The following is a 530,211-nucleotide window of genomic DNA, read 5'->3' as shown; positions in this document are numbered from 1 at the left end:
AAACAGTATAAAGAATTGTAATATACCCTTCACCCAGCCTGTTTGTTTCCTAGGTCTGCCATAAATTACTATAAACTTAGTGGCTTCAAACAACAGAAGTTTATTCTCTCACAGTTCTGGAGACCAGAGGTCCAAACTCAAGATATCAGCAAGGCCACATTCCCTCCCAAGGCCTTAAGGGAGGATCTTTCTTGGCTTCCTCTAGCTTCTAGTGACTGCTCACAACCCTTGGCATTCCGTGGCTTATACACACATCACTCCATCCTCTGCCTCCATCTTTACATAGATGTGTAAGGTCAAATCTATCTCTCCTTTCTCTTATAAGGACACTGGTCATTAGATTCAGAGTCCACCTTAAATTCAGAATGAACTTATCTCAAGATCCTTAACTTTAAAGACCCTAGTTCCATATAGCCTTCACAGGTACCAAAGGTTAGGACTTGGACTTACCTTTCTGGCATCACAATTTAGCCCACTAACAGTCTGCCCTCTGGTGCCCAAAGGTTTATGTCTTATCTTTTGGACAAAGATACTCACTCTGTCCCAATATCCCCAAAAGTCTCAACTTACTACAGCATCAGTACCAAGTCCAAAATCTCATCTAAATCTCATCATCTAAGTCACCTAGATCAAGTATGTGGTCTGTTCTGGAACAAGATTTCTCTGCATCTGTGGACCTAGCAAACAGATTACATGCTTGTGAAATACAGTGATAGGCAAGCATAGGGTAAATATTCTCATTCCAAAGGGGAAAAATTGGAAGGAATGAAAGGGTCACTGGTCCTAAGCAAGTTCAAAACCCAGGAGGGAAAATTCATTAAGTTTCAATGCCTGAGGATAATCTCTGGGGCTTGATGCTCTGCCTTCTGGGCCCGTGGCTTCTCCCTCTGACCAGAAGGAGCTCTGCAGCTCTGCCCTCTGAATGTACTCCTTTCCTTAAAGGTTAGCACATGTTTGCAGTTAAGGAGCTCTGTCAACCCATTTCTTGCCTGAGGAATCCCAGAAGCCTGACAGCCTTCTTTCATTTCATGTTTTTTCTGTCCCTTTCAGTACAGGTTGGTATGTTCCTGCTGGTATACTGTTCTCAAAATCCTGGTGTATGTCAAGAAAATCCACACCATTAAACAGGAGGGTTGTCAGCACATCCTTCCTGGATAACCCTGTCTCTTTTTCTGGCTTCTGCTTGTTTGGATCCATTAGTCACACACCTAATCGCTTCCGCAGACAGTTGTCCAGCTCTCCAGGGCATGCTTGCTAACAGTGAATTGCCCGATTTTAGCGTCCTTTGCAATCTGGATAGGTGAAGAGCCTCTCAAGCCATCACATGCGAGTTTCTTCTTGCTTAACAGTCCCTTCTTCATGCATCTCCTCACTTAAGCTTTTCTGTAATCACTAAGGAGAAGCCAGGCCACACCTTCAGCAGCTTGGAGATCTCAGCTGCTTATCCAGGTTCCTCACTTACAAGTTCTGCTTTCCACCCAGTAGTGCAGCACAATTCAGCCAAGTTTTCTGCTGCTTGTGACAAGGGCCACCATTCTTCAGGTATCCAGTCACATGTTCCTGGTTTCTTTCTGAGGAAGCGCCTCTAAAATTCATATTTCTATCGACATTCTGTTCACAACCGTACATATATTCTTCAGGATGATAGAAGCTTTCTCTACCATGCGTTTTATTCCTTCTGAATCCTTATCAGAGTTGAGGTTAACGTGTTTTTCTACCAACGGTCTCTTCAAGGCACTTTACGTTTTTTTCTGTCATAAGCCTCAAAATTCCTCTAGCCTCTACCATTGCCCAGTTCCAAAGCCACTTCCACACTTTTAGGTATTTGTTACAGCAGCATCCACTTCATGGTACCAAAATCTGTATGTCAGTGTTGTACCAGAGAAATGGAGCCAGTAGGCGATTCCTACATCAGTATCTGGGACTGTTACGTCAGAATTTCAGTTCATCTTGAAACCAAGTTCTGTCTCCTCTCTGAGTGTGCTGCACGCTGGGACAGTGTATGGCCAGAAGAGCAGTCACGTCAGCCATCTGTTGTCCGACACTGTGCTGGTGCGTTGCATTTGTTACCTACGTCCTTAGCAAGGAAAGCGTCATCTCCATTTCAGGTCAGAAAACCTCAGCCCAGGAAGAGTCATTGCTTTTCCAAGGTCACACATGGCTGGGTCTGAGTTCTGGTGCAGCTCTGTTGGATTTGCGTGTTAGCTTCTCTTATGACACCACTCTCCTAGTTAGTCACCTTCTCACTGACCTTTCTGGTCACTGATTTCTTAGGTGACAGAGCATCCTTCCCTAAACGCACTCTTACAAAGCTTGCAGAGATCCGCCCCCCCCCCCCCGCCCACATGTATGTGTTCTGTTTAGATTTCGTCAGAGTTCATGGGGACTGCTGACTAGTTTCTCCGCACAGTGAAGCTTACCTTTTTTTATCTGTTGGTCTGGAGTGGTGTCAGGCCCACGCCCATCGAAGGTCAGAAAGGAAGCTTTTCTCATAAAGATTATCAGCTCTTACCCATGTTTAGGTAATATTAAACAATTTTCTCATTCTGTCCATAATTGCAGTGTGTACAGTGTCATTTTCATAGGGACACAATGTAATTTTCTTAAAAAAACAGTGTAATAGAAACCTTTTCCTCATTAAGCTTTATTCATTTTACTTACAATGAATTTTTTGTTTGTTTTACTAGGATACAATATCGCAGAAATCTGTAGATATTCATGATTCTATTCAGCCGAGATCTGCAGATAATAGACAGCAAGCTCCATTGGCTTCTGTCTCCACTGTGAGTGAAGAAGTCAGCAAAATCAAACCCACAGCAAGTGAGTTATTCTCTTAATAAAAATAGTGTGTTTTGTTCTGTGTAGGCAGGGTGTGAGATCCGTGCTTCTGCCTTTGCTAGCAGACGTGCTGTAGTCGGTCGTGTGGTCGCTTTGTTACTACACTTGCTCCAGCTCGGGCGTCCCCTGACAGATGCTCCCCTGGGGATGCTCGGGGACTCGGCCAGCACCTGCAGGACCAGCTTTCTCTGCCGCGCTTTCACCCGGGGGTAGTACACGCACGTGGGTCTTCCTCAGCATCCCCTTCTGCCTGCGGGTCCCGTGTTCTTCTGCGAAAGTGGGGCCCGACAAGCCTTCCTCCTGGGCTTCCTGAGGGGCCAGCCTTCCCTGCCCTCGGCCACCCCGGCCCAGGTCTCCTCTGCGCCTCCCTCGCCTTCTTCATTCAGCTCTTCTCGCAAAGGGGAATTCCTTCTGTTTTTTTACTAACTTGGTTCAGTTTCATTTACTAAAGGAAAGTTGTAACAGAGAAAAGAACAAAAGTAACTGTTCATGAAGTGAACAATTTAGTGGCATTTAGTACACTTACAGTGTGTGCAGTCACTGCCTCTGTCTAGTTCTAAAACAGTCTTACACCCCAGAGAACCCCCGTAACCATTCTGTAACCATCATGCTGTCGCCCTGGTTCTCCCCTTCCCTGGCCCCTGGCAGCCACAGGCCTGCTCTTTGTCTGCAGATTTGCTTATTCTGCTCATTTCATATAAACAGAATCACACAGTGTGGTTTTTTGTGTTTGGCTTTTATTTAGCATGATATTTTCAAGGTCCGTCCACATTGTAAAGTGGATCAGTGGTTCCTTCATTCCTTTTTGTAGCTGACTGTCCCTGGGGTGGATGTGCCGCATTCTGTTTATCCTGTACCCGGCTGATGGACGTTTGGGTTTGTTGCACCTTTTAGTTAGAATGAGTACTGCTGCTTTGAACGTCTGTGTGCAAGTATTATTTAACTACCTGTTTCTAATTCTTTTGGTTACATACCTAGAGTAAAATTGCTGGGTCATTTGATAATTCTATGCTTAACATTTTGAGGAATCCCTGAAATGTGTTCCACGGTGGCTGTGCCATTTTATATTCCCACCCACCAGCAATTTCAGTTTTTTCGCATGATTACAAACATTTCTTTTTTCCTTCCCCTCCTCCCGTGCCCTCTAATAGGCATCCTGGTGGGTGTAAAGTGTTCTCTCATTGTGGTTTTGCTCTGTGTTTCCCTAATGGTTAATGATGTTGAGTATTTTTTCTTTCTCATGTTGTTGGCCATGTGTATATCTTTGGAGAAATATCGATTCATGTCCTTTGCTCATTTTTAATTGGAGTTTTTGTTGTTGTTGAATTAGAAGAGTTTGTTACATACTCTGGATGCTGAACCCATGTCACATACATGATTTGCAAATATTTATTTTCTCCCATTCTTTAGGTCTTGTCACTTCTTACTGATAGTGTTTGCTGATGTACAAAAGGTTTAAATTTTGATGAAGTCTAATTTATCTGTTTTTGTGTTGCTGCTCATGCTTTTGGTGTTCTAGTTAGGAATCCACAGCCAAGTCTGAGGCCAAGAAGGTTTTCCCCAGTATTTTCTTCTAAGAGTTTTACGTTTATGGCTCTTATATTTAGGTAATTGACCCATTTTCAGTTAGTTTTTTTCAGGTAATTTTTGTTAATCTTAGCCGCTTACATTTGTTCTTGAGAGAGGACAGATGTAGTATCCTCCTTGAAAGAAGCCTCTGGCTTCAGTCTTAAACTTCTTAAAAGGGAGTTGGGTGGTGATGAGTGGCCCATTTTCATTTTTTATTCCTGTTCTCTGGAGAGCAGCATGGCTCATACAGGAATCCCTAACAGCTTCAGTCTGCACTGGAAAATGCCGTGAGGACGTGGCTTTGCTCTCTCAGCCCCAAGACCACACTGAAATACACTTTACTTTGAAAGGGAAGGACATGGTCACACATTGTAGAGTTTTCACTTGGTTGATCTGGGAACATTGCTTTAACTAGAGTGAAGGGAGCTGCTCCCCGCCACCCTGAACCGAGGGCTCAGCTTCCTTCTTCTGCCAGACACCTGCTCCAACCATGCCAGGTTGTTTAGGGCACGTTCACCGTGTCCCCGTGAGCCCCCACGTGGTGGACAGTTGTAGGTGCTCTGCTCCGGGAGGAGGCATCCGCCAGGACCTCCTGCTCGGACACCCCCAGTGCAGGCAGGGCCTTTGGCCCTGTTCCCAGGGGGCAGCCGTCTCATTCCTTCTGCACAGTTTCACCGCTGCTCCAGCGTCTCGTCCAGTGCCTGCTGACCCACAGAGTTCATCTTCACTTGGCTCTGCTCCTTCTCCTTCTGTGACCGGTGAAGTGGTTTGCCTGTGTGACCCTTGGCAGTGTCAGCCCTTGTGGACAAATAGATATTGTCCCCTAAGCGTGCTACTGGTCTTGCCAGTGAGACTGAAGTTAGGACCTCATCCTGCAGTTTCCTCATTGGCCCTCAGCTGCCCGCTGGCAGCTCTGACCGCCTGAGCAGCTGCCTTTGGAGCTGATGAGACGTGTCTCCTCGGACATCTACCTCCTCCGAGCCCCCGAGCCCGGGAGTGCTGCCCCAGACTCCTGCTCCCGGGGCCGAGAAGTGCTCTTACCACTTGGATGAGGGAGGGCTAAGAGGAGACAGCCATGGGACTTGGGGTGTCTTTTATTCTTTGTCTTTTGACTTGAGCTCTGGTACCAAGCACAAAATACTCAGTACTGCAGCATTTCTGAAAACTGTCTGGGAATGTGCCTTTATGAATGACCTAAATAAGAAAAAATTTAAGCAAGTTATTTTGCTATCTCCCCCCAATCCCGAAAACATGAATTTCGCTTCCAGAAATTGGTGCTGGAAAAGGGAATTTGTAACAGAAGCGAAGTAGGAGAAAACTGAAGGACTCAAATCAGTCACGCGGAGCTGGAGCCGTTGCCTTGAGGCCGCCGAGCAGACGGCTCCCCCCGGGCACCCGCCCCCCGGCAGGCCCGGCACAGCACCCCGGGGCTTCAGCGGTTGAGGCGTCTCACCTAACCTTGGTTTCTCCATTTACTTAACTGGATGGCCAGTGAAAGGGAAAGTTCTGTGAAGAAGCAGGTCCTGTCGGCTGCTAGATTTCCAGCCAGTTGTTGAAGCGCATGTCCCAGCCCCGGCAGTGTGGGAGCACTGGGTCCTTCCCCGCCGTCACTCGTATAGTCATATGCTCGGTGTGACTTTATAGCCGTCTGTGCTTCTGGGTCCCTTTGGAAATAGAAGGGCCTCTTAGCTACAACTACTAACCTGGGTCTAGATAGAACACGTGCTCTGATTGCCCCCCAGTATGGTCCCATCGGTCAGGGTTCTTGGCTGTCCCTCACTTCCAGCCTCAGGTCGAGTCCCCGCCATCTGTTTCTGGTCTGGGTTTTTCTTTTACCCAGAGTCAAAAGGCAAACTTGGGTTTGTAGTAAATGCTATTATTAAAGGTGTAGCTTTTACTCCATTTGATCCATTTTATTAAGGAATAACCTAAGTCTTATTTGTAAATTTGTAGTGGACTTTGAACATATTTACTTTTCTAAGTCATTTTGAATGTATTTGTTTACTTAAAAAGTCAATTTTCTAAGGCTTTTCTAAATATGGTTAAGTTAAGCTTTTACTGAGTAGTGCTTATGTGCAGAAGCAGGCTGTCCTCAGTGTGAAACGTGCAAGTTGCCTTCATACATGTTAGTGTTTCCTTAGCATTGTAATGTCATAGAAATTATAAAGGATTCAAAATAATTTTTGTTTGCATGTGCATTGGGGTGGGTTTCCTCACAGAATTTCCAGAACAAAAATTGTTTGCCGCCCTGTTGATTAAATGTGTTGTGCAGCTGGAACTCATCCAGACTATCGACAACATCGTGTTCTTCCCCGCCACAAGTAAGAAGGAGGACGCGGAAAACTTAGCCGCGGCGCAGGTGAGTGGGCGTGAGGGCAGCTTTCTGTGGAGCAGGGCGTTAGCTCCGCGGTCTGGGCTTCAGAGCAGAGGTCAAGCTAGAGGGTGCATTTGGGGAAGTCACCACACAGATGTCATTTTAAACCGTGGAACTGACGGCATGGCCGAGGCGGTGAGTGTGGACAGAGCTGAGGGGAGAGTCAAGGCCGCACCCTGGGCCCTGTGGTTGATCAGGCAAGTGGTTAAAGAGCCCGAGGACAAGAATCGGGGTGAGGTCGGGCGGGAGACCAAGGGCATGTGTCCAGCGAGTCAGGTGAAGAAGGTTGTAAGGAGAGGGGTATGATCAGGTCTGTCAGAAGCTCAGTGGGTCGAGTGAGCGGTTGCCCTAGGGAGTTGCTCTAGCAGTTCGGTGAACGTTAGTTGACCTTGACGTTGTGTTTAATTGTAATGTTGGTGCAAAAGCATTGCTAAAACGGGCACAAGAGAAGAGAGGACATTTGCAGACAGCAGACATCTGTAAGTCGGCCAAGGAGTTCTGCTGCTAAAACAGGGTGCAGAGAAGTGGGTAGTAGCTGAAGGGCTTGAAGGGGCTCAGGAGAAGCGTTTGCTTTGTTTTGTCGGTAAGATGGGCAGCATTGCAGCCCGTTCCCGGGTGAGAGTTCTCCTGGAGAGAGAGAAACGGTGCAGACGAGAGGGCGGGGGCTGGAGCAGTCTTCAGGAGCGAATGGCAGTGGTGCCTGGGGCAGCACCCGGCGTGTCGTGCGTAGAAGCGCAGCCAGTTCATGAGGGTAACAGGAAGGCCAGCAAATTGAGGGTTGTAAATGTCAGAGGTTAGTCGGTTAGTGGTGGCCGTCTGTGGGAGATCTCTTCTGAGAGCTTCTGCTTTCTCCCTGAGATAGGAAGCAAAGTCATCCCCCAAGTGAGATTGGGGAGGAAGTTCTTGATACTTGAGGAGACAAGTGAAAATGTGAGCTGGTCTCCAGGAAAGTGGACCACGGACACATAGGGGGTTGCAGGGCAGCACGCAGAGCCCCTGGATTTAAAGCGAAGATCCCTCTCCCTCCAGGCGTGTGTTTTGTGTGGCAGACGGAGAGCAGGCAGTTTGCCAGCCAGTTACTAACAGGAGGGGGGTGGCTTATGCAGGAGAGTGTCCGTCATCACAGTCCATGGGCTCAGACTGGCTAAGAGAAGTGAGGACCTGGGGAGGGAGGGGAGCAGAGAAGTGACGGCAGGAGCCTGAAGGTCCGGCGAGGGCAGAGCTCTGGGAGTCAGGAATTGTTGGGGGGGGGGCTGTCGGGAACTAGAGGTGTGGTGCTTGGTGACTAGGATGCATGGAGTGAAGATTCTGGAAATTTAATAACAAGATGCATCTTTTCTGCTGAGACAGAGCAGGTTAAGTTCTATAGTCTTTGGGAGCGTGGATTTCTAAATTGACTAACATCTGTGGCTGTGTGTGCATGTGCTGTGGTGGTTTGTTTTCCAAAGAGAGATGCCGTGGACTTTGACGTTCGAGTTGATACTCAAGACCAAGGAATGTATCGCTTTTTAACATCACAACAACTCTTCAAGCTACTGGACTGCTTGTTGGAGTCACACCGATTTGCAAAAGCATTTAACTCCAACAATGAACAGAGGACGGCTCTGTGGAAGGCAGGTAAGCCGTGCGCTGCGCCCTCAGTGCTCGCCATTCGTGGATGTGCAGCCGGTGTTCACACGATGGGAGTTGACTGCTTGTGTCCCTCTGGTCTCTGTGTGTCACTGTGTTAACAGAGAGAGAGAGACCCCCAAATCGGAAATTTGCCCAGACGTGTGGGCAAATCACGCCCCATCCCAGCGTGTGGGTTTTGCTCACCGAGAGGGAAAGAATTCTCAGTAGAGGCAGAGGGACAGAGGAAGCGGCTTTATTTCTTAGAGAGAAGGGAAAAAGGGAACACTCAGGTGGGGAGCTGTCAGCCAGGGAGCTGATCGAGACAGGTCCAGCCCCGATTGGGCCACGGGGTCTTTATTGGACGGCATTGCCATCGATGTCTTCACTCCAATGGTGCCAGGCATCTCCTGTCACTGGCTCTTTCCTCCCGTGGCACTCAGCCCTAAAACAGAAACTGCACCTTCCCAGGCAATAGTTGTTTTTTCTCCCCAGCTTGAAAAGGGAGGAAATTCTAAACATAGAAATGCCCAACTTAGCACCCCCGCGTAGCCAAGAGTGTGCCTTCTCTGTGTGACGCCAGTGCACAGGGCCAGGCCGCTCTGCTGTCTCGCAGCAGGTGCCCCGCTGCCCACAGCGTGTGCTCCGCGCAGGCTGCCTCCCCGTGAGATGCCTCGTCAGTTAACGCGGACCTTCCCTTTCTGCAGGTTTCAAGGGCAAATCCAAACCCAACCTTCTGAAACAGGAGACCAGCAGCCTGGCTTGCGGGCTGCGCATTCTCTTCCGGATGTACACGGACGAGAGCCGGGCCAGTGCCTGGGAGGAGGTCCAGCAGAGGCTTTTAAAGTAAGGCTCTGGGCTGAGTGTCGGCCTGTGTGGCTGCTCGGTGCGGAGCTGGGAAAGGCCACCGGCTGTGCATCCCTGCCCGGCTGCCCGACCAGGCAGAGGCTGGGGCCCAAGGAAGAGATCGTGAGAGTCAAATACAGTCTTACAGACAGACCGTGTCCAGTGTTGCTGTTACAGGAGAAAGGAGGAAGTTTTCTGTCTTAAAATTCAAAAACTTTATACTATACTTGTTAGGCTTTTTTCGTGCCATAGATCGCTCTATTTTTGCAAACCCATCCATTTGTGAAAGTGAAAACTTGCCTGCCTGCATTTAGTTTGAAAAAATGTGGAATTCTATTGGTGTTATTTTTTGCACTCCCTTTTTACTTCATGACAGCTTAAGTCTGTCCTTGAAAATTTGAACTTATGCTAAGAAAGAAACATGCCATTCAGAGAGAATAGTAGTATTTGCATTGGATATTTGTGTCGTCTTAGGGGAACAGATGTTCTCAACGGCCAGTTAAACTCATTTGAGAGCTTTAAGAGCACTTGGTCTCCGTTCCCCATGTTATTGGTGGGACTGTTCAGGCCCAGAAGCGCCTCCTTCACTACGCGGGGGGAGGGCCCCGGCTTTCAGCCCGCGTCTCTGGACACCAAGCTGGTGCGTGTGCCACTGCCCAGGGGCTTCGTGTCACTGGAACTTTAGAAATGAGAGGCATGTGGGTTTCCTGATAAGCTGTGATGGCTGCTTTTACTGTCTTTATTTGGAAAACATGCAAGTGTTTATGTTGACACACTAGTTCATGTAAACAGACAGTCTAGCAAGTTCCTGATAGTCAGTGCTCTCTGCCCTCCTCGCCTTGGTGGTTCGTCCTCAGTGACCGTCGTCCCAACAGGCACGCGAGCACATGTAAAAGTGAGCCTCTTCTGTTGCAGTGTCTGCAGTGAAGCGCTGAGTTACTTCCTCACTCTGACGTCAGAAAGTCATCGCGAAGCCTGGACTAACTTACTGCTCCTGTTTCTAACTAAAGTTCTGAAGATCAGCGACAACAGGGTAAGTTCGAGGCCCTGCGCCCAGCCCGGCGCCCCAGCCTGACGGGCGTCTGCCTGGGTTGGGGGCAGAGGTGCCGGGTGTCTGAGCCTCCTCTCTCCGCACCCGCCTTGTCCCCCAGTCCGTGGTTCTGGGGGCGGGGGGTCAGGAGGAGGAGTCGGGGTCCTCTAGGGCACCCTGGCAGGCTACTTGGGATCCCCTACAATTTGCAACTGCTGACCTGCCCACCCTCCACCCAGCCTTGAGCTCTGCCCCCAAACACAGCTGTGTCTGGGCCCCAGGCCTGTGCTCCAGGCCCCGGCCTTTCATTTGGTACATTCAGTGATTGCATGTGACTTAAGCTCAGTTTGGAATTTTAAACCATAAAAATAAATATAAAATATAAATGTATAGCCGTATATATAAATACATATTTAAAGTTTTCAGAAATACACATTTCACTCTTAAACGTAGCAACTTACAGCACGCATAAATGAAAGCAGGTGTTACTGTGATTACTGAACAGGTTTTAAAGTGCCTAGTCTGGTGGCCTGACGTCGGGCACTTTGGGCCATGGTAGTGATTGAGAGCCGGTAGAGGCTGCGTGATGCAGCTTGGTGCCACACAGACACCCACCCCAAGCCATGTGCTGTGGGTCCCCATGCGTGTCCCTCTGCATGGTGGGCCGGGTAGAGCGTGGAGAAGCAACTAAAGGCACCAGCAGCCAAGGGGCTGGGAAGGACTTCCACTCCAGTCTGCCTCACGCCGCAGTTTGCTTTCTTGCCACGGTTATGGCATGCTGCGTCCTTGCACCTCGTGGGATGTGAAGAACAGAAAAGGAGAGAAAACAGGCAGGCGACGAGGATGCAGAGAATAAGGAGCTACAGCAAAAATACAAAGTATATCAATTGAACTATAAACACGAAAGGTAGTCTTTGCCTGGAGACCTCGTATCTTATATGGCAATATTTTCCCTAAAAATTAACATTTCACTTAACAAATAAGAAACACAGTTTCAGTAACATAGCTTATAAAAACTCAACTGTGGTTCCTGCTTGGCTTCTTTGGCGTTATTACTACCCAGGGAAAAGAACGATAAATACTAAAAGTTCGTCACAAGTTTGTCAAGGAAATGTAATGGAAAAATATTTTTCAAAATAAGGATAGATAAGTAGGTGAATAATGTGTGCATTAAGTTGTGTGTGCTTCTCAGTCTTTGAGCGGCATGATCAGTGATCACTGTGTTCCCCGGACACCTCTCCTGCCTTCACCGTCAGGGCAGTGCCCCGGGTGGGTTGCCTCTAAAGCACTTTGAGGTTCTGGTTTGCAGTGCGAGCACTACTAACAGAGCAATTCGTTTCTCTCCAGTTTAAAGCTCATGCATCGTTCTACTACCCTCTTTTATGTGAAATTATGCAATTTGACTTGATTCCTGAACTTCGTGCTGTTCTTAGAAGATTTTTTCTGCGAATTGGAGTAGTTTTTCAGATATCACAACCACCTGAACAGGAATTTGGAATAAACAAGCAATGATGGAACTAAGCATTTTTCTTTTGGCGTTTACATCCCTCCGCTCTTTAAAAGAACCCTGGAGCTGAGCTTTCCTACCTGAAAAATGGTTTCTCTGAATTGCAGTGTCTAAGGGTTACTGGTAAAGAAGCTTAAAACTTCAGCTCGAACCTGCAGTCTCCAGTCCCTTTTGTAACCTGGTGGATTCTGTTTGTCGTGTTGGGCTCACGAGCAAAAAGCCTGTTTCCACAGTGTCAGCCCACGTGTCCTTCCCTGTCCTCGGTGCAGGGGGAGCCCCACATATTTTGGCAGGTGTGGAAGTGAAACTTACCCAAAGAACTACAGATGTAAAGATTTGAACTTCTGCAAGAAGTACAACTCAGGAGAGCTGTATTTTGAAGGATAAAATGTTTATAATTGGGGGTTGGGGAGAAGAAATTATCGTTCATGGTAAGATATTTAGCAGCTATGGTATTCTTATTCTGAAGATTTTTGCACACTCAGGCTATCTGAGATACTGGTAATCATCCTTCTGTGAAAAATGTACAGAGATGCAGGTCTGTAATATAAAAATCTTAAACATTATATAGTTCTTCCTGCACTGTTTTATTTCTTTATTTTCTTATTCATTTGCTAAATATCTATAATGTTTTGTCAAATGCACTAAACGTTTGGGTTAAACTTTGTCTTTTTTTATTTCGTGGGGATTTTGGTTTTGCCCTTTCTAGAGGGGGTGGCTGTTTTGAGGGTTGAACATGCCCAGAAGCTGTTGTGGCTGACACTTGTCATGATCAACAACAACAGAAGAGGTGGAAAATGTCCCTGCTGATGTAACTACCTGGTAATATCCTTCTCCTAGGGCTTCTAAAGGTGAGCCATTCAAATAGAATGATCCTTCATGGACCGAAACTTGAATTACTGCAAAATGAATCTAGGTTGCTCCTGTCACTTTCTTTTCTTTTGGGTGGCGAGGCTTGATGTAGATTTTACTCTGTGTACAGAATTTAATGTTGAATATATTAAAATAACAAATCTGGCATGGTTTGAGGAGGTTAGATTTACTGGAAATGTATTCATACTGTGAATTGTGCTCTGATGGTTAAAAAAACGACAAGATTGTCAAGCATTCCATATTAACAGTGGATGTAGAAAATTTTTTCAGATGGATAAAATGTATATGGTACAGATGTAAAGTTTTCTATGTAAAAAATTCTGTACAACTTTCTGTACAATATTGATTCTCATCTGGCATATTCTAATCAGGTTATAGGTCAATAAAGTTTTTGAATTATTTCATCAGTGCAATCAAAACCTGTGTAATCCATGGCCCCGTGTTTCATTAATTCTCTTGTTGTTGTAGTTAAAAGCCAAACAGCTAGGTAAAGGATATTCTCGTCCAGAACTACATGTAAATTCAGTATTTTTTTAGTTCTTATTTTTTTTTCCAGCGGTAAGGCTGTGTATTTTGCGGGTTGTGTTAGAAGTGTTCAGTGTTTGCTCTCACACCTTAGACAATGAGCATTCACTGAACAGAGCATCTGTAAGTGCACCATATTTATCCCCCCAAGACACAGCCCTCAAGCCCTGCTGGATGCCAGAGCTGGGAGCCACTGTGACCTTCTGATCTTTCTGAGGGGTAAGTGTTTTCAAAAGACTTGGCGGTTTGTTATTTTATGGTGTAATATCAGGCTCTTTCTAGCAGAGACAGATATCTTCATCTGAGAGTAAGATGAAGCCTAAGAAGAAAACTCTTTAAGTGATTAATTACAAAAATTAGCATTAAAATTCACATGCAGCTAAAATTTAAAATATCAGTGAAATTTCACACGAGGTGGACTTATATGATCTTTTGTCCTATTAATCACATCAGTATAATAGGAAACTGATGCAGCCCAGTGCCTGGGAGTGTTCTGTCGTGGTGCTAAAGATTAAGAATTATTTCCAGGAATTTGAATTAGTCTTTCCTTTTTTAAAGGTGCCTCTTACAGAGTGACTAGAAAGACTTGACTCACTCGGTCCACGTGTCCACAGTGGTGCAGCACAGGCTCCAGCCCCTGGCCGTGACCCCTGGGTGTCCCTGCCTCTGCTCCACTTCCCGAACACCTTATCTAGTCCACGTAAAATAAGAAACTGATTATTGGTAATAAAAATAATTTATTTCTGTCAAGAAGTATTTAAGTCATAAATTAGCAAACTTAATGCCTTTGTTGGCACAAAAATTGAGGCAGAAAGATGTGACATTTAGTGCATGGCTCATGGGAATAAAATCACAAACAGTTCCCATCAGTCATTTATATTGAATCAGCCATAAATGACATGGAAGCACACACGTCTGATTCTCATCACACAGCAGCTGGAACAGTCACAGCTACTCTTACTAAGTGAAAAATCACTGAGAACAGCGATAACAGATGAACACAGAACAGTATTCTGGTTTTACAGTACTGTTAAGACACTCGTGTTTTATTCATCTTATCTTACTGACAAGCAGAATTGAAAATAATGCACATACGGTAGTTGATTCCAAGAGTTCATTACCACCCTAGTTTAGTTTATGGCAAAACTGTGCAAAAATAATTCTATACAATCCTACATTATATAAATTAATAATCATGGCCTTTTATTTATGTACATAATATACATCCTATACATTATCATGGAAAAAACACACCTTATGTACAGATGGAACTGCCAGGCATGGGCCAATGGTGGCACATACTGTTACGGTTCAGATTCCACATTCCTTTCACCTTAAAAGGCACTACTGGGTCCAGCACAGGTTTATTCAACCGTGGGCCGTTGACAGGCCCTGCCAAGTGAAAGTGCCTGGTTTTCCAGGAACCTGCTGCTGCTCCTGCCTCAGCTGCTCCGCCATGAACCGCTTCAGCGTTTCCGAGGTGCCTGGGCGGAGCCAGGGCTCAGTGGCTACAGAGTTAGATCCATCGTCACCCGTGTGCTTCATGATGTCGTCAGGGTCAACCAGTGATCTCTCGTCATCTAAAGGAGGCAAGACAGACGCGACTCAGGTAAGGTGGCGGCAGCAGGTGATGCGAACAGAGGTCTTAGTCTAACCCGTTACAGCGTGGCGTTTCTCCGCAGTACTGGGTTCTGAGCTGTCCTGGTTTGTCCGGACCCCTCCTTTAAGAGGTAGGAAAGCAAACCCCGGAACAGGCCAGTTCAAGAAAGCAGAAAACGAGCACCTGAACAAGGTGAGTCCACGGTGCCGGCCCCACAGGGACTGCAGGGACAGCAGGGAGACGGCGCCCAGTGTCACCGACTGTAGAAGGGGAGGCAGTCTTACTCTGTTGTCACCTGAAGGATGCCACGCAAAACTTGTTTTTATTTTAGCAAGGGTTTTGGAAATATGCCCAACCTCTAATACTGCTTTGAGGAAATCAGGTCATTTTAGGAGAGCACTAGACAGGGGGTGAAGTTACCTCCCTCCTTACACCTAGTCTGAAAGCTGGTTGTCTACCCCATTAAGAGGCAGCTCTTGTGTTTCGTTCTTTAATTGGCTGTACTCAACATCTATACCTTATTTTACTTATTATTAGATGTAATAGGAAAATCTGTCTTCCTACCCTGTGATGTCAGTTTTTGGTTTTTTTTTTTAATTACATCTCCTGGACTGTGAAGGATTAGCCCAGCAAAGGGACAGTGGTACCAACTTAATGAGCAGTCAATCCACATCGTACCAAAAAGCTCCTGTTTGAAAGGACAATGTAAAAAAAAGAAAAAAAGGTTTAGAAGTTGAAAGCCTTCTGGAAGATACTTCAAATGCTCTATTTTCTCTCAGTTTAAGTATATCCCTGTTAAATGTTAGTTCACCTTATTGGTTCTAAAAGAAATTGAGGAATAGGTAACTCAGATTAAAATGCCATTCAGCCAAAAAGAGCACTGCTTTCCCACTGTCCACATTTCTGCAGGTACGATATGCCAAGTACTGTTCCATCAATGTGCCCTGTTTTCTGGCATTTGGTATGAAATTCCCACCGGACTCATGACGTCTTACTGTTAGAGAGTATACAAGAACAGGGTTTAATTAACACAATATTAGGGGAGGCTACAGCCCAGTGGTAGAGCGCATGCTTAGCATGCATGAAGTCCTGGGTTCAATCCCCAGTGCCTTCTCTAAAAATAAATAAATCCTAATTCTGCCCCCCCCCAAAAAAAGAGAAAAACCCCACAGTATTAAAGGTTAGATACAAAAATATCTTAAGAAATTGCTATTAGAAAATTACTGTAGCTTAACAGACTACAGAGACCTGTGCAGAGAGACCACTCTACATTTGCTAAAGCCAGTACCAGGGCTTAACGCTGCCCCACTGCTCCACTAAGCGGATGACTAACAGCACCGACATGAAGGTGGCCTGGGGCGCAGAGGAGCTCGGTAGCTGCCTAAGGAAGCGTCCTGCCAGCCCGTGCTCGGCACTTAAACTACAACCTGCTGTGCGCCGAAGCAGTGAGGCCACGACACCCAACACAATGTGCCGACTACCGACCACTGTGACTTCTGCTGCGAATCATACAAAGAAAACACTAACCTGAGGCTGTTTCGCTTTATCCATAGTAAAGGAAGCCAAGTAAAAAGGTAAAAAACTTTTCTTTGTAGCACTACAAATTTATAATAGATGTGTAATCTAAAGAACGCAAGGTTTTACAGTTGACTTCTGATAACCCCACTTCAGTAGGGGAAGTGAGACGCCAACACTGATCAGTGTTTTCCCTGCTGCAAGCACAGCCCGGATTTACTTAATAGGCAGAAACGTCATCTGTTCAGGGTGCCCCCTCTGGTAGCAAGAATCTGTTGCACAATGAATCCTTCACTCTGGTTTTGCTGGATAGCGGCTATGGAACTCATTTCCTCTGTCCGCCAGCCATCAGTGAAAACCTCCGAGTTCTTACAGAATTTGCAGTCGGCCAACACGCTTGTCCATTTACCTGTATTAATAGGTTTATTCTGGAGTTCATTCAGTCTTCGCATTCGTTCCTCATTTCTCACTCTAAGCTGATCGACATTTACACTGGATACAGATTTTAAAGAGAGGCCATCTGGTGGTACATTAGGGTGACTGTCATCCTGTAGTTAAGAAAACAACTTCAGAAATTCATTGATATAAAATAAGTTCAGAATAAGCCAGTGAATTGAAACATGTTCTTGCCCTTGATAAATGTACAGTGTGATGAACAAAGGAAACGAAAATGTTAGCATTTATACTCTAACTCCTGTTGAGTACACACGCAGGCCCAGATGAAGGTACAGGACTTGTGGTAACATGAATGTGGCCACACTGGGTAAAGGTGAGGAATTATAAAATACAGAAGGAAAAAAATCCAAACCTTAGGGGCTAAGCGTCAGTGACATGCAGAGTTTAAGAAACTGCCCAGAGTTGCTTACCCAGCAAAAGGACATCATGGGGACATGGACTAAGGGCGCCAAAGCCGGTGCTCTGTGCAGGCAGAGAGTAAACATTCACCCGTATTCTGAGAAAAGGTCATGGGGTCTGAATGCCAGCCCTCCTGTCAGTGTGGCCTTGGGCAAGTTATCTGAACGAAATGGAGCAGATGGCCTGCATGATGCGCTTAGGTGACTGAGGCTGTCAGTTGCTTCTTGTGCCTTCTCTGAAATTCACATACTCTGCAGGGGAAAGGAGGGGACTGACACTTACAGCCACCTTGGGAGAGGAGAATGCTACCGCCAAGAAGCTAAGACACCAGAGTCCAATGACCTGCTCACGGTCATCCCATATCTGGAGGCAGAGCCAGGGTTCAGACCCACATCCACCTTACTCCAGAGCACGTCCTCTCTTTCCTGGACCACACCAATCGAGCATGGGTCAGAACCCAGACCTCTCATTCCTAACCTCGAAAAAAGAAAAGAGTGTTTCATACATACAGAGTCCAGTCCTTTCAACTTGCTCCTCCTGCGCTCCCTCGCAGAGGGCAGCTGTGCCGGAGGCGGGAGGGCGTCATCCTCGATGGCAGGGTACGTCTCACCGTACGCACCTGGAGGGCACACAGAGGAGACATCTCAGAGAGCCACCACTTCACATCTTTTTACTCAGAGCTAAACGAAAACTTTTAATTCAGACATTTATGTATGTACACACTTCAATGATTTTTATACAGCTGCTCAACCACAACACTCTAGTTTTAGAACATCTCTATCATCTCAGAAGCTCCCTTGTGCTCACTGGCAAAATCACTCCCCACTCCCACCTGCCCAACACCATGTAAACACTGATCCGCCTTTAGTCTCGAAAGATTCACCTTTCCTGGGATTCTATATAAATGGAATTGTACATGTGCTGCTTTGTGTCCTTCACTTAGCATGATGTGTTTGAAGTTCAGCTGGGCTGTGCCATGTATCAGTGCGGTTGACTCTTGAACAGCAGTAAGGATTAGCAGTGCCAAAGCCGCTGTGCAGTCGAAAACCCACACACTGCCGTCTCTGCCTCAAAAACAGTTTACACATGACTCACCCGGGGCAGGAAGCTGAAACAGTTTGGACTGAATCAGGACTCACACCCTACTTCTTAAGATTCCAGACACTGTGATCTCTAATCAAACGCAAACTTGCCCCCACACTTTCACATCTGTGAAATGAAAATACAGGTACTGCACTGACTGAAAAACTCCACACGGACGGGGACCTGCACAATTCAGACTTGTGTTGTTAAGGGTCAGCTGTAGTTTTTTCTCCCCGCCCCGCTGCGTGGCACTAGCACATGGCTGTGTCGCACTTTGTGCGCTGACCAGCTGACGGACATGGGAGCTGTTTATAGTTGGAGATTGTTGATAATGCTGCTATGAATGTTCACATACATGTCTTTTTGTGGCTGTATGTTTTCTTTTCTTTGGGCTGTATTCCTAGGAGTGAAACTGCTGGGTATTACGGTCACTCTGTGCTTAGCATTTTAAGGAATTAGAACCATTTTACATTGTAAGAAGGTTCTAGTTTCCCCACGTCCTCACCAACACTTAGCATTGTCATTCGTTTTGATCACAGCCATTCTAAGTGAGCCAACAGACTATTTGACCATAGAGATGAATATATTGCTTAAAACATTTAGAATTTTTTCCCCTAACTCTATTTTGAAAAAATTAAAACCTAAAGAAAAGTATATAATGCAATGAATACCTAATATCGCCATTTCTTACTTTGCCACATTTCTGTGTATATATGGGAGGGGGTGGTTGGTTATTTGTTGCAGACACCTTGACACTTTGTCCCTAAATTCTTAAGCATGTACCATCTAAGAACAAGGACTGTCTCCTACACAGTCACAATCTCATTACCACATTCAGGAAATGTAACACTGATACAATACTGTAATTTAATATATATAACTGACACTCAAATTTCTAAAATTTAGTCTATAGCTTTTTTTAAGCAGCAATAACTATATTTTATTGAATGAGATATATGGGATTTTCTATAACTCCAAAAATAGTTTTCTGACTTTTTTTTTTTATTATACCCCACCAATTGACTCACTTTTTTAAACACTTTATTTTTACTAGTTTTTAAGGTCAATAAAACTGAGTGGAAAACAGAATTCCTGTACACCTCCCACCACCACTCATGGCTTACCCCATCTATCAACAGCCCACAAAGAATGGTCCATTTGTTAAAATTCATGAACCTACACTGACACATCATTGTCACCCAAAGTCCAGAGTTTACATTAGGGTTCCTTCTTGATACTGTATGTTCTATGGGTTTTAACATGTATCTACCGTGACAGTATATCCATTCATCTACCTAAGGACAACGTGGTTGCTTCCGGGTCTTGGCAGTTACGGATAAAACTGCTGTAAACATCTGTGGGCAGGTTTTTGTGTGATCAAGTTTCAGCTCCTCTGGGTAAACACCACCAAGTATGAATGCTGGATCATACGGGAAGAGTAGGTTTAGTTTTGTTAGAAGCCACCAAACTGTCTTCCAAAGTGACTGTTACCATGTTCTGTTCCCACCAGCACTGGGAGAGTTCCCCTGCTCCGTGCTGCCAGCACTGCTGCCGTCCGTGTTCTGGATTTTGGCCTTTCTAACGGGTATGTCAGTGGTGCCTCGTTGTGTTAATGTGAATCTCCCTGCTGACACATGATTTGTATTTCCCTAGTGAACGATGTGGAATGCCTTTTCATTTGCTTATTTGCCACCTGTCTGTGCTTTGGTGAAGTGTCTGGATCTTTTGCTCATCTTCTAATTGGGTGGTTTTCTTATTATTGAGTTTTGAGAGTTCTTTGTATTTGGGTCAGAGTCCTTTATTAGATGTGTCTTCTGCAAGTATTTTCCTCCAGTCTGTGGCTTGTCTTGCTCTCCTGACACTGTCATTCACAGAGCATTAAAGTTTAATATCAATGAAGTCTAGTTTACCAGTTATTTCTCTCACAGGTTGGTGCCTTTGGTGTTGCATCTAAGAAGTCATTGCCACGCCCAAGTTCTTCTAGGTTTTCTTCTGTTATCTTCTAGGAGTTTTATAGTTTTTGTGTTTTACATTGAGGTCTGTGGTTCATTTTGAGTTGATTTTTGTGAAGGGTGTTAAGGTCTGTGTCTAGACTGACTTTTCTGCATGCCCAGTTCTGTATTTTTTCTCCATTTTACTGCCTTTATTCCTTTGTCAAAGAAAGTTAACTATACTTGTTTGGGTCTATTTCTAGACTCTGTTCTGTTCCATTGATCTATTTGTCTATCCTTTTGCCAATACCACACTGTCTTGATTACTGTAACTTTACAGAAAGTCTTGAAGTCACGTACTGTCAGTCTTCTGACTGTTCTTTCTCCTTCAGTGTTGTGCTGGCTATTTGGGCGTTCTGCCGCTCCGTATGAACTTTTTAGTCAGTTTACTGATATCCATAAAATAACTTGCTGGGATTTTTACTGGGATTGCATTGAATTTATAGATCAAGTTGGGAAGAACTGACATCTTGACAATACTGAGTTTCCTTTTATTTAGCATTTTATTTCATAAGAGTTCTGTAGTTATCCTCATAGAGATAGATCTTGTACATATTTGTAAGATTTACATCTAAATATTTCTTTTGGGGGGAGGTGCTAATGTAAATGATACTGTACTTAAATCTCAAATTCCACTGGTTCATGACTAGTCTATGGGAAAGCAGCTGGCTTCTGTGTATTGACCTGGTGTCCTGCAGCCTTGCAAGAGCCGCTTCTTACTGTAGGTTTTTTCTACTGATTGTTTCACATTTTCTACAATCATGTCACATATGCACTAAGGCAGTTTTATCCCTTCCCAGCCTGTGCACCTTTTATCTCCTTGCTGCGTTAGCTAGGACTTCCACAGTGATGCTGAGGAGTGGTGAGAGGAGAGCTCTGCGTCGTTTCTGACCTTAGCAGGGAAGCTTCCAGCTTCTCGTCACTGAACGTGATGCTGGCTGCAGGTGTTTGCAGATGTTGTCTAGTGAGTTGAGGAAGTCCCCCTCTATTCCTAGTTTGCTGACAGTTCTCACGAATAAGGTGCTGGATTTTGTTTAAAGCTTCTGCATCTATTATGTGATTATTCTCCTCTAGCCTGTTGAAGCAACGGAGTATATTTGGATGAGGTGTTTTAACTGAATGTAAACCAGCTGTGCGTAACTGGCACAAACCCCACTTGGTCACGGTGTCTCGTTTTCTCCATACATCGCTGGATTCGATCGGCTGTCGATCTGTAGTTTTCTCTGCGTGTGACGTCTTTGGTTTTGGTGCTGGAGTGATGCTCGCCACGCAGAATGAGTTAGGAGTACTTCTGTCTCTTAGAAGGGGTTGTAGAGAACTGGTAGAATTATTCCCTAAATGGTAAAATTCATCAGGGAACCCATCTGGGCTTGCTGTTTTGTTTTGGAAGGTTATTAATTCAATTTATTTATTGTTATCACAATCAATTTGAGTTTTTTCAAGCTTTACTGAGATATAATTGACATATAACACTGTGTAAGGTTAAGGTGCCCAATGTGATAACTGAAATGTCTACCACACTAAAGCTAGTTGACACATCCTTCACCTCACACGATTGCCATTTTGTTGTTGTTATGGTGAGATAACATTAAAGCTCTACTCTCACAGCAACTTTCAAGTGTAAAATACAGTATTAACTACAGTCACCATCCTGTACATTAGATCCCAGAACTTACTCATCTTAAACTGAAAGTTTCTACTACCCTGTGACCAACAAGTCACCAGTTCCCCCACTTCTCAAATTCTTTAGTAAATCTGGGCCTATTCAAATTGTTTTTGCCAGATTATGACTTTTAACAAGCTGGTCCATTTCATCTAGGTTATCAGGAAAAAAAAAAAAAGGCATTGACACACCAGCCTTGCCCACATTCGTTAAAACAGTGTTAACACAGTCATGACTATAGGCTATTTGTGGTGACCGTTACCGTTAATCAAAAAGACACACTGTGTAGCTCTGGTCCAGTGTAAGGTTAATGAATGAAATATTCCAAGACACTGTCTTGAGTGCCCCAGACTGTCCTCATTATTAGCAGGATTAGTAGTCACATTTCCCTGATGAGCTATTTTCTCATCCCTATTTCCTACTGATTTCTCTATCTTTACTCACTCTCTACAATATGACTTCCTTGGAAAAGAAAAATTAATTTAAAAAAAAAAACGAAAGAAATATAGGCTGGTTTGGACTTTTGATCACATGAAAATATAAAGTAATTGGCATGAAATACAATTAATATGTAAAAGGGAGGATTCCCTAGTACAGACGTGCTTACGATCAGGGGGCATAATTACAAGCATCTATTATAGGTATATTCCTGTACCTTCACATACCTTCTGAAGACTTTTAAAAATTGAAATACTTATTAAGATAGTTGTGGTTTCACATGCAGGTGTCAGAAATAATAAAGGTCTCTTGTACAGTTTGCCAAGTCCCCCTAATGGTGACATTTTGCAGAACAAGAGCAGGAGTCCCACACCCACGCACTGATACTGCTGCAATCCCCCGAACTTACTCAAACTTCCCCAGTTTTACTTGTGTTCTCATCTGTGTGTTTGGGTAAGTTATACTTGATGATTATCAGGGTAGTAAAACAAAACATTCCTTTTTTTTACCATCTTACACAACAAAGTACTGATTTTTAAAATATGGAGAAAAACAAAAGAAATATAAATAATGCTTAATATTTAAACGAATAGATTGGTAACATAAATATACTCACCAATAAAAGCACTATCAGATTCCAATAATGAATTTTTCAAGAAATCATTAGTGTCATCTCTGGGCTAAAAGAAACATCATACATCAGTGACTGTTTTTATTAGTCCTGTGTGGAAAAACAACAAATTTGTACCAAGAGGCACAAGTCTACACACTCTCCCCAAAATTAGAAGAGGACAGGGAGAGACAGGACTGGCTGCTTCCCTCCTTCACCACAATCCGATGCCCAGAAAATACAGGAAAGACCCTTTAATTGCTGATGTCGCAATTCATTCATTCTCTCAACAGATCTGTGCCACGCACTAGTTTACTATTCCTCCAGGCGAGGAAGTGCAGCTACAAAGATGAGTAAGAGTTTCTACTGTGGAGTGGACCACAGCCCCATGGGGGCAGAAAGGCATCCCCTCAGATACTCACGGCCTCATGTGACAGCAGGTCACAAAGGCATAGCACAGACATACAGGGACATAAGAGGAGGGAGAAAAATAATGCTAGGGTTGGACCTGTAATGAGCTCTGAAGTGAGAGAGAAATTTACATACAGAGAGTTCTACCGTAGAGAACAATGTCACCTTATATATCGGAAGGAACCTAAAGTTGGCCAACACCAGCGCCCTGCAGCTCCCCACCAAATTTTTGGGCTGTGCTAGATCCGAACACCCCATCGACGAGCTGTCCATTAATTTCTAAGGAAATGCATTCCACTAACACACAGCATTGGTAATCAGAAAGTTCTTCTCTTTCACAGAATTCTTCTACATCCTGAATTTAATTGTTTTAAATTCTGACTCTACTGCTTTCTAACAGGACAGTAATGGTGATGACGTCCTTCACTAACTGAGGAGTGTGCGAAGCCCACCTCAGCTCTATCTTCTCCATGACAGTCCCCCCATTTTACCTTGTGTTTTCCATATAATCCAGCTTCTAGGAAGGTGAGCCCAAAATTTATTAGCTTTTTTGGTAACAGCCATGATAAACTGTTGGCTTATTCTCAGTTTCTACTCAGTATAATACAGTGTTATTAATCTAGGATTTTAACCAAAATCCCAGAAGTTAAATTTCACTATCGTTTCACTGAGAAGTGTGGCTGCCACATACAGAGAAACCTACAGAGTGCTCAGACAAGGTGTCCCTACGTCTCAGGCAGCGTGGTGCAAGGACGAGGAGGGACTCGAGTCCAGCCTGCGTTCCAGCGCGGGCTTTGCTGCTTGCTGCCGTGTGACTACGGCTAGCAGTTTCCTCTTATGTGAGATGGAGGTGAGCGTACCTTGCTGCCAACTTTGGAGCAAATCAAGGTCAAATACCTTTCACAGGTACAGTTTGTTATCATTATCAGTTCCAAACCCAGCACCAACAGCTACCAACTGGTAATGCTGGGCAACTAACAGCCTAGCTGAGCCTTACTTTTATAATCTGAAAATGGGGATAAAATACTACCTGTATCATTGGCGTGAGGGAAAATTACATTTATTTCCAACCTCACACTTTTCCCGAACTCCATCTCTTACCTACTCACCAGCTCCACCTGTTTGCCGTGTAGTTCTCTCACACTCACCGTGACTCATCTAAGTTCCCGACCTTCTCCCTCACCCTGAAATCTGTTTTCCCTGCTTCTTCACCTCTAAATAGCAGCACCAACCAAAGAACCTGAAGTCCACCTGACTCCTCTCGTACCACATATCCAGGATGTCAAAAATCCTACCAGGTAGGTCTCCTTTCAATATAAATGCAACCACTTCCGACTTCCACTGCTCCCACCCAGGCTGAATCACCAGAGCTCTGACTTAGATGACAGCAGTGGCCTCCTGTCCCCGTCAGTGTTAAAACATGAAACAAATCATGTCACTCCTCTGCTCAAAATCTTCGGAAGCTTCTCATCACATTCACAGTGTAAAAGGCAAAACCCGATGGCCCCCGAGGCTCTGCACACAGCCGTCCCCTCCTGGCTCCTGCCCAGGGCCTCTGCCTGGAGGTTCCTCCTGCAGGGACGTCTCGGTTTTTTTCATGGCACCTCCCTGGTGACCTTATTCGAGTGTCACCCACTCAGTGCACCCTTTCCCAGCTATCACTTTCTCTAGAGCCCCACGACTTAACATGCTAAGTATTTTATTTAGTTGTTTACTGTCTCACCCTCTTTCCAGAAAGTACACCCTCAGAGGGCAAGGATTTTTGTTCCTTTTGTTCACTCCTGTTGCCCTAAGCACTAGAATAGTATCTGGTCAACAGTAAGTACTCACTTAAGTATCTGTTCAATGAAAATGGCTCATCGGCTCCCTTTGATCAGTCTTTCATAGATGTCGCTTCCTCAGACAGGAGTGATGCCCTTACCCTGGGAATTTCTCTACAGGCCTCACCACTACTTGCACTGTACACTCCTACTTGCCCAACTGCTGCTAACTGACCACAACTCATTATGGGACAGGCCCTACAAGGGCTTTTAATATATAATCTCATTTAATCCTCACAATAAGCTTTGAGCTATTTTTTTAGTTAACAAAATTTATATAGAAATTACTACATGCCAGGCCTGTCCCTAAGTGCTTGCAAATAATTGATTTTAATTCTATAGCTACCCTCAGATAGGTACTATCATCCCATTTTACAGATTAGGAAATAGAGGCAAAGAAAGATTAAATACCTTGCCTGAAGTCACACAGCTAAAAACAGACTAACTTAAGCAGCCTAGCTCTAAAGTCTTGTTCTCAGCCATTACAATATGCTTTCTCTTCATATTATACTGATGTATCCCTAGCTACCCCCGATACTGATGGGACAAGATTTTAATTCTTTCTTAACTCAATACACCTGAAGAATTCAAAATGGGAATACTCACCATATTCCTAAGAATTTCTATCCCCAAAAACTAGCTTGAAAAATTATAACTGGTTTCTTACCTTTCTGTAGTCTCGTCCTGTAGCACCTGGGACAGCATCTAGTAAGTCAACTGAAGTCAGTGGAGAGCAGAAACAAATTAAAGGGTTAGAAAATACTTTAAAAATAAAAATAAATTTAGAGTATCTTTTGTAACTAGCTCTCTATTGGAAATTACTTTTCAACTATCACATTTCTGAATGTTTTTAAGATACTACTTGTTTATTAAACAAGTTGGATAAAATTCTCCAATTCACATTAACAAAAAGTTAAATCATTGTGAAATTTAAAACTGATGCCTATGGAAAAATAACCATCTCCTCTCAATAGTTCTACGTCTGTGTAGAAAATTGTTGAGGAGTTAAACAGGGGGCTCCCTAATGTGGAACTGAAGGAAACTAATTCAATTCCAGGTACCTAATTCCAGGGGCAGAGATTTTGGATCAGGTATCCCAAAGGCCCCTCTCCGATTTCACCAGCATTCCTATGCGTTCCCCTGAATAGTGCATTTTTCTTTTTAGATACTGCCTTTGGGAAAAGACAGGCTGCCAACGATAACCTCTATTCCTTCTTAAAATATTTTATAGCCATGTTTTTTATTGTTTCATAGTTTAACCATATTCTTATGAATTAAGTGATTATAGTGTTTGGTAGAAACTGGGGATACCCTCAGTGCCAAAATGCACCTGTATCCACAGGGGGATGACTTTTGGGTTTATCGGCCTAAGTTGCCAAGATCGCATCAGATCGTCAGTTGGGTCTCCTAAGGAAAAATTCCTTACAAAATGGTGGAAAGATTGAAGACTGTACTTGCTTCTCTCTTCTCTCCTGATATGCCTACTATTAACCACAGAATTTGGATTATCCTGCTGTCAGAGGGCAATCAATGAGACCACTGTTACACACTCTATACAAGATGGAGGGAAGACTTTCCCTGTATCAGTCTTTGTCCAAGTCTTGACCTTTCACCTGGGCCTAAAGCAGTACATCACTCACTCCTGCGATACTCTCAAGTGGTCAGAAAAGGATCCTCAGATTATGCAGGCCAGAGAAGCCTACTAAGGTAAGGGAGGGTCCTAAACTTTCCTAGAAGTAACTGGTAGGACCATCTCCTTCTATCTTGCTACCTGACTGCTGCATCTTTATGACTCATCTTCCATGGTGACCCTCAACGGCCTGAAGGTAGGCGAACCTGGTGAGATGTTTTCTGAGGCCACCAGCCCCACTCTGCCTCAGGTGCCCACCCCAACCCCAGCCACACACTCCCAAGGGACCCTAGATTTTTTCTTTGCAGCATTCATCACACTTATTTAGCATCTAACTTCTCGAACAGAGTATAAGCTCCGTGAGAGCAGCAGCATATGTCATTCATCACCATATCCTGTGGACATGGGTCAGCACCTGAGCTCATAGTAGGCACTTCCTAAGTATCTGTTGTTTGACTGATTATACAAAAATACTCTCATAGCCCAGTCTGAAGCTTTAAAGATTTGACACCATATCAAAACAAGCACACACAAACACATGGTTGAGAAATGTCCCACAGGACACTATGTGTCTGCCCAACATTCCTTCCCTTGGTGCACTTGTCACCTGGCCTAGGCAAGGTACTCCATCTCTCATGCACGGGCAGGTACCCGAGCCAAGCCAATCACGGCCCTCTCTGGGACTTAATCTTTTCTGGGACCGTAGGCCAAAGAGGGTCATGTGAGCATGGAGTGCCTGAGACTGAAGTCACACAAGAGATGGAGAAATAAAACCAACCAAAAAAATGACCCATTGAAACTGTATGAAATAGCAAAGATTACTTCTTACCTTCAGCACCTTCCTGCATTTTTATTCTGTTCAGTCTCTTCTGCTGCTCTCTCAGCAGGGCCTGCTGCTGAATCTCTAAGGTGTGATGGTCTCTTGGAGGATCCGGGTACATAAATTTCAGATCAACTCGTGTTTCTGAATCTGGAACAAAAATTAAGTTACATAACTAAGTTAAATCTTGTTTCCAAATGAGATTTCATAAAACTTCACTAAAAATGACATATAACAACCTAATTTCAAAATCAAGGAACAATATAAATAATTGGACCTCAGCAAAGTCAAAGGACATCATAAAAATCATCAAAAAATTAATGAACACGAAATTAATGTTCTTTAAATAAATGGTTTTTCACAGACTTCACATTATAAGGGAGCCCCCAGCACAAGCAGCAGCTTCCTGCACTTTCTCTATCCCAGCTTCCCCACTCCCCCAAGACGCCACCCAGAGCCTGCAGCAGGGCAACTATGTGCAGGTACATCCAAGCGGTTAGTCAGACGCCAGATCTCAGGCACCTACCAGACACTGATCCCTAAAATATACTGGAAAAATTAAAACATAGTGTTACTGGCCAATGAATATTTTAGCCCTTGTAAACATCATGCCAAAAAAAAAAAAAAAAGTGAGATAAATGCAGGCTGGCCAGAGCTTCTGGAAGGGTGTCACTGCTGGAGGAAATGGCAGTCTAAGAACTCCCCTGTGCCACAAGTTCAAAAATCATCAATTGATCAGGATGAAAATGTTGACCCTTAATTTTTTTAAATTATTGTTTTTTATTTTGGTGGGGGGAGGTAACTAGGTTTATTTATTTTTAGAGGAGGCACTGGGGATTGAACCCCGGACCTCATGCATGCTAAGCAAGCGCTCTACCACTTGAGCTCTACCCTCCCTGCAACCCTTAATTTTGAAATCTTGAGAATAAAAACATGGTCTACTCATTTAAAAAGTCTTAAAACTGTTATTCCTTTTGATCCATAGTGGAAAATGGGAGGCATGCTGAGTAGCTAAGAATTAGAAAATGGTTAAGAGCAAAGGTGACAGAAGAGACTGTGGACACATGGACTTGGATTGGAGCCTGACTCCCCCGCTTCCAGACTCAATTTCCTCTCTACAGGCAAGAGTCATCAACAACCAAGGCACACAGTGAATGAGGACAAGACGTTGCAACAGGGAAATGAATGGCTCAATTTGCTCAATTTTATGGTTTAAATCTTTTTCTTCTCAAGGCCTCTTTACTATAAATGAAACCTGACTTTAGAAAAACAATACAAATGTCTTCAAAGACACCTGAATATGGGTAGACCCCTCTTGCTGTATCTTTAAGACAGCAGTATATTCTACTCACCTCGATCTTTCAGCTCATTAAAGTCATGGATATTCTGAAAAGTAGCAGCGTCCAAGCCCTTAGGTGACGGTCTTCTGACAGGAGCCTGTAAGCGATGTCTAGCCATATCAAACACATCCATGGGATTCCTGTCTCTTCTCCTATAGATATGTGACAAACTGTGATAAAAGTGTTTTATGGGAAGAAAATCTTGTTGACATTTAACTCTCAGTACAAAAAATTTGGCATCTTTCACCACAGTGTATTATAAAAATTTATCCTAACAGCTGTTATTTCAATCCCTTACAGTAAAAAATAGCTTATTTATAAGGTCAGTGTAATCTTTCAAAATGCTCGGATGCAAAGTATCTTCTTAGAAGAACAGAAATGAGTTAGCTTTACCTGAAATGTTCATGTAGTAGAAAGATATTAGAGTTTTTGGTCAAAGAAACCAAGATTCAAAGACCAGCTCTGCTACTTACTAGCATTTGACTGTGATTCCATCATCTGTAAGATGTAGGTAATGTCTAGCACAGTCAAATGCTTGTAAGTAGCAGAGCTGGTCTTCTGAGCATGAGATTAAGTGAAATTATATATTGTAAAGTACCCAGCATAGTACTTAACATGCACTAGGTCTCAATAAATGTCACCTTCCCCTCAGCCTAGAACAGAAATTATACTGAGAAATATGGTGTTCATATGCTGCCCAATGGGTATTGTCCACAGTCCTCAACACTGATTTTACAGTGGACTTTCAGGGAATCTGATACCAAGTTAGTTAAATAATACTCGATTCCTGTGGGACCTAGGAAGTTAATATAACAGGCAGGTAGCTTAGTAAGGGAGTTTTCAGCTAGGACTTTGGGGAAGTGATGATAAAAGAACAGGGACAAGAGATGGTAATCTCTAGCCCTGGAAATGAAATGAAGTATCTGCTGCTTCCCTCGGCCCTAGATGGGTCCCCTCTATTTTTCAAAATGTGGCTCTATGCTATAGGTGTAAGAGAGTGGCCAGATCGCTGCCTTCATTTCTTTATGCACTAAATCTTTCCTAAGCACCTAGGCCAGAGGAGTCGGGATCCTCACAGGCAGTGCCCCACTGTCCTGGAGTTTCCCTTGAGGGGGGAAGGAGTCACCAGCGCCACAAAACTACCTTGCCAAGACCTTCAATAGTGAACCACCTAGGGTGACAGGAACTGCAACAGATATTCATTAAAATGCAAGATAAATACTGAAAAGGCTTCTAGGAGGCCATTAAATTGGACTCCTGTCTAGTTTCCATTAACACTAATAATTAAGTAGGCTGCTCAGTTAGAAACTAAGTTATTAGCTCTCTGCATGTGGGCTGGTGGTGCCGAGCACCAGAATCTCATGGAGGACAAGTTATCACATAAGATTTGCAAATGAGAAAACTGAAATGCTGCCTGGTTTCTCTTTCTAATTTTGGTTTGCCAAGAGAGAGCACAGTCTTAAATTTATGAATGAAAATGAAATAAATAAAATGTCAATAATCCATTACATTTAAATATGCATGTCTGAATATGGAAAGCTGCAATAAATAAGGTTATTTATAACATCTGGAAAGTAAATACAGAAAAACTACACTGACCTCTCAATTCCTTAGAAGTACTTCACCTACTATGGAAGAATTGTTGAAAATTACCAACTTGAGTTAACAATACTTTATTCAGCCAGTCTATGTCTTGAATTTTCCTTACCTTGTTTACTTAGCCAGCACATGCCTAGAGAATGCCCACAAAATCTAAGCAAAGCATAATTAGGTTAACATGATACATTAAAATCCTACCACATCCTGGCTCAGTCAGAAACAGCAGTATGAATTTAATGTGCATACAAATTGACAGACACAGGAACAACTACACATCTATTTATGACTTAGTTATATATTTATATTATCTCTGTCTACTAAGAGCTTGGTTTCTAAATACCATTCTTCAAGAGGAATCAGGACTCCTTAGGAAGAGGCTGATTCTAGGGCTAGGGCAGAGAATACACAAGATGATCCTGGAGCATCTTACAGTACCAGAAAGTAAGGAAGTGTTCAAAACACAAAAGGCTGAGACATGTCAAAGAGACACAGGAGCCAACATGAAAGAGCTCCTGACGGCCAAAGCTGCAACAACGTGAGCAACAACATGAACGCTGTACTACTGGATGATAACTCCAAGTACAAAAGAAATACACATGGAACAACAGTGATACAAATAAATGGCTAAATAACTAGAGAGAAGGAACAAATCTTTCTTACAGAAGAATTCTAAATAATATTCTCTAGGAGATGGGGTTTAATCCCACCACCTCCCAACCCCTGTGAGTATGTTGGACTGCATGATTCCAGTGCTATCGTGTGGATGTCAGGTACCTACCTGTGATGTGACGAGAAGCCTACCCTGTGCTATTCTTTCCAAAACCCCTTAACTCCAACCTAATGATGCAAAAACACCAGACAAATGTAGACTGGGGCACATTCTCCAGGATATTTGGCCAATAACCCGCTAGATTGTCAGTCATGAAACACAAGGAAAGACTGAGAAACTGTCCCAGACCAGAGGAGACTGGGAGACATGACAACTAAGTGCAGTGTGGTGCCCTGTACTGACTAAAGCTTGGAACATAAAGAGGACATTAATGGAAAAACTGGAGAAATCCATAAAGGCAGGAATTTAGTTCATGTAATGTTCCACGTCAGCTTAGTTGTGACAACGTATTCCCGTAACGCAAGACGGGAGAATTGGATGAGGGTATGTGGGAACTCTCTGTACTATGTTTGCAACTTTTCTACAATATAAAATCATTCTAAAATAAACCATTAAAAAAAACACCATTTAAAGAAAGTATGATAGTTACCCACTACACTGATTTTACAACCTAGTAAAAGACTGCAACCTGCAGTTTGAAGAACATCACTTTGGAAAATTTATGAGTTCTTTCGGCAAAAATGACCTGAAACGTTTGGTAGTCTGTAAGCTATTTTGCTGGAAATTAAGTATTTCAAAAAGCTTCATTGTTAAAAGAAAATATTAAAAATAATGTTAAAATGTAACTGTCTTTGACTACCCCACCTCCGAAGTTCTCTGTTCCTATTATCTTCCCCTCAAGGACCAGTTTTCTATGCCTGATTTTTCAGAAGACCAAGAAAGGGAAAGTAAGGAGGTTGTTTTTATAACTGTCTTGTTTAGACTCTCCTTCCTATCTTAGACTTCCTTATCACTTAGATGAGCTTATGAAGCAGCTTCTGCATCTGTCTGCCTTCTGTATGTTTGAATCCCAGATTAGTCAATTATTTTTCATTTGGTGATTTCTCTATAGTGAGACAGACAATCTGTCCCAAAGATAGAGCTTGAAGAATGGCCTACTCCCAATACTGATTTTTCTCACTATCTAATCCTATTAAACATTGCATGGTTAGGGATAATACTTTTGGTTTGCCTTTCAGAAGGTGCTACTTCTTTTTTTTTTTCTTTCTTCCTTTCCACTCCCAACCCCATCACCAATATAAATATATTACTGGCAGTACAGAGGGACAGTTAAAATGCTCACTTAAGTATTTTATATTAGGTTAAATCAATATTCATTAAATAGCCCATATTTTCACAGTGAATAGATTCAAAGTTATGGAGAAATGTTTTATGAAGGCAACTTTACCTACATAAAGTTGAAGAATGTGAATCAAGAAGCATATTAGCTAATTAGAGAAAGAGCTGCTTGGCAAGAAAAGAAGGAAAACCTACCACATACTACAAACACAAACAGACTGAAAAACAACATGAAAACTATCTGCACTTTCACGTATGACTGAAGCACTATGCTGTACACCAGAAACTGACACAACATTGTAAACTGACCGTACTTCAAAACAACAAAAACAACAACAAAAAACTAAGCTGAAAAAACATACACTATTTTGAATTAGTTGCACAGAGTCCCTCCACTAGAATATAATTTTTTAGCTAGATTTCTTTTGGGGGGGGAAAGGCTATTTTAGTCATTACAATTTCACCAATTACCCTTTAAAAATTTTTTTAAGCAGGCAAACTATCCATTCTAATAGATGTGGCTTTATAAGGATTACTCCTATTCCAAAACTGTAGAATTACTGGATAGGTTCTGATTCCTTCTCCTGAAAGAAAAGAACACGAGAACAGACAAAACAGTGCACTTTGAAACTCGCCTTATGTGAACTTCATCATCACTGTCCATGTGTAGCAACCGCCCTTGCAAACGCCGCTCTTCACTACGAAGCTGTTTTCTCATTTCTGATAACTCCATAATTACATTTTTTTTCTCCTCTGCAAATTCCCAAAGGTGAAAAATAAGACAGGTATATGAATGAAAGATTAAACATTAAACATAACCTGACTTATCATAAAGCTAAAATGCCCAGAGACATTTTTATGGAAGTTATTTTAATGCTTTATATATACAGGTCATGTCTATGAACATCATTAAGACCCACAAACACATTTCTGATAATACAGGAATTTCAAAAGTTAAGAAACACTCTTGGGGTGGGAGAGTCCAACTATAAAGGGGTAGCGGAACGAGTATCTCTTTGGTGATGGAGAGTTCTGTACCTCGATTGCGTGTAATTACAACACTTAACACATGATAAAAATGCATAGAACTACACACACAAACGCACATAAATTGGTGCAGGTTAAAACCTGACGAAGGTCAACAGAGCACGCCATCGTCAAGTTCCGGGTTGTGGTATCTGCACCACTGCGGGAAGCTGGGGCGAGGGTGCAGAGCATCTCTCTCCACTATTTTGCAACATTCTGTGTGAGTCTATTTTTCAAAGTAAAAAGTTTTTTAAAAAAGAGTAGATTACAGGTTTAATAGTTAACTCTACCTTCGGCCCGAAGCTGATTTTTCCTGGCAGGTACTGGAGGAGACTGTGCTCTGGACATGGAACTTTCCTGTTTAACAATCATGACAAAGATAAACTCAGTATGTCCTCCCCTATTCAGAATCTTGACAAAAAAGAATTTCTCAAAGTAACTACACGTAAGAGAAACCAAACTCCCCACCATTCTATCTATAAACTTACCTACATCTGTTTTTTCTTCCCATCTCAATGCAAGAGGCTCTGCCCCAAACAGATAATCCCTTCACCTATACTCCATATCGGGGAAGTGACTCCCAGCTCCTCCAACAAATACTCTTTTTTCTCCACCCTATTCCCCTCTTCAACCACCTTTCTTTCAGCTTATGCTTAAAAATCTCTCCCCTCTTTAAAAAACTTAACCTCACCCTTCATCACTATCTACTATCCATTCTCTTCTTCCTTCACAGCCATGCTTCTTTATAAAACAGTATGTGCAGGGAAGTATGGTACCTCCTTCCTTATTCCCATTCACTCCTAACCACACCTCAACTGCCTTTGCCTCTACACATCACTCCCACTAATACTGCCACCAAGCGATCCCCAAGTGACACATTCCATGGGCATTTTAGGCCCTTATTTAACTTGGCCAGTAGCACCTGATATCACTGCCACTCGCTGTCACTTCCTCTGTCTCTATTTCCTTGCTCTGCTTCTTAAATGTTGGTAATTCCATTTTTCCATCTTCAGCCCTCTTTTTTTCTCCTGAATGTATCCCAGACAATCATACTAATTAGACAAGCCATAATGCTAGTGTTTTCCAAAACTACAAATCCAGTCCAGAGCTCTTTCCTTAGCCATAAGGTGTTTTTTCAGCCGCTGACTCGATATAACCCCCGCCAGAAACTTGAAAGTTGTCACTGACTCCTACCCAGCACACAGTCAGTAAATACCACTATCCGTGTCTCTTAAATATATCTTGAAGTTGTCACCCCTTCTCAGTTTTTCACGTCACTGCCTCTGCTTAGGTCCTCAAAGTCTCACATCTGGACTTCCGCAAAAGCATCTTAACTTGTCTCCATGTTTATAGTCTTGATTGGCCTCCACAGTATATCTCCACACCACTGCCTGAGAAAACACTACGCAAGAAAAACATGGCCATATCACTCCCCTACTTAAAGTATTAACATGAATTCCCATAAATTATCCACCACAGACCTATTAAAATCAGAATCTCAGAGGGTGGGACTGAAGAAGATGTTTTAATATGTTTCTTTACCTATTCTGGTAATTAGCCTGTTTGATATCCACTGGCCTAAGGAATGAAGTGAAACCCCTTAGCTCCACACAATGCCCTGCATCCACCTGACTTCACCTCCTCTGCCGCCTGGCTGGGATCAGCAGACCAGACTCAACCACGCATTCCCCACGTGTGCCATGTGGCGAACAGTCCCCTCCAGGATTTTGCGTGTGCTCAAAGTCCCCCCTTCTCCTCCTCCTCCTTCTGGCAAATTCCTACTCAATCTTCAAGAGTCAACTCAAGGATCAATCCTTCTGAAACATTTTCGTAGCTCTCTTTTGATTGTAGCTCAGTTTAAAGTATAAGGAACTTTATTACAGCTAGCTAGAAGATATATTATCAAAGAAAAGGCCTATTTGCTAAATTAAGATTTGTCAAAAGAATTTAACTTTAGGGCCCTGAGCATTATCACTTACAACTGCAGCCACAGACAAATTAATGGAAACATTATCTGTATTTCAAATCTGAGAAAATGTAAACAAGCTAAATATGACAAATAAGAAAATATCATCCAATCCCCCCAATCCAAATAACTTAGCTAATAAGACAGACGAGTCAAAAGTACGCACCTGCACAAAGGAAGTTATAATGCTGTCAACTGAAGGCGGTCTTTGGAGTTTGCTTGCAATCCTGTTCTGAAGAGCAGGAACTACAGGAGAAGGCTGTCTAAAGTGCTGAGGGGGAAAAAAATATATATATATATACATGAACACATACACACACACCTCTAATAGTTAACAAGACCATCCAAGAAGTTCAGAATGCTATTGCTTTTTTTAAATAAAATATTTACCAAAAGTCTATAAAAATACTAGGATCACCATGTTGTACACCCAAAACTAACATAATATTGTAAATCAACTAACTTCAATTAAAACTACATGTATTTACTAAAAAAAGTCAGAAGTTTAATTTTATTAAGATCAAATACGTCAGTTATCAGATACAAAATACTATATATAAAATAAACAACAAGGTCCTATGGTATAACACAGGGAACTATATTCAATATCTTGTAATAGTCTATAATGAAAAAGAATATGGATATATATGTATGACTAAATCAGTATACTGTACACCAAAAACTAACATAACATTGTAAATCAACTATACTTCAATTTTTTTAAAAATCAGTTATGATAAACATAAATGGATTTAGATACTCTTATTAAAAGAATATGACTCTCAGAGTAGGATTAAAAATAATTCAACAACTGAAGTAAAGCAACAGCCTGCCAAATGTTGGGAAAGCAACAAAAACAAAAAAATAAGCCAAAGTAAAAACTGTCTTAATAATAAAAAGAAATAGGACAATACAGAAAACAAGAACTCTTTTCTGGAAAACAGCAGAAATCAACCTCTAAAATCTAGCTCCCTTCTCACCAAGTGCATCATGAATCGTGACAGGGTTCTATGTCTCCATAAGAAAATAAAACAGGGTTCCACGTTACAGTGTAATAAAGCCAACAGTTCCCAACTTCATATTAAAATCAAAATGCTGAAAACATAAAAACTCCCAACAAAATGCAATAATTATCTGGGTAAAAAAAGACCCAGACCAGAGTATAAGTGTGGATGTTAAATTGCTTATTTTGCACAGTACAAGATCAAATACTACTTTCACTGGTGACTTTGTTAAAGTCAGAAATGCATGAGAGGCAAAGTTGAAAAAAAAAAAAAAAAAAACCCTCTAGGTGACCACCAGCAGAATTATAAAGACAATCTAAACCTTCCAAAGGCCTGTAGAGGATGAAGCAAACAAAGTATAGTTTGCATGATAAAAAAACCAAGTAACTGTCAAGGAAGCAAAAACAAACAAAAAAGCCAGAAATTCAATTAATATAATCAAAATATACTGGTTATGATAAACAAATGAACTTAGATATCACTATTTAAAAGACTAACTCAGGTTAGGATACAAAAACAAATTTAACGAACTAGGTAAATATACAGACTAAATAAAAAATAGTGACATAAAAGTAAAAATTAAAAGTAGACAAAAATGTATATCAGGCCTACATAAATTTTAAAATGACAGCAATGATAATTTCAGAATTGAGGGCAAAATGCATTAAATGAGAAAAAGCTGATCTAAAACTTTATGATACTTCACAATTAAACTATAACAGTCATAAAATTATATATTCCTAAGAAATAGCATTTTTTTCTTAAACATAATTAAGAATGTGGCAGAAACACAACTGTGAAACTAATAACATTCATTTTCAGATAATCAGCTTTACAATAAATATTCTCTGCTTTCCACACAATTATGCTATAAACCAAACACTACTCTAAAAAACAAACTTAAAAAAAAACTTTAATTAAATTATGAATCATATGATACTTAGATGATATGCTTTAAAAGGCTGAGCATATATAGATTCAACTTTATATCCTAAGAATGAAGGTACTGCCTAACATTCCTGGAACACTGAAAATAAAAAATACAGATCTGACTTATAAATGCCCTTTTAAACAATGTTTCATAAAATTCAAATTGTGAATGCTTAGATTTCTATCACCATAAAACTCTGGGGTAAGAAATCAATGTATTCGAACCACTCAGAAATGCATCATGTTATCCACAGTAGGTTACACACTGAACAATGTACCAAACCACCTCATAAATACACCAGAGGAGCCCACTGGTTAAAAGTAATCTTTCTGTCAGTTCTATTTACAAGAAATAATATCTGTATATATCTAAATTTCTGAAAACAATTTTTCTTTAAATTAGGCTAAACTTAGAAGACATAAGGTTTTTCAAGGTGTGGTTACAGGCTAATTGCATCCAATCCCTAAGGGTTAGTAAACCAGACTGAGTAAATAAGGTACTTTGTAGATGAGACCCAAGAAGATGCATTTTTAGTAAGTCCCTAGTGATATTTATGCATACAAAATTTTAAACATAGTTTTGAAATATGAGCAAGGGTATGAGCTGGATCCTTGTAGGGGCAAACTGGCTTTCTAGGGAGAAAACTTCTAATAACTGATTCACGAACCTAATCATGAACATCAACTCCCATCTCAGAGATGTAAACTTCAAACCAGTCTTTGCTGAGCCACAAGTCTTTCTTTTTTAATTTCCAATCTGTCATGGACAGATGTGTAAAGCAGAGTAAGAATAAATTACAGCTACCCTTGAACAGTGCAGGTTTAACTGCACGGGTCAACTTACACAAGGACATTTTTCAAAGGCAAATACTACAATTCTGCAGAGCCAGCGGTCGACTGAATTCGCAGGTGCGCAGGAAGCGCAGGTGTGGAGGGCCAACCACGCGCTGTACAAGGGTCGGCTGTACTAGATAAATGAAAACTTTACGTTGACAAATTGCTACAAAAGTTCCCACTCAATTTTTACACTTACTCTCGTCATGAAGGAACAGTTCCTACAGTGCTAGTCTATAGACCATGGGAACAAGACGAAGAATGGCGACAGGAAGTAAACCCATTATGTTCACAGCAGTGACATCATCTAGCACAGGAAGTTCAGTGCGCGGCACCCAGACAGAGCAGCAGGATGAAAGGAAAGACGAAAAGCACCTCCGTGTTCTCCCGCCTGCTAACTGCTCCATCACTCTCACAGGGAAAGTGGTTAAACTATGGGTTTCATAGACATTTGTCTGAAACTTACCTTTGTTTCTTCCCCAACTATATTTTCTCTTTCATAGTAGTGCTGAAGTTGTAGGTTATGTTTTTCTTCTTCTTCTTTCTTCTTTCTTTCTGCTTCTTTTCGTCTTTCTTCAGCTAGCCGAATAAGCTCTTCATTTTTCAGCCTTTGCTTTAAAATAAAGCAAAAAAATATACTCCATATACATATTCTATAGTCCATTCAAAAACCTGCTGTCTTATTTGTCTGAAATAAAGAGATAAAATTGACGGTATAGAGGATACAGTAGTCTTTAACATAAAGAAACTGTCCGCTTAACAATAAAATGTTAGGCTTATAACATCTTAGTCAGCCTAAACTATTTTCTGGCTTTAAAAAAGTCAAAATTTACCTCTTTTCTTAATTTAAAATTTAGTCTTTCATTTTAATAAAGTAATATCCAATGAATGGATATTGATCTGATATTTCCTAAATGTATTCCAAGACTTCTCCTTTGTAAGTAATAAATATCTTTTCAAATCAAAATAAATATTTCACTTTCAGACTAAGTAGAAAAACAGAGCAGGGGAAAAATGCACCTCCTCCTCTTTCTCCCTTTTCTTTTCCTGTTCCTCTTCATACTCTTGCTGAATTCGTGCCCTCTGTTCTGCAAGCCGTTTTTCTTCTTTTTCTTCAGCAATTCTCAATCTCTCTCGCTCTGCTTCCTCTCTTTGTTTCTTTTCCTCAATCTGAAAAAATTAAACCTACTTATTCTTTTGTAAAACTATTGAAAAGTTAGAATATCACTTAATCATCCTAGTATCCTGTGACTTCAACATCTGCACCCTCTTTTTGTAAGTAAACATAAGTTCCTAAATTTTTCAGTTTCCTATATTTTAAAAATCCACATGATGTAATGTTAAGAGCTATGAGTAAAATTCCAGCTCCAACAGACTGTGTGACCTTAAGAAACTTTCTTGTTCAGTTTTGTCATCTAGAAAAAAGTTATTAATGTCAACATCTCAAAGGGATGCTCTAAGAGCTGAAATGAAATAATGTACATAAAAAACAAAAAAATTCCTCCTATATACAAAGTATTCAGTAAACAATTCATGATTATATTAGTCTATAATGACTGCTACTATTATGTCTCAATGTCCCTTGGCTTGATCAGGATCCCAAAACAACAGTGAAACATTTTAGCATAAGAATCCCTTCCCTAGAATGGCCTTCCTTCTCTCCCAGCTACTGGCAAGCTGCAAAGTGAACAAGGATTTTAGCCACAAGGATTCAAAATTAAGTTTTGTTTAAACACCACCTGGAGACTGCAGTGCTGAGTACTCTGGGGAAGTATTCTAAGGCGGAGTCAAAGATCTGAAAGGAAGAGGACTCTGAGAGATGGTCTACATCCCTCACGAACGAGGTAGAGAAGAACGGCAGCACGGATACTGGGTATTCATGACGCTGGTTTAAGGTAATGAGCAGATTTTCATCACTCTTAAGTATGGCTTGATTATGACTATTCATATTATTTTTACTGTTCTTGTCTGAATCTCCTCTAGCTTCAGGGTTGTTCTATTGAATACTGTCAATCTTTTGAGCTATAATAACTTTAATCTTCTTACATGTCCCATGATTTTACATGCTAGGATTTTTTTTCCAACACTTCTTTCTCACAACACTATTAAATATGTACAATCTTAATATTTAGTACTAAGCAGTGTATGTCATCACGTCTTTAATTACAGGAGCCCTAGAGAAAGCATCATTCATGATCCATACAACAAAACCTCACATTTAACACTCAGTTCACCCTTTTCCTACTCCATGAAAAAAGTAAAATCATAACCACAAGGCCACTCCTCCATTAATGGGTCACAATCATAAATGGATCATATATCTAATAATCCGCAGAAGTATCGTTTCAACAAAAACACTAAACAGCAATTCAAGAGAAAGAGGAAAGCTATCTTCTAGGTCAGTGGTTTTCAAACTGTACAATACAAAAGTATTTCAGGGTCCTGCAAATATTTTATTAGTTTTGTTAATTAAAATTGTAATTAAAACTGACATCTAAACACCCACATGTGTTATTTACCAAATTTTAACCACATGAAGACCTCTGCTGCACTAATTTTCATGGTATAACTTATTTGTGCAGACATGAAGCTAAGGCTTCCTTTGTCATCTTTGTGCACAGATTGGAACATTTTATAACATTTCTTCTCACATTTAAGTTTGGGGATACTTCTTGTCTGACACCATATTGTTGACAGTAATAATACCATTTAGTTATTCTATGTTTCCTTAGAGTTTGGGGTTAGATTTTGTTTGGGGGAAGAAGGAGGGTTTTAAAAGGCAGCTAAAAGAAAATACCTAAATCACCATTTTAGACAGTGGGAGAACTGAAGGCTGAACTTACTCTGAAACTAATACAGTCACAGCTTCCCCTACTACTAGTATTTTTTCCAGAGGAAAGACTTTCTTGAGCTCTCTACAAACGTACGTGTAGTACGTACAGACATGAAACTTAAAAGTCAGAAGGCTTCGGTTCAAGCATTGGCCTCACAACTTGCTAGCTCTGCCACACAGGTGAACGTCAGCCTATGTTTTAATTGCAGGTCTTAAAATAAAAATAGTAATAACTTCCTCAGAGGGTTTTGAGGTTTAATAAGACACTATTTGTGAAAGTACCTTACAAATAATAAAAGGCTAAAAAATTGCAAGATATATTTATTTTCCCCTAAATTCTACCCTAGGCCATGCTAACAGTTGCTAAGTATAATAGGAGCTACGTAATTTTGACTTGCTGTCATTATGGGCAATACATGTACTGATTCAAGCTCAACAGGTAACTCTGACCCTCAATCTGCTGATAACCTGACATGAGTGCCCAGCACCCTTGGGATCTCTGTTGCTACTCTCTCACACTCAATTTCTCTATTCATTGTTGATCCTTAGAAAGGTCTTTCCATTCATTTCCAATGTCACCACTCCAGTAAAATACCCCTCCTTCCAATCTTTTAAATCCTCCAAAAATACATCCTCAACAGTAATGCCAGGTCAATCATCCTTAATTAAGACTACATCCACTATGTCACTGCCTTATTTAAGAATCCACAATAATTAGGATTAGAAAGGTGGCATGTTTGAGTAGAATGTCTTTAAGAAGAATTGTTTAAGAGGTTGGGATTAGACTGGATAGCATTAAACATTAGACCAAGGAATATGGACATTTTCTGTAGAAAAGAAAAGCTGCTATCAGGTTTTGAATTAAGAATAACATGAGAAGTCATATCAAAGGAAGATTAACCTGGACAGAGTATCAATCTGACTTCGGGATTAAGCATGGGTGTGGAGGGGAGGAAGATAAGGAGAAAAATATTGTTGAGCCCCCTATGGGCAGGTCTCTCATTCCGGCTTCATCCCAAGGGTGGACACAGTATGAGAGTTCAATAAATCCGTTTGCTTAATAAACACCTGATGTTCAAGTGTCTTCCTTTGGTCATTTCTACTATTTTAAATGCTATTTGTTTACATACATAAATGGGGCAAATAACTGCAAAATGTGATTACATTTAATATTTATTTACTTACAAATTATACAACTGAGTCAAGAATATCAAATCATTTAGGAAAAAATTCATTATTTTCTACTAACACACAAGCATCTAGAAAGATACTCTATGACTAATAGGTGAACATTTTATTAAGTCTTTCAGTTTCAGAAATTTCAGCATTCTTTTAACAATGATTTAGTAAAATTTAAAGATTAAATTTTAAATCTTAAAAACTTAAAGATTAAGTCAACCAGTATATCTAATATGTCTCCTTGTTCCTTTTTCAGATAAAAGAACAGAATAATAATATAAATGAAATAATAATGATAATATAATTTATAGTTGATATAAATTATTTCAGGTAACTGAATGGCATTTTAGAATTTATTATCTTGCATAAAAAATCTTTGCAAGTTTAGTTTATTAAAATTCATATGAAACTTTGAAATTATTGTCAAATAAACATTTTACCTGAAAACGAAGAAAGTTCTTGTATAACTCCTGCTGTTTAATTTGAAGTTCAGTTGGAGGCTCACAAAATATATTTCCCCGAGCAAAAGGAGAGTTCTGTGTTTGCATATGACCTTGAAAGAGAAATTTGCAAAAACATACCATTAGCCAATGCTTAGAAACCGTACAGGTTAAAGAACGAAGACTCTACTAATAAATTCAAATTTTGAAAAAAATGTGCTAAATACAGTAGTCCAACGGTTAAAATCAGAAAAAGAAGGCTGAGATTAGAATCTAAAGACCAGATGAAAAGTAAAGAGAGAAAGAAAAATGGTGAAACTAAAATAAAATTAATGGATAGTTGAAAAACCGTAACATATCTATACCAGAAAGACACCGGGGAAACATAAACATTAATAGCCTAGACAACTCTCATTGCAGCAAAGATTTAGAGTAAAATTTACAGAGGGAAAAAAGGTACATGTTTAAGTTCTTATGCATGGATGTAAATATCCTTTTCTTAAGAATATTGCCTAATTATATACTAAAATGTATTAGGTATACACATATAAAAATTGTCTAAAATTGTTTTAAAAAATCAGTAATTCCAAAAGTTGATTCCCATCCATGGTTTAAACAACAGATTAGCAAGTCAGCTCTAAACATTCCTACAAATTAGAATGACTGTTTTAATCATTGCAATAATTTTTATCTTAAAATTCTATTGGGTTAATGAGATATAAACATGAACAATAAAAATATGCTATTTATTACCTAAAAATAGTATTAAACATTTTGGGAAAGGAAAAAAAATTATTCCATAAAATCAATCTGGAAAATAATTATACCTCAGGGGTCTTTTTGAGTGCAGGAAAAAAAATTGATATTTAAATTTAAGCCTCATATAACTTTTTAGTATTATTTTTTAGTCTCTTTATACCATCAATCTAAAGCATTTATTTCTCTCACGCATGTAATACGTATAGGCTGACTGCTTTGCAGTTTAGCTTTTAGGTCTATTTTGCCTTTGTATTTAAATTTATTAATACGTATCTGAATAGATCAGCAGAAAGCCAAATCAATAGCTAAACATTAAAATCTTACGTTATGATAGAAAATCCGATTAGCAAAACAAAACTGAGTAGTATGTTTCACCTTGATGATCACTTGAATTTTAAACCTTTGAGGCAATTAAGAGTCTGAAGAAATAATATTAGAGACAGGCAAAGCTAAGTTCTTTTAAAAATAGAAACATTACAAAAATAAAACCAAAGAAAAACACATGTTCTAAACAAAGAAAATGGAAACGTATCCAGGTATCATAATAAGCCAAAAATTAAATTTAAGTCAAATTAGTATGGACTTAATAAACATGGTTTTTCATCTAAGAATCAAAGTAAAAGAAAAAAACAACAAACATTAAAAAGAGCCTCAAAAACAGGCCTAATGAAGACAAAATATTAGAGAACAATGAACCTTAAGTACACAGTATAATATTCAACTTTCAGATATATTCAAGTTCCCTAAGGCCTTTAAAATATTAAATGTCATATATGGATGTGTGTATACACATGTATATAGATACACACATATACATATATTAAACACATACACTCATAATGGCAAAGCAATAAATTAGGTGACTCTCAATAGTTCCCTGCATTCAGAAAGCCTATTTTAGGCTAATTCTTAAGGAATGAAAGTTAATTTAGGGAATTTCAATTCACAAAAAAGGGAAATATGATTTTACATGACTTCTTAAACTACAGCATCCTGGCCACAACACCAGCACCAAAACCCTGGTGGTGTAAAGAAAGGCAATAGACAGTAAATTCTGCTGTGCATATTCAATCATCAAGCTTGTGCGCTTTCTTGGGAAGAGAACATAGAAAATTTTGATTTTTCCAGTGTTTCTGCATGGTAAGCAGAGCTAGATGCCTAAAATGTTATTACTACAATATAGAAAGTTAGGGGCTGAGAGGGAATTACAAACAATACTGGGTGTGGTAGAGAAGGGTAGAGAAGGGGGTCTGTACCATTGATCTCAGTACAGAAAAAGAAGCCAATGAAGAGAAAAATAATGATAATCAGAAAGAAGTCTTCAGTAAAATGAAAAGGTGTTTTGATGCTGCTGCTGCACAGTGAATTATTACAGACTCAGAGTGAGAGCCAAATTAATAATTTCAACAAAATCATAAGTTTCAATTTTAGTACTCCAAAAATCAAAACTGGATCCACTGGGCAGAAATTTATTGTGGATCAAAGTAGGAAAGCATTTTCCTGTAGTTAGAGATCAAACAGTGGTCAGGCTGTCCATAGAAACAACAAACATATCTCTCGAAATGTTCAAAAAGGCTGCATAGATTAGTGCCACCATTAAAGGTTTGAAAGATACAAGGCTAGTCATTTTAATCACAGCTCCCCATTCATCTGCCTATGTGGCCAATAAGTCATATGTGTTGAAAATTTTTAAAAATGTAAAAAGACTGTATGATCAGTGAGGGATACTTTAGAAGGACTTCCTAACAGAGTTCTTCTCTAGTGTAAAGTCAAAATTTTTGTGAAAGCACAAAAGAGAATCTGCAGTAACTAAATGGGTACTTTTATAGTCATCAAAATATATGGGGGAGGGTATAGCTCATGGTAGAGTGCATGCTTAGCATGCATGAGGTCCTGGGTTCAATCCCCAGTACCTGCTCTAAATAAATAAATAAACCTAATTTCCTCCCCGTCCCCCCCCAAAATTAAAAAATATATATAATGCAAGGTGGTGTATTCTTTAAATTTCCTTTGAATTTTAAATATGTAACATATTTTCATATATACTTGATAAAGATGATGGCAACTTTTCCTAGCAAGTCATAAAGTTACTGAATAATGTTTAATTTACAGAACCTTTAATTAAAGGACCTTGTATAACAGCAAATCAAAAATATTTGCTTAAGAAAGGGGGATGTGACCAGACATCAAAAGAAACTTTTAATTGTTTCATTTATTTTCTTTGTATACTGTGGTTTTACAAGGGAGAGCAAATGATTATAAAAAAAAAGTGAATACTGAATTTCACTGTACAATTTATCATACAACATCTGATACATTTTCACTAATTCAAACTAATTCTTATGGGTATAAAAAGCATAACTGTGTATGGGTAAAAAGACGATTTGATTTTAAGAAATGTCCACTAGCAAATAAAAGTGTTAGAAGCAGCTGAAGTATACATAAGTAAGTAATAAAGCTGAGAAAAAATAAACAGTATTAAAAAACAAACTATATTTCCTTATTCACTTTTTTCAAAATACTGATGTAGAAAAGTTATTGGAAACAGCATGAATAACATATTATGCTTCCTGACTCAGAGTAACCAAATTCTCAAAATCACAATAGGAACTATGTCAAAGAACAGAAGAGAAATGTTACTGAACAACTTTAGAAATGTGGGGGAAAAAAAAGAAAAAAAAAAGAATGTGATTAAAAACCTGAGTTTTTATTTGTAGAATCTTCTAGGTTCTCAGCATTTGAAGTGGCTAAATTTTGGTCTAGAGATACAACAGCCCTTTTATCTTCATATGTTCTTGCATCTGGGTTATGGTAGGCATCTATATTTTGTCTGTGCATCCTATTCAAATCAGCTGAGAGGGAAAAATAAGCCATTTATTTCAATAAGTACACTTCTATAATTAGTATGCTTAATACATTTTTTTAAAGTAGAGAAATGGAGAGAAAAACAATAGTACAGAGCTGGAATGATTCAGTGGTATCTTGGTGCCCTAAAAACAAACAAAATTATCAAAACTTTTTGAAAATTTTCAAAAAATGATCTTACAAAATAAACTAAAAATTGGTAGAGAACTTAAGAGTACACAGATCTTTGACAATCCATAAAAACCATATCCATATCTATATTACTTCAGAATTCTGAATATCTTTAATATAGAACAAACACAGCAACAATTCAATACTAGTCATAGTGAAATTTATCCAACACCATTAGTGTTCCTAATGAAAAAATATCATGTGGAGTGTAGTTCTGAAATGTATCTACAAATTTTCTGACAATCCTCCCTTACAAAATGGAGCTTGATTCCCCTCCCTTTGAGTGTGGGCCACTTCTTATGAAAAGGATACTGCAGGATGGTATATGACTTCCAAGGCTACTTCACAAAAGACATTATGTTTCCACCTTGCTGGACCTATCGGCTCGCTCACTCTGAAGAAAGCCAGCTACCACGTCATAAGGACACTAAGAAGCCCTGTGGAGAGGCCCCCGGGGCGAGGAACTGAGGTCTCCTGAGCCATGTGAGGGAGCCATATAGGAAATGGATTCTCCAGTCCCAACAAAACCTTCAAATGACTAACATCTTGGACTGCCACCTCATGAGAGATCTGAGACAGAACCACCCAGCTAAAACACTCACAAATTACTGACTCAAGAACTACAAGATAACAAGTGTCTGTTATTTTAAAATACTGCATGCTAGGTAAACACAGCAATAGAGACCACATACACATGGCAAAAATCTGAGCACACAAGACTAGGTCAAACAACCAGTCAATCTTATAAACAAACTTGAATGGTTGTAGAACTCAAAGCTTTAACAAGATAAGAAGTAGTTTTTCTCCACAGAACAACTGAGATAGTATTCTAGCAGTGAAAGTAAACTTAAACTGGGTATAAGTGCTTATCAGGAAGCCTGTTAAGTTGAAAGATGTGTTTTTTAATATACATTACAACTAAAACATGGAAAATAACACAGAAACATTACCAAAGAGAGAGTTCAGAGTCAGTAAAGTTCACATCCTGCTGCAACATTTAAGACAGGCTCAACTTAGAAACTGGATAGGAGTTTCGCAGGTGAAAATGGGTAGGAAAGCATAATAAAGAAACAGCTCCAAGAGAGTAAAACATAAATATTGTTCTGGCAACATTAAAGTAGTCCAGCCTGACTGGAGCTCAAAGCAGACATAACACAGCAATGAGAGATTAGATAGGAAAATGCATGCTGGATGCCTATTCTGAAATATTCTAAAAGACAAGCTGACAATTCTCTGTTCTGTTCAAGAATGGAGACAGTTTTGGTAGTTAAAGAGGTAGAAATAGTAATAATGGCAGCTAACATTTAATATTCGTCATTTTTACATTCTGTACAAAAACTTACATGATACGGTACTATTATTTTCACCCCAGTATTATAGATAAGAAAATTAAATTAATTTGTTGAAAGACCACAACATCAGTAAATGTCTGAACAAGGATGTGAACTCAGTAACACTCTGGAGTCCTCAATGATTTCTGAGTATAGAATAATACAGTTGGTTATACTTTGAATACATATAGTTTGGATGTGAAACACAGAGGAGAATGAAGAAGTAATGAAGAAATGGCAATAGCCCAATAAGGCATAATGAATCTCTATTATGGTGGTAATGTGAACAAAGAGAGAATTCAAGGAACACTGAAGAGGGAGAACCTATACTTTAGGCTTATTAACTGACTGGCTATGGGGCATCAAAAGGACTCTGGCATTTTTCAGTTTGAATGATCAGAATGATGATGCTTTTACAGAAAAAAAACAAAGATGAGCTGGGTTTTAAAAGTGAAGGTTGGTTTTGTGTGCTAGGTATACATAATCCACCAAACATCAGGTGCAAAGATTCAGAAGACAGGTTGGAAGTGAAGTGGAGAGTTTTAACACTGTCGGGGACAAAGAAAGAGACTCAAAGATCATCCTTAGAGAAGGCATAAAAAGAAACAAAGGGGCAGAAGAGACAAGGTGGGACAGAATGGATGGACGGAATATCTAACTCAAGGAACACACAATGCCAGAAGACAATCCTAGAACAAAGTTCGTGCTCACAGACCTAGAAGAGTTTAACCTAGTTCATAATACACATCCACTAAATGTCAGCTGAAGAGAGAGAACTGCATCTCAGAGAATGCACAGGACTTAAAGGAAGGAACTGTCAACACATAAAATAAAATATCGTGAACAACTGTATGCCAAAAAACTTACAAACTCAGATGAAATGGATAAATTCCTCAAATGACTCAAACCACCAAACTTCACATAAGGATAGATAAACTGAGTATCTCTTTATTAAAGAAACAGAATGTATAATTTAAAACCTTTCTCAAAAGAAAATGCCTAGTCCAGATGGCTTCACTGGTGCATTCTTCCAATAGAAGAGGAAACAACTCTTCCCAGCTCATGCTGAGGCCAGCATTAATCTGATACCAAAACCAGACAACAGTATAAGAAAAAGACAAATATCCCTTATGAGCCTAGATGCAAAAATCCCTAATAAAATATTAGCATATCAAATTCTACAACATGTAAAAAATGCAATAAAGTATGACTAAACAGTGTTTATGCCAGGATGAAAGAGTGGTTCAATATTACAAAAAGTCAATGTAATTCACCATATATTAAGAGAATAAAAAAAGACGAATTATTATTATTTTAAATGTAGAAAAGCAAATTTGTTAACAAAATTCAAGACACGTTCATGAGGAAAACTCTGAGTAGGAAGAGAACATCCTAGATCTAATTAAAAAAAATCTATTAAAAAAAACCCCTACAAGCTAACATTAGTCTTAACAGTGAAATACTGCTTTCCACCTAAAATCAGGGACGAGACAAGGCTGTCTGCTGTCGTGATTTCTAAACACTGTACTGGAGTTTCTAATCAGTGAAAAGCCAAGTAAAATAAGTAAAAGGCATTCAGATTAGAAAGGAAGAGGTAAAACTGTTTGCAGACAACATGATTGTCTATGGAAAAAAATCCCAAAGAAACTATAAAAATACTTCTAAAACTAAACAGTGAGTTAAGCAAGGGCAATGTACAAAAGTTAACTATATCTCAATAAACTAGCAGTGAGCAAATGGATATTGAAATTTTTAAATGTTATCTTTTAAAATGGCATCAAAATACATTACCTACTTAAGTATACAAAATATGCCACAAGATATGAAAACTGTAAGATATGGCTAAGAAAAGATAACTAAGACTAGTTAGTGGATAAATAGTTCACATTCATGGATCAAAAGACTCAGTATTGTTAAATTAAGATGCTGGTTGTCCCCAGACTGATCTATAAAGCCAATGCAATCCCAATGAAAAATCCCACCTTGCTTTTTTTTGTTAAAGTTGACAAACTGATAGTAAAATTTATATGAAAACACAGAGGAAATCAAGTTGCCAAAACAATCCTGAAAAAGAAGAACAAAGTTAAAAGACTTAGGTCTCTCAATTTCAAAACTTACTACAAAGCTACAGTAATGAAGAGAGTAATAAAGGCACATGGACAGACATCCAGATCAATGGAACAGAACTGGGTGTCAAGAAATAATTTTATGCTCAACTGATTTTCAACAAAGGTATCAAGGCAATTCAATGTGGAAAATGTTCTAAAATTGACTGTGTGGTTTTAGCACAACTCTATGAATACAGTAAAAACCAATGAACTGTATATTTTAAATGGATAAATTCCATGGTATGGGAATTATATCAACAAAGCTATATATATACAAAAACAAAAAAGACACAGAAAGATAGATAACCCGTCAGACTGGAGGAGACTAAAGACACATGACAACTAAATGCAATTTGGAATCCTGGACTAGAGCCTGGAACAGAGTAAGAACATTAGGGGGAAAACTGGTGAGAAACAAAGTTTATAATTTAATTGATAGTATTATAACAATTTTAATATCTAGTTTTGATCACTGTGCCAAGATTATGTAAGATGTTAGCATTAAGGGAAATTAGAGTACTCTCTATAGTATCTTTGCAACTCTTCTGTAAGTCAAATTATTTCAAAACAAAAAGTTACAATGAGCTCTCACTACACATTTAGTAGAGTGACTAAAGTTTTTAAGATGAACAATTTCAAGTGCTGATGAGGATTTAGAGCAATGGCAAATCTCGTGTTTTGCTGGTAGGAATGCAAAATGGCACAACCACTTTGGAAAAATGTTTGGCAATTTCTTACAACGTTCAACATACACTTACTATATATCCCAGCAATTCCATTCATAGGAGTTTACCCAAGAGAAATGAAAACCTATGTTCACATGAAGATTTGTAACTAAACATTTATAACAGCTTTATTCATAATAGCCTCAAACTGTAAACAATCCAAAGGTCCATCAACTGGCAAATGGATAAACAGTCGTCGTACCTTCCCATAAGAGAATACTATTCAGTAATAAAAAGAAATACATTACTGAAACAAACAACATAGATCAATCTCAAAAACATCACATTAGGTTAAAAAATACATAAAAGGCAATACTATCGTGCCAGAATGCAGATCAGAGGCTGACAAGGGTATAGTGTCAGGTAAGTTGGAAATGTTCTGTATCTTGATTGTGGCAGTGGTTACCAGAATCAGCTGTCAAAACTCACTGACAATACACTTAAAAAGTGAATTGTATTGTATGCATTGTATCTTAACAAACAGCATAAAAATAAACATAAATCTAACTGGGCAAATAAAATACATAAAAGAAATACAAATACTTAATCAATCTTGCTTAAGAATGCTTGTTTAATCTCGCTATTAATCAGAACTATGAGATTCTTTTGCTATCTTCCAAATTGGCTAAGTATTTTTACTTTTTTTTAACTTTTTTTTTCTCTTGGTGTAGTTTTTAAATTTTTAACATACAATAGAGTCATGTAACATCACCATGATCAGAATACAGAACACTTCCATCACCTCCAAAAACTGCATCATGCTGTTGATAGTTACTTTCTCTCCTTAGCCAGAACCTTTGGTAACCAGTGATTTGTTCTCCATTTCTACGATACGTGTATATAGCCTTTACAGAGGGGCTTCTTTCCCTTAAGCCCTCCCTTGAGAGTTTTCCAAATTGTTTCATGCATCAACAGTTCATTCTTTTTTACTGCTGAGCAGCATCCTATCGTATGGATGTACCACAGTTTATTTCTATTCACTCACTGAAAGACATTAGAATATACTTAGTTTTTTATGGGAACTTGAATAAAGAATTTTAATGAATAAAGAACTGAGAAAGGAAACAGATTTTAAGTGTAGTACAAATAATAAAAATGAGAGTTATTTACTTTAAAAGGGTTGATGATATGTTACAATTGTATGGGTAACAGATTTTAATATTTTATTAATAACTAGTTTACCTTATAAAGAGATCTTTCTTAGAGAGCTAAGATAATGGTGAACATTCAATTCTTTCATTTCTTTGCAATAAAAGATCAAAGATGAAATAGGAATAATTAGAAAAGCCAGCAGCTGAATTAAAGTCACCCAGCACACCACCTGTTATATGGTCTCGGCCATCACATGAAGTGAAGCAAAACACTGACTTTTACTACATATTTCAAATATAATGGACAAATTATGTTCCCTCTCTCTCTAAAATACAACAGTCACATTCAAAACAAACTGATATTCTTTAAGTAATGAGTTTACATGCTTTGAAAATACCATTAAAAAAGAGTTCCTGCATTTGATAAAATAGTACACCTTTTCTATTTCATGGCTTGACTATAGCACTAAATAAGCAAACTAAACATTACCACTCAAAATAAAAATCTCAAAAAAGTTTGCTCCATTCCTGTTAGATAAAAGCAATTCTAAAACAATATTTTATAACTCAATAATCCATTCTTATTCTACTCACTTCTACCAATTAAACACATACAAAACACTGTAACTGTGTTGTCTGAACTAGAAATAATCTTACTGTAAAGCTGGAAAGTTCTAAGAAATTATTTTATTCTAGTGCTTCCCAAAGTTATATAAGCATCTCCTTCATGGTTACTGTTATGTTTCTATCAATTCACAATTTAAATTTATTACAGCAAAGACTAGGTAGATGCTTATCAATCTCGTGTCCTCCTTCTGGGTATAAAGAAACAAACTTTCCAGGCCCCCAGGGAGTTAGGTTAGAACCTTATAACTAGGTCTGAATAATGGAACAAAGACAAAAGTGATACTCCTCAACTTTTAGGCCAGGCCCCAACAAAATTCTCAACTTGCTCTCCCACCCTCTGGACCACATCTGTGCAGCCCAAAGTGAAGGACTCCAAAGTGGAGGAGTAACACAATGGAAGAGGCCTAGATTCCCCAGTCACCTCTTAGAGGAGAACCACCCAAACAGCATCAGAACGCAACTTAAGTGAAAATTAAACTTATACTGCCTCAAGCCTTAAGCGTCTGAGAATTGAGAGTTGTCTGTTATAGTACTTTTTGTTAAATGCCTTTACTTTCAAAGGAAATGTTATAGCACTATCCATAAATGGAAAAATCAGTGTTTTTCCAATATATATTCAAATAAACATTTATTTCTAAGGTTAAATGTTTATCTATGTATTACCTAAAATCACCTCATCTATAAAGAGAGTAAGAGTTCTAGTCTGCCAAACTATGAGGAAAGTATTTACGAGAAGACAGGAAAGGAACAAATCCTTTGGGAAAGAAAAGAGTTATCTAATTAATTTAAGTGGGCCTCAAATATATCTTTTTTAAAAAGCCATCTTTAACAAAGAATCAAAGGCATAATACTTAAGAACTTTAAATATTCAATACTCCCAAAACATCTTCTGATTGTATCATTCAACTGTCCTTACAATACATAAAACTAAAGAACGTGAAATTTACATTTTTACCATTTTAATGGATTTCTAGTTATTCATTTCTCATTTCTAATTAAACAATTTTCAAATACCCATTATCTTTCTCTGCTTTTATTCTTAGCTAAAAGCTAATCAGAGACTCTCCCAATACATGCAAGTTGTATAAAGACTCTTTTCAAAGTGCTTGTTGTTTGATTTCTAGGTCAAACATTTTGACTATACTGAAAGATAGATCAATATAATTCTGCAACCTGCCAGAAAATTTCTGAGACAAAGTCTTTATTTTCAAACGAGTTCTTGCATTGTGCAGCTATATGGCATATATAAATTAAACGTAACATCCTACCACTACACCAGATCATGTATTTTGAAGATGTCTACCAGCTTAAAAAAAAAAAAAAACTTGCAATAAAAAACTTGTATTATTTTCACTAGAAAATTTAAAAAAATTCTAACGACTAGTTTGGGTAAAAACTTGCCAAATAACATGAGCTTTTCTCTGCAACTGAGTTATCATCAGAGATGAAAAATTTGTTAATAAAAATAAATGAACAGTAATCTGAAGAAAAAAGGCTTTTTAACCTGCTATCATGTTTACTATTAAAACATCTCTTTCGCATTAAGTTGCATAAAAAGAGACCTTGCCTTACAGACTGATTCCCACTTCTTTCTACTCCTCATTGTTTTAAAAAGTAAGACTTGGTTTCTTTCAGAAAAAACAAACCAATGGAAATAACATACTTATCAGATTTCCTTTTGCATCTCTAAGAGGAGCACCACCTCCACCTTTCCCCCAGGGGTTATAACTTCTCATTTCAGCTTCTAATTTAGCTTCATATTCTTCTTTTTCTTCGCGTTCTCGCTTTCTTCTTTCTTCTCTTTCCCGAATCTTGACAACATTAAGAAACATTCATAATAAGTGCTCACAAGTATTCTGATTCAAGAAGTTAGTTTTGATATCAGATTTTATTTTATTTTTATTAGAGAAAAAAAACCAAACGTTTTTTTTTCAGTATGTTTCACTATAAAATTTAATAGCACAAATATATGTAATACCCAATCTAAAAACACTTTAATAGCTGAAAAATACAGCTGCTACTCCCTCATATCATGTCATTTGAGTCCTTTCCAGCCACTGATGCCACTTTGGACTAAACCAACTCCTTCCTCCCACCCAATGCTTCTACCTGAGCCATTCCCTCCCTAACCTCACCAGTTCCGTGGGGACTAACAGGATCTCCCTACTTTCCTTTTTTCACCTACCTTTCATGGAATCCGGCCAGCCACAAACTACTCCCCACACCTCATGAGACCTGGGCCAAACACTCCCTACACCCCATCAGACCTACCCTACCCCAGGCAAACGCCACTCCCAGAATTCAAAGATATTGAAGGTTCAGCGCTCTGTGGAGAATGCTGGGCTACTTTAAGTACACTTCATGAAAGCATACAAAACAAATACAATCTATCATCATCAAGCATAAGCACAGGGTTGGTCTCTAAAGACATATAGACAGGCAATGAATAAATATTTACATTTTGGAAAGTTACTTTTAAAATCATAACCTATACATGGAAAATTTAAGTAACTACTCCAGGAAGGCCAAGGAAGTCATCACATACATAAAATAAAATTCTAGTGTTAGGAAGTCTAGTTTTGTCAGTGGTGTTTTTAATATGATCATTTGAAAATAGACAAATGCAGTCTTTGTAGAATCCTAACACACAAAAAATAATGTTGGTAATTCTGTATTTTTTTTTTTAATTCCATCTTTCAAGGAGGTTGCCCAATGTAAAAACTGAACAAAAAGAGTTTTAGAAGAAACCCAAGTGAAACTTTGTAGAAAAATACCTCAAGTGAACATACTACTTAGAGTTGCAGGGTCCTCTCTGGAGGAAATATGAGTATTCGCCCCCAAAAAACTCATACATTTGATAAGGTTACTCTTAAGTAACTAACTCTCTTCAAATGTTACAAACCACAACAGAACACTAGCCTCCTTCCTAAGCATTCTACCTCTTTTTTCCCCTCTCCTTAGTTCATAGCCTCATTATTCTTAGATTACAACACTCAGAAACATCTTCAAGACCCCTGCTCTTTCCTCATTCCCTAAATCTAAGTCCAATCAATGAAATCCCAGAAGTGTCTCTTCAATGTCCTTCCCATCTTCCCCACCTGGTGCAGGGCCTTGTTACCTCCTGGCTGGACTACCTCAATAGTTTACTAAAAAGTTCTCTGCCACATCTCTTTCCCAATCGTCTACATCACAATCAAATATCTTCCTAAAGCCTAATTTGCTCACACCCAATTTTCTTTCATTCTTTGGCTTAAAATTCCTCCCTTTGGCTGTATATAACAAGATGAAACTGAAAACCCTTTATTAGCTAGTCCTTTATAATTCAACACAATCTAACACTCCAGCCCCTTCTCCTACATCATTTCCACTCCCTGAATACACTAGGAATTTCATATTTATTCGCTGTATAACATGCAATTCAAATATCATCAACCACATGAAGCTCTCCTAATAGCCCTGGCAATTGTTCTCCCTGTCTCATGCATTCCAGTCTATCTACATCAAAACTTTTCATACTGAATTATAAATAACTGGTATTTTTTTCTCCTCTGCCATACTCTGAGTTTTAAGGAACCACTGTACTAACACATAAGATGTTCAACATTAGATGAATGAATGAATAAATAAATGAATGAATACCTGTTGTTGCAAAGCTTCTTGGTAAGACTGAAGTGACTGTTTTGAAGGCTTTGGTTTATCTTCAAAAAACATTCCTGAATTTATTGCTCGATCACTTGTAATTTTTAGTTCATTCTGTCCAACCGTATTCCTATTAAATACACAATTAATAATCTAAATCCATTTATGACAAAGCAAGAAGACAATGTAACACTCCTTTGAAATAGCATGGCATACAAGTACATTTAAAATAGGAGAAGAATTTCTCTATAGATCAAAGAGAAATCCTTAAATAAATGACTTCTGTCTCTGCCTTCACAATTAACGGAACTTTCAAATTTACTGAACCCATTTCTTGACCTAGGTGGCAGTTACATGCAAGTAAAACTTTCACATACAAGTGAAAACACTTTCTGACAATTCATCAAGTAATATACTTGTGACTTATGTACTTTTCTGAATGCAGTGGAAGTCCCTCAATACTATAACTAAAGATTTACTTAAAAAATGTACTCTAATATAAGTAATAACTTCTTAGCCATTTCAAGAATAAAATATAATTACAGTTAAAAAGAAAGTCTGCCTATCCCAAATAAAATTAAAAATTTTGAAAAACTTAGGACTTGAAAAAAGAAAAAATTAAAACATATTATGGTAATATAAATCTCAAGTAATAAAGCACTATTTGTTTAAATACATGTCAAAATACAGTAATGTAGCCACTCTGAAGAAAACAATATATTTTAAATATCTTAATTATAAAAGAAAAATTCAAATATTATTTTTAAAGAATTATGAAAGACTATAAAAGGCTCTGATTTCCAAAAATATCATCTCTTCTCATTTTTTTTTTTTTTGGTGGCAGAAATAAAACGGGTTTTTAACTTTAAAAAAATTATTTTTATTTTTTATACAATTTTTAAAGGTTACTTTCCATTTACAGATATTACAAAATATATATTCTCCGTGTTGTACAATACATGCTTGATCCTATCTTATACCCAACAGTTTGCTCCCCACCCCAATGGTAATCACTAGTTTGTTCTCTTTATCTGTAAGTCTGCTTCTTTTTCTTAGATTCCACATATAAGTGATATCTTACAGTATTTATCTTTCTCTGTCTGACTTATTTCACTTAGATAACACCCTCCAAATCAATCCATGTTGCAGCCAACGGCAAATTTTCATTCTTTTTTATGGCTAAGTAGTATTCCACTGCGTGTGTATATATGTTGTATACATATACATCTTCTTTATCCATTCATCTCTTGATGGACATTTAGGTTGTTTCCATAACTTGGCAATTGTAAATTATGCTGCTATGAATACTGGGGTGTATGTATCTTTCCAAATTAGTGGTTTTGCTTTTTTTTGGATATATACCCAGGAATGGAACTCCTGGATCATATGGTAGTCCTATTTTTAATTTTTTGAGAAACTCCATACTGTTTTCCACAGTGATTACACCAATTTGCATTTCCAACAACAGTGTATAAGGGTTCTCTTTTCTCTACATTCTTGTCAACATTTGTTATTTGTGTTCTTTTTCATCATAGCCATCCTGGCAGGTGTGAGATGATATTTCATTGTGGTTTTGATTTGCATTTCCCTGATGATTAGAAAGGCTGAGTACTTTTTTCAGGTGCCTATTGGCCACCTGCATGGATGGAGAAATGTCTGTTCAGATCTTCTGCCCATTTTTTAATCAGGCTGTTTGTGTTTTTGATGTTGAGTTGTATGAGCTGTTTATATATTTTGGACATTAACCCCTTATCAGTCATTTCATTTGCAAATATTTTCTCCCATTCAGTAGGTTGTCTTTTTCATTCTGTCAATGATTTCCTTTGCTGTGCAAAAACACTGAGTTTAATTAGGTCCGACTTACTTACTTTTGCTTTTACGTACTTTGCTTTAGGAGACTGATTCAAAAAATTTTGCTACAAGTTATGTCAAAGAGTGTTCTGCCTAGGTTTTCTTCTAAGAGTTTTATGGTTTCTAGTCTTACATTTAGCTCTTTCACCCATTTTGAGTTTATTTTTGTACACAGTGTTACAAAATGTTCTAGTATATGCCTAGGAGTGGAACTGCAGTGTTGTGTGGTAAGTATACATTTAACTTTTTAAGAAACTGCCATTTCCTGCAATTGCTTTTTATATATTGATTTTGTGTTCAGTAATTCTGCTAACACTTCATATTACTTCTAGTACTTTATCTGTATATTCTTTTGCAAATATGAGTTTTTCTCCTATTTTCTAATCTTTGTACCTATCTTCCTTTTTCTCTTATTTTTGACCTTGGTACAATTATTGAGCCCTAAAAGGAAGTGATGATAATAATTACAATAGTCATATTATCAATTTCAAAAAGAGTATTTTGAACATTTCACCATTGAGTAAAATATATGATATAGGTTTTTCATGTTTATACTTTCTCAGGTTAAGTAGGTCACCCTCTAACCTATTCTGTTAAGTTTTCAATCACTAATGGATACTGAATTTTATTAATGCTTTCTCTGGATCTATTGAGATAATCATATAACTTTCTTCTTTATTCACCTAATACAGTGTATTACAGTAACTGATTTTATGGTAATACTGGTATCTAACACTAACCAGTTAGCATTTAGTATATATTAGACATGGTTCTAGATGCTTTACATATTTTAATTCATTCAATTCTCAGAATAACCTTATGAATTGATACCATTAATTATCCCAATTAACAAACAAAAAATAAAAGTTGAGAAACATGCCACAGGCTAATTAGTAAAACCTGAGGTACTCAACTTCCAAAGCCCACACTCTTAATTGATATGAAGTACTACATTTAGTCATCGTACTTTCCAGAGTAATTCCAATTTGGGATGAAATATTCTTTTCTACATTACATCATTCAGTTTTAGGAGTCTTTTATCTATGAGTGAAAGTAGCTAATAACTTCCCATTCTCACATTGGCCTTGTCGGGTTTGAGTACCAAGAGTATGACAGTTTCAGGGGGGAGGGTACAGCTCAGCAGACTGCACAAGGTCCTGGGTTTAATCCCCAGTACCTCCATTAATAAATGAATCAATCTAATTAATCACCTCCTCCCTCCAAAAACAGAGCATGACAGTCTCGACAGCAGCTGTGGGCTCCATATTCCGTGTTAGTTGGTGTGAGATGAATTCTGCCCCTAAATGCTCAGCATAATCCACCAGTCCTTCTAGACCTGGAGTTTACTTTGTGGGAAGATTTGAAACTTGTGTCTCAAAAATTTTAAAATAATTTTGATATTATTCATGTTTTCTATTTTTTTTGCCAGTTTTTAGTTAAATTTTAATAGCAATCTTTCTTCACACTTAAATTTCCAAATTCACTGGCACAAAATTGTTCTTTTTATTGTCTCTTTAAGGTTAACTACAACTATAGTGACAATTTTTTCATTCCCAATATTTCTAATTTATACCCCTAGCTCATTTTTTTGGTCCCTTGATCAACATCAGTAGAGAATTATTATCTATTTCATTAGTCTTTTCAAAGAGCCTACTTTAGACTCTGTTGTTCCTCTGTATTACATATTTTTATTTCATTAATTTCTGTTCTTTATTGTTTCTTTACTTGCTTCTTTGGGTTTATTTTGCTGTTCTTTTTCTTACTTTTTAGATGCCTAATAACTATTTAAATTTTCTTCCCTTTTTATGTATTTTCTAATTTGTTCCTTGTTTTCTGATTTCCAATATATGGAGCGTTTGTTATTTTAAAAGCTGATTTCTACCTTAGATGGTCCAAAGGATTTGAGTCCACTGAAATGTGCTGAGACTTCCTTCAAGGACTAGCATGTGTGGTTTTATCAATATTCTTGTGAGATTAGCAAAAACATATATATATATATATTCACAAAGTCTGAGGTGCATTTCATACATTTCCATTAAAACAGCTTGTTAATTATGGTAAGTAAATTCTTCCACAACTTTACTGATTATTTTCTGCTTTAACACTTACAAAAAGAAGTAATAAAGTCTCCATTAGGATTCTGTATTTGTCAACTTTTACCTGCAGTTCTTCAGATTTCTGCTTTAGGTATTTTGAAATCATGTTTTTACATGTATAAATTTTTTTGTTACATTATCCTGCTAAAGTGAACCTCTATGCTTTATAAAGGGATGCTGGTCTCAAACAAACCTTTATGACTGAAAAATCCATTTAATCTGATATTACTATAGCTAACAAATTTTATTTTAATTCATATTCTGCTAGTACATCTGACTTAAAATACTCTGAACATACTGGTTATGCAATAATTGGAAATTAAAATAAGTTATATCTGTTCTGAAGAAAAAACTGCACTGAACAAGAGGTTCTATGGAAGATAAATTTATCTTGAAAGAAATTATAGTTTTAACTAACAACTTACACAACAGGCGGCGCTGGCTGGTGGGTGACAGGAGCGCTAACATAAGCTGCAGGCTGCACTCCCATCATTCCTGAACCATCTTAAAAGAAAACAAATACATTTGTTTCAGAGTACCCACTTAATAACACTCTATCACTAAAGGATAATGTTACTTAAGGAAAAAAATCCACATTCCCTTCTGAGTGAGGAGTTAGCAAAAAATAATGCAAAAAAACAAAACCAAACCAAACACAAAACCCCATAAAAATAGTTATTTCTTATATCTAGATAAAAAGGAAATAACTATAAAACATAAGTGAGTTTAAAAATAGGACATTTATGAAATCAATAAATATGTAATATTTGAATTAAGTAAAGCTGTGCTTTTTCTCATTCATGTATTTTTGCTCGCACAAAAACCAATTTTCCTAACTGAACCACTGGAAATTAATGTTTACCCCACAGATAACTTACAGTAAGCAAGACTAGGGTCCAAAGTATTCCTGGCCCCATAAAAATAGTATGCATCATCATAAGGAGTTCGATAGTTGGTAGGCAAAGGTGGCAGTAGCGGAGGTGGAGGCAAAGGTGCAATCCTATATAAAAAGAAAATTGGGAAATTCTTCTCATAGTTCATTGCAAATTTTTTTTTAAATCAAGATATTATTATTTTGCAAAAGTCTTACTGAAAGTCTAATTGCTGCTTTAGGAAAAGCCACCATGTTGCTTTAATCTCTTATAAAAAATTATGACTCAAAAGGCAAAAAAGGTAAAATTTCAGAATTTAAGGTACAGCACACTTACGTAAGACAAAAGTTTGGATAATATTCAATGAATATCTAATTAGTCACTATCTGCCAGTATTGAACAAACGTGGTCCCTATCCCTCAAGAATAATACAGAAATAAAGAGACATCACAGCAGAGTATATTAGATGAAACAATACAAGTAGACGCAGGGTGCTACAGGAACGTGGAGCAGGAGCACTTAGATCATGGAGGGAGAAGAGGAAAGCATAAGGAAGCTAAAGGGAGTTAGTTACAGGGAGAAGGATAGCACAGGAAAAAAAGCAAAAGAGGTACAAAATGGGATTACAAATGGTTCCATTTGACTGGGGAAAAGGTGTATGTTTTAAACTAAAAATGTAGTGTTCTTTCAAAGGAAGTAAACTATAATGTGAAGAAGAAACTACTTAAATATCAACAGTAAATTTTTGACATTATTTTCAGCATTTCATTAAGTTACACGTCTGAAAACCTCTATATCAGCACTTCATTAATAATTAGGAAGGTATCTCTACTTCCACCAAGGCAATATTTTCCAATAGTTAAAATGGAAAAGGCAAATTCCTTTAAATGAACAGGATGAGACAGGAGGCATCACAGAATGTTTTCACTCTTGAGTGTATCTTAGGTTCTCCCTTGTTAAATGCTGCAAAATAATTCTGAAGAGCTGCAAAGGCATTAAAGTTCTCTTCAGTCATTAATATTTTTCACATTTACTGATCATTCAATATGTCCAACCTTACTATTCTCACTCCATAGATATATCAACAAAGCAATTGAAAAATTACTATAAAAAGGGACTGTCAATAACATTAAATCTTAAATTTTTATAGAGATTTATACAAGATTTAACCCTGTAACTGTAGATTAAAAAATATATACATATATATTCCACTTCTACAAATGAGAAAATTGAAGTTCAATAAAAGTGTGGTTTGCCCAAAATCCAGGCAGTGAAGCCAACCATTTTAATCCTTAAATCAATGCTGAGACCATCATACCATACTCTGTAATTTCAAACCTGCCTAGTCTTTTGAGTCAGGAAGCCATTAGATGAAACAAACGTCTAATAAATACAGTAAACATGGTTCTACAATTTGTTAGCAGTAAATAAAAGACCAAGTCCTACTGAGAGAATGCATAGCCCAGAAAATATCTGAATGTTAAAAAGGAAAAACACCTAATTAAATACATTCCTACAATTAATACATTAATAGTAAGCAAACAAATAAGCTAAAATCCTACCAAGAAAAGAAAGTAAGGCCCAGAAAACATCAATGTTTACAGGGTTTTCTTTATGTTTAGTACAGTATAGCACAATGCCTTTTACCTATGGAAATCAAATCTTTACCCTAATACCTAAATTATAGGTTTTATGATCTCAACACATTATTTCCAGTATTTAAGTTGCATAGCCTGTAAGTAATCAGAGAAAGAGTTGAAGGAAACAGAAACTAAAATTAAGTAATATATATAAAGTCACATTAGAAACTTTTTCTGCATTAACTGAAGGAAGTAGTCAATGTTTGCCAAGTGGAAATGACAAAATTAAAAATGTACAGCTTTTATATGTAAGAAGATATTAAAAATAGATTATTTAAAAATGTAATCTAAAGCTAAATACTAAACGTACTTATTCATTTTTAAAATACTGAAGCATCTTTAAACAATAAAAGAATGTTGTAAGATTTCCCTTGTTTTTATAACGAAGAAAAGATCAACAATGAAAATAATTTCAACAGAAATTATTTGACAAAAGCCATTAATTGTACAAAAATCTCTGAAGGATAACATTTATCTGCTTCAGCAAATCCTTCCAAATATAAAGCATAACGATACCTTACCTAATTCCCAAACACAAAACATTTTAAAAAAAGCACCTGGGAGGCACCATTTCACCAAGGGTGCTGCTGAGTCCATTGTGCAAATCTTCATTTTGAGATGGGATGGAGTAAATTGATGGGATGGGTGGGACAGATGGGGCAGATAAAGGAGGGAGAGGTGTCTGGAAAGCTACTCTGGGTCTTTCAGGTGGTATCATCTCTTCAAAGTGTCTTGGTGCCACACTAAACTGCTTTAGTCTATCAGGCTAAAATAAAGAAAAAAATCTGTTTGTTACATATGACCATAAATTTAAAGGTAGAAGGGGCCTCAAAAGACCCTCTATCCCAGACTGCCAGAAGGCACTTAAGTTAGACATAGAATAACAATTTTACAGCTATAAAAGATTTCAAAGATCCAATTCTTATTTTATAAAAATGGTAACTGAGGCTCCCTAAAAGTAGATAAATCACCTAACGGCCCACCATTAATAAATAATCAAGCAAAGACAAGAGCCAGGTATTAATTCCAAATATAAAACTCTATTATACTACAACAGTATGCTGCTTCACTACCCAATTGCCATCAAAGCATTCCAACACCAAAATATTCTCTAGAACGGAGTCAGCAAACGTTTTCTGTAAAGAGCCAGCTAGTAAATATATAAGGCCTTGCAGGCCATGTGGTCTCTTCATAACTACTAAAGTAGCCCAAAATAACATGTAAGCAAATGAGTAACAGTGTGCTGCAATACAACTTTATTTATAAAAACAGGCAGCAACAGGATTTGGCCACAGGATACAGTTTGCTAACCCCTGCTCCAGAACATCATTTATGTGTCCTTCTCTAAGGTTTGTGAATCAAAAGTAAGCCCAAAAGTAATCAACTACTACATCTAATATTTTTATTTATTTATTCTCATAAAGCAACTTGACAATCTAAAGGTTGTTTCATTCAAATATAAATAAGAAGATCCATCAAACACTAAGGTAACTATAAATGCAAGGTTTAACATGCCACTAAATTACATTAAAAAGTTCAAAATTTTAAAAGGAAATTTTTGATTGTCAGAACTATTTCAAAGGTATTTACCGATAGGGGAAAATATATTCAGCTTTGGAATTTAATCCTTTTTTCCCAGCATGTTTAATTTCCCAGGAATGATTTCTAAAATCTAAAAGTTTTATTCTATGAGTAGTCAAAAAGCACACTGGGAGTGATGCTAGTAGAATATTAAACTTTTTAGAATGGATAATTCACAGGATATATATATATAGCATAAGAAAAAGTATGAAAAAAGTTGCCTACAGCTGAATAAATTTAAGCTGCTGTATTCTTCTTAAGAATGAACTTTTTAATGAAAATTTTAATAAAATTAAAGTTCCTTTATCATTAAAGATGAAACAAAAACTTGCCTTACCAAATAAATTCTGCACATCCAACTAAAAAAAAGTACCTTTCGAGAAGAGTAAATTATTACGTCCTCCTTACTTAACTGCAGTGATGTGTGTAATTCATTCCAATTATGAGAATTGAAAAATTAAAGTAAAAATAAATTATTACCTCTAGATTTACATTAAATGAAAATTACTAAAATGCTTAAAGACTAGAATTAGATTTCAGTTCCTTTGGAAATCCCTCTAGCATAAGAAAAATGGTCACGATACAATCAAGGAAAATATTAACATATATTATAAATTAAACCAAAATAACTTTCCCATGGAATAGTGCATGTAAACAAAATGGAAAACAATTAATTTATAAGAAACCTTAAAAACGCACACATGAAAAAGGAAAAGTTATCTTAGAGAAATAAACAAGTGAGAGTTAGGATTTACTGTTTTATGAGAATTGAATTTAGTTTATTACTGTTCAAATTGGTCCACTCTTACATTTTCCCCAATATCTTCTGTCTCTACCTGCCACTACATTTGAGGCTTATTTGAATGAAAGATTAATTAAAAGGAGACAAGAACCCTTACCGATTTCTCGGGGTCTTGTGCTCCAGAAGCTGCAACTCTGAGGTCCAAATCTTTTTCTCTAAACAAAATTAAAGTTTAATGCATTAAAAAGTTATAATAAACACTATCAAAATCATAATCATTACTGAAACAAACTTACAAACTCCATGCAATAACATCTCCAAAAACAAACAATTCCTTTAACTGACAATAAAGTAAATAATTCTGAAATCTAAACTTTCTGATTTGGTGCAAAGTACACTAGTATTCACATGTAAGCTGACGTAGAATAAGTGTGCATGGGATACTTCAAAGCCTAAACAATTCACAGAGAATAAAGCACAGAAATAAAGTAAAATCTTTAATTTGTGGGGAAAAAAATTTCTTTTAGGGTACATGTATATCTTTAGTTCACAAAAAAAAAAGGTTAAAAAATTAAAAATTAATACCATACTTTCCAGTAAGAGTTTTTAAGCAAATGATGTTAGAGATGGGTAGTATCAGACAGTATACACTGGCTTCCTCTAAGATAGAAGAAAAAAAGCAAAACTAAAAGATGACAGGTATGAAATTCTCTAGAACCAAGATACATATCCCTAATTTTAAACTGGAGTTAGTATTTCACAGGTATCTCTACATGAAAGATTACAAATTCTGAGACGTGTATACAATATAAGTATTGTGGATCTATCATGATTACTTTTATATAGCAAGTATGTGTGTGCTTACTGTTTCATTGCTAAAAGACAAACTATTCATTTTATATTTGTTACTATATATGGGATAATACAGTGGGCATGTAGGTAACATTACATGCTATCTTAAATTAAAAATTGAAGAAATTAGGGGAGGGCATAGCTCAGTGGTAGAGTGCATGGGTAGTATACACGAGGTCCTTGGTTCAATTCCCAGTACTTCCAGTTAAATAAATAAACAAACCTAATTTACCCTCCCCCCAGAATTGAAGAAATTAATGAAGATATGTACAGGTCTGTTATAGGATATATATATAGTCTCTTATTGCTTTTGACAAAGAAAATTAATGATCTCAGTATTCATTAGCCTGGCTGATTTACAATGTGGAGACTGAAACAGAATGATTTAAAAATACAGAAAAATATCTCCTTATTTTACTATGTAATAATTACCACCATATCATTTTAAACAAATGCATTTTAAATGCAAACCTTTCATTACCGTCTCTTGTTCTTCTGTTGTTCAGCCATTTGTTCTAATAGTTCTTGTCTATATTTCTCTTTCCTTCTCTGAATAAGTTCTCGATCTTCACCTCCTAGAAAGTGGTAAGAAAAAAATGCAGTCTTAACTCTTAAGCAACATATGTAACTGGAAAGCCCATTTTTAAAAAAATCTCCATTTTAAATTATATCAAAGAGTAATTACTGCATATGCAGCAAACATAGAAGGTAAAATCATAATGTATCATTCCCTATTCAATTAATTTCATAGTTTATGAGTATCCACTATGTGTCAAACACAAGACACATTAATTCTTCCCAAACTTCTACATTAGTCAAAAACCTTCTTAAATAAGAGAATACTCTAATCTCTATATCCACTTATCCAATAATCAGGATAATATCTTCCCTAATATCTCTCACAAGCCCCTTAAATTTAATTAGTGTGTCCAAAATGAACATCCCAAAAGCAACTGTCCCTCTTTGTTTTCTGTTAATGGCCCAATAATCGAGCATCAAAACCTCACTTTAACTTTGATGGTTCATCCTTTCTTCTTTACTTCATGTGGGGACCCTCTTCTCTATTCTCATAGCCATCTACCTTGGATAGGACCTCTTTACGTTTTACCTGAATTGCAGCAATAACCTTTTAACAGGTCTCCAGAACTCCTTCCCTCCTTACTCCAATACATTCAACACATTTAAAATTAACTGTCTTAAGAATTAGCTGTCTTAAAATACAGTATTAATCACAATGACGCCATGCTCAACGAACTTCAATGGTTACACCTCAAGTCTATAGAAAAAAATATATAAACCTCTCATGCTGGTATCACTTACATCAAAGTCCAGTCGTGCAAACATTTTGGATCCACAAGAGATTATTATTATTATTATTATTATTATTATTATTATTATTATTATTATTATTATTATACATGTTAATGACACAAAATAACCTCTTAATCTGGATACGTATAATCTGGAACACTACACGAATCACAGGATATCAAAAATGCAACTGAATCAGCAATTTCTTTACCACTTGAAATATGAGTCTTCCACCCATCGTGGACATACAGCATCTGAGTTTGTCCATTTAGCATAGATGTCAGCAACACTGAAGCTCCCGTAGGAGTAACATAAGTTATGTTAAGATTAATAACGTTTTACAATTGAAGTAGATAAAGTCATTCTGCTTCTGATCATGATGGAGTAATAAGCACAGAATTTAACCTCCCTCCATTAAAAAAAATAACTGAACTAGGCAAAATATATGAAATAACTATTTTTCAGACACTGGACAACAGACAGCACACAACTGTAATACCTGAGAGAAGGTACATAAATGAAGTGAGCCCTTTAGGCACCCCTGTTTCTGCCTGCATGCAATTTCCATGAATATAGAAAGGGAAACCCCAAACAAAAGTCATGAAACTATGTTAAATTGAGCAGATAAAGATCAACATTCAGGAGAGCTGCAGTAGCTAGAAGTTTAGGGCAAAGATTCAAAAAAAGCATAAAAAGGGCTTTAGAAATGCATAAAGGGTTTCTTTCAGACTTTACTATGCACTAGCCTGTGTATGCAGAGTGAAATTCCATTTGTCTGGGCCAAAAATTATGGAGGACACACAAACTGAATTCTCAGACCTCCTTAAACAAAGTGGAAAGAAATTCAAACTCCAGCCAGTCAGAGTGGAGTTCTTGGTGCACCTCTAAAGGGATTAAGGGAAGAGTCCCAGAAAGGTCACTCTGTAGCAGTAAGACCAACAATCTCCCCAGAGGGAAGGCTACTCTACATGTCTCTAGTTAGGTTTAAAATAAGGCCTCTGAAAGAGAGAGCTTTAAATGACCTTTCTATTAAATTAGTTTAATAATTTGTTCCAAACATTAGGACTACTATCAAATACTAATCTATAATTCCTGGATTGCATTAATGATAAATTCATCTCATTCAATTTCAAGGTAAAGTAATCTATTTATTGGTAAAATTATTTGTCAGTGGTTTCTCAACATAGAAAGCCATTTCTCAAACTTTTACCATGTTTAACAACATACATCATAAGATTGAAGTCATTACTCTGTACTGATAGGTTTAACTGGTCAATTCTCATTTAACGATATTACACTAGAATAAAATTCTAGGTGTTATGCCATTTTTCTCATAATAGCCATTTCAAGGAAAGAAAGGTCTGAAAAATATCACGCAATTATGTATCTCTAAGCAAAAGTTTAAATTACTGACTGCTTTTAGGTTGAATGTATCTGAACTATTATCCAATTTCTTCATATACTTCACTGAAACCAAATTTCAAGTTATTTTTTCTAATAGTTTCTTTTACACAAAGAACAGATCACTTTTCTACTTGAAGTTACACACAGGAAATACACTCTCTTCACACTGTTTCTGAAATTAAATTGTGACAAGTTAAAATAGCAAATCAACGTGCTTATCTTGAGCAATGATCTTCATTTCTGATACATTAGAAAATTTGGATTATAGTCATGATTTGAACAAAACACTTCCTAGAAACTACATGAAAAAAAATGGGAAAGGATGTTTATCAAAGGATAAAAAGATTTAGTTCAGGGAAACTGAACTAAAATGCAAGGCAGTTCTGTGCTAGCTAAGAAAAGGAATGAAGAAAAAAAAAACTATCACATATGAAACAGAATATAAGAAATAGCCACACTCAACAAGGTGCTAATAAAATATGAAATTAAAAATTTACTGAAATTAAAATTTCATTTATCATCAATAGAAAGTTCATCACTAAATAAGTTATTTAGCTTTAAAATTATATATAGAGCTATATAAAACATGTTAAATGTTTATAAATGCTTAGCATAGTGCCTAGCACAAAGTAAACACTAGAGAAATGTTTTTTATTAGTAGTAAAAGCAGTATTAATTACAATGCTGAGTTCTCATAAACACCTTTCATAAAACACTCCACAAAAGTCTAATCAATTGGAGGGTTTGTACATACCAAAGAGCATCCCTGCAAAAGGGCTACAGATCTCTCGGTTAGCAGGTTTTGATGGTATGTTGTCTCGAGTGCTAAAAACAAAAAGCCAGAAAGAATTAGAACCCAAATAATTTTCAGGAAACAAAAATTTAGGGTAAAATGTAGGTATGAGTTATTGGCCTTTCAAAGTACTATGGACATTACAATAGATACATATTTTTAAAGTTAAGGTAAAATCATGGCATTTTCTCTCTTTATATAGTGGGACCCCACCGTATTGAGGCTCTCTAAATACGTGACCTTTTTCTTCAGCCAGCTTCATTGACTCTACAGATTCCCAATAAAACCATTTTTCATAAGAAAAGTTACCCAGTAAAGAAAATGAACGGAAGTACACATAAATAAATTCTAAAAAAGAAGAGCAAGGTAATACCTATACCCAAATTTGGAAAAGAAGATCATCTCTAAAAAACTCCTTTGAAAGACAGGAACAAGGAAAAAAAGACAACTTTCTCAAAGAAAATTTAATTAATTAGACTCAAATAGCAAATTCTCTATCTCAAGCATTTTTATGTTTCTTTCTTCCAAGAAAATAGACTCCTGACACATGACAATATGATCTTCATTATGCACTACAAATTCAAAACTATTTATCCTTATGTACAAGAAAGCTACCAAAATGATAAAATTTCTATAGAGAACATGAATATAAAATACATATAATTCCCTTTTTTGAACCATGACACAATTATGTATGAGCACTAATTTCACAAAGTAAGCATAAAAGTTATCTACTCAGTACGCTAAAAACCAAAAACAAAGTTTTGAAAGGAAAACTCACATTACAAGAATATTTTCAATTTATTTCAAGTTACATCACCTCTATAACTCCAAAATATTTTAAATTGATTTTTAGTCCATTAAAGTATATGCTTATTTCTCCTTTCATTAGTTCAAATTTATATATTTTATAATGATAGGGAATCAGAACACCTTGGCGCACTTAAATTTGCTCTTCAAAAGAATGCTGTAAAGTATCAAAAAGTTTTAACACAATTCTCCCCTTCCCCTACATCCTCTTTAATGCCTTTCTCACTAAACAAGGGAGGTGTTAATATACTATACCCTTCTACTTTTCAGCAAGCCTGTTTTAGCAGTTGCTGTTTTACAGTACAATGACTGAAGGGCAGAAGTTTATTATGTACGATACCTTTGGTTTCCAGCAGATGAAATTCGTATGTTTGACTGTTCTCTGACATCACCACCATACTCCTTAGGAGGCACATTCCCTCGTCTGTTCCCGTACATCCTTAAAAACACATTAGCTTATAGAGCTTGTTCCACATACAGTGGACTTCTCTGATCTCTCTTTGGTATTTTTACATTTGATGTTGGAAATATTAAAGGGAACAAAGTGTTATAATGCAGTTTTACAGTAAATACATTCTAAAATTAATTCAAATGAGATTTGACTCAAGTATGACCTGCTGGTTAATTAGAGACACCAAGAGTTTAGATTCAATAGTCATTAAAACAAAAGGTGGTTATTATAAATTATTTCAATATAACTTCAAGAATTTTTTAGTATCAAAATTATGCAAATACCAAGACTTTTTATTGTTCATTTATTCAAAGAATATTTACTGAGTACCTACTACGTGCCAACTACTATTCTAGGTACTTGGCAAGGACCATGTCTACATACGCTCACAAAGATAATAGTCAAATTTCAAAATGAGATCAATTTTAATCAAAATTCATAGATTGTGGGAATTATTTCAGTACATATACAAATCTTTTTAACTTAAAAATACAGCAGCAATCTTACCATTAAATTAAATCAAATGGAGCAAGGCACAACATTTGCTAACACTGTAAATCACATGAAATACTAAACATTAGCAATAGGCAAACAGAAAACATTATACACAAATAGGCTGATGCACGGGTAGCAAATAATTAGTTCACTTTATTCAAAAGGTCATGAACAACAAAAAGAAAGATTAGAATGTTTTTTATTTTCTTCTTAAGAATCCTTTTCAGAAAATATTTTTAAAATGTTTTTCAATTAATCTCTTTTTTCCACTTGGCAAACATAGATTTCTTTAAGCTTAATTTCTCATACCAGAGAAACCAACATGAACTTTTTATACCAACATTTATCACTACTCATGAAAATCAGCATTTCCTAACTCATATTTCTTTGCATGGCTATTGAGTTAACAAACTATATTGTCTCTCATGAGGATCGTTAGTTGAACAAAAAAAGGCTGTTAAAGTATTATTCAATATTTTAGGTGAATTTCATTATCACAGGAAAAATGGCAATTTTTAGAAGAAAAGGAACTTATCACTCTCCACAGATCCAGCATATAAAATTTTCTCTGTCTTCATCATACGTTGTCAATATCATCTGCAGACAAAAGACTACCTGAAACTGTAACCTTAATAATGTATGACCTGCAGCACGACAAATAAATAATAATGTATGACCTGCAGCATAGCAAATAAATGGCTTCCATTTTTTACCCGTATCTAAAATTACAGAACTCTCCCCAGTCCCTTTCAAAAAAGAATTTCAAATTTATTTCAACTTATCAAAACACAGCTGATTTTTATATCTAACACCTAAATGCTCAAATCTCTCCTTTAAAATGACATATCAGTTTAGTGACATTCCTTATTTCTATCACTTAAGGAACAGGTAAATATAAACTCAAATTCAAATTTGTAATTAAAAATTCCAGGCAACCAGAGTTCATTATACTGGATCTATATAAAAACACATTTGCAGAAAAGAGTAAACAGAGCAAGCCTGAGACTGTTTACCCTTAGGAAGACCTGTTTGCAAGGTTGGCCCTTAGCTGGCACCTGGGAACATGGATTTTGGGAAGAGTCTACCATTCTCAGAACTGATAAAAGTGGTCCACTGTGCCTAAACTGTACAAACAATATAGTTTCTGCTGAACACCTGCTCTCCTTCAGGGAGTCCAGAATTTTGGTACACACAGGAAAAGGGTGCCTATGTGACCAGCCCAATAAAACAGCCAACAAAAGCAGTGGACCCTGAGTTTCTAACGTGCTTTTCTGGTAGACAACACTTCACCCATTTTGTCACAATTCAATACTAGAGGAATTAAGCATTTCCTGTGCTACCCCACAGGCAGGGGACTCTTAGAAGCTTGTGCCTGGTTTTCTTCAGACTTTGTCCCATGCACCTTTTTTCTTTGCTGATTTTACTTTGTATTTTTTCAATGTTAATAAATCACAGCTATGAACATAACTATCTGAACAAAGTCCTATGAGTCCCAGCAAATCACCAAAACTGGGGATGGTCTTGCAAACCCATGACACAACAGACAAAAGTGAATTTGTTAATATGATAAAGTGGTGCTTATACCAATGAAAGTTTTCAAATACAGACACATTTAAAGTTATACATTTTTAAAAACATAACTTGGGATTAAATCAGAACTAACCAGAATTAAAGCTTACTCAAACAAAAATTCTAAAATTTATCGAAGAGTTTGTGGCTTCTTATATTTTCAGTTATCTAAAGACAACATTTGGACTTGCAATTCTAACTTACCTTCATACAGCTGTACCCAAAGTATGCTATACCCAAAGAATCTACACAGTTTTATAGGTTCTTCAGTATATATAGATATATCTTAATAAAGGAAGCATTATAAGCACAGAAGGTCATTTTCAAAGTTCATTCTAAATTAAAGAAATTTAAGAAATGATTTTATGTATTTATAAAGTCAAGATCTCTTTGCTAAATTCTATAGTAAAATCACAAAATTTCCTAATGAATACATCATACAAAAGATACTTTAAGGTATATACCCTTTCAGTAAAGAAAAAAGTCATTAATAAAATTATAAAAGCCCCCTCTGTCACTTACGTTCACAATAAAATCAAGACAGAAATGTTTAAAAAGCCAAAAAAGAACAAAACCAAAAAACATGCATTTCACTAAAAAGGATGAAATAAAATCTTAAGACATCCTATTTAATTTTATGAAATGACTGATATGATTTTGTTAAATCAAGGAAAAAATTACTACTTACAAATAGAGATTCATAAATATTTTTAAGTTACTAATTTAATACCTTAAAAAACAACAGCAAACAAACAAAAAAACCTAGAAGGGAACCTAACAAGCTGTGAAGTCAAACTGTAGTTTGGAAAGTTAACGATCTTGTTTTCTATTAAAATGTCCCTATAATTGTAATGGAATTTCCTTCATCTATTGAACTTTCTTTCATATTTCTAATAATTTTAGCATTTAATCACTCTTAACTGTCCTGGTTAGTTCATTTTAACTCCTTTTATGCTGGTCTTAGAATTCATTTTAGAAATTTTACTGAAGCAAATGAAGTCCTCTCTGAAGACAGGAACTGCTGAGAGCCAGCAGTGGTTTTACCATTTCTATCTCCCTCTTCAGTCCTCTCAGCATTAAGGGGCGACTGACAGATGATAATACTCACAAGTAATGAATTCACTAAGCATCTAAGAACAGCCTGATTCTGGTCAAAGTCCAACAGTTCAGTTTAGAGCCAATTTGTCTTGAGAAGCCCATTCTGTTTAACCAAAGCTTGAGAGCCAGAAGCACATTAAAACAATCCCTGTGATTCCGAACAAATCTATCGAAACATACTATGGCTCTCAAGGTTCACTTACAACACCTCAATCCACTGTTGTTGTTTTTTTTCTTTCAGAAAGGGACAGACCTCATAAAAGACAGAATTTATTTCCTTTGATATATCAAATCAAATTTGATTGAGGGAATAAAATAATTGTAAAATAGTTTTACCATTCTACCATCAAAAAAAGGAGTTAAAGCTACGTTAAATGGAAAATGTTTTTTTCTCTATTTTCTTGAAGACACGGGTCAATAATTCTAGTTAATTAGGTTGAAATCTCAATGCCCAAAGAAACCAGGTATAGGCTAGAGGCCAAGTTTACTCTAAAAATTAACAAGTGTTTACCTTAAAAAAAAAAAATTACTCTTATAGAAGAAAAGCAAGTTGTTTAAAACCACAGGTATCTTCAGTTAATTTGAATGCGAATGAACAACTCCTAAATGATATTAAATAACTTATCTTTTTCCTTAAACTACAGAATAAAAAAACTACTTCAGAATAAATTTACAATATTTATGTTATCAAGAATGATGCATTATAAAAATAAAATATTTACCATCTGTTGGTCCTCAATTGATACAACTCACAGGGAGAATCAAATTTCTCCTTTCTTAAAAGAAATCACCTAATTCATAATGGTTACATCATCTGTTTTTCTATCAAAAATTTCTCTAATGTGAATGAATTCTGCTATTAAGGGTATTCTCGACTATAGAAGTTAGAAGAAAAATACTGAGCTGATAACTATGGGTCACCATTTTCAGGTCTTTCCTGATTTTTATATTTAATTCAGTAACAGTGTTTTTCTAATATTGATCCCATCTTAAAAGTGGGGAAAATAATATGAAAATAGCTCTTCCAAAGAGAAATGAAAAGTAACTACTGTCAGAAAAAAAAGTAATGCCAAATTAAGAAGCTCATGTTCTAACAAGCCATTTCTCCTCATTTATATCTTATAGATTAAGCACACACTTATTAAAATGTCCTACACTAAGTGAGCAAGCACTCAATTTATTGAGTCAGTCTATCTCAGATTCTAATTTCAGAATTTTGTCAGATGACTACTAAGATTACAAACTAACAAATATGAAGAGTTAAACAAAATGTAAGTGCTAACTGCATTAATCACATTAAAAACTAAAAAACAGCATTTTTTAAGACTAAAAACTTCTTTTACTCATTAACACTGGTTATAAAGTGAAACATAAGGTAACATATTAACTCCTACAGCTCAAGTTAATAAATAATAAAAACTAGGATGACTATATTTTTTGAAAGCACATAAATCTCAAAGTATTATAAGACACTATTACATTCAACTTTAGAAAGCTCCTAAAACATAAATTTACTTAAATTGGTAAATATGTACCAATAAACTACACACATGCAGAATGCAACTGTCAAGCAAAGTACTAACCATTTTGTTAACTATTTAAAAAAAATGCCAGTGATTAACGATAGTTTAAGTAAAATCATTCCTGGGCTGTATCTTTCCCATTATTAAGGTGGGGAAAATATTTCATTAATAAATACATAATGGTATATGGAAAAGTTTATAGGGTAATTAGAAAAGAACTAAGACCAAAAATGTAAAAATAAAAAATTATTAAAAATCAAAACTAGAATTTATTATTTGCTATTAAAAGAAAAAAGAGAACAAGGGAAACTTAGAAGACTGGAGGAGAATTAATTTTGCACTCCTCACAATCACTTACAATTATGTTTTTGTCAAGAACTTCTGGTTAAGACTATAGCTTATAGTCAGGTCTCTGTATCTGGGGTTCTGCATCCATGGACTCTACCAATCTCGTATCAAAAATATTTGGGGAAAAAATTTCAAGAAAGTTCCAAAAAGCAAAACTTGAATTTGCCACACACAAGCCAACTATTTATATAGCACTTACATTGTATTAGATATTATAAGTAAACTAGAGATGTTTTAAAGTATAAGGGAGGTTGTGCATAGGTTATATGCAAACACTACACCATTTTACATAAGAAACTTGAGCATCAGAAGATTTTGATATCCATGAGGGGTCCTGGAATTGATCCCCCTTGGATACCAAGACACAACTGTTTTAAGAATAAATAGTTAAAGCAAGAGACCAAATTAAGTTACGTATTTCTTTAGTCTCAAAAATTTCACTAACAAATAGAGTCATTTTTCATACCAATCACTCTGCCTGCTAAATAAAAACTAATGATCAGTGTGAAATCTTTTTTTTGCTGGAAATAAGAAATCTATAAATCTGAAATACAGAAATCTAATTTTAACCTCACATTGCCATAGACATGTGAAAAACCTTACATTTAGAGATGTAAGAGTTTACACATTAACAAAATGGAAGTAATATATAATAATGATTTACATTTTTAAGACATACGGTTAAAAACTTTAAACTATACACATAAAAGAAGCTTTAAACTATATAACAGAAATCATTGTCACTCATCTGCATCTTTTATACTTAAACTACTACTTGGGGAAGGTTATATAGAAAGTTCATTTCATTTATGGGATACATAAGAAAATAAGATTGTTCTCAAATAATTAGGCTGAAATTCACTTGTAGGTTCATATATAAAATTATCAGAGACTAATTATAAATATAATAGATTAAGATACATTAAAACAAAGCAACAACCATCATAGTAAGTTTCCTGAAATTCCAAACTTAAAAGATATGCATTACATTAAAGTTAAATTGACATTATAAGAAAAAGTTTCATGTCCAAATAAGGTAGTACACCAAGAGCTCAAGAACACCTGCATTTCCCCAACTGAGACTTCTTTTGGTTTAGGCAGCCTTTGACTACCTTCAGATTTAAACGTTTCCAAATATAACACAGTATAGAATTTGGAGCATTTTCTGAAGTACAGTTAGATCCAAATCAGAGAGAAACTACAATTGGCATTGCAAAATTCTAATTCTTCACTCAAACTACCTAGATCAGGCTAAATATTAAAAAGATTGGATGAGCTGGACATAATAACTACAGAATAAAGAGCAGATGACAAAGAACTGAAAGGCTTTAGATTATTAATAATTAGAAAAATAAAGATGCAGCATTACATCTCAGAAAATTTTCTAAAATACTAAAAAAGTAATCTATTTGGACTAATGAGTGAAACAGGTCTCATGAACTGCTCAAAATTTAGATTTAACTCCTACAGGTTAACTAGATAATGACAATATTCCTGTCTCTAAATCATTTCTATCTCCAGTTACAGTATTAAGACAAACGACTTAATAAAATAAGACTCAATTGTAGCAGTTAAGAAATTACAAAAAGTCTCATAGAAACTATCATCGAAAGGAACTGACAAGCATCTAAAAATCTGATCAAAAAAATGTAGTGCCATTTCACTTAAATACTCAGTAAGAAGCTTAAAAACAAACAAAAAAAATGATAAAAAAAAATACTTAGAGCACAGAAACATTAAAGGAATAAACTGTATTTCACCTATTTAAGGTGTTTTTCTCCCCCACATTTGAACATTTGAAACGGGGATAGCCGTCGACCTGGTTTTAAATCAAGTATTACAGAGAGAAGCTATTTTTCTCTTGCCAGTCACCTAGGAGCATTATGAATCTGAGACAGCTCTGAATTCTCGCCTCAGGGTTGTTTTGGACAATACTGGCAGCATGAATTCAGCCTGAAAACCTGAATCAGACCTGGCTTACAGTTCAAATTCTCAGGGAAGTTCTTTTTTACTCCCTCCACTCAGTGCCAAGGTTGAGACATGGAAGTTTCTTTTCTGTGGGAAAGTTTACTTCCCATTGATTCTTAAATAATGGTTGTGGCTTTTCAGTGTCTCAGCCTTTTAATGGGGTCCCTTTCTTCCCATTGGGTGTTTTCTTTGTTCCATCAGTGGCACATAAAATGGTTCAACTTAAAACTGACAGCATATTAGAATTAATCAAATACGTAAATCAAATGAAACTGCTTCTCCCTAACATAATGATAAAGAGTAACAAGAGCAATATTAAGCAAATAAAGAAAATAAAAATGAAGTTGTAAATACCTGTCATTTGTATACACTCTCAAAAGTCTTCTATCAAAATCACTTTCATATCTAAACCTCTCGTCCATTTCTTCACCTACTTCAGGATCTTGGTCTGGGCTATAAAACTGTTTATCAAAAACACGATCCTCATTAAACCTGCGAAATCTTCTATCTGGAATGTCAGTCTTGCTGGCAAACCCTTGATGTTTTTTACTGGAAATGCCCACTTCCTCATTAGTTTTTTTAATGATTCTTCTATTCCTTAATTCAATTTCATCATCTAGTTGTCGATATTTGTCCTCTTCCAGTCGTCTTTGGTTTAGCAGCTCTTCATATGCCTCCGAAGGAGTTAAGACATCTTTCCTAGGACCCTCTGAATTTTCACGAGATGACTGTATTTGTGAAGGTAAATCAGGTTTAACCTGGCTAATAGGTATTTTATTTCTCTGATTCTTCTGCTGGTCAATTAAAAGAAGAAGAAGAAGAGAAAGACCTTTAAGAGATGCTATTTCTTAAAAGGTAAGTAAACTCTCAAATGATAGTCTATTTATCATCTCAACTTTAAGACTTAATCACCCATAAGAAATACCTTATTTTCAGGAAAAAACCCTCAAGGAAATGCTACCTTTAATAAAACTTAATATACCAAATAAACAGGCAATAGTAACATGGATGGATTGCTACAAAAAGAGGATAAACTATCTTAGGGAGATATTAAGCATATTTTGGCAGTTAAATATTGCTTCAAAATATTTCAAATTAAATTACTTCTCAGCACAAAGAATAAAGAAGGTAGTAAATTTTGCCCTAATAGTAACATAGGCTAGTGTAACCTAGTAGTAACACTCTTAAATTTGAAATAAAAAAAGATAAATATATATACATATAGCTAGAAACTGTCAATATTAAAAAAAAACACTTAAAAAAAGAAAATAAACGAACATCACTTAAAACCAATCTCTAAAATTAAATCTCCTTCATGAAGTTAAATTTAAAAAGCAGGGTAAGTTCTTCAATATGAGATAAAACAATTTACAAAATTAAGTATTTAAATGTTCTATGTTTGGTTCGATTTGGCTTAACTTTTTAAATATTTATATAAAACCAAGTCTAATAATATAAAAATATTTTCAAGTAAGTACAAAATATTCAACTGGCGATATTAAAGATTTACTTTAAAAGAAGAACCTACCTCAGTACTCTTTTCTACCTGTCTGAACTTTTCAGTAGATTCTTCCTTATCCCTGAGAAATTGATTGTATTCTTTGTTGCGTTCAAGTTTCAATCTTTCCTTAAAATAGAAAACCAAAAAGCAACGTTAACTTCAGTGTCAGGAAAAAATACCTAATGTCTCATCAGACTAATAATACAAATCAGAGATCTTACCCAGAATCAAGCGTTCCAATAATTTCAAGAATAGAAGTAGCTGTAAGGCCGTGAGAAGCAGGAAGAGGTCTGAGACCACCGATGCAATTCCCCATGTCCATTCTTGCCACATTAAAACATGACTTACTACATGCTTAGGTCCAGATTAATACATCAGGTCTCTAGTGTAAGGGAGCTGCTTTGGTTAGGAAACACCTCCATTTTATACTCCAGTATTTAATTGGTTTAGATGACACTTTCCTAGAAGCCACGCCCTGTAAGTCCCTGGATTCTATGTTTGTTCACCAGAAGCAATCCTAGACAATCCAGGTGCATTCTGCCAAAAGTATTCATAGATAAATCTCTCCCACTAGTAAGTATATGAACGTATTTGCCAGAAGGTCTGTCATTAGCATGTTTCCAAGGATGTCTGACCAGCTTACTTTCCTACTTTCTTTCTCAGGGACATCTCTTGCCTTCAACCCCCATCCCTCTACCTCACTCCCAAAAGACCTGCTTCTAACCATTTCTTTCCCAAGTTTAAAGAAGGATCCCTGTTATATTTTAAACACAAGAAGGTAAAATTATCATAGGAACTAAAAATATAAAGTAAATGTTCTGTTGAAACACAAATGTTGCATTAGGAAACACTCTTGAGATCTAATACCTTCAATGACAATGACACAATCTAAAAAAATATTAAAAGAAGCTAGGTTGTCTTTTGAAACTTACTGTCCATTTGTCTTATATACTATGTCATGATGTCTGATCTAGCTTGGGAATTAATTCTCCATAAGAGGTGTACAGTGTTTAATTACTACCACCTCTTAAGAGTATGTACATGTATATGTGGAGTGACAGCAACACACATTAGCCTCAGCTCTCACCCTACATAAAAGCTCAGTATACTCTCTCATCCACTCATCTCACTGATAATTAATTGTGTCATATATCATGAGCTTTATAGTTTAGAAACCAATGATGAAAAAATGAATTCTGAATATTCAGTTAATCATTACATTAAAGATATATATCGTATTATATGGTTACAAATATTTTTTAAATAGCACTAGAGACTCCACAGATTTTGAAAAAAATCGAGTATGTGAAATGATGTACTATTCTGTTTGCACTGCAATAAAGAGTATGCTCTTTCATGATTTTAATGCCTCATTAAACTACTCACAATAACTACTCCTATCCACCTACCTTGGCAGATAATCTCTCACCAATAGGAAGAGAAACTCCCAGAGCAGATGGATCTGTTTCACTCGTGGATAGAAAATTTTTCTGTATATATACACATTAAAAAAATATATTACCTAATTGCTTTTATAAAATGTTTCATAAATGTGTCCTTACATTCCATTCTAAATTATTACATTATGCAAAGCAAAAGAATGAAATGGAGATGAAGATAGAAACCACAAATGTATAGAGACCATACAGAAAGTAACTGGAAAAAACAGAATTTTCTAATTTCCTTGCAATTATACAAGTGGATAACTATTTAAATGCCAGAAAATATAAACTATGAACACTGTTTCTTTATGTGTCTCTCCGTTCTTGTTCATTAAGCATTTAGGTAATGCAGTGTAGCAGACAGAGCATTAGACCAGGAATTAAAAGACCTAGGCTCTAGAACCAGTCCCAACACTTCTCAGTTACACAACATTAAGCTAGTCACTTAACCTTCCTGACTCAGACTTTTCTTCTTCCATAAAATGAGAATGGTATCTGCTCTGCCTTATCAAAGCCGGAATAAGGATCAAGGAGGCTAAAAAAAATGTAAAAATCTCTTTGAACACTATAAAACAAACACAAGGGATTTGTAAAAAATACACATAACATCCAACTTTCTGGTACTGTTACGTAGCAGTTATATAATCTGGAGAATTATATACTTCTCTGCCTCTGTTTCTTTGCAAAACAGGAATAATCACACCTGCAGCATTAGGTTCCGAGGATTAAATCAATCAATACTTATTAGCCTGTCTAGTTCCATGCCTTTTATTTATTCATGAAACAAGTAATTATCATTCATCTAATGCTTTCTAGTTACTTTTATAGGTGGTAGGGAGATAAAGTCAGCATATATTCCCTATATCTGAGAGATTTACAATTCAGTTAGAGAAATAAACATGGAAACAGCTACAATATAATGTACTATAAAAGAGTTACACTCAAAACCTTATAGGAACAAAGTAATTAATAAAACTGATTAATAACCCCCATATACCAACGTAAACTATAAACCTAGTCATTTTTTAGAGTTATATATGTACCAAAAAACAGAGTTTCAACCCTAGGAAGACAGAGATACAACATCCTAACTCCGTCGGACAATTCCTCACTCCCAACGCAGGTCCAGGAAGATGTTTGTAAGTTTCAACAAAATGGGGAAAAAAAAAAAAAAGACAATATAGTTTTTCAAAAAGCTGAATTTCAGTCATTCATTCATTCATTTAATAAATATAGAGTGCCTAGTACATCCAAACAGATTGGTACACCTGGGACTCATCAGTGAAGAAAATAAAATATCCTTGCCTTCCTGAAGCTTATATTCCAACAGGGGAAACTGACAGGAAATAATAAACATAATGAAGAGTAATTATATGGTATGTTAAAAGGTGGTAAGTGCTGTGACAAAAAAAAAAGAAAAGACCAGACTACAGGCAGTATAGCTTCTGGGAAATGGGAGTGGGAAGAACAGAAACCTGGAGTTCCCTTTATACATGTTTAACACAGGATACCCACATGATTTCTAAGTGAAAATGTCAAACAGGCTGCCAACTAGAAGAGTTTGAGATTCAGGAGAGAGGTCTGGGCTGGAAATACAAATTTACTGACTCCTTAAAAAGAATCAGTTCTGAGAATATGTCCTTTTTGTGTTAGATGGTCAAGTGTCTTTTATTTTAAAAACTAGAAAGAAGATAGTAGTTGTTTGTTTTAGTAGCTCTCCTTGGCAAAATTCTAAGATTTGATTATTTTTTTATTTAAATGTCCATACAACCCAAAAGTCTGGAAGTCACAAGAAATCCAGAAAGAATGGAACTTGGAAACTATATATTCCAGGGGTCAAAGAAGCCACTGCAGCCACCTCCCAATATCCTACATAATTTTCTTTTTCGCCTGCTCTCCTGTTCACTCCCACCTTCTCAAAAATTGTCTTTTTCATATTAAGGAACTTTTGTTCCTCCACCACAACTATATTCTTGATAATCCAACACCAAAAACTCTTTCACATCCCTTTGTATTTAAAGATTTGTGCTCCTTGATTCTTTCTCTTTCATAAAAGGCAATTTCTTCTTATACCTGCCACCTCCATTCTTTTCTAAAACCTTGTATCTATAAAGTACTGTGAAGTCCATAAGTGAACATGACAGATCCTAGAGGAAAACCCCACCCAGTAATGAGCAGCGGGGAAGGGGTGGTAATGAAGTACAAGGCCAGCGAAGCGGTCTGGACTATGAAAGGCTTCATGCGTCATGCTAAGGGATTTGGATTTTTACCCTGAAGGCACTGAGAAGACACTGAAGTATTTAAATTGGTAAGGGACAGGATCATTCTGGAAAGCAGCATTGGAATGGACTGAGAGTTAGTACAAGGAGATCCCTTAAAAATCCGTAGCATTAATTTAAGACAAAAAGATAAGAGTGTCTAACACACAGAACCAGCTGGCCTAAAGCAAATTTATCAAGCTCCTCACAAGCTGTGTAAGGGGGTATAATGGGTCACCAATGCTGATTACACATATCAAGTTAAAAATCTGCTGCCTTCTAATCTGATCCTATCCTACCTATCTACATTATTTCTTACTACTCTCAAAAAAATCTACTGTAACTCAGTTAGGCTGGTAAACCTAATCTATCTCATTCATACACAGCTGGTCTGCCCTCCAAATCCTTCTTCATTCTACTGCTCTCTATCTGAAAAGCCTCCTCTCCCCAATTCACATTCCAGAATATCCAAATTCTACCTATCCTATGTCTTACAAAATTAGACCCTGAGGTCTTTCCAGAGCATTATGTCTGTCCTGTTAGAGTTATCACTTTCTGAATTGTATGAATGTTATTTCTACAACTAGATTCTCAATTCTAAGCCCCTTGAAGACAGGATTCATACTGGATTCATCTTCATGATAAGTGTTTAAAAAAGTGTTGGTTGAATGATGAATGGATGTGTGGGATTCTTTTTAGAAACAGTTTTATAATTTTAACTGTTTCTCTTTGTTCTCCAATATAAATTTACAAATGTAATCCACAGGTTTGGGTGCAAAAATATCAAGTAATCCAAACTGACAACACACAGTGCAAAAATATCTTAGAATATCTTGAATATTCTAGTATTTTACTAATCTTACTGTGATTAGCATAATTATAATTATTTTAAAGAACAAAAGCTGGCATGGTGAAAACAAATGGATTTACAACAGCTGCAGAATATTTCTGAAGGATGCATAAGAAAGTAACAAAAACAAATGCAAAGCAGGAATCAAAAAGAATGCTTGACTGTATCTATGGAAACTCATATAGATGGTCATTTTGCTAAAAGCAAGGATACAAAACGGTACCATTCAAAAGTCTCTGAACCATAAAATGAAGCTACTTTTCTTATTAGTTTGAGAGTAACAATCAAAAATGCAAATGATTACAAGCCACTACACCTAAAACAAACAAAAAAAATTAAAGAAGAACAGTTTGCAGGCAACCCTACCTTTTTTTTTGCTTGTGTAATACCCTAAAAGTCAAGGGAAACAAATCATTGATAAAATGTATTCGAAGTTCTTTCTTTCCATGTGCAAATCAGAATTAGAGACCATTTAAACATTTGGAATAAACATTATAAAGTAGTAAAATAACTATAGAATATCTTGGGGTGACTAGAAACATGATGACTGTTTAAAATAAATTTATAACCTAATAAGTAAACTGCATTTTAAAATTTACAATAAATCATTAGCTTAACTATTATAATTTTAAAAATATACTTAAAACAAGAGTTTCTCTAAGTAACCACATTAAATCATAAAGCAAAGACTTTGGTGGTTATGTAAATACGCTAAATGAAGTTTTATAAACTTAGCTCACAGGAAAATAATTAGCAACTAGAACTCCACATGTCCTTTTAATATACGGCTGAGGGGAGTAGAGTAGTAAGAAATCATAACTGGGCTATTTTAAACCATGACAACTTTATAGAAAACACAAACCACCAGAAGTTAAAATCTCATTTGAAATTAGAACCCACTGCCCCACTTCAAAGGTCAAGAGTCTGTGTTATTCCCTGGCACCGACTCTCAGCATCATTTTTTTCTCTATCTATATGGCATTGATAGATGCCATATATGTCAATTAATTACAATACCCCATTGCTAGATACCATTAAAAGCCTAAAACCTAATGCATATGACTAAAACCTTAGGAAAACAAACTCAGGAGGTAAATTCTGAAGCATAAAACCAAACTAATTAGTAGAACTCATTACCTGAGTAAGATAGCGTCTATAATCTTGCCGCAATTCTTCTTTCAGTTTATGTTTCTTCCGTTCATAGTCTTCCCCAAGTGGTAAACTTAATCCATAATCAATTCCTACAAAGAAAACAACTTCTTAAGCAACATAGCTCATTTTCAAACCAATCTCAATTTCAGTACAATCTCCTGTAACGAACCACAGTAGGAAGGAACACAGTCATGTTGATTCTGAGACTTGGATCAGGGCAATAAATTTTTTATTTGAACTGTTTCAACATGTAATATATTCACATAATGGAAAATATCCCCCCCCACCCATGAATCCCAGCCACCCAGTTCTCCTGCCCAGAACAACCAACATTACTGTATCTGTGTCTTCTTACAGAGACTTTTTATACATGTATAAACAGATAGGCGTGTATTATATTTACTTCTCCCTTTCGATAAATGGTTCTGCATTGTTTGGCATTTTGCGTTTTGAAAGAAAGTAAAATTAAAGTCAATTACCTTTACTTCTTCACTTAGTTCTACTAAAATTTCTCTTAAAATACCTAAAACAATTTTAATGTCTGTTTTTAAATCTGTGAAAATAATGTGATTTTTTTAATATCTATCTTGTCATAACATGTTTTAAAAAAAATTATCAGGGCCATGCATGGCTTATAGGCTGAAATTTCCAAAAACTTTTAAAGTTAAGCTACCAATTCTGATGTCATATAAATGAATATTAATTTTTATTGTGATAAAATATACAAATATTAAATTTCCTATTTTAACCATTTTTAAGCATACAATTCACTGGCATTAAGGACATTCAAAATGTTGTGCAACCACCGCCACTATCCATTTCCAGAGTTTTTGCATCATCCCAAACAGAAACTATGTAAAATAATCTTAATTTTTTAAGAAAAACTTCCATTTTGGGTAAGGTTTCCTTACTCAAGACTCCACAAATCAAATCACATTTTCGGGTGATGACAACAGTGATGGCTGCACAACTTGTAAATATACTGAAAACCACTGAGTTGTACAATTTAAATGGGTAAATTTTATGGTATGTAAATTATATCTCAATAAAACTGTTAAAATCAAAGTATATACTTTTTGAATATTTTAATAGTAAAATACTATGTCAAGAAGCACAGAGGTAAGTATTTCGACTTCTGAAGCCCCTCTTCCTTTTTTCAGTCCTACTGTGCAATACTACAGTATAAAAAATTATTTCTAAACAAAATAAAGTTTCCTTAGAGAGTCAGCTACAAAAAATATAGATGAAACAACTGACTATAGGTAATAAACCAATAAGGATATCACCATTTTTTGAGCCTTATTCCTCACAATGTACCTAAATGATGGGAACTTATGAAAGTGCCATATCACTGCTTTATTACATCACTAAAATATTTCAGAAAGTATAAATATAAATGGGTGGCTACTGATTTTTGTGTAATAATAAATTCCCTTTTCCACCATGAACACCTGAATTCTCCTGATAACACTTCTGGCCTACTTAACCCCTAATGACAGAGAGTACAACAGAGGGTTCCTCAGGGACACCTCTCACTCATGCTCCCAACTCTCCTTCAAAAGAATCTAAAGCATTCTATATGCTTGGGACTTTAAATCATCCTAGAAAGGCATTCTTTCCTCACAAAGGAAGTTAAAAATCTTATTTTTAAAGATGCAGAATTTAAGCCTATGGAGAAAAATAGTGTTGATTCTCACACACAGAATGGAATATCACATATGAAATTAAACTATAAAATCAATGAAGGCAAGGTCCATGCTTTATTCAATTTTATAATGCCTGGCACAAAACTGATAGCCAAAAAATGTCCACTGAATAAATGTGTAAATGAGCATATGAATGAATGCCTGAGTAAGAGGAAGGATCGGGAGAAAACACTATTCTTAGTATTTCATTTCTGCTTTTAGCGGTCTGATTGCATAGAAAGAGCAGGCATAATAACTAGTAACCAGAGTTATGTATCTCTAGCTACACAGAGTCACAATGGATGCTCTATTGTGTCAAGGAGGAAAAGAAAACAATGCTACAAGTCTGATGCCTCCCAATATGCTCAGCTATCCCGCTCAGGGAACAAGTTATTTACAGCTTCTTGAAAAGCCATGTGTGGCTTTTACTGCTGATTTTCAACTCTGCTTGGTGGGTTTATGTGGAAGAAAAGAAACGAAAATCTGGTTCATTTTCATTTATAATTACTGTTCATATGAAGTTCAATTTTATTTATCAAGAGTTATCTGCTTTTAACTAGAGATTCAAATAGTATTTGTAATAACTGTCTTAAAAGACAAATAAGAATACATAATGCCTTCAGAAGTACTTAACCCTTTATTAAGGTTTAATCAACAGAAAATACTAACTTTTTAATTATTTTTGTCATCTGGTACCAATATTGTATGGTATTAGAGGTAGGTCATAGAAATAAAATTAAGAACTGTATGGAACTATTTAAATATTCTGTTCACTTTAAACTATGCATTAACAATGGCATCCTAACTAAAAATGAGCTGAGAAACATGGTGAGACTTACTTTTTCAGAGCAGCTGTCTTCTGATGGTTCTAGTGGCAAGTAAAGCATTAGTGTCATCTTAGGGTCATTTGAAGTGATGTCACTTCACCAAGTACAACATCAGTGACTCTAAGACAGTTAACATTATGCTTCAGAACTACATCAATTGGAAGTATTTGGTTTCTACAGTGACTGTGGGTTAAATATTTTAAACTATAGTGTATCATTTTTTAAAAATGTATCTTCTAGCATAGTACTCATAATAAATATTTTACAAAACAAATTACCATGGAACACTTAGTTTCTCCTTTTCATTATTATATTACCAGGAGGGAGTATTATGTAAAAATAATCAAAGGACAAATTATAGGAAATAATCATAAGCCTTTCCATAAGCAGGTGACTTGTCAAGAGATGTGGCTACTTTAACTGAGAACATTGTTCAAATTTTAGCTATGAAGATATTATTACAAAGGACTCATTTGACTTGTACAAACTGAACAAAAGAGGTAAAATGTCTAATTTAGTTTGTAGTAAGAGAAAACTAAGACTAAAAGGATGGACAATTAAAAGCACAATTAAAAATTAATAAACAAATCAACTTCCTTTTGTCTATTTTCCAAAATCTTTAAATTAACTCACTTTTTAGCTTAGTCTAAACTCTAGAGCAACTCTGCAATGTGAAATTCTTCTGTTGCTTCCTTTCTGATATTTTTAAATTAAAACAATATAATTTTCCTTTCTTAAAATTCTTTTCCAAATTTCCATAAGCATATTGTATTTTAAATGAATTTTTCAAAATGGTACCAAATAATTTCTAGTAACAAGAATAAAATCTCTTTACCTTACTTTTTTAATCTGTAATCTTTGCTTGCAGATTTCCAAAATATGACTTCAGAGCATGAAAGCTAAAATAAATCTAGTGCATTCTAGAGCCTGGAATGCTGAAACGCTGACCAAATGGCATTTTGATATGAGTGAGAGATATTGCCTGGAAATGGTGAGTGGATAAAAACACCTAGGGACTGCAAATGTTATAGACAGATTCCGGGAGTACCAAAAGTTTAGAAGTGAGGGAGCTAAAAAGGCTTCTTGTTTTCTGTAGGACAATTTTACCCTTTTATTACTTTTACCATAAAAATTTAGAGCCAGAAGATAATCTAGCTTCTTTATGTTACAGATAAAGAAACTGAATGCTTGGCATTGGTAGTTCAGTGGTAGAATTCTCACCTGACAGATAAAGAAATTGAGGGCCTTAGAGAGTAGGGCACTTAACCAAAATATAATGTTTAAATTCACTAAAGCTGTATATTACACAGCAATTTGTAACAGAATCAGAACAAGTGTTATTTATATACCTGATACTGAAAGTATGGCATTCACTTTGAGCTGGGTTTTTTTCTTTCTTTCTTTTTTCTTATTTTTTAATTTTTTTTATTTAAGTACCATCAGTTACAATGTGTCAATTTCTGGTGTACAGCACAATGTTCCAGTCATGCACACACACACACACACACACACACACACATATATTCAGAACTTTTTCTTTCTTATATTGTGTTTTATCAATGTTGTAGCAAGATTATTCTGGATTAATTAGTGAAACAGTATTTATTTTTATCTATTTTTTGGAAGTGTACAAAATTGAAATGCTCTTTCCCTGAAAAATGGGTAAACTTTGCCTCTGAAATTGTTACTGTTTTTATAGTAAAGACAGAGAGCCCACTAACTATTCAGTCTCTTGGCCAACATCCCATTGCATTTCCAATGGAATACCAACCCAAAGTAGCCAACAATTTAGAAGTAAATCCACAGCCATGAAAAACAGTCCACATGAGAACAATGTTTTAACCAAATGAACTCATCATATTTGACTTCCTAATGTGAAAAAGTTTGATGTCATCAATAATTCACGATATACCTTTTAAATATTCACATATTTTCTTTTAAAAAAAGTATACCTACCAATAAACCAAAATGAGGTAAAAAGTTTTCAAATATTTTCATACCAAACCATAATCAAAGAATCAATACAGCTAAGTACTAACTTCTTTATAATTCCAGTACAGTCATCAATAATTAAAATGGTCTTTTACTATATAGCACTCTGCATCCTTTAAGCACATTTCTTTGATAAATCAAGTCTAGCATTTTTATTCAACAATTAACACACTTTCTCACACACACACAAATTCCACTCAAAATTTTCAACTTTGATATATACTTACTGCTATGATTTCCACAAATCATAACCAAGGCAATAACAGCTAAAATGGGTGCAAGGTTCTCAGTATACATTATATTTCATATGTAGACCATACTGTCACATCTAAGATTCCAGAAAGGAATTACTAGGATTCCAAAATTATCTTTTTTTCTGACAAGACAAAGCTTTTTCACGACAGCGTTCTAAGAATATCTTAAAATCAGTTTAGCATACCTAATGACATACCTAAGGAACCCCTGGTCTGTTGACTGTTTGGTGGTATGTTTTCCTTAGCCATGGAGATTAGTATTTTACTGTTTTCAGAAAGCTTCTCTGATGGCTTTCCCTGAAAGAGACATAATATTTACCAAAGCAGAGGGGGGAAAAAACCCTACAAAATGTACAATTAACCTCAGCACTTGTATTAAACTTGATGAAATTACACAGTGCTCCATAGAAGAATAAGTGTAAGGCTTGAGGAGTCAACCAAAGGTATTTAACACTGCAGTGTTCTATCATTTAGCTCATTTCTTTGTCAACAGATAGTCACTGAGTTCCTACCAGGCACTGTCCCAGACACTGGAAACATGAGTGAAAAAAATACACAAAAATCTCTGCCATCATATAACTTATAAACTACAATGGAGACAAACAATAAATATAATGTGTAATTAGGTTACATAATATGTAGATTATGTAATGTGTAGTGATAGAAAAAAGTAGAACAGTGTAAGGAAGCCAAGAAATGATGGGGGAGGGATTGCAAGATCTCACTGAGTGGGTGATACTTGAACTAAGATTATTATCTATCTACTATTTAATATTAGAAATTACAATAAAGCTGTATTTAAAGCTATTTAATAACTTTCACCGAACACTGTCAGTCAGTCCTAACCACTGGAGAATGGTTAAGAGCATAAACTGTAGAGTTGACACATGAAGGTTCCAACCTGGAATCCAAGACTGTCTGTACCTGGACAAATTACTTAACCCCTGTAAGCTTCATTTTCTGGATCTGTATAACAACAACAACAAAAATTTGGCCTACTTAATAGGGATATTATGATTAAATGAGATAATACATGTAAAGTCATTGGCACAACTCCTTTTACATGGCAGATATTATGGAAGGAAGGCAAACTAGAGTGATGGTTAAGAGAATAAGCACTAGATTCAGGTTGTCAGGGATCAAAGCCTAGTTCTACTGACTCTATCACCTAGGTCTCATTACTTTACTTCACCATGTCTCAGTTTACTCATTTGAAAAATGACAATAGTAACAGTACTTATCTCACAGATTCATACAAAGTATCAATGCAATCTCATCCACAGTTAGCATACAATAAATGTTAGCTATATAAGTAAAATTCCTTTATAATTAGGATGTCCATATTACTTATCATTTCAATCAGAACACCTTGTCCAGGACAAATGCTAAACCAGATGAGACACTGGGACAAGCAAAGCAGAACTGTCTTGGGCAAACCAATATATACGGTTACTCTAATTAGGATGGACCATATGGGACAGATTAATCTACATCCTGTATCTTATTACATACACTGAACCCATGAGACAAAGTGCCACATCTGTCTAGATCAGTGCTATATTCTCAGACCCTAGCACAGTACCCAGCACAGTCTCAGTAAGTATTTGCTAAATGAATGAATGACTCTTCAATTAAAATTAGGAAAGCTTTAAAAAAGCTTTTTTAGACACTGCTTTCAGAAACATTTTAATAAATTTATATTCTGGAAAGTAAATACACAAAACAAAGGAAGCTACTGTAACAAATTCACTTTTGCAGATTTCAAAAATGTTTAAGATATTGATTCATTTAAAAATTGAACCTTTTCACACAGAATATGAGAACTTGCTTTTATATCTATTCTGTTTATATTCTGAAAGTTCCTTGTACTAGAACTAGTCTCCTAATTATTTTAGGAAGCACATAAATTATTAATTAAAACTCTAGTAAGAGAGAGGAGAAACTGCGAGATACAAAACACCACAAAAGAAAAACTGCATCCAAAATTACTGAATCTTGTCCACAGGCAGACTCACAGAGTTAGAATGACAGCACAGCTAACCTAAAGTAGGAAACAAAAGATTTCTCACTCATAGAAGAGAATGTTTTGCATTTAAAGAGGGCTAATCTTCAGAGACAATTTTAGTAAAACATGTTAGAAGAAAGTGATTAACTTTACCTTCATTTCCATGTAAGGTGGATCACTTTCCAATTCCGCTTTGTCTTCAGCCAATTTGGCTTTTCGTTCTTCAATAAATTCATCCAAATTATCAGCCATTTTGCAGATACTAAAAAAAAATTTTTTAAATAAGATTTTTAAAACCCTTCAATGAGTGCAGCCATATCAGAGTATCTTTAGGCTAATTATTAACATGCAGGCTCATTCTACACTTAGTATTCAATCACTATTATCAAACTGAGAACTTAAACGAGTAAAATTTCTCTACCTGCTTTTAATCCCAACTCCCCCCCAAAACCTACAACATATCTTAAAATATCTGAAAAGAAATAAAAAAGAAAATGAGCAACCACCACCATCCACACATACACACCAAAAAAACCCCTTAAACCTTAAAGTCAAAGCACTTTAAAGTTGTTTTTTTTTTAACTATTTGGACAAAATTTGGAAATAACAAGTTACAACATGAATAGTACAAGAACACCTGTATACTCTTCATCTATTCCCTACTGTTATGATTTTGCACCACTTGCTTTGCTTTCGTGCACACAAGTTTGTTCTCTTTACACAATCTTTTCTAAAGTTATTCAGAGGGTGAAATACATATAACATAGCCCTTTACTCTTAAACATTCCATTGTGTATTTAGAATTAGATTTATTTTCTTACATAATCTCAATATAATTACCAGGTTCAGTAACACTGACTTTTTAATCTACGTCCATGTTTCATTGTTATCACCTGACCTACTAGTGTCCTCTATAGCATATTTTTCTCTCTCCAGTTCAGGATGCAGTCTAGCTTAGGTACAGCATTTCAACGTTGTCTCTTTAGCCTTCTTCAATTTGGAATATTTCTACAACCTTACTTTGTCTTTTGTAATACTGAGTTGTTTTTTTTTTAACATAGGCCACCCATCACCTACTCTTTTTAATAGATTAGTCCTCATGTGGAGTTTGCCTGATGTTTCTTCATGACTAAATTCAGATTATGCATTCTCAGGAGAACTATTACATAGGTGACGATGTGTTCTAAAGGTGTCAATACTTGCACACACGTCCACCTGCTCTTTACTACTGATGTTATTTTCTATCATGTGGTGGTCAAGACTGATTTCTGCACTACTGTTTCCTTATAACTAATAAGTAGTCTATAAAAAGATATTTTTAGATCATGCAAACACCCTGCTCCTGATCAAAATTTCCAAGATGAAGTATCAATTGGTGATTCTCAATTGATCCAATCTTTGATTTTAGATGCCTGCAAAATGCTAATTTTCCAATTCCACAACTCCCTGCATATACATTTATCATTCTATTCTAAGAGCCTGCTTTTGCTTATTTTTACTTTTCGGCTTATTATCAGTATGAACTCATGAATTTTAAATTTTTTTCAGTAAGTCCTGAGATTGTTTTTAAAATGTTGTTGATTTTTGGAGGAATAACTTATACACCATAAAATCACCCATTTTGGTGACCAGTTCCATAAATTTTAGTAAATTTACACAGTTGTGCAATTATCACAATTACACTTTATAATGCTTCCATCACCCAAAAAACTCTCTCATGCCCCTTTGTATTCAATCCTCACTCACTCCCACCTCTCACTCAGGCAACCATAGATCTGTTTTCTGTGTCTATCATTTTGCCTAATCTGGAAATGTCATATAAATGGATCATACGATATGTGTCTTTCATGTCTGGCTTCTTTCACTTAACATAACATTTCTGAGATTCATCCTTATAGTTACATCTATCAGTAAGTAGTTGTAAAATTAGTTGGTTTTTTTTAAATTGCCAAATAGTACTCAATTATATGGAACTACCATATTTTGTTTATCTAGTCACACACTGCTAGACATCTGGGTTGTTTCCGTTGTTTGGCTTATTTAAGAATGCTGCTGCTGTGAATATTTGTGTAGATTCAGTGTGTTTTCAGTTCTCTGTGATAATACCTAGGGGTAGAATTGCTGACTCATCTGTAACTATGTTTAACATTTTAAGGAACTGCCAAACTCTTTCATTCCAACCAGCTGTGTATGAGGATTGCAATTTCTATATATCTTCACCAATACTTGGTATTTTTGGTCTTTTTGATAGTCAGGGTGTGTAGAAGAATCTCATTGTGGTTTTTAATTTGCACTTCTCTACTGACTATGTTGTTGAGCATCTTTTAATGTCCTTATTTGCCATTCATATATCCATATATATAACCACTGGCACACTGTCTTCAAATTTTCTGTCCATTTTTAAAATTAAATTGTTTTCTTCTTGAGTTGTAAAAAACTTTTATACATGCTGGATACCTGTCCTTCACTGAACATGTTTTGTACATATTTCCTCACAGTCTGTGGTTTGCTTTTAAATTTCCCTAATAATGTCTTTTTTCAATAATTTATTTTTTAGAGCAGTTTTAGGTTCACAGCAAAACTGAGCCTAAGGTACAGGTTTCCCATAAATCCCTTGCCCTGACCCATGCATGGTCTTCTCCATTATCAACACCCTCTACCCTCCTGGTCCACTTATTACAATTAATGAACCTACACTGACACATTATCACCTTAAGTCCATAGTTTATATCAAGGCTCACTCTTGGTGTTGTACATTCTGCGGGTTTGGACATATGTATAACAATATGTATCCACTTTTAAAGTATCATATAGAGTAGTTTCATTGCCCTAATAGTACTGTGTGTTCCACCTATTCATTCCTCCCTCCCCTCTAACCTCTGGCAATCACTTATCTTTCTACTGTCTCCATAGTTTTGCCCTTTCCAGAATGTAGTATGGTTATAATCATACAATATGTAGCCTATTCAGACTGGCTTCTTTCACTTACTAATATGTACTACTAAGGTTTCTCATTGTCTTTTCATGGCTTGATAGCTCATTTCTTTTTAGCACTAAATAATACTCCATTGTCTGGATGTACCACAATTTATCCAATCTTTTGCCCTACTGAAGGTTAACTTGGTAGTTTTCGGGTTTTGGCAATTATAAGTGGAGTTGCTATAAACATGTGTGGTGATGTCTTCTTAAAAGCAAAAGTTTTTAATTTTTATGAAGTCCAATTCAACCATTTTTCATCAATTTTTAATCAATTATGCTTTTTGTGTCACACGTAATGTTTTGCCTAGCCTAAAATCACAAATATTTTCTTCTGTTTTCTTTTAGAAATTTTATCATTTTCTCTATTACACCTATTATTTCTTATATCTTATATCTATGATCCATTTTGAGTTAATTTTTGCAAACAATGTAAGGGTCATCAAGTTTATAAATTATTTATAGATGGATACAAAATTATTCCAGCACCATTTCTTGAAAAGACTATCCTTTTCCTCATCGAAGTTAATTTTTGTAATACATTTTTCAAAAACCCATAAAACTTAATGACAATTTCAACATCTGGCAAGAAAGGAGCCAGTGATGACCACAGTTTTAAGTCCTGGAAACTAAACGTGAATGGAATCCTATACAGAAATAAGTCAGAATAAGGTGGCTGGATTGGAAAGGTTTGGTTTAGCTATGTTAAGTTGGAGCTAGTAAGATACGATAACAGAAATTTCCAGCAGATTCAAGACTCAGTAGTCAAGAGGACCAGATGAGAAATGTTTATTTTAAAATAAACAATTTTAAAGATAATAATTGAAGCTGTGGTAAATGAGCTCAGACAGGGAAAAAAGATGACCCAGAACTAAAATAATGGACAGTGTTCACTTGAGGGGGTGACAGAAGAATAGAAGCTAGGAAAAAAAAAAAAACACAAAGAAGGAATAATTAAAAGAGAATATAAAGAAAACCCAGTCAACATATTTTGTAGAGGAAAAGAAAAATATGAGAAAAAAAGTGGTAAGCAATATGAAATACAAGAGAGCTAAAGAAAAAAACCATCCACTGACTTGAATGTTTGGGGGACAATGATAATTTGTAAAAACATAGAAAAGCAAGCTTTACCTAAAAGAAATATGTTGAAACTTGTATCAGTTGAGTAGTACATAACATGAATTTCATTCCATTATTTACTTCCAAAAAGAACACTGATTTTAAAATACGGCCCTAGCAAAACATACTGAAAACCAACAAAAGTTAACTTATTTTAGCCACTTTTAAAGTCCAATTTGTCACAAGAGATTTTTTTCCTAGTAAAAATTCAAAACAGTTCAATAGTAAACAGTAGTTTTCAAGTTAAAAAAAATCAGTTCTTAAAATCTGCTAAATTCCCTTTTTGTCTGAAAGAAATAGAAGATAATGATGGGATAATACATATGTTATAATATAATTTGCTATAGGATTTTATAAAGAATTTAAGCAGAAATGTCATTAATTTAAAAAAAAAAAGTAACAAACCTCTTTCACTCTGAGCTACCTAAGATCTGTTAACATTAGTTTAACATGTTCACTTATTTTAATTAGGCTTTGAAAGCTCTCACTTGAATTTACAGATACTTGAATTTCCCTTTGCTATAATAATTTAACATAAATTATAAACTCTAGAATTGATTTTATACAACAGCAATCACAGAAATTAAACATTTTAAAACAATGGTAGTGAGCATAAAATACGTCATAGCTAAAACATAAGATTTATCAGATGTAAGTATATGTTTAATTCTAATTCTGTCCTACTATCTAACCTGATTAGAATATAGTATGTTTAATACTAAATCAAAGAGTCAGAGATACTAATAAGCATTCTCCTGGCAATGCCCTCCAGACAAAGTACACCAGGAACACTGCTATAGTTAAACTAGTTGGGTTTATTACTCATTGCATGGAGAGATATATTCTCAGTGCCCACCCACCAAGGGGTACCCTGGAATATCTTATTAAGAAGGTGTCAGAAAAAGAATTACAGGATTTGAGATGATTTGGGGGAGGGTTTAAGGAAGCAGAGCCTTGCCCAGGATTAGATACTGTCAGGAAGTGAGGGTAATTCTGTGATTGGACATCTTAGTGAGTCTTATCCACAGAGAGGCTAAAGAGGCAACTAGTGAAGAGGCAGCAGTCATAATCAGCTGGGAGAGACGTCTGGCATTTTGTGGCCGGGACAACATGTTTCATCTGTGTTTGGACATGACTGTGGAGTGGTATTGTTTTTCTCTTGATCCACCATGAACACAGAGCTGCTTTGTCTGATGTTGATATTCTATGGAATTAAACAATTCAACAGAAGAACACCAAGCCCAAGCAGTATTGTCAGGCCAGTTCCTAGCAACACCAGGGCCCTGGTGATAGTAAAGGCCAGCTTCCTGCTGTCACAGCCATTTTTCTCCCTCTCAGTCCTAAAAGCATGTGACAACTTATATAAAACATATTTCAACAACAAAATTATTCAAGAATTACTTAATGAATCACAGAGACTGAATTAATGGATATAGCCTAAGTACAAAATAGAATAAGAATATTTACAATTTAAAGAGTAAGTTACAAGAAAGATCAGCTTAAATCAACCTAAATGGGATTCTTCAGTCTTCCTTCGCTCTACAATGTAACACCAGTCACACTTTTTCCTAGGTATTATTACCAGGTTTTTCACTCCTAGTTGCTGTGTACATAGCATGTAGATGATAGTTTTCAGAAAATCAATTTAACTGAAAGACATGGATTTGAAACCCAATTCCATCACTAATTGACTCTATGTGACTGACCTCAGTATGTTCCTTAACCTCTCTATCTCTGTTTCCTCACCTGTAAAATGGAAATATCTACTTCCCAGCTGCTATGAAGAAAAATATGAAATGATACACACAAATGTACGGCACAGCTGACGCTTAAAAATCAATAAATCAGAGCTATTTTATTAGTCCTCATTGTTTTTTCATAGTCTTTGTATACATCACTACTCATTTTTTTTGTTTTTTTTTAAAGCTTCCAAAGTACACTGCATTCAAATTACCAATAACTGATACTTGTTTATCATAATCCAAAGCAACATTTTTAAATCTTAAACTTAGGTCCTCTATGTTTATCACGTAGATAGAAATATAAACAGACCCAAATATACTTATTCTGCAAACCTTAAGCGAATCTAAAAAAGAGAGGCTCCAAAAAGAACTGAGTATGCCCAATTCCTTCCCCCAATTTCATCAATCACAAAGAGAAGGGAAAATGTGGCTCCCATCCTTTTCCCTCTTCAGTGAAGTGAAAATTTTCTCCCTCTATGGAAGCATGAGGAATGGAAAACAACTCCCTTCCCAAAGGACACTGTTCTAGATGCTAGGGAGATGAAAAGTTTAAAATACAATCCTTGGCCTCAAGATTATGCCCCCTGCCACAGTGGCTCAGTCTAGCCAGAATGGGGGTTAGGTAATTGATGTGAGGGGCCCACCCATAAAGGATCCAGTGGCTGTATCAAGAAAATAATTTGATTATGTCTGGAGCTTAGAATAGAGCAGGAGGAAAAAGGGTTAGCAGTTTTAAAAATGATCCTTAAAGGTAAAGAAGAGGCTGTTAGGGAAAAAAGACCCTAGCGTAGGAGAACAGGACTGAGGACAGACTAGCAGAGAGTGATTACATACGGGTGTGAGATGCTGAGGGAAGCCTGTGAAAAAGCCTTAGAAGAAAGAGGGTGGGATGACATGAACCAGGAAAATGTTCCTCATTTCCCATTGCTCTGGAAACCTTTCCACCAAATAAAAGGTGCTCAGTCTTTTTCTCTTGGTAGATGACATCCACATGAGCAACTTCCAAAAGCACATCCAAATTTTGACAAATGCCTCTAAACGTTGCTAAGAAGCAAATATTACTGGGGGTAGAAAGGAGGCTGGGGGTCACAACACAGAGAGTACAAATATATAAAGGCACTAAGTCTGTTAGCAGCTGTTCATAATACATCATTAATGATGACGAAGGACAGTAGCATAAATTAGATAACCTTTTGGTTATGCAAAATTTCCAAAGTGTTTATTCAAACATTTGTCTCCCACTCGGGAAAGCAATCAGAACTTAAGTCGAATGATGTTAAAAGATAATCTGCTCAAAGTTTGTAATAGTTAAATCACATGTCTAAAAACTTCATTTGAGAAATACTGTACTGAAAGCATCCTGTTTCAATTTATCCTATCTAAAACCACTTGCACCCTACCAGAAGATCATCTGTACTGCAGCGGACCCCAAATTTCATCCCTGGGGAGCATTTCAGCATATACTTAACAGGCAAAAAGTCAGTGTACGCCTACTAAGAAGAAATACGCAGAAAAGCAAGCAGCATCTCACTGGTTACCATGGGATTCCTTTTTGCTTGTCAATATGAAAAGCCATCCTTTCATATAAAGTTGAACCTCTCTACATGTATGACTTTCTACAAACTCATATTGGTTAATCTTAGGCTTGTGCATTTCCCGAGGCGTCTGGAAACTAGGTAGTGGCTTACTTTAGAAATTAGCCTCCCCGAAAATCCAAGCTATACTTCTCAATCCTATAATCTCGAGAATCAGCCTCTCTCAAAAGATAAGTCCCATTGCTAACATTTACTGAAAACTGTATCCAAATCCCAGATAACAATTCTAAAATCAAGGCAATTAGAAAGAAGAGGCTCAAGCTCAAGGGGCCAAAGGGAAACAGGACAACAGCAGCACCGAACTCACAGCGCTGGGGTAATCAAATACATTTTACTTGGCAAAGCAAAACACTGAGAACAACGTTGAGCGCACATGCACTCAAAAAACGTTAACCATTAACCAGCTCCGAGGAAAAGGTGCTTCGGCTGGCTTAGCCGAGCAGCAGAGAGCGGCCGATGGGGAGGGCAGGGACGAGAGCGGAGGCACAGCTGGTCTCCGGGCGCTGCGGGCGGCGGCGCCGTTAGGAAGCGTCAACGCGTCGTCAGGCAACCGGGTCTCAACAGCACCCGCGGCGGCGGCGGGACCTGCGGCCCGGAGTCCAGACCGCGTAACCAAGGCATCGCCGCCAGGCTGGCCCCGCAACGGCGAGACCCTCACCCACTGAGAGACCCCGCACCGCCCCCCGTCCCTGCTGCCGCTAGACCGCAAGCCCGTAACTGGGGCACCGCCCTTAGCCGGGCGGCCGCGAGACCTCAGTTGGCAGGGGACCCCTGCCCCCGACGCCGGGAACCCCGGCACCTCGGCCAGCCTGGCCGCCGCGAGACCTCCGCCCTCAGGGAGCCCCTGCCCTCGCCCCGGGGCCGCGAACCCAGCTCTGGGACGCCCCCCAGCCACGGCCACACCCCGCCAGGCCCGCTCCCCACACGCCGCCGGCGGACGCTTACTCAGGAAAACGGCCTCGCGTCGGGGGAGACGCACTAAGCTCTAGCCAGGCTCTTCGCGGCCCGAAGAGGTGGCAGCCGTCGCCTGGCGCGGGAACAGTGTGACGGTCCGCCCGGCCCGGGCTCCACCTTTCAAGTCCTCTGCCCGCCCTTCGCCAACGGCCCAGCGCGGCCCCGCCCCCTCTACGGCCGCGGGGCAAGGCCTTGCGGCCTGCGGCGCCCCCTGCCGCCCCGGAGGCCGCACGGAAGCCAGGCGGTTCGCAGGGCTTGTAAGTACCTGGGCTGGGTACACGGCCACCTGGTTCCCCTGCTCCGCCTGGGAGGTATTAAACCGTAGGAGCCACTTCCCAGGATAAATTAACTCCGTCGCCTCCAAGCTCTCAAAGCTCTAGCCGGCCTGGGTCAGAGCCTGGGGGGAAAAAAAGGCGGGGGACGGGGGTTGGCAGTGATAGAAAAACTGTTGGCACACCTCTTCGGGGCATTAATGCTCTCCCAGAAGCCTGGTCTACGTTTTGTCCTAGGCTTCTATTACTAATCAACAGATTCGGTTCACCCCAATACTTAGCGGCCATGTGCTACCACTAGAAAAGAGATCTCTAGCTTCCCAGGACAGTGGAACTAAGAGTTCTTCATCTTAAGTTACTTTGTAAGAGGGTTTGAAAGACAGATTTTCTTCAAATGGAAGTTAAAGTCAAAACCACAGGCGGAGGTGTGGATTCCATAGCCCTAACGTTTTTGTTTTAGCTATATGTCACCTTTCTAAAAGTGGAGGATACATCTCAGAGTGGAGTGTCTTGCATTCTGAGGCTTACAGTGAAAAGAAAAACTTTCAAGTAAACAAATACATTATTCCAATGCAATGTAACAGTTACAGAAGCACCGGCAGACATTTAAAGACACCGTGGAAACAAGATTACTGGAGAGAGGAGGAAGTTAAGAAAGAGTGCATGGTAGAGATCTCTGAGCTGTGTTTTTAAATATTAATATAAGCTCACAGAAAAGTTAAGGGAGAGCATTTTAGGCAATGCTGACTACTCATGCAAAGTTTCAGGGTAACTAAAGAAAGATGAGGCTGGAGAGGGGAGCTGTGATGCTTTTTTTTCCCTTTGTCCCAGCAAAAACATTATTGAATAGTTATGGTAGGTATTAGGGGTAAAACAATACAGAACTGGTCCCTGTTTTGGAATTTAAAATCTAGTGTGGAGTTGGGGAGGAGACGGAAGAATACCCAAACACGCAAATAAAAGAAATAATTAAACACTATATTAACTCTTGGAAGAAAACAAATAGTCTCCTTGAGATTAATTCGGCTTCGGGATAGGTGATTTCACAGAGCACTGCAGAAGATTAAACTGTAAACCATTATAAGAACTAGATACTGGACATTTTCAGGACACTCACAGCTCATCTAGACATTAATTTTTAGAAACACCCAAAAGGCATGACCGTAGCCATCCACGAGTTTCCACACCCTCCTCTGAAAGCTAGAGAACACCCCTCTAGAGCAGCTTAGTGCCAAACCCCCACGAGACCGTAAGATTTTACGCATGTGCAGTGATTCTTCTGGACGTAAACTAGGATGCCATGTTACTAGTCTCTCAAAACCAGCATCCAGAACTAGTTATATCTCAGTTTTTTGACAGATATCCTTATTTTTTTTAAGTCTTTCAGCAAACTTACTTCAAAGTACTAACAGCCGCGTAAAAACTTCCCCACCCATCCGAGCTTAAGATCTTACCCGTTTTCAATATGGCGGAGGCCGGGCCTGCGCAGTATGAACAAAGAAGGTCATTACAGTTCCTGGCATAACGTTACATGCCCTTCTTCCGGTGCGGAAGGCTATACCATTCCCTACGTGATCCTTGTGTTTGTCCTAACTCACACCGATGATTTTCCAAGATAATATGTTCCCAAGATAGTATTTCAGCCATAAGAAGATTTCTCTGTCTCAAACTATTGTGTAACTGCTGTTTATATGGTCGCGTCCGCGAAGGACCCCCGCCATCCTCGAATGGTCTGAACCAACTTCATCTCCGGTTCTAGGTGTCATGGCTGCCTCGGGGGTCTAGTACGAGTTTGCACCTGTGGTGGGGTGGGTCCGAAGCCCACACCCGGAAACCTAGCGAGGTAAAGTTGCGTCTTGGTTGTGGAGGCGACAACCTCTCCGATTCCTCGGCGATGGCGGCTTCCGGGAGTGGTATGGCCCAGAAAACGTGGGAATTAGCCAACAACATGCAGGAAGCCCAGAGTATCGATGAAATCTACAAATACGACAAGAAACAGCAGCAAGAAATCCTGGCGGCGAAGCCCTGGACTAAGGAGTGAGGAGGTCCCTGGCGAAACGCAGGGGAGGGGAGGGGTGGCGGGAGACCCAGGGGTAGTGGGAGTAGGAGTGAAGGGAATATAGAGCTTGTCTTACCATGGGCAGGGAGGAGAAAGAATAAGTGGCTGAGAAATTTTCCTTTACCTTTTTACCCCCTTAAGTAGAGCGAAGCCCCTCCACAGGGGCTTGCTTGACTCCCCATTATGTCTCTAACCCGTTTGTTTCGGGAGAATGGAAGAGGAAAATAACAGGCCATGATTTGGGTTTCCACTTTTCAACATCCAGTATTGTCATATATGCTACACACTCTGCCTTGAACCCTGTTGTCGATATACACTTTGTTGGGACCTTCAGCTCATCTCAGACTGAAGACTACAGCTATCTTCAGAAATTGAGTCAGCCCAAGGGTCTCTAAAATAATTGAGCCAACTTTTAGATCTATAACTAATTTTGGTTGCTGGTAATTATTTCAGAAACACAACGAGGCTCTACTCAGTCTTCCAAAATGTTACTCCACCATTTCACATAATCTGGAAATTATATCAGTAGAGCTTAAGGCCCTTTGCCCCTTAGCAAAACCCTTGTGTCCCTGGGAGTGATGACAGGTCAAGGATTCTTTGCAATAAATTCTCAGCATTTATCCTTTCCTGAGAGCAGATACTGTTACTCAGTCTCTCTAATGGAGAGATAGACAGGAAAAGGATGGTCAACAGCAAAAACCGTACTTCATCTGTCTCACGGTTTTTACAAGGCAAGCTTTAACTGTCAGTATTCAGATTCAGCAATGCTTATTGAGTACTTACTACTGAGCTAGGAGTTCCCATATGTCATTCAATCTTCATGACAACTAGTACTATATTTTTATTCCTTCTTTGCATATATGAAAACAAGCAAATATAGTGAATAACTTGTTTCATGTTTACACTGAGGCAGTGAACTCTGAAGTGAGCAATAGACCTAGGAACAAATCTCACAACTGTCACTGACTCTAGGAAAATTACTTATCTTCTTTTTTTATTTATAAAACAGAAAAAAAGACCTATCTCTTGGTGATGTCATAAAGATTAGATGAAATCATGTATAAAAAATGGTCTAGAACATATGTAATAGAAGCACAATAACTGTCTTTTCTTTTCCCAGTAGATAGAGAAGCAAAGATTGTAATTTCTATCTTGACTTCCAAGACCAGGTCTCCATATTTTTCAGTTGTGATCTAAATCTGTGAGCAGACATCTTTAAAAAGCTTCTCAAAGACACTAACTGACCATTCATTACAGACTGGTTAGTTTGCCTGGCCATCTCCTATTTCCACAGAGGACTGTGCATTTTAGGTTGATGCAGCCTATTAAATATTTGGAAACTATCAGCTTGCCTCACTGTCTGTGTCTTTGATTATATGCATCCTAGCTGTCTTGGGCTGCATCAGTGAGACTGAAATGTAATTTTATTCAACAATAGTTTAGTCACAACCACAGATGACAAACTGAAATAGTTATCATAGTAGAACTGAAGATTTTAGGGCTACATTTTCAATTTTGAGGCTGATACCACAGAGAAGCCTCAACCATCAACACACTGTTCTTTGAGAGTACTGTAAAATATAGGTTAATGATGCTAATAACAGCTAGCACTTAAAAAGTTTTAATATTGTCAGGCACTCATTATTTCATTTACTTTATTTCTTCCTAACAACAACTCTATGAACTATCCCTATTTATAGGTAAGGAAACAGGCACAGACATTAAGTGGTTGTCTCAAGGCCGCAGCTAGGACATAGCAGTGCAAGGATTCAAACCTAGGTAGATGGATGTCAGAGCCCACATTCTTTATGGTTAGTCCAGAAGGTTGAGGCTGAGAATACTGAGGCACAACCATCCATCCAGAGTTAGAAACCAAGATTTGGTGGTTCCAAAATTAATGGAGAAGTCTATTGAACTGGTCACATATTTTCTTCCTTTCTACTTAAGTATCATATTAAAAAACTATTTCCTCCTTTTCCCTTCCCCCAGTGGGAAATACCCCGTAGTCTTTTTACATGTGTATCATTTCCATCCCCCTTCAGAAACTGTCCTTTTATACTTCCTTTTTATTTCCCACATTTTACATTCTCCCCAATCTACCAGTGTAAACTCCTTCAATACTTAATCTCTGCAAAAACTGTCTTGAAATTGTACCTTATGTAAGAAAGTTAATTACACCATGCTTTTGTTTTGTAGTCACCATTACTTTAAGTACTGCAAAATCTCAGCATTGGCTCTACTGAAAATGGTGATGCATGCCAGATCAGGAGGCAACTTGGAAGTGATGGGCTTGATGCTGGGAAAGGTGGATGGTGAAACCATGATCATTATGGACAGTTTTGCTTTGCCTGTAGAGGGCACTGAAACCCGAGTAAATGCTCAGGCTGCTGCATATGAGTACATGGCCGCATACATAGAAAACGCCAAACAGGTAAAAATGCTGTTCCTTAAAATTTGGTAACTGCAAGTTAAGAGTCTCATTGTGACTTTTCTAAACTTAAAGTTATCCTTTTTACATTAAAGTTTGTATCTTAACTTGTTTTCAACGATTGCTATATAAAATGTATATGAGATTAGCATGGATTTTTTTAAAATAAATTCTCACTCAAGAGTAGATCTTAAAAGAAGAAAAATACGTAACTCTGTGTGGTGATGGTTGTTAACTACACTTATGGTGGTGATCATTTCACAGTATATACAGATAACAAATCATTATGTTGTACACCTGAATTAATATGTGTCAATTATATCTCAATTAAATTTTTTAAAAAATTCTGACACATTAGTTGTATGTGTTTAAAACCAAAAATTTGGAAACAACCTAAATGTCCCTGAATATAAAACTGATTAAATTATGGTATATCTAATATAATGAAGTAGTCATCCATATAATGAAAGGCTAGTCAGCCTTTATGTATTTATTTATATGAAACAAACCCCAGAATATTTTGTTAAGTGAAAAAGCAAACTGTAGAATGCCATATGTGGTATGCCATTGTGTGTGTTTTTATTAATCTACATATATGCAAAGAATATTTCTGGAAGACATATGTAAGCAGCTGGCTATAGTGGTAACTTCTGGGCTTAGAAACTAGTTGAGGGGAAAGAGGTGGGAAGGAAACTGAATGCCCTTATTGTACATTATTATTTTGTGCTTTGGGCATGTGTTATCTAAAATACCCTTTTTTTTTTCCCTGAAAGCAGCATATGCTTTGACTGCTCTGCATACTGTTATTTTACCATAAGGCTGTGTAAACAAGTAAATGACAAGCATCTCTGAAAGATTAAACAGGAACCTCAAGCTCCTTTGCTCTCATCATTTGTTAGGTTGGCCGCCTTGAAAATGCAATTGGCTGGTATCACAGCCACCCTGGCTATGGCTGCTGGCTTTCTGGGATTGATGTTAGTACTCAGATGCTCAATCAGCAGTTCCAGGAACCATTCGTAGCAGTGGTAGTAAGTATTTTTACAACCAGTTTTAATTAATTTTTCATGAAGATTTACTAAAGCAAGTATACAGAGGAAAAAACTGTGTGGTAAAAAGCAAGGCTCTGGTGTCAATCTGTTTAGGTTTGAATCTTAATTCTACCTCTTTGAAGCTGAAACTTTGAACAGCTTACTCAGCCTTCCCCCACTCTGTAAGATGAGGGTGTTTACAGCACCTGTGTCTCAGTTCCCTGCACACAGTAGGCATTCGGTCAGTGTTGACTGATTTGACTAAGTCTGAAATTGCTAGAGCATCTCTTGCTATGCTCAGAGTGGGGCAGATCTTCCACTGGTATTTTTAAATAGTATAATAATAAGATCTAATCCCTAAATTAACTATGAGAATTCTACATTTAACCACTTTAATTTTTTTCCATTTGGTTATTTTTTCCCTATTATTTGTTTATTTTAATTGTGTGTGTGCATATAGTGTTATACATACATATGTATTTCTAGGCTTACAATGTTTAGACAAATGGAAGTATATAATGATTTTATAATCAGCAGATATTAAATATACTTTTCTTGTAGATTGACCCAACAAGAACAATATCTGCAGGGAAAGTGAATCTTGGAGCCTTTAGGACATACCCAAAGGTAATTTTAAAAATTATAAGCCCCTATAATTTTTTAAATTCCAAATATTTAATTTACTTTTAGAGGTGTGTTATGGTTAGTGTCTCATTCTGTTCTAAAACAATTTAATATTTTCAAAATGGCAGTCAAACTACCACAAATTGTCCTTAGCACAAGACAGTACATTTGTGCTGCATATTGTTAATTTTACTAGAAAAACAGTCTTCATTTGTTAATAATTATCTGTATGCCCATGGCATTCTGACAAGTACTAGAGAAACAAATTAAATACATCTACTTCCTTCCCTACAATCTAGAATAGATACGAGCACAAGTGTACAGCATCTAAGGACAAGAAAAATGAATCTGTAAGCCAAATCCAGCCTTCAGCCACCAGTGATATTGAGGAAGGGTGTAAGCAATATACTTTTTTTTAATTAGAATGTTTCTGTTCAGTATTTGGCTCCCCCAAATTAATGTTTCTATAAATAGAAAGCTGCATAGAGAAACATACATTTTTTCCTCTGTTTTATTTAAATCTTCTATTTTCTTCATTTTTGTTTAGGGCTACAAACCTCCTGATGAAGGACCTTCTGAGTACCAGACTATCCCACTTAATAAAATAGAAGACTTTGGTGTACACTGCAAACAGTAAGTAATTTTAAAATGTATCTGATGCTGAAATAAGCATAAGAAACCTTAGAGATCATCCAGACCAAGTGCCTAATTTTATAGATGAGAAAAAAAGTTCAGATGAAATGTATTTCATAATACCTTTTAAAATAATTGTAAAACTATAAAAATTTAGGATAATGTTTCAATTTTTATTAATAATTGTTTTAATCTAACATGTTATTTGCCTTTCATACAACCATAAACATTTTATGAATGTATAAGGTATTTGGCCCATTAATGAAATTAACAGTCAAGGGAAGTATTCAGCACCAGCCTGACACTAGCGTTTCTGCAGCCCTCAATGTACCCAACTTCCACATAGTAGAAATTCTTCCTAAACATTTTCACTCCAAAAGTTAAAGAAGCCATACTAAAAACTACTTAATTGCATATTCCTTTAAAATAGTGAATTTTATGGTATGTGAATTATGTCTCAGTTTTTTAAATTGGTAAAGAAACCAATGAAGACAGTTTTCTCCACCTTCTAAATATATCTTGCCACCTCTCTTAATTATCACCTTGACCCAAGTCACAGCCATCTGAAACCTAAATCAAAGCACTAGCCTTCTAGCTAGTCTTCCTGCTTCTGCCCTTCACCCCTTAAAGGTCTTTTGTTAGCCAAACAGATTCTGTCAAAATGTAAGTCAGATCATGTTCCTCCTTCTCAGAGTGACATCCCGTCTCACAAAGAATAAGATCCATAGTCCTTACCATGAACCAACCATACCTTACCTTACCAACCCTTTGTAGTCTGGCCCCTAAAACCTCTCTGACACTATCTCCTGTCACTGAGCTTTTGCTGTCTCCACTCCAGCCATAGTAGCCTTTTTATAGTTTGTCAGATGTACTAGGCAGGCTCCTGCCTCAGGGCCTTTGCACTTGCTAGTCCCTCTGCCTGGAACATTATTCCTTATTTCCATGTGACTCACTATTTTAATCAGTGAGTGTCTCTTTAAAGGATACCTTAACAGAGAATGTTCATTGGTCATGCTATTTAAAATAGCACCTTCCTGTCACTCAGTGTTCCCTTTCCAGGCTTTATTTTTCTTCTTAGCACCTGTCACCATCTGCTGTGTTTTTGCTTCCTTGTTATTGACCACGTTAGAGTGTGAACTTCATGAGGGTAGAATCAATTCACTGCTCTGTCCTATCATTTAAAACGGGGTATGGCACACAGTAGGGTGGGCACCCCCTCAAAAAAAATGTGGCCTAAATGACTATATAGTGTCCCTTTTCGCCATATCGCCTATGCTACTACTGCTCTTATTTTTCTGTTTCAAAATTCTTAGAAAATTCCAGAATTTCTAAAAATGAGTTTTTAAATACTTCTGGTTTTCAGTCATCCCTGACATACGTCTGGAAAAAAAAGATTCTATTTTATTTTTCAATTAGAGGTTTGGGATTAAATCACTTAATCGGTCCTACTGAAAAGAATTTAAGCCATTTCTCTTTGAGAGAATTGCTTCTAAGCATGGAAACACCTTTGCTGTGATTCTTCAATTTTCAGAGTTAACAATCCTTTTTTTTTCATTTATATTGAGTTACGGTATCAAAAGCTTATACCTTTAATATCTACTCTGCCTTTTTTCACCAGCAGCAGCAACTTTTGAGACAAACAAAAAAAAACTGAGGCAGTCTATGCTTTCTGTATCCAAACAAGCCTGCATTTCCTGTTTTCCTGAAATATGAGCCTATCCAAGAGGAGTAGTGCTTTCTAGCTACTGCATTGCTAGAGCCTAGAATTTTGAACCTGCAGTTACAGGATATTCACAGATACTTCCTTACTTAGGACGAGTTCCTAAATAAAGAGTAAACTTTTTCAAAGGGCAAATAAATGGCTTAATTTATTTTTATTTCAAATCTTTAATGAAACATAGTGCCAAGTTGAAAGATCAGGGGTTTTGTGCAGGCTGGTTACAGAGCCATTTCCGAAATTATTTGACAGTGAGCTATTATTTGCAATTTATATTGACCTTTCTTTTTTCTTTCCTACCTTAAACCCCAGATCATAGTCCAAAGTTTGTTTTAAACATAAAATATAATGTAGATATTAAATATACTTAACTTTGAAGAGAGAAAATAGGACACAAACTATTTTGTAAATTAGCTTGTATATTATCAGTGTTATAGAGTCAAATGGTTCTATGAAATTTATTATAAAATAAACAACAATCTTGTACCGTTCCCTTTCCCATTCCCCAGAGACAGTCCCTTAAACTGTGATAGTTATTCCATTTAAGTATTTACCCCCATAACTTCAGACAGCATGCTGATAGTGCTACTTCTTGATTTTCAGTTCTAGGCAGTATCTATTATTGACATCCTGTAAAGAAGATGAGGATTTAGCTCCACGAGTAATTTTGAATATTCTTCTTGTTTTCAACTCTGCTACTGAGATTTGCAGCTAATCACTACATATTAGACCAAAAAATTTCATTGCATCAACCTATGGAATTAAAACAGTAATTACATTAAGGTGATCCATAAGTTTTAAAACATAAAAGTCTATTCTAGACCCTCAAGTTTGAGTTCCCTTATTTTCCATCCTCTGTAGATCTAAATATCTGCTGCTGTGCTCATCCTCTCACCTCTTTTTTCTAAATTGTCAGGTACAACCCCTCCTTTCTAAAGCTAATCTGTCCACTGGAGCCCCTGCCCCCCTTCCCCATGCCTAACCCATTCAACTCCTAGGGCCTCACTTCTTAAATAATGTCTTAAATGTCTACACTCTGGATGTAACAGTAAAGACTAAAGTTTTCGTAACAGACATAACTTACATCCTTTTGCTGCCACTTTCTGTGAGGCTTTGAACAAGGCCTTTACTCTCTAGAGCTATTTCTTTGTCTGTAGAATGGGAATAATAAATCCTTCCTTGTATAATTGCGGGGAAGATTAAATGAGAATGTATGCAAAGCACTAGGACATAATAGGTGCTCAAGAAATATTTTATTCCACTTCTACATTTCACTAGCTATGTCCTTTTTATCTACACATACGCATGAGTATCTTAATATTGAAAAGGCTATTACTTAATTCTGATGTCTTTAAATTCATATTCCAATTTCTTCACTCTTTAATTGAATCAACAAGCATTTTTTGGTTGTATCCATGTGTCTTTATCTTTTGCATCACTAACCTGAGTCAGCCTTTTCTCCTTACATCTGCCCCACTGCGGCGCCATCCTTTGAGTTATCTTTGCCTCCACTTTCTCTCCTTTAACACATTCTACCACAGGCAGCTTTCTAAAACACTTCTTTGGCTATATCCTTGACCTGCTCAGACACCTTCCATGAGTCCCAAGTACCTAGAAGATAATTTCTTAGCCTTTTTTGTAATGTCCTCTGCCAACTCGACCCCAACATAGCTTTCTAGGTTTCCCTCACATAATTCTGCTACTGCCAAACTGTCCAGGCAAACTGGTTAACGTATTAGCCCTTTCATGACTTTCCTTTTTGTGAGTCAGAGCTCTCTGCGTAATGCCCTTCGTGCTCTAAACATAACCACACTGTAGACTCATGCAAGAGTTACTCTTAAGTCCTGGGACTTCTCAGGTAGTTCTGTCTATACATGAGTACTCATTTCTACCATTTAATTGGTGGGTGATTAAATGTGCACTATAGCATCACTTATTGTTATTCAACATACATCATTAATATTTCACTTTTTGTAGATTCATTCCAAATTTCCCATAAAAATGGTAAGCTCCTTAAGGTAAAGAAGTCCCTTGTGTTTCTTTGTATCCATTGATTTACAGAACATAGTGAGATATTCAAATATTTATTACTTTAAAAAATATATATGTTTTTCATACATTTAACCAAATTTTTCTTGCTACCCCTTATTATAAATTAGGCACCTTTGGAAGCAGAAATTATTTTTCATGCTTTAAGGACCTATTTTGAAGTTTACTTTTCCAAAAAGCAGTAGGCCCTAATTGGGATTAGAAAGTGAGGAATGGGGAATCAACGTGTCATTTTCAGTATTTTTAAAAGCCTAACAAAAGTTACAGTAGACCCTAGAGAGGCAGTTCATTAAGTTTATGTGCTATTGGCTGGAATTTATGAACTCAATGACATGGATAAACATGTATCACTGAGAAGTTTTGATTAGTTCTTGATAACTCCTTAGGAATTACTGGACTCTACAGAGGGAAGAAATGTAACACAAGATTGTTTATAGTTAATGGAAGATTTGAAACTACACCCCTGAAGAGTAAGGAAACCATGTTTACCTATTGTTCTATTGGACTAAAAATTAAAACATGACTATTTGGATTTAAATGTAATTCACTTATATTTAACTTTTATATGATGCTGTTGAATTTTTTTTACCTACTAAATATGTGCTTTTGTTTCATAGATATTATGCCTTAGAAGTCTCATATTTCAAATCTTCTTTGGATCGCAAATTGCTTGAGCTTTTGTGGAATAAATACTGGGTGAATACGCTGAGTTCCTCTAGCTTGCTTACTGTAAGTACTGTGCTTGCAAGAAATGTGTTTGAATTTTATCTAATCTATATAAGTTCCTTTTTTATGGAAAGGCTATATCTGCTCTGGCCAAGGTAGCAGGTGGGGTCATAGACTACATAACCAGAGGTGGATTGGGGTACTAGGCCAAGCCAAAATCTGTGTCATATACCAATGAGACCAAGTCTAGATGACAAATACAGTGGCCAGATGAGGGTAATATCTGCCCCTGCCTTAAACAGACTTAGAGAGAGAAAAATATAGGTAATGTTTTTTGTTGTGTGTCTCAGGTAGGACTCTGATTACAAGTGACAAGAGACCCAACCAAACTGGCTTAAACAGAAAAGAGAATCCTGTAAACTGAAAAGTCCAGGAGTAGGGCTTACTTCAGCCACAGCCTAAGTTTGCATGCAAACAATATTATGAGGTCTCAGTCTTTCTCTGTCAGCTTTAATTTCAGGTCAGTTAGCTTAAGTTTCAAACTTCATACACACAGGCACGCACGCACGCACGCACACACACACGCCTACCTACCTACCTGCCTGCCTGCATGTTTCCAGGCGCGGGCGCGCACGCGCACACGCGCACGCACGCGCACACACACACACACACGCGCACACACGCGCACACACGCACGCACGCACACGCACACACGCACACACGCACACACACACACACGCACACACGCACACACACACACACGCGCACACACACACACACACACACACACACACACACACACACACACACACACACACACACACACACACACACACACACACACACACACACACACACACACAATGGGCCAGGGCAAGAGCTTCAGTGCTGGGCTGGGGTAGAAGAAACTCCTTCAGGAGCATGTGGACTAAGAATGTCCGCAGAAGGAAATCAGAATATCACTACCTTAAAGCTGAACAGGTGGGAAGGAAAAAAGGCAATGATTCTAACATTTAGAAGGATATTTATTTAACAAGCTTCTATCTAGAGCTTAGCAAGGAACCGTTTTTTTATTTTGTTTTACCTTTTTTTTTTTAAGTAAGTCACTTTATATAGTACAGCAGTATAGTATAGTGGTTAGAACCACAAAATTTAGAATAAAATAAACTCAGTTCAGAAATACCTGCCCCTTTACTAGCTGTGTGTGACCTTCAGAACTTAACTTAATGTGACTGAGTCTTTCTTGGGCTCAATGATAATAGTACCTACATTGTTAAGTACACTGAGAATTACATGAAATACTCTATAAATTAAACAGTTAGCAAAGTGCTTGGCATACAATAAAGCCTCAATAAATTATTTTTTTGTTTCTTTGGGTCATTGTATTCATGGGAAAAGACCTCACTTGAGCATATTTACTATGATTTTAAATACAGTTCTGACAAGCTTTCTGTTCCTATTTCTTATCCTCAACAGTCAAAAGTAGCAAATTAGAAGGAAGGTGAATGATCATAATAGCAAACATTTATTAAATGCTTTCTATGTATCAGACACTGCTAAATGCCTTATATGTGGTAGTTCCTTAGAGGCAAGTTTACTAATAGCAGCCAGAAGTAACACATGGTGGCAAGGGGAGGACTTAAGACCAGAGCAGTCTTGACTTTCGTATAAAAGCATGTACAGCTCTACTTACTCAACCTATGGCTGTCCCTGTATTCCAGCACTGCATATATTGAAGACAATAATAAAGAAAATGTCAAATTATATTTCCTCTTTTTGTGATTCTATACCTAGTACATTGCAGCATTTTAAGAAAAAATATATAAATACATGTTCATTTCATCTCTTTCCCCAGCTAAGGCATGTAATCTAAAAGCTACCAGAAAAAAAGTTATTTTCTGATTTATGTTAATTCTCTGTGTGTTTGAACTGTAACTGGTTTTTTTTTCCCATTTTAATAGTATGACTGTTTCTCCCATCTTACATTTTTACAGCTTGAGCTAAATCTTCCAAATGCGAAGTGGTCTACAAACCTTAGGGTTGTCTCCAAATCTGTTGGGAGGGAATGTATTGGTGACCTAAACCATGTAGATTCAGACAAAGTGAATATAATTGCATCGTTTAAAAATATCCCGAGTTTGTAAAGTCATCGGTAGCATTTTAAAGGGCTCTTTGTAGTAACTATGATGACAGCAAATAACTTTTTTAAAGTGTCTTGTAGTCGAAATATATTTCCTGTACAGTCTTATAAACTGCAAATAGAATAACGTAAAGATCCATAAAAATCTTTTTAAAATATTACAGTTAAGTGTACATATGTAATTATTAAAATTCTTTTAAATGTATGAAATATTAACAGTATATATCATGTTCCAGCTTACTACATGTGAGTGTGTGTGTGAGCATATAGAAATGCTCCAAAGTATAACTTTAGTTATCGCTAAGTGGAGGGGTTCTAGGTATTTCCTTTTTTCTTTATATTCTACATGTTCCAAATTTTGTATATAACTTAGTTTTATAATCAGAAAAGCTAAAACAAATATAATATTTTAAATATTGTCATAAATACTAATTCTAGGAGTTCAACAACAAAAAATAACAAAATTAGCTAACAATTATTAACCCTTTACCGGGTGCCATGGACAGTCCTAAGAACTTTATATACATTACTTAATTTAATCTTCAGAATAGCTTTAAGGTAGAAAGTATCACCTTCCTCCCCCATTTTCACAAGAAGACTTGAAGGCTCAGAAAAGTAAAGGAGTTCTCCCAAGGCCTCCCACCTAATCTACAGCAGGGCCAGAACCTGGACTCAGATCTGTGTACTTCAAAGCCTCTCATAATAACAAATATTAGATTTAAGCAGTCAGAAAGAAAAATTCCAAATTTAATCTTGAAATTATAAAAGGGGAAAAACTCTACACTTGAATTGCCTGAGCTTTGGAATCAGTCTTTACAAGTACAATTTGACTTCTTCACTGACTGTCCACTTAGATTTCATAGTGGAACTTTGTAAATGAAATGTTCTATACAGAAGAGAATCTACATACATGTATATTTTTCAAGTGATAGACTTTGTATATTGACATAATATCATTTTCCCCACAGAATGCAGACTATACCACTGGTCAGGTCTTTGATCTGTCTGAAAAATTAGAACAGTCAGAAGCCCAGCTGGGACGGGGGAGTTTCATGTTGGGTTTAGAAACACATGACCGAAAATCAGAAGACAAACTTGCCAAAGCTACGCGAGACAGGTGAGAACAAACCTATTCCTGCTCCTCTTTTTCTTTCAAGATTTGCAAATAACAGGATTCAAATTCCATATAGTTCAATTTACTTATAACTTAGGTGGTATCTGAATATTACTTCTTTGGACCTTTAAGAGTTGTCAAATGCAAGTTTTAACTTTGAAAATTTAGGGCATATTAGGTAAGAATATTAAATGCTTAAAGGTCTAGGTAATATGAAAATTTTCATCACCTTTTCTAGGTTCAGCTAGAAAGTATAACTAACAAAACAGGTCCACTGCTGGATCTTTTAAAAAAAAAAAGAATTCAAAAGGATGTCCTAATCTACTCTGACTTAGTCATCTTTAGGAGGATTAAATTAGGATTTCTTAAATTAACCAATTTCAAATTTTTATAAAGTTTTAAACCCCTAAATATCAGAGAAATAGTTGTATCTCTCTTAAAGTATTTGTCTGAAATAATCATTTATACTAAAAATCCTTTACACTATACAGTAATTTAGTATCTCAAATTTCACTACCAAGAATTTTTAGGAACAAACTTGGAATACATTCTCTGATAACTTATGAAATAATTACGTGGTCCTTCAGATGCACACAGGATTGGGAAGACTACTAAATAACATTTACTTTCACAAAAATTTGCATTTGAATGTGATAGAGGTAAAGAGGAAGGGAAAACTATGTGGACATCTATGTAAACAGATACCTTGGTATCCACGTGAAGGAAAACTAGACTAGGAAAGAGGAGAGAGAAGGGAAGGTGAAGTGTATTAGGAGTAGCAGCTATGCTGAGTTAGAATTATCTCATTCCTTTCTTCTCCGTGGGTTTTTAAAAGGCACAGGGCTAGTAGCCTGAATAAGAATTAAATTTTTATTTGACAGCAGGTCTTACTTTTGATACTTGCTCTAAGTGTGTCATTTTGCTCATCTGTCTTTGTATGTCTGATTTATAATTTTATCTGCCTTTACATCTCAGTTTCTTATGAAGCAAAAAATTTCACTGTGGGAATGTGTAGTTATATAAGAAGAGAAGTAGGAAGGCTAAAAGTAGTAATACAAAAGCAGAATTTTCCTTTTTTGGGGTAACTTTACAAGAATTGCATCTCTTCTGAATATTGGTAGGGTTTTTATCATTTTTTTGTTTTGTTTTGTTTTTCCTTTATCAATTCTAAAATCAAAGTCCTTCACTCACTAGCCTAATTTTGACTTTGAATTGTTTGAAGGGTGTTTGTGATTATTTCAGGGAAAAAAAGCGTAAGATTTTTAAAATTATTCTAAGTAATGAACAATAAGGAATAGCAGATTTTAATGTAATATTGGAATTCATCTATAATTCTGAATTATACACAACTTCAGTAACCTTCTAAAACATAACTTTTCCCAAACCTTGTGACAAGTAACAAAATTAACTATTATGAATTATATCAAATTTTACATTGTCATTCTCTTGTGAAGATGCTAGTAAGTAGTGAAATGGTCAAAAGAAATGTAGGAGGCTGAAAGTTACAATAGTAAACTTTAGCATAAACTATAAATTGGTGTGGTTTGGGGAGTATGAATAGAACCAAAAATCATTATTGGGGGTGCAAAGGATGGAAATGAGGGGGAGGGGACTTGCACGTTTGAAACAGTTTTCAGTTCTTATGATATTATGTGATGTGTTTTTTCTTTCCAGCTGTAAAACTACCATAGAAGCTATCCATGGATTGATGTCTCAGGTTATTAAGGATAAACTGTTTAATCAAATTAACATCTCTTAAACAATCACTAAGTAGTATTTTTGCCTGAAAGCCAGTATGAGAAAATACTCAAATAACAGTTTAAAACCAGTTACCAAAAATCTAATTAGAAGAATAAGGTGCTCTGAAGTGTCCTGAATATTAACATCCTATAATAAAATTCTTTAAAATGAAATTGTTCCTTCATTGTTTTGTGGGAGGGGTTACATTATTTTTCTAGTATCCTTTAATGTTCTTAAATATGAGGGAAATTAAAAAAATAATAATAAAATAAAATGTGAAAAAAAAATGAGGGAAATAAATATTTATTAGAACCTTTCCCTTTTTAAAGAATTCTTGCCTATCTAAATCAGTCAAAAGATGTCATCATTTCACTTGCCATACTGTAAGAGCCACTTTTCAATTTGCCTAAACCTTCTTTTGAACAATCTATTGGTAAAAATACAATTTAATATAATATTTTATATTCCTATGAAACATTAACCAAATCACACCATAACTTATTTTCATGAAAATCAAATACCCTATTTCAGACAGAGCCTGCCACAAGGTATCTAGTCATTCAGATATTCACCAAATACCTTTACTGAACCAGCCCAGTTTTACTCTCTGGGGATATTCTGAACAAGATAGACCTGGCCACTGTCCTCACAGAACTTACAATGAAGGAAAAAGCTAAGTTAACAAGAATCTCAGTATACTGCTACGAAGGGGGAAATAAGTGTGCTGGGAAACACTCAAGAGGAACACTTACCCCAGAGAAGAGTTACCCAGGTAGGCTTCCTGAAGGAAGTGACCTGACATTAAGCTGAAATTTGAAAGATAGAAAGACTAGCCAGAAAAAGCATAATGGGGAGGCAATTACTTTTATAGGCATAGAGAACAGCAATGTGTGGAAGGCCTAAAGCAGAGAGCAAGAACCTAGAACCTGCAAAAACTTGAGATTTCAGTTAGACTTAAGAGTGTCAAGTAGGACTTCAGGAGTGAGAAGAGACCACTTTAGTGGGCAGGATGAGCATAGATCCTGCAGGGGCCTTTTGGGCTTTATCCTAACAGCAATAAGGAGTTAAAGAGTTTTAAACAACAGAAATGTACTAAATGTTTCTAAGAGCACTCTGGTTAAGAAAGTTGTGGGCAAGGGCTGGTGAGATCAGATGAGATGATCTGTCCAAGAGTGAGAAGAGGGCCCAAGATGAACCATGGCAAACATCAAATTTAAGAATGGTCAGAGGAGGAGGAGACCACAAGAGCAGAGAGGTAAGAAAAGTTAAAAGAATTACTTTATGAGTGACTTCACATGCTGTCCTGAAGACAAGGAAAACAAAGCCTAAAATTTTATTATTTTTACCAATGAGGTGTTCTTTGGTAAGATAAGGAAGCCAATTAACATTGTATCCAAATACTTTCTCAGTTGATAATGAACTATTTTTTATCTCACTTTATATCCTTTTAAATAAAAGCAGGCATCCCAGTTTGAGATGGCTCATTTAGATGGCTGACCTCCATTTTTAGGCCATTAAAAAAAAAGACCTCCATTCTTAAAAAATGACTGTCCCCAATGAGCAGCCAAAATCTGTATTTACTGCCACACCCTTCAGCAACACCAACACATACGGAGCCATTCAATTAGGAACAATGACAAACTCCTTGAGGTTTCTCAGACATGGCTGAATGGTTAAGGTTTTAACATGAAAGAGTAAGGAGTCACTGAAGTCACCATGAAAACATACTAGGAGTTTTCATTCCAAGACATGAATACTGCTACCCATGTTTAATCTGACATTGGTGAGCTAATCAATTGCATTCTTGGTGTGATGGAAATGCCTATGCTAATAACTGACGGAACTGCCAGAAAAAGACTTGTCAGTCCTAACATCATTGGACTCAGTATGTCAGTTATGATGCCTTGGTTGCAGTAACAACAAGAAGGACAACAAATTTAAACAATTAAAAACAACTGTTGGCTGACCTAACTTCAGAGTCCAAAATCATACTTGGCTTAGGTATAGTTGGATTAGGCTTCCTGTAATGGTTCTCAGCTCTGCCCTCCACATGTTGATGTAAACCTCAAGTTGGATCCCTCCGAAATAGCTGCACACCACACCATCCAGTTACAGGGAAAAGCTACTCACAATTTTCAAAATAAGGTTCTGATTTCACTCTGATAGGTCTAACTTGGGGTCATGAGCCCAACCCTGGGATTATATATATATATAGTGACTGGTGTAGACCAATTAAGGGCAACTCCTGGAGCTGGGAGTGGGGCCAATGACACCCAAAATGCATGACTGCTACACACTAAGGCTAAATGGATACTACAGGGACAACAATGTCCCTCCCCTCTGCTCAATGGTCCAGCCCAGGCAAAAATAGCCCCAGAAAAGAGCATTTGCATTATACTATATATGCAGTAACTTTATTAAAAGCAAGCTCCTTTACAAATATTTCTAAAGTATATTAAATGTTAATATATTGTCATGATTGCTTTTGGTATAAGTGCTCCAATTCATAATATTGAGATTTTTAGTAAATCAAGGTTCAATTTTCAGCCATTATTCAGAAACTAAATCATGAATTGGGGTTGCCTTTTCCAGCAGAATATTATCTTACAGCCTTGAGCTATTCAGGAGCTAAAAAGGCCGTTTTCTAAGTGAAGTCTGTTTTTTGTTCAGCTTCAAATTTTTTCAGAGATAATTTCTCAAGTTCTTTGGTGATAATATACAGGAAATGTCAGTCATCATCAAAAACTAAATCCCAATGTCCAAGTAATAAAACTGGAGCCAGAAGCACAGACTGGAGCAGAGATGGAAAGAAGTCAATGCATACGGAATAGGGATTGGGACCAGTTAAGGATACAGTGAGATCCCAGAATCAAGGGTGTTCCAAATTTTCCAGATTGTTTTAAGGTCCTAGTTCCAAACAATTCAACATTAACTTCTCTCTCTCTATATATATATATAGTTGAGAATGTATGCATTTAGTACCACTTTTAGGTTACACTGTCCAGTTATATGAGTACTCCTTTCTACACACTTTATTCATTGATTAATGCTAAGACACCACACAAGTTATTTTGAAATCAGTAGTACTGCCAAGAACAGAGAGCCAACAGGGGCAGAGAAATCATTTGTGCTCCATTGTTTCTGAAACTGGAAAATAAGCTCTGAGACCAAACATCACATGCTCCATTTGAGGGATCAAGTCTGAAGATTGTCGTCACAAATTAGTGTGACGACCTGGTATTCAGGATTTTGAAAAATCACTGCATTGCACAATAGAATAATAAACTACCCTATAGTACAGCCACTTGAAAATAAACACAGAAGAGCAGGAGCATAAGTAACTTTACAATGAATCGGAGGAACTGTTTGGGAGTTGGAGTGCTGCATACTGCAGAGGTTCAGACTTTCCAAAAACTGTTCTGTGAGTGATGAGGTACAGATGCATAAGTCATGCATGCAGAGAAGAGTTCATTTATATTGCTAAGCCTGCACTGTATCCACATGTAGCTGACTAATCTGAACTGAACATAGACTGCTGAGTTTCCAAGGTTTCTTTCTAAATTTCTGGGTTGTTTTAACTATAAACTCCAAACACACACACATGGGTGAGCAATGTGGTTTTTTGTTTTTTAGTTTATTTTTTTTAAGAGAGAAGCATACTACATAGAATGATGCCTCTTATTTTTGCTCATCCATATGATATAAGTAAAAGTTGATCATGTTCAAATTATGATGGGGTAATTATTTCATTCATTGTTTAATAATTGATGTGTTTATGTCATTGCATTTGTTAGTTAGAAAATTGAAAATCTAATTGTGTGTTCTCTCATTATGGTCTATTTTCAATATAACTTTTAACATCAAATACATTTACCTTCTTGGAGCCAAATGCTAATTTAAGGACTTCAAGTAATTTGTTCTGAGGTAATCAGTCTGTAAGTTTCTACAAATTTCTAAACCTTTTATCCAAATATTACTGGAAGAAATGCCATTTATCTTTGTAAATATAAAGTTATGATCTACTTACTTTAGGAAACTAGTAACACAAAACTCAGGTCAACTGTAACCAGATTGGCGTATTTAAACTTTTGATCTCAGGAATCAGAATATTATAAAAATAAAATAAGGAACTCTGTCACTTCAGGTCAAATTTGGGAGGAAACAGCTAAAATCACAGCTTGATAACTAACACCAATGATTAATTGCTTTTTCAACATGTGGATTATCCTGGTGCCAAAAATTATGGAACAATTGCCTAACAAATTGGAGAGTCCCTGATGTCGGTACTCATATTTTCTTTGGATTATACTAAGCAATTATGCTAAACTTTCTAATGACTGAGTAAAATGGTATTGTGCCTTGGGGCACATTTTGATGAACTACAGTTGTACTTTTCATAACCTAAGAGATGAATGCATCAAGAATAGAGCTCTGTGACCTTTATGTTAGATTTTTAAGAGGATTATAAATACCTATCACATAACTATGAATATGTTTAACATCACAAGCCATAACTTTAAACTATTTACCTTCCTAAAAACTTGCTGGTATAAGCTCATCTCCAAATAAATGTTTTATTTACATGATTCATTTTTGTTCCTAGAAGTTGTTACTTTATACTCCCTTCTCAATTTATAATTATGTTTTAATTTCTTTTTTTAAATTGAAGTATAATTTTTTAAATTGAAGTACAGTAACCAACTGTACCTCAATTTTTTATTTGAATAAACTTCAATTTTATTATTTGTATTATTGATGATACTAAATCAGTCCTTTAAAACATGACTGTGTTTAGCTTTCATCTTTTACCACAACTTCTATGTAATCCTTCTATCATTTCTTCATGTGTTTCCAATATACTTAAGGCTATTAAGATTCTGGGCTTAAATAAAGTTACACAAATTAGAATAAATAGGAAATTAATTTATGATCTTATATATGAGAGCACACCATGTGAATAATTAAAACCATCTGAAAAGCTCTATAGCTTCAAAGAAGTGAATTTGATATGCTGCTAATGTGAGAATTATACATGAACACCACTTTTCAGGGGGGATTGTTTTTAAATTTTCTAACTAGTCTTAATATTTAAGGTAAAACACCACATTACTTAAAACTAGGGAACTATGAACTGTTGGAAGGGTAATGCATTTAGACAGACATAAACATTATGGACTTCTAGTTAGCTCAAGACCTAAAAATAGTTCACTAACAGTGCTTGACCCCACTGTGGAAAACAGTATGGAGATTTCTCAAAAAACTAACAATAGAACTACTATAGGATGCAGCAATTCCACTTCTGGTTATATATCCAAAAAAAAAAAAAAAAAAACCAAAACACTAATTAGAAAAGATACATGCACCCCAATGTTCATAGCAGCACTATTTATAATTGCCAAGGTATGGAAGCAACCTAAGTGTCCATCAGTAAATAAATAGATAAAGAAGATACTCAGCCATTAAAAAGAATGCAATTTTGTCATTTGCAACAACATGGCTGGACTTGGAGGGTATTATGCTAAGTGAAATAAGTCAGACAGAGAAAGACAAATACTGTAAAATATCACTTATATGTAGAATCTAAAAAATACAACAAACTAGTGAATAAAACAAGAAGTAGCAGACTCACAGATACAGAGAACAAACTAGCAGTTACCAGTGGGGAGAGGGAAGGGGGAGGGGCAATTAGTGATAGGGGAGTAAGACATATAAACTATTATGTATAAAATTAGCTACCAAGATATATTGTACAACATAAGGAATACAGCCAATATTTTATAGTAACTATAAATGGCGTGTAATCTTTAAAAATTGTGAATCACTATGTTATACACCCATAACTTACATAATACTGTACATGAACTATAACTCAATAAAAAAGTATTTTATCTTTTCAGTAAAGAGCAAAACTAAAACAAAAGCTATATTAAATATGAGATTTGGGAGCACAAGTAGAAAGTATATTTTCTAATTCTCAGGCTCCTGCTACCAGATTTCTAAGAGCATCTTTGATAATACTATATTCATCACATTAATATCACACTATAAGAACATTACATTTCAACCAAGATTTTGAATTTCAACTTATAAGTGGAACTCTAAATATAATAAAGTTAGTTTTTCCCACTAAGAAAAAGAAAATGTGCATTCTGCCTTATGAGCTTAAATCCTGCTATAAACCAAAATCCAAATTGCCCACTGTTGCCTAAAGGCTGATCTAGTTCCTGTTTTCCTCTCTTTCTGTTCTCCTCCCTCCACACTATGCTCCAGCCACTGTTTCCTGGGATGTTATGCTCATCCAGCTCTTTCCCCCATCCAAGCCCTCACACTGGCTGCTTCCTGGGCCTGGAACATTTTCTCCCAGGCGCTCACAGGCCTGGCTCCTCAGGGTCCTCATTTTTCAAGTCTCAGCTCAAATTCTGCATCTACAGAGAGGACTAACCTGTCTCTCTCATCTCAAGAAAACACCTCTCCATCTCCCTCCTTCTCTCCAACTTCTTTACCTTCCACACACTCATTTTATTCTATTTATTTCCTTCACAGAATGTACTATAACCTGAAATCATCCTGGCCACTGATTTACTTAGTTTTCACTGTCTCCCTTACCAGAAGGTAAATACCACAGGGATGGGGACTTGGTCTAACTACCTCCTGCTTCCTTGGCACCTTGAACAACGGCACATGGTAGGCAACTGGTAAATACCTGTTCAATGAAGAAATAAATCTGATGGACATTTCAATTTGCTTTTAAGAAACATTAACAATATGTGTTTTTAGGATGACAAAATTAACTGTTTATGCCTTTTTATGGGAAACTGACTTATTTCACCATAAGATTATTATAAAATGAAAATCTTTCTCCAAACTTCTTAACATATTTAAAACAAGAATGAAAAAAGTTTTTTTAATTTTTCAATCAAGGGTTACTATTGCAGAAATATGCAAACAGCCGTACACATTACTATAAAAGCACCAGCCATTCTCAAAAACAAGCATGAAGGAATGGAACTCTTTTCAAACAAGCTAACTGAAAAAAGCAGACAGGAGCCAAAAAAATTAAGCAATTAAATGCAAATATACAAGATGTTTTCACTGATTTTAACAAATTGTTTTGAAAGATACAGTGTATTTACACTGTGATTTTGGCTCTTAGCCTTAATCCATCACCAACTAATTAAACTTTTGCTGAACTTATTATTGGCCTGATAAACTTAAGCAGTGTCTTAGATCTCTGTTAGAAGACAGAGGTTCCCCACCCTTGGTTGGAAAGACAATTTTTTAAATTCCTAAATCATAAGCAATGAACTTTTCCTGAAATCTAATCTAAAAATTTTCCAAAATTCTAAGTCCTTTTCTTGCAAATGCTTCCTGAAAGACTCAAACCAAAGTATTAGCCTCAATTGACAACAGACGTTTCAGGGATAAAGATAAAACATTACTTGAATTAGAACATTTGTGGCAATGTTTACAAAAGTACTTTTCAGAAAACACTTTTACTCTAAAATATATTAGCTGTATGACATAAGTGTGACTTTAAGATAATGAACTGATTTCCAGCTTAGATCCCTTAAGTTAGTCACATCTCATACCTGCTATATTTATTACAATTTGACCCACTAGTGGAGGGTGAAAGTGAACCATTTTAGGAAAGAGTTTTTGTGTATTAAACATGGTATAACTTTAAAAATACAACTTGAGAAAGCTTTGTATATTAAAATTAATAGAACTTTTAAAAAATAAATAGACTTTGACAAAATCTTTTCACATCCATTCTTAAGTGGTGATGGGAGCATGGTGAGACTGCTGGATTTGAAAGTCATTTCTGAGATTAAGTAGAATGAATGTGGGCATGTGAGAGAGTAGTGGAGATGGCCTCAGGTTCTACTTTGCGTAGCAGGTTGGACTGTGGGCAAGACAGGAACTAGAGGAGGCAGATTAGATTTGTGCAGAATAGAAATGAGTTCGGTTCTTGACAGGTTCAGGGGTTTTTTTGCCTCTAGGACATTCACAGCTAGGTGGAATGAATGTCTAGCAGCTGACTGGATGCATAGGTCTGGAACTCAGGAGAAATACCTTCGACTGGTTTTATACAGAACCTATGTAATCATCATTTACATGTATAGAATACAGTATGTAATAAATGATACAAATCAGTTACTAAGTTTTTAAGAAATTATCATTGGGGCCCATAGTATGTATGCCAAGTCATTAAAAAGCCATGAAACTCTCAATATGCTATTTAGCATATTCTTCCAAGAGTGTCTTTTAAAATTATTCTCAAGACCTCACAACAATTTCTTTTTACAAATACAAATTTCTCAATATCTATCAAAGTGTAAATTTTACAGTATTTTATGCTGAACTTACAAATGTGGCACTGAAGAAAGTATTTCTTGTAGTCTGCCAAATTTCTGCCATATCAGAAAATTCAGTTGATTGTTTAACACTGCGTGTCACTAGACGGGAATTATACTTCACATCTTAATGAGAAAATACTGTCTCTTAAACTTAACTTGTTGCATTAAAAAACTAATTAGTGATTCAACCATTTTAGCCTATTTTAAATACTAGCAGTCACAAAGAGATTTTCACTTCTATGAAAACAGAATCCAAAATGGACTTTCAGAATATATTTTATCATTTTTTTAAAAGTTGATTACTAAAAAAGAAGGAAAAGTAAACAGTCATAATCCCACCACCAAAAAAAAAAACCAGCATTAAATATTTTGAGATATAGATATATGTAAAGATCTACATCTAAATCTATACATGTATAGCTATAGACACAGGTATATCCTTTTAGACACAAATATGTATATAATTTTACCACAAATGAGATCATACTCCTTTTTATAATGACATATGAAGCTGTTACAAGACAAAGATTAACAGAGCAAGTGGTTTTCAATGTGGCATTGCTCAACACGTTTCTAGTAAGGTAATGTTAGCAGCAAGTTAAGTGAGGGATACACCGAGCAATGGGATGGCCCTGCTTATATTTAGCTGAATCTGTCATTCCCAAATTAATGACCTATAAAATAGATGAGAAGGGCATCTGATTTGTGCTGTCATGTCAAGCCATATTTTTTTGATTATTCTTTTACTTCTTTAAATCCTTCTGTAGCTGTTTATTCTGTTAGGTACCCTCTTCCTCAAATTCTTTCCCCAGTGTCTGAATCTAATTTATTGGTTTCTGAATCATTGAATAATTATTTGTTCTTCTCAGAACAAATCTCACCTCTGATGGCTCTTTCTCTGACGTCTTAACTAGCTTTTCTTGCCTCTTCCATCCAAACTAATTGGCATAGTCAGTGACTTGCTATTTCTCTTTTCTCCACTTTCTCCCTCACCACCATTTATGACCTCATGGTTTCAATGATGAGTTCTATTCTGGAAACTATTAAGCCTATCTCACTTCACACTTAACACGTGTAAACGAAACTCATTCACTTCCCCTCAAATTACTTGCTGTGCTCTCCTCTTTCTCCAATATTGTTCCTTTATCCTAGCCAATACCCAGGAATTATCTTCAACTTCTCCCCCCCTTTATCCTGTCTAATCTCTATTAAATCATACTTCAAGATGCCTCCTAAATCTGTTTATTCCCTGTCACTTTATTTGCCTTCACCCTAACTCAGGCCAACATTGCTTCACAGTTGGACATCAGCAACAATGTTCTGAATTGGGTTAGGATTCATCTGTCCCCATCCCCCTGTCCCTCTTTCTAGGCTACTCTTACTGTAACAGACAGAAGATAAAAGGAAGGGGGGCCTATGCTTGAAATTAGGAGCCCAAGGGTAAATTCTCTGCCACCTCAGGTGTCACCTTCAGCATATTTCTCTCCTCTCTCTAGGCCTGGAAACTTTCTTACCTGCAAAATGCCAAGTTGGACTGTGGGCTCTAAGCCACCTAGACGTATGGGCTCTAAGCCACCTTGTAACTCTTCTACTCTGACATTTCTTTGTACAAGGAACAGCAGTGACTTTTCCAGCACGCCCCTACCCTCAAGATCATAGCTATTACTGTTTTCCAGCTTGTACTGAACCTTAATCCATATTGTTCACTTTACCATATCCCTAATGAGTCCTAGTCTTTCCAGTGTAAATATCAGTTCCTTGTTCTATTGTTCTTCTCCTTCATTTGTAATTATGCATTTCCTAAAAAACTTAGGAGTGACTGCTAATGTACGAGGCACTTTGCTAGGTCCTGGGAATAACCAGGTAAGATATAATCCTTGCCTTTCAAGAATTTACCCTCTTATTAGAGATATGAGTAAGTAACAAACATAGTAGTGTGTTAAGTGCTATGCTAAAGCAGTTACATTTCCGAGTTGTTTGGGGGGCAGAAAAGAGCATCACTTAACAAGACTGAGAACCTAGGAAGACTTCAGAAGAAAATGCACTAAATCCAAAACGAGTCCTTCAATCTTAAAATAAAAAATAAGAATTAAGGAGGAAAGAAGGCGAGTCCTCTTGCCACCTTGAGGAGCGGGGAAGAGAAGGTAAATTTTTTTTAGAGCGGCATTCTGGGTCAAGTGTCAGATTGGAAATACTTAAGTATAGAGGGCAAGAGGCAAGGAGTGAGGCTGGTCATTATAAACGGACTGGAATGTCAACCTAAGGAGTTTTAATTTTATCCGAGAAAAGGTGGAGTATGGGCTGTACTTTGATTCAGACATCTACTACTGGGAAAACGTGGTAGCTGGGCACTGAAACGTTCAAAGCTGATGGCAAGGATAATGGCAGGATAATCCAGTAGGGGGAAATGGTGGCCTGCCAAAAATTGTTCTGGCTACTGGTTAGCCCCCTAAAACGATAATCTGACCGATGCCTTGAGGCCTCATCAAGCTAACCGACCTCCACCGGGACCCTGCCTAGTGGCTACCATCAGCCTCTAGCCGCCACGTCATATAAGGCTGTACCCACGCGAGGCCACAGAAAGCCCTTTCCGAGACCTCGCGAGATTTACCGTGAGCCGCGGCCGACCAAGAGCGTCTTTCTGGTCGCCCAGCAACCGCACCTGGGCTGCTTTAGGAGCCCAGCATCAGCGAAATCTACCAAACCTGAGTTACTGACCCGGCTCATCCCGCGAAAGGTGAGTTGCCTTCAGGGGAGAAATGAAGGGACCGAGGAATCCCTAGAGCTATGTTTCTCAAACATACCTGCCAGTAAAACTTTCCTGGGGCACTTGTTTAAATGCAAATTCCTAAGCCTTATCTCCAGACATCTAGAATTTCCAGGAAAAGTCTGAAAGTCTGTATTTTAAACAAAGGGCTAGAATCTGGCAAGGCTGGAAAACAGCTCCAGAGGAAGGAGACACTGGCTGGAGGGGTAGCCGGAAAGCTGAGGGAGCGGGATTTGCGAGTTTGGAAAGGGGAAAGCCTCATAGCCGGCGATTTAGAGCATATGGAAGCCCTGAGTGTGGGGCTACTTCAGGAAAACATACAAACTGACTTTGGAAACGCTCCCGCGTCTAGCCTGTAGGAGCCCCAAATGATGAAAGTCAAGGGGTCTACTAAAATTGATTCCCAAAGCGCCTGTATAGCAGCTCTAAGCTGTCCCCACTGGCAATCTGGAGAGACAGAGATATCCTAGCAAGTGGAGTCCTGCGATAACAGAACTATGTAGCAGGGAAAAATTAAGAAAAAGCAATTTCTCAAACTTTAGAAAATAATGAATCTCTTCTAAAGAAAATCAAGGATATCTCCCAAATGTTGGCATAATTATTTTTATTATACTGTTCTAAAATGTAGCCAAATCTGAATTAGGTTCAGTTTAAACTCCTGAAGCTTATAATTTCTCTAAAACAAACTATAGTACCAATGTCAATGAAGTTTAATTTTATATTAACAAGATAAATGGCGATGGTTTGATGAAACCAGGCCCTCTGTTGTGGATCTGACTGCTACAATGCACATTCTTTTGAGTTAACAGTCTTTAGTATTGTGTGTTATGAGTTGATAAACATTTATGCACCTAATGAAAGACCATCGAAATATATGAAGCAAAAACTGACAGTTGAAGAAAGAAACAGTTATACAATAATAATTGTAGACTTTAATATTCTACTCTCAGTACTGGATAAAACAACCAGACAAAAGTAAAGAAACACAGGTGGTCTTAAATAACATAATAGAAGAACTAAATCTAAGACATATACAGAATATTCTACCCAACAACAGCAAGCACCTTCTAAAGTGCACATGGAACATTTTCCAGAATAGATCATATGTTAGGCCACAAATCAAATATCAACAGATTTTAAAAGATAGATATCATACAAAATATTTTCTCTGACCACAATGAGATAAAGTTAAAAATCAGTAAAAATAAAATTGTAAAATTCCAACTTTAAGCAACACACTCTTAATAAGCATTGGATCAAAAAAGAAAAGAGAAATTAGAAAATATTTAGAGATAAATGAAAATGAAAACAAAATACACCAAAACTTATGGGACACACCAAAAGCAATACTAAGAGGGAAATTTATAGCTATATATGCTGACAGAAGAAACAAGAAAGATCTCAAATCAACAAGCTAACTTCACAGCTTAAGGAACTAGAAAAATAACTCAACCAAGGCTAGCAGAAAGAAGGGAAAATAATGATTAGAGCATAGATAAACGAAAGAGAGAATATAGAATATATTCTGAATATAGAGAAAAGCGATGAAACCAAAAACTGGTTCTTTGAAAAGATCAACAAAATTGACAAATTTTTATTATATGGACTAAGAAAAAAATATGCAATTAACTAAAATGAGAAGTGAAAGTGGGCATTACTACCAGTTGTACAGAAATGAAAAGGATTATAAGAGAGTATGATGAATGGTAGGCCAAAAATTGGATAACCTAGATGAAATGAAAAAATTCTAGAAACACAGGTTCTATCAATACTAAATCATAAAGAAATAGACAATCTGATATATAACTAGGAAGGAAATTGAATCAGTAATCAAGACTATCCCAACAAAGAAAAGCCCTGCTCCTGTGGCTTCACTGGTCAGTGCTACCATACATTTTAAGTAAAAGACCAATCCTTCAACTTTTCCAAAACCTTGAAGAGAAAGGAACACATCCTTACTCATTCTGTGAGGCCAGCATTACTGTGATACCAAAATCAGACAAAGACACTACAAGAAAACTACAGACAAATATCCCTAATGAAAACTAATGCAAAAATCCTCCACAAAATACTAAAACCCAAATTCACCAGCATATTAAAAGGATTATACACCATTGAGTAAGTGGGATTTATTCATAGAAAAACTGATCAATATAACACACTACATTAACAGAATGAAGGGAAAAAACACACAGTGCAGAAAAAAACATTTGACAAAACTCAACAACCTGAATTTTCATGATAAAATACTCAACTAACTAGTAATAGAAAGAAACTACCTCAACATAATAAAAGCCATAGATGAAAAACCCAAATTGAACATCAGACTTAATGGTGAAAGACTGAAAGCTTTTCCTCTAAGGCAGGAATGCTCACTTCCACCACTTCTATTCAACATCACACTGGAAGTTCTAGCCAGAAACATCTGCCAGGAAAAAGAAATAAAAAGCATCCAAAATGGAAAGGAAGAAGTAAAATTATATGTTTGCAGAACTAAGAAATGAATTCAGCAAAATTCAGACCATGCACACACAAGGTCTTGGGTTCAATCCCCAGTACCTCCATTAAAAAAAATAAATGAATAAACCTAGTTATCTACCCTCTTCACACACACACACAAACCAAACCCAAAGACAGACATATAGACCAATGGAATAAAATACAAAGCATAGAAATAGACCTTCACATACATAGTCAAATGATTTTTGACAACAGTGTCAAGACCATTCAAGGAGGAAAGGATAGTCTTTTCTTCAACAAATGAGGCTGGGAAAGTTGGATGTCCATATATAAAGAATGTATTTGGATCCTTAACACCATATATAAAGATTAACTCAAAGTGGATTAAAGGCATCAATGTAAGACCTAAAACTATAAAGCACTTAGAATAAAACATAGAGCCAAAGCTTCACAATATTGGATTTGGCAATGACACCAATTACACAGGCAACAAAATTAAAAATGGGTAAATGATATTTCATGAAAATTTTTTAATTTGCACATCAAAAGGCACCATCAGCAGAGTAAAAAGACAACACAGAGGATGGAAAGAAATATTTGCAAATCATATATCTGATAAGGGATTGATATCCAGAATATACAGAGAACTCTTAAACCTCAAATGGGCAAAGAATTTGAAAATATTTGCAAACAAATATCTGATAGGGGTCTACAATTCAACAATGTGGAAACAACTTGATTAAAAAATGGGCAAAGGACCTTAAATAGACATTTCTCTGAAGAAGATATACAAATGGCTAATAAACACATGAAAAGATGCTCAATATCACTAATCATTAGGGAAATATGTATCAAAACTAAAATGAGATACCACACCCGTTATGATGGTTACTATTAAAAATACAGATGATAACAAGTGTTAGCGAGGATGTAGGGTTATTGAAACTCTTGTGCACTGTTGGTTGGAATGTACAATGGTAAAGCTGCTATAGAAAAAAATATGGCAGTTACTTAAAAAGTTAAAAGTAGAATTACCATATAATCCAGCAATTCTACTTCTGTATATATACCCAAAAGAAGTGAAAACAGAGTCTCAAAGAGATATTTGTACACCATGTTCACATGAGCATTATTCACAATAGCTAAAACATGGGAGCAACCCAAGAGTCCATAGATGGGTGAATGGTCAGGAAAATCTGGTATATACATACAATGGAATATTATTCAATCTTAAAAAGGAAGAAAATTCTGACTTATGCTACAACAAGAAGGAACCTTGAGGACAACATTATGCTAAGTGAAGTGAGTCAGTCACAAAAACAAAATGTCATTCCACTTATATGAGGTTCTCAGAGTCATCAAAATCAGAGACAATATAGAATGGTGGTTGCCTGGGCCAGCGTGGGAGGGAGAGGGTTGGGGAGTTATTGTTTAATGGGGATAGAGTTTCAGTTTTGCAAGATGAAAAGAGTACTGGAAGTAGATGTTGGTTGTATAATATTATAAATATGTTTAGTACCACTGAATGTTGTTATAATATTATGAATATATTATATACATTGTATAAAATGTATTTAGTACTACTGAACTGTAGAGTTATAAAGTGATTAAGATGGTAAATTTTATATTTTACCATAATAAAAAAATTAGAAAGTAAAAAAGACTTAGAACCAAGAATAACCAAAGTGGGGAGATATTACTAAGCTGTACTAACTTAGACAGTGTTGACCTGGGGGTAGGTACATAAATGAATAGATGAGAAAAGAATCATGCATACAGTGCTGGGATAACTGGTTCTCTATAAGAAAAAATAAAATTAAATCTCTATCTCACCTTTTGCACATTAATCAATTCTAGATAAAGACCATAATTTGCAAAGCAAAACTTTAATATATTTAGAAGAAAATATAGGTCTTTCCCTTAAAATTAGGATAGAGAAGGTGTTACTAAAGCTACAAAAAGCATAAAACATGAGCAAAGCATTTTTGATACATTTGACTACATTAAAAAAATATAGCCTACAGTTTTTATAAGATTCTATTAAAAACAAACTGGAAAATAAAGGAGAAAAGATAAGCTACAGCCTGGAAATATATATTTGCTACATACATAATCAACAAAATATTAGTATCTGATAGAAATACACATGTATCTAAAAATTGCTTATAAAAACAGAACCCAAAAGGAAAAATAGGAGAAATATAAGAAACCACAATTAACAAAAAAGGAATTCCACATGGTCAATAAACAGGAAAAGACTCTCATCTAATGGCAAATTAAAACACAGTGAGGAAGGGGTGAAAGGTATAGCTCAGTGGTAGAACACATGCTTAGTTAGCATGCACAAGGTCCTGGGTTCAATCCCCAGTACTTCCATTGAAAAATAAATAAACAAACCCAATTACCTCCCCCCCTAAAATAAACAAAAAACACAAGATGTTAGCCACTATATGTAAAAATAGATTTTAAAAAAGTTTCTTCTGTATAGCACAGGTAACTATATTCAATATTTGTAATAATCTTTAGTGAAAAAGAACATGAAACAAATATATATATGTATATGCATGACTGGAACATTGTGCTGTACACCAGAAATTGACACACTGTAACTGTACATCAATCAATCAATCAATCAATAAATAAATAATTTTTTTAAAAAAGCACAATGGGGAGTTAAGGCTACTGATTTGGATATATTCATCCATTTTTTGTTTCATTTTTATAAATGAAAAGCTCTGAGAAATAAGTAAACAAAAACAATGAGACATCATTTTACATCCATCAGATTGGCAAAAAGTTAAAAGATTACCAGTATCAAGGTTGACAATGGTGTAAAAGGCACTAGAGCAGTAGAAATTCTCTTAACTACCAGTGACTCTTTTGGAGAACAATTTAGAATATATGTACGGTAAAGTTGAAAATGTTCAATGCAGAAATAGCCATCCCTAGTTTTAAACCTAAGAAGTGCTTGCACATGTGCTAAAAATGTCATATACGCAAGAACCATAAAGGCAGCACTATAAAAGCAAAAAATTAAAACACTAAAAAAACTATCATCATCAGAACTAAATTTCTTACAATGGGATATTATACAGCAGTGCAAATTTTCTAGAGCTACACACATCAACTCTGATGATTCTCACAAACAAAACATTTTTTAAAAGTTGGAATCAAAATAATAGCATTTATGAATCTAAAAATGTAAAAAAAATACTATATATTGTTTAGATACATATCTGTAGCAACAGTATAAAGACCTGAAAAGGGATGTCTAAATTTAGGATACACTAAATTTAAGAGAATAGAGAGAGAGAAAGGTACAGAAGGGTTCCAAATGTACTTATAATGTTTTATATTTTAAACTGACCTGTGGATCCATGGGTGTGGTGTTATTCTTTACACTTTTATCATGAAATATTTTATGAAATATTTTTAAGATTAGGAAAAGTTACTTATACTTAACTATAAACTTTGTTCAGAATATTATTGTGTCTTGTTTGAAATTTGATCTGTAGGTAATAAGCTTAAATTCTTGTTATGAAAATGATGAATTTATGCAAATCTCAAAAATTATATGAAGATTTCATAATTTTATTCTGTAGATTATATTTTGCATTCTGAAGATCTAAGGGTACATTATATATCTTCAAATATTTTATTGTGGTCATTTTAAATATATAGCCTGGGTAGTTATATGCCAATGTGTAAGAACACAAATTATCTTTCGCTGAATTCATTTTTCCCTCCTAAGCATTAATTTCATGTCCAGAATACCACAAAAATTGAGGTGTTTGGTTTAAGAAGAGAATATAAAACACAACTGGAGAAACTGGAATATTTATCACTTAAATAGCTATACTTTCTGGATGACTTTTAAAAAATTGGTTATCTCAAACTTATGGACCACATATGGATATCTCATATAAAGCAATATTTTAATAATAGCATGTTTTCCTTATTTAACAGCCCTAATTATTCTAGGTGAAACTGAACAGTGTTGGCCTGATCTGTGAGCACAACAGTAGTAGCATAATGATGACAGCAAACGTTTATTGATTTATATACCAGGTAGTCTACACTTGATTATCTCATGTAATCCTCACGATATCCCTTAGAAGTAGGTATCATTATTTTTCTAATTTTGTAAGAAACTGAGGTAACATGCCCAAGATTCCCTAACCAGTGAGCAGTGCAGCCAAAATATGAACCCAGGTAGTTTGAGCTGAGAAATACTGCATTATGTTGCCTCTTTCTGGATTACAGTTGTAGTAACATAAAATGCCAAGGCCAGCTCCATTTTCAAGTATTTTGCACCACTTCTTGTGTATACACTTAAGGTCTTCACACTATGTGTTCTGATTTGGGAGGTTAATAAATATGATCACCATGGTATTATTGAGAATGGAGCCAGGAGACCTGGTCTCATTTTCAACTGTCACTAAGTGGAGTAGTTTGAGACAAATCTCTGGGCCTTAATTTCTCCACGTGAGAACACTAGATGATACCGAGGTCCTTTGCAACTCCAAGAGAGAAAAATAATCGTTCAAAAGATATCCACAGTAACACTAGGGAGAGGAAAAGATTTAAAGATTAAAGTGAATGTGCATTGTATATTTAATTAATTTTGGTGTTTTAAATCTTTTCATAAAAAGAATTAGGGGAAAAACTTAGAAAAAACCTAAATGTCCCTAAAAATGTCTATGAATTAGTTTATCAAATAGTTTTATATAAGAAAATTAAAGAGCTAGTCAAAATAATTTTTCCTAAATTGTTATATACATAATACTCCTTTTTTCCTTTAATTTTTAGAAAGTGGGCATAAAACAATACCTAGATCTGCTTCTTAACATGGTTATCAGAAGAGAGCTATTGCTGAAAGTCTGATTTATAGAGAAACCATGGTTCGACTGACCTTGGATCTAATTGCCAAAAACAGCAATCTTAAACTCCGGAAAGAAGAAACCACTTCACAATACTTGAAGAAAATAACTCATATAAACTTTTCAGACAAAAATATAGATGCAATTGTAAGAATGCTGAAATTATTTCCTATTTTTTATATAATTAACAATGTAAAGTTTAAAAACTGGTGTCAGGGCATACCTTCTTATTAACTTTATTTTGATTATACTTATTAACTGTATTTTGATTAGACAGCTTTATATTATGTTTTTATTTTAATTTCCTGCTTGTGATGTTAAACTTTAAAAATTAAGTCTCTATAAAATATACCACTGTGACTGTTAAACATGTGTTAAATATGTATGTTCACCTAAAATACTTTTTAGTGTAGCATACTAGACTTGGAAGTATATGTCCATAATTTCAAAGATAATTACTTTTGTATAATTCCACTGTCTTTAAATATGAATTTTTTAACATAACAAAATGTTAAGAATCAATACGTAAGTACCATATTTCAAAACATTAACAGTGAAATCTGTTTTTGCATAGAATTTGACTAGTTACATAAATGTAGGTTATACTATGTCAGTTATATCAGACAAAATTATGTTTACTTGGGTATGTACTCTGTGTAAAGCTAATTTTCTCTTTGCTAAGCTAATTCTTGAGTTTAACGTTGGAAACTTCTAAGGCAGCAATAACCCTTTTAGGCCATTGTACAGTATCCGTTGTCTACAACAAAATGTTAAAGTCTATAGAAGAGAGAAATTTTCTTGGAAGCATAAGGTACATGAGGGCAGGGATCATGTCTGTTTTGTTCACATCACTCTAAAACCCCCTCCAGTACAGTGCACAACTCATATTAAGTGCTTAAATAAATATTAATTCAATGAATGAATGAATGAATGAATGAATTAAAAAAAACATCGAAGCCCCAAGCAAAACTGTCAGTTGAGACAAACTGGCTTTTTTCACAGTGACCCTAGTCGGCCCCCCTTCTATATTCCTTTCCAGTTTTCAGGTTAGCCTTATCCCCAGCTGCCCAAAATTCATGTTTCTCTTTTGTTGCCCAGAGAACTCTCTGCCGCATCATACTATCACAGACTGCTTTCTCCAGAGACTCTTCATTTAATGTTCTTTTGTCCCCTCAGTCAGTGCTCCTTCAGTATGGATGACTTTTGTTAGGAGGAAAGCAAACTGGTTAAAGTAATTCACACTAAGAATAACTTGTAGATTTAAAGTTCTTAAGATGTGGCTGTATTTTCAAAGATCTTGTTAATAAAAGCTGAGATATTTTTGAGCAGAATTTCACTCTACCTCTTGCCTACTTACTCTAGACTAACTATACCACCAAACAAGAAATGACTTCTATAAATACCTTTATTTTCTTATCTCAAAAGCATGTGATGTTCATTTGTATAAAATACATATAAAAAAAAAGAAATTGACTTCTAATCCTTCCATGCAGAGAAAACCACTATTAACATTTAGGTGATGTCCTTTCATTCTTTTTTCTAGGCATGTTTTATGATAATGGGTCATGTTGAATGTACTGTTTTCATTTTATTATGAGATCTATAAGCTATTACTAAAGAAATTAAAGGATATTTAATGGTTATATGGTATTCCCTTCAACAGCATTATCATAGTTTCTTTATTAATTCAGTGTTGTTGAATATCCAGATGACTTACAATTTTCAGATTTATAAACCACGGTTTATTCCAATCCTACAGAAAGATTACACAGTGTTGAAGCAGTAATTTGTTAGATGCTTCAACTTCCAGAGGAGCCTAATTGCTTCCAAGGAAAATGGCTTGCGCTGGGAAAATCTTTCTTAATAAACACAATTTTATTGATACGGTTACAGAATACTAAAACCTAGAACTAATTTTGTAATCATTCTAGTCTTTTTTTCATTATTCAACAAACATTTTTATTGTAGTATAGTTGATTTACAATATTAGTTTCCATTAATTCTAGTCTCGTTTTGACTGTGCTAAGAACAGAGAAATACTGTTTTTTTATATTTACCTTAATAAAATGTGTAAAGTAATTAAGTGAAAAACTTTATTAAAAACAAACCTCTAAGTTTTCAGGTGAAACTAAGTATGACCTGTTTTTGTTTTCCTTTTAGGAAGACCTCTCTCTTTGCAAAAATCTTAGTGTTTTATATTTGTATGATAACCGTATTAGTCAAATCACTAACTTGAATTATGCCACAAATCTGACCCATTTATACCTACAAAACAATTGTATTTCATGTATAGAGAACCTCAGGTCATTAAAGAAACTGGAAAAACTGTAAGTGCTTTTATTTTTAAGTAATGTAATTGTCTGTCATCATTACAGTAATATTTTTGTATGCAGGCATTTCCATTGTCTGCAGTTTTGTGGACCAGGCCTTATTTTTATTCTTTTTTGCAGTATTATTAATACTAAATAAATTATTATACCTATAATACTCAGCAATTTGTGTTTTATTAACCCTGATAAACTTTTATTTTGCAGGAGGGTGAGTTGTCTTAAGGGCTTGTAGGAATACCTAAAGCATACTTATGTAGGCTCAACTGGTGAAAAAAGTTTCCATGAAACCCAGATGAGTTCTATGCCTTTCAGATTCACACATCTCAAAAGGGCAGGGTCATAGAATGGATAATGTTGATGTAGATTTGACTGTAAAAGGCATTTACTGCCTATAATGATTTTAGTTAAACAGTGAGGCCCAGTGGATTTAATTTTCCCAGACTGGAAGAAACTGTCAGGCTTTTCAAAAAGTAGGCCAAGGGCCTCAGAATGGGGAGAAACAGTGGGGTGGGAAATACTTATTAAAATCGCAGATTGCTATATAAACAAGAGAGCTTCAAGGATCTACTGTATAACACAGGAAATTATATTCAATATCTTATAATAACCTACAATGGAAAAAAATATATATAACTGAAACACTTTACTGTACACCTGAAACTAATACAATATTGTAAATAACTACACATCAACAATAAAAAGTGTAGACTGCTGGGTTCCAACGTAGGTAACCAAGTCAGAATCTCTGGGGATTAGGCTCAGGAATCTTCATTATAAAAACCCATAACCCAGATGATTCTTCTGCACTCTTAACATAAGAGGAACACTGACAGATAGAACTATCCCAATTCTCTCACTTAAAAAAAAAAACTTATTTCTTAGATTTAATTCAGTGTTAGAATCATGTAAAAAAAGTTTTCATTGATTCAATATAAAGAGAATATTCTGCATGTACAGTTGACCCTTGAACAACAGGGGTTTGAACAGTGCAGATCCACTTACACATGGATTTTTTTTCAATAGTGAATACTACAGTATTACATGATCCATGATCCATAGTTGGTGGATCCATGGTTGGTGGAATCAATGAATGCAGAGTAACCAGGAATACAGAGTGCCCACTATAAGTTACATGCAGCTTTTCTATTACATGGAGGTTAGCGCCCCTAACCACACCACCCACCACAATGTTTGAGGGTCAACTGTATAATTTTCACATGTTGTTATGTTTTTAGTTGTTACGTTTTTATCACATTTACAGACCATGACATTCTCAGAATGCCTATTTAAAAATACGTTTTATATTCTGCAGGTATCTGGGAGGCAATTACATTGCTGTCATAGAAGGTTTAGAAGGATTAAACGGACTAAGAGAGCTTCATGTTGAGAGTCAGAGGCTTCCCCTTGGAGAAAAGCTCCTGTTTGATCCAAGAACTCTTCATTCTCTGGCAGTAAGGCCACATTGGAGTATTCTGACAAAGAATATAGTGATTAACAGTTATAATGAAAAAAGGAAGGTGGTGAAGGTATATTTGGATATTGTACACATTCTGCATGTTTATACGGCCAGTTGAGAATTTGAGAGCTAAAACTAATTTTTCCTATATAATTTCTCGGAGACTAAGCAGCTATAAGGTAGAAATAATAATGCCTGCCTCTAGGGTAACTGGAAGGATCAAGAGAAAAGTGTAAAAAGGTAGAGTATGTAGAGTATGAAGTTCTAATACAGATGTTAATTCATTCAAAATTTTGACTTTGGTGTGACTATCATGACTCAAAATTTTAAATTTTAGGGAAAAAAAGCCTAAGGAAAGAGGAGTGCACAATTATTTGGAAAAAATTTTAAAAACGTAAAGAATCATTACAATGAAAAGTTGTTTTCTTGCTGGGATTCTGATGTTTGTAGGTTGTGCTACATACAGCTCTGCCCGGTCCGAAGCACACAGATCTGGGAGCACCAACTGGATGCTCCAGCTGTCACCTGACATCACCCAGTTACATAAAAGAGAGGTTTCACAATGAGTTGAGACGCCAGGGAGCCAGAGAGTACCATGGAAGCTTTTACTAATCCTCAAAACCAAGATTTGTTAGGATTTGCTACCTTCAATTCTGGGGCAATGGATGTAAATGGAATACATCTCATTGGTTTTATTTCAGAGGGCCCAGAAATGGAGGGCAGTAGACTTTTTTAAAACAAATTTGTAACAACTGAGTAGTGCTTTAAATCAGAAAAGAAAGAATTGATCTGATTTCTATCCCACCCTCTCTACCATCCCATAGAATCAACTGTTTCTCAGCTCAACCTCAACTGATCCAAGCAGATTGACCCCACTGTGGGGATGGCTAGTTTTATTACAAAATGCCACTGAAAACATTTTTGCTTGCTCATTTATGCATAGATTAAAGCAGATTCTGAAATTCTAAATATAAAGCGAACTTTTTTAGCTGTACTTCAAGTCTTAAAAAGTATCAGGAAGTATATTCTCTAAAGATTGGTTGTGTGTGGGCACCTGGGTGGCTAATCTCCATCTTGGTTGAGATTCCTGGGCCTTCGATTTTAAGATGGCTTTGATTTAGTGTTGCCTATTGTATATTTATGTCCTCATTAACAGCTGATGTTGAACTTCTTGTTAATTAGATAATTATTATTTTAAGTGGTTTCTGAACATATGGATTATTAAGAGAAAACTATATGGAAAGATAGAGATAAAAATAAAAACCAGATATTCTTTCATTGTTGGTCATGTTTCCTCTTTAGAAAAACAAAGATAAAAATTATTTCTTCCTAGGTAAGTACTAATCTTACTGATACTTAACACAAAATGATAATTTGCTTAAACTGAAATAAGCATTTTTTCTATATTACATTATCACTTGTTTGTTGGGACACCTTTTTTCTCTTTGCTTCTTGATTCTTGGCTTCTTCCTATAAATTTCTTTTATATCCTGGAAGAGGAAAATCAGATTTGTGAAGGAACTTTAGGCAAAAATAGTAAGTTACATTACAATTACTATAGTCCTAAAAGTTCCATCTGAAAAAAATATGGCATAAAAACAAAATCTCCAATGATTTTTATTTTCTTGCCTAAAGAGCAAAACAGCCTGAACTGCTAAATTTTAAATTTTTCACAGATTAGGATTTCTGGTTTATTTACACAATATTTAATTAAACTATTTATTAATGCTAATTCAGTTATTTTTCTTACAGAAGTCCCTCTCTATATTGAATATCAGCAATAATAATATTGATGACATAAGAGACTTGGAAATACTGGAGAATCTTAATCAGCTCATAGCAGTTGACAACCAACTTCTGCATGTGAAGGTAAGATAAAAAAATTAATTTTAAATTTTTACATGAAATTGTGATTGAAAAATACTTATTTTGCTAAACAGCTATAAAATGCATTACTTTTAAAACTATTCTGAATTTGTTCTAAAACTAGTTTATGAATCTTTACTTCTTAATATATTTACTTTCATAATTCTCCTGTCTTACCTGCTTTTCTCTTCCATACCCCAATGCTTCCATCCCTCACAACAGAAAAATGTTTCTCTGAGAAGAATGTTTCCATCAAATTTTTCACTCTAGAGGCTATATTTCTTGCCCCTTAACTCTGATCTCTCGATGAATGAGTTTCTTCTAGTAACCGTGACAAGACCTGAACTCTCTCCTGGCTGCTTGTCCTTGGGGAAACACAAATAAGGATCTTTAACTTATTCTGATTTGCACTAGCTATATTCATGTCATATTACACCATATCATGCCATATTCATTCAATTATTCATTCATTCAAACATGTATCTGGCACTTCCATATTTGCCAGGCACTATACTACTCCATGTAGAACAGAGGAAGAGAGAAACAGTCCCAGGGGTCAAAAAACCTGTGGTGAACAAGTGATGAGACTACAGTATGATCTTGTTTTCCTAAGTATTGTGGGATTGCTAACTTAGCCTGGTGAAGACTTCCCAGAAACAGACATCCGTGAGCTGAACCGTTGCCATGACCAGTTTTGTTTTGGCAATGGGGTGAGCTGTGATATAATTTCTTTACATAGGACAGCAGGAGGAAGAATAGGCTTCTTTCCCCCATAAACTGAGCTCTTGTTGCAAAAGCACTTCCAGACAACTACCTGCTGACCCTAAAAATTTACCCCTGGCCTTGTTTCCAAATTCAGAGTTATTACCTGGCTTGTCTCATAACTACTGTAAGCAGCAGATAATTATGAAAAGAAATATTATTCTACTACAAATGAATTCCCCCAAATATCTGAAGTGCCATTGAATAATCATGGTAGATGCTTAAAATAAAAAGACAAATAAGGAAGCATGATTCCATCAGCAGTTTCAATTTACAACATGAAGGAATTAAGAAGTTCATGGGATAACGTCTGCATTCAAAAATATTTTAAATTTTAGACTGCTTTTCTATATTTCTTTTCATTTGGCATTTTCTATTCATCAGAATTATTTAATTTTTCTATGATTTTTCAGTATTTGTATCAATAATATGATTTTGTGATAGATGGGTAGTCTTATATAAGATATATTGTACATGTGATCCTATCAATGTGACAAAGCCTGGAGCTTAGGTCCTTAAGTAAGTAGAGAAGACTTGGAATGTGCACAGTGTTCTACATTCACCCCATGGGAAATGGGAACAGAGTGGCTAAGCACAGAAGCTCACTTTTCTGGAAAGAGAATGGTGAAGAATTTCAGCTTCCCAAATTGGCAAGATAAGTATTTTTCCTAAATGTTTTTGAAGCCCAGGTTCTAAGCACAGTGCTTGGCAAATAAATGTTCAGCAACAAGTGGGGAATATATGAATATATCTTGAAAGATCTGGTTGTTGGGTAATTATCATAGTTACCAAGATTCAATTCAGTATCATCATTACTTTTAAAGTCTTATTCTATTATGCTTTTAACTCTGAATAGAAAAGGAGAGTTTAACAGGACAAAAATGTTAACCTCTAAATGATCACAAAGGAAGTTTTCTGATGACATTAAGACCAAGCAATTTTGCCTACAATGATTATTCTTAGGCCATGTTAACAATGCACAACCAGGATAAATGTGTAACCAAAATAAATGACTTCATTACTGTTGATTATTCAGTCTAACGATTAATGACTAAATAATCAAACCCTTATTTTTTAAGACTGACTTTGATGTCACCTCCTCTGTGTAGCTTTTCCTGAACCTCACCATCAAGTTAATCTATTCAAAAATATTTATTATATTATGTATGGCAGGCAGTGTTCTAGGCTGTTGGAGAAACATGTTCTAGGCACTGAAGATACCATGATAAATAAGACAGAAAAGGTCTCTACCCTCAAGGAATTTACACTATAGTGAGACATATGGGAGGACAGAGTGTATGATAAAATGCTCAGTGTGGCTTCCCACAATATCTGATTCTTCCTCTCACATACAGATGACCTTTCCTTCCTTGGTGTAACAGATGTTTTACTATTTCCATCAGCATAGCCATTCTTTTTCTGTAAAGGGTCTGTGTATAAATAGAGAAGGTAGTGGGTTACAGGAGAAAAAGAGTTTTTCTAGCCATGGCTTTACATTCTGCTGTGATCTACTGAAGGAGAACCCTGTCTGAAAGGAATAAATGTAGATTATAGAAAAGGAAGCAAGAGAATTGATCCCTGATGGTCTGCTGCAGGGACACCTGCTCCTGATCCCCAGAGGGAGCTCCAGTGCTGGGGAAACATGGTGATGAATTACAGAGAGGTTTTATAGCACTAACACTGCACAGATATTCTTTGGGCTTTTTCCTTTTCTTTTCTTCTTCTTTTTGTTTTTGTTTTTGTTTGTTTTCTGTTTGTTTTTGTTTTTGAGTAAAGGTAGATTTATTTAGAGAGATACACACTGCTTAGAGTGTAGGCTGTTTCAAAAGGCAAGAGAAAGGTCATGAGATGTAGGGGTTGGGTGCTCAGGGCTTTGGGCTTTTTCTTGACTAGATAGATTATTGTTATGGGCTAATTCATGCAACAGTCCACCAGGTATAGCAGTGTTTGTTTTTTTTAATGAGATGTTTTCTCCATTCTCAAAAGCCAGTCTTAGAAAGCAGTCTGTTTATATACCAGGGATTTCTGTGGTCAGAGGTTTTTCATTTGTGGGGTCAAAGATTTATGCAGGATCCAGGGATCCTGCAAGAATGTGGAATCACAGAGTCCTAAACAGTGAGGTCAGCAGGATAAGCTGCTCCAAAGAACTGAGACTAAGTCTGAAATTATCAGTGTATGGCTCAGTGATAATGCTAGCACTGCCTGTTCAAAAGCACCAGGCTTCAGGAGTACCCCGTGACTGAGGAACAGAGGCAGTGACCTAGACCCTTATAACTCCAGATGTGGTCCTAGGACCAGCAGCATCAGCATCAGAAATGCAGACTCTCAGTTTATGCCCCAGACCTAATAAATCAGAACCTGCATTTAAACAAGATCCCTAGGTGATTTGTAAACACATAAAAGTTTGAGAAGCACTGGTCTGGACTACTCTTTCAAGAAGTGTAGCAATGGTTAAGTAAGAGATAGGAATAAAGGCTGCAGAGGGAGAGACTGGAAATGCAAGAGAAAGATGATCCCAAAAGAAGGAGGCCTGTGGAGAGGGGAAGGGATCGAGAGAACTGATTAATTTGGGAAGAGAGGTGGGTCTTTTCCTTTGTTGATTAAAATCAGAAATGGGAATGGAAGAGGAAGTATGAGACCAAAGGCAGATAACTGAGGAAACTCTCTGCTTGATGACCCAGTTCTCCCCACTAAAACGGGTAGCAAAATCAGTCACTGAGGAGAGACCTTTTAAATTAAAAATAGTCCATACTTAAGAAACTCCTTTCTCTATCTCATAAGGCTCTAGTTTAAATGATATTTACTTTTGACTAATATTTCTTTGTATTTTTCTCCTTTAAATAAGAATGCAGCAGTGTATTAAAATATTAAATTCTTGAAGACCATTTATAATAAAACTTGGATTTCTGCAAGTAGCTCGACAAGCCACGAACTTTACTACAGCCAACATTAGTTTACTGACACTATTAAGTCAAATAAATATCATGGTTGCAAAAACATATAAAAACTTGAAAGAACAAAAGATTTTAATCTTTACCTACAGTTTTTATATCTGCAAAGTTTGCTAAATCAATAAAGTGATCTGAAAAGTTCATCTCACAGTCAAATATATTAGTGATTTACTTCATTGGTTTTCTGATGACCATTTATCATGAAGTAAAGCATCTTAGAATGAATGGTGGAAATAAAAAATTTGACGTGCTTGCTGCCTCTTATATAACCTAATATTTGATTTATAAGACACAAAAGAACAAACCACTATGGCCTGTTGTGTTTTCTCTAGTTTCTAATGTATTCAACCTCTGCTCAATATTGATCCTGACAAGCAGAGTAACCCAAAGATAAATTTATTCACTCCACAGTTTAGTCAGGAACAAGCCAAAAATTATAGATTTTCTCAGGCAGATGATGACAGGCAGTCAAGGGGATGACAAATGGCTGTCTTTAGATTTAGTTAGGACAGTTGGGCTAGACGTTTCCGATAAAGATTGGAGCACACTGGTCAAATACAGGTTGATCAGCGGCCATCGTTAATTGTAGAGAGAGCCCTGCCAGTGCAGCAGGCGCCTGTGCGGGAGCTCAGGCACCAGCCCTGCATGGGAAATAGACTTGGCTCCTCAGTGTTTTGCAGTGCTCATCTAAGTGATAGCATGACATGATCATTTATCATACAGAGACTGTCCAGAAAAGTGTCTGCTCCCTTTAGGAATTTATTGAAGGGCAGGAAAGTGAAAGCATTTTATTAAAGACAGGAAGGCAATAAACAACCAGAGCGTATCCAAAGGGTAATCATATTTCAGCACAGGATTAGTTTAGTCTTAAATAAACATACACTGGAAGGAGTATGTTGAGGGTCATTTATCAAGCGAGGAACAATTAACAAAACTGTACAGGACTCTCTTTATCATATAAATTCAAAAATGCAATGCCCAATTCCATTCTTAGAGGTTTTTAAACTAAGAGGAATACAGTGAAACTCTCACATAAAATAACCATGGCTGTGTTAAAGCTTTTGAACAAATGCTGTGAAGAGGGCATAATCCAGGGCCCAGGACTGAAGGGTGAAGTTATAACTATTGAAGAGAGCTTTCTTATAAAGAAATCAACTACTTGTCAGTGGATCAGAAGCTTATTCTTACTTACAACAATTTTTGCTCTCTGTTGACCAAAATTAAAAGAAAAGCTGAGGGGTGACAGTACAGGCAAAGAAGCAGAGAATTAACACATTTTTTTCCCTATGTGCTTTGTTCCAAGTACTTTATATGCCACCACAACTAATCCTAATTATCCTTACTTTATAAATGAGGACAGACTTGCCTAAGATCGAATAGTAAGTAGCAGTGTCAGGAAGTTTAGGGTTGCCTATATATATTTTAAATAATTCTTTATATTTTTCACATAAATTATTTTTTAATACATCAGAGTCTAGTACAAAACTTAGCTCATGATTCAATAAATATCTGGTGAATAATGAAGTAGGCAGAACTCGAAATACTACTTTATGTAGGAAGACAGTGGCCTCAGGAAGATTAAAGGACCTACAAGGTGCTGTATAGTGGGTTCTGGACACCTGGACACCTTCTGATTATTCCCCCAAGACATCATTTCTTCATGAAAATGCAGGCATATACTTGGATGTCCCATGTTTGTTACCTCCTTGATATGACAGTTTTGGGAGGATTTAATATGTAAAAGGTTTTATCAAAGCTTCATAGTAAAAATTTTTTTCTAAAGCCTGAAAAATAAACTCAGTCTAATTATAAGAAACTTTTCCAAAAATGAAAAAATGAAATGTCTAAGCAAAAATAAATATGGGTCAAGCAGAGAATAAGATGGAAGGTACAAATAGTTAGATTAAGTAGATATACAAAGATGAAAGGTACCAAGCTGTGAAGGTGAGGAAATGCTAGAGGGACTAAAAATACCAGGAAATGCATTATCAATTACTTTTGGGTTTGCAATCTATAATTTGTATTTCCTAATTTTCCCTTATATCCTATGATAAGTTTGGTCTTGTTTTAAAGAAAACAAATGGAATAATAATAGGTGTTTGCCTGCTGTTATCCTTTGGAATGTTAGTTAACTTTGTAATCCTCATACCCATATTCTAAAGAAAAGCAATCCCTCTAGATATGTACAACATCACAAAAACGGCAGTGCTCTGAAAACCAGAAAGCTCTTTCTCCACAGAATTAGTCATTATCAGTATTTACTACTATTATCAGCAAAACATGCTTTAAAAGAATGCTTTTGCTCTATTGAAGGTACTTTGTTATTATTATTATTATTTTTTTTGCCTATGGCCATCGAATTTTTAAAAATCAATCACAGGCTACAAAGTAGAAAAAAAGTTTTTCCATTACTTGCTTTGAGTAATTCATTACAGATTTGATTTTTACCAGATAAATTTGGAGCATAGATAAGAAATAATCAAAGTATAAAGTATATTTCACTTCCATTAAACAGTAGCTAAAATAAAATACACACATAAAAAATGCAGAAGGGGAGAAAGCAAGAAAAGGAATGACAGAAAGAAGTTAAGGCACTGGAGAAAGATAGAACATGGGATGGAAAAAAAAAACCCAAATAAAGAGAAAGAGGAGGAGAAGACGGCAAACTGAGAGATCTGGTTCTTAAAGGCTATTAATCTGTTTTTCTCACATTCACTTGGATTGTAGACCATGGAATAATTTAATTATTCCCTGAAATATCTATAAGCCGATTTTCTTGTAAGCTATTAAAATACGCAAATGTTTATGGCACACATAAAACAAAACTATACTCACAGTATGATGACAATTAAAAAAGAAATGCCTATGCTCAAAAAAGAAGGTCAGAAGGATATATAACATATTAAATGTGATCTGTTGGTGATAAGCACACGTGATTTTTTTCTTCTTTCTTTTCCCCTTTGATATGTTTTTTTATAGATTTTAAAAATGAATATGCAGTCTTTATAAAAGGCAACAGAATATATTTCTTGCAATGTGAAGGGACTGCTTACTCAGTCTCCATAATAGCCTTAATCTGTAAACTTCCATAAGCTCCACTAAGATCAGTGCATCTTCTACAGCATAGATGGCCAGAGAGGCAGTGTTTTCTGAACTGCAGATTGGGTCCATTTAGGGGAGTGTGATAGAGACCAGTTCTGTGGTCCCCAACTCAGGACCTTACTTTTTGCCTCATCTTTAGCCTCCTCTATTATTAGCATAGACAATTCTATTTAAAAAAAAAAAAAAGATATATTGTATACTTTCTAAGTACCTGGTACTGAGCTAGAACTCACGAAAAACAGTATTTACTTTTAGAAACAGTTAACTGATATGAAATAAATACTGATAAGTATGAAATACTTGTGTCTTGCTTTTTTCTTCTTTAATTATAGGATTTGGAGTTTTTACTGAACAAGTTGACGAAGCTGTGGAAAATGGATCTAAATAGAAATCCTGTTTGTCTCAAACCAAAATACAGAGATAGACTGATACTGGGGTCCAAATCACTGGGTACACGTTTATATTAGTATAATTTTCTTAGAGAAAGAGACCTGGTTAACTTTTTAGTTAACTAATCAGCAAGCCTTCAGAAATATAAATATAACACCTGGATCCACAAAAATGGTCAACTTTAAATTTGATATTTTACTAAAAGCAAAAGTTAAAATTGAAAAATAAAACATGAAAAATACTTGCTGTTCAGAAATAATTAGGACACCAGATGCTCCTTCTTTAAAAAGAAAATGTGTCTGTTAGCAACAAAAATGGTTGGTCATAAATGTATAGAATTTGCTGACCTCTTGCCAACTTTTCATTGGCACAAATTCTCTGAAGATCCTGAGAGACTCTTGGCTTTGTAGATAAAACTGATCAAGGTTTTCATTGCTTGACACTTGCCAAATGACACCCTAAGAGCATACAGCAGTTCTTTTCATTTGAAAGGGGAGCAAGGTAGGGAGTCCCTTTATGAGATCCCTACAAATAATAACATTCCTGAACATGCACAATATAAGGTGAAATGGACCAACGCCCTGCAACAGGGACCACGTTACACAGCATCAGAGAGATAAGCACTGCCCTCTCACAAAGGAGATTTGTGAGAGGGTTTCTGTGACATGCTGTACTTGGGTATAAAAACTAACGTATGACAAAACCATTTCAAAGCTCATAGCTATAGTAAACCTTGGTTAATTATAATGCTAGTGCATTGGTTCTCTTGTGGGGAAGAGGGGCTGATAGAGGACATATCAGAAATATCCAAGACAATTTTTCAAAACACATATGTGAGGGTCACACCCTGCCCCCACCAGCCAAGAGTAGGAAACAGGGAATACACAGGAAAAACAGTCAAGAATATTTCTAAAGATAAATTACTTGTATATTTGTACTTGGAATACTACTAGCCATTAAAAATTGTGTTCAAAGAAATACATGGTAAAATGCTTACAGTACAATGTAGGATGTAATATTGTATAAATAGGGAATTCTAATTTATTTAATACACACATATATACACAATACATACCTAGAAAAAAATGCTAAGAAATATATTAAAGTGTTAACAGTGGTTTTCATTAATTATTTCTGATTGTGGAATACAGGAAAGGTTTTGTTTCTTCCATTTCTTTGTATTTTCCAAATATCTTACAACATACAAAAATTATTTGCATAATTTAAGATGCTCAATCTTCAAAACTTTTTTTAAAAGGAACAGAATGTAGAGATAGCTGCAGTTTCACTTCATAGAACCAAAAGGATAGCTATGTGGGTTGTTCCTATTATATTGTATGTCCTAGGATATAATAAGCATTATTAATATATGTACTTTTAAAATAACATGTTACATATATAAAACTTCTTAGTCTCAGCAACCTAAAATATATGTTGCTTTTTCCTAAGAATAACCATAATATTATTCAAATGAATAGGTAATATTTAATTTTTGTTGAGTATGACATTTTTGTTTTTGAAAATAACAATATAATTTATTTATGACCCAAGAAGGATAACACCAAATTGTTTACAGTGATTATGTTTGTCAGTGATAGGAAAAACAGATATGGATAGAGAACCTTTTTATACTTTTCATCATATTTCAGTTGTTCAGAAAAAAATGATTTAAAATAAATAAAAGCCCAGCAAAGTATAGGAGTTGTATAAATAAGATATTAAGGTATTTTTAAAAATAAATTTTATTTCAGCCTATGATGTAACTTAAGTTCATGTGCCCTAAACCAGAAGTATATATATTTTATGTGTATATATAATATTTACATATTATATTTTAACATTTATATGTTGTATTATATGTATAATATGTATATATTTTTAATGTATATGTTTTTCTCTAGAGTTTCTTGATGGAAAAGCAATTAAAAATATGGAAAGACAATTTCTAATGAATTGGAAAGCATCCAAAGATGCCAAGAAAATCAGCAAGAAAAGGAACAGTAAAAACGAGGATACAAGTAACTCATACATAAGTAAGCAAGCTGTCATTCATTAGTTGATCACTTCTACTTTAGTGAATGGAATATTCTACTCAACCAAAAAATATCAAAAATAAGGAGATTTTCATTTAGATTTTTTGTTTAAGGATTTTTGTACTTTTTAAAAAAACTTATTTACAATTCCTAGGAAATTTTAACTATTATGTTTGTATATGAAAATGTTAGCTACTGCCAAAAAAAGTTGTTTCGTTTATATTGAGTATGACTATGTCACCTATGTAAACAGAGAGCTGTGAGGGTGGGAAAATGTATAACTTTATATCTGGCAAAAGTACATGATGTAAGCATAATAATGTCTGCTCTACTCAGAAATTTTCTTCAGTTTGGTGGGAATTTAGAAAAATCTGCAAATGTGTAAATATGTGATATGTAAACAAATAATTTTTATAAATAAAAAGGAAGCAGGGAGGAAAATAAGACAATATACCATGAAAGAACTTTGAAATTTTAGAAGTATTCAAATAGATTATATGATTTATTACATTGAAAAATAGACTCTAAGGTCCATTATATTAAGATAAAATTGAAATTTAAAGCTGACTGGTTGCAATAGAAATTATCTGAGTTTTCCTCAGGAGTACTTAGTTATTCTCTCTTGGCCACTTGTAGATATCCTTCTTTTTTGCAGCCTGCACACATTGCCATCCCCATCCAACAAATTATGTAGTTCTGAGCCTCCCAGGCTCACAACCAGTGACATCCTCGATACATGTATGTAACATGCAATAACTCTATCCTTAGGTATGTGGTCAATAGCTTACACTTTGGTCTTTATGTAAAGTCTCTGTCATCGCTGATCAAGAAAAATGGAAAGTATGAATTAAAGTCTAGAAGTTATAATGTGTATTTTTAAAAATCTACAATATACCTTCAGGTCTTTTGAAGAGCTAAGATGAACCATTTAAAGATACCTCTGTACAATCAAATTACATTGTAAGTGAACAGAGAGTCTTAGGAAGATAGTCATTTTTTGTATTTCATGCCTTTTACATATTTTTGATAGCCCTGTAAATTTGGAGCTCTATAATGGTAAAATTATAGGGTTTATGACCTCAAGACTTCAATAAAAAATCTTTATCTTACAATTAAAAATCTTGTCCAAAATACAGTCACACAACTATATAGCTCAAAATTAGAAGCAGAATCAAACACTTTAACAAAATTCAAAATATCTGAGTATCTTTTAGTATTTACTTTTGTAGTGTTTTGATGGAAAAATTAGTTTATTCATTTAATAAACACTAGTCGAGCAACATGGATGTGCCCAGAGAAATGATATGGAATGTTAAGTATGGAAATAAAGGTATAAACATAGTACAATAACTTTGCTTGCCTAATCTACACCATAAAGATTGAACACTCTGAAAAACTAAACTGATAACAGCAAAATGTAAGGGCAGTTAATATTTATATTAATGTCGGTATACCCACTTTGTCCATGAGAGTTGACCATAAACTTTCCTGTGTAGGTTCTCATGTATGAAAGTCTGTGATATTTTATCTGTGATATTAATTTGTATTGGTTTTAATGTGGATCTATTTAACCTTATTTAATTCCATTTCATAAAATATAATTTTAGACAGTCTAAATGCTGTTATATGTCATGTTCACAATTAAGTTATTAGTTTCAAAGCAGAATGCTTTTAATTTTTTGCACGCTACAGGTAACTTTGAAACAACACATCACATAGTTCCTGTTTATTACCCACAGGTGGGTAAGCCAAAATTAGTTTTTTTCTCTGATGTACCAAAATACCTTGCAAATGGAAATGCACTTCCAGAAGGCTCCCAAGAAGATAACCCTAAAATTATTGAAGAGTCGGGGTAGGTTCTTTCAAATATTTATGCAACATCTTTTTGGGGGTAGGATGAGACACCCTCACTGTCAACAACATAGAGGAAGAGAGACTGTCCATCTGGCTCCTAGTTATCTGTTCTCAGTTCTTGGCGAAGCACACACACGCAAAAGTTAATTGTTCATCTGCTCAGTCATAAAGTTGTAGTGGGAGGGTTGGTTCAGGAAGATCTGGAAGTCACAGACTAGATACACCCACTGAGGTAGGGCAGGTGACTCAGGAAAGTCCCAGAAGCATCAGGTAAAGATATCTGAATGAGCAGGGATCATATCAAAGGAGCCCCAGACCCAGATGACGATGAATGGTTACAGCAAGGGCATCTGGTGGCAGAAAGGAGGGGAAGCCCAGAATACCTGAGACAGGCTACTCTCACCACTTCTCCAAACCAAAGGTTCCTAATCTGGTGTCCCTGAAGGAGACATTAGAAGCTTCATTAGATTCTCAAAGAGACTTATGATTAAAAAAAAACAGTTTAAGAATCACTATTCTAAACCTTGAGTACACACATAATTTAGCTCATTATCAACCAGCTCTAAGTCTCCTGATGAGAAGAAAATTGCTTTTTCAGTTTTAAAAAGATGTTACTTTTTTATGTAAAGATAAACCATACCAGAAAATAACTTCCTTTATTCATAAAACTAATAGGCACCTGCTATATGCCAGTCAATACTGAATATAAAAACTGAAATGAGATTGTCTTGATCTCAAAGATCTTGCAAAAACCTATTTTGAGAGTCAAATGTGAGATACCATTACTGTATAGTGTAATAAATGCTATGGGCATTATAAACCAGATACTGATATATCCTATAAATTATTCATTCAACTTTTTTCATGTATAATCAATAAAATGATTGCTTTATTGATCTTTCCAATCATATTATAGTAGACACTACAGTATAACGAAGGGCAATAGCATATTTCACTGGAAAGTAATCAGAGCCAGTGAATGTACTTTGGAATAGATTTCCCTTTTCCAGAATTGCCTAGTGAAGGTCAGGTGAGTTTGTCATGAGACCCTCTTTACAAGGTCTAATGTAGGGATAGTAACTTAGCACTTCTTAATGCAGCCCACCTGAAGAAAACCCAAGAACAACAGCGCTGCATTGCCCTACCCCCATTCCCTGAAGAGTGGCTTAGGCTTGTTGAGATGGAGGCTTAAAGAAGAGAGAGTCCTATGAGTCGGGAAAATGTTTTATTTGGGGAGAGGAGATAGAATATGTAAGGAGTCCTACTTCTGGTCTTGCCTCCTTACCATTCACATACAAAACAAAACAGAAGCTGTGTGAGAATTTGTCTTACTGCTTATGTCCATTATCATTATCATCAAAGCCATAGCCAGTTTATCCATAGCACCCCAATAGTCTCTTAAAGATGAACGTAACTAGTGTCAGTTCCACAAGAGTGTTCTTGAGTTTTGTTTTTTTGCCAAGCATTTTAAAAGGTCTTGATGGCATATCATCAAGGTGAAAGGGAAAACAATAAAAATGGACACAGCCTCAGAAAACAATATTGGTAAATTCTGTACATTACCACACACACTGTTAGATCAGTTGTGAGCTGTGGCACACACCACATATGCTACAGCCCCAAGCAAAACTCATTAGGGCTGTACTGATGAAACAGCAAACAAGTCACTATATCCTCACTTTCCAAACTAAGAACGCTAAACACAGAGCTAAATGCATTTTTAACTACTATATAGTGCACAGACACGGTACCCTAAAGAAACCAGCAGAATAGAGGGGTTCCTGTGAGAACATAAAGAACGTCCTGCTTCTGCCACTATCAGTGAAGTTGATGTTCAATCCTGAGTCTGAAGTTCTGTAGTGTCAAAAAGTATTAAATATTTCTCTTTTAAACATTTTTTATTTTCTCAGGTAATTTCACTGAAGTCATGCCAAAATATGTTTTAGTATCACAAATGATTTGTCTTAGTAAATACGAATATCAGTTAACCTCGCTTTAATAAAAGGTGACCAAATATATTATGGAATTTCATTAAGCTCTTGATAATAGATTTTTTAGGGTGTGCCTATTGCTTACATCTTTAATTTAGTATAAAGCTAAGAGACAATGAAAATAAAGCTAGAAGGTCAAACCAATAAAAACAAAATGGGCAGGAGACCTAAACAGACATTTCTCCAAAGAAGACATACAGATGGCCAGCAGGCACATGAGAAGTTGCTCCACATGGCTAATTACTAAGGAAATACAAATCAAAACTACAATGAGGTATCACCTCACACCGATTAGAATGGCCATCATTAAAAAGTCAACTAACAATAAATGCTGGAGAGGGTGTGGATAAAAGGAAACTCTCCTACACTGTTGGTAGGAATGTAATTTGGTGCAGTCACTATGGAAAACAGTACGGAGATTCCTTTAAAAAAAAAAAATAAGAGTTACCATATGATCCAGCAATCCCACTACTAAGTATATCTGAAGAAAACTAATTCAAAAAGAGACATGCACCCTAATATTCACAGCAAGACTATTTACAATAGCCAAGATATACAAACAACCTAAATGTCTGTAGACAGATGACTGGATAAAGAAGTTGTGGCAGAAGGAGGACATTATGTTCTCACAGGAACCCTCTATTCTGCTGGTTTCTTTAGGGTACCCTGTCTTTACAGCACATAGTAGTTAAAAATGCATTTAGCTCTGTGTTTAGTGTTCCCAGTTTGGAAAATGAGGATATAGTGACTTGCTTGCTGTTTCATCAGTGCAGCCCTAGTGAGTTTTGCTTGGGGCTGTAGCATATGCGGTATGTGCCACAGCTCACAACTGGTCTAATGGTGTGTGTAGCAATGTACAGAATTTACCAACACACACCACACACACACACACACACACACACACACACACAATGGAACACTACTCAGCCATAAAAAATGAAATACCACTTGCAGCAACATGGAAGAGTCTATAGATTATCATATTAAGTGAAGTAAGTTAGACAGAGAAAGACAAATATTATATGATACAATTTATATGTAGAATCTTTAAAAAATGACATAAATGAACTAATTTACAAAACAGAAAGAGACCCACAGACATAGAAAATAAACTTTTGGTTACCAAAGGGGAAAGGAGGGGAGGGATAAATTAAGACTTTGGGATTAGCAGATACAAACTGCTATATACATAAAATAGATAAACAACAAGGTCCTTAATGTATCACACAGGGAACTACATTCAATATCTTGTAATAATTTATAATGAAAAAGAATATAAATGTATGACTAAATCACTATGCTGTACAACAAAAATTAACACAACATTGTAAATCAACTAAACTTCAATTTTAAAAAAACCCTAGAAAGTAAAGTATTAAAATCAAAATATACAGCCCAAATGTAAAGAACAGATTTTTTACATGAAAAGTTGATTAAAGTAACTTCTTCCCTTAATTACTTTAAGGAGGAGAATGAGCTGGCATCAGCAGAGGAGTCTCCTACAGTTTACATTTAAAATTCGAGGTGGGGAGCCTGCTTAGAGATGGAAAGGAGCTTAGAGGCTTATTTCAAAACGCTGAAACTATGTGCCCCACGCTCCTTTAAGGTTCTGCACAGTGAGAGCTGTGCCTGTATCCTATGCGGAACACAGTGAAGCAACATCTGTCCAATGACAGGGGAATGTTTTCCACCTCTTTTATAAATGCGTGCAGTCTGTGCTCATGTATATTTACACAAGCCTGCTTTCCCTACAGGGAGGAAAAAGTCAGACTCATTGACGTTGCTTTTGACCCTCAAACTGAACTTGATACTATCAATGTACACTTTAATTAAAGTTTAGTTCAGCACTATTTTTTATTTAAAGGCTGATTCTGAACAAATGCCTTCACTATTTAATTAAAAATAATACATGGTATTAAACAAAAACGTACACATTATTGCTTCTTTCTATGTTTGTCACAGTAAATACTTCTGACAGATGTTTCCTCTCTTTTCAAACATGCTAGGAGGTACTTGAGCCTTAGTAATTTAAAAACAGACATTAAATGCATTTACATATTGATAATAATATCCACTGAGAATGCTGTACAGCACTATACAATGAAAAAAAACAAACTGTTACTTGATTAACTATCTTTCAAGCCTAAGCAATGTCAATAGAGTCAATCCATCTCATTTGTTAATGCAAAAATAATAACTTTCTAGCTGGGTTAGCATACCCTTAGCTTCAGATACCTTTAAGGGATATGACTCTCTGGGACCCATAATTCACTGTGTGTTATTTAACTATTTATAAAATACCTATTATCTTTAGTTAGAATATGGAAGCATTAGGTTTATTTAAGTTAAAAGGCGAACATTAAGAACAGTAAAAATAATTTGCTTTCACCACTGTTAAGGTTATGTTTGAACAGTTGTAACAACAACAGTTCTCCTATGTGCTTCAAGAAGAATTTTTTAAAACTTAGATAATATTTTTAGTCATGAAATTCTGGGATGATCTTATATAAACTCATTTGCAAAGCTCTAAATGCCTTAATTTTGCTGTATTAAACCTAACCTCAGTCTAATTTTTATATGCAAAATAAACATATGTATTAATAATGTAGATATAATATTAGGATTTTTATTTGAAATTCTCAAAGAACTCTTTTGAAATTAGGACAAGCCCTCTCCCTCAAAAAAAAATCAATAGTGATAAGCAGCAAAGTTTTTTAGCAGTCTAAGCTAGCTTTTGTGACTTCTAGTCTCAACTCTGTCAATGGCTTACTCTGTGAACAACAGTTATGTAAGATCTAAGTTATATGAATTATATTAGTTATTTTCCATATTAAAATGTCAATTTGAAAGCTTAGTCTTCATTACACAAACAAATTTTATAAAAGCAGTAGGACCCTTTGAGATAAGAATACTATCAGCCCCATTTTACAGATGGGGAAGATGAGCATTGGAGAGGCCCAGTCAGAGGGCCCCAAAGCCACAGGATTGCCATGAGGCAGAGCTAGAAATTGAATCCAGGTCACTGACTCCCAAGGCCAAGCTCTTAACTACTCTGCAAAGGGGGTCTCAAAAACGCCCTAAGGTGCAGGCCAGTAAATTAAGTAAGGGAAGCAGGTGAGAATGTGACTGAGGTGAATTTAGAGCACATGTCCAACTAAAGACAACTGCAGCTACGCAGCTCCAAAACAGTATAGCCAGGCAGACATGCTGAACTGGAGAAATCAGACTAGCTGGCAAGCAATATCTAGATTGTGAAATTGTCTGATTTTAAAATATTGGATCCATTTATTTCTTTAAAAATATTAAAGTGGATAAAAAGAAAAAAAATCAATGCTAGCAAGAAAATGGAGCAAATGGAACTCTCATGTACTACTGATGGGAATGCAAAAAATGTTCAGCCACTTTGGAAAATAGTTTGACATATTCTTACAAAGTTGAACATATACTTACTACATTTAGCAGTCCCACCCCTAGATATTTTCCCAGGTGAAATGAAAACCTATACTCACACACAAATATCTGAACCCAAATGTTTTTAGTGGTATATTCATAATCACCAAAAATTGAAAACAACCCAAAAGTCTCTCAACTGGATAAACAAACTGTAATACATCCATACAATGGAATATTATTCAGCATTAAAAAGGAATGAACTAGCAATATATGAAACAACATGGATAGATCTCAAAAGCATTATGCTAAACGAAAGAAGCCAGACTTAAAAGGCTACCTACCATACGATTCCATGACATTCTGGAAAAGGCAAAACTACGGAGATGAAAACATCAGTAGTTGCCAAGGACTAGGGGTTGACTACAAAGGGTCAGCACAAGGGAATGTGGGGGAGGGAGAGTAAGGGAACGTGGGGGAGGGAGAGTGATGAAATGTTGCATATCTTTATCATGGTAGTAATTACATGACTATATATGTTTATCAAAACTTGCTGAACTATATATGCAAAAGTCAATTTATGTAAATTACACTTTAATTAAATTACAAGGGAAATAGTTGAAAAGTGAAAGAAAGCACCAACTATATAAAACCTATTGATACATAGACCTGTAACATAGCAATATATTTTCTTCACTGACATGTGATTATTTTACATTATGAGGACAATAAGATGGCAAACTATTTGACACATTTAGAAAAAAGACGATATGATTTTAAAACCTACATCACACTCAGTGAAATAAAATCTACAGCACTCTAAAGCCAGATTAGACAAGAACTCTAAAGAATGACACACTATGAAAATAGTATTTGGATTGCTAATAGGGATCCAAGTTTAAGTATGCCCTTTATTGAACTAATAGATACAAAAAAATGTTTTGCAAATAATGAAGAATCCTACAAATATTATATAAAATAATATAGTAAAAAGCCCAAGTGTTAGGATCTATCTGTGCCTGGCTTGAATCCTAGCTCTGCTTCAACCCTCTGAGCTCTATTTTCTCAACTGTAAATGTAAAAGCCTCAAAGGGTTTTTGTAAAGACTAAATGCGAAAATAAAGTGCTTTTTTGTAAAGCACTTAGCACATATAAAGAGCTAAACAAGGTACCTGCTACTAATTTATGTAATACTATGATTTGAAGAGTTTCATCTTCCATTTTAAATTTTACTGCAAATACTGGTTTCTTGCAGGAATTAGGACTACTTTAGAGGATTCAGAGAGGCTATTTAGAGTGGCGGCAGATAGGACAAGAGGGTGACCTGCAGTGGTCGATCTTGTTACATCAGTCCTTTCTTTCCAACCAGACAGTTAGGTAACACAGCGGGCCATTGGTCAGCCATTGTCAGCAGTGAAGTGTCTCCTTCGAGCCTCCACCTTCATCCACATCCTTAAGTAAAAGGAGACTCTACCAGGCTAGGCTAGGGTGAGGCATGTGAGATGCCAAGAGTGCAAAATATAAGGAGCCCTGGGCACCTAATGTGCCTCACCCTAGTCTTGGCCCACATTCCCTCCATTCTTATTTCCATACTTCTCCCAACTCATAGAGTTTCCACATTCTTCCCTAACTCAGGGGGAAGTCTTTGTTTCTGCTTCCTTTAAAGCGTGAGGATATTCACACGGTTTAGTAATCATCAGCCTTCACTATTATTGTGTCCTAGATTTGTATATGTTTGCTACCTGTTTTGGATAACTTTCATTTCTGAAATAATTTAAACCCTTTTTTTCTCTATTAATACAGGAATCTCTTTGAAAGAATGTGAAAGCTTGCTGACAAAAAATGATGTACATGAACCTCACCCTCTTCTTAATTCAAAAGTAAAAGAAAATCTGTAAAAAACGAGTAAATTCAGTCTTAAATATCCGAAAAGTTTGACTCTACGTCTATAGTACGAGACATCATCATCTTTTGCGATTTGTACTTTACGGTATCTCATTATATAAGAAAAACCTTTGAATTCTTGTTTGATTTGATTATTTACAGAATCTGAAACACTGCTTTCCAACTACTTTATTCCTCATTACATACAATTTACTGGAGAAAAAAAGATGTGCTTTTTCAATTCATCAAAAGAAAGTCCTTCTTTGAACCAATGGTATTTTGGTAGGCTTCTTTCTAAAGTGCAAATCTAACTACTGTTATTGAATGGGAATTGAGATGAAAGCCTGAGGATTATTCTGACTCCCTAATATACTACAAGTGTGGAACGAGATACTCAACATCAAGTGCCGCCACCATCATTATGTACTAGATGGTAGCTCCAATTTAAAAATGGAGGATGGGAAAGGATGAAATTATGTCCCATAAACAAGAGCGGCTCATTAATGATATTTTAAAAGTGGTATGCCATCTTGACCTCAAAGAAGATTTTTAAATGTCCTGCTCTCCCTATCGCATTGTTTCAAGGATGTACCAACTATGTTACTAGGCAATATTGGGCGTCCGCTCAGATTTCACCCCGGAAGGCAACGGGTCCAAACGAGCGGAAGCCTCGGAGGGTCGGGGCGTCCGGGGCCCGGCTTCCCGGGCGTCTGGGAACGGGCCTCGCGGGGCAGCGCCCCCTTTCGAAAGGAGCCGGGATAGGGTCTCTCCAGCCCAGCCGCCAGCCGCGCTCCCCGGGCTCCACGAAGGTAAAAACCTCAGCGGAGTTCCCCACAGGGAAACTCAAATCGGTCGAAAAGAAGAAACAGAGCGACGGCCCCGCGGGGGCAACGGGGGTGGCCGGCGAGGGTCTGCGCCTCGAGGAGAAGCGACTGCGACTTGGGGAACTTCCTAAAGGACCGCAGACGGCGGGTGAGGTCGAGCTAAGTGCACTTCATCTCCGGGCGGCTCAATTAACGCGCCACCGAGTCCCGAGTTGAGGGACTACCGTTTCAAGTAGTTAGGACAGCAGGAAACATTTACCTTGTGGGAGAATAAAAGGTGAGCGCATCGAGGCGGCACACTCCACATTTCCTCAGAGAGTTAAGTCACGCTCAACAAAACGGCCGCGTTCCCGCCTCGGCTCGGTGCCCGCCTGGAAGGTGCCAGGGCTCAGAAAGGGCTCGAAGAAGAAGGGTGGAGGCGAGGCGGTAACTCACGAGGCCGCGCTGAGGTCCTAGAGCCCAGACAGCGGCTCTGGCCCAGTCGGTCGCCAACACCGCGGACGCTTGACGTGCGGCTCTGGGAGTCCCGCTGAGGGGAACCTGGACGCGGGGGGCGGGGCCATGAGGACGCCCCGCCTCTGGCCCCGCCCCGCCGGATGGTTTGATTAATGACCCTCCCTGGGCCGAGGGGCGGCTCCGGCAGGACGCTGTCCCCAGCACAGGTTCTCAGGTGCCCGCGGACGTCTGCGGGTCCTGCTGCGGTGAACCCACACCGGGCTCGCCCCGCACTCACGCCTCGCCTCAGAGGCGCCCAAATAGAAGACGCGGCCGGCCCGGGCTGGAAGCGCCTGTAGCCTTCGGCTGGACGAGGATGGAGTGACCCGAGCCATCCTGGCCTCGCAGACCCGGCTCGAAGCTCCTCGCCTGCTCCCGCAGCGGAGCCGATCCCCGCACGGCCACTTCAGGAAAGGTGAGGGCCCCGGTCCGAGCCCCGCCGCGCCGTTCTCGGGCTTGGAGTAGTAGCGGGTGCCTTAGTCCGAGGTGAGGCCATGGGTCCTCCACTCCTCTGGGCTCCTGCTGCCGCCCCGGAGTCCCAGGTCTCGGGAGCCAATGGTACGAGGGCGGCCGGCGTGGGCAAGGTGGGCGGTGGCGAGGTAGGGCTTCCTGCCGCGCTCTACGAGATGACCCGCTCCATCTTTCCTGCTGGACGGGCGGGGTAACGTTCCAGAAGTGCGAACAAGTTCCGAACCGGAGCTGTGCTTCCGAAATCTTCCTTCCCCGGTAGCGTAGCCCTTTCGATTAATTTGTCGTTGGAAAGTAAAGCCGGCACCGCGCCAGTCCTCAGCCTTCTAAACAGCCCAGGAACCCTCAGACCCCACCACTCTCCCAGACTCCGGGAGGCAAACGTGTCCCAGTCAAAACAAGCACAACTCTGAGATTGCCCCGAGCCACGTCGGACGGCCGATCCCCGCGCGCGGCGGGGCGAGAGGCCTGCGCCTTCCCGGGTTAAGGTCTACTCGCGCGCGGGCTTCACCGCGCCTTCCCTCCTTTGCAGGGCGCGCGGCGCGGGAAGCCTCCATGGACCGCAGCGGCCCCGCAGGCAGCCCCCTGAACGACGAACCCACGCCCCCGACAGCCGCCACCCGAGACTCCAGTCCCAGGCGGACCGGGTCGGGCCCGGCGGGACCGGGAGGCGGCGGCGCACGCTCCGGGGGCGGGCGGCCGGCGGCAGCTAATGCTGCTCGGGAGCGCAGCCGTGTGCAGACTCTGCGGCACGCTTTCCTGGAGCTGCAGCGCACGCTGCCATCCGTGCCACCCGACACCAAGCTGTCCAAGCTGGACGTGCTGCTGCTGGCCACCACCTACATCGCACACCTTACCCGCAGCTTGCAGGACGACGCCGAGGCGCCGGTGGACCCCGGGCTGGGCGCCCTACGGGGCGATGGCTACCTGCATCCTGTCAAGGTAGGCGGGCAGGGCGCACTGCGGCCCCAGGGACAGGAGCAAGGCACTTGACCCGCTGGGTCGGCCACCGCCTGGGCAGATGCCACCGAACTCTCATCCTCCTGGGTGAGGCGGGGAACAGATTCGAAGAGTGACCTTGGCCCGCGAAGGCACCGGTAGCGAGGTCCCCACCACAAAAGGATACTCCTAAACGGTTTGCAGGTGTGGGTTTAAGCTCCTGGTGGCTTGGGTAGAAGTGTCCCATGCCCCATATAGGCTGCTGCCTACAGGATGACCTTCCTAGGTGAGAAGTATCTTCTCGTTTAACCATGTTTCCTTTGTGGTTTTATCAGATACTTGAAAAGTTTCACGTATTAAATGGGGTGATGCAGTTATCTGACCCTAAGTAATCCTAGGAAACCAATGTTGCACATTTTTTGTAAAGCTGGTAAGAATAAAATGAGACCGTTCTGCATCGCCACGGAGCAAATTTTCAGTCCGTTTCAAAAAAACCTTAACAATCACGGAATAGACCACTACCAAGAAAGTTAGAAAAACTTTAATGAATTTATGTAATTTTCATAGTAAATTGGCATATATGTTGAGTGATTAAATACTACATTCAAATTCTGTAATGTACAAAATTAGCCAAGAGACTCCGTCTTGTATAATATTTTTTTACATTATATATAGGTAGAATGGTCAGGGGTTTTGTTTATATGGTATATATGATTATGATTTATTACCTATATTGCAGTATTTATACTTTCATCATCCTTTCTCCTAAATTTGATTGTTTTTATATCCTGCATTGATATGGCTTTCTTTTCAAAATGCATCTCCTTCCCTATATTATCTAGACCTAAATATTCATTTTTTTATTCCACCATTCTGAAGCATTTTGACAGACACACCAATACAAAATTAGGACTTTGTCCTAAGTATATCGATGTTCAATAAATTATTGAATAATCATTATTGAAATGTGGTAAAGTACCCACTCTAATGTTAACTGAAGTTAAAATTCTGTGGTGAGGTTTAAGAAATTTACTTTGGAAATTTAATCAACATGATGACAGACTCTAATTCAAACTAAATATAAAAATTTCAAATATCACTTATTTATAATTATTATAGACTACTCCCTTCCATTCGTGTGTTATATTTCAGCCAAAAAGTCATTCATTATTAATTAAGGGGTTTTGTATTACTATCAGGTGCCATTAATCTATTATTAATGGAAGATTACTATTAGGTACATCAGATTGCTAGTCAAATATATTATTAACATTAGATTTCTTTTGACTTGACAGATACTATAAGAAAGTTTATTTTAACATAGACTTTAATACAAAAAACATCTATTAAATGCCTCTTTATGGGAGATGTAAATCAGATGGGAAATCCAGTTGTTTTTCACCTTAGTTTCTTACAGTGCTTTTTTGAATGAGTAGTGTTAGAACCATAATTTTCATGTAACAATAAGCTTACCAAGATTTTTTTGCCCTGATTCCCATGTCAAATGTTTTTGTAGTCTTATAACTCCTTAAAGAAAAATTAAATCTCATTCATCCTCTGAATCAACTTTTGATTTTAAAAGACAATCCTGGGGATAATGAAAGAAGGCCAAAGATACCTCTTTAAAATGAAATTGATGATGGTTGAACAAGTGTCTAGTCTATTTTTAAATCATTTACTGAGTGCCTGCTGTGTGCAAAGCACTGTGTTAGGAGAGTGAATACAACTGCTGGTGAGACTCAGTCTCTGCCCTAAATGAGACATATAATAGAGACAAAGACAGAAATACAAATAGGAGTAGGTACAGTAGGAGAATGTTGTATGTGCCATAGGAGAGCTATAACCATGTGCTGTGGAGGTGTAGAGGGAAAAGATTTTCTATACATAATTAAAACTGCCTGTAACACATTATTTTACAGACACTACCAAGGTGACTTAAATATTAAGTCTATCATTGATTAATCTAGTGCCAAAGAAATAAAGATATTCTGATTTTTGTACTTTTTGGTTTACTAAAGGTATTGTAACCCTTAGTTAAATAGTGTTCCAAAATGACTTTATTTTGCCACCATGCAGTATAATGTTACTAAGTCTTACTTTGATGATCAAAAGATCTGTTAACAAATATTTCATGGCTATAATTTTGAATCTTCAGTTCTTATGATTAGGACTGGGGATTCAGCATTGTCAGCATTGTTGGGAATTTACATTAAGAGTACCTCAAATGAAACTGGAAGGTTTAGAGGACTGAGATCCTGGGGCATAGCCTAAAGCAACAGTTTTTATCCCTTTGAGTTGTGAGCAATTCTGATCAGCACCAGTGTGTGAAAGAGCAGTGATTCTCCAGGATAACAGGAGTATATTTCAGATTCTTAGACTGGAATAAAAGCACAGATGGCTTTATTAGTTGCATTACCCTTGGAGAATCATTGTTAATAACACAGATAAACAATAATTTTTTAAACCTTTTTTATTGAGTTATAGTCATTTTACAATGTTGTGCAATAATTTTTTTAATACAAAATTTTGTTATTTTGGAGTCATTTAACTCCAAAAATCAACGATACATTTTTTTAAGTCTTCAGGTTCAGTTCTGGTTACTTGTATGAGTTTGCTAGATTGTTCTGAACCTAATGAAACTACAGAATTTTAAATATGCCCTATTAGGTAAAGTAGAGGTCAAGATTGTGTTAATCTACACAATGCTAAAACAGACCATTGAAAAGTGAGATCTAAATCAGTCAGCCTTTTTGGCATGATGCTGACATGCAACCCAACCAACATTTTATTTATATTTTAATTTCTGACTCTTAAAACTATTTATGTGTCTATATTAAATTCATTTGAATAAAATCATTAGAAGCCTTTTTGAAAATTCAGGGATTCAAAGTTATTAAAAAAGGGAAGTTTAATTAAGTCCATGAGAAATCAGGCAAAACCCCACATATACATTTTTAAGTGCTTCATAAAGTACTTAAATACTAGCAAGGCGGTAAAGAACAGATGCCTTCTGGCTTAGGAAGGCATTTGAGAGCATCCCTGCACAAGCTATAGTGGCAAAAAGCCCGGGAGCCTAAGATTTATCCAAAACATTGATCTTGGACTGAGGAAGACATACCTAGAAATCACGAATGTTCTTGTCATCTGATGTGATACATTAAAATTTACCATTTCCGAAAAAAACAAAAAACCCAGAAAACAAAAAACAGATACCTTCATTTGTCTCCACTCGTGGTTGCATGATTTAGAGTGATTCTCAAAACAGTGCATCCCAGGTAGCACATATCAGAACTAACAGGGAGCATTCAGTAGTATTTTGACTTTATTTTAGATGTGTTTAATTCACATTGTCAAATTATTACTATCTACATTCTCAAACGTAGAAGTCTCAAATTACATTTGAGGTTTGAGCATGAGATTTTTATGCTCATGAAAATGGGGCAGGAGTGTAAAAATGAAAAAGCACTGGTTTATAACATGCCTAAAATTTTCCACTTGAAATTGATGATTTATGCCTTACACTGTTCACTACATGTTAATATTAGACTGCTCAGGCTGCAATAATGAAATACCATAGATTGGGTGGATTATAACAACAGAAATTTATTTTCTCACAGTCCCAGAGGCTCAAAAGTCCAAGATCAAGGTATTGGCCAATTCTGTTCCTGGTGAGAGCTCTCTTTCTGTCTTGCAGCTGGCCAACTTCACTCTTTCTCAAAGAAGAGGAGCTCTCCTTAAAAAGCCACTAATCCTATCATGAGCTACTCACCCTCATGACCTCATCTAACCGTAATCACCTCCCCAAATACTATCACAGTGAGAGTCAGAGCATCAACAAATGAGTTTGTGAGGGACACAAACATCCAGTGTGCGGTACCATGACACTGGATTCTACAGTATAGTGCAGGCCTTAAGTCTGATCTAACAATGCCAGAAGCATACATATAAAAAAAAAATCCCAGGCTAGTTTCTGAAACACTTCATGTTACCAACTGGTAACAGGGATCCCAAGAACAGGATCAGTGACATGATACACCCAGAAAATATAAGAATGCACATCTGTGATTTAAAAATGCAAAACCTGGAAAAAAGTTTTAAACAAAATAAAAAATAAATAAAACACAAAACCTGAAATGCATTTGCAAAAGTGAGTAGCACTGTGTCAGTCTTATTACTGTATCAAACAAAATGCAAGTTTACTTATAGGAAGATTATGCAGGAATCCATTTTAAATGGACCATTTTAAAATCCAAGTAAAACAAATGTTATATTTTATCTGTGTTAAAGTGTAAATTCCCAGCAAAATAATCTGAATCTAAGACTCTTAAGTAACCTAAACTACGTAGGAGCAAATTCACTTATCACATCTGGAGGCATAAAAATCACATGCCTACTTCCTATTCCTTATGGCTACATGTAAACATCTGGAATCCTAGTGCAGGTGACAGTAACTATATTCAGAAGTACAACGAAAGCTTATATTATTCCAGGTAAGAACTGACTCTACCTTACACTTCTCCAAAGAGGTCCATTCTGATTTAATTGGCCTGGAGTGTGACTTGGCCATCAGTCTTTTTTAAAGCTACCCTGTGATTCTAATATGCAATTTGTGTTGAAAATCCAGAGCTCTTATGGACTTTGAATTGTTAATAACTGTACCTCTATTTGAGCACTGTGGATTATCTGCCAGGCATTTAAGAACATTTCATGGTGCTGTGTAACTGGCAGTCTGCCCATGAATGTTTGCTGGTGAAAACAGCCTCCTGCTCACAGCAGGATTTACTCTCTGGAGAGCGTGGGACCCCATTGCTGACCTTTAGGTGTTGCACTTTTTTAGCTTAAGGACTTATCTTTGTATTAAAAAAAAAAAAACAGCAGTATTTCTCTGATTAATATTCCAAGGACCTTAGAACTAAACATATTATATGACCACCCCCTAAAAAATAAGTTCATTCTGAAAATACTACTTATGTAGCATATCTTTTCATCATCATACCTATTTGCAAATGAACTGTATTGTTTGAGAGGCTGACCATTTTAAAGGTGAATTTAGAAAAATCCCGACCAGAATACAAATGTGATGATTGCTGAAAGGCTAGAGGCTGTGAGATGCCAGTACAAGCAGACATTTAATCTGGCTGTTCCAGCTATGTAACACCAAACATTCTCATATTTGCAGCTTCTAGATATTGCTCTTAGCTAGATAAAATGTTTAGATTATTGAATTGGTCACTTTTCATTGAAGTTCTTTGACAAGTGTAGACACATAATATTTACCATATATAACTTTTAAAAATATTTTTAAAGCTAGGGATCTTGTTTTAGGCTTAATTTTGTCTTAGGTTTAGCTTGAAATTTAAAATTGTGGGTAGATATATTTTCCTTCCTTTAAATATATTCATTCTCCATGATTTCTTGCATTTCTGGTCCACATGCACACATATTATTTCATACAGTTATAATCAAAGTCTGGGTATGCTTTTACTTTTAATGTTAGCATTAATAAGCATTTTCTCATGTCACTGCTTAGACTTCATGATTACAGTTGTTACTTGCTACATAATACTGCATTTGCATTGAGGTACTTGGAATTTTTAATATTATTATCACAGACTATACCTGTCATTAATACTAACTTTTGGATTCTTGTTTAAATATTCTTTTTCAGAAATGGCCGATGCGATCAAGATTGTACATTGGTGCTACTGGCCAGTTTCTGAAGCATTCTGTCTCTGGAGAGAAAACAAATCATGACAGTTTTCCAACAGACTCACAGCCTTAGGCTCTCCCCTGGTGGGGGCTGGTAGAAAGTGATGCCTGTTGTTTCTAAATGATGTGAAATAGCTCTATATTTATTACATCAGACATAACAAACATCATTTCTGAAAGTTTACATATGAATCCATAGTTGGGTGTTCAGATTTATCTGTCTAATCTAAGTAAATATGGAATGAAATAATCAGTCTAGTGCAAAACACACAGCTTATCTATTCAGTATGAGAGAATTACTACTATATAGTGCAGAAGAAACTATTGGAAAAAAGAAAAAGACATAGAAAAGCAAAGAATTGTGTTTCTATCCAAAGAATGTACACATTTTCTGTAGCGTATCTATTTAACAAACTAAAAATCTAGTATCTATCTATACAATCTTCCTGGTTTAAAAAAATAAAATGTTTTTGTAATTCACCAATATTTCGTTTTTGAAAACCAGCTGGAAGGTAGGAAATCATTCATTCAGTTTTAGCTGAATATGTGTGAAAAGACTGTTGAGGTAGTATGACGATGTAGCAACTTCTATAACTAGTTATTTTTCCCCGTTAGCAAACTTATTTGGAGTATTAGAAATGATTTGTTTCATAGGACAGGACTTGGCCTCCTTCCTAGAGGATTATTAAATATCTTTATGTTTCCACGCTGTGGAAGGCAAAGGGAATCCCTGCAGCTCTGAGTGAACAGGAGATGGGTATCACTGGGCAGCAGGGCGTGTCACCCTCCTCCCTGGTAACTCCATATCCACCCCACTCTTTCAGGTCCTGAACTAGGTGAACAGGTGCAGCTGCAGCCTCCTAGAGACAGCTGCATATTCAGGCCTGTCAGGGCGCCTCCAGGGAACCCCCGTGACCTTCACAGTCACAACTTTGGCCAGCTTCCTTCTCTCCTTGTCAGTTGCTGTTCACAATCTACCTACTTGGCCATTATGAAATGGGAGAAATCCAGTCAGATTTGGGACTTCTGATGCATCAGGCCAGAGCAGACTCCTGAGTCTGCTCTGATTTGGACCCACAACCCGGGAAGGCCCTCTGCTATGGGTCTCTCCCACTGCCCTGCACATGAAGTGCCCAGGGAACAACTATTCTGCCTGATTGCACCAGAGGCTTCAGTTTCAAAAGGAGCTTGGGGGGTCCTAGCTATGAAATGGAGCACACTGTCAGGGAATTGTCAGGGAGTACACTGATCTCAAAACTACAGGGTGCAATAGAGACACCTGAAAAAAATCATCCGTCTCTTGTCATATCTTTGCTAATTTAGATTCCCTTTTGTCTCCTTTTCTTGTTTTTCTCCTCAGTCTTTACTATTCCAGTGTGCAAGTGTAAAGTTCATTCATTTCCCAATAACCCAGAGTTTTAAAGCTGCTGAGTTTGATCCAAGATTAGCAAACAGAAAGGTGTTATGAATGGACTTGGTTGAATTAATATAGCAGCTGAACCACCATTTCACTTTATCCTCCATTTAATTCCAGCTTTTGGCAATGAAATGAAGTAAAAGATCATTTGAAGGCAGAAACTGTCTTTCACTGGATTCAGTCAAGCATGACCATGTTTTGTCTCATATCTGATAGGTTGTCATTTTTATTATTTTAATGTGAATATACTCCTTGTAATGTGACCAAAACATGCCTTTAAAAGAAAAGGCTTATAATAAAGCTTTCTATATATTAATATGTAGCAAAAATTATTTGTGAATTTGAATATTTGTGAGTGTATGTACCCATTCATGTACCATTGAAAGGAATAAAAAGTAAAATGAGATATGGATTCAGCCATTCACTGTTATAAATTATTGGAATAAAAAGTGCTAAGAATAATCTTTTATCTTAAGCAACGAAATCAGAACTTCTTTAAAGTTACCTGGAATTGAACTGTAAATGCTAAATTTGATAGCATTTCAGAAAAATAATGGTTTTATTGCTAAGAATCTATCTGGTTACAGTTTTTAAAGCATTAATTGGGGAAAAATTATGACTTTTGTTGAATTATCAGACTTGTCTAAATCTTCCTGTTAAATTGTTAATCACTGCCTTGAAGGGTATTACTTTTTATTACTTCTTGTCCAGTTACAAATGTTTTAATGCCAAAGAACTATGTTTCTGTCATAGGTTTTCAAAACATTTAATTAAATTGCTAAATTTGCTAACAGCTTTTGGTAGGTTGGCAAATTTCATCCAAAGGTTCAAAGGCGCATGCTATTTAAATGGTGCATGGTCAATATAAGGGGTATTCCTGAAACAAAATAAAGCACTGATTTGAAAAGTAATTCAGTCTGTTAAATTTGCATCGGTCTCTGTGATTATTTAACAAATAATGAAGGTACACTTGAAAATTCTTCTAGAAGACAGATACCTGCTTGGTATTAGCTGCTTCACCATGCTGCCCTTAGTGGAATACACAAATGGGTAGGGAAGGGGGTATATTTGGATCATGGTGTTATCCTATCATCTGCAAGGGAAATCCTCACTTAAATTTCTGTCAGTTCACTCACTCTCTCAGTAATAGGCATTACATTTAAAATTCCTCTATCATGATAATTTGGGGGGATAAGGAAATACATTTTTAGAAGCGCCATGGTTCCAACAGACTTTTAAAAATGTATTGTTTATTTCTATGATTATATTGTTTATTTCTATGATTATATATCAGTAAAGCTACATTAAAAAGTACATATGTGCCTGTTTTTAAAAATAAACTTAACAAAAAGGAATGAAATGGGAAGTAAAAGTCCCACAGTGGAGGTGGGTGTCTAGGAGAGAATAAAGGTGAGGGTATCTGTTCCACATGTTACTTGGTAATAAAAAGACTGGTTCTGCATGTTTATAAGGCTTTTTGACCCAACTACTTTAATGTGCAGTTACAGATACCCTAAACAGTAGTTTTCTTATCTATTCACGGAGACTTTATTTACTTAGAAGAAGCTGTGCAAAAAGAAAATAAATGCTGATTGACCTCACTGAAATGCATCATAATTATTATAGGTGAAATTGCTTTTTAGGTTAAGTTATTCAGTAATTTTTCTTTCTCTCAAAGGGCTTCATTTTATATTCATGAAAGCAACGAACCAGTCATTATCAAAGAAAGTATTCAAGCTCTAGTAAGGTCTCTTTTTTGTTTTTTGTTTTTGTTTGGTTGGTTGTGGGTTTTTTTGTGGGGGAGGGCACGGTGGGGTATAGAGGTAATTTTATATATTTTTTTCAGCACATTTTTTAATCATTTTTTTAGTCCTTGGTATCATAGTGCCATTCTGAGGAAATAATCCAATAGAGACAAAACATGTCCACAGTGGCCAACATGACTCCCTTAGAAATCAACACATGAATTGTATTTGGCATCATTTAAGACAAGTTGCTTGCTGGCTTTTATAAAATGGTATTCTTAGCTGGCAGGGAGAAGAAATGATAAACAGATTGCTTCTGATCCAAATTCATATATTAGATACCCTGTTTTGAGAGGGTGGTTTAATCTAAATACCTGTACCCAACTGTGTACAGGTAATTGCAAATTATATCAATCACGTATTTTATTTGAAAAGCTATGATTTTTTACTCTTCTCGCACTGGCAGATTCTGTTTTAGTCTGGTGACATTTTTTTTTTTAAATCATTGCTGGAGGATGTGGTATCTACAGTTTCCCGGATGGTTTACAACCAGTAGTATACCATTGCTGTCTTTCTCCATGGTACACACTTCTGATTTTTTAGTTTTGTTTTTCTTGTTATTGTAACTTTAAAAATATACAAAAGCTAAGAGTCCAAAATTTTTAAGGGAACACTAGGGAAATAATATAAAATTGTTTATCTCAAAAAATTAATATATACTTCTATATTGTTACGTACTAGTAGCTGGTGGTCTTATATGTGACTGTTCTACTGAAAAAAAAAATAAATGCCCCTTAAATCCTATAGATTTGCTTCCTATAAACTTTGAGTATAGCACAGATGTTACCGCAACACAGTTGGGAATGAGGGACATTAAATATTCTCGCCTAACTACATAAACCAGGGAAAGGCTTCCCTTCCTATGTTTACACAAGTCTTAGTTTCAACTCATAGGAGAAACCAGCTCAGTGAAATATACCTCAATCACTCAAACTCTTTCATTATAAATTATACCATAGCATTTAGCTGTCAGAAGCTTTTAAATTATAAATTGAAGAAAAATCTTAACTATTAGGCTTAAAGATTATGTCAATAGTCATTTCCTGTGCACATGAATGTTACTGAAGAAACTCATGCATTTCTGCCCTCTCAGGACCAAAAAGTATGTCTATGGGGAGGTCTGGGGATGAACTTAAATCACTTGTCTCTGTTTTTATGGCCATTGAAAACTGAGGGCCATTAAAAACAATGTGAGGTCTAAATAAGAACTGATTTTAAACATCCTTATTTTCTGATAAGCTCTGAAACCACTCAATTTAAAAAATTTTAAATATGTGCTATTATAAGGCATCTTAATACTTTACATAGATGGGTATATCATGAGGGCCAAATTTCAAAAATTAAGTTATATGTATTTTAAGGGCCCATGAAAGATTGTTTCTACTCTGTGTACAGCATATCTGTGCCTCTTGCTGACCGTAGCCCCTATGTCAGAGTCCTCTTGAAACATGGGCAATAACCAAGTGGAAAAAGTGGGGTGCGGTGGCAGAGAGAGGAGAGTTAAGGAGGGAAGGAAAGAGAGAAGTGGGAAGCAATTTCCAGATCCTCCTTTCAGAAAGGGGAGGCCTGGCCCACCAGTGTCCAGTCAGGCTACAGGTGTGATGTTCTGGGATACAGAGGAGAGACTGCCTTGGAGAGGAGACCTGACTTCAGGCCAAGAACAGAAGGAAAAAGGCTGCTACACCTGGACACACCTGGCCTGAGAGGTCCAGAGAGCAGCCACACCAGGTCTCAGGAACACCAAGGCCCAGGTGGCTCTACTCCCTCTCTGGTCAGACAGCTGAGAGGGTAATGGTGGTGGTGGGAACAGCTTGACCCAAGACAGCAGACTTCCTGTCACCTTAAAACATTGCTGGCTCTCCCTTCCCCCAACCCATTCAAGCCCCACCAGACTCATGGCTACTTCAGAGATATATACTGTGATTACATGGCTGCATTCCTTTCCCTGTTGAAAGGAAACAGAGCATCCTGGGAGAATAAATGAATTTCCCCAAGTGGGAGGTTAAGAACTTGTTACTCAAGATGCACATTTAGTTAAACTAGAGGAACAGGGAAATAGGCAAGAAGGGGTGGAAAAAAATAGGTTCTAGAAAAAGATGTAGATCCCACTTTCTAATAGGGTATGAGTTGGGCAACGCCTATTGAGTAAATATCTTTAGAGGATGGAGTAGTTTATTAAGGAAAGGAAGGGATCACGTATTTTTAATTACCAAGCTGATAAGTAACAGCAGCTTTCCCTAATTAAGGGCTCTGGTTGAGGGCAGATTTCTCCTAGAATGAAGTCAATACACACCTCTGACACCACAAAACTGACTCAGAATCTCTAGCAAGATAATGGACCTAAAATTCAAACTTTATTAAGAGAGAAGATGAAATCCTCAATTCTAAAAGTTGCCATCTGTATAAGAGCCAAGGCTGGAAGCTGGGAAGAGTACTCAGGCCAGAATGCTAGGAGTCAGGGAGATGGCAGAATAGGGGGCCCTCAACACAAGCAATTGTAAGCAGGGCTCTGGGCCTCAGCAGTGACACCAGCATGACATTAAGGTAACACATTGAGGTAACAGACACACTATGTCAAAGTTGGTCTAGACCCAGGATGCTGAACATAGGGGCCTGCAGCGCCCCCTTCCACCTCAGCAGGCTCTGTAACTTCTCCCTAAAGCACACCCGGATGGAAGGGGGAGGCAGGTAGGAGACTCATGAGATGGGAAAACAGCCCTGACAGTTTCACCTCTTACTTGACTGAATATTTAACAGTCTGCCTCTGTTGCAGATGTGTTTCCTCTCCAGGGCTGGGGATTCCAGGACAAGAGGAGGTTGCATGCAGGACATAAAGAAAGCTACCTGATTCTCCTCTCATTCTAGTCATGGTGTGGACATCTTAACCCAGTTACACCATTGAAATTGGCTCTCTGTACTGATAACTTACAATTTAGTTGTTTTGTATTCCATTTTATTTGGCCTTAAAGTTTAGAACACACCTAAATGATTGACTGTGATGATACTGATGACATTCATGGACTTTTGTGAATGGGTTAGGAAAATTCATGGCATATGAGAAGCTTGCCCAGGGTTGCCCAGCTAACTAGTCAGTGGCAGAACAAGGACTCAAGTGATCTGGCTCCGACAGTCTGGTTCCTATCCACTCTGGTATGTTGCCCTAGGGAGCAGAGTCACAACATGTGACAGTCACAATAGTAATTTTCTTTATATAAAATCAGTTCTCAGAATTTAAAAGGCCAGCAACATAAATGGTAAGAGTGAAAAGTTTATGAAAGGAAATCAAACAGCCAATATTTTTATGAAAAGATACACAAACTCACTTATGATAAGAGATATAAATTTAAAAAGCGACAAAATAACATATTTCACTGAATGATAAAAACTATCCAGTTATAAAATAATAAATCCTGAGGATGTAATGTATAGCATGGTGTGTACAGCTAACAATATTGTGTTGTATATTTGAAAGCTGCTAAGAGAGTAGATCTTACAAGTTCTTTAACAATGAAATAGTAGAAAAAGAAATCAAGAAAACAATACCATTTACCATCGCACCAAAAAGAATAAAATACCTAGGAATAAACCCACCCAGGAAGTCAAAGGACCTGTACTCCGAAAACTATAAGACATTAATGAAAGAAATTGAAGACGACATAAACAGATGGAAAGATATACCGTGTTCTTGGATTGGAAGAATCAATATTATTAAAATGGCCATACTACCCAAGGCAATACACAGATTCAGTGGAATCTCTATTAAATTACCAATGACATTTTTCACAGAGCTGGAACAAAAAAGGTTAAAATTTGTATGCAAACACAGAAAATCCTGAATAGCCAAAATAGTCTTGAAAAAGGTAAACAGAGCTGAGGAATCACGCTCCCTGACTTCATACTATACTACAAAGCTACAGTGATCAAAACAGTCTGGTACTGGCACAAAAACAGACACACAGATCAAAGGAACAGGATAGAAAGTCCAGAAATAAACCCATACACTTCTGGTCAATTAATCTACGTCAAAGGAGGCAAGAATATATAATGGAGAAAGGACAGTCTCTTCAACAAGTGGTGGGGAAAACTGTACAGCTACCTGTAAAAGACTGAAATTAGAATGCCATATATAGAAATTTAACCCAAAATGTACTAAAGACCTAAATGTAAAACCAGATACTATAAAACTCCTAGAGGAAAGCATAGGCAGAACACTCTTGGACATAATTATTACTATATTAGTATCCAGAATATATAAAGTATAATTATTATATTAGTATCCAGAATATATAAAGAAATCCCATAAATCAATTTTTTAATTACAGATACTCCAATAAAAAACTGGGCAAAACTATGAAGGCTATGATTTACAGAAGAGAAAACCCAAATGATTAAAACTGTGGAAAAAAAATTTAAGGGAAAAACAAAACATAGAGTTATCTTTTCAGCCTCATGGGAAATGCAAATTAAAATAACAGTAAATATTTCGTATTTATCAGATCAACAAAAATGTTTAAATTCTGAAAAGAGCACATTTTGACAAGGATGTGATGCAACTACTTGGAAAACAATTTGACTGTACTAAGTATGAAGATGCATTTGTCCTTCAATCCTTCAACTCAGCAATTCAGCTTCTAGGGATAAGAGTGTGCAGTGAAAGCTAATTGTTAATTATTCAAGTATTCAGGTTATCTTGTGAACCAGTTGTTAGTAGCTTGAAATTGCCATGATGCATTTACACCACAGATATCTGCAAATCAGGGTTTTGTTTTGTTTTGGAGGATTTTTTGGGTTTGTTTTGTTTTGAGATCCTGTTTACCAGAACACCACCGCCAGACACAGAAACACTCATACATTAAGTACAAGGAGACATTGTAGAAGAAACATTCAGAATCTACACTGTATTTAAGTTTAATGGGTGTTAGTTTCAGGACATATTTTCTATTAGATCATCACTGAGGTACAGTAACATACTTTAACCTTAGTTTATATTTTTCGATTAGTTCCACATCCTCAACTATGTAATCATTCTTAACTGTTTTAAACAGTAAGAAATGTGTATTACTTCACATAACAAGACACTGGAGTGGCTCCCTGGATGCTTCACTTGGTGACTATTCTGTGTCTTTAAGTTGCTTGGTTCCTTCCCTTCCCACTTTGCCATCTCCAGAAGCTCCCTCATTTAACAGGATGGCTGAATCGATGCCAGGAATTCTTTCACTGATGATCGATGATTGTATCTAGGGGAAGAAGAGCTGTTTCTTCCCACGTGTCTTTTTATCAAAGAAAATTTTCCCTGTGGTTCCCTAGCAGACTTCCCCTTTGGTCCCATTGGTCAGCTTGAATAGTTTAAATAACATTCCACTATATTCAGAATTTGTCATAGGATTTAAGTAGTTGTTTGCAAGGCTTACTCCTAACATAAAAGTTAAAATTTTTAAACAGAAAAGGAAAACCCTGGAGTCTCACATTGACAATTAAAGCTACTCATTATTTTAGATCCGGGCAGAAATCATAAGTAATTTAGGTAATTTTCACCAAAATTATCTCAGTAAAGTTCATGTACTTCAAGTGTTTAAGAATCAACTTTCATTCAGATCAGTGCCTTATTTTCTGACAATTTAATGTATTTTTCACAGATTTAGAACTTTAACCTTGACGAGAGGTATAAATGCTATGATTATCTTAATGTCAATATTATGTTTAAAAATAATCTTGCCTGAGGTAAAAGGATCATATATATGGAAGTCATGCATTTATGACTAGGGTCATTTACATTTCTCTTGCATTAACTCTATTTTGACATGCTTACCATTGAGCAAAGGAAAGCATATGGTTATTATAGCCAACTTCCTTCCAGTTCCAACCTCATTTTCTACTGCAAACATCCAGGGGAACTAGGAGGTTCTCCAAATCATTCACTAATATGAAAAAGACTGAAGGCCAAATGTATTAATTTACTAATGAGATCTACATGTGTAAGTGCGGACTATAGAGTCTGACAGCTTAATAAGAAAACAATATCCCATATGCCCTGAATCCATACATGTCTGTCTACCACCTGTAAACTTTCTAAGATAATCCTGATTATATTATCAAAAATGGCTACTTTCTAAAATTTATTTTGATACATCACTGTATCATATTTAAACCATGAAACTTTCCTCTTGAAGTGGTTTTAGTTGTTTTTGCAATTGGCAGCGTTAACTCAGTTCAGCAATTTGGAGACCAGCAGCCCCCAGGGACGTGCTCCTTGCTGGAGAATACCAAACATTTTTCATAATGCCAGTGAGGGGTGAAGGAGGGAATGGTGGGCTGAAGGGGCAAATCTTAGAAATGATCTATTTTTGCAGTCAGAAGAGAAAATGTATGACCTTCATAAATTTTCAATTTAATTTAATTATAAAATTGTATACACATCACATGGTATTCAATAAAAAATTAAAATATCACTTTCCCCACAAATCCCAAGTTTCACTCCCTAGAGGCAAGCATTGTAAAGTTTCTTTTGTAACTTTTCAAAAATATTTTATATATAGTCATACAAATGCAGTTTTTATTTAACCTAAAATAAGGTTTTACTAAATATCTTTTTCATCTAGCTTTTAAAAATACACTTGAAAAAAATTTCCAAATCAGCATATACAGATCTACAATTCATTTATTTATTCATTCAACAGACATTCATTAAGTGCTAGGTGTTAAGTATTAGGTGTTAGGAATCAAAAGGTGAGCAAAACAGACATGGTCTTTCCTCTCACAGGATGTATATTCCAATGAGGGCAGTGAAAGTATATAAATTTAAAAAAGGAGTATAATTCCAAATTATGAAGGAAACAAAAAGGGAGATGTTTTATAGGGGGCTCACTTCAGATGCGCAGGGCAAGTGTGGCCTCACTGAGAAACTGACATTGAAGCTGAGATCAAAGAAAGGAAACTAGTTATTCAAAAACTGGGACAAGAGAATTCCAGGCAAGAGAAAGGCCTTGAGATGTGAAAATTGTTTGGCGTGTTCTAAAAACTAAGAGTAGGCCAAGGTGACTGGTGTGTAGCAAGAGAGGAGAAGCAAGAAATGAGGTAAGCCACGTGAAGGTGTGGATCTTTTTTCTCTTTTTAAAATATTTTTTATTCTATTTTTCTTGTGGTAAAGTATACCTACATAAATTTATCATTTTAACCGTTTTTTAGTGGCATTAGATATATTCACAGTCCATTCACAAACCATCACCACTATACATTTCCAGAACTTTTACATCATCCCAGACAGGAACTCTGTGCCCATCAAACAGTAACTCTCCATCCACGCTTCACCCCATCCTCTGGTGACTGCTGTTCTACTTTCTATCCCTTTGAATTTGCCTATTCTAAGTACCTCATGTAAGTGTAATCATACAATATTTGTCCTTTTTTGTCTGGCTTATTTCACTTAGCATAATGTCTTCAAGGTTCATCCACCTTGCAGCATATATCAGAATTTCCTTCCTTTTTAAGGCTGAATAAAATTCTATTGTACATACTTACCACATTTTCTTTATCCATTCATCCACTGATGGCATCTGGGTTGTGTCTACCTTTTGGCTATTGCTCATAGTACTGCTATGAACATTGCTGTACAAGTATTTGAGCCTCTTTCAATCCTTCGGGGTATATACCTTGAAGTGGAATTGCTGGATCACATGGTAATTTTACATTGAACTTTTTGAGGAACTGCCATACTGTTTTCTACAGTGCCTGCACTACTTTACATTCTCCCCAGTAATGGTACGAGGGTTCCAATGTCTCTACATCCTTGCTAACACTTATTCTGTTGTTGTCTTTTAAATAATAGCCATCTTAATGGGTGTGAAGTGGTATCTCATTTTTTGAGATTAGTTTTTGATTTCATTTACAAATTTTACATTTCCTCATTGGTTAGTTATATTGAGCATCTTTCTCATCTGCTTATTGGCTACTTGTATATCTTCTTTGGATAAATATCTATTCACATCCTTTGTCCATTTTTGAACTGTCTATTCACGTCCTTTGTCCATTTTGTCATTGTTGAGTTGCAGTTCTTCATATATTCTTTATATTAATCCCTTATCAGAGATATGCCTTACAAACATTTTTTTCCATTCTGTGGATTGTCTTTGACAACCTCTTGACAATGACGTTTGATGCAGTTTTTAATCTTGGTGAAGTCCAGTTTATCTGTTTCTTTCCTTTTGTTGCCTGTGCTTTTGTGTCATATCCAAGAAGACATTGCCAAATCAGTAATGGTGGCTTCCACACCTGCCTACACAGTTGTAGGCAAAGGCCTGGTGCTGGTGGCTGCTGAGGTTGCAACTTAGGTTGTAGGAGTAATACCCAGCAAGGAGTGTGTGATGGCATGCTAAGGCCCAAACCACTACTTGACAGAAGAAACAGTGCCCATTTGGTGCCCTAAAAAAGAATTTTAAACCCCTGTAAAGTATTCAGCAAAAGCTTTATATAAATGTTACCGACTCAGGCTCTTGGACTCTTTAATTAATAGAAATTGATATGGCCAGATGAGAATTTCAAGCAAGGCTTTATTGGGGCTCATGCTGCAGCATGAGGGAGCAAAATCAAGTAACAGGTGCCCTTGCTCAGGGCTCCTGGAGAGGAGCTGCTTGGGACCTTAAATAGGGTAACAAAGGGGTGGACTGTGGGTTGGGCAGGAGATGTGGCTTAAGTGGTTTGCCCACCCACTGTGGTGCCCTGTTTAGGGATCATGTGCACAATCCTGCTTTTGCTCTCAGAAGTGGCAGTTGGTTTGTGGACTTTTTGTATCTTATTGTTCATAATTTCTCCAACTGCACGTGTCCCTTATAGTTTCTTCCAGATGCAAGCATTCCGGTAAAGGGTCTCAGGTTCCAGCCTATCTCATAAAGAGGAATCCTCTGGTAAAGTGAGTATAATCAAAATTTGTTTTGCTAGGTTTAGATTTTCACACCATGTTTCTCTGAGGCAAATATATTTTGCACTGGATTTTGTATCAATTTCTTAGAATTTGTTAGTCAAGAATTCCAGGAATGGAGATCTGGTTGAAATACAGAGTCATTTATTTGGGATGTGTTAGGACTGCAGCCCAGGAGACACAGATCCAAGAAGCAATTGAACTGTGTTCTGCCGGACTACAAAATGGGGGAGGCTTAAAAAGGCAAAAAAAAAATCACAAGATTACATAAATCGTCACAATTAGGACTGGAGTTGACAAGAAGGGTGCTTGCTAAACAAGGATTATTTAGGGATTGAAATGATTATATAGCGGCAAAAAGCAGGGGGTAGTCTTTGAAATCACAGTTTGCAGCTAGCAGCTACCAGCACATACAGTAAAACCGCTGGTGGTGTCTTTGAGTTTGACACAGTTCAGAAAATTCAGACTCTCAGTGATGCAGGAATATGTCTGAAATCACACCCAACAATGGCCACTCAGTTCAATTTCAGATGTCTCTGCCGTAGTTACTGCATTTTAATTTTTAAATGATTTAAAATGTCATCTACTTCCAGTTTTTAAAGGAGATGTGTCTTCAACTGGTTCAATTGTTTAATTCTAAGTCTAGTGCTACAAAGCCAGGACTCAATATATGATCGAGAGAAACAAGAATAATAAAACACAAGGCACAAAAATCCACAGCAAATTACATGTTCAGAAACACGGCAGGTGACTGCTTTACGAATGCTTTTTGTTAACTCTCTATTACAGTAGCTATCGTTATAATATACGGGAAATACAAAACGGCTCCTTTTTTTCCTAGTAACTAGTTCTTCTGTGTGTGTGCTAAGGGGTCGACTCTACATACCCTTACTCTAAACTGGAGTGTCCGGTATCACCGGTTTTTTAAGGACTGAATTACCTGAGGGAGCATGCTACGCGAATACATTTAAGAATGGGAGACTCTTTTTAGAGCATGTTCTGCTCCCTTGGATCCATTACAAACTGTTTAATTACTTACACCTTCAAGGAAATAGCTCAAGGTGAGGTCCTCAGCAGCCTTGAAATCCTCGTGGAATTTCCAGAAGCCGCACAAAGTAAACCTGCGGCGGGAAGGCGCGCGCGCGCGCGCGCGGCCTCGGGGGGCGGGGCCAGGGCCGGAAGGGGCGGGCCAGGCTGGGGCGCCGGAGCGCCACGCGCGGCCGCCGCGCTTTCTTTTCCGCTCGGCCGCGGACGGAGGGAGGAGCCAGCGGCGCTGTCCGCCGTAGGGGCGGGACGGCAGCGCGGGTGGGCCGGTCGCCGGGCCCTTCGCGTGGGAATTCCCGCGGAGTTAGGTCCTCTACTTCTGCTGGGAACCCGATTACGTGCGAGAGCTCATGGGCCCGCCTCTGCCCCTCCGCCCTGTGGGCCCCGTGCCGGGGCCTACATGCTGGTGGGCTCCGTGCCTTGCGGGCGTGCCGAGCGGCGGGCGCGGCCTCAGGGTCATCCGTGGAGGCACCTTCCCTTCCCCCCACCGCCAGATGATGCAGCCTCCCCGCCTTCTGTCCAGTCGTATTTTGTGAGTAACCGTTACCTGCGAGTCTTAACTGATTCTCTTCTTCAGTAAACGCCCATTTCGACTGTTTTCAGCTCAGAAACTAAGCGTGATTCAGTTGGTTCCGAGGAGTCGGGAAGGTACAGCGGGTGGCTTCGCGCTCTGCCCGGGCCTTCGCTGAAGGCCTTTTGTGTCCCCATTAAAGCTTTGTGTGCGGCCTGGAAGGTTTCAGGGTCCCTTAAGTGGTCGCTCGTTTATCCTTAACATTCTATAAGGGGGGAAGGGGTATTAAGACAACCTTGACCTAACTGGACTTTGTGACTGGTTTTTAAATTTGATAACACAGTACAATTTACCTACTAACAGGGAGCACTGGCGGCGTTTGTTCCAGGATCTTCCGTTGTAAATGTGTTCAGGAGACGTGGCACTGAAGCTGGAGAACAGCATGTACAGTATAGAAGGCCCTTAGGTTGTAAATGCCTGCTGTACCCTCAGATGCTTGAGTTTACATAGAGATGTGTATTTCTGGACATAATACAGAAGAAACTGGTCAACAGCTGGGAGACTGGAAGAACTTTTGCTTGTGCAAAAACGAGTTGTAAGTGAATACCTCTCGATGAGACTTGATATAGTCATGAGTTGGTTTTTTCCCGTCCTCCCCCGAATTTGAAATACACGTTGTTTCGTCTTAAACAATCTAACAGTTAATTGTCAGCAGGGCAGATGTAGTTTAAAGTAGTTTTTATTTGGTATGACAGTCATTCTTTTTGAGGCCTAAGTGGCTTGAATCCTATTTTAATTGCTAAGTCTTGGAATTTTTTAAAATTTTAGAGTAAATGTTTGATTAAAATTTGATGATGCATATAAGTCCTTAACCATAATAAATACACAAGAGCCTACGAATCTGTTTAAGAACTGGAATATTACCAATACCGTAGCATCTGTTTGCTTCCTTGTCCCATTCCACTGCCTTCCATCCTGAGGTGCCCATTAACTGGGATTTTGTGCCCAGACTTGGCTTTTTGAGGGGAGTTGGTTGGATAGCAGTCTTATTGCAGATACATATCCCTAAACATTTTTTTGTTGCTTTAGGCTTTACACAAATGGGACTTGCATGTAGTTTGCAGAAGTGCCATGGATCATATTAAACTGGAATTTTCCAAGTTGGGATTATTCATAACCAGTAGTTGGTGTTCCTAATATGTGAAATATTTCAGCATTCAAGACTTGAAAATGATAAATTGTTTTGCAAGGTCCAACATTTGATATGTCTTCATAAATCATTTCCAATAGCTGTCTGGTTCAATGATTTATCCTCCTGGGGTGCTGTAGGACATGATCTGTGGCCCCGGTCATGCCATTTACAGTACATAAATATGCTTTCAGACAACTTGGGACTTAATTCTACAGGACTATGTCCAGTAATGATGTCAACATAATGTATCTCTGCTCTAAAACTGTATTAGATCTGCCATAATAATGCTTTTATTTGGAGGTCTGTACACTTGTTTTTATATATCTAACCTTTAACCTGGCTCTTCTCGTCCTTGTCAAGCTCTGAGACAGAAAAGCAATGGCTGGGTACTCATTAGGACCATCATGTCTTAAAACCCATACTGCCAGAGTAAAAGAACATCATAAATATATCCACCACTTTTGCCTGTGCTAATGAATCCATTTCCATCTTGGAAAGATCATTCATGGAATTATTAGGGCTTAATCAGTCAAAAGGATTAACACACACTCAAATCATTACAGGTATTTAAAATTTGGGGTTTATCAGTTTGACTGCCAAAAAAGTAGAATTAAGCCACAAGCACATTATATTGTTCCTTCAGAGATGTGTTAAACAATATAGGAAATTACTCTACTGTGTAGACTTTTTAAAAAATTCTTATTTTTTATTGAAGTGTAGTCAGTTTACAATGTTAGTTTTAGGTGTACAACAGAGTGATTCAGTTACACATATGTATATATTTTTCAGATTATTTTCCATTAGGGCTCATTAACAAGTTTATATAGCTCCCTGTGCTCTACTGTATGTTAGTGGTTTTTATTAAAAAGTTGATTGGGAGTCAGGTAGATTGCAAGGTTTTGTTTGTCTGTTTTTATGGCTCCTGATAAGAGTGGTGAAAAAAATCTTTTTGGACCATACTACATATAAGATGCCAAACAAGCAGATGCAAGTACAAATGAGAATTCAAAATGAAATATACTTAATTTCTAGGTGCAGCAGAGCCTGTGAGTTGAAGATGAATGGAGATCATTGTGATAAATGTTTTCCAAAAACTTGTTATACAGGATGGCTGTGAAAAAACCACTAAGAGGACAACTGCATCTAACAAGGTACCAAAAGTTATGTTAAATTGTGTGCTTTTTTATGTGTTTGTGGCATTGTTCCTGAAAAGCAGTACCAAAAATATTTAATAACTGGCACAATGATGACTTAAATTACTATTTGCCGTTTACCCAGCTGAGGGTGTCTTTGAAGAAGTAATTTTAAGACTGAGGTGCCAGTAATCTATATTATGTGATTTACTCAAATATAATGCATTTTTTATTAAAATGGGTGAAATGTTCATTTCAGCATATAGGTTACCTGCAGATGAATGCTCAAGTCTTTAGCAGTGGTGTTTAAAAAATCTTCATTGCCTCAAGTAAGTAATTAACATTTGTCAAGCAACCACTATCTATTGATAATTCAAAGAATCTGATAAATTCCAAAGGGCTGGAGCCATTTCCCGTTAAAGATGCCTTTGTGTGTCAGGTGTATGATTTTATTTGAGTCTTGAATATGGAATGATTTTCACTATTGGTTTCTGATTGTTTTCCAGAGGTTCGGCATACAACTTTTTGGAAGGAAAAATGAACTGGTCAAGAAGACATGAATGGAAGCAAATGATAAAAATATTTTATTTAACATTGATCATCTCACAATAAATTACGTATAAAATTACCACATTCGAATGATTTTTATTGCTAGACAATAAAGTCTGTTTTCTTTAAAAGATACCGTCTTTAAACAGCTTACTAGTCAGACTTGTTTTTAACATACTTTAGGGATAGTTTATTCTTGTCAATAACTGGCTTCCCTGTGGACAGTGATTCTTTTTGAAGTGTCAGGTGGCAGGCAGCTGGTGAGACATTTTTACTGCATCCAGTCCTCATACCCTTTCTTGCCTTAGAGGGTTTCTGGAGAGGTCCTACTTACTACATACTAGAAAACTATGAAGGACCCCCCTCTTCAGAACCTGCTGTTGTATCTGAAAAACCAGCACAGTTAGTTGGCCCTTGAACAACAGGACAGTTAGGAGGGTCAACCCTCCTTGAAGTTGAAAATAGTCTGCCCTTTGTATCCAAGGTTCCAAGTCCTCTGTTTCAACCAGCTGTGGATTGTATAGTGTAATATGCATTTATTGAAAAAAAAAAATCCACCCTTTATGTGGACTCATGCAGTTGAAATCTGTGTTGAAGGGTTAACTAGTGGAAATTTCCTAAACTCCTTAATAAATTACCCCTTAAAAGTAATGGTTTCACCAATGACCTACAGATTGTAAAATTTTTATTTTATTCTTGGTTTGCTTTTACATTTGTGAAGAGAAAAGCCCTAAACGTAGTACAAATAATAATATGCTAAATTAAGTCAGGTAGTGACTGGACAGTCACAAGTCCAGTCTGTCCAGGGCTTGCAAGTTTATAAGAATTTGAAAACAACTGAAATCCTACCCAGGTGAAGATTTAAATTTCGCTAAATCTTGCTTTTCCCCTGTTGAGTCCCACAGTACATAATTCCTGGCTTTTATCAGGGTTCAAATTTCAATATGGTAAGTCAAACAATACAAAAAGTGTACAGCAACATCTCTCTAATGACCTGTGATCAGAGGCAACATTTGAAAACCATTTCCCCCTCAGTATTTGATATTAGTTCTCTTGCTTTGTCAACAGACTCATCACTACAATTGTAAAATGGAGGCCATTTTATTAATCCTAGTTTTATGAAATATAAATGTTTTGCCATCCCATAGAGAACAACAACAACGACAAATCTAGTATATAAGAAGCCACAAAATAAGGTCTTTGATTTGTAACATAAAAAAATTGTTTAAAGACTAGGTTTGCCTTCTGAGAACAACACTGTATACAGTCTCTGGCACTAGTGGATATTCCCTAAGTACTGTTGAATGGATGGCCAGCAAATAATGTCAAGCCCTCTAGAGAATGGGAGAGCTGTCCACCTTTATGGTTAAGCTCCAAGAAGTACCAATTTCTAAAGAATTGATGTAGTATCTTGGTTAATAAGGTGACAATTTTGCGATGACATTTTCCTTTTAGTGAGTAGGATTTTATTAAAACTTGGAAAAATGAAAACAAGGATTTGGGGATTTTACAAGTATATTTTCTCATGGTGTCCCTACCTTTTCAGAGCAGGTATCTTCCCTCCCAAAATGAAGACAGAGTTTGCAAATTGCTTTCTTTGCCTTTTGGTACATTTTTTGTAACCAGTTAGGTTTAAAGAGCCAATTACTACACCTTTAGTCAATATAAATTACTTTTTTTGTTTAACCTGGTTTAAAAATGGAAAATTTCCAAGGCTTTTCCTGATCTCATAATTAGTGCTTCTAAAACAGTATAACGAACATGTCAATATCTAGTAAAGCATGAAAAAAATCCTTAAATTGGAGGCTTCTGGTTATATACATTGCTGTTATTTACTCATCAGTTTGTCAAGTTCACAAAAGAAAGTTGTTTAAAAATACTTTGTCGGTAAATATTTAAAGTGTTATTGCCATCTTGTGACAAATAGAGGGAACTACATGAAAGTTACCTTTTTTTTTTTTTTTTTTAACACTGCTTAGTTTGCAGCATTCTTTATATTTTTATCTGTTGACCACTGGTATACTGTGCTAACCAGAAGGTTTTTTTTAATAGGATTCTCCTAAATTTTAAATTTCTGCTGTTTGCTCTGAGTGTTTATTCCATTAGCAATTAATTTGAAAAAAAATGTTATTTTTTAAGATGGCATTCTAATGTACTCCAATACACAAGATTACCTGAAGCATTACTTCAAAATCAACTTTTTTCCACCTCTTCAATAGGAGTGAAGAAAAAAATTTCCTCAGATTGTCTATTCATCACTAGCAAAAATAGCTGTCCCAGGTCCGTAAGTGGCAATAAACTGCTGGAGCTGTTGTTGACACTGAGTCAGATAGATATCCCTTTGCTCTAAATATTCTTCATTACACAGTTCAAATGGAAATAATGCATTTGGAGCAACACAAAATACAGTGGCCCCTAAGTGAAGAAGGAAAAAGTATAAATGAGAAATGCTTAAAAACACTAAACGTGAAACCATATTTTCAACAAAATACTCCAGTGAAAGTTTAAGTTCTGATCTATCTCACAGTTATTTCAATAATCATTATTTAAATTATTTTTGAGACCCAGAAAACAGGTTCAGTAAAACTGGTACCAGGGCCAAGGGAAGAAATATGTTGATATTTAAATTTTAAAGTTTGGAAACTACAGAAATTTGTCATCTATTGAAATAGCCATTAGTGTTTGGAAGCTGAATAGTGATGTGAGGAGGTGGGAGTAAGGAGAGAAGGTATTGGAAGGTAGAGAAACAATAATCTTTACTCGATAAAAGATAAATCTATGGACTAGAATAAAGAGCCCAGAAATAACCCCTTGCATACGTGGTTAAATGATTTTTGACTAGGGTGTAAAGACCATTCAGTGGGGAAAGGACCATGTTTCCAATAAATGGTGCTGTGGAAACAATATCTTTGTGCAAAAGAATGAAGTTGATTCCTTACCTTACATCATCTACAGAATGAATGCATCAAATTCAGTGAATCACAGTCCTACATGTAAGAACTAAAACTGTAAACCTCTTAGAAAAACACATTGGAGAAATGCTTTGTGACACTGGATTTGGCAATGATTTCTATGATATAACACCAAAAACAAAGGCAATGAAAGAAAATAGATAAAATAGGCCACATCAAAATTTAAAACTTTTGTGCATCAAAAATTACAGTCAACATATACAAATGGCCAATAAGCACATGAAAAGATGCTCAACATCACTAATCATTAGAAAAATGAAAACCACAATGAGATGAATGCAATGAAAAATGCAAATGAAAACCACAATGAATAAAAGACCGAATCTACAGACCCACCTGATTCTGTACCCACTGTTTTCCATCCTATAAAATGAAGTGACTCTTCTGTTAGAGACTTTTACCTTCACATGTGCTCTGGATCCCATCCCCTCTCACCTTTTTAAGGACTTTAACAATCTTTGTTCTTTCCTTCTTCTATAGTATCATTAGTTTACTTTCTACTACACATCACACGATCTAATATCTTCTATCTTGGAAAAATAAATACTTTCCTGGACTACACATCCTTCTCCAGCTAATAACCTATTTATTTCTTCATCTTCATAGTCAAACATCTCAAAGTTGTCCTTATGTGCTGTCTCCATATCCTCACTTCCTACCCCACCCCTACTCCATTGAAATAGTTCTAATCATGGCCACTTACAACCTCTAGACTGACAAATATAATCTTATTCAAACTCTCAGTACATGATACAGTTGACCACTGAATCAATGTATGTCGTAGTAAAACTGGCAGCATTTTTTTATTCATGGTACATAAAATAATGTTTTAGATTTTATCAAGTATGTTTTAAAATATAGAACAAAAGAAGAATGTGAAGATAAAGCAAATTAAAAATGAATTATTTATATATCCTTCTTTAGTATAGTTGGGAACCAATATTTTTCTCTTTTAGTAAATAAAACTAATTCAGTATGATAAATAACCTTTTCTGGGGATATGAACCTCTAAGACATAATTCATAAAATTTATGATTTATAAAAGGTACAAAGCATGTACAAATACAAGTTTACATATAACTTAGGGATTCACAAGCCCTTAGGACTCTCTTAGTATCCAGGAATCCTAGGTTAAGAATTTTTAAATTAGATAATTATAGAACAAAGTTCTAATGTTCTAATAGATCTTTGCAGAAAACTATTACAATATAAATTGAATTCAAAGCAAATTTAAACGCTAAACATATACACACAGAAAGGTCAGTGTTAATACATTCTTTAAATCCCAGAGTAGGAACTAAAAATTAATAAAGGAAAATCTCACTAAAATGGAGTCGGGAGGCCAGGAGGGGGAGCTCTCAGGCATGTACTGCTCAACATCAATACAGATCCCAACAGGAAGAGACATACCCTGTATCCAGCAGGAACTGTCACTACTTTACTACCACCAGTGAGAGGAAGAAAGATTTTCTCTTAGCCTGGCAACAGCTCCACCAGTGAAAGACTCTCACAGTGCTGCCAATGAAAAGCCACTATACTTAGACCTCCCAGTTTCCCCCAATGGACTTTTTGTTGTAACAGTCCTCCCTCCCAACTTACCCTTCTCCTCTGTAAAAGAGTTTTTCTTCTTTGCTTTACCAGACATGCATGTGGCTTACCACAGCTGCAATCCTTTCCTACTCCCCAAGAAACCCATTTTGCTGGTTAAAATAACCAGCTGTTTTATTGTTTTAGGTTAACAGAACCAAAGTTTGGTTTGAAGGATGGTATACCTCATCAAAATTTATGTCTCATATAACTCAAAAAAGAACTCTGTGAGAATAATTCTCTTTACTCTTACCTTTAAGAGCCCTTTAATGTTTTTATTAGCAAAACCATAATAAGCTCCTTTCATTTCAAATAATTAAATGCTATATTACAATATTATAACTAGCAATTCAGAGAAGGTGGTGATGCAAGATGATCACATTTTCTCTGGTTATATGCCTAACTCCACTATTGGGGACTGCTTGACAATTAAATGTTGCATGTTATTTTAAAAGGAAGACAAATTTAAAATCATTTTATGTGCCATAGTAAGTACTTTTTTTCACAATTCTTTAAGCAATGCAAAAGTTCAAGTATAGAAACAATCATGCACAATTAGGAACTTAATATCACATAATGATGCTACCTATAAACAATTAGTAAATGTTCAAATTCGAATAGGCCTTACCTGGTGGAAATTTATTATTCTTTAAAATAATATTTAAAATATATATAATATCTTAAGTTAACAGACTAAGAATCTTTAAGTTAAATATAATTATTTGTAGTGATTATTAATAGCTTAATAGATTACCATATTTCAATGTGAGAGATGTTTCAAATAATAAGGCTGCAATCAGTACATCTTCTTTAAGCACTTTATTCCTTAAGTTTAATCGAGCATGAGCTTCAGATAGGGAAACTCTAAAAAAGAAAATTAATGCCAATCAAAATATGTTGGTTTTATAAAGATAACATATATTTTGGCAGGAACAAACCAAGACATGTATGAACATAAGCCACACCTTAAAGTTCAGCATATTCTTGTTTTTCAAGAATTTCAGTTTCTTTTCAACGCATTTTTTCCTACCAAGCTGAATAGACTGTTACTGAACAAGCAAGTATCCTGACTTATTATCAAAGTATTAGTTTCTGTCCTGGCTTTTGTTTACTATTCTCGCCCCTCAAGTTCTATTCAGATAAATACACAGTTAGGAAAATTAACCTAACTAAATATCTCTTATAGACACATCCTTGGTGTTTTCTCCCAGTTCTTCATCCACTTGAAGCCCTCACAGAATCTTGAAATTTCAATGTTGGAAGAGATCTTAGAGAGCAAAGTTCAACATCCCATCAAATCCCAATTGAATTTTCTCTACAACATCCCAGGCTACTTACTATTCAGTCTCTTTTGAACTTCAACCTAGGATTCACTAGGAATCATGAGGCAATCCATTTATTTTTAAGTTTTAAACTAGTTTTAACGTACTTGAATGATTGCTGGACATGGGAATCAGAAAACCTGGGCTATGTCTCTAGAATATACTAGCTGTGCGACTTTGTATCAATCATTTAATTTCTGAGATTTTTTTGAAGCTGTGCTCTAAAGTGGGGATAATAGTAATTAATAGGGTTATTATGATTTCAAATAAGGCATTTGAAAATTTTGGGACACCCACAAAGACTACATAAATGTAAGCTGAAATTGGTTTCACTGCAATTTATACCTACTGGTCCCTGTTTTGTCTTCTGGGATTATAAAACAAGTCTAATACTTTGTGACAGCTCCTCAAATATTTAAAGACAACTTTTCTAGATAAATATTTCTCCAAGATAAATATTACTAGTGCCTTTAGTATGTCATGTGACATAATTTTCAGGCCCCTTATTATCCTGCCTACTCCCCTCCCAACCAGATTTGATTAATATTCCTTTTTAGTTCTACAGGTGTGATTTGATCAGAGAGTGGAGGTGAGGCAAAATTGGCATTTTCTCACTCTTCATTACTATATTCTATTAATACAACCCCAAATCACAGTATTATTTACATCTATATTACATTGTTTATGCATATTAAGCATAAAAAATAGAAATCTCAAGCCTTTTAAATAGTAAGCCACATTATCCCTTTCCCATGATTCACACTTATGCCAGGAAGGTTAGGATCTAATTAAAGACATTACATTTGTCTTATTAATTTTCTTCTTGTTAAACTAAGATCAACATTTGAGCCTGTGAGGATCTCTCCAGAATTGTTTATTTATACATTTGATTATCATGTTCCTGATGTCCTCACCCAAAAATGTTGACCAGGACAGAATATGTACACAGCCTTTCAGGGAAAGAGAAGAAAGTATTGCTCAACAGCACTTCTCTGGAAAAGCAAGGCTGGTGTTATTAGGTACCCGCCTACAGAAGTAGGAGAAACATTCAAGGTTTATGACTCTTCTGAGTAGTGGTTCCTTTACTTTGCTAGTTCATAAAACCCATCTCCACCTCTAGTGTTTGTTTCTACAACAGGAAAAAGCAGAGTTAGCATATCAAAATTAACTCTGCTTTATTCTGGATCAATATAGTCCAATGTTAACTGAGGCTATGTGAGTTTAAAAAATATCTTTTTACTACAGAGAAAAAACATTATGAGAAAGTAGGACTATCAAACCTTTTAAGCTTTGAGTATTGAGTATTTTAAATATTACTTCAGAAAATAGAAAGCAGCATACAATTCTGTTTACCATGTTAAAGCATCACAGTTGATTTCTACCTTGCCCTATCTTTAGCATTTTTTTAGCTCTATGAAGATAAATATACAGTTGGAGAAATTAACTAAACATATGTATCTCATATAGTTCTATACTTGACATTTCCTGTCAGTCTTTCACTTTTCTTATTTTATATTGCAGTCATAACAAGATATTTATTTATTTAATGGATTATTTTACCCCTGGTCCTATTTCATAATTTGGTTGAGACTATACATTAATTTATATCAAATGAAGTCATGGTCTGTCAACAGGGGACTGTTTAAACTATGCTACGGGGGAAGTATAGCTCAGTAGTAGAGTGTGTGCTTAGCATGCACAGGTCCTGGGTTCAATCCTCAGTACCTCCATTAAAGATACATAAATAAAAACCTAATTACCTCCCCCTAAAAAATGTTTAAAAATTTGTTTAAATTAAAAAAAATAAATTATGCTACAGCCACATCACAACAATACAGTAAAACTGTAATACAGCTATTAAAACAGAATGAGGTAATTCTTTATATGCTGATAGTATGATATCATATGTACATTGCATGGTTCCTTTTGGGCAAAAAGAGAATATCTATCCATATGAATATATTCATATCTATATATTATAAAATTATTTATATGTGATATTTTAAAATAATATATTCATCTAAAATAGCATACTGAATATAATATACTCAAATAAAATATGCATTTAATATACATCACATATTTAAATTACATATTTGTATATGCTAGTATGTGAATGGATAATTCCTCGAAGAATACACAAAAACTGTCACCAGTGGTTATCTCTACAGAGTAGGATAGTAATGCACAGGGTTAGCAGGGCACTCTACTCATTATTTTAGACTTTTATTTTACTATGTCCATACTTTCCTTTTACGATAAAAATTAGTTTTTAAAAAACTTCTCAAGGAACAATAATACATGAGTGTATTAAATTATTTAAAAGTACAAGGAACAATATACTTAAATTTTTTTTCTAGGTTCAACTACAAAATATCTAGAATGTAAACAGTCATATTTAAAAAAACAATCATTTGCATTTGAAATCAGTGGAGCTTTCTCAGACATTTCATAAGGGGACCCAATAAAAATTAATTTAGTGAAAACAAATTATTGGAGATTCACATGATGTAACACTATAACAGAAGGAATTATTAAGTCACCTTAATTTGGAACAAGGTTTATTATAAACCAACCAACCAGCAATCAAACAAACAAATGAGGCAGTTAACTAAACACATCATTTACAAGTCATGAATGATTTTAAAATTGAATACCTACAAATACTTTAATGCAGATGCTGACAGTTTGGGTCCACATATAGAATCTGTTCTGATTCTGCGACTTGCTAGATAATAGCCATGAATCATTCTTTCTGCCTCCAAGCTGAATTCTACGTTCAAATTCTTTGCAAAACTGAGCAGCTAAATTGAAAGTATAAAAATTTAAGAGGTTCAAACTTTATTACAGAATCTATATTATAAAAATCTAAGGTATATTGTCATTTTATTTTTGTCATTTTTATTTTTTAAAGTTTGCATATTTTATTTACATTGAAATTCATTAAATATCTGGAGCCAACCCAAAATTACTGAACATTTTAAATCATAGTCTTATACTTGTAAAGAATATTAAAGTTTACCCAGAATAATCTCTTCCTCCCCCTTAGTACAGAAATGTTCTGTACAATGTATTTGAATGACTATCAAGTCTTTGCTTCCAGTGGAATAAAGGCTCACTCAGAGCCTTTCAGTGGGTAGAGAGCTTCCCTCAGAAGCTCATTTCCCTTTGAATGGCTTTAATTCTCTGACAGTTTATTTCCGTAAAACTTTCTCTCATTGACCCTAGAGCTGCTTGCCCTCCTTCTTTCCCTTCCTTTTAAAGAACACAATGAAAGACCAGCAATGTGGGAGTTGCTGTGTTAACTACTATGAAGATGGGCCTTGGAGGTTCAGTAAGATTTTGGGTACAGAATAAGTCTTCAGCTTAATGATTATTACTGTTTTCTCTGAGTTTTGTGATTTTTTTTTCCTTCTGAGTGATTCCCAATTCCTTCAGTCCTTATTCAATGACAGAATTTCCAGACTTTTTACCATTCTAGCTGTTTTCTGTTTTTTTTTAACTCAAAGAACTAAAAGGAAAAATTAACCATAATAAAGTTGCTATTAACTATTATATCTATATATCTATATCTATATATTATATATTTTAAATATAACTTTTTAAAAAAGATCTGGATATGTCCTGGGTGGATATGTCCTATCTTCTTTATTCTCCTTACATTCCACAATTTCCTCTAGGCCTTCAGAACTGGATAATAATATTACTAATAACACTGGTAGCCCTCTCTAGGTTTTACCCTAGGAGGGTTCATATTACTGAGGTTTAAAAGTAAAGGACCTGTGGTCCCAACTGCTGGGAGTGCTGTCAGCGCTGGCCTCCAGTTGTCAACTTCTTCAAGAGTTGCCTAATCTCAGTGACTCCATAATACAATTTTTGCTCCAGGCAGGCAGGTCTTCTCGTAGTTTTCCATGTGTACTCATTTCTACTGTTATGTCTTTGCTCCTATTTTTATTTTTATTTGACTGCCCATCCTTCCTGTCATCTAAATCTTACTTTTTCTTAAGGCCCAACTTCCTCCTCCTGAAATCTCCCTAACTCTTGCATTCTGCTCAGTATCTTCCTTTCTGAATTCCTGAAATATAGTCAGCACTACCCAGCTTACCACTTAAATTGTCCCTTAATTGTTTCATATATCTAGTTTTTATCTCAGTTAAACAATAAACTATTTAAAGAAGAAAATGTACATTTCTGTGAGAATATAGAGAACAGAAATAGACTCATATATATAAAGTATTCAGTAAATACCTGGCTAATTAATAAATCCATAGATTTTTTGTTTTTGTTTTTCAGGGAAAAATTGGGCAAAAATTTTTCTAGGTCATTAGCATGTCTTATGTATTTAGTAGCTCAATTCCTAGAGGCTAACTACTTTTTTCTTATATACTAAAACAAACCAAAAAAACCCCTGATTTTATCATACATATTGTTCTTTATCTGTTCTAATCTATGTGAATAAACTATGCTGATAATTCATTTTTAAGTCCACCTCACCTTTCAACCTTATAACCATGCCATATGGCTACGAGTAAGGCAGGAATGAACAAAAAATTTAATGACCCATGGATTCTCACGTCCTAATATTCCATGCCTTTGAGGATTACCCAGACACTTTAACTCTACTGTGAACAGATTTCTCAATAGTTAATATTAAAAGAGCTTCACTTGTAAATACTTGAGTACCTGTAATAGCTGTAAGAGTCATTACTAAATTTACATAATCTGCTCTCAGGTTCTCTGAACATACCACACATGTTTTCAAGTCATGACATTAAAATAAATGGGTTTGTGAGTCATGATAGGTATCCCCTAGAGTCAGAATTCTGAAGGCATTCATATAAAGGAAACCCCTTTAAATAGTCTGTAAAATGTAAATAACTGTATAGCTACAACGGCGTCTCACACTATTTTATAGAAACATTTTATTTTGAATTTTTTCATGGAAATTCTTTAAGCTATAGTGATTTGGTCAGTGATTCAAAGAATAAACTCAACATTTTAATATCCATGTTCCTATAGAGCTTTTAGTTTGATTATAATTCTAAATATTTTCTATACAGTGTCCTTAAAATGTTTAAAAGCTGGAAGCAAGCTAGAATAAAAGAATCCTCAGTAAGGAAAACTGAATGTTCAAAGGGAATTCTATTTAAATTGAGACACATTCGCACAAGTATTCTTGGTAATTATTTTTTCTATCTTTACCTTTTCAAAATCTTCAGTTTTGAACTGTTTAGATGCTACATAAAGCTGCCCTTCAGGATCAATGGCTTTCTTCAAAGTATGTTGGACAGTAGGAAGAAGTGGGTGGCAAGGAGATGATTCATTGCAATTTATCAATAATCCAAATGCCTCTACAAGATTAGCTGGAATCAAACTGCAATCCTACATCAAACGAAAAAAGTAAAAGGCAAATATTAAACACTGACATTTTCAGAAACTGAGTATTATTTCACAAGTATTACTTATAATTATTAGTTAAACTATTAATAGATTTATATTATTATAATATGTAATCACATTAAATTATGGGCCTAATTTTAATAATTACTATTTGTTATTATTAATTACTAATTATTATTTAACATGATTCCAGAATAGCATGGGAACTTTGTGGTAACCAGGTTTTTTTTTTAAAAATGCCATTTATTGAGTATTTTCGTAACACATTATTCATTAAAGCCTCTCCCACTACCAACTCAAATAATAAATTCTAGTGAGCAGACACCTGCTTTGCATGACTAAGCAATGAAAATTTTCAAACAACTGTGTCATTATTTAGTTCTAGTATCCAAATAAGTGTAGAAATTAAGCACAGAAATAATAAGACATTAAGAGCAATAAAAACAGTAAGATTAAAATCTGTGGCTAAATTCCATGACCAACATCCTAAGAACAGAATATATATATACTTTACCATCTGACCAATTAGAGTATTGGTTTTCTGTGTATTTCTCCTTGAAGATGAATCCATATCAACAAAAGACCAAAAGCTGCACTGAACTGGAAAAGTCATTTGTTGATCCATATCATCCCCAAACTTTTTTCCTGAGATGTATACTGTGGTGCTTCTACTTTCCACAGCTAAGCCAAAAGACATTATTCATTTGTTATTTAAGTTCATTTTGGTCTATATATCTATAAGTTAATAAATATTATATAGAATTTACTGTCTAAATTTTGGATAGTAAAGACACATGTAAATTTAATTGTTTTGCAAGATAAGGCTAAATTAGAAGATCTGCCATAAAAAGAACAAGGCAAGAAATATATTTGAATGTCTATGTGTCCCCTGATGATTAGAACCATTGGTCCAAAGCACATAGCTAGAATCTTGGTCTGGGAGGAAAAGGCAGAGGGTGAGGAAATTAGTCACATAGTGTAGGCTTACAAGAGAGGCTGAAATTAAATAATGTTCTTTTATGTGGAAAAAACATAATAGAAAGTGGGACTTCTAAGTAGGAGTGAAAGAGGAAAAGATTGAGAGAGAATATGAACTACAATGGCTAGGGGAAAATATATCTCAAAATCAACATGTGAAAAACCAAATTCATCATTTTTCCTCCTCAGATGGGTCTTGTGCATACTCACAATTAGGAGAATTACCACCAAACCACTTAAAACCCAAACTAAAAAAATGTGGAAACATCCCATTCTCCTTTCTAGCCTTCCCTCATCCTTTATAACCATTCAATCTATGGATTCAATTTTATTCCTAGGATACTAACTCCCAAAAAATTTCCCAAATTAGTCTTATCTCCATTCATGGTAAGAGTTTTTGTATACATGTTTATTTTTCTTTTGGATCATAAGGTAGATAGGTATTTAACTCTATAGAAACCGTCAAAGCAGTTTGCAAAATGGTTGTACTATTCTATACTTTCATCAACAATATATGAGAATTCCAGTTTCTCTACATCCTTGGTAACATCTGTTGTTGTTATTCTTTTTAATTTTTGTCATTCTAGTGGCCAACACCAGCTACAAAATTTATGGGGCCCAATGTAAAATGAAAATACGAGCCTCATTCAAAAAGCAGGGATAAATTCTGTTTTTTTAATATAAAGCTTTTCCCTTTAAAATATTTTATTACTTATAAAATGTAATAGGGATGATGTGGAGAGATTAGAACCCTTCTGCATTACTGGTGGGAATATAAAATGGTGTGCCCACTGTGGAAAACAATTTGGTGATCCTCATAAAGTTAAACATAGAATTACTATATGATCCAGCAATTACACTTACAGGTCTATATCCAAAAGAGAAAGCAGGGACTCAGATATTTGTACACCAGTGTTCATAGCAGCATTATTCTCAACAGCCAAAAGGTAGAAACCACCCAAGTGTCCACCAACAGATGAATGATTTTTTTTGAGTGATACACACACACACACACACACAATATTATTCAGCCATAAAAAGAAATGAGATTCTACAAAAAGGCAAATTCATAGAGACAGAAAGTCGAATAGAGGTTCCCAGGGGCTAGAGATGGGAGGGACAGGGAGTTACTGTTTAATGAATACATAGTTTCTATTGGGGATTATGAAAAGGTTCTAGAAATGGACAGTGGTGATGATTGCATAACATTGAGAATGTACTTAATGCCACTGACTTGTACATTGAAAAATGGTTGAAATGGTAAATTTTATGTTGTGTATTTTACCAGAATTTTTAAAAAAGATAAAATGACACATGCTACAACATAGATAAGCCTCAAACACTATGCTAAGTGAAAGAAGCCAATCACAAAAGATCTCAAATGGTATGATTCCATTTATATGAAATGTCCAGAATAGACAAATCCATACAGAGAGAAAGCAGATTAGCTTTCCAGGAACTCTGGAGAGAGGGGGTTTAAGGGGTGATGCTAATGAGTATGGGGTTTCCTTTTGGGATGATGAAAATATTCTGAAAGTGAATAGTGGTGATGGTGGTACAACTCTGTGAATATTCTAAAAACCACTGAACTTTAGATGGATGAATTGTATAGTATTCAAATTATATTTCAATAAAGTTATTACTATAAAATGTAGTAGAAGTAATTGCCAGTCTAATATTAAAATTTTACATTATTTGCATGAATTTTACCATTTAAATTGTGCAATTCTAGTCTTAAATACAAATATATGGGCATTTAACTCATATGCAGAATCACTAGTGTTTTGTTTTGAGTACATGCTTAGATATTTTGTTCTTATTAGAATAGTGGAAATGTTTTTATTTTGCACAAAACTGTTTTAATTTTATTTCTTGATATGCACACACTTCACCAACAATCTACTGCTGAGTAAGGAAGAACTGAAAGGACAAGGAACCATGGGTTGCCCTATCTTTCCCTTTCTTCTTATATCATTATTTTCAGTGTAAGTGGTTGGCAAATACAGGGAAGTAACCAACAAAGAAAAGACATGATCAAGTTCCTTGGTCATTTGTGTTTCTTAGAATGCCACTGCCTTCTTTCTATATTAGAAGCAAATCTGTTTCAAATGGGAAGCTTGGCCTCCTTGGGGCTTCCAGCTCCCCATCTTACTCAGTTGAAGATATTTTGATAGGGAACCTGAGCACTGAACTACAGTGTACTCACGATGCACGGGAGTTCAGCAAGAATCAAACTGATTACAAATTGTGTTAAGAAGCCACACAGTGATTGCAAATGCTATATGAAATAGGGCAGCAAGGCGTGGTGGACCCATGCATGGCTATATCTCCTCTGTTCACATACAAACTCCAGTGTCTTACTGGACTTCCATATGAAACAACTTTAAAGATAAAATCATTAAAAATTTGAAAATGGTGATAGTAGAGTTTAGTGCCAGGCTCTTCTGCAGGGAGAAGCGCCTTTGTGAAGCTATACTTGTTCCCTGCTCATGAAGTAGGACCTGTTAGTATATGAGTGTTGGTATCTCATTATGGTTTTTATATTCATTTCCCTGATATCCAGCTAATGATATTAAGCACCCTTTCATGTGCTTAGTGGGCATTTTGTATAGCTTCCTCTGTGAAGTCACTGTCACTTTGCCCGTTTTTTGCTGGGTTCTTTGTTTTTCAAATTACTGACTTGTAGGAATTGTTTCTACGTTCTAGGTATATGTCCTACGTAATATATGTATTGCAATTATTTTCTTTTTCTTGGCTCCCCTATTCACTTTTTAAGTGGCCCCCTGATGTGTATAACTTCTTATTTTTGATGAGATCCACTTCATCAATTATTTTCTGTTTATTGCTTTCTGCGTTCTGTCTAAGAAATCTTTGCCTACCCTAAGGTCATGAAGATTTCTCATGCTTTCTTCTACTAGTTATATAGTTTTAGTTTTTACATTTAGGTTTATAATCCATCTTTAATTATTGTGTACAGTTGTGAGGTATGAGCCAGTATTATTATTTTTTCCATATATAGCTAGATGTTCCACCATCATTTGTTGAAAAAAACTTTCCTTTCTCATTTTCTTGCTTTGATGCCGTGATCAAAAATCAACTGAGCATGTTAGCGTGGGTCTATTTCTGCATTCTCTTGTAGGGAGAGGCAATATGCTACGTGCCCTGAGCATTGCTGCACATTCTTGCTGTTATGCCAAGAATGCAAGGCCCTGACTTCTCTTTGCCCAATCTATATCCTGGTTAGTTATAAATCTGGCCCAACCAGCATTATCCTGATACCAAAATCAGACAAAAGATATTACAAGAAAACTACAGACCAATATCTCTTGTGAACATAGAGGCAAAAATCCTCAACAAAATATTAGCAAATCAAGTCCAACGATGGATAAAAAGAATTATACACCATAGTCAGGTGGGATTTATGCTAGGTATGCAAAGCTGGTTCAACATTTGAAAATCAATTCATGTAATCCATAATATCAACAGACTACAGAAGAAAAATCACATCATACCAATCGATGCAGAAAAAGCATCTGATAAAATTCAACACCCATTCATTATTCTTAAAAACTCTTAGTAGATTAGGAATCCAGAGGAACTCCTTCAACTTAAAAAATAACTTCTACAAAAAAACCCTGCAGATAACATCATACTTCATGGTGAGAAACTTGAAACTTTCCTATTAAGATCAGGAACAAGACAAGATCAAGATGTTCATTCTCACCATTGCTTTTCAACATCATACTGGGAGTCCTAGCTAATGTATTAAGACAATAAAAGGAAATAAATCTGGTCCAATACAAATTCATGTTTTAGCACAACTGAGAGCAAAGGCTAAAGCAGTGCATTTGCACATTAAATTTCTCTTTTTTTATTTATAAAAGCAAAATGGGAAATGTCATTTGATACAATTTCTTAATTCCTAAAACGTGTACAATGCAATCTTAACTGCTAAGTAACTCCTTGACACTGATAAGTTAAACAGGTGAAAATTAACTTGAAAAAATATTGTTTACCTGATTGAAGCTGTTCAAGTTTATCTTTTTTGTGTGAAGCCAAGTCTCCTATAAAGCAGATACCACCTTTAGCTAGCAAAGCACTGCCAGCTTGAATGCTAACTGCTCCAGTTCCATACTTATTCCTGGATAGAGTAGGAAAAATTTCAGTAGAGACTGGATGACGTATACCACGGGGCACAAGGTTTATACTAAAATTCAAAAGCCTAGGGAAAAAATAAATTATCCATTACTATTATCTACTATTACATTATTTAATATTTGACTTTCAGAAGTCATAACATATAATAACTACACAATTAAATTTCATTTGATTTAATGTTTATTGAGCACTGATGCTAGGAATAAAAACATACATAAGATTTGGTTCTTAACTTGGAAAGTTCACAGCCTAGAGAGATGTAAACAAAAAACTAAAATACAATATGATAAGTACTAAAATAATGTCATGAGAACATTCATAAAAGAGTATTATCTCTTCCTAGAAGGAAGTCAGATAAAGCTATAGAGAGATGACATTTGAACTGGGACTTCCCTTTTTTATGAATTGCTTTCTTTTGTACATTCAAAATTTTTGCATTTAGGCTCGCCAATAGTTCAACATGACTAAACCTGCTGCCTATGTGTCACGATAATTCTTGATACATTCCTTTTGCTTTTTAATCTCTTTGCCAATTACCTCAGCCTCTTCATTTCTCAAACTTAAATTATAAGAAAAGAATATGCTTATCTTAGCTTAGCCTTCAAATCCTTGCCACACAAATTATAGCTTGCTTGTGCAATCTACTATGATGAGCAGACATAGACATGCAGTGCAAAAGAGGGTGAAGCAGTATCCCTTAAATGTGGATAGGTAGATGCTATAAAATGTCTAGTGTATGTGTCATTCCAAGGAATTTAGATGTTAATTTGAAGATATATAAAATGGGGGAGTAAGATTTAGAAAGAATCTTTTGCAAGTTTATAGAGCAGCGGTTTCTCAGCCTTAGCTCACTTTAAAATCACCTGGGGAGCCAAGAGTCACAAGAAAAGATGGGCACCATCACTAACCATGAGGGGACTGCAAATCAAAATCACAATGAGATATCACATCACACCTGTCAGAATGGTAGTTATCAAAAAGACAAAAAAAAAAAAAGTGTTGGTGAGAATGTGGAGAAAAGGGACCCCTCATGCATTGTTGGTGGGAATGTAAATTGTTACAGCCACTAACTATAGAAAACAGTATGGAGGTTCCTGAAAAAATTAAAAATACAGTTACCATATGATCCAGCAATTCTACTTCTGGGCACTAATCTGAAGAAAACAAAAACATTAAGCTGAAAAGATATATGCACCCCTATGTTCACTGCAGCATTATTTATAACAGCCAAGATAAGAAACAATCTAAGTGTCCATCAATAGATGAATAGATAAAGAAGATATGTTACATATATAATGGAATATTATTCAGCCATAAAAAGAATGAAATCCTGATATCTGTAACAATATGGATGGATCTAGAGGGTATTATGCTGAGTAAAATAGGTCAAAGACAATTATTGTATGATTTCACTTATACATAGAAATAGGTCAAAACTCTGAGTCGTTAGATTCTCAAAATGTTGAAAGAAAATATCCCATTTCTCAATTCATGTTTTAAAGTTTTGAACTTCACTGATAAAAGTTTATTTAAATATTTATACTGCTCAGATAAATTCCAAATATTTGTCTTTTAATAATGATCATGTAAAGGATTTATGTAAATCTGTGACCAATTCATAATGTCATGTATTTTACCTTTCTACAAGTAGAGTATCACTTGTTATAATTAAAATATCCAGGCAATCTTCCAGTTCCTTGTTGCGGTCACTTGTCTGTACTAGACTCATCAGCAAACAGAGCTTGAGCAAACTGTAAGTCCCAGGAGGAACAATTTGTGATGCAAAGATATTTGCAAGAATTGCTGTAAACTTCCAGCATGAGCCAGAAGTCAAAGAGAGGAGACACCTCAAATTGTCACTAATTCCTGAAGGAACTGAAAGTAAATATTAACATATATATAGTTTTAAAACAAGAAAATGAATATGAAAACAAATATATGTATGTATTTGCATGACTGGGACATTGTGGTGTACACCAGAGGTTGACACATTATAACTGATTGTACTTCAATTAAAATTAAAAAAATTTTTTAAAAGTACATGATATTATAGACATCTAATTCCATTTATCTAAAATATTACCAAATTGCAGTTATTTTAATAAAGTCATATTCAAATTCTTATGTCATTAAATTATGGAAGTTACTCTGTTCTATCATTTCTATCCCAGGGAATGTAATAAAAGGAAGCAGCCACCCTGTGTGCCCACATAGATTGGCTGTAGGTTGCAAGCAAATACCTCATTCTTTCCTTTTTAGACCTATGTGAGCAAAGCCAGATCATGGGGCTCCTATATAGCAGTGTTTGCTTCTAAATTTCTATGTTTGAAACAGTATCACCTTTCATGAGAGCTGAAAAGCAGAATGGGAAATACCTGAATGTTGCTAAAGGGGAAGATTTATACTCTATTCTTTAAAAGCACTGTACTGCACTGTAATGTTACATTCTAGATCTTCTCCACTCCCTCACTCTGTCCAACTCCTGAAAGGGATGAGGGATTTAATCCAACTGGTCAGTTTGGGAGGAATAGCTGTGCATATATAATCCAGTCCTCTTCTCCTTCCTCTTGGGCTATCATCACAGAGCAATAATTTCCTCTACTTATGCCTCCCTGTGGACCAAGGGAGGCCTACTTTAGTGTAGCTCTTGCCACATTTGGGTGGTTGAATCTGCCTAATTCTGGAGTTCAGCATGAGAAAGCATGCTTCTCCACCTACGGGTAAGTCATGTTCTGCTACCAAATCAGTAAATCTTGCAACACTTCATAGCAGAAAATATTTAAAAGATCTTTAAAATGTCCATTGTCCATTAGTGCTTTCTTATTTCAATATTTTTATTCTTTTAAGAAACTTTCCTCTTCAAAATAAGCAGAGGTATCTAGAATCCACTTGCATTTAAATTCATCTTGGGTCTCTGTTATTGCAGATGGTTATCTAGGGATTAAAAAAAAATACCTAACTCTATTATTCAAGATTGAACTAGCCTTTCCCACATTTAGATATTTGTGTGCCAAGTTAAAAGAGAAGGTCTGCTCTTCACTTTCGTTTACTTAATGCTTAATTATGTTGGAATTGTTAAGGAAATTGTCAGTAATAAAGGTGGTATTTTGGCCCCAACTGCCTTTCTCTTTTGTCTTATTTCTCATTTGGTTCAAAATTCAGATGAAGAAAAGGACGTCATTTTGTTGGGCTCTTTTTCTCAGACCACAACAGTTACTTAGCATTGCCTTAGCTAGAAAACAAAAGGGTTGGGTAGAAAAATCTTTAGACTAATCTCTAACTTTTGGCATCGTGAAACATTTTTCTCATTGGTAATTCTCATTGGTAAAAAAAAAAAAAACAAAAACAAACAAACAAAAAAAAACCAAAAAACTAAATAAGGTTTAGCCAAAAGAAAGGGGTCCTTCCTGTGGGTGAGGTTCCACATTATCCCACTTTATTTCCTTTGTAGTATTTATTATCTGAAATTGTCTTATTAATTAGTTTACAGATTTACTGACTGTCTACCATATGATTTAAGGCATAGGAACTTTGTCCTGATCACGACTGTACCCCTAGTGCTTAGTGCTTAGTTCCCAACACATAGGCAGCTAATACTTCCTGAACAAATGGATTTAAATTTAAATATTTGTTAATATATGATACTAACACTTTCCTTACCTTTTGGATTACAAAAAGTGATACTATTTGCCTCTATACAGACAGCAGTTTGTGATGTTTTTACACAGGTTGGAATGCCAATAATTTTATACTCACTTCCTATATTCATTTTATTCACTGATTCATCTAAAATTATTAAACACAAAAGAAAATATGTATTTACTAAATGAAACTTGTACATGATCATATGGTTTAAAGATCTAAAACTAGTAGCAATTCAGTAGTTGAGTTAGTTGCTAAGTATTTGCTTTTTTATTTAGTATAATATGCATATAGAGTGGCATTAATAATGTAAATTGAGGCAATTTTATTGCTGATAACTTTGATACTTATAGGCAATGATGAATTAACTTCAAGAAGCATGTGACATAGCAACTAGATAGTCTCCAATAATATACTCAAAAGGCAAAATAGGATCATTCTGTTTAAAATGAAACATCTTTCCATTAAATGACAAGAAATGTTAATAAAAATGTTCTTATAAGCAATAATTTTATTCCCAAAATTATTTTAAAAAGTATTATAATCACTGTTTATAATATATGTAAGTTACTTTTAAACACATTGTCTAATTGTAACCTGTAAGACAGATATTGTTATCTCCACTTTATATATGAAGAAACTGAAAGATTAAGTGATTTGCAGAAGGCTAAACAGTAAATAGCATTAATGAAATTCCCATCTAAGTCTGCCTATCTTTAAAGACTCCCCACAGGATACTTTCCCAGGTTCCTCTCTCACATCTATAGACTGACCCAAGATTTGGCACAAGTTCAAATTTTATTTTAAAAAACATACACTAAAAATCTTGATCCTCCAATATACAGTTAGAATTTCGGTGGTTGTAAAGCTATGGGAAAAAAGGCTTACAAGGAGGAGCAAGGATTAACTTTCCTCTGTGAAGAAGATCAAACAGTGATCTGTATTATTTTTTTTCTTCTCTCAGTCTCTCTTTTTTATCTCCACAGAGCACACTGGTGTACCCTGTGGACCTGGAAGGGAAGAATCAGGCCCAAGAACTGAGAAAATAAAAATCTAAAACCAACCAACAAACCAAACAAACAACTAAAAACAAAAGCAAAAAAACAAAACAAAACGACAACAAAAAAAACCCCTGAAGGATACAGAATGAATTACCAGGGGAAAATTGAAACAAATTACTTTTCAACTGTTCCTTGGAATCTCAGAGTTTCGTATTTGTGTTCTGAGGTTAAGAAATGGTCAAGAGGAAGGCTAGGAGGCTGGAAAGTATAAGTATCTCTTCTGATAACCCCAAAAGGCCTGCTTTTACTCATTTAATTTTTAAAAATGTATTCGGATTCTATTAAGAGTTTATTTGAAGAAAGGGCTTTCTACTAAAACATAAATTAGATAGCCACTTATTTCTATATTGTAGTGTATGGTTTGTATATAATAGAATTAAGTAGTTAAAATCATAGTCTAGTGAAACTGGAATGCCTGAGTTTGAATCATGACTGTACCATGCACTAGCTAGGTAACCTTGGACAAGTTATTTAACTTCTCTGTGCATCTGTTTCCACACTGTAAAATGGAGATAACAATAGAACCTACCTGAAAGAGTTGCTGTGACTAAATGAGTTAATACATGTAAAAGTGTCTGGTACACAGTAATTGGTATATAAAAATTATCTATTATCATATAGGCTTACATGCCTGCCTCGTCCTTGTCAGGTCATGGTGAAAAGAGTTCTTGTTTGAGTCTCTGCTTTCCTAACTCTTGAGTTTCCTACACATAGTTGACAGCCGAGATCTCTCTTTCCAAACAGTTTAATTCCTCCAATTTCAGCTCAAGAAAAGAGGCAGAACCCTATCCTCATTTTCACAGCTCTGGCTTCTCAACAAAGTCTCATTCTTCCCTGGGTGATTGATACTGATAACATTTCCTCCTTTATGGCAGAATCTGTTTACTCACAAGTCTTTATCCATGAAGTTCTCAACAGTTAATCATAAGTCAATGCTCATTCATTTAACAAATATTTATTGAGTTTTTACTATGTGCAGTAAAAAACCCAAGTCCCTACATCCATGAAGTTTATATTTTAAAATAATAACTCTAATATTTATGTAACACACACACACATAGAATAATAGGAGGTCATTACTGTAAATAACTGTGACCCTGAGACTTAGCATAGTGCTTGAGATAGAGCAGGTGCTAATATCTTTTTAAGTGAATATTGCATGACTGAATGAATAATTGATACATTAGCTAAATATGACACTTTAAAACACTGAAGAAAAAGAAGACCTATGATTCTCAAGCTATAGAAGTACCATTTATAATATATAAGCATAAACAAATCAATTACATAATTTATATATTTTAGGTCAAACAGAACTTACTCACCTCTGAGGAAGATTGTAAGAGATTGAAACCTAAATGGCTGGTTGTTAGAATATCCTTGAAAAGCATGAAGTGCCTTTGTGGTAATTATTTCAACTATCTGTTTATCTTAAGACAAAGAGCAAAAAAGAATTAGTTATTAAAATACATAATCAATTTAATTTCCACATTAAGCTATCAGGCACTATTTTAAAAATTATAATTACAAAATGTAAATGCATTTTTACCACCAAGTACTCTAAATTTTCTGTCTTCTTGAAGTGAAGATGAACATAGATTACACAAAAAGTCATTTCTTACTGTTGCAGATTCTGTAGCACCAGGCACATGCACTCTTATATACTGAAATCCTGAAAGAAAACAGAGTTAAGCTAAACTTGCTTTTTGATTCAGCTCTCCATTTTCAGTCCTTTAAAATGAATCTAATTCAAAGTATAATTAAATTAGTTTTCATGTGGGTTCATAACATTTATTATTAACATTTATTACAAGGCTATTTCTTGCCAGGCACTGTGCTAAGGCACTGGTGATACAGATACTTAAACTCACGATTTCAATAGGTGGCAATAAGAAGCAGATAATTTCAATATGTGGTATTCATTTCCCAAGTGTTCAGGGAGAAGAGAGGAGGGGCATCCAACCCAATGAGAGGTGGGGATGAATTGGAAAGATGTCCTGGAGAATGACTGTATGGAAGTTAGGCCAAAGGGTTGAGAGAGGACATTACATAGAGAAGGAACAGCATGAACAGTCATGAAAAAATGTGTGAGATGAACAAGTACTTCAGTAACACAAGAGTACTTGTTAAATTATAGAGGAGAGGTGAGGAAGAAAGAATGCATTTCAAGATTATGCAAAGTACACTTATAAATATCAGGAAACACCAAATTTTATTCCTTTCTACTCTATGAATGTTTCACAACTAATTGTAAGCATAATTTAAGATTAAATAATAAATTGTTTTGATTTTACATTTTAATATTCACCTTTTGAAAGAGGGCATGCTTCATCTGAACAAAGAAATCTTGCACCTTGTGTATACTTGGTTACAGTTGTCATTGCAATCACAATTCCTTGCATCATATAAAATCTTTGAGATGTATAATCAAGTGGAAAGTCACAAAGATCAAGACTATAACTTGGCAGAGGAGGTAAGTGTGTTAACTTCAGCACTATATTAATCTAATAGGAACACAAAAATGGTATTAACAAAAATTGTAGATCCAACTGGACTTGCATTATAATATATTAAGAATATAATAAATCAACTAAATGATTTGTTAGTAGTATTAGGAACCAAATTTTTAAGCATTAAGAAAAAAGAGATTCAAATATAAAATTAAAGATGCAAGATCCTTATAATCTTATATTTTAATTGAAAATATCATTATAAACTTATTATTTTCTTTAAAAAAATACACATTCCCTGGCTATATCCACTGAACAGACTGATAAAACAATAACAACCCAATAGCAATGAACACTTCTAGTGCCCAGATTATGATCTCTGAATGTAATTTCTCACTAAGAGGAGCCAGGGCTCCTTAGAGGAAATGGCTGGTTCCAGGTCTGAGGCAAAAAATACATTAGATGAACCGGTGCATCTCCTTGTGACAGAAACTAGAGGGGGGCTTTAAAAACTGACATGTGTCCAAAGGACATTAGGAACAAACTTTAAGGAGTTTCCAATGACCAAAGGTAGGTAATACAAGCATCAGAAAGAATGACAAAGATTGATCAAAAAATATTAAATATGTTTAAAAATTCATATAGTTCCTCAAAATTAAAAAAAAGGAAAAACAAAACCAAAAAAATTACTAGTTATCATCAGAGGCTGATATATTTCATCTCATCATTCTGAAAATTTATAAATGGAAAGAATCAAACATTTATTCTGCCTTTCCTATACAAATTGTATCTCAGGGTAATCAAATAGTTGACAAGAGAAAACCTCTCTTAAAGGATAAATTCAACTAATAAATTTAGAAAGCTTGCTAAAATTAGAAAAATCACAAATTTTCTAGCTCCTAATGAAATAATGGAATCTAAGGCAACGATCATCAATGGCTATAAAAACCACTAGGTGAAAGCTGATGGGAGACTGTATATTGGAGGGATCACATTGATACCATCCAAAGCCACTGATCATTTGTGGCACTGCTAAGGTGAGACACAGATAGGATAGTTCTCCTAACGTAGTGCAGTATGAAACACACGACACTAACTATGATGTATGCTCATCAAAATGAGCTGAATTTGAATCCAAGCAAGTCTTTAGAGCCAACTTCTATTTTCCAGAAATAGAGGGTCTAGGGGAATAAGTTAAATACTACAAGACATAATCAGACAAGTCCAGATTATGAGACATTTTACAGGCTATTAACTAGTTTCTGTAAAAATTCAATGGCATAAAAAGGGAGGGGGAGGAAATGGCTCTAGACTGAAAGAGACATAGTGAGATGTAAGAACCAGTTATAATATGTACCCCTTGTTTTGATCCTGATTTGAACAAATCAACCATGAGACATTCCTGAGACCCCAACTGAGTAAATTTAAATACGGACTGAATTAGATAATACCAAGGAATTTTTTTCCTAGGGAGTAATAATTGTATTGTGGTTATACAAGAAAAATGTCCACAATTTTTAGAGGTTGATACATAGTTGATACATACTGAATTATGAAGGGGTAAAATACAGAATATATTTTAAAGATGTGTTTTAAAACATTTCAGAAAAAACTGATGGTGGCAAAATATTGTAAACTACTAAATTTGAGTGATATATGGAGGTTCATTGTATTATTCTCTTTAGTTTGGGGTATGTTTGAAATGTTTTATTATAAAAATGTTTAATGTTATAAGTGATAATACAGGAAGTAAAGATGTGTATGTAAGATAGTCCACTGAACTTTGAACAAATATTTTAATAAAAATATATATGAATATAAAAATATTCCTTTACAAATCATCTTGAAAGTATTATACCTTAGTTTTCTTTGTTAAATTTAACTAAAACTTACTTGATTTTCAGTCTGTAATTGTCCAATTAATGAGAGAGTCTTAACAGCAATAAAACATACCTGTGAGTTCAAACAAAAAAACCAAAGAAGTTACCAAAAATTCCACGTGGCATAAAATTATTTCTTTTTTTAACTTACTGATTGAAAAACTTGGGCTGCTTTTAAAGGCTGGTGTAAAATGTGATTTCCAAGCTCAGCATCCAATTCAACAATATCAGAGGGATTTATTAAAATATTGAATCGATAGACAGCATAATTTTGTTTTGAATCTGTAAAAATACACAAATATAAAAATGAGGATAGTTACATGTAGGACTTTATTTTAAGGTTTCTAAAATAAGGTCACTTTTGCTGAACATACCATTGTAGGATTTGCAATCATCTATGAATTTCTGGAGGCTTCCACTTCTGTCAAGATAGATGAGGGCTGCCTCTTTCATTTTTAGATTTGACATTTTCTCCTAGTTAATGATTCTTCTCTGTTACTAATGGATTAAACCACAATTGCTGGTGAAGACTACAGAGAGTGAAACTCAGAAAAGATGAGAACACCTAGAAATAAAATAAAGTTTACATTTGAAGATCGATAATAAAACTCTTTAAACTATTAAATGTAAAATTGAGAATGAAATAAAATGAGGTAAAATTTCCAACTTAAAAAAATTCCTACGTGAACGAAACAAAACTTTGGTTTCTTCTGCCAAATAATACTTTTATTAACACTAGGTTATGAGATCCCCACAAGACTGCAAATTTAAGAACAGGAGCCTCAAATGTCTCTTTACAGAGTAGGTATACCAAAAAAATGCTTGCTGAAACACATAGTAGATGATGAGGCCCCCCTGCAGGCATTTAAAAAAACAAAAGTGGTAAAAGCTACTTCATAAATTCAATTCAAGTAGCAAAGTGTGGCTAGCCTAAGAAATCCGAAAACCTGGTTCTAGATCCAGCATTTTCTAGTTGCTGTGGGGAAATCACCTGGCTCAGAATCTTCATCTGCAGGAAATTAAGGGGTTGTATTAGATGGTAAAGCCTCTTCTGGCTTTAAATCATCTATCAGTGACCAATATGAAACATTAAACCATAATAATGAGAGTGGAATATATAAAATTCATTTAAAGACAGCAAACACTAATTGGAAATAATATATACCAATAAATTGTATTAAGTGCTAGGGACAAAATGATTGAATCCTACTTTCAATGAGTTGCCAATTTAGAGAAGTCAGAAATGATCATAACATTATTAATTATTAAGCACTTATTGGGCATTTACTGTTTTTTAGATATCAGACTGTCCTAGGCACTGGGGACACAAAGATCAGTAAAATATGGTCCCTACTGTTCAGAGAGTACAGTGAGGGTAAAATAGAAATGCAAAAAAATACAATTCTGTACAACTTACCTACTATTAAAGAAATAATGTACTAGAGAGCACGGAAGGAACAACATACACGAAACAGTTCACAAACTGGGGGTAATCCTCGTGCAGGGGTCATAATATTTTCCATTGTTTTAGAACATTTTGATTTAACAGAGTGGAGTCACAGAGAAGAAGCAATGAATTCTACTTTAAAGGTGACATTTGATAGTTAAGTAAGATTTCACTAATTGGAGGAGAGGTGAAGGGAGGAGTTTTTCCAAGGATAGACGTAATCCCCTTTCCCCCAATTTTTAGATCTATACTATTAAAACCTTGCTCCTTGAGTATACCCCTGCTACTTGGAGTTCAGGTTATTTTTCAAAGAAAAGTAATTCAGACTGTCCTTTAGCCTATTACATGGGCCGGGTAGGGGGCGAGGGGCAGAATCTTCATAGTTTATTTCTCTGTAGCCCTAAGTACAATAACCTTAAAGTGTGTGCTGTGTTCAGAACGTTACATCTGTGCTTCATTAGAACGTAAGTTTCGGGGGCCGAATGAAGGGAGGCTGCTAATAATGAGATGATTGTGTGCGGCTCACCAGATTGAAAATTTTACAAGTTCATTATGATTATACAAACGGAAGCCATCAAAGATTTTAAGAGGGGAGGACTACGGTCAGATTTTTATTTTGGAAATCAGTGCCGCCACTGTGGAAAATGGGTTGCAAGAGAGGAAGTGCGGATAATCAGTTTCTAGCTACTGAAACTGTCCTAGGAGCTGGAGGGCCCACTCTAGGCCATTAGGGATGAAATGGAATGGACGACGTGGATTCTAAACTTTTAAAGATTTCACACTGGATCCGGTAACCATGTTACCAGGTGTGGGTGGATGTAGCCGCTCTAATGGAAATACGGAAGCTCGGCGAAGAGCAGGGGGTGGGGAAAGTTCATTTGAGATATCCTGACTTTGATGGGCTCTTGGGACATCCAGATATAAGCACCAGGGCGTCGCAAACCAAGGCCTGGCGATCTGTAACTTTAAAAAGCAAGAGACAAATAACGCTCTGGGTAACCCCCGTGTAAAGTGGAGGTTCTGGGAGTGGGTGCATTTTCAAGGAAGGGGAAACTGGAGGGGAAAACATGCACGCCTTTGGAAAAGCATTAAATATAACCGAACCTGGATAAAATTCGACAGGTCTTCCCACAGCCTAAAGAAACCCGCGTGTCTGTGCGCGTGGAACAGGCGCGGGCCGCGTCCTCTCTCCTGGCCGCGTCAGCAGGAACACTCCTCACAGCCAAAGTGGAAGAATGCGAACCGGGCCTCACACTCCGGCCTCCAGCACCTGCCTCTCTCACCCACAGCGGCCACCTCCAGCCAGCACTGCGGACCCTAGCCTAGCGGTGTGTCACATCCACCCTTGCACCCACCGAGCCTCGCCAGTCGCGCGCCACCTCGCGCCCGGGCTCTCGCGCGCATGCGCGCACCTTACGGCCGTTGGCGGCGCGAAGGCTGCCGGGACCAGCCTTCCACTCACCAGGCAACGCTCCCAACCCGTCTCCCACCGTCTTTAATCACTCTTGCTCCCTCCTGCAAGGCAAAGCAAGGGAAAAATAGAAACCGCTGGATTTTGTTCTCTCTAGCCAAGGGTATCCGTGTTTGTTTAAAAAACTTTACTAAAAACTCTCCTGGTGGGAATGCAAAATGATGTAGTCAATTTGGAAAACATTCCTGGACAAAGGACCAGGATTACTGTATGACCCAACAATTCTGTAATGTGGTACAATGGCTAAAATACTTGTTTTAAGCTGGTAGGGTTATGATTTAACTTTTATTTTTGTCTTGTATGTAACTGACTTTATATTCCCTTATTATTTTTCACAGAGGTACAATTCATATAAAGCAAAATGCACAGCTCTTAAGTGTTAAAGTCATCAAAGTCTTGACAAAAAGCTTTGCTTTTGGTATCTAATTGAAGCATATCACTAGGAAATATCTTACTAAAATAAATAAGTCTCCGTTTTCAGCATATCATTAACAAATTAAGCTGTAATTTTTGCATTATTACTATCATTGAGGCATGAGAAAAACAACACAGCAAGGCTATCTATGTAAGCTACTATCCAGAAGGAACTGAAAAAAAAAATCCAACACACTGAGATGAGATTTGACCATTTGAGTGGGTCTGTTTTTTACTGTATATAAGCCTCCTAGATTCTGAGTTAACTAGTAAGACATAAAGACATTAGAATATTGATAACTCATTGTAGACTTCCCCACAAAGATTTAACTAAAATTGAGTGGAAATCTCTGCTCCCTAATTAAGTGAAAATACTGAAATTTTATTAGAAAAAAAAAAGACCAATCTGAGACACATCCCTGTAAGAGAACTTACTTCTAAGTTACATTTGAACACAAGATTAGTAAAATCAACAAATGGGCCTGGTTCTTCCAGCAAGGGTTATACAGAGTGATATAATTCTTTGTTTTACACTATTCCCTTAAGATTCATATGGTGATCAATCATTTTCAGTACAATATGTAAAAATAACTTATTTGTAGGATCCTTTAATTGGCTACCTCATTGCTATGTCACTCTGAATTCATACTCTACAGGCTTTTTTCTTTGTGTAATATTGCTTTAAATTATTCTGTACTATCTTGATTTTGGCTAAATGACTAAAAAGTTACATTTTGAGACAGCTGTATTTTTTTCTGACTTAACTGCCTCTGTAAAAATGGGTATGATGGAAAAGAAATTGTGATACGAGAAATACTTTTGTGTAGGGTATCTTTAACTGTTACAGAATGTTTTAAAGATTACCAATGGGTGATTATAGAATATTACACCAAAAATGCTAAATAAGTGATATAAATCTCCAATTGGAATGCTCTCAGGGAAGTTAGACAGTGACTGCTCTTAATTCTAGGTGAGTAAAGGAGAACAAGGGTGGCAGAGAAGGAACCAGTCTTTTTATGGCAGGGAATCCTTTTGAGCATCTAAACAAAGCTATATAGCACTCCCTGGCCCAAGTTGATTTCATTTATACACAAAACAGGGTGTATCTTTTCAAGGTACTAAGTCACCTGAAACTCATCCATCTATACTTCAGGGTTTCATATAAATGAACGATCTCCTTGGGATGTGGAATAATCTGTAAAAACCAACAAAAGTAAAAGCTGCCTTTAAAGATAAGTGGCAAGAAAATTCTACTTCCAAAACAGCAACTTTCACTACATGTATGAGGAAATCACTTATCAATTTTAACACACTTTATTGCAAATCATTCTGGCACTACCAAAAATGTTGCTACATACCTACTCACACTTTTCATACAGCATGTGGTATACCAAAGAATGACTCATAAAATATCTGTGTAGAGGTTTATAATACTATGCCTGTGGATAATCACCATAAAAGTTACGGGTATGCTAAAAGATATTAGCAGTGCAGCCATTACGGAAACCAGAATGGAGATTCCTCAAAAAAAATGGACTTACCATATAATCCAGCAACCCCACTCCTGGACATATACCCAGAGGGAACTTTAATTCAAAAAGATACATCCACCCCAGTGTTCACAGCAGCACTATTTACAATAGCCAACACATAGAAACATCCTAACATCCGACTGATAACTGGATAAAGAAGTTGTGGTTTATTTATACAATGGAACACTACTCAACCATAAAAAAGAATAAAATAATGCCATTTGCCGCAACATCGATGGACCTGGAGATCGTCATTCTAAGTGAAGTTAAGCCAGAAAGAGAAAGAAAAATACCATATGATATCACTGATATGTAGAATCTAAAAAATAAAGACAAATGAACTTATTTACAAAACAATCAGACTCACAGACAGAAAACAAACTTACGGTTACTGGGGGCAGAGAGGGGGAAAAGGGGTGGGGAAGAGACAAATTGGGAGTTTGAGATTTGCAGATACTAATATATATAAAATAGATAAACCACAAGTTCATATTGTATAGCACAAGGAACTATATTCAATATCTTGCAGTAACTGGTGAAAAGAACATGAAAACAAATATATGTATGTTCATGTATGACTGAAGCATTATGCTGTACACCAGAAATTAACACAACATTGTAAACTGACTATACTTCAATTAAAAAAAAGAAAAAAAATATATTGGTAATGGTAAATTTTTAGTGATAAAATTTTATAGTAATAAATATTTCAAATATTTCAATCATCTTTCAAGCATTTGCCATTGCTGAAATTATATCCAAACAGTGCTTACAGACTCTTACGTTCAAAAATTATTTTGGCATAGAAAAATTTTGAGCAAAGCACCTACTGCCAATATCTACATCACCTGGCACCTCTCTCCAGGTGTGCCAATTTTGAAATCTTCAGTGTGTTCTGTGACATGACAATGGCTGGGAAGCCCTACACTGTACCATATGCAATAAAATCAGAGGTATGTGTAACATGAAGAATGTTCAGGGATTCTTCACTTATACTTTTGAGTTTATTTTGGCAATTAACATTAAATGGTCAACTATTCAAAGCGCATACATTTTTCTAAAAGACTTAGGATACTATGAGAAATAAGATAAATACTTGGAAGAGATTTTGTTCCCTGAATATTAAACATGCCAGCCTATGATTAGTAATTTCTATGTGTGTCCAAATATCTAGTTAAAAGTTTATGCTTCTCACCCGCACACATATAAATAATTCATGTTTGGAATGACTACTGTAACAATTACCAATTTTAATTCAAAATAATGGCAAGCATTAGATGATCATTAATCTTTTTGCTGGTTTTTATTATATTATATACGATTTATATTTCTTGTGATCCGAGAAACATCAACATTCTATTTAAAATTTGCTCTTAAAAATAAACAATATTGCACTTTAATTTTTGGCAGTTTAATTAGGGAGTGTCTGAGTAAAAAAAAAATCATACAAGAAACTAGTTTTTATTTTGCTTTATAATAAGCAAAGAGCTTTGTGTAAAAGCAGAACTTACAGTAGTGCCAAATAAACCAAGTATTTACAGTGTCGCTATTAAAGTCTTACCTCTAAAGGAAGATTCAGTGTATCAGATGCATATATTATTAATCTAACAGAAGTACACTCTTCCCCATTTCTGCTGAACAATTTTAAGCCAAAGAGTATTGGTGTGAAATGTTTCTGTAATTTCTTTATCAAGAGAAAATACATGGAAAGAATGCTTATTCTTGAAGCATCAAAACTGCATCACTAAACTCAGTTTCCTACATGACTTGAAAAATCTCTAAACTAAGAACCAGAATTCCAAGATAAGCATTCTTTTTTTTTTATTTTAATTTTTTTTAGTTTTTCTGTAGTTATTGTCCTTCACAATTACAAGTACACAAGTTAGTTGGTTTTCAGTATGATTTTAAGGTCAGTTTCTAAGATACATAAGACACTGATTATGCATCTGCCTAAATTATTTTAACTTTTGTTACACTGTAGTTAAACTGTATATACATTCATACTGACCCATTATTTGCTGTTCTACTTTTTAATTTTCAATTAGGTAAATACTCTAGACAGTTTGATATTTTTTACTTATTAACCAATTAGGAAGACAGTTTTGAATAGCTATTTGCAAAAGCAAATACCAAGATTTAGAACCTACTTAACAATATATTAAATATTCAAAAGACCAAAATAAACATAAATAGAATGTATTGGTAATATAAATATATGACACAGAGACATTCATTTTTGGCACCACCTTAAAAAAAAAATCCAGCAGTACTTAATTCCCTTCAGATCTTTGGGAATACTTAAAATTTCTATCAAACTTTTACTTTTCCTCCAGAGGAAAACTAATTCACAAATTTGAATTGGTATTTCAAAAGCATAGGATTTCCTTTTGCTATTTCTTAATTAGATCTGCAGAAGGAAATTATTCAGTGTTAGCTAGCAGCCAATGAGTTAACTATGCTTTTATATTTTAATCCTACCAAGCACTGATTATGTCAAACAGTGATTTGTTATGGAAATAGAAAGTTTCTTCTTAAATTACCATGTACCAATTGCATAGTTGTGATCGGAAAACAAAGGTCAAAGAAGAGAGTTACAAAGGCATTAATATGTTAGGTGAACTGAAACAGACTGTTGAATAACAGTCTGTCTTGGGCAGATGTTAGTGTAAACTTAGAGGGAAAAAACAGTCATTAGCAAAAAGTTTTCTTTAAAAATAGGTTAATGCTAAGAACAATAGCTCTGAAAATTTCTGTTTAAAAATAAGCTTAATAAACAAGAATACAAATTTTAATTCAAAACATAGCTCTTTGAAATGCCCTATTTTCTTGCATACAGCAGAAAATACATTTTTCATAGTTTTTAACATTACATGTAAAAATGAGGCACTAGTTAAACATATTTGAATATATTCACACAAACAGGAGTTTCAGTCTCATCCGTAGGCTTGTATTTGCTCAATGATTTCTGGGTGGCAAAGTGTTCACAAAAATAAGTCTTCTGAAGGAGGTGCGTAAGAGAAACCAACAAATGCATCATCTGCTTCCAGGACACTGGCGTTCACTATGGAATAGTCAGAAGACACACACACGGAATATGGAACTGTTTCTTCTGTAAATGCTGCATCAAAGTTCCTGATGTCATCTGGTCCTGCCTAAAACATCAAAAGGCATACTATTATCCACCTTAGCTTTTTCCCCATTAATTTAGTCTTTCATTAAAACCTCTTTATGAATTTGTCTACCTATTCCTAGTAAGTTTAGATGTCTTCCTACTCCATCACACCTTTGAAACATTTTCTGCTTTTCCTTTCCCAACTTTCATCATTTAGGTCCTTGTTACAGTTAAGGTTCTTGTTGGGTAGGGGGAGGAGAGAGAAGGGTGAGAAGGAAGGCTAGCATGACAGAGACCTTTCCTAAGTTAATCTGAATCTAAGGCCCTGCAACTGACCCCCCCTCTCTCTACTCAGCACCACTTCTAAGTCTAGAAAAGGGGCTCAGGGAGGTTTTCAGGACAGCACTTTGTATCTGCACTTCCATATAATGCCTGCCCATCTAGTTCCTCATTTCTTGAAGGCTTTTGATGAAGAAATGGAGGGGGTGTAAGTAAAATTGTAGAAGGTGACTCTTGTGCTACAGAGGTTGGTCAGCATTTGGCTGTGACACCCTCAGCTCTAGAGACCCAAGTGGACTGGAACCTGGGAAATGAAGTAAAGTGGCTCCTTGGGCTCAAAGGCAGTGGGTAATCTTCCTGCACAAATCTGACACAAGCTAGTGGACTCTTCCCTTCCAGTGTATCTACAGATAAAAACTGGGATACGAAATCAAGTAATTCACTCTTCAAGTCCATCCCTGAAGCTCTAGGTTATCTCTATTTCGAAGGGAAAAGAATCCTTTAAATGTTCAAGTCATCAAATCTAACAGAGGTAGACAGGGATTCAGAGCAGATATATAAGCCAAGGATATAATTAGTCTGGTAAGGTCTACAAACAGCAGAGCAGAGACTAGGAAAATCCAGGATGCTAATCGTTCCATATGAGAAATTCTCCCACAGAGGAGAAAGAATGCTGGAAGAAAATTATAATTACCATGTTTTCAGTTATCATTATAAACATTTTCCAAGCATCTGCTCATTTTACACTAATTATCATTATTATCATTTACTTAAGAAAAGGAAACAGAGCATAAGAAAGCAGAGGAAAAAAACGTAACTTTGGAGTCAGGCACAGATTTGAATCCTAGCTCTGCTACATGTTATCTCTGAGTTTCCATTGCTTCATTTATTAAACATGTATAATAGAATAGTAATAGCAATAACTTGATAGCTTATTTGATGCATAAATTACATATTGTGATGCATAAAAAAGCATTTATGCCTATGTACAGGAAGCTATCAATAGTAACATAACATCATTATTGGCCTTCTGATAATTTATTAACAACCTTCCTTTGTTATATCTTTATTTCCAAAAATTTCAACATTGTTAATAACTTTAAGTAAAATGTTTCTATCAGATTTAATATGTCAAGCTAACAGGAACATTTTTATAATAATGTCTTACTATTTTCCAAATGGGATATTCACATTACCATTAATAACATTTGACTCCCTGGTTTTATATCAATCTAGAAATTATTGCATTACTGTTACTTAAAATGTCTATTGATTTATATGTATGAAATGATACCTCATAGTTAGTTTAATTCCTTTGTTTTAAATCTTTGGGGCTCAACCCTTTCCTATACGTGCTCCGAAGAAACACTTCACAATTAGTGTGCTAGAAGATATTTTTATCAATCTAATGTAACTATAATCTTATGGGTCACCTTGAAGTTATCAGTTGTACCACCCAACCCTGAGTGACATATTTTATACATACTTAGGTACTGATTCAATTTGATTCAGGTTAGATTTTGAGATCGATTGCTACAATTATGATGAGCTACAGTTCTACATTTCATTATTTTAGAGAGAAAGATCTGGATGTAAACTTACCACATTAGGATTAAACGGTGGTGGAATCTTCTTTTGTACAAGATCAGTCCAGCTGAGTGATTCAAAAAAGGGATGATTCTGAATTTCAAGCTAGAATATTAAAGAAATATATATATATTTTTTTTTACCAATGCTGAAGAATATATTAATATTCACTTAAGAATTTTATAAAGCCAAATAATTTCTACTTTGTCCCTCAAAAATTCTTTTTAGGTACATGTTTATGTTATTCAGTGTGGCAAAACGGTGTAGTGGAAACAACACCAGAGCAGACGTGGAAGAGTGACTCAGAAAGACCAACTTCAATTATATCCCCTTCACAGTCATTGTTTTCTCACAGGTAAAGAGGGGTTAACATTTCTGCCCTATGTATTTCACAGGCTGTTTTAAGAATCAATAGAAAATATGGAAATAAACATGGTATGAAAAGAATAAAGTACTACACAGGTACAAAGAATTATTATTATTATTGAATGGGGAGGTAAAGATCTTAAAAGAGTCCTGCTCAGTGGGGCAGAGGTAAAATCAAGGTGACAAGCTTACTACCAAAAAGCATTCCACTCTGGATCCACTCTGTGTTGCTACTGCTGAAAGTTGACACAATAATGATTCCAGCTTTTTTTCCTACAAGGAGCCATGAGAGTGTATAAAAAGTAGGATCCAACCTAGTTTGATGGATTTAAAAAGACTTCTCAGAGAAAGTGATATCTGATCAGAGTTCTGGAAGGTGAGTGAGAAGTAGCCAGCAATGAGGGGAAAACATTCCAGGCAGAATACAAAGAGTCTGAGGTGGCAGAGAGGTTAATCTGGTCAAGAAAATGACCAATTTGAGAGCCCAGTTTGGCTGCAGGGTAGGGAAGGATGGGGGTTGGCACACACAGTGGAGCTCAAGAGGTAAGTAGGCCATATCACGCTGGGTCCGTGTCAGGAATTTTGGATGTTATTCTAGGGCTGGGATGCCACCAAGGAGTTCAGGTAGAGGGAAGTCAGAAACGTAGGGGGTTTTGTTTGCTTGTTTTTTAAGACCACTTTGACTGCAGTGGGGGAATGGACTGGAGAGTCATGATCAGATAAAGGAAAATAGCTACTGTTGTGGCCAAACAAAAGATGGCAATGCTAGGAAAAGAGTGATAGCAGCAGGAGTAGAGAGAAGTGCCTGGAAACGGGAAAGGGCCAGGAGGCAAGCACCAGGATCTGGCTGGTTGTGGAATACCGAAGTAAGGAAGAGACAAGAGTCAAGAAGGACTCTCAGATTTCTGACCCGAGGCGCACGGAAGGAAGATGGCAGGAGTTCAATTTGGAACATGCTGTGTTTGAAGAACTCTCAAGAATTCCAAATGGTGATGTTGAACAGGCAGGTATTATCTGAGTTAGAGGTTACTAGAGATGTCTGGACTGAAGAGATAAATGTGAGATGAAGACATAGCTAACGCCATAGGGTCAACTGAGATTGTCCACGAAGAGAGCATGGCTGAAGAAAATAGGGTTTCGGGCCAACCACAAGGAACTGCAACACTTAACAGTCAGGTTGAAGAGAAGGAGCTTACAGAGGAGATCATGGAGAAGGGCAGAGAAATACAGAAAGGAAAGCCTGAGATGACTGTGTGCTCTCCCTGAAGCCTAGGAGAGTGCTGGAGGTTTACATGCTGCTGAGAATGCAAGCTGAGGAACAGAGGTGTCCAACACTTCTCATAGCCGTTGTGTGGTAGACTGAGAAAGGGAGAAGGAATACAGAAACTTTCAACAAGTTTGGCTACGAAGGGAGAAAGAGACAGGATTATCTTGCAGGACAGTAAGATTGAGGGTATTTTGGTTTGTTTTAAGACGCAGGACACTTGATAATGTTTAATTGTTGATTGAGAGGACCCAGAACAAAAGGGAACAGTTATCTGTGCAGAAAAAAGCATGCACAGGGTTCCCTGCAAGGGGTCAGGATCCAGCACAAGCAGAAACTGACCTTCTCCACTGTAACAGGAAGAAGGAAATGACTGGGGCAGGTGCATGTAGGTGTGCAATTCTGACAGCAAGAAGCTGAGTGAGTTTTGCTTTCCTTATAAAATAAAATTCTTTAGCATAAGAGCATGTGTTAAAGTGAAGAAAAGGAATCTGGAAATTTGGAGAAAAGCTCTAAAATAGTTAATACAGAGAGGAGGAGAGTAAACTGGAGAGAGAGACACAGGAGCATTACCAGGCAGTGGAGAAGCACAGAGACTAATGACTATGACTCCATAGGGCTTCCAATATTCCCAGTTGTGCGACTTCCATCAACACTGTTCAGTAGCCCAGAGGTGACAGCTAGATTCACCCAGGGTTGCAGTTTCTGCTAGTGAATTCAATAAAAGGACCAAGGGACAAGGAGGTGTGAAGCATGAGCAAGACTGACCTGAAACAATGGACTGCGGAGTCCAAGCTGGAGAGAAAGCTGTTGACAGAGCTACTTGCTGCACTTGCAGAGCAGGCGGGGGAAGCAGCAGCAAAGTTTATTATTCACAGCCCCCCAAGACTTCCTGAGAAACTTTAATATATTTAGAAGTTCATGTTCCTCAATAGTTCATGGATTCACTAACGTAATACCAGTAACTATACTAGCAATTAAGTTACCCCAATTTAAACACAAATAAACAAACAAAAAACAAACAAACCTACAGATTCCACAATTACTTCAAGGATGTATTAACAAATTCTCAGGGAAAAAAGTGATTTAATGCTAGTCCAAAGCAAAAGGTATTGGGGGGAGGGTATAGGTCAGTGGTAGAGTGAGTGCTTAGCACTAACTGGTTCAATCCCCAGTATCTCCATTTAAAAAAAAAAATTACCCCCAACAAACAAATAAACAAAACTAAAAAAAACAAAATGTATTACCTTATACAGTCAGGAGGGATTTAAATTGTTGTTAAACAAAATGATCTAAAAGTTTAGGTAACCAAAAAAATGCATGCCACACATTTTTAAAAAAGGGAATGGAGGAAAAATTCTAATAAATGAAAATCAAATAAAGAAGAGGGTATGAAAGCTGGATGTGGGGGATGAACAGGAGAGGATCAAATTTTTATGAAGATCAAAGTAAAAAACTGCATGTGCAGGAGCTTTAAACACTGTACAAGTTCTCTATGAACACTGGGGAAAATTGCTGGGACAAGCATGCTTCTTTTTCATGGTACTATTCTTCAAGAGCTGTATTCATTCCATTAAATATCACATAAAATAAAGATTTATCTTCAACTCATACATAAGCTTAGTAGAGAGGATACTGGGAAAGAGGTACATACAAAGTCTTCTTTGGCACCGAGTCGGTTTTGCCTGTCTTTTTCTAGGAGTTCTTCCAGAATGGACCAGGCTGTGAGGCTCACTCCTGGCCTCAAACTTAGGGGCTTGTGAAGAATATTGTCATACATTTCAGCCACATCTCGGCAATAAAAAGGAGGCTGGAAAACAAAGAAAGAAAGTTAGCATTAATTAAACTATGCACAATCGGGCTTTAAATAGTTGGATTTAGCCTTGCTCCACAAAAAGCAGTCTGGGTCTGGGCAGTTGCAGAAAAGCACAAGCCTCTTTGGGCGTGTGTACATCTGCAGTGCGGCCTCCTATGCGAAGAGACTTTAAAGCCCAGCGTGCTACAGACCTTAAACATGTTCACTGAATGGATTAGGGCTGGTTTGTTCAGTAACACAACGAGATGTCTATTTCTAAAAAAAATGAGTGGGATGAGAATACTTGACGTACTGACTAGTAGGACAGAGAAATAGTTACACTGAAAAATTAGGAACAAAATGAAAAGTTTTTCTTTCTGTGCACATCTCTATTGTGGCTCTGGATTCATTTAAATAGTTTACTACTGTTCTGCTAGTGTTATCTAAGTGTCCACAAGATTACTGAAAGAAAGAGAGAAAACTCAAATCAGTTACAATATACTGGAATCATAATGACAGAGCAGAAATACATACCAATCCATACAGCATTTCATACAGAACAGCACCCAGGCACCACCAATCTACAGTATTGTCATAGGGCTGTTTTCTGATCACTTCGGGTGCAAGGTACTATAGAAAAGAATAAATATTAGAGCAACTTAATAAACAATTCAAGGCAAAATTTATGAATAATTGAGAAAGTTAATAAATTTTAGGTGTTATATCACACTAAACTAAACATATTATCTAGAGTTTCAGTTGGCTGGGTGTTCTCATCCTATACCAGTGGTTCTTGGGCAGTGGTAATCTTCAGAATCAATTGGGATAATTTTCAAAATACACACATTGAAGCATTTTTTTCCAAACCATGATGCAGTTAAGGCCAACAGAAGAGGACAAACAAATGTAGAAACTGTACTACTAAGCATGTAAAGTCAGTATTTGGGGGAGGGAAGGAGTCTTTCACAAAATTAATTTTAGAAATTCCCCTGGGTCATTATTCATAATTGCTTCTCTTGAAGAAAGAATTCTTAATGTGGCAATTGTAATTCAATTTATTTCTTTTCAGGGAAAGATAAAAGAATAAAATGCATTTTTATCTGAGAATTATGATAGCAATTCTTCAACATATTTAGAAAAGTTGGGTAAGTTATTAGATGGCTATTTACATTTTAATTCATAAAAAATGTGAACTCTTCACAATGTCACACATATAAGATGGTGAATTTGAATTTTAGGTTCCAAAATATATATATTTCCCCTTCTCACATGAAATATACATATAAGGAAATATATTCTCAACCTTTTTTTATGTGATCGAAAGAAATGGCAAAATTTTAAAAAAAGGGTTTAATAACTTCTGATCACATTTAGATTTAGATGACCAAAAAACTTCTATTTCCTTTCTAAAAACTACAAAATTTAAAATTTTGTTAACTATGAAATCAACACACATCCATAAAAAAAAGTTTCTTCATATATACACTAAAATAGAATGATTACAAATATATACAAGAGCTAGGGTTAGATTAGAGAGAAAAAGGAAGGGAAAAAAACCACATTTCAAGGTAAATAGTTGTCACCTATAGATACTTTTAATTAAGCATCTGATCTTGATTAGAAGTCTCATGTGAGCCATTTTATCACACATTTTCCACACGATTTGTAATTACTCCACAATAGTGAGGAAATACTACTTGGCACCTAAGATCACTATAAATACATTAAAATTAGAACACTTTAAAATAAACTAAACGTGTGTGTGTGTGACAGAGAAAGGGAGAGAGAAGTGAGTATAACAAAGCTTTAACATATATTTTAAGGATTATTATTACTGTCTCAAATAGAAAGATACATTTTCTACTAGTTAACATGATGAGAGAATGGGATGTTCTGGTTAATAAATTCTGTTGCGATTTTCTTCCTCCATATCCATTGCTTTATTTTCTTCTGTTAAACAATTTTATTATGAGTTTTTTTTAACCATACAAAAATATAAGTATATGATAGAAATCAACAGAGCTGCCACCCAAGTACAGGCAATGTTAATATTTTTCCATCTTTGCTTTAGCTTATAAAAAGTCTTATTAAGATACTTACATACCATGCAATTAAAGGGTACAATTAAATGGTTGTTAATATATTTACAGAGTTGTTCCAACATTACCACAATTAATTTTAGGACATTTTCATTACTGATTCATGATTTTTTTTCTTTAAGAATTAGAAATGTAGTCAAATGCTTGAAGAACTCTAAGGTAAACTTGTAACATTAGAAACAAATAAACATGATTTATCTCTGTTGGGTTCTCTGTGGTGTTTCAAAAATCACAACTTGAAAAAGCACAAGTGAAAAATATCAACTATCAATAAACTTTAAATGTGCAGAAGGAATGATTATCAGTGATTTCCAGCTGGCTGGGAGCTGAAAATGATATTTTTATTCCACTTTTCTGATTTCAAGTTTTATATATACAATTCGTGATTCATTTTTGCATTTTAAACATAGCTACATGAATGACAAATGAGACATTTCTTACCTCTGGTGTCCCACAAAATGTTGTTGTGGTGTCAGAAATAGCAATTCCTTCTTTACAAAGCCCAAAATCTGTTAAGACAACATGTCCCTGACAGATACAGAGGCAGTAAGATAAAACAATGCATGGACATAAATCAACACTTTTAAAAACCATTTGATTCTGAAGTAGTCACAGACTAAAAGGAAACTGCAGAAATAGTACAGAGTTTCACGTGCCCTTCCCCTAGCTTCCCCCAAAGCTGACATCTTATATAACTGTAGTATAGTGTCAAAACTGGGAAACTGAGAGTGGTACCATACTGTTAACTAGACTGCCAACTTTATTCAGTTTTGGCTTTTTTACATGCACAAATTTGTGTGTGTGTGTGTGTGCATGCATGCGTGTGCGTGCACAGAGCTCTATGCAATAGAGATGTATAGGTCTGTGTAACTACCACGACAATCAGACAGAACTGTCCATCATCCCAAAGGAACTCTCTCCTGCTACCCCTTTATCTTTGAATGTCCCTTTTGGTCCCTGTCCCCTTGCAACCACTAATCTGTCCATCTCTATAGTTTTGACATTTTGAGAATGTTTACAGAACTATTAAATATAGAATCATGTAGTGTGGAACCCTAGAGGTTGACTCTTTTTTCCACTAAGCATAACAACAACAAAAACTATAAACTGTGAATTAGTCAATTTTTAAAAGACTATACTTACTACTGAATCCAGAAGAATATTTTCTGGTTTCAAGTCTCTATCAAATTAAAAGGAAAGAAAAGCAAAACTGAGTATTAACTGAAATAAAATAATAAAAAGACATTTTTACAAGTGATATTTTAAAAATTTACCTGTACACTATTTTGATGGAGTGCAAGTAGCCCAAAGCACTGGCAATTTCAGCAGCATAAAACCTAGCTCTTTGTTCAGGAAAGGACCGTTCTCTTTGTAAGTGAAAAAACAGCTGTAAAATGGGGGGAAAGTGGACATTAAGATCACTCACACATAAAGTAAAACAAATCTATTCAATAAATACAAAAACAGGATTTTTTTCTTGTCACTTTGAATGTGAGATAAAAATGCACCAAAGCACAGAACTGTGACTCTCTCTTGTCTGTGTCCCCCATCCACCGAGCCATCATTCTCTCTTCAACCACAAACCTTTCCCTCCCTTTTCTAACTTACTACTCATCTTTCATTTACTCCTCAATCCTCACTGTGGCAGTGTCCTCACCACTCCAGGCAAACCCTCTGGAAAAGATTATTAATGAAGACCAACAATCTTGATATTGCCATGTAATTATCTTACTGGATTTTTCTGGACTGTTCTTTCATTAAAAAAAAAAACCAAACATTATTCAGAGATTGGAAATGACTACCTGACAGACCAAATATAACCCACAGATATAATTTGTCTGAGCCAAATACTGTTTTTAGAAAAAACTAAAATAGTTGGTAACATTGAACAACTGGGAAAATTGTTCTGGTAATTCATAGTTTTGGTTTCTTCTGGAGAAAAAGGAAAAAAAAAAAAAAAGAGGGGCATTATTAAGCCTAAATTCACTGTAGCAGCAACTGGTTGGAGCTTAGTGGCAGCTGGACTCTGCAGCTCATTTCTTACACTTCCTAATTCTTAGTTTATTACAACCTGTCCTCTAGCCATTAGGTTACCTGCCTAGGTGAAGTGTGCTCTAGGTCCTTACTCTGCATCCCTAGGCTTCTAAGAAATGATCTCTCCTTTGGCTTCCTTCTACCTTGGAGAGTTCCGTCTCCGTTCCTTTCTGTCCCCTTATGCGGCAGACATTAACAAAGGTTCTGTCCTTGGTTTCTCCACTTTTATTCTTTCTCTGGATACCCTACCCAGGCAACTTAATCCACTCCAATGATTTTAACCACCATCTCTATGCTAATGTCTTTCACGTGGACAATCCTGGCCCAGACCTCTGCTTGGTCCTTCAACTGCAAAGATCTGCTGCCAGCTGCTCCTTCTTGAATACTTCACAAGCCAACATATACAACTTGTTTTGCACAAAGCCCCAGGTCTTCTCTCATTTAATGATACCCCTTTCTGCCCAGCCCTCTAGGTCATGGGAGGAAGTAAGGCAGAGTGGAAAGAATCAGGTTTTAAAGCTCAAAAGCTGATCAGACTTGGATTCAAGTCCTGGGTCTTCTCTTTGTGTGTAATTCATTCAACTTCTCGGATTTTCAAGGACTGTCCAAACATTTTTTTCTTAACCTCTTCTGAAAAATTATGGGGAAGATCAGTTATAGTAGATGCTCACAGAGAAGATAAACATGGGCTGACCCGGGATTCGCCGCTACAGCTCCTTCACCCGTAGTCCCTATATCCAACCAACGAATATTCTTCTGTTTTTATCTCAATTATTTCTGGAATATTTCCTCTTTTTTACTGTTACCACTGGTTTTATTAGCTGAAGCTTACTCTAATACTTCATTTGCTGATCTCCTAATCACATCTGTCTAATACACTACTACGAATGAAAACTACCCAAAATGAAAATCTGACCATTTACTAGTAATAGCTAAAAACAGCTGCTTACTAAATCAAAGGCCCTATGCTAAGGACTTTAAATGTCTGTATTATTTAATCCACCCACCTAGTTTGAGGTTGAAAATTGACGAGGAAACTGAGGCTCAGAAAGGCTTATTTACATGCCCAGTATCATAAAACTTATTTGTTTACACTCTACCTGGCTCCAAAACAGATCTGAAGTAGTATACAAAAATAAGTATCATACATCAAGGCTAAAAATTAAGTATTAAACACTGGGCGGCAAATAACAGTAATAACAGGAAACACATAATGAAATCACACTCCTCCTGCCTCTATCCTTTCTCCTCATCTTTATTCCTCTTCTCCCTACCGCCCCATTCAACTCCTCCTCCTCAGCATTCCATTACATTTCATTCTCCCTTTTTTCCCTGTTATCTTAGTCACCTGTATCTTTTAGAAGACAAGCTGACTTTTTTCCACCTCTGCCATCCAGTTTATGAGTACTAAGGGCTCAGAAGCAAAGTCCTAAAACAGCATAAAGAAACCAGAGACGAGCAGGAGGATCTCATTTGCAGTGAGATGCTCGCATGACATTTCAAAGACAGGTGGTACTTAAGGATGGGCTTTGCAGCTGGGATGTCTAGGTTAAATTCAGGGCCTGACACCAGAACACTGTGACACTGAGAAAGTTACTTAACCTCTCTGAACCTTAATTGCCTTACCTATAAAGTGAGTATAGGAGTGTTTATCTCCAAGAGTTGTGACGATTAACTGAAATAACGCATGTAAAGTAATTACAAAGTACCAGGCCCCCCATAAATTCTCGTTATGTTAGCACCCACGCACACATAAAATAAAACTGGGGAGGGTGGGTACAGCTCTATAGTGGTAGAGTGTGTGCTTAGCATGCAGGAGGTTCTGGCTTCAATTCCCAGTAACTCCATTAAAAAACAAAAAATCAATACCTTCAAGGTGGGAGCAATGGTGGGGTCATCTACATCCCTGAATCAGGGTGCCTAGGGGATTCATAACCCTGCTTCTACACTGAGGAGTCTTAAGGCATTTGTCATGGATGGAGGGGGTTGAATAACTGTTCTTTTTACAAACTTCTCCAAAATGATCTAAATACATCTGACCGTCTTTCAGGTCTGCAGGATAGAAACTCATCTTCTGTGTAGTTTCTTTATTCTACAGTTAAGTGTATTATAGTTGAGTTGGAATATTCTTTTCTTCTCACTCTGCTCTGGGACTAGGGGATGGAAGATCCCTTTGTAAAGATATGACAACATCAATCAATTAAAATAATTTTTAGAGACATTCACAGGTCAGAGACCACAAAGATAGAAAGCTGCGAGGACAGAGAAGCAGAGGACTAGGGGGCGGTCAGCTGCCTCAATCCTGGAGTCCGACTGTCTGGGTTCAGTTCCTCGCTCTGTACTTACTAACCCACATGACTTGAGCAAGTTACCTAGCTTCTCTGGGCCTCAGTTTCTTTGTTGTGAAGTTAAAATAATACATGTGAAGAGGCACAGTGCTGGGCACGTACGTATACTCAATGCATGTTAGCTATTACGGGAATGATTATCATAACAAGCATCATTTCCCAAAATGTATTTCAGTATCCCTCTGATTTAGCATTCTGGGGAATATTGTTAATAGATTTGGTTCAAACCAAAAGGAGGCTGTGTGGTAAAAAAAAAAAAAATTTTTTTAAATAAATTCTGGCTTTGTTTAGGGCATAATTTCTCAAAGTCTTTAACATGCTGAAACATACTGCAAATCACCAAGAAGCATATACTGTTAATCCCCAAGGGGATGTAACATGCAACATTTTCCAAACTGGCTTCACCACAGAACCCTTTATTACAGGATCATCTCATCTGATTAATAGTTTGCACATTTTGGAAAATGACAGGCTAGAATAATATTTATACACAACTACTGAAACAATTATCAAAAGTTATAAAAGAAGTTTTATTCTAAAGTTTCAGTATATATTCTTGCCAGATAGCTCAGTGACACAACTACCCATGAAGTCTGTAGCTTCATAAAAGGTTCTTTTACGAACCGTCCCACCAAACCCTAAGTAAGCTGCTTAGGAAAAGAGCCTTGTGTCTCACTTCTCTGCATCCTGCTTTGTGCTGATTAGTCAGTGCCTTAAATACTGTTGTTAATCAACAAAGAGCTGTTTATGCTGGGCTTTCCTTCCAAAACTGATAAGCAAAACTTCGACTCGACTCTATTTTTTTTCTAAACATTATCAATATTAGAAAACTAATTATAAAACTCACCTCCCCTCCATTAACAAAATCCAGAACAAAATAAAGCTTTTCAGTTGTTTGGAAAGAATAATGTAATCCAACCAAAAATGGATGTTTCACATTTTTCAAGAGCACATTACGTTCAGCCATAATGTGTTTTTGCTGTTAAAAAAAAAGGGGGGGGGGTAAAGATCAACTTGTACTTTACACCAGAAAACAATTCTTATAATTGAGAAAATGGGTTTAGAAAAAACAAAACTATTTTATTTTACCTCTTTTCTGTTGAGAACGACTTTTTTCTGTAACACTTTGACAGCATAGAATTTTCCATCCAGTTTCCGTTTTGCAAGAAGAACCTATTATAGTTGAAGATTGTGCATACTATCAGAAATTTCAATATTTTGATAGGAATAATTCACTTATCAATAAGTTAGCACTCCAATTTTGTAAAAATAAAGTTCACAAGGGATCTAAATAATGTCATGCTTTTGTTTTAAAAATTAAAATTACTACAATTCCCCTTTTCCTTAGCTACTTTAATAAACCCCCCAAAATGCCAATGATTTAAATGGCCAGGCATCACTTCTTTGTCAGTTAATGTGCTGATGTTTGAGGTTTTTACTAAATTATGTCAAAATCTATACCGCTTGAAAACTTTGTATATGCGTGCGCACACATGTATGTGCCAGCCCTGAGTCCTACAAAGTGTCTTTAGAAAATACTGAGGCTATAAATGTCATGGCTATATAAAAAAAGAAGAAAATGGTTTCTAAGTGATCAAAATGCATGGATTGGATTGGAAGACTCAATACTGTTAAGATGACAATTCTCCCCAAATTGACCTACAGATTCAATGCAATCTCAATTAAAATCCAATTGTGGGACATGACACGCTAATTCTAAAATTTAAACTGATATGCAAAGGGCTACGAACAGTCTCTTGGAAGAGGAACAGGGAGGGAAGACTTGCTCTGTTGGGTATCAAGCTACATTTTCAAGACAATGTGGTCCTAGTGCAAGGACAGACAACAGACTAATGAAACAAAATATAAAATCTAGAAACAAACTCATGAATATTTGGACACTGGATATATGATGAAAGGAAGAGCAGTGGGGAAAGAACAGTCTTTTCAATAAATTGTGTGGGATCAGTTGAAAATCGATGGGAAAAAAATTAATTCATGACTCAATGCCTCACATTATATACAAGAACCAATTCCTACTAGACTCTAGATCTAAACATGAAGTTTCCAAAAGATAATGCTTTTTCATTTTAACAACTGACCGTCTCTAACATTCCAACAGACTGTGAGCATTTTGAGAGCAAGATCCATTTCTAATTTTCCATTGCTTATATAAGCACAATGCCCAGCATGTAGCAGGTGATAAATATATATTTGCTGAATTAATGAACACACATGGGTTTAATTTTATGAGCACAGTTTCTGGTCTCTAGGGAACTCAGAAAACAAACTAGATCTAGATACTGAAAGCTGTGAATATAGTACACTATGATTAAACACATACATATTTATTTTTTCTACAGATTGAAGTATAATGCAAAAAAAGAACTTAAATAAATTTGATGATTCTGACAACTCCATCTATGATGCTTCTGGCCTCCGGGATTCTTCTTCCTTGGTATGGCCACCTTGTCAGGCTATGTGATTCACCTGACATTCATCGTACGAAGAGAGACAGGGTCTTCAAATCTCTCTTTTTTTCCTCCAACTGCTGTTTACACAGCTGCTCATTTTTGTCTTTCTGGCCTCAACTTAAATAGCACCTCTTCAAAGAAACCATCCCTGACCAATTCATCTAAGCAGAAATTTTCCCCCACTGCCTATTTCCCTGTCACTTCAGCCTACTCGTCATTCCCTTCATAGCTCCATTACTACGTGTAATTATATTTACTTGACTGCATAATCTTAATTGACTATTTCCCCTACTAGGCTGTAAACATCACAAAAGCAGTAACCCCATCATTTTTGTTCAAAATCATCCAACCAGGGCCCAGAACGGTGCTTGGCAATAGGTGCTCAACAGATACTTGTCAAACAAGTAAGTTTCATGTTAGAATCAAGAGTAGATGCCTTCTATCTCTAATCATTCTGTCAGTACTTTGAAGTTAGAGAAAGCATCTTAACTCCATATGCTGCACACCAACGAGCCCCGTGGACTCACATATTAAAAGCAAGCATTCTTTAAAGTACTTACTGAATGAGAAAATAAAAACACTCTTACCTTGCCAAAGCTGCCTTTTCCAATAACTTTTAAGAAATCAAAGTCTGTTGGTTTAGCACTGAAATAAATGAACAATGACAAGAATGAGCCTCCTAGAAACTGGAAAGACATTAACTTTTAAACATTTTTTAGCACCTCATTCTTTAATAGGTAAATGTTGGGCACCCTTCAGCATGGTAACTCCAGCTTTCACTCTGGTAGTATCTCACCTTTAATGTAAAATAGGTAATAATGAATTGTAATAATATCTACTTTCTGATTAGATAAGACATTTTATCACTTTATTTAAGCCTTGTTAAGTCTGGCTTAAGAAGGACTTCAATAATAGTCTCTTTGGGAGAAAAGGATATCTCTATCGACTGATCATCTATTATTTTGAACTCAGCCTAGCAAATCACTTTTATTAACCATAAACTTCACCAATGTTGTTGATGAGGAAAATGAATAATTATATAAATTAGTGATATATTCCAAAGGCTATCTAGTCTGTTAAGTTCTTCTGAAAAGGAAGTTACCGGCTGGAATACCTAGTAAAGTCACTAAGAAAAACTTCTGATGGAGAAAAAAGTCATCACAGTGCTTTGCACACATATCACTTGTACATTAAAGAAGAGAACTCTCAGCTTATTTTCATAGATGATAATGTAGAAAAGCCAGGAATAGAGAAGGCAGAAGGAATACTAAGGTTGCTTTTTTTTCATATGAACTTCAGGTGAAAACAGCATTGGTTATACGTTGGCAAAAGCCCGTGGCAGCAGAAAGCTGGACTAAAGCAGCCAAAAGAGCTGTTTCCTTCAACACAGTATGAACTCCTAAGTTGTACTAGGGAGAATGCAATGATTCCACTTAGATTTAAAATTCCCTTCAATTCATTAATGAAAGAAACAGTCAACTCAAACATGAGAGTAACACTGGGTCCAGGTTAAATAATAACAGGTCAGGATTAAGGAGATAAATAGTTAACTAAGCTTAGATGTTTTTCTTCTTCAAGAACCTGCTCTTTGGACTAGTTATTTTGTTCTTTAACAATATGCTGAAATACTGAAATAATTTTTACTGAACAAATTCCATTGTGAGAGAACATGCAAATCCCTCAAATATAGTAAACGTGTCAACTGAGGCCATGTCCAAGGCCACACTTTAACTGTTGGCGATGAACCCTAATTGAAAGCAAATTTCCATTCGTGCTGCCTGACAAAGCCAATGCTATGTGACAGAAAAGATGCTCAAAATCAAACTTCTTCATCCAGTTACCATCCCATTTCCTTCCTTTCCTTCTCAGCAAAACCCCTCAAATAAGTTGTCTAAAACTCACTGTCCACACCTGCTGTCCTCTCTTCGAGTTCTCTCTTGAACCCTTTCCTGTCAGTCTTGGACCCACCACACCACTGAAACTGCTCATAAAGGCCACCAATGACTTATCAAATCCAACAGTCAATTCTCAGGCTTCATCTTACCTACCCCATCAGCAATGTCAACAGAGTTACTGACTTCCTTTCTTCACCTTCTTTTGTGACACCACATTCCTGGTTTTCTTCCTATCTTGCTAATGATTCTTTAGTTTCCTCCTCCATTTCTCCTATCTATCTATACTCATTCTCTAAGTGGACCAAAAGGGTGACGGAAGCATAGTGTCCTGGGATAAGAGAGAGTACTTCAGGATTAATCTGATAAGCCTGTAAGGATAATGACAAGAAAGGACAGCCTCACTACACTCCTCCTCCAACCCATCGCAGACATCATTCATCTGCCAGGAAACTCCTCAAACTGAGCCAAGAAGTGGCCTTGGAATCTCTTTGTAGTCTAGGGAATTGCTGGAGTGGACACTTAAGATGAAGTCTACATTGGCCACTCCTGGTTCCTCCAAATGTCTCCCCTGTGCTCAAGTAAGTAGAGGACTATAGGAGAAACTGGATAAAGAAAGTTTAATAGCCTTTAGTATGCTAATGTCCATAAAGACTCCTCTGGAACAAGTTGGCTAACAACTAGGGTTGTACCAATGACAGTGAGTATTGCAAGAATATCAGTGAGGCTTGCACGGATGCTTCTGCCAGGGAACTTCCCAAGTACCTACCAAGTCTTATGGCCCCTGGGAAATACGGTCTACCGAGTTTACATCCCGCCCCCACCCCCTGAAAGTGACAATGGCAAAATAGCAGAACCCAATTAATAATCTGCCAACTAAAAACTCCTCAGAGCTCTACTAAAACAAAGAGAAGCTATAACAGTAAACCAGGAAGCATGTCACAGCACTATATTCACTGTAACTACAGTTATATTTCACAGGCTTCCAGTGAAACTGGTATAATTACGTACATCTGCACATTCGCAAAAAAGATCTTCCCCAAATCCAGTTAGATTGGTTGAAACAAATTAAACCTACTGAGGATTTCCAGATGGTCCCAGGTTGATGTTCTGTGAGGTAGAATGTAGCTGTTGGGATGGAAAAAAAATTTTTAACAATCTTACTAGAGTGTCAAAAGTTATCAGTCAATGCATATTTCTAAAATAAAATACAGATAACTGTACGAAAGACATATGCCATGTTAAAGAAACTTAAAGTGTATTTGCAAAGATACACAATATAAACATAATTATTTTAACGATAAGTTTCAAGAGCAGTTGTTAAGAAAAAAGGTAAGGAAGAAACCAAGCTCAAAGTTGGCAAATGAATAAAATAAATTGGGGAAAGCTCCTTGGAAGAGGTGGACAAATGAAACAATTTAAGAGGGATTAAGGGGGAGGGTATAGCTCAAGTGGTAGAGTGCATGCTTAGCATGCACAAGGTCTTGGGTTCAATTCCCAGTACCTCCTTGAAACATAAATAAATAAACCTAATTACCCCCCTCCGAATAAGTAAATAAAATTAAAAAAAATAATAATTAACTAAGAGGGATTATTTTTACATTTAAAAAATTGGTTAAAAAGAGCTTTTGTTTTTTAAATTATTAAATAACAGCTTATTTAAGATAGGAAGTGATAAGATGATGAAAAACTGCAAATGGTGAATTAAAGTTCTAATTTGAGGGGAGGTAAAATTATCTCTAAAGCAAATACAAAAAGCCAAGAGCACTTTTCTTTCTATTCCTACCATTGTAGTAGTGTCAAAATTTTAGACAGGCTTTTCTTTATGCTACAGTTAACGTAGAAGAACATCTTTACTCACCTAGTATGCCAAAAAGCAGTTTAACTGATAAGAGATTCTGGTTCACTAATAATTAGCTAGAAACTTAACTCAAAGACCCAAAAGATTAATCTAGTGATTCTTTTACAGTGAGCACTTTTCACAAAGGCCAAGTGTAAGTGAATTCTGCTTCACATAAATTCACTATGAAATTCTATTTATATATTCAGGGAATTAAATCAGTTAGAGATGTTTCAAATGGGCATACTTTTAGTTAACTACAGCCCTACATGATTATACTTCATATAAGCTATAGCTGTGAAATAAACTTAAAAAGTTCTCTTTAAGTTAACCAGAATCAACAAATTTTATCTAAGCAATTTCTTATTAGAGACACGTCATATGTATTCCCACTTAAATTCATTTGAAACTGACAATCTCCAGAATACAGGTTATTTTATAAAATAAAGGGCAAACGACTTGAAGCATGTTTCTTATGAAATAACAATGCTGCCACCAGCTTTTTAGTGACAAATAAAATGTATTTCTTACTGATACCTTTACATGGAAAATCTTCATGTGATAAACTTTCAATTCCCAGAAGACAGAAATACAAGCAAATGTTAACAGTCTAGCTCAAGACTGGTTCACTAGATGAGATTTGCTCTGTTGTGTCATAATTTTAACATGAAGTAATCTCCCCTGCCCTCCAAGTTTTACTGGGATATGATTGACCTAACAGCGCTGTGTAAGTTTAAGGTGTACAGTACAATGATTTGACTTACATACACCATGATTATGTTTAAATATTACAGTATTCCATACAATCTGATAACATAAACTAAGTTATAATTTCAATACATTTATTCTTTTAATGAATGTGCAGAGAACTGGGTCATTTTTCCATTCAGTGAATTTTTCCGAAAGTAAGATAAGGGAAGCGAATTAAATAAAAGTGGATTAAATAATACCAAGGATGACCTGCCGCCCAAATCCATTAATATGTAATGAGACTTTATTATCTGGCAATGGTTTTTCTAATGGAGCATGTTTCTGAAATAATAATGAAAATTACTGGGATATATAATTAGATAACATTTTCCTCTACCTATTATTTTTAAAGATTACATCTAATCACTAAGCTGAGGGTGAGGTATAATTTCTTAACAGAATGAAAACTAATCAAGAGAGTTACATTTCTTGACTTCTCTTGGCCCCTGTTTTTCTTTATATAAATAAAGACGTCCAGATGCCATCCAAGATATTTTCCAGCTATAAAATTCATTTAATTACCCATTTGGAAGTCCTTAATAAATAGTTATAATTGGGAAGGAGGGTGGGCAAAGAAATTGGATGAAGGCAGTCAAAAGACACAAACTTCGAGTTACAAGATAAGTACTGGGGATGTAATGTACCACATGACAAACAGCTCACATTGCTGTATGTTATATATGAAAGCAGTTAACAGAGTAATCCTAAGAGTTCTCATCAGAAGGGAAAAAAAGTTTTTTCTATTTATTTAATTTTGTATCTATATGAGATGATGGATGTTCACTAAATTATTGTGGTCCTCATTTCATGCTGTCTGTCAATTATATCTCATTAAAACTGGAAGAAAAAATTAGTAAAAAAATAACAGTGATGTATTTCAGAGAAATTTTAATTAAAAAATAAAATAAATTAATCAATAGTTAAAATCGTAAGACAAATGTGGCTCTTTCCCTTTTTTAAAGAGATTCTTTTCATCAGTATTTTAAAACTGCAAAAGATCCTAGTCCAAGTTCCAAATTTTATGGATGAAAGAAGAAAGAAAATTTAGATCTAGAGTCAACAATGGCAGAACAGGAGCCAGAACCCAGGAATTTCTCAGTCTGGTTCTTTCTTCAAAAAGCATGCTCCTACAGCAAGGCAAGACAGTCTTTTAAATGAACTAAACCTACATACTCTCAACGTGGTTAACAAACGAAACCTGGAAAATCATGGTCATGTAAATTTTACTCTTTAAAATAGTTTTTGAATAGTTTCATCTTTTTCAATTAAAAAATATATACTCTTACTTGGAAAATATGGAAAGTATTAGGAAGATGTTTTAAAAAATTCATAACTTTACCAACAGATGATTTTATAAATATTTATAGTACTTTCATACAGTCTTTATGTAACTTCTAAAAACTGACTGTTATCACACTGTTAATTTGCATAAAAATGTTATACTCTGATTTCATTTGAAAGTATGTCAAAACTTACCATCTTTATAAATATTTTTTAAATGCACAGTATATAGGAACAATCACTATTTGATTGATGAATATTTAAACTGATTCTAACTTTTCATTACAAATCACTCTAAAACAAACATCTTTTTTTTCTGTGCGAAGGATCATTTCATTTGCATCAACTCCTAAGTGACATGAATTATTTTCATGTTTGATACATGTTGCCAAATTGCTTTCCAAAAGAGTTACATAAAATTATAACACTAGTAATATCCAAGGATGCCCATTTTATCTTACCCTTATTGGTCCTGGTGTATTTAGTTTACTTTACATTTTTGTTAGTATGATAGAGAAAATACCTCTTATTTAAAACTTTTGTTTGCTACTGGCATCAAGGTTAACATTTTCCCATATGTTTGTTTACTAAAAATATTTCTCCATGTCCCTTTTTCTTTCATCTACTGGGGTCTTAAATATCATTCTTTTCAAAAATCCATTTGTATGAGCTTTTTTTACATAGACATTATTCTTCTTATGCTTGATTTGTTACACATTTTCCTAGCTTCCTGTTTCTCTTGTGACCAGCTGCACAGATATGAAATTAAAATATCCTTTTACATCATCCTAGGAACAACCATGTCTCAGATGTAAAAGTTAAACCTGTTCTCTTAACTGAGACTCAGAGCATCAGAGAAAAATGACTACTTTCCAGTAGTCATGTCTGTTTTTCAAATGAAGATCTTAGCTGTGGGACAGTAACGTTTCAACTCAAGACACTATCTTTTAAATCACAAAAACAGAACCATTACAAAATTAAAAGACATTATTATGAAGACAAAAATGTACATCTTATTTTCATGTATATACTTAACAATAGTATTAATCAGGTTTTTCTTTCCCTTAACGGAGGCACTGGGGATTGAACCCAGGATCTCGCACATGCCAAGCATGCCCTCTACCACTGCATACACCTCCCACCCCTGGTATTAATCAGTTTTGAATTATAAAGGTATTACCATATTTATACAACATTTGTAATTATACTTTTAAATGCTACATAATAATCCTTTGAGTTAAATTATTGTAATTTACCATTCCCACATAATTTTCTAAAGTAAATGTAGAAAATAAATTCATAATAAGGCATGATTATTATATTTATTTATTATAAATAATTTAAAGAATAAGAATATCCTGTTCTTTTTTCAGAATGCATTTTGATTATGTGCATATGACTACAGCAATAAAAGCTGATGCCAAGCAGCACATGTGTATTGATTGCTCTACAGATAAAACCTGGCAACGCAGAGGAAGAGGTATGCAGTATTCTGATTGAAAAGGCCTTTCCTGTTGGCCAACACTCAAAACAATAGTTTCAAGTGTGGTGATGATGATGAAGATATATGATGATCAAAAGGTAATATGTAAAGTGAACAGAGTAGAACAGAAAACTTCATATACTTATAATTAAAATTAGATAACTTTAAGAATTCCCATACATTAACAGAAGATTAGAAGAAACTCACTAAAATGTTAATAGTTATTAGGTCTGTTTGTTGATAATATGGGTAATACTTTTAACTTACTATTTTCAAAACTTTCTTTAATTAACATGTATTACTTTTTACTATAAAAAGTACTCATTTTATAAATTTTATAAGAAACAGTGATCAGTAAGAGGTGTACACATTTGTTTTTATGTCCCCTACACAGTAGACAATCTACAGTGGATGAAGTTACTTTGTTTGAAGTACACGTCCTAAAGGTGGCAATAATTTCATCTTTGGGGAATGGTATTTTTTTTCTGTTAAAAAATACAATTCCTCTTACTACCTTCTGAGTACTTCTTTCATCCTCATCTTCAGATGGATCTGACTGATGTTTTGGACTGTCCATTTGAAGGAATGCTCTGACATCTGGACTAAAAACAAAAATTAACTTTATTATGACTTTGCATTTCTACAGTTTTTCTCCCTTTTAACATGAAAATAAAATTATAGTAGCATTTACAGTGAGAGCCAAACAAATCCATTAGTGATCACTATTATAAAAGGAATAAACAAATTAACTTTTAAAAAATGGGAATCCAATAAACAAATGGACAAAGGCATAAACAGTTAGTTCATAGAAGAGAAAACCCAAATGGTAAGGAAAATTAAGAAGATGCCTAACTTCACTAGTAATCAGAAAAACACAAATTAAAACAACAATAAGAGATCCCTTCATGTCCATTAGCCAGCAACATTTAGAAAGACACATGATACCCAAAGTTGGTAGGGATACAGAGGAAAGGAACACCCTCATGTATTGCTGGTGAGGATGTAAAATGAGGCAACTTTTCTGAAAAGCAATTTGGCAATATTTGGCTAAACTGAGTATGCATTTTTCCCTGGGGCCAGAAATTCTAGCTCTCAGAATAAACCACAGGAAAAATTATGTACAGGTTCAGTGAAAGACATGTAACTAGGATACTCATTGCAGCATTCTCTACCGTTGTGAATCAGAAGCAAAACAGCATCTCCCACGAGGGAAATGAGTAAGCAAGCTATGGCAACTGCCTGCACAGAGTACCAGTCAGCAGTCAGAAAAAGGAACCACAGCACAGCGCCATTTATGTGCATATATTAAACACTCACGGACACAAAGCAACGTTGATAAACAGATATCCAAAGACATAACAAACCTGTTGAAGTGGGCATCAACAGTGGGGATGAGGAGATAAAAACGGACTAAAATAACAAGGGGCCTTGCAAGGACTAATGACAATCCTGAGGAATGGTTAAATCTCTACCTCTGAGGTACCTCCTATCAACTGTTCTTTTTTTTTTTTTTTTTAAAGTTTTGCTATAATTGATATATAACATTATTAGTTTCAGGTGTGCAACATAATGCTTCTATATTTGTATATATTGTGAAATGATCAACACAACAAGTCCAGTTAACATCCAACATCACACATAGTGTATGATGAGAAGTTTTAATCTACTCTTAGCAACTTCCAAATATGCAATACAGCCACCATGCGGTACATTACATCCCATGATTTATTTATTTCATACCTGAAAGTTTATACATTTTGACCACCTTCACCCATTTCGCCTACTCCCACCTCTGGCAATCACCAATCTGTTCTCTGTATCCATGACTGTGAATTTCGTTTTTTTTAAGATTGCACATATAAGTGAGTTCAGGCAGCATGTATCTTTCTCTGACTTATTTCACTTAGCACATGCCCTCAGTGTCCATCCATGTTGTTGCAAACAGCAAGATTTCCTAAACTGTTCTTAATAATTAAATACAAATAATATACATTCACTACAAGAAATTCAGACAGATGAAAAATAATTTTTAAAAGGGGTAGGGGCTGGTGGGAATGTAAAATGGTAGAGCCACTGAGGAAAAGTTAGCCAGTTCCTCGAAAAGTTGAACATAATAACTGTATGACCCAGCAATTCCACTGCTACGTATATACCCAAAAGAAATAAAAACATCTGTTCACACAAAAACTCATACAGATATGTTCATAGCAGCATTATTCATAACAGCCAAAAAGTGGAAACAATCCAAATGCCTATTCAAGTCACAATCGTTATGATGAACACATACACACACACACACACACACAGCTAGGGAAGCGCCTTTACATTAAGTGGCTGCCTAGATAAGGCTGTGTTGAGAAGGATGGGGGCGCCTTGTCTGGGACAAGAGAATGCTGACCCCAGGTTAAACAAGAAGTAGCATGTGTGACTGGTCCTTGCCAAGCCCTTCAGCCTCATCTCCTTTCTGAAAACCCACCCTGTGTTCCAGTCACCATGAAATGTTAATACTGAATTAATACTGTGAAGCATCCTGAATGTTGCAGGCTCTCCGTAGACACTGTTCCATGTACTGCTCCCCTCGCCTGGAAGGCTCTCTCTAACTTTTTTCTGGAAGGACTGCACATCCTCTAAGGCCCAGGAAGCCTTCCTTGACCTCCCCCTAGAAAAGCTGGCCACATTTTCTCTGTTGTCTTCTAATTTTTATCATAAAACTTTCTTTGCTTTAATTGCTTGTTTATGTGTCTGTTTCTCCCACTAATCTGGCAGCCTGTGCCTCTGGAAGGTAGGAGTGACACTCATGTCTCTTTTTATTCCCAATGCACACAGCAGTTACTTATGAAATGCTTTCTGAATGCATGAATAAGTGTAACATCAAATAATTAGCAGTATGTTTTAACCGTGCAAATTCCTTTTCAAGTTTAATCTGCGAAACAAATGCAAGTACCAGAGGAAGAAAGAAAACAACTAGAGCCTTGAGTTGTTGGAGGGAAAAGAAGATTAAGAATACCAGAGGGAATGCTTGAGGAAGATTTCACAAAATTTATAGCACAATAACATTCCACAGAATGTATAAAATCTGTATCAGTAGCTTGGGTTTGGTTTCAGTGCTTCTTTAGAACACAATGAAAATACTTACTGGTTGTAAAGCTCTGGATGCCTAACTAAGTTCTGAATGAATTCATTCAGTCCTGCTCTTCTTTGCTTAATAAAATCTGTTAAGAGAGACGATGCTATTAGGATTACTTATATCAGACTATGTAATTATGACCAGTACAGCTATAGAAGAACAGACAAGCATAAGACAGTGAATTTAGATTAAGAAGCTATTTCTTAATTCATGTTTCTTGATATACACTAAGGAATAAATACTTACAAATACGTATTTTTAAATCTATAAATACGATGATTGCAAAATTAAAATAAAGCAGATAACATATTTCCCCAAAAGAAAACTCTCCCACAAAATGCCTATTTTAGGTTCTGAACAGACTCAGTGCAAAACTTGGAGAGACACTTTGCTTTGTCCAATTCCTCATGTACTACTCGGTAATGAATAAAAATGAACACAATGACACAGGTGACTGAAAAACCATACCAACTAAACAAACAAACAAACACCCAAGAAATACTGAAATCCTTGCAACTGGGAATGGTGAGTAACTGGTTGAGTATTACCAACTCCATTGCTAAAAGTAGGTTTTTATTTTGTATAAACCTATTTCTCTTCAATTAGCAAAGATTAAAATTGGAAAATTAAAGTGGTTTCTATATAGGCTGTTGAAGGCAAGGATCATGCCTTTATTTAGCTCTTAGCTTAGTCTTGGAAGGTACTTAACTGATGTTTGTGAATGAATAAATAAAATACAAATGATTATACATTCTAGCATTCACAGTCTCCAAATTTCATATGGCCCATCCCTTATTTAACTCAAATTGTTTTTGTTACTTTATAATTTTATTTTTCAGTAATAAAGATAATCTTGTTTTTTCAAAGCTACCAAAAAGAAGTAGTTTATATATTAACTCCAAGATCCTATCAACAAAAGGTTTGATATTAAACTATTTACAGTATACAAAGTATAGCTATTGCAGGGTGGGGAGTCTAGCTCAGTGGCAGAGTGCACATTTGGCATGCACAAGGTCCTGGGTTCAATCCCCAGTGCCTCTGTTAAAGGGGGGGAAACACCAACAAACAACAACAGAAGAAACATATAACTACTAAAAAAAAAGCAAAAAAAAGAATGTATAGCTATCTCTGTGTGTAGGCTACAGAAAGATATTTAAATTCAAAGTGAAATTTTAACTTTGAAAAGTATAGGTAGAAATAATCTTTAAAATACACCTCAAGCATGTAAAATTTATCTTACAGAGGTTGGTAACCATCAGAATAAAGAAGTGGGGGGAGGAAAAAAGAAAATGACATGCATGGACTTAAAAGCTGCAGCATAAGAACTCAGAAAGATGTTCGGGAAAACTCTACATGGTAGCTGTCAAACATGAGGTTAAGTTAAAACAGCAACTTCTTTCTTCATGTTCTAACTTTCTCATCTTTGGCCAATGAAAGCCCCATCAATTGGGCTCCTGTGTCCTCTCAATAAAACCTCAGTATTCTTGGACAGCATCTTTGCTTTCAGACAGGATGTCCTAGAACCATCTTGTACATTTCTTGCCCAGGATCTGGAACTGCCATTTTTCCATGGAACTCTGGTTCCTTTGAGGGGAAAATGGTATTTAGAGATTACAAGCTAGACGCTAAGGACATTCTCGGCTACTTTTTTTTTTTTTTTTTTTTACCGTTTTCAGGCATTTCCAAGGGAGAGAGCTGGGAAATACGTATTGAGAAAAAGATAAACAAATCATAATTTCATACCGTATTTCCAAATCAAGTTTAAAATTGTAAGATTTTTTACTTAAAATCTTTGGTTTTATATTTGTATCTCTTTCCCCTTCTGCTTAAAATCTTGGTTCTCATGACATTAACACAATTTGAAAATGACCCTGTATTAACAATAAGACTGTTGAATGCAGAGTATAATTCCTTTGTGCATTTTTTTTTGCCCTCAGCATCTGTCCCATGAAGAAAATACAGCTGAAACTCTGTTTTAAAGTCATTTAAAATAATTATTCTCCATGTGTCACCACAAATCAGAATACAGTTAGCTTTTTCTTCAACTTTCAATTGTTAGAGACTGCTATATTATTGCATTTTATGTTTATTTTTAAATTGTTTAAAGTATGCACAAGGTTCCAAAGTGAAAGCTATAAACAAGATTCATCCAAGGATGTCTAACATCTACTTCTGTTAACCAGGAATGCTGGTGATCACTCCACAGTCGTGCACAAAGAGCTTTTCTGTTTTTTGTACAGCTGCATCGTATTCCAATACTGGAAGGATATTTTAGCTGTTTCCAGTTTCTGCTATTAAAAACAGTGTCACAATAAACAATCTTACACATACATCATTTCATATGCAGCTTCTCTTTGGAACAGATCCCTAGAAATGTGATTACTTGGTCAAAGTGAATTGCATATATAGTGTAGCTAAAAACTACCAAATTTCATATGGTTTGCACCACTTTGCATTCCCACCAGCAAAATATGAGAATTTCTGCTTCCCCAAAGCCTAATCAAATGAGCATCTTACCAATCTTTGCATCTTTGGTTTGCTGAGTATGACTTAGATTTGATCTCCCCAATGAAACGCTTTCCAGAATCGATGACATACAGTCTACTTCACTGTTTCCAAGTATATACAATATGCTCAGGACTGATTTCAAAATATCCTTCAATAAAGATCAGTTTTTACTATCAAGTATTTGATCCACCAAAACATAAATACCACAGGGTATTGTGTGGTATTTTGCCTTTAGCAATGAAGTAGCAATGTTGCAGGTCTTTATTTCTTCGCCTTCTTCCCTAGATAAAAGGATTCTGACTTTAGGGTTTCACTAAGGGCCCCACAGATCTCCAAGCCAACTTCAGAGGCCTCATATTAATCACTAATGTGTAGTGTGAGTCCTCTTAAATGTCCTTCTGCCACTTCAAATTAATTAATTCTCTCATCCACCCAGGCCTGACACTTCAGTTACCTGAGTCTCTTCTCTCTACGTCTACTCTCCCTAAGCAATCACCAAGATTTCTCGCAGGTTTTTCATTAAAATATTTCCTACCTCAATTTTTAGCCCCACTTCCACCCCATTCTCATTATCTGACTCGAGAACTACTGGCACATTCCCTTAACCAGTCTCCCAGCCTCTAACCTGTCTCCTCTCTGCTCTGCAACTATACATTACATACCGTTGGTTTCACACCATGTCTCCACTTCACGCAAGTAACTCTAAGGGCCACGTGTTGCCCATCAGGATGCTTTTCTACCTGTGCCCTACAGACTTCACTGCTGCACCAACAAAGCAGCTCCATGTTTCTCTGTTCTACACATGACATTTTCTGCAAAAGATCTTATTAGGAAAAAAGGGTTCTGCAGCTAAGTACAAAAGCCACTAGCTTACAGAATCAATCTGTGGAATGTATAATCTGGCTTTACTGTGCCGATTCAATCTTTATTAATAGACTCATGTATTCGAGTAATATTTACTGAGAATCTAATATTTACTAGGCACTGTAAGTAAATAAAACAGATAAAGTACCCACCTTCGGAAAATCTACAGCCAGGTAAGACAAACTGGCAATGACAGCAAATGTGCTAAATTCTCCCAAGAGAAAAAAATTCCACATAAATACGGGAAGTGAAAAAAAAAACAAACAACAAAAACCAGGGGAAATGAGAACCCTCGCCAATCCTGAGGTTCAGAAAGTGTAAAAGAATAGTTTCCAGTTGAGAGGGCTACAGGGGATTCCGGCAGCCTCGGGGGGAAAATTCACTTTTAATTAAAGAATGTGAAAAACATGAAAAAGCTGGAGGATAAAGGATTTTGGTCATCATGGGCAGAGCTGCACAGGGCACAGTGAGGAGGTCTGGAAGGGAAAGCGATGGCATGAGGTTAGGCTGCAGAGAGGAAGAAGCACAGTCAAGATAAGCCATTTTAGACCTTCCATCCTGAGCAGCAACCAGGAAAGCAGACATGGAAAGAATCGAAGGTTTGATGGATTACAAGCCTACAAGCAAATCAGCTGAGGAGGTGAGATGATGTAGAAGGAAGGAACCCTATAGCTTGTCATGATCCCCCTGTAGCACTGAATTTCTGGTGGAGAGAGACTTCTGTCTCTCCTTAAGTAGCCATTTATGTACTGGGCTGATTTCTTGGATTCTAGCTAAAAAAAAAAAAAAGTTTGAAGTTGAGGCTTCAGACATACATACAGCCTCCAGATTTCTGAGATCCTGTGTCATCAGGCTCCCCAAGGTGAACAATAGGATATTATCTTAGCATCCCACTCAAGGGCCTGCAGGGTGCCGTCCATGTACAAAGTGTACACTCAGTCAGTGTTTCTGGATAGAAAAAAACTGTCCTTCACTGTTAGAAAAGTACTGCACATTATCCTTAATGATCAATAAATTTATCTGAAGCCAGACTGTTTGCATTTAACTTCCAAATCTGATGTTTACTAGCTGTATATGACCCTGGGCAAATTAATTAACCTGTGCCTCAGTTTCCTTATCTACAAAATAGTGATGATGTTAACAGTACCCACCTTGAAGGGCTGTGGTGAGGACTGAATGAATTAAAACATATAAAGTGTTAAGAGTATGAGGTCAATTAGCTTTGTAAAGTCCTGTACTACTGCACAGTGCAATGAATACATGATAACTACCTCTTCAACCTTCAACCATCACTTATGGTCACTCTAAGAAGTTACTGCTTACCTGGATCAAAATTATCACCAAATATTCTCTTGGCAGGAATCTTCAGGGCCATAGCAGGAAATTGTTTTCTCAACTAGAATTGAAAAAAATAACATTATATGAAACTTAATTTTATAAGTCTTCTAGTTACTCATGTATCAAAACAATATACAATTTGATTTTCAAAAAAAATCCATCATAAGACCAACTTTTAGGTATATCATGATGACATGTACACTATTAAGTTATACCAATAAAATACCATTAGTCTGACTAATCATATTTTGCCCCAATAAAACACTTTAGTATCTCTATGACTGGATAACCAAGGTCCTCTGTGTTTCAGTTTTCTTATCTCAAAGCGGAGATAACCTTAGCACTTACAGACTTATTGTGAGGCTTAAAGAAAATCATTTACATTAAGTGCTTAGACTGGAACCTGGGGTGTCAGTTTTGAATACATGTTACTCACTGTTTATTACCTCAGGAGAAGATGTGATCTTTGTGTTCTCTCTAAATGAACAGACTGACAACTGTTTCCTAAACTGATGAATTTTGTCTTCAATACCCTCTGTTCTACCCTTCCTCCTATTAATATTCTAACACATTTGTTTATCAGATTTGCTTATCCAAGGAGAAAGAACACTTGGTCCTGAAGAAATTAAATTTGGGGCAGTAAAGTCATAAAAGCAGGTTAATGCTTATTTTTATTATAAGCTTGATGTCAGAAACCACACACTGTATATATATACATATATACACATACATATACATATATATATATCTAAATACCCAATAATAGGAAATACACGGAATAGGAGAGTATATTAATCACTCGACATCATAAGAATGCTGTCAGCAAAATTCATACTAAAAAATCTGTAGACAAATGACTCTGGTTTTTCAATAAAAAATTGTAAAGAAAAGAAAAGGCGGGTGAAGGGGGAAACTTAGTGATTAAAAGACCCTTTTCATAGGCCCTTTGCCTGGCAAAGCAATAAAGCTGTTCTTTTCTACCCTCTCCCCTTCCCCACAAAAAAAAGACCCTTCATAGACTTATCAACCAGTTACATATAAACACATATAACATATGTTATAATCATACAAACATTGACTGAGTATTTGGCATTAAGACATTATTGTTAATTATTTTTAGATGTGATCATGATATTCTGTGTGTGTTTTTAAAGAATCTTTATCTTTTTAGAGGTGTGTACTGAAATATCTACATATGGAAAGATACAACATCTGAAATTTGCTCCAAAGTAGGGACAGAGATGAAACAAGAATGGCTGTGTATGGGTAATGGTTGAAGGTAGATGGTCCACTACGTTATTTTCTCTATTCATACTAGTCTCCTTACTTCTGTATGTGTTCAACAAGTTCTGTAAGAAAGCTTCCAAATGCAAACTACAGTCATAAAAACACATTTAAACTGATAGTTAACATGATTGGAAATTTTACTTTTTATCTTTTCTTTCATTCTAAGAGGAGCACAGGGAAAGACTCTTGTGTTTTCAATCTTGGGAAATCCAGCCCAGGTTTAACCGCACTTTGTAGTTTCAAAGAATACAACCAATACCATCCCGCTGCCCCTCACCACAGGAGGCAGAATTGGAAGGAGTTACAGAAAAGGCGAGAGGAGGACACAGAAAATGGGAAAATAAGAAAAAGGTGAAAAAAGGAAGAGAAACAGAGGAAAAAGGAGAGAGACAGATGATACAGACTCAACTACACATTAGGGAAAATTTTCTGCTAAAAGCTTAAGACGGGTTGTTAGATGGGAAGAGAGAATTATTGTGAAGATGGTGGGAGGAGAGCCGCAAGCAAACCTCCCTACTTTACCTTTATACTTAGAGGACACTCAAATATTAACACCCCACCTAACTAATCACCAGCTATTTAAGTCATGAAATCACTGTCAGGATGCTAAGCTTTTCACTGGTGTAGATCTCCACAGTGTTTAGGTGACATCCCCTACACTTCGCCCTCTTATAAATAGTTCTACAAAAGGAAATGCATTTAAAAGGTAAATCTAACCTATATAATATTTTGGCTATTATACAGAAATACAGAAACCAATCTCAAATTTTTAGTTACTAGCAGTTCACTGAACAAAATTTGTTCTCTCTAAGTTCACATAAACTATCTGTGTGCATCCATACATGTATAAGTTATGTTACCAACATGTTATTTTTATCTGAGTATAATCCCGGTATCCTAATTGGTACAGAGTTGTGTAAGTCTTTTAAAAAAAAATTGTGTTCATGTAAATAATTAGGGTGAGCTAATAATTCAATCATCACCTAGTCCAACATAAATCATTTTTTTAGTCACTGAAAAATTACAAAAGACATTGTCATGTATAAACTTATTGGCTATTATTTTATTTCAAAAGCATGGCAATCAAAAAGACTGTGTCAATACCCTTTGATTAAGCAATATTTAAAACTACATATAGTAAGTTTAGTTGCAAATGCATTAAAGAAAAACTAAAACTAGAAAAGAACACAGTAAAATATTAGTTCTCTCTGAATAGCAACATTATAGGTAAATTTTAAGTTTAATCTAGTTTTACTTTCCTCTATATTCCAGATTTTCTAGACTATATATTAATTCTACATACAAAAAGATTGTCATTTTTAAAAACTGCAGTATTATTTTAAAAATTCAATTTCAATTAGCAAAGCATTTAAACATTATTTGGAACAGATACAAATACAGTGAAATGCTAAATGGAGCTGAATCAGAAGCCTAACTTTCATGACTTAAGAAAACACAGGAAGTTAGGCAGCTAGACAACAACTAATTCACTCTGGCCCATTTAGGGAACAATTTCTCTCCTAACTGAGACAGCTTAACCTCCCCCACATTTAAAGTATTTTACAAATGATAACCCAGGGACATATACCTATCTAACCCAATTTTTTTAAATCAAGAGATAGGGTTGAGAAAATGGAAAAAATTACCTTCTTAAACATGAAAGTTTTTTTTTTTTTTCTGGAGGATGCCCAGTAAGTCACCATTTTTAAAATAACACAAGGAGATTTTTATTTATTCTTAGAGCAGGAGAAATTTAAATTTGGGGTTTGAGGCCCAACTGCTTTCTTTCCTTAACTGGAGCAAAGCTCAGAACCCAAAGCGGTCTCTATAGTCTGAGGTCTCTAATGACCTCCTCGGGCAGCGCTCTCCAGACTCCTTGCATATGTGTGACCTGGAAGGCAACGCTCTCCACGAACTCTGGTCCCTGTGTAGGACCTGGACTGATGTGTTACAATGACCATGGGGCTCTAGCTTCTTCCTGGAGAAACTATTCGCAACTGTAAACACTGGGTTAAAGTAATATTTAATATCTGAATTATGAATATATAACACAGATTTTAGTTATTTAAATAACTAATGATCTATTAGGTAACTGTCAGACTTTTGAAAGTCAATATTCATTTCAGTTGTGTTAGCTACTTAAAATCTAGAACCTTAGACTAATTTCTAACCGAGAATGAAACTATGGAAGGAGAGTAGGCTTATGACAGACTTTCAGACCTAAAGCTAATAGCTGGGCAATTTTAACCAGAAAGAGCATAATGATTAAGTTGTTAGAAAGGTAGATAGAAAGGACTTTTTCTGATTATTCTATGACAAAAAATGTATTTTAAGTGGTACATCTAGTTTTCATTACTTCAATAGTTTATTTGGAACTTCTCAACAGTCCTCTCTTCACTCATTTTGGTAAGAATTACAAAATTAGGATGCTTTTGAAAAATCTCTTACCCTTTTCTGCTTGTTTGACATATATATATATAAATACTACTTAATTATGAAATAAATCTCTCCCATTTTCTAGTTTTCTCAGGTGTTTTGTTTTAAATAAAAATCTTGTAGACGGTCACTTACAGTATTGTAAAGCTTGTCAAACTCTGCATATCTCCTGAAGACAAACCACTCACTCCTGCCCACTGAGACCAGAACTTTATAAACCTGTGGAAATAAAAAAAATAACAGAATAAAATCTGATCGCAAAAAAAACCCATTAGCTATTTACATACGCAAATAACCTGTTTTCATACTCATGAAACTGTTATTAGACATTAAGGTTTATATATGATTCTCCAAGATACATGAGCATACCAACTGAAATACTTCTTTTATCTTGTTGAAAGGTGCCTTATTTTTAACATGTTATGAAATAGTTTCATAATTTTCAGAGAATAACATAGTGTAAGCCCATGTATTATTTAGATCATCTGAATTCTAACATTTTGCGATTCTTGTTTCGGATTTTCTTCCCCAAGAATATAAAAGTATAGTTTCAGCTGATACCAGTCTGCTCTCCTCTTCCCCAGCAGTGACCACTACCCTAACATGACAAAGTATTTTCAAACGTGACGTCTGGCACATAGTAAACAATTACTAGTTCTCCTCCTTTCAGGGCATCTTCTACACAGGATTTTTTTAAACTAAGAATTTATCCTCAGATTCCCTACTTCCATCTTACACGTGTTTAATATTTTCACATATACACATAATTTCACACAACCATAGTCAACAACCCCATGAAGTAAGCAGAATAGGTATTACAACCCCCACTATACATATAAGGAAATGATGGCCCCAAAAGTGAAGTAACCTGGCCAAGTTCACAGACTTGTGAGACTAAAATCTAAATCATCTAACCCTCCATACACCAGAACAGGTATCAAATCCACAGTTATAATATAAAATTAACTCTCATAATCTATCCCACAGATACTCTCAGAATATAATTCAACAACATGTCAATGTAGAGAAAATGGTTTGGGACCCCACAGATCTTTTATCATTTCTAAAGAGAAAAATAACAAGAATCCAGGTATCTGAGGACAGGCTCACTGACGTACGGGTTGGGATATCAATCTCACTATTTTACAGAGCACATGGGAGGAAAGAGATACGAGTTGCTTTGGGGTTTACAATTGTCCACAGTCTGTTAGGTAACAGTAAACCAGCCTTATTTTAGAAGATGGGCATACGGATATAGATAAACCATCCTTTCCCATGAAAGACTGGAAAGCCACACTCACAAGTTCATAGATAGATAACACTGTGCGGAAAGCATCTCCCCAGTACTGCATGTGATTATAATGTATGAATTCCATAGTACTGCTTAAGATACATCACATGCACAGGCCCAAAGCAAGAGGGCCCCCAGAATGTGAAGCCGTATCCCCCTGGGAGAGAGGGGATAAGGTCTCTCTTGGAAGGTGAGGCAAAGTCACTGTATCAGTCACCGGGATAAGTGATGAATCACTGAGGCTGAGAGAGAAAGAGCATCCAGGCACCCAATGTGAGCGCCAGGGGCAACATGGCCTTCTGGTGCTAACCAAGAGGGCACTGAGTTGTCTTAAAGGAAGAAGCTATCGGATGTTAAGATGTCAGAACTGTTTGTAAGATGACATTGCTCACGTGGGAGAGAGCGCAGAAGCGGAGGATAAAGAACCTGGTCAGGGAGCCCGCGAAGTGGAGGCTCGTGTCTGAGACTAGAGCGGGGAGTCATCTCATACAGCACTCGGGGCAGAGGGGCCGGGAAGCAGGACTCCTACCCATGGATCAGAAACGTAGGTTTATGTGATTAGGGGCTTCTTGCACAAACAGCACTGTTTGTGCTGATTTCCTGGTAGGATAAGGTGGCTTCCCCTGGATACTCAAGGACAGTCAAGACTACAGCCCACACCCAGGTTCCTGGCCGAGGCAGCTCTGTGGCAGCTCTACTTACAGGAACTGAGATAAAGCCGTGTGGAGCTGTTAATTGGCAGTATGACTGATCAACAAGGGCTTCCAAAGTACGTTCTAATAAAGCACTAATAGGCAAAAACAAAAACTCTTCAAATAAAAAAAAAAAATCACCTCTCTTGCAAAAAAAAAAAAAAGCACAAGATGTCATAGAAACAGTACAATAATAATAGTACAATAAATCTCACTAAGTTTTTATTTTAAAAATATTTCCTTATTGCCTGTCTTGCCCCACCAGAATGTAAGTTCCTTGAGAGCAAGGGCGATCATTCCTGCTACCCACTGTACCCTAGTGCCTAGAATGGCACCTGGAATAACACAGAAATTCACTGGCAACTTGTTGAGTGGACAAATGAAAGTGTAATTTAGACTTCGTTTAAGTCAAGACATCCTAGAACGCAGTGCATTTCTCTGTAAGAAATCTCACTGGACAGAGCCACATAAAAGACCCAAGAGAACTAGACTATAAAAATATTACTGAATAGTAATGACATTTCTCTTTCTGTTTCCAAGCATAAAGAGAGGCACGCTGAAGGGGGGCAGGGTCTGTGCTGGGCAGGGTGGTCTGTCTGTGCTAACGAGAATCCAGTTTCCGGAGGACTGAGGACCGTACTGCGGTGATCAACAGCTAACCCATGAATCTACTACCACTCATCAATCAGCATCAACTCGACAAATCCTTACTGAACATCCATCTCTGTTCTGGGTATTAGTGAGGGAACTTCTTACTTCAAAGAACAACGACAGGGAAAGCACACATAAATAAACCCAAACCATGTCAGGTGGTGACAACTGCTAATAAAAAACTAAATAGGGTAAGCGGGACAGAGTGTGAAAGGGGCAGGGTGGGTGTGAAGGTGCTGTTTTACACATGGTGGTCAGAAAAAGCCTCCAGCAAGGCAACATCTGAGGATCTGAAGGAAAGAACAAGGCGGTCTGGCCCTGGAGCCTTAGAGAACTCAGGGGACGGCTCTGGGAACAACTGTGTAAGAGTGTAAGGCCTCCTTGATCCTTTCCCAGAAGACATGGAAATACCTCTGCCATGAAAACTGAAAGGACATCTGAGGGAACCCCTACCTACATTTGCCATATATGAACTTCCATCCAACTTGGCAGGTTATGCCCTTGAAGGAGAGAATGGCTCACAGGTAAAAATGAGCACAAAAGGAAGGAAGGAAAACTTCACATGCTCCACTGTTTTATCCAAGCTATACTAACCTCTTGTTTACCATCTGTGTGATGTTTCTAAAACTGGCTTATACAAACGTGGAATAAATGCTGAAGACATGGCTGCAACATCTGAGGAGAGGCAAATGGCCAGACACACACTGTAAGGTGTGTTTATTAAGGAACAGAGAACAGAAGACAGAAGGGCTGTTTCTAGCTCCTTGTCCGGGACTCCGGGAGAAAACCACCATTGGGGGGCCCCACCCCACCTAGTTAAGGAGGCAGGGTGGAGTGGTCAAAGGGTCTGGTTGAACTCCTCAGTGTTCCTCAACTCCCATGTGACATGGACTCGGAACTGAAAGTCACTTGTCCTGAGACTCAACTGGCAGGGTCCAGTGACCCCCTGGTCAGAACCCAGGGTAGACCACTTGAGTCAGGGGCAGGTGACAGGTGTGCAGAGCCTCAGCGGGCCCTATAAGCCATCAAGAACCAAGGGGAGGCTGAGTCAGCAGTGAGTCACTGCCATGTCAGCCAAGCCAACAAAGAATAGATCACAAATCAGTTCATCAACTGCAGATGCCAGCGATGGATGCCAACAAAATGCCCAGGGCTGGATCAGGTCAACCACAGCTGGACGTCTGCCAGACCCACCACTCTGCACCTGGAATGGCAAAGATTGAGATGATAACAAGAATGTCAGGCCTTCGCCAGACTACCCGGAGGTCAGTCATCAACTGAACAAACACTGAAAGGGGATACCTCTCCTCCCATAAACCATGATGTCAAGTGGGAGAAGGAGCGTGTGTTCAAATAAGAGAAAGAGAGTAGAATGAAGACAGACTGGACATTTTTACTCAAAAGCTCAAGTTTTAGCTCAAACTAAGTGTTAAACAAAATTGGGTTAAATGAATTTCTTCATACTACTCAGGGGGTAGGGCCTTACAAGGAAGACTAGATCAGTTATAAAGGACACTTTTTCAGGGAGGGGAGGACAAGACTACTGGAATTAAATACAGTATGTCTCATTACACTTACACTAATTAGAAAAGTGAATATTCTCCAATAACAGTCACTGATACACTGATTCAGCCAAATATTCCTTGTGCTTATTCTTTATAAAGTCCTACAGTAGATACCATGGCGACAAAAAGTAAAATTAGAAATGGGCTTTGCCTTTATGGTGGAAAAAAGAGACAAAATACTGGGTTAAATATTTTAAAAATTGAAATAGAAAATGACAAATGTCTTAAGAAGGATACTGTGGAAATTCAAGACAATGGTTCTTCACATGGGATCGATGACTTCCAGAGTCCGCTGACCCCCGAGAGGTGTATGTGTCACAGAACCACGTGTATACACAACTTCTGGTGAGAGGGTCTATCAGATACTTTCACGAGCTTCTCCAAAGGGATAGGTAACCAGACAAAAATCTGCGCTGGACAGGAAACTGTATTCCACTACAGTACACAGGGATGTACCATTAGAAAGATAAGTAAAATCTGGATGTGCAGAAATACGAGGGAGGACGTTCCAGGTTAAGGAAGAACAGCGGCAGAAATGGAAATATTCTCTATGTTCAGTTTTGTCCCGTGTGCTTTACGTTACATACTTACAGTAAACCTCTTCTTTTTCTCTCTGTGTTCATCAGAGCTGGGAATGCTGACACTTGGGCAGCTTTCCTTGTAGTCCATGGTATAATCCCTTTGGGTTTATTGCCTCAAAAGGACACCAAAAAGTGAGTCCGAAGGAACAGTCAGCAGAGGACAAACACAATTAGCTAATCCAAAACATAAAACCTCTTGAGGTAATGTTCAAATTCCATCATGCAACCTTAACCAACAGAAAAAAAAAAAAAAAAGAACTGATTAGCAGAGTAATTTTAAAATACCATGATGTGTCACTCCTTGTTCACAGGACCCATTCTATGCTTATTCTGGCAGGAATTTACTTTTGATCAAGTCTCGGCCCAGGTTAGAGATACGATTTCGATTATGTCCCAATCAGTAGCTAAACCACAATCAAACATTTGCACCCCGTCTACCTTCCTTACGACTTAGAAATGCCAGAAGCTCAACACCATGGTTCATGTGGACTAATGGCCAACTCTCACCTAAAAGGACTCTGGTTAGATGGATGCAGAGCAGGGTTTTTCAAAGTGTAGTTTTCAGGCTTTGAGCATCAAGACGAAGCTTGCTTCAGATTAGGATCCTGTCTAGTAGGTATTTATTTATCCTCATTTTACAAATGATGCAACTGAGATGCCAAGAGGTTAAATGATTTGAACCCAGATTCCCTGGCTCCAGTGTCCTGATTCTTACCCAATGAGCTACGCTGCATTTTAACAACTGTGGGTAACTCTTATGCACTGGACTTCTGGTCAAATATAATACAGTAGATCTTCATACAGAACAAATACAATTATTTTAATATCACCATCCTTCCCAGGGACAAAGGACTCAAGATATCACACTGATGTCACCTCTGCTGCACACAGCAGCCAATACTCTCCACGGACACCAAATACCTTTTAAAGGGTTAGTCTGCCAGTTTCCCCTGGTGATTATTTTCAGGAAATAACTCTGAGAGATCTAATAATTGTAAATAAATTATATTCAAGTAATGATTTCAAATATCTATTAGCAGACATTGAATAATCAGGTATAACAAGATTTAACTGATTACAAGGGTGTTTCCTTTGAGATGATTCAAAGCCTACTTTGTTGGATTTGCTGCTGGAAATGCAGTCAGTAAGGATTTATATGCAGTTGAATTAGTTGTTAGAAAACATGGCCTCCTCCTAAGCTCAGGGTGCAGCATTTGTTATAAGTTAAAGCACCCTAAAATCCCACAAAAGCAGCATCTTCAGCCCCAGTAGATCAGGATGCCATCTGACAAGAGCCTTGCCCTCCAGCTCTTCTGCTAAAGAATCACAGTAAGTGGGAAACAACCTAAATGTCCATCAACAGATGACTGGATAAAGATGCTGTGGTACATTAATACAATGGAATATTATTCAGCTATGAAAAATAAAATAATACCACCTGCAGCAACATAGAATAGACCTAGAGATCATCATTCTAAGTGAAGTAAGCCAGAAAGAGAAAGAAAAATACCATATGATATCACTCAAATACAGAATCCAAAAAAAGAAAAAGAAAAAAGAAGACACTAATGAACTTATCTATAGAACAGAAATAGACTCACAGACATAGTAAACAAATCTATGGTTACCGGGGGAACAGGGGGTAGGAAGGGATAAACAGGGAGTTTGAGATTTGCAAATACTAATTACTATATATAAAATAGATTAAAAAACAGATTTCTTTTGTATAGCTCAGGGAACTATATTCAATATCTTACAGTAACCTATAATGAAAAAGAATATGAAAACGAATATATGTATGTATACGTATGACTGAAACATTATGCTGTACACCAGAAATTGACACAATGTAAATGACTATACTTCAACTAAAAAAAAATCACAGCAAGTGGGATCCACAGCTCTTCTAAGGCAGATGAGACCTGTCCAGGAGCCTCCGGGCCCCCACCAGCCCATCCTTCTCCATCTTCAGCAGAAACGGCGACAGGATGAAGGTTATAATGCTGCACTATCCACACCTGTCCCTTGTGAATGTGGGGCCCAGGGGTGGCAGGTCCTGCTGGTGCCGTATTATGTACGAGCTTGAAAGCCTACTGTGCCTTACTGTGCATGGCCCACGGGAGCAGAACTACAGGGCAACATCACACCTCAGGCCTTCCGTTTGGAAGAGACAATAAGATATGACATTAAGTGGCATCAGGTACAGACGAGGGAGAAAGAGCTGGGGGGGCAGGATAAGTGGTTCAGACAAATTGCCCAGGGGACAGCTAAGCCTGCGTGTATAGCAGGCAGTTCAGTGTAGGAGCCCAGAACTCAAGGTGCACCCTCCAATCGGGGACAGAGATCCCAGTCTGGCCATAGTGCTAAATAGTCTCCATTCGCCCTTCCAGACCCACCAGCACTCTTCACCTGCCACAGGCCCAGAAGGCTGACCTCTACAGAACTCACAGTGAGGCCGCCTGCCTCCTGCCCTTGCCCCCTGCTTCTGCTTGAGAAGCAAGATGCTAAGGTGTTTATTTCGCCAGCTCCCTTTCTAACAGGCAGCGGTTCCTCTACCTAAGCCCACAGTTCCCACGAGGTGACCCCTCTCTCACAGCTACAGTTTAAGGCCTGGGAGCAGTAATGGCTTCCAAACACTGTTAGCAGAAGGGGTGCTTCACCATGCCCTGCTGCTTCTCTGACCTCTGCCCACACAGCTTAGCAAATAGCCCCTTTGCTCGAGTCCCTTCAATTACTCGAGTGTGTCATGTGACTGATGCAGTAATTGCTACCAAGAATAACATCAGGAAACAGACCCTCAAAAACGGGATGCAAGCTTTGTTGAAGACCCTGATTACCCTTCTGCGGAGGGAGGGGATGTGAAACTGATAATCTGACACACAGTGGTATCAAGGTCACTCAAACTTCCTTTCACAGGATGAAGTATAGGCAGTGAGCAAGGTGCTGTTAAGTCCCAGTAGATGATGAAAACGCTGATTTGAATTACTGTGATGTGGTCTGTGGCTGCTCCTGGTTGTCTTTGAGAATGTGTGCAAACAACACATGGAAAGCTATGAATTTCCAAATAGAAAGGTGGAAAATCTATGGCTATTATAAAGGGGTCCTTTTTCTCTAGCAGCTGCTAAACTGACAGGAGTAAAGATCAAAGCCACGGTTGGGTGATAAGGGCTGCAGAATCAATTAAACATGCAACCCTGCAAAGTCTCATATGCTAACATGAGGGCAAGAACTGGGAAGGCCAATAATCCTAAATCACAGATGGAGGCACTTGGGCAGAAACCAATGACGCTAAGAATGCTGAACATCTCTGCTGAAAGCAGCGACCTAGAGCCCTGAGGAGACCCAGCCTCCTAACCCCCTTCCCACAAAACCCTTACAAGTTGTGTCACAAGGGGACGATAATTCTCTTCACCACCTACTTCCATCACCCCTCATTGCCTCCTAATGGGAATCAGATGCCAAAGAGCCCAGAGAGAAGTTCAAAGCCTTCTCTGGGAGGAGGCTGCCTTTATACCAAAACATTTGCAGACTTTCAACAATTTTACCAGGAGTCTGAGGAGCGTATATGGGAGTACATTCACAGGATGTCAGACCAAGGAGGACTAAATACAAGATTCCGGTGGCCAGACAGACAGCCACAAGTGTATCCCATCAATCTTTCTCCAGACCTGACCCAAGAGGTACCTGCAGCCATCCACCTGGGTGACTGTCCACTGGGGAAAGAGGCGTGTGTAATCCTTCCACAGGCTACTGAACACCAGCTCTGAAATGACGCTAATCCCTGGAGACATAAAATGTGGTCCACCAGGCAGAGTGCCCATCTCATTCCACAGAGAAGGCGAGAGGTGAAGTCAACCCTGGTATCTCACGTGGGCCCAGTGGGACCACAGGCCTGCCCTGCGGTTATTTCTGGCCAACAGCACTGGTCAAGGGGGAGCTGGCAACCTGGTAAAGACAGGACTACTTAGGACTTGGATCCTGAGGGAATGAAGGTTCAGGGCCCCCACCAGTGAACACCTCGGACCAGCCAAGGTGCTGGAGAAGGTAAGGGGAACATAAAATAAGTGCTAGAAGGAAAAAGGTATGATTACCAACTTGAGCCAGAGGACTAGCTCCAGGGGCAGAGACTACAGCAGCTTCGTTTTACTGCAGTTTTTTTCTCTGTTTCCTTACCTGAGGAACGCTGCTAGGGTTCTGAAGGGGAGCACAAATGAACTGCATGCAGTGACCAGAGCACTTGTGTTTCCCCTGAGCTAGGAACGTGACTTTTATGCCTGAAGCATGAATGAACACTGAGGGGCAGAAAGACCAACACTGTGCTGGGTAAGCCTCTGTGACTTTTCAGTTCCATCTCCACCCTGCTCCACGCCCCAGGATGCTGGCCTCCACAGCCTGCGCCCCACAGGCCCCTCCTTGCTCTCCAGCTGCTGCTGAATGTCACCCAGAGGCACTGACAGGACCTGGGGTGGGAAGAAAGGGGTCAGGACACTGTTTCCTCACCCTGCTCCCTCCTGGGCATGCTGCAGTTTGGCAGTTGCTGCGTTTCTCTCTCTAAGGCCAAAGCTCCTGTCAGGAGATCCTTTCTCCTATGACCACAATTCTTACAGGGGTGAAATGCTACAACTCTCTACCTCGAGTCCCTGAGCAAGCTTAAACTAGTTTCCTAATCTAGAAAACAAAGCTAGCAACACCTACTTCATATGGTTGCTTTAAGGATTCGAGGTATGTGTGAAAGACTTAGCACTGTATAAGTAGTCAATAAACTGGATCTAACGTGTAACAATCTGTTTCAAATTAGTTTTTATCCTTCATTCAACAAACAGTTAAGCTTTCATTATGCATTAAGCAAAAGAAAGACAAAGAGAAAATGCTACCTGCAAGGAACTTATCTAATGGGGCAGAATGATAAGCAATACAGAAATTTCAATAGTTGGCTAAGTATGATGTTAGATGTACGCACGGTACACTCGGAGAGCACAGAAAAGGGACACAGACTGTCATGTATTCTCAGCCTCACTAAAAATAAAGCCAGGCAGTTATGGGATCAGACGTTTGAAAGAGATCACACTTACTTGCCTCAGTTTTCTCTGGAAAAAGAAGCTAGAATCATTGGTTGGAAGTGAATATGTTGCTGTGAAGACAAACGTAGAAAGATTAAATCACTTGCCCAAGCCCATATCCGGCAAATAAGCAACAGAGCTAGGATTCAAATTCAAATCTATTTGACTCCAAAATCTCTGTGTACTTGTTTGCTATACCACACTGTCTCTCCTTAAGATTTTCCTTTCCTTCAAGCTAAATCAAACCGGCAACCTAACAATATTTAATATTTAGTGACTAATAAGCAAGATAATAAGCTAGACTGTACTTTACATGTGTTAATCTGATTGCTCCTCACAAAAGCCCCACTGAAAGGAAACCAAGGAGAAACAGAAGCGTAAAAAGATGAAGTAACCAGCTCCAGGCGGTGGAGTCAGGATTTGGACCAGGAGTGGTCTCACTTTAGGACCTGATCCATTACATCACGATGCCCCTGCAACATATATATGCTCTAAAGAGTCCTCTGGGAAGCAATGCAGAAGGTTTATAGACTTGTTTTTAACTGGTTAGAAGTAAAGTTATGAAAAAGCAACCCTGCTATTACTGTAAATTTAATGTATATTTATTCTGTAAAACTGAAGCAATTAAAATTCTGCAAAATCATCCAATGGCCGGGCAGCCTAATGAAACAGAATGAGAAGAGGACTGACATAAGAATCCCACACTAAGAAAGAACAGAACAAAAAGCTATGTGTTCACGTGGGGATAAAAGTTGGAACTTTTGGGGTGGTTCAGAGGTATGGAGGGCTTTTCAAAGAGGAACAGGAACAGAATCTGCCTTCACTCTGCTAGAAGAGTCACAAGATAGCCTGGAAGATTGGTTCCCAGGAGCAGCTGGCTTGCCTAGGGGTAGGTCACATGGTTCTAAGGAGACTGAGTTCAGATACTAACACAGAACGAAAGAACTAACCTTAACACCCAGCTAGTGAATTAACTCAGACAAGTCCAACAAAACAAAAAGAACTGTGTCAGATGAGAACAGAACTTTCAGAAGCCAGCCAGATCTTAGGAGTAACAATGCTTTGCAAAAATAATGTAACAGCAAGTAAATATTATATTTATTATATAGTAGTTCTCAACAGGGAACATTTGGCAATGCCTGGAGACACTTTTGGTTGTCACATCTTGAGGGGTAGCTAATGGCTACATGTCAAGAATGATGCTAAGCATCCGACAACGCACAGGTCAGCCCCTACAACAGACAATTATCTGGCCCCAAATGGCAATTCTGTTGAGGCTGAGAAACTAATATTTATTGAGTACTAACGCCAGGCACTGTTCTAAGCACTCACATCTAACCCATCACTTAGTCCTTACAGCAACCCAAGAATTAAGTGTCATCATTCGCATTTTACAGATGAAGAAACCTAGGCTACCAGGTCCACATCCTCACACAGCTTCGGGTGGCAGCACTGTGATGTGAACGCAGTCTGGTGTGCACACACCACCTCTCAATTTCCTATGGTCCTGGCTGCATACACCCCCTTCTCCTAAATCACCTCTGGAGAAACAAAAGCCAGAGACAAGGGAGTCCCACGTGTCCATTAGCAATTGGGTTACAGAAAGAAAGCCATGCACAGGAAAAGCAGCTTTCACCTCTGCCACCAGGAGGGGTCAGGTCTGTGCAGCACTGTGTCAGGAGTGGCCCATCTGTTGAAAGCATCACACGTCAACATCTAACAGAGCTTGGTACAGAGTGGACTTGGAGTGTTGGTCCCAGCACTAGGACCATCAGGGGCTAAATTATGAAATAAAAAGAACACAGAAAGGAAAGCCTTCACAGGATATGCTTCTTAAAAACATTAATAGACTTTTTGTTTAATTTGTTTAATTTGGGGCCTGGAAAAAGGAGAAATATGGATAAAGCTCCATGATAGAAAACTGTCCAAATTCATGCCATATTTAACATTTTTGATAAATATTGCTTAAAATAGATGGATATTAGTTAAGGCTTTTTTTTCCCCCTTAAAAAGCATTTTTCCCTTTATCACTGTGCCCACTTTTTGTCCACTGTATGCAATTACTGTCCTGGATCTTGTCCATCTTTGTTTCAGACAGCCAAAAAATAAATTAAAATGTTTATAAGAAAACCAAAAGATTCTTCTGCTTTTACCTCTAAAATATAAGCAGAGAGGTTCTTAACTCCATTTCCTTCACCATCATGAAGACTGTTTGGGATTGACTAGTGAACCCTACCCAAATTACAAGGTAGATACATTCATAACTATCAGTATCCACTCAACTATTAAAGCACAGAGGGGTCAGTGATTCACACTAAAGCACACAGGGAAATTAAGGACAATCCTGCTCCAAGAAGGAGTAGGTCTGGAAGAGCTATAGGTTTTCTTCAGCCGAGGTGACAGGACTGGATGCTGTGTGTTTAGAAAAAAGGGTCCAAAGGAGGGAGGTGACAGAGAGTCAAGGAAGAGACAAAAGAAAATCCGTGCACAGACCTTGGGCATAGCAGGGGGACTGGTGTGGGAACTGGTCTGGGAACTGGGGGCTGACCAAGAGAACAAGGACAAAAACTAGGGGTGGAGGGTGGGGGCAGGAATTATTCCCGAGAAGGGCACAAGCCAAGTGGGTAGGTTTTACTTTAAACTACATTAAAGGCATCTTCCTAGACTATTCCTACCCCAAGCTAACTGGTTAATTTACTGAATGTTTACTGGAAAAGAACATTATCTGTATCTGTTATTTCCGCCTCACAGTGCTAGCTCCAAACACATCCAAAATGTGTTTCAACAGAAACAAAGCACATCTCTGTCACATCTGTAAATTAAGTTCATTGCAGAAAAGACGAAAAATCTAACAGGATCTGCCAATGGAAGATAAATAGTAACTTCCCTGCAAGTAACACATGATGAACCAATTACAACTTTTCCTGTTTTCCTTCCTTACTAATATATCCTTCCTCTCATTCCCATCCTCCCATGCCCCGACTTCTCTCTCATTCTGTAACCATAAAGCAGTCCTAGTTTTTTCCTAGATTTATCATAGCTCTTGAGACACTGTCCATTTATCCTGATTCTTTATAAAGTGATATAAGAATCAGAAATAAATGTGTGCAAAATATCTAATGTTGGGACGCAATACAGAATAGTCTGCACCCAACAATTTGATAGGAGTGTTCCAGAACCTGAACAACAGTTACATGAGTCTACTGGTTTTCTGAAACTGGTTGCATTTTATTAAAGACATTTAAGGAAGAGGCTGGGTGAAGATGTGGAAGTAACTGCAGACGGTCCTTTGTTCTCCAATACTAAAATCAAAACTGCCAGGAGAAGGAGGAAGGCCTTAAACTTACCTCAACTAACATGTCCCACTGTTGGTTCCAGAACTAAGAGGGCAGGGGTACTATCTGCAGCAGCAAGACTCTGCTCTTCCTTCTCGGCCTCACAAAGTCACCACCTTGAGGTCCCCATCGCCAGAACCCCTGCCCTATTTCCAGTGTTCCTAGGCTTTTCCACTTGGGAGGCACACTCCCACACAGAACACTTCCAAGGATGATTGCTGGGGGACTGTGATCAGCAGCAGAGAAATGGTGGATGGATGGTGACACGAGGCAAGAGAAAAGTGAAGGTGGGAGTCACATGGGATCAGCAGTGGAAAAATGCTGCTGGGCCTAAAAAGCCAAGGGTAAAAGCTGGTTCCAGCAGGGAGGTTGGGAGGCACACTCCCGGCCCCCCAAATAAGAACACAACCCCCGAACAAAACCCTATCCCCAAAACCCCTACAAAGACAACAATTACCATCACATGTCATAGTCTCCTGGGGGAATCTCCAACCTAGTATCTCTGCTCCGTTCTAACCCCCTTCCAATCCATTCTTCCACCCGCAGACAGCAATTTTTTAACCACTGTAAATCTGACAATTTCATTCCTCTGCTTAAGCTCTTTCCGTCGCTTCCCAATACCCTCAGAATAAAATCCAAACTCTGAATTACTGCCAACAGCCTGCAAGCACCCACGTGGCCTAACCTCTTGCCTTTCCTACCTCACCAGCTGCACCCCACCAGGGCCCCTCGCCCCTTTAGTCACTAGACTCCAGTTCGAACAGCCCTTTCCCAATTCTCACATTCACTGGGCACTTTCCCAGCTCCAGTCTCTTGCCCCCATGTCCTCTCTGCCTGGATGGAATGCTTTCCCCTCAGCCCTTTCACACTGAGGCCTTGGTTTAAAGGCCACTTCCTCCAACAAGCCTTCCTGACCACCCTAACTAAAGGGGCCCTTCCCCAAATTGGTCTTCTGTAGTCATCCTGGTGTTTCCACTTTAGCATTTATTACCATTTAAGGTTGCAGTGGCTTGTTTATTGAAAACCTCCCTGATTGTAGGGTAGAAACTGTGACTCCTTTACTGCCAGGCACTTAGTAAGTCTCAAAAGACATTTGTTAATTCAATTTATTCTTTCAACAAACAGGTGGAAAGAGATGCTTAGAAATTCCAACTGCCAAAGAATGCAAGTGAGATCTTCAAAGCAGCCACTGCCTCATCATTCCTTCATCCATCTCCAGAATCACTTCTCCCTCTTTACCAGATCAATCCTGCTAGTATACATACGAATATGCTATAATATCTTCATAAAATTCTCCCTAAAAATAAAGATTTATGTACTTGACAGATACTTACAAAGTGCTTACCATGTACTGCAGAGATGTAATTAGTCTATGCCCCAATTTTATTATTTGCATGAATGATCCTATCTGATGACACCCTTAAATAAGGTGTTTTACAAGCAAGAACTCAAGGTAAACACAGATGCGTATACAGTATGATAAAGGAAACTAACTCTACTTCAAAGCAAATATTTGTTTTCAAGATTCCTCTTCTGACAGTAGAACTACACTGCTTAGCATGTTAGAAGAAATTCCCCAAAGGACAAAACTTACAACCAATTACAAATGTAGAGTACAACTTAAATATAAGCTGAAGTACGTTAGCTTTAAATCCTGACCTTACATGAGCTGCTGTTAGTAAAGATAATAGGCAAAATTTTGCCTTAAAGTTTTAACATTTCAAAAATTAGGACATATGATATAAATATACACATATTTTTTTTCCCTACCAACACTTCCCTGTCAATAGAAACTGCAGCTTCATCCCAGGAAAGAAAAAATAAATTTAGATGAAACTTGTAAGAAAATAAGTTAGGCTAATGGGTGCCCTAGAAAGGGAAAACCCCAGCTGAGGTTTGGGAGGCAAGAGGGAAGGAAAGAGAGAATTAAACTGCAGAAATGTCTACACAAGTTGTGAGAACAAGTTTTAATCTATTCGAAAAAGCCACAAGAAAAATAAAAGCGTTCAGTCAATTGGGGTATGTTCAACGGTATGTTTATAATAAAATGAAGCAAAATATATTAAACCAAATGCTGATACAAGACAATAAAACTGAAAGGTTCAACAACAGACAAATTCAAGTATCATGTATCTATCACCTTTCTCTAAAGAACTCAAAGTTTCTGGCATATATCTTCTCCATATATCCAGAAAATAAACGACAAAAGAGGTATGAACATTTTATTAAACAATGAAGGAATGATGGTAAACTACTTTCCGCAGATGAGGAGGAAGAGAAAGTTCAATCCTACCCAGCTCAGAAAACAAATCAGGGAGACCGTGCTTCTCTGTGCCTAGAGATGCAAAAACAAAATAAAGCTTAGGAAAAATTCCCCACAAGAAAACCCAAAGCAACAGATGTGCCCCGTAGAGTCTGTCTTGTCCTGACAGTTTTCTGAGCGAGTTCGTGTATTTTTCTGGTCAAATTCTGCCTGTCCATCCACGTGGGTATTGGCTATGTTGCTCTCCCTACACCAACTCCCTTCTAAAAATCCAGACCCTGATATCTCCACTAGAATCTTTTAATTCAGTACTGAATTTCCCCCTGCCTTCTTCCAGAAGTGTCCATATTGTAGAAATGATGGTTGAGGCTCAATATTTAATGATTTAAAGACCTCTTAAAGAGAACTTTGAGTTCACTTTTATTAAAAAAAAAAACAGATAAGTAGGTATGTATCTTATTTTTCCTTAAAAAAGTAACTGGAATTTGTATGTGCATGCTTCTTGTCCTCTGGGAGCTTATATGCAGCAAAAAAAAAAAAAAAAAAAAAAAAAAGACAAATGCCCAAAGAACTACAAATCAAAATAGATAGTGATAAATTCTTTAAAGGCATGAAAAGTCAGTAGAATTCAGAGGAAGGGAAAACCAGTCTGATCTCAACTTATCTGGGGGTAATGATGACATGTGAGAGAGGTTTTGAAGGCTGGGCACTCAAAACAAAAAGGGCAGCAACAAGTCCTCAGTACAAACAGGGGACATGCATTAGTCCAATTTGTCCAGCTTCCTGCCCACTTAGGGGAAAAGACTCACTGATAGAAACAGAAACAGAAACTGTCATGAAGCAACACTCACCTTGGGATTTTATAAGGCATTACCATTAAAGCCCTATTTTATCTTCATATTTACAAGCATGAGTTGGAAATTACTTTTCTTATATACAGGAGACAGAGGCTGGAAAAGTGGATTTGAGATTTTGTTGCAGAGAACTCTGAATGCCAGGCTTCTTGCTCTGTATTTCACTCTGCAGAAGAGGATGTGAAGGCATTTAAAAAGGGAACTGGAAGCGCTGTAGGTGTGGAGGACGAAATGAAATGGAGGAGGGCTCGAAGAAATAGAGACTTGGCAACAATAGGAACGGCAGGCTTGCAAAAATCTGACAGGAGAAATAAGTCAGTAGCTAATTATTTGCATGCAGAGTGCCAGGTAGAAGGAGGAATCAACAGTGCCTCAGGGTTTTACAAGTGGGTAACAGGAGAAATAACTAGAAGAGGGAGGAGAGGAGAGAGCAGAGCAAAATGAATTGTGAACTGGCTTAAGTAATTACTAGCCCCAGTTGGAAGTGTCTGCATCAGGTCCACACATGACACTCCCTGGTGCCAGGCATGGTTTCCAGGCACTTAAGACACAGCAGTGACTGCAACTGGCAAGCACCCCTGCCCTCATGGAACTTATCCTCTAGTGGCAGACAGAGATAATAGACAAGTAAGTAAATAGATAAATATATATTACAGAAAGAGTCAGGTTGTATGGAATTTTAAATAGGAGGGTCTGACTAAGATAGTAACATCTGAACAAATACCTAGAAGTGAGGAAGTGAACTCTGCAAGGAGCCAGGGAAGAGCCAGCAACTATCAGACCAAAATCTCCAAATAATTTCACTCCATGATGCTTCTGAAGTTAGCAGCAACTGCAGCCTATCTCTTATAAGACGGTGACCCCGTCCTATTTCCTTGGGCTAGCACTTGGTGACTATCTCACCCAATCAAGAAAACTTCACCAGTAACACAATGGTAACAAACAGCCTAGGTCAATTTGTTTATACTGGCTGTTTACATTGCCTACATGAGAGAAAAGGACTGCATGAAACAACAAAACCAAAGCACTGTTAGAACATGTTTGTACGAAGCTTAAGAAGACAATCATCTTGTTCTCAAAGCAATCACTGATGTAGCAACTTTGAGACTTGTGATTTAAATCAAAGGTGCTGAAGAATGATTATGAATCATGCAATTAAGCTACCAAGCAGGATGTTGCTGAGAGAAAAGCCATTCACAGCACCATAAAACTCTGAAAAATAAAAATAGTACTAGTATCCACACTAGAAGTAATATCATCTTTCGATTTTATAATTTGTTGCTCAGCAGAGCTGAATTCTAATCTAAATCCTGCCATTAATTCATTCTGGGTCTTTGGGCCTCATTCTTATCTGTTAAGGGCAGCTGGTCTGATACCTTTCAGATTCCTTTCAATTCTGAGGTTCTTTGTGGCAAGTTAGAGTTCCTATGATGTTTAGTTTATTTATGTATTTGGGTACCCTAGCTTAAGTCATTTTGCAATAACATTACAAATAAGCACCTGCCCAAAATAGCACAACTTGGAAGTTCTCTATAAAGTGGTATGAACTTCTTTTCAACAAACCTACCAGAGCTGTTGTCTAAAATGATGCTACTCTGCACTCACTAGAAAAGTGCTGCCCTTCTTCATCCTTCTTTTAGAACCTTCAAGACTCTGAGGTTTCAGTATCATTTGAGAATGGCTTTGATTTGGAACAAGGTAGATGATCACATAGCTAGTAGGAGACAGAAAAGTAATGAGACTTTTTCCAGTGGGATTCAGTCTTTGACAGTTGTTTCAAAGAAATCCCAATCCCCAAACCAACACCTCTGCAGAAACGTTTATCGTCCTGCAACTTTGAAAACTGAGGCCCATCTAACTGCATAACAAAGAAAACAGCCAAAGTTATTGTGGACTATGCTCCAGGCACTAAGTAGTAACTCATTTAATTCTCATATATATACTGTAAGTGTGGATCTACTATTATTCATCCCATTTTACATATGCAGAAACAAAGGCATAGAGAAATTAATCAAATCGCCCAAGTTTTCACAATTAATAAGTAGTTTAAAACCCAAGCATTTTCGCCTCAAAGCCTGCTCGCTTAATCTCCACAATACATTGCCTGTGTAAACTCTGGTGTCCTTGTTTAAATAACAATCCCATTACAAGTCACACTGTTCCTGCAAACTGAGTAACATGAAGTCAAAATAAAGCTGCCCCGTAAGTTCACTCAGCTGCTCCTCCAGTCCTGAACCAACAACTAGAAATACATTTTAAAGAATATAAACATCTCTACAGTACCTGAGGTCTCTCGAGATTGGGGAGCGGATGTGAGGAGCAACGCCAAGGTTTCGTGGCCAGGAGTTAATGCCATGAACAAGCGCTGCCAAGCTGGAGCCCGACTCGCTGTCTGCCTCCCTCCGGGGGTTCACGCCACGGGGCCGCCCGCCCGTGCCCTGCGCTCCTACTCCGCGCGGAAGTGGCACCGGCCAGACCTCACCTGCCTCGGGCACGCCCGAGAGGGTCCCTCCACCTGGCCACGCGGCGCCGGGAACCCTCCCCACACTCACCTTCGCGGACCCACGCCCCGCGTGTGGCTAGCGGGAACGCCGCCACTGCTGCGCCACACTCCACCGGCCTCCACGCCGCGTCTCCCGCCCCCCGGGACAGTCCCCGCCCCCACCAATCGACGGCGCCGTCTCGACCGCTGGTCCCGCCCACATGGAGGCGGGGCTTCTGATCTGCCCCCGCCCCGGCGCTCTCGTGGGCGGTGCAGCCGAGAGAGAAGCTGTAGGCAGGGTGCAATCAGGCCTGGGGGGGATGTGACCCGAGGGATGGCGCAGGACTCCAGCAGGAGGAAGGGGTATAGGAGAGACAGCCCTGGGGTAAGATGAGGAGAGAGGCTTGAGAAGAGAAAGAGAAGGTACCCTCCTCAGGTTCCAGCTATGGTGTAGGGCTGGGCGAGACGTCTTAAAACAAGAGTTCACTTATTTAGGACAATGGTTAATCTCATTCTGTTCAGGCAGGATAGCAGGGTTCCGTGGGTGAGAAATCAGGGAATGGGTATAGAGGGGCAAAAAAAGGAAGCAGTTCCTTTATTGATCTCCAGCACACAAACTCGTTCTTTTAAAAACTGGGAAGTAAGATTCTTACTGGGAAGTAAGAATCCTCATTCCAGGCTTAAATAAATGTTAATCATTCCTTCTCCTTTCAAACAGCTCCTCTCAAACAGCTTTTCAAGACAGCAGACCCAAATTTGGCATTAATGCCCATAGTGTACTGCTTAGTTAGGTTTGCGACTGCATACATGGATAAAGGGGAGAAAATCAGACTAATAGAAAGGAATCAGGTTAACTATTAAATTATTTGATTTCTGGAGGGTGAAAAACGATTTGAGGAATCAAGTTAATAAATAATTGAATTATGGTGGGGAAACAAGGCTCACTTTGCCAACAAGCAGTATTGATATACAGTAAATTTTGCTAGAAGAATTTCGGAAAATAGTGCCAAGAGGCCAGCCGAGCTACGTGGCCTGTAGGGAAGTCACAATATCTGAAGTCCTCAATTTCCTTATCTGTAAAATAGAGAGATTAGGCCCGGTGACCTCATGATCTCTAAATGCCCTTCCTCACTCCTTTTCACCCTGCTGGGCTCAACAATGAAAAGAGAAGGGCTACAGGGAAAGAAAGCGTTGTCCAGTCAGGAGCCACACAGAGAAACTGGGAATTTATAGAAAAAGCCTCAGGGATCTCTGGCATCATTTCATTCAAGCTCTCCTTTCTAACTTCTCTATTTGTAATAATAAAACACTCTTATCCTAGCTCAAAACTTTTGACTCTTCTTCACTCTCAATCCTCACATTTAGTAACTAGGTCCTTGGCTTTCTCCATTAGAGTCTCTTCAATGACCCTTCTCATTTTCACTGTGATTTCCGTGTAAAGTACAAACGCAAAGAACTCAGGATTTGGATCTGACTCTCACCTACTTTTTCTACCTAATTTCCATCTACTCTCTGGGTACACATTTATCTGACAGATATCTGCTCACTGTACAGTAACCACAACATACAGCCAACATTCCTGTCACTGAACACTTAGAGCCACTGCTTCCACATTCAGAATACCTCTTCTCAGTCCTGGCTACCTGTCTGGACTACTATAGCTCAGCTCAGGGTCCTCTCTGTGCAATAAAAATGCTATATGTTTAGAATCTGTACTGTTCAATGTGGTACTTAGCAAGACTATCTTATTTTGTTTTCTCTGTTATTTATAATATTTATCTCCAAAAGTAAGCTGGCTGGATGTCCCCAGGCTCCAGCCAATCCAGGAAGAAAAAGCTATTTTTGAAATCTCAAAAAGCCTAAAAAAAATTATATACTCATCTACAGTGAGGCTATTCAGTTTACGTGTAACAGCAAGATTCTCTGTTTTTTGTCTGAAATTACATGACACTGAAGTAACACTAGTTACTTCATGCTAACCAAAGCTTTGATGGGCAGTTATATGGGACTGATTCAAAAAAGGGGAAAACAAAATATTTTTAAATAAGACCTGTTTTTTTGAAGACAAAATCTTTTGAGATTCATGGAGTAGAAAAAAAAAAGTCACCCCATTTCCCAAACAAGACATATATACCCATATTAAGTACTTAAAAATATATTAATCAGTCTATGATTATTTTCAGTTTTCCTTAAGCCCCCTCTCTCCCTAGCTGTAATTTTAAAAACTGGTCTTTTCTTTTTCAAGCAAATAAAATTATAGGAGTTTCCCCTACTAATTTCAAATAAACTTTCAAGAATAAGATAAACAAGAATCACACAGCACTTCTTGGAGTTGGACTAGAAAGATTTTTAGTGTTCCAGAAATAAACCCTCGATTCACAGTAAGTTGCCTGTTAGGGGGCCCTGCATACTATTAAGATCTTTAGAAAGTAAAATTTCCTTGACTGCAACCTTACCCAAATGACACAAGTAGAAGCAGAACCAAGTCTGCAGAATGACTACCAAGTAAGAGTGAAAACTGATTTGCAATCTATCAATAGCTCCTTGTGTTTTGAAAATGTCACTGGCATGTTTAAGGGAGGCCCCAGAGCTCTAAGTTTGGCCCAAACAATCTATAAATCACTAGTCACAGCAAACCTTTATAATATTGTGGAGACTTGAGAAGTATTAAATAGGCAGACTAAACAACAGTCACACTTCATTTTACAGAGTGGTTGTACCAGAGGCTACTGGTTATAGACTATTAGAAATCCTCCCCTCCTCAAAATGTGAGGTAACTTTTAAGAGCAGAGCCTTGGGGGAACTTCTGAATCCAGCCAAGATGTAGTAACAAGGACCACATTTGCCCTCCCACCTAAACCAACAACAACAAAAAGGAGCCAGACTAAATATATAAAATGATGGTTTTTAAGATACTGGGTATCAGGCAGTGAAGGAAACTGATCCCTTGCAGATGGAAATGAACAAGTTTACCCCAGCTTCTTACCATGAGAGAAATTACAGGCCATGGCATAGGAAAGGGGAATCGCAGGAGAGCCAGCAGATTCCCTGAGTTGAGGAGATGGAGCTGTGAGTTTAGGGAGAACAAGATGGCTAGAGTTCACAGGACAAAGTATGGGAGACAAGGTAACAACAAAGAGAATGCCAGAGATCTGCAAAGGGTCCTCCTGGAGAATTCAGTAGAGCTAATCAGTGCATGCATGTGAGAAAACTACCCAAGGTCGAGGAAAGAACAAACCATTGAAAGCATTAGAAGGAACACTACTGGGCATTCACAGAGGGCCAGGAATAGTGGCTGTTCACACCAGGCTGACTAGAAAACCTCCCAATTCAATGAGGAGAGTACTTGGAAGGGTCTTGCCTTAGTAGTGGTGAGTAATTAGCCCTAGACTAAATGCTGCCTGGGTGCTGCCAAAAAATAAAAGATCCGAAAGGATCAAACTATTTTAAGGTAATTTAACTGCATTTCAGTTAAAATTCAAGCATATTTACAGGAATACAAATATATATAAAATGCACTCAACAAGTTAAAATTCACAATATCTCCTATTCAGTACAGGGTACACCAAGAAGCAAAAAATATGACCCATAATGAGGAGAAAAGCCAATCAGTGAAATTGACCAACTGACATAGATCTTCAAATTAACACACAAAGGCATTAAAACAATTATTACAACAGTAATATAAGCAGAGACAAGGAAAGTATAAAAATTTCTAAATCCAACTTCCACAGATAAAAACAACCTCTAAGGTGAAAAATACATTGGATGGAACAAAAAGACAACCTATGGAATGGGGGAAAATTTTTGCAAATGAAACTGACAAAGGCTTGATCTCCAGAACATATAAGCAGCTCATACAACTTAATAAGAAACAACCAAACCACCCAATCCAAAAATGGGCAAAAGACCTAAACAAGCAATTCTCCAAGGAAGACATACAAATGATTAATAGGCACATGAAAAAATGCTCAATATCACTAATTATCAGAGAAATGCAAACCAAATCTACAATGAGGTATCACCTCACACCAGTCAGAATGGCCATCATTCAAAAATCCACAAATGACAAATGCTGGAGAGGCTGTGGAGAAAGGGGAACCCTCCTATATTGCTGGTGGGAATGCAGTTTGGTGCAGCCACTGTGGAAAACAGTACGGAGATTCCTCAAAAGACTAGGAATAGATGTACCATACGACCCAGGAATCCCACTCCTGGGCATATATCCAGAAGGAACCCTACTTCAGGATGACACCTGCACCCCAATGTTCATAGCAGCACTATTTACAATAGCCAAGACATGGAGACAGCCTAAATGTCCATCAACGGATGACTGGATAAAGAAGATGTGGTATATTTATACAATGGAATACTACTCAGCCATAAAAACTGACAACATAATGCCATTTGCAACAACATGGATGCTCCTGGAGAATGTCATTCTAAGTGAAGTAAGCCAGAAAGAGAAAGAAAAATACCATATGAGATCGCTCATATGTGGAATCTAAAACACACACACACACACAAACAAAGCATAAATACAAAACAGAAATAGACTCATAGATATAGAATACAAACTTGTGGTTGCCAAGGGGGCAGAGGGTGGGAAGGGATAGACTGGGATTTCAGAATTGTAGAATAGATAAACAAGATTATACTGTATAGCACAGGGAAATATATACAAGATCTTATGGTAGCTCATGGAGAAAAAAGGTGACAATGAATATATATATGTTCATGTATAACTGAAAAATTGTGCTCTACACTGGAATTTGATACAACATTGTAAAATGATTATAAATCAATAAAAAATGTTAAAAATTACATTGGATGGGATTAACAGAAGAGTAGACACTGTAAATGTAAGGATTAGTAAGCTTGGAGACACACAATAGAAACTTTCCAAAATTAACTAGAAAAAAAAAGAGAAGAGAATCAATGAGCCATAGGATTGAAGTTCAAGCAGCCTAATATACTTGTAATTAGAGTCTCTGAAGGAGAGGATAAGGGTGGGGTTGGGGAATGAGATCAGAAAGACATGTGAAGAAATACAACTGGTATTTTTAAAATTTGATGAAAATTATAAACCCACAGATCTAGGGGAAGGGAATAGCTCAGTGGTAGAGCATGTGCTTAGCATGCATGAGGTCCTGGGTTCAATCCCCAGTACCTCCTTTATAAATAAATAATAAATAAATAAATAAATAAATAAATAAATAAATAAATAAATAACCTGATTACTCCCCCCACCAAAAAATAATAAACCCAAGATCTGATGCGCTCTATTAACCCAAACATTAGCAACATGGAGAAAACTATACTGAGATAACATTTCACAATGAAATTACTAAAACCTAGTGAGTGATTAAGGAAAAATCTTTAGTAGCCACAGAAAAACAGACTATGTATGGAGAAACAAAGGTAAAGATGTCAGCAGATTTCTTGCAAGAAGCGGATCAAGGAAAAGATAGCAGTGCTACATTTTTGAAATACTAAACAAAAAATTGTTAACCAAGAATTCTGTACCCAGCAAAAACGTATTTCAAAACTGAAGGAAATACAAAGATTTTGTTCAGATATATAAATGAGGCTGAAGAATTCATAACCAGCAGGCCCACACTATCAAGAAATGTTAAAGGAAGTCCATCAGATAGAAGGAAAATGATTCCAGATTTCTGGAAATATAAATGTGCACAAGGAATGAAGAAAACTGGGAATACAGGTTTCCCTATCCAAAAGTAGAGCTTTCCTGTGAAAACCTTCGTAAGCCAAAATGGCATAAAACAAAGCCAAAACAATATTTTAAAAGAACAACCTATAATGAAAAAGAATATAAAAACAAATGTATGTATATATGACTGAAACATTATGCTGTACACCAACTGGAAATTGATACAACATTGTAAACTGACTATACCTCAATAATCTAAAAAAGAGTAAAAAATAAAGTAAAATAGCAAAAAAAACATTGAAAGACTTAAACTACCTGATGTTATACTTATAATAAAGCTATAGTAATCAAGACAATATGATCATTAGGACATATAGACAAATAGATCATTAGAACAGAATAGACAATCATATAGAGCCTTGTGACTCTAGAAAGAGAAATTGCCCAAAGTATCACAACTACCCAATAATAGGAAGAAGACTTAAATTGAAATCTTCAACTTTAAGTCCTGAGCTCTTTTCACTGGAACTGGCTTTCTCATCCAAGCTCATGTCTTCAATTTTCATCTCCATACAGTAGGCCACAGTATATTAATCTGAAGCATGACCACTTTCTCAATTCTAGTTCCAACTTTCCATCTACCTGCTAAATATCTTCCCCCCAAAATGAATACAATCATGGTTTTCCCTTCAAGCATGTTCTATTAATAGCACCACGGCTTACCTAGTAACCAAAATTCAAAACCTTGGATTCATCTCTGACTTTTCTTTCCTATTTAGGCTCCCAGAGCCTTTGATAATTTTATTTCTTAGTCTACAACACTTTCCTTCTTCCAACCCTCCCATCCCTCACAAGGCTAACTCCTCATCATTCAGGTCTTATTTAAACAGCTGTTCCTTCAACAAGCCTCTCCTACCTAAAGTAGGCCTTCCTCTGTTATCTCTTTCAAGTAGCTTGTTCATTTTCTTCATAGCATTGATCATAGTTTGCTTTTTACTTCATTGTTTACTGTTCCTCTGTCCCTGCCCTATTAGAGTGCAAGTTCTATGAAAGCAAAATAACATATCCCTCTTGTTCACTATCACATCCTCAGTGTCTAAGGCATAAAATAATGGGGTGCAAATCATTAAGTGAATAAATAGATTTCTTTCAACTCTGACTCCACAGTCTCTCTGGCATTTGTCCTTTCTTCACTCCTACAACTTAGGTCCAAGCCTTTCTGCTGTGCTAACTCTTCTTATGGTCTCCCAGTCTCCTCTTTTTTCCTTTTCTTATTCATCTTTTAAAATGTTGTCTGAGGAGAGTTCTAGTCATGTCACTTTCTCTGTTCAAAAATCTATAATAATCTTAATGCAATCTCTATCAAAATTCCAACAGACTTATTTTGCAGAAATAGAAAAACTGATCCTCAAATTCATGTGGAATTGCAAGGGTCCCTAAATAGCTAAAACAATATTGAAAAAGATCAAAGTCTCACACTTCCAGACTTCAAAATTTATCACCAAGCTATAATTATCAAGACAGTGTGGTACTACCATAAGGATAGTTCTATAGACCACTGAGGTACAATTGAGTCCATAAATAAATCCAAACATCTGTGGCCAAATAATTTTCAACAAGGGTGCCAAGATCATTCAATGGGGAAAGGATAGTTTCTTCAAATGGTGCTTGACCAACTGGGTATCTACATACAAAAGAATGAAGCTGGACTCCTACTTCATACCATATACAAAAATTAACTGAAGATGGATCAATGAACTAAAAGACTTAAAATTATACAACTCTTAGATGGAAACATAGGGATGAATCGTCACAACCTTGTATTTGGCAATGGACTCTTAAATATGACGCCAAAAGCATGAGCAATACAAGAGAAAACAGATAAACTGGACTTCACTAAAATTAAAAATTTTTGTAAATCCAAGGTCATTGATAAGAAATTAAAAAGACAATCTATAGATTGGGAGAATACAATTGCAAATCATATAGCTGATAAGAGTCTAGTATCTAGAATAAAGAACTTGTACAACTCAACAACAAAAAGTCAACACAATCAAAAACAGACAAAGGGCCTGAATAGACATTTCTCCAAAGAAGATATATAAATGGCCAACAAGGACCTGAGAAGATATTCAACATCATTAGTCACCGGGGAAATACAAATCAAAACCACAAAGAGATACCACTACACATACACTAGAATGGCGATAATCAGGAAAGTAGAAAATAAGCGTTGGTGAGAATGTGGAAGAATTGGAGCCCTTGTATATTGTTGGTAGGCATGTAAAATGGTGCATCTCCTGTGGAAATCAGTTTTGCAGTTCTTCAAAACGTTAAACATAGAATTACCATATGACCCACCATTTCTGCACCTAAGATGTATACCCCAAAGAACTGAAAGCAGATACCCAAATAAATATTTATACATGTATGTTAACAGCAGCACTATCCACAACAGCCAAAAGATGGAAACAACCAAATGTCCATCAACGGACGAATTGTGGTACACATATTCAATGGACTATTACTCAGTTATAAAAAGGAATGAAGTACCAACACATGCTACAGTGTGGATGGAACTTGAAAACATTATGCTAAGAGAAAGAAGACAGGAGAGTTTACATCCTGAATGAATCCACCTACATGAAATACTCACAATAGGGAGAGCCGTAGAAACAGGAAGTAGATTGGTAGTTGCCAAGTGCTGAGGGGATGAGGGAATGGAGAATAACTGTTTGATGGATATGGGGTTCAATTTGGGGGTGATAATGTTTGAAACTAGATAGCAGTGGTGGTTGTACAACACTGTAAATATACTAAATGTGACTTAATTGTGCACTTCAGAATGGCTAATGTATTATGTGAGTTTCATCTTAATAAAAAAAAATATCGTGACAATATCCCACTGATGACTGAATAAGATCTTAGCAGCCTAGCCTTAGATCCTCTATATTCTGCCCATCATTTAGCCTTACTTCCCTTTCATGTACCCCATTTCCAAGTAAAACAAGTCCTTTCCTTTACATGCAACACAGAACTTCCTTCCCTACATATGTAAGTCCTACTGATCTTTCGAAGCACTACTCAAATACAAGCTCCTTTAAGATTGTATTCTCATTCCTTTAGTACTGATACTCTCTCTCCGGTAAGCTCTTCAGAGCACGTTATCTACACCTCTTGCTTTCTACTCAGAGTATTTATTTATATCTATATGTCCTCTATCAGCCAATAACTGTCAGCAAGATCCACATGTGATTCACCCTATTATTCCCAGGGTCCTGAGGATACTCTTGCATACAGCATATATCTAAGTAGTTATTGCAGGAAAAAGATTAATATAAAATGAATTTCTGTATATGGATCCTCTTAGCTTTCAATACAGAACTAGAAATGTGTTTTTCTGGGAACATATTTGACTCCAGAATGTCTAAAACACTTTGAAAGTCACATGGGGGTAACATTACGATTTCCTGATCAAGTTACAAAAATATTTCTGAACACTAATATAAAATAACTAGAATTATTTGTATCCTTGACCATAACTGCTAATGTTCTTAACAGTACAAGTCATAATAATAATAGCTAACAGTTCTACAGCACATTCTCCAAGCACTTTACATATACTGAGCCTCACAACAAGCCTATAAGCTACGTAAAATTATCATTCTCATTTTATAGGTGAAGAACACCGACGAAGCCAAACAACATGGCCAAATGTCACTGAGCTAATAGATGGGAGGCTTAGAACCCAGGTGCTTTGGTTCCAGAGTCCATGCCCTTAACCATTATGCTCTGTTGCGTCTCTGCAATGGGTTTACTGTGCATGATAAAACGGCTTTGAAAGGTCGATGAGTTTCCAAGAAAACATTTCCTAATATTCTAGAGCATGTTAATGGGAAACGTTCACTGTTTTCTCAGACTTTGTGTCTGAAATTTTGAGATGGCTGGTAACTTTTAGAAATAAACTTGATTTGACTGTACTGAAATTATATTGACTGAGAAACAGAGTTGATGCAGGAACACAATGTAACACAAAATTAAAGATATACTAATGGATGAGCTATAATAAAGGAACACAATAAAAATTAAGGACAGCAATGGGACTGTATACACTGAAATATAAAGGAGCCTGAAAATTTCATAAAGAATTCTGATAATATAATTTTTAAATGTGATTTTCCGTATATCAAATTCCAATATAATTCTTATGTAAAATAGTGTTTACATATCTTTTTGCTTAAATTCATGTTGGTTTACACAAATACTAATGTTATAGTTGAAGGGACCTAACTCTATCAAAGAGAATTAGTGACCTATAATGTAATTACATTCAAGCCTTACAGCAGTGGGCCAAAGAAAATAAAATTTGATAAACCATAATTAGAGGTTGTTCATCTTAGGAAATAAAATCTTTGAATCTGACATCCGATTGAATCCTTTTCTTAACTCTCAAAAGTCAGTTTTTTTCTATTAATCTTGTATGCAGAAAATCACCTTATTAATGATGTGCTGAGTAATTTTATTTGACAGAGGAATTTGGAATAGGCCTTTGGGTTTAAATTTGTCTAAAATGATTTATATGATTTGGTCAGTAACTTTCAATCCATGATTAATTACCCATATTTCTTTTAAAAGGCTGCCTAATTCAGATTCCATTAATGGACAGAGATTACATTTTTATGAATTCTTTTGCACGCGTAGGAAGAAAATTATTTTCCACCCTATTTTCATGATTCAATAGACTCTGTCATAAATAGATAAAGTTTTTTGTTTTATTCCAGTTTGAATCCCAGAGCTCAGCAGTAACAGGCAGCTTCATTCATATGAATTTACTCTCTTAAGATTTTATTACAGGTTCACTCTTTACCTAACTAAAACACACACAAGCTCTCTTCCTTTGTAATTTTTCTCTATTCATACCAAATTTGCATCACAGTAATATATCTTTTAATAATAGAATAGACACATAAAAAGATGACACAACATCCCAAGTCATTTACAGAGAATGAGGGAAAAAGGGAAGCAGAGAAAGAGGTGAGGTCAAACTATTTGTGATGTTACTTGCCTTTCTCACTGTGTTGACATGTGCACTGGTTGTGCAAAATCAACAGTGGCCAGACCGGCTGGTGCCCTGCGTGAATCAAGATGGTCACATTGCTGTACTAGTATGCACTGCGCTATCTACTGTCACTCACTCGCAGTTTAAAAAGAGAAAAAAGCCAAGTTCATTTAAGGACACCAGTGCAGTAAAAATTAGTAATTTTTTTAAATTGCAACTTTTGAGTACCCTGCTCTGTGACAAATGGGAAGGATGCACAGTGAAGCACTCTGCTGTATACTGAAGTCTAATGAGGGTCTGGAGGGAAAGCCCTTCCCTGCGTGACTGTTGAAGTTAAAAGCTGAACTAGCTGCTTTTACACAGAACACCATTTTTACTCAAAAGGACAACTGACAAATGACAATATTTGCCAAACTTGGGTACTTGGCAGACATTTTCTTGGAAATGAACAAAGTAAGCCTGTCACATCAAGGAACACGACTCAGTGTATTTGTTGGCAATGATAATTTAAGCACCCAAGTAAAACTTAGAGTTTTGGAAAATTTGTTTCTGCCACCAGAGCTTGACTGAAAGATTCTTCTGATGCACTCGGTTGGTGAGATGAACAAATGTGATTTTTTAAAATATTGTTAAAATGAAATGTGTCAACATTTGGAAGATCTGCATAAATCAGTGAACCAGTATTTTCCAAGTGACTAATGCATGAAGTTACAAAATCATGCATGCATCAAAGATCCATTCAAAATGCAAGATGACTGACTGTAGTGGGTAGAAGGGTGCCCTCTTCCAAAAGTCACGAGGTGAGATCATCTGGGTCATCCATATGGGCCCTAAATCCAACGACAAGTGTCCTTAAAAGAGAGAGAAGACACTGAAACACATGGAAGAGAAGGCTGTGTGAAGACAGAGGCAGACAACCACCAGAAGCTACCAGAGGTAAGGAACAATGGTCCCCTAGGGAGCGTAGCCAGCTGACACCTTGACTTCAGACTTCTAGCCTCCAGAACTGTGAGAGAATACATTTCTGTCATTTTAAGCCACCCGGTTTGTATTAATTTGTTACAGTAGCCCTGGGAATGACCACTGGAGTTTAATGCAACTGAGTACAAAAGTTTATTGATATGGATTCAGAGCCCACAGCGCATCTAACCTTAAAGAAACCACCACTTGCCAAGTCTTGCTATAGTATCAAAAAAGAATCTCCACAATTTTCTGAAAAGGCTATTAAAATAGCCTTGCTTTTTCTCACTACATATCTTTGTAAGGGCTGATTTTCTTTTTTACATACTTCAATCAAAACATCATATTTTAAAAGTTTGACTACAGAAGCAGGTGTAAGGATCCAGCTGTCTCCCATCAAGCTAGAGATTTGAAATATGTAAAATGGTGCTAATCTAATTTTTTTTTAGTTTGGGGGAAACCTTATTTTTCACACAAAAAATGTTTTTATTTAATATGTAATGAGAATATCTTTTAAAGAGTATTTTTTAAATTTCTCAGTTTTAACCTCTTGTTATAGTCAATATCACTAACCCACATAAATACAAACTCTTTGGGATCCTCAATAATTTTTAAGAGTGTAAGCAGTCCTGAGACCTTCCTGTGAGAACCACTGGTATACACAATCAGTGAAAGAGGACAGACAACTAGGGCCCTGAGGGGTCAGAGAGCCGTCATGCACATAAGATCTTGACTATTTTGAACACACACTGGATTTCAGAGAAAGGTCCTTCTAGACAAAAGAACCCCGTGAGCATGTACTGCACTTAGAAGCAGGTCTACATATGATAAGGTCACAAGAGGGTGGGCCAACAATGATTTTACCTAGCCAGATTATTATTACCTTTTTATAAACAGTAGGTGCATGACTCAATTTCAGAACTCTTCATTTACCTTTGGAAATCCATAACTTGTAAAGATGCTTGGTTTTGTAAATGTGGGTAACATGCTATTCTTCTCCTTACTCCTTGGGCTCCAGGTGGATGGTGTGAGTTCGTTTAAATACTAAACTAGCCAACTGCAGTCCTCCCCTGAGTCTTTCGACACTCACACCACCTGAACACTCACACATTTACGTTTTGCTTGGTCCTTTAGTCTGCTGGAGCTGCCGTAACAAAGTACCACAGCCTGGGGCTTAAATAACAAAAATGTATTTTCTCACAGAAGTTCAAGATCAAAGTGTCTGCATGGCTGGTGTCTTCTGAGGCCTCTCTCTTCGGCTTGTAGACAGCCTCTTCTCCCTGTGTCTTCACATAGTCCTCCCTCTGTGTGTGTCTTGTGTCCCCATTTCTTCTTCTTGTAAGGACACCAGTCATATTGGGTTAGGGCCCACCCTAATGATCTCATTTAGCCTTAATTACCTCTTTAAATAACCTACCCTCAAATACAGTTGCATTCGGAGGCACTGGGGATTAGGACTTCAACACATGAATTGGGGGTGGGGGATGGGACACAATTCAGTCCCTAAAACTTGGCTTATTCTTACTCGCCCTTTGGGAATCAGTCTGAATCACACTTCCTCAGAGAAGCTGTCCTTGACCCTGGACTTAGGTTAGGGCCCTTGTTACATTAAGCAGCATCCAATACTTATCCCACATATCATTTATCACACAAATATAATTAAACACGCAGTGTAATCATTTTATGACTGTCTCTCCCAGCAAATCCTAAGTACTGCAGGGCCAGGACTGTGCCTGTCACGTTCACCACTGGGTCCATAGGGTTTAGGATGGTGCCTGACATGCTAGGGTCATTCAGTGAGAGAGTCAGGGAATGCTGAGTGAGTGTCACAACATGAAGAGTTTCATCATTCAAAGTTCCAGGTCTACAAGGCTGCCTGAGGAGCATTCTGAGTACCGAGGCAGCTGCCATCCATAAGAGATGTGGCAGCAAATCAGTAATCTTGGTGGCAAAGTCTCACTGGCTTTTAATCCCACTGGAGTACTAGGGTTGAGGGGGTAGGGACTTAACTCTAGTCCTGGCTCAATCATTAACTAGCAATATAAAAATGAGGCAATGTTCCCTAACTTTGCTTTGTCTCTCATTCCTCATCTGTAAATGCAGAAATTATTTAAAGTCAAAACCTGTCACAATTTAAACAGAAAACCCCTGATCTTTGAATATCCCAACTCTACCCCATGCTACTAGGGGCCTTGTCTGCTTTTGATGGGAAGGTCAACCCCGATCTTTAACAGCCAATTCTGCAGAAGCTCTGGGAGACCCACCTCCAGGCTGCTGAAGTTTTCTCTCATGCTGAAATAGGAGGTTGCTAATCAAACAAACCTTTAAAGAGTCACTAACACTTTCCAAAGCCTCGGGGTTCCAAGCGCAATTGGCGTTCAGGGGGCTGTAAGGGTATTTGAAGTTTAGGGCCACTATGAATAGTCTTGCAACTTGGTTAGGAGTTAAGAAGTGATATCCACAACTTGTAGAGGAAAGTGCATTTGAATTCAAAAAGCCAAAATACAAAGGAACAGCTGGACTATTTGTGGGGTGTGGAGAAGGCGGGATCACATTCTTTCCTTTTATTTTATTTTCAGTTGGGAAACTATGTAATGTGGGGAAAAGACCGGTCTCAGCAATTTACAATGTCTTCAGTTGTCCTCTCCTACACATTGCCTAACCATGTATCTTGAGTACCCATGTGACTCTGGACAAGATTCCCCTCGGTTACTGTCCCCTCACCTGGGGATAATAATACCACAGAGGTGGCTGTGCATGTCACGCAGAGCCACATATATTAAATGCAGAGGTAAAGAGTAAAGGGCGCCACAGAACCTACAGAATTCTGGCTTTTGCCTCTTAGGAACTGTGTAACCTTGGGCAAGTGTTAATTTCTTTCTGCCTCGGTTTCTTCATCTGTAAAATGGAGCTAATAACAGTATATGTCTCTTGTGGTTGTCATGATAATTAAATGTGATAATGCTCGTAAGATACTTAGTTCCTGAAACAAAAGGAAGCATGGAGTAAGCGTTAGCTATTTCTTTTAATGCTTTGTAATTCTCAGAGCTTTAGCACCTAATATGATCACATTTGACCATCTCAGAAACCTGCGGTTCCCCTCTCTCCTCAAACTCCCTGCTCTCTTTCTTGTCTCTCCCCCTCAGCACCACCCTAGTCTCCCTGAAAACAGAGAGGCCACCAGGCTTTCCCTCCCTCGACATCCCTCCCTCCACAACCCGCTGCGTGGGAGCACCTGGGCTCTCTCCCCAGGCCCTTCAGTAGCTTCCCCTTCTCTTTCTGGAGAAAACCACTTGTGTTTCTCTAAAAACTAAATGCTGCATGCTTTCTCTGCTTGAAAGTTTCCACCCTCTTCCTCCCCTCTGCACCCTGTTTTTGTTGGGGTAACTCCTACTCCTCTGGATTTATTTCACCATCTCCTTGACAACTTTGTGATCATCTTCTGCAAATTGGGGCATGTCCCCTTTTGTCTTCCCCAGCCCCTTAATGTATATCCTAAACTATCACATTACATGACAATTCTTTTTTCATGTCTATGTTGTACAACCTCAGAACTTATCACAGAGTCTAGCCACATAGAGTAACTGATTGCTCCTGTGTGTGTGCCTGGGACTGTCCCGGTTTTAACACTGAATAGTCTCTCTTATAGTCTCTCTTAGATCAACCTCTCAATAAATAATATTTAATAATCAGGGATTTTCATATGGTGTACCTGTTTTCCCTTATAGTAAAGCAAGCCAGTATTAAAATATCCACATTTATTAAGTGTTTTGAGTAATCATGGATTCAAGGCCCCATCCTATGTGTTATTTAAGAGTTCCAAGTGTCATGCCATACTTGTGATGTCATACAAATACTCACAAAATGGAATCAATGACTATTAAACATTTTCTAAATAAGAAGTTTCCAGGGGGAGGGTATAGCTTAGCAGTAGAGTGCAAGCTTATCATGCCCGAGCCCTGGATTCAATCCCCAGTCTCTCCCCTTAAAAATAAATAAATAAATAAACCTAAATTACTTCCCTTCCAAAACAAATAAACAAAAAACAACAACAAAAAAGAAGTTTCCAGAAGCCAGGACTCATGGGATTTAAAAAATTTTTGAAGCAATAAGAAAAGCAGTTCTCCTTTTTCATGAGATCCAAACAAGAAAACCGGACAGTATTTTAGGAAGCTCATAATAAATGATTTTTTTCTCTTAAGCTCTGAAAATATATGTATAAAATAAACCTATAAACACGAATAAGTAAATAAGTACTTAAACTTATTGAGTAATTATTTTTAATCAAAGAATGAGTTTTTAAAAAATTGTTAATAGCGGAGGCTTTCCCTCACCCCTTCTTAAGAATAAATATGAACCAACCCTTATCAAAGAAAGATGCCTGGAAATTGCCTGTGTGTGTTTTCCTCTCTCCCACTGAACTCCATGTGCTATGAGGGCAGGATTGGATCTTTCTTCTTACTACATCTCCAGCACTTAAATAAAAAGATGGCTAGCCCAGGCAAGGGCAAAAATAAATGTCCTAAGTAGGGAGGTAGGGAAAAAGGGAAGAAATCCAGAAAGAAAGCGAATTTTAAAAAGCTGTCAACAAGGACTTTTCAGAAGAGAGGGCATGGTATCAGAAATGCAAAAATTTCATTTGTAAAACACTCCCAGATACATACAAAGGAAAGCACTGGCAATAAACATGAATTGTGAAGTTGACAATTGTGATAGCTATTACTGACTCATCTTTTCTTGAATTTCTATAATTTCCAATATCATAGTGAAAAATTAATTCAGCATCTTATAGCCCATTTTACTTCCAGACAGTAGAAGATACACTGGGAATCAAAATAGGCTGAATGACCAGAAAATTCTTTTTTTGTCCAAAAATCAAGAAATGTGAAGGCAATTTTTTCACTTTCCTTATGCAGAGATTTGCACACATGCACACACACACACACACACACACACACACCAAAAAGTACTTCCAGGCAGGGGCTGATATTCCATTATTCAGCTGGCATATGCCAGGACAGTCATGCTGTTTTGTATATATTCAATAAAAGTTAGCCATTATTATTAATATTATACTCTGATTCTTGAAATTGACTACCTATATTTTTATTTTATACCTACATATCTATATCTCCACATCTGTATATAAATATATCTAAATAATCTGGAATTCCTCACTTCCTGACTTTTCTGAATAAATCAATTATTTCTAAATAATTTTAAAAGCAAACAATTTTCCTAGAAAAACTGCTAAAATTGATACAAAATTATTGAGCCACTGATTTGAAATAAATTATCTCAATCTCAAATCCTCCTTAAATTCAAAGAAAAGCAAAATTTCATTTTTCCATGAAATTCAGAAATTAAGCAATTTGCCTAGCAATTCTACTTTTGTTCATGTGCAATAAGGGATATATATAAGAAGTCAGTGTTTGTACTAGCCAAAAAACTAGCAATGACCCAAATGTCCATCAGAGAATAATAGACAACTAAATTGTGGAATAGTTACATAATGAGATATTATACAGGAGTGAAAATTAGTGAATCACATTTGTATACATCAACATGGCTGAATGTCACCACTGTTACTTTTATTATTTTAAAAGTAAATATCAGGAGAAATTATTTCATTTGTGTAAGTGTCAAAAATGAAAAGTTGAATAATTTATTGTTTAGAGATGAATACAAATGTTCCAAAAACTAGTTTTACAAAAAGCCAAGGGATTATATAAATACAAAGTTCTTTCATGTTTACTTGGGGGATGGAGGGAGGTGAACTGAACTGGGGAAGGGCACATGAGGAATCTAATGTATTGCTAATATTCTTTTTCTTAAACTGGGTGGTAGATACATGAGTATTTGTTTTATTGTTAGCCTCTATACTATGTAGAACTCTATGAATCATCTCTTATATGTGTTTAATAATATGTTAAAAAAGAATGAACAGTTTATTAAAAATACTTTAAACAATTCAAGTCTAAGTCCACTATATCCTAGAATATTAAATCTTTTATTTTTTAAATAAAAAGCATACATGAGATTTTTAGTTTAATAAAAAATGGATCTATAAGCTACATAATATTTACCCTTCAAAATCTAGAATAAGTCTTCCAAATGCAAGAAACAGTCCAGTAAAAAAACAATAATGTTCCCATCAGATAAAACAAATCAAATTTTGCTCATTTAATTATATGTTGACAAAGGTAATTCATTTCAGAAAGTATATTAAAGATAACTTTCTGAATAACACAAAATGGATCCATCCCTTACTCCATATTTTCTCCACCATTCTCTCATATGAGCGTTCATACAACTAGAATATCTAGTGAGAGTTTCACTGGAAATAATTAACAGCAAAGTCAGAAGTCCCTAATGGCCAACTCAGACATGATGGGTTTCAAACTGATGAGTCTACCATCTTTGTAAAAATAACCCAGACAAATTGATGACAGTAGTACGTATTAAAATTGATGAGCATGCTCCTTCTGCTTGCCAGAGTAGAGAGTTTATTGATCTCAATTTCAGTGTTGAGGGAAATTCAAGTCCAGGCAGGGCTGGACTGGTCCGTTGGGTCCCGAGCATGAGTGGGCACCAGGCTAGGTCCAGGGAAATCGTGATGCCAGTGATACCAGTGACAGTCTGGGCAAAACATGCCCCACAGGCAGGACGGGCCCTGCATGTTCACAGTACATTAACATAAAAGGGAAGAATCTATCAAGGCTTGACATGTTTATGAATTCTCCTAGGTAATACCCAAAGCCTGAGTAGCTTGGCAAATAAATCATTTCAAAAATTCGAAGCTCCCTCCAGCAATTCACTGCTGCTTTTACAGGTTGCCTAATTCAGTGCAGACAGGATCAACTCTTTAGAAAGATCTGAGCAGAAATAAATACTACTTTAGTGGCAGTATTTTTTTTTTAATTTACCAAAACTATCTCCAAATTAAAATTTCTAAGAATTAGAAGAAGAAAGGATCGGTATTGTGTAACTTTCTCCTGGTAGTTTTGACTCAGCAGAACATCCTGAGGAAGTAGGAGGAAAGTGGGAGGAAAAGGCCCTGTGCTGGATGCTTAACATACCTCAACAGAGCGATTGAACGCTGACGAAGGCAAGCCCCATGCTGGGGACCTCACGTGCATTCTCTCGCGGAATCCCCATAAGGCAACCTCATGAACTCCTTGTCACAGACGCGGAAAGTGAAACACGAAGTAACTTGTTCGAATTCGCACAGCAATTGACAGTGCTGGCACTCGAACCTAGGCCTGTCCAACACTTACGCCTGTGTTCTACCTGCTATGCTCTGCTGCAAAACACACTGCATAATTTTAGAGAAAGACTTAGCAAATGAGATTTTTAGAAAATGAAACTGCTAAGTGGCTGAATATTTAAAAGTTAAAAGGCTTTTTAGCTTTAAATTAAAATGGCACACATGTCAAAGAATTTTAAAATAACACATGCCATTCATCCATAACATGGCACCATGCTGGACCTCAGTCTCCTCCAGCTCTCCTACTAGTCTAGACCCAGGGCTTTTAAAATAGGCATCCTGTACCCCTTACTCAAAAAACTGTATGACTGCTTAAACTTCTTGAAGGTAGTCTTTTATTTGTAAGCAATTACTCTGTAAGAAATTTTACTGAGATGGAAAACCATGGTCACATGCTCAAAAAGAAAAAGAATAAAACAGTCCATTTTAGAAGTAAACTTTACAGCTTAATATCATGAGAACTAACAACTTTCACAAAGATTCAGCATGCTTTGTATTACAAATCATCTCCTGATGTCATACTCCGGACATCTGAACTGGCCATGAGAGACCAGCAAACACTGGCTTGTTAAAATCTCAAGCTTCCTTTTTTTTTTGAAATAGGAAACCATAAAAGATACTCTAAAATCTATACAGCATTCTTTCCATGCTCTCTGGAAAAGAGCATGTCAATTAATATTTACACAAGGATTTCATCTTCATTAACATTGATTAATTAGGTTTCAACCTTCCCATGTTGGAGAAACATTAGCATATCCCCTCTATTTTCAATGATGTATATGGAGAAATTTTTTAATTGAAAATTTCAGGAAGGAATTTGTTTTAAAATGTTGGTATAAAGATGTTTCACCCTGTTCTCTCAGAAGTCACCTCAAAACAATAGGGAAGACACACACCACAAACATCTTACATGAAGACAGAAAGCCTGTGAGAAGCGGGAAACAGGCAGAGTGGCAGAAGAGCCTAAGAGGGGACCCCAGGCAGGAGCCATCTGACCTGACCTGACCTGTGGATCCCGAGAAGAGCCTCAGGCTTTGGTGCAACAGGCAGGTGCAGAGGCTTCTTATCTGGGAAAATTGAATGGTCCTGAGAAAACATTCAGGAGCTGCTGATGAAATCTGTATGGTGCCCATCAAATAAGCTGGCCCACTTTAACAAGTTTCAACAAGATACACAGAACCTTTATTCCATGTTTAGTATATTCCTTTAGTGTCTCACTCTTAAATAATTATCAGGCACTTAAGGAAACCCTCTAACACAAAGGACCAAAGTTAAAAAAAAAAACCCAAATTTTTAAAAGCACTACAAAAAACTATGGTATATTTCATTAAAAAGAAAGAAGAAAACATTCTAGAAGGAGTAGAGAATTGGAGGAGGCAAGAAAAACAGCAAAAACATCAGAGACCTGATAGAAGAAGTGTGTGAATCAAGCTTTCAAGAAAGCATCGGAGTTTGACAGGCAGGGAAAGGGAAGAAGGCTTTTCCAGGTGAAGGGGAGGTATGTAAAGGCTTAAAAGCAGAAAAACATGGATGTATTAAAGGAATGGCAGAGCAAAGAGTAAGTCTGGAGCAAGGAGAGGAGCAGAAAATAAGAGAGAGAGAGGTAGGTTGGAGACTAACCATAAAAGGCTTAAGAACTATGCCAAGGAGTCATGCTATTGTAATAGCAATGGAGATCCAAGGAGTGGATCCAAGGAAATGGCACCCAGCTGCAGGGGTGGGAGGGTGAGGGTAAGAGCAGGGGAAGGGTGTGCTATCAAACTGCAGGGATGTCTAGACCATCTCAGTATGACATTAATTTTATATGCATAAAAATTAAATTAAGACCGACATAGTATGTGACTAGAAGCTGAGCAGTCAGTGAAACAAAAGCTTATTCTATTCATTCTGACTTGTTTTCCTCAAAGAGGAAGCAAGTCTCTGACAGGACAAAGAGATATCCTTTCTTTTCCTTCATGATCTGCTACAGTAATACACATAGTTCCTGGTACCGGAGATCCAGCCTCAAGAAACTTCTGTCACTTTCTTGAGCATCCCAGGCTCTCTTCCCACTAGACTTCTGCACTTGCGGTTCCTTCAGCCTTGAATGCACAGCCCATTGACTGCCATCAAGCTAGATGTCACTCAGCCTAAGAGGCCCTCTCTGATCCCACGGCTGAGTCAGGTGCCCTGCTGTGGGTTCCTGGGGCGCATTACACCCTCTACTATAATTGTTAATCTTCACAATTAGACCAGAATCTCCATGAGGGCAGAGGTTATGTTGATTTTGATTATCACCAAAGCCCCAACCAGTGGTACAGTGCCTGGCCTGTAGCCAATAAATATTTAGTGAGCACCTAATAAATATTCAATGAATACAAAGTTTTTGTTTAATTTACCAACATATAACTTTAAAGTATATACCCTGATGCTAAAGCCTAGATTTGAAAACTCAAAATCTGTTCCAAGGAAGAACCACCAGTGCAAATTCCCTGCCTACTCTGTCTATGAAGTTCACTGATCTAACCGTCCAGACTGATTCTGTAGACGCACTGCCCGAAATTAGGCTGAATAGGTAAGATGGGGTGAGGAGTTTGGACTTGAACTAATAAAGAGCTATTGTAGGTTAAGAAAGGTAGGCATGCCAATAAAAAGGGTTTTAAGAAGATTAGTCTCTTCTGGTATGTGGGATAGAATGGGGGGAAATATTTTCCTCCATTTTTTCAGCCCATTTTTCTAAAAAGACATTACTTTATTAGATTTTTACTGGGCACAGTTGATTTGTACATTTTATTTTTTTAAAATTTTGATGGAGGTACTGGGGTTTGAACCAAGGACCTCATGCATGCTAAGCATGCACTCTACCACTGAGCTATACCCCCCCCCACAAGCATGCTTTTTAATAAACAATGTTAATGACAACCATGACTCCCATCTCTGGAAATAGAAAGAAGCCCTTTTGAAAGTGTCCCAGGGCACCCAAGACGGGCTACAGTACAATAGCCTGTTAGGACAGAAGTATCCAGAGGTTACAGCAGAAGCACAGGGAAGATGCCTGTGGCTCAGTTTTGGGAGGCAACGTAAGGAGGAAAATGGAGGTTAAGGAAGATGTCCTAAAGAAAGTAGCTCTTGAGCTCAGTACTAACAATTGGGCAAGTTAGTCAACAACTGAGGGAAAGTATTCCAAGCACACAGGGGTGCATTAGCATACTGTGTGTGGAGGTAATTACTATTCTTGGAGCCTGGAGCTGAAAGCATGAGCCTGGAAATGCCAGGAGATAAGTAGGTCAGAGATCACAATGAGCCTGACAAGCCATGCTAAAGACCTAGATTTGATATTACAAGAGATAAAGAAGCTATTTCCATGTAAGGAATGACAATGGCCAGATCTTTGCTTTAAATCACTCTGAAAGCAATATGGAGAACAAATGGAGGGAGGTAGAAAAATCTCTCAAGAGGGGCCACTGAAAAAGGCAGACTTGATGAGGGCCCCAGGAGGCTATAGTAGACTTAGAACAGCTAGGACAGGCTTGAGAAATATTCAGGAGATAATATCAGGATGACTTTGTAAATGACAGGATGCAGGTACTAAGGGAGACAGAGTCTAGACCACCTCTCAGGTTTCTGGGGCGATGGTGATACCGTAAAATTGAATAGGGACAATAAAAGGAAGAAGAAATTGATGAAAAGTGGGGGTGGGGCATCAGGAGGAGAGTAGAGAAGATATATTTTGTTTCGTACGTGTTGAATTTGAATTACCTGTAGGGTAGCACTATGGGAAGCTAGCTATCTGGCAATTGATCATATTAGTCTAAAGGGTTCCAGGACAGGAACCATGGATTTGGGAGTCATCAGTACAAGATGCATGTAAACCAGGAAGAGTAACTTCAATCATCCACAGAGCGCTGATGTAGCCCAAAAGAGGCAATGGACTTGCATCAGACACCTGGAGACACATTAGGGAGAATGAGTTATCACCTTGATCATCTCTAAAGAATCCTTTCTCTGCTATTCTCCAGCTCTCCTCCCTGGCAGCTTCTTAGGACTTAATGAAGGAAAAGCTGTGGTATATGTCTTCCTTTAAGTAATTAATAAAAAAGAAACAAAGTTAACGTCATAAAATTTTATCCATTCTGAATATTATTAATTACTGACATTTGTATTGAGTACCTACTGTATCACAAGCACTGTGTTAAGTGCTTTAAGAATATTATTTATTTCAAAATTAACAACCCTATGAGTTATGTCCTATTCTATAGGTAAAGAAACTAATTTATAAGTGATGGATGAACCACTATTTGAACTATGGTCTGGGTGAATCCAGACCCCCCATTCTTAACCACTATTAGCATAATCTCTCATAGGAGCTGAAAATAGATAATGAGTCACCAGAGGCAACCTGCTACTTCTATACACAATAATGCCTGTCAATGACATTCATTCCATTTTATAACACATAAATTTTAAATAAATTATTCTATTTTTACATGTGATTACAGTAAGTTTGAATAAAGGTTCTATTAATTGCTACAGTCCAAGGACTCATTCTGCTTTAATTATAAGAGAGAAACATTAAAATTGAAACCTGAGTGGTAAACTTTAATGACAGACATTAAGATAAAAGAAAACTGCTTTTTAAGCTGAAAATGTTAAGTCTGTCACTAACTACCTCAGATGAAATGAGAAAGTGCTCCTTGCATTTTTCACCACTGAAAATAAGTCTGAAAGTCAATATCCTTTAGGATAGGGCTAAATCGGGTGGGTCCCAGAAAGACTTAGGAGCACACGGTAACCGGGGTAGTGCAGAATTACCCAACAAATATCTAGTCTTCAACATAATCACCTCCCCAAAACCTTCTCCAAGTGACCCAAACTTCATATTTTAATGATTAGAAAATGGAGGAGGAAAAAAGTGCATGAGACTAGACTTTCATTAAACATATGCACATCCTTTTCATGAAGGATTTGGGAAATCTGTCATTTTAAGAGAGCTGAACGGAGGCCTGATAGATCCTTCCGCTTCTGCACACACTTACACAATAAACCGTCATGACTCATTACCACCGTCCATTACCTAATTGAGTGTTTCGCAACTTGTTTTCCACTTTTCCCTCCTTGTAAAACTGAACTTAAGGCAATGTACACAGAATTACGGTAAATAAACTTTAATGGTAAGAGTTTAAAATTCAAAAAAAGAAAAACCCACAGTATACTTGGATAACTTGCCTTTCGGTTTTACCATGAAAGCTAAAATGGACATTTAAAGTATATTCTTTTAATACAGGTGGAAAAAATTGTTTTAGTTCTCATAATTTTCAGGATTTTAAAATTTTTTTTAAATGAGGGAAGTAATTTAGGTATATTATTATTATTTTTAAACAGAGGTACTGAGGATTGAACCCAGGACCTTGTGCATGCTAGGCATGCACTCTATCACTGAGCTATACCGTCCCCCCAACAACTTTTTAAACAAGGTATACTACTATGATATTGTAATTTATATTAAGACATACATATATTTGGTCTGTCTTTTCTGGCACAGAGCTCCTAAAACCCTTGGAATTTCCTAAGTGATAAGAGAGAGAAAGGTGAAATGTGTATCTTTTGTTATTCATATAATAAGCCTCTTTCCATCACACCTGACTTTAGGTTAATGCAATGACTTACAAAGCCCTAGGTAATTTAAAGATGGGAACTGGTTGCTAGGGCAACCAATCTGATTAGTTAGAAGGTTGAAGCTTTTAGTTCCTCCCACCTCCAGAGAGGGAAGAGGGGCTGGAAGTTGAATCAATCACCAATGACCAATGATTTAATTAACCATGCCTACATAATGAAGCCTCCATAAAAACCTTAAAGGATGGGTTCGGAGAGGTACCAAGTTGGTGCACCTGGAGGTACGGGGAGAGCGGTGCACCACCCACAGAGGCCTAGAACCGCCCTTGTCCCTTCCCACATACCCTCCCCGTGCATCTCTTTTATCTGGTTGTCCCAGAGTTAGACCCTTTTATAATAAATTGTTAATCTAGCAAGTAAACTGTTTTCCTGAGTACTGAGAGCCTCTCTAGCAAATTAACTGAACCCGAGGAGGGAGTGGTGAGAAACTGATTTAGTCTGTTGGTCAGAAGCACCGGTAATAACCTGGACTTGTGATTGGCGGCTGAAGGGTGAGGGTGCAGTTAGACAGAGCTGAGCCCAAAACCTGTGAGACCACCAAGTAGCCAGTGTCAGAATTGAGTCAAATTGTAGGACACCCAGCTGGTGTCACAGTATTGCCTAATGTGGGAAAAACTACCACATATTTGGGGACCAGAGTACAAAAGTGTTCAGAGTATTGCATGTAATGAGTGTAAAGGGAAACAAGAGAGTTAAAAAAAAAAAAAAGAGTTTAAATTTGATTTGGATTCCATACAGCATTCTTTGAAGCCAGGAATTGGCTTCCTTTGAAAGCAAAGGTGACCAACCACACTGATTCACTCTCTAACAGGCACACCATACATCAACATTTCAAAATGGTAAAAATGCTCCCAAAATCTACATTAAATTTTTACTAAAAATCACACAGACCCAGAAAACAAATACAACAAAAAGCAGTGATAGTTTCTTCACCAGCCTCGCATGATCTGAGCCACACTTTCAACCTGCTTTTCACTGTGATTCCTGCAGTGAATTCCACCAGTCCATTTTAGAACTTTTGCAAATTAAGTTAGGAGTACTGGTTCACCTCAATTCATCTCTGGTGAATGGCTGTGTGGAACTCTAAATTTAAGTACAACTGCATCACTGTTCTCTGATTAGTGTAGAATAATTCTTGGATTCATGGCAATGCCAGGCTAAATGACACTGCAAAGAAACCCTTTGTTTTCAAACAAATCAGTGGTTGGCTTTAGATAACACTATAAAGAATCTTATTCATGTAGTGTACCCTAGTTAAAACTGTAAAAGTTGAGAACAACAAAAACTTTCACCTCTATTAAAAGAATAATCCTTATTTAAAGCTTTTTTTTCTATATGAATTTAATAAAACCATAGAACTTTAGAGGTAGAAGGAACTCTGAGAATTTACAAAGAAAATAAAGTCACTTGCAAAGGCTCACTTAACAAGTTAGTGGCAGATCTAACACTATAACCTGGGCCTTCGAAATTCCCTAGTGAAGGCTATGAAGTATTAGAATATTTTGGACAAGTTAGTATCAGCCAACATCTATCAAGTGCCTACTTTGTGCCCTTAACTAGGCCAAGCACTTTCACATGTTATCATCTCTTCCCTAAGTCAGCTATAGGATTTGAAAAGACTTAATAAAACAATCACATCCACTCCTTTGGATATTCAGTGTTGCCAAAAGAGAATACGCCACAAGGACTGCATGGAAAGAGGTAATTCAATGACTGCAATGACTGCACTACTGAAGAGGCCGTGTTCCAACAACAGATTTCACTCTCAGAAACTTCCCTCCTGGAGGTAGACGCAGATTTAGAAAGCCTAGGAATGCATTTCTGGGTACTGGCCTCTCTGCCAAGGACCTACTAAGATTTCTGCACCTACCTTCTCCTCCTTCATCTACTTCTATACTTTTTCCACTATCACGTTCTTTTTGATTCTTCTGTAGTTGCTATTTGTTCTCCAATCTATGTTTTCTCCTGAACTGCTATCCCTGCCCCCCATAACCTAGAAATCTAAATAATCTAGAAATGATGTAGCATTTCTCTTCTACATTCTAACCCATACCCTTTATCAACCTAGGCCAAATGGCCTTCCAAAATGGTCACTGTCTGAAGACAGGATTCATTAAATGAGGGATCACCCTTACTACAAATACAGTTTTTTTTTAAATGACGCTAAAATGTGGGGTTTTTAAAACAATAGTTTTTTTTTTAATACAGAATAGTTTGTCTGTGCTACAAGGCAAAGTCAAATATTGTCTTTACAAACACATGGCACTAAAATGCCCAAGTATTCTTAGTTGAAGAGAATTTATTGGTATTCATATGCTGATATATTTTAAATTGCCTCTACTAACTTGATCTCACATAGCCTCTCTACCATTGCCAATTTTGAAATGTGTGTTTCATAGAATTCTTGGAGGTACAGATCAAATAATATTACTATGAAAAACAAGAAAGAAAATTTAATCACCAATTCTAGTTAGCATGAAAATGTGGTGCCATTTGTTACTTTTTCTGGAGCTGTCATCTCAACCACATATTAGCAAATAAACTTTTAATTTCTAACAAATAAATTGACCAAACAGAAATGAATATTCAATAAATATTAGTTCCTCTTTGCTCTCCACAGGGTAAAATACCTATCACAAATGACAGAAACTATAAAAATCCTTATGAAAGAAATTATTTGGCTTAGTGTGTACTAAAAAGAGCAGAATTATCTAAATACTAAAAGTAAACCAACTTTTATTTTCTAAAAGCACCAAACTCATATAATTTTAAGTAGGGAAATTATAACTAACCATGATGAGATACAAGATACCTTGGGGAAAAAAATCAACTAACTTTGCACTAATTATACTGGTATTATTTAACAGTTTTATTAGGAAAAACTGAGTATCCAGTTGGCAGAATGCTGCAGACAATTTCAGTTAAATGGTTCTTCAAATAAGCCAACAATAACTTACGGTTTGGTCGCATTTGCAGTGTGAGAATTTCCTAAGGGAAGACTTCATAATGAATCCTAGTCACAGCATTTGAGAGCACTGCTGAAGGGGAACAAAACCAGATCAAGATGCCTGCAAAATCCTACTGCTAGTCCTGTAAGACTAGACTACATGTGCATTCTTAAAAAAATATTTAAAACAACAACATTACTAAAAACTTATGGACAAGGACAACAGAAATATATAGATCTATTTTTTTAAGTCAGAAAACCCACAGACACAATTTTTCAAACTATTTTTACAGTGGGCTATATATTTACCTGGTTAAAAAAACAAGAAAAAAATCAAAGAGACAGTGAAAAGTTTGCTTTCCACTCCTGTCCCTATCCACCCAGTTCTTATCACTCAATCCCCAAAACAGATAAACAATGTTAATTTCTTATGTATCCTTCTTTATGTTTAGACAAAGCAAAAAAAATCAGTTTTTCTTGTTTTCTATGCAGTTGTAGTAATTTATATATACCAGTCTGCATCTCAAAGGCAAATTTTTCATCCTAAAATATTCCAATGAAAGTGTGAAAATGAATAAAGGAAACCTCATTTAAAATAGAAAGAAAAATAAACAAATGGGACTACATCAAACTAAAAAGCTTTTGCACAGGAAAGGAAACTATCAACAAAATGAAAAGGTTGCCTACTGAATGGGAGGAAATATTGGAAACGATATATCTGATTAGGGGTTAATATCCAAAACATACAAAGAACTCATACAACCCAACATCAAAAAAACAAACAACCCAATTAAAAAATGGGCAGAGGACCTGAACAGACACTTTTCCAAGACATACAGATGGCAAACAGACACATGAAAAGATGCTCAACATCACTAATCATTAGGGAAATGCAAATCAAAACTACAATGAAATATCACCTCATACCTATTAGAATGGCTATCGTCAAAAAGACAACAAATAACAAGCGTTGATGAGGATGTAGAGAAAAAGAACCCTCATGCATTCTTGGTGTGAATGTAAATTGCTACAGCCACTATGGAAAACAGTATGGAGGTTTCTCAAAAATTTAAAAATAGAACTACCATATGATCCAACAATTCCATTCCACTCTTTCTCCAGAGAAAACAGAAACACTAATTTAAAAAGATTCAGGCACCCCCATGGTCATAGCAGCATTATTTACAATTGCCAGATTGGAAGCAACTTAAGTGTCCACCAATAGATGAATGGATAAAGAAGATGTGGTGTGTATATATATATATACACACACAATGGAATATTACTCAGCCATAAGAAGAATGAAATATTGCCATTTGTGACAACATGGATGGACCCAGAGGGTATTATGCCAAGTGAAATAAGTCAGACAGAAAGACAAACATCATATGACTTCACTTATAGGTGGAATTTAAGAAAAGCAAACAAATGAACAAACATAAAATAGAAACAGACTCATAGATACAGAGAACAAACTGGTGGTTGCCAAAAGGGAGGTAGGTGAGGGGGTAAGTAAAATAGGTGAGGAAGAGGAAGAGGTACAAAATTCCAGTTACAAAGCAAGCCACAAGGATGTAATGTCTAGCATTGGGGATATAGTCAATAATGCAGTAACAACTTTGTATGGTGACAGATGGTAACTAGTCTTACTGTGGTGATCATGTTATAATGTATCAAAATATTGAATCACCAGTTTATATACTGGAAAGTAATATAATACAATATTATATTATGAAGTCAATTACACTTCAATTAAAATTTTTAATAGGGAAATTTGTAAATAATAATAATAATTAATAACATTTTAAAATAAAGTAAAACAGAATCAGGAGGCCCTGGAGGGGGAGCTCTCACACACTACCACTGGTGGCAGCTTGCAGACCTCAACAGGAAGCAGCTTACTTTACAAACCCCAGCAGGAGGAAGGGTGATTTTTCTCCTTGCCCAGCAACAGCCCAGCCAAGGAGACATCACAACAACTAAGCCAATATGGAGCTGCCACAACCCTTTGAATTCTGGCTCTGCTCCAATAGACTTTTTTGTTCAAAAACAGCCCTTCCCAATTTTTCCTCCTTTTCTCTATAAAAGACCTTTCGTCTCCTTTGCTCTCTGGCCTTACCTATGGTTCACCACAAGTCTGCATGTCCTCTGTTATTCCTGAATAAACTCACTTTTGCTGGCTAAACTTCTTACCTTTTTGTTTTAAAGGCTGACTAAGGCAACAGACAAATTCAATGGGACAGGGACTTTTGTTCACACTTGAATAGATTTTTAGAAGGAGGAACAAAAATAAATGATGTTAAAGTTAGTAGGAATCAGAAATAAAGGAAAATCTATGGCGGAGACAAAAATCAGGGGGAAAGGGGGAACAGTCTTATAAATCTCTTAAAAACTCTTCTCTGCTAAAATACTGGAATATCTTCTCTTTCATTAATTAAAAAACGTCATTTCCTATAGGCAAAAAATAAATGAACTAAGCCAGATATTCATGAGAAGAGAGAGGAGGGGTAAAAGGAGATGAATTAAAAAGAGAAAGGTCCTGATGTTAGAATGGACTAAAAGTGAACTATGCACAGCTGTGTACACTTAGAACAAGAAAACTAAGAACTATTTTTTTTAAAAAATCATAGTAAAGTCTTAACTTCTGAATGTTTATTAGCAGTGGTCCAAGTTCAAATAGGCAAAAAATACAGCACTTTCATGTTTAAGCCATCATCAATTTTAGTGCCATGTGGTTTGGAGGCTGAATAAAAATGTCTTTTTAAAAACCTTTTTCATTCATGTTTATGAAAAAATAGGCCTTTACTCTCAGTGCAGCCTAACCAGCTATTGCCTTGGTGCCCAGCTCCTCACAACGTTGGCTCAAGCACCTTTACAGGTGAGCTGAAGTTGACACGAAGTCTGCCACCTGGGCTTGATCCCCTACCCGAAGCTCTTGAGAGAGGCGCCAGCAACACCCCGCCATTCCTGCAGTCCTCATCACTTCTTCTCTAATTCCCAAGGATGGAAGGCTGATCCACGTATGCTTCCCACCAACGCATTTCTCTGCTGATGAAAGTCTGGAAGGAGAGGGTGTGGAATCTTGACACACCACTTCTCAAAGATTACTAACCTTTGGTCTAAGATAACCTTCTTAGTCTTCAACCTGCTTAAAAACCAAGAGGTTGTTTTTAAGCCAGATCTCTAGAACTTCCGATGTATTTTCTGAAGGGAACAGTGGTCTCACCTACAAGTTAGCTTTCAAGAACAAAACTCTCTCTATTCAATCTATAATGTGGCTAACATCTTCAAGAGGAGGAAAATGCACAAAACATTGCTATTGCAGTTGCAATGACGTGAACCAAAAAAATTATAAATAGTTTTAACTTTTATCGTACATGCCAATGCTTAAGGAAAAACAGCTTATTTAGAGAAAAGGAGGTGGGTGGAGACTTCTGTGGAAATTCTGAAAGGAATTACTGGGTATTCTCAACCACTAGTTCTTTATAATGTCTACCTTTCTCCCAAACTAAAAGCTTTCCTTTTCCTTATTAAAGGCTTGCTCTTAACTGTATCACCATGATTAGTATCTTTTGCTAAAGATCAAAATGAAGAGAGTAGGATGGAGAAAAGACAGAGAGAAGTTTTTGTAAAGCAAAAGCTGGAAGAAGAGGAAAAAAAGAACAAAGTTAAAAGGGGGGCTAAACTCTCAGAAAGTGGGGGAAGGCCACAAAAGGGTACAGGAGGAAAGTGTGGGCGACAGCTTGTGCACGCGCGCTGTGGGAGAAGGAAAAGAGGGTGGAGAGATGAGCCCAGACAGATGCCGTCTGGAAAAACTGGTGGTGTGAGTAACTAGGGACCTGTATACATGGAATTATACTAACTCAAGTGTCACTGTCTTGGAGACAGCCATAATATAAGAAGATCACAAGAAATTTCAAGGTCACCTATTCCTACCATTGGGGGAAGCTTTGTTAAACCAATTACTTCAAACAATGTACTTATCATTAGGAGACTATTTCAAAACATCTAAAGTTCAGCTCTTCTAATTTTTTTTAATTTTTAATTTTTTAATTTTTTAATACCTTTATTATGGCATGATTCCTGTTCTAATTTTTTAACTGAATTCAACACTTTTTCCTTGGTCCAGGTCCATTATTTCTGCTTTTTCTTTAGTGATCATAATCGACTATATATGAATATTCTATCATTTCTCTTCTTAAATATCTTGTGTCTTAGATGTACTTAAAATACAAATAATGACTGACCTCCATCAGAAGGATATATACTTTATGCTGATTTGGATGGATTTGCTGGTCCATCCACACACACTCACCTAATCCCCTTTAAGAGGAGTAGTACAAATTTCCAGTAATGCTATCCAGGTTTGGGGTATGGCAGGTAGCCAAGGAATACAGTAAAATAACTAGTTCAAAAGTGCCCAGAATCTGTGACAGTGGATGATCACATAAACAAGATTCTCTAACCAACAAAGCAAGCATGTATGAGAAATTTTTTAATAACATTGGAAATATGCACATGAACACACAAGTGAAAGTTTAGAAAGATACACTCTATCAATAGTGATTATTAAGTGGTAGGTTTACTGATGATTCTTATTTTATCTTTTTCTTCCTGTTATTTTTCTGAAAAATGTATTACTTTGGTGATTTAAATATTTTTTAAAAGATACAAAAGAGTGAACATACAGATAATAGAATAGAAAATGGATAAATGATTAACTACACAATGGAACGCTATGCAGCTGTCCAATAATAAACCAATAATGTAGATCTATAGATGTCCATGATAAAGTGTTAAATAAGAGATAAAAGGGCCAACTGTGTAGAATGATTCCTGTTTTTTTTAAAAACTCTGTGTATATTTGCAGATACACAAATCTATATAAGCATGGGGAAAAGTCTAGAAGGATTGGAAAAAAAAACAGCAGTGGTTACCTTCGTAGGTAAGATTAGAGGGGAGAAAGCTTTTTACTTCCCATATTTCTCAATTGCGTGAATTTAAGGGCACACATTTCTAATAAAAATAATATTTAGAAAATATAAGAGACAGAACTAAACAAAAATGAGAAAAAAAGGATGATGTATAGAGTTTTCTTGGGAAACTAAGAAACTGAGAATGTGATTCCTATATTTCTTTCAGCTGGTCATATATATCGTATATGTGCATTTGATTATATATAGTCTATGTATATATTTGCCTGCATATGTGGATGCTGAGTGGAAAACCAGATTATTTTAAGTGGCTTTGATCTATTTTTATTTTAAAAACAGAGAGGTAAATATAGTAATAAAGTTCCTTCTTATTTCTGAACTCAAGTCCTGAGTGAAGCCCCATTGTACTTGAGGACTTTTCATCCAGCTAGTCCACCAGTGAGTCTGGTTTTGTATGTGAGTATATTATACATGAGGTCCATTTTACCTATAGGAAAAAAAAATATTTGGTATAGACTGGCATAGCAAATACATGAGGACTCTGAATGGAAGAGTTAGCCTGAACCACATTCATTACTAGATGCTTTGTAAATATAATGTCATTTATTTAAAATCACAAACAGTATAAAGCATATCATCACCATCTCAACATTATCAGCATTCTCAAAAAAGAGCAAGCCTTTATAAAGATACAAAATCCAAGCCTTTACTCAACCAAAAGCCTGTCAAATCATCCCTACTCTCAAGTTAAAAGCCACTATACCAGCTTTCTACATTTTAATCATCTGCAAACAAACTCATTATGTGGCCTGAAGAAACAGCTGCCTATAATGACACTTCTGCACGCAGGGGTACAAAGGAACTCTGCCCGCCAATATCACGTGCCAAGAGATGCTTCGAATCCTTCCCAGACGTTCTTTGATCCCATATAGGTCTTCCTTATATTTACAGCCCTGGTGCAGGAGACAGAGCAGCACTCTGCATGAATCCTCCACCAGGACATCTCACTGACATCTTATTTCACCCACACATCTCTCATTTTCCATCTTACATATCACCAGTCTCTTACCCTACAACAATGCCCCTCAAGTAATCATCCTTCTTTCACTCACCCCCAACCCCGACCCAAGGAAAACAAATTTTGGTGTGGAACAATAGAAGAAATAGTGGCTACAAGGAGATGAACTAAGGCAGGTTTTCAGGACCTGCAGGAAACAGGAAAGGCTCTGAGAAGCTGGACAAGGGCAAGAACACCATACACGACCCTAGTTCCCTTGAAAACCCCCTGGCTCAGTTTCAGACAGGCAACAACACTTTTCTGATTGGTGCTCTGAATCTGCCTCCAACATCTGATTTCCATGTTGTCTTCTTCTGCAAACAATTAACTCAGTTAGTACTGAGTTAAAATCACTTTGACACGGACTACAAGCTGTGGAATCGGCACCACTTTTCTCCATGAAATAGGGGGAAAAAGTGAAATGCGAACAAAAATTCCACCGTAAGGAATGCAATGGGTAAAGGAAAACAGAGACAGAGTCCCCTAAAATCATGTGGGAGCTGCTTCTGTAGGGAATAACAAGTTACATAATTTGAGTTTCATGAATCAGCAGTTTAGACAGTAATTTACATGAATTTTTTAAAAAGAGAGAGAGAAAAAAAAAAAAACCATGAGGATTGGAAAAGGTAGAGTGGCTTCTGAAACAAGGCAGGTTTCAAAACCATTTTATTCCACCCCCGCACAGAACGTTGACAGGCAGATGACTCAGTCTGGCTTCATTAAGTGTTATCTTACCACCTAATATCACTCCATGGGAAAGGCTACCGCATCTCTCATTTTCCCCAAAAGCCCTTCCCAATTTTTCCCACCAGGTAATGGCCATATTTTCTTCTCTGATTGAAGGTTATCCATCAGGAGGTCACATCCTTTAGCATACAGAGAGTTGTGCTTGAAGGATAAAAAGTTGAAGGTTTTTTTCTAAAAATACTATATCAATTTCAACATTTCAAAAACACAGTAGTGATGTCAAAAAATTATAATATCTATGATCGCTGTGTTTGAACTTGATCATAAATCTATGTAGCTTAATTGAGTTCACTCACATTGAACACTTACAGTGATTTGTAATCCTTAAATATGACCTTAAATGAGAAGGGAGAGACCAGAAAGCTGTCAACACAAATACTAGAACCATATGTCCAAACTAAACTCCCTCCAAACCAGATGAAAAATGTAGGATGATTGGGAAAGGGAAAAAAATAACCAATCTATTTGCTTTTTCAAAAACCAGAGAAGATAAATCCTAAGAAATGAGTCCAAAGGGCATTCCATCTCATCCCTTTTGTAGAAAATACGTTGTATCAGGTACTGTTTGAAATAACAGAGACTTTGGATTAGGCCTGGCAGTCTCTCAGGCACAAATCACCTAGGCTATTTGAGATGTATAATGTTTTGAAACAAAGAAACCTGAAGTCATTGGGAGTCATTCATTCCACAAATGTTTATCACAGGCTGACACGTGCCAGGCAACTGTCTACACACCTACTTTCCATTCAAGCTCTGCCTCTTACTAGCTGTGCAATCCTGGCTAAAGCATTTTATTTCTATACCTCAGTTTCCTCATCTGTAAAAATAGAAATTAAAAAATGGCTACCAACCTCACAAGGCCTCTCTGAAGAGCAAATAAGTATATCTGGAAGTACTTTGTAAACCATGAAGGTGTTAGTTGTCATTTGGCTGGATTGAATTCATGAATGTTTGTTGTGCTATAAATTATATCAGAGGAAAGTGAGCTTCCCTGCTTCCAGGAGACACTTCATAATCTTATTAAATAAGGCTTAGTGTGTCATTTAATCATCTCCCTGGAAATTTAAATATATGAAAGAGAGAGAGAAAGCTAGTATGATGTACAGATTCTGACATTAGATTCATAATCACCATAATGACAAGAACCATACCTATTTTATTCACCACTTTGAGTCTCAATCTAGCCATCAGGCCAAGGCACTCATTTGAAGAGGATGCTTAACTGTGGGAAATATTCTGTGTATCTGCAAATCACAAAACGGCTACCTACAAGGTTGACCCACCAACTCAATGTTACCTACAGCAAATGGCAATAAAGTTACAAAGCATCGTTTGTTATGTTGATGTGTTCAAACAAAAATGTTCTATTTTACAGTACATTTCACATTCAATCTGACCCTCAAACCTAAGCTATAGTCATATCAATTGTCAAACATATTAGGAAGGAAACAAAATGAGGCTCAATGCAGTGGCAGCTGAAAAAAGAGGGAAGTTCTGGTCTCTCCCGGGTTAGCTAAGGATGGGCAGGCACCATGGCAGATGAGAAGGATCGTATTATGAAAGATGATAGGGATCTGGCCAGAGATCTGCAAGGAAGAGATCTCATTACTGGGTCTCCAGACTCCCTTCCCCCAGGAAGTGCAGGGGTGGTGGCTTGCTTACAGGCCTGGAAACCAAGCGGGCCAGAAGGCACACCCAGTCCTAAAATATGCCTGAAACTTCCTCTAATGTTTCTAGCTCTTGCAATGACATTCTGGGAACTGAAGTATGCATGGCCTCTTCATAGCAAGAACCGCTATAATTTAACATTTTGAGTTAATAATTTCAGTTAACATTTATAAAGCACTTAGAAAGAGCCTAACACATAGTAAGAGCTATCTAAGTTTGTTAAATAAATAAAGCACTTCCCAGATTGGGTGGCTGAATTATCAACCTTGAGTGACAAAGTAGGGAATCAAAATATACAACAACCCGATATTTCTTTACCTTGATAGATTTAGAAACTTTCATGCTCCGTATTTATTCCTGCATCTCAAGTGTACCCGGTGTGTAGTCTTCTGCAGGACTGAAATTCTACTCATGGTTCATAAATTGCTGTGCAAAACTAAATAATGAAAGAGTCTGAGTCTCAAGAGATGAATTCTCTTTTCTATCTTTCCAGTAACCATCACTAAGAATGACAAAATCTAAAAATCTCAAAGCATTTCTGGATGGTACCTACCAATGCTAAAACTGTGGGAATCAATACAGCCAAATGCACTTTAAAAGGTACAAAAAGGGTTTAAATCACAGAGAACTTAAAAGGGTAGCAACGCAAATAAAGTCTCAGACTACAGGTCCGTCGACAGCAGGTTAATGTTTTCCGTGCCCTCCGCTCCGAGGCCGCCTCCATCCCCGATCCTCGCAGGTGACCTCAGGTAGCGGGGGTCTCCCACCCTCCGAGTTCCCGGCTCCTCTACGCTCCAAAGCTGCGCACGGGTTAACAACATCCCGCCCCCGAGACACCACTCGGGCATTTAGGAATCGGAAAGCAGAATCTGAATTCACCTCGAGGAAACAAAGACCGCAAACTCTCAGAGTTGAGGACCGAGCGGGGGTATTGCTTTTCCTTTCCGACTAACTCGGAGGTTTCCGGGCTGAGGGAGCGGGGCGCTGCCGGGGGACTCGGGAAAGTCACGTTTGCTCCGAGGAGAGGCAGCAGTCGAGGCCCAGGCACGCCTCGCCCCCTCCCGTCTCAGCCGCCCGAGGGGTCCGACTGCGGCCCGGACGCGCGCGGGCCCTGCCGCTGGCCCACCCGCCTTGGGTCCCGGCGGCCCCGCACCTACCCGGCTCCGCGGTGCTGCCTCCCCCCGCGGCCGGCGCGGAGCCGAGCGCACTCGCGCTTCCTCCTTCCCGGCAGGGCCGCCGGGCGCTGGCGTTTCCTCCCTGACGCGTCACGGCGGCCGGCTCCTCCCGCGGGGCGCGCGGGGCGGCCGGGGAGAGCCGAACGGCCCGCCGCGCGCCGCGCAGCCGCCCGCTCTCAGCCGAGGGGCGGCCGGCGCCGGGCAGGAGCCGCAGGCTGGGCGTCCCCCGCTCAGGCCCGCCGCGGAAACCGGCTCTCCTTCCGCCCCCCGCAGGACCCCCGCCAAAGCCACGGCACAGCGAGAGGTCCGGCCCGCGCCTCGCCGTGGGCGCGAAGTTCGGGGGCCCCAGGCGGATCCCGTCGAGAGGCTCAGACTCCAGGCGTGTTTCCCGCTGCTCAGCGGACAGTGCCCGCGGCCCTGGGGCCCAGGAGCCGCGAGGGCCAGCGCGCCGGTGCGCGCGGGGATCAGGAGCAGGACCGCCGGAGGGACAGGCGCCACCCCAGAACGGCCTGCTGGGCATGCGGTGTGGTGTAAACTGGAAACTCAGAGACGTGAATAAGTACCAGAGAATTCAGGGGAACAACTGTGCTTCGTTTAGCATTATTTGAACAGTTTTCTACTTTTTCATCGGCAGTTTTGGCTTTTGTTTTATGACAGGAGCAAGCTTTCACAAATTGTTAGATCCAGTGTACAGATCTCTCTCTCTGCATTCCTATTAATCTCCAAGACAGCTGAGGGCACACTTTACAGCTTCTTATTACTCTTTCTTATTCTTTTAATATATAAATTGCATTTTAGAGCCGTATTCAGCTTTCTTTTTTCCCAGATAGGGTAAAGAGGTGAATGGAGAGCTAAGAATTACATGATTCAATGGGTGTGGAGTAAAGTGGTCAAGATTTTGAAGTAGAGTGTGTTTTGGTTTTGGTTTTGCCCCACAATAAGTTAGATTTTATCAAATGTCACTTGAAGATAGACTCAAACCTCGGTTTAAAAGAATCCCATGTGCATATCATGTTTCAGATTTTGAGACAATGACATACTTCAAATTATATGATTCCAGAGAACTTGCCACAAATCTATGAACAAACAAATTTTTCAAAGGTAATTAAAAGAACTGATTTCTGTGTGGCTTCCCTAAATTCAGGGGACATTTCCTTATATTTGAAATATTCAAAAATTTAATCCCCCAGGTAAAGGTAAAAGTATTCATTTTTGATGTCAATTACCATTGTATGGCCTCCTCCTTAAAGAAAATGGATTGTGAATCAAATATTTTTATTCTCCAAAACATAATAATCCTACAGAACTTTCTAAACAGTGATTTACACTGGCATAGGGAAATGGATATAAAATACAGTAGATTATAAAATCTAGTAGATACAAATCAGCACGTTGCCAGGAGTCCTTTGTTTTCACTGTGATCCATACAAAGTAATCCACACAAAGCAATCACACAGTAAGGGAGAAAAGCTCAAGTTCCTCCCTAGTAACAAAGTCAACAAGTGATCAGTGTATCTCTTAATTAAAGCCATATTCACAGAGCTGAAAAATTTCTCAGAGAAAAGGAAGTTTTGTGACAATGAACTCCAAGTGGAATTACATCATTCTTGCTTCAGAGACAAATACCTGGCTATCACCACTTTTCAACGTGTTTTTTTTTTCTATTTTTTTGAAAAACAAATATCTGGGAATCATCACATTTCCAAGATAAATTTGTCCTCCTGCTGTGAACACACACACACACACACACACACACACACAACCTCCCAAATATTTCAAGACAAGAAGGTTGATGAGCCACATTCAACTGATAACACATTAGTTATTTTGCCTTTATAATGAAAGCTCCAATTTAATAGCTTGATTTTTCAGAATACTAGAGGTCGTAAATATATCCACAAACTATTAGAGGGCTTTTTCTCTTTAATTTTAAGGGTACACTTTAAGGGTAATCACTTTGATTAATCATACTCACCTCTAGATAGAAATAGATCGTATCTCCATTTCCCTTTATGGTTCCAATTTCTTTTAAGTTTACACTGTAAAAGTTGTTGAGTGCCCAGCAATGTCTAGCTGATGTTTTGCCTTTATAAAAGGTTTCATGTAAATTCATGTGAACACATTTTTAAATAAAGAAAGCTTTTTGTTAGACTTCCAATATTTTGTTTGGAAATATGCAGATAGGGCAAATATTTCATTCATCTGTTTTATCTGTAATGTAGAAATTATGAGCATAAGCTTTGGAGTCAGTCAGACCTACATTTAAGCTCTGGCTCTGCCACTTTCTACTTGGGGCAAATTATTTCACCTGAGAAATGCTTTCATCAGGAATGTGAGGATACTACTTTTTTCTCCTCAGTAAAATAGTAATAGTGCTTATCTCATTGCTATGAAGCCCAAATGAAGGCAGGAGAATGCCTGGAACAGTCTTATCAACTGACTGCTCTGTCATCATCATTATTATTAGCTCACACAGATACAAAAGTGCCAATATTTCATATTTCATTTGTACAACTATAAAGAATGGTCAATTTTTAGAGTTCTGGGGTTTTTGTAGAAGTCCTAAAAGTAACAGAAAAAAATCAGAAAAGAAAACAAAAAACTCCCTAACCAGCTAATACAGTATTTGTTTTTAAATATTCCAATGAGATGAGTGCTTGGTTTTCAGCCTCTTTTCAAAATGCAAATTCTTTTCTCTACAATGGTTCCTGATATGGAACCAGAATGACTTTTCATATCATAATAAAGTCTTCTGTTATTTGTAATTCTTCTATTGTTAACTTTGGAAGAGTTGAGGAGCAGAACAATACAGGAAATTTCTCTTCCCTTAGGGAAAAAAAATTGATAAAATGACAGTCACAGGACCTGAATGACTCTATTCATAAGTCAGCTGGTAATGGAAGTGAGGGCCAGTATTCATTAGAATATCTGTTTTACAGCAGATAAATCGCCAAGACAGGAGAGCTAAGAATAATGCTACCAACTACATGATTACAAAAGGAAAGATGTTTTTGATTCATATTATTTGCATAGCTTTTATAGCACCTTTCCCCTCATCCTACTACAGGCTCATCTACCTTAGTGGGGCGGTCAGACATCATGAGTGTTGCTGTAGTTTCCAGCTACGTTTATCCGTTGATATACCGATCACAACATCCCACAACTTCAAAAATAGAGAAAACCGTTTTTACTGGGAAAGTAGTTTAAGGCATAGTTCTAACTATGAAGTGGCTCAGAAAATAATCAACAAGAAAAGCCTGCTGTAAAAATAGGTAAGAATATGGGAATTAAAGTGACCAATTTATTGAATTTTTCTGAGCAAAACAATTGACTAAAACACAAAGCAACGCAAGGTATATTTAGAAAAACTCGGATACTCACGAGAACTGAAACTGAGACCGGTTTATACTGCCTTAGCGCACAGCAGAATTACCCTGTTCCCTTGATTTGGAAGACGGTTCAGAGCCTGCTCATTTTGTGTGTTGGGGGAGTGGCCCAAATTAACCATGTTCAAACTTAAAACTGAAATGCCTGAAATTCAGGTGTGTTTTTTAATAAAGAGAAAACTCTATAACATAGCAAGACTATGTTAGGGTCAAATGTAAGGCTTTTCAGATCACAGAGCTTTCTTACTTTCTATATCAGACTCATGAGAAAAACCAAGAGGAAGGGTTCAGAGATCAAACCCCTTAAACTGCTAGCATCAGCTTTTTGATTAAAAAGTTGCCAGAAATTGCTTTAAATCTTGCTAAGACCATTATTTATCTGAAGTAAAACTATTATCTTTCCCTATTAAAGGAAATCTCATTGTCTTTCAACCCAGTTATTATGAGTATCAAGAACAAAATATAAATTGCCCCTTTTCTTCTTTCTCATTCTTTTTTTTTTTTTTCCTGTCTCTTGTTTGGATAGTCTGTTACCTACATAAACTCTGTCTGTTAATAGTTGACAATAACTTATTTACATAAGTCGTGTCAGCAGTTCCCGTGTCCCTCAGAGAATCATATTAGGCCTTTGAGCTCAAATCTACCAGTTGGACTTTGAAGATAATATTTTAGTTGCTTATCAGTACAGAATAATAGCTTTTCTTAAACAACATTCATTTGGTGACTCAGTTATTTACTGTCAATTACGTGCAATTAATGATTGAACCCATTTCAGACGGCAAAGGCTTAACAGCCTTCGGCTTAAAGAGGTGCGTCGCTGTTTTTTCCTCATCTGGTTCTCTAAGGGAATCTGTGTCTGGCTCAGACAGATGTCGAAGACTTAAATAGACCTTAAGGGACTATAACTCTTCATATACCAAAAGACCCTTCAGTTCTCTAAGTTTTCTGCAATAAACAACTTTGGTTCTTTTAACTTTTCTATACCTCTGATTCTTTTCTTTCTTTCTTTTCTTCTTTTTTTAAAATGTTTTATGACTCTCACACAGATTCTTTCCAAATTCTCCACATTCTTTTTTAGATGAGATGCCCATTATGAGACACGGAATCTTCTATGAGACGACTGGGTAAGTCCTTAGTATAGTGAGAGCATTCTTTCAGCTTTTCCATTCACACATTCTTAAAATGCAACTGATAATTGTCCTTATATTTAAAATTATATTTCATCATTAGACTTTAAAATCTGAACTCCAAAGTCTTGTTTAGACTTATATTTAATATATTTAAATGTAAGACTTATATTAAGTCTTATATTTCTCAAATTATATGTAAGAAGTTGTTTTGATTGTCCTAGTGAACTCCTTTGCATCTGTTTTACCAAAACTGTATTTTTCCTGGGTGATTTTTAATTTCATCAAGTTTGTTAAGATAAAAGACATCCAAAGTGGATGGTGCACATCCCAGAGGTACTCAAGGCAGGCTACTACAGTTGAGAAAGAAAATATCCCAATGTCTACAGATCTTCTAGACTTGAGATGGTGTTACATCCCCAATAAACCTATGGTAAGTTGAAAATAAGCTGAAAATGAATTTAACACACACTACCTACCACACATCATAGCTTAACTGAACCTACCTTAAACATGCTCAGAACACTTACATTAGCCCACAGTTGGGCAAAATCCTCTAACACAAAGCCTACTTTATAACAGAGTGTTGGATAGCTCATGTAATTCATTGAATACTGTACTGAAAGTGAAAAACAGATGGTTATCTGGGTACAGAATGGCTGGAGGTGTCTCCGTTGTTTGCCCTCCAGGTTGCCGTGCTGACTGGGAGCTGTGGCTGGCAGATGCCGTCCAGCATCACAAGAGTATCGCACAGCATGTCCCTAGCATAAGAAAAGATCAAAATTCAAAACTTGGAGTTCGGTTTCTACTGAATTCGTATTGCTTTCACACCGTTGTAAAGTTGCAAAATCATAAGCTGAATCTTCGTAACTCAGGGACAGTGTGTATTTGTTTTCCCTAAAAAGAAAGAAATTAAGCTTTATTATTTAACATACACAGTGACACTGGCATGCTCACACAGTCCTTTGTCAGTGCTCTGTAAGGTATCCTGGGAAGGGTACTTTAATAGATATAGCCAACAATGGTGCATTTCTTCCATTTAAATCTAAATATCTTTTTGAAGTATCTTCTTCAGTTGTGATAGATATCAAAATGTAGTATTAGAATAATCTAATCTTAGAACCAGATCTGCAGATCGCTATGTCACAAAGTGTTAAACCAAGATTTTTAAAAATAATGTACCAAGTAACAGACCATCAAGTGAAAGCAAAAAGGCTCTTATACTCTTAATAAAATACGATTAAATTATTTTAAATATACTGATTATTTCATATTTTTAAATTTGGGTTTGATATTTTACAAAGAGGTCACAGGTACATAATTTATATTCTGGGTGTGCATGCAGAAACATTCTTAAGGGCAGGGTGCATATTCAAAAGCACCATGTTAGTTAACGTCCACCAACCCTATTCCTTGGTTTGGTGTCATCTAAGAATTTAATGCCTTTTGTTCTCTTCCTTCTTTATTCAGCAACTATTTGTTGAGTGCCTCATGTGTGTCAGGTACTGTGCTAGGCTCAGGGAGGTAGCAACTGAAACTATAATCCCACCCACATCAGTAGTTTAAATCATTTATGAAACATATACAAGGAACAATTACTACAGCTAAACTCCTCAGTATCACCTGCTTCTCAACTTCTTCCCCTACTTCCAAATCTGGTCTTTACATAGTTAATGACCCGCTGCAGGTTGGGATTTGAATTGAAAATGGTCATCTGAATACCCACCTAGTTTTTATGTAGTTTAAGTAAACCGTTTATCACTTACTTTCTCTTCTAGATATCTGCAAGGTGCTTTTAATGCAATCTTCTGTAAACATAAATATTACTAATTCAACAAGCACTTCCTCTGCAAAGCACTGTGTTAAGACAGAGGGAAGTTCCAAGGTACAAGAACATAAAGTGCTTTCAAGGGGATTTTATATCCTTGTTATAAGATGAGAAAAACCCCTTAAGTTTTTCCTTCTGCAGTGTGGATTGCCTTAATATTGAATGTGTTCCTCAGTATACTGTATTTTTAACTATCTTACCACTTTTGTCTTGTGTTGTTTCTTCAAGCCTAGGACCATCTGTTTGAAAGTTTTACAGGCATGTTATTTGGCTTCAACTATGTCTTCTAAATTTCATCTCGTTACTTGTAATTTTAACCCATCATTTGGATAAATTATTTTTAATTGCTACTTACTAGCACTGGAGAACAAGCATATGAAAAACAGGTAGAGGAAAATACTTCTGGAAACGAACATCACAGAAATTAAAATTCCATACATGCCTAAAATGGGATCCTATACCAGTTCCCTAAATAGCAACAAAATGTGGTGATTTGAGGTATTTAGGGCAAGAAACTGGATCACATGACTTCCTGGGTCTTGTTTACTTTTAAACCCTGCAAATAAGCAAAGCCCAAAGCTCATAGCCTTTGGAAGAATTTAGACCCAATTTGGTTTTTTAAGAAGCAAGCAGTATTAACAGTTCACAAACTTTGGGCATGGTACAAAAAGTCAAAATTAGTTACAAAAGTCTGTGATAATTTAGAAAATGTAAGCCACACATAAAGGCAATAAAGAGACAATATCTTTGAGTTTTAACTGGTATATATTCCTTAGGTTATCCCTCTGGCAACCCCCCCCCCCGCAATGTTCACTATATAACCATTTTCTTAGAAAATAGAAAGAAAAATACAACTTGGACAAATCTCAGTACAGTGTAGTGATTAAGGACATGGCTTTAAAGGAAAAAAGCCCTGGGTTTGAATCTTACTCTGCTGCTTACCAACTCTGGACCCAGGTACACTGCCTAACTCCCTAGCCTCAGTTTTTTTTTTCCATTCAGAAAAGTAGTGCCTACTTCATAAAGTTATTGCGAGGATTAAGTGAGATAATCACACAGTAGAAACCCAATACTTGGTAAAATTTTAAGTTTTACATATATATATATATATATACATATATATACACACATACACACACATACAGTTGACCCTTGAACAACATGGGGGTTAGAGGCACTGACCCCCCCCCCCCCCCCGCTACTCCAGCTGAAAATCTGTGGGTAACTTTTAGTCAGCCCTTCATATGAACAATTCTGCATCCGTGGATTCATCCAACTGCAGATCGAGTATCAGGTATGTATTTACTGAAAAAGATCTGCACGTAAGTGGACCCATGTTGTTCAAGGATCAACTGTAAATATGTATATAAATTACATCTATATTACATATATAAGATACATACCCATTTGTATAGGCAGAATGACTGTCCCCCCTCAAAGCTATCCACATCCTAGCCCCACAACCTGTGAATATGTTACATTACATGGCAAAGAATTAAGGCTACTGATTAGCTGACCTTAAGATAGGAAGAATGTCCTGGATTTTCTAGGTAGGTCCAGTGTAATCACAAGGGTCCTTAACAGTGGAAGAGGGAGGCAACAGAAGAGTCAGAGATAAGAGACGTGACTATGGAAAAATGGTCAGAGATGCAACAACGCTGGCTTTAAAGGTGGAGAAAGCCAAGAGCCAAGGAACATGGGTGGCCTCTAGAAGCTGGAAAAGACAAGGAAATGTATCCATTTCCAAAGTCGCCAAAAAAAGAGTACGGCCCTAGTGACATGTTGATTTTAACCCAGTAACACCAATGTCAGACTTCTAACCTACAGAGCTATAAGATAATTCATTTCTGTTGTTTTGTCTCTACATTTGCGGTAATTTGTTACAGCAGCAGATAGAAAACAAATTTGATACTTAGATATATCAGAAGCCCTACAAAATAGGCAGGTAAGTGTGGACATACGGAGAACTAGCTTTTTCTCCCCCCAGTTTTGGAAACCATGCTAACTCAGAAACTTTTTCATATTTGTTCTCTTTATACAACTAATTGCAAGAGTCTGATTTACCATACCACCCGATTATCCTCCAAGCAATAGGAGAGCTATTGGCCAATAGCTTAACCCAGATGGTTCTTGATGATGGCTGCTGACAATTGTAGGAAAAAAACGTTTATTTGAGTAATCTCTAGTTTCTTGTGATTTTCTCTTTGGGTCTAGACACCTAGTGTATCGTACAAATTAGTTACAAGTTGATGGTGACACAGGAGTGGTCCTGTCACCTCACTGAGAGGTGAAGACAGAGGTTGTCAGTGGAGGCAATCATTGACTGCTGCTTCTCAGTTCTTTCAGAAGCACATTATATACACATCATCTTTAATCCTCCTAACAATGCCATTATTCCCATTTTATAGAAAAAGAAACAAGAGTTCAAAGAGCTCACCCAGCGGGAAAGTGGCAGAGCTAAGTCCATTTGCTTTGAAGCCCATGATACTTCTAGAGCACCAAAGAGCCTTCAGTGTCACTAACTGAATACAGCACAAGTGAGGGGATGTTGCTTTTGAGATGAGGTTATAAAAAGACTGTGGCTTCTGTCTTATGCACCTTCTTATGTTCTCTCACTCGCTCACTCATTCTAAGGGAAGACAGCTGCCATGTTGTGAGCTGCCTTCTAGAGAGACCTGCATGAGAAGGGTGTCTTCGGCCAACAGTCAGCAAGGACCTGAGGCCCACCAACAGCCCCGTGAGTGAACTTGGAAGCAGAATCTCCCCCACTGAAGCCTGAAGATGACTTCAGCCCTGGCCAGCACCTTGACTATAGTCTTGTCAGAGACCCTGCACCAGGGCGCCCAGCTAAGCTGTGCCCAGATTCCTAATCCATAGAAACTGTCAGAAAATAAGTGATTGTTGTTTTAAGCATCTGTGATTTGGAATAATCTGTTAAGTAGTAACAGATAAGTAATACAAGCAGCCAGGGCCTGGCAATCCTGGCATACTGAGCATGACATGCAGGGCCGTGAGAGACCCATCCATAACCATCTGCCAACAACAGGTAAAGCGACAACCCCAGGTCAGCAATGCCATCTCCCCAGAAAAGGGCTGGCATGCCGCGTGCCTAGTATGTAGGAAAGAGCCAGATACTGAGATTGGAAACTAGAATTTAGAAGGAAGCCCATAGCTGGAATTATCCTTACCAATCTTAGAGCTATTTGTGAAAATTTTTGCTTGCTTGAGGACATAATGCAGGGTAGAAAAAAGTGGCTTCTGCTTTGTGCATGTAGTGAGAAACAAGGTAGAGAGGAATCCTTTTAGAGTCAAATGCTGAAATTCCTGCACTGCCTTCAGTGAACCAGATTATCCAGTTGTATATTACTCCCTCTGCTTGTTTGCCTTTTGTTCTTCTGGAGCCCTTTGTAAACTTTTGTTTAAATATTTTCCCTGGTCTTATCTGTACTCTAGGGAATTATGAGAGTCAAATGCTTGAGCCACAGAATTAAAGAGGAAATAGTGCCCCCTGGAGGCCAGAGTGGCAATGCTCAGAGACCCAAAGATGCAGGAGAAGCTGGGAGGAGGCAAGGAGGATGGCAAGGATCTTAAGAAATGCTAGGAAAATATGTGATATGATTTTAAAATCTCCTTGATTTAAAGCCTTTGAGAAATTGGCATGAAAATTTTGTAACTATGTGTGGTGATGGATGTTAGACTTACTGTGATCATTTCATAATGTATACAAATGTGGAATTGTCATACACCTGAAACTAGTATCATGTTATATGCCAATTATATCTCAATTAAAAAACTCATTCTAAATAACAAAAAAAAATTTTTTCAAAGAGAAATTGGTATGGAAGGTTTTTGTCCTAACACAATAAAGAGCTTTTTGTTTGTTGTTGTTTTGCAAAGAGAGAGTCAATTTTTTTTTTTATTAAAAATTATTCCTGGGTCAAACACAACTGAAACTGTGAACTCCATGAGTGCAGAGACAATATCTTTTCATCTGCATCCTGGTCATCAAATATAGTGCCTGATGTATAACAAGTTCTCAATAAACGTGTGCTGAATGAATGATGAACCAACATGTGACTCAGCTCCTTGTCCATTATTCCTCGAATATTATCTGCCAACGTTAACCTCATTGTTAGTGCATTTTGGTTTGGTTTAAGTTGCTTTTGCTACTTTACAACTACAAATCTTCCCTATTTTAAGACTACATGAGGAGGAAACATCAACATTTTCTGGGCATTTGGGTGCCAATTCAATTAAACAAACCATTTATTGAGTTCTTACTATCTCAAAAAAAATTCTATAAAGATAAATAAGATATGATCCCTGCTCTTGAGATATTTATATTTCAGTGGAGGGTATATACTTGTATACAGTAAATATAATACAAGGCAGGATATGATAAATCCAAAGAGCCATAGTAACATAAGGAAAAGAGTGACAAATGATCAGTGGACCCTGGGAAAGATCATCCACTGACCACCCTTCATCCTGGACAGCAGGTCAAGGCTCCAGCCCTTTTCTATGGCTAGTGTCTGTCTGGTCTGGTCCTCTATAGACATATCTATTATAGGGACCAAGAGTGCAGCTGAAACCACAGTAGCTGGCTGGTTGAGGATTCAAGGATCCTGGTTCCCAACCCTCTGTCTCTTTCATCTTAAAATAACTAACATGTATCTCTGTCAAACATCTCCTAGTTTACAGCCTGATCCAGAAGACGTACCCAGAATTACTCAAGCTACACTTTAAATTCAGTTTTACATATTATCCCTAAGTCTCTATAAATTAAGTATGGTATGTTCATTTTACCTGAGAAAACTATACCTCAGAAAAGTTGACTGGTTTCTCAAGCATGTAAGTGGTAGAGCCAGGAATATGTGAGCACAGGTTCAAAGAAGACACTGCCTTTTGTTTTGCAAGGGTGAAATAACATTAAACATCCAGTTTTCTATAAACATGGTGTATGCTCAGTTTGGAATTACACCTTTCCTTTGAATCTTCAAACTATTAAATGATTCAAAACGATTAGCATGAGATGGATATTAAAAAATTCCTTTAACTTTAAATTTGCAATAATATTTTTGCAATATAACCTGTTTTGCAATATAACTTTGCAATAAAGTCAAAAGAACCAGTGATCTAACTCTAGTTTCTGCAGGTAGTAAGTTCTCACCTTCATTGACAACAGAGGCTAATTATAGCAAAGAAATCAAAGTCATCCTTCTCACAAAGGCCAACACTGAGGTGAAGAAAACATGCGTTGTCTGGTCACTGCATCTTCTGTGCATCCTTACAGTGAAAACAAATTTGGCTTTTACTGATGCTACCTCCAGTTCAACTATTTATAATTTTCTAATTTCTGAAGGAGAGAAGACTGAGAGTAGCAAACTGAAGCATTATCTTAATTTTTAAAAAATGTTTCAGAAACGGTGCTATTTTCAGATTCTGTTAATAACAGCAGACAAATCACAGTGAATAAACAGGTCAAGAAACTGAGAAGGCTGAATGATGAAATTAAAACAGTAAGCACACACACTCTTATTTAACAGCCTGCATATGCGTGCCAAGCGTGGTGAGTGTTTATGGCTCACTGGACTAGACTATATGCCAGACACATCAAAGAACATTCCAGAGAGATGGGCTGACTTACTAGAAATTGAAAGGCTCAAACCCCACATTTTGTCCTTTTTATTTGAAAAAAAAAGGTATCTTTTTATTATGAAATATTTAGACATTTTACAGGACAACAAATCCAGTTTCTACAAGTCAATGACGCAAATTAAAAAAAAAAAAAGAAACAAAGAAAAAAAGGAGGGAAAAAAAGCAGTGAGCTGGATTAAAAGAGACTTAAAAGATCTAAGAACCAAATAGATCTTGTGTGGATCTTATTTAGATTCTGATTTGAACAAACCAACTATAAAAAGACATTTCTGAGACATCAAAGAAATTTGGCTACAGAATTGGTATAGATGTCAGCAATGAATTTTTACGCTTTATGAATATGGCTTTGTGGTATGTGAGAAAACATTTATATTTTAGAGTTGGAGCCTTAATATATGAAGGATCCAAATTGCATACTTGGGATTTGCTTTTAAATATTTCAGCCATGGAAGAAAAAAAAAAAGTAACTGGTGAAATAAATGTCAGCAGACTTAATATTCATTGAGTAACTGGGTAATTCCCAAGGTAATGGGAATTTTTTGTGCTCTTCTCTTTTTATGGAAGTTTAAAATTTTTAAGATAAAAAATTTTTACAAAATACCTACAGATTTTAATTTGGGAGTGGGGTTATGGTTATAATTCTAGACCTTGCAGACCTGTGAAGGATCTATGCTGATTACTGCAAACTGTATAAACAATTCTTTCCAGGTCAAGTTAGTCTGTTTTATTTGCCATAGTGGTTTTTAAACTCTCTGCCGAGAGGGAAACATACTATGAGGTTACAAAAACCTTTGTTTGCCAAAGTTGCCCTGAATGGTACCCCTGCTTCCATGGTTTTCTCTAGTCATTCTCCACCTACTAGCTAGACTTTTGCTTAAAACCGTAAACACAGGCATCTCACTCTCTACTTAAAACCCAATCCAATGGATTCCAACTCCTGGAATAAGATCAAAAGCTCAACATGGCTCATACAGGCCTATGAGAGCCGGTCCCTATACGTCTCTCCTGCTTCTTCTTGGCCACTTATCTGCACTATGTTCCTGCCTCACTGGCTTCTGTTAGCCCTTCAGAGGCCAAGGTCTGTCCTGGCCCATGACCTTCCCAGATCTGGTCACTCCTCTTGGAACATCCTCCCCCACCGTTTTCTCCCTTATAGAAGCAGTTCTTTTCTCTTTTAATAATTTTCATTGTTCATTTCAGTTTATCATTTTCACATTTGTTTTTCCCACTTTTCTATATGTGTATCCTATTCACAGCCAACAACATTCAATTTTTGTTGAATTAGCTAAGAAATATTTTTACCAAGCTTCCAGTCCCATAAGTATCATAATGAAGACTGAAATTTAATTTTGGAATCCTGGAAAAAGGGAATTTGGTGACTATTATCTTAAACTTCAGAGGAATTAGGGTTGAGGGGCCATGGGGAGTTTGAGAGGAAAAATATCAGACTATAGCAAGTGATGGTTACAGAGAAAAACCTTACACAGGGGAGATACTGATGCCACTGGGGTTGCTGGTGTTTGAATTCATGAACTTCCCTCTCCCTCTGATACCCTCTCTGCGCAGCCAGCGCCCTAACTTCCATTGTCGGTCTCTCCTGTGCAGTGAAGTGCATCCCTCACTGACGGGGCAGATCAGGGCATGGGATCCAGACAACTGACCAGAATCTCTCACTTCCATGCCAGGGAGCATAGGTTGGCAGAATACAGGCAAAAATGTACCGCTCCACAATCACAGGGAGATTTTAACACTTCTCCAAAAATTGAGAGCTCATACATATACAATGTGAACAAGGCTGTTTAAAAATATGAGCTAGAGGGGCAAGATAGGGTAGGGGATTAAGAGGTACAAACTAATATGTATAAAATAAATAAGCTGCAAGGACATAGTGTACATCACAGAGAATATAGCCAATATTTTATAATAACTTTAAATGGAGTATAATCTATAAAAATATTGAATCTATGTTGTACACCTGAAACTAATGTAATATTGTAAACCAGCTATATTTCAATAACCAAGAAATACAAGCTAGTGGACTTTATATATAACTGTACAACCATATGATTTTTTTTTTTTTTAAGGTTTTATGTGTGTGTGTGAGAGGGAGGTAATTAGGTTTACTTATTTTTAGAGGAGGTACTGGGGACTGAACCCAGGACCTTGTGCATGCTAAGCATGCACTCTATCACTTGAGCTATACTCTCCCCACATGATTATTTTTAAAATTTAACACTACATGATGCTTATGATGTGCCAGGCACTGTTGTAAATGGTTTACAGCTATGGGCTCATTTAAAGAATTAAAAGAGTACACATTTTTTCTCAGGTAATGTGGAACATCTGTACAAGTGATCATTTTCTAGATTACAAGTCTCAACAAATAAACATTCAGTATCTATAAATCTAACCATATAGTAAAAGGACAAAAACGTCAGACAGCAGGTTCCCTGACAAAGGAAGGAAAGGAGGGGTGGGTGAGGAGGGGAAGCTTTAACTCTACCTAAATGTTTTATTTGAGAGAAAGGAGGGAAGGAAGGAAGGAGAGAGAGAGAGGGAAATTTACCTTAAATGGCTCAGAGAAAAAATGTGCATGTATAATATAGAGAGACAAGGATGAGCAAATGGGGTAAAATATTAACACTCGGGAAACTGGGAAGGGTGTACAGGAATTCTTTGCAATATTCTTCCAGTTTTTCTAAAAGTCTGAAATTAAGTCAAAATTTCAAAAAAGTCATTGCAATTATGGCAATCTCAATTTATTGGTAAATGAGTGTCACATCACCTTCTTTGCATAATTTCAAAATTAAAAGATAAAAAAACATTAAATCAAGCACAGCAAATTGTTTATGGGAGGAACCCCTTTTGTCAGAAGAGATGAGACTTTATTCACCCACAGAAGGCCACCTCTGAGCAAACTGAGACACGGTGCTCTCAGGGGCTCTGTAAGTGAAGGGGTGGGGACCTTGGGCCCCACTCTCCCTTGGAGCTGGTAGCTCCGTGCAGGGAATGAGCTACCTGACGCTTCAGCCCTGACTCCACATCCTACTTGCTACAGTTGGTCGTTTTTCTCTATGACAGGGTAAATAAACAAATAAACACTGAAACACACCTAAAATTTGTCTACTCATTATTCAGTTTATGTGCATGTATGCCACAGTCATTCAGCTGGTATTTATGGGATGCTACTGTAAACAAAGCATTGTACTTTATATAGTAGGAAAGTATAAAAACAAATACAAGATACGGCAAATGCTCACCCCAAAACCACAATCTGATGGGAAGGAAAAGCATGAGGGCTTGTGCGTGCCAGAGGTCCAGGGTCCACTTTCATTTTTGCTGGCTCGTTTCATTTTCATACCAGTTCTGTGAAGATTTCATTATTCCTATTTTATAGATGAGGAAGCCCAGAGAAGTTATTAACCAGCTCCAAATTGCACAACTAAGTGACAAATCCAAGAGTTTACCTTGGGTCTGTGTGACTCCAAAGTCCACGCTCTTTCCACATCATCATGTTTATAAAAGTCACAAAAACATAAATACTGTAAAATTTCACTTACTCATCACTCCTGGGGATGAGTCATGCTGGCCAGATGAGTGAGTGAATGGCCATCCTCTAGGACAAAGAGCATTGTTCAAAACCTTCCAAGGGTAGAGCAGAGAATGCTCCAGAAGCCCCAGGGAAGGAAGCTTTTTCTCCCTGTGTTTCTTTGCCCTCTTGGGCTTCTGGCATTTGAAGCTCAGCATACCTGATGTCTAACGGACCAGGTTCTTTCTGAAAGGTCCAGCAGGAGGTGGCCCCAGATTCCTTTTGCCTTTTTGATCCCTCAAAGCACAAATGAGATAGATTGATAATTTAGAAATAATTTTAGGACACACTAAGGGAGAACAAAAAGAGGAATACCAACCAGTATAAAAACAGTTGGATTTCTGAAGGACAGTTTTCTGATACCAGATTGAGCACTACATGCCCCCAACCCCAGTCCTGAAAGTTAAAACACTGCGCCTTGGTCCAAAAGGGTGGTGACCCTGCTGGCCTGCTTCTCATCTCATTCTCAGCATTTTGCTATCTCCTGACCAGCTGGCTTTCAGTATTTATCTTGCTCTTTGTCCTAGAATTGGGTCTAATTATTCATTCTACACAAGAAATATGTAACCTCCCTGAATTTTAGATTCCTCATCTGTATAAAATGGGAATAAAAATATCTAACTCATAGAGGTCAAATGGGGGAGATCATGCAGGTACAGGGCACATACTAAGTGCTATTAAGTTATCTTTCTTTTCTTCCTTCTCTGCATGTACGCATCATCACCACCACCTTCATCATTCTTACAGTAATTATAGCTAATGGTTGAGCATTTACTACGTCCCTGGCACTGTTCTAAATACTTTACGTGCATTGACCACTTTAATCCACACCATAATCTTAGGAGGTAGGTACATGACCACCTTCATTTTATGAAGACATCAAGGCACCAGGAGGTCCCAAGTTCAAAAGCTGGGACTCAGTCTAGCCAGTCGGCCTCCAAAGCCCGCACTTCTGATCACCATGCTACACCTCATACACAGTGTACCCTGCTGTGCTGAAAGTTAGTCATTTAGACCTACACATGGACCTCTCCACTCAGGCTGCCTTTCTGGTCTGTCTCCATCCCCAACCAGGGCCCATAAGCTGACACTGGGGCAAGAAGAGGCAGAATTGAGGGAACCTTAGAAAAGAGCCTACAAGTATCTCCAATCACATACAGAGGTGTAATTTATGATTAAAGGGGCAGCTACTACATAATGCTCAGCCCGGTTTTAATTCTTAGAGCAGGCATTTAATACTTCCAAAATCAATAAAGAACATGTACAAAGGTCGATTCCTTTGGGGGAAAAATTACCAAGCGTAAGTACCTTCCAAACTTAGGAAGAAGGGATTGCATTTGGGGGGGGGGGGTTTGTTTGTTGTTTAAGATCAGTTAGACTGCATTAAAACAATAACTTATCAGTAAATATTTTCCCTTATCATTAGGACAGTGATTAAGAATGAGGGTTAAGAGCAGACACAGGTTGAATTCTAGCAACACTGCTTTACTAGCTGTTAGAACTTTACTCAACTTCTGTGTTTTCTGATCTATAAACGGGAATGATACCTATCACCTAGGGATATTGTTAGGCTCAAGTAAGACAGTATAATTCAGGCGCACGGTACAGTGCCAGATGCATCAAAGCACTCAATAAAATACTTCTCTTTTTGCAACATCACTGTAATGGCTGAAGAATATCCTATCTCATGGCTGTGCCAGGCTTCATTTAACCAATCTCACACTGTTAAACATCTGGATCATTTTCAACACTATCAATAATGTAAACAATAGCAAAAATTTCCTATACATTTCTGGTTATATCTTTAGGGTTAAATCCTGTAGGGGATTTGGTGGGTCAAAGAATATCAACCTTGTAAACTTGTGACATACACTATCAAATTATTGATCAACATATAGTTTTACCAAGTTAATCGTCTCCATACTGAAGGTATCTAGTCAACTCTTGCCAATAATAGACATTATTTGAAAGAAATATGCCAGTATTGTGGGCCTCTCTCTTATTTATTAGATGTTTCAATTTCTTCTTTTGTTATATTATAAAGCTCTTAGGCTCTATAAATTAATTAAAGCATAAGATTGGCAGAAAAATAGAAAAATAATTGGAATGGGTAAAAATTTTAATGTAGCATATTATAGACATGGCATTTCAAGTCATTTATGAGGGGACGAATTTTTCCAGTGGTTTTCAAAGTGCTCCCTGGAGCCTCCTCTATAGGGAGGCTGGGAATGGGGGTAAGGAGTGTTGCCAGGTTAGCATAATTCTCATCCTTCCCCATTTCAACCACATTTACCTGTTTTACATATTGAGCTTATTGGTAAGTTGATCTGAAGGGTTCTGGACCTGAAAACAAAACCCAAAACACATTTAATGCAAGGTTTGGGGACAACTGGCATTTTTCAATATAAAAGAAATAGATAAATAAGTTGAATCTCTTCCTCACATCATATACACAAATACTTATCAGCTGATTAAAACATTAAATGCAAAAAAACCTCCATCTACTACCACAAAACATGGGCAAGCAGTAACTCTTTTCAAGTACACTGATAAAAGTAGATCATACCAAGAGGCAGTATCTGTCTCTGTTGGTTTTTCCTAAAGTGTGTGCCTATGACATAGGTTCAAAATGGTTCTGTAGCCAAGGAAGTGTAGAAATGCTGCATATCAATTATTAGGGCAAAGGAGCTCTAAGGGCACTAACACCCTCCTTATTGCTAGCAGCATCCCCAGAGCATTCCAAAATACGCACTCTAAATAAAACAAAACAAAAAGCAAATAAATAAAACAATGTGCAAAGTAAACAAATGTAATTGAAGGATAGATCCTTGTATCCTGTGCTGCAGGCAGACTCTGGACAGTAAGCCCTTCCTCTCTCTCGTTATTCTGAGGCCATCACTGCTGCTCTTTGGAAAGAGTCACATTATCATCAGCCTAGAAAGAAAGGCTCTGAGAAGTCCTACAGTGGAAAAAGAAAACGAACTTAGTTTATTCAACATCTCCTAAGCTTATTTCTCTGTAGAACCCTTGCCTCAACATGACAATTTATGGAACACACCTTAGCAAATGCCAGGCTATATGAAAATTAATATTCAAACGGGAAAATGCTGGGTGAGGAATCCTTGTCAAAGATATTCTGTCCATTCATCACTCTCCCATGCTGTGATTTGCTGACATCTAGTGCCAATGCTTTAATTTAGTACACACACATAATTTCCTACACTACATTGCTGCCCACCAAAATAAAATACCCTGCTTGCAGACTGCCCTGGATTTTAATTCTTATATATCATCATTATGATGCATTTATAACTTGGAATACCATGAAAGAATTTACGTACGTGATTCATAGGGCTGAAAAAGCACTTTTGCTCTTCTCTCGTCTATTAAAATGTCTTATGAAATTATGCATATGAAATATGTGTCAAGTACTTCTTGCTCTGACTTTTTATGTCATATTCATGAAAGGAACTGAATTAGGCTGTGTTGGGGCACAGAGCTAGAAGGTTCAGAGAGAGGGGTCAGGCCATTCTACAAAAACTTAAAACTGTCACTGGAATGAAGATACAAGTGTTTTGTTTTGTTTAGTAAATTCTTGAACTTTCTTTTACCCTTCAGGTTCTACACTGAGGGAAAAGAAAAAGTAAGAAGAAGCAATGATAATATAACCACAGTGATAAGCATTCTCCTGCTCCAAGGACAGTGGTTATTTGGTCCAGCCATTTAAAATTGATGTTAATTTAAATTGTACAATGTTAGGTTTGTGATCATTAACATTCAACTTCTGATCTACATTAATTGTATCTCTGTATGTGTACTAATGTCAGTGCAAACGACACCTTTTTGCACAAATGTGTTAATAATTTCTAGGATTTTTGCTGCTAGTTCAAGATAATTAGATCTCATATTTTCATAAAAATTCTAATGCTACGAAATCCTGGAACACTAATTTTAATTATCACTTAATAACTCTGTAAAGCAGTCTTATTCACTGTAAGACAGGGTTAGTATTTATGAGTATTTGAAATCTGAATTAAATAGTACCTAATTGAATTATTGCTGGGAACCAAAAAACAATTCCTTACTAGTTCAGCTACGGCTCCTAAGTTGTGAATATGAGAATATGTACGTGCATGTGTGTTTTGTGCAATTTCTGCTTTTAACGGGAACGTGGCATTGACAGTCAGAGTGCTGGTTCTTTAGAGTGGGGCATGTCTAGGCCACTGTGTACATGTGATGGCTCAACTCCATCAGAATTACAGTGGAATCTTTATTCACACATTTTGTCATGATGTCCTTTGGCTTTCATCTGATCCAAACAAAATCCTAAATTCAACGTGGACTCCATACTCAAACTTCATGTTTTAAGGTGCTCATCTGGAAAACCATGTTACCTTATTTTAGATTAGTAGAGAATTTGTGGATTTTCTATAAATATATGCTTGTCTCTCAGGCTGAGAAACTGCCACGGATGATAGCCATTCATTCATTCAACAATATTTATTGAGGCTACTGTGTGCCTGGCACAGGGATTCCAACAATCAACAAACTGCCGGTTCTTATGAACAGCCTTACAGTCTAATGGGGAAAGAGGACAACAGACAAGTAATTATATGATTTCAGATAGTGATTCGTGCTGTAAAGAAAGTGAGCAGGATAAGGGAACAGAGAATCAAAAGGACAGAAGTGCTGTTTTAGAGATGCTGGCAGGAATGGCATCTTTTTGGAGCTGATGTTTGAGCAGACACCTAAATAATATTGTCTAGGAAAAGGGTTTTCCAGGCAGAAGAAGAGCAAGTGCAAAGGTCTTGAGACAGGAATGTACTTGGAGTGTTTGAGGACCAATAAGGTAGCCAGTATGGTTGAAGCATGAGTCAGGGAAACAAAGTGAGAGAAGTCACTGGGGCCAGGCCACAGGGTCTTATAATGTAGTAACGACTTTGGTGGTTCTTAGGGAGGAAAAAATGCGACTGCAGAAGGCATGTTTTAGATAGACAAGAGATGGAACTCCTGTCTCTGAGAATCTTTTTTTTTCCTTTTCCTTTTAAAAATCAACTTTATTGAGGTATAATTTACATACGACAAATGCACCCATTTTAAGAGTACAGTCAGATGACTTTTGGCAAATGTATATATCCATGTCACGTTCACCATAATCAAGATAAAGAATATTTCCATCATCCCCAAAAGTTCCCTTGTTCACTTCTGCAGTCAGTCCCCATTTCCTGACCCCCATCAGAGCCAGGACCTCACTGGAATTGGGGGACTGATTATTTTTAATGGGAACTTTAAGGACCTAGATCCGTGCTGCCCAGTATGGTAGCCACTAGCAAAATGTGGCTACTTTCATTTAATTTAAATTAGATTAAGTGAACAATTCAGTTCCTCAGTTGCACTAGCCACATTTCAAGTGCCTAAGAGCCACATGTGACTAATGGCTGCCATGCTGGACAGGACAGGCATAGGACTTTTCCATCACCACAGACAGTTCTATTGGGCAATGCTGAGATGTCACTCTGGTGGAATGTAACCTTCACCACATGGAGGTGGTCCAAGCAGCCTGAAAACTGAGTAAGCCAAGCCATACACGTCACATTACCTAGCTTTATGTTACTATCTGTGTGCATTACCTTTATCACCAAGTAATTAATAAAACCCATGCTTGGGCCAGGGTGTTAAAGGCCGGTGGTATGACAATGGCAATGGTAACTATGGAGTTGTTCACTACATAAAAACTCTTCTTCCATTACTAAGTTTAAAGGATATCCTATTTTTATTAAGGGAAATGATTTCTCTTATAACTCATAAGGCACAATCTTGTTTTAAGTAAAATTAAACCTCAGAATCACCGTCTTACTACATCTATGTGTGTGTGTGTTTTTGAAGGGGGCATTCTGAAGCAAATAGGCTGAAATAGAAACATTTGTTAAAGCTGGTGGTGAGTTTTATATTATTTTTCTGTACACTTTTGAGTGTTTGAAATATTTTAAAACAAAAAAAGTAGGCTTTCATTTTAAATGTTAGACAAGAACATTTAATGTTATCAAGATTGTTCATGATGTGATTAAAGAATATAAGTTTAAAACAGTATGCACAGTAGTATAGGAAGATGGTCGGAACAGCCTAAGTGTTAGTATGGCATAATAGCTAAGTGTAATCTGGAGCCAGACTATGTGGGTTTTAATTCTAATTTTGCGACTTATTAGCAATGACACATTGAGTAAGTTACTTAACTTCTCTGTGCCTCAGTTTCCTCATCTGTAAAATAAAAATGTTAATAATAGTACCTGGCTCATAAGGATATTGTAAGGATTAAGTAAGTATATGTAAAGATCCTGGTGCACAGTAGATGCTCAGTAAGTGTTAACAGCTACCATGATGAGGCTGAGGATGAGGGTGGTGTAATTTTGGTTTCTTAAAAAAGTACACTCCTGTTTTTCTTTTCTTTCTTTCTTTTTTTAGGGAAAAGAAAAGAACTTGAACAGTCCATCAAAAATGTTAACAGTTGTATAACCTCTAATTGATAACAGACTTATTTTTTCTTCTTTTTTACTTAGTTTCTAAATATCCGATGTCAAGTAATTCTTTTTATACTTAAAACAATAGAAACACTGAAAACCCAATCTTGGCTTTAAGCCCTTCACCCAAAGTGCCCTATAGTCTGGTAAGCAGTGATTTTCAAAGTGTGATCTTTGGACCATAGCATCAGCAGTACCAGAGAACTTGCTAGCAATGCAAATTCTCAAACTCCACCCCAGAATGAGTACACCTGGGGTGGAGCCCAGCAATCTGTGTTTTAGCTTTATATTCGATTCTGATGCCCAGTAAAGTCTGAGAACTACTGTGCTAAGGCATAACTTGTAGCTCTATACTTGACATCTCTCACCTTTATATAAGGACAAATCCTGCCAATCATTCTTCCTCAAATACTCTCTGCAACTCTTGTTCACAGTGTCCTCCTTCCACCCTTGGACATACCTTCTCCACAAGCCTTTTAAGAATATCTCCTCTCTATCCTCAGTTACTACTGCCTGATACAGAACACACAAATGCTTTCTGGAGGCTGGCAGGTAATTTGTCTCAAGGGGGCCTGGTGTATGACCTTAAAGAGTGAAGTGCTGGCCACTGCCCAAAGATGTTCACATTCTAAAAAAGTTAAACTGCTGCTGGTCAAACACAAACATAACAAAGCCAAGTTTGGCTACTGGCCATCAGTTTGCACTCACTTCTTGGCTAATTCTCTCTCATATCACCAAGCAGCTATGATGTAGTGGAAAGAGTGAGTTCCGAAAAATGGAGGAAAACCTTGATTTGAAGCCCAGCTCCACTACTTGCTAACTGGGTGGTAATAATGATGATAAAAATGTGAACCTTTCAGGGTTACATCTTCTTCTCATCTGTGTAATAAGGACAATACTACCTATCTCATGGGATTGTTTTAAAGATTAAGATAATATACTTAAAAACATCTGCCCTGTAACAAGCCCTCACTAAATTGTTCACAGCGTTTGTGATATTTTCTTATATTGTTTTGATTGATTATATGCCTTATTCTACTTGTATTTAAGAACAATTTAGTTAAGCCTATTTATTCTATTAGACTCTGAGCTCTTTTGGGATGGGGATGGCCTTCTGCACCCTTTTAAGTTCCTACAATACGTACTTCAGTAATGAAGTCCCTCTCACATCCACCCCAAGCTTCAACAAAAGCTTGTGACTCAAAGTCTGATTGTCTGGGGTAGGGATCTGGAGTGACATAAATGGACTCTCAGTAGAGATGTACATTTCATATGAGAAAGTATGTGGCTCACTTCTAACAATTCCCAAAGTTATGCTTCCCTTCTTTTTCCAATATAAAAGAGAAAAAACAAGGATGGTTGTTCTGCTGTTAAGTGGAGACCCCTAGCTTTTTACATTTACCAGGTTTGTAAAAAGCAATATAGGAAGTTTAGAAGTGCCATACCAGAAATGATGAAAAAAATGAATTTCAGCATTAACTTAATTTTGACAGTTCAGATACAAGTGATGCTGGGGTGATGGTGGTAGAAGAGGTAGGTAACATCAGGTGCTCAGCACATTTTTCCCATCTGGAATACTGATTCAAGAACAATAACTATTTTATGTTCTACAAAGATTTTATGAAGGTCATTAGGTAATTAATATCATGGGATTTGGCGGGAAGAGGAAGGAAGTATATGTATCTCACGCAAGCAGGTTGCAGGCTTTCTGCACTCCTTTGACCACATAAGAAATAGAATGTCATAGAAAACAAACTTATGGTTACCAGGGTGGGAAGGGGGGAGGAGGAATAAATTGGAAGTTTGAGATTGGCAGATACAAACTACTATGTACAGAATAGATAAACAACAAGGTTCTACTGTATAGTATAGCACAGGGAACTATATTCAATGGCTTGTAGTAGCCTGTAATGAAAGAGAATATGAAAAAGAATATGTGTATATATATGTACAGCTGGATCACTGTGCTGTACACCAGAAACACACAACACTGTAAATCAACTATACTTCAATTAAAAAAAAAAGAAAACAGAATGTCACATTTGGTCATGACAAAATTTTCTTTTTCTTACTTTATAGGTACCCATGCCTAAGTGCCTGTAAAGAATTAATTCACACCCTGGATTTGGCCTGGTTAATATCATTGCCCCTTTATTTATGTTAGCTTTCTTACCTTCTGAACTTTGCATCTACAGACTTATTAAAATAAATGACTTTCAGGTTAAATGATCTAATTTAATTCTAGAATTGCTTTAAAACTTATCTCCTCTCCCTGCTCCCCCCATTAACTATTTTTTTCCCTCAAAAATATAGTCCTTAAAAGTAGGAGAACTATAGTAACAAATGGGTTTAAGTATCAAATTTAGTTTGGGAACAGAATTTCTAACTAATCAAGGTTACATATGGAGAAATTAACACTGGACCAGTCAAGTGGATTGTACTTGATAAGTCAGACAAAGGCTACCCAATTCTTTCAGCAGGGTGGAAGTAGATATTCTGTGAAGGTACGATTCAGAATGACATATTCAAACATACTTTAAAAAAAATCTATTCCACTATTCATAAGTTTCATCAACAAGGACAATTTGGGTTGGTGATCTCCACATGAAAGTGCACATCAGTGTTGGAACTGCACACTGCTATTACTCTTTATGTGCTCCGAGGATTTCATCATGAGAAAAATATAACTTTGCTGTAGGTGTAAATTCTCAGTCACAGCAGAAAATAATTTCCACTTAAAGGGCACATCTAGTTTCTCAACTTATAAAGAATTAAAAATCAGCTCCAAGACCACTTGTGTAGTTACCACCAAACTACTGTCGGAATAGATATAAACAATTTTCCTGCATGAATTAATTCTTTAAGAAAAACTATTGAAAATTATTCCCTTCAAGGTAAGTAACATTACCTATCTTGTATGGAGGTTACACTATTTTTACAGGCCAGGTAGAATTGGGCAAGAAAATAATTTAACATTTGAAGGATTTCTTTTTGAAGCATGCCATTTCTTCAGAAGAAAACTGTAAACAATAATTAGGTGAAAGTCAGCACTAATATCCTTCAGGAGTGTGTATTTTACAGTCGATTCACTTCAAATCATCAAATATTCTATTTGCTTAAAAAACCTAATAAGGTAAACAGTTCCCTTGGCAGCTATAGAAAACTTGAGTGGTTTCATGGACTGTACTATGTATCTATTTCGTGCCAAATGTTTCAGAAATTTTGAGGGAGTTTCACTTATCTAAAGTTTCAGAAAGCAAGAATTTCCAGAATGATAAGTGAAAGGGGCTAACTGTACAACATTAAAATAGTATTAGCTTTCAATTAACATATGAATGTGTTCTGCATAAAGCGGCAGTTTCCTAGTACATAAGTAATAAAGTTCTGTATACACACTACTACATATAAAACACATAAACAAGAACCTACTGTGTAGCACAGGGAACTTTATTCAATATCTTGTAATAACCTATAATGAAAAAGAATCTAAAAAAGAATATATATAACTGAATCACTTTGCTGTACACCTGAATCATTATAAATCAACTATACTTCAATAAAAAAAAAGAAGAAATGACGTTACGATATAGTGAATGGTGGACTATTAACACTGTATTGTATTCTCCACCTAGAAAATTCTGTTAGAATTTTAATGAGTGGTGCTTGGAAAATGTACAATTAAAAATTTCATAGTAATCATTTCCCTATAGAAAATTGGTATCTTCAAGGTGCATTTTTGGAAAAACCTCAAATCTTGATTTTCAATAAAGCAGAGATGTATAACTCAGAAAAAAAATTCTGTGTCCTCCTTAAGGGTAAACATCCTTATCCTCTTGAGTCATTAAGAGGAGATCCTGAGGCCTAACAAAAGATCTGAGCTTAACAGCTCCTTTTCCCTCTTGCAGTAAGTCGTGTAAAAAGCACTCTCTGGGGCTGAGATATCCCGGTGATTTGACCTTGGACAAGTAACTTAATTCTTTCTAGTCTGTTTCCATAACTGTAAATACAGTCAGCAATACCTGGTAAAGGTATTACAGGTGTGAGGATGAGATGATACATGTGAACAAGTTATGCAAACTATAAAACAGCAGTAACTAGAAGTTAGTTACTATTTTATATTAACACTTCTCCTGCCTATGTCCCTGTCTGTAAAATGGGTACAGATCTAGGTCTAAACGCCCGCAAACCTAAGCAAGTCATTTCCTTTCTGGACATGTTTCCTCTATTATTATATTATTAAGATTAAACAACATCGTGTATGTAAATGCTATGACAGGCATATATCAAGAACGCAATAAATGATAACTGCTATTACTCTCTGAGGGTAGGACTATAAGGAGCAAACAATGTTACACCTACTTAAAAAGCTCTGGATCTGTATTTAAACTCTATACACATTCAAGGTATTGCTTTTTGTACTGTAAACTGCAAAAATGTACACGGTTCCAGGAAACAAATGGCGCCTCGGTGACTCCCAGCACAGAGGGGAAAAAGGCAGAAGAGGTAGTTCAGGAGCCTCAGTGGCTTGTAAGAGCGGTAAGAATGAGAAGTGAGGAGTGTGACAGGACAGGATGAAAAAAAAAAAAAACTTAAGAAACATTCCGAGAATCAATTCACTATACTCCCCCCTTTTCTTTTATGACCTCCAGCCTAGACTAGACCATTTCACTCAACTTCCCAGCCCGCCATGTCGCTGGATATTTATTTACTGTACCTTCTTCACTGAGAGCCTTTCATTCCCCTCCCCTTCTAGCAGTCGTGAACTTCAGACCCTTTGCTTCCGACACCCATTCCCTTTAACTCCGTTTTTAACCAGGCTTCCCTGTATCCTTCCCTCCGCCTATGGGGGAAGTGAGGCCGCTCGAACCGCAAGGCATCCTAGGAAATGTGGTCTCTCTTACTCATTTTGCTTGGGCCCCAGGGTGGGGAAGACGACAAAAGAGGTACACTTAAAACTACAACTCCCGGCAGGCAACGTGAGTGACAATCTTCCTTTCTGCCTCCCTCCCCACTGCCTTCCTCTTCCTCCTCTCCGCGGGCGCTGAACTGCTTGGCCTCACGGTATTTGTAGTTCTTTACGGATCAAAGATCCCAGCACTTGATGGCCAGGAGAGAGGCTGGAAAACTCTAATTCCCAGAGGGCAGAGCGAAAGCTGCGCCTGCGCAGTGTCGGTAAGGGCGTGTATGTCTGTGTGTCTGAGGGAGAGAGAGCGAGAGTGACTGAGTGTGAGTGCGGGGTAGGGTGGTGGCCGTTACGTTCGGGGCAACGGCTACGGCTACGGCGGTGGAGAAGTAAGAGAAACAACGTCCGGCGCTTCCGCCTTCGCTTAGGAGGAGGAGGAGCTGATAGGGAAAGGAAAGTGATTCGCCCTGGGCCTGGACTAGACCGAGTCGGGCCGGGTAGGGTCTGGGCTATGAGCCTTTGAGGGTCGCTTGGGACGCGGAGCAAGACTCGAGAGCCAAGAGCTATGTCTCAGCCGCCGCCGCCGCCTCCGCTGCCGCCGCCACCTCCTCCCCCAGAGGCTCCTCCGACTCCGCCGTCCCTGGCGGCGGCGGCGGCGGCTGCTCCGGGGGGGCTCTCGAAGCGGAGAGACCGGAGAATCCTCTCCGGGAGCTGCCCGGATCCGAAGTGCCAGGCGCGTCTGTTCTTCCCGGCCTCCGGTTCTGTCAGCATCGAGTGTACCGAGTGCGGACAGCGGCACGAGCAGCAACAGCTGCTGGGGGTGGAGGAGGTGACCGACCCGGACGTAGTGCTGCACAACCTGCTGCGGAATGCGCTGCTCGGGGTGACAGGGGCACCCAAGAAGAACACGGAACTGGTAAAGGTGATGGGCCTTTCTAACTACCACTGCAAATTGCTGTCGCCCATATTAGCTCGCTACGGAATGGACAAACAGACAGGCCGGGCTAAGCTTCTCCGGGACATGAACCAGGGCGAACTGTTCGATTGCGCTTTACTGGGTGACCGCGCCTTCCTCATCGAACCAGAGCATGTTAACACGGTGGGCTATGGCAAGGACCGCTCCGGAAGCCTCCTGTATTTGCATGACACTCTTGAGGACATCAAGCGGGCCAATAAAAGTCAGGAATGCCTCATTCCAGTGCATGTGGACGGGGATGGACACTGCCTGGTTCATGCTGTGTCCCGGGCTTTAGTGGGCCGGGAGCTCTTCTGGCACGCCTTGAGAGAGAATCTTAAACAGCACTTTCAGCAGCACCTGGCCCGATATCAAGCTCTGTTCCATGACTTCATTGATGCCGCTGAGTGGGAGGACATTATCAATGAGTGTGACCCTCTGTTTGTACCACCTGAGGGTGTTCCTTTGGGTCTGAGGAACATCCATATATTTGGCCTTGCCAATGTGTTACATCGCCCTATTATTCTGTTAGATTCACTCAGTGGCATGAGAAGCTCTGGTGATTATTCAGCTACCTTTCTGCCAGGGCTCATCCCTGCAGAGAAGTGCACTGGGAGAGATGGTCATTTGAACAAACCAATCTGTATTGCATGGAGTAGCTCTGGTAGAAACCATTATATCCCCTTGGTAGGCATAAAAGGGGCTGCTTTGCCCAAACTGCCTATGAATTTACTTCCTAAAGCATGGGGTGTGCCTCAGGACCTTATTAAGAAGTACATCAAACTTGAGGAGGATGGTGGTTGTGTCATTGGAGGAGACAGAAGTTTGCAGGATAAATACTTACTTAGGCTTGTTGCTGCTATGGAAGAAGTTTTTATGGACAAACACGGTATCCATCCTAGTTTGGTGGCTGATGTCCACCAGTATTTCTACAGGAGGACTGGGGTGATAGGAGTTCAGCCTGAAGAAGTCACAGCAGCTGCTAAAAAAGCAGTAATGGATAATCGCCTTCACAAATGTTTGCTCTGTGGTGCCCTTTCTGAACTTCATGTTCCTCCAGAGTGGTTGGCTCCAGGAGGGAAACTGTATAACCTGGCAAAAAGTACTCATGGACAGCTGAGGCCTGACAAAAATTATAGCTTTCCCTTGAACAATTTGGTTTGCTCATATGATTCAGTGAAAGATGTTCTGGTACCAGACTATGGATTGAGTAACCTAACAGCTTGTAATTGGTGCCATGGCACATCTGTGCGAAGAGTCAGAGGAGATGGGTCTATTGTGTATTTGGATGGGGACAGAACTAATTCTAGGTCCACTGGTGGCAAATGTGGTTGTGGATTCAAACATTTTTGGGACGGTAAAGAGTATGACAATCTACCAGAAGCTTTTCCTATTACTTTGGAATGGGGTGGAAGAGTGGTCAGAGAAACAGTATATTGGTTCCAGTATGAAAGTGATGCATCTTTGAATAGTAATGTTTATGATGTTGCAATGAAACTTGTTACCAAGCACTTTCCAGGTGAATTTGGGAGTGAAATTCTCGTTCAGAAAGTTGTCCACACTATATTGCATCAGACTGCCAAAAAGAATCCTGATGATTATACTCCTGTAAATATAGATGGTGCACATGCCCAGAGAGTTGGAGATGTACAAGGACAAGAATCAGAGTCTCAGCTCCCAACTAAAATTATTCTTACTGGACAGAAAACAAAAACTTTGCACAAGGAGGAGTTAAACATGAGTAAAACGGAAAGAACTATTCAACAGAATATTACGGAACAGGCTTCTGTAATGCAGAAACGGAAAACAGAGAAGTTAAAACAAGAACAAAAAGGACAACCCAGGACTGTTTCCCCCAGTACCATTCGTGATGGTCCATCCTCTGCACCTGCCACCCCTACCAAGGCTCCCTACTCACCAACAACTTCTAAGGAGAAAAAGATCCGTATAACAACTAATGATGGACGACAGTCCATGGTTACACTTAAGTCTTCAACAACCTTTTTTGAACTTCAGGAAAGCATAGCCAGAGAATTTAACATTCCTCCATATTTACAGTGTATTCGGTATGGCTTTCCCCCTAAAGAGTTAATGCCACCGCAGGCTGGAATGGAAAAGGAGCCAGTTCCTTTACAGCATGGTGACAGAATTACAATAGAAATTCTAAAAAGTAAAGCTGAAGCGGGTCAGTCTGCTGCAGCCCACTCAGCCCACACTGTGAAACAAGAAGAGGGTGCTGTCACTGGTAAACTGTCATCTAAGGAACTTCAGGAGCAAGCTGACAAAGAAATGTACTCCTTGTGTCTTTTAGCAACGTTAATGGGTAAGATCAATTTGACTTGATACTATTTCTTAACTTAATTGTGAATGTAATATGCTAAGTTTTTCTGTTGTCTTTGTGAAAAAAAAATCTGGTCATTGTAAGAACTGTTTGATTATATATTTTAGAAGAAAATTTTTTCTTTCATTTTTTGGCAGTAGATGGCTGTTAGTGTAGTTCTCTATTGAGTAAGTATTAGGAAAACGTAACTAAGAAAGTGAAAGTGATCCCTTAATTGTCACCAGATTATTTAAATATAATGTATTCTTGTAATTGTTTTTTTTTTTTTAAATAGGCTTGTAATGTATCCATTTAAAGCCTTTTTCATTTTTACCCCCGTTGGCTCTATTGAGCCTGCCCACCTTTCCCCTTTTCATTTATTTTTAAATTTCATTTTCTTGCATGTCATGTGATTTCAGGACTTCCTGTTTGATGAATTGCAGTTTCTGGGTTTATATGCTCACTGCACTTCCCAACTAATAGTCTCTCTCCTCCATTTCCTGTTCTGCTTTTCCCAGTTCATCACGTTTTTCTTATTTGTTCATTAAGATTTGTGCTCTAAGTAATTTTCTTGTTCGGTGACTCTTTGCCATCAGTTGTAATCAACTATTTATTATAACTCATGAGAAACATAAGAAACAGAGGTAGATGTTAATGATGTTGCTTAAGAAGCATTTCTTTTTAATAATTCAGCACAAATTAAAGGAAAATATATTATCAACCACATATGTAATTTAAAGCTTTGGATAATTTGGGAAATGATCCAGTGGTGTGTTTTTTACATTTTTTTTTTTGTCTAATCTTTGTTTTTAGATTACTGTGAATATGGTTTATTAAGGCTTAAAGTAGAAAAATTGAAATAAATTACCTATTAGAGGGGCCTTGTTTTTGCTGAGATTAGAGCTTTCAACTAGAAAAATGATCTGGGTTTTGATTGTGTTTTCTAAGAGTACTGAATTTCAGTGACTTGGGCCTTGACCCACCAAAATGAAGATTATTTATTTCTGGCTTGTTAAATTTGGGGGCCTAGTAGTTAATGGGGATCTAAAAGCTTTGTACCAATTTGTTACTTAATATTGCTGACTCTATTTGGGGGACACATTATCATTGAATTGGGGGATATGTCAAGAAATGTACTAAGCACTTTACATTTTACTATCTCTTAGAGCTTTTAGTTTCTCAGAGACTGTATGGAATAAAGGAAATGATTGTGATTTTTGCAGTCAGACCTCGAATTTGAATCCTGGCTCCACTACTTATAAATTTAGTAATTTCGGGCAAACTACTTAACCCCCAAAGTACTTTAGTTGCCTCCTCTCACAAGATACTCCTTGTAGTTAGTACATAGGGCAACAGTAAAGTACTCCCAGAATTCTGAAAGCTGAATGCCCTCAGCACAGAATGGATAAAATTAGATATATGCAGAAGGCACTTTTTTAAAAACCAGCAACCTCCAGGTCAAAACAGGGAAGAGGTCTTTCTTAATAGAAGAGGAACTCTTGAGGACGTGTCTCATATCAAACTTTGGATGCTCAGCACCTGGTACAGTGCCCAGCAGGTAGTAGGCACTTTGAAATGTTTTTGATTGAATTAAACAGATGACATTACCATATCTAAAGAAAGGCTGTATCAGCAGAAATGGAATGGCTGGTCAGCATTGAACATTGAAAAAGAGTTGAAAAGCAGAATTTGGCACTGTTCATACACTGCTATACAAAAGGAAAAAATATATCAACTGGGGTTCATGAAAATTCTAGTAACTAGAAAGGTAATCTCTGTTGAGGGCAGGAATATTTGATCAGTTCTCTCCATGGCCTGCCTGAAAGATCTGTATCCCTTTACTGATTCCATAGTTATCAAGCATCTAGTCTGATCACTCATTTAGCTTCCTGATGTAAGTACTGATGTACAGGTGAGAGTGCAGGTGAGGATTATGTTCACTTGGAAGACTCTATTCTCCATTGTAGATGAATAAATTGGCACAGGTGAGATTATGATCAGTAGTCTAAAAGTCTAGTCAGCATAATATATTTCATAATGAAAATTAGTAAAATAATTCTGGTTTACAGTTAGTCACTTTTTGAGTTTGGATTGAGGCTTCTGGACCTGAATATCTGAGTGCTAGACTGTGGACTGCGATGAGTTGACCAAGATAATATATATTTTTTTATTATTATTAAACTTAATTAATTGATTTTTTATTGAAGTATAGCTGGTTTACAATGTTATATTAATTTCTGGTATACAGCATAGAGATTCAGTTATACGTACATATATTCCTTTTCATATTCTTTTTCATTATAGGCTATTACAAAGTATTGAATATTCTTCCCTGTGCTATATAGTAGTTCCTTGTTGTTTATCTACAGGATAATGTCTGCTTGCTATGCTCTCTTCCCTCTTCACCTCCAACATTTATCTTGCTGCCCCTACAAACCCGCACATTCAAGTCTTCCACTTCTACTCCTGACACAAAATTTAAGCATAAAAAGAGTGTTTTGCTAATTTTATAGTGGTGGTACTTGATAGATTTCTTGCTTTGAAGAACTGAGACGGTGCTTGGCCTGTATTAGTCCTTCTATAAATATTAGTTTTCTACCTTTAATTCTCTTAACTGTATTTGAATTAAGTAGAGGATATTCTTAATTAAAAGTGGTATGTTTGTAAAAATGTCAATTTGGAGATAGCTAAGTAAGTACACATAACCTTATATAAAGAGTGCTGAAGAACTATTGATATTTAGATTGAAGAGGGCTGGAAAATGGAAAATGACAGGGTTTGTTTAGAAAATTGCAGGTTTCAAAGTGCAGAAATGCCTTTGTGAATTACTAAATGAGAGCTAAGCTGATGGTACGTTAGTTTAGAAAATAGCTCATCAAGCTTCATGCTGTTCGAATAGCTGGCTCCTTATTTAGGTTAAGGCTTCAATATCATTTTCTATTTTTAAAATTTTTCATTTAAATTGAAGTATAGTTGATTATAATGTATGTTAATTTCTGGTGTACAGCATAGTGATTCATTTATATATATATATATGTATTCCTTTTAATATTCTTTTACATTATAGGCCATTACAAGGTATTGAATATAATTCCCTGTTCTATACAGTAGGACCTTGTTGTTTATCTATTTCATGTATAGTAGTTAGTATCCATGAATCCTAAGCTCCCAATTTAACCCTTCTACCCCCTTTCTCCCCTGGTAACCATAAGTTTGTTGTCTTTGTGAATCTGTCTCTGTTTTGTAAATAAGTTCATTTGTGTCCTTTTTTTTTTTTTTAAGATTCCACATATAAGTGATACCATATGGTATTTTTCTTTCTCTTTCTGACTTCACTTATTGTCCAAGTCCATCCACGATGCTGCAAATGGCATTATTTTATTCCTTTTTATGGCTAAGTAGTATTCCATTCCTCACCTTCCTTTATTCAGTCATCTGTCAGTGGATATTTAGGTTGCTTCCTACTCTTGGCCATTATAAATAGTGCTGCTATGAACATTGGGATGCATATATCTTTTTGAGTTAGAGTTTCCTCCAGGTATTCCTCCAGATATATGCCCAGGAGTGGAACTGCTGGATGTTAGGGTAAGTGTATTTTCAGTTTCTTAAGTAATCTCTGTGCTGTTTCCATCATGGCTGCACCAAACTACATTCCCACCAACAGTGTAGGAGGGTTCCCTTTTCTCTATACTCTCTCCAACATTTATCATTTGTGAACTTTTTAATGATGGCCATTCTGACTGGGGTGAGTTGATACCTCATTGTAGTTTTTTTTTTTTTTCTTTTTCATTGAAGTATAGTCAATTTACAATGTTGTGTCAATTTCTGGCATACAGCATATAATTCTTTTCATATTCTTTTTCATTATAGGTTACTCACAAGATATTGAATATAGTTCCCTGTGCTATACAGTATAAACTTACTGTTTATCTATTTTATATGTAATAGTTAGGATCTGCAAACCTCAAACTCCCAGTTTACCCATTCTCAACCCTTTTCCCCTTTGGTTAGCATAAGTTTGTCTTGTATGTCTATGAGTTTGTTTCTGTTTCATAAATAAGTTCATTTGTGTCTTTTTTTTTAGATTCCACATTTTATTGAGATCATATGGTATTTTTCTTTCTCTTTCTGGCTTACCTCACTTAGAATGACGATCTCCAGGTCCATCCATGTTGCTGCAAATGGCATTATGTTATTCTTTTTAATGACAGTAGTATTCCATTTTGTGTGTGTATGTTTGTGTGTTATCACAACTTCTCATTTGCATTTCTCTGATAACTAGCGATATTGAGCATTTTTTCATGTACCAGTTGGCCATTTGTATATCTTCATTGGAGAAATGCTTGTTTAGGTCTTCTGCCCAATTTTTGGATTGGGTTGTTTGTTTTTTTCTTATTGAATTGTATGAGCTCTTTGTGTATTCTGGAATTTAAGCCCTTGTCAGTTGCATCATCAGAGGTTTTCTCCTGACCACCTTATCTAAGGGTCTGAGAGACCTTTGCAAAACCATTCTAAGTAGGTCCCATTTACTGCTGCACCCTGTTAATTTCCCTCATAGCAACTATTACAGGTTTTCATTATCTTATTTGTTGGTTTATTTATTCATTTGCCTCTCCCTTTGGTAACCATAAGTTTGTTTTCCATGTTTGTGAGTCTGTTTCTGTTTTGTAAATTAGTTCATTTGTGTCCTATTTTAGATTCCACATGTAAGTGATATCATATGGTATTTGTCTTTCTCTTTCTGATTTACTTAGTATGATAATCTCTTGGTCCATCCATGTTGCTGCAGATGGCATTATTTCACTCTTTTTTATGGCTGAGTAGTATTCCATTGTGTATATATACCACATCTTCTTTAGGAATGCTGGCCTTTTTAACTCACTTTTAACCTGATGATTTTGTTATTAGTTGTAAAAATAAGAAAAACATAATGATTTTTAAAAAATGTTTAATTTTAACATACTTTTAAAAATTGCTTCTTATTAAAGAGGGAAAAAATTAAATAACCAAAAGGAAAAACATCCATAATATGGATGACTTTAGTGGAAGTATGTATATACCAAAGGAAATGATTTGCCTGTTTTTTCTCCTAGCCAGTTGTTGATGCCATGGATTTCTATAAGAAAAGAGAGTGGGTAGTTCTGCCAAATTTATTGTAAAGGTTTAGTATCTAGTGGAGGTTTAGTATCAGTGAAAAGGGTGTAAGTTGTGGAATGATACATAGGGTTCAAATCCAGGCTTTGCCACTTCCTAGCTGTTTGATTTGGGAGAATTTTTTAAACTCTCTGAGCTTGGTTCCTCTTCTGTAAAGGGCTCAGTTGTGATGAGAAAATGAAATTATGTAAGGTGCCTGCTCTGAGCTGGGTAGATAATAGAGATATAGATGGTATTCATCCTTCGTTTAAAGCAGTAGAGCATGCGTACTCAGTGGGGCCATGTAGGTCTGAAGAGGGTGAAAATTGGTTCTTGGAAGAGGGAGAGGGTAAAATAAATCTTATTCTGTTTAATGAATAAAGTGCAGATATACATATAGTACATAAACAGGTAACTAGTATACCTATAGTGTTCAAATACCACGGGGGAGGCAGATTAGGAAAATAATGTCTAAAAAGAATCTTTAGGGAGAGATAATGAAAACAAGTTAGATTAACACTCCAATAGAGTTGTTTTTTTTTTAACTTTTTTTTAATTGAGTTATAGTCATTTTACATAGAGTTCTTACTTTTTAGAGTTCTGCCTGCTTAAATAAGGAATAGTCAGGCATGTAAAGTACTAAGAAATGTCATTTTTCTTACTAGTGTTTAGGTGGTCAGTTCTGAGAAGTTTACTATTTTGGCACCTGTTTAGATTTTGACCAAAAAAATTAAGTGCTACTGTATAGTTTTTTGATATGTTTTTATTCTAGAATATTTGATAAATGATATCCTGGAGTATTTGGTAAACTGCTAAGTACATTTAAGATAACATTGATAATAACTAAGTGAAAGGTTATCATCATAGAAATAATTTATCTAAATAAAATTTAATAATAAGTTCAGCAATCAGAACATCTGCCAGAAGTTATTAATGTTCTGTATTTGGGGGTTCTTACTAATATTCAATAGTTTAAACTACTGTGTCCACCCTTAAATATTGCCCTATTCTAGCAGTACTGTATCATTAGTGAATTAACTGTTTGTGTGAGGTAAATGTTCTAGTTAACTGAAACTTTAAGTGCCAAGGCTTTTTAAATTTGTGTACTTTAAGCTGATAATACTGAGCAACTTTAGCCAACTGCCATGCAAATTCATACTCTCATTTATGAATGTAGAAGGAGTTAGAGCTCTGAGAGATTGTAGGTACATAGTGATTAGTTCACAATCATCAATAACCCCCATTCAAAGCTCAGATCTAACAGTATAATCTTCTAGTAGGAAAGATAAATTCTAACATTCTTTGTTAAAATAACTACGAAAGGTCCTGATTATAAAAGCAGTACATTTATATTATCAGACCAGAAAATAATGAAAGTATAAAGGAAAAAAAATGACCACAGTCCACAAACCAAAAGTAACTTTTATATTCCTTCCATTCTTTATTAACTTCTTGAACAGTGATTATCACTCTTAACTTTTTATTTGAAACTTCTTATTGATAATAGGCACTGTCAAAGGATGTTCTTGAAAAAATGTTTTTGTGAAATGGTGAAATTTGTGGACTTCCAAAGTTTTTTTCTAAATCTTGTCAACAGTTCATTTCCCCCCTAAATTTATTAGTTTTAACATAAATGTAGAATATATTTTTTATATTATACTTTAAAAACATAAAAATCTTTCTGTAACCTTTTCTGTTGTTCTCGTCCAAAGTTAGCAAACTAGTTTACTTTGAACTGGACTGAGTGTTCATATATATTTTGTTTAATATGCCCAGTATTGATTCATGCAGTCTTAAAAATGCTTTTGAATTAGTTTCTACTTTTAAAAATTGGGAGAGTTAATGTTAAAAACCTGGATTTTTGGCTTCTCTTGAAATGCCACTTGATCTTGAAATATTGGGCTTGTACTCTTCCATGACGGCACTTGGCAGTGGCTGCCACCTTTAGATGAACCATGTTTTTTTTAGTGTGCCGTAGTCCCTGTTATATACTAGACTGCATCTCTCATATGGGAGATCTGCCTTACAGTCTCTGAGGCTAATCCACATTAAAGCAAGCCTGGGTTGAACTCTCTTATTTGTTGCTAATATTGTACCTTTTTTTATTTTACAGGAGAAGATGTATGGTCTTATGCAAAGGGGCTTCCTCACATGTTCCAGCAGGGTGGTGTATTCTACAACATTATGAAGAAAACCATGGGTATGGTTGATTTCTGATTTTATTCTTAGATAATATCTCCACTTAAGCTATTATAAGATTAAGAAAGTTCAGATAATATTCTTCTGAAACTATTTCCAATGTTAATTTTAGGTATATATTCTTCTTTGCTAGTCTGCCTAGTTAAAATGGATTATTATCCTGATATGGTCAGCTATGTTTCCTGCTATAATATTACTAAAAATCTTGTATCACTTTCTTCTATTTTTTCATTTAAGTTATATATGTGATCCTTAACAACTAAAGACAGATTGTGAAATGACAAACTGATTTGTTTATAATGCTAGTGACTATCCCAGAACCAGATAATACAGTTTTTTTGTTGTTGTTCTGTTTTGACTATGAGTACTATGTACTTCAGGGTTTTATGGATTCTAGGAAACAGCTCACTTTACATTTGACTTCTTTTCACATCGTGTATATGCTGTTTATAAGGATATGTGCAAGTATGTAACTGTTATCTTCAGAGTTTTAAGGTCTTAAGAGAGAGGTCGCCAGTATGTGTGTTTGGACCCCATAGGTTTTTTCAAAGATTTGATGTGAATGCTTTTAGCCCCAGAATTTATTATGCTGGCTATTTCACCTTTTCATCTACCTGACCTCTGCAGACATTAAATACATAATCTCTATTTTATGTTTTTTTCTTTCTCATGCACTTTTTTCCTTATTAAAAAAACAAAACCCAATTTGGCTGTTGAAAAATGTCCAAACATATAAAAGTAGCAAGAATAATGTAGTTAATCCCTATTTACCTACCACCCAGGTTCAGTAATTATCAGTAAATTTCTTCTCATCCCCTCTCAAACAGATTATTTTTAAAGTAAATCTGAGACATAATTTCATCTGTAAGAACCTCAGTATGTATTTCTAAAAGTAAGAACTTTTCTTTTAAAAATAACCTTCATTGTAAAATGACTGTAACTCAATAAAAAAGTTAAAAAAAAAACCTTGATACTATTAGCACATCGAAAAAGCATGAACAATAATTTTTAAATATCACCAAGTATTCAGACAGTGTATAAATTTCCTTGATTTTTGAGAATCTAAAAAATGCTTTTTTCTTTTGATTTATTGAATCAGGGACCAAAGAATGGCTAGCTAGCCAGTTGGCTTCTTTCCTTCCTTCCTTTCTAAGACAGGGTTATTGAAGCATGACTTGCATACAGTAAAATTCACCCTTTTTAGGTATACAAGTATATGAATTTTGACAAACATATACAGTCATATAACCACTATCACAATCAAGATATAAAATATTTCCATCGTTCTAAAAAGTGGGCTTGTGCCCCTTTCTGATTGATCCCTTACCTCTAACCCCCAGGCCCTGGCACTAAACCACTAAAGATTTGATTTCTGTCCCTATACTGTTTGCTTTCTTCATATCACGGTATAAATGGAACCAAATAGTTTAACATTTTGTGTCTGGCTTCTTTGAGCACAGGAGTTGGTAACTACCTGTGGGCCATATCAGTCTCCACTGCCTGCTGTGTGTAAAGTTTTATCAGAGCATAGCCACACTCGGGTTTACGTCTTGTCTATGACTGCTTTCACAGTGCAATGGCAGAGTTGTGTAGTTGTGACAGAGACTATATGGTCTGCAAAACCTAAAATATTTACTATGTTGCCCCTTTCACAGGAAAATTTTGTCAGTTTGTTGTAGCCTAATGCTTTTGAGATCCATCTGTCTGGTTGTATGTATTAGTAGTTTATTCATTATTATTGCTGAGTAGTATTCCATTGTATGGATAGATCACATTTTAAAAATTCCATAACCAATTGGAGGACTTTCGGTTTGTTTTAAGTTTTTGGCTACTATGAATAAAGCCACTGTAAACAGTTGTGTACAGGTCTTTGTGTGGACATGTGTTTTCACTTGTCTTTGGTAAATAGCTAGGAGTGGGATTGCTGAGTCATGTGAAAAGTATACGCTCATCTTTATAAAACACTTCCAAACCATTTTCCAAAGCGGCTGGGCCATTTTGTGTTCCTCTGGCACTTGGTAGTATCGGTTTTTGTTTTTAAAACCATTCTAATAGATTTATAGTACTATCTCTTAGTGGTTTTAGTTTGTGCATCTCTAATAACTGATGATGTTGAACATCTTTTCATGTGCTTATTTGCTATCTTATTATTTGGGGCCCATTTTAAAGTTGGTTTGAATTTTTTAAATTGTGTTTTGAGAGTTCTTTATATATTCTGGGCACACATCATTTATCAGATAATTATTTTGCACATATTTTCTCCCAGTTTGTAACTTGTCTTTTCAGTCTTTCAACGTTATCTTTTGAAGATCAGAGGTTTCTAATTTTGATGATCAATTTAACAATCTTTTCTTTTATGATTCATACTTTTTATGTCCTTTCCAGGAGATCTTTGCCTTATTCCAAGGTCACAAAAAAATATCTTCTGTGTTTTCTTCTAGGAGTTTTGTAGTTTTAGGTTTTATATGTAGGTGTATGATCCATTTTGAGTTGGTTTGTTGGAAGGTATGAGGCGAGGTTCATTTTTTTAATGGATGTTCAATTGCTCCAGCGATATTTGTTGGAAAAGCTATAATTTATCCATAGAATTACTCTGGTACTTTTATCAAAAATCAATTGACCATGAATTATACACTTTAAAAAGGTGAATTATATGCAAAATACACATCAATAAAATTATTTAAAAAAATTCAATTGACCGTGTTCATATGGGTTTATTTCTAGAATCTCTTTTCTATTTTGTTGATTTATGTATCTCTCCTTTCACCAATACCACAGTCTTGATTACTGTATCTTTGTAGTAATTCTTGAAATCAGTTAGTAGGAGTCCTCCATCTTCATTCTTTCTCAGAATTGTTTTGGGCATTCTAGATGCTTTGCTCATCCATATAAATTTTATTTTATTTTTTTGCAGGGGAGATAATTAGGTTTATTTCTTTTTTTAGATGGGGTACTGGGGATTGAACCTCGTGCATGCTAGGCATGTGCTGTAGCACTTGAGCTATACCCTCTCCACCTTATTCATACAAATTTTAGAATCAACTTGTCAACTTCTACCAAAAAAAGTCTGCTGGGATTTTTATTGTGATTGTGTTGAATCTGTAGAATAAATTGAGGACAATTGATATTTTGACAACATCGAGTCTTCTGATTCATGACAATGTTACATTTCTTTATTTATATAAGTCTTCTTTAATTTCTCTCATCAAAATTTTATAATTTTTAACATGTAATTCTTGCATATCCATTGTTAGATTTGTACCTAAATATTTCATGTTTGGGGGATGCTGTTATAAAAGATTCTTTTTGAAAATTCCAGTTTCCTGTTGTTCATTGCTTAGTGCATAGAAATCAGATAGGTTTTTATGCTTTAACCTTGTATCCTGTGACCTTGCTAAACTCACATGTTAGTTCTAGTAGCTTTTTAGCCGATTCTTTGGGATTGTCTGTGTAGGTCATCAAGTCTTTTGCAAATAAAAAACTTTTAGTTCTTCCATTTCAATATATATGCCATTTATGTCTTTCTCTTGCTTTATTGCACTGGCTGTAAATTCAATGTAGAATAGTGGTGAGGGTGGACATCCTTGCCTTGTTTCTGGTCTGAGGGGGAAAGCATTCAGACCTGTAGGTTTTTCAGCAATGCCCTTTTGTCAGGTTGAAAACACTCCCTTCTATTCCTAGTTTATAGATAGTTTTATGGTATTGTGAATGGATGTTGAATTCCATCAGGTGCTCTTTTCCTCCTGATTCCATCTACTAAAATGATCTTACAAGGTTTTTCTCTTTAGTTTGTTGACAGCATGAATTACATTGATTTTTGAATGTTGAAAACCAGCATCACATGCTGGATTCTAATTGCTAATATTTCACTGAGTGTTTTTTGACATGGTATTCATGAGTTATAGTGGAATGTAGTTTTCTTGTAATGACGTTTAGTCAGGGTAACGTTGGCTTCACACAGTAAGAGTTGGGAAGTGTTCATTCCTCTTCTGTTTTCTGGTAAATTTTGTAATAGCTCTGATATTATTTCTTTCTTAATGTTTGGTAGAATTCACCAGTGAAGCCATCTGTGCTTGAGGTTTTCTTTATTGGACAGTTTTTAACTATGAATTTAATTTCTTTAATAGAGTGCTCTTAAGGTTATCCCTTTCTTCTTGAGGAAGCTTTGTTAGTTTTGTCTTTCAAGAAGTCTGTTTTTTCAAGAATATATGTTTTTTCAATATATTCAGTCTTGTGCAACTATCACCATAATCACTTTTAGAATATTTTCATCTAGGTTATCGATTTCATTGGCATAAAATTGCTTATAAAATTCCCTTATGATCCTTTTAATATCTGTCAGGTCTATAGCTCTGTCATTTCTCATTTTGTGCCTTTCTTGTTTTCCTGACCAATCCAGCTAATGGTTTATCAGTTTTATCGATCTTTTCAAAGAAACAGCTTTGGTTTCATAGCTTTTCTCTGTTGTTTTCCTGATTTCAGTTTCATTGATTTCTGTTACTTTTTCCTTTCTTATGCCTGCTTTGGGTTTAATTTGCACTGTCCTTCTAGTTTAAGTAGAAGCTTAGACTATTGATTATAAATTTTTGTTTTCTAATATAAGCATTTAAAGCTATCAATTTCTCTCTGAGCATCCCCCTGCCATTTTTTTTTTCATCCCTTTCTTTTTAACTCTAATCTTTCACTTCATTCTACCTTCTGAAATAAATTGATACCAGGTAATGGTTTTTCCTAAAGGTATTATTTAATTAGAATTGATTATAGGGCTTGCAGTAATTGGGGTAAGTATGCATTGTCTTTCATACAACTGAAAATAACTTCCTTCAGTTGTTTTTTGTGTGTTGGGAGGGTTGTGGTGGGTGGTGTGGGGATGATTCTCTTGATTATTTTCTAAGTAGTTTTCTGTTTCTGGTTTGAAGTTATTCTTAAAATGTTTGCTGGGATGCTAAGACAGTTTAATGGAGAAAGAATAGTTTTTTTCAGTAAATTGTGTTGGAACAACTGGATATCCACATGCAAGAGAATGAAGTTTGGCCTGTACCTTGCACCAAATAATTTTGAGAATTAAGCCAAAATGTATAAAAAACCTGGGTATAAGAGCTAAAACTTGAAAACTCTTGGAAGAAAACATAGGCATAAAACTTCTTAATTTTGGATTAGGCCAGATTTTCTTAGATATGACACCAACAGTACAAGCAACAAAAGAAAAAAGTAGATAAATAAAAAGCAAACTTTTGTGCTACAAAGGACACCAACAAGAAAGTGATATGACGACCCACAGAACAGGAGAAAATTCTGCATATTATATATCAGAGAGTAGATTTGCATCTAGAATATAAAGAACTCAGCAATAAAAACACAACCTAGTTAAAAAATGGGTAAAGGATCTGAATAGACATTATTCAAAGAAAATATATAAATGGCCAGTAAGCACATGAACTGATGCTCAACATCATTAATCATAGGGAAATGCAAACCAAAACCATGAGATAGCACTTCCCACTCACTAAGATGGCTATAATCAAAAAGACAGAGAATAAGAACTATTGGCAATGAAATCCTAGTGAGCATGTAAAATGGTGCAACTACTTGAGAAAAAAGTCTGGCAGTTCCTCAAAAGATTTTAAAAAGATGTGGTATATCCATACAATGGACTATTACTTGGCAATAAAAAGAATGAAGTACTGGTATAGACTGTGTTGGGGATGAACTTTGAAAATATTCTGCTACATGAAACAAGCCAGAAACAAAAGACCATATATTGTATTATTTCAGTTATATGAAAAGTCATATAAATGACAAAATAGGCACACCTAGAGGGAGACAGAGTAAATCAGCGGTTGTCTAGGGCTGGGAGTTGGGTGGCAGAGGGGGAATGGGAGTGACTGCTGATGAGTTCAGGGTTTCTTTTTGGGGTGATGAAAATGTTCCAAAAGCGATTATGGTGATGGTTACTCAACTCTGAATATACTAAAAACGTTCAACTGTACACTTAAAACAGGTGAATTATATGTGACTTATGTTATTATGTCTTTTGGTGTATATGTGCAATGGAATTGTTGATATGTGATATAGACATTTCAATACACCTTGATTCTTAAAATGGAAAAGACTATATAAGTTATATAAAACCTAAGTGACTGTGTTTAAAGGGATCAGGATCACAACATTTGAAGTATTTGCATTGTGTTTTTTTTTAACATGTGTTTTAAAATTTTATAATAATGTAAAGTCTAGAAACTGGAAGTGGGAAACATCACCTGCCAAGTATCTGTCTTATCCATGTATTTTTTTTGGCATGATTGTAATTATAGTACTTAGATTTGTTTCCTGCTGTTTTACCATCATGCACATTTTACTGTATGTATGAGGCATTATAGATTTCTTCTTTATATCAGTATTAATAGCTGCATATTACTTCCATCAGGTAGATAGACCATTATTTTCTTAACCATTCTCTTCTTGTTGAAAGCTTAGATTGTTTCCAGTGTTTCATTATAAGTAATGTGATAAACATGTGTGGGACTATGATTCTCACCAGGGATAGCCAAAAGAAAGCACCACAGCAGCAGCCTGGAAACAATTACAAACCCTTCTTGATCTAATAGAGAAATTAACTATTGACTGCCTGATTTGTATTAGGCACTGTGGTATGTGCTTTGCATGTATTCCCATGTAATCCTCAAATAATTAGTGAAATGAGCAGTATACTCATTGTTATACTTGCCTAGTTGCATTATAATTATCTATTTGTATCCATCTTCTAAGAATTACATTTTATTTTTGAATCTTCAGGGTCTACTTTAGTTCCTGACACATAGTGAGGCTCAATAGATATTATCTATTGAAATGAAAGTTTAAAAGCTTTGCCTAGAGGCATCCCTGGCCTTACCATTCAAAATTCTCTTCTTTGCTACCTTTGTTTCCTGAGCCATGGTTTATAGCTCTCTGAAGTAGGCAGTAAACTGATTTCAAAGTTGTACCCTGAAAGGTACTATTTAGAAATCTCTGATTTTAACTTTTCTGGGGTTTTTTGGTCAGTTATTTCTGCCAAAAATGTTATGCCAAGAGGAAATTCTCATTGGATTTTTGCTCATCACTGAAATGAATGTTTATTTGAAATTAGTATATGTTATTTATTCATTTGAAGTTTAGTTCATTTGCCTGGTTATTTGGAATATTCACAGTAATGTATATTGGAACCACTCTGTAGCTTTCTTCAGAGGAGTAAAGAACTATTAATAACCTACAAAACTGGAGAGAGACTACCTAAATGCCCACAAAGCATTCTAGAGTTTGCTCATCCTTCCCCTCTGAATTTCTGTAGCACTTACTAACAATTTTATTCATTTTTAACTAGTTTGCTTTTGCCTTTGTGTTTTGCCATAAACATTCCCATATGCACCATATATTATTAAAAGTTCTCTACCTCATTTAAAAAAAAATCTGTGGTTTCATAAAATTTGAAAACTTATTTTTGCATACTTGGAGTATTCTTTGAGTGACAAATTTAAAATGTAAGGTTATGGATAGCTTAAAACATACATGTAATTTTTTTATACCCAGGCTGGAAAAAGTGTAAAGTTTTAAAACACCATGTAGTGAGACCAAACTCTTCAACTAGAATATAAAGGGAAGCCTGCTTAAAGTTCTTTTCTTCTACTGCTGCGTTAGTTGACCCTGAGAAGTGTATCACACTGGGCCATTTGAGGAGTGTCCATAACTCAGTCTTATTTTGGTGATTCTGATCTGCCAGAGAGGAATAATAATTGTTAACATGAAATACAGCAATTTTCTATATATACTGGTAGGAAGATACTGTTAATTTATTGTGACGAAGTGTCAATTCTGCCAATTCTTGCAGTTATACTGAAGTCACACGTCTTAATCTTAGCTTTCCTAAATGTGCCCCCGCAACTACTGCTCTACCTATGGAATATCTTATTTTGAAAGTTCATATTTTTTTATTTTTGTGAAAAATATGTACCTATGGCACACTAAGAAAACTTTTATTCTGGTATTCTGTAATTCAGTAGAATTCAACACACTATGCAACATGTGTGTACAACATTTTGCCCTTACAGGTATTTTTAAAGTTTGTAATTTGAATTTTAGTAAATGAGAATATATTTTTTGATTGCTTTACTATAAGCAAATGCTTTACTAACTCTGTTGCTGTTGCTAGTGTTTTCCTTATAGTTTAGCTGTTTGTTTCAAGCCTAACTTTCCTAACTTTGTAACAGGTTAATGATATATGTACATATACACATACATATATATACATATATACACACACACATATATATATACATATACACACACACACATATATATATTTAAAGTCCCCTTGGGAACTACTTTAAGGTCTATGGTGATGTTTCTTTTTTTGTAATGGCATTAAATCCTATCAATAAATAAGTATAATAAATAATTTTCTCATTTTGTTTTGAAAGCTGTCACCTGTAGATTATTATTGGAAATTTACTATTGCAGTTATAATTGTCTTTACGACACTTTTTAAGTACGATTTTAACGTGTTAAATTCTTTTTCCTTTCTTAAGGTATGGCTGATGGCAAGCATTGTACTTTTCCACATCTGCCTGGCAAAACCTTTGTCTATAATGCTTCTGAAGATAGACTGGAGTTGTGTGTGGATGCTGCAGGACATTTCCCCATCGGTCCTGATGTTGAAGATTTAGTTAAAGAGGCTGTAAGTCAGGTTCGAGCAGAGGCTACTACAAGAAGTAGGGAATCAAGTCCCTCACATGGGTTATTGAAACTAGGTAGTGGTGGAGTAGTGAAAAAGAAGTCCGAGCAGCTTCACAATGTAACTGCCTTTCAGGGAAAAGGGCATTCTCTAGGAACTGCCTCCAGTGCCCCACACCTTGATCCAAGAGCTAGGGAAGCTCCAGTCGTAAGGAAGCATACCCCAGGGACAGACTTTAGTAGTTCCATTAAAACAGAGCCTTCTGTATTCACAGCTGCTCCTAGTAACAGTGAGCTTATTCGAATAGCTCCTGGGGTAGTTACAATGAGAGACAGCAGGCAGCTTGATCCGGATGTGGTTGAGGCCCAGCGAAAAAAGTTGCAGGAAATGGTTTCTTCTATTCAGGCGTCAATGGACAAGCACTTACGGGATCAAAGTACAGAGCAGTCACCATCTGATCTTCCTCAAAGGAAAGTAGAAGTTATGAGTTCTTCTGTGAAGTCTGGGGGTCTTCAGACTGGCTTACCCGAATCTTTTTCTCTAACTAGTGGCACTGAAAATTTGAGTACGGAAACAACTGATAGCTCTGTGGCAGAGGCACTGGGAGCAACATTTGCCACAAGGTCAAAAGCACAAAAGGGAAGTTCCGTGGAGGAGCCTGAAGAGATGGATAGTCAGGATGCTGAGATGACAAACACAACTGAGCCAATGGATCACTCTTGATTTACTTAGAGGCTAATAAAGGCAGGATGTTTATTGTGAATATGTAATTTTTGTTGGCTGGGCCACATAACTTGATTAGTCATTAAAAATCTTGTACATATATAATTCAAAGATTATATCTTGTTATTCAGTGCATGATAGCAAGTGTGTGATTGGCAATAGCTTTTAATATACTGCTGCCCAGGCTGGCTCTGAATTCCTATAAATTAGTTATTAGATCTGCTGAGATGACTTTCTTCCATATATGTGGTTCATTGGAAGTTCTTTGTAATTTTAATTCCATGAAAGTCTTAATGTTTCAAATATGAAAATTCTCTTGCTAAATATGTTTGATTCCTGAAAAGACTACAACTGGGGGGAAATAAGATTTTGCTAATGTTGATGTCATCAGGGTAACCATTCCACATATTTATTAGCGTGTCAAAGGATTTATGTAAATTTGAAGGTTATCTGAATGAAACTGTATCTTGAAATTCATAAAAGGATATATTAGACACTGGGATCCTGACATTTCTGTGAACATAAACACATTTACAGAGGTATGTATTCTTGGTGAAAATATCTTGAGAATGGAGTGTAATGATATAACATTTTGCTGATTTGAGCAAAGTTAGGAGAAAATATCTATTCTAGAATGATAAAGTCAATGTGATTCAGTAATGTTGCTGTCCAAGCCAACACAGCCAATTGTGTGCTCTGTTGTTAATAATATTTTGAATATTATTATTTTGAATCCTGGCCTAGTCAAGGACCACCAAATTTTTGTTCTTTAATCTTGCAGAAAAGTTGATTGCAAAGTGTAGTAGAAAATAATAAAAATAATGGTAGCAGTACAGTAGTTAATCTCTAATTTTCAGAGTTTTGTCAGATTCACAGAGATTTTATAAATAAGAATTTATCTTTATGAATGAGTTACATTGTTCTACGATTTTGATCAGTGGTATTTAAGCTTGTATATGCTGAGTGTCTTTGAGCCCCTTTGAACCAAAAAATCATTTCCTTTTTTGTTAGAATTTATAAGATTTTCTTCATTTGTTGGCTTCACTTGGATTTGGATGCAAATCTTACTGCATCATACCCTGGTCAACTGGGCATTTGCTGAAATAGTGTATTCATCAAAACTTTAGTGCCAGTTTCCTCAAGAAGCAGCTTTCGTGCTTATTCCTTAAAGACAAAGAATGCTTATCTTGAGATTGGTATTGCACTATTTTATCCTATTCTGCAAATCTATATTCTGAAATGTACACTTTAATCCATCTTTTCCCTCTGTTCACTGAAATTAAGTGGAATTTGAATGGATGAAAGACAAAATGTATGTTAATACAGTCTCTTATCTAGAGCATTCAAAGCCTGGCTGTCTCTGTTTGCTTGTGTAACAGATGCAGAACTGTTTGCCTTTTTAAGAAAATGTACATCAGAAAGTATATCACCAGGTATTTAAAAATCTTAACCTGTTGATTCATGAGGACTATAGACAATACTTTAACTTGTGTTTCCAGATAAGAGAGGTTTGGGGGTTTCTTTCTATGAAAGTATCTCTGACTGAATCCACCCTCACTGAATGAACTGCTCCATTTTGAATAGGGAAAGAAGGGATATCCCAAGATGTTGCAGGTGATGTCTGAGCAAGATACATATTTGGGTTTTATCACATTGCCACATTTTTAAAACCATATTTTTATCTCCATTCTTCTAGATTTCTTTCGTGTACCTTTCTCTAGGTCTATAAATAGAAGGAAAATTTAGAACTTTCATATTGTGCACTAGTTTTGCAAAAAGAACTGCAGCTGCCAAATAATATTTCCCATTTAGTTAGTATAGGTGATGTCTGTGTATTCAATTAAAAATGACAAATATCACTAACCACTATAATTATTTTTGGCTTTTTTCAGCCATTGAAACATCTCGCCCACATACACTTTTTTTAAATACAGGAAAACTATTTAATGAGGGAATGCACTGCTTCCAGGTAAACGATATAATCACCTTTTCTTTAACAAATATTTTCTTCACCTGTGGCTTGGTGTGTTTAATTAATAACTGACATATAATTTCATAGCATAAAGTAAAAATATCACATACACATTTTATCTCATATTAAATACTTGGATTTAGTCAAATTAAAATGCACCTGTGAACATTAGAAGGAGGGCTTAATCTCTGACAACATTATTAATTTCTCTTGCCACAGCAATGCTATTTAGAAACTGGTTAGGTATATGAATATTATAATAATAGTTTGGGTTCTCTCTTGATAAAGAATAAAAGGCTTGATTCTGAGAATGGTCAGATTTCCTAAAATTATTTTAAATCCACTGAAATTTTGTTTTGGTAATTAATGGTTTTTGAGAAGTGGACCAGGTATCAGCTTAACAAAAAAGTTTTAGAACAGAATTTAAGTTCTTGATTATCATCATTTGTCCATCTATATGGTTATCATAATCAAATACATGATTACAGAGTGATTATTTTTTTAGTACTGCCATTTGTAATCACCACAACCTTGAGTCCAAGCTAGAGATCATAAATCAGTTAAAATATTTTCTTAGCCCTACAGGTAACATTCTAACTCTAATTCAGTACTATAATTAAATTCTATTTGCAGTGTTTAACTGAAAATGGAAGTAAAATTATAATTTTTTCTTCTGTAATCCATTTTATAGTTAATAATACCAAGTTTGAATTGATGTCCCAAAGTCCAGGTAGAGTTGAAGGTGATGTGTGTCTTGAATACTGGTAATGAGGAACTGGCTGAAACTGAAGAAAACAGGATGCTGTCAAATATTATGGGCTAGGATATAATGAACGCCAGGGGAGTGGTTACTCAGGAACTAGTTAAAGAGTAAGCCTAAGGCCCATTTTCCCTCCTTTCACTGTATTTCAGGTATTTTATTGGAAAATGTTAGGCTAAAGACCTGAGGAATTTAGCAAATGCTATTGACTGTGAAATTTGCTTTATATCTTCTGATAATTTTGTTTGGTTGTTACAATCAAGCCTACTGCTTGCAATTAAGATTATCAATCAGAAATGCATCTGTGATTCCCAGCCACATAGGTCCTTATTGCCATTATTTTTAAGAATCTAACTTTATTGGAAATTAGTAGACTTTTGCATATGGTCTCTTACCTCAGGGAAGATCACTTGCTAGCAACTCATATACTACTAGTGATAGGTTTCTGGGAATCGTACTGACATTACATGTTAGCAACTAAATGCAAAGTTTGTAACAGTATTATTTTATGTAGTTAAATAACCACTACTACTAACTGACTGCTAATGAACATTTCTCTAAAAAATTTAGACCTCACTAATAACTAACCTTTAAGTATGAAAAAAACCTGTTACTTCTATCTTTAATTATGCTTTGGTCTATGTGACAATATCATAAAGTGTTTATTTCAGAATATCAAACCATTTTGCCATTTTTCAACAGGAATTTCAATTGGCCCATATTTAAAATACTGCAGAGCAGATTTTGAGAGTTTCATGGTTCTCAAAAACTAGGTTTCCATATTAAGATTTTCATAAAAGCCTTTGCAAAATCGGATTAAACTCCACTCATCTTAATATGAGTTTAAAATGATCTTTTATAACAGTAGTAGTGAAATACATACTCTAAGTAAATTAGGGTAGATATAGCCTACATTTCAAGGTTATCATAAAATTTAACAAAATTGTATAACCTCAAGGCTCTTCACAATGTAAGAAATTTTTCACACCAGAGCTATTCACTTGAAAACACCATAGTAGAATGTTTACTTAAGAAATAACAAAAGGGGAGCTTTATCACCAATGTAAAATTTATAGTTAATTGTAAGTTCTGCCCTTCTTAATAATTCTTTGAGATGCTTAATGTTTCAATTCATATTTATTTAATGATACTTAAATCGTGGGAATTTTAACGTTTGTTCCAAAATATCAGAAATTGTAAAAATTGTGAATTACTGGAGAAAATGACATTACTTGTATATCTGACATTTAATTTTTTAAATTATGGAGTCTACATGCTTTTGTAGTATAATACTACTACAATGATTATTCTCTTGTAAAAGAAAAGGAAAACTAGTAAAAAAAAGTTTTAGTTGATGTTATCTGCTTGTGAGTATCAATTACTTAGTATTTAAAATTTTAAGGTATTGCCTACTTTTCTTTAGGATGCACAAATCCCTTCCTGAGCCTTTATGCCTGTGGTAGAGCAATAAAAGACTAAAAAGGTTGTCAGTATTTTCAGATTTATTTGACTGAGAATTAGTGCCAAGAGCTTGAGAGTCTAATTTTTGGAGAGAAATGTTATTTAGAATATGTAAAAATAAGTGTAAGAGTGTAAATATTTAGAAAAGATTAAATAGCAAGTGCTTTAACTGCTAAATAAAATAGTATAGATGTTACATCATCCCTAAGGCACTGGCTGTTATCTGTTATTTTCTGATATTGTGATTGCTGTATATATTACATTTGAGTAATAAATAATTGGTAATAGTGTATTATACCCCTGTTCTACAATACCCCTCACTGTATAGTATGTGAAGCTTTATATGAGTAATAAAACTATAAGTTAATAGATACTGATTTCCCCCTCAACTTCTCCACATCAGCTTTTAAATTTTTATTCTTTAGTTTCCTGGAATTATACCTTAATATTATAACGCATGAAAATGCAGTTCAACTTTACAAAGGAATTCTTAGTGTAACAAAGTTTTTTTTAAAAACTTCCTTCAGTGGGATATCATACAGGAACAGTGATTTCTCCCCTTAATGCAGATTTCAATGCAAATGAAATGGACCCAATTAGAAAAGGATAAGCAAAATTTCCTTAGATATATTATATAATTGGGTCATGTGATGCTTACTGAATATTTAAAGACAAAACAAAGACGTTCTAATAAAGAGAGAACTTGTTTTTGTGCTGTTTTTTAAAAAATGCTGCTGAGAGAATGATGAACTATAGAAAACAGTACTAAATTACATTGGTATAGCTTAGCAATCAACACGACTGATACTTTTAAGTTTTAATGTATATACTTAATGTCTATTTTGTTAGAATAGATTGTTTAACTTAGTGGTCGGAGAGTAGCCTCAGACTTAATAGATCTGAGTCCTGTCACCCTGCTTACTATGTGACCATGTGACACTTTCCTCTCTGGGAAGATAATGACATCTACTCGTGGAGTGATGATTAAATCAGTTAACACATATCAGATAATTAGAACAATGCCTGACATACAGTAAACCCTAAAATGTTTGCTATTATTGTATTATACATCAAAATAATTCAGTAGAGCTCAGTTGCCATGTAAGTGGGATAAATCATACATAGGGCATATATTATTTAAATAATTCATTTTGTTATGTTAAAACTTGCTTTATTTGTGGTATATAATTTATGAGCTAAAAACTGAATGGATGTATGTTCAAATATTTATGCAAGCGCTTTATGACCACATGCAACATTGAAAATCTGGAGAACTGAGTTTGTGCTCTGCGGCTAACTTATTCTGTGACCTAAGGCAAGTCATGGAGCCTTTCAAGACCTCCATTTCTACTATGACTTGTTTCACAGTTGTTATCCTCTTGTTCTGACCACATCATCATGGTCTCACTTGCTGAAGGCATAGTGCTGATGATGGGACAAATGACATGGGTATGAGCCCCAAGTAAATGACATAATTAGGTTTGCTTTGTGATTTGGCTGCACTTGTCCCAGACTTGGACTTTAGTTCTTGTACATGCATGTCACTGGTCACATACAGTTTGGAGCTCTTAAAACCTTCAGTTAGTAAGACAAACATCCTATTATGACAGCTCAGTATGAATTTCATTTTTATTAACTGGCTTTTTCAGACCCCAGTAGCTGCAATTCTAACTGCATAGTTGATTGTTTCTAATCATTAAAAATGTATATAGAAAAACTGAAGTAAGCCTTTAATTGATTTCCTGAACTGTATATGGTATACTGAGGTGAAAAACTTACAGGCTCTTCAAACTCATACTCTTTCGTCGTTGGAACTAAACTTATCTTTGGTGCATTTATCATACTACATAATTCTTTATCTAAAAACATAAATAGTGTGAGAATCTGGGGGGATTATTCCTGTTTGTCAGTTCTATGTACAGAAAGAAACATGGATAGTATGAGGCCTACCTATATAAAACAATGACTTCTTATTTTTATATTTGATTTATGTGATCAACATATGAGACTTGAATCCTTCATTCATTTAAAACTATTAAGCACTGGTCAAATGCCAAGCTTCTGTTGTGGGAACTGGGGAGACCACTCTAAATGAGACAAATTCCATGTGGCTCTTAGAGCTTACATCCCAATGATGGAGATAGAAATACACACCAGTATAAGAACTATCATTTAGTGACCCTTTCCCTATATCCAGGCAATAGGCAAAACACAACATGCAATAATTAGTTTAACCCTCAAAACAACTCTTTGTGGTTGGGTACCATAATTTTCTTCATCTTTCAGGAAAAGTAATAACAGATTGGCAGTAGGAAGTGAATTCCATTTTTGGACATGCTGAATTTTGGGTGTTTAGTGCTTCCAGCAGGAGAGAAATGGAATTCAGGAGAGAGGTGCAGGTTGGAAATAAAGATCTGTGAATCATAGGATATGACTGTAATCATAGGAGTGGATGTGATTGCCTGGAAAGAGAGTGTAGAATGAGAAGAGAGCTAAAAATGCAATTTTAGGGAATGCCAACATTTTTAAGGTGCAGGCAGAAGCAAAGGCTTGCAAAGGAATTTGAGGGATGGAAATCATAGACATTATGTCACAGAAAACAAGGGATGAAAGTTTCAAATAAAAGGAAGTAATGAAGTAAAATGCTATAGAAAGTTCAGGTAAAACGAAGATTGACTTCTTTCTTCAAGTGTCCATTGGATTTAACAGGGTTTGGTGACTTTTACAGTCACAATTTCCATGGCATGGTTGTGCTAAAGGTTAGATAATTGGGTAGTGAAGTCAAGACACCTTTGAGAAGTCTGACTGAGAGAGAAGAAGAGAAGACAGAAGATACAGGGTTATGGGAGGGATGGATGGATGAATATATTCCATGGATCACTATTTTCAACCCTGCTGGAGCCAATATCCCCCTTTTATAACAATATATTCCAGTCCTTATTTATACCCTAATAAAATAAAATTCATAAATAACTTACAATTTAAAAAAATCAATGTAATGCTCTAACTATAATATGGAGGCGAAACATAAGCGATTTATAATAAACCCCCCCCCCAAGCATAACTAAGCCAACTGACATTTATACATAGATCACCATGAATTCAATAGTAACAAATACACATATCGGTGGGTGGTATTAGTGTCTTGAAATCTTGAGCTATGTTACCTTCAGTGATGTGATTTTCTAAAACAGGGAAACAACTCTTGGTCAAGTCTGAACAAAATAATATACAATCTTCACCTGGTTTACACAGTAGTTGTCTTTCCGAAAATATTCAATGTATTCTAAAACAGTGCAAAACCAACACTTGTGCACTTGTGTTTTTAAGTAAAAAGGAGTTGGTTCTAGGCTTAAATAATTATCATCAGGTTTCTCACTTACATTACTGTCTGGTTGAACTTTGAATGGAACTCAATGTTATTCTTCCTTGTGCAGGACTAAGACATATCAAAAGTCTCATGTTCCTAGACCTGGCACTGTAAATGGCAGGAATGACCTTCAATAACCACAGATTCCCCTAAAATTTTCCAAATTCACTGTTCCCTTTGGAAATGTCTCAATGTGCTAGGCCAGAGGAGAAGAGGAGGCTGAAAAAAAGAATTTATTCCCTAGTTAAGTCGAAGGTGATTAAATTGAGAATAGAGGTAGAAAACAGGATTTAAGAGGAGAAGCACACACACTCATATCTTGGCAGATGTCATGTTTCCCACAGATGAGTGATAATCCTGCAATAAGGATTTTGTGGTATGTGGGTAAATTCACTCTTTTTCAATGCCCTGAATACCCTCTCCCTTAACTTGGAGTTCCTATCTTTCATTTTAAACCCTCAGTTAGTAAGGCTAAACTTTGGACATTAAGAGAGATTACTTTTTGAAGAGAAAGGCCTATTTTCATTATGACAGGCCAACATTATTTCTGACCGGCCAACATGAACATTTCAGAAAAGGTTATTAGTTTCCTATTCCTATTATTGTATTACTGCTGCTATAACAAGTTACCACAAACGTAGGGGCTTAAAATAACACAAACATTATTCTAAGGTTCTGGAGGTCAGAAGTGCAAACAAGATCTCCCTGGGCTACGATCAAGGTGTCAACAGGGCTGTGTTGTTTCCTGGAGCCTCTAGAGGAGAATCTGTTTTCTTGCCTCTCTAGCTCCTGGAGGCTGCCTGCATTCTTTGGCTCACGACCCCTTCTCCTTCATTTTCAAATTTAACAGTATAGCATCCTGGATCTCTCTCAGACTCTTCTGCTTCCAGCTGTCACTCTTAGGGACTCTTGTGATTACGTTAGGTCCACTTAGATATTCCAAACTCACCATGTTGAGAACCTTAATTTAATCACATCTGCAAAGTCCCTTTTGCCATTAAGGTAATATATTCACAGGTTCTGGGGGTTAGGATGTGGACATATTTGGGAGGGGCATTATTCTATCTACCACAAAAGGGTAGAGCAAAGAATACTGGGTTGAAATAGGGACACTTTAAAATATTTTTTTTCTTTTAGTTTTTTTTTCTCCCTTTGCAGCTCTGCCACCCTTATTTTGCCTTTAAAAGCCAAACTAAGACTTCTATAGCTGCTTATGTTAGTATGGTTTCTATGTATAATTTCCATCATATCTAAAATAGCACCCTAAATGTAAAAGAAGAAATTAGCAAAATATATTGGTGGTGGAAGAGAGAGGTTGGCCCATACATTTATGTAGTCAAGATAAGAGTTCTAAAGCTGATTTTGGTTTTCATACTGAATACATAATATATGGTTTCATTATTTCTGCCAAAGCATATTTCTTTAGCATTATCAATATTGAGACAAGCTTATATACCATATTTGTGCTATTTCCTTCTAGGATTTTCAGCAACTTTTAGAGTTTAGCATCAACTAATATTTTCTAATTAAAAAAGAAACATAGAAATTCATGCTTCAAAATAAATCAGTACAAAGATATGTATGGTAAAAAGTTAAAGCCTGCCCTGCTCCCAACTCATTTCTTTCTCCAAAGTAAAACACTGCTCCACAGTTTGGTGTGTATTCCATAGATCATTTTCTAGACTATTAGACACACAACCACGTACAAACAGACCCTGACTTTCTGTTTATGTAAAAGACATCACACAAATCATACAGTTCTGCTGCTAGCGCTCTGCACTACACCATGCTATCTCTACACTACAGCTACACTATACTTACAGTTGAATACTCACAGATATTAAGGTAGTAGAGTGAGAGGTTGGGTTCTAATTCAAATATTGGTTCTGCCACTGTAGGCCCTTGGACAAGTTAACCTTTTGGTGCCCAAGTTTCTTCACTTATAACGTAGATGAAAATAATGGTACTCACCTCACAGAGCTGTTACAATTATAGAAGTTTTGAATATTACCTGAGACTAATGCATGTGAAGCACCTAGAAAGGTCTAGTAATATAATAGCTATTTACTGGCATTGCCTTAATAGTACACGATTTTTACTGGCTATATAATTGTTCTTTCCTGCTGATGAACCATTTAAACTAGTCTTAAAATATGAATTTGTCCAAATTGGGTTTCTAATGGAATACACTACTATAAGATTTGAAGCACATCTGTTTTGCTTGTATTGAATTACATTCTAAAGCTAAATTTTTGTCAAAGGCTGCACACATATATATGTCTTGTGCTATGTATTGCTTTCCAAAAGGGTTATACCAGTTTCAATACTAACAACAAGGAATTATTCAAACTTTGTTGGCAGGATTTAGAAAAATTTTGCTATCTGAAGAGTCATAAAATGGTATTTCAACTCTACTTTAATTTGTACTTTTTGTGTCCTTGTGAGCATAAATATTTATTCGTGTACTTATTTATGTTTGCCTTTTTTCATTCATTCTACAGTTATTGTATTTATTGAGCATCTAGGTGTATCACTATTCTAGGGACTGGAGCTCAAGCAATACGTAGAACAAAAAATCTACTTAAGGGAATAATTGATACAGCTCTATTAAAACTATAGTCTATTAGGTACTATATTAAACAAGCATAAACTTTTCAAACTAACATTAGCAAACCTTGGGGGTATTTGGCCTTTGCCCGAGGAGAAGTAGGTGTACCCATGTGAAGGATGAGCATGGTGCAGCTTCAATCCATTTATGTAATAATAATGAGGCAATTTACTTAAAGATTTAGGATAAGAAAGTAAATTAATACATAATTAAAAATCATCTTATAATTAAAAATGTGACTATACCTGTCATGGAGTAGAAAGAAAATTTTATATTAAGTTTTTAAAATAAGACGGTTTTCAAAGAAACTTCCAGCACCTGTCCCCAATCCCTGTCTCCCTTTGGCATTCAGTCCCCTATACTTCTGTGGAAAGACTTGAGAAGCATTAATAGACTATTCAAAACTAACTCGGGTTGAGGAGTAAATGTGTAACAAGAAAAAGAATGTTCCTTGTTTTCAGTGTTTGTTGATTACAATTAAAGCCACTACAAACATTTGTTTCCCAAAGTGGTGATTCTATTTGCATTTCTACCAGCAATGTATGAAAGTTATATTTGCTCAGCATCCTCATCCTCACCAACACTTGTACAGTCAGTCTCCCTGCCCCACCCCGCCATTCTAACAGCTGTATAGTAGTATCTCACTGTGGTTTTACTTTGCATTTCTCTAATGATTAATGATGTGGAGCATCTTTTCACGCTACTTTTACTTGCCATTTGTATACCTTTTTTGGTAACGTGTCTGTTGACCCATTTTTTATTCCTTCTTTTTTCCTCATTATTGCTTTGAGAGTTCTTTGTATATTATGAACAAAAAAATTTTTATTAAAAATGTTTTGATTTAAAACCCTCCAAGTATCAGGTTATAATATACTTGAGGATGTATATTCAAATGACTGTAAACCACTTTAATGCCACGCTTTGTCTTTTTATAACTAATTTAAATGAATTTGCAATGTGAACTTTTTGAGGAATTATGTTTTTCTCTACCTCTAAAATGAGGGGGATTTAATTTGCTGTCAAAATCTAAAACACTGTCTTTAAGCTCTAAAAAGGTATTCTGAATAAAACTGACTATAGCCTAAAAAATATAGCAGAAACGCTATTTCCTGTTAGGAAGTAAATAAGCAGAGTAATGCACGACTCAAGAGTAAATAAGAAAATACTGTTTTCAAATGACATTACTTTCTAAATTAGGGTTTGGGTTTTTTTTTTTTTTAAGTGAACTAGCAACACAGTACGGAATGATTTGAAAGAAAAGCTGTTTTACCTTCCCAGAACCCATATCTTGAGAAAAAGGAACTATAAAAAAGGCAGGTGTTTTAAGTTTTGGAAGTCGTGCATGCAAGCTCCTCTGAATTCACATTTACACCTGCATCTCTGATTTGCAAAAACTGATGCGTAAAATTTAAAAATAGCAAAATGTAAGTTGGTTACAATATTAACATGTGGTTTTGTGCTCTATGCAGCAGAGCATGTTACTCTGCAAATTTAGATCCTTCACCATTTCTAATCGTACTGTACTGTTACTTTAATGCTACCTGAAGCGAGCAGTTCATAGTTATCAGGCTTGAACCACCAGAGTAGTTGTAACTGCTACAAGCTCCCCCGGTGCAGTTTCCCCCCTCCTCCCGTCGCTCCCACGAAGGAAGGTCACCTTCTACCGTTGACTACCGTACTCATCAGTCTGGGCGAAACTCCCAGTCCGCTCCTGTCCTGTATTCTTCTCCTGATCAGGATTCCTTCACCTCTCACAGCATTTATTTTCCTTAGAGCCAAGTAGGAGATTAAGCCCTTTGGAGACCAGCCGCAGACTCGGATTATTTCTTTTCTGTTCCAAGCATGTGTCCAGCTAAAAACTTTTTTCACCTGTCACACTCCTTCTCATTCTTAATATTCGGCTTCCTGCTAGAGTCTTCGGTAGCCCAGGAGCTATGATGTCTGGGCAAAAACAGCTCGCCTTTTTGCTTAAACAATAACAGGCCGCGCAAATTTTATGAATAGATTTGTCTCAAGTCCGAAGACCTCCCCTCCTAACTCGTGAGGCGAGATGCACCCGAGGAGTGAGGAATCTGGGGACACATGCTCCGGCGGGACGCCCAACACTGTCCGCCACCCCGGGAAATCTGGGCTCCCGCTGCCGCTTCCGGACACGCCTCTCGGCGAGCCTGGAACTCGCTTTCCCAAGAGGCCCCGCGCGGCCCTCGGCGCCCCGCCCCCTCGCAGTGCGACGCTGGGCGCGCTCTGGGTCCTGTCACAGCGAGCCCCGCGAGCCCCGCCTGCGGCCCCACCCCCTGGCTCCCAGCTCCTTCCCGACTCCCGCGAGTTCCAGTCCCGGCTTCCAGCTCCCCAGCCCCGCCCTCAGTCGCGCGCGCTCTCCCCGCCCCGCCCCCGTTCCCCCGCGTGCGGTCGCCACAGCCAATGGGGTTCGGGGCCGCGTGCGCAGATTCAAACGGCGGCTCTGGAGGGAGGCTGGGCGCGAGATTCGGCGGTGCGGACAAAACCCTGCAGGAGGCTGCGAGCCCTGCAGAGCTGCTCACTGCGGGGAGAGGGCGGGGGTCTGCGCCTGCGGCGGAGCCGCGCTGGGACGGCGGCGAGGAGGCCGAGAGGCGGCGGGAGGGGCCGGCTAAGGGCGGGAGCGCGCCTGCTGACATGTCGGGGGCATCCCTGACCGGGCCGGGCCGGGGCTAAGAGCGGCGCTGCGAGCCGGGGCGGTCGCGGTCTGCCCCTCCGTCCCTCCGTCCTGCCCTGCCGGGGACGTGCGTTCCGCACTCGGCCGCCTCGGAGAGGGAGCGAGGGAAGCGGCGGGAGGGTCGGGGAGGAGCATTCTCCTGAGGCTGGAGGAGGCTGAGCTGCGTCCCCGCCCAGCCCGCGCCTATGCGGTACTTGAAGGATGGCGAAGAGGTCGCGCAGGTGGGTGACATCCCTTTCGCCGAGGCCTGTCGGCCCCGTCTCTACTCTGAGTCTTTCCTTTCCCGCTGCTTCCCCGCCAGGCCCTCCCGCGTCGGGGCCGAGGTTTCCCTTCCCGCTGCTCCACGGCCGCTTCGGCCCTCTGGCCGGAGCGCAGCCGTGAGTGGAGAGAGGGGACCAGTGTATTTAAGACCCAGAAAGTGAGTAACAAACGCCCAGGTGGGTCCTTTGAGTCGATTCCCCCCACAGCGCATATCCAGGCACCCAGTCTCTCATAGCCGCTTCTCGGTGGAAGTTTCTTGGCAGGTAAGTCCGTGCGCTTTCAGGGAATTCGCTTCGCGGATGAAAGTGGTAGTGTCCTGCCTGGACGACCAGAAAACGGTGTCCAGAGGGTCCCGTTTCCCCAGAATTACGGGACCGGTTAAAAATAGGAGTTCTGAGATCAACCTGGGTGGGGGACCCCCCCCCCGCCATCTTTGCTACCTCGAAAGGTATGGAAATCCTCTAAGGAATAGCTGAGGAGAGAGGACCCTTTTACTGTTTTTTTGTAATTACGCAACCCATGTTCTCAAACTTATGTATATGTATATATTTAAATATCTTCTGCTGAGAGGGTGTCACACTGTTACCACCAGTAGCTTTATCTTAAAATAAAACAATGTGTTTGATTCACTTAACATGATGGGCTCTGAGTGGACCTAAGTGTCACACACAGATAGGGCACGTTTTTTGTTGGAAAAGCTTGCTAGGGTGAATTGATGCATCTCATTTTTATTTATATGCCAGTACGGTAGCTGCTCCAAAATTGTGTGTAGTAATCACTTAGATGACAAGAAACTAGAGTGTCTTTTGTCAGTATTATTAAATAAGCCTGAAAAAGATGTTTGACAGGATTTCCGAATGATTGGATTTATCTAGATCCAAACCTCAAAAGTCTTAACTAGAAGTGTACTTCCCAAGTTGAAATTTAGTGCTTGATTCATTCACTGCAAATTTCTGTTAAAAATTAGCAATAACTACACATATTTGTTGCTTTATTCATTTATTAAGCGTCTTCTGTATGTAAGATATTTTTGCACAAATCAGCATAGAATATAATTAAGTCCTAGTTAGATTTGTATCAACCACAGAGTAGATCAGACTCTTGAGGTGGAACAAATGCACACACACCCGCACATGCGCACCTCTCTAGAAGAGAGTTTTCAGCCTTGGCATTATTAAGATTTTGGGTCAGATTTGTATTTGTATTGTGAGGGGTAGGGGCAGGTGCCATCCTGTGCTTTGTAGGATGTCTGGCAGCATCCCTAGCCACCAGGTGGATGGCAGTAACACCCCACTTCCCCCAGGTGTGACAGTCAAAAACGTCTCCAGACATTACCAAATGGGCAAAATCACCCAGGTGAGACTCACTGCTCTGGAACGTCAAGGGCCCAATTAACTTCTCAGTCTTCAGAAAAGATAGCTATTAAAAGCTCCTGTAACTATAATTACAGAGGTACTGGTTTAGACTTTTTCTTTTGAATTTTTAAATATACTTTCATTAAGCAAGGTGTCAAGTCAGAATGTCAACTCAATAACAGAAGTTTGTTTATATTCAGTGTGTGGCATTATCTACTTACCAGTACTGTCAATCTTATTTGAAGAAGTTTCTTGGCCAATGCTGTCATAAGCAGTTAATTATGGTTAGACATGGATGCTTGAATGTCAGAACCCTGCCTTCTTCTAGCTGGCTTTCTGTCTGTTCATGATTTGTGTATGCTTCATAATAATGGGCTAAGAAAGAAGAAATGATTTAATGATTAATTTGCCTGAGTAAGTTAATGATTAATTTGCCTGGATAAGTTATTTTGTTTTATTGACAATACTGTGAGCTTTGAGATCTAAACATTAATTGTACTGTTGCCTTTTATTCCTGTCAGCTGTATAAATTAATTGAAGTGTATTATAGAATGGTTGAAAGAGTCTGGAGTAATTAAATGTGGTGGAGTGAAGCCATACTCCCTATGGGAGTATACAGCTAGAGGATGTGGTGAGAAATTATCTCTGGTGTATTTCTTAGGGTCTTCACATCTGAATGTGTTTTGTGCTTTAAATTATATTTCTTGTGTATGTAAATATGACTTATTTGTCTTAGAAAATAATAGACTGAAATATTTTGAAGGATGAATAATTATTTATTTAGCAAACTCTAGTCTCATGCCTTTGGCTAAATATCTTAATAATAAATATGAACCTCATTTATAGTTGAGTGAGAAAGGACATAATTCAGTCACTTTAAGATCACCACTATACAACCATTGAAGTGTTGAATTGAAAACTATGCTTTGCTATATAGAAGTTTTGCATAAGACTACAAGCATAAATCCTGTAATATACCTTTCCTATATAATCTGAAAAAAAAAAAAGGAATAAAAAACTGTTACCTCAGGTTGAAACTAATGAAGGATGTTAGCTCTTGTGATCTTTGTTTAAGGTATCTGTAGTATCTCTGGTCTATATTTACATAAAGGAAAAGGTGTATTTAGTGTTGCAACTTTAAATAGTTTTAGATCCCACTGGGTGTTTTAATGACATAATTTACAGGCAGTACTAAAATTGATATATCTGTTATTAACATGTATTTGATTTCTAAGCATATTTATGTATTAAATAATTAATTTTAGGTTTTAAAATCCAGTTCCACCCTTAAAAATAAACTTTAAAAAACGTCATTTAGAAGTTAGAAGGCATATGTAAGTAGTAACAGATTCAGGTGCTTGCACTTGTGATGAATGGTGACTGCACTAAACTGGAATGATAAAAGCCAACTCTTGAAAGATGTTTTTCAGTGAGATATGTGTGTGCATAGGAAGCAGTTTTACTGTGTTGTTTCTAGCAAGACAGGTGTTGTAGGTAAAAGAATACTGGAATAGGAGAACTGATTTTTAAATCAGCTTTGTCTTTAACTAGCAATATTGTTTTGGGAAAGCAAGTAAAAGCTATATCCCAGTTTTCTGTCTGTTAATATAAGGAGTTTGGATTTTTTGGTCTGTAAGGTGACTTCTAGCTTTAATATAGTTCCTATTTTGAACTCTTGTAGTCATCTTTCCTTGTTTAAAAATATACACACACTAATGGAATAAATAGAAATGTTTTTGCATTGTTTTTGTTTATGGGTATCTGGGTAGAACTCCCCTCAGTATTTATTTCATTATTGCTATTAATGGTCAAATGAGATCAATTTGTTTTACTGTAATGATGTTAGTTTGCAGTCCAGATTTGGAAATAAAATATTCATGTATGCAATACATCCTATTAACCACTGGGTGGCCTGACTTCACTTTATTAAGTCAGACTAGTAAATTTTCATACCTTGTATTTGATTGAACTTAGAAAAGCAGTTATCCTGTCAAGACATAATAAAGATGTATTTTTTGATTATGATAAAAAATTCAGACTTGGTGCAGTTTGATTTAAAACACCAAGTTGAAGTGATTTTATTACAGCAAATTTTATAGAATTACTGATATTTCTCTAATTTCAAGCCAGTAGTTTCTTTTCAAATAAATTTTTTTTTTAATTTCAAATTCTTCATTTGGCTACCTTACTTTACTCTTTTTATGTGGAATAATTGGTGTACTTTAAAATTGAAGTTCTTTTGAATGTTTTGTATTAGTATCACCAAGTGTGAATAGTTTGTGTATTATTTCAAAGGGAAAGTTATGACTAGCACATCCTATTAGCTTACACCCCAGTGTAGAATAACTCTTAACCATTTTCCTGGCCTAGTGAGTCATATTATTTGTGTGTGTGTGTGCATGTGTGCTTCATTTTGCTGTTTCATAATCACCCTAATCACTTGTTCAGTCATAATCTACAAAAGCCTTTCCGTTGAATATAGCACTTAGGTTATGTATTGGGCAGTTATAGAATAAATATTTTCTTTGACTTAAAAAATAAAGCTGACAGAATGATTCTGGAAACCAAGTCTTGGATGGAGATTCAGAGACCAAATTCTTCTACTTTTGCTTTGTGGCTGGAGAAATAATTTCATCTATTTTTACTGTCTTCTAGATTAGTCACCCCAGGCTAGAAATGGTTTATGTATTTAGGCTGTAGAAAGTTGATTTTATTTAACTATTAGATATTACCAGCACTGATTGCTACAATACAGAAATACTAAAAGATATAAAAAGCAGAAAAATAAATAAAGCAAAATTTTTAAAAAATGAAGCAAATAAAACAATTTGTTTTGATGGTGTCCAGCCATTATTAAGCAATGGGACTTTTTCATTGTTAAACGGTGAAAGTAGAATATTGGTGAAGTTATTTGTGGAATTTCATCTCTTCCCCCTTTTCTTGGCAAATTGGAGGCATTCTTAGGCATCTTGATGTAGTAGCTAGTGATAAGTTTCTGAGCTCTTCTTCTATCATACTTCTATGAAAGTTTTATCATCCTTTCAACAATTACTTAAATAAAATAGAAATAATGCTAAAACTAAGAAGTAGCTAGGTAGATAGATTCTAGGAAAGTCCCAGGGTAGAGAGATGGATTCTAAGAATTCTGCTTTAATCCTCCCTCACACTAAACCACTCAAAAAACCCAGCTTCCTGAACATGATGACCATGTTGATGCAAAACAGAGAATGAAACTTCTTGTAGAAATAGAAATTTCTCACAAGTCAAGTTTGTGGTTAAAAAATAAGGCAGACTTTTAAAGTTAAGATGAACACGTTTTCAGGAAGATTACCCCTTGGAAACTAGTCTTTTGGACTCATATCCTTAACTTAAAATATTTTGATAAGAACCTTAAGGTGAATTTTTGTACAAATATGATGTAGATATTTTTGTGAATACTCAAAAGATTTATATGGGTGAATCCCCAAATTAAAAGTTGTTTTCAAATAACCTCATTTTTAAAGCAGTCTCAAGTATGCTGTTGTGGAAGCTGTTGGGATCTGAGGGGAGGGAAGAAAAGAGGGGAACCTGTAAAAGCACGACTGAGGACTGTTTGGGATGGCAGAAAGTGATAATGTTGCTGGGAACAGTTGTAGGAAAGATTAGGCAATATTAGTAAACGACTCAAAAAACCCCTTCTGTATTGAATATCTTTTTGTTTTTTTCAGCAGTTTATGCTTCTTAAAATTCTACCACTTGGAGGTGCATTTGGATTTTGAAAGTCCTTATTAAACAAATGGGAATGCCTTTCACCTCCTTAGAAGTATTTTCATTTGTTAAAAAAAAATGTTTCCTTTATCATAGCCACTAGAGATCAGCTGTATTGAGGGAGGTGGAAGTTTTGATTAGGAAGGAGTGAAGTAATTTTGGAATGCAGAATACTTGGAGGAGGTGAAAGAGTAAGAAAGATCATTCATTAATTTTACAAGTGTTTGAGTGGCAGGTACTGTGCTGATGCAGAGGTGAATGTGTTAGACATGGTCTTTGCACTCCTGAGCTTACCATTTGGTTGGGAAGGTTGGCAAGTCACTAGCATTAAGAAGAATGGGTAGGTGCCGTGAGTGTGTACAGTGGACAGCAAGCTTCAGCATGGTGTTTTATCTCATTAACTAGCCTTCTTAGAAATTTATGAAGTCATTGGATCCTGAACCATCCCCAGTTTAACAATTTAATCTTGACTAATCATTGGTATTTCTGATAGCTGAAGATGGCTGCAAATAACAGGTATTTCTTTAATTAAACCTGTGCTTTTATTTTCAGCATAGTTTAACAAAACAAGTATATATGGAAGTAACTGGCAGATTATTGTTACAAATAGACATTGACCATAGTGGGGAAAGCATTGGAATACTGAAGTGCGTTGAACTAAAGAAGCAGACAGATATCAAAGATGGGGGAGTGGTGGATTTTGATGTCTTATTTGGTCGGATAAGAATAATTTTGGTCCAATGGAATTGACAAATCAAGAGAAATTAGAAGTTCCTGCAAAGGATCTGTAAACAGATCCAAGCCTTCATTTTCCATAATGTCTGGTACTTAGAAAGTTTAAATAAATATTAGCTCATGTTATTTTCAGATGTTGATAACTTTATTCAGTCCTCTGACTATTCAGAATCCTCTAATTCAGTTTATCACAAAGGCCTGCTTTCTCCTCTGGGGCTTTGTGCTCTCTCATGGCTTTAACTGTTCTCTGTATGCTGGTGATGTGCCCAGTCGTCTTCTAGATCTGCTTCACCCAAAAGGAGAGTCACTAGCCAGCCACATGTGGCTATTGAACTCTTGAAATGTGGCTAGTCTGAGTTACTGTGTACTTTTTATTTTATTTTTATTTTTTATTTATTTAAAAAATTCTACTGGTTAGCTCTGTGGCTAGGAAGACAGTGTGTTGTTCCTGGATTTGTTCTCTCAACTTCGTCTTTTTCTTATTCTTTTTCTCTTTTGCCTTTGGCATGCTCCTCCCTCCTGGGCAATGCCACACCAGATTTTGAAGACTTAAGTAAGACAAAAGGAATGTAAAAAAAAATTGTGATTATGTTGATTATGTGTTGAAATGGTAATTTAAAAATATATTGGGTTAAATATTATTTATTGTTGAAATTAATTTCACCTGTTCCTGTTTTTGAAAATGTGGCTGCTAAGAAATTACATATGTGGCTTGCATGATATTTCTGTTGGACAGTGCTGTTCTGGGTATATCCACCTGTATATTTCTCAGGTGCCTTGAAATCAGTCCATGCTGCTTACTCTCCGCAGTCCCTTCTCCCTCCCAACGTTATGTTTCTCCTTCTATTCCTTATCTCAGTGGATAGCTCTGTTTATGCTCCCAAAGTCAGAAATTTTGGAGTCATCCTTGATTCCTCCTCCCATGTCTCATATCCAGCAGTTGCAAATTCCTTTTGTTTCTGCCTTTTTCATATCACTCAGTTTTATATGCTGCTTTTTATTGCCACTATCATGACCCTAGTTGATTTATTCTTTCACGGTTTCTTGATTTTTGCCACATTTAGATCTCTTCTCCTCAAGGATATAAAAAATAGGATTCTACTCTATTATAGTACTATTGTGTTTTCATTTTTAAAATGTAAAATATTTGCTTCATCTGAATTTTTTTATTTTAAAGTAGAACTTGAGCTTCATTTTTTAAAATGGCGACCCAGTATCTTACCCTTTATTGAAAATTTCCTCTTTACCCCACTGATTGATCTGTTACTATTATGATTTACCAAATTCCTATATGGGTTTTGTTTTTTTTCCTGAATGTTCTGTTCCATTGATTTGAGTATCTGCTCATGTGCGAGTACCATTTTGTTTTATTTATTGTTTCTCTACAGTATATTTTGATATTGGATAGTGCTAATTCTCCTATTATTATTTTTTGGAACTTTTTTTGGCTGTTGCTGCTTATTTATTTTTCCACATGAACTATAGAATCAGCTTGTCTCAGTTCCTCTGGAAATCTATTTGTATTTTTATTTGTTTAGTCTAAATTTATGAATTAATTTAAGGAGAATGGACATCTATAATATTGTTTTCCTATCCAAGAATGTGATCTAAATGTTTTTCCATTTGTTGTTCTGTGTCTCACAATAATCTTTTGTTGCTTACTATATCTTGATCTTGTATATTCAAATTATTTCTACATATTTTAACTTTTTTTGTTGGTGGTGTTGTAAATGGCTTATTTCTTACATTATATCTTTGACATGTTTTGTAATTTACCAATACCATTGCCAGGCCTTAATAATTTCATACTTGGGTTATTGTGAAAGATTGCTAATTGGCCTTCCTTCTTCCATCTGTGCATAATCCTGCTAGTGATTTTTCTGAAACACAGGACATCAGTCTTTCACTCCCTTGCTTAAATTCCTTTAACTCTTTAGGTTAAAGGTCAAATAAAGAACAAAGGTCAGACTTCTTTGCATGACATAAAGGTTATCGCTTGGCCCCTGGTGGCATATCTAGCTTCATCCCTCTTGTGTCATTAAGAACTATAGCTTCTCTCCATTGTCTGACTCTTAATTTTTTTATACTTTGAATAATCTCATTAGATATATGTCTGCTAGTCTGAGTGGCTTCTTCAGTCATAACTGTGTATACAGACTCAGTGATTGAATTCACAAATTTAAATAAAATTCTTGATTTCACAATTGTGGTTTTTTTCAGTGAGGATGAGGATGATGACCTTCAATACGCTGATCATGATTATGAAGTACCGCAACAAAAAGGGTTGAAGAAACTCTGGAACAGAGTAAAATGGACAAGAGACGAGGTACTTATGTGATAAGGTTTACTAATTTCATACTTGTATTTATTGATTAATAATATATATTAAAGATATTTAAAAGCAAAACATGAGGAAAGTTATCCATCAGCTAACCTGCACATTATTTTTCTTTAACCAGACATGAATAGTGGGTTGATGTTGAGACTGACAGAAACAGTTTAGTAGATGGGAGAACTTGTATTTTAATGGCTTCAGTCCTTCTGAAAATGGCCACCAGATATGATATGAAGAATTAAAGAGTTATCCATATTTAGGGATGGGGAATAGGGAGGGAGAAAGCTTTCTAATTTTATACCTGTTTTAATAGGATGATAAGTTAAAGAAGTTGGTTGAACAACATGGAACAGATGATTGGACTCTAATTGCTAGTCATCTTCAAGTAAGTGAAACATTATCTTATATTGCTAATGTGAATGATTTATGCCATGGAGTTAAATTTGCTGTTTTTTAAAAATGTGTCTGCATTATTTTAGATTTAGGTTTCCTTCCTAAAAACATCTCTTTCGTTCTGATCTTCCTATAGTCTGATTTTCTGTTAATTAGTTTATCCAGGGATCTAAAAGTTTACTAATTTAAAACAAAAATGATACTAAGTTTGGGTAGGGCTTTATAAATATTTGCTAATAAGTGTTAAAACATTTTGAGAGAAGTTAAATATATTGAAATATTTTGGTAGCTAATCAGTAAAATCAAAAAAAGCTGTGTTGCTGTGAGAACTAGAAGTAATGTATAGGATGTTTGGCACAGTTCCTGAAATTTAGAAGGTATTCAGTAAATGGAAGCTAAATTAGAACGGTTATTTACGTTAGCTCTATCAGTTTAACATCAGTGGTATAACAGCAAATGAAGTGAACAGGGAAGTGGTACAAGGACATACAGGAACAGCCTGATTATTTTGAAAAATTGATAATCTCAAAATGGATCAGCGTTTATGTACAGAAGCCATAAATGAAGGAGCTCTGAATAAAAGTAAGTCTACTAGGCACAAGGACAGAGACACTGGTAAACGAAGTATTTGAATCTATCCCTTTATATGCCTCTAAAATACCTGTAATACGTATATGAACTAATAGCTTTGTAAATCACTAATGAAAAGTTAAGTGTTATTACTATTATCCTTGTAACACATAGGAGTTACTAGGCCATGAATTGACTAAAATTAGGCTACATTTATTAATCATTTTTGGAATTTGAGATGTTTCTACATAAGGTTTCATCCTGGGAAATTCATTTTCCTTTTGAACTTCAAACCTAAGTAATTTAACTGGTATGTAATGCACATCTTTCTAGATATATTTAATTTTTTCTTGACAACTTGGAGGTCATCATTTATAAACATCCTTTAAATACCATGCAGTAGTCTAGTAATACTTTTCAGGGTTTTTTAAAATTATGTAGAGCTATATACTGCTATATTATATGAATCTAGACTGATGTGCTGTTTAAGTTCGTATGTCTGCTTTGCATAGTTGTCTGTTTGCTCCCTTTTATTCATCAGTCATTACTTTATGGCAGTATCTGTTATACCTTTGCTTTTTCCTGTGTTATAAGGCATGGTGTAGAGATACATGATTTAATTTCAAATATATATTGTTTTTATTTATAGTCTAAGCATTGCTTACAACTTTAATTAAAAATGAATTGGAACACAGGCATGTGAAATAAATATTACATTTTTAAAGAATGCTGTTGAATGCATTATTCTTGAAAACTTTCTTAAGGTTGTGAGACGTAAGTTTGGGCTGACTTGCTTTCTGGAAGGCAGTTGTTCAATAACAAAATCTTCTAAATTCTTTCAGAATCGTTCTGATTTCCAGTGCCAGCATCGATGGCAGAAAGTTTTAAATCCAGAATTGATAAAGGGTCCCTGGACAAAAGAAGAAGATCAGAGGGTAACATGTTCATATTCTTTATTTTCACTGTGTAGATGGACTAGCTTTTTTCTCCCTAATACATTGTTTTTTATCATATAAACACATGTTTAAATCACTTTGATTTGTTCTCTGAATGCTGCTTGCATAAGAATTGGAATTTGAGTATCTTGAGATGTAGTTTTTTTGGAATTGAGTCAAACCAAGTAATATATATAGCCTTTACTGTCTGAGAGTTTGGTTTGCAGAAGGAAAATACTATTAGCTTAATCACCTTGTTTAGAGATTAGGTTAGCAACATTTAGGGTATAGTTTCTTGTTGAAAATTGACTTAGCATTTTAAAAACAGAATTTAATTTTATTCTTATTTTATCTAATAATGTGATATGTAAGGAAGTCATTCTTAACTTTCCCTCTTGACCTATAATGAGCCCCCAAATAAGACAGATACCAGAGCATCAAATTTCCAAAGTGCTGGGTGATTCAGAAACCAAGGTTATTCTTTGTGTTATGAAAGTCTGAGAATGGGAGAATTGCTGTCCTCTGCTAAGAACTGTCCTTTAGTTCATGCTCTTTATGGCATAAATGTTGTTAATGTAGTTGGGAAATTAGAACACTCTTACTGCTACTCAAAGCAAAGAAAAAAAGTTGTTTCACGAGGCTCAGACTGATCTGATTTACTCAGTGGCAAATGATAAGTTTTAAAATGTGTGGTCTGTATCCTTTCAGCTTGAGAAAGGAAAAAATGAAAAGACAGTAACTGTAGATCCTTCCTGCTTCCAAAATGAATTATTTGGCTTTCAGCTGAAGCTTTTTTAAACAAAGATGTAAGGGCAGAAAATGCTCAAGTCTCAGCCTTTCTACTGTTATTTCAAATTAATTTTGTATGAAACAATTTAATTTACAAGTCACTTTTATTAACATCATGTATTTTGGATAAGTTTGGGATCAATTTTTTTTTTTTTTTTTTTGCTATTACACAGATACAAAATTGTATTTAATAACATGAGCATTTTCTTTTTAAACCTTGGAGAGTAATTACCTTATTTTTTCGGTACACAAGATCGCACAGGGCATTGGCATAACTCATTGTGAAATATCTTATGCTTTCATGGTAATACACTACAAATTTTAATATAATACATATTTATTGAGTACCTTGGTATCAAGTTTTGAACTTGTCAAATGCTGAAGCAGTATTTATTAGTAAATTGTTTTTTTTAAGTTACAGTTGTGGTTTGGATTTAATGCATCAAAAATAGTATACTTGAGTTATGTTTTAAAGTTCTGTCAATGCAGTGCTTTTTAAAAGTTGTTTTATGATTATGTGTTAGTTTCAGATGTACAACATATTGTAGACTTACATTTCGCAATATATACAATAAGTCTAGTTAATATGCGTCCCCGTACATACTTACAAATTTTTTTTCTTATGATGAGAACTTTTAAGATCTACTCTTCTACGTCTATCAAAATTCATCAAATTGTACATCTGAAATATGTGTAGTTTACAGGAATTATAGCACAATAAAGGTGTTTAAAAAATAAATAAACTCTATGGTGCTAAACAAACAAAAATCTACTCCCTAAGTAACTTTCAAATGTGCAGTACAGTATTATTAGCCATAGTCACTATGCTGTACATTACATCCCCATGCCATATTTATTTTTAAAAAGGTTATGCTTTTTTTAAACATTGTTTTTCTATTTCTTAGGTTATTGAATTAGTTCAGAAATATGGGCCAAAAAGATGGTCTTTAATTGCAAAACATTTAAAAGGAAGAATAGGCAAGCAGTGTAGAGAAAGATGGCATAATCATCTGAATCCTGAAGTAAAGAAGTCTTCCTGGACAGAAGAGGAGGACAGGATTATCTATGAGGCACATAAGCGGTTGGGAAATCGTTGGGCAGAAATTGCCAAATTACTTCCCGGAAGGTACTTATAAATATATATACATTTTTCTGTATTTAATCTTGATCTTTATTATGTTACTATTAGATATATTTGTAAGTGCCCCCATGACTTTTATTTTATTTATAATTAAAATTTAGACTGCATAATACAAGCAACCCTTTGCAATATTTGTAATAAGGGATAGAATTATTTTTACTGAAATATTTTATAGCAGTAATTTGTGCAATAAAATGATGGACCTTTAGATTATATGAACATTTAATGCACTCCCAAAGTCATGTTTACATATCGGTTCCATTTGAAGCAACCTTCTTTGCACAACAAATTCAGTTGGAGTGAAATCACAGTTGAAAAGATTTCTTTCGTATTGGATTCTATACATAAGACCGGAGAATAAATACACTGGCAGCAATAAAATGCGATGAAAGTGCAGTAGAGAAAATTAAATTCTTAATTAATTATGATATGACTCAGATCATGGGAGTAGTGTATATATACACATGTGGCTAAAATATAGAACTTCCCTCAGGGGCAGTGACATGCTAAGTATAATATGCACTGCAGTGAGTCATATGTTTCCTAACAGTCTGCAGTGCAGTAGACCAACAGGTTTGGGAAAATCCATACCTCAGCTAGAAGGTATGCAGTTGTTTTTTATTATTGCAATCTCTGTGTAGTATTTCACAATTTATAAAATGCTTTTGCATGTATTTTAAAAATATTTTTTCTTTATGTGCTTGTGAAATATGCAGAACAAACATTGCTATCTTTGTGTTATAGATAAGAAAATTAAAGCATAGTGTTAAGTTTTTCATCCAAGTTACTCAACCTGGTCTAGGAACTTTTGATGTTTTCAATCTTATGCATCTTTTTAACTGACCATAGAACCTAGTTTAGTTCTTAGCAGGATGTAGGTTCTCAGTAAATGTGCATTGTTTTGAAATTTATGCTGTAAGTAGCTATAGGTTGAAGATTTACATTTTACAAGGTGAACTTCGGTAACAGGCGAGCCAGTGAATTTCTTCCATAGGTATTTTGTTGTAAGAAGTGAAAAAGAATACTGGGATTCTGGAATTTGTGGTTTGCTTTTTATGACCATGTTTGATCCTGGCTTTAAGGCTTCTGTCCTTGCTATGCCCTTTATCTGGAATGCTCTTTTTTTCTCTCCTTATATGGCTGGTTCATTCTCATCATTCAGATCTTAGCTTCACTGTCACCTTACAGAGGACTTCCTAGACCACCTAATCAAAATTACCCCAGTTACTCACTTTTCTTATCCTACTTTAAATGATCTGCATTGGACTATTTTTCTTATAATTTATTTTTGTCTTCTTTTCTCCTTCCCTGCTGCCACACTTCCAGTGAGAATGTAAACCCCATGAAAGCAGGGACTTTGTTTTATTCACTGCTATAGCTCCAGTGTTTAGAGCTGTGTGTGACACACATACAGTTTATTTTTTGAGTTAAAAAGTATCTAATTTCACCAGTTGTTAAAATGTATTTTAAGTACCTTGTATACTTTATACAGTGTTAAAATGTATGGAATCCTCTGTTTCTTTTTAAACATACACTTTCATTTCTTAGGACTGATAATTCTATCAAAAACCATTGGAATTCTACTATGCGAAGAAAAGTGGAGCAGGAGGGCTACTTACAAGATGGAATAAAATCAGAACGATCTTCATCTAAACTTCAACACAAACCTTGTGCGGCTATGGACCATTTGCAAACCCAGAATCAGTTTTACATACCTGTTCAGGCACATATTTTTAATACTTTTATTATTTAAAAAATTACTTTACTTGCTGTATGGGAAGATGTTTAATTTCTTAATAGGACAAATACAACATATATTAAGGGAAATAGACATGTCAATTTCCAAACCAAAAAAATATGCCATAATTAGCTGATGAAGCATTAGTGGAAGTTTATCTCTACTTGTTTTGATTGATAAATATTTGGGGGAACAAACGTATTAAAATACTTCCTTTTATATATAATTTTTACATTATCTGGTTAAGAAACTTAGTATGTGTATTTCCTAATACCATCATTGAATTTTCATGATTCAAAGCTAATGGTCATTTGTGCTTTAATATCTATTGTAGTTTCTTTTTAAAGAATATTTTGTGTAATTGTAGTATTGCTTATCTCTAAGAGGTAAGTGTATATAAAATGGTTTAAAGGAGAAAATAGTCAGAAATCATTCAAGTCATCCTTTTGAGGACTGTGGTAAATAATTGGTTTTTTGATGGCATTCAATCTTGCTTTTCCCTTATCACTCAACTGACTGAGTGACTTCAGCCTTTGTTTAGATAGGTTAATTGAAGATTACCCATGTTCATCATAGGGCAGGCTTTATTTTCCTTATATTTTCCTACCTGGAAGAAATTAGTTTAGGAGTTTTCATAAGATTTGTTTTACATTTTCCTGTCTGCTTGTCTGTCATGCCATTTTTCATGTTAAACAGTTCTTGATTCTTGTCACATAAAATGTAAAGATGAGGTCAGGATTTAATAGTGTCTACCGAAAGATAAAATTTGGCTAGGTATTAAAAATCTGTGCTTAGTATGCCTCAGATTTTATTTTATTCCATTAAATGGACATTATATTTTTTTAGATATAATTTTAAAAGAACCACTTAAAAAAAAAACTGGTGACATCTTAATTTACAAATAGGAAAACATATGAAGACAGGAGTTATCTGCTGGTACTCAGTTGTACCTTAAAGTTTTTATTGTCTTTTCTTTACATTTTTCTTTAGAGTCCTAGATTTCAGCAGCATATACTGAAACATTCTGCTTCTATCTTAGAAAGATTATCATTTAAATTTATTTTTTTTAACTCATAGGAAGATAATTTTTAAAATCATTTGGGGCCAATGGAGTGTTTAACACTCTCAGTCAAAATATATTGGAAAGTAAAAAAATATGTATACATATATATAGGAAGTAAGGATCTTTCTTGTGCTTTAAGAATTATTTACCTTTTAATAATTCTTGAAAGGTTTATGTGTTCATAGTTCAGTTCATTTAAACTGCTAAAAAGATAGTTCTAATTTTCACTTGAAAAAATGGATTTGGTTTGAAATACTGTCACAGATTTAAATGAAACATTTGAGAAAGATAAGTTTCTGATTCGTTGGAAGGTGAGCAATAACTGATATTATCAAGTGTTGTGAAAATTAAGTTCTGTGTTAGAAGTTATGTATAGTGATACTGCATATGAAAGTGACTTAGGTGGGCCATTATGGAAAATAGACCATTTCAAATTTATATTTAAGTTTTTAAGATTTTAAAAAAGACTTTCGTATTTCTTCCCACCACTGCACACTAAATTTGCGTGCAACTTCAAAATTTTTATTACAGATACTTTAGAAAAGAAACAGAATCAACTCTTAGTCTATTGTCAGAGTATTAAAAAGTACATGAGTGATTCTACTTGTTTTTGAAGACAAGGACTAGAAACAGCCTCTGTTTTCACATCTTTCTGTACACAGATTGCAGGGGGTGGTGGTAGGAGTAGGAGATAAGGATACTGAAAACTACTGTAGGCTCCATCTTCTTGAGCGCTTCACGTGGACCAGCCCCTTCCTCTGAAGAATAGGAACACAGTTACTTTGTCTTCTCCAGAAGATAGAGCAATACTTTAATAGCAGATTTTTAAAAATATTTGGTGGATATTGCAGATAATAAAAGACTGGCTGATAAATCTAGTCAAATAATTCTCATATTTCATTCAGGAGAAAACAGGTCTTTCCTAAGATCTAATGACTTTCAATCAGTAGATTCTAAGAATGGAGATGTAATTATTAGTTAAGAAATTATTATTTAAAAAAAAAGAAGAAACTATAGTACATAATATTTAAAGTTAACAGAGACAGATTTTTAATGTTGATATTTTATTCTGTTTTTGTGCTTTGCTTCAGATTTAAAAGCATTTATATAGTGTTATATGTATGATATTAATGTTTTAATTACTTTCTAGATCCCGGGCTATCAGTATTTATCACCTGAAGGCAATTGTGTAGAACATGTTCAGACGTCTTCTGCCTTTATTCAGGTAACTTTTATTTATTAAAAACAAAAAACAAAAACAAAAACAACTGCAACAACAAAGGAAATACTTTCAAACATTTCCAAGTCTAATAGTGCCTATTTCCTCATCTATAAAACTAGGGCAAAAACAATGCTATCCGACCTATTTGAATATTATACCATTAATGGAGAAAGTTTGTAAATGGGTTTGAGAAATGTAAACCGTACAAATGTAAGATACTCCACAGCATCAGAGGGTGGTTCTTTCATTCTTCCAACTTAGAGCATTCAGGTTATGAATGCACATATTTTTGCTAAAATGGATAGAATATGTACATTGAGTCAATAAATTAAAACAGAGTTCACACATAAGTTTGTAAACTGACATAGATGATACAATGCAAGTTTTGTTTTTTTAATACGTTTAAATTTCCCAAATCTTTTCTGATAAATTGAAAACATTTACCAGCACTTCTTTAAAGGGGGTACCAGATGGATTATGATACTGAGTATTTGGGATTTAGTAGTAGTAAGCTTTATTAGAGAAAATAGATTTTATGTTGCATAGAAGAAAATAAAAACTAGAACATTCATAATAATAATAAAGCAATTATGTAAGTAGCCTGTTTTTTTCTCTTTTATTTAACTTATTTTAGCAACCCTTTGTTGATGAAGATCCTGATAAGGAAAAAAAAATAAAGGAACTTGAGTTGCTTCTAATGTCAGCTGAGAATGAAGTTAGAAGAAAGCGAATTCCATCAGTAAGAAATAAGCTTAAGTGTTTAGATTTTATTGTTAGAATCGTATATATGCTTTATATGGTTTTATAGTTTTATAGTTTTATAATTTTATTGACTTTTGTATGCCAGCAAGTGGAAAGCATATTCATCGTGACTTCATATTTTAATATGGACTGAAAATAGTTTTTCTGATTTACAGCTTTGAGGTTGCCTGTTTTTGATATGCATCTCTTTGAACATAGTTCACAATGTTCTGTATTAAGATATTTCTTGAATCATAAATATCAAGCAAATTTATGATATAATTTTTGATGTGCATATTTTTGAAAATTTTATGTGGTTTAGATTAGGCTTTGGTTTTATTTTAGACATTCCATGTAATAATGGCCTTAATAGAAACAAAGGCTAAAAAACACCAAGGAATTTATAGATGTATAGAGATTTATGTGCTTCAAAATTAGTTTTATTCTCTTAGAAAAATTTTTCCCTTTTACTATATTTAGAATACAAATTCAGTAAATTGGAAAAAGTAATAATGGTAAAAATATGGGAAAAGGGAACATTTCAATTTTATGCTCTCTAAAGAAATTTTTCTGTGGATGTTGGGTTTTGGTTACTAGGTATGAAAACTGGTCTGAGATTTGGTTGACGAGAACAGCTCGGAGTATTGAATCGGAATAAGTGGTAATGATTCTAGCTAAGTTAACAGGCTGTGCTAGATGTATTAAAAGGAAAAAAAGTTTATATTTAACTGACAATTTAAAAAGTTTAATATCCTGGGACTTTGTACATTTAGGAAAGTATTTTTCTTGGTTTGGGGCTGAATGAGGGGACAGTACATTTACAGTGACTAAGAACTAACAAAGTTATGAAATAGACTAACCTGAGAACTTGAAATAGCATTACGAGGCAACTAGTGATGTCTTTATACCACTTCAGAAAATATTAATGAAAACATTACATTTGTTAATTGTAATAGATGAGCTATATACACCATGGGAAAAGTAATTTTTGTTTTGAAACTGCAAAAACCATGGGTAAATAGGAAGATCTAATCTAAGGGTACTTATTTTAAAGTTAATTTTGGTTTTATTAAGAAGCTGCAAATAAATATTCATGGTAAGAGAGTCTACATTTGTAGACAATATATTCATGTTTAAGCACATTTTCTATTTTTTTGATAGTAGTCATTTTTTAATTTAATAGGATATAATTAGCTAAAAGAACTGGCATTTTGCATTAAAAAGGGAGAAAGTTATTAATTTGTTTTTTAGAACTTGCTATCTAAAATTAACTCTCATAAAAATCTTGTTGAAGGAGATTCTAGAGGGAAGTTGCTGTACCCAGTGTAATAGACTCCATACATATATAAAATATGTATCCTATTCTAATGTATTTTCTGGTTTTTTTTTTGTTTTATTTTTTGACAAGGGAGGTAATTTGGTTTGTTTGTTTATTTTTAGAGGAGGTACTGGTGATTGAACCCAGGACCTTGTGCATGCTAAGCATGCACTCTACTGCTTGAGCTATACCCTCCCCTGTATGTATTCTATTCTAAATAATTATATGATAATAATGACTGCCATTTTACCAAGTATTCATCATGTTCCACTATTGTTGATGTGTTACATGTACTCCTGGTAGTCCTTATATTAACTCTGCAAAGTAGGTGATTTGTTGCTAGGGATTCAGAATCAGGTGTGTACGATTGCAAACTTATGGTTTTGCCAGTGGGCCTAGTAACCTCCCTCTTTGAATCTTTTTCCCACCTGCAGGCTTACTTGAAATATATATGGTTTGGAAGCTGTATCCAGAAAGTGATTGTAAACTCAGAAGGTGGTTATGCTAGTGAAATAAGATTGCTTTAATTTCTTTTATTTATAGGAAACTTTAAAACAAGTGGAACTTGTTTTGCAACAATGTTGAAAATTAATTTTTTCACCTTAACTTGAAATTTAACATTTTAGTATTGTGAATATCTGGCACATTCTAGTGATTTTTAATAGTAATGGGTACCATTTATTGAGGGCTTCCTTATGGACTGAGCACTATGCTTTCTAAAATATGGTAGTTACTAGCCACATTTAATTTAAAAGTTAAAAATTCAGCCTCTCAGTTGCACTAGCTACAATTTTGTTGCTTATATGGCTAGTGGTGCCCATATTGAGCAGTTTCAGGTGCAGAACCTTTTTGTCACCTCAGAGGGTTCTGTTTGACAGTGCTATACACTTTACATCCTGTTTCTTTTTATTTTTTTGAGGTATAATTAACATAGCACCATAGTTTTAAGGTGTTCGGTATAATGATTTTTACTTACTTATACTGTGAAGTGATTACCATAATAAGTTTAATGAATACCCATCGTCTCATAAATACCAAAAAAATTTATTTTTCCTTGTGATGAGAACTCTTAGGATCTACTATTTTTAACAGTTTTCAAATTATATATAATTTCTTAATCATAGCTCTTCAAGGTCAGGTCTCTTCTTTTTCATCAAGAGACACTAGGGATCTAGGCTCAAAAGATAAGTAAATTGCTATGTACATCTCTAGAGAGATAAAGAAAAATGACACCATCCTTGAATTCAAAGGCCTGCTCTGCAGTTGTGACACATAAGAAACAGGATCCAGTGAGATAAAATAAGTCACTTAGTTTTATAGGAGCTCATAGGAAACTGAGATTTATGTGGTCTGAGGAGTTCCTGGAAGAAAGCCTCTTTGAGCTCAGTCTTGAAAGTAAGGCAATGATTATATATCAGCGAAATAGGTGAACTAGGACATTGTTATAGATGGAACAGGTAAAAGTGTATGATAAGATGATGTGTTTTCCAATACTTAAACTGTATCATACTTAAATGAGGAGGGAGAGTTCTCCCTGCTCAGCGGGTTGAACATCTACATAAGGGGAGCAGCAGGCTGTGCAAAGGCACGTTGGGGTAAGCTGGTGACCAGCTCATCAGGGAACTGCAGTAGCGCAGCTGGGTGTTCAGTATTCCCCGGGGGGGTAGGGCTTGTGAGTGGGAGTGCTGGGAGATGAAGTTTGAGAGGTGGAGAAATGCCAGATTCTAGTAGTTTGGACCTTATGTTGTAGTATACACATGCTAGGTTTACCTCACTGTGACTTTATAGATTCTAAAAAGTTTATTAGAAAGAAGAAATATAGTCAAGATGAAGTTTAATGAAAAAACATATTTTTATCAGTTTTGAGGAATGGTGGTATAGTTGCTACTGTATTTTTTAGCCGAAATGTTGTGAAGTGTGTTGTTCAAGAAGATACTCTTACTTAAAGTCTAAATTTTTGCTTAGAATGGGAATGAGAAATAGCGTTCAGATTTCTTTTGTATTTTTAGCAACCTGGAAGCTTTTCTAGCTGGTCTGGTAGTTTCCTCATGGATGATAGCGTGTCTAATACGCTAAACAGCCTCGAGGAGCACGCCGCGGAGTTTTACAGAATGGATGACACTCAGGCCGTGTCTGCTCAGCAGAGCTCCCCCACGAAGTTCCTGGCTGTGGAGGCAAATGCTGTGCTGTCCTCCCTACAGACCATCCCAGAATTCGCAGAGACTCTGGAACTTATTGAATCTGTAAGTCTGAAATTGTCAAAAGCTCAATGTTAATGATGTGATTTCAGGGACATTGACCAATTTTATGTTATGCGTTCTTTTATGTCATACTTAATTTTGATCTGATGTTTTGCAGTGAATTCTGGCAAAATATATATATATATTTATTTGTTTATTAATTAATTATACAAGTGGTACAAGTATATTAGAGATAGCTGGAAACTAGAGAATACTGTAAAGAAGAAAATTAAAATGAGTTAATAATTTGAGGTATTTCCTTTCAAGCTGGGTTCTATACATATAAAACACACATGTGTGTATATTTTTGAACCCAAATATACACTAATGTATTATGTTTGTGGATTTTTCCCATACTACATAATGAGCATGTCTCTATTTTCTTAACTTTTTTTAAATTTGAATTTTAATGGCTTCATGATGTTCTATCATGTGAATGTAACAAAATTTATTAACCCAACACACTGTTATTATTGGATATTCATGTGGTGTCCAGTTTCTAAGTATTACAAGTTAAAGAACGTATTATGTAAAGTTGTGTGCAAAATCATGATTATGTCCTTAGGCTAAGTTGAATTTTTGGATCATAGTGTATGACCATTTTGAGGATGTTCCATGCTCATTACCACGTGATTATGTAGGTGCAGAAAAGGCTGTAAAGTTTTCTAATGTGGAATCAAATATGAAGTTTTATGATGAATTGTACTCTTTTATAACAACTTAAAATAATTTGTTCTTTTTATTTAAAGTACTTTGGCAGTAAGCTTCAGCTACAGAATTAGATGAAATATTATTCTGGGATGTTCAGAATTGGAGTTGTAGAAGCATTATCTGCTTTTCTCAGATGGTCTTGCTTAAAAAAAAAAGATGACCCAAGGAAAGCCTATTTCTGCTGATAAAAAATGAGTAGTTAATTAACTCTGGAAATCATCATACTGTGTTCAAGATTAGATTTAACTAGGTTATGGCATTCATAACGTTTGTTGGAAATTTAATTTGTTGCAGGATCCCGTAGCATGGAGTGATGTTACTAGCTTTGATCTTTCCGATGCTGCTGCTTCTCCCGTCAAGTCCACCCCAGTTAAACTAATGCGGATTCAACACAATGAAGGAGCCATGGAATGTCAAGTTAACGTCAGTCTTGTACTTGAAGGGAAAAAAACCAGTTGTAACGGTGCAGATGGTGAGGCTGTTCCTTTAACATCCCCAAATGTGGCCAAGTTTAGCACTCCCCCAACCATCCTCAGAAAGAAGAGAAGGATGCGAGTGGGTCAGTCCCCGGGCAGCGAACTTGGCGATGGCTCGTTCAGCGACGGCGGTAATACAGCACTAAAGCACACACCAGTGAAAACACTACCATTTTCTCCTTCACAGGTAGAAATGTTGTTTTTGATTATGTTTCCAGATGTTGAGGAGCTGGATTAAATTAGGTCTTTAATATCCATACTAGCAGTTCGTTGCTTTGCTGACACATAAAAATGGATAATGTATTTAAACGTATACATGAGAATGCTAAGCCACGATAAATCAGAAAAGTATCTCACAAAATAAAGTAGCTGCATTACAGTACCTTACAATTTTTAGGGCTAAAAGGGATGCTTTAGATGTGTAATTCTACGTCTTTATAGGACTCATCAGGAAATAGGCCCAGAAAGGTAAAATAATTTGCCCAAAGTTATCTAATGGCAGAGCTGAGACTGAAAGCCAGTTTCCTGACTGACTGTTCAGCAGGTGTCAGGTATCTGTGCCCATAGAGAGCTGCTCCCCGTAAGACTTCCGTGTGTCGGAAGTTCTTCTAGGGATGTCAGGAACTACCACTTTCTCCTGGAGTTATATCCCTGGGCAGCAGATAATTATGTCAGAGCAAACTGTACCTTTTATTTTATAATACTGTCTTTATTAATGAACGCTATGTTCTAGGCTGTGCGCTAAACACTTTTCTTAATACGACACCTTGGTTAACGCTCTTTCAAAAAACCTTAGGAGGTAGGTGGAATGAAATTGAGAAGTTAAACTATCTGTCCAAGGTCAGTTAGTAAGAAAGAGAAGGAGCTGGTGTTTGCTGAAAGTGTCTTGACAGAGGTTGAAAAGTTTTATGGGAGAAGACAGAAGTTTAATGGTCAAGTAAACTTGGAGCATGTTGGGGATATAATTGGAGGTGCATTTTGATACTGGAAGGATGAGGATCTGGCAGTAAGTACACAACCCCTGTGTTCTCTGAAAACCATGCCCCCTGTGCTTCAGGGGTTGCCATTTACATAGGCTACAATGTAAGTAGTGTGTCCCCACCCCCATCCTCAAGAGTTACAAAGCATCTTGAGGAAGGTGAACCAGGTTTGGGCACAGTAGCATTTTTCTCTTTGGAGTTTTGCATGCTAATAATTTTTGTTGAAGAGTAAATTCTAAGGTAGAAAATGACTGAGAAGGTGAGACATGATTATAAAGACCTTGTATCCCATAGCAAAGGGTTGTTTGGATTTTATTCTTTGATTGATGGCATCTCTACAGTGTTTTAAGGTTTGACTGCTGATCTTAGGATTAAATACATTGAAAATATTAGGAGCCAGAACTGATGGCACTAGAATTCTCCAGTTATAAGTAGCATTAAAGCAGTTTCTACTTTTTCCTACCATTGCTTCTACTCTGTTGGGTAAAAGAATAAATTAGTATTTCACAGTTGTATGTAAATTAAGATCCAGTAAATTGTGTTGTTTGGAAAATGGACTCTGTGATACCAGTTTTGGCTGTTCAGAGGTTCTGAGCTCTTTTCTAAATAGGCAGATTTGCTAGAGAGCTTTATTTCTCATTAGCAAAACATTATTATTATATTCTGAATTCTAAATATTCTCATGGAAAAGAACACTTAAGATCATTTATTAATAAAATAATAAAACTTTTTTTAGTTATGCTGTTGTACAAAACTTATATTTAACAGCAGCTATTTATGTTTTCTGTATATTCCTATTTGATAATATATACTGTTTGGAAATTTTTTTTATTGTGTTTTGTAACTTTTAATATTTGTTAAATGGTCATTTCTTGAATGCCTGTTACGTGTTAAACAGTATTCTAAGAGCTAGGGTGGCAGTGATGAGCAGAACAGAAATTCCTGCTCTCATGGAGCTTAATTTTTATGGAATGGAATGTAAATGTAGTATTACTGATAATCCTTTCCTAAAAGGAATGAAGAAATAATTTGAAAATCTTGCCAGTTTAAATTTTGTGTAGGGATTTTGACATTTTAGACATTGTATTTAATCTCTCTTCCTTTTTTAGTTTTTCAACACATGTCCTGGAAATGAACAAGTTAACATAGAAAATCCTTCATTCACATCAACCCCTATCTGTGGGCAGAAAGTTCTTATTACAACTCCTCTTCATAAGGAAACAACCCCCAAAGATCAAAAGGAAAATGTCGGGTAAGTAGGTATTAAATGATTGTGTTAGGAAAATGGGAAGCACGGTTTCATGAGTACATTAGCTTTTTGTCCATTTATACATGTATCATAGTCCCTATCCATGTGGGACTTAGAATTAAAATAAAAATAAATCATAACCTTATGTTTTACCCCTGGGAGACTGAAAACCAGCTAAATAGAGTATAAAACTTTGACTTCAAGCAAACATTTTAAATAATTTTCTCTACATTTGTCTTTTTTCTGTTTTAAGATGATTGCTTCAACTAAGAATCAGTTTAGGCAGGCATACTTTAACACACTCTTAGAAGGTTTGAATAAAGTGTTTGTATATGCAAGATAAATTTAGTGTGTGCTTTTATCGTGGCTTTGCCTTAACTATAAGAAATCAAATTTTGACTGTAATACAAATATCTAAATGATTGTATAGGTTTAGAACACCTACCATTAGAAGATCTATTTTGGGTACCACACCAAGAACTCCTACTCCTTTTAAGAATGCACTTGCTGCTCAGGAGAAGAAATATGGACCTCTTAAAATCGTGGTATGTATACTCCTTTTATTTTTAAGAATTTTCCTAATTTTAATAAGATGCAAATTTTGATTTTTATTCTTGATTTTTAACATTAAAAAAAGATGTTCACTGAACCAGATTAAAAAGCTTTTACCCCTTAATTTATAAGTTTGAATTTGTGTTAATCTTTTTCCTTGTAAATTTTTGTTTCGCTTGTTGTGGATTCATGCTTTCTTTACATTATATCATCTAGAGAAGGTAAATCCAGTGTCAGTGTCCATTTCTTAATACTAAAACCCACCTTTTAGTAGTTTCAGTAAAGTTACCTAGAGTAGAATAAAATAAATTTGATATACATAAGCACTTTTCTAATAATATTTTTGAAACTGATTAATCAGGATACCTCTTTAAGGTTCAGTTTCCTCTTCTATTCAGTGGAGATTATAAAACACACCCCAGGGGTTATTTGTGAAGGTAAAAGATAATTTAAGGGGTTGATACTAAGTTTTGGAAATCTGTGCTTCGTTGATATGATTACTATTTTAATCATAGTGGTAACAGCAGTAGTTCATGAATGGAGACGGGAGGTGTTATCTTTCATATATATATATATAGTCAACTCTGAAGTACCTTAAGTGAGCCATGGGCAGTCTAATTCTAGGCAGATATAGAGCCTGACAAACTGGGTTTAATAAAAAGAAAGTATGATTTTTTAAATATTGGTCACTTCCAAGGTACTCTGGTTATGTTCTATTTTTAGTCACATTTTGGGTAGATTAATTAATAAATTCTAGTTTATTTGATTTAATCAATTTCTACCAGAAATGTCAGACTCTCAAGTCTTCTAGCCTTCCCCCCCCCCTTTTTTTAATTACTGTTTTAGAGGGTAAATAGTAGGACTGATCAAGTCTTTTTGTCACTTACTCCATATACTGCTGTGAACAATTATATTCTCTTTAGAGTTCTCTAAACTTTTTAGTTTTTATGCATATACACAAAATAAAAATAAGATCACACTTTTTGTACTGTTTTGTAACCTGTTTAAAATTAGTAAATTATATGTATGCTATAATTTTTAATGTTTGTGTAATATTCCATTCTATGAAATTACCTAATTGATTTAACTAATCCATTTCAGTATTTTGTTACTCATTTAAAAAAACTGTCATTAATTCAACAAATATTGATTGAGTGTCTTATAGGTGCTAGGCTTTGGGGATGTAATGTTAACATGTCGGGTATGGTTCCTGCCTTCATAGGGGTGTGTAGCCTAATTGGAAATTAGACAAATAAACAATTACTTGAAGACATTTAAAAATTTCTCCAGTGCCTCAGGGTCATTTGGTCAATGTTTTATGTTGAATAAAAACTATCATTTTAATAATAGTGTGCAAGAAATTAGGTTTCAAGTGACCTAAAGTGCCTGTAAGTTTGTAGGTGTTTGGGAAGGATTTATCCATTGCCAAAACAGATAATTTTCATCAGCAATTTAAGATAAAAGGAAAGTATTGATTTTGTAATTAAAATTGTTAAAATATCTATAGGCTCATTGCCAGTGAACTGACTTTTCATTCCTCCTGCTCCTCATGCTCCAGTTTTTACTGAGCACCTAGTATGTGCTAACCACTGAGCTCTCTAATGTGTCTTACTATGAGTCAAATGCACTTCTTAGAGATTGGCTTTAGAATTTTAATCAGGTACATCTTAATTATATGTTGCTTTCTTAATAAACATTGATTCGTCTGATGTTTATTGAAAATTACTCAGAAACCTTGGAAGTTCTTTAAATATAAATCTATTAATTTTGGTATTCCCTAACCTGAGGAGTGTTAAGTGCAGCAGTTCTTTTTCTTTGTCACATTAGGACAATTAAGAGAATAATTGTTGGTGGTGATGAATTCATCTATGTCTTAGCCATAGGACATTTGTATTCTTACAGGGGAAACAACAGATTCCAGATTTCTTTTTAAGAACGTCTAATGTATGTTCTTTGTGAAATGTAATCTTTAGAACAAAAGCTCTTGGAGCAACACACAGACATACTGACATGATTCCTGCAGGTCTCAGGCTGTAGAAGAGAGCACTTTAAAATCTATTTCCATTTTTAAAGTTTTTGTAAGTACTGTGAAATCTCATTTATATATGACTGCTGTTCTTCCTGACTTTATTGACTGGAGACATGGGCTAAACAAATCTTGGTTATGGTAGATATTAAGTTTGATATAATTAAAATTTTTTCTGAATATATGGTGTGCCTAGCTATTTGATAGAAAGGTGGATGAATAGTATTTTGAGACTATTTCATTATTCAGCCCACATTCAAGTTTTTTGTTTCCTGCTCTTCCACACTCCAGTACACACACACACACTTCTTGAACACTGTGTCTCAGCTTTAAGCTTAAGGCTAGGTGTGCAGAGATCTATACACAGATGAAAAAGATGTCACCACTGCTCTTAAGTAACTCACATTTAGTGGTAAGAAAACCCTGCTAACTAGTGGTTACACACACTCTTAACTAGTACCATAGAAGTAGAATAAGGAGAGCTAGTGTAGTCCCAGTTTGTTCTGTATTTCCTATTTTTATGTAAAAATACTTGGGGAAATAATCTTTCTTTTCTGTTTAATTGTGAGGATCCTGATTGAAGCAGGAGCTGTAATAGGTTCCCCAAAAGGAAGATTTTTGTTTAGTTCCCTAGAGTGAACTTGGAATGTGCAAAATTATTTTTGTCATAGAATGGATTAGTTCATTAATTTATTCAACTTATGTATCTGTAGGTTACCAGGAGAAAATAATGCCAATAATGAAAAAGTGTAAAAGTTGGGTTTCTATATATGGGGAGAAAAAGGAATTGGTATAAAAGACTTTAAAAATCCTTTAAAAAATAATTTAGTCACAGCCACTTGCCTTCTTGGAAGAAGATATTCGGGAAGTTTTGAAAGAAGAAACTGGAACAGACATATTCCTCAAAGAGGAGGATGAACCTGCTTACAAAAGCTGCAAACAAGAGGTAATCTTTCAGTATCATTGTTAATATAAGTCTTATTGTGTTCAAGTGACTTCACCATAATGTTCCTATTATAAATTATTCATTCTAGCATACTGCTTCTGTAAGGAAAGTCAGAAAATCACTAGTCTTAGATAACTGGGAAAAAGAAGAACCAGGTATTCAACTATTGACGGAAGACATTTCAGACACGCAGGTTTGTAAAGAATTTTTCTTTTATTGAGATGGTTGCTTTAAGTCCTGGTGGTTCTTACATTTTACTCACTGTGTGGCTAGTCCATCAGAGATACATAGAGTTTCCTTTAGTATTATTCTGCCTAATTCGATTAACTGAAGAGAATATTTTATTTACTTCCTTGCTTTTTAAATTTGTTTTGTTCTCAGAGGAGTTAGCTCTCATATGTATGATGTCAAAACATGGTAGTTCTCAAAACTTTACATTTCAGTATTTACCTTTGGTTTATTTCTGAAATACTTAATTTTACTGCATTACTAGAAACTTCATCAGAGCCAAAAGCTTTCTTGGAGGGAAATGAACAGGGCTTCCACTACCACTTACTCAGTAGTCCCTCCATTTGTCTCCATTTCTGGATTAGTTATTCTACTTTCCTCTTTGTTTTTTCTCTCTTAGTCAGAAAATATATTTACAACATCTTTATTAATGATACCATTATTGGAAATACATGACAATAGGTGCAACTTGACTCCTGAAAAACAAGATATAAATTCAACCAACAAAACATATACACTTAATAAAAAGAAACCAAACCCTAACACTTCCAAAGTTGTCACATTGGAAAAGAATCTTCAGGTATGAATTTATAAATTTCTTTCAGTGATTTTTGTTGTTGTTTATTCAATTATCACTTTGGACTTACTGATTACAAATTATACTTTTTCTTTTACATTCAGAATTGATGAGAACAGTAACTAGAGATTCACTATTATTTTGTCACTCAAACTAGATTTGGGTTTTTGAGAGACTCACTCATCATAGCACATATAAACTCAACAATTCGAATTGTAGCCAGAGACTTCTGGTGATCTCTGATGCACTATTTCATTTTTAAACTAAAGATATCTAAATCTACTTCTGGTACCTCTTCTCTTATAATAAATAATTGTAGCCTTAATTGCTACCTTTAAAGGGTAAGTGGTTGGAAGCAGTTTCAGCTTGGTTTTTGTTGGTATAATGGTTTCCAGTGAACTTTCTGGCTTAAAGTTGTAAAGCAAAATCCTTTTTTCTGATGATGTGCAGCCATTATGTAGCTGCAAATGAAGGCTGGAGAAATTTTTACTATTATATTATCTTCAGAATTCAACCCAGAGAATTTGAGAGGTCATTGAAGGGGAAGTTTGCTGCTTTACACCTCAGTGACTGCAGAACTAGCATTCCTTGAAAACATGTCTGGTGATCAGATGGGCCACCTCCTCTTTCTTGAGTCACTGCTTTTTGTAGAGCGACGTAACACATTCTCGTAATCCATTTAAAATGATCTGATTTACCAGTGTTTTAACACAACTTTTCAGGAAAATTTATTACATAGCAGGGTATTTCTCTAACGTGGCAACCTTACTCTATAACAAGGGAAGAAAACAAGAGAAATAAACCTAAACCTGACTTTGTGTTAACGAACGTAGTCTCTAATCTGTAGGATATAAAGCATTCTCGGCTCATTTTTTGACATTATATCGTCTCTTTAACTCTTTTGCTACACTTTGAAGCAGTAAAGACTGACATTTCTTTCCATGTTAAGACTGATTTGATTTGGGGTAGGAGAGCTGTGGGAACAGAACTTTTAAACTGCCTTCACAGGGCTGTAAACACTATAAATAGCTAAAAAATTGATCATAAATATTTTAGTATGTATTTTTGAAACATCATTTTATAAAGAGAATCACAATGTCATTATCAGAAAATTTTTGCAGTAAGTACTTACCAAATAATCCAATCAATTACTTGATTTTTTAAAAAGTCTAATTGTGAGGTAGAATGGGTAGTTATTTTAGTAATTTTCACATCACTTTAATATTTCCTTTCTAGTCAAATTGTGAATGGGAGACAGTGGTTTATGGGAAGACAGAAGACCAGCTTATCATGACTGAACAAGCAAGAAGATATCTGAGTACTTACACGGCTACCAGCAGCACTTCAAGAGCCCTCATACTGTGATTGTTATGAAAACTGATGAAATGCCCCACTCCCTTACTGGATTCTATACTAAATTAGGTTGCAATGAAATTTTTTGTCAATTAATTGATTTTAAAGTTTTAACACAGCCCTAAAACGGTTTGCATCCTTTTTCATATTGGGCAGGCGGAAGGCTAGGCACTTAAGTAAGGGGTACGTAGGCATTTTCATAGTTTATTTTTTAAGAGATGAGATTTTTTAAAATTGTTTTTTAAAGATGGGAAAATCATATTAGAATGTTCATGGATCTTCTAAAAGTAAATTCTCATGTATTTTCTTCAGAAGATACATGTTGTTCCTCTCTTGACGCTGCAGTTCTGTTACAGATAGGTCTTATGAGTATGTATGATTTCTGAAATTAGTCTATGTCTGTGAAGCACATATGGTTTTATGAAGTACTTTTGCCTCTGTGCTGATTTACTTGGCTACCATTTACAGAGAAACACAGTGGGAAGGAATTTAAGAGAAAGAAAGTTGCACTACTAATTTTTCATATTTTTCAAAAAACAGTAAAATTAACTACAGTGTTAAATGTATTTATTTGAGCATAGTACTAAAAACAAAAGGCATCGCAAAAAGATTTTTTCCTTATTAGTAAAGAGTCAGTATTTTCTTCTTAAATCTCAGAAGAGCTGAGAGTCTTGTTGAATGTATTGTACAGTGTGTAGGAGCAGGAAAAATGTAAATTGGGAAGAAGTCTGTCTTTATAATTTATTTTTCATTTTTAAAGCTTAAATGTAGATATTTATACCTATACAGGGTGTCTAGAAGCCAGTGTTGTTTCCTGTTATTACAGCTAACAAAGAACAATTTTGACTTTTTAAAGTATGCAACCAATAGTAAGTTATAGCTGCAAAGAATACAATATCTATACTGTATGTCACATCCACTTAAATATTGCACTATGTCCTTTAAATCATGTTGGTTATAAAGTAGTTCTAAAAATGTACTAAATAATAATTTAATATTTTCTGTTTAAATTATATGGGGGGTCATAAATTAATCTGGTGATTTGTATATGTGTTTGAAATTTTTGCATTTTGTTTAAAAAATAATATGGTACTTTGGTCCCTAAAAACAGTCTGCACTTAGAAGTTTATTATATTTACTCAATGTTTCAGAAGTAGAGAACATTATCTTTTATTTATAAAAATATTTGTCCTTTTATAAATGTTTTGTGTTTCTCTACAGGTTACAACAGTTGCTTCAGTTGCCTGTTTTAGGTGTTTGCACTTATTTTATTTCTTTTTGAAAGAATGTCTTTATTTGCTTTTGTGTAGAGATTTTATGTAATTTTTTTTGAGACATATAATGGTGTGCTGTCAACCTAAACACTGACAGGTAAATAGGATTGTACACTGTAGTTTTAATTATTTGTAATTGACACACTCTCTCCCTCTCCACTCCTGAAGTATGCTGCTATAGAAAATAGCAGACCTGGCTTGCTGCTAAGAGAGAAGGAAAGAGCGACCAACACTTGCACTGTGTGAGAAGATAAGCAAATGATGGCAAGTTCTCAAGTTAACTTAATGGAATCAACCATTACCAGGCAAACTCTTGCAAAAACCAAAATACTATGCCTTAAAAACAGCTTAAGATTCTCTGATGTTTTTATGTTAATAGAAATGGAAGCACTAAGTATTTCAATGCCTCGCTCTTGAACAGTAGACCTAAAAGGGTTTTAAGCTATTTAAATCTACTTGCTCATTTTTGCATATTATATGTAGTGAGAAGTGAAGAAAACGTGTGGTACTAAGATTATGCCTTGTTGATAACAAATAGATAAACCAATTTGAGTCTTCATAGCGTGTTTGTTAAGTATGTTGATTGCTTCTTAATTAGTGAACTTCTCACAGAAATTTCACTTTGGAAAACCAATAATTGTAGCAAAATCATACTGAATCATTTCAATTTCAGTTACCTTGAACTAATAGCACATAATGGTTCCTTTTTTCTTTCTTTCTTTCTTTTTTTAATGTAGCGCTTAGCTGGTTTTGATGTACATAGTCTCCAATCACCAAAGTATAATATCTTGGAAGAGCTATATTTTTTTAAAGCATAGTTTTTCTTGAGCATTAAATTATCCCAAATGTAATATATTGCAGATAAGCTTGGGCTTACTGGACATAGTACATATTTGGGTTGGTATTGGTTGAATCCTCCAGTTAACTGCTTTGTTGCTTTTTGCAAGAAGACTTTTAATCTTAAACATGTCAGGCATCTTAAGTCACCTTTATACTGTTGTGTTCATTTGAATTTCTTTCAGTATGTTATAAAAATGCCAGACATAAATGTAGCAGCCATACTTGCATGGAAACTGACTACACATATGTAATACTGCATTTTGTTGTAAGGTTTTCATATTAATTCAGCAATTAATTACCCTGACTAAATTGAGTTTTTTGATGTATGGGAAAACTTTCATTTGTAAGAGAATCTTGCATACAATGTTGACTGTTAACATCCAAAATAAAGCATCTGTGTACAAGCAGGCATGGCGTTGCTCATTTCACTTTGGTTTTGCGTTTTCTGGTATTGATTGAACCCTTAGGGACTTAACCGAACACGCTGTTCTTAGACCTTTTTTCTCCTTTAGAACTCCCTTTATGAGTGATTTTATTTGTTAACACAACTTGACCTCTTTACTTAAGAGCCCCATTCAGAGCCATATTTTAAGCTGCCTTCAGATGTTTCCGTATGACTCTTCTGTCAGCTCCTTGAGTGCAGTGTGTCCTTTTTCCCCCACCTTGGACCTGCCCCTCCTTAGTTCTGTCTCTCAGTGGTGCTGCACTCCCTTCGCTCTCCCATTGAGGAATCTGCCTCTCCATCACCCTCCACAATGAAACCTCTTGTAAATCCTCAGCCCACATAAGATCACAGCTCTGATTCCATTCCTTCATCTCACTTGGATTATTGCACAAGTCACTCTGATCTCCACTCTATAGAAATAGCAAGAAATTGTGCTGTGACTTCAAGGTGTCACCTAGGCAAGGTCAACTGGTTGCCCAGTCAGGTCTGTGCAGTATTACACTGCCTCAGTGAATTTGTTACCATCCAGATTTTACCTTTAGCCTTCTAGGCTTAGAAATCTTAAGTGGATTAACCCACTGAAAATGAGTTATACCTCTCAGTAGAATGCTTATGTCAAGTGTTCACGTGAGACTAACACATGAAACCAGAATGCTAATTTATTAATGTACCATGTGAACTATAACTGCTGAGAAGTATAACTCCTTATATGTGAGCATAAAGAAGCAAACAAAACCACACAAATCTGATCACATCTTTCCTGTTGAAAGACCTTCCATGGTTGTCTGTTGCCTAAATAATAATTCTCTTCCGTCTTCACTTCTTGACCTGGGCCTGGTGACTCGGATCTTCAAGAACGTATGTGTGTATGCTTCTGTCTCCATGCCTGTGTTTGTAATGCTCTCTCAGAGCTGCTTTTCTTTGTCTACCTGTTAGAATTTTACTCAGCCTTCAAAGCGCAGGGCTGTGAATTATTTCCTGATCATCCTGGTGCCTCCATGAAACTTTCCCACTAGACTTTATGTTTTGAAGAGTAGGGATTGCTATTTAGAGCTCCTGCCTCCAGCATGGTGCTTAGAAAATCTCAGTGTTAAATTGGAAAAAAGTTCAAAGATTAGTCATGGCTCTATCAGAAAATATTAACCAGACTTATTTTACACAGTAGGTTTTGAGTAGCTTTGGTTTCTTAGTTAACTGCATGAAAAAAATGATTTTGTTAACATCTTTTAGCTCATTTTATAAAACCATGTGATTTCCTGCCTGATCTATCCAGTTATAGAGTGGTAGGCTTGCCAGCCAATCAGACTTTTAATTGTGATGTAAAACAGATGGGAGGTTTTGAAGAGGTACTTCCCACTCAGGAACTCTGTGAGAAGTAAAAAATTTATTTTTAATTATGTAGTGTAGGGTAAAACGAACCAAGTGAAGTTCCATCAGAACTTTTCACTTTCTCCTTTTCTGGCTTTTTTTTTTTTTTTAATAGATACCGTCAAGAGGATGTTAAAAATATTGGTCGAAAACCAAGATAAAGTACACCAGGAAAAAAATTATTCATGGCTGACGTGTTGGGAAGGTAGTGATTTTCAAAACTTTTTAGTATCTTGGCATCAGTACATTAAAAGCTGTTGAGTTTGAGCAAACTCAGTATTAAAAGCAGTGTACTATACTGCCCTCACTTTTCAAGGTCTCGGATCGGTGTACTTATGCAAGTTCCAAGTACGGAATGTGCTAGATTTGAGTGGATTTTCCTGGCCAGCACAGGATAGGAAGGAGGGACATTGACTTAACTCTGATTTTACTACTGTAATTTTGCCAGTCATAGCTCAGAAGATTGGATCAGAATTTGACATAATTTCCTAAGCCCCGATGCAATTAGCACTTACTTATTTGTTCAACTGGCAACTAACACATATGAGTGCTTTCAGAACCTGACACTAGGTACTGGGGATACTGTGGTAAGTAGCGCATGACCCTGCCTTTGAGGAAGCTGATATTCTAGAAGGAGAGATGAGTATGTGACAGAAATGGCATCTCTTCTCCCTTGGCCAAAAGTGCGATAGGATCAAGTAGCCAAGTTTCATTTGAGAATAAGGGAATGGTCACTGCCCAGATAGTGTGGATTTCTCCCCTCTCCCCTTACATTATGGAAAATTGTTGGCCCAGGGGTCTTCCACCACCTGGGAAGTTCACAGACTAAAAGTTTCAGTACAAGTAGCAGCTGCAACTGTGTGCCAGCCGCATACATGATCTCATGTAATCCTCCTAACAACTCTTATTAGGTAAACATTTTATAATCCACTTTTATGGACTTGGAAACAGGCTTAGGTTAAGAGGCTTGTCCAAATGCAACACAATGCTGAGCCGGGATTCATTCAATCATCTGAGATTTGATTGTTTAAAATTAAGCATGAGGCACAAAAGAGTCCACAGTATATGATTCTATTTCTATAAAGGTATAAAAACAGGCAAAACTAATGTATACTGTGAGAAGTCAGGACAGTGCCACCTTGGGTGGGGAGGGGTTGTTGAAAGGATGCTGGAGGGGGCGTCTGGAGTGCCGCAAAGCTCCACTTCTTGCTCTGAGTGCTGATTGTATCGATGTGTTTACGTTCGTACAAACTCAAGCTCTACTGTCATGTGCATTTTATGTATGTACATTATACTTTAACAACAAGTTTTTAAAAGTGAAGCCTAGGTTGGATAGTAGAGGAAAATAAAGCTCTGCCCGAGCAAGATGTAACGTATTATTCCTTGCACTATTCCATTCATACGCTTACATGTAGGAGTCTGCAATGCTGGCACTCAGTTACGAACCTCTCACCATTATTCTCTAGCATCGCTGGGCCCATTTCTTCTGAAGAAGTAAATTTATGCTTAGTTTCTACATGGAATAAGTGAGTATTTCCTTGGGCTGTATATACCAAATATACCAAAATTTTATGTGTAAAAGCTTACTCTCCTCCACCACGTGAACCCTTGTCACAGTTCCCCATAAATACTTCACAGTTACATCTCTGTGCCTTGCCTCTACCTTCAAGTTCATGCTTCCAGTCCCACCCCACCGAAATTTCGATAGTCACCAAATTACACATCTATCTAATGTGGTCCACTAATTACTTTATACTTTATCAACTGCATTTCTTTGTAGCACAAATGTGTTATTATCTTGTTTGTTTAATGCTAACGTTCTCTTAACCAACATACCCTTAATTTACTCATCTGATGGACCCACATTCTTCATCCCCAAACTCCCCAGCACCAGGAGGCTAACAGGCCTTCTCCAGGTTATTGAACCTTCTGCTCAATTAACAATGAGTGCAAATAATGTCAGCTAAGAGGGCTTCTGCAGCATTGCTTTAAAGTTTAAGAATATATTTAACCCGATATATTCAAAATAGTATCATTGTAACATGTGATCAACATACATCATTAATGCGGTATTTTACATTCTTTTTTACACTCTAAGTCTGAAATCCAATGTGCACTTTACACACATCTCAGTTAAGAGCAGTCATATTTCAAGGGCTCAGTAGTCATGTGTGGTGAGTGGCTATCGCACTGGGCAGTGCCGTTCTAAACAATGAGGAATTTACAGAGAAAATGTTTTGTAATTCAGAGGGAACACTGCCTATTTCTGGCCACAACATGACAACTTCGGAAGTCACAGTCGCTGTAAGCCTTCCTTCCTCCCTCCATTCCGTCTTCCCCTGTATTCTCCCTGAGCCTTTTGGAGTTCATTATGTTAATCCCAGCCCTTCTCCCTACTGACCGTGGGGCTGTGGAGGTCCACACATTCTTTAACCTCCGTGGGACTGTCTCTCTCAGCGGACTGTAAGCTCCGAGGGAATGCTGACGGAGTTTAGCGCACCGCCTGGAACTGTGCAGAACACAAAGGATGTGACAGCGAGCAAAAGTAAGCAGCCCAGGAGCACATTTAAACCTGGGACAGGAGACAGAACTCCACGTGTGGTGAAGGAGAGACACCAGTCCCAGGAGAGGCTGTGACAATGGAAACAGGTCTGTTTACTCAGGAGAGAGTTGTGTTGCAGTAAGGTCTGGCAGATGGATGGGCATGAGGTAAGCAGGTAAAGAAGACTGCGGAACAGCAGGTTGAGGCCTGTGAAGGGAGGGGCATTCCACGTGCAAAGACCCTGAGGCCAGAGGGGCCAAAGTGGTGAGAATACAGAGAAGGCGGCTGGCGGATGGCTCAGAGCAGGCTCCGGGGAAGAGGGGCCAGCATTCCCTGGGGGCGGATGTGGTGGGGATTGACAGGCGGGCAGTGAATTCTGCAGTCCTCTTGTAATCAGCACCTGAGGATGGGGAAGGATGGGGCAGAGGGAGATGAAGGCCTTGGCCAAGTCCATGGGGAGCTCTGAGCCTCGCACAGCCCTTCAAGTCATTCCACGTCAGGTGAGGAAGCCAGGACTTTCCAGCCCTGGGTCTGTCACTGAAAGGGGCCTGCCTTGTGGGAGGACTATCTCAGCAGAGGCAATTCTTTGACTTCAGTTCCTCTGCAGACAAAGAGGCTGAGAGAGAAAAGGAGGAACTCTTGGTGTGGAACGCACCATTAGAGATCTGAGAATAAAGAATTTCTGAAACAATCCTTGGAAAGAATAGGGAACGGATTTGAAACACAGGGGAACTGCCAAGCAGCATGGAGGACTTGTTTTAAGTTGGTAAGTGTGAATTCAGGCCCTCGGCTAGGTCTGTGATGACGCTTCTGTGTTCACTCAGCCCCACCTGTCCCTTGGGCAGTGATATGCATCTGCTCTGCCCTTGGCCTCCCCATCAGGGTCCGCTGATCTGGTGCAGCAGCAGAGCGAGCAGACAGCATACCCATCTGCTGAAGGACGGAGGGCAAGGGAGTGTGGAATATTATCAAGGAAGGTGGTTCATGGAATAGGCAGGATCCCCTCCTCTGGAAGTCACTTTGGCTCTTCTGAGCTTTCATTGCACTTTATCTGTCCCTCACTTGTGGTTGTCATTAGTGTTTTATTGCTATAGCTCTTTATGTGTGCCTTAGCTCCTCCTGCAGATCTGTAGCTCTTGAAGAATTCTAGCTCCCATTGGGCCCTCAGCAAATATTTCTAAATGTTCTAGAATGTTGTTTTATTCTAACTCACCTACACTGACTTCATGTATAGCTTAGCCAAGTATTTGTTAGGGGAAGAGGAGGGGGGCCTGGGTCCACACTCCAGGTTCCTCATTCCTTCATTCACTCAACAAATATTGACCATAACCATAAACTAGGAGGGACAGATCAGACCTGGTTCCAATCTTATGGGATTTAACGTTTAGTAGGGAGAGAGACACACTAAACAAATAATTACCCCAATGAATATATAAGCACAAACCATGATGAGCATTGTGGAGGAGAGGAATGCAGTGCTTCATGGATGTCCATAATGAAGGAATGCAGCTAGAGGGGTGGTCAGGCAAGGAAGGCTTCCCTAGGGAAATGATACTTGAGCAGAATCCCCAACTGCAGAAGGGGTCAAGAGGGAGAGATAAAATACAAGAATATGAACAGAATGAGGCTAAAATTATTTATTGGTAGGCATTTGCTATCCAGGCTCTACACTGGAACACACCTCCAGCCTGCACAGTCCCTCAGCAGGACAGGCTCTCTCTGCTCCCAGTGCATCCCCTGAAACAATGCATTCTAGATCAGAGGCCACAGCTGCAAGAGGTGTCAGGTGCAGCCTGGATTGACCTCAGTGTATTTCAAAGTTTTAGGAGGGCACCTGGTTGGGTAGTGGGAAGAAAGAATATCAGCTCTCAGGAAAGCTGTTTGACCTCCTGGTTCTCAGTTACCAGTTGTAGCTACTTCTCGCAAGAGCTTCCCCTTGAAACATGCACAGTCTGTTACTGTAACTATATTGAATCTAGAAAAATCAAACCCAACATATACTATTAGCACCTTACCAGTTACTGTAATAGTTGCCATACTGTGTTTACTTCTGTCATTAAGTCCCATGGGACTCTAGAGTTTATTGAAATAGTACTAAAAAAAAAAAAACCTTGAAATGACTTGAAAGGCATATAAAAGCAGCTATTGGATAAATTCTTTCTTTAAAAACAATGTAATAACAAATAGTCTACATTGGATTTAGTTTATGGATTTTTCTTAGACAATTTTAACTTCTAGGTTAGTTGGTTTTTATCTCCCACCTGGCTCTTGCCCATAATCTTGTCATTCCTGCTCAAGGAATGCTGAAACCGTGCCCACAAAGTTACCAGAAGCTAACGGGGATTCTTGAGCTTGTCTTGCAGAGAAACAGGCAGGGAAACAGCTTGTTAAAACATGGCCGCTCGTAAACTGCCTTCACTGTTTAAGCTCACTTTAATTATGTTTTCTTTCTTTTTTCTCTTTAATTGCATGGCTTTGCAGCTTCGCAGAGCCCAGAGGTTTTACAGGAACTCAAGGGGCAGCAGCTCTTGTCTGTACTAAAGCTGGTTGGTACCACTAACCGTAAGATTGGGCCTGCGCGGTGTCTGATGAATGGCATTTTGACATCAGAGGACTGGGAAATGTCACCCTAAGATCACACTAAGTGCCTGCTTTTTTTTTTTTTTAATACTTTATTTATTTTTTATTTATTTTTTGTTTTGGGAGGAAGGTAATTAGGTTTATTTATTTACTTATTTTAATGGAGGTACTGGGGATTGAACCCAGTACCTCGTGCATGCTAAGCATGCACTCTACCACTGAGCTAGACCCTCCCTCTAAGTGCTTGCTTTTTGAATAAGAAGAAGCATGTAACCCAGATACACCTGCACAGAACACCGATGACCTCACCTTTCCCCAACACCTAAGACCTCTCTGCTTATCCTATATTCCAACCCCCTTGACTTCAGGGAGGTGGATCTGAGATTTGTTCTCTCATCTCTTCGCTTGGCTGCCTTGTGAATAACCTGATGGCTGCGAAGCTCGGCATCTCAGCTTTTGGCTTGCTCTGATCGGCAAACTGACCTGGTTGGGTAATAATAGCCACTCATCTTATTCAAGTCACTGTGCTCAATTACTTTGGATCATAGATGTTTGAAATAGAAAAATCTTAGATCTCTTAGTAAAATGGGAATGAATATACTAAACTACACTGTGTTAATTTCCTGTTGCTTCTGTAACAGATTACCACAAATTTATTGGCTTAAAACAACACAAATTTATTATCTTACAGTCTGGAAGTTAGAAATTTGAAGTCACTTTCAACAGGCTAACATCAAGGGGTCAGAAACCCTGAATTCCTTCTAGAGGTTCTAGGAGAAAATCCATTTCCTTGCATTTTCTGGCTCTTAGAGGCTGCCTACATTCCTTGGCTCAAGGTCCCTTCCTCCATCTTCAAAGCCAGGAACAGTTGGTGGAATCTTCCTCATGCTACCTCCCTCTTACATCAAATCTCCCTCTGTCTCCTTTGTGATTACACTGGGTCCACCTGGATAATCCAGACTAATCTCTCCATGTCAAGATCCTTAACATAATCACACTTGTTGAGTCCTTTTTACCAAGTAAAGGAACATATTTATAGGTTCTGGGGATTCGCAGGTTGATGTCTTGGGGGGTCATTATTCAGCCTCTCATGTTAGGCTATTATAAAAGTGTGAATTGTTGCATTTGTGGCAGATATGCAGTCCACGGACAAATGTTTAATAATGGAGTGAATATAACATATTAATTACATAATGCTCAGAAAATATTGTCAGTGAAAACAAGCTATCCATATAGCCCCTTACTAGATGGACTTTATCTTTTAAAAATTTAAAAATGTATTTGGGCTTTGTCCTAAATGCTCTTTTTTCTATTACATTATTTTAGTCTCATTCTTAACTTTTTTTTTTAATACAAAGTTGGCCATACTTTCCTTGTTAGGAATCACCATTCATCAATCTACACTGATGTTCCTGGGGAAAAAAAATCAGCTCAGCCTAATATTTGAAGAATATGAAAGCTGAAAATTCGAGATGTGGAGAAGAAACCTGAGTTGAAGCTTTCAGAAAACTTAATTCAGAATTTGAGGTCAATTCTCTCTCTTACAGAAAGCACTATTGCTAGACATTTACTTTTAGTATTTAAGGAAATTTGCTTATAAGTGTTCAATTATCTCCAAATATTTTTAAAAGATACTGTTTTTTAAATATGAAAGAGAAAACTGTAGGCTTAGAGAAATCTCAGAAATAGTTATGCCTCACCACTCACTCTTTAAAATTAGTTTACCGGTTTCTCGTCTCCTCTCTCCAGCTTCAGAGGTCCTTTCTCCTGCTGCCTTAGCCTGGTCTCCTTGGGAGATGGTGCCAAATCTTGTTATGTTCATCTCTCCGGCCCAGCCCTGCCTCTCCATTCCTTCTTCCTTTGTTATCTAAGATAACTTAGCTGAGGCAGAAGCATTTTTTCCCCCATATAGGCAGGACTGAAACCAAAGCGAATTGTTTAAAACAAGACACTTGGCATCTGTTGCCTGTTGGGATATTAACACCTTTCCCAGATTGTGTATTATTTTACAGGTACCTAATTAATCCCGGTTTGTCAGAGCCAATAAGGTATCAGGTAAAAGGCAGCCTTGTGAAAATGGTCCTGGGAGGGTGCTATGTTGTAAACTGTGGGAAAAAATCACTGAGGGACAACTTTTAGGAGTCACCTTCAGACGTTAGCATTTTGGAAAAGTCCCAGAAAAGGGTTCTTCTCTTGCTGGGGCTGCAGTAACAGGAAATAGTTTACTGAAACCTTTGTGGGTTACTTACAAGGTAAAAAGGACTGTGGCGAAGTCCCAGTGGTATGAAGGGAAGCATTTCTGTGTTGTCTAAACTGGATTTCCCTGGAGTGATTTGTAAAAGCCAAATCGCTGAGGGCAGAGTCCCTCTGATGAATAGAGGCCACCCGAGAGGCCGGCCCCAAGCAGTGTGCACCTCCAATGGGGCATGAAACAGACACAGCTCCAGGCTTTTGTTCCGTAAGCAGACCAGCTTGGGCAGGAGATTCATCTGAGGCTGCTCTGAATTAGAAACTACAAAGTTATGAATGGCCCGTCTGCTCACAGGCCGGAGCCGTTGAATCTCTTGAGTCCTTTAACCTTTTTCTAATTGCTTCAATGCATTAAAAAAAAAAAAAGATTTTTTTCAGGCATTTGTTTGTAGAAGAAATAATTAAGGGGAAGGCCCAGATAAACTGTTGCTTTGCCTAATTCCTCTTTTAGCAATAAATTGCCAGAGAAGGGTTTACAAAAACTCACAAAATCTATGAGTCTAAAAAATCCATTAAAAGTGACATAAGGCGGGTGGAGGGTATTGTTCAGTGGTGGAGCACATGCTTAGTAGGCACGCGGTCCCGGGTTCAATCCCCAGTACCTCCATTAAAAAAAAGGTGACATAAGGAAGGCAGGCATAGATTGAAAAATGTCAAAAATCTCACTGGAGGGGACCTGGTCTCTACAAGGAGCCAGGGCAGTGCAGGGCGTCCCATATGTAGCCTCCACTTCCCAGGCACTGGTGTTACAGGAGCAATAACTAGACTGTGTTGTCCCCATGGGTTCCAGCACTGATTTATGCATTATTTTATTTGGGTCTCACAGCAATCTCCCCAGGTAGCCATCATGATTCCATTTTATAGACGAGCAAACTGAGGACCAGAGAAATTCTGTGACCTGCTGAAGATCACACTAACAGAGGACTTACTGTAACGCAAAAATGAAGCTTAAACTTCAGGGCCCCCACTGGCATGGGCCCCTGTGAGTGCAGGAGTCACACAGGGTTGGGGAGAGGGCAGGAGGGGAAACCAGATTGTAATCAGAGAGCATTTCTGTATAAGCATTTCTGGTAAATCGCCGAAAGAGCTGTCAGAAGCAAAGATTGAAATCTCCAATCTTCCGAAATGTGTTGTGATTTTCTTTTTTCATTCCCCCAAATGTTCAGTTCTGCTCTCAATTTTGTATTCTTAAAGAGGCTCCCAAATTGTAAAAGCTTTGGGCCCCCTAAGACCTACACCTGCCTTTGCAGATATGTGATGAGTGGTAGAGCTGTGTTTTGAATTTAGGTCCTCTGATTCCCAGACTCATTCTATTTGCAGACTATGCAAAAACACAGAAAAGTATAAACAGAACATGTGGTGGAAACAAAAGTGCAATATAAGAACTATAATTGTGCTAATGTAAAACTTTTGAATCTGGTAAAAGACCGAAAGGAAACACTTTTAAGCTAGCAATGGTTATGTTAGAATTTGTGGGATCATGAGAGATTTTTTTCCCCATAAATTTTCTGAAATATTAAGCTACTTTAATAGTATAAGGCAAAACTGGAAATACAAAATTACCTGCATTTGAATTTTTACTGGCTTAACAAATTGCAATATTAGTTGTTCAAGTCTTAAGTGTTTATAAAGCAAGGCCAACTACCAACAATTTAATTTATGAATTTAAGTAAATTCTAGCAAATGGTTTATTTTTTTCTCAAGGCATTGGAATCTGATTTATGCTATCTTGGTGGAAGAACTAAAATCGAATTTTATTTCCAAATACCACTAGGTTGCACTTATTTTGCAGCATATCCTGACACCCACTGTACTTAAATGAGTTTTCGTATTTATAAAGTAGAGCTTATATTGTTTATCCCTCCTCCTTTCCATCTGGTGTCTGGAGGTAGTACAGTTTGACAAGGGTCCGAAGGCCAGGGGCCTCATCCCAGACTGACACCAGTCTAGGTTGGTAAACTTATCCTCTCCAAATTTCAGTATCCTCTTTCATAAAATAGAAAAAGCCATTTTTTGTTACTAATCTAGGTTAGGATGCAGTGATGTAATGAATGTGTATGTGCCAGTCAGTTATGGAATTTTCTACAAAGGTGAGGCATTCTTGTTGGCCAAATGACCATCTATTGTATTATTACATCAGTTAAACAAGTCATTCTAAATGAAAACCCTGCTCAGATTTTCAGAATAAACAGCCCAACTAAAAGAAGTAAGACCATTGATGAGTAAGAAATAATACAGTGAAAATGCAGATTAAGGCCAGATCCCAAAGAGTCCTTAAAACCCTGGTAAGAGGTTGAAATTTATCCTGAAGGAGTTCGGGAGCTTATATGTCTCTGAGCATGCTCAAAGAATTATTTTTTAAAAACTAGACCGTATGTGGGACTAAGATGTGAGTATGTATCATTCCCACTGAGCAATGGGAAAATTTGTTCTGGCAACAGGATGAGACAGGCCACTGAGGTTCAATTCACTTAGTGACCATTGGCCTCAAGCTATAATGCAGCTAGTAATTAAAACTGATTCCCATTCAATCAATCAACAAATATTCATTTAGCACTTCCTCTGTGCAAGACTCTACCTGTGGACCACGTGTAGCAATCACAGATGTACAGGACAAAAGTGAAGATTCATGCTGTGTATAGACTAAGAGCTTTAATACTTCCAGGAAGAATGGATGCTGAGCCAGAGAAAAATTGGTATAATGGACATTATTGGGACCATTAGTGTATTAGTCTGCTCCAGCTGCTGTAACAAAATACCATAGATTGGGTCATTTAAACAACAGAAATTAATTTTTTCAGTTTTGGAAGCTGGACAATCCAAGATCAAGGTGCCTGGATATTCAGTTTCTAGGGAGAGCCCTCTTCCTGGCTTGAAAAAGAACATTACTCTTGTTGGATTAAGGGCCCCACACTTATGACTTCAATTAGCCTTAATTACTCTCTTGGAAAACTCATCTCCAAATAAAGTCACAATGGTGGGGCTTAGAGCTTCCACATACAAATTTTGGGGAGACACATTCAGTCCATAACAATTAACAACAATTGAATAAAATCCATAGGTTAGATAATATTATTGTTAAGTTCCATGATTTTGATTATTGCACTATGATTGTATAAGTGAATATCTTTGTTTCTAGCAAGTACTCACCGAAGTATTCAGGGATAAAGGAGCATGATGTCTGCAGCTCTCTTAGTTCAAGGAAAATATGTGTGTGTGTGTGTGTGTGTGTGTGTGTGTGTGTGTGTGTGTGTGTGTGTGTGTGTGTGTGTGTGTGCACATTCAGAGAGAGGCAAAATAGAGAATGATAGAGCAAATAAGGCTGAAATTCCAGCAACTGGTGAACCTGGGTTGAAAGGCTCTAAGTTCTTTGGTACAAGGGTACAAAGTTCCTTGTACTATTCTTGCTACTTTTCTTTTAGTGTCAAATCATTTCAAAATGAAAAGCTAAACCAAAAACGTTTGGGAATCAAAAGAAGGCTGGGATTGTGGAAGAGATGGGAGCAAATCCTACCTCCCTGTTGTTGCCACACATTGTGCCCCAACCGAGTCCCTGCACTTGGCTTGGAAGGCCTGTGCTCTGGTCCATGTCTCATCCTCCTTCTCAGAGACATTCGTGTCTGTTCTCTCCAAGGACCCGGGGAGGGCAGTGCACCAGCAGGTGGTTGATAAACGTCAGTTCACCAATGTAACAGGGTAAATGTGACTTATCCTTTCATATTTGGTTTGCTGTTCACCTTCTAAAAGAGAAAGTATATGTCACCAGGGAGTCATAAATGAATTTGAGGAATAGATGTGATGGTAACACCTACATTTATTGCAATTGCTGAGCATTTTAGATCTAATACGAGCTGATTTGTGTGGTTTTGAGTCCTTTAATCGTCTTCTCTTATTGTAACTTTTTACAATGTGGTGATAAAGATGACTGTTTTCTCAGGTTTGCTGATGGAGAAAGAGTGGCAAAGGAAATTATCTCCCTAGGCCATGGTACAAATCAAGGAGGTGGGGACAAACAGGATAAGAACACAGAATCTCCGGAATTCATTAGAATTGCAGCCCCATCTGTTATCGCCTGAATTCTAGTTTGGGATTGTTTTATTATCAATTTTTTGGTCTGGGTAGAGAATTAGAAGCAAATTTTGACTAATACCATTGTCTATATGAAAGAAAATATCAGTCTGGGGTGAGGATATGCTCTTATTCAAAGAAAGTGGGTGGGCGTAAAGTTTTTAAGTAGAACAAAATTTAACGTATTGAATAGTCATTTATTCTGAGACTATGTTCTTCCTGTTTTGGAGGTATTCAAATAATCTTTCTTTTTAAAACAATGAGGATGTCCTTTTTGGCAAAAAATGCCAGACATCAAACCTATCTCATGCCTCCAAATCCCCAATATTTTTGAAATTTTACAGGTCCATGAAATCCAAAAGTTTGAGAACCACTCCTAGTGGTTCTTGGAGCTCTTGGACAAGAAACTCCATCTTTGTAGCTTTTTGCTGAAGGGTTCTGGAAAGATCTCGGACTTTTGCTCTCTTCCAAGCACTGCCTTGTATTGTCGATGTTCTTGAACGTGGTCAGTGGCCCGTGAACTGGGACACTAAGTTCGATGAGAGATTAGGATTTAGACCTTGTTGCCATTAAGCTTTCTTGACACAATAGCTATCAGACGCTCCACCCAGCAGAGTAGCTGGTTGCATTATATTAATGTATAAGAATGTGGTAGTGGCAGAAGTCAGTGCAGCCACGATGGTGTCTTCTTAGGCTCTGTGACAGAAGAGAAGTTGATCAGCCAATTTCAACCTGGAATCCTCACTAGAATGTTGACTGTGACAAAGAACAAAGACACATGGGAAACAAGGCCCGTTGCATTCCCTGCATGCATTTTCCTCTTTTATCATCGGAGAAAATGGCTTTGAATGATAAGGCAGGGTGTCTATTTAGTGACAACCACAAAGCATGAGTAGCTGGCTAAGGAGATACGATGTTTGGGTGAGATTGATGAGATGGACTTGGGAGGCAGAACTTCTCTGGGCCACGGTATTAAATCATCAGATGTCAGCCATCACCTGTCTCCTACGTTGTAAGGAGAGAGCTGTCATCTCATTTATGATATGTCCCCCCCTTTTTCATGAAAACATAAGGTAAGTGAGTCCTGGAAAAAAATACTAAAGAACTGTTATGCTCAGGAATATGATCATTACTTTATAACTCCCATTTCTTAAGAGTTGAGATGAAGTCATTGCCTGAAACTATAAATTATTGCAAAATTGAAGGTGAGAGATCAAGGGAGAGATATACAGAGTATATACTTGGGGATGGAGTTGTGTGCATTAAATAATTCATGTTAATAGGAAACTCGAGATATGAAAGATTTCCATTATACAAATAAAACTAATCCAATTACTGTAGTGTTGGTCACAGTTCTGTGACTTTACTAAAAACTATTGCATTAAACACTTAAAATGGTATATAAATTATACCTCAAAAAAGGTGTTAAAAATTCTGGTCCGTATAGTCAGTAAAACAGTAACAAAATAAGAAAATAGGAGCAAACATTTGAAAAATGATATAGTTCATTTCACACTTGTGTGACACTGAAGGGCTGTGGAAGGATGGTTAAAAGTAAGAATCTGATACCGAACCATATGAAAGTATGAAAAAGGTTAAATGTTCAGTTTGCAGACTGTTCTGAATGCTTTGTCCCAAGTACCCACCCCACGTCAGAACTCAGCGTCCACTAAGGACTCCATTCAGTTGTCAGGTGCCAAAGGGAGAGTTTTCAGGGGAGAGGGAGTTAGGGGGCCTTTGTTGACTTGATATGGTAGCTATAACTGGGGTAACCATATAATTGATCATCTAACCCAAGGACAGTTTGGACCTTGAAATGTGATGCTATTAATAACTACACAGGGACAGTAAGTGTAAGCAAATCATACAAGTTCCCTGTGGCTTAGTCATGTGTCTGATAATATAACACATCTTTATATGCAAATCTTGGTTGGTTTATATGCAGGGTTTAGAACCAAAAGACCTATGTTTACCTTTCTGAGCTTTGATTTCCTCAATTCTAAAATGGAGACACTTCTTCCTCTTTCCCTCCCCCACTTCTTTCTTCCCTTCCTCCTCTCCTCCTTCAAAAGCTCCTCCTCCTATTTTCTTCAGTGGGGGGTAGGTAATCAGATTTATTTATTTATTTACTCTTAGAGAAGGTACTGAGGATTGAACCCAGAACCTCATGCATGCTAAGCATGCATTCTACCACTTGAGCTATACCTTCCCCATGAGCTCTTGCTATTTTTTCAAGTTCTCTTCCTCCCTTCTCTGCCCAGCATCCCTCGCTCCTGGATCATCTACTCCCTCTTTACCTGATTGTTCTCATCATCCTACAACAGTGTTGAAATATCTCCCACTTGGAGAAAACAACCCCCGCCCCCACCATAGACACCACTCAGCTTCCATTTCTCTGCAAAACTCCACTTCCTTACCTTCCTTCTTATTCTGATAAAATTCCATCTTGCCAACCGATGCCCAAGTTGCTGTCCTAATCTTATTCTCTGACCTCTTAGGGACAGGTGACAGAGCCTGAGCCACCTCTTCACTTGGCCCCTGGGATCCTTCTGGTTTTCTCCTTTCTCACTGGCTGCCTTTTCTTGGTTTCCTTTCCTGTCTTCTCCTCTGTCAAACCTCTAAATATTGGGAGTCCCTGGGTCTCTGCCCTGGACCCCTCCTCTTCTCTTTCTGTATCTCCCCTCAGAAAACCTCATCTAGCCCACAGCTTTCAGTAATATCTATAAATTAGTAGATGAGAGGGCTGTTGTCTCCGGCATTCTTTTTTTTTTTTTCACTTTCCAATCTGGGTGCCCTTTCTTTCTTTTCTTTCTTTCTTTCTTTCTTTCTTGCTTTCTTAATTGAAGTATAGTCAGTTACAATGTGTCAATTTGTGCTGTACAGCATAATGTTCTAGTCATGCATATATACATATTTATTTTCATATTCTTTTTCATTAAAGTTTATTACAAGATATTGAATATAGTTCCCTGTGCTATACAGTAGAAATTTGTTTTTTTATTTATTTTTATATATGTGGTTATCATTTGCAAATCTCAAACCCCCAAATTTATCCCTTCCCACCCCATTCCCCCCCTTCCCCCAGCATACTTTTTTAAAATTTCTTTTTTATTATACAATTATAGAAAATGTGTAAAAATCAGAAAATACAGATCATCAAAAATAGGAATATAAAATCAACCATGAACTCAATATCCAGAAATAATCAGTTAATATCTTGCTGTATATACTTTTTCTATACACATACATACATATATATCTATAAATATATATTTTAATATAACATAATAGAATCACATTGTACATATTATTTTGTAACTTGCTTTTTAAATTTAAGAACGTTTTTGTGGATGTCCTTTGATGCCAACAAACACAGGTCTCCAGCAACATCTTTAATCACTGCACGTTTTTTATAGTGTGGCTATTTCCACAATTGATGTAACCCAACCCATTATTTTTTATTTATTTATTTATTTATTTATTTATTTATTTATTTATTTATTTATTTATTTATTATTTTACCTAAGTACTGTCAGTTACATGGTGTCAATTTCTGGTGTACAGCACAATGTCCCAGTCATGCATATACGTACATATCCAACCCATTCTTAATTGTCAGAGCTGTTTCCAGATTTGGGCTATTATGGAGGAAGGTGGTGCTGCGAATCCTCGGCAGCTGGGTCTCTGGGCCCCTGTGAATTGCAGTCCTGGACGCGTTCCTGGGAGCTGGGAATTGCTGAGTCAGAGGCGCGCGCCCGTTAATACTCACTGCCAGCGCCTGGTGGGTCCCAGGGCTCGAGCACCGGCTGGCATCACCTGTCGGCCCGCGGGGAGCGCGGGGACCAGGCCCTTGCACGGGACGGGACGGCCGGGCGGGGCTGGCGGGCAGAAAGGCCGGGGCGGGGCGGGGCGGGGCGGGGCGGGGCGGGCGGCCTTTGTGTGCGCCAGACAGCAGATGGGACGCGCTGAGGGACGTGCGAGCAGGTCAGATGGCAGGCTTTCCATGGACCTGCTGCTGCTGCGGGTACAGACATTTTGGCGGGAAGAGAAAATTCTTAAAAAAACAAAACAAACAAACAAACAAAAAAAACAGAACAAAAGGTTTCTCTGTGACGAGCCCTTTGGACAAATGTCTTTTTGACTGTGTGTGTGCTTGGGGGTGGGGCTGCCGCTCAGAACTGGGCTCTTTCCTTCTGAGATAAAAGCCTTTTGCTCCGTCAGATGTGGGCCCACAAATGAGCGGGAGTTTCCATCTGGCCTTTCAGGGAGCAGAGAGCAGAGTGATGTTTGCACTCTGTCGAGCACGGCTGCCCATTGTTAGGAGGACTCTGAATGCAAAGAATGTCAGTCAGCGAGGGATGGATTTGTGCCGGGTCCAGGGGGTGTGCACGTGCAGAGACAAAGGATGGTGCGGAGGAGGGGGGACCTGGGACCCCCGGGACAACCCCCAGTTTATATCTTAGTCCCATGTTCCTGGGCAGAGCAAGACCTGGCAGGTAGGAGATAAGGGCAGCTCCTTGCCCAGGTGTTGATTCACTGTGTGTGTGTGTGTGTGTGTGTGTGTGTGTGTTATATGGAATGTTGATTCTAGAGCACCACTGTCCTGGACCAGTAGACATGAGAGAGGGAGGCTCTATGAAAACCCCTCTCCATCCTTTGATCATCTGATCCACTGCCTTTCCCCCTCTAACTCTCGGTGTTCCCTCCAGGAGGCCTCTGTTAAACCTGCAGTGATGTCCCTGAGTCAAGCACATTAGGACACCCCATCACTTAAGCAGTGAGCAGTGCACGCAGGCAATGACACTTGGCCCAAATGCACGACGGGGACACGAGGAGCTGGGAGAGGTCTGTAGTGAGTATGAGAGAGAGGACAGGCGGACCAGGTGAGAGCCCAGCCGGTCCCTACTTAGGGTTGGGGATGGGACAAAGAGAGGGGGCCCACCAGGGGGTTCCCAAAACCACTTCTGACACGGTTGCCCCAGAGCCAGCAACTTGGATCCCATCTAACCCTGCATTTCTAAGAAATGACCCTGGAAAATATGCACAGGTGTCCATCTGCACTGGGGTGGTGTGTCATTGGTCATCTAAAAAGAGGAGGAAAACAAAAGAGTGAAATCTGGATGGGACAGGATGGAACGAAGTCACAAGAGTCCCTTGGAGTTTCAGGAATCATCCCCTGAAAGCAGGCTCTTTCAGAGCACCGTATGGCCAGCATGAGTCAGGGCCCTGGGCTTGAATCCCACATCCACTTCTCCTCCATGGTGTGACCTTGGGCCAACCCTTAGACTACTGACCCTGTTTTCCTACTGTTAATTAGGAGAGAGTAATCCGCATTTCACAGGGTCAGGGTGATGATGGAACAGGCTCTGTGAAGACCATGAAGATGATGACAATGGTATTCCCATCAATACTTGCAGGGGCCTCTTCCCAGAGAACCACGACCCTCCCTTCCCCTACTGCAATAGGCAAGCAGCCTCCTTCCTGAGTACTGGTGTCCTTAAATTGTCTTTTCCCTTTATTTTTGATTCTCTGATTCTAAGGGGTTCAGCACAGTAGCCACTAACCACATGTGTTTGTTCAGCCCCTGAAATGTGGCTGGTTTGAATTGAGATGTGCTCTAAGTGTAAAATACCAGATTCTGAAGACTTAGTACAAAAGGAAATGTAAAAGATTTCACTAATAATTTTTATATTGGCTCCATGATGAAATGATAATGTTTTGGATACAGTGGGCTAAATAAAAATATTAAAATTAAATTTCTATTTCTTTTTGCTTTTCTATTAAAAAGTAGAAAAATTACGTGTGGTTTCTAGACAAATTAAAATTACATGTATGGAATGTGTTATATTAAATTGGACACTGCTGACCTAAGTATTAGAAAGACTGCATTTGGCCCTCTGCATCTACAGTTTCCACATCTGTGATTCAACCAACTATGGATTAAAAATACTGGGGGGAAAAAAAAGAAACCTCCAGAAAGTTCCGAAAAGCAAAACGAATTTGCCTCATTCCAGCAACTATTCATAGAGTACTTACATAGTAACTACAATGATTTACATAGTATTTACATTGTATTAGGTATTATAAGTAATCTAGAGATCATTTAAAGTATACAGGAAGATGTTCCTAGAGATTATATGCAAATATGATTCCATTTTGTTGCCAGAGCCTCTCCAGGATTTTGCTCAATAGCCTCCAGCCTCCACCTTTAGCAAGAGTTAACATAAATCTTTAAGTTAAAGGGTCCTGAGGTAAGAAAGCAAGCTACAAACAGAAAAACCAGATGGAACCAGCTGGGACCAAGATGGCAATGAATCTGACCTCTGACAGACCCTGAGTCTCATTATATGCTGATTTAATTACATTAGCATATTAAATGAACTGGACATTAAGGACCAAAAAGGGGGTGGCACCCCACTGCCTGGAAAAGCCCTGCGCCTTCCCTGTTGGACTAATGTACGTTCCTCCCCATCATTAGCCTCACTCCTCCCTTTGTCTTTGCTCTTTAAAATTAAATCCCTCTGCCACATGGGCGATAAGGTGATCTGTGAACTTCGTTCCCCCGCTTCTCCATTCTTTGACCACTGAATGAAGCTTGTTGGATCAAAGCTTTGCTTTTGCTGTTTGGCTGCTTGAACCCTTTAGCACCGAGGCAGAGAGCCTCAGCTGGGCTAGGGCCCCAGCAGGGTCCATACGGCTTAATTTGGTAACAATTGTATGTAAGGGACTTGAGCATCAGCTGAGTTTGGTACCTGCGGGGGTCGAGTCCTGAAACTAATCTCCAGTGGATATGGAGGGACAGCTTTCTTACTGTCCAGCCCATTCTCCTCCCTCATAAGCCTGTCTGGTTGGGTGACAGAATTCTCTGATCTGTCTTCATCTTACTCAGGAAGCTCAGTCTTTCCAGCTTCAGTGTTTTCTGACATGAGGTTGTTTTGAGGCTGTGAATCTTGCCAAAAGCAAGACCAAAGCAAGGCTCTGCCTTCAGGTTGACCCACACTGTTCCAGAAATGGGAGGTCTGGCTCCTATGCCATATGTTTTAGCACAGGTGATGAGAGAAAGCCCATGTCAAAAGGAACTGCCAAGAGCTTCCATGTTGGATGCTGTATTTAACAGGCCGTCTCTTTTCTCCTTTATAAGTTTAATTCAAAGTAGAGGATGGTTAGAGCCTGAGGGGATGTTCTGATGTGGCGAGGTTTGTGGCCACCTCTTGGAGTAGGTGTCTTCCTTTCCATCTCAAGCAATGGTAAGGCCTGAGCACTTCATCAGGAGGGACTGTTCGCCCACGTACCATGATTCTCCACAAGGATGCAGGAGAATAACTCCTTCTCCCCTCCTCTGGGAAGCACCCGGGCGTGTCTCCCTAAGTTGCCACCAAGGAAGTGATTTCACACCAACCTCTTTGTTTTGTACCTTGGTTGAGGCCAAGCAGAAGTTCCATTTTCTTAGCTTAAAATTTTCTTCTAGGCAGTTTAAAATTCCATTATGTTTCTATTTTTAAGAGTGAAAACAGGCTCTCAGAACATTGGATGGGAGTGAGCTCAGGATTAGGGATGTCCAGGCTGTGTCCTGCTGGTGGGCCGCCTGCTTCTGTGGTCAGAGGCACTGCCACCCTGGCACCTGATGGGAGGCCCCCTTCTGCTGGCCTGCAGCCAGAGTGAGGCTGGGGCTGGCCCTTTCTGGACACAAAACAGCCTTGTCGACCTGGTTGACAGTGAAGCCCTCACTTCCAAGGGTGGGAGATACAAGGCACCGCCTCCAGCTTTTATATTTTATATATTTTTAAAAGGCTCTCCTCTGGCTTGGCCCACTGCAGTCGGACAAGTCATCAGTCTCCCTGTTAAATGAGGGAATTGGACGCTACAGTTCCATCCAGCACCCAAGTTTTGTGATGCAAATATGAGAAAGAAGAAGCAGCTGGCTCAGGGGAACCAGGTTCACAGAACAAAAAAAGGGACTGAACATTTCTTCTTAGAACAGCACATACCCAGAAAAGAGCACAGGTGAACGGAGGTGACTGTCAAACTGGGCTTCTTATCTGATCAGCCTCTCCTTTCTGATGATAAGCATGCCCAAATCATCAAAACCCCAGCCTTTGATAAGTCAGTGGCTTTAATACTTACGATCATATCACACCCGTGCTCCGTGGCTGTCTTCCTGGGAACAGGCCACTTCCCAACCCTCAGGCTCCGGTGGGGCTGGAGTCCAACGCAGCCCCAGTTAACTCTGAGATGCTGAGCATCTGCTAACTGCATGGTTGGCAGGAAGGCGAGGGTGGTGGTGCTGTGGGGAGATGGGAGACACGGAAGAAGAGAATAACTGTGTCTTAACTGGGAGTTTAGGAAGCAATAGGAGAGTCTCATAAATGCTTCCTCCCTCCCTCCCCAGTAAAGAATGCCTGCTGCATAAAAGCTCTGAAGCACAGATTCATTTCATTGTCTACTCAGAAATCCTTAGTGGCTTCCTGCTGCCCACTTTTGGGCATCTGGGCCCACCTATGACCTAACCCCAAGCCTTCTTTCCAGCTTTCTCTCTCACACTTCTCCTCAGAGAATCCCTTCCTTACCTTTTCTAGACTAGACAATCCTTCTCAAATGCTCTAATCTCAGATCTACCTCTTGAAATCCTAATTATCATTCAGGGCCCAGCTGGCTCTGCTGCCTCCTTCATGAAGCCTTCCTGGATTTCCTGAGCCAGGAAATTTTTTCTCCCTTATCTGAATATTCAGAGTCTTGGGTTTGTTGCTCTCTTTTGGTCCAACTTGCTTTCGACCTATTCTTGTAATAATTTCTATACACCATTGATCATGCCTGTGTGGACCTTAGAGCATTCAGCTCATGCTACACCCTCAGAAGGTACTCAACAGATGTTTCTTGATTCACATGTGAAATGAAACTGGCACAAAAATCCATGCATTGCTGCTAATGTGGCAGCCCAGCAGGACAGCTGCCAGGCCAGGTGAACCGGGGATCTAAGAGCAAGTGGCTGCAGACCACCTCAAAGCACAGAGGCTTTATTTTCCAGAACGGAATCTGCTGGTAGCTTGCCAGCTCTAATGCCTCCCCGAGGGGACCTAATTTTCCCCCTTGTCTTTTCTTCTTTGAATCCCACACACCTGCATCCTTCAGATTAAATAAAGGAAGAATCAGAAATACAAGATGCACTTAAGGAAAAGAAGTACTAATTTTGAAAGATTATGTTGTGGTAAAGTTAATCTCACAATATACGGGGACTTTAGTTTTGATCACTTTCTGCTTATTGTTTACTTAACAGAAAACAACAACCATATTTAAAACAAGCTTTAGGACCTTGTGGGCTCTCAGCCAGTGCCTCTCACACGTGAGTGTGCATACACACCACCAGAGGATCTCACTGAAGTACAGATCCTGATTCAGTAGGCCTGGGCAGAGTCTATCACTGCACATTTCTGACAAGCTCCTTTCCCACCATACACTCTGCTCCCTCCAAATGGACTGTTTTCCAATCCCTGAGTGTGTTCTTAGGCTCCATGTGTTTGCTTTTGCTGTTCATTTTGCCTAAAACAACTCCTCTCCACCAAGCAACCTCCTCCTCCCAGCCCTGTTCAATCCCACCTGCCCCTGGGCCTCCTGAAACCCCGGAAAGAACTTATCAGTCGTCCTGGGGCCCTGCTCCTCTGCTGCCCCTTCGTTTCTTCATTCATTCCATTGCGTTATCAGCGGAGCTCTGCACTGTCTCACCTGCCTTCCGCTCTGTGTCTTTAGTCCCCAGTGGGCACTCCAATCGTGCTTGTTGGCGAAATAGAGTCCCCGGGAAAGCACATTTGCCGTTACCATCCCTGATAATCCCACCTCTTTTCTCCCGGCCAGCCAGAAGGAATTCACATCGATCCGGGACCTACTCCGTGCCAACTTCATTACCTCCCTGCCTTATTTATTCTTCACCACTTCTCTGTACGGTAGGTGTGATTATTCTCATTTTATTTATGAAGATGCTGAGGGTCCGGGAAGCTAAATCACTTGCCCCAGAGCTTTCTGAAGATTTTGTCTGTAGACTTGGGGCCCAGAATTTAGCCATATGCTAAACATTGGGAGTCTGGAAGCCATTGTCCCATACGTATGAAAGCCTGTGCCTTCTTAATACGGCTGTCGGTTGGGTAGGAAGTCAGTCCGTGGCATCTGAGTCACTCATTCCTGAAGCAAGACTTCAGTGTTGGATGGAATTCCCCCTCTTTGCCATCCCTGGTACATTGATGTGACTCAAGAGGAGGGCACAGTAAGCAGGGAGCTCACTTGCTTGGTAGGTATGACTTGGAGGGTGGGACAGTATTTCCTAACCACAAGTAGCCACATTATTTCCCCTTTCAAGAGGGGTTATTGGGGGTCATGCTCATGGAGCCATCGCTGGAAAACATTTTCAAGAGGTTCTTTATTTTGCCGTTAAATTTAAAGACAGGTGATTCCATGCTTGCTTGTTTTGTTCTGCAGATACACTGCACGTGTGGGTAATCCACCAATCTAGGAATGATACAACACAAACACGCCTAGTATATGTGTGACCTTGGACAGGTTATCAAAACTCTCTGAGTCTCCACTGCGTCATTTAGAAAATGAGGCTGCTGGGAGGGCTACCTGAGAACATGCATTTGTGAAAACTGGTGCGGAGCTGGTAGCAGCCGCTCACAAATGTTTGCCAGACCAGAGGTCCCAGCTCACCTAGTGTCCCCAACTTCTTGCCAGAATCCTGCTTAGGCATTGAAGGGCTTAAGCAATTCTAGAAACAAATTGGATATAAATTACAAGTAAGTAGCCAATGATGTATCTGAATATTTAAATAAGGGTGCCCCCTATGGGATTCTGTTCCCTCTCCAGAAAAATATGGGCCACAGTGAAATGAAGGTTAAAAAAAAAAACGAACTCTGTATTTATTTATTTTTTTACCATATGCATCTTTACTTATTTTCTAAAACTTTTTAAAAATTTATTTTTGAGCAGTTTCAGGTTTACAGAAAGAATGGGCAAAAAATACAGAGGTCCCCTGTACACCCTCACCCTCCACACCCTATGATTAACACCGTGCACTGATGTGGGGTATCCTTCTAGCAACTGATGAGCCAGTATTGGTAAATTATTATTAAAGCCCACAGTTCACGTTAGGGTTCATTTAATGTTGTATGTTCTATGGGTTTTGACAAATGTATCATGACATGTATACGCCCTTATAGAATCACACAGTTTCGCTGCCCTCAGCATTCCCTGTGCTCCACCCATTTGTCCCTCCTTCCCTCTGAGTCCTGGCAGCCACTGATCATTCTAGCATCTCCTCATTCCTGATCCCCAGCCCTCTGCATCCCACCCCAGATGCAGTGATGTCTGCCTGTTTAAAAAATATCCTTCTGTACTCTGTTAGAGTACTGGCTTAGCATGCACGAGGTCCTGAGTTCTATCCCCAGGACCTCCATTAAAAATAAATAAATAAAACCTAATTACCTCCCCCCACGCATGTCCTTCCAGATACTTTCTCTAAGCACATACACATATAAATATGATCTCCTATCTTTTAAAATACAAATATTGCATGTTATATGAATTTTCATTAAAAAGAAATAAAATGTAAGACTAACACAGAACAGAAAACAATAGAGCAAAAATCTCCCATACATGGTGGTGGCAGAGAAGGAGCAAGTGTCAGGGGTGCCCGTGGAGTTTAGTGACACCAGAGAGGTGGTTGTGTTTGATGGGGTGGTGTTGATGCAGCTCTGTCCAGAGAGCTGCCCCACCAAAGCTGTATCACAACAGCCTGCTTCTGTGTCTGGTTAGACAGTAATGCGAAAGCTGTATAATCTAAGAAGGGTTGTTCTGTTCAAGACTTTGGCAAGCAGTCCATTCATTCTGGTACGTCACCTCTCAAATGCTTTTAGAACGTTTCCTTTGTAATTGCCCTTCAGAGTCTGCAGGACAGTTTGTTTTGTTCCATTTTTTAATGTTGTGAAGTAGGGGGGTCACCCAATGACTCTGAGCCCTGAGGGTGTGAGCCCTGGAACACATGGTGGAGCTGCCTGTGCATCTGAATTTGCCAATGTGGTCGAGAAAATGAGTATTAATATGGCAGCTTGATTTGTTTCTACATTTTTACCGGATTAAATTAAGTGAAATCCAGGGAATGAAGACATTAGACTTGCGTCGTCCAGTACAATAGCAACAAGTCACGTGAAGCTGTTGAGTATTTAGCAGTCACTAATATACTATGCACAGTTTACGTATTTATTATTTTATTGTTCATTGTCTCTCCTTTCCCCTACCTCACTCCCCCTCCCCCGCTAAAGTATAAATTCCATAAAGTCAGGGATCTTGGTTTTGTTTACTTATCTAAGATAGCATTTGCACATAGTAGGTTCTCAATGAATGTTTGTTGAAAGAAGGAAAGACCTTACCTTCATACTTGAAGAGCTTTCGCTCTGGTTGGGAAGGGAGCAAAGGTACACACATGAAATGTGTCGAGAAGAACGTAGGAGATACAGACACAAAAACATATATGTGCACATGTACACTCAGATTGGGTTATAAATGCTATTAGAACTCACAGATAGAAAACAGGCCTAGACACTATTGAGCTGAAACTTGAAAAAAGCTTTAAGCACTGGGCCTGGAGTTTGGGTGGGAATCAAGAAAGGAGATGGAACTCAGTGACCCAGGTGGTGGGTGATGCTATAAGAGGTGATGGCCCAGCAGGAGGAGCAAAGGGCTAAGGCCTCAGTTTTGGAGGGACATCTACAGTTAGGTGGTGGAAGCAGGAAGGGAAACTAGCCAAGGAGCAAGGGAAGAGAAAGTCAGAGATAAGGGAGCCCAGGAGTGCTCTGCAGCCGGCATCCTAGGAAGCAGAATTTGACGAAAGGGGAGGCGGTCATAAGGAGTCCGTACAGGAGCAGGTGTGGAATATAAGCACAGACAGTGAGAGTCAATTTTCACTTGAGGGGAGTTGCTATTTGTCACCACTCGCTAGATTTTGCGTTGCCAGGTGTGGTTGTTGCAGTCTGGGTTTTTGCCAGAATGTGCTGCCCTACTCGGATTTGATTGGTTCATGATTAACTGCGAGACCGTAGATGGATCACTGCACAATCCAGTCTCTCAGCAGTTCCCTCTAAAATAGAAATCACCTTTAAAATAGATACCCCCTTTGTAAAATAAGCTATTATTACTTTCTTCTTATAAAGAAAGTGATATAAAATTCAGAGTTGCTACATATAGGTTAAATTCACCTATGGGTTGCTTTAATATATATGGATATTGGCTACTTTTAAAGAAAGGATTTTACTTTTGAAAATAACTTTGGAGTGAAACTGTTTTATAGACTCACCAATACAATAAATTCAATGTGTCCATAAAAATACATATTTCAAAATTTATATAATTTAAATTTTGTGTTCATTTTCATTTTCAAAACTGTGTTAACTTTGGGCGATAAATTAGATGGTTTGCTTGCTTCTGATTTTATTCATTCGTCTATAAGTCCTGGGCCACTGGCTGCTTGTTGACCTCTCCATAAGTCGGGTGGACTTTTGTCTCTGTTGATTTATTTCAGAATCATTGGTGACCTGCCTGCTTCATGATTGCATGTGGGCTTTAACTTCTTCTAACCAGCTAACACTACTCTTGCTAAAATGACTTTGCTAATCTTAAAGAAGTCCTTAAATTTCCTTCTCCTGGATATAGTCCTATGCCACATTTCCTCTTCTGGAAGACACACAGACACACACAGACAGACACACAGACAGACAGATACACACACACACACACACACACACACACACACACACACACACACACACACACATACAACACACGAGAAAAGAGCCTATCTCTTAACTTGGCTCCATTGACTATTTTTTTCCCTAACCTAAAGTGATTTCCTTGGAAATCAAGTTTCTGCTAATTTTGGCATTTTTGTTTCCTGGGGAAGTTGTTTTGCATCAAATTACTTGTAATTGCTTAAGTAGCCCAGCAATTACCAGTTCTTTAAAACCTGTAAAAGTAGTTTTGTTTTTCTATCCTGTTGAATATTTAAAACATATTTAACAAAGTGGAGTAATTTTAAGATAAAATTTCACACAGTTCTAATGTGTGGCCTTGCAGAGAATTGATCCAGTGAATTGGTGTACAAGAAGTTATTGGGAAACGATGCAAGCATAGATTGATCTTTTGGATAATGTTTGATAGTAGTTGTTTGTTGACATGAATTTTAATAAATCATTTCATTGTATTTTATAAAATTTTATTTCATAAATATATATTTATTAGGAAATGTAGTTTAAAATATAAAACTAAATGCATGTTTATCCATTAGTTAATTTAGGTATTCTTAAGTCCTTTGTTTATTTTTATGGTCAATGTGGCTAAAATAAATTTTATGTTAAAAATATTTGTTTTTTTATTGAAATATAGTTGATTTACAATGTATTGGTTTTCTGGTATACAGCATAGTGATTCAGTTATACATATATATTCTTTTTCATATTTTTTATTATAGTTTATTACAGGATATTCAATATCATTCCTTGTGCTGTACAGTAGGACCTTGTCATTTATCTATTTTGTATATAGTAGTTTGTATCTTAAATTCCTGATTTATCCCTCCCCTGCCTTCTTTCCCCTTTGGTAACCATGAGTTTGTTTTCTATGTCTGTGAGTCTGTTTCTGTTTCATAAATAAGTTCATTTGTGTTATATTTTATTTTAATTTTTATTTCATTTTATTATTATTAAAGTGTAATTGATTTACAATGTTAGTTTCAGGTGTACAGCAAGGTGATTCAATTATACATATGCATACATATATATTTTCTTTTCAGATTCTTTTCCATTATGTTATTATGAGAAATTGAATATAGTTCCCTGTGCTGTCCTTGTTGTTTACCTATTTTAAATATAATGTCTGTTAATCCCTAACCCCTAACTTATCGTTCCCCCCACCTTTCCCCTTTGGTAACCATAGTTTGTTTTCTATGTCCATGAGTCTATTTTCAGTTTGTAAATAAGATTTGTATCATTTTTTAAGATTCTACATATAGCTTATATAATATGATGTTTGTATCTCTCTGTCTGACTTACTTTACTTAATATAATAACCTCTAGGTCCATCTGTGTTGCTGCAAATGGCATTATTCCATTCTTTTTCATGGCTGAGTAGTGTTTCATTGCATATATATTCCACAACTGACTTATCTTTGGAATGCCCTCAGGCCCTTTCCCTTTTCTTGGCAAAATTTGTGCTCATCTTTCAATATGCAGCTCAGCTGTCACCGACTCTCCCAGTCAGAGGCTCATGCCTTTATTTTCCCTTAGCAGCCTGTGCGCGCTGCAATGGTGGCAGGGTCCATGTGGTTTTCTAATAGGTTTAGGCCTGTGTCTTCCACTGAACTATTGCACTTGTCAAGAGAAAGGACTGTCTTTTCATTTTTGCATTTTCAGTGTCCAGCAGTTTCCTGAATGATTAGTTTATCCTGTCTTAAATCATCCTGCTTTCTGATTCTAAGCTTCTTTAAGCTCTTTCTCTTGTCTCCTTTTCTTTCTGATTCCTGTAGCAAATTCTCACATCTGATTGCCAGCTCACCGCTGCTGGCTTATATGTCCTAACCTCCTCTTCCTCTTGCTTGCCCCACAATTCCAGGTTAGGCGCTGTTAAATTCAGTGTTTCCTCAGGATAACTTCTGCTTTTTATCGTCCTACAGGGAGGGCAGGGATTGCATTTCAAACCACAATACTAAATTGTGTAGGAGGGTGTGCTTCTGACGTTTCTGCCGCCAACTCCAGGTTTCGTGGTGGGGAAGAGGCCTTCGTTCTAGAGGCTGCCAGCACTGTATGAATTCCTTAGGAATTCCATGGGAATGAGGCCCATAGTTCGTAACTGCGTTTCCATTCAGATGAGGAGCTTAAAAACGTTCTGAGGCTGGAGAAGTGTTCTCACATCCAGAAGCCAACCTGTTTTTTCCTGTGCCCTGCCTCCTAGCATCACTCATGCTGCAGGGATTTTGTGTGAGGGAGCCCAGGGCACTGCTCTGCTCACCTCCACACTGTTTGTGTCGTTGCCCTGGACACTAGGAGACAACCACTTCTTTCGCAATCAGCTCACCTGCTGAGTAATAGGCTGGCTGAGGGCCCGACTCTCTCCCCCGGCTCCTGGGAACAGGAGGCGGCATTTCCTCCCTCTGCAAGTCAGCTGTGGTACTGGCCAGGAACACTGAAGGAGTGTTTATCCCTTTCTTAAACCTTAGAATGAAAGACTATCCAACAAAACAGGCCATTGGAAATGGGGAGAACATCCGTGCCCTTTGCCCTGAGCCCAGAGGAGCAGGTAGGCACAGTCATGGCAGAGGTTGTGCGGGGAGAACGCTTGAGAAACCTGAACAACCCCAGGCTGGGGACTTTCTCACACCATCCTCCCTCCCACATTTCTCCATCAGTGTTAACCAGTGCTTCCTGGAGAGGGAACCGGGGTACAAGCACCATTTCTCCTCCTGAGTGATTTTCTATTGCCATCAGTAAAATGAGACCTTGCAGGCATTTTTGCCCCGGGTGGTGGGTGTCTAGATGGTGGACAACCTGTGGTCCGAGGCATGGTTCCTTATAGCACCTTCTTGGCTGGAACCCCCAAGTGGAGGCCGGATGGTGTGAGCAGACGTAGGAGCGTGGATCTCCCAGGAGGGAACCCTCCACTCCTGGGGGCCCTCAGAGTACCTGGTATTTCCAGACAGCTTGGCTAGGGTGTGGTCAGATACCCCAGACATTTTTACTTTAGTGCCTCTAATAGCAGAAGACCATGAAGATGCACTCTGGGGTCTCCAACCTAAGAGCAAATTTCCTGTCGTGCTCATTTTTTGTTCTGTTTTGTTTTTGTGTGTGTGTTTTCTTTTTAATTAAAAACACTTTCTGAAGCAATCTCAAACTTAGAAAGAAATTTAAAAGCACAGTACAAAGAACATTTTTTTCTCCTGAACCATTTAAAAGTCAGTTGCTTATATATTTTTTCAAAAGCAACCTATATCTTATTAATCTTTTTTGACTTTAACAACCAGTGTAATGAAAGCTTAACAGCATTATTTCTTTTTTTTAATAGTGAGTATTTAAAGAAATTTTTTATATTATTTTTTGGCAATTTTACTTTATTTTTCCCCAGTTTTATTGAGATATAATTGACACAGAACATTGTATTAGTTTAAGTTGTGATTTGATATATGTATATATTGTGAAATGATCATCACACTATGGTTAGTTAGTTTAGTTAATATCCATCATCTCACATAGTTACAGTTTTTCCCCTTGTGATGAGAACTTTGAAGATCTGTTCTCTTACCAATATATTTTATTCTATGAAAATACCACCTCAGTAATAGCGCTGCCTTCCAAAAAAGGGACTGAAATCAAAGGGGAGGGATGGAGACTCATATTTTTAAAGAAATAGCTTCTGTGTTGCTTGATTTTTTTTTACAATGATAATATATGCATGCATTGCTGGTTGGTTGTAAAAATAGATTAAAAGGTAAAAGTAAATAAAAAATTTTAAGACTAACTGGTTGGCATGATGCCTTCCATGTAAAGACCTTCCCCTAGAACCCAACAGAACCACCCAGTCAGGAAACTAATGTGGATACATAACTTCCATCTATCTGCACAGTCCACTCATATCCCTCCAGTTGTCCCCGTAGTGTCCTTTATTTCGAAAGGATCCAGCCCTCCTCCCCTCTGGGTCACTGTGGCTCTGCCCTCTTAACCCTCATGTTTGCCTCTCTTGCTTTGCCAGGCCAGGCTGCTTTAGGACTAAGTTGGTTAAGAAGGAAAAGGGAGGGAAACAGGAAGAGATGTATATATATACACATATATATATACACACACATATATATATGTATAAATAAAAATATATATATATATATATATAAAACGTATTGCTGTTTTGGTGCAACACCTCCAAAAAGAGCCTTAGGCTTTGACTGATATATTTGAGTCAAGTTTTCCCCCTCTGGGAAGCTGCCCCTTCACGGCCAGCCGGCAGTGTGCTGGTGTGGAGGAAGCCCATGGCGCTTGGCCCCAGTAGGGCTCCTGAGGGCAGTGCACAAACCGGACATCTACACTCAGGGACTCCAGCGTCAGATTGCCTGAGTTCATCTCCAGGCCTGCCACCTGTGGAACCTCAGACAAGCTAATGAACTTTGGAGGCCTCTGTTCTTAGGGGTAAATGGAGCAGTTAAGGAAAGAACTATCTCATAGAACTGTTTGGAGGGTTGCATGGGCACTTTAATAACCTTGTCGAGTGCCTGGCACGTGGTAAACACTCAATGTTCGCTCCAGTTGATACTGCTGCATTTATCTTAATAAGTAAATAAGTCCACAACGCCTGGCTGGAGGGCCCCGGGAGACACGTGGGTTTAGCCTGTGGCTTCGGGTAGCCCCTGGCACACAGCCCCTGGGCACCTAGGGGGAGAGGATATGTATCCAGTTTCCAAGGCCAGGCCTGGCTTTCTGCCTTTCCTCTCAGGATGAAGGAGCAGGGAATAAACAGCCAGAACAGCCAGGCATCCCTTCTCCTCCCTAATTCCTACTTCCCTCCGCAATCTCTGCCTCTCAGCATCCTGAGGAGGAACAAAGCAGCAGATGGGGAGACGAAACAGGACCAGGCCGAGCGGCCCCACGGCAGCACCCAGCTCCCAGCAGCCAGCTGCTGAGGCAGCGCGCTGGTGCCCGGAGCCCCGCCAGGTCCTAGGGAACCCAGATGGCAAACAGGGCGGGATCCTGAGGCTGGGACTCCCCATCCCATCCCTACCCCTTCCCCTGGGATGCTGGTGTCTCCACCAGCACGAGGAAAGCTCCATCCCTCTTCTCCGCCAGCTTCTTAACTGGCCACCTGCTCGGTTTACAAGGCAGTGCCTCTCTGGGGTTTTTCATGATAAACTGAGTCTCCTAGGTTGTTTGGGGATGTGGCGTTTGTGTGAGAGACTGGGGAGCCTGCTTTCCTGATGAGGTCACTGTTCCTTGAGTTATTACCTTGCTTTCCTTGGCCTGAGCAAGCAGCAGGAATGCCTTGGAGCCGTGTTTGTTTGTGAAACATTGAATTCCTGCCTAGTGACGCCCAGGCAGGCCAGCTTGCTTCCAGAGCGGGGTCCCTCATACTTCTTCAGTCCTGAGTCCTGTGGGTCCCAGTGTCTGTCATCTGTGTTGGGGCAAAAGGTCTGGAGCCAGGCCTGGTGGACGCAGGACCACTGGGGGCCTGCATCCCTCCTTCGGGCCTGTGGTCTCCCAGGCCAGTGTGCTTTGTAGGTTTCATCTGAGGGATAATTTTGCTGGTAGGGAATTCAGGCAAGAGGCCAGGGCAGCATTTGGCAGTGAGCGGGCAGCTCCTGGACAGGGGGAGCCGTTTGAATTCTCAGTGAAGTCAAAGGAGTGGTCACTGCCTCCACTTCCTGCCTGTGAGCCGAGGGCCGTTGTCCTGCCCTGGCCTGGCGGGGTGAGTGGCCGCCTTGGGCTGCAGGCGCTGGTCCCACAGGCCACACAGGGGGAGGAGGTAGCCTGGGGCCGTGCCAGCTGCCGACAGGCCTGGCCAGGGAGTCTGGCCCCAGGCTCTGAAAAGGATTCTATTTCGGGTCTGTGACTAGCTCTTCAGCCTTCACTCCTGTCTTGAGCTTCTTGAGTCACTTCTCCCCACTCCCAGCCCTGCTTCTTTCTGAATGGAGTGGGTTATCATCACACCATGTGTTAGAAAAGCAGGTCACAATTCAGCAAGCCCTTTTAGACACCAGCTCTTGTTTGAGCTTTCATCAGTCTGCGAGGTCCACCAGGCAGGTGATTTCATCCAAGTTTCCCAGATGAGGGACACCCCCCCACCGCACCCCCCATAATTGGCAGGCTGGATAGAATCCCAAGCTCCTTGGAGTCTGTGAGCAAAAGCTGGATCATGTTGAATGGGGCCTCTCCCTGAAGAATTCTGGGGCCCAGGTGGTCAAAGAGTAGGAAATTCAATTTGCTTTTCTGTGGTGGAGTCTGAAACGTTGGTTAGCACTTGCTTAGAATTGCATGTAGCCCTCCCTATTTGGGGCTGGATCCAGATCCCCGCATCCTTCCTGGAAAAGCACAGAAACCTCTTAGGCCAACAGGCAAAGGCCTGGTTGTTTGCCTCTGGGGGAAGGAGTTCAGCCTCCTGGCAACCTGTGTTCCTGGGGGCCAGCCCAGGGCTCGGGACTTCTGAGGTTTCCAGGAGCATGAGGGGTGTAAGAAGGGCCTCTGATGTGAGGCAGAAGGAGCCTCTCTACCTGGCTCCCCACAGACCCAGGAAGGGGCTGGAACCCGGCCGGCACAGGCCCGGCTGCCCCGTCAGTCACTGATAAGAGTCACATGCCAGGTTCTTCTCTAGGTCAGTTCCCCTCCGTTGGCAGGCAGCACACACCTTTCCCAACCTATATGCTCCCTCCCAACAAAGGATATTAATAGGTGTGAGTCTTGTCCACATCCAAAGTCACCCGCACCCCCGCCCCAAACTATTTTCTCTAGGCACGTGGCCCTGTCTGCAGAGTGAGTTCCCTCCCTCTGCCCTGTGGCAGGTCCTTCACCACTCCCTACTCAACAGAGCTGATAGTCTGATAAGAAACTAAAAACTAAATGAAGTTCTAACCCATAGGAGAGTCATCTTTTTGCCTGTGTTTTTCCTTGCATGTCCCCAGGTCTCTGCCAATTTAGCATCAGAGACAACGTGTTTGGCTGCCGTGGCTTTCCCGACCCACTGCCCATCTGCTGGCTCAAAAGGCGGGACGGGTGGTGGTGGTGGGGAACAGAGAGCACACAAGTAAGAACTGAAATATGTGACTGGACTTGGTCCTAACAGAGGCGATTTTATTACCCTAAATGTCTTGGAATCCCTGTTGCCTCTGGCTCAAGAAGATTCCAGGCTCGGTCACTCCCGGACGGCCGTCTGCAGCCAGCCTTGGCATCCTCCTGCAAGTGGCTGTGCCATGAGTCACGGGGGCAATCTCCAGAGGCTGACCATGAGGTGGGCACAGAGGGGTGGCCACAGGGCCCCCCGGGGTTTGTGGTGGGGTCTGGGGGCAGCATCAGCAGGGAGGATGGAGAGCCCTGAGAGCACTGGCCAGGCCAAGCCAGGCCCTGTCAGAAATGGCCCCGGTGCTGACTGCTGCGCAGGGCCTGTAATATCAAAACCAGACACTGCCTTAGGGTGGAAAGAACACGCTGGGTTCTTTCTCAAAATCTTTTTCATTTAGGTAAAGGCACAATGAGGTCCAGATGCATAATTCTTCCCCTTTGTGGAAGTCTTCTCTCATCCAATGAAGGAGCCCCAGGCATACTCTTGTGATGATTTATTAATGTCACGAACAAAACATCCTTTATTTTTATTTGAATTGGCCAATTAAAATGTTCTATACAAGGCAAACACTTTAATCATGAACTATTTAAATGAAAAATAAATAAGTTCCATCCTACATAGATCTCCAGCTGCCACATACAAATAGAGGACATCAGTTATAAAGTAAATAAGTTAAAATAAATAGTCGTAGGATACTCTGACAGGTTCGGTGTAAACCACCTGTTTCCTCCCTCCCTTTGCTCTGGGCCCCCTTATCTATACAGTGTAGTGTAAGACTATGACACAGTCCACTGGGGCACTCAGTGAACGAGCACTTGATGCTCAAATCTCCAAATCATATTCCGAAGGGAGGACTGGGCGTTCAGAGCCTAAAACAATGTTTGAAGAGCAGAGGGCAGCGAGGTGGAAGCCCTGAAACCCAGGCCTCTTATCCCCCGTGACTTCTTATATTTTACCCGGAGATATGGAAACAGGCAGTTTAGAGAGCAAAAAGCAACACGTGGCCACAGAGCAGCAGCATACTAGTAATAGTCGAGTCCAAGACCAGTGATGCGGCCAAAGTCTCCTTTGTACCAAGACATGGCAATTTCTAACCTAGTCTTAGGCTTTGTTAAATGAGTTGGATTAATTCAAGCTTCTGAATTAGAAAACAAGCCTCCTGGGGGCAGAGTTGAGACCACAGAGGACAAATACAGGAGGCACAGCCACGAATCCGCCCCACAGGCATTACCAGTTGATCACTGCACTCCTCTGTCTCTGGTTCCAGCCCCACACATCACTGCAGGCGGCCTGTGCCAATCAAGTATGTTTAGCATTTGAGATGAAAATTATTTACTAAACTTGGTGCTTCGCTATGTTCTGAATATTCTGTATGAAGGAGTAGCTGTAACAGGCATGGGAGCCTGACACCCATAGGGGTTAGGTGCCTTCAGACTAATCATGTAACTGCTTTAAAGTGGGGTTGTCTGTTAAGTGGGGAAGGCTGTCTAACTCAGAGTTGATAGAAAGGCTGCAATGATGTATATAAAGTGCTCAGTATCACGCCTGGCACAGAGTAGGCATAAGTGGTAGCTACCATTATCATACTGTCATTTTAGGGCTACTGATGTTGATGATGGAATTGATGACATTTCCATCGCAAGAAGAATATTATACATTAGGCTGAACCATATGAAATTGATCATCAATTATGTTTGACCTAAAAAACAGCAATTTCTTCTTGTTCTATCTGGTACATAATGATGTATTTCATTTATATCACTTACTTATTCTAACTTTGTCAAATCCTTTCCTTCAAAGATTGCTTCCAAAGACATACTCCGACCTCTCAAAACCGCCCTCAAATCAATTGCTAGAGCAAGCAAAGCAAGGAGGCTGGCAGAGAAGTTGAGGACCTCGCATCTAGGCCCACTCTCTGGCATCTAGTCACGTAACTTAAGACTTTGGCTTCCTCGTCTGTAGACTGGGAATAACTGTGCCTTCTTTAATGGGGATTTTGTGAATTTAAGAGGTAATACATGGGAGAGCACTTTCAAAAGTTAACATCATTATACCAAAGCAAGGTATTATCAATTCCACTAGACTGTGCCACTTCTGAAAAACATTAGCATTCAGAATTTTAATCATGTTTTTCTATAGAAAAACTGCATGTAAAAGAATAGAGAATTCATGCAATCATGCCAAATGATCATCAAAATTGATCTCGACAATACTCCCACATGAATGCTAGAACTACTAAGTAAATGTGTATACAGTGCTTTGCCACTAAAAATCATACCTCACTAGATAAAATAAATATGGTAACAGGAACAGTGAGAAGCCTTCGTGTTTACAGTGCCTCAAATGTCAAGCTCTGAAACATTTATGCCAGAACTCAGAGCAACTCGGAAGGAAAACTGGGGAACTGCCTGCTTCCTTCCTTGGCGGGCTTTAAGATGGGTTGGGAAAGTTTGATTTGGGTGCGGTTTTGCTTAAAGATAAGGATATAAACTTTGTGACCTCCCGAAGGCACTTTCAGACCAATGTCTTTATCGATTCTAAGAAGGAACAGTTCTCTTTTGCCTTCGAGGGCAGCTTCTTTCCCGAGTCCTAAGCCAGGGCGGTCGGTTAGTACAGGAGGGAGATGCGTGTGGACCAGCGACTAGCAGAGGTGAATGTGGCTCAGCTCCAATCCAGAAGTTTCCTCCCCTTGTGCGGTGAACAGGGGCCAGCGCAGGGTCCCCGGGGAGGGCCGCCTTTAGTCGGCCTCAAAGGCGCTGTTGGTAGCTCCCACGTACTCAGACTTCTTCTTGTGCCTGGTCCACATTTTCCGCAGGATGCTGGGGACGCCGCAGGAAGCACTTCCCGTCAGCGGCAGGGAGGCTTCTGCTCCCTGCGGGAGGGTTGGGTACTCTTCAGTCATCTTCTTGAGGTGTCTGGATCTAAAGAAAAGCCAGGGGTGGGTGGGGAGAGCAGTCACTTCGCTGAATCAGACTTTTACTGGTTGCCCTCGGGAAGAACAGCCAGAGCCCTTGCCCCTCCTCTGGTCCCACACCTGTGACCAGGGTGGAGGGTCCCTGTTGGGACCCACGCAGGAGTGACACCCCCTCTCCCGCCCCCAGGGGGTCCCTGCATTGGGGGAGGGAAGGACGTGGCCCTGGGCACACTGGCTGAAGGGTCCCAAGTTCTGCTCTTGTTCCAAACTCTACTCCCCACTCTCCCCACCCCACGAGCCATCTTGCTGGAAAAGGCAGATGTTGCAAAGCATCAGCCATTGAAAGCGCATGAGCCCTGGGGCTGAGTCCTGCTACCACTTACTGTGTGACCTCAGGCAAGAGACTTAACCTTGACCAGCCTCAGTTTCCTCACGTGTGAAACAGGGATAATTTCATCTAATTCACAGGGCTCTTGTGAGGAGGGCAGCAAGTAACAAAGTGTCGACCTCAGTAAATGTTCATTTTTCTTCTCACTTGCTCCTCTTTTGGGAAAGACATGGGTTTTATTTTCAATAGCCAGGGACCAGGAGCAAAGTGGAATGAGAATGTCTAAGCTCAGAGAGAAAGGGGCCATTTAGAACCCTCTGCAGTGCAGCCGTGTGGATGGAAAGGCGGGCCTTTCTTGAGGCACGGCGGTCCATTTTTGCTGGCTTACTGCCGCAGTCAGCAACAGCCTTTGCTGCTCAGGACAATTTGCTACTAGAACTTAATACAATCTAAACGATTTTCTTACTCTTCTCCAATTAGAACCCAATACATTGAGTGACTTGGTTTTTCCCACTCACTCTTGATGGCTCTCTTTCATCGAGAAGGGCTTCACGGGGGTCTGTTTCTCCTTCAACTCCCTCAGCTTTCAAGGTGTGCGCCCCTCAGGGCCATATGGTGGCTCTTGGTCCCTCACACGTGAGCACCTAACACTTTCTCAAGCACGTGCCTTTCTGACCCCCAGACTGTTTCTTGAAAAATGAGGCAATGGTTTGTGCCAGGCTCTGTACGCATTAGCTCATCCAATTCTCACAGTAACCCCCCAAGAGGGGTCCTGTTGTTATCCCCATTTTTGGTTTGGTTTTTTTCTTAAATAAATGAGGACCTGAAGGTCTGAATAACTTGCCTGAAATCATAGCCAGTCAGTGGCTGTGCCGGGCAAGCAGGCAGATCTGAGTCAAAAGCCCACATCCTTCACCATCCCCGAAACCACTTCTCCGCTCCCTCCAGCCTGGAGGAGTGTGATGGGGGTGTAAATGCACACGGTGAACTGAGTTTAAGGCTCCTGCCATCTTCTTAGTGCCCCAGTGGAGGCAGTGAGGGCATTGCAGGGGCACTGTCATTCCTGCTACTCTCACTGCTGTTTCCGGATCAGAGTTAATAGTAACGTGGGGGTTATAAATTTGGTTTGAAACATTTGTACTTTTTACCTTTGAGTGGGGACCCTGAACCTGATTCATGAGGCATTTCTGACACCGGCATGCCTTCGGGAGGTCCTGAATATGGCCTGTGATTACATTTATCTAATTAACCAAAACCCCTCCCAAATGACACTTCTCCAAGTCTAAAGAGTGGCGTTAATGAGGTGGAAACCATCAGAAACACTTCAGCTTAATCCCAGGGAAACGATGAGGCGCTGCAGAGACCCAGCATTACTGCCCTCATTAAAAGGGAATTTACAGCTGGCGTGGATTTTGTTTTAGCATCTTGAGAGTCTGTCGAGCGGCCACCTGTTACTCTTCGCTGCAGCAGGCTGACAGGAGTGGGTGGGGAGCCCCGAGGCCGCAAGGCCGGAGGCACAGCACTCACCCTCTGGTCAGAGCGGCTCCGTTCTCAGGGCCCGGAGCTGCAGCCTCCAGGACGCCCGGGGCTTTCACAGAGATCCGGGCCACCGGGGGCATCTGGGTGGGGAGAAGGGAGTGTGAGGATGTCCCATGTTCCCAACTCTGGCACTGACTGCAGCCGTTCAAAGGGTGTCCTCACACCACAGCGGACACCAGACTTGTGACTTCCTGTTTCTATCTTAGTAGAATCTGCATTTCTAACAGGGTCCTAAGTGGTGCTAGTCCCGGGACCTCACTTTGAGAACCACCGACCCAGAGACACCTGAAAGAGAGCAACTCACTACACTGGAATTTGACACAACATTGTAAAATGATTATAAATCAATAAAAAAAGTTAATAAATAAGTAAATAAATAAAAGTAGTATAGGAAATTAAAAAAAAAAAAAAAAAGAAAGAGCAACTCAGTCCAACCCGAGGACTCTGTCCCCCTTGCACCCCCGAGGCCCGTGTCCACTTTGTTGTCAAATCCTGCAGATTCTTGCTTTGAAATACTGCTGAGGTTAGTGCCACCCTCTCCCTTTCCTGGGCTGCAGCCTTCAGGGCCTGTCTTGTTTCCCACCAGACCTACCACATACCCCAGGCCCTCCTGGAATCGCAGAGTCTCCCCACCACAGGGCAGACGGAGGCCAGCTCTGCATCCTGCTCTTCCCGGCTCCTCAAAACCGTGCTCCACCCCATCTGTGCCGCTCTGCCTTGTGTTTCTCCGGGCGGGTCCCAGCAGGACTGGTCCTGCTTTTCCTGTCTCTCACGCACAACTCCGCATCCTCACCCAGCCTTTCCTTCGCTCTCTGGATCGAGCCCCAGCTCTGCCTGCCCTTCAAGGCCACTTTGTCCAGGCAGCCTTCCCTCAGCCTGGTGCCCAGCGTGACCTCTCTCTGTCTTTTGGCCCCAGTGCACTAAGTCCTTATGTGACATGTTTTGGCATCCCCCCAATTCTCTTTTTGGGTCTCTGCTTGTTTCTTGTGCTCTGTACTCTCCCCAGGACTGGCATGGCTGCGACAAGGTCTGGGGCTTAACCCTTTGGGGCCCCCACCCCCAGCTCGCCTTAAAGGAGGCAGGGAGTGCTTAAGAACCGTACCCTGAACTGAACGGTAACTGATGGCCTAAGCAGGGCTAAGTTCAGAGTTTGTTCTGTCAATGGACCTTTGCTCTGCTCCTCTACCCGAAGCCCCAGGGAAAGCTTAAGGTCACTACATTCCTAGAATTGCTGGAAAATTCCAAGTTGAGGACACCAGGATTCACCCCGCCTTCTCTCCCTCACTGGTTGGAGGTGGTGGGCAGAGTTACTGTGCCACCTTGTGGCCTCTCGGGAGCTGTCCCTCTCCATTGTGCCGGCAGCCCTGGAAACATGCCTCTTAGTCCATCCAACCCCAATCCTGCCCTCCGCTGTCTTCTGTCTGCAGTCTGATTTCCTCCAGCGCATTTTAGCATCGAATCAGATTTAGCTGCTCCAGCTCTGAACTGCCCTCTGCCCTGGGATAGTGGGCCTCTGATGAGCTGCAGGACCCCAGCCCCACCATCACAGGCCCAGAGGAAAGGATCAGTCATGCTGACTCTTTGTTCTCTGTGCTATTGTTGCCCCTTCCTTTGTGACCACATCCCCATCACCACGCTGTCCCATCCCACCTGGCACTGGCCTCCCGGCTGCAGCTACCTCTCTGCTACGGGCACTGTCTTGAGTCCAGCCCAGGGGCTGGGAGCAGGTAATCCAAGGCAGTGAGATGCCCTCTTCCCCTTAGCCTGGGGTTCAGCCGAGGCCAGCTGTTTGAGCTGTCACAGCCCGACAACCTTCACTCTGGCAATGGCCCAGCCATCCTGTTTCCCCTGGGTACTAGGTTGGGGCAGGGGGCTCCTGATTGCCCATCCCTGCCCTTTGGGTGGTTTTAGGGATGACCTAAAAGAGATAACTGGTTCAGATTTCCTGCCCAGATCAGCAGGGAAGTGCTCATATCTCTGTCTAGTTTGTGTCATAAGGACAAAGGCTGACCCAGACACTCTCTCTAGTCTCTTCTAGTTCTCACAGGGCACAATCCATGAGTCTTGAGAGCTGATGCCCACAGAGCCCAGGAGGCCCAGGCTGACCTCACCTCTGGCCACCACTGGCTCCTCCTGTGCTAACCCAGAAGGCACCCACACTCATGCCCTGAAGATGATGGAGATGTGTTTTTTCAGGGTGGCACAAAGCTAGACCCAGACACGCACGGCCTGATCCCCCTTCAGGGAAGGACGAGCCACTCAGCTTGGGGAGGGGGGACAGCAGGTGACTCTCAGTTCCTTCAGGTGTCCTTGGCTGCAGAGGTCACACCCTTCTGGGCACCCACATGCCGTGACAGAGCAAGGAGGAAACATAAAGGTGTGGCCACTTGGATCCAGCTCGGGACAACTGGATGGACACCTGCCCCAGAGCGCCTCGCAGGAGGTACTGGGCCTGCGGGTGGTTCAGCGGCTCCCTGGGCCCAAGTCTGCCTGAGATGATGGTGTTTGTGTTTTCACCATGCTCGAGACCCCTGCATCTCTTTACCCCTGTAGCTGCCCCTGGGAATTCATCAGCCATTTCCATCTGGCGGGGGCCAGCCACAGAAACTGCTTTGCTGCCCCCTGCTGGAGATGTCTGCTAGGTAATGCCTTCTGCTGGCCTATGAGCTGAATTTCTGGCAAGAAGGAGAGCGGCAGCCAGTGGTGTGCCGCCAGCCGATGGCTCTCGGAGCCGGGAACCCTCAGCTAGGCTCTTCTAATGACCCTCAGGCCAGGAACAAAGGACACCTGGTCTCTTCATGGCAGGGACAGGACAAGAAGTTTAAAGCACAGCAGATACAACTTACCAGGCTTATTTTACTTACCAAAGCTTTTCCGTATGCTCGATTCCCACACAGATTTGCTGATTTGGGTTCAGAAATCCCCACTGCAAAGTTGAATGGAAGGGGTGTTACTCAGTGGTCCTGTGTTCTACCTCCCCCTGGTTCTGCATCAATTAGCTCGTTAGCTAGTCCATCACAAGCCGGGAATTTCTAACGGCCTTTGTACCAGGCAGCACCATCAGGCAGTAGGGTCAGGCAATGGGGCAACTGTCCAGGGGTCACCTGTGAAAATGAGCCACAAGTCCTGCCTGCTGTTGGGAAGTAAGCCTCATAATGTGGGAAGGTGGGGGTTTATCAGAGTCCTGAGACATCGTACGTGAGAACCTTCCTTCTGTGCCTTTATTTCTGATTACCCATTTCTGGGAATCCAGCTGTTGATTTGGGGTAGTTGGTGAGAGGTGGGGGTAGCTGGCCTTCAGTCTAGTCCCTCCTGGGCCAGAACACAGCGTATAGAAATACTGCCCCCCACCCAGAGAGAAACATCTCAGTGCCAGTAAAATGGGGTTGCACGGTTACCAAGAGCAAACCATGACGTGCGGCGTGCTGGCGTCAGTGGGGACAGCAGCTCCTGTCTGAGTACTTTCTGTGGCGGGCACTGTGCTGAGTGTGAGGTACAAGCCCTGTCTCACTTCACCCTCACCACAGCCCTCCCAGGGGGATCTCACAGCCATCCCCACTTCCTAGACGAGGAAATGGAGGCTTTAGAGACACGTAGCAGTTACGACGAAGCCAGGTAGGGATGACCTAGGGACTGGCATGCTGCCCTGTTTGGTGGTCTTGCAGGTCTGGGGAGACTTCAGGTCTGGGGACCCCCCTCACCCAGTCTGGGCGGACTTTGCCAGGTGGGGAGACACAGGGAGGGCAGTCTGCAGAGAGAACCATGTCTTCTAACAGGATAGAATGAGTGGTCACAGAATTTCACCACAGCTCAGGGTTGTTCTGTTTATCGGCTGGCAGGGACAGGAGTGTCACAGGAAGTGGCCCACAGGAGAGATGAGCAGAGGACAGGTCCTGGAGGGCCTTGGGCATGGTCTGGAGGGCAGTTGGGGGTGCGGAGAACACAGTATTTAAAGCAGAGGGGTGGCAGAAGCAGATTGTGGGGGGAGAGGGATGGTAGTGGAGGACCAGGGTTGGCTGCTACACATAAGGGATGAAGGTAATCTGAGCCCAGGTGGCCTGAGGTAGGTACCAAGAGGGAGGGGCAAGACAGGCCCAGGAGTGGACACTGCCAGTGTTTAGTGTGTGGAGTGGGGGTGGGGAGGACAAGGGGCCGTTGGCGTTAACATCCTAGTGGCTTGCTGGAAAGATGGATGGTGGCCCCAGCTGAAAAGGAAGGTTTAAAGATGGAGGACAAGTTCCCTTTGAACAAGTTGATTCTAAGACATCTGAGGAAATCTTGGTGGAGAGTTTCCTCCAGTAGCCGATTCCCCTAGGCCCATTTCTGGTCACTTGAGGCTTATCTGCTCAAAGCCTCAGGGTGAGAGGGTTTCTCAGCTGGGCTTCTGCCTTCAGAGTTCCCACTACTTCCAGAGTTCCCCAGAGCATCTTTCTCCCATAAGAGAAGGCTACAGCATCCAGGAGGCTTCTCCTGTAGCTCAGAAAAGAAACAGGTCTCTAGATCTGAGATCCCTGGAGACACACATTTTCTGATGGGAGGATGGAAGACTCATGCCCAAGGTCGGTGCTAAACCTTGCCTGTGGAGAACACTGGGGTCTGGCTTTGACTCAGAAACTCTCCCTCCCTCTCATCCCCTCTGGAATCTGTCAGATTGTGGGAGCTGAAGGAATTGAATCAATGCCCAGCTCAATCTTTTTTTTTTTTTTTTTTTAAACCTGACTAGCACATTCCCTGCGTGAGCTGACTGTCACATGGTGGGCAGAGTCGGTCTATTTCATAACTTACTGTTCTCCTCTTCCCGTCCAAGCTTCTACAGGCTACTTAGGGAGGAAAGTAGCCCCTAAAACTAGATAGTTGGGAAGAAATTATTCTCTAGGAGAAAGAGGCAATTAGCTAGGAAATCAGGCGACCTGAGATTTAATCTCAGTTCTGCTGCTAATGAGCAGCACGACCTTGGGTAGGTCAGACGGTCTCCATGGTTTCAATTTCCTCTTCTGTAAGTTGGCAGGGGGGTGCTTGCAGTAGATCTGTGGTTCTCTACCATCAGGGTGCACTGGAATCACCTGGGCACAGGCTTATTAAAGCAGATTGCTGTGCCCCACCCCAGAATTTGATTCAATAGGTCTTGGGTGGGACCCAAAATTTGCATTTTCAGCATGCTCCCAGGTGGTTCTGCTGCTCCAGGGATGCCACTTGGAGAACCACCCATTAGATGGTCTCTAAATCCTTGTTAATCAATATGTTGTCCTTGGACCAACATCATCAACATCATCTAGGAGCTTATTAGAAACAAAATTTGGGGTCCTTCTCAGTCTTACTGAATTAGAATCTGCATGAAAACAAGATTCCCAGGTGATTCTTTTGTACATTAAAATTTGAGAAACATGGCTCTAAATTCATTTTATGATTTTGTAGAGAAGATAATCTTTTCCTTTCTACACACATGCACCCACCCTCCCACCCACCTACCTATATATAGACGGAAAAATTTATCTCCTCTTAATTTGCAAGGCAGATTGCAATTTCCTAATGGCTTCACTTTACATAAAAATGTATATATGTAATCACTTAACTAGAAAACATAGCTTGATTTATGTGCCTTTATACCTTAGATCATAAAAACAGGACCAGGGTGTCAGTGACCAAAGAAACCTTAGAGATCCAGTCTAACATATGAAGGAGGAAGGAGAGAAGATGGATGAATGAAGAGATATACTCAATGGAGTCTAATTTCAGTTCTTGTAACATTCAAAATTGTTGACACCCAAAGCTTTGAGAAGGACGTCCAAGACTTCTCGTGTATTTTTGGAATTTAAAATATGAATAACTCTAGGCTATGGGCATAACAGAAATAACTGAAACCAGCAGTTAAGGGCAAAATATCATCACAGATTTCAGCAGGCTAGACACAGATTCCTGTTTAATTGCTTGGGGTGGAAGCCATTTTAAAAAATAGCGTCAAAGGTAAGACTTCAGTGTTTCCAGCTTTCAAAACAAATTTGTCTCTAAATTCTTTTAATAGATTGTTGAAATAGCTTAAGTCATTCAAATTTTAAATGATGAGGTTTTAAGATGGCAGTTGCTGAAGAGCCTGTATAATTACACACACTTACACACACACACACACACACACACACACACACACACACACTCTGTAAAATAATGGAAGCTTCTTTTGCTTCATGGGTCGTGTCTACACTGGTTTCCTCTCCCCCAGAATATAGTAATTTTTATCTCCTCCTGAATCCAGCAGGACTGCCTGTGGAATAAGATGGTAGATGAGCGCGTCTTGGCTCACTACGCAGGCGCAGGCGCGGGTATGTATTTGCAGGCAGAAGGAGTTCCGTGGTGCTGCTGTAGGTGGAGCCCGAGAGCAGGCGCATTCAGAGCAGAACAGCGCGCACAGCGGAAACGCGGAGCCCACGCGCCACGCGAGCTCTGCGCACCTGGCCTGATGGAGGACGCCAGGGAGGACCACGATGTGGTTGGAATAAACACACGCCAGGACGCGGACACTGTAGCAGCTGCTCTAAGTGGGTCACTGCCCCCCAGGGAGGCCCTGGGGCCATGGGCCACGGACACACGTACCAGGCCTGGCGGGGGTCTTGGCGGGGTGGGGTCCCTGCAGCCGGGCGTTCTGGAACCGGCTGGCCCTGCGGCCCTCAACGTCGCGGCGGTCGCTGCGGTGCGGCAGCAGCTCCAGGGGCCTGGGCGTGTACAGCTCTGACTCGAACACCACCTGCCGAGGAGGAAGGACCGTCAGCTTGTTCCTCTCCTGGAATCCAGAACCCACAGCCATGGCCCAGGACTGCAGCCTTGCAGATGGACCTTCCTTACCCCAAACGCTGCTAGGAGCAGTGAGAACACTTGGGCTGACTGGCCTGAAGCAGTGACCTGTGGCATTTAACTTCAGCATGTCCAGTGGTACCACGCTGCAGGAAAGTGAGGCTTCTGGGGGGTTCCTCACCAGCAGCTCCTTCACGAGTCAGAAATCTGGGCCATTAGGCCCCATACTGGGGCCAGTCACCTGTCCCAGGGCCCCACATGGTTTGACAACAGGACAGGCTATTTGAAATGAAGACGGTCCTAGAAATCGGACCTGCAGCTGAGTAAGCGCCCTGGTTCACGCGGCTTTCTGGATGCTCCTGCAGAGGGGAGACCTGGGGAGAGGACTCAGGGCCCAACTGATTCCCTGGTTGTGAAAAGGAAGAAGCTGCAGGGAAGACAGCAGGCAGGGCTCCAGGCCACTCACAGTCCCCCACCGTGCAGGATGCCTGTCTGTGTCGGGTGGAGCTGGGAGATGAATTTCTAGGACGTGTGGCTGGGTAAGTGGAAGCTGATAAGCCAGAGCAGAACGCTAAATGCTATGGTGTTTTCAATCATGACCACCCGCTGAATAGTTGTTTTGGGGAGAACATTAAGAGGAATACCCCTTTTGTCAGATTCCACTGAAAGGGGCCTTTAAAAATATAGTAACAATACTGAAGTCATTGAAATAATTTAAATGTAAAAACTTGAGACAAGTAATACAAGTAATACAAGATATTTATCTTAATATCACAGGTGACAAGGGGAGCCTTAGCAGTTTGTGGCTCATATCCTGCATATTTTTATGCATAACTACGACACTGGGGTCATTCAGTTTCTTCTCTCCTTTGAAGCAGGTTGGAACCTCCATCATTACATGGCAGCTTCTCTGAGGCTTGTATTTGCTCATTCTCTTGCTCACCTGCTCCTTCCCTCTGCAGACATCCTGCGAGGGCATTTCCATGCAGATCCTGGGCCCTGGGTGTATCTGTGAGTGAGGTGGACCCATCTCCACCCTTAGAGTCTAGTCTTTGGTGAATCCCCTTCAGTTGTCCACATATAACAGTCGTGGAGGGAGCTGAGGCAAAGAAGACTGAATTTTTAAATATTATATTGGGGTGATAGTTTACTGGCGAAAAATTGGACCTTTAATAAATGTTGTTGGAATAAATGTCAGGCCACCCAGGAAACGGATCAGTGTCCACACTTCTCATACCAAAATGAATACCAGACAGATCAAAGATGCATGTTAAAAAGAAAACCAAACAACCCAAACCCAAAAACAAACACTAGAATAGAATATGGGTCAATGTTAGCATTTGTTATGGATAAATAGGGAGTTATCCCTATGTACATAAAACTCTTACAAATCAATAAAGAGGAAGAAAAACAGTAGAAAAATGGGGCCAAAAAACACCTGGCGATTGACAATAGACATGCAAATAGCCAGTAAACATAAAAGATGTTCAACAACAATAATTAAATGCACATTAAAACAAAATTGTTTTTTCTCCTATCGATTGTCAGTGATGAAGTTAACCTCCACGTGGGGTTGTGCAGCCCTGAGTTCTAGCCCCAGGTTTGATACTTTGAGGTTACGTGGAAGGGGGTCCTTTCCCCCCGTCCTTGCTGTGTTGGGGAGCAGTCCCTGCTGGTCCTTGGCAAGGATTTCAGGAGCACAGCCGGCTCTCTTCCCTCGTGCCACCTGTTTACCTGCAGCCTCGAAGAGCAGCCCTGTCTGCCACAGAGGAAGAAGGGGCCGGGGGTGGGGCGGCTGTCATTCTTTGCTTCAGTTTATTGCAAATAGTTCTTTGCTTAGAAAATTAATATATCCCAAATTTGGTCTCATCTCGCTTAGGAGATTAACTCTTCTCAGGCCCAGTTTTAGGACCCAGACTCATTCTGTGTCTTTGGAGACAGCTGGGGATAATTCAGGAGCATTTAGGATTAGTCCGCCTTCTTCTCTGGGCATTGCAGAAGATGGTTTTTTTCCTCCAATAATTTAGAATATTTATTCTCCCGCTACCCCTGCTTTGTTGAGATATAATGGACACATATGATTGTATAATTTTAAGGGTAACAGTGTGTTGATTTGAGACGTTTATAAATTGCAAAATGATGAGAAGGTGGTATTTCTGTTGGGTTTCCAACAAGCCTTCAGGGCAGGCTGAGGGCAGTGCCCGTCCGCCCTACACCAGCTCACTGAGGGCTGTGAGGCGCAGCAGAGGGTGGCCTGGACTTGTCACCCTGCACAACTTCCTCAGCTCTCTCCCTTTCCTTCCCTCCTCTTAGCACTGCCCTCTGCCATGGTGTTGCCCAGAATACTGGCATTTTCTGGATAAATGGCATTTCAGAGCCCCTTCCCCTGGACATGTGTACCGTTGGGCCTCAGGGCCCTCCCCTGGGATGTGGACATCCAGGGTGAACGGGAGAGACCTGAGCCTCATTACTGACACCCAGAGGCCTTTGGCTGTCAACCTCCCATCACAGGTATTTGGGATTTTATTTTCATTCTCTCAGCATTCCTCTAATGAGGAATGAGGACTGGCGTGTGTTCCAGCCTGTTTTGTAGAAGAAGAAAGTAATGCAGGGCGTAAAAGCCTGAGGGATCTGGGAGGACCCAGCACCTCTGAAAGGGAAGCAGATGTTCCTCTGCCGTCCCTTCTCTGCACTGTAGCTGGGTGAAGGGACTGGGCAGGGAGCGAGTGGAGAGGCATTAGCTGCTCAGCCCACCTCTGGATGTAGGTTTCCTGGGGTGGGGATGAGGCTGGTTACTTCCCAGGTGCCTTGGCAAGTTATCTTCTCTGTCCCTGAAGGATGCCAAAGCAGGAAAGGAAAGAGGAGAGGGCTCAGCTTGGAAAACGTCCCTTTCTTAGCTGGCCTGGTGCTTGGTTTTTGTTCCCCATAACAGTGGAGGCACTGAGAGGGTGCAGGGCAGTGCATTAGGTCCACACCACGGTATGGACAGCTGGATGTGTGCTTGTGGCTTCCTGAAGGCCTCCCGACGACCTGGCTTATTTTCTGGTCTGTAGGACACAGTCTAGGCTGGCTGCTGCTCACTGGTCTTAGAACAAGCTGGTCTGAGAGCAGGCTCTTCAGCACACTGAGTGCAGGGGTGAGATTAGGGAGTGGGGAAGGGGAGACGGGTTTTATGTCGAATTTTCCTTTCTGAGGTCAAATTTCACCAAATTGCCTGCTGGAAATAGGAATGTACTAGTGCAACAGCTTTACTGCAGTAAATTGATGCTCCCCTGCTGGGCTGAAGTCAAAGACCTAGGGGGCTGGTAGGGGGTTAGAAAGACAAGTGAGACCTAGATGATGGAGAAGCATAATGATTTGGGGCTGATGGGATCCACAACAAAGTTCTAGTCCAAATCCCTCATCTTACCTACAGGGAAACTGAGGCCAAGGGAGGCTGTGTGTCTTCAAGGTCACAGAGCTATGAGGGGCAGAGCCTGGACGAGAACCTTGCTTTCATGACTCTTAAGGGACTGCTCTTTGTAAGACCCACAGAAGTGCTGACTCCAGGTAGGAATTTTCAAGTGCAGTTGATGGCTCGGTGCATTTTGAAATAGCAAATCACCAGATTCCCTCCTCCACAAGGTTGAAATCTGGGGAGAATGTGGTATTTGCAGTCTCATTTCTCCATCTTTGCTGATGATGGCGCTGCTGCTTATTGTGAAGGGGCTGTGAATCACAGTGGTGATGGCTCCATGGTACCCGGAGTCCTAACTGACCCACACTTCAGGGAAATTTATTCCTTCAAATTTCTTTAAATTTCTTCCTTAATGTCCTTATGATGTTGGCAGCATCAGGATGATCAGGATGTTAATAAAATTGCCTGAGAATCAGAGCGGGTAGTGGGGAAAGGACTGGTGAAACTGGAGAAGAAGAAAATGGAACTTATGAGGGGTCCAGAGAGGGAGGAAACTGCAACACTAAGGATGGTTGAGAGAGGAAAGAGATATTTGTAAAGGAAGGAGCCTGACATCCATATGGTAGCCCAAGGGCTGAGAATAGACGCAAATAAGAATTTCAAGAAAAAATTCCCAAATATTGGTACATTAAAGCAGTTGCAAAATATGAACGATTTTCTCGGGAACTCGAAGACAAGAGCCAGTTGGATGAGGAAAGAAAAGATCAGAGACAGTTCTTTCTGCTTTGGGACTCAGTTTCCCTGTCTTAGGTGGAATAAGACCTTTCCTGTCTTTTCTAATTTGAATGTTCTGTTAGGCTGGGTCTGAGTTTTATCAACAAAGGATGAGTCAGGCTGTTAGGGGAAATCAGAAATTTAGAGAGCTCAAAGGCCAGAGGGTGTTATTAAACTCTCACCTGGGGGAAGATTTCATGTTTGAAGACAAGTCCTTAGCTTCTGATTTTTTTTTTTTGATCAAAAGTTATTTTTATGTATATTCATATACTTGAGTCTTTTTTTTTTTTTCCCCTCTGTAAAAATATTTTAGAGAGGCAGAGTCATAAACCATAGACATAGCAGTCTTTCTCAAAAATTTCCATTCCCAGGAGAGCTGAGAGCATGGTTCTGCAGAGCCAGGCTGAAGTCAGTTAGGTCTTCCAGGAGGCTGTGCCCTATGGTTTGGGGTTTCGTGTGTCTCAAGCCCATGTGGCTTCACCTCTACCATTGAGAGTTGTCTCCTTCGTTTAGGTTCCAAATCCCTTGAGAAATTTCTTCCCTAGAACCCTCTTTAACTCCTAGAAAGTAGGATTTAGTTTCCATTTTTAAGCTTTCATAGTCACAGTTCTCTCCTTATAAAGTCAGTAGGTATTGGTATAAGGGGTGATTCAGACAGGAAGATCATTTAAAGTTAGAAATTCAAGGCAAGAAGTTGGTTGAAAACTAAACGTTCCTAATTCCCAGGGGATCACTCCTGAGTCATGAACGATTTGTGGCTCCTTCAAATCTGGAATACAGATCTTCTTTGACTTACAGTGGGGTTACATCCTGATAAATGCTCCCCCCCCCACAATATCATAAGTGGAAAATGCATTTAATACAGCTAACCTACCAAACATTATAGCTTAGCCTAGCCTACCTTAAATGTGCTCACAACACTTACATCAGCCTATGGTTGGGCAAAATCATCTCACACAAAGCCTATTTTATAATAAAGTGTTGAATATCTCATACAGTTGATCAAATACTGGACTGAAGTGAAAAACAGAATGGTTGGGTGCAGAATGGTTCTAAGTCCATCATTTGTTTATCCTTGTGATCGTGTGGCTGACTGGAGGCTTCGGCCCAGCAGCACAGTTGAGTACCATCCCACATATTGCTAGTCCGGGAAAGATCAAAATCTAAGATTCCAAGTATGGTTTCTGAATACAGTTCTCCTTGGCATCATCGTAAAGACGAAAATCATCAAAGTCAAACTCTTGTAAGTCGGGGACCATCTGTAATGCCAAACTCAAGTCTTTGACCAAAAGGTCTGTTCTCAAACTCTAAATTACCCACAAAAAACCCTTCCCTTTCCATTTTTGGTAACACCCACTGCTCCTTGAAAGTCAGGAGCATTTTCCTTCTAGACTGTGTGCTGAAGTTTTCAGGCATCATGAGAAAGATAAGAATTTCCTGCCCTACAACAAAGAACCCATTAAAACCCTTTCTTAATATATAAAATATTTTCAAAAGCCATTTAAAAAAGACATACAACTGACAGAAAAATGAACAAAAGACATTTCTTTTAACCCAGAGGGAAAAAATATCAAAATCTATGAAAAGATGGAGAATGATGTTAATAATTTAAAAAATGAAAATTAAAATTAAGATGCTTTCATCTATGAGATTGTTAAAGATTAACAACGTTGATACCATGCAGTATTGGCTCAGGAGTTCTGCTAAAAGTACTTTAAAACAGTTGCTAAGAATTTGGTAATGGCTGTAACATTTTTTCAGTGTTCATATCCTTTGAGCATTTTCTTTCTTTTTTTAAATTGAGATAAAATTGTCGTGTTACATTGTATAAATTTAAGTATAAGGTGTTGATTTGATGACTCAGCATTTTCATATCTATGAATTTATCCTCAAAAACATTTGCATAACAGCATAAAAAATTTGTTCAAAAATATTTCTTGTGGCATTGTTTCAGTGGAGAAAATGGGGAAACCCCATTTATTGATGGTTTGGCTAAATAATTAATGCAGAAAATCTTCAGATTTGGTTTGGGTAAAAAACTACATTCATAGAATGTTATACTATACAGCCTCCATAAAGATTGGGGACGATCTGTATGTATTAACTGGCATGTAAATATGTTCAAAATGTATTGTTTAGTGAAAAAAGCAAATTGTAAGACAGTATGTTATTGAGCAATACAGCATGATATCATATTAGTCAAGAGAAATTTTCACTGAAAAAAACACCAGTGCTTTTTGAATGCTCAGTATGTGTTGGGCTCTGGACGAAGCACTTTACATGTGTTAAATCATTTGCTCCTTCCAGTGGTTCTTGAGATCTGTGCTCTCACTATCCACATTTTAATGCTAAGGAAGTTGAGTCCCAGGATGGTTGTGCGACTTGCCCAAGGTCAGGTAGCTAGAAATAGAGCTAGGATTTAAAACTGGGAAATGGATAGAAACCAGGCAGCTGACTCCAGTCTACATACCTAACCACTATGTTCTACAGCTTCTCAGTATTTTCTGGTACCGTATTTTATATCTTTTTAGTGTTTGAAATTTATAATGAGCACATACTGCTTTGGGAATTTTGGGAATTTAAAAAGTAATAAATGTATATAAAACAACATTCCCAGGTCACTTAAAAATTATTAAAAAAATGGAGAATAGGATTTTAAAAATTGAGATGCTTAGAAAATTAAAAGTCTTCTACAAAAAATTGTGCTAGAAATAGAAACTCCAGTATAGCCAAGAAGAAACAATTAGCAGTTAAAACAAACTTTTCAAATTAAAGTACAAAGATATATTGACAGCTTTTATATACAGAAATCTGTAAGTAAATGAAAAATTCACAAGCTCTAAAGACATGTAAACTAACTTAAAGATGTTACGTGTGCTTATTAAAGTAGCAAAAGATAATACAAAAAAATGAAAGCCAATGTTGGTGAGGTTGGAGTTAAATGGAAAAGCATTGTTGGAAGCCTGGCAGTTGTTCAGAATTCCTGGTAATATATGATGAAACTGTAAGCAGAAACCATCTTTTAAAAATCATTGTTATATTTTCCATATTTAGCCCAGTGTCTCACACACAGGAATGCAAATATTGGATGGATGGATGGATAGATGGATTAAACTATTCTTATCCTTTTACTTCTACTTTGAGGTCTCTACTCCGCATAATTAATCCAAAAGAATAGTATTTGGTACAAATAAATTCACTGCACTGCTACTTATGATAGTGAAAAAATGGAACAGTGCAAATGCCAACAATAGGAGAAGACCCAGGTCAGGGATGCTGTACCCACGTTGTGTTTAAAAAAAATGTATATAGAAAATGAAAATTACTTTCTGTGGGGAAAACGGCAGAAGAAGAGGGTCTGATTCTGGGCTGTTTGTGGTCTGGGTGACATTTGTCGGGTATTTGGGATAACTGGAGGACTGAGAGTGCGGCAGCAACAACAGGGGCTACAGAAACCCTTCCTGGTTGTTGAGAGGAGAGGGAGACAGGGAAGAAGCTAGACATTGCTTTTTTAATGAAAGTCAATAAAAGGGATCAAAACTGAAGTTTCCTTACATTCTTGGTTAGGAGGTGTTGAGAGCTTTTGACTCGTCTTCTGGCTGGACTGGACACTGCAGAGAGAGAGAAAGGAATGGTTTTTGAGAACACCTGTGAGGCTGATGTAGCTACAGTAGCCATCCCCAGAGGGTCTGCACCTGGAGTGGGACAGGGCGTGGGGGGGGGGGGGGAAAGAGGTGGGTGCAAGCACGATTTTAGATGTTACCTGGTTGAGCGCACCAAAGCTCACAGCAGTACTATTTGCAATAGCTAAAAGGTAGAAATAGCCCAAATGTCCATTAACAAATGAATGGATAAACTACATGTGGTCCATACATACAATGGAACATCACTCAACCTTAAGAAAGAATGAAATTCTGATACAAGCTATAACATGGATGAACCTTGAGAACATTAAACTAAGTGAAATAAGCCAGATACAAAAGGACAAATATTATATGAGTTTGCTTATATGAGATACCTCAACTAGTCAAATTCACGAAGACAGAAACTAGAATAGAGGTTACCTGGGGCTGGAGGAAGGAGGAATGGGGAGTTATTATTTAATGGGTGCAGAATTCCAGTTTGGGAAGATGAAAAAATTGAGGAAATGGATGGTGGTGATGGTTGTACAACAATGTAGGTAATGCCACGGAACTGGACACCTAAAAAATGGTGAAGTGGTAGATTTTATATTCTGTGTATTTTACCACAATTTAAAAAACCTTAAAGAATCAATTAATCACAGAAAAGCTCCTTGGTTGGGAAAAGGTGTGTATTTTGTTGGAAACGGAGACAGCCCAGCATCTCTTTTGCACGTTGATGCTGGAGTGATTTACTTGGAAATGGAATCCCACCATGTCACTGCCCTGCCTGGAAGGGAAAGGACTTCTTGTCACACATCAGACCAGTGATCGGGTGAGAGCTGTGTTGCTGTTACCTTCTGCAGGGCGCCCGCGGCTGTGAAACCAGGAGTGCCGAGCGCTGGTTAAGAGCTGGGGCTCCTGGCTCCTCTCACCTGGGTGTGAATCAAACTCGACCACTTGCCAGTTATGTGACTTGGGCAAATGACTCATCCTCTCTAAACCTCCCTTTCCTCACCTGGAAGGCAGGGGAAAAACCAGCACCTACGTCAGAGGGCTGCGGTGAGGATTAACTGGACTGATGTTTATAAAGCCCTTGGCCTGGCGCCTGGCAGAGTTCCCAGGAGTTCGCGGTGGTTGTAATGATTGTCCTCTGTCGCTGTAAGACGAGGGCAGGTGAAAGCAATGAGTGATAACCTCTAGGGACTGGCATCCGTCAGACGTTCTCTTTCTGGAGTTTCCTCCGTTCCCTCCTGCTGTTCCCGGATTTCCCCCTGCCAACCCCTCCCCATGCTGGTTTCTCCCCAGGAGAATTGTTTTGAATGCTGTGGTACTGTTCACCCTTGCACTAAACCCACTGGTATAAGTTCTGGGTAAAACCACAGCTTTTATCTTTTGTATTTACTGTGAATTGTGCCTATGAAACCTTTCTCTTAAAGGGCTCTCCTCTCTAGGAAGTAAAAGTACACAGTGGTCCTCAGTTACAGACTTGATCTATGTCTTGTGCCTTTAAAATACTTAAGAAATGCTGCAACACTTGATGTTGCCTTATTTTGGGGAGATATTAAGATGGCTCAGCTAAAGAAATGCCTAGATGATAGGCTGAACTCAATGTATGTGTGTTGGAAAGAGGGATATAACAGAATAGTAATAAATGCAGTAATGGCTCACAGTGAGCTTTCCCGGGGGCTGGCTTATTTCCTTCTCTTAGTCACTCCTCACAGCAACTCTGTAGGGTAGGGTCTCTTCAGTAATTATGTTTTGTAGGTAGATACTGAGGGTTAGAGATCACACGGTGGTGGAACAGGGCCAGTGCTCTTGAACTCCAGGCTGCTGAACTTATGCTCGGTAAATGCTTTGGTCATTTCATGTGGAATAGACACAGCTAAACAGGAGCGTTTGGGAAAGAGAATCCCAGGGAGACTATGACCTTCATTAGGGAAAATCAAACCAGCCAGTATTTCTGCAGTCAGGGAATACAGGGATGGAATGAGGAGGTACCGATCTCTCTCCTAAGCAATGACTTAAACAGAGCCTAGCACCACCTTCTCCCCCTGAGAGCCCTCCGCTTGCTGGCTCTGGAGAAGGCAAGATGAGGAAAAACAAGGCACAGGAAGAGGCGGACTTCTTCCACTTCCATTCTGACATAAAACTGCAAATGTTCCTTTTCTGAGAACAGCTTCCTGAGCAATGACCTGCCCATGAATACTGATGACTGTTTGGTTTAATACCAGGAGGTGGCCATGAATAAAAATGGTAAGAAAGGAATATAGGATTGACTGTTTATCTTTGACTCAACATATTCATTGCTCTAAATATGGGATAAAAATAGAAATGACTAAGTTCTCCCTTTTACAAGAGTGGCAACTCAGGCCCAGAGAGGTTAAGTGCCTGCCCAAGGTCACACAGCACGGAAGTGGCAGTAGATCTCTTGACTACTCTGCTAAGCAAATGGAATCAAAGGCCCCGTTTTGAATGATTTTCTCCAGGTGAAGTGTAACATTGCTCCTGAACCTCATAATAAGTTTTTAATTTAAAAGGCATTCCACCTTGATGTTTTTCTCCCTTTAATTTTTTTAAATGGAAAAAGATTACAGAAAATTCACATTCTAACATCTTCATATTTGCTTTCAATTTGTTTCCTTTTCATATAAAGGAAATAAAAAATTAGAAGGCGAGTTTTGGTCCCCTTTCTACCTCCCCTAATTCTACCTCCCTCCCCCTTCAGGGCTGCTAACATCAGTAATTTTCTCTGTGTCTTTCTAGCCTATATATTTTATATTTTCCTCCAGGTATGTATCCATAAACAATATATAGTATTGTTTTGTATTTCCAGATGTAATAATTATCATATATATATACTTTTTCAGCCTGCCCTTTTTTTCCCCACATTGTGCTTTTGGGACCTCTCTGTGTCCATCCACATAGATTAGTTCATCCCTGTTGACTGCTGTGGAGTATTCCAGACTATGATGACACCACATTTTACCCCGTTCCCTCTTCAGGGACATTTAGGTTGCTTTCAGGTTTGCCCTTGGAGACTCAGGGCCCTTGTGAGCATCCACGTGGAAGAGTGTTTACCCAGAAGTGGGACTGCTGGGTCAGAGGGTCCAACTTGACTTTCCAGGTACATTCCAGAGTCTCCAGAGAGTCCCAACTTCAGCACGTGGGCAGACTCGCAGTTCTCTTTTCCTCTCCCTCTATCTGGCAATAGATGTCTAAAGCTTAATTTATGTTCCGCTGGCTGTCTCTTTGTGGCTGGACTGAGCCTCTCCCTTCCCCCCAGCAGTAGCCCTGTCGGTGGCTGACACGGGGAGAAAAGGACTTGTTTGAACAGGGGGTCACAGCACCAGCGAGCATCCAGCCCTCTTCATTCAACCTGACAGTGAGACCAGGGGCTAAGCTGAGGTCCTGGGCTCTCCCAGCAAGAGAGCGGCAGCAGAGAGAGCACTGAGGGGGCAGAAGAGAGGGCCGAGCTCTGCAGGGGGCGAGGGAACTTTCCAGGATCCAGACCCCTGGGTCTCCGTGCTCTCACGCAGAGCCCTTCCCGGGACTTGACACCATTCACCTGTTCACCTCGGAGCTCCAGAGCTTTTACAAAGTCACACTCTTTGGCAGTGCCAGTTGCAGGTTAAGTTTGGGAGTGTGGCCCTAGGGTCTGGGCAGAGGCCAGCCTCGGTCAGGGCAGTATTTGACTGCTCCATTGGACTTTAGGCCACTGCCAGCAGGCTGTCTCCTCCCATTTCACGGCACAGTTAGAAAGCATACTTTTGCGCTGCTTCTCGTTTCAAAACCCACCTGCTCACTGGAGAAGATGACAGAATCTAGCTAGCTTCCCTGGGAATTTTGTTTTCATCTCTGTTTCCTAAAACAATGGCTTGCTGTCACTTTTGTTTGGCATATTAGGTTCCCAGGATCGAATTAAGTGAAACGGGGAGTATTTAACTCTCTCGTTCCCCCTTGATGGATTGTTTCTCAGTGACTGATGTCCATCCATGTGCCTCCTTTTCAGAAACAATAACCGCAAACACCATCAAAACAGAGATGATCAGACCTCAGAGACCCGAGGGGAAAACAGCACGTGATCGTTATTACCCTCCTGCGTGCCGCGTTAAGGAAACAGTCAAGGGCAATTTTACTCACCCTTGGAAGGAATCACGGTGGTGAAAACTTCTATATTTTCATCACTGCAGCTGTAAATCTGATGCATCGTTTCAGCCTTCTCTCCCCAAAAGTGCCTGGGAACCGGAGGCCTCTCTCTGAACCCCTAGTCGCGAGGTTTCCTAATCCAGTCTGGCTCGGGGATCATTGTGCCGGTCCACAAAAGACAGGCTGGTGCTGTGATCTCATCTCATTCCAGAGTCTTCACTGCAACATTTTCTAATCCCATCTGTCTTTTTTTTTTTTTTTCTCTTCCCTTTATGAATCCTATTATTGCGAACCTTTGATTGAGCGTGGCGGCTTCAGTCCCCTCCCAGCCAGGATGTATTTAACATTTTTATTTTGCCGTGTCTGCCGCAGTGAATTTGGAAGTCTTTTGTGAAGTGGTGATGAAGTGAAATCGCCTACTCGGTTAGCACCAAGTGTGGCTGGAGGATTTCACCGAAAAAGGAAACGTGAATTTTTGTACCAGCAACTCTCCTTTTCATTTCAGAAAGGAAAGGGCTGTTTTTTGTTGTTGTTGTTGTTGTTGTTGCTGTTTGTTTTTTCCTTTCAGATGAACTGGCTATTCAGTAATTTGTCATGTGTTAATTTGGCTTCCTTCAAAGTTTCTATTTTAAACAAAAGGACTGTTTCTCCGGAGCCTTTTCGCCTCATGCCAGTACATGACAAGGCTGACATTTCTAGAGAGCTAGGCGTTTAGCATCTCCTTGTAGACACCGGCGGGTGCTTGCAGGGATGATAACAAGGACATGCAAGGCTCCCACTTAAAGGGAGGTTATATTTTTATTATCCTAAGTATCCTAATATATATTGCCCTAAATAGCCTATATAGCTTATATTTTATCCTCTATATTCTCTCTCTCTCTCTCTCTCTCGATACACACAAAAAATAAGGGATGGTTGAAACAGGTGTATTATATCAGACCTACTACCTTTCATTACACCATTACAGATTTATTTCTTCATATTGATAAGGATGATGATGTGTTATTAATAAGGATAGTTGGCATTTATTAAATGCTAGCTAAGAGCTAGGAAGCCTGATATATATAATCTCATTTAATGCCTGCAACTGCCCAATGAAACTAGCTATTATTTTTACCATTTTTATAAGTGAGGAAACTGAGGCATAAAGAGATTGAGTAATTTGCTCAAGATTAAAATACCTAGTTCATGGCAGAATTAGGATTTAATCCCTAAGTTGCTTCCAAAGCAGATGTACTTAGCCACTAAGTTGTACTCCATTCTTCACCTCCAAAACCATCCCCACTCCTTCGGACCTGGGGGGACTTGAGCTATGGTCTCTCAGACCTGCCCTTGGTGAGCATTGATATTTCTAGGGTGGACAGATTCGGGGCATTTTACTCTTCAGGCACTTGCCAGTGTTACACTGATGTCTCTGAGACTCACACTCAGCAGTAGAAGATGGCTCTGGGCAGCCACGTTTATTATACCTGAATTTGTGCCCTGGGCCACATTTGATTGAATCAGGGCAAACACATAACCCGGACTGCTGCCTCCTGGAAACAGAAATTGGGCCTTGGTCTGGGGCCAGAGGGAAGGTACTGTCTCAGTATCTGAGGTGGCTCTCAGAGCCATTGAGGGTGAAGTTAAGGGGAAGCCAGTGGACATAAATGGAACTGCTGGTCTGAAAGGGGGCCTGAGGCCTGGATGCAAATCCAGGGGAGGGGAGCTGGTCCTTTCACCTTGGCCTACACTTGGAGGGTCTGTGGGTCTGTGTCTCTGTGCGTGCTCAGGTGAGGGCCAGTGGGAGGGAGGGAGGCTTGGAGTTGAGGGGAGTGTTGGGAGAGTGAGGGGTGGGTATGAGAGATGGAGAAAGATAGAACATAAAGAGGCAGAGATGAGGGAGGGGGCGCTGCCCAGCTTGAGTTTCCCATTTCTTGCCTTGTCTCTCCCAGGCCCTGTGGCATTTTTGTCTTGTAGTCAGTAGGATATACCTCAGTCTCCACCTGATAAATTTCCTTTTTGGAAGGTTTAAGTAGGTTTTTGTTCATTGTTCATTTTCAACTACAAAGAGACTATCTAAAAGGCTTGTCTATAAATTTTATAATCTCCATGGTGATTAAATTTTTCAGAGAATATAAAGTTTAGAGGAATACCTAGTATGATAGAAAGCAAGGTACAAAATTATGTTGAAGGCTGAAATTATGTTAACAGACTGGAATAAAACCTACAAGGTGAAATTTAACAAAACTAATAAAAATATCTACCTTTACATTGAAAAAAATTAAGGACAGAATTGGAGTGACCTGGTTTAGCAGCAGTTTATTAAAAAGAAATCTGGGGTTTTGATTAACCACATGCTTAATAAGAGGCAATATTAAAGTCCAGGAACTGAAAGACACAAATGTAGTTTTAAGGACCTGATACTAAACTGAAATTAAGAACCCTCTGGGGCACCCAGAAGTCAATCAGAATTACCTGGATTTAATCTCAAGGGGTCCAGGCTGGATTTGGTTTTTTCTAAGAGAGCCCAGACTTAATCAATTAGATTATATTGTGCTATGTCTAATGAATAAGACTGAAACACGTAACTAAATGAGCTTATGTAAGGAAACACATCCAGAGAAAAACAGGTCTTAAGAAATCATGTTTACCTGTTTGAAATATATTTTAAATAATAAAAATGATACCTGGTTATTATAACAAACTCAAAAATTGTAATAAGTACACAGAAAAAGTGAAGTCCACTTCCCCCATTCAAGTCTCACTTCCTAAAAGCAATCACTGTTTAAAGATTGGTGGGTATATTTGCAGATTTTTTTATATCTCTCTATATGGAGTTAAGAAAATAGAAATGGAGCAATACCACACATGCATGCATTCACTCCCTCATTCTTGAGGGAATATATATGGTTCCCATTCTTTAAATAGATGTGCAGAAGACCACTGAATTGTAAGAATTTATTCACTCCTTTCTTGATAGACCTATAGCTTATTTCTATTTTTGTAAATTAGAAACAGTGCTGCAAAGAATATCCTTAAATGTGTATCTTTAAGAAGCCCTCTCTGAAGCATTTACGCTGGAACCTAAGCAATGCTTCTCAGACTTGAATGTGGTAGGATTCACCAGGGGTTCTTGTTAAAATGCAGAATCTGATTCCACAGGTTAAGGGTGGGCACTAGAGAGACTGAGTTTCTAAGGAGCTCCTGAGAAGCCCTCCTCGCTGGTGCCAGGGCACACTCTGGGGTTCAAGCAGAGATTCACTCAAGGGAGCAGGTGTTCCTGACCCGGATGCACTAGAATCATGCAGACTCAGGTCCCCCACTAGACTCTTTAAATATGGTTTTCTAGGGCCTGGGCGTAGGTACTTATAAACAGCCCCTGGTGGTGATAACATACAGCTAGGGTTTGGATGGAGTGAGTGTCAGCATCACCTGGGAACTTGTTAGACATGCACGTTCTCAGGCCCTCCCTGCCTACTAACTCAAAAACTCTGGGGTAGAGACCAGCAACCTGTGTTGTATAAGCTCTCCAGGGCTTCTGATCTCACTCAAGTCTGAAACCCTCTGATGAACAGAAGAAAGAAGAGGGTTCTGGACAGAGCCTTCTTCCAAGATTAGAATCTGTGATTCTTAACCCTGGCGATTCTTAACCCAGACCTGCTAAAGCAGCTTGAGAAATGTCGTGTGCCTGGGCCCCACGCTCATTCTTTCTGATTCCAAAGATCTGGAACGGCTCCCAGGAGTATGTAGCTTTAAAAGCACCTGAGGGATGCGGATTTTGTGGCAAAGCAGAGGTGGGGCAGCCCCTCAACGTGAATGGTGGCCAGTGTCCTCCCAGCTCGTGCCATACAGCGTTCATCCATTCTCTCCATGTTTATTGAACCCCATTGTGAACCACGCACTATGCAGGTGATGTTACTGTTGATCACCTATTATGCACCAGGCATTTTATACATTAGCCCTACAACAACCACGCAGGGTGGGCCTACTACCGTTTTACAGAAGAGGATCCCTAACCCAGGTCAGTCGTGACTCCAAAACCTGGACCCCCACCCGCAATGCCACAACACCAGGCTTTGCAGACCAGGGGACACCAGGCTGTGGGCCTCTGAAAAGGCCTCTGAGTTTTATCTTCAGTGACTTGTGAAATAGAGGGTACATTCATAATTTTAGCAGGTACAGCATTCTCCTTTCAGTTCCTCAGACACACAGAGAGAAATGGTTTCGATCTCTAACTTATGCAAAGTAATGCTCTTTGTGGGTGAAGACTTTCCTTATCAGAGGGCAGGTGCTTGAGGTGTCGGTGGTCAGATAAAATACAGATCACCCTGTTAAGTTTTAATTTAAGAAAAATCGCAAATAGTTTTCCTAGTACAAGTATGTCCCAAATATTGTACGGGACATACTTATACTAAAAATGATTTGTTTTCCTCAAATTAAAAATTATTTGAATTACTGAAATTCAAATCTAACAGGGCTTCCTCTATTTTTATTTGCTATATCAGGTGAGCCTATTGGAGTGGGTTTACTGGCCCTGGTAATAACATGCTCCATCTCCATCTGATGCTCCCATGTTAAAAGCTTGCATCTTGGGTTTGAGTTGGGGAAGAAGACAAATTTCAGTTGCTCTTACTAGGTTCTGCAATAATTGAGATAATCAGACACGGGCTTAACCTAATAATACTTTAAAGAATAGCACTTATTATGTGGCAAGCACTATGCTATGCCCTTTGCTCACTGTTTTATTTAATCCTCACAACCCTGTAAGTCGGCCCAGTACCAATACCCCCATTTTACAGGTGAGAAGACTGAGGCTCCAAACAGCTCAGCAACTGGTTGAAAGCAGAGTTTCTGAATTGCATCATTATCAGCATCTGGGGCCAGATAATTCTTTGATGTTGGGACTGTACTTGCATTGTAGGATGTTTAGTGGCATTGCTGGCCTTTCCACATCAGCTGCTGGTAGCATTTTCTAGGTTATAACAACCAAACTTGTCCCCAGACATTACCAAATGTGCAGATTCACCCCTGGTTGAGAACCACTGGTCTAAGGTTTTGTAGGTATTAAGATTCTGAGCCAGGATCACAGTCAGGCAGCCTGCCCCAAAGTGTGTGCTCTTAGACACCTCAACAGTTTCATCAAGGGAAAAATTTAGGAAAGAAGAGGAATCTATCATATCACATTTATTTGGAAGAAAATTGTTTGAAAATGACAGAACTTTTGCATGACCTATTATTGCAGCTTGATTTCCTCCTTAGGTGCTGGCCCAGAGCTCTCTTGGGTTCAGAGTGGACAGTGCCTGGGACCTCACTGGCATTAGTATGATTATTGAAATATGGCATAAGTCAGAAGGACCCAGGCTTGCTACAGGGCGGGTTCTCGAATGGGCTTCTACACACACAGTCCTCAGGCTGTCCTGCTGTGGCCGGACTGAGGGATCCACGACCCCCAGCACTCCCCACTCTGTACTGAATATCCACAGCCCGGCCCTGCAGACCTCACCACCTCATAACTCTTCATTCATTTTTGTGTTTTGCTTTTTTAAATTGAGGTAAAATTTATGCAACATAAAATTAACCATTTTAAAGTGCACATTTCAGTGGCATTTAGTACATTCATGATGTTGTCCTACCGTCACCACTGCCACTGCTACCTGGTTGCCAAACATTTTCATCACCCCAAAAGGAAACCCCATACTCCTCATTAAGGCATCACTCCTTATTCTCCCTTCCCCTAGACTCTAGCAACCACTACTCTGCATTCCGTCCCTACGGATGTACCTCCTCATTTAAATGGAATCATACAAAATGAGACCTTTTGTGTCTAGCGTCTTTCATTTAACATCATATTTTTGAAGTTCGTCCATGTTTCATTCGTTCGTCTTTTCAACAGTTATTTATGGAACAGCTGCTTTGCATCAAGCGCTGGGAACGATGAAATGTAAACTCATGGAACTTCCATCCTGCTGAGGGAGGCAGATGATAACCAGATGAATGTTTGTCCCCTGCCAAAATTCATATGTTGAGATCTTAATGCCCAATGTGATGCTACAAGAAAGTGGGGCCTTTGGGAGGTACTTAGGTCATGAGAGTGGTGCTCTCATAAGTGGGATTAGTGCCCTTGTCAGAGAGACCCCACCGAGCTCCTTAGCCGCTTCCACCAAGTGAGGACACAGCAAGAAGGCACTAGCTGTGAAGCGGGATGGGGGCTTCACCAGAAAATGACCGTGCTGGTGCCTTGAGCTTGGCCTTGCCAGTCTCCAGAACTGTGAGAAATAGATTTCTCTTGTTATAAGCTACCCAGTTTGTGGTATGTAGCAGCCCGCATGGACTAAGACACCAGGATAAATAAGTAAAATATACAATGTAGTGAATAGTCAAAAGGTAAAAAAGGAGAAAAAAATATAGTGAAGGAGGAGGATTTGAAAAGTTAGGGTAGAGATGTGAAATTTTAAATGGGGTGGCCAGAGAAGATCTCATCAAAAAGGTGATCTTGAGTAAAGCTTGAGGGACATGAGGAAGTTAGGCTACAAATAACTGGAGGAAGAACATCTCAGGCAAGGGAATAGCAAGTACAAATACCCTGAGGCAGGAGTTTGTCTACTTGTTTGCAGGACATTCTGGAGTCACTTGAATAGAGTGAACAAAGGAGGGTACTAGGAGATAAGGTCCAAGAGGTAGCAGGAGGCTACTTCGTGAAAGGCCTTACAGATGGGTACCATATAGTTTGTAATCCAAACTAGGTACTTAAAATTTTTTTTATTGATGTATAGTTGATTTGCAATGTTGTGTTAGTTTCTGGTGTTCATCATAGTGATTCAGTTATGTATATATACACACAACCACATATATATAGTTCATATTCTTTTTCATTATAGGATATTTTAGGATATTGAATGTAGTTCCCTGTGCTATACAGTAGGACCTTGGTGTTTATCTATTTTATGTATACTAGTTTGTATCTGCCAATCCCAAACTCCTAATTTATACCTCCCCCATTCCCTTTCTCCTTTGGGAACCATAAGTCTTTTTTTCCCCATAGATATGGGAATCTCTTTCTCTTTTGTAAATAAGTTCATTTGTATCATTTTTTAGATTCCACGTATAAGTGATATTGTACAATATTTGGCTTTGTCTGACTTACTTCACTTAGCGTGATAATCTCTAGATCCATCTATGTTGCTGCAAATGGCATTATTTCATTCTTTAATGCAAACTAGGCTACTTTTAAGACTGAAAGCAATTGCTGTTAAAATTAGGCCAGGACATTAAATATAAACTGGGATTGTCCTAAACACGCTGGATCATAGCAAGGATTTAGCCTTTACTCTGCATAGGACAAGAAGTCCCTAGTGGGCTTCAGGCACGCTGTCCCATGACCTGACTGGAGACCTTCATTCTGGTTATGCTGTGAGAAAGGCTGAAGGATGGCAAGGACAGAAGCAGGGAGAAGAGTTGGGAGCCACTGCAGTACCTTGGGGGAGAGATGATGGGGGCTTGGATCAGGGTGATGGTGGAAGGTGTGGTGAGAACTGGTCAAATTCTGGGTATAATTTAAGGTAAAACCAGTCTGATTTCTGACCAGTAGGCTGTGGGTGTGAGAGAAAGAGAGGCGTGAAGGATGGCACCAGGGGAAGAGTGAAAGAGGAAGAGATTTTGGGGGGAGGTCATGTTGTGGGTCAAGTTTCCAGGAAGCCGACCCAGATAAAATTTGCATGCAGGAAGTTTGCTGGTCAGTGCTCGTAGGATTGACACCTGGGGTGGGAGTGAAGGAAGTGAGAAGGGGCAGAGGAAATTGCTGAGCTGCCGTGTAGACCCCACAGGGAACTCAGCCAACCCCATGAAGGAACTCTGAAGCTGGGCAGAGTTATCCACACCAGGGCAAGGTGGTTGGTCTGGCTTCCTGACTGACTTCCTACTCAATTGGCACTGGATGGAGGCCACCCTGGGAAGGGATGTGACCTTGGGGAAGGCGATCCTCCTTAGTGGAGGACAAGCTCTGGGGGGAACTTGGCTGTGAGCTGTCAGTCACCAACACTCAGCAGCTGGAGGAGGAGAGCCTTGGTCCTGGAGAATCAGGGTGGCGATTCTAGCATGCACTATGGATCAGGAACTAAGTTTTGGCCCTATGAAGTTTGATATTCAAGGGAAGATGTTAAGTGACTCTTGTTCCCTTTCTGCTGACACCAGGGTCCTGAACAGTCTCTCAATTCCTTCAAGGTTCCTCTCAACCCACACTCTTCACCCAGCTCACAAGGAACCACTAGAGCAGCATCACCCCCCAGAAATGTAATGCTAGCCCCATATCTAATTAAAAATGTTGTTGTAGTCACATCTATAAAGTTCAGAGACAAGTGAAATTAATGATATATTTTATTTAACCTAATAGATCTAAAATATTATATTTTAATATACAATGAATATAAAAATCATAATGAGATATCTGAGTTTTAAAGATGGTAAGTCTTCAAAATCTGGTGTTTTACAATTACAGCATATTTCAGTTTGGACTAGTCACATTTTAAGGACTCAATAGCCACATGTGGCTAGTGGCCACCATATTGGACTGCATGGTTCTCCAACCTGCCCAATCCCTTCATTGGCTCTTGGACTTTGCACTTGACATTCTCAATTTCAGTATCTCTTCTACTAGAAGATTCCCAGGGCAGGTCACAGGGCCTGAACTCCATTGCAGCACTACACGGAGTAGTGGTTGCTCATTTGTCTGCCAGGCCCTAAAAAGCCATGTGCCCTGTTCAGTATGGTTACCCCAGTGCCCAGCATAGTATTGGGCACCGAGTAGGTATTCAGTGATTTTATCTTGAGTAAACTGGAGCAACATTCTATTTGTGTATAATTTGGGGCTGGAGAGGCTGATAGGTCCCCTTCCCGCCTTCTAACAGCATCAGGATTAATGGAGACACACCGAGAGCTTCCTCTGGGGAATCCAGCAGAGCTGGGGCATTAAGAGGATTTACTTAACAGAAGTGAACTGAACAGGTCCTTTGCACAAGGTGCTGTCACTTTCCTTTGGTTGTTTCCCTTCCCATTGTTCTTTCGTTTTCCATTTCTTTGACAATTGCCCCCAAATTAGAGCACCTAAGACAGAACATCCATGAAAAGAGGCCACAAAACGCAGAAGTGAGGGCGACAGCAGGTAACTCACTGCAGTGGAAAATAAAAAGGGAGAGGGTGGGGGAACTATTTAGCTTTCCCCAGCACAGTGGGCTCCCCGCCTTAGTTAGGGATTGGGCTGTGGGAGGTGTGGGCTCCTGGAACACCACCGTAGGTGTTGCCTGATCTTCTCCCTGTGAGATGTGCAGCTTTCCTGTTTGGTGGTGATCGCTGATTTGCTTTGTTAAATGCTTGAACTGTTGTGTCAGCATAATTTAAAATTTTTTCTTTAAGAAAAGATTAATTAGGCAAAAATTCTTATGCTAAACAAAGGAAGCTTCCATTTTCCAGTGATCTTCAAGTGTTTTTTTAACTTTACCATTTGAATAATTTAACATTTAGCGTTATGAATAATTTTAAACAAATATAAAAGTGAAGAGTGTAATATAATGAACCTCCAGGTTCCCATCACTCAGCTTTACCAATGATCGATTCATGGCCAATCTTTTGTCACCTCTACTACCCACACCCCCCCAACCCATTTTACTTTGAAACCCATTCCAAATATCATATATTTCAACTGCAGATATTTGAGTGTGCATCTGAAAGTTATTGTGTTTTTTAACTTAGGAAAATTATTTTTAGCTTCCCCTCCTACCTCTGGTCTCTTGGTGAGATCAGAATTGCAAATCAGTTATCTAGGCTCAACGTTATGGTAAATTCTTAGGTATTTAAATGGGTGGCGAGTTAATAACAAGAGCAATCAGAGTTGCTATTAGCTCTTGATTTATGAAGCCACATGTTCAGCCTGTGTGACGGATGCCATTAACATCAGGCGTGGCCGGCTCCCTCGTCTGTCTCTGCCCAGCGCTCTCTGGTCCTGAACGCACTCAACAGATGGGGAATTTCATGGGCGCAAATGGAATTGTTTATCCTTTCATTGTTCCCGTGTCAGCAATCAAACTAAATCCATTACCCACCAATAAAAAGATCAGCCGGCTGCCAGTTCAGCCGTGGAAGGAGCTGAAGCTATGTTGAGATTTAGAGTTTTAGAGGGGATCAAAAAGTAATAAGAAGCTACATAAAAATTAAGACCTGAGAGAAGAGTTTGAGTCTCTTATTCTAAAGATGAAGGTTTTAAGGGATTTAAAAGGCCTAGTAACTCAATCTTTTCTTTGACATAAAACATACTCTAGAGACACCTGATTATAAATACTGCATCACTTTTATTGTGTGTTGATGGCTTTATTATTTCATTAAAAAAATCAAAAGCACTCAGATTGGGCTTTGAAGAAGAAAGAAATGTCAGATTCATAATGGAAAATCTGCTAAGATGTTAATGGTGTTACTCCCGGCAGGAAGATTTTCTTTTGTGTGGCTAAATAGCTGTTTGTTCTTTATAAAGTTGTTCCTCATTGGCTCAGCTGGGGGTGGTTCTCTGAGCATTTATCTGTAAGAGGAGGACCCTAAGTTCTGTGGACCCCACAAGCCGCTCTCCCAACATTTTCAATGGATCAGGACTTTTAAAAATGGGTCCTAGAACACTTTTTGCTTTTTTACCGGGTTGTTTTTATATCAGAATACGTTGCACAAAAGATTTTAGTTCCAGCACTCATTGGTTACAGCTGAGGATCTGCGGCTCACGAGCTTTGCATTAATTCACTTGAAAAGTTTGAGAATTTGGCCAATGAGAAATCAGATTCTGTGAGTAAGAAAAAATCAGACTGGTTGTTTCTCTCCATTCTACTAGGCAAATACTTACTAGAAATTTCCTGCTGTACATGCACACTATTTTCTAGGTGATAAGGATCTAGAGATCATTAAAACAAGATTTTTACCCTGTGTTACCAGATTAGAGGGGGAGAGGGACAAGAAAATAAATGATTGCACACAGAATAAGACATTACTACAGCTAATGTCACAGTGAATACGGAAAACTGAATGCTTTCTCCCTAAGATCAGGAACAAGGTGAGGCTGGCTGCTCTCAGCACTCTTATTTAACATAGTACTGGAAGTACTGGAAGCAATGCAATAAGGCAAGAAAATGAAATAAAAGGCATACATATTGGTAATGAAGAAGTAAAACTGTCCCTATTTGCAGATGACATAATTATCTACGTAGAAAATCCCAAGGAATCTACAAAAAACCTTATGGGATGAATAAGTCAATTCAGCAAGGTTGCAATATACTAGATAAACGTGCAAAAATCAATCAATCACATTTCTGTATAGTACCAATACACATGCAGAAACAGAAATTAAAAACATAATACCGTGGGAGTAGGGTATAGGTCAGTGGTAGAGTGTGTGCTTAACATGCACGAGGTCCTGGTTTCAATCCCCAGTACCTCTGTTAAAAAACAAATAAATAAATAAACCTAATTACTGCCCCTCCCCAACCAAATCCTATAATAGCATTACAGCTGCTTCAGAGAAAATGAAATCCTTAGGTATACATGTAACAACACTTTTTCAGGATGTGTGTCCTGAAAATTACAAATGCTGATGAAAGAATTCAAATGAGATTTAAGTAGAAGGAGACACATACTATGTTTGTGGATTGGAAACTCAATGTACTAACGATGTCAATTCTCCCTAAATTATCAGTGAGTTTAATACAATTTCTATCAAATCCCAGCAAGACATTTTTGTTGATATAAACAAGTTTACTATGAAATTTATATTGAAAGGTGAAGGACCTAGAACAGCTACAATGAATTTGAAAAAGAAGGATAAAATCGGAGGAATCATTCTATCTAATGTTAAGACCTACTATATAGCTGTAATAATCAAAACAGTGTGGTATTGGTGGAGAGAGAGATCTATAGATCAATGGAACAGGATAGAGAAACCAGAAGTAGATCCACACAAATATGCCCAAATTATTTTCTACAAAGGTGAAAAAAATCCAGTGGAGGAAAGATTGTTGTTTCAATAAATGGTGCTGGAACAAGTGGACAGGCATAGGGGAAAAAAAAAGAACCTCAACCTGACTCATGCTTTATATAAAAATTAACTCAAAATGGATTACAGACTTAAATATAAAACTAAAACTTTTAGGGAAAAAGGATAAAATCGTAGAGGTCTATGGCTAATCAGAGTTCTTAGACTTTACACAAAAAGCATGACACAAAAAAAGGAAAAAGTGGTAAGTTGGACCTTAATTAAGTTCAAAACTTTTGCTCTGTGAAAGACCCTGTAAGAAGATGAAAGGCCATCCACAGACAGGGAGAAAATACTTGCAAACCACATATCTGACCAGGACTTATATCTAGAATATATAAAGAATTTTCAAAACCCAACAGTAAAAAAAATAAACAACCCAATTGGAAAACAGGCAAAAGGCACGAACAGACATTTCACCAAAGAGGATATACAGATGGCAAATCAGTGCAAGAAAAGATGTTCAACATCGTTAGCCATTAGAGAAATGCAAATTAAAATCACAATGAGAGCTCACTACACACTCACCAGAATGGCTACAATAAAAAATAATGGTAACCCCAAATGATGATGAGAATGTGGAGAAACTCCACATTTCTGATGGGAATGTAAAATGGTGCAGTGCCGCGCCCCCCCTCCTCCCTTCACTGGTGAAACAGTTTGTCAGTTTTTAACATAACTGAACAAGTCAAATCACATGGCACTCCTGGACACTTATTCCAGAAAAATGAAAACTTGTGTTTACACAGAAACCTGTATACAATCATTCGTAGCAGCTTGCTTCCTAATAGCCCAAGACTGGAATCAACCAAAAACTGGAATCAACTCAGCCCTTCCATGAGTGGTTAAACAAACTATGGCCCATCCACACTGGGGAATCCTGCTTAGTCATAAAAAGGATCTACTGGTACACGCAACAACCTAGATGAACCTCCAGAGAATTTTGTGGAGTGGGAAAAAAGCCCACCTCAAAGTTTCCTAGCTTAAATTGTACACAATTATAGATATGGGGGGATAGATCAGTCCTCGGGGACTGGGGAGGGAAGGAAGTGGCTATGGCTCAAAAAAGGTAGCTCAGGGCATCCTCGTGTTGGAAATGCTTGTATCTGGACTATGATGGTGGTCACATAATCTGCACGTGTGGTAACATTCCGTGGAACCAAGCACCCACCCACACACACATAAGTGCATGTAAAAATGGTGAAATCTGAGTAAGGTGAATGGATTGTATCCTCATCAGTTTCCTGGTTGTGCTATTACACTGTAGTTGTTCAAGACATTACTACGAGAGGTAACTGGGTGAAGGGTATACAGGATCTCTGTGTCATTTCTTTCAACTGCATGTGAATCTATGAAGATGGCAAAATAAAAATTTAAAAGATTCAGAGAAAGAAAGAAATATTAGCTTCTGTATAAATATCTTTTTCATTATTCTGTAATTGTTATCAGTCACTACTTAATCTAACTTCTTATCTGAGTGACTGATCTCCAACACAGATCTGTCTCTGGCACCCCAGCCCGTCCCTCATGGGTTTTTTTTTTAGCACCTTACTGGCTATATTCCAAGTTCCACCTGACACCTGGCTCACCCCGTGTTGGTTTCTCCAGTCTCAACTTACCACCTCTTGACTTGCTTGTGATGCTCCAGCAATACCAAACTATTGAAAACTCTTTGCACACACCAGGTTTTTACTCTGTGTGTTTATGCTGTTCATTCCTCCTGGGATATCTTCCCAGCTTCCTGCCTCCCATCTAACTCTGCTTTCCTTCAGAGTTCAGCACAGGAGTCATCTCCTTCATGAACCTTCCCTGACTTGGTTTTTATCACTATGCTTACTACATTGTTTTAAAATGATAACTTAACACCCTTTAACTTGGACCTGGTCTTGGTTTGGTGTTGCAACATAGCAACACCATCACAGGAGAAGTCTGACATGCAGAAATAATTTTAAAACAATTTGTGTCCTTATCACCATCTCCTAAGAAGCTCCAAAGGGAGTTCTGTTCATAACACAGAGCCAAGCTTGAAAAACCAAACCAAATTCTCTTCCCCGTTTATCTTCCAATGCCCTGAGTGTCAGCCGCCCTTAGTCCCTCTCTCTCCTAACCTCCCCCAAGACTCTCTATGGCTTGGGGCTTTGCTAGCAAATCCTTGTTGTTAGGGTTACCGTAACAAAACACCACAGACTGGGGGGGCTTAAACAACAGGAAGTTTTTTCCTCATAGCTTTGGAGGCTGGAAGTCCAAGATCAAGGCATTGGCAGATTTGGTTTCTGCTGAGGCCGCTCTCCTTGGCCTGCAGATGGTACCTTCTCGCCGTGTCCTCACGTGGCCTTTCCTCTGTGTTGCCTGCATCTCTGGTGTTTCTTTTGTGTCCAACTTTCCTCCTCTTATAAGGACACCGGTCAGATTGGTAGCCGTGTACCTCTTTACAGGCCCTATCTCCAAATACAGTCACACGTGAGGTACTGGGGGCTGGGGCTTCAGCACATGATTTTGGGGAAACACATTTCTGTCCATCATGCTGGGTATCTAGTTTCCACCCAGACTAAACTAGGGGTCCAAGTTAGCAAAGACAAAATTCCTTGTATGGCCAGGATCGGGGAGAGGCTGCGAGTGCTCACCCACTCACGGCATTTCTGCTCTCGTGTAGCGTTCTGTGTCTGAGCCCGCTGAGTGGGGAGGCTGGGTCTCATTTATGCAGTGGCTCCCATCTCAGTGCATGGGCCAAGCAGGCATTCAGGGAGCATCTGAGCACTGCTCCATTTCCCTCCCTCCACAAACTTAAGGGATATCCTTTTTTTTCTGTCTGTGAGTCTGTCTTTATTTTATAAATAGGTTCATTTGTGTCCTTTTTTTTTATAGATTCCTCATAAAAGTGATATGATATTTGTCTTTCTCTGTCTGGCTTACTTCACTTAGTATGATAATCTCTAGGTCCATCTATATTGCTGCAAATGGCAATATTTCATTCTTTTTATGGCTGAGTAGTATTCCATTGTGTATACATACCACAACTTCTTTATCCAGTCATCTGTTCATGGACATTTAAGTTGCTTCCCGGTCTTGGCTCTTGTAAATAGTGCTGCTGTGAGTACTGGGGTGCATGTATCTTTTTGAACTGGAGTTTTCTCCAGATATATGCCCAGGAGTGGGATTGCTGGATCACATAGTAAGTCTATTTTTATTTTTTTGAGGACTCTCCATACTGTTTCCCATAGTGGCTGCACCAAACTACATTCCCACTGACAGTGTAGGAGGGTGCCCTTTTCTCCACACCCTCTCCAGCATTTATCACTTGTGGACTTTTGAATGATGGCCATTCTGACTGGTGTGAAGTGATACCTCACTGCAGTTCTGATTTGCATTTCTCTGGTAATCAGCGATATTGAGCTCTGTTACTTCTTAACACCCATCTGTGTGGCCACCAGTACAGCCAGCTTGACCTCCCTCTGATGTGTCAAAGGCTTACAGTAGCTTCTTTGTCTCTTCTCTTTTTTCCCTTTTTAATGAAATACAGTCCTCTGTTCCACAAATACTTATGGCATCCCTACTGTGTTCAAGGTGCTGTGTTGTACACAAGTGTATGTAGTATTTAAATGTGACTCAGGGAAGTCTCTGACAACAGAAGGCATTTGACAGGCAGTAAACTTGGTGGCTGGGAATGCAGGGTCAGCAGAACCTTGGGATTGAGAGCTGGCCCTGCCACTTATCAAGCTATGTGAAGTTGGGCTTTTTCTTTTTTTTTTTTTCCAACCTGAGTCTTAATTTCCTCATTTGTGCAAAAATGATCATAGCAGTGCCTCTCTTAGTAGGTAGTTCCTTGATAAAGAGCCTGGCACAGGCTAAGGGCTCAATAAATTACTCAATAAATAAAGTATTATTATTATCTTTAGTTTATTATTGTTGCCAGCTGTGGAAGATGCCTGAGCAAATAGGCCACTATTTCATAAGTGTTGATATTTTTGTTTATAAAGTGTTAATAGTTTGGTTAAAAAAATACAGTTAAATCATCACATTTTTGTAATCAGCCCCCCCCCCCCAAAACCAAAAAAACCCATCTCTGCCTGCAAAACCCAGTTCTTCTCCTCCCAAATCCATGTTCCCCTTCCTCCTCCTTTGGGAACCTACTTCGTCAAGGTACTGAGCTATGTGCTGAGTATACAGCAGTTAAATGAGACGTGAAAAATGAAAGGAAAGTAGCCTGTCCTCACTCAGGTGTTCACTCAGCCTGCTGGTACTATTTTGACATCTCCTCGTTTATGTGCAGGTTGCTTTACACACAATCTTTCCTCTCACGCCGTGTTTGGTACAAAGCTCACACTGGTCCCCAGTAATGTTGCCAAAGACATCACGGGACCAATGCGCACACCTGCAAAGCAGAGGAGGAGCACCGTAGACCCTTGGAAGGAGTGCTGGTAGGTGGTTCCTTGCTGTCGCTTACCTCCCTCCCTGTGCCGCAGTCTTTTCACTCCTAGGCCCAGATGACTCTGGAACAGCATTATAGAAAAGGACATTTATATGTTGGTCTCTTGGTTTTTTGTCTTGGCCCGCAAAACTGAGGCCCATGAATGTAAAAACACAGGCCCATAGGCTTAGAAGGGGAAAAAAAAATGTAAGTGACCAAAAAGTAGCCTTGGTGATTTACACCTTCACTTAAGGGGTTATAATACAACACTAAAGTAAGTTTCATAATTTTGAGAACTTTAATCTGTCCATGTGAACTGTTAAGATATACTGACATAAAAGAAAAACCGCAGTTGATTTTTGCAAGTCTATACAAATAGTCTAGTGTGATCCAACCATGTGAAGTTTGTTTCATTTCTTGTTCTGTACTAGTATTTATTTTGAAGAGAACTAAGATTGAAGGAAAGTGGAATCAATATTGAAAACAATAGTGAGGTATATATAATCTGACAGTAAGAGCCAGGAGCCAAGAAAAGGTCCATACGTTAATGTAAAAATTCCATTTGGGGGTTAATTAACCTCAGGGGTTAATTTAGAATATGAGAAAGGACAGACGCATTATTCATTTCTTCATTGCTATGGTGTTGGCAGGAGTAAAAATTTGAAAGCAGTTTTGATGCCCTATAATAAGTTATTAAATTTCTATTTAATAAACTATTGTGTAACCTTTTAAAATAATGGTTATGAAGATTATGTGGCAACATAGAAAATACTTAAAATGTCATGCCTCAAGGGAAAAGAGCTGAAGATTTCACCACCCAAAGGAAAAAGATGAAAAGGAAATACAGCAAATGATAACATCTGTGTTTGGGTAATGGCATGATGATAATTTTTTTCCCTTTTCTCTCATGATTATTTTAATCAGTTTCCAATTTTATAAGTTAGAAAACCAATTAAAAGCTCTCAAATAAAAAAGCCAGTATTTAAAGCCGGAAAGAATGAAATGGAGTTACTTTAAAGTTAGCTGTCCTGCACACAGTTTCATTGAGGGATTTCAGAAGGAACAACATTACAAACAGTTATTGCAGTTTGTGGGGTGGGATGGGGTGGGGTACCCATTTATTCTGAGAGTTGTTGGGTGACTGGGAAGACAGTGGAATAATAGCGTGAGAAACTAGACCCTCCCACCCCCAGCTGTCAGTAATTCCACCTAGGACTTCAGGAACCAATTGCTGCCCGTTCAAAGCGTGGCTTGCCCCTGGAGACTGCCTTCCACGGGCCATTGTGACGGTGATGGTGGCGTGTGGCCTGGCCTCCTCACTAGCTCCCGGAGGACCAGGCATTGAACGGAGGAGCCCGGGCAGCTGTCTCGACTTGGGGTTGCTGGTCATCAGAGACACGGCCGCTTGTGTTGTGTTGACCTGGAGGTGAACAGTCCCCTTTCTCGTTCCCACTCCCCGGAGGCAACAGTCCCTCATTAGGGTACAGTTTCTAATCCAAACAACCATTAATCTTTCTCAGGGTTAAAAGGCCAGGAAAGCAATTTTTTGCACTCCCTATTTGGATACTGTACTTGTCTCTATTTTATAAGAGCAGACTTGCCTCACTGACCACTAGAAAACACCCCACGGCTGTGTCCACAGCTATGCAAACAATGCCAAGCCCAGTACAGTGCTCCCTGTGCACCGGGGACACAGGAGTGCAGCTACTCATTGTGGCAACTGACAAAAACCTGAGAAATGTGGCCGGCTTGAAACCAATTTTGTATCAAGAAATAAAGTAGGGATGATGTATATGAAGTGAAAATGTCACCACATATGATCATTTTATGAGAGTGATATTATACAAACTTTTGAATACTATTCTTCTAATTTTTGTTTCCTTAGCAAGTAAATTAATCCATATAAATGCAGCTATGACCCCCCTAAGAACTTTTTGATCTTTTAAGGAAATGAATAGATAAATAGAATTTGACTTAGGAAAAATGCACTCAGTGAATCATGAGTGTTTGGTTTACAGAAATGGGCATAATCTCCTATGTCACACTCTTTTAATAGCTGGTAAATCAAGGAATACATCTTTTCCATATTCTTAAATTGTAGGGACCAAAATGAAGAATATTAGGATAAGGAACACGGAGGCTTCCTAAATCTGTTTCTTCATGCCTGACCTTTAAATCCTTCCTCTACAGAGTCATCATCAGTATGAATACCAAACACTCCTGGTGAGTCACACTGAGACAGCTGGTTACTGGTAGAAATGGCATCGAACATTTAAGAGAGACAGAGAATGCATTTTCATATCTCAAATTATTTTACATTGAATTTCCTAAACTCAAAACCTCCCACTAAGGACAAGGTAGCACATAAAATCTAGTCGTAGTATTTTCAAGCTAGAAGAGGCCTTGACTGAATAAAATAAGACTTAGTCAGACCAAGGGACTGGAGTGGAGCCCAGGGCCCTGGACTTCTAGTCTTTTTTTTTTTTTTTTTTTTTTTTTTTGTCAGAGAAGGTAATTAGGTTTACTTCTTTCTCTATTTTTAGAGGAGTACTGGGGACAGGACAACATACATGCTAAGCATGCACTCTACACTTGAGCTGTACCCTCCCCACCTCCTGGACGTCTGCTCTTCTGTTGTCCTAAGGGTGCCACGTCATCGTGCAGAACATATTATAAGATGTCTAGAATTTACCTGAACTTTCTTTGGGGAGGGGGTGGGGGACATATGTTTTTGCTGTGCCAAATGTATTTTTGAAACCTTCACTAACAACTTTTACTTAAGTTTCCCGAAGGATCTCAGATGGGCAGAGGGTTTAGCTGTTCTCTGCCTTTTTCACAAAGCTTCTTTCTCAGATTCTCCTAAAAAGCTGGAGGGAATTTTAGCTAGATATAGCCTGCGAGGTATGGCTGAAATTCTTTTGGAACTGTCTCGTGCTTGCCTTTTTGGGCACTTGGCATAAAAAATTTGAACGTTCTGTAGGAACTAAAACTATACCTTCATGATACCGTTTCTAAGTAAAAAAAAAAAAAAGTACATATATAATTATCTATATATGCATACAAAGTTACTGGGAGAACATATATTTTAAAATTTGGTTATTTTTTTTAACAGTGGCTATCTTTGGATGGTATAATATGAACAAATATTTTCTTGTGTTTCTCTTTGTATTATAGTTTTTGGTACTGAACATATTTTATGTTTGTAATAGGAAACTCCAAATAAACAATATTTAAATGTTATTTTTTAAATCCCAAGGGAATGAAGATGTTTCTAGAGATAAAGTGGGCCTGGGAGGGCTGAATGGCATGGTAATGCCCTACTCATCTATTAAAAAAAAAAACAACCACCCTGTTGTAATTACATACTTATTTGATTGACACTTTAATCCAATTTAAAATACGAATAAATATGCAAGTACACTGAGATCCAGACTGCCAAAGCTCGAGCAGGCAAACCCCAGTGTGGTCACCATTGTGAGGAAAACTCAGCCGTGGACAGTTTCTGTAGACGGGACATGACTGGAGGCAGACGATCAGGCTACTCAGGCTTGACTTGCGTCCTGATGTCTGTAAACCACAACGTGGCCTGGTTTTGAATTCATTTATTCTGAGCACCAGAACCATTTTCCAAAGAGGGAATTACCATGTAGGATATTCGTGTTTTTCTCAGAAGAACAATTTATTCACCAGAGGGTCCACCTGTAATATTCCAGCCCTTCGGATTTGTTTTTGCCTTTTTAATATTAGTTACTAGTATTTTTATAAAATAATATGAATCTGCCCTAAAACAGCAAAGTGATACCTTTCTTTTCTCTTCCCCTTTTAAAAATTAGAAAATATGTGCTTATTGTAACAAATCTAAACAATGCAGATGTTTGTAAAATAAAAAGTGAAAGTATATAATATAAAGTGAACATTTTCTTTTAATTATCTAGCCTCCAAATTCCATTTCTTCAGTGATAACTTTTAATATTTTGATGTGTAACCTTTCTATGTAGATATTGACATATCTTTATATATAATTTGAAAAGTAAAAATGAGACTACTAATATATAACTGTCCCACAACTTACTTTTTCCCTACTTAGCAGTTTATCATGGACGTATTTCTAGTAGGTTTACTTCATTCTTATTAGTAGCTCAATAGAACTCCATTATTTAATACACCATGATTTACTTATCTATATACTATTAATGAATACTTAAATTCTTTCAAATTTTACATTATTAGAAAATGTGCTGCCAGAAATGTCCTTGCCATATTTCTTTACACACTTGTGCCAGTATTCATGTAGGATAAATTTCTAGACAAAGGATTGATTATTGGACATAGGATAGATGCATTAACAGTTTTGATGGATACTGAGTTTTTGCTCTTTTGATACATGGACCAGGGGCAGTCCGCAGGTTTGGGGCAGGTTCTGTGAAGTTGAGCTGGGGGTCCCACATACTGGACATTTGTCCAGCCCATTTTATGGAAGTAGCTGGACTTGGAGCATCAAGGAATCTTCTGCAGGATAAATTTACATCTCATTCAAATTAGTAACAGGTTAAGTTATATGTGGACATGAAAAGACACAGTTCTTGCCAGATCAGCTTCTGTTTTCAGAACTACGATGGCCAATGGTAATTCTTTCCATGAAAATGAAAATTAGTACAGTTTCATTGACGCTTCAAACAGAACAGACAGATCTTCTTCTGACTGAGGGCGTGGTGCAAGCTTGGTGACCCTTTCCTGAAACAGTAAACAAAGAGAGTTACCCAGGGCTATCAAGAGACAGTTCGTAAAAGCAACTAGGTGTGTAAATGAACTTGGTCATTAGAAACAGTGACTAGATAATAGTCATATTTTCAAAAATCCTGTTTCTTGTTTGCTTCGTACCAAGCTGATCCTCAGCTCAGAAGTTTATCAAGTGATGCCTCTTTCCCGCAAAGTTTTCAAAAGGCATTACTCTTGCCTTAGGTCCTGAGAACAGCCTTCTGCTCAAATGTACAGAACCCAGCCAAGCTCGGGAAAGACACCTCCAGCAGTGACCAGCCCGTGTCGGTCAGCCACCTCTGCCAGATTCTCCGTGCGCGGAGAGCAGCGTGTGCTGCCAAGGAAAACATCTGGTCACCCTTGACTTCAAAGACTGTGTGTTTTGTAACTTGGATTTGAGGTATATTCAAAAAGACTTTCACTAGGACATTAGCTTTCAGGCTATGGGCCACAAGTGACTCTTTTTTTTTTTTTTTTTAATATTACCTAAGGTTTTATCTCTACCTTCCCAAAAGAATTCAGTGATTTCCTGAATTTCTCTGATGATTATTGAGTGGAGTCGGCAAAGACACCAGCACATCCTACTGCTGTCTACACTCCCGTCAGTGGCTCCTTAATCCCTCTGGGACAGAGGATTAAAAGATACGAAAATGTAGGCCCAAATTTCTAGGCCTAAATGAAATTAAAAAATGTGCCAGTGTTTTGGTCCCATTTTTGTAGGTTTCTTTGTTCTTTTTTTTTTATGACAAGCCCCTGTGTGCAAGCATTGTGGTAGAAGAGGGAAGCTCGGGGCAGAGCCGTGCTCAGCGCCCAAGAGTGCTTGACACGCAAGATGCAGGTGCTCACCAGTTATTGGCTGGATTAATAAAAATGATGGGAGGGAGATGCTGGCATCTCAAAATTCACACGTACAAGGTAGGACTCGGACTCCCGTTTTTCCTTCTCTCAGAAATGACACCCAGTCACTCAGGCAAAAACCTAGGAGTCATCCTTGGTTCCTCCTTGCCTTTCCTACAAGTGCAATCCACCTGCAAAATAAATCCCAAATCTGACCACTTCTCGCCTCCCGTTCCTCCACCACCCGTCTTCGTCACTGTCCACCCCTGCCCTACTTGAAAGGCCTCTTGGAGTTTTGTTTCCACTTTTGCTGCACTATCGCCCCCTAGAGGTCATTCTCCCCACGGCCGCCAGAGCGAGTCTTCCCCTTTACAAATGTGGTCCTCGGCTTAACACTCTCTGAAACCTGCCCACTGCAGTTAGAACAAAACCATGTCCTCTCGCCCCAGCTGGACCTGGCCCTGCTTCTCACCCAGCGCTGACTGTTCTCCCTCCGTTCATGTCAGTTACACCCACCGTCCCCAGTCCCAAGAAGATGCTCATCTTCACCCGGGCCTTCCCCCAAGCCTACAGTGCTGCTCCCAGCTCTTCCCGTGGTTGCTCCACCACCGATCAGAGGCCGCCTGTGACCACCCTCACTGGAGTGCCCGCCACACTGTCCCACGTGGAATCACTGTCTCATCACCCAGGTTTCCTCCATACCACTAATCACTGTCTGAAATAATTTCATTTGTACTGATTTATACATTGGATTAGCTGTCCATTGCCTATCTTCCTCAGCAGAATGTAAACTCCACAAGGGTGGGGAGGGACTTTATCTTCTTCACTGTATCCCAGACAATTCATGGTATAGTGTAAGACTTCAATAAGTATTTGTGGGGTAAAAGGAAGAATAAAAAGAAGGAAGGATGTATACAAAAATTAACTTTAAATGCACCTAAATGTAAAGAACTACATGTAAGAGCTAAAGCCTGAAAACTCTTAGAAGAAAATGGGAAAATATTCATGACTGCGGATTTGGCAATGATTTCTTGGATATGACACTAAAACACAGGCAACAAAAGAAAAAAACCAGATAAATTGGACATCATCACAAGTAAAAACTTTTATGCATCAAAGGACACTATCAAGAATCTATAAATAATTGCTACAACTAAATAACAAACAACCCAACCAATTCAACTCAAAAGTAGGTAAAGGACTTGAACAGATATTTCTTCAAAGAAGATATGTAAATAGCCAATAAGCACATGAAAAGATGCTCAATATCCTCAGTCATTAGGAAAATGCAAGTTAAAACCTCGAGTTACCACTTCACACCTATTACATCGACTGCCAAAAAAAAATGGAAAATAACAAATGTTGGTGAAGATGTGGAGAAACTGGGAGCCTTGTGCATCATTGATGGGAATGTATAAAACGGTGCAGCTACTGTGGAAAATAGTTTCACACTTCGTGAAAAAGTTAAACATAGACTTATTCTGTGATCCAGCAATTCTGTTCCCAGGAATATACCCAAATGAATTGAAAGCAGGGGCCAAAAAGAGATACTTGGACACCAGTGTTCATAACAGCACTATTCACAATAGCCAAAGGGTGGAAACAGCCCAGTGTCCATCTGCAGATGAAAGGATAAACAAAACGCAGCATACCCGCACGATGAAATGTTACTCAGCCATATTAAGAAATGAAATTCTGACACACTGAAGACACTGTGCTAAGTGAAGACATGATGGAGACACGAAGGGACAAACATTGCATGATTCCACTTATGTGAAGTACCTAGAATAGGCAAATTCATAGAGACAGAAAGTAGAATAGTGGTTACCAGAGGCTGGGAGAGGGGAGAAGAGGGACTTAATGTTTTCCATTTAGCAGCAGAGCAGAGCGTCCGTTTGGGATGATTAAAAAGTTCTGAGAAGGGATAAATTAGGAGCTTGGGATTAACATATACACATTATTATATAGAAAATAGATAAATGACAAGGACCTACTGTACAGCACAGGAACTATATTCAATATCTTGTAATAACCTATCATGAAAAAGAATCTGAAAAAGAATATATATATATACGTATATATATAAATAACTGAATCATTTTGCTGTACACCAGAAACTAACACAACATTATAAATCAACTATCCTTCAATAAAAATAGATAAATTAGAAGAAAGTTCTGGACATGGATAGTAGTGATGGTTGCACAACATTGTAAATGTACTTAATGGCACTGAATTGGACATTTAAAAATGATTAAAATAGTGAATTTTATGTCAGGTATGTTTTACCATAATTAAAAAAAAAAGAATGGATGGACAGATGGGAGAAGGACGGGGGGCAATGCTAAAGAGTATGGTTGAAGCCAAGGTAAAATTTCATGTCCCAGCGCATCTTTTAGAGACCCTAAAGAATTCTGAAAATCCACCGCAAGGCAGAGACATGTTCGTGGTGACTTATGTCTGTATATGTCTGCGGCAGAGACCGGAACTGAAGTTCGGTTTTGCCATGGTCCAAGATTGCCACTTTATTCTGTTCACAGCGGGAGAGAGTCTTATCTGATGAGCTCAGAGGCCCTTAAAACAACCCTGCTCGTCTTTGGGGAAGTAGTTCAGAACTCTCAGCTCAGGCCAAGCTGAGAGATTCTCTTTCACGTTTCTAACCCCCAACGATGGGTTAAATGGGGGCAGCGACATAAAGTTTGTGTTGTATCCTGGCAAATACCAGCTATGCCATATGAAAGCTACCGACTCAGAACTGAGATGTGTTCCAAAACGTGCTATTTATAGACACATGAGACTGAAGGACAGCTGATTAACATGGGCACTGAAATAAATTCAGACTACTACTTTGAGCACATTCATAAAACAACATTTCAGCTGGCCTGTCTGCCAGGGGGTGGAAGTGCTCATTTTGGTAGACAGCTCTCCTCGGTAATGAAATGTTTTGATTTGAAATGTAAATGTTTCTTTCCAGAGGTTTCAGAAGTCCAGCTTGGAAGATTAATTTATTCTCGCCTGCTCCCTCTGCAGCCTGGCCACGGCAGTTGGAAGCCCCTGTACACAGGGCTGCTATTCGCCGCCACCAGTTTGGGCTGTGCTGTTTGGTGGAGAATACTGGCTCGGTTGTTCGTTCCAGAGGAAGCCGATCCCTCCTTGCTGAACATAAAAGAAGCTTTATCAAATGTCGACTACATGCAGTAACCCTTCTGGCAATGTTCTCTGCAGGAACCAGTATATCCCTCTCACTACCTTAAATCCTGTAGCTACTAATAAGTGACGATTAATCTGCTGCATTGGTGAAATCCTGAAGTTGCCATAGCATTCCTATAAAATGTCCACTGCTGCCAAACACAAAACAAAACAAGAAAACCGAACACCTAAAAAAAAGCCAGTTCTTCAACTGCAAAACAGGCAAGCTTATTTCTAAGATTCCTTTGAATATCCCCCTTCCCCCACATCTCTGTCTCTCTCTCTCTCTATGTATATATGTTATCTCAAATTGACTTCAACGTTGAACTAGTGCCAGTTAATGAAAATTAACTATTCTTCTCCTAATCATGAAAACATGATCAAAGGGAGGGAAAAAAAGGCAACATACACATTGGGGCCGCTTTATGAATACAGCTTGAGGAAATCCTGGCTTCCTATTTATAGACATGACTTGTATTCGAAAGAGTCAATTCACCTTGCATCTTTTGTGAAACTAAGAAATTGGTTTTGTCTAATTAAGGTTCTGTTATGTGTGATTTCCCAGTATGACATGTGCACTGAGGCATTCGGAGTAATACCTAACTAACTTGCTATTTTAGTGGATGGTCTTGAATGTTAGTCTGAATTTCTTGCTGTTGGGAACAGCTTTTGAAAGTGGAAGTCTGAGCACAGTAGAATTAAAACCGTCAGCACCTGCCAGTCTGTGCTGATGGCTGGAAGATCCATTGCCACCAGCAACTAAATGGCCAAGAATGTCACCCAGTTTCATATGAAAATCATGAATACCATTCTTGGAGGCTGATCAACACAAAGCCCTGAATAGTTTTCCGGGCTAAACAAGAAGAACTTTTCAGAAAACCCCTTGAAGAGTGGACACTTTTGCTGGGACCATGCTATAAGAGCCAGAGGCTACATCAAAATCGTGGTGACCACTTGGTCTCTGGTGTCCCTGGACAGGTTTTCATGACTCCTTATCATTGGCTGAGTCCTACTGAGTCTAAGGAAATTGCTCAAAAAGTGGCCATATTCAGCCATTAAGCTCAAATGGACAGAAGATTTAGGGGGAGAGGGTTACAGGTAGTGCCTATTTAAGATGTTGGCTAGCCCACGCTAGGTGCTGTAGAAAATGGTTGAGCAAAACAGACAGGCTCCTGCCTTCATGGAACTTTAAATCTAGTAGGCTTAGATAAAATAACTGTGATGGTCATATTTTTTATTTGGACCCTTGGACTTACGGGTTAGGACTATGAGTTAGAACTAGGGGGTCTGCTATACTTTGAGACTCCCCCTTTTCTCACTCACTTGTATTTTTGAATGCAGCTGAGTTCGCTGGGCCTGACTCTAAGTCAGGGAAACCGGTGGGTCATGGGGCATGTTTGGTTTGTACATAGGAAAATCAGGGGGTTCAACACACACATCCAGATTGCTGTTTTTCCTTAAAAATCTCAAGTTCTGCCAACACTGGGACCTGAATTTATGCTTGGTGATAATAAACTGTAGCTAACAAGCTGCTCACCCAATGAGATGGGTCATGTGCTTTCCAGTTCATCAAAGTCCCCACCACTCCCTGTTGCCTTAAATTACTTTGTTCATTGCTAGGATCCACCTGGTAGATATGGACAGATAAGGCTGTGAACCCAATCCATACAAATATTATCTAAAGTGAGTGGTGAGGTCTTCAGCACTCAAGCACTTGCTTGCTGGAGAAGAAGCCAGTTTGAGGCCTGTGCTTAACTGGAGTGGACTGAGGGAAAAGCACTGCCATGGGTGGTGAGCAGGATGCTGTGTGAGTGGATGTTCTCACTGTCAACTCTGCTTCAGGGTCAGGGATGGATACAGGAACTTTGGGCAGAAGTGCCTTATCCTCATATCCTCATAGTGGTTTTTTTTTTAATTGAAGTATAGTTGATTTACAATATTGTGTTAGTTTCCGGTGTAGAGCGAAGTGATTCAGTTTTAAAGATACGGATTTTTACAGATAATTTTCCATTATAGGTTATTACAAGATATTGAATATAGTTCCCTGTGCTTTACAGTAAATCCTTATTGCTTGTGTGTTTTATGTATAGTAGTTTGTACCTGTTAATCCCATACTCCTAATTTATCCCTCCCCCTTTCTTTCCCCTTTTGTAACCGTAAGTTTATTTTCTGTGTCTCTGAGTCTATTGCTGGTTTGTATATAGATTCATTTATATTATTTTCTTAGATTCTACTATAAGTGATATCATGTGATAATTGTCTTTCTCTGACTTACTTCACTTAGTATGATAATCTCTTGTTCCATCCATGTTGCTGCAAATGGCATTATTTCATTCTTTTTTATGGCTGAGTAGTATTCCATTGTGTGTGTGTGTGTGTGTGTGTGTGTGTGTGTGTGTGTGTGTGTGTGTGTGTGTGTGTACACACCACATTTTCTTAACCAATTATCTGTTGATGGGCACTTGGGTTCTTTCTGTATCTTGGCTATTGTTAATAGTGCAGCTATGAACATTGGGGTGCGTGTATCTTTTTGAATTAGAGTTTTCATCTTTTCTGTATATCCTTACAGTGTTTAAGTGATCCTTGCCTTTTCCATTTTGGACAGAGGACTAAGTGAGCACTCTAGGCCTAGTAAGCATGGTGTCATCTCATGACTCTGAACTCTGTGATTTATGGTGAATTACAGTGAACGGGGTCAGCCCATTAGGCTCTGGTACTGTAACATAAGGGTATCGGGTCCTAAATGGAAGAGAGGTTCAATGTCGGATAAACTCTCTTCATGAGAACCTTGAGAGGGGAAACTTTACGTCTATTATGATTCTCCCATATAAAGGATAGTTGCTCAGTTTAAATTCTTTAGGAACATATAAATAAATGAAATAGGACTCGAAGTGATAGACTTATGTAAAGATGTCTGTGTATAAAACACAGTCTCCCAAATATGTTAAAAAGTGATTTTGTAATCATCTTAATTTAAAGGCAGGGGGTGGATATAGCTCAGTGGTAGAGTGCATGCTTAGCATGAACAAGATCCTGGGTTCAATCCCCATTAACTCCATTAAAAAGGTAATAATAAAATTTAAAGGCCATGTCTATTCTTTAAAAAAATAGTAGAAAGTGTAACTTTTTATAATGGAAAATAATAATAGTGGCCTTTTTGGAATAGCTTTACATAGCTTTATAGAGTTCTCTTAAAAGAGCAGAAATGGAGAAAAGTGAAATTCTGCTATACTCAAGATAAATTTAGTTGTTTCTGCCTTAAAGTTTTATAAAGGATCCTTTTGTTACAGTGACAAAGTGTCACACATGCCACAGTTTAATGGAAGAATATAAAGGTGAGGGGGCCTTGGTGCCCTCCCACTGGGGAAAGGGAGAGCTGCTGCCTGGTGTGGAGACCTCAGAGCTTCTGGAGGGCCCTGAGGTTTTCATCTCCTCTCCTAAGATGCTCCACATGGACTGTCTCTCTCCCATAGCTGTGTGCTCCCTACAGGGGAGTGAGGATGAGCAGCATCTCTTACCTGGGGCAGCGTTCCTTTCACTAACGCGGGGATATCAGCCTTGGAGTAACCAATGGCAGCTAAGCCATCGTCAACATCCAGATCGAATAAGAATTTCCTCAGTGTGTCTGCCAGAATGGGCCCAGCATCTGGGATCCTGGCAGTGCGGGTGTCAGCCCCTGGAAGACACAAAGCACTGACTGTCGACAGAGAGGAGGAAGCTGGCGCTGCGTGTGATTCAGTCACAAGACAGCTGAATACGTAACCTCTGTCGGCTCCCTCACTGGAGGACAAGGCACCACTGGGCCTCCACGTGGAAGCAGGCCCAGAGGTCAGCCTTGCAGGAGACAGAAGGGCCAGGCCAGCCCGGAGCCCCAAGAACCTCCACAGAGAAGTCAGCTGGGGGCCTGACTTGGCTCTCACATTTCCAATGGGCTGCTCGCCCCGTGTGTGGTGGGAAGAAGAGAAACAAAGCCAGGAACAGAGGCACAGGAAGGGGACCAAGAAAGATGGCTGGTGTTTGGATGAGGAGGAATGAGCATCCGTGGGAGGAAGCACAGCTTACGTAACTTTCAAGGCTTGGAATTTGCTGACATCTAGAGGTCTCCATGTTCAGTGCCCTTCCTCACAGCAACATCTTAGGAAACGAAGACAAACCCTTTGCAAACACCTTGTGAGACAAGGACCTACAGAAGTGCAAAAACGTTAACTGCCAAAAAGGAGGAAAATGAGAGAAATGTGTAGGTGTGGCCAGGGAAGGAAATATTTCCTCTCTGTAGCTATAAAACTTTTTTTTTGTACTCTGTTGCCAAAGGGCAGGTTCCTTTAAATATATTTTACAGAACCTGTCAGGCAGAGTTAAGAATATGGAGACTCTCAGAAAGCAGTATTTAACATGTAGATAATAATGATATTGTGAACAAGGGAGAGGGTTGCCAAGGGTGGGCGATTTGTAAGGGCAGAATTTGGACATAATTACTAATTAATACACGAAATCATAGAGGCATCAACTTGGAGGAGCCAGGGGGCTCTGCCCTCTGAGTGGCAGTGAAAAGTTCCCAGAGGAAAGGAACTGATTCCAAACCCTTAGCACTCCTGCCTCCATCCATTCTGATTGGACACATTCATTGCTAGGAAGTGAAACACTCTGTAAATGGACTGGCGCATTTTTGACCTATTATCCAAAATGGCTCATGACCGTAGCTCAAGTCCACTTTCTCTGTATGGGTCAAAAAGAGACTGGAATGCTCAGTTCACCTCCATACCGACTTCATCATTCTGAAGTCAGTCCTAACCTTTCTGTTCTGCAACAGAGAGAACTGTGTAATTAATCCAGGAAAAGGCATAAGTAGAACCAGATACAGAGGTAGCTGCGAAGGCAGCTGGGCAGAAGGTGAACCTCGCCTGACAAGAGCAGCCCGTGTTACACGGCAGCGGCTCGAATATGGGTTAAGTGGTGAGGAGACACACGGTGGGGTGTACGAGGGTTTTATGTTCCTGGGATTGCTGCCATAAGACACACTGTCAAAACCTCCAGGCTTTCCTATGAAGTGTTTTAGAGAAAAAGAGAGGATAGGAAAGAGAATACATTGGCCTAAAGCTAAGAAAAATCCAGGATTACATAGGGAATCAAAACACTGAATGGCTAAGTAGGACCAGAATTTCCTATGCAAGGAGAAGGAACCGGGGGTCCGTCTGGCCTGGGCTTTGTCTAACAGAGGACTCGCTTTCTTAGTGATTCTGTGGGTGGCCTAGAATGTCAGGTTTAGGTTCTCCCAGATTTCCCCACTTACCCTACCTCTAGCCTACTATTTGGGCTCCTGCCTATTTACACTGTTTGCGTAGTTACACAGGACCTGGATCCCAACACAGGGCTCAGCAGCGGCCCCGGTCTGAAAGGGGAAAGGGACACAAGGTCCTCGGAAAAGTCGGCACTGTGTTTCCGGCAGCACGTGCTGGGAACCCGAGCCCAGGGCTTCTTTCAGGAACACTCCCGAGTGTGAGAAGTGGGGGTGCAGCGGCCCCTCGGGAAGGATGTCTGTGGTCATTCCCACCGTCTTGCAAATAATCTCTCCAAATGCTGCTGCTAGAAGAGCAGAATGCAGTTTTCTTTTTAGCTTTTCCCTTTCCTCCCTAAACGCAAGTAGGGGACTAGATGTTTTAAAAGTTAGTCAAACACTTAAGTTTCCTTAAAAGAGCTCTTGTATTAGAATAATACCAATATTTTACATAGCATGGAAGTGATCCTAGATAAAACTGTATTTCTTGTAAGATTCAAAAGACACTGTGAGTATCTTATTATAGACATTATTTATTCTACAGAACAGCAAACGAATTCTTCTTTGGGGATCTTTTTATAGTTTCTAGTTTTTTAATTTCTCTATAATTGGGAATTGACTGTTACTTCCTGATTTAGATTCATTTTATTTCCTATTAACCAAAGCAAAAATCACTTATAATATTAATGGTATATAAACAGTTTCACTTTCCTTGGGGATAAAAATAGTGGAAATATTATTACTATAAACTTAAGAAATATTTGGTTCCATTTCACTGTTAATAGACTCTTAGAAACATAAAATTAAAGAATTTTAGTGCTAGGTAGGAATTTGGGCAGGTCACTGACATTTTATTATTAAATTATCTCAAAGCAATATTTTTTGGAATTATCCTTTATGGTTTACCTTCAGAAGCAATCCTAGGAAATGCTCCACGTATGTGGATCACAGACTTACGAGTGATGGTTCATACCCAGTATTTCTGCCATCTCCAGGTGCCGCTCAGGAGACATCTGTGCTGTGAATGTGAACACCGCTGGGGAGGTGAGTACCACAGAAAGGCCATGAGGCTGGAGAGAAACAAAACATGGTGACTGATAGGGCAAAGCTGGTCTTCCACCTGCGTATTCTAAATATTAAATATTCACCCTGTAGTCCCAGCAATCAAGAATTGACAAATACATGTATGGCAACTGCAAGGAATCTAAGACTTAATTAAAGAATTTATTATGACTTTACCACCAGTGGGTGATCCACTTTGTAGTCCTTGGCTTTATATTTCTTCACTAAGCCCGAAATTGGGTAAGACATTCCATGGCTAGGAAAGAAAGAAATTCCTTATGTTGACATACAGATACCAGAAATCCAAGTTAACAGCACAAAGATACTCCTGTGGGAGACCCCTTCACAGTCTCCTGACAATATTATTAACCCACAAAGTTAGACATTCTGTTTTCCTTGATTCCTATGAGGATATATTATTACTCAATTGGTATCTGGTGTATTCATGGACAAAACCTCCAAGATGTTCAAATTCAAATGCTCACAGAATTGTATGCCTTTAAAAAATATTGATGCAGAAGTTGCTCCCCAAGTAGACTGGTTAACCTCATTACCTTGAAGAAATCAAGAATTCACCTTAAAGTTTCTATAATAAACTTCAGGGTATGCATTTTCTATCTTGCTCTGCACTGCCTTCGCAGTGTGTTCCTTCACAAACTGAAGATATCGGTGGGTGTTTTATGAGCCAAGACATACTGCAAGCTAGATCTGCCAGTGATCTGTCTTGCCAATGATTGATACGTCCTTTTAAATGCTACGTACTAATGGGAGGTGAATCATACATGATTATTCCAGCCTGCAAGAAAAGGCACATTGTTTTTTATTTGTGGGTTTTTTTTTTTTTTGGTTTGTTTTAATGGGAAAACTCTTTATATCCTCTAAAGTTCTTAGTGAACACACAGGACAATATAACAGTTTACTAGATGACCCAGAGGATACACATTGTGAGAAGTTAATATGTTTACAATTAATATATTGAAATGAAATACTTTATAATAATAAAATGGTCTATTAAGTCTATTCATGTGGGTTATTGGATGACTTTGTTTTTTATTTTCTAAAAGATTTACATTTCATAGAAAGATGAAGTATTTTGGTGGACTGTATGATTAACGTATCCAAAAAAGATGCCTGGTGTGTGTCATCTTTCTCGAGCCAGATCAGAAGCCATTGGTTCCCTGAGTTGTTGTTGGATACTTAGGAAAGTGCTTTACCTTTTTTGGCTCCACAGTATTCAGAAAGTTATTGCTCAGTGTGCTTTCTCTTTTTTTTTCAGTGTGCTTTCATGACGTGAAAGCGTTCATGTAGCTTTCAAAGTACCTTTCTAATGATATCGAATATTTTAGTTTGATTTCTTTTAATGTTATATATATTCTTTATAGAAAAGAAAAATGATATATAATCCTATTTCCTCAAGATAAACATTATAGAATATTTCCTTCTAGGCTTCTTATGCGTATCTTTAACTGATGATCATATTGTGCATTCAGTTTTAAACATTGCTTGTATTACTTAATATTCTTTATAAACATTTTCCATTCTTCTAGAACATTACTTTTAATGGACTTATTTTATTCTTTGAGTATTGCACTTTAGCTAACCACTCCCAAACTGTTGGGAATTTAGGTTGTTCTTAAATTTTTCAATTATAAATAACATTTAGGTGATATCCTTATAAGGAAATTCTTTGGTCATATCATGATTGTTTAATTAGGCTATATTCCTAGAAGTAAAATCAGTGGGTCAAAGGGTATAAACATTTTCCAAGCTCTGGGGAGATTTTGCTCAGTTGCCTATTAGAAAGGTGGTGCCCGTCTGTGCTCCTGTCAGCAGCAGAGCTTGAAGGTGACCATTTCATTGTACTCGCCCTAGCAAAGACCAAGTCTTAATTCTTTGGGCTCACTAGTTTTCAGTTTTGAAGCAACATACCAATAAAGTTCTGCTCAAACAGATTAATTCTGGGCTATTGACAAATATTCCAACCCCCCTCTTTTTGAGAGATTGGGAGAAAAAAATTCTGTTTGAGGTTTTAAAAATCCATGACACATGGTGAGGATGTGGAAAAATCAAAACCCTCATCCACTGTTGGTAGGAATGTACAGTTGTGCAGCCACTGTGGAAAACAGCCTGGCAGTTCCTCAGAATTTAAACATAAGAGTTACCATATGACCCAGCCATTCCACTCCTAGGTATATACTCAATAGAAATGAAGACATATGTCTACACAAAAACTTATACATGATTATTCATAGCAGCATTATTCGTAATAGCCAAAAAAGTTGAAACAACCGAAATGTCCATTATCTGGTGAATGAATAAATAAAATGTGGTATATCCATGCAATAGAATGTTACTTGGCAATAAAAAGGGAAGAAGTACTGATCATGCATGGATGAACCATGAAGCATTATGCTAAGCTAAAGAAATCAGACCCCCCCCAAAAATCACATCTTATATGATTCCATTTATGTGAAATGTCTGGAATAGGCAAATCCAAAGAGACAAAAAATAGATTGGTAGTTGTTTAAGACTCTAGGGTATAGGAGGATTGGTGGGTGACAGCTAAGGGGTATGGAATTTCTTTTTAGGATGATAAAATGTTCTAAATTTATTGTGGTCATGGTAGCACAACTCTGCAAATATATGAAAACCCATTGAATTGTAAATTTTAAATGGGTGAATGATATATAGTATGTGAATAATATCTCAATAAACTGGTTACCAAAAAGAAAAAAAAATCTATGACCCAATAAACTGGATCTGAATTAGGAAAATGTTCTGGGACCAAAAGTTAAATTTCTTCTTTCTGTAGCATATTTAAATCTTACCACATGTCCCAAAATATACACATTTTAAAAATTTAAGCTTAGGTGAAGTAATAAAAATCTCAAGTTGGCTCACCACAGATGAACACCAGCATTTCCAAAGCCAATGCCAGCAAAAGCACTTGCCAAGTGCATATTAGACCTTGCTTCAAGATCATCAGGATTTCTGACAGCCCTGTGGATGACATAAATACCTAACAATAACACATCAGCACTGGCATTTCCTACTGAATAAAGAGCCGCCTTAGGGAAAGATCTGGAAAAAAAGAAATGCTACTCAACAGGAAGAAAAATTAGGCAAGTTATTCCAATGGCACCTTGTCTTCTAGACAAAATCCAAAGGGAAACATATTTTCTCATCAACGGTTTGAGCAAAGGCATAATAAATACGCTGTCAGGCTGCTCATGTGATAAAAGTGCCAGGGGAAGAAAGCACTGACCCTTGGACTGTGAAAGCTGCTCTAGAAAAGTGCCCCGAGACTCATTCTTCTTTTTCATTTGTCAATGACCTTGACTACGGCTGGGAGTGGACTTAGAGTAAACACACAGAATGCACAGGGCCCAGACTGATTCGTGGAAGTGAGTCCCTGTCGCCTGGGGCTACCTGCAGGCCAAATGAGCCGCCCAGCCATCTTTCTTAATGTGACACCTCCTCCAGCTGGACCCACTGGAGACCTCTCTTGGTATCCGTGGAAACTCCACATGTTATTTTATATTTATTACTTTGGAAGTTGGATGTTATTATAGGACGAGCTTGCTCAGTCGGACCCTAATGCCACTTCAGAAAAGCAAATTCTCAAAGGCCCCTTTCAGATACAGCTCAGCCCTCCAGCTCACCGTCCGCTTGGAAACCCTGCCCCAAGGAGGATGCCTAAGATGGCCAAGAGAGCCACTGCTCACTTGTTTCTTTGTGATTCTGCCTGGACTAAGGGTTCCTGCTATGTAATAAAAGTGCCACAGCCTTTTCCCTCTTTTCATCTGGAATAGGTAGGCGTTTGTGTGTTTTTCCAAAACCCAGCATTAGTTCCTTATCCAGCCAGATGAAATAGCAGATGATAAAGCTTCAGCCTTTCCTCTGTCCATTTGCCCCTCACCTTCCATGGCTGCTCTGCCTTCTTTGCCCGTCAAACACACTGGCTGACCATTATCTATATCCGCTTCTACCCAGTCAAGTGTTCCCTGATGGGCTCTGCGAGCCTGAGGTGGTTCCGAGCCCCCTGCAGCGCTACTACAAAGTGTGGTCCAAGCTGCCCTTCCCAGGGCAGCTTCCTGCTTCAGGCCGGCACCGTGTGCACATATAGCCTAACCCGCCATGTTCCTTCCCTCCCTCCCGTATGACTTCCACTCTGCATCAGTCTTAATGTCTCAGGGTTCAGCTTTCATCTCTAGTTCTGTCTTTGCTCTCTCAGGAGCCTCTTGTGGCTATGTCATGCATGAATCTTTCAAAACCTTTTAGGGATAGACAACTCTACACATTTATGTCTTAAATTTAGTTGATGTCCATTTGCTCACGGGTGGATCCCGAGTGCCTCTGGACAGAGCCTGATGGGAACGGCCAACATCTGTCCCGTAGTTCTCATTTCTGCCCTTGGTAGCCATACCTCAGAGGACATCTCCCTGCGCCCTAGCTTTGGTTTTGAGGCTTTGAAGACTAAACCTTCTACCTGCATCCTTCATAGATTAGGTGCTCTTATGTTGTCTCTCGTGGCTTTTACCTTTTCAGATCGAAGGATCCGACTTTCATCTGTCCCCACAGGGCTCCCTCCAGAGGCTGCTGGTCTCTGGTGCTTCTCTATGTACAGTGACTGATTTTGTAGGTGAACAGGCTCAGGACATTTTAGGATGTAGTGTGCCACATTTTACACAAGGGCAAAAAGTGGTTTTTCTGTTCTGTTTCTGTCCCCTCTGGGTGACGTACCTCTTCAGATACTTGGCAACGATCTGCAGCGCGTGGACTGCCCAAATGTCACTGATTGGGTTGCTGCCTTGGTAGGCCGGCCGAGTGATGGGATTTGAAGGGCAGGGGCTCCGCATGTGGTAGGGGAGGGCAGTGTAGGACTCCAGGGCATGGCTAACAAAGAATATTTAAAACACACAAGTTGAAAGCATTCTATTCCTCCTTCCCTCCATTCAGATCACAAACTGTCTCAGAAAACTTGGACTCACTCCACTGTGGATATGCTGTGTAGCACTGATAATCACAATACGTTCCAGGAATCCACCTCTTGTCCATGACAATTATCGCTTATTACAGAAATTAACACAGTGAAGTTGGTGTTAACAGCACTACAGCATTTTTGACCATTATGCATGAAGTTACATACGGTCCCTTTGTAGTGCCAATGCATCTTTATGATATTGAGTTTTTAAACATTAAAGTCATGAAGAAAAGCACTGAATCTAAACAATGACTTCCTTGTAAAGCATATTTACCATTTTATACCTTGCATTGATCAAACACTGTATTACCCATCCAAGAAGGGTCACAGTTACACTAACCTCCTATAAGAGGACAGTGCAGGGGTTCGCCCCCCAGCTGTAAATTCTGGCACCAGACCTTCTCACTGCGGGTCTAGGGGGGAGCCACCATCCTCCCTGTGATTCTAAGATGCGGGTAACTAATAGTCATCTTCATGGTGCTGCTGTGAAAATGAAGTTGACATATGTAACGTACTTAGCGTGGTACCAGCATTTTGTAAGACTTACTATTCACCATTATTATTAATTCTTAGTCTGAAAAAAAATTTAATTATTTTTTCTTACATGCCCTAATTTCAAGGTGGGCTATTTCAAGAAGCTTCAGACTTTCCTCCACCTGCTGGCCTGCCATGAATTCTAGCTATTCAACTGCAGGAAGTGAGGATAAACACAACCATCTAGATGAACGATTCACTGGGAACACAATATAACATGAACTATTTTGTGGATGAGATACAGTTATCAGTCTTAGAAAGGAGAATTTACTCTCTTTTACATATAAGAAGCAGATAACACCTTTTGAACAAAGCATTACAACTTCAAGAATTAGTTGGTGGACGAAAGCTATGGGTTTGTGTTCTAAACAGGAAACCTGGGCAAGGCAAGAAGGAGGTGTCCACGTGGGGCGTACGGGGTGGTGATGAGTTCTCCAAGGTGCAGAGTTGAAGCTCTGTCCTGCTGTGCATCTTGATTCTGGGCCCAAGAGCAGATTTGTCTTTCAGGGGCAGAGTCACCGAGCTGAACACAAAGAATCTGTGTAAAACCTGGAAATCTGATGATATTGATTAACAACCAGAAATAAAACCGCTGAGGGGGACAGACACCTGAGTCTTCTAGACTGCATCTCTTCTCCCCATTGGCAAGTCCACTGGATGCCAATTTACGATCAGAAGGACCCCAGAGCCCTAACAAGGGGAACTGCTTCTAAGGTTTAATATGTGGGTGTGTCCATCTTCAGAGCAGACCACTGGGCCTCAGGCCAGGCTCCTCAGGCAAGGTGTTCTCTCCCGTGGTCAGTCCTTGGCGGGGCCACTGCTATCACTCTCCTTTCTTCTGAGCCCACTCCTCCGTCACTGACAGCAAAGTCTTTGGGTCTGTGAGTCATTCACTTTGCTTTGGTCTATTATATATTTATTATGCAGTGAGCCTATCCAGCTCAGGAAGGGCTGGCTCCCTCCCCTGCCCTCTTCGTGTGGCTGCAGCCCTGAGCGTTCCCTGGTGAGGGCAGTAGAGGCAGGGGTGTGGGTCTGAGACGCTGCATGCCAGCTTCCACTGCTCCTCACGACATCTCTGTGGGCGCAGCTGTGGCTGGGCCGGTCCATCCTGAACAGCAGGTCTGTGGCTCACCCAGGACCTCACCTCACCTCGACAGCTTCAGCATTTTCATCCAGCAACGGGGATAATGACAACCAAAGCTGGGGTTGCTGTGCTGTGCTAATCATGACTGACTAGCAAGTGCATTCAGCAGTAAGATACTGTCCATCGGCCTGGGTGCTGAAAAAGCCCTCCAGATGGCAGTGGTACCTACCAAAGCACATCGAAGCCGCTGTTGGCGACCACCCGCTCGGGCATGTGCAGGGTGTGCAGAGGATCAATCAGGCCCAGTGTGGGTTTGATGGCTCGCGAGGCAATACCTAAGACAGGGATTTTCAACAGAGGCTAGAGGTATGGGTACAGTTTTGTCAAAAATTAAATAACTTTAGGGTAACAAATTATCCTAAAAAAGTAAAAATATGAGATAAGATTCATTCTCATGTAGGCAGGCAGCAAGGAGCAGTGGAAAGAGATCTGGAGTCAGAGACCTGGGTTTTTCAAGAACCTGGGTTCTTGCAGTTTACAGGAGCCTGTCTCTTCCCAGTTCCAGGTGGAGTGATGTCACTGACTATGGTGGAGTATTTACCCTACACAAATGCTACAAATCAGGGCTTATTTACTCACTAAAGTCCAGAGATCTGGTTTACTAGCACACCACTGGTCTGGGTCCTTGCTCTGTGACTTACTGCATGTCTCTGAGCCTTTCTGGGTTCTAAGATTAGACTAGAACACAGGGCCTCCATCCCTACCAGAGCTGTTGTAAGGATCATAATGGATAACATGATGGGAAAGTCTCTAAAAAAATGTAAGGGAGAATTTAAGTGTTGGTTACTATTTTTATCATCTTTAACAATGTCAAAGGGTCAAGTAATTTAATTTAAAAAGAGAAGTTACTATGAATGTGCAGTTTGGTGTCAATTTATTGTGCTACAAAGGCCTGGAAGAAGGAGACTCAAGAGGAGGGACGTTTCTCACCATAGCTGAGAGTCACACAAGAAGATGGAGTAAAGATGACAAAGAAGGGAGAAAGCAAATAGTGCTTCCTTGCGAATGGGGCTGGAGGGGTTGACTGGGAAGGGCCATGAGGGAACGTTCTGGAGCTGTGGGAATGTTCTGTATCTTGATTGGGGTGGTGGGTACATGGGTGTGTGTATCTGTCAAAACTCATCAAACCAGACTCTCAATGTGTATGCACTTTATTGTATAAAAACTCATTTCAATAAAATTGAGTTAAAATGTTAACAAGATGTCTGAGAAAGGGACTAACCGTTCATCATTGATATACAGTCACTGACCCAGGCAGAAAAATGGCCAATCAAGATTCATGGCATTTCAGTTTGCTTTTGTAGGTAATTCTTGAAAAGAAGTATATTGGACTGCTTTATATTTTTGTATGTATTTGGGAAAAGAAAGTGTGTCTACCCTTTCCTTAACTCTGTAACTCATTGAATTTTAAACATTAGGATTAAAGAAAAGAGGGTGGAGTTGAATGGTAAGAGAGAGAATTAAAAAAAAAAATTATGGACAGAGTTCTTACCAGTTTTTACTTTCAAGTGTTCGTAGTCAAAAATGGCAACTCCGGTAGTTTCACTCCCCGTTCCTGAGGTAGTTGGGACTTGAACAAAAAAATATTAATTTTAGCAAAGCATCTAAATAAAGGTCAGTGGAGATTCTTAATCAGCCTCAGGAAATAAGGAGCAGAGTTAGAGCAGAAAGCTTTGCTGCCCCATTTGCTCACCTGATGTCTGTGTTTGTATTAACATGCATGTATGCTTAACGTGTATGGCTGTGTCTGCATTAACATGTGTGTACCAGGCCTGATGCCTGTGTCTGCATTTAATGTGCTGGCATCCATGTCTAATGTGTGTGCGTGATGGTAGTGGCTGCATTAATACACATGCATGTTTAGCATGTATGATGTCCCTAGCTACATTAACATGCATATATACCTAACATGTATGTGTGCTTGATGTGTATGGAGGTCTGTATCTGTGTTACCATGTATGTAAAGTCCGTAGCAGCACTAACATGCATGGATACTTAACATGTATGTATGACACCCGTTATCTGTATTACACATATGTGTTTAACATGCATGTGTGATGTCTACTTCTGTATTAACAGGAGGAGCTCTGGGAGCCTTGGGTTCCTCCAGCGCCAGAACTTAAGCAGCTGCAGCTGGGTATTCAAACGCAGTCCTCTCGGCATCTCTGGTAAGAAAACTCACATTCGCCGTCTCTAAAAGACATCTTTATTCCCTCTTGGCAGCAATCACAGTAACGCCTTGCCTTTGCTGGGCTCTGCGGTTTTGTGGTTCTGTCAAGTTTCTAAACTTTACTAATCACCCCTCTGTGTGATGCTGACACGGTTTCACCAGAGGGTCCCATTTGCCAGACATCAATTATGCTGCTCCCTGCTGATTACTCATTCATGTCAAAGCAGTTCATCTCCCATCCACTTACTCCTGTCCCAGCACAAGGCCCATTCACAGTGGGGGCAGGAGCGGGAAGGAAAGAGAGGACAAGACTTTAAACTGATATTTTTCAGTTAGTGCATTTTAGCTATAAGGCTTTAAACAGTAATATGCTGACAGCCATGAAATGGGAGGGAAGAAAAGACCGAAAGATCCCAGGGTCAGTGCGGAAGAGACGAGCTGCCCTGGCTTGGATTTGCGTGTCTGTGCCCTGGGCGGCCACAGAGCAGATGTCACCCAGAGTGAGGAGGCCATGCTAGCCACACGTCCCTGGGCAGAGACAAAGCCCCAGGTCAGCTGAAGAGCCATTATGAGGAAGAAAGGGTTGAGTCGGCACCAGAAAAATCATAGCGAATGTTCCTCTTAAACTTCTGGCAAAATGGGACAAAACAGAGAGGGGCTCAGAAGACAAACCTGCTGACAGAGGGACCTAATAAATGTAAACGGTAACCTCTGCAAACTTTCCTACCAGTGACCCAAAGTGTCTCTGTCTGTGCAATAATGAAGATCAGGATTTTAAACATGAGTGATCTGCTATCTCTTCTGATCTCTAAATAAGGCATTATACTGAAATGAAGAACTCAGAAAGCTTTGCAAACGTACACCCTAAAATAACTGGCATGCATTTTCCTAAGGCCTTTGCCCACTGCAAAATGAAACAGAGAGATCCAAAAGTCTTTACCTGCAATCAGAGGCCTAAGAGGCACAGTCACAGGCTTTCCCTTCCCAATGGGGGCGTTGACATAATCTAGGAAATCGGAGTGCGGGCTGGATGCATACAGGTTAGCGGCTTTACAGGTGTCCATGGTGGAGCCACCACCCACAGCAACGTAGGCATCAAAAGCTCCCTTTTTGGCAAATTCAACAGCTTCCATGAAGCTTGGAAAAGGGAAAAGAAAAGCCGTTAATGTCAGGTTTTTCAGGATTAAATTGCCACGCCATTCAATAAGGCCTGGGGCAAGTTTTAAGCAACCCTGAAATGTTTTGGTTTCCACTTGAAGTAAAGAACAGCAATAAAAGAATACCTTCTGTCGGTTGGTTCCACCCTCACACTATCATACAGCTTAAAGTTGATGCCATTCTTCACGAGGGAATCCATAACTGTCTTCACAGGAGGGAGCTGGGAGAGGTTCTTGTCTGTCATCAGACAAACGTTTTTAGCACCCATGTTCTGTAGGTCCTACAATAACAAAAAGAGTTTATAAGTTGGGTTTGATTGCGCTAAAAATGTCATAGACACTTCTGGCAAACTTAACATTGAGTCCAAAACAAAGGACTCAACTGTTGTCCATTTGTGCTTGTTTTTAAATATATGTAACATTTATAGTAGAAGCCTGTAGAAATCTTAAACACTTGCCATGCCCACTTCCTTTGTAACTCCCGCTCCGTATCTAATATTTGAAACAGCCATCTGAAAACAAAAAAAGATTTAGGTGAGGGGTGTTTAGAGTTGGTCATTTCATTTCTAAAACCCTCAAAATAGTTCCCATTGTCTAGAAAACGAAGTGCATATTCCCCAGCATGGCCTTCACGTCACCACCATCTGGCCTCACACTCATCATACTTCTTTAAGCAAATGCTGGTTCCAGTCACACTGGAATTTTCCCCAATACATCATAATCTCTCAATTGTTCTCTCGGCTTGAAATGCCTGTCTCTTCTTGCCTCCACATCCAAATTAACTTTCAAATATCTTCTTATTTTCCAATTTAATTGTTGTTGGAATTTATTCTTTATTTTTATTTTTTCCCCCTTCATTCACTCATCCAAATGTTCATCTATCCAGCCACCCTTGCATGTAGGTATGCATCCATCCATTCAACCATCCATCCATCCTCCTGTCCAACCTACACTACTGAGTGTCTGCTATGTACCAGGCACTGTGCAAAGCTCTGGTAATACAACTATCAACAAGAGAAACATGGCCTCATAAAGTTTACAGCTGAGAGAGAGCTTTTACACTGATGGATGTTGGGTTGCTTTTGGCCTGAAGACAAGTTTTGCTTGGTCCATGTTATGTTTAAGTTTCTTTTCTTCCTTTTTTTTTCTTTGGTTTGGATAATAACTCTTATTATCCAAATAAAAAAAAAAGCCAGCGTGACCATCTGGATTTCTCTCTCTTGCATAATTGGGCAGCACAGAGCCTGTGTTCTGAAGTGGCAGCAGCCACGTGGGGCTGGGTACAGGCTGCACCCTTCACATAGGCCTGTGCTCGCAGTGAACTCAGCACTGCCCTCACTTGGACTGCTCCTAGAATGATTAACTCAGGCTTCTGGTCACATTTTAATTTATGACTCTTGAACTAGAAGGAGACGGGGATTTAAGCAAATGGTTATGTAATTACACTATGATAAAAATTCATCAGAATTAATTGTTCCCTTATACTGGCTTCAACAGATTTCTTGGACGCCTTTGGGGATTGTTATAATTATAAAACTAAAGAAGATATATCACACAACTTATAAATTGTAGAGTTTGTAGAACTGGGAATTTGCCCAATTTTAATGGCTTATTGGCTTTATTTTAATAGAGGACAGGATTCTAGACATTTCTCATTACTGATAACATACCAGAAAATTTACATTCCATTATTCTATTAGGTACTATTATCTTAACAACCTATTAAATCCTAACAAGGTACTTTGTTTAACAGGTGCTGATCAAATACTGAGACTAGGGAACATCAATTAGTAGCAGATTTCAAATGAGATAATAATGCATTAGCAAAATACTCTGGTTGTACTTTTTCAAGTCATTCGTAAAACAAAGAATGAATTGAGTCAACCTACCTCAAAGGCATAATCTGTTGTTTTCCCAGAAGGTGAAAGTCCAGGAGCTGGAAATGTAAAAATAAGCATCAGAGTAGACCTCAAAAACAAAGCAAAAATATTGTTATTTGAGAGTAAACTGGTATTTCAGCAGTGAACATAAATATTTCCCTTGAAGCCTTACCTGAAATACATTTTTCAGGTTTCCTTGTTGCCTACCAGATTAAAATTAAAACCTGCATTTTAAGAGAATGTAATGCTAACTTGATGCAGATTGTGTGAAAATAGTTACTTAAAACCTTTTCGCCGTTGAAATTAAACTATACTTTTGAAAACATGATGTGTAAAAATCCACTAGAAAAAAATCTAGACTTGAGTTCAGTTATTGTTAGAGAAGAGCTATTAGTAAACTCATAAATTACAGTCCTGCTTACACTTCTTATAGCAACTGTGATAATTTGTTTAAATTAAGATTTTTTTCCATGGAGGTTAATTATCACAGTAAGATATTTATATTTCTCAAGCTTACATATCAACTAATTAGTTTTCTTTGGGTAATTTAATACAAATTTTTATAAACTGACATTTCTTTGCAAAGTATCAGGTTTAGTTATGGCAGAAATGATTTGTCATATTGGGACAACACAAGAAGGCTGTACTTAATGGATTTTATCTTTGTTTTCATCCACTTATTTTTATCAGTCTTGGTCAGTCATAAGATTGAAAAAAGTCTACAGAACAATTTTCACGACCTTTTTTTTTTTTTTTTTAAAGAAGAAGAGATCACAACTATCAGACAAAAATCTACCTTCAGTAGAAGTATCCTTAATCATAATTTGAATTTCTTTGATATCTATAGGCTTTAAAGAAATAATCTATTACTCCTGTTACTAAAGTTTAGGAAAAGACATAAATTGGATACTGGAAAACACTGAGATTATGTCTCTAAATGATGAATTTTATTGCCCCAAATAGGAAAATTATGTATCTTTGTTGAAACCAATTAAGAATTGCAGAAAATCCGCTGAAGACAAAATTCTGCACGTGTCCCTGAGGGCCTAAGAGGCAGGGCAAGCTTCTGCTTAGTGATGGCTGTCAAGGACCAGGAAGTCCCCTGGCTGGTCCTGATGGATGAGTCACTCTCTGGGCAGGAAAAAGTCCTCAGTTAGTTATTCTATCTGTTCTGCTCCCCAGCAGGCTTCTTTATGGGTTTCTGCTTAGGATCCTGTCTGTGCAGGTCCCTCCTTTCCATCCCTTACTGCTCTGTTTAGATTTGACCTTTTCTCCTAAGAGGTGAAATCAGTTTTTGTGTCAGTATAATTCATGTGACATTCTGAGGACATGCTGAAGCTACAGTGAGCTTCCTGCTGCTCTGTGGACAATAGAGTTGGTAAGGATTAAGACATTTGTAGGAACTGAAAACTTTGTCATTTAAAAATACATATTTTATTCATGGAGGTACTGGGGATTGAACCCAGGACCTCATGCATGTTAAGCCTGTGCTCTACCACTGAGCTATACACACCCCCTTATTTATAATTATTAAGAAATAGAATGTTGTTTTAAAAATTGATACAAGCAAATTTTTTCCTTCTGGGAACCACATTGTTCTTTAGCTTCTTTTCTGAGATGTACTAGGACTTTCCAGAGATCTCATCTTGATTAATTCTGTTTGAATTCAGACAATCCTAAAATCCTATTCGTATCACCATTTTTAGCTTTGGTAAGTAATTCTATTTAAAATAGAAAGGCATTATAAATAGCATTAAATATACATTTGAGCCAAACACATAATCAGTAACAGATTCATAATTATACATAATATAAATATGGTATAATACATATAATTATACATAATATAATTAGAACTACATATTACCAATTTCAAGTAAAAAGGCAACTATTTTCATCCATCTTCCTCTCACATGCCTTGATTTTCTTGCTTTACACTTTGCCCAAATTTACTGGCAACAGTGGGAAATGAAATTGTGGCTAAACACAAAATGTATTATTACCTTGGGAGTAAGTATGAGAATGACCTGGGCATTGGCATCTAGGGAAAACAAAGAGGGGAAAAAAAAATAAGAAAGAAAGAAAGAAAAAAATGTATTGTGAAACCAGAACACCAAACGATAAGAAACCTTAAAGGAACTCACATTGCATCCTAGTCTTAAGATGCTACCAAAGTAGTAGCTACTGGTAAACACTGCACCATAGAAAAAGCCAGAAATCACCATGGACACTAAGTTGACTCAGAGGCTCTCCAGCGTTGTAGGCTCATTCTTTTACACTTAAGCAATCAATAGTCGATGCCTGCGGGGAGCTGAGATAAGCACTCTGGGGCTGCAAGTAAGTTTGATGGGGACTCAGCTCTTACTAGGCTTGGGGCTTTGACCCAATGTTAACTACTCGCATCTCATCCCCCTCACCCCTTTCTCCTGGAACTTTCCTTGTAGTTTCCGATTGTCTTCAGGGTGTTTGGCTTTTCTTCAAAATGGCTCTGGGCCGGGTGCTCCGGAAGCCCTCAGCGGGCTTGCCAGGTCACTGCCTCGCGCCCCCGTCCTTCCTCGGCTCCGCCGTGTCCCCTCCGCAGCCCCACCCTCGGTGTCCGCCCTCACCAGCCGCCTGAATTGCCATCACATCCATATCTTCAGATTTTCCACGTCCTCCTGTTTCTAGACGGTCCCTCCCTTGGCTTCTGCATCCCTTCCCTGTCCTGGCGTCCTCCTATTTATTAAACAGTCCCTTCTCCGGCTTCTCTTTCTGCGGCTCGCTGTCCCTTGGAGCCTCGCAATAGGTTTACGTTTCTCTCTATTGCTCTGGGGACCCTGTCGTAGTGGGGTCCAGTAGGTACGTGCGTGCACACCACCCCCTCCCTCCCCAGCCCTGCCTTCAAATCTGGAATGAAAACATCTGAGAGGGAAAAGGGAGAAGGAAGGAAGGAAGGAAGGGCGTTAACTCAATGATGGTCAAGATCTCAAAAATGGTGAATTAAGTCAAAACCGGCGCGGGCCGGTGTGAGCGCCACCGTGAGTCGAGGCTGCCATCTCGTGGGCACGGCTGGAAACGCCGCGTGGAAGAGTTCCCGGGAGCATCCCGGAGGGCCTGAGCACCCGTAGCTTCCGCAGGGAAAAAGTAGGCGAGGCCCCGGCGCCGTTCTTAACAAGGCATTACTTTCGAGGTCTTTCCCAGCCCTCCAAGGACAAGAAAAGAGACCCAAAGGAGGGATAAATCCAAACTCGAAGCTTTCCAATGAAGGGCCATGGGAGCACACACTTCCTTCCACTCATCACCCCTTCTCTTCTTATATTTTTCAAGCTCTTGCTACCTTAGTCCATCATTTATACTTATTTGTGGTTTGAATCCCACCCACTCTTGCCTTCCTGGGACCTCCATCTGTCCTAGCCTCCCCCTACTTGATCCTTGTCATCATATTTAAACAAGACTTTCATGCTTAAAACTCACAACCTCCTGTCCCCTCCCATTTGCCCACCTTTTAGTTTTCTCCTCCTGGCCTCCATCTGCTGACTCCATTTCCTTGCCTCCCACACATTCTTTTACCCCCTGAAATCTGGCACCTGTCTCTACAAGTCCCTGCTCTCCAGCTGTCCCCTCTCTTCCCAGACCTCCAGCGCCTTGCTCTCACAGCACTGAACTGGGCACCCTCTCCTTGGGTAGGTGAAACACTCTTCTGGCTCCCAAGACTCCCTACTCACCTGGGTGTCCTCTGATTGTTCTTTCTCCAGCTCCTTTTCCACTCTGCCCATTCCTTAAATGTTGGGTTCTGTCCTGGGCTGCTGTCAGTCATTCTGACCCTCCATCACCCTTCATAGTCGACGATGCATCAATGCCCCAATCTGGTTCTGTGGATTACTATGGAGTTCTTAATTGACTTCTCTCGGCTCCACCTTTGCCACCTCTTTCCCCCACACTGTGGTCAGGGGCATATTTCCAGTGATGTCACTTGCTAGTTTGGAAGTACTTCGATGGCTCCCCATAAAAATTCAGACTTGGCCCTGTTTCCCTGGCCCTGCTCACTTCTCCAGCTTGGCCCTCTTCTTGCTCCATCTCTGATGTTGAGCTCCTAGAAAATCAACTTTGTTCTTTTCATTGCATGGGCCACAAACTCTCTCTCTTGCCTCCAGAACTTTGTCCTTGTTATTTCCTCTGCTTGGAACATACTTTCCCCTCTCTTCTCCCAGGGAACTAGTGTTCTTTCTCATGTCAGTCAGATGTCATTTCCTCTGGGCAGTCCTCCCCAAGGCCTGAGGCCCTGGGGGACACCCTTTCTCTGTAGTCCATTGTACCCAAGTCTCCCTCCACATTAAAACTGTGATCACACTGTATTGCTGGTGCTCTGTTTCTATCCGCCTCTGGATTATAAATTTTGTGACGACAAAGCAAGATCTGTCCTTTTTCCCAACTTTATTGGCAGTGGCTGGCATAGTGCCAGGCAGGCACAAAATAAATCTTTAATACTAAATGAATGAATGAGTAAATGAACAAATGTAGACATTTAAAATCCCTTGACCTTCCCTCTTTTTCTGGTGTGCCAAGACTCAGAGCCTGACCTGGGGCCGGGAGAATGTGCTGTGGGCTCCCCCACCTTCTTAGGATGGTCGGAAACCACTGACAGGCTTCTTGTGCTCCCCCCAAGAAGCAGAGCAAACCATGGTTAGTGCAAGCCTCTCATCTACCCACTTCTGGCTCTGGCTCTGGCTCGTTTATTCTGGCTTCCCTCCTAGTGTCACTGATAACCTGGCCATGCTCTTGGCAAAGGCCAAACCTCTCCCTTGTGCACTAAACCTCAGCCTTGCTCAGCTCCTCCAAACATCACTAACAACACTTCTTCCTTTTCTCTCGTGCCTCTTCAAAATTCCCTCCCCAAAGATCTTCATCAGCATGAAAATGTTATTTCCCCCAGGTTATATCAACAAACAATCCAGCAACAACTTTCTCTTGTCCCTCTTCCCTCTCCCACTGCCGCCCCCACGCCTCTCCTTCCCTCCAGCTGACTACACCTGCTCTCTCTAATTTCTCTTCTCTCATCCTCTCCAGAACCTTTTCCAATGAGCTTTGTCCTGTGACTCCACTGAGAAACTTACACAGTCACTCATAACCTCCACCCAGTACTAATATACCACTCAGGTCTCAGTTCAGACCTGTCAGTGGCATCCTCCCTTTCACTCCCTCCTCCCTGGAAATACTTTCTTCCCTTGGTTTTCAGGAGACAACTCTCTGGTTTTCTTCTTACTGCACTGGCTTTCTTTTCATGCTCTTGACTCTAAATGCTGGCGGGTCCCAGTGTTCAGCCTGTGGATGCGTCTCTTCCCTCCGCGCTCACTCCCTTAGTGATCTCACCTGGTCCCATGGCCCTGAAGACCCTCTATGCTGATGACTTCTACTTTAATCTTCCTGTTTAGACCTCTCTGCTGAACTGCAGAATCAACTGCCTTCTCTCAAGCTTCTTCCCTATCCCATCTCTGACCTCTCTCCCTCCTTAATTGGCCAAGGCATTCTTTTTCCCACGAGGCATCTTAAAGTATGTGTTTCACAGTGAGGACTACTGCTTCAATAGCTTTCGAATATCTATAGGACACAATTAAAATTCCTTAGTATAACAAGGACTATGAAGCCGGAGTATCTGAGTTCAAATGATGGATGTGCCATTTGCTTAGTGTATGACACTGGGCAAATTATTTTTCTCCATGACTTTATTTCTTTACCTGTAATATGATGATAATACAGTATTGCATAGGGTTGTTGTAAGGATTAGAACATGTAAAGTGTGTAGGACAGTGCCTGGCACATGGTAAGTGCATGGTAAATGTTAGCTGTTATCTAATTCATGGCCTTTCACCATCTGTCTTCTATCTTCACCTTCTCATGTGAAGGTAAGTCCAGACTTTAACTACTTTTAGATCCTGGAACTGCGACTTTTGCCTCTGGTGCTGCTTTTCCTTTTTGCCTAAAATTCCTCTCTAGTCTCCCTCCTTTCTCCCTCTTTAGCTCCACCTTGTAGTACATTCCCACCCCCCACCCCCATGTTTTCCCAGGCCGACTTGTGCACCTGCACATTCAACAGGCATTTAACAGGCAGCTACTACGTACCTGGCATTTTTGGAGGGGAAGTCAGACGTGTCATAATGTTTATTTTAATACCGTGACTCCCGTACGTGCCAGGGGCGTCAAGCTCTTGGTGATTTCTCACATCCATCTCTCTTCTACACCCTCTGTCCGTTCTGTTCTGCACAGGCCCATTTTGCCCTGTCCCCTCATGCAATTCCCGTTAGACTGTAAACTGCTCCAGTCCTTCGTCTTTGTATCCCCAGCACCAAGAATAGTTTTAGTCACATTACGTACAGCCAATAGGTATATGCTGATCGGATACATGCATTTGTTTTGGTCACTGTGCCAGGCTCTCCACTGCCTGCTTCGATCTGGGACTAAGCAGCCTCCTCTCTGGGCCTTAGTTTTCTCAACCGGAGAACATGCAGAGTAAAAGCGGCCTCACCGCGCAGCGCTTGGCTGCTTGGCACACGGACAGCGCCGGCCCGGCTCGCGCGCAGCGGACGCGCCCTGCGGCACCCCGTCCCCGAGATCTTGAAAGTGACCGGAGGAAGAATGCGCGGGGCCTGGGCGGGTCGCTCCCCGCGGGCTGCGTGGGCACGGCGGCACCCTCCGGTCCCCTGCCTGCCCGCCCGCCCGGCCGACCCCGCACTCACGCTGCGCGCTCCAGTTGCCTCAGCAAGTGCGCTACCCGGGCGCGAGCGGCAGCGGCCATGGCTGCGCGTGGTGTCCTCCTCGCGGCCCCGCCCCCGCCGCCGGCCAATCCCGGCCGCCGCCTCCCGCCCCGCCCCCCCGCCCGTGCCCGCCCCCCGGCTCCGTGGGGTCACCCGCCCCCGCTTCGGCCCCCCGGCTCCGGACAGTTTCCCTACGGTCAAAACTACGACTTACCCGGTGCAAAGTCTCACCGTCCACCTTCGAAGTTGCCGTGAAGGAAACTGCTCCGTAGGGTTTTGAGTACAGGTCTCTGTTTAAAACCCTCTACTTCTCATGTCGGGGACGTGGGGAAAGGGAGAAACTGGGGCATTCTTTTTCCACTCTAACTTCTTTAAAATGCTATTTTGCCTTTTCAGAGTATTTTCAGAATAAATTAAGACAGTGTATTTAACTTTATGTTAATAGTAAACAAGAACCTTGCAAAAAGCCCGAGGATACTTTTTCTTTTTACAAGGCCAGTGCTGTGTCCAATGTTAAATCAATTCACAAAACCAAAGGCAGAAAAATTCCCAAACAAAATAACAACAACAACAACAACAACAACAACAACAACAACAACAACCCTGGATAGTTGACAACTTAAAAGGTGTTAAATGCTTTACGAATGGCTTGGCTTTTAATGAAGTTGTTCAGGATACCATTAAATGGTTTCATCAGTAGTTAATACTTTCCATGGTTACAAGGGGACCCGGGGGACTGGCGTCAAGTGCCCCATGTCCCATGGAAACGCTGATCAATGATGGCAAAATTCAACTTTATCAGAAAGTATTTTCAGACAGTAACAAATGAACATTTGCGTTTTTAGTAACCTATTATGAAATCTGAATTAATCTTCTTTCATAGCAGTTTCTAAAAATATAAAAATGAGACAATACTGAAAAAAAAGGAAGACAAAATGAACTCCCAATTTTAATTTCCTATCAATTGTCAGACCGAAAAGCAAGAGTAGAGTGGCTCCCCAGAGTATAGCAGCAGCAAACCCTCACCCCCTCCATGTACTATGAACCCTCTTCAGGAGACAGTTATTTTAACAAAGATGAGTTACTGAAATCAATTAGGGAAGGAGACTCAGGATAGTTGTAGACATTTCACCTCCTAATCAAACTAGCTCAGGTCAATTTGACAAATGTATCATGTGGGTTTCTTTCTTCCCCAAACAGACCCTACTTGAAGCTTTAAAAAACTGGGGACATAAGTGTTGATAAAGATTTAATTTAAGTATAAAAATTAGGATTAATGAGAGATGATTACCATTATTTAGCAAAGCCCCAAATCACCATGTACAGTAAATTAATGTTTTCAGTGTTGAAAAGCATTAAATCTTTTTTGAAAGAGACACCAGTTGTACTACACTTCCAGTATTTTATCTGATACCCAAACAAGTATGAGTTTGTCTAATAAAAGTGGTCTCGCTGAAAACAAAATTTAGCTGCTACGTGTTTTTTAGAAAGTAAATGAAAATAATCTGTACCAGATATCCAGGTCACCGGCTTTACTTAAGATTTGTACCAAGAGCCAAAAAGTTAAAAGCAACATTAGATACAGACAAACTTTTATTAAATAACCTTTACAACAGTTCTGCAAATGTAATCTTTCTGTTCCCCTCTTTGATACAGAAGTTTACCAAAATAATGCAAAAATCAATCTAAGTCTCTGAAATATGACCAGCTCCCCCTCACACCACTCCAAAGTTTAAAAGAAAAAATTGGTTGTTTAAAAAACAGAACTCACTCCAGCTTCCACCTAATTCTTATGCCCTTAAATACAGCCTTTAATTTCCAGCCCAAGTTTGGTTGTGGGAAATACATTAATGTGTCGAGTTCAGTATTTACATACTATCTTGAGAGGAAGGCAGTCCTGTCCCTTCAATCTCAAGCCAATGAAGGCAGCGGCCACATCTTCCGCATCCCCTTACAGTACCTAGAGCTTAGTAACAGTTCTTAGTACAGTTCTCGGTTTTACAAGCGGGTCCAAGGGTGAAATTTACTTCCTCCTCTTTCCTCCGTGGTGTTGCCCTCCTTTTCTCCTGCCACCCAAGCCAGGCGGCGCGGAATTCATCTTGCCTCCCAAGCCACCTTTCCTCTTCCCTCCCTGGCTGGGCGGGCCCCCTTTCCTCTTACCCCCAGGACCCTGTCGGCCTCCCTTTCTCTTGCCCTTCTGACTCATTTTCCTCCTTTTCGCCGCCTCTTCCTGGTCCTCCTCCCTCATCTGCTTATTGGTGGCCCTCGTCACGTCCATTTGAGGCTTTTTGCTGTTCATCACTCGCAGCATTTCCAGCTGGCTCTTTTTCTCGGCAGCAAAGTCCCCGAAAAGGGGCTGAAACTTCCTCTTCTTGCCGGAGCCCCGGGGCGCCTTCTCCTTGGGCAGGCGCTCCTGGAAGCGTCCCACAGAGGCGGTGGAGACCCTGGCCACCTGCATGGCGCGGCCCAGCTCCTCCTTACTCTGGTGTCCGGTGGGGTGCATGCCGGTCGCGCTGGGCAGCTGTATCTTGTGTGCGCGGGCCAGGTTACGCAGCCGGTTCAGCTCGTTCTTAGCCACCCGTTCCTTCTTAGCCTGAATCCGCTTGGCGAACTGGTCCTCCATGGGGTCAGCACTGCTGGGCACCTCGATCAACCATTCCTTGGTGTCGTCGCGGGCGCGCTGGTAGCCCCAGCGGCGGCGCCACTGGCCGCTCACCTCATCCCACACCAGATTGGTCTTCTTCTTGGGACGGATGCCCTTAAGGCGCGCAAACTGCTGCCAGCGTGTGAGCGGCCGCGGCCGGGGCACCGGCTTCTCGCGCGGCAGACGAGTGGTGGGCTCCGGCAGCCGCGCCACCAGCGCCTCCTCCACGCGCTCGGTGGGCAGCTGCCACAGCTGGTTGATGAGCAGCTGCGTGTTGTCCCGCGCCAGGGCCCGCAGCTCGGCCTCCTGCGTGGGTCCCGCGTGCCGCAGCCCTGTCGGGGGGTTCCGGTCCGAGGCCAGCAGGTTACCCAGGTCGAACTCGAGCTCCAGCTCCTTGTGCACCGTGATGCGCTGCAGCTTCTCTGCTTCGTCTCGCTCCGCCTTTGCCAGCAGCTCCTCCACGTTCTGGCCCTCCATGGCTCCGGCCCGGCTCACTCGCTCCGGGAGACACTTTCAATTACTTCTCTGCCAGCGCCAGCTCAAACCCGGCAATACAACCACGTGCGGCCACCCAGACGCTCGTCCCGGAAGAGAAAGCTTCCCTTCCGGAGCACCCGGAAGGGGCTCACAATGCGGGCGACCCGAGGAGAGGCCGGCAGAGGGCGGTGTTGGAGAGCAGATGGGATTAGAGGCGGCCCGCTTTGGCCCCGGCCTCGGTGTAGGCGGAGCAGGAAAGGAGCCCCGACTACAAATTCCAGGATGCAGCAGCGTAAGGAAGCGGCCCGAGCTTTCGGGGGCCGCAGATTCAGGGTGAGGGTCCCACTGTGACTGTGTTACAGTTTTAGTGTAAGTCGGTTCCCACGATGTTTAGCTAATCAGCTCGTCTTGGGACTAGACACTGTATTTCACCAGAGCCCTGACACGTTCATGGGGGTCCTTGGTGTGGCCCGAGAAGGACCCTTCCCACAGATAGGCCTAAAGCCGAGTGTGGAGGAAGACCTGGTTTGCTTCGAAGCGAGCGGGCCTGGCAGTTAGAACGCCCCGGGTGGGCGCGGTGGTGGGCGCATCCCAGCAAGCTGATGTCTGGTGGCTCAGAGCCCCGCGGCCTCACCCTCTCAGGGCTTGTGGCGAAAGAGCGCGGGGCTCTGCAGTTAGACTGCCTGGGTTGCAACCTTGACTGCGCTAGTGTGTGACCTTCCTCTGTTTAACTTGTCTGGGCCTATTTTAAAACCTGTAAGATGAGGATACTAATAGTATCTATCTCTTGGGGCTGTTATAAAGGTAAATGAGTTAATACGCTCCCAAGGGAGCTTATCCTGGGGTCTGGAGCATATCGTGTTCAATAAATGTGAGCTAAATACCAATTATTATTTAATCTTCATAATGCCTCTGCTGAAGAGACACTCTTATACAGTGGTTAAACACCAGGTTCTTGAATCAAAGTACCTAGAATAAGATCTAGGTTTATTGTACCTGTGTCGGACAGGTTGTTTAACCTAAGTCCTATTCATAAGTTGATAAATGTGAAGCATTAGTTTCTGGTAAATAGTAAGCAGTTAGTAAGTGTAAGGTGTTGTTTTTCTCCATGTTCCACTGATGACAAAGGAAGGCTCAGAGGGGTAAAATGGCTTGTCCAAGTTTATACAACTAGGAAATACGGGAGCAGGAGGTATCTTAACTCTGGCTTTAAGACAGCATACATATTCTCTGCAGTGTGTCCAGGCTCTTGATACTCGAAAAGTGTGGTTTGTTGATCAGCCGCATAGCATCACCTGGGGGCTCGTTAGAAATGCAGAATCACTGGCCTCACCGCAGATGTCATGATTCAGAACCTTCATTTTAACTAAGTGATAAGTGTGTACATTCAAGTTTGGGAGGCACTGCTGATTGTGTGGTTTACAGGTTTTGTTTTCCTTTAATGGGATGTTGGGAGGAGTGAAGAAGGGGTAGCTGGAGATTTCACCCATAGAAATGGACATAGTAGAATTTGACACAACATTGTAAAATCATTACAAATCAATAAAAAAAAAAAAAAAGAAATGGACGTAGTAGCTGTAAGGAAATAGATTTGAGTTTCAGCCAGAGAGGGCTTTACATACAGCCCCATCTATGACACCTGCCCCAAGTTTGTTCTCTTTTGGAGCTGCTACCTTTCCTCAGCTCTGCATTTGTTCATTCACTCATCGGACATATAGTGAGCACATTTTATGGGTCAGGCATTGTGCTATAATATTCTTTCTTCATTTAAAAAAAAAGCATTTTAGGATTTGCTGGGTTTTTTCTGAGCCTTTGCCTTAACACTCAGCACTAAGTCTTTAATACCAGTTATCCCATGGGGCCAAGGCTAGGTCAAAGGTCATATTAGGTAACTGCTTAGAACCTTAACTGCTTTTGGGATTTGCTGTAGGAGACCGTTAAGTTCATTGATAAGGCTGCTCTGGGCTTGGCTTAGCTTCTGATTTATTCATTCATTTAATGAACATTTGAATCACTACCATGTTCCAGACATTATTGAGACCTTATGGAACAGTGGAGAAGAAAGAAAGGTTAAGAGAAATTTACGATTTGTCAATCCATGTGGTACACAACATTAACAAATTAAAGAATAAAAACCATATGATCACAGTTGGGCCTTAAATAGGAAGTACAACGAGGTAGGATTTAGCTCCTCTCTCAGTCTTCTGAGTTAGGGGGGAAAAAGCAGATGTTGCTAGGTGTTGAGTAGTATGAATTTTCACTGGATGAAATGCTATTTGGTTTGATTCATATAGGTCAGCTCTTAACTTTGTTTTATGTTCAACTTTTTTAATAATCCAAGTCGATTTTAATTTCCTTGATGACTGGAGACTGACTTCTTATTTCCACTTTGCTGCGCATAGGGCTGAATACATAATAGGTGTTCAATACATGATTGCTTTAAAGAATAAGCCTAATACATAGACTTTTCTAAATTACAAAGGGATTAGTCTTGGCTGTTAGATTCAAGGTGAGCAAAACTGGTAAGACTGGGATTTGGGGCTTTAAAAAATATCTTATTGAGGCAAGTAGCTATGTCGTGATCTCCAGCTTGCATTTGCATCATCGTTATGTTAGACAAGACTGTGCAGTGTTAAGTAAAAGAAAGCGTAGCAGGGATGTGCAGGTATATGTGAATATACTTTCATGGTATAGGAAAGGGTCGTACATAGTCTTTTCTGCTGGATCCTGCATTCACTTAGATTTACTTTCTAAACACTTCTCAGTTGCCCCTTTTTGGTAGCGGAAATTGTTAGGGATGATTCAACCATTCTTTATGTTCCCGCTGTGAACATAGTTATTTTGAGTATTTTTGTCTAGAAAATTCAATGTTCCAGTAATTTGATAAAATAGCAGAGAAGGGCCCTTAAAATGCTTACATTATTTCCACATGGTTAATTTTTACTGATTTATAATTTAACTTGGAAGTACTTAAAGGGAAAATTTAATTTTGAAAATTTCTTTATCCTGAACAAAATGCTTGTGTAATCACATGCTTCAGTTTAGTCAGAAACTGATACACAAAATCTATTTTGTTGTTTTTAAAAGGAAGAAGATATAGCTTAAGGTTTTATGTAGTTAGTGTAGAAGCAGATAGAATAACTACCAAACATTCTACATTTGCCTAAAAGGAACTTTGGAGTTTAGGATAGGAAAAATGATGATAGCATTTTAGAGTTGATTTAAGTTGTTTTGTTCTCTGTAAAATCCACAGCAGCTTTTGTTTTAGAGAACTGCATTTGCCAAAATTTTATCATCACTTGTAAGACGTGTAAGCACCACTGGCTGATGGTTTTCATTCATAGGATTTCGTCACCACAGCCCAAGGGAATGAGATTGGTGTTAGGCTTTAGATTTTACTTCTATAAAGAGTGCAACATAAGAATGAAAGTTTGATATAGAAAGGAAAACTGAAGTTCCAGAATTTTAGGGATATTTGCACTTAAAGAATCCAATAACAGAACATTTAGATACATTTATTAAACTATCATTTTCTATTATATTTTCACTTATGAAAATAAAATTGCAATCAGTAAGGAATCTTTCTGTTTTTAAATCAATAAAATTTGAACGTTTTTGTAAATAATGAGAGTAGATTTATTCCAGATTAGTCAGCTGAGCTCTAAATTCCTTTCTCCTGAAGAAAGCACTTGCATTGCCAATTTGTCTTTGCAATCCTAGACCCTGTGTGAACACATATTGATCCGCCCATCAAATTTTTCTTCTAAATTTCCTGCATGAGCAGTATCAAGAATGCACAGGGAAGTTATTCCTATGCCAAGCAGACATTAATTCTTGGCTCCTCTTAACCAAAAAATTGTTCCTCAACATTATTAACCCATTATTTTTAGAACGTATCTGTGAAAAATGAAAACAGACAGAAAAACTAAAAAGTATGACCAAATACATGATAAATTCTGTAGCCTACACTTCTCTTTTTCTAGGTGTCTTTGTTTGCCAAAGGAAGACAGCAAAGGAAAGAGCCTCTTAATGGCAAGTAAGTGTGTCACTGCATCCTTGTCAGTATCCCAAGAGTGCACTGCGGACTCATCTGGCTCCCTGAGCACTTGGTAACGCAGAAGATCCAGTTGCTTGTGGTGTGTGTACTCTTCCCCAAGGCCTAACTAGGACTTACTATTTAGAATGTATAAATAATGTTCCTGGCATTTTCCAGTATTTATTTCAATTGCCTTATTATCCAAGACAGTTTGAATTTCAGATGCGGAAGCTGCCTTCTTGTGGTGGGTCCCGGATTCCCTTCTCTGGAAAGCCTGTGGCTTTCAAAGGAGATGTAGTTTAGGTTTCAGGCTTCAGTTTATTCATCTGGAAAATGAAGATTTTTAACTGGGTGGCCTTTACAATTCATCTCTATGATCCTTTTGATAAAAAGCTATGCTCTTCTTCAGATGTTCCAATATTAACTTCTTATAAAGTGCTTTCTCTCCTGATTGTTGATTAAAGTTTTTGACTGATACATCCACTTTACAAACCTCCCCCTCTTCCTGAGTCATTTATCTCATTTCCTAGGCTGTTGTATGACTCTACATAGTGAGACAGCTTCCTGTGTTCACAAGGAGACCGTGACTACTCAAGTGCTAATCAGGTTTTAATAACGTGGAGGATGATTGTTGTTTCCTAAGTTATTCATGATGCTTTTCTCTTTTCTTTTCTTTTTTTCCCTTACTGTTAAAATTCTTTGAGCATTGAAAGGTAGGGTAGAGAATGAGCAGAGTATAGTCCATTTTACTATTTGTTGGTTATTCTGGAAAAGTATCTCATAGGGAAGAAGAATAGAAGATATGTTCTAAAGATATTTGTAAAAATATTTATATTTATAAAGTCAAGTCTGGGAATGAAAGATGAGGGTGGACTGGCTTTATCTGTATCTTTCCCGGCCCAAGATCTAGGACTGATGATGTTCTTTGATTATTACAATTATAGAAAAGTTTTAAAGAAAGCTTCAGAGTTAACTCCCTCAGATAATAAAATTGGGGCAGTTTTGTTTCATAGTTTGGTGTTGCTTCAGAGAAAGCTAGTCAGAGAATTTCAATATAAGGAGGGTAAAGTACAGGCATACCTCAGAGAGATTGCAGGTTCAATTCCAGACACCCCAATAAAGTGAATATTGCAATGAAACAAGTCACATGAATCTTTTGGTATCCCAGTGCATGTAAAAGTTATGTTTACATGACAGTGTAGTCTGTTAAGTGTGCAAATAGCATTATGCCTAAAAAGACAATGTACATACCTTAACTAAGAACACTTTATTGGTAAAAATTGCTAGCCATCATCTGATAGTGCAGGGTTGCCACAAACCTTTCAATTGGTTAAAAAAAAAAAAAGGCAATATCTGTAAAGCACAATAAAACAAGGTATTCCTGTGGAATAAAGTGCAACAACATTGCTGGTTTGTTTAGTAATTATCATTCTGAGCATGAGTCTTGGCGATTTCTGGCCCGATCGCTTGAGGACAAATTCCTCAAGGGATCACCAGCCCATGTGAAAAATGGGATAACATTATTTCTTGGTTTTAGAGTTCTCTGAGTGAGAGTTGTTATTCAAACATACTTTTGCAAAGAACCCTTGAGGGGTAGTCCGGAGACAGGTTCTGGCTCCATCTCTGACACTCCATAGTTGTGGGTGCTTTAGTAAGTCACTTCACCCTTCCCTGTCAGTTTCCTTGTCTATGAAGTAAGCTTCACTAGTTTCTGTCCACGCTGCTTCTAGCTCTGTGTAGCGTTCTACTTTTGTTAAGAGACCTCAACAGAAAAGAGCAGGTGATGGGGAGACATGGACTTGAAGACAGACGTTTTTAACTGGGGTTCCATGAGTGAATTTCAGAGGGACATGAATCCTCTGGTGTTTTATGCAAACGTGTATGCACGCATGTGCATTTTGATGAATAGAAGATCTCTTTTCCCCAGCAGACTTTCTAAGGCCTCTGTGACTCTCTACCCCTCCGCTACAAGGTTGAGAACTAGTGTACTATAGAAGAGGGATATAAATTAAGGCTAGAGGAAGTAATTGGTGAAGGTTTCATGGAAGAAGAAAAACTTGAGTTGGCCTTTGAGCCTGGATAGAGTTTGAATCGATGGGCATTCCAGTAGATGGTAGCAATATGAATGAACACATGGAGCCAGTGTTTATGGAGCAAGTACAATGTATCCAGCAATGCTTATCTTTATAAATGTTCACAATGGGCCTAGGAGGTAGCTACTATCGGTATCCTCATTTTATAGATGAGAAGACTGAGGATCATAAGGGTTAAGTAACTTGCCCAAGTCAATCAATTCTTAGGTGGTGGAACCAGGATCTGAATCTTTGCAGTTTAATTTCAACCCAGGTACATAAGCACTGCACTATAGAGCTTCCTTTCTGTGGTCCATTAGCAGTTTGTTTGCCTAGAATAGATGATTTGTGTTAGAATAGATGACAGGTAAGAAATAAGCATGACTAGATAAGTAGGGCAGTACCAAACATGGAGCACTTTTAGGATCAAGAAGAAGAATTTGGATTTTTTTAAATTAATTTTTTTAGTTGTGATATAGTTGATGTACAATATGAGTTATAGGTATACAACATAGTGGTTCACAATTTTTAAAGGTTATACTAAATTTACAGTTGTTCTTAACTATTGGCTATCTTCCCTGTGTTATACAATATATCCTTGTTGCTTATTTATTTTGTACATAATAGTTTGTACCTTTTAATCCCATACTCCTATCTTGTCCCTCCCCTGGTCATTCTTCCTACTAGTAACCACTAGTTTGTTCTTTCTATCTGTGAGTCTGTTTTCTTTTTGTTATATTCACTAGTTTGTTTTATTTTTTAGATTCCATATATACATGATATTATGCATTATTTAGCTTTCTCTGACTTATTTCACTTAGCATAATACCCTCCACATCCTTCCATATTGTTGTAAATGGCAAATTTTCATTTTTTATGGCTGAGTAGTATTCCATTGTATATAGATACACCACATCTTTTTTATTCATCCATCAGTTGGTGAACACTTAGGTTGCTTCATATCTTGGTGATTGTAAATAATTCTGTTATAAACATTGGGGTGCATGTACCTTTTTGAACTGGTGTTTTCATTTTTTTTTTTTTGGATATATACCCAGGAGTAAGATTACTGAGTCATACGGTAGTTCTGTTTTTAGTTTTTTGAGAAACCAGCATACTGTTTTCCACATTGGCTGCACCAATTTACATTCCCACCAACAGTGTACAAGCGTTTCCTTTTCTACACATCCCTGCCAATGTTTGTTATTTGTGGTCTTTTCGATGATAGCCATTTTGACAGGTGTGAGGTGATACCTCATTCAGTTTTAATTTCCATTTCTATGATGATTAACAGTGTTGAGCATCTTTTCATGTGCCTTTTTGCTTTCCATATGTCTTCTTTGGAAAAATACCTATTCAGGTCTGCTGCCCATTTTTTAATTGAGTATTTTTTGATGTTGAGTTGTATGACTTATGGTAATCCAGTTAGAAATTTTGCTCCTTTGTGTTAGTCTACTACCTAAGAAAACCACCCACCTTCATCACATTATCCTGTTTCATTGTCTTTGTAGCACTTATTTACTTACCTAAAAATTTTTTGTTGTCTGGCCTCTTTCGCTTTCCCAGAGTAAACTTTGAGAACAAGATACTTTGTCATGTTCACTGCTGTAGCTGTGGTGCCTAGAACAGTGCCTTGAACATTCTAGAATAGTGACAAATATTTGTTGACTAATGCTCAATAAATACCTGTTGAAGGAATAAGATATAGTCCTTGCTCTCAAGAACTTGATGGTCTAGTAAGGAATGGAAAATAAAAATATTTCAGACTGTAAACATACGAGGAATCAAGCCATTACAAGATAGTAAAATAGAATGAATTTAGGCTTTGAAGTCACAGACCTTGGTTCAAGTCCTCGTCCTGCCACTGAGTGTTATGGGCTGAATTGTGCCCTGACTCCCCATTTATACAATGAGCACTAACCTCCAGTACCTCACAATGTGATCTTATTTGGAGATAGGCTTTCTATAAATGTAATTAAGTTAAAATGAGAACATTTGGGGTTGCCCTCATCCAATATGACTAGTGTCCTTATAATAAGAGGAAATTAGGACACACGACACACAGAGAGAAAATGACATGAAGACATGGAGAAGATGGCCATCTCCAAGCCAGAAAGAGAGGCGAGGGCAGGTCCTTCCCGCACAGCCCTCAGAAGGAGCCCGCCCACAGGCGCCTTGGTCTCTGGGCTCCAGCCTCCACAACTGCGAGGAGATGTGTGTCTGTTATTGGAGCCACAGCCCATGGTGCTTTGTCAGGGCGGGCCTGGAAAACAAATCACGCCGACCAACTTAAGTATTGACTTCATTTTTTTCATCTGTAAAATGAAGAAAAATTACAGTATCTCTCTCCTACTATTGTGAGGTTTGTGTGTTAATGCATGCACAGTGTCTGAAACATACAAAGTGCATGTTAGCTTTTATTACTGGTACTGAAAGCAGTATTCAGTGTGGTTGTTACATCCTTTAAGTAGCAGATTGGTTTATCTCTTACTATTTTGGAGGTGTCTGTAGGCATTCACATTTCCGTTCATTTTGAGTTATCAAATCTCAGCTTAATAGAATTGGAGATTAAAATTTATGGTCCAAACTATCCTCTAAAAATACCTCATATGCAAATTATCCCAACCAAAGTGTGATGTTTAAAAATAGTTAAGACCATTAGCTTAAAGCTACAGAAGTCCATGTACAGAAAAACACCTCAAATAGAATGTTAGTTTTTTTTTTTTTGGTCTTACAGGAGGAACTTAAAAAGAGATAAAGAAGTTATAGGTGATTTGCATCAAATACATTGGTAAATTACAAACCCCACAATAAAATATACTATATTCATGTGTAGGCAAAATAATAAACCTGCTTAGTGAGATATATTTTTGAAGATAAAAGGGCTCCGTTTACTTTGCCCAGAGCTTTTTTTGGTAATAGTTGGTAATGTCACAGACCTCTTGATCTTTGAAAAAGGTAGCAAAAAAAAAGGTACATTAGAAAAGTGTTAAAAGGATCAGTGGGGAGGATCAGCATCTCTAGAAATGAATGCTTTAGGGAAGAATCACACTTGCTTTCTCCCAATTTGTTCTAGTTGTACAAGGCATCCTTCAGTAAAGGCTCATTGGAATTTTCTTTAATCATGAATGTTGGAAGTTGGCCTAGAAGAATCTTTTTTGATAGTGGGATATAATTTTGTTTTTAACAAGGAATCTTGAATATTATTGTGGATTCTAAATCTCAGTCTAATTAGTTTGCCCATCTCAGGCATTATCAGAAAAGTGATAGAAATAGTAAACTTGCTGTCAGGTAAAGGTACTAGCATGTTGCTCCCCACACAGCACTTTTGGAAAGGCTGCCAGTATAGGTTCTCAGGTTGTTTGTAAGGGTCATTCTCTTCGTGTGGAGCCTTTCCACTCATGCAGGTGGTAGTGTGAAGGAGGAGACTGGGAAGAAAGTGCTAATGGGAGTGGTACATGTCAAATGTTGGAAGATTTAAAAGCAATCCTAGATTATATTTAAGGAACGGCTTTATTTTTCAAGAAAATATTTACACAAAGTAATACATGAATATATGCTTTTGAAAAATTCAGACAATGTAGAGGCATAGAATCCTTTGTCATCCTCTCTCTTCTTTCTGAAATTCTTACTTTCTCTCTACAGAGATAGAAATTGTTAACCTTTGATAAGTTTACATTCATGTATAAGTAAATACACACATCTATAATTTAAAAAACACATATAGGATAATACTCTTTAAGTTTTGTCCTGTGATTTGCCTTTTTTCCCTCTTAATAGTAAATATTGATTAGAATTGGCTAGGTTGTCTTGCAGGAACAAATTAAGGCTGAAATTTTAGTAGTTTAACTCCTCAAAATCTATTTTTCATTCATATTTGTGGATTGGTAGGGGGGCTACTGCAATATCATTATGCCATATGTAGTATATATATTTTAAATAACTGCATAGCAATCCATAGTGTGACTGTATTATAATTCAGTTAACTATCCCTAGGGATGGATGCTACAGTCATTCTCATCCTTACACTGTTGCAATGGACATATTTGCATATTTATCTTTATACATAATTGGGACAGATTCTGAGTAAATAGATCACTTGGATCTGGATCAAAGGGTAATTAAATATTTGGTTTTGATGCATACTCCAAAATTACTCTCCAAAAGGACTGTATCAATCTGTATTCTCACCAGCTTTGGATAGTATCAATATTTTTATCTTTTGCTTGTGTTGTGGATAAACTATAATAACATTTGTTTTTAATTTGCATTTTTTATTAGTAATGAGATTAACATCTTGTGATCTATCTCTTTGTATCCTTTGACTATCTTTCTATGGATTTTTTTTCTTTTTTCCTATTAATTCATAGCGACTTTTAGTAAATATGTATGTGTTTATATGTACATGTACATGTATATGTGTATATATGTGTGTGTGTGTATTTCCAGTTTGTGGATTATGTTTTAACTTTGCTATAGTAAACTTTTATGGACAGCCATTCTTAATTATAATATAGTCACATTTATCATTCTTTATGCTTTTGTTAGTGATTTTTATGTCTTGTACAATAAATCTGCTCTGAGGTTATAGATACATTATCCCATGTTTTCTTTGAAAATGTTTAAAGTTTTGGCTTTTACATTTGAGTATATCTAGAAGTGATTTTTGTGTTTGATGTAAGCTAAGAATCCAATTTTATTATTTCCTTATAATCAGGGATTCTAGCACTGCTTATTTAAAGTTCCATCTTTCCCCCAATAACCTGCAATGCCATCTGCTATATATCATTTTAATGTATACAAAGTTATGTTCCTTTGTTTTCTAATGTTTCATTATTTATTTGTTCCATCCCTATGTCTTGATTACTATAACTTCCAAAAAATTTTGCTATTCAATACAGAAAGTTCCCTGTTTCAGTCTTCCTATTAGAAATGCCTTGTCTAGTCTTGAGCTTTTGCTCTCTGATATGTGTTTTAGAATTGGTTTAAGTTCCTGAAAAAGCACTGTTGAGCTTTTTCTTTGAATATCTGCTTCACTTTGGAGAGAAGTCATGACATCTCAACAGTATTGCATCTTTTTATATATTGACATGATACATCTCTCATTTATTTAGGCTTTCTTTAATGTCTCAATAATTCTCCATGAATGTCTTGCACAGCTTTTCTTAGATTTATTTCTTGGTACCATATATATTTGTTTCTATTATGAAATATATTAATAAAATATGTTTTTAATTGTTGCTGCTGTATAGTAATACAATTGATTTTTGAATATTGATTTTATATCTGGCCACCTTGCTGAACTTTTTATTAATTCTAATAATTTATTTTTATTTATTATGTATAAAATAATTTTTTGTTTCTTCCTTTCAAGACCCTAAACTTTTAATTTTTTCTTATCTTACTGCATTTGTTAGAACCTCCAGTAAAATTCTGAGTAGATGGGTAATTGTAGATATCCTTGTCTTATTCCTAATTTTCAGAAGAATCCTTTGATAATGTTTTATCATAAGAATGATGCCCTATATAGGGTGAGGAAACTCTACTCAACTCCTAAATTGAAGATACCTTTTCTAATGAGTTAGTGCTGAATATTATTAGAACTTTTCTGTATCAGTCAAAATTACCATGAAATTTTTTCTCTTTTAGTATGTAAATATGGTAAATTATATTTATAAATTTCATACATTTCACATTTTGGGATAAACCTGCTTGGTTGTAATGTGTTATCTTTTTTTATAATGCTGGATTTGGTTTGCTAACGTTTCGTTTACATTCCTGCATCCGTGTTCATGGGTGGGTGGGCCTGTAATTTTCCTCTTTGCACTATCCTTATCTGGTTTGGATATTAATGTTATAGTAACATCATTGGCTAAATTGGGGAGTATTCTTCTTTTTGTCATTTCTGGTAGAGTTTGTGTAAGATTGGAACATCTGATTACTTGAGAGTTTTGTAGAATTCGTGTGCGCAGTCCTCTAGGCTTAGTATTTTCTTAGTGAGGAGATTTTAAAGTTCTAATTCCATTTTATGAGATGGAGTCATATGACTTCTCAAAACAATAAGATATATTGGTAAGATATATATTTCTAGAAATTTGTCTGTTTTTTCTAATGTTTCAAATTTATTGGCATAGAATTTCAGAATAGTCTCTTTAAAAAATTCTCCTCTTTATCTGAAGTTATGTCCCTCACTTCAGTCCTAGTATTATTTTGTCTACTCACTTTTTTTTCTTGATCAGTCTTGCCAGAGGATTTTCTCTTTAATTAATTTTTGCACAGATTTATTTCTTGACTTGGTTAATACTCTCCGTTGTATCTTTATTTTCCATCTTATTAATTTCTGCTTTTTTATTCATCTTCCTTCAACTTAGACATTATCATTCTTTTTTTAAAATTTTTTTCTATAGTTCAACCTTGGTTCACTAATTTTCAGATTTTGTTTTTTAATATGTAAGTATTTAAAGCTAAGCCTTTCCCTTCAAGTAATATTTTCACCACTTCTCACAAAACTTAAAGTACTTTGATTTTCACTCAGTTCTCTGTGTTTTCCTGGAATAAATATATTTTTCCTTCTAAATTTAACTTTTCTGTGTCTTCATGATGTAGGTATGTTTCTTGTGAATAGTATATAGCTGGGTCTTAAAAAATCCACTGACTGTATCTATCTTGTACTGGGAAGCTTAATCTATTAATATTCAATGGAATTTAGAATGTATTTGGATTTGTTTTAACTGTCTTCATGCTTTTTATTTGTCCTGTTCTCTTTTCTTTTTCTCTCTCTCTCTCTGAAGGGTAGTTTGTTTTTATTCTTTCATTCTTTTTTTCTCTCAAATTGTTTAGAAATTCAACACTGTTTTTCTTTCCTTTTCAAAGTTTCATCTGGATTTTTTCCATTTATATTTAACTTAATGAAGTCCAAGGTTAATCAGTATCTTTACACTCCCTGCTGAATAGTAGAAGGTTGTGAACTTTGATCCTCCTCCATTAAATTATTACTATTCTTGGCCAATATTTTATTTGTATCTTTTTAAAACTCCTAAATTAGACATTATTATAGTTATAGGTAATATATTTAAATTGACCAATTTATGTTGCTGTCTGCCAATATCTTTGCTCATTTTCCCTTCTTGTCTCTTAGTATTCTTTTCGGGTCATTTTCTCTCTTCCTGAAGCATATTCTTACAAAATTCCTTCGTTAAGTTTTCCTGGAGGCAAACTCTTACGGATTTGGTTTATCTGCAAATGTCCTAGTTAATGAAAGATAGTTTAGTTGAACATGCAGGTCTAGATTGATAGCCACTCTCTCTCTGCACTTTGAAGGTCCTAGACACCCTTTCGGTTCATGTTCCTGCTCTTGAGAAGTGTGCTGTCTTTCTCAGAGAAGCATACTACTACCGTGTGTTTTGATATGACTGTATATTTTACTAAACTCATGGATCACCATTGTTTCTTATACTTTATCTTCTCCTACAATGAGTTTATTGTTTAGGTTTAATTTTCTTTTGATTGAAATGTTCTGCCTTGAATGATTTACTCAGAAAAGTGCACGGGTAATACAAATTTTGAGTCCTTGTTATGTTTGAAATTGCTCTTCTTTGGCCCCTTTAGTGGTCTGACCCTGCTTACTGCTGGGCCTGCTCTTCCCTCCTTTAGAGATATTCATGTCAAGACATAGCACGCCAGAGCCGTGAGGGCAAGTAATTCACAGGCTTATTACTCACTCAGGTACAAGCAAAGTCAAGGAAGTCTCAGAGGGAGGGGACCCAACGATGAGAGGACTCTCCAACTTCCTTATAAATGATGTTCTGGCCAGGCATAGAATTTTTGGGTCACAATCCTCTTCTTTCAAAAGTCACTAACTAATAAACCCCTCTTTTTTTTTTTTTTTGGATTCTACTAGCATCAATGAGAAATGTGGTACCAGTTCTGATTCTCTTTCCTTTTTAAATAGCCTTGTCTCTCTCTGGAGATTTGTATGAATTTCTCTTTATCTTTGGAGTTCAGAAATGTCATGAGAATGTGCCTAAATATGTGTCATTTTCATTAATCCTGTCTAGTACTTATTGCGCCCTGCTGTTTGAAATATTGAGTCTTTTTTTTTCAACTCAGGAAAACTTAAAACAATTTTTTTCCTTTTTATTTAATTGTGATTCTCCTCTGTTGCTTTTCTTCCTTCTGGGATGCCTTTATTTTCATTTGCTTTCATTTCTTTTCACTGATGATATCCTTTCATTTGTATTTTCCTCTCCACCATACGATATTTTCTCCGTTTGATCTTACAGATCTTCTGGCTTGCTCCTGATTGCTGCTCTGTTTTTCAGCAGTAGTAGTTTTTCATTTTCTCTTAGCTTTTAAATTCAGAAATAATGTTTATCTTTTAATTTGCCAAAACATATTTCTACCTTTTAAATAAATTACTCAAGAATTGTCGTTACAAAAAAAAAAAAAAAGAATTGTCGTTACATTTTTAAGTTCTGCCTAGGTTTTCTTCCCCATTAGATCTGCCTCAGTAGGAGCTGCCTGTTCAGTTCTGGCCTGCTCATGTCATCTGGTGGGGTTGGATCCCAAATGGAGCAGGATTTAAGGTCTCTTTAAAGCAGCCTGGTCCTCAGTTCTGGGAGGTTCAGGGTCTCTAGGTCTGGTTCTCCCTCAGGCAATCTCAGCGTTGTCCCAGGGTTGGTCAGTGAAGCCAGTTTGCTCTGCGGTGGCTAGTCTTCCTGGTGATGCAAACAAAATTCCAGAGGTATGTGTCCTCCACTGGTGGCTCTGCTCCATTTCCTTGAGAACTAAATGTCTCAGATAGGTATGGGACTGCCTCTGTCTTTAACAGTGGGTCACCCACCACACACACACACGCACACACACACACCCCTCTTGCCGCATTAGCTGTTTCTTTTGCTTGTTAAATGATAGTGAATGAAGTATGACTCATGTACATGTTCATAATCCAGCCCCAACCTACCTTTCTGGCCTCTACCTGCTGCTTCTCCATACACAAAGTGTTTCGTAAGTGCTGAATTTTTCTTTTGTTTCCTGAACACATGAAATACTTTCTCATTTCCAGATCTTCTATCAGAAAGTGGGAAAAACAAGAGTGAAAATATTAGAAACATAGACCAGGCTGACATCACGCCAGAGCCATCTCCCAACCACATTCTTAAAAACACAAATAAGGAAACAGAATCTTGCTTGGGATCACATAGCTTGCTTTAGTTAATATTAGGATATGGTGGGATATGACTCTTGACAGGAAGGAGTGAGACGGGGAGAACATGATGACAGGAAGGTCCTGCCAGTGAGAAGTGGGAGGAGAGGCAAGGTACTTCAGCGAGCTGTGAGTTCATTTGCTCATTTAATATGTCAGCAGTCTGAACATCACCAGATGAATTAGGAGGTGACAGATTAGACATGAGAAAGAATATTTTAAATAGAGAGCAGCTTTATCAATGATCAGAAATGTGACAGTGCGTGATGTGCTTCGGAGAACAGAACAATTCAGAACTGCTGAAACATTTGGAGGGAGAGCAGGAAACGAGGCTGGGAAGGTCAGGTGGGGCCAGGTTGTGAAGGAGTTAGCATATCACACTTTGTTCTATACCCAGCTGTCATTTACTGAAGACCCACTGTGTGTCAGGAGCCATGCCAGCACAGGGGATAGAGGAGTGAGAAAGACAGTGTTCCTGTTCTCCAGGAGCTACAGGCATTAAGGAGCTAATAGAATGAAGTAGTTTAAGCCTGTGGATTGATGGAAAGTTCAGAATCATGGAAGCAGGGGGTCCAGATAGATAGGAAACAGGTGCCTTAGTTCAAGGAAGAAATGAGGTGAGCCTGGACTTTGGAGAATGGTGGCAGTTGGTAGAGTAGATGTAACAGAAAGATGTGCGTGGGACAGGGAGAAGGTCATGGAGGCAGGACTGGAGAAAGATGTGTGCCAGTAGCATCCCACTGCATCCGTCCTTCTCTGGCCTAAAGGTGGTGGAGATGTTGCTGCATCTCAGCTCTTGTTTCTTCTTCTCAAGGGTTCTTGAAGAGAGGGGGAGTCTAACTGCCCATCTTGCTCCCCATGGCTTAAAACATTGCATCTGTATTTCCAGTAAACACAGGATGTTGTTAGCCAGGTTAGAGTTTACACTCAACTGGTTCATTATAATTGACTTATTGGAAATGTTCCTGTGGAGAAATTCAATTATTTTCTTAGTTTTTACTAGAGCAGTTAGAGATCCCTTTGAGGCAATTCTGTGAATTATCTTACATAGCTGTTGTAAAAAGAATAGCTAAATAAGGCAATATTGTATAATTCTATGTATAAATATGTATAGTTTGAAATATTTAGAGACCATTAGTTTTTGTTTTCTTTATTGTCTTTTAACAAAATATTGTCTTTTATAAAAATAAAGGGGACATGGCAATTGCCATTTTAACGAGGGATGTTTTACCAAACATCCTTTCCCTTTTCTTTCCTTACCGTTGGTACCTTATTTAAAGCTGTTTTCTCATAATATGCAACAAAAAAGATTTATCTCCTTGACAGCATATTTAATAACAGACAATTTAGCAGACACTATCGATACCTTCTAAATCATAATTTCTTCTAAGCAAATAAGTGCTGAGAACATTATATTACATTATATCTTTTCTCCCTGTTTACAGCTCCCAGGTTAGCCATGTATGTAAGCTGCACACTGCAGCTCTTCTCCCAAGCCTCCTGGACGGCATCTCGTGCTACTTGCAGGCTTGGAAATGGACAGACGATAGGATATCTTTTTTTTTTATCCTTTTCTAGGTTGCATAGATCATGAATCAACAAATACTTAATGAATGCTTAATGCAACAGAACACCGAGTGCCATAGAAAGACAACAGGATGCCTGCATGGTAGGGACTGTTACTCTAGCGGAAAAGACAAACTGCCATCATGGAAGACATAAAGAGGTGTGGCAGGATTTCCCAGACGTTGTAATGTGCCCTGGCCCAGGTGTTTGCTCCCTTCCCATCGTACTCCATACTGGCCCCAGCGCTCTTCGTGACCATGTGCTTCCTGCTTATCATGTGTAGAAAAGAATGGGAATCATCTGCCTCAGAAGTTTGGGAATAAGATCCAGCGCCTCCCAGGAGGAAACAAGACCTGAATGAAGTACCATCTAAATAAAGTGAAGGATAAAAGTTTGAAAGGGTAGCTCAATATTTATGAAGTCCTCGTTGACCTGTTTAGTATTAACCAGTGGAAAATTAAAAAGATATAACTTACAAACTTGCTGCCTGCCAAGAGTCATAAGCTCATGAATTTAATTAGGAAAAATGAGTATTTCCTTATTTGCTGCTGCTGCTGCTGCTTCTCATTTACATGCAGAGAAGAGGAGTGACTTGTCCAGGGAACCCTATTCCCCAAGTTCTGTCTCTTACTGGGGCCCCCACTGTGCTCTCCTCCCACCAGCACCAGAGCACAGGCCAGAGTGGCTGAATAGGCTGGGCCAGTGAGTCATCGGTGGCAGTACTTTCTGACTCTGAACCATTTGCCTTTCCGCCTGCTGGGTCCTGTCCTCTTTGGGTTACAAATATTAGGCCTGTGCCCATTTTGGAGATGCTGAGGGCCAGTGACCTTGGACCCTGGCTCTCTCACAACCACATAAGGTGTTTCCTTGTGATCTCTAACTTTGGTTCTAGACTCACAGTCTCTGTGCACTATTGCTGAATTTAGGCGCAACCTATCAATTAAGCTTAATAGACCTACTGGACAGCACAGGAAACTATATTCAATTTCTTGTAATAACATATAGCAGAAACAAATCTGGAAAGAAAAAATATTCGTGTGTGTGTGTGTGTGTGTGTAACTGAGTCATTTTGCTATACACCTGATACTAACACCTGATTGTAAATCATCTACACTTCAATAAAAAATAAAATTAAAAAAATAAACTTACTCTAGGAGCTCTGAGTTCCTTTTGTTGTTTGGTACCTGAGGGAGCGGTTTGCCCCCTCTGCCTTCTACTTCCCAACAAATCTCAAGGGAGAGAGCTCCTCTCTGCTTCCTGTCCTGGGGGAAAGAGGGCAGAGTTGTGTTAACTGGAGTGAATTGTTCCTCAATTATTGCCTTTGTATATACCAGTTTTTGAGTCAATCTTTGACCTTTACACTACTAATAAATGTTTATTGAGTGAAAAAAACCTTAATAGTATTTTGTATAACATAAGGATATAAGGATAGATACTTTAGAATTAAGACAAATGAAAGTGACAACTATAATTTGAAACGTAAACCTTTTGTCAAGCAGAGCTGAAGTCAGAAATACATTGTTTTGGAAAACAAAACCTAGAGATACCACAAATTTAGGTTTTATAATTTTAAAGTGGCCTAAATATTTTCTAAAGAGTCTCTAATACCAGATTCTCTGTAGCATAATGGGTCAGGTGGCTTTTTCCTTTTCTTTTTGATATAGGAGATTGAAAGTGTAGCTCCAGGATCTTGGACCTATGAGAACAACTGATCTAGGTTACGTATTGGTAACTCCAGTACTCCTTTTCGGTATTGGAGTTACGTGTACATGAGTGAAGCCCATAGCTGCCACACATTCTGACAGACTGTTTGAAGAGATCTTTGGGTTTATGGCTCCCCTGGTCCAGACATTTCAAATATATTAGTTACTATAGGTTAATCTGGGCCTCAAAAGGATTACTCAAGAAACCTGTTAAGTGTGTTTGCACAAGCTCCTGAAACTAACACTTCCCTGAAAGTTCCCTGGATAATCCTTTCAAGTGTCTGCCATGTTTGTTTCTCTTTGTAAGGACTTTCCAGTTCATCAGACTGAAATATAATCTCATATGCTCACCATTGATTTATTTATTTATTGAAGTATAGTCAGTTTACAATGCATCGATTATTTCTGGTGTACAGCATAATGTTTCAGTCATACATATACATATATATATATATTTTTTTAGGGGGAGATAATTAGGTTTATTTATTTATTTTTAACTAAGGTACTGGGAATTGAACCCAGGACCTCATGCCTGCTAAGCATGCACTCTACCACTGAGCTATACCCTCCCCCCTCATATGCTCTGAAACTTCATCAGCAAGTGAAAAATAGTAAAGGAAAAAAAAATTGAGACTCCAAAGAGCTGAAAAACTGTTGCGGGAATACAGAATTCTAAGTGTTGACACCAGAGAATCGGATATGGCTGAGAAACAGTGGCGTCTGTCCTGAAACATCATGCTTATCTGATCCAAAGTTGTTACAACTCATAGCAAGAGAGATCCGTCATAAAGGCGGATGATCAAGGTTGCTATGGAGATGGTGTAGGAGATGATTCAGAATATTGCCCAGGTATATATTTCCTTGAATATTGATAAGTCCTATGCAACATGGGTCAGGCTATGATAAAGTGATTTGAATGGCAGAAATTCCTAGTGACTCTGTCCTTAGGCTGTGCCCATCACGTGTAACCCACACTTAGTTGTTGTTATAGGTATGAAAGTGGAAATTTCCAAATGACACTCTGTATCGCAAAGTTACACACACAGGGTGGTTTTCAGTTTTGAGTATGCATGAGAATCACTAAGTACGCTAAATACAAAAGTCAGTTTTATTCTGATTCAGGGGATCTGCAGACATGTTTTGAGATGCATTGCTTTAAAATGAAAGAATGGGAAGCATAGAGATTTTGACTTGTTTTCTTGGTAAATGGTCCTGTTCATACTCTTTGGAAGCAGTTCCATCAGCTACAAAATGTTAAGCATCCGTGAAGAAAGGAAAATATGTTTTATCATTGTTCAGAGCTCTATTCTCATGTGGTCATGATGACTCCAAAACTTATACTCCTAACCTAGAACTTTTTTCAACCCCAAGTGTGCACATCCAGCTGTCTGTTGGATGCGTCTGCTTGGATGCAAGTAAGTATACTTCTCCCACTTCACAGAGCCACTAAACTCCTCCCTCTGAGCCTGGGCTACCTATAGCTTTCCCTATTTCAATTAATGGCAACACCATTCTTTCAGCTGCTCAGGCCAAACAACTAAAAAAACTTGGAGTCATCTAGGAAATTATTTTCTTTTTTCCATATCCCATATCCAGTTGGCTCACAAATCCCTTTGCCTCTACCTTCAAAATGTATCTAGAATCTGATCATTCTTCCCCACCCCTTGCTACCTCCTGGTCCTAGCTTTGAAGCTTCTCTTCCCTGAATTATTGCAGGTTTCCCTACTGGTCTCCTTGCTTCCATTCTTGTTGCCTTATAATCTGTTCTCAACACAGCAGTCAGAGTGTTCTTCTAAAATAAAAACTGCATCCTGTCCTTCTTCAGCCCCGAGCCCCATGTCATTCAGTGTAACAGCTGGAAAACTGGGATTGACCTGTAAGGTTTGAGATCTCTCTGATCTCTTCTTGCACCTCTCTCCCAACTGGGAATCTTTGTAAAGAGGATCAGGAGTCATTCGTTTTAGAATTTATTTTAATACTAGTATTTTCAAAGAAAAAAGGAATAAATGTACAAGATAAAAAAGGAATAAATGTATAGTGAAAAGTAAGTCATTTCCTATCCCAAGCTGGCAGATCCCTAACCCTCCAGACTCCCATTGCCTGTCCCCAGAAGTAATCGCTCTTACCACCTTCTCGTGTAAGAAGGAGCCATATAAACCTGGGGAAACCATATGAAAATAAATGCTTGCTTCTTATTGTTAACAGTGAAAACTTTGATTCATAGGCATTAAAAGGAAGAGCAAGCTCAAATGATACCACCTCTAGGAACCCTCTTCTTGATGAAGCCAGGCAGACGTTGTCACTGCCTCCCAGACTCCTTCGTGTCTTTTTATAACTATCATTATTTTTTGGTGGCAAAATAAAATAATATAAAATTTGCCATTTAAATTATTTTTAAGTGAACAGATCAGTGGCATTAAATGCATTCACATTATTATATAACCATCACCACTGTCCATTTCCAGAACTTTCTCTTCATCCCAAACAGAAGCTCTGTGCCCATTCAACACTATTCCTCATTCCTTCTCCCCCTATCCCCTGGCAGCCACCACTCTACCTTCTGTCTCTATAAATTTGCCTGTTCTAGGTACCTCATATTGGGGCAGTCATACAATACTTGTCCTTTTGTGTCTGGCTTATTTCATGTAACATAATTTCTTCAAGGTTCATCCATGTTGTATCATGTGTCAGAATTTCTTTCCTTTTTAAGGCTGAATAATATTCAGTTGTATGGATATACCACATTTGTTTATCCATTCATTTTCAGTAAACATGTGGTTTGTTTGCACCTTTTGGCTATTGTGAATAATGTGAACATTGGTGTACAAGTATCTGTTTGAGTTCATCCTTTTAATTCTTTTGTACCCTTTTTAGAATATACTGTGATTTTCTGTAGTTGATGCACAGATACTTTCAAGTCCCTAT

At 38.1% G+C, this 530,211-nt stretch overlaps 12 protein-coding genes, 2 long non-coding RNA genes and 2 other non-coding genes across 51 annotated transcripts in view; 9 read left to right on the top strand and 7 right to left on the bottom strand.

Moving 5' to 3' along the window:
• Positions 1–13,049, top strand: part of ARFGEF1 (ARF guanine nucleotide exchange factor 1) — a 98,894-nt gene extending 85,845 nt beyond the window's left edge. The window contains exons 34-39 of one of the 2 annotated variants that reach the window (XM_074355084.1): positions 2,688–2,820; positions 6,627–6,766; positions 8,230–8,398; positions 9,097–9,235; positions 10,151–10,268; positions 11,613–13,049. In XM_074355084.1, the coding sequence (XP_074211185.1) occupies positions 2,688–2,820; positions 6,627–6,766; positions 8,230–8,398; positions 9,097–9,235; positions 10,151–10,268; positions 11,613–11,777 (864 nt within the window). In that variant the 3' untranslated portion in view covers positions 11,778–13,049. Of the gene's footprint in view, positions 1–2,687; positions 2,821–6,626; positions 6,767–8,229; positions 8,399–9,096; positions 9,236–10,150; positions 10,269–11,612 lie in introns of those variants that run through there. The other variant, XM_074355085.1, reaches the window with a different exon arrangement.
• An 838-nt stretch (positions 13,050–13,887) lies between these two features.
• On the bottom strand, positions 13,888–100,061 carry CSPP1 (centrosome and spindle pole associated protein 1). 16 transcript variants are annotated; one of them, XM_045507087.2, is made up of 31 exons: positions 100,043–100,061; positions 91,545–91,653; positions 89,572–89,683; positions 84,614–84,717; positions 83,843–83,866; positions 80,336–80,416; positions 78,954–79,052; positions 77,780–78,219; positions 70,314–70,412; positions 69,125–69,195; positions 66,137–66,230; positions 64,961–65,018; positions 63,038–63,246; positions 60,847–60,968; positions 60,394–60,472; positions 56,022–56,151; positions 54,046–54,193; positions 46,164–46,316; positions 42,706–42,818; positions 39,274–39,423; positions 38,720–38,866; positions 35,652–35,756; positions 33,810–33,876; positions 33,129–33,246; positions 28,959–29,098; positions 27,616–27,756; positions 25,824–25,873; positions 22,932–22,995; positions 17,650–17,759; positions 16,695–16,833; positions 13,888–14,750 (listed from the first exon to the last, which is right to left on the bottom strand). In XM_045507087.2, the coding sequence occupies exons 2-31, from the start codon at positions 91,641–91,643 to the stop codon at positions 14,539–14,541; spliced, it is 3,678 nt and encodes a 1,225-aa protein (XP_045363043.1). In that variant the 5' UTR covers positions 91,644–91,653; positions 100,043–100,061; the 3' UTR covers positions 13,888–14,538. The 16 variants fall into 16 exon arrangements, with proteins under 16 accessions (XP_045363043.1, XP_074211187.1, XP_074211188.1 ...); XM_074355086.1 differs by lacking the exon at positions 100,043–100,061 and adding an exon at positions 99,769–99,932; XM_074355087.1 differs by lacking the exon at positions 100,043–100,061 and adding an exon at positions 99,769–99,932 and having other exon boundaries at positions 77,780–78,216.
• Positions 100,062–101,624: 1,563 nt separating this feature from the next.
• COPS5 (COP9 signalosome subunit 5) lies at positions 101,625–116,420 on the top strand. Of its 3 annotated transcripts, none has more exons than XM_045507103.2 (8): positions 101,625–101,892; positions 104,305–104,539; positions 105,436–105,564; positions 106,126–106,191; positions 106,736–106,821; positions 111,205–111,316; positions 114,362–114,510; positions 116,182–116,420. In XM_045507103.2, exons 2-8 carry the CDS (start codon positions 104,354–104,356, stop codon positions 116,264–116,266), a joined length of 813 nt encoding a protein of 270 aa, XP_045363059.1. In that variant the 5' UTR covers positions 101,625–101,892; positions 104,305–104,353; the 3' UTR covers positions 116,267–116,420. The 3 variants fall into 3 exon arrangements, with proteins under 3 accessions (XP_045363059.1, XP_010968931.1, XP_045363060.1); XM_010970629.3 differs by having other exon boundaries at positions 101,627–102,086; XM_045507104.2 differs by lacking the exon at positions 101,625–101,892 and adding an exon at positions 101,955–102,094.
• Positions 116,421–127,254: 10,834 nt separating this feature from the next.
• PPP1R42 (protein phosphatase 1 regulatory subunit 42) lies at positions 127,255–159,350 on the top strand. 2 transcript variants are annotated; one of them, XM_045507124.2, is made up of 9 exons: positions 127,255–127,341; positions 134,641–134,858; positions 136,872–137,038; positions 138,354–138,492; positions 140,250–140,366; positions 147,511–147,628; positions 149,470–149,601; positions 151,294–151,453; positions 158,640–159,350. In XM_045507124.2, the coding sequence occupies exons 2-9, from the start codon at positions 134,730–134,732 to the stop codon at positions 158,659–158,661; spliced, it is 984 nt and encodes a 327-aa protein (XP_045363080.1). In that variant the 5' UTR covers positions 127,255–127,341; positions 134,641–134,729; the 3' UTR covers positions 158,662–159,350. The 2 variants fall into 2 exon arrangements, with proteins under 2 accessions (XP_045363080.1, XP_074211045.1); XM_074354944.1 differs by having other exon boundaries at positions 138,354–138,567.
• Positions 159,351–160,083: 733 nt separating this feature from the next.
• Positions 160,084–168,667, top strand: TCF24 (transcription factor 24). The gene is made up of 3 exons (XM_074354954.1): positions 160,084–160,454; positions 161,040–161,449; positions 167,115–168,667. The coding sequence occupies exons 2-3, from the start codon at positions 161,063–161,065 to the stop codon at positions 167,226–167,228; spliced, it is 501 nt and encodes a 166-aa protein (XP_074211055.1). The 5' UTR covers positions 160,084–160,454; positions 161,040–161,062; the 3' UTR covers positions 167,229–168,667.
• An 11,812-nt stretch (positions 168,668–180,479) lies between these two features.
• Positions 180,480–183,799, top strand: LOC105081447 (uncharacterized). Its single transcript, XR_836442.3, has 5 exons — positions 180,480–180,867; positions 181,210–181,441; positions 183,071–183,189; positions 183,431–183,500; positions 183,678–183,799. It is a non-coding gene; the product is annotated as an uncharacterized LOC105081447 (long non-coding RNA).
• Positions 183,273–183,361, top strand: LOC123613054 (small nucleolar RNA SNORD87). The gene has a single exon (XR_006720394.1). It is a non-coding gene; the product is annotated as a small nucleolar RNA SNORD87 (small nucleolar RNA).
• A 437-nt stretch (positions 183,800–184,236) lies between the features above and the next one.
• On the bottom strand, positions 184,237–209,681 carry MCMDC2 (minichromosome maintenance domain containing 2). The gene is made up of 14 exons (XM_010970631.3): positions 209,545–209,681; positions 209,322–209,452; positions 209,184–209,243; positions 207,149–207,344; positions 206,390–206,512; positions 206,166–206,270; positions 203,798–203,923; positions 201,775–202,012; positions 199,996–200,201; positions 195,516–195,682; positions 194,804–194,983; positions 192,263–192,405; positions 189,034–189,143; positions 184,237–186,135 (listed from the first exon to the last, which is right to left on the bottom strand). Exons 1-14 carry the CDS (start codon positions 209,636–209,638, stop codon positions 185,969–185,971), a joined length of 2,046 nt encoding a protein of 681 aa, XP_010968933.2. The 5' UTR covers positions 209,639–209,681; the 3' UTR covers positions 184,237–185,968.
• Positions 209,682–214,047: 4,366 nt separating this feature from the next.
• Positions 214,048–332,948, bottom strand: SGK3 (serum/glucocorticoid regulated kinase family member 3). 7 transcript variants are annotated; one of them, XM_074355007.1, is made up of 18 exons: positions 306,092–306,202; positions 305,253–305,370; positions 254,989–255,205; positions 250,334–250,417; positions 246,461–246,533; positions 241,775–241,850; positions 239,153–239,240; positions 234,363–234,412; positions 231,980–232,037; positions 230,008–230,091; positions 229,766–229,897; positions 225,811–225,923; positions 225,680–225,716; positions 224,978–225,064; positions 222,972–223,067; positions 222,297–222,452; positions 219,028–219,117; positions 214,048–217,186 (listed from the first exon to the last, which is right to left on the bottom strand). In XM_074355007.1, exons 3-18 carry the CDS (start codon positions 255,064–255,066, stop codon positions 217,016–217,018), a joined length of 1,473 nt encoding a protein of 490 aa, XP_074211108.1. In that variant the 5' UTR covers positions 255,067–255,205; positions 305,253–305,370; positions 306,092–306,202; the 3' UTR covers positions 214,048–217,015. The 7 variants fall into 7 exon arrangements, with proteins under 7 accessions (XP_074211108.1, XP_045363115.1, XP_010968935.1 ...); XM_045507159.2 differs by lacking the exons at positions 305,253–305,370; positions 306,092–306,202 and adding an exon at positions 332,930–332,948; XM_010970633.3 differs by lacking the exons at positions 305,253–305,370; positions 306,092–306,202 and adding an exon at positions 309,491–310,144.
• On the top strand, positions 310,155–317,612 carry LOC105081449 (uncharacterized). Its single transcript, XR_836444.3, has 3 exons — positions 310,155–310,304; positions 310,574–310,619; positions 315,085–317,612. It is a non-coding gene; the product is annotated as an uncharacterized LOC105081449 (long non-coding RNA).
• A 450-nt stretch (positions 332,949–333,398) lies between the features above and the next one.
• Positions 333,399–359,070, top strand: VCPIP1 (valosin containing protein interacting protein 1). The gene is made up of 3 exons (XM_010970726.3): positions 333,399–336,396; positions 343,640–343,726; positions 352,287–359,070. Exons 1-3 carry the CDS (start codon positions 333,684–333,686, stop codon positions 353,153–353,155), a joined length of 3,669 nt encoding a protein of 1,222 aa, XP_010969028.3. The 5' UTR covers positions 333,399–333,683; the 3' UTR covers positions 353,156–359,070.
• A 6,949-nt stretch (positions 359,071–366,019) lies between these two features.
• Positions 366,020–398,220, top strand: MYBL1 (MYB proto-oncogene like 1). Of its 4 annotated transcripts, none has more exons than XR_012503155.1 (16): positions 366,020–366,239; positions 374,337–374,442; positions 374,765–374,836; positions 376,257–376,349; positions 378,044–378,264; positions 379,828–380,002; positions 382,231–382,305; positions 382,937–383,041; positions 386,371–386,604; positions 387,607–387,975; positions 389,878–390,020; positions 390,448–390,562; positions 393,425–393,541; positions 393,630–393,734; positions 394,232–394,349; positions 395,583–395,720. XR_012503155.1 is itself a non-coding variant. In XM_010970640.3 (16 exons), the coding sequence occupies exons 1-16, from the start codon at positions 366,220–366,222 to the stop codon at positions 395,709–395,711; spliced, it is 2,259 nt and encodes a 752-aa protein (XP_010968942.2). In that variant the 5' UTR covers positions 366,020–366,219; the 3' UTR covers positions 395,712–398,220. The 4 variants fall into 4 exon arrangements, 2 of the variants coding, with proteins under 2 accessions (XP_010968942.2, XP_010968943.2); XM_010970640.3 differs by having other exon boundaries at positions 394,170–394,349; positions 395,583–398,220; XM_010970641.3 differs by lacking the exon at positions 394,232–394,349 and having other exon boundaries at positions 395,583–398,220.
• Positions 398,221–432,388: 34,168 nt separating this feature from the next.
• Positions 432,389–455,820, bottom strand: VXN (vexin). The gene is made up of 6 exons (XM_010970642.3): positions 455,409–455,820; positions 451,201–451,256; positions 443,277–443,427; positions 439,553–439,614; positions 436,677–436,768; positions 432,389–434,828 (listed from the first exon to the last, which is right to left on the bottom strand). Exons 1-6 carry the CDS (start codon positions 455,473–455,475, stop codon positions 434,645–434,647), a joined length of 612 nt encoding a protein of 203 aa, XP_010968944.1. The 5' UTR covers positions 455,476–455,820; the 3' UTR covers positions 432,389–434,644.
• A 19,394-nt stretch (positions 455,821–475,214) lies between these two features.
• ADHFE1 (alcohol dehydrogenase iron containing 1) lies at positions 475,215–505,658 on the bottom strand. Of its 8 annotated transcripts, XR_006720355.2 has the most exons (15): positions 502,557–504,829; positions 500,856–500,893; positions 498,862–498,908; positions 497,431–497,484; positions 497,099–497,253; positions 496,756–496,952; positions 495,138–495,215; positions 493,815–493,920; positions 491,727–491,879; positions 489,885–489,983; positions 487,161–487,239; positions 486,895–486,991; positions 484,165–484,322; positions 477,467–477,648; positions 475,215–476,596 (listed from the first exon to the last, which is right to left on the bottom strand). XR_006720355.2 is itself a non-coding variant. In XM_074354853.1 (14 exons), the coding sequence occupies exons 1-14, from the start codon at positions 505,622–505,624 to the stop codon at positions 476,513–476,515; spliced, it is 1,404 nt and encodes a 467-aa protein (XP_074210954.1). In that variant the 5' UTR covers positions 505,625–505,658; the 3' UTR covers positions 475,215–476,512. The 8 variants fall into 8 exon arrangements, 7 of the variants coding, with proteins under 7 accessions (XP_074210954.1, XP_010968947.1, XP_010968945.1 ...); XM_074354853.1 differs by lacking the exons at positions 477,467–477,648; positions 502,557–504,829 and adding an exon at positions 505,566–505,658; XM_010970645.3 differs by lacking the exons at positions 477,467–477,648; positions 502,557–504,829 and adding an exon at positions 504,952–505,542.
• Positions 500,294–500,368, bottom strand: TRNAV-AAC (transfer RNA valine (anticodon AAC)). The gene has a single exon. It is a non-coding gene; the product is annotated as a tRNA-Val (tRNA).
• Positions 505,659–507,158: 1,500 nt separating the features above from the next.
• RRS1 (ribosome biogenesis regulator 1 homolog) lies at positions 507,159–508,829 on the bottom strand. Its single transcript, XM_010970647.3, has one exon. It carries the CDS (start codon positions 508,702–508,704, stop codon positions 507,607–507,609), a length of 1,098 nt encoding a protein of 365 aa, XP_010968949.2. The 5' UTR covers positions 508,705–508,829; the 3' UTR covers positions 507,159–507,606.
• Between the last annotated feature and the right edge of the window lie 21,382 nt (positions 508,830–530,211).

The sequence above is a fragment of the Camelus bactrianus genome, chromosome 29 (genome assembly GCF_048773025.1).
Source record: "Camelus bactrianus isolate YW-2024 breed Bactrian camel chromosome 29, ASM4877302v1, whole genome shotgun sequence".
Classification (NCBI taxonomy): Eukaryota; Metazoa; Chordata; class Mammalia; order Artiodactyla; family Camelidae; genus Camelus; species Camelus bactrianus.
The sequence above is the reverse complement of the archived record's forward strand: the minus strand, read 5'-3'. Positions and strand labels throughout refer to the sequence as shown.

Coding starts and splice junctions, on each gene's coding strand:
- TCF24 (XM_074354954.1), top strand. CDS start 161,063: ATGGACCGCAGCGGCCCCGCAGGCAGCCCCCTGAACGACGAACCCACG. Junction 161,450..167,114: donor GCTACCTGCATCCTGTCAAG/GTAGGCGGGCAG, acceptor ATTCTTTTTCAG/AAATGGCCGATGCGATCAAG.
- ADHFE1 (XM_010970643.3), bottom strand. CDS start 502,648: ATGACTGACAGCAGCCCAGGACAGAACCCAACATTTAAGGAATGGGCA. Junction 497,254..497,430: donor TTACAAAGGAAGTGGGCATG/GCAAGTGTTTAA, acceptor TTGTTATTGTAG/GACCTACAGAACATGGGTGC. Junction 495,216..496,755: donor TCTTAGGCCTCTGATTGCAG/GTAAAGACTTTT, acceptor TTTTTGTTCAAG/TCCCAACTACCTCAGGAACG.
- SGK3 (XM_045507159.2), bottom strand. CDS start 255,066: ATGGACTACAAGGAAAGCTGCCCAAGTGTCAGCATTCCCAGCTCTGAT. Junction 232,038..234,362: donor GGACCATCTGGAAATCCTCA/GTAGGTTTAATT, acceptor CATTTATTTCAG/TGCTAAACCAACAGACTTTG. Junction 217,187..219,027: donor CACCGTTTAATCCTAATGTG/GTAAGTTTACAT, acceptor TTGATGTTTTAG/GCAGGACCAGATGACATCAG.
- VCPIP1 (XM_010970726.3), top strand. CDS start 333,684: ATGTCTCAGCCGCCGCCGCCGCCTCCGCTGCCGCCGCCACCTCCTCCC. Junction 336,397..343,639: donor TCTTTTAGCAACGTTAATGG/GTAAGATCAATT, acceptor TTTATTTTACAG/GAGAAGATGTATGGTCTTAT. Junction 343,727..352,286: donor CATTATGAAGAAAACCATGG/GTATGGTTGATT, acceptor TCCTTTCTTAAG/GTATGGCTGATGGCAAGCAT.
- MYBL1 (XM_010970640.3), top strand. CDS start 366,220: ATGGCGAAGAGGTCGCGCAG. Junction 374,443..374,764: donor TAAAATGGACAAGAGACGAG/GTACTTATGTGA, acceptor CTGTTTTAATAG/GATGATAAGTTAAAGAAGTT. Junction 376,350..378,043: donor CAAAAGAAGAAGATCAGAGG/GTAACATGTTCA, acceptor TCTATTTCTTAG/GTTATTGAATTAGTTCAGAA.
- PPP1R42 (XM_074354944.1), top strand. CDS start 134,730: ATGGTTCGACTGACCTTGGATCTAATTGCCAAAAACAGCAATCTTAAA. Junction 137,039..138,353: donor TTAAAGAAACTGGAAAAACT/GTAAGTGCTTTT, acceptor TATATTCTGCAG/GTATCTGGGAGGCAATTACA. Junction 140,367..147,510: donor ACCAACTTCTGCATGTGAAG/GTAAGATAAAAA, acceptor CTTTAATTATAG/GATTTGGAGTTTTTACTGAA.
- COPS5 (XM_010970629.3), top strand. CDS start 101,944: ATGGCGGCTTCCGGGAGTGGTATGGCCCAGAAAACGTGGGAATTAGCC. Junction 104,540..105,435: donor ACATAGAAAACGCCAAACAG/GTAAAAATGCTG, acceptor ATCATTTGTTAG/GTTGGCCGCCTTGAAAATGC. Junction 111,317..114,361: donor GTTCCTCTAGCTTGCTTACT/GTAAGTACTGTG, acceptor TTTTCCCCACAG/AATGCAGACTATACCACTGG.
- MCMDC2 (XM_010970631.3), bottom strand. CDS start 209,638: ATGTCAAATCTAAAAATGAAAGAGGCAGCCCTCATCTATCTTGACAGA. Junction 209,244..209,321: donor CAGCCCAAGTTTTTCAATCA/GTAAGTTAAAAA, acceptor TTGAACTCACAG/GTATGTTTTATTGCTGTTAA. Junction 194,984..195,515: donor ATACTCTAATTGGTCAGATG/GTAAAGTATATA, acceptor CGTTTGATGTAG/GATTGCAGTTTGATTCCAGC.
- VXN (XM_010970642.3), bottom strand. CDS start 455,475: ATGCATCAGATTTACAGCTGCAGTGATGAAAATATAGAAGTTTTCACC. Junction 439,615..443,276: donor CAAGACCCCCGCCAGGCCTG/GTACGTGTGTCC, acceptor TCAACTTTGCAG/TGGGGATTTCTGAACCCAAA. Junction 434,829..436,676: donor GGAGCCGCTCTGACCAGAGG/GTGAGTGCTGTG, acceptor GCTTTTCTTTAG/ATCCAGACACCTCAAGAAGA.
- CSPP1 (XM_045507087.2), bottom strand. CDS start 91,643: ATGGCTGATAATTTGGATGAATTTATTGAAGAACGAAAAGCCAAATTG. Junction 79,053..80,335: donor GTGAGAGATTATCTGCCAAG/GTAGGTGGATAG, acceptor TTCTATTTTAAG/GAAAGATTGAAACTTGAACG. Junction 27,757..28,958: donor TAATGAGCTGAAAGATCGAG/GTGAGTAGAATA, acceptor TTTTTGTTCCAG/ATTCAGAAACACGAGTTGAT.
- RRS1 (XM_010970647.3), bottom strand. CDS start 508,704: ATGGAGGGCCAGAACGTGGAGGAGCTGCTGGCAAAGGCGGAGCGAGAC.